Source organism: Balaenoptera ricei, chromosome 17 (assembly GCF_028023285.1).
Source record: "Balaenoptera ricei isolate mBalRic1 chromosome 17, mBalRic1.hap2, whole genome shotgun sequence".
NCBI classification, from domain to species: Eukaryota; Metazoa; Chordata; class Mammalia; order Artiodactyla; family Balaenopteridae; genus Balaenoptera; species Balaenoptera ricei.
The window spans coordinates 45,814,570-46,391,285 of record NC_082655.1 but is presented as its reverse complement, the minus strand read 5'-3'; the positions used below and the strand labels follow the sequence as shown (position 1 = coordinate 46,391,285).

General features: G+C 36.5%; 3 protein-coding genes across 4 annotated transcripts; 1 reads left to right on the top strand and 2 right to left on the bottom strand.

Moving 5' to 3' along the window:
• Positions 1 to 169,500: 169,500 nt before the first annotated feature.
• NECAB1 (N-terminal EF-hand calcium binding protein 1) lies at positions 169,501 to 370,475 on the top strand. The gene is made up of 12 exons (XM_059901719.1): positions 169,501 to 169,612; positions 170,013 to 170,121; positions 225,847 to 225,872; positions 258,935 to 259,032; positions 290,542 to 290,678; positions 303,495 to 303,616; positions 314,323 to 314,399; positions 332,744 to 332,794; positions 357,091 to 357,203; positions 364,646 to 364,723; positions 366,021 to 366,112; positions 370,450 to 370,475. The coding sequence occupies exons 1-12, from the start codon at positions 169,501 to 169,503 to the stop codon at positions 370,473 to 370,475; spliced, it is 1,041 nt and encodes a 346-aa protein (XP_059757702.1).
• Positions 370,476 to 373,731: 3,256 nt separating this feature from the next.
• On the bottom strand, positions 373,732 to 420,610 carry C17H8orf88 (chromosome 17 C8orf88 homolog). 2 transcript variants are annotated; one of them, XM_059902030.1, is made up of 6 exons: positions 420,488 to 420,610; positions 413,747 to 413,845; positions 411,532 to 411,605; positions 396,916 to 396,985; positions 376,019 to 376,125; positions 373,732 to 373,845 (listed from the first exon to the last, which is right to left on the bottom strand). In XM_059902030.1, exons 2-6 carry the CDS (start codon positions 413,817 to 413,819, stop codon positions 373,822 to 373,824), a joined length of 348 nt encoding a protein of 115 aa, XP_059758013.1. In that variant the 5' UTR covers positions 413,820 to 413,845; positions 420,488 to 420,610; the 3' UTR covers positions 373,732 to 373,821. The 2 variants fall into 2 exon arrangements, with proteins under 2 accessions (XP_059758013.1, XP_059758014.1); XM_059902031.1 differs by lacking the exon at positions 420,488 to 420,610 and adding an exon at positions 420,383 to 420,473.
• Positions 420,611 to 433,349: 12,739 nt separating this feature from the next.
• Positions 433,350 to 520,202, bottom strand: PIP4P2 (phosphatidylinositol-4,5-bisphosphate 4-phosphatase 2). Its single transcript, XM_059901797.1, has 7 exons — positions 520,023 to 520,202; positions 498,443 to 498,591; positions 476,437 to 476,543; positions 467,825 to 467,948; positions 452,835 to 452,887; positions 434,173 to 434,263; positions 433,350 to 433,493 (listed from the first exon to the last, which is right to left on the bottom strand). The coding sequence occupies exons 1-7, from the start codon at positions 520,126 to 520,128 to the stop codon at positions 433,350 to 433,352; spliced, it is 774 nt and encodes a 257-aa protein (XP_059757780.1). The 5' UTR covers positions 520,129 to 520,202.
• Positions 520,203 to 576,716: the final 56,514 nt, after the last annotated feature.

Sequence of the window (576,716 nt, the reverse complement as noted above, 5' to 3'; positions counted from 1 at the left end):
TAATTACCTTAAATGTCAAATGAACTAAATGCTCCAGTTAAAAGCAGAGTGGCAGATTGGATAATAAAACAAGAGCCTACAAGACAGCTTATGCTGCCTACAAGAGACCCATTCTAGGGGGAAGGACACACATAGATTGAAAGTAAGGAGATGGAAAAAGATATTTCATACAAACGGAAATGACAAGAGAGTGGGGGTCATAATACTCATATCATACAAAATAGACTTTAAAAGAAAGACCATAAAGAAAGATAAAGAAGGACACTATACAGTGATAAAAGGGTCAATAAAAGAAGAGGATATTACACTTGTTAACATATATGCACCCAGTTAGGAGCACCTAAATATATAAAACAAATACTAACAGACATAAAAGAAGAAATTGACAGGAACACAATAATAGTAGGAGACTTCAACATGCCACTCACATCAAAGAACAGATATTCCAGACAGAAAATCAGTAAGGCAACAGAGATCCTAAATGATACAATTGAACAGTTAGACTTGATATTTTCAGGACATTACATCCAAGAAAACAGAATACACATTCTTTTCAAGCATACATGGAACATTCTCTAGGATAGACCACATACTAGGACACAAAACAAGCCTCAACAAATCTAAGAGGATAGAAATTATTTCAAGCATCTTTTCTGACCACAATGGCATGAAGCCAGAAATCAACACAAAAAGAGAAACAAGAAAAAATAATTACATGGAGACTAAACAACATGCTACTAAAAGACCAATGGGTCAATGATGAAATCAAAGGGTAAATTAAAAAGTACCTTGAGACAACACAATCATACAAAATCTATGGGATGCAACAAGAGCAGTTCTGAGTGAAATTCATACCAATGCAAGCCTTCCTCAAAAAAACAAGAAAAATCTCAAATAAACAACCACCTACCACCTAAGTGAATTAGAAAAAGAACAAACAAAACCTAAAGTCAGGAGAAGGAAGGAAATAATAAAGGTCAGAGAGGAAATAAATAAAATCGAGATGAAAGCAACAATAAAAAAGTAAATAAAAGCAAGATGTAGTTTTGAAAGGATAAACAAAATCGAGAAGCCTCTGGCCAGGCTCATCAAGAAGAAGAGAGGACCCAAATAAACAAAATAAGAAATGAAAGAGGAAAAATAGTAACTGATACCACAGAAATAAAAAAAAAAAAATAAGAGAAGACTATGAACAATTACACACCAACAAACTGGACAACCTAGAAGAAATGGACAAGTTTCTAGAAACATACAGCCCACCAAAACTGAATCAAGAAGAAATGGATAATTTGAACAGAGCAATAAGTAGAAGTGAAATAGAATCTACAATAAAAAAGAAACTTCCAGCAAACAAAAGTCTAGGATTGGATAGCATCACTGGGGGAATTCCACCAAACATACAAAGAAGAAATTATACCAATCTTTCTTAAACTCTTCCAAAAGATTGAAGAGGAGGGAACACCTCCAAAGTCATTCTATGAAGCTACCATCACCCTTATACCAAAAACAGACAAAGACAGTACTAAAAAAGAAGAAGGAGGAGGAGGAGGAGGAGGAGGAGGAGGAGGAGGAGGAGGAGGAGGAGGAGGCGGAGGAGGAGAAGAAGAAGAAGAAGAAGAAGAATTATTATTATTACTACTACTGCTACTACTACTACTACTACTACTACTACTACTATTATTATTATTATTATTATTATTATTATTATTATTATTACAGGCCAATATCTTTGATGAATATAGATGCAAAAAACATCCACAAAATGTTAGCAAACAGAATCCAACAACCCATAAAAAAGATCATACACTGTGATCAAGTAGGATTCGTTCCAGGGTCACAAGGATGTTTCAACTTATGTGAGTCAATCAGTGTGATACACTACATCAGCAAAAGAAAAGACAAACACCACATGATTATCTCAATAGATGTAGACAAAGCATTTGATAAAGTTGAACATTTGTTCATGACAAAAACTCTTAACAAAGTGGGTATAGAGGGAACATATCTCAACATAATAAGCTATTTGTGACAAACCCACAGTCAGCCTAATACTCAATGGTGAAAAGCTGAAAGAGTTCCCACTAAAATCTGGAACAAGACAGTGATGTCCACTCTCACCACTTCTATTTGATATAGTATTGGAAGTCCTAGTCACTGCAATCAGACAAGAAAAAGAAATAAAAAGTATCCAAATTGGAAGGGAAGATGTAAAATTGTCACTATATGCAGAAGACATGATACTATATGTAGAAAACCCTAAGAACCCCACACAAAAACTACTAGGTCTAATAAACGAATTCAGCAAAGTAGCAGAATACAAAATTAATATACAGAATTCTGTTGCATTCCTTTACATTAACAATGAAATATCAGAAAGAGAAAGTACAAAAATCCCTTTTAAAATTACATCAAAAAAAAAAAAAAAAAACCCTAGGAATAAACCTAACCAGGAAAGTGAAAGACTTATAGGCTGAGAACTATAAAATATTGATAAAGAAAATTCAAGATGATTCAAAGAAATGGAAAGATATCCCATGATCCCGTATTGGAAGAACTAATATTGTTAAGATGGCCACAATATCCAAAGCAATCTACAGATTTAATGCCAATCCTATCAAATTACCCATAAGATTTTTCACAGAACTAGAGCAGATAATCCTCAAATTTATATGGAACCACAAAAGAACCAGAACTGCAAAGCAATCCTGAGGAAAAAAACAAAGCTGGAGGCAAAACCTTCCTAGACTTCAGACAATACTAAAAAGTTACACTAATTATAACAGTATGGCATTGGCACAAAAACAGACAGAAAAATCAAGGAAATAGAATAGACAGCCCAGAAATAAACCCACACACTCACAATTAATCTTTGACACAGGAGGAAGGAATATACAATGCAGAAGACAGTCTCTTCAGCAAGTGGTGTTGGGAAAGTTAGACAGCCACATGTAAATCAATGAAGTTAGAATACTCCCTCACACCATATAAGAAAATAAACTAAATGGTTTAAAGACTTAAATATAAGACATGACACCATAAAACTGCTAGAAGAGAACATGGACAAAACATTCTCTGACATATATTATAGAAATGATCTAGGTCAGTCTCCCAGGGCAATAGAAATAAAAGCAAAAATAAACAAATGGGACCTAATCAGACTTAAAAGCTTTTTCACAGCAGAAGAAACCATAAACAAAACAAAGAGACAACCTTCAGACTGGGAGAAAGTATTTGCAAAGGATGCAACCAACAAGTGCTTAATATCCAAAATATACAAACAGCTCATACAGCTCAATAAAAAAGAAATACAACCCAATCAAAAAAATGGGCAGAAGACCTAAATAGACGTTTCTCCAAAGAAAACATACAGATGGCTAACATGCACATGAAAAGATAAACATCACTAGTTATTAGAAAAATGCAAATCAAAACTACCATGAGGTATCATCTCATGCCAGTCAGAATGGCCATCATCAAAAAGTCTACAAATAATAAATGCTGGAGAGGGTGTGGAGAAAAAGGAACCCTCCTACACTGTTGGTGGGAATGAAAATTGGTGCTGTCACTATGGAAAACAGTGTGAAGATTTCTTTAAAAATTAAACATAAAGTTACCATATGAGCCAGCAATCCCACTCTGGGGGCTATATCTGGAAAAGATGAAAACTCTAATTTGAAAAGATAGATGCACCCCAATGTTCATAGCAACACTGTTTACAATAGCCAAGACATGGAAGCAACCTAAATGTCCATTGACAGATGAATGGATAAAGAAGATGAACACCAGAATGTAAGGCAGGAAGGGATAGGTTATCTCTACTGTTTCGTGCAAATGCAATTGGGTTTATGATTAGGACTGTCCTTCTCTGTATAGCTGTTAACCCCTGAGCCTTGAAGGGAAAAGTTAATCACCAGCTGCCAGTCTTTTGGTTGTACAGCAAAAAGGCCTCAGCAATGAGAATCCTTTTTCTGGATTGGTCTTATTGATGCTTTGTCCCTGAAGTCAGGAAGTATGTTGTCAGTAAGTCACTGCCTTTTAAAGTTCTTTTGATATTGGACAATATCATTGGCCACCCAGAACCCCATTCCTACACTGTTGGTAGGAATCTAAATCAGTACAATTATGGAGAACAGTTTGGAGGTTCCTTAAAAACTTAAAATAGAGCTACTATATGAACCTGCAATCCCTCTCCTGGGCATATATCTGGAGAAAACCATAATTTGAAAATATACATGCACCCCAATATTCATAGCAGCACTATTTACAATAGCCAGGACATAGAAGCAACCTAAATGTCCATCGACAGAGGAATGGATAAAGAAGATGTGGCACATATATACAATGGAATATTACTCAGCCATTAAAAAGAATGAGATAATACCATTTGCAGCAACATGGATGGACTTAGAGATTGTCATATTGAGTGAAGTAAGACAGACAGAGAGAGAGACAGACAAATATCACGTGACACTGCTTATATGTGGAATCAAAAAGATGGTACATATGAACTTATTTACAAAGCAGAAATAGAGTCACAGATGTAGAAAACCAACTTATGGTTACCTGGGGGGAAAGTGGGAGGAGGGATAAATTGGGAGATTGAGATTGACATATACACACTATTATATATAAAATCAATAACTAATAAGGACCTGCTGTATAGCACAGGGAACACTTCACAAAACTCTGTAATTACCTATATGGGAAAAGAATCTAAAAGAGAGTGGATATATATATATATGTATATATATCTGATTTACATTGCTGTACAGCAGAAACAACACAATATTTTAAATCAACTATACCCCAATGAATTTTTTTAAAACATCTTTATTGGAGTATAACTGCATTACAATGTTGTGTTAGTTTCTGCTGTACCACAAAGTGAATCAGTTATATATATACATATATACACACATCTCCTCCCTCTTGCGTCACCCTCCCACCCTCCCTATCTCACCCTTCTAGGTTGTCACAAAGCATCGAGCTGAGCCCCCTGTGCTATGCAGCAGCTTCCCACTAGCCATCCATTTTACATTTGGTAGTGTATATATGTCAATGCTACTCTCTCACTTCGTCCCAGCTTCCCCTTCTTCATTGTGTCCTCAAGTCCATTCTCTACATCTGCGTTTTATTCCTGCCCTGCCACTAAGTTCATCAATACCATTTTATTTTATTTTTTTTTTAGATTCCACACATGTGCGTTAGCATATGGTATTTGATTTTCTCTTTCTGACCTACTTCACTCTGTATGACAGACTCTAGGTCCATCCACCTCATTAAAAATAACTCAATTTCATTCCATTTTATGGCTGAGTAATATTCCATTGTATATATGTGCCACATCTTCTTTATTCATTCATCTATCAATGGACATTTAGGTTGCTTCCTTGTCCTTGCTATTGTAAATAGAGTTGCAATGAACATTTTGGTAGATGACTCTTTTTGAATTATGGTTTTCTCAGGGTACATGCCCAGTAATGGGATTGCTGGGTCATATGGTAGTTCTATTATTAGTTTTTTAAGGAAACTTCATACTGTTCTCCATAGTGGCTGTATCAATTTACATTCCCACCAACAGTGCAAGAGGGTTCCCTTTTCTCCACACCCTCTCCAGCATTTATTTTTTCTAGGTTTTGTGATGATGGCCATTCTGACTGGTGTGAGGTGATACATCATTGTGGTTTTAATTTTCATTTCTTTAATGATTAGTGATGTTGAGCATCTTTTCATGTATTTGTTGGCAATCTGTATGTCTACTTTGGAGAAATGTCTATTTAGGTCTTCCACTCATTTTTGGATTGGGTTGTTTGCTTTTTAGATATTGAGCTGCATGAGCTGCTTGTATATTTTGGAGATTAATCCTTTGTCACTTTCTTCATTTGTAAATGTTTTCTCCCATTCTGAGGGTTGTCTTTTTGTCTTGTTTATGTTTTCCTTTGCTGTGCAAAAGTTTTTAAGTTTCATTAGGTCCCTTCTTTTTATTTTTGTTTTTATTTCCATTTCTCTAGGAGGTGGGTCAAAAAGAATCTTTCTGTGATTTATGTCATAAAATGTTCTGCCTATGTTTTCCTCTAAGAGTTTCATAGTGTCTGGCCTTACATTTAGGTCTTTAATCCATTTTGAGTTTATTTTTGTGTATGGTGTTAGGAAGTGTTCTAATTTCATTCTTTTACATGTAGCTGTCCAGTTTTCCCAGCACAAGTTATTGAAGAGGCTGTCTTTTCTCCATTGTATATGCTTGCCTCCTTTATCAAAGATAAGGTGACCATATGTGCATGGGTTCATCTCTGGGCTTTCTATCCTGTTCCTTTGATCTATATTTCTGTTTTTGTACCAGTACCATACGGTCTTGATTACTGTAGCTTTGTAGTGTAGCCTGAAGTCAGGGAGACTGATTCTTCCAGCTCTGTTTTTCTTTCTCAAGATTGCTTTTGTTATTCGGGGTCTTTTGTGTTTCCATACAAATTGTAAAAATTTTTTTGTTCTAGTACTGTGAGAAATGCCATTGGTCATTTGATAGGGATTGCATTAAATCTGTAGATTGTTTTGAGTAATATAGTCATTTTAACAATGTTGAGTCTTCCAATCCAAGAACATGTTATATCTTTCCATCTGTTTGTATTGTCTTTGATTTCTTTCATCAGTGTCTTATAGTTTTCTGCATACAGGTCTTTGGCTCCTTTTGGTAGGTTTATTCCTAGGTATTTTATTCTTTTTTTTTGCAATGGTAAATGAGCATGTTTCCTTAATTTCTCTTTCAGATTTTTTGTTGTTAGTGTATAGGAATGCAAGACTTCTGTGCATTAATTTTGTAACCTGCTACTTTACCAAATTCATTTATCACCTCTAGTAATTTTCTGGAGGCATCTTTAGGATTTACTATGTATAGTATCCTGTTATCTGTAAACAGTGACCATTTTACTTCTTCTTTTCCAATTTGAATTCCTTTTATTTCTTTTTCTTTTCTGATTGCTGTGGCTAAAACTTCCAAAACTATGTTGAATAATAGTGGTGAGAGTGGGCACCCTTGTCTTGTTCCTGATCTTGGAGGAAATGCTTTCAGTTTTTCACCATTGAGAATGATGTTGGTTGTGGGTTTATCATATATGGCTTTTACTATGTTGAGATATCCAATAAAAATTTTAAAAAAACCCAGACATTCTTCTATAAATAAATGGGGCTTCACTTAGCAAATTAATGCCTTTAATAAAAATTCTCACCTAGACACACACAAAAAATAAAAATAAATAAATAAATTTAAAATTAAAGTTCTTGTGATATTGGGCAATTTCACTGGCCACCAGAAACCCTATGCATTCAACACCCAAGGTTGAACTTGTCCCCCCGAACACAGTGTCTCTAATTCAGCCTCTAGATTAGGGGGTCATAAAGACCTTTAAGCTTTATTACACATGGTACTCTATGGAAAAGATTGTGAATGCTATGAAGAGAAACCTAAGAGAACATCATAAAGGTCTGGAAGGATTATATTATTGAAGATGCCATTGTTGTTATAGAAAAATCCAAGAAAGCCATCAAACCCCAAGAAAAATTCCTGGAGAAAACTGTCCAGATGTTATGCATGACTTCACGGAATTTACAACAGAAGCAATCAAGGAAATAATGAAATAGATTTAGATATGGCAAAAAAGGTGGGGGTTGAAGGGTTTCAAGATGTGGATGTTAGAGGAATTCAAGAGCTATAGACACCACATCAGAGGAATTAACAGAAAATTACTTGATGGAGGTGAATGCTTCTGAACTAGTGCCAGATGATGAGGACAGAGAGGTAGTGACATAAAACAAACTGACATTTGCATTCTGCCAGAATTCAAAGCAGCTTTTGACTTCTTTTATGACATGAACCTTTCTATGATATGGGAACTGAAACTGAAGCAAACAAAGAAGGATTGTACCATATAGAAACATTTTTAGAGAAATGAAAAAGCAAAAAAGTCAGACAGAAATTTTGATGTATTTCCACAACGTTACACAGAGTGTGCCTGTCTCTCCTGGCTCCTCTTCCATGTCCTCCACCTCTGCCACCCTCTTTTTCCTCCTCTTCCTTAGCCTGCTTAATGTGAAGATGGTGAGAATGAAGACCTTTAAAATGATCCACTTCCACGAAATGGATAGTAAATAATCATCATGCCATACAATTAATAAACTTATTTGTTGTGTATTCATGTGAAAATCTAATAACTGTAAAGCAGGATCTGTATGAGACCGTTTTGTCATCATCATCATCATCACCTTAGTATTCATTGTGTGCAAGGCTTTTATTGAGTGAATAGCTTATTCTTACATAGGCATAAGGTGAATAATATTTAATATATATTTAGAAAGTGCTAGTTTTCTTGCTGTTTTATAATTTGTTTTCAAGGAATTACAATATTGTACATTATACTTCTCTCTCTCATATTTGGATAAACTGCGTATCAGCATATCTTCACAGGTAAGTGGGTTTATCTTAATGTAACATTTCTAATATTGTATTATGAATATGACTGTAATACGGTATACCATAAAAATTTTATAATGATTCATTCATTAGTGTATATGCTAGGTTACCATGAAGCAGTTTTATTGATTATTAGGCTACCATAAAATAATCATATTGCTGCTTCTTTATCAATGTATGAATCATTATACCTGTGAATAAATATGATTTTTTCACATTATCTTTTCATTGTTGATGTCTAGTAATACATATAGTATTATATAGTTAGTAATACATATAACATCTACAGTGTCTTGTATCATATAAGACAATATTGATGTAGGTACTAACAAACAGAGAATTCATCTAGTAAACAGATGACATAAATTTATGGTATCAATAAGTACAATGCAGTACTGTAAATGCATTTTCTCCTCCTTATGATTTTCTTAGTAACGTTTCCTTTTCCCTTGCTTACTTTATTGTAAGAATACAGTATGCAATACATATTACATATAAAATAGGTTAATTGACAGTTTATGTTATCAGTAAGGCTTCCAGACAATAGTAGGCTGTTAATAGTAACGTTTTGAGGGAGTCAAAAGTTATATGCAGATTTTTGACTGCATGTGGACGTTGGTGCCCCTAATGTTCAGGGGTCATTGCTCAAGGGTCAACTGTAACTAGCAGAAAACTTCAACACAAAGCAGTAAGTGGGGTTTACAGTGTAAACTACAGTATGTTGTGTGAATGCAGAGGAAAGATGCCACCTCTTCCTGCCAAGTTTTCTGATATTGTCTTATATGTTAAATTAATTATGAATATAAGCAAGAAAGATGGTACAGAAATATATAATCAATAGTGACTGAAACCAGAGAATAATTCATACCTCATATGGAGGACCAAGATGAGATAAGTGCTTTCCTTTGCCAGTTCTCCACAAATAGCTGCTATACTAAGAGGCAGTATGATTTCACTGGAATATTTTAAAATAGAAATGAGGATAGCCAGAGTGGGAAGGGTATATTTAGGTTCTGAAGGGCAATGATTTTCCAAATGGCAGCTTAGAAGATAGTCTTTCCTATCCAAAATCATAGAGCAACTATATTATCCCTCTCTTCTGACATGTAGAGAAGGAAATCACTTCTTGTTTAGGTAAAAAGTGATGTTACCTGCTAACAGCTGCTAAAACCATCTGCTAATAACATGCTGTTATTCAGAATCTGTGTATACAGTGAGAATGAGCAAGAAATATAAAGCAGCAATTGTTATGAGTAATTCACAGTTAAGGGCAGAAAAACTTTGTCCTACAACAATTAGTCACTGTGTAATCAACCCATAGTTTAGGGGTCCTAGAGAGGAACACATGAAACTTAAAAAAAAAAAAAAAAAAAAAAAAAGGTACAAAAACCTCTGTACAGAGAGGACAATGCAAAAGAAAATCATGAGGATAAATTAAAGTCATTCAATCATTGGGATACATTACTTGGCTATCTTGCTAGTTAGCTAAAACATCTAAAATATTTAACTAAATCTATTTAGCCATACAGTCTGCCATTTGATTCTTGACACTTTTCTCCTCTGATATCTCAGTAAAGAATGTATTTAGGTACTGTGAAAATAAAGTTACCTGAATCCAGGTGGTATAGAGCCTTGCTCCTCAAAGAGTGGTTCACAGAGTAACAGTATCATCATTTTCTGAGAATTTTCTGCTCTCCTTCCATATTGACTGAATTAGGATCTGCATTTCAACAAGATCTCCAGGTAATTTATATGCCTCTCAAAATTTTAATAGTATTGGCAGGAGTTTATTATTCTGGTGCCTTGTCAAAAACTTCCTTACCTCAAGTCTGTCAAGTTACTTATTATAAGTTTCAGGGGAAAAAAATTCTTCTTTACAGTGAAATGGTGATTTCTTTATAGAGTTAGATTTCTCCTCTGCACTTTTTCCTGTGGCACAGCAATTTTGTTTTGTGCACTTTGACTCTTTCATAATGAATACTTTATATAGGTATAATATAAAATCAAAAAGTTGGAGAGTGACATCAGCAAAATGGTAGCATAGGAATTTTCAGTACTTTTCCCCTCCTAGAAACATCAATTTGCGCAACACAAAATACTTTCACAAGAGCCAAGGATTCCAAGTCAGGGATTACAGCACATGGGTGAAGCACAGAAATTTAAAAGAAGATGAATTGAGAAGAGAAGAACAAATAAATTCACATTATCCCTCCCCAAGCCCAGGGAGCTCAATTCAGAGAGAGACACCCTCCCCATTGGAAAAGGAGAGTGAACTGAGCTCCTGACTTCACTGTGTGCTGCAGAGCCAGCCTGTCCCAGCACAGGCTGACTGCTTCTCTAGGTGGCTCCCTGTAGGACCCCAAGAATCCAGGCCCATGGGTCACCTAGCACTTGATGCATCCAGTGGCCCAGGTGGCTCTTACAGCCCCATGCAGATTCCATGGCAGTAGGTTGTGGCAGGCTCCCATGAACCCAGGCTCTTGACATATCCCAGCACCAGCTCCCAATCAGCCCCCATGAATTCGGGCTCCAGGCAGGCATCCATGAATCCTGACTCCTGGTTGGGCCCAGCACCAGGCCAAATAACAAGAACATAGGCTTTCAACCCACCTCACCACCAGGCTTGTTTCCATGGACACAGACTCACAACCCCTTAGCACCAGGCTTCTCCCCCGCCCCCCATAGATCTAGACTCCAGACCAGTTCCCACAGACCCAGGATTCTGGACTGCCCCAGCAACAGGCCAGCCCCTGCAGTCCCAGGCTTGAGGCTGGCTTCCAAGGACTGAGGTTCCCAGCCTGCCCTGGCCCTACACCAACCTCTCCAGACCCCACCTCCAGACTGGCCCCTCTGAGACCTCAGGTTAAAACTGACTCCCACAGTCCCAGGCTTCAAGATTATTGTAGTGCAAGGCCAGCTCCCGTGACCCTTGCCTCCAGTCCAGCTCTTGCAAAATCAGACTCACAGCTCATTCCAGTACAGGAAGAGTCCCTGCAATCCAGACGCCAGACTCCCCCAATTGCCCCTGGTGCCTTGTTAAACCCTGTGGGCCCAGGATACAAGTATGCCCAAGAAGATGTAAGGCCCAGGCTCACCACCACAGACTCAAGTGCCAGGACCACCCCAGTGAACCCAGGCTCCCCAGCCCACCTCAGTGGACACAGGCACCAGACCAGTCCATCTGCAAACTCAGGCACTAGATGTGCCAACCTAAGGACTCCAGCTGCAAGCTTACCTGTGGACACCACCAGATGGCCCAATCAGAATCTCTGGATGGGTTCACTGGTGAAGGACTTTGCCTGCCAAAGCCAATCTGTAGAAATTGGAAAAGGTGTGTATTTCCTCAAATGCACTGACACCAACTCAAGGCCACACAAATCATCAGTAATCAAGGAAACATAACACCACCAAAGGAGACTAACAAAACTCCAGTGACTGACCCTAAAGAAATGGAGATCTATGAATTGTCTGAAAAAGAATTCAAAACAATCCTCTTAAAGATAGGAACTACAAGAAAACATATATAGACAACTAAATGAAATTAGGAAAACAATACATGAATAAAACGAGATGTTCAACAAGAAATAAAAACAATATTTGAAAACTAAACTGATCCTGGAGTTGAATAAAATGACTGCATTAAAGAATACAAAAGGGAGCTTCCATAACGTACTTGATAAAACAAAAGAAAGAATTAATGAACTAGGGGATAGATCATGTGAAATCATCCAGTTAGAAGAGTAAAAAGAAAAAAAAAGAATGAAGAAATGCTGCATAAATTATGGGATATCATTAAAAGAAATAATATATGTATTGTTGGAGTCCCAGAAAGTGAATAGAGGGAGAAAGGAGCAGAAAGTTTACTTAACTTAAGGAGAGAGATTTTTGACATCCTAGTTCAAAAAGTCACCCCAAAACTTCAACCCAAAACAATCTTCTCTAAGACACATTATAATAAAACTGTCTGAAATAAAAAACAGAGGGAATTTAAAAAGCAGCAAGAGGAAAAAATTCTCACATAGAAGGGAAACCTCGTGAGGCTATTAGCAGATTTCTCAGCAGAAACCTTACAGGCCAGGACAGAGTGAGATGATATATTCAAAGTGCAACAAGAAAAAATCCTGCCAACCAAGAATGCTTTACTTGGCAAAGTTATTTTTAAGAAATGAAAGAGAGAAAAGACTTTCTCAAACAAACAAAAAAGCTAAGGGAGTTTATCACCACTAGATCTGCCTCACAAGAAATGCTGAAAGGAGTTCTTCAAGCTGAAAGGAAGAGACCCTGATTAATAACATGAAAACATATGAAAATATAAAATACACCAGTAAAGGTAAATAAAGTCAAATTAAGAATATTCTATATCAAACTGTAATATGATGGTGTGTTAATCACTTAACTCTAGTATAAAGGTTTAAAGGACATAATTATTAAAAAACCCCATAGCTACAGTAATTTGTTAATGAATACACATTATAAAAATGTAAATTGTAACATCAAAAACTTCAAATTTGGAGGAGGCAGTAAAAGGGTAGATTTGTATGTGATTGAAGTTAAGTTATATATGTTATTATTATATGCTATAAGATATTTTATGTAAGCATCATAGTGACTACAAAGCAAAAACCTACAGTAGATACAAAAAAGATAAAAGAGAATCAAAGCATACCACTACAGAAAATAATCAATTTACAAAAAAAGTCAGCAAAAGAGAAAGATAGGAACAGGAAAGCTATAAAATAGCCAGAAAACAATTAATATGATAAATGGCATTAGTAAGTCATTACCTATCAATTACTTTAAATATAAATAGATTCATTTCTCCAATCAAAAGACACAGAGTAGATGAATGGATAAAAAACAAGACCCAACTATATGCTGCCTACAAGAGACATCAGCTTTAAAGACACATATTGAAGGTATGCAAAAGATATTTCATGCAAATGGAAACCAAAAGACAGCAGGGATAACTACATTAATATCAGACAAAACAGATTTTAAGTCAAAACTGTAACAAGACACAAGGTCATTATATAATGATAAAGAGGTCAATTCATCAAGAAATTATAACAATTGTAAATATATGTGCATCCAACATTGGAGCACTGAAATATATTAAACAAATACTAACAGATCTAGGGAGAACTAGACAAAAACATAAAAGTAAGGGACTTCAGTACCTCACTTTCAATAAGGGATATAATTTCTATACAAAAAAATCAATAAGAAACATTGGATTTGAGCTGTACCTTAGACCAAATGAACCCAACTGAAATATACAGAACATTACACCCAACAGCAACAGAATACACATTCTTCTCAATAGCACACAGAATGTTCCTCAGGATAAACCATATGATGGGTCACAAAACAAACCTTAAACAATGTAAGAGGGTTGAAATTATACCAAGTATCTTTTTGAATAACACTGGTATGAACCTAGAAATCAGTAATAGTAGGAAAACTGAAAAATTCACAAATGTGTGGAATTAAACAACATATTCCTAAACAATTAGGTAAAAGAAAAATTCAAAATTATCTTTAAAAAAACAAAAATGGAAACTAAAAATCCAAAATTTATTAGATGCATCAAAAGTAGCTCTAAGATGAAAGTTTATAGTGATAAACACCTACATTAAGAAAAAAGAAAGATCACAAATAAACAATCGAACTTCACCCCTCAATGAACTAGAAAAAGAGGAACAAACTAAACCCAAAGTTAGCATAAGAAAGGAAATAACAAAGATCATAGCAGAAATAAACAAAATAAAGACCAGAAAAATAATAGAAAAAATCAATAAAACTAAGAGCTGGTTTTTTAAAAAGATAAGCACAATAGACAGGCATTTAGCTCAACTCACTAAGAAAAAAAAGAGAGGACTCAAATAAAATCAGAAATGAAGGAGGAGATGTTAAAATTGATACCATAAAAATACAAAGGATCATAAGAGGTTGCTATGAACAATTATATGCCAAAAAATGGGCAACCTAGAAAAAAATGGGTAAATTTCTAGAAACATATAACCTACAAAGACTGAATCATGAAGAATTAAATAATTTAAAGAGATAAACGAGTATGAGACTAAATCAGTAATCAGAAACCTCCCAATAGAGAAAAGCCCAGGATCAGATGGTTTTACTGGTGAATTCTACCAAACATTTAAAGAATTAACACTAATCCTTCTCAAACTCTTCCAGAAAATTGAAGAAGAGGGAACACTCTTAAATTCACTTTATGAGGCCAGCATTACCTTGATACCAAAGCCAAATAAGGACACTACAAGACAAGAAAACTAGAGGTCAATGTCCCTGATCTGTATGGATGTAAAAATTCTAAACAAAATACTAACAAACCAAACTCAACAGCACATTAAAAGAATCATCATACATTCCGATCAAGTGAGATTTATCCCTGGGGTGTAAGGGTGGGTCAACAAATGCAAATCAATAAGTGTGAAATATCATATCAATAGAATGAAAGATAAAAATCATATGATCATCTCAGATACAGAAAAAGCATTTGACAAAATTCGACATTTATTTATGATAATGACTCTGAACAATTTGGGTATAGAAGGAATGTATTTCAACAAATAAAGCCTATATATGACAGACCTACAGCTAATATTATGGTCAATGATGAAAGGTTGAAAGCTTTCCCACTACAATCAGGAACAAGACAAATATGTCCACTCTCACAATTCCTATTCAGCATAGTACTGGAAGTCCTAACCAGAGCAATTAGGCAAGAAAAAGAAATAAAAGTCATCGAAATTGGAAAGCAAAGAGTAAAATTTGCTCTGTTTGCAAATGAAATTATCTCATACAGAAAATTCTAAAGACTCTACCAAAAAAAAAAAAAAAAACCAAAACTGTTAAAACTAAGTAACAAATTCAGTAAAGTTGCAGGATATGAAATCAACATACTCCTGTATGTTGCATTTCCATACACTAATAGCAAACTATCTGAAAAAGCAATAAAGAAAACAATCCCATTTACAATAGTATTAAAATAATAAAATACTTATTAATGAATTTAATCAAGGAGGTGAAATATCTGTACACTTAAAATTACAATACATTGATAAAAGAAATTGAAGAAGACACAAATAAATGGAAAGGTATTCCACCTTCATGGATTAGAAGAATTGATATTGTTAAAATGTTTATACAACCCCAAATCATCTATAGATCCAATGCATCTCTATCAAAATTCCTATGGCATTTTTCACATAAATAGCAAAACAATCCTAAAATTGGTATGGAACCACAAAAGACTCTGGATAGCCAAAGCAATCCTGAGAAATAGGAACAAAGCTGGAGGCATCACAATTACTGATTTTAAACTTTGTTACAAAACTATAGCAATAAAAAATTATGGTATTGACACAAAAACAGACACATAGACCAATGGAACATCATCAAAATCTCAGAAACGTACCCACACATATACAGTCAACTAATTTTTTGAAAAGGGAGCCAAGAATATTCAATGGGGGAAAGATAGACTCTTGAATAAATAGTGTTGGAAAAACTGGATGTTCATATCTTAGGGAGTGAAATTGGACCCCTATCTTATACCACTCACAAAAATTTACTCAAAATGGATTGAAGACTTAAATGTGAGACTCCAACTGAAAACTACTACAAGAAAACATAAATAAAAAGTTCCTTGACATTGTTCTTGGCAACAATATTTTGAATATGACACCAAAAGCACAAGCATCAAAAGCAAAATAAACAAGTGAGACTACATCAAAATAAAAAATTGTAGACAGCAAAAGAAAAGGTCAACAAAATGAAAAGGCAACCCACAAAATGGGACAAAATACTTGCAAAAAATTGATATGAGGTTATTATCCAAAATATAAAGAAACTCATATAACTCATAGCAAATTCATCATCATCATTATCTGATTTAAAAATGGGGAAAGGACCTGAATAGACATTTTTCCAAAGAAGGTATACAAATGTCCTTTAGGCATATGAAAAAGTGCTCAACATTACTAATCATCAGGGACAAGCAAATTGAAATCACAATGAGATATCACCTCACACCTGTTAGAATGGTCATTATCAAAAAGACAAGTGTTGGTGAGGTCATGGAGGGAAGAGAATCCTTGTACACTGTTTGTGGGAATGTAAAACAGTATGTAAGTTCCTCAAAAAATTAAAAATAGAACTACCATATGACCCAGCAATTTCACTTCTGGGTATTTATCTGAAGGAAATGGAATCACTGTTTCAAAGAGATATCTGCACCCCCATGCTCATTGCAGCTATATTTACAATATCCAAGACATGGAAACAACCTGTTTCCATAGATGGATGAATGGGTAAAGAAAACGTGGTTTATGTGCATTTATATGTGGATGGAATATTCTTCTGCCATAAAAAAGAAGGAAATCCTGCATTTTACAACAACGTGGATGGATCTTAAGGGCATTATGCTAAGTGAAATAAGTCAGACAGAGAAAGAAAAATACTACATAATTTCACTTGTATCTGGAATCTACATAAGCTAAACTCATAAATATAGAGAGTAGAATGGAGATTGCCAGGGGCTAAGGGGTGGGGAAAGTGGGGAGATGTTGACCAAAGGTATAAACTGCCAGCTATAAGATGAATAGATTGTGCATATCTAACATAGAGCATGGTGACAACAACTTACATTACTGTATTATCTACTTGAAAGTTGAGTAGTTCTTGCTTGTTACAGCCACAAAAAGATGGTAATTATGTGAGGGGTTAGAACTGTTAACCTCACTGTTGTAATAACTAAACAATATATACTTTCATCAAATCATCATGTTGTACACCTTAAACATATATGTTATATATCTATAATTTCTCAATAAATCTGGAGGAAAAAAAAACACAAAAATGAAATAAAGTGAAAAGTTGTTCGCAATTCCTTTATGTTTATTCTTGCAAAGTTTGTAAAAGGGGAGCTGCATTAGAATTTTAATCAGGATCCCATTTTAAATAAAACTCTCCATGCATCAGAGTTACATTGTGTTTTGTGGTAATTGTAAGTAATTACTTCCGTGTCTACCTTGATTATGAATCCTACAATCCATACAAAGTAACCTTTTTCTAGCAATTACTTTTTTTTTTAAATAATCTTTTTTTGTTGTTTTTTAAATAAATTTATTTATTTATTTTTGGCTGTGTTGGGTCTTCGTTTCTGTGTGAGGGCTTTCTCTAGTTGTGGTAGCGGGGGCCACTCTTCATCGTGGTGCACGGGTCTCTCACTATCACTGCCTCTCTTGTTGCAGAGCACAGGCTCCAGACGCGCAGGCTCAGTAGTTGTGGCTCACGGGCCCAGTTGCTCCGCGACATGTGGGATCTTCCCAGACCAGGGCTTGAACCCATGTCCTCTGCATTGGCAGGCAGATTCTCAACAACTGTGCCACCAGGGAAGCCCCTAGCAATTACTTTTATACAAATAATTGATGTGCTTTGATGTCAAACACAAATAAATTACTTTAACTTCTTTTTTTTAAACATCTTTTTGGAGTATAATTGCTTTAAAACATTGTGTTAGTTTCTGCTGTATAACAAAGTGAATCAGGTCTACATATAAGTATATCACCCTATCCCCTCCCTCTTGCATCTCTCCCACATATTCCCTATCCCACCCCTCGAAGTGGTGACAAAGCACTGAGCCGATCACCCTGTGCTATGCAGTTGCTTCCCACTAGCTTTCTGTTTTGCATTTGGTAGTGTATATATGCCAATGTCACTCTCTCACTTCATCCCAGCTTACCCTTCCCCCTTCCCGTGTCCTCAAGTCCATTCTCTACGTCTGCATCTTTATTCCTGTCCTACCCCTAGGTTCTCCAGACACATTTTTTTTTTTAGAATCCATATATATATGTTATCATATGGTATTTGTTTCTCTCTTTCTGACTTACTTCACTCTGTAGGACAGACTCTAGGTCTGTCCACCTCACTACAAATAACTCAGTTTCATTTCTTTTATGGTCAATATTATATGGGAATATTATATGGCTAATATTCCATTAGCCATATAATATTCCATATGTGCCAAGTCTTCTTTATCCATTCATCTGTTGATGGACACTTAGGTTGTTTCCATGTCCTGGCTATTGTTAATAGTGCTGCAATGAACATTGTGGTACATGACTCTTTGAAGTATGGTTTTCTCAGGGTGTATGCCCAGTAGTGAAATTGCTGGGTCGTATGGTAATTCTATTTTTAGTTTTTTTAAGGAACCTCCATACTGTTCTCCATAGTGGCTTTATTAATTTTCATTCCCACCAACAGTGCAAGAGGGTTCCCTTTCCTCCACACCCTTTCCAGCATTTATTGTTTCTAGATTTTTTTGATGATGGTCATTCTGACTGGTGTGAGGTGATACCTCATTGTAGTTTTGACTTGCATTTGTCTAATAATTAATGATGTTGAGCATCCCTTCATGTGTTTGCTGGCAATCTGTATATCTTCTTTGGAGAAATGTCAATTTAGGCCTTCTGCCCATTTTTGGATTGGGTTGTTTGTTTTTTTGATACTGAGCTGCATAAGCTGCTTGTATATTTTGGAGATTAATCCTTTGTCAGTTGCTTCATTGCAAATATTTTCTCCCATTCTGAGGGTTGTCTTTTTGTCTTGTTTATAGTTTCCTTTGCTGTGCAAAAGCTTTTAAGTTTCATTAGGTCCCGTTTGTATATTTTTGTTTTATTTCCATTTCTCTAGGAGGTGGGTCAAAAAGGATCTTACTGTGATTTATGTCATAGAGTGTTCTACCTATGTTTTCCTCTAAGAGTTTCGTAGTCTCCAGTCTTACATTTAGGTCTTTAATCCATTTTGCGTTTATTTTTGTGTATGGTGTTAGACAGTGTTCTAATTTCATTCTTTTACATATAGCTGCATAGTTTTCCCAGCACCACTTATAGAAGAGGCTGTCTTTCCTCCATTGTATATTCTTGCTTCCTTTATCAAAGATAAGGTGACTATAAGCGTGGGTTTATCTCTGGGCTTTCTATCCTGTTCCATTGATCTATATTTCAGTTTTTGTGTCAGTACAATACTGTCTTGATTACTGTAGTTTTGTAGTATGGTCTGGAGTCAAGGAGCCTGATACCTCCAGTTCCGTTTTTCTTTCTCAAGATTGTTTTGGCTCTTCGGGGTCTTTTGTGTTTCCATACAAATTGTGAAACTTTTTGTTCTACTTCTGTGAAAAATGCCATTGGTAGTTTGATAGGGATTGCACTGAATCTGTAGATTACTTTGGGTAGTATAGCCATTTTCACAACGTTGAGTCTTCCAATCCAAGAACATGGTATATCTCTCCATCTGTTTGTATCAGCACTAATTTCTTTCATCAGTGTCTTATAGTTTTCAGCAAGCAGTGACAGTTTTACTTCTTCTTTTCCAATTAGGATTCTTTTATTTCTTTTTCTTCTCTGATGTCTGTGGCTAAAACTTCAAAACTATGTTGAATAATAGTGGTGAGAATGGGCAACCTTGTCTTGCTCCTGATCCTAGTGGAAATGGTTTCAGTTTTTCACCATTGAGAACGATGTTGGCTGTTCCTTTGTCATATATGGCTTTTATTATGTTCAGGTAAGTTCCCTCTATGCCTACTTTCTGGAGGGTTTTATCATAAATGGGTATTGAATTTTGTCAAAAGCTTTTTCTGCATCTATTGAGATGATCATGTGGTTTTTAATTCTTCAGTTTGTTAATATGGTGTATCACCTTGATTGATTTGTGTATATCGAAGAATCTTTGCATCCCTGGGATAAACCCTGCTTGATCATGTTGTATGATCCTTTTAATGTGCTATTGGGTCTGTTTGCTAGTATTTTGTTGATGATTTTTGCACCTATGTTCATCACTGATATTGGCCTTCAGATTTTTTTGTGTGACATCTGTGTCTGTTTCTTGTATCAGGGTGGTGGTGGTCTTTAGAATGAGTTTGGAGGTGTTCCTCCTTCTGCTATATTTGGAAGTTTTTGAGAAGCACAGGTGTTAACTCTTCTCTAAATGTTCGATAAAATTCGCTTGTGAATTCACCTGGTCCTGGGCTTTTGTTTGTTGGAAGATTTTTGATCACAGTCTTGATTTCAGTGCTTGTGATTGGTCTGTTTATATTATCTCTTTCTTCCTGGTTCAGTCTCGGAAGGTTGTGCTTTCTAAGAGTATTTCCATTTCTTCCAGGTTGTCCATTTTATTGGCATATAGTTGCTTGTAGTAATCTCTCATGATCCTTTGTATTTCTGTATTGTCAGTTTTTACTTCTTTTCGTTTCTAATTCTGTTGATCTGAGTCTTCTCCCTTTTGTTCTTAATGAGTATGGTTAATGGTTTATCAATTTTGTTTATCTTCTCAAAGAATCAGCTTTTAGTTTTATTTATCCCTGCTATCGTTTCCCTCATTTCTTATTCGTTTATTTCTGATCTGATTTTTATGATTTCTTTCCTTCTGCTAACTTTGTTACTTTTTTGTTCTTCTTTTTCTAATTGGTTTAAGTGTAAGGTTAGGTTCTTTATTTGAGATTTTTCATTTTTCTTGAGGTACAATTGTATGGCTATAAACTTCTATCTTAGAACTGCTTTAGCTGTATCCCATAGAATTTGGCTCATCGTGCTTTCACTGTCATTTGTTTTTAAGTATTTTTGATTTCCTCTTTTATTTCTTCAGAGATCTCTTGGTTATTTAGTACCATATTGTTTAGCCTCCTTGTGTTTGTATTTTTTACAGTTTTTTCACCTGTAGCTGATATTTAGTCTCATAGCATTGCGGTCAGAAAAGATACTTGATACGACTTCAATTTTCTTAAAATTACCAAGGCTTGATTTGTGACCCCAGATATGATCTAAGGCTGCAGAATGTCCCATGAGCACTTGAGAAGAAAGTATATTCTGTTGTTTTTGGATAGAATGTCCTAAAAATATCAATTAAGTCCATCTTGTCTAATGTCTCATGTAAAGCTTGTATTTCCTTATTTATTTTCATTTTAGATAATCTGTCCTTTGGTGAAAGTAGGATGTTAAAGTCCCTAACTATTATTGTGTTACTGTGGATTTCCGCTTTTATGGCTATTAGCATTTTCCTAATGTATTGAGGTGCTCCTATGTTTGGTGCATAAATATTTACAATTGTTATATCTTCTTCTTGTATTGATCTCTTGGTCATTTTGGAGTGTCCTTCTTTGTCTCTTGTAATAGTCTTTATTTTAAAGTCTATGTCTATTTTGTCTGATATGAGAATTGCTACTCTAGCTTTCTTATGATTTCCATTTTCATGGAATATCTTTCTCCATCCCCTCACTTTCAGTCTGTATGTGTCCCTAGGTCTGAAGTGGGTCTCTTGTAGACAGCATATATACGGGTCTTGTTTTTGTATCCATTCAGCCAGTCTATGTCTTTTGGTTGGAGCATTTAATCCATTTACATTTAAGGTAATTATCAGTATGTATGTTCCTATTACCATTTTCTTAGTTGTTTTGGGTTTGTTCTTGCAGGTCTTTTCCTTCTCTTGTGTTTCCTCCCCAGAAAAGTTCCTTTAGCATTTGTTATAAAGCTGGTTTGGTGGTGCTGAGTTCTCTTAGCTTTTGCTTGTCTGTAGTCTTTTAATTTCTCTGTCGAATCTGAATGAGATCCTTGCTGGGTAGAGTAATCTTTGTTGTAGGTTTTCCCCTTTCATTACTTTAAATATGTCCTGCCACTCCCTTCTGGCTTGCAGAGTTTCTGCTGAAAGATCAGCTGTTAACCTTCTGGAAATTCCCTTGTATGTTATTTGTTGCTTTTCCCTTGCTGCTTTTTATATTTTTTCTCTGTATTTAATTTTTGATAGTTTGATTAATATGTGTCTTGGTGGGTTTCTCCTTGGATTTATCCTGTATGGGACTCTCTGTGCGTTCTGGAGTAGATTGACTATTTCCTTTCCCATATTAGGGAAGTGTTCAACTATAATCTCTTCAAATATTTTTTCAGTCCCTTACTTTTTCTATTCTTCTTCTGGGATCCCTATAATTAGAATGTTGGTGCGTTTAATGTTGTTCCAGATGTCTCAGAGTCTGTCCTCAATTCTTCTCATTCTTTCTTTCTTTATTCTTCTCTGTGGTAGTTATTTCCCCTTTTATATCTTCCAGGTCACTTATCCGTTCTTCTGCCTCCATTATTCTGCTATTGATTCCTTCTAGAGAATATTTAATTTCACTTATTGTTTTGTTCATTATTGTTTGTTTGCTCTTTAGTTCTTGTAGATCCTTGTTATACGTTTCTTGTATAGTCTCCATTCTTTTTCCACGATTTTGGATCATCTTTACTATTATTACTCTGAATTCTTTTCCAGTTAGACTGCCTATTTTGTCATCATTTGTTTGGTCTGGTGGGTTTTTACTTTTCTATTTCGTCTGCTGTGTATTTCTTGATCTTCTCATTTTGCTTAACTTACTGTGTTTGGGGTCTCCTTTTCTCACGCTTCAGGTTGATAGTTGCTTTTGTTTTTGGTGTCTTCCCCCAGTGGGTAAGGTTTGTTCTGTGGGTTGTGTAGGCTTCCTGGTGGAGGGGACTGGTCCCTCTGTTTTGCTGGATGAACCTGGATCCTGTCTTTCTGGTGGTCAGAACCATGTCCGGTGGTGTGTTTTGGGGTGTCTGTGAACTTATTATGATTTTAGGCAGCCTCTCTGCTAATGGGTGGGGATGTGCCCCTGTCTTGTTAGTTATTTGGCATGGGGTGTCCAACACTGGAGCTTGCTGGTCGTTGAGTGGAGCTGGGTCTTAGTATTGAGATAGAGATCTCTGGGAGAGCTTTTGCCATTTGATATTATGTGGAACAAGGAGGTCTCTGGTGGACCAATATCCTGAACTGAGCTCTCCGACCTCAGAGGCACAGGCCTGACACCTGGCTAGAGCACCAAAACCCTGTCAGGCACACAGCTCAGAAGAAAAGGGAGAAAACAAAGAAAAAAATAAAGAAAATAAAATAAATAGAGTTATTAAAATAAAAAATAAAAGAATTAATAAATTAAAAAATTTAAGAAGTAATAAAAAAAAGAAGAGAGCAACCAAACCAATAAACAAATCCACCAATGATAACAAGCATTAAAAACTATACTAAAAGATAAACATAAAAATCAGAAACTAGTCAGTTGCATATAGCAAACCCCAAGTCTACAGTTACTCCCAACTGCCACCATCTCAATTTTGGGATGATTCATTGTCTAGTCAGGTATTCTGTAGATGAAATGTTATCAAGTTGATTGTCAAGATTCAATCCACTGCTCCTGAGGCTTCACAGAGAACTTTTCCCTTCTCTTCTTTGTTTGCACAGCTCTTGTGGTTCAGCTTTGGATTTGGCCCCACCTCTGCATATAGGTTGCCCTCTGACATCTGTTCTTCACCCAGACAGGAGGAGGTTAAAGGAGCGGCTGATTGGGGGCTCTCGCTCACTCAGGCCGAGGGGAGGGAGGTGTATGGAATGTGGGGTGAACCTGCAGTGGCATAGGCCAGTGTGACATTGCAACAGCCTGAGTCATGCCATGTATTCTCCCAGGGAAATTGTCCCTGGGTCACAGGGTCTTGGCAGGGGCAGACTGCACAGGCTCCCAGGAGGGGTGTGAATATTGACCTGTGCTTGCATACAGGCTTCTTGGTGGCTGTAACAGCAACCTTAATGTTTCATGCTGTCTCTGGTGTCCGTGCTGATAGTTGCTGTGCCCACCTGTCTCTGAAGCATGTTTAAGCAGTGTTCTGAATCTCCTCTCCTCACGCACCTTGAAACAATTGTCTCTTGACTCTTAGGCAGTTCCAGACTTAGTACAGTTCTTAGTTCCAGACTCTTAGTACAGATCCTGCACTTCCTCCCAGTTAGCCATGGAGCACTAGCTCCCTTCAGGCTGTGTTCACACAGCCAACCCCAGTCCTCTCCCTGGGATCTCACCTCCAAAGCCTGAACCTCAGCTCCCAGCCCCCACCCAACTCAGCGGGTGAGCAGACAAGCCTCTAAGGCTGGTGGGTGCTGGTCGACACTGATCTCCTGTGTGGGAATCTCTCCACTTTGCCCTCTGCACCCCTGTTGCTGTACTCTCTTCCATGGCTCCAAAGATTCCCCCCAGCACACTCCCCGTATCCACCAGTGAAGGGGCTTCCTAGTGTGTGGAAACTTTTCCTCCTTCACAGCCCCCTCCCAGAGGTGCAGATCCCATCCCTATTCTTTTGTCTCTTTTCTTTTTTGTTTTGCTCTACCCAGGTACATGGGGAGTTTCTTGCCTTTTGGGAAGTCTGAGGTCTTCTGCCAGTGTTCAGTTGGTGTTTTGTAGGAGGCGTTCCACAGGCAGATGTATTTTTGATGTGTTTTTGGATAGGAAGGTGATCTCCATGTCTTACTCCTCCACCATCTTGAAATTCCTCCTAACTTTCTTTTTATTTTAAAATATCTAAGCAATTTTAAAGTCATATATGTGAAAGATTCATAAAAATCTTCATGATTGTTATGTAGGTTTTAATATGCTTGAAGGTAGGAAGGTTTTATTTATGAGACTTAGAAAATATCTAATCTCTTTACATCTTCAATAAATCCAACTGTTCATAGAAATATGCAAAAAAATAAATATGACAACATAATGACTAAGCAATCAGGGGTCAGCAAAGTATGGCCAAAGACCAAATCTAGCGCACTGCCCATTTTTGCAAACAAAGTTTTATTGGAACACAGTCATGTCCGTTTGTATGAATTGTCTATGATTGCATATACGCTACAAGGGTTGTAGAGTTGAATAATTAATACCGATACTTTATGGCTTACACAGCCTAAATATTCTTACTCTAAGACCTTTTAAGAAAAAGTTTGCTCATCCCTGAAATGTATTATCAAAACTACCTAGACAGCAAGATTTTGCATTTGTACAATATGTTATTATCCTTTGCCATTATGGTTAATTAAAAAAAAAATGGAAGATTAATGTTGGAAGAATCTTCACAATTATATAATATGTAAAACTTTGTCCTGGACAAGATAAAAGACTTGCAAGTAACAGTTCTAGGATGTAAACCACAGCCATAATTTTTTTATAAGGGAAATCTCTTATATGATACTTTTTCCTAAGTACTTTGATCTCATACTTTTAAATATAGAGACAAACCTTGAGGAAGATACGTACCAAGTAGGATAAATTTAGCAGAATGATAACATCAATCTATGTGAAAATTATTAAGAAAGATAATGACAAAAGTGAAAGTAGAATTTTGGGTTTTGGTAATGGAGGACTAGAATCTATTAGATCATCTTTTCCTGGTAACAGCTATATGCTCTTGGCAAAATATGTTAAAAAGAAAAAGGACACTACCTTAAATGATTGAAGGGCAAATAAAAGCAGGCAGAAATGGGATATGAAACTAAACTTGGAACTAACTGCTGAACAGCTGTCAACAAAGAAACGCTGGAACCTACCAAAAAAGATACCCTACATCTAAGGACAAAGGAGAAGCCATGGTGAGATGGTATGAAGGGTGCATTTGTGATAGAATCAAGTCTCATACCTGCTGGGTGGGTGAACCACAGACTGCAGAACAATTGTACCACAGAAGTTCTCTAACTGGAGTGAAAGTTCTGAGCCCCACATCAGGCTTCCCAGCCTGGGGATCCAGAAATGGGAGGAGGAGTCCCCAGAGAGTCTGGCTTTGAAGGCCAGTGGGATTTGATTACAGGACTTCCACAGGACTGGAAGAAACAGGAACTTCACTCCAGAGGGCACACAAAGGGTCTTGTGTGCACCAGGATGCATGGGGAAAAAACAGTGGCCCCATAGGAGAATGGGCCAGACCTGCCTGCTGGCATTGGAGGGTCTCCTGCAGAGGTGGCAGGTGGCTGTGGATCACTGTGTGGACGAAGACACTGGCAACAGAAATTCTGGGAAGTACTCATTGGCTTGAGCCCTCCCAGAGGCTGCCATTAGCCACACCATCAGCCTGTAGGCTCCAGTGCTGGCTTGCCTCATGCCAAACAACAAACAGCGTGGGAACACAGCCCCACTCATCAGCAGACAAGTGGATTAAAGTTTTATTCAGAAGCTAACACACCATTGTAAGGCAATTATACTTCAATAAAGATGTTTAAAAATAATAATAATAAAATAAATAAATAAATAAATAAATAAATAAAAATAAAGTTTTATTGAGCACGGCCCTGCCCACAAGAGGGACAAGACCCAGCCCAACTCATCACCAGACCCTCCCATCAGGAAGTTTGCATAAACCTCTTAGATAGCTTCATCCACCAGAGGGAAGACAGCATAAGCAAGAAGAACTACTATCCTGCAGCCTGTGGAATGAAAACTATAATAACAGAAAGTTAGATGAAATGAAAAGGCAGAGGATTATGTCCCCGATGAAGGAACAAGATAAAACCCCAGAAAAACAACTAACTGAAGTGTAGATAGGCAACCTTCCAGAAAAAGAATGCAGAATAATGATAGTGAAGATGATCCAGGATCTCAGAAAAAGAATGGAAGCAAGGATCGAGAAGATACAAGAAATATTTAACAAAGACCTAGAAGAACTAAAGAGCAAACAGAGATGAACACTACAATATCTGAAATGAAAAATACACTAGAAGGAATCAATAGCAGAATAACTGAAGCAGAAGAATGGATAAGTGACCTGGAAGACAGAAAGGTGGAAATCACTGCCACAGAACAGAATAAGGAAAAAAGGACAAAAAGGAATAAGACAGTCTAAGAGACCTCTGGGACAACATTAAATGCACCAACATTCACATTATAGGGATCCCAGATGGAAAAGAGAGAGAGAAAGGACCTCTTCTAAGGACTACTCTTCAAAGAAAATATGTGAAGAGATAATAGCTGAAAACTTCCCTAACATGGGAAAGGAAGTAGTCACCCAAGTTCAGGAAGCACAGAGAGCCCCAGGCAGGATAAACCCAAGGAGGAACATGCCAAGACACATAGTAATCAAATTGACAAAAATTAAATACTAAGAAAAAATATTAAAAACAACAAAGGAAAAGCGACAATGAAAGACAAAGGAACTCCAAAAATGTTATCAGCAGATTTCTCAGCAGAAACCCTGAAGGCCAGTAGGAAATGGCACGATATATTTAAAGTGATGAAAGGGAAGAACATACAACCAAGAATACTCTACCCAGCAAGGCTCTCATTTGTATTTGACAGAGAAATCAAAAGCTTACAGACAAGCAAACGTTAAGAGAATTCAGCATCACTAGACTGGCTTTGCAACAAATGCTAAAAGAACCTCTCTGGACAGGGAAGAGACAAGCAACTTAAAACAACACTGTACGTATATAGACTGCTGTATCAAAATCTCATTGGAATAGCAAATCCAAAAACTATGGTAGACACACACACAAAAGAAAAAGCAACCCAAACACAACACTAAAGATAGCCATCAAACCACAAGAGAAGAGAAAAAAAGAGGAAGGGAAGAAAAAATACCTACAAAAACAAACCCAAAACAAGTAAGAATATGGTAATAGGAACATACATATTGAGAATTACCTTTAATGTAAGTGGACTAAATGCCCCAACCAAAAGACATAGACTGGCTGAATGGATACAAAAACAAAACCAGTACATATGCTGTCTACAAGAGACCCACTTCAGACATAGGGACACATACATACTGGAAGTGAAGGGATAGAAGAGGTATTCCATGCAAATGGAAATCAAAAGAAAACTGGAGTAGCAATACTCATATCAGATGAAATAGACTTTAAAATCGAGACTGTTATAAGAGACAAAGAAGGACACTACATAATGATCAAGGGATCCATCCAAGAAGATGATATAACAATTGTAAATATATATGCACCCAACATAGGAGAAACTCAATATATAAGGCAAATACTAACAGCCGAAAAGGGAGAAGTCTACAGTAACACAATAATAGTGTTACTTCCATTAGTGGAGAGATCATCCAGACAGAAAATCAGTAAGGAAACACAGACCTTAAATGATACATTAGACCAGATGGACTTAATTGATATTTATAGAACATTCTATCCAAAAGCAGCAGAATACACATTATTCTCAAGTCCACATGGAACATTCTCCAGGATTGACCACATGCTGGGTCACAGATTGAGCCTCTGTAAATTTGAGAAAATTGAAATCATATCAAGCATCTTTTCTGAGCATAATGCTATGAGATCAGAAATATACTACAAGAAAAAAAAAAAAAAACTGTAAAGGGCTTCCCTGGTGGCACAGCGGTTAAGAATCTGCCTGCCAATGCAGGGGACATGGGTTCGAACCATGGTCCAGGAAGATCCCACATGCCACGGAGCAACTAAGCTCATGCACCACAACTACTTAGCCTGTGCTCTAGAGCCCATGAGCCACAACTACTGAGCCCACGTGCCACAACTATTGAGCCCGTATGCCACAAATAGTGAAGCCCATGCGCCTAGAGCCTGTGCTCTGTAACAAGAGAAGCCACCACAATGAGAAGCCCGTGCACTGCAACAAAGAGTAGTCTTCGCTCATTGCAACTAGAGAAAGCCCACATGCAGCAATGAAGACCCAATGCAACCAGAAAAAAAAAAAAAACTGTGAAAAACACAAACACGTGGAGATTAAACAGTATACTACCAAACAACCAATGGATAACTGAAGAAATCAAAGAGGAAATCAAAAAATACCTAGAAGCAAATGACAATGAAAATATGATGACCCAAAATCTATGGGATACTGCAAAAGAAGTTCTAAGAGGGAAGTTTATAACAATATGGAAAGCAAGAAATATCTCAAAGAAACAACCTAACTTTACACCTAAAGCAACTAGAGAAAGAAGAAGAAAAAAACCTAGTTAGTAGAAGGAAATAAATCATAAAGATCAGAGCAGAAATAAATGAAATAGAGACAAAGAAAACAATAGCAAAGATCAATGAAAGTAAAAGCTCGTTCTTTGACAAGATAAACGAAATTGATAAACCTTTAGCCAGACTCATCAAGAAAAAAGGGAGAGGATTCAAATTAATAAAATTATTCATAAAAATGGAGAAGTTACAATGGACACCACAGAAATACAAAGGATCATAAGAGACTACTACAAACAACTGTATGCCAATAAAATGGCAACCTGGAAGAAATGAACACATTCTTAGAAATGTACAACATTCCCATACTGAACCTGGAAGAAATAGAAGATATGAACAGAACAATGACAAGTAATGAAATTGAAACTGTGATTTAAAAATTCCCAACAAACAAAAGTCCAGGACCTGATGGCTTCAGAAGAGCCAACACCTATCCTTCTGAAACTGTTCTAAAAAATTTCAGAGGAAGGAAAACTCCCAAACTTATTCTATGAGGCCACCATCACCCTGATACCAAAACCAGACAAAAATATCACAAAAAAACGGAAAATTACAAACGAATATCACTGATGAACATAAATGCAAAAATCGTCAACAAAATGCTAGGAAACTGAATCCAACAGTATATTAAAAGGATCATACACCATGATCAAGTGGGATTTATCCCAGGGATGCAATGATTTTTCAATATCCGTAAATCAATCACTGTTATACAGCACATCAACAAGTTGAAGAATAAAAACCATATGATCATCCCAACAGAAGCAGAAAATCTTTTGAAAAATTCAACACCAATTTATGAAAAGACTCTCCAGAAAGTAGGCATAGAGGGAACTTACCTCAACATAATAAAGGCCATATATGACAAACCTACCGTTAACATCATACTCAATGGTGAAAAGCTAAAAGCATTTCGTCTATGATCAGGAATAAGGCAAGGATTTCCACTCTTGCCAGTCTTATTCAACATCGTTTTGGAAGTCCTAGCTATGGCAATCAGAGAAGAAAAAGAAATAAAAATAATCCAAATTGGAAAAAGAAGTTAAATTGTCACTGTTTGTAAATGACATTATAATATACATAGAAAATCCTAAAGGTGTTACCAGAAAATTACTAGAGCTCATCAATGAATTTAAGTTGCAGGTTACAAAATTGATAAACAAATCTGTTGCATTTCTACACACTAACAACAAAGATCAGAAAGAGAATTCAAGAAGCAATCCCATTTATTAATACCATCACATCAAAAAGAATAAAATACCTAGGAATAAACCTACCTAAGGAGACAAAAGACCTGTACTCTGAAAAATATGATATGCTGATGAAAGAAATCAAAGACTACACAAACAGATGGAAAGATATACCATGTTCTTGGATTGGAAGAGTCAATATTGACAAAAGGACTATACTACCCAAGGCAGTCTACAGATTCAATGCAATCCCTATCAAATTACCAATGGCATTTTTCACAGAATTAGAACAAAACGTTTTACAATTTGTATGAAAACACAAAAGATGACCAATAGCCAAAACAATCTTGAGAAAGAAAAATGGAGCTGGAGGAATCAGGCTCCCTGACTTCAGACTATAGTACAAAGCTACAGTCATCAAAACTGTATAGTACTGGCACAAAAACAGAAATAGATCAATAGAACAGGATAGAAAGCCTCAAAATAAACCCACACACCCATCGTCAATTAATCTACAACAAAGGAAGCAAGACTATACAATGGAGGAAAGAGAGTCTGTTCAATAAATGGTGCTGGGAAAACTGGACAGCTATATTTAAAAAAATGAAATTAGGATATTCTTTAACACCATACACAAAAATAAACTGAAAAGGGATTAAAGACCTAAATGTGAGACTGGACAAAATAAAACTCTTAGAGGAGAATATAGGCAGGACACTCTCTGACATAAGTCACAGCAATATCTTTTTCATCCATCTTCCAGAGTAATGGAAATAAAAACAAAAATAAACAAATGAGACCTAATTAAACTTAAAAGTTTTTGCATAGCAAAGGAAACCATAAACAAAACAAAAAGACAACCCACAGAATGAGAGAATATATTTGCAAATGATGTGACTGGCAAGAGATTTGTCTCCAATATTTACAAACAGCTCATGCAGCTTAATATCATCAAAACAAACAACCCAATCAAAAAATGGACAGAAGACCTAAATAGACATTTCTCCAAACAAGACATACAGATGGTCAAGAAGCACATATAAAGATATTCAACATTGCTAAATATCAGAGAAATGTAAGTCAAAACTACAATGAGATATCACCTCACACCAGTCAAAATGGCTATCATTAAAAAGCTCCACAAATAGCAATTGCTGGAGAGGGTGTGGAGAGGAAGGAACCCTCCTACAATTTTGATGGGAATGTAAATTGGTACAGCTACTGTAGAGAACAATATGGAAGTTCCTTAAAAAGCTAAAAATAGAGCCACCATATGATCTTGCAATACCTCTCCTGGGCATACATCCAGAGAAAAATATGGTCCAAAAAGATACATGCACCCCAATGTTCACTGCAGCACTGTTTACAATAGCCAAGACATGTAAGCAACCTAAATATCTGACAGAGGAATGGATAAAGAAGATGTGGTACATATATACAATGGAATATTACTCAACCATTAAAAATAATGCAATAATGCCATTTGCAGCAACATGGATGGACCTAGAGATTGTCATACTGAATGAAATAAGTCAGACAGAGAAAGAGAAATATCGTATATTGCTTATATGCGGGATCTACAAAGAAATGATACAAATGAACTTGTTTTACAAAACAGAAACAGGCTCACAGACTTAGAGAACGAACTTATGGTTACCAGGGGGGAAGAGTGGGGGGAAGGGATAGTTAAGGAGTGTGGTATTGACATGTACACACTGCTATATTTAAAAAGAATAACTATGTCTCATTTTGAATTATGATTTTCTCAGGGTATATGCCCAGTAGTACATACTGTTCTCCATAGTCATTGTATCAATTTACATTCCCACCAACAGTGCAGGAGGGTTCCCTTTTCACCACACCCTCTCCAGCATTTATTGTTTCTAGATTTTTTGATAATGGTAATTCTGACCTGTGTGAGGTGATACCTCATTGTAGTTTTGATTTGCATTTCTCTTAAAATTAGTGATGTTGAGCATCTTTTCATGTGCCTCTTGGCCATCTGTATGTCTTCTTTGGTGAAATGTCTATTCAGGTCTCCCATACATTTTTTAATTGGGTTGTCTGGTTTTTTGATATTGAACTCCATGAGCTGTTTGTATATTTTGGAGATTAATCCTTTGTCTGTTGTTTCATTTGCAAATATTTCCTCCCATTCTGAGGGTTGTCTTTTTGTCTTGTTTATGGTTTCTTTTTGCTGTGCAAAAGCTTTTAAGTTTAATTAGGTCCCATTTGTTTATTTTTGTTTTTACTTTCATGACTCTAGGGGGTGGGTCAAAAAAGATCTTGCTGTAGTTTATGTCAAAGAATGTTTTTCCTATGTTTTCCTCTAAGAGTTTAGCACTATTTACAATAGCCAGGACATGGAAGCAACCTGTCCATCAACAGATGAATGGACAAAGAAGATGTGGCACATATATGCAATGGAATATTACTCAGCCATAAAAAGAAATGAAATTGAGTAATTTGTAGTGAGGTGGAGGGACCTAGAGTCTGTCAATCAGAGTGAAGTAAGTCAGAAAGAGTAAAACAAATACCATATGCTACCATATATATATGGAATCTAAAAAAAATGGTACTGATGAACCTAGTGGCAAGGCAGGAATAAAGACATAAATATAGAGAATGGACTTGAGGACATGGACGGGGAGGGGGAAGCTGGGGCAAAGTGAGAGTAGCATTGACATATATACACCACCAAATGTAAAATAGACAGCTAGTGGGAAGCAGCAGCATAGCACAGGGAGATCAGCTTGGTGCTTTGCAGTGACCTAGAGGGGTGGGATAGGGAGGGTGGGAGGGAGGCTCAAGAGGGAGGGGACATGGGTATATATGTATGCATATGGCTGATTCACTTTGTTGTACAACAGAAACTAACACAACATTGTAAAGCAATTATACTCCAATAAAGAGGTATAAAAAATAAATAAAAGTAACTCTTGACAGGAAAATTAAATAAATAAAAAATAAATAAAATGTATAATCAGCAAGGACCTACTGTATAACCCAGGGAACTCTGTTCAGTATTATGTAACAACCTAAATGGGAATATGATTTGAAAAATAAATAGATACTTGTATATGTATAACTGAATCACTTTTCTTTACACCTGAAACTTTCACAATATTGTTAGTCAATTATAGTCTAATACCTAATAAAAAGTTAAAAAAAAACTACACTTGAAGAAGGAGAACAAAATAGCATTGCATGAATTTTTCATTTTCATTTGTTTTATTTAAAATTTTTGTATATTTATTTTTGCCTGAGGGCATGCTCCATTCAACTCCAAGCAAGGTGTCTAAAATTTGGATAAAAAACTTGCAGTCTTTCTAGCTGAGGGATCTAGAAGTCAGAATTTTCTGTGACCATAGCAACTGGAAAATGAGGAAGGATTTCTGAAACAGAGAGAGAGACACAGGGGAGAGGCTCTAAATTCTGTATGTAAAGTCTACCCAAATTATGGCTGACTCCTGAAACTTCAGTTGTTACCCATGCAGGAATTACAGAGTTTGGAGATTTAGTTCAGCCATGTTAACTGCTTGTTGAAACAACAACAACAAAATGAATACTATTCAGAGGGATAAAACAAAAATTCAGAGTCTTTTCAAATCAAAATATCCAGGATACAATCTAAAATTATTAGTCATATAAACCAGAAATGTGATCCATACTCAAGAGAAAATACAATCAGTGGATTTGGAGATAAGTACACCCAGATAATAAAATCTGCAAAGATTTTAAAGCAGGTATGCTCAAAGACATTAAGGAGAATATATTTATAATAAACACATTTTAAGTTTAAGCAGAGAAATAGAATATATTAAAAAGAACAAAGGTAAATTCTAGAACCAATAACACATTGTATAATGTGAAAAAAATTACTGGTTGGACTTAAGAGCAGATTACAGAGGAAAGAGTTAATAAACTACTAGAAGTTTATCCAATCAGAAGAACAAAGAGAAAAAAAATTTAAAATTTGAACAGTGCCTCAGAGACATGTCAGATAATAGGAATTCTAGAATAAAAGGAGAGAGATACTGGAGCATAAGAATTATTTAAAAATAATATCCAAGTTAGTTTTGCTTCTGTTTAGCATGTAGAAAGTCACAAGAGCACACGGTCCCTACCTAACAATGAGTAAAACTGGAAAATCTACAAAATCATAACTTTTCTTGTTTGCCAACAACTATTATAACTCTGAACTCTTCATGTTTTTCAAAATCAGTATAACCAAAATTCCCTGGGATGCACAGATGCAACATATGTGAAAGAAGCAAAATCAACATCACTTCTGTAGAAAGGGTCTTTGCCATAGAAACTCTGACACTAGAATTTCATCGGCCACAGAAGCTGTCCATGGGAACTAACAGTTCTGCCATTTGGATGATTATAAAGTAGCAGATTCACTTTTTTACAGATTAAACTCCTCCTTTCTTCCCTACAAGATGTGGAAAGTTGGGCACATCTTTGTTTTAAATAAAACATGAAAATTAAATAATCCTTTTGGGTCCAGCTGGAATAATAATGGCCAATATTTATTAAGTGATTACAATGTACCATGTTCTTTTAGTTGTTATTACACTTAATCCTCCTAATAAACCTATTAAGTAGTTACTATTATCATCCCCACTTCACAGATGAGGAAACTCATTCCCTGAGAGCACAGGTTCCCAACCCCCGGGCCACGGACTGATATCGGTCCACAGCCTGTTAGGAACTGGGCCACACAGCAGGAGGTGAGCGGCGGGTGAGTGTGCAAAGCTTCCTCTGCCGCTCTGTATAGCTCACATTACTGCCTGAACCATACCCCCTCCGCCCTGCCCCCACATCCATGGAAAACTTGTCTTCCACAAAACCGGTGCCAAAAAGGTTGAGGACAACTGCCTGAGAGGACTTTCTTTCCTAAAGTCACAGAGCTACTAAATGGTGGTGCTAATATTAAGACCTGGGCAATCTTTGTCCTGAACTCACATTAATTAACTTTGTGCTATACTCTTTTCCCTCTAGGACAGAAAGTGTACTAGTCTAAAGCAATAGCTTATTGGATAGCAATTTAGAAAGTTGGAAAAGTTAAGTAGGTAAGAGGTAGGAAAGAAATATCGGTCTCAATCATCTTTAGTGACTCAGCATACTTTAATGGCTTCAATATGCTCCGACGTCTCTTATACAATTTTGACTTTAAAAGACCCTATAAACATATTTAACTGTACTGAGCATCTTTATTTTGCTCAGTTGCTCAGAATATGTTGCTGTTCATACACACTGATCATATGAAGTGTTAAAATATTACTGTCATTCCCCACAATTACTTATTTAAAAAATCCTATTATTATAATATTGTGGTTTTCAAAAAGAAAAATATGCTACAGATCTAAAAGGTTAAAAAAACAGTATAGTTATCATTACTGTCATTTCAGTAGTTTTAAAAATTGTGACTCCATTCAGATAAATATGCCTTGCTTCTTTACTCTTTGATGTCTTTTAAATAGAAAGTAAACTGTGACATGAAATAAACAAAAATAAAAAATAGAGACCTTGGCCTTGCTATAAGTGACAAACAAATTGAAGAACAAGGTGAAGATTAAACTCTAGCTTCGTTTCTTCTTTATCATCTGCTCTCCATGGAGCCCTTCAAATCTTCTGCTCATATGGGCTGTCTCCATGTCCAGTACTGTCCTTGATCTTTGCCTTGGGATCTCTTATAATGATACTCCAGTTCACTGATCAGATTGCTAGATTGTTCAGCCAACTTGGCATTGGCACCTGGAAGGTACTTGATTACGTGGCTCCCACTCTGTCCAACTTCTGGGTTTGTCTGTATAAAATATGACTGAATTCAGCAGGGCAGCTACTCACTTACATTTGAGATGTATGAGTGTTCCATTTAATTGGAATTGAAAGCAAAAAATTAAAAGGATTAAGAAAAAGTTAAAAATCAGCAGAAGGAAACTGGGATCATTTTTCTGTGTGACATCTCTGAGCTTCTCAATCAGAGGAAGATTATCAACATAGCAAATACAAGTGGAAAAAATAACTGAGAATCTGGTATAATAATCATAGCATTCAAGTAGACAGAATACTAAAAATTATGCATTGAATTATGAACAGAGTTCCTCATTAACTAATACTATGTTGATTCAATAATTTGGTGTCTCTAACATTTCTTTGGGTGATATAATTTTATAGGCATGGAAGGAATCTCAGCAGTGCATATAAACATCCAAAAGAGAACAAGGGAAATGTTAGTGAAAGAGTTTGGGGGTTTTCAGGGTTCTATGTTTAAGTGCCAGACAGAATTAATTTCTATATATTCCCCAGTGATCTAGTGATGGAATTAAAATAAAACATTCAATCAGAAGGGGAAAAATATTTATCTATTCATATGAATATATGCTATGTAGAAATAAATCCATATTTCTAGAGTTACATACTCTTATTCATAAAATATATACATGTATATTTATATTTCTAGAGTTAAGGAATATTAAAATTTTTAAATGAATTTTATTTTTTGAAGACGTATTCACATCATTCAATATATTCAACAGTTATAAAAAATGGAATGATGTCCCTTCATCCTGTCCTCAGATGTTACTGATTGCTTATGTATGCTTGCACAGCTATTCTGTACATGTACTAGAAAGTAAATATATAAACTTAAATAGTTTCCCTTTTTACTCAATGTCATTTTACTACATGCAACAATCTGTATCTTTGGAGGATTTTTTAAGTTTATAAATATGTTTATGTATAGTTATTTCATCAAGCTTCTTTATTCATTTTTTTAATGACTGAATGTGGGTGAATCTTAATTAAACTAACTTTTCATTCAGCTTCTGCCAATGTGGCTATGAGGGAATGTGGATCCAAAGTGGTGAAATCTTACAATTATCTAAAAGAAGCCAATGGTTAAATTTTTTATGGTAACTCTCCCACATTTTAAATGCAGATACTAATTTAAATGTTTTTTTAGAAAACTAAGAAATCTATATAAATTATGTCTGCAAGTTAAATCTGATAAGTGGGCCAGTCACTGTCTACTTTAAAAAAAAATTTTTGCATTGTTAAATTTGAACAATCAATGGATGAAGAAGCCTATGTGTAATATCCACTCTATATAAATGTGGACACAATACTCTATTGACCTTCTTTCATAAAAATAATTTAAATATGTGATATTATCACTGAACCTAAATATTTTATTTTGAAACTAAACAAGTTACCAAATTAGGCCAGCAAGCAGGAGAAAAGCAGACTGTTGCCTTTTTCTATAAGATGCTACCTTAGCAGCATATATAATAAAAGTTGCTTTTTCTTATTTTTCCAATTAATTTTAATTGTTAGCTTTATTTTTTCAAAAGTTACACATATGCATACTTTAAAAGGTAAAATGTTTCTACGATTCTTATAATTTTAAAAAAACTATTTCCTTTCCCACCCTACAGACACTCAGTTCTTATTCTTAGGAGGCAGCCACTTCAATTCCTTTGCTATTTTTTTCTAGTATTTGCCTTCTTTTCTCACAAAAAGCTTTACTAATACTTCTTATTGTCTAAATTTTAGATACTCCCTACTTAATTCCTATTTTGAATAATTATAATTTAGCTAAACACACACTTCCTTCATCCCCATTTCCCCAATTTCTCAATCATAATTTTTGGTGAGATCACAGTTTGGTATTTACCATATCACCACTGAACTCTATAGTATACTATGATTGCCTGTCCTTTCTTACATTGCTTTTTGTTTTCTCAGATTATTATGATCTTTTTTTTTTTTTTCAACTGTTTACTGCTATGTATCTATTACTAATTTGTTTCTCTACCTCTCAAAGTAGTCAAACCTTTGGTCATCAATGAGTTTCTTCCTCTTTCTTTCCTGTCTCTTTTTCTTTTCTCTATCTCTGTCTTAGACATCCTCTCTGGAGCCTTCACTTCTGCTCCTGATGAACTGTTCTCTGGTTTGTTGTAAACCATCTCATCACTGGCACTTGATGTCTATGTTGCTTGAAGCCTATACTGCTTCTTCATGAAGTATCTGCTTTTGTAAGCTTTTGTCACTGACAAGAGAGTTTTCAGTTGTTCTGGTATCATGGAAAATGTCAGAGTAGAGAAATAAATCACCAAGCGTATGGTGATTGGTTAGAAAACAGATATGGAGAAGAAATTGTGGGAATTTGAGAATTTAGGTCAAGCTGACCTAAGGGAAGATAATAAAATACCTCAAATAACTTCACTCATCCTCTTTTGTCTTTATGTCTAGAACACTATTTTCCCTATCTGCACAATGTCCCTTATTTTGTTTTCTTATTTTAAATCTTCACCATTCTTGTGACATGGTTTTTAAAAATAGAAACACTTTATTTCTCTGAATTAAAGGAATGAGACTGCATTGGTATCAACAGATAACTTGTTTAAAGGCAATTTTATATATTCTCTGACATAGAGAGGCAAATCAAAATAATGTTATTTTAAGCCAATTTCCCTCACATATTTTGGCTAAAAGACAGAAGAATATTTTCTGGTAAACTACCAGTGTAATGTTATTACAAAGGGATTTGGCAATGGATGAAGGGGAACGTCTCTTATCTATAAAATATAATATTTTAAAAAGAGAATAATAATATAAAAAAATACTTACTATTGAAAAATGGGATGTATTTATGTGTTATAAAATAGAAATAGAGTATCAGCTACTCTATTTTCAAAAATGTCTTTTTGAAAAGAAAATTTCCATGAAGGCATAAATGTAAACAATTCTAAAAGTTAAATCTAAAATTGTGTAGATTATTTTCATTATGATAAATCTAAGGGTACTTATACATAATATATAAATGAATTATCACTAATATGTAAGACAAAGCATCCAAATGAGATTATACAACTAGTAACAAGTAAAAATTATATTGAAATATTTGGATGAGAGCACCAGATTTTGGAAACTTCTTTAAAAATAAAGTTTACCACAGTTTATCAGAAACTTATTCATAAGAAATTGAAGGTCATTTGGGTCACTCTATTTCTGAAGCCGATTTATCTCACTTAGCTGCTGACTATATCAGTCTGATCAAGTGGAAAAGAGCCTCTACTCCACCAGGATCAATCCCAGATGAATCATATTGACTTGCTTTTAAAGACACAATGGAAATGACACAGGATACTACCAACTCAGGCTAGAGTTGAGAGTCTTGAAATGTCTTGGCGATTGGCCAAGCACTCATTAGTTCAGTAAAATATCTCAATTAATATGTGTGAATTAAATATTTATTTTAGTCAAACAATTAGTTAGTAGAGCTGATGTCAACTTTTTGACACAATGATGACTAAGTCACTACTTTCCTCTCTATACAAAAAGTTATAGGGCAAAAGTGTAGTAATTGATACAATATAGTAAGGAAGTGAATTGTTCCAAAATAGTTTTTAGACAAAACGCTGAAGGTTAATAGGTGAACATTTCTATTTTTTTTTTTTTTAGGATAGTATTTTTATTTATTTATTTTTTTAAACATCTTTATTGGAGTATAATTGCTTTACAATGGTGTGTTAGTTTCTGCTGTATAACAAAGTGAATCAGTCATACATATACATATGTTCCCACATCTCCTCCCTCCTGCATCTCTCTCCCTCCCACCCTCCCCATCCCACCCCTGCAAGGCGGTCACAAAGCACAGAGCTGATCTCCCTGCGCTATGCGGTTGCTTCCCACCAGCTATCTATTTTACGTTTGATAGTGTATATATGTCCATGCCACTCTCTCACTTTCTCACAACTTACCCTTCCCCCTCCCCATATCCTCAAGTCCATTCTCTAGTAGGTCTGTGTCATTATTCCTGTCCTTCCACTAGGTTCTTCATGACCTTTTTTTTTTTTTTTATCCCTTAGATTCCATATATATGTGTTAGCATACTGTTTGTTTTTCTCCTTCTGACTTACTTCACTCTGTATGACAGACTCTAACTCCATCCACCTCACCACAAATAACTCCATTTCTTTTCTTTTTATGGCTAAGTAATATTTCATTGTATATATGTGCCACATCTTCTTTATCCATTCATCCGATGATGGACACTTAGGTTGCTTCCATTTCCTGGCTATTGTAAATAGAGCTGCAATGAACATTTTGGTACATGATTCTTTTTGAATTATGGTTTTCTCAGGGTATATGCCCAGTAGTGGGATTGCTGGGTCGTATGGTAGAGTTCTATTTTTAGTTTTTTAAGGAACCTCCATACTGTTCTCCATAGTGGCTGTATCAATTTACATTCCCACGAACAGTGCAAGAGTGTTCCCTTTTCTCCACACTCTCTCCAGCATTTATTGTTTGTAGATTTTTTTGATGATGGCCATTCTGATTGGTGTGAGATGATATCTCATTGTAGTTTTGATTTGCATTTCTCTAATGATTAATGATGTTGAGCATTCTTTCATGTGTTTGTTGGCAATCTGTATATCTTCTTTGGAGAAATGTGTATATAGGTCTTCTGCCCATTTTTGGATTAGGTTGCTTGTTTTTTTGTTATTGAGCTGCATGAGCTGCTTGTAAATCTTGGAGAATAATCCTTTGTCAGTTGCTTCATTTGCAAATATTTTCTCTCATTCTGAGCGTTGTCTTTTGGTGTTGTTTATGGTTTCCTTTGCTGTGCAAAAGCTTTTAAGTTTCATTAGGTCCCATTTGTTTATTTTTGTTTTTTTATTTCCATTTCTCTAGGAGGTGGGTCAAAAAGGATCTTGCTGTGATTTATGTCATAGAAGGTTCTGCCTATGTTTTCCTCTAAGAGTTTGATTGTGTCTGGACTTACATTTAGGTCTTTAATCCATTTTGAGTTTATTTTTGTGTATGGTGTTAGGGAGTGTTCTAATTTCATACTTTTACATGTACCTGTCCAGTTTTCCCAGCACCACTTATTCAAGAGGCTGTCTTTTCTCCACTGTATATGCTTGCCTCCTTTATCAAAGATAAGGTGACCATATGTGCATGTGTTTATCTCTGGGCTTTCTATCCTGTTCCATTGATCTATATTTTTGTTTTTTGTGTCAGTACCATACTGTCTTGATTACTGTAGCTTTGTAGTATAGTCTGAAGTCAGGGAGCCTGATTCCTCCAGCTCCATTTTTCGTTCTCAAGATTGCTTTGGCTATTCGGAGTCTTTTGTGTCTCCATACAAATTGTGAAATTTTTTGTTCTAGTTCTGTGAAAAATGCCAGTGGTAATTTGATAGGGATTGCATTGAATCTGTAGATTGCTTTGGGTAATAGAGTCATTTTCACAATGTTGATTCTTCCAATCCAAGAACATGGTATATCTCTCCATCTATTTGTATCATCTTTAATTTCTTTCATCAGTGTCTTATAATTTCCTGCATACAGACCTTTTGTCTCCTTAGGTAGGTTTATTCTTAGATATTTTATTCTTTTTGTTGCAATGGTAAATGGAAGTGTTTTCTTAATTTCACTTTCCGATTTTTCATCATTAGTGTATAGGAATGCAAGAGTTTTCTGTGCATTAATTTTGTATCCTGTTACTTTACCAAATTCATTGATTAGCTCTAGGAGTTTTCTGGTAGCATCCTTAGGATTCTCTATGTATAGCATCATGTCATCTGCAAACAGTGACAGCTTTACTTCTTCTTTTCCGATTTGGATTCCTTTGATTTCTTTTTCTTCTCTGATTGCTGTGGCTAAAACTTCCAAAACCATGTTGAACAATAGTGGTGAGAGTGGGCAACCTTGTCTTGTTCCTGATCTTAGTGGAAATGTTTTCAGTTTTTCACCATTGAGGATGATGTTGGCTGTGGGTTTGTCATATATGGCCTTTATTATGTTGAGGAAAGTTCCCTCTATGCCTACTTTCTGCAGAGCTTTTATGATAAATGGGTGGTGAATTTTGTTGAAAGCTTTCTCTGCATCTATTGAGATGATCATTTGGTTTTTCTCCTTCAATTGGTTAATATGGTGTATCATGTTGATTGATTTGCGTATATTGAAGAATCCTTGCATTCCTGGGATAAACCCCACTTGATCATGGTGTATGATGCTTTTAATGTGCTGTTGGATTCTGTTTGCTAGTATTTTGTTGAGGATTTTTGCATCTATGTTCATCAGTTATATTGGCCTGTAGTCTTCTTCCTTTGTGACATCTTTGTCTGGTTTTGGTATCAGGGTGATGCTGGCCTCGTAGAATGAGTTGGGGAGTGTTCCTCTCTTTGCAATATTTTGGAAGAGTTTGAGAAGGATAGGTGTTAGCTCTTCTCTAAATGTTTGATATAATTCGTTTGTGAAGCCATCTGGCCCTGGGCCAGATGTTTGTTTGTTGGAAGGTTTTTAATCACAGTTTCAATTTCAGTGCTTGTGATTGGTCTGTTCCTATTTTCTATTTCTTCCTGGTTCAGTCTCCGTAGGTTGTGCAATTCTAAGAATTTGTCCATTTGTTCCAGGTTGTCCATTTTATTGGCATAGAGTTGCTTGTAGTAATCTCTCATGATCGTTTTTATTTCTGCAGTGTCAGTGGTTACTTCTCCTTTTTCATTTTTAATTCTATTGATTTGAGTCTTCTCCCTTTTTTTCTTGATGAGTCTGGCTAATGGTTTATCAATTTTGTTTATGTTCTAAAAGAACCAGCTTTTAGTTTTGTTGATCTTTGCTATTGTTTCTTTCATTTCTTTTTCATTTATTTCTGATCTGATCTTTATGATTTCTTTCCTTCTGCTAACTTTGGGGATTTTTGTTCTTCTTTCTCTAATTGCTTTAGGTGCAAGGTTAGGTTGTTTATTCGAGATGTTTCCTGTTTCTTGAGTTAGGCTTGTATTGCTATAAACTTCCCTCTTAGAACTGCTTTTGCTGCATCCCATAGGTTTTGGGTCGTCGTGTCTCCATTGTCATTTGTTTCTAGGTATTTTCTGATTTCTCCTTTGATTTATTCAGTGATCACTTCGTTGTTAAGTAGTGTATTGTGTAGCCTCCATGTGTTTGTATTTTTTACAGATCTTTTCCTTAATTGATATCTAGTCTCATAACATTGTGGTTGGAGAAGATACTTGATACGATTTCAATTTTCTTAAATTTACCAAGGCTTGATTTGTGACCTAAGATATGATCTATCCTGGAGAATGTTCAATGAGCACTTGAGAAAAACGTGTATTCTGTTGTTTTTGGGTGGAATGTCCTATAAATATCAAGTAAGCGCACTTTGTTTAATGTATCATTTTAAGGTTGTGTTTCCTTATTAATTTTCATTTTGGATGATCTGTCCATTGGTGAAAGTGAGGTGTTAAAATCCCCTACTATGATTGTGTTACTGTCGATTTCCCCTTTTATGGCTTTTAACATTTGCCTTATGTATTGAGGTGCTCCTATGTTGGGTCCATAAATATTTACAATTGTCATATCTTCTTCTTGGATTGATCCCTTGATCATTATACAGTGTCCTTCTTTGTCTCTTGTAATAGTCTTTATTTTAAAGTCTATTTTGTCTGATATGAGAATTGCTACTCCAGCTTTCTTCTGATTTCCATTTGCATGGAATATCTTTTTCCATCCTCTCACTTTCAGTCTGTATGTGTCCCTAAGTCTGAAGTGGGTCTCTTGTAGACAGCATATATATGGGTCTTGTTTTTGTATCCATTCAGCCAGTCTGAATTTAATGCCAGTCAGCATTTAATCCATTTACATTTAAGGTCATTATCGATATGTATGTTCCTATTCCCATTTTCTTAAATGTTTTGGGTTTGTTATTGTAGGTGTTTTCCTTCTCTTGTGTTTGTTGCCTATAGAAGTTCCTTTAGCATTTGTTGTAAAGCTGGTTTGGTGGTGCTGAACTCTCTCAGCTTTAGCTTGTCTGTAAAGGTTTTAATTTCTCCATCAGATCTGAATGAGATCCTTGCTGGGTAGAGTAATCTTGGTTGTAGGTTTTTCTCATTCATCACTTTAAATATGTTTTGCCACTCCCTTCTGGCTTGCAGAGTTTCTGCTGAAAGATCAGCTGTTAACCTTATGGGGATTCCCTTGTGTGTTATTTGTTGTTTTTCCCTTGTTGCTTTTAATATGTTTTCTTTATATTTAATTTTTGTTAGTTTGATTAGTATGTGTCTTGGAGTGTTTCTCCTTGGATTTATCCTGTGTGGGACTCTCTGTGTTTCCAGGAGTTGATTAACTATTTCCTTTCCTATATTAGGGAAGTTTTCAAGTATAATCTCTTCAAATATTTTCTCAGTCCCTTTCTTTTTCTCTTCTTCTGGGACCCCTATAATTCAAATGTTGGTTCGTTTAATGTTGGTCCAGAGGTGTCTGAGACTGTCCTCAGTTCTTTTCATTCTTTTTTCTTTATTCTGCTCTGCAGTAGTTATTTCCACTATTTTATCTTCCAGGTCACTTATCCGTTCTTCTGCCTCAGTTATTCTGCTATTGATCCCGTCTAGAGTATTTTTAATTTCATTTATTGTGTTTTTCATCGTTGCTTGGTTCCTCTTTAGTTCTTTTAGGTCCTTGTTAAATGTTTCTTGCATTTATTCTATTTCCAAGATTTTGGATCATCTTTACTATCATTATTCTGAATTCTTTTTCAGGTAGACTGCCTATTTCCTCTTCATTTGTTAGGTCTGGTGTGTTTTTACCTTGTTCCTTCATCTGTTGTGTGTTTTTCTGTCTTCTCATTTTGCTTATCTTACTGTGTTTGGGGTCTCCTTTTTGCAGGCTGCAGGTTCGTAGTTCCTGTTGTTTTTGGTGTCTGTCCCCCGTGGCTAAGGTTGGTTCAGTGAGTTGTGTAAGTTTCCTGGTGGAGGGGACTAGTGCCTGTGTTCTGGTGGATGAGGCTGAATCTTGTCTTTCTGGTGGGCACGTCCACGTCTGGTGGTGTGTTTTTGGGTGTCTGTGGCCTTATTATGATTTTAGGCAGCCTCTCTGCTAATGGATGGGGTTGTGTTCCTGTCTTGCTAGCTGTTTGGCATAGGGTGTCCAGCACTGTAGCTTGCTGGTCGTTGAGTGAAGCTGGGTCTTGGTGTTGAGATGGAGATCTCTGGGAGATTTTTGCCATTTGACATTATGTGGAGCTGGAAGGTCTCTTGTGGACCAGTGTCCTGAAGTTGGCTCTCCCACCTCAGAGGCAGAGCTCTGATGCATAGCTGGAGCACCAAGAATCTTTCCTCCACATGGCTCAGAATAAAAGGGAGAAAAAATAGAAAGAAAGAGGATAAAATAAAATACAGTAAAGTAAGATAAAATAAAATAAAGCTATTAAAATAAAAATAAGAAAAAAATTTTTAAGGAAAAATTTATTAAGAAAAAAATTTTTTTTAATTTTTTAAAATAAAAAATAAGAAAAATATTATTAAGAAAAAATTTATTAAGAGAAAAAAGTTTTAATTTAAAAAAAAATAAGAAAAAAGTTATTAAGAAAATTTTTTTTAATTTTTTTTTAAATAAAAAATAAGAAAAAAATTATTAGGACTTTTTAAAAAATTTTTTAAATAAAAATAAGAAAAAAATTATTAAGAAAAAATTTATTAAGGAAAAACAAACAAACAAACAAAGAACGACACACCGAACCCTAGGACAAATGGTGAAAGCAAAGCTATACAGACAAAATCTCACACAGAAGCATACACGTACAAACTCACAAAAAGAGCAAAAGGGGAAAAAATAGTATATCCTGCTCTCAAAGTCCACCTCCTCAATTTGAAATGATTCATTGTCTATTCAGGTATTCAACAGATGCAGTACATCAAGTTGTTTGTGGAGTTTTAATCCGCTGCTTCTGAGGCTGCTGGAAGAAATTTCCCTTTCTCTTTGTTCGCACAGCTCCCAGGGTTCAGCTTTGGATTTGGACCCGCCTCTGTGTTTAGGTCGCCTGAGGGCGTCTGTTCTTCGCTCAGACAGGACGGGGTTAAAGGAGCAGCTGCTTCGGGGGCTCTGGCTCACTCAGGCCGGGGGGAGGGAGGGGTACAGAGGAGGCGGGACAAGCCTACGGTGGCAGCGACCAGCGTGACGTTGCAGCAGCCTGAGGTGCACTGTGCGTTCTTCCGGGGAAGTTGAACCTGGCTCACGGGATGCTGGCAGTGGCGGGCTGCACAGGCTCCCAGGAGGGGCGGTGTGGATAGTGACCTGTGCTCGCACACAGGCTTCTTGGTGGCGGCAGCAGCAGCCTTAGTGTCTCATGCCCGTCTCTGGGGTCCGCACTGATAGCCGCAGCTCACGCCCGTCTCTGGAGCTCGTTTAGGCGGCGCTCTGAATCCCCTCTCCTCGCGCACCAGGAAACAAAGAGGCAAGAAAAAGTCTCTTGCCTGTTCAGCAGCTCCAGACCTTTTCCCGGACTCCCTCCCGGCTAGTTGTGGTGCGCTAACCCCTTCAGGCTGTGTTCACGCCGCCAACCCCAGTCCTCTCCCTGCGATCCAACTGAAGCCCGATCTTCAGCTCTCAGCCCCCGTCCGCCCCGGCAGGTGAGCAGACAAGCCTCTCGGGCTGGTGAGTGCTGGTTGGCACTGCTCCTCTGTGCAGGAATCTCTCCTCTTTGCCCTCTGGACCCCTGTGGCTGCGCTCTCCTCCGTGGCTCCAAAGCTTCCTCCCTCTGCCACCCGCAGTCTCTGCCCACGAAGGGGCTTCCTAGTGTGTGGAAACCTTTCCTCCTTCACAGCTCCCTCCCACTGGTGCAGGTCCTGTCCCTATTCTTTTGCCTCTGTTATTTCTTTTTTCTTTTGCCCTACCCAGGTACGTGGAGAGTTTCTTGCCTTTTGGGAGGTCTGACGTCTTCTGCCAGCATTCAGTGGGTGTTCTATAGGAGCAGTTCCACGTGTAGATGTATTTCTGATGTATCTGTAGGGAGGAAGGTGATCTCTGTGTCTTACTCTTCCGCCATCTTGCCTGGATCTGAACATTTCTATTGACTATCTCATATAAGATTTTTTACACACCGTTCTGCCATAGGAGACAGAATATAGATTCCAAAATAAACATTTCTTGATAACTGAGTGTTGCCATTATGACTGTATTTATTGGAATGCCACGGCCATAATTGTATAAACAGAAGTGGATGTTGTGAAATTGTTGTCCATTACTTACCAGGAACACAACTGATCTCAAGTAATTGCTTTCTTAAATTTAGCTGGTGAACATACTACTTTAATAATTGTGTATTTCTAAGGTATTTGAGAAAAAGAAGAGTGTGCTCATGTAATGCTTATTTTTAAAAGCACATACACAGAGCATTCTGGGAGCAAGTAAGCCAATATTATGAGGAATGATTTTATCCCTAGTGGGTAGTAATTATTATACTATTTTTGGTAACTTTTATACTTTTAAATTTCCACTAGAAAAAAGTTACTTGTTTTTTAAAAGAAAAATCCCCTTATTTCAGGCATAAAAGCAGAGAGAGATAAAGTATTTGCAGTAACATGGCCACGAGGAAGACATAATATGAACCAAATGCAGAAACTCTTTTCTCCTCCTTATCTTCTTTCATTTTGTTTTGCTTTATTCAGTCATAGACTTAAAAGTATTTATTAAGTATCTACTATGTTCCAAACACCGTCCTAGGTTCTGGGATTTTAATGGTGATGAACCAAAACGTGGGTTCCTCTTCTTATGCTGACAAGTAAAGATGGTATTTGGACTAGTGGACAGATATTAATCAATTATGACACATACTCCAAAATAAATGTAGAATGACAGCTGTGACCCTATCTGAGGAAACAGGGAATGCTGTAAGCAAGGGGATAAACCATTCTATAGTCCATAGGAGAAAGCAGGGGTCTAATTAGAGTAGGAGGTAAGAATTACTTAGCAGATATTCTAGACTTCTCTTTTTGGACCAGACACAGAGATGCTGGGAGCTGTCAGCTTTTGCACTTAAAGGGTTTTGGTTTGAAAGTCATCATCAGGAAATGAGATGATCTTTAATTCTGATTAGTGAGCCTAAACTTCAACATTATATCTTCTGAGTTCTCCACATCACCTCTTTCAATCAATTTTGGTACTCAGAGTTTTATTCTCTCTGAGTCTGTGAAAATCCCTCACATGAGCTATGAGGGTATCATTTTACTAACTCTCATCCCTTGTCTTAGCACATGCTCAGCACAGTTTTTTTTTTTTAATTCTAGAATATAAACTCTAGAATATTAAACAACTCTGAACAGCTACATTTTTTCTATCCTGGATATATTGGTTTTATCTTTCTCTGAACTAGATCTTTTATTATGTCCCTAGTGTGCAGACAACAATACACACTAATTTATAGGAATGTAGAAGTTCAAAAATAAGGGAGAAGGGTTAGAGGCTGTTGGGAAAGGCAGATATACAATGGAATATTACTCAGCCATAAAAAGAAATGAAATTGAGTTATTTGTAGTGAGGTGTATGGACCTAGAGTCTGTCATACAGAGTGAATTAAGTCAGAAGGAGAAAAACAAACACCATATGCTAACACATATATATGGAATCTAAAAAAAAAAAAAAGTTTCTGAAGAACCTAGGGGCAGGACAGGAATAAAGATGCAGACGTAGAGAATGGATTTGAGGACACCAGGAGGGGGAAGAGTAAGCTGGGGTGAAGTGAGAGAGTGGCATGGACATATATACACTACCAAATGTAAAATAGCTAGTGGGAAGCAGCCGCATGGCACAGGGGGATCAGCTCCATGCTTTGTGACCACCTAAAGGGGTGGGATAGGGAGGGTGGGAGGCAGACGCAAGAGGGAGGAGATATGGGGATATATGTATATGTATAGCTGATTCACTTTGTTATAAAGCAGAAACTTACACACCATTGTAAAGCAATTATACTCCAATAAAGATGTTAAAAAAAAAAGGAAAGGCAGATATTATTGTCTTTCCTTATTTAACAGGAATGAAATTAGGTAAATGAGAAGTTAAGTGAGTTTATAAAGATTACCTAAAAACTTAGTGGCAGAGATGGTATTCAAAACTAGGCTTTTTGACTCCAAATCCTATGCTGAATAGAAATACATAATATAATTCTATAGTGTATCTAAATTAATATTTGGGATTACATTAATGTTATATTTTAGGTTTACATAGATTTATTCAAGAATGTATTTATTTCACTCTGTCTCTGAAGTTACATTTTGACAAGATTTTTCAATGTTCTTTTTCTGCTACATTAAACTTGCTTTATTTTATCATAGATTTTTAAGTTGTTGGCTTAAAATTTTACAGTTGATATGTATATAGATATTTGACTCAGAAGCAGGATGAGTGAAGTGTCTGAAATAGTTGGATTATATTTATACCAGAAGATGGCATAAGAGCTATAGCAATGGAAAATTACACACAACAGACCATGGACTTCTTAAAGGATTGCAGTATAAGCCAGTATGTACATTATATAATTATCTTCTTTTCTGATAAAAAGAAGCATTCTTTTCCCTGTGAAAAATTCTCCTTCTTTTTAAATTACTTAATGACTATAGAATAATATAACACACACATACACAAAAATTAAAATTAAAACCACTCAAATCTCACAGTCCGGAAACAGCTATCACCAACACATTACACATGTGGAGGGTCAATGTGCATGATTAGAGGGCTAGGTTTAAAGCCTAAAGGTCCAAGTTCTATGCCTTTAGGGCCAGGTGTCCCAGGGTGAACGAGATTGTATGCCTAGAAAAGCAAGATCCACACCTAGAAGACTTAAATCAATCCTGAAGGTACATATTTCATACACAGAGTGCATGTATAGCCAGGTTCCATGCTAGGAGATTGGCATTCCATATATGGAGTTTCCATTTCTATGTCAAGGAGGCCAGATTCCATTCTTGGTGAAGATATTCCACATAGGGAATGACAAATTCCATAGTTGTAGGGCCAGGTTCCATGCTTGGTGACTGAGATCCCATACATGGAGTACCAGGTTCCAGGCCCAGGAGACCAGGCTCCATGTTTTAGAGTGACCTGTAGGGGGTTAGTTTGAGGGATTTGGGGCTGATCAAGGAAAAAGATATGACCACAAGAGGCAATAACACACAACAAGATTTATTGTGGAGTGTTTGGACAGGGTTTCACAAGAGGGGAAGTTCCTCACAGCATAAGTTCATTCAGAGGCTTATGGTAAGTGGGCTAGCCCCAGAAGAGGAAAAGGGCAAGAGAACTTCTGGGGTAGAGGGAGATAGAAGTGGGAGTCTATGCGTCTAGGTGACGTCAATCAGTAGCATGGGGGAATCACTGGGTCAGAGAGTTCTAAAGGGCAGCAGCAGCTTGGAGTCTTATAACCACAAGGTTCTATCTTTTCAATGGCCAGGAGATACCAAGGATTGTGTTGGCCAAAAAGTTCTTGTTACATGTTATGGAAAATCTCGAACGAATTTTTTGGCCAAGCCAATATTTCACAAGATATACAAAGCAGGCATGGTCTAAGTGGCTAAAATTTGGCTTGTTTGGGCTATTTAAAAAATAACTGGATATGTACAAGGTTAAGTGTGATGCTAGTGGGGTTTTGAGCTAACAGTTTTCAGCCTGCAGTGAAGAAATAAACAACTTAGGCATCAATACAAAGAGGCCATCTTTGTCTAATTTACATAGCACAATGTCTGTAACTAAAATGCAGGAACTACTCCTGGATTGACAGTTTCCACATTTGTAAGAACATTTTCTATGTTTGAAGAGTGAGATTCTGGACATGGAAAGCCAGGTTCCTAGTTTGTAATTCCAGAATCCATATCTAGTAGAGGCTGCTAAGACTGAACTGCTTGGTATCTTATATGGCATGCCAGGTTCCACAATTTTAAGATCATATTAAATGTTTAGAGATTGAGTTTCCACACACATTGTGTCATATTTCATGTATGTAGGATCCCCTAACAAGAATGGAATTTGAGACTCCACACTGCAAGTGCCAGGTTCCATGCGTGTAGGGTTCTGTATTTGGAGACTGAGATGACATATATAGAATGTCATGTTCCATGCTTGGAGGGGCACAAGTTTATTAATTAACTAATTAATTATTTTTTGTCAAAGTATAATTGACCTACAACACTGTGTTAGCTCCATGTGCATGACATAGTGATTCTATATTTCTATACATTACAAAAAGATCACCAAAATCTAGTTACCATCTGTCACAAAGTTATTTCATTATTATTATTTTTTTAACATCGTTATTGGAGTATAATTGCTTTACAATAGTGTGTTAGTTTCTGCTTTATAACAAAGTGAATCAGCTATACATATACATATATCCCCATATGTATTCCCTCTTGCATCTCCCTCCTTCCCACCCTCCCTATCCCACCCATCTAGGTGATCACAAAGCACTGAGCTGATCTCCCTGTGCTATGCAGCTGCTTCCCACTAGCTATCGATTTTATATTTGGTAATGTATATATGTCCATGCCACTCTCTCACTTTGTCCCAGCTCACTCTTCCCCCTTCCCGTGTCCTCAAGTCCATTCTCTAGTAGGTCTGAGTCTTTATTCCTGTCCCGCCCCTAGGTTCTTCAGGACCTTTTTTTTTTTTTTTTTAGATTCCATATATATGTGTTACCATACGGTATTTTTTTTTTCTCTTTCTGACTTACTTCACTCTGTATGACAGACTCTAACTCCATCCACCTCACTACAAATAACTCAATTTCATTTCTTTTAATGGCTGAGTAATAATCCATTGTATATATGTGCCACATCTTCTTTATCCATTCTTCTGTTGATGGACACTTAGGTTGCCTCCATGTCCTGGCTATTGTAAATAGACCTGCAATGAACATTGTGGTACATGGCTCTTTTTGAATTATGGTTTTCTCAGGGTGTATGCCCAGTAGTGGGATTGCTGGGTTGTATGATAGTTCTATTTTTAGTTTTTTAAGGAAACTCCATACTGTTCTCCATAGTGGCTGTATCAATTTACATTCCCACCAACAGTGCAAGAGTGTTCCCTTTTCTCCACACCCTCTCCAGCATTTATTGTTTGTAGATTTTTTGATGATGGCCGTTCTCACTGGTGTGAGTTGATACCTCATTGTAGCTTTGATTTGCATTTCTCTAATGATTAATTATGTTGAGCATTCTTTCATGTGTTTGTTGGAAATATGTTTTTCTTCTTTGGAGAAATGTGTATATAGGTCTTCTGCCAATTTTTGGATTGGGTTGTTTTTTTTTTTTGATATTGAGCTGCATGAGCTGCTTATAAATTTTGGAGATTAATCCTTTGTCAGTTGTTATATTTGCAAATATTTTCTTCCATTCTGAGGGTTGTCTTTTCATCTTGTTTATGGTTTCCTTTGCTGTGCAAAAGCTTTTGAGTTTCATTAAGTCCGATTTGTTTATTTTTGTTCTTATTTCCATTTCTCTAGGAAGTGGGACAAAAAGGATCTTGCTGTGATTTGTGTTATACAGTGTTCCGCATAGATTTTCCTCTAAGAGTTTTATAGTGTCTTACCTTACACTTAGGTCTTTAATCCATTTTGAGTTTATTTTTGTGTATGGTGTTAGGGACTGTTCTACTTTCATTCTTTCATGTGTAGTTGTCCAGTTTTTGCAAAACCAAAAGAAAAGCCTGTCTTTTTGCCATTGTGTATTCTTGCCTCTCTTATCAAAAATAAGGTGACCAATGTGCGTGGGTTTATCTCTGGACTTTCTATCCTGTTCCGTTGATCTATATTTCTGTTTTTGTGCCAGTACTATACTGTCTTGATTACTGTAGCTTTGTAGTATAGTCTGAAGTCAGGGAGCATGATTCCTCCAGCCTCATTTTTCTTTCTCAAGATTGCTTTTGCTATTTGGGGTCTTTTGTGTTTTCATGCAAATTGTGAAGTTTTTTGTTCTAGTTCTGTGAAAAATGCCAGTGGTAGTTTGATAGGGATTGCGTTGAATCTGTAGATTGCTTTGGGTAGTATAGTCATTTTCACAATGTTGATTCTTCCAACCCAAGGACATGGTATATCTCTTCATCTCTTTGTATCATCTTTAATTTCTTTCATCAGTGTCTTATAGTTTACTGCATACAGGTGTTTGCCTCTTTAGGTAGGTTTATTCCTAGGTATTTTATTCCTTTTGTTGCAATGGTAAAGGGGAATATTTCCTTAATTTCACTTTCCGATTTTTCATCATTAGTGTATAGGAATGCAAGAGATTTCTGTGCATTAATTTTGTATCCTGCTACTTTACCAAATTCATTGATCAGCTCTAGTAGTTTTCTGGTAGCATCTTTAGGATTCTCTATGTATAGTATAATGTCATCTGCAAACAGTGATAGCTTCACTTTTTCTTTTCCAATTTGGATTCCTTTTATTTCTTCTTCTTATGTGATTGCTGTAGCTAAAACTTCCAAAACAATGTTGAATAATAGAGGTGAGAGTGGGCAACCTTGTCTTCTTCCTGATCTTAGAGGAAATGGTTCAGTTTTTCACCATTGAGGATGATGTTGGCTGTGGGTTTGTCATATATGACCTTTATTATGTGGAGGTAAGTTCCCTCTATGCCTACTTTCTGAGGATTTTTATCATAAATGGGTGTTGAATTTTGTCAAAAGCTTTTTCTGCATCTATTGAGATGATTATATGGTTTTTATTCTTTAATTTGTTAATATGGTGTATCACATTGACTGATTTGCATATATTGAAGAATCCTTACATTCCTGGGATAAACCCTACTTGATCATGGTGTATGATCCCTTTAAAGTGCTGTTGGATTCTGTTTGCTAGTATTTGGCTGAGGAATTTTGTATCTATGTTCATCAGTAATATTGGCCTGTAGTTTCCTTTCTTTGTGACATCTTTGTCTGATTTTGGTATCAGGGTGATGCTGGCCTCATAGAATGAATTTGGGAGTGTTCCACCCTCTGCTATATTTTGGCAGACTTTGAGAAGGATAGGTGTTAGCTCTTCTCTAAATGTTTGATAGAATTCTCCTGTGAAGCCATCAGGTCCTGCACTTTTGTTTGTTGGGAGATTTTTAATCACAGTTTCAATTTCAGTGCTTGTGTTTGGTCTGTTTATATTTTCTATTTCTTCCTGGTTCAGTCTCAGAAGGTTGTGCTTTTCTACGAATTTATCTCTTTCTTCCAGGTTGTCCATTCTCCTGGCATAGAGTTGCTTGTAGTACTCTCTTATGATGCTTTGTATTTCTGTGGTGTCCATTGTAACTTCTTTTTCATTTTTAATTCTATTGATTTGAGTCTTCTCCCTTTTTTTCTTGATGAGTCTGGCTAATGGTTTATCAATTTTGTTTATCGTCTCAAAGAACCAGCTTTTAGTTTTATTGATCTTTGCTATTGCTTTCTTCATTTCGTTTTCATTTATTTCTGATCTGATCTTTATGATTTGTTTCCTTAAGCTAATTTTGGGGGTTTTTGTTCTTCTTTCTGTAATTGCTTTAGGTGTAAGGTTAGGTTGTTTATTTAGATGTTTCTTGTTTCTTAAGGTACGACTGTAGGGCTAAAACTTCCCTCTTAGAACTGCTTTTGCTGCATCCCATAGGTTTTGGGTCATTGTGTTTTCATTGTCATTTGTTTCTAGGTATTTTTTGATTTCCTCTTTGATTTCTTCAGTGATGTCTTGGGTATTAAGTAGTGTATTGTTTACCCTCCATGTGTTTGTATTTTTTACAGAAATTTTCTTGTAATTGATATCTAGTCTCAAAACGTTGTGGTTGGAAAAGTGTTTTGATACGTTTTCAATTTTCTTAAATTTACCAAGGCTTGATTTGTGACCCAAGATATGATCTGTCCTGGAAAATATTCCATGAGCACTTGAGAAGAAAGTGTATTCTGTTATTTTTGAATGGAATGTACTATAAATATTAATTAAGTCCATCTTGTTTAATGTATCATTTAAAGCTTGTGTTTCCTTATTTATTTTCATTTTGGATGATCTGTCCTTTTGTGAAAGTGTGGTGTTAAAGTCTCCTACTATGATTGTGTTAGTGTCAGTTTCCCCTCTTATGGCTGTTAGCATTTGTTTTATGTATTGAGGTGCTCTTATGTTGGGTGTATATATATCTACAATTGTTATATCTTCTTCTTGGATTGATCACTTGATCCTTATGTAGTGTCCTTCTTTGTCTCTTGTAATAGTCCTTGTTTTAAAGTTCATTTTGTCTGATATGAGAATTACTACTCCAGCTTTCTTTTGATTTCCATTTACATGGAATATCTTCTTCCATCCCCTCACTGTCAGTCTGTATGTGTCCTTATGTCTGAAGTGGATCTGTTGTAGACAGCATATATATGGGTTTTGTTTTTGTATCCATTCAGCCAGTCTATGTTTTTTGGTTGGAGCATTTAATCCATTTACATTTAGGTTAGTTATCGATATGTATGTTCCTATTACCATATTCATAATTGCTTTGGGTTTGTTACTGTAGGCCTTTTCCTTTCCTGTGTTTCCTGCATAGAGAAGTTCCTTTAGCATTTGTTTTAAAACTGGTTTGGTGGTGCTGAATTTTCTTAGCTTTTTCCTGTCTGTAAAGTTTTTAATTTCTCCATTGAATCTGAATGAGATCCTTGCTGGGTAGATTAATCTTGGTTATAGGTTTTTCCCTTTCATCACTTTAAATATGTCCTGCCACTCCCTTGTGGCTTGCAGAGTGTCTGGTGAAAGATCAGCTGTTAACCTTATGGGGATTCCCTTGTGTGTTATTTGTTGTTTTTCCCTTGCTGCTTTTAATATTTTTTCTTTGTATTTAATTTTTGATAGTTTGATTAATATGTGTCTTGGCTTGTTTCTCCTTGGATTTATCCTGTATGGGACTCTCTGCACTTCCTGGAGTTGATTGACTATTTCCTTTCCCATATTAGGGAATTTTTAAACTATAATCTCATCAAACATTTTTTCAGTCCCTTTCTTTTTCTCTTCTTCTCCTGGGACCCCTATTTTTCAGATGTTGGTGTGTTTAATGTTGTCCCATAGGTCTGTGAAACTGTCCTCAATGTTTTTCATTCTTTTTTCTTTATTCTGCTCTGCAGTAGTTATTTCCACTATTTTATCTTCCAGGTCACTTATCTGTTCTTCTGCCTCAGCTATTCTGCCCTTGATTCCTTCTAGAGAATTTTTAATTTCATTTATTGTGTTGTTCATCATTGTTTGTTTGCTCTTTAGTTCTTCTAGGTCCTTGTTAAACGTTTCTTGTATTTTCTCCATTCTTTTTCAAAGATTTTGGATCATCTTTACTATCATTACTCTGAATTCTTTTTCAGTTAGACTGCCTATTTTCTCTTCAATTGTTTGATCTGTTGGGTTTTTACATTTATCCTTCATATGCTGTGTATTTCTCTGTCTTCTCATTTTGCTTACTTACTGTGTTTGGGGTCTCCTTTTCACAGACTGCAGGTTCATAGTTTGTGTTGTTTCTGGTCTGCCCCCAGTGGGTAAGGCTGGTTCAGTACGTTGTGTAGGTTTCCTTGTGGAGGGTTCTTGTGCCTGTGTTCTAGTGGATGAGGCTGTGTCTTGTCTTTCTGGTGGGCAGGACCGAGTCCGGTGGTTTGTTTTGGGGTGTCTGTGACCTTATTATTATTTTAGGTAGCCTCTCTGCTAATGAGTGGGGATGTTTCCCTCTCTTCCTAGTTGTTTGGCATAGCGTGTCCAGCACTGTAGTTTGCTGGTCATTGAGTGGAGCTGGGTCTTAGCGTTGAGATGGAGATCTCTTGGAGAGCTTTCACCGTTTGATATTACATGGAGCTGAGATGTCTCTGGTTGACCAATGTCCTGACCTTGGCTCTCCCACCTTGAGGCACAGCCCTGACAACCGTCCAGAGCACCAAGGCCCTGTCAGCCACACGGCTCAGAAGAAAAGGGAGAAAAAAAGAAAGAAAGAAAAATAGAAAATGAAGTTATTAAAAAAGTTAAAAAAATATTAAAAATAAAAAAAATTTAAAGTAATAAAAAAAAGAAAGAAGAGAGCAACCAAACCAAAAAACAAATAATAGCAAGCATTAAAAACTATACCAAAAAAAAAAACCAAAAGAAAGAACAAAAAATAACCAGACAGACAGAACCCTAGGACAAAGTGAAAGCAAATCTATACAGAAAAAATCACACAAAGTCCACTGCCTCAATTTTGGGGTGATTCATTTTCTATTCAGGTATTCCACAGATGCAGGGTACATCAAGTTGATTGTGGAGATTTAAGCTGCTGCTCCTGAGGCTGCTGGGAGAGATTTCCTTTTCTCTTCTTTGTTCACACAAAGCTGCTCTTGGGGTTCAGCTTTGGATTTGGCCCCACCTATGCTCGTAGGTCACCTGAGGGTGTCTGTTCTTCTCTCAGACAGGACGGGGTTAAAGTAGCAGCTGATTAGGGGGCTCTGGCTCACTCAGGCAGGAGGAAGGGAGGTGTGTGAATGCAGGGCGAGCCTGCAGTGGCCGGCATGATGCTGCAACAGCCTGAGGTGCACTGTATGTTCTCCCAGGGAAATTGTCCCTGGATAATGGGACCCTGGCAGTGGCGGGCTGCACATGCTCCCACGAGGGGATGTATGGAATGTGACCTGTGCTTGCACACAAGGTTCTTGGTGACTGCAGCAACAGCCTTAGCATTTCATGCTCATCTCTGGTGTCTGCACTGATAGCTGTGGCTTGCACCCTTCTCTGGAGCTCGTTTAGTCAGTGCTCTGAATCCCCTCCCCTCGTGCATCCCAAAACAATGGTCTCTTGCCTTAGGCAGTTTCAGACCTTTTCCCGGACTCTGTCCCGGCTAGCTGTGGTGCACTAGCCCCTCTTCAGGCTGTGTTCACACAGCCAACCCCAGTCCTCTCCCTGGGATCTGACCTCCAAAGCCGGAGCCTCAGCTCCCATCCCCCACCCTCCCCAGCAGGTGAGCCGGCAATCCTCTCAGACTGGTGCATGCTGATCGACACCGATCCTCTGTGTGGGAAACTCTCCACTTTGCCCTCTTCACCCCTGTTGCTGCACTCTCCTCTGTGGCTCTGAAGCTTCCTCCTCGCCACCCCTCTCTCTCCGCCCGTGAAGGGGCTTCTTAGTGTGTGGAAACTTTTCCTCCTTCAGACCTCCCTCCCAGAGGTGCAGGTCCCATCCCTATTCTTTTGTCTCTGTTTTTTCTTTTTTCTGTTGCCCTATGCAGGTACATGAAGAGTTCCTTGCCTTTTGGGAAGTCTGAGGTCTTCTGCCGCATTCAGTAGGTGTTCTGTAGGAGTTGTTGCACATGTAGATGTATTTCTGATGTATTTGTGGGGAGGAAGGTGATCTCCATGTCTTATTCTTCTGCCATCTTGATAGTCTTCCCCCTGGATTCCTTTTATTTCTTTTTTTTTTTTGTCTGAATGCTGTGGGTAGGACTTCCAACACTATGTTGAATAAAAATGTTGAGAGTGGCCATCCTTGTCTTGTTCCTGATCTTAGGGGAAATGCTTTCAGCTTTTCACCAATGAGTATGAGGTTAGCTGTGGGCTTGTCATATATGGCCTTTATTGTCATGAGGTATGTTCCCTCTATACCCACTCTGTTGAGAGTTTTTATCATAAATCAGTGTTGAATTGTATGTGGCACATATATACAATGGAATATTACACAGCCATTAAAAGAAACGAAACTGAGTTATTTTTAGTGAGGTGGATGGACCTAGAGTCTGTCATACAGAGTGATATAAGTCCAAAAGAGAAAAACAAATACTGTATGCTAACATATATATATGGAATCTAAAAAAAAAAAAAAATGTTCTGAAGAACCTAGGGGCAGTACAGGAATAAAGATGTAGACGTAGAGAATGGACTTGAGGACACAGGGAGGGGGAAATGTAAGCTGGGACAAAGTGAGAGAGTGGCATTGGCATATATGCAGTACCAAATGCAAAATAGATAGCTAGTGGGAAGCAGCTGCATAGCACAGCAAGATCACCTCGGTGCTTTGTGACCACCTAGAGGGGTGGGATAGGGAGGGTGGGAGAGAGATGCAAGAAGGAGGGGAAATGGGGATATATGTATACATATAGCTGATTCACTTTGTTACACAGCAGAAACTACCCCAACATTGTAAAGCATTTATACTCCAATAAAGATGTTATTAAAAAGAAAAACTTATCCTATTTTCCCCCTAAGAAAACAAAACAAAACAACAAAACAAAAACAACAACAAGAAAGCTTTTTCTGCATCTATCAAGATGATCATATGATTTTTATTTTTCACTTTGTTAATGTGGGGTATCACATGGATTGATTTGTGAGGTATTGAACCATCCTTGTATCCCTAGGTTAAATTCCACCTGATCAGGGTGTATAATCCTTTCATTGTATTGCTGAATTCAGTTTACTAATTTTTTTTGAGGATTTTTACACCTATGTTCACAACTGATATCGATGTGTAATTTTCTTTTTTTGAGGTGTCTTTGTCTGGTTTTTGTATCAGGGTGATGGTGGCCTCATAGAATGAGTTCAGAAACATTTCTTCCTCTTCAATTTTTTGGAATAGTTTGAGAAGGATAAGTGTTAATTCTTATAGCTATTTTGTTAATTGTTTGGGGGTTGTTTCTATAGCTCATTTTTGTTCCTTTATTCTTTTGCTTTCTTCCATTGTGATTTAATGGCTATCTTCAGAGTTATGTTTGGATTCCTTTCTCTGTTTTGTGTGTGTATCTGTAACAGATTTTTGATTTGCAGTTACCATGACTTTTAAATATAACAACCTGTATATATCTGTGATTATTTAAAGTTGTTGATCTCATAAGTTGAAGCATATTCTAACAACTTTGCATTTTTACTCTCTCACCCTATGTTTAATGTTTTTTATTTCATATTTTACATCTTTTTCTTTTGTGTGTCCCTTAACTGCTTATTGTCAATGTAAATTATTTTACTACTTTTTTATTTTAACCTTCCTACTACCCTTATGAGTGGTTGATTTACTGTTTTTACTGTATACTTGGCTTTACTAATGAGATTTTTCCCTTTGTAATTTTCATATTTTTAATGTGGTCTTTTCTTTCACACTTAGAGAAGTCCCTTTAACATTACTTGTAAAGCCAGTTTAGTGGGGATGAACTCTTTCAGCTTTTACTTGTTTGTAAAATTCTTTATCTGTTCTTAAAATCTGAATGATAGTCTTACCATGTGGAGTATTCTTGATTGTAGATTATTTTCTTCGTCACTTTGAATATATCATGTTTCTCCCTTCTGTCCTGTAAGGTTATGCTGGAAAGTCAGCTGATAGGTTTATGGGAGTTCCCCATAATTGGTTGCTTTTCTCTTGTTGCTTTTAAGATTCTCTTTTTATTTTTAATTGTTGACATTTTAATTTTTTTATTGAAGCTATAGCTGATTTAAAATGTTGTGTTAGTTTCAGGTGTACAACAAAGTGATGAGTATATATATATGTATATGTGTGTGTGTATATATATGTATAAAATATTCTTTTTCAGATTATTTTCCCTTATAAGTTATTACAAAATATTGAGTATATTTCTCTGTGCTATACAATAGGTCCTTGTTGGTTATCAATTTTATATATAGTAGTCTGTATATGTTAATCCCAAACTCCTAACTTATCCCTCCTCTACTTTCCCTTTGGTAACCATAAGTTTGTTTTCTATGTCTGTGGGTCTATTTCTGTTTTGTATATAAGCTCATTTGTATCATTTTTTAATAGCTTCCACATATGAGTGATACCATATGATATTTGCCTTTCTCCATCTGGCTTACTTCACTTAGTATGATAATCTCTAGGTCCATCTGACATTTTAATTTTAATGTGTTAGTGAGGACATTTTGGTTTCATATTGTCAGGGACTCTCTGTACTTCCTAGACCCGGATATCTGTTTCCTTTCCCTGGTTAGGGAAGTTTTTGGCCTTTCTGTCTTTATTTTATTTTATTTCTTCTTTCACATCTTTATTGGAGTATAATTGCTTTACAATGGTGTGTTAGTTTCTGCTTTATAACAAAGTGAATCAGTTATACATATACATATGTCCCCATATCTCTTCCCTCTTGCTTCTCCCTCCCTCCCACCCTCCCTATCCCACCCCACTATGTGGTCACAAAGCACTGAGCTGATCTCCCTGTGCTATGCAGCTGCTTCCCACTAGCTCTCTATTTTACGTTTGGTAGTGTATATATGTCCATACCACTCTCTCACTTTGTCCCATCTTACCCTTCCCTCTCCCTGTATCCTCAAGTCCATTCTGTAGTAGGTCTGAATCTTTATTTCCATCATGCCCCTAGGTTCTTCATGACCATTTTTTTGTGTTTTTTTAGATTCCATATATATGTGTTAGCATATGGTATTTGTTTTTCTCTTTCTGACTTACTTCACTCTGTATGACAGTCTCTAGGTCCATCCACCTCACTACAAATAACTCAGTTTCGTTCCTTTTTATGGCTGAGTAATATTCCATTGTATATATGTGCCACATCTTATTTATCCATTCATCTGTTGATGGATACTTCAGTTGTTTCTATGTCCTGGCTATTGTAAATAGAGCTGCAATGAACATTTTGGTACATGACTATTTTTGAATTATGGTTTTGTCAGAGTACTTTGTGTCTTTAACTAAATTCCCTTTCCTCTTTCTTTTTCTAGGGCCCTTAAAATGTGAATGTTAGTGTACTTGATGTTGTTCCCAAGGTCTCTTAAGCTGGCCTATTTCTTTTTATCTTTTTTTCTGTTCAGCTTGAGTGATTTTCAGTACTCTGTTCTGGATGTCTGATCCATTCCTCTCTATCATCTACTGTTGATTCCTTATGATGTATTTTTTATTTCAGTTATTACGTTCTTCAGCTCTGTTTGGTTCTTCTTTATATTTTCTAATTCTTGTTAAAATTCTCACTGTGCTCATCCAATCTTCTCTTTAGTTATTTGAGCATCTTTATGATTAGTACCTTGAACTCTTTATTGGGTAGATTGCTTATCTCCACTTTGTTTAGTTCTTTTCTGAGGTTTTGTCTGGTTCCTTTGTTTGTCTGTGTCCTCATTTTGTTTAATTCTCTATGTTTATTTCTATGTATTAGGTAGGTTGGTTATGTTTCCTAATCTTGGAGAAGTGGCCTTAAGTAGGAGATGTCCTATGGAGGCCAACAGCGCACTCCTCTCTGGTCACCAGAGCCATATGCTCTAGGGGTGCCCCCTATGTGGGCAGTGTGAGCCCTCCTGTTGTGATGGGATCAACTCCTTTGGGCATGCTGGTTTGCAGGACTGGCCCCAGGTGTGTTGGCTACCATGCTCTGTCTTGTGTGGAGGCTGCCAGGCTACTCTGATGGACAAAGCCAAGTCCTGGATGACTGGCTGCACAGCCTGAGGGTCCTGGTGCTGGTGCTGTCCTGCTGTTGGGTGAAGCCACATCCCAGAGCAGCTGACTGTGGGGTCCTGGAAGTTCTGGTGCTGGTACTGGCCCACTAGTGGCAGGGCTTGGTCTCCATGAGGCAGGCTGCTCAGCCTGGGGGAGGGGTCCTAGGACTGGTGCCCACTGGCTCGTAGGTGGGTAAGCTCACAGCATTAACAGGCTCTAGGGAGGACTCCAAAATGGCTCTAGCCAGCACCAGTGTCCTTGTGGTAAAATAAGCTACCCCAAATTGCTGCTCTCAGCATCCTTATCCCCTTGGGGAGTCCAAGCTGCTTCCTGCTTCTCTGGGAGCCTCTCCAGGATCAGCAATGGGGTCTAACCTAGACTCCGTTCAAATTACAGCTAGTGTGTTGGGTCTTGGAGCATGTGAGATTTTGCATGAGCCCTTAAGAGTGAAGTCTCCATTTTCTACAGCCCACCAGCTCTCCTGTATGCAAGCTGCACTGACCTTCGAAGCCAGAATTTCTAAGGCCTCATCTTCCTGTTTCAGAACCCCTGGGCTGGACATTGCAATGTGGTGCTTGTGTTCTTGGACAGCAGTGAGTGGTGGCTTGAAGCAAGATCGTATTTCCCTGCCCAGGAATTGAACCTAAGTAGACTGGACGAAAACCAGGAGTCTTAGATTCCAGTCCACCAGGGGCTAGAAATTAGCAGCAAAGTAGCTCTGACTCTTGCCCCCTTGTAACGAGAATGTTTCAAGGAGGCAAAAACTGCAAAAACAGGTGCAAAGTTTATTATTAGAGACACAGCAAAATGTATGGGAGAGCACACAGATAAACAGTTTATTGAAGACAAATTCAAGGCAGAAATACCCAGAGAGAAAGGATGTGGGCATCCTCCCTAATGAGGAGGAGTTCAGTAAAGAGACAGTTAAATCATTTATATAAGAGCAGTTCTTCTGAGTCTTTGTTCTTCACTGGCCAATTATTTCACTTCTTTTTCCACATCTGACCTGCCTTAGGGCTCTCCCCAATATGTGTGTGCACTTTTTTTTTTTTTTTTTGCCAAGATAGATTCCAGAGCAGATGCTAATGGGAGGTTTGACAACACCTATCACGGGATGACACCCCCCTCCCATTTTGACCCCCAGGAGCCTTTCTGCAAGTGGGCAGTCAGGGAAGTTTCCTTGACCTGAGGAGTGATAGATGTGGTAGCCTTATCTCTTTACTCTAGCAGAGCTCAGCTCCCGCCATTAATTTTGTCCTTGGAGTTTCTAGGGAAAACAAATTTCCAATTTACTCTGCCTGACAAACTCCAGCTGCTCAGCCCAGGGGACCATCTACCTCCTACCTGACTTGGACCGCTCTTGCCTTGGGGAGAACTCTGCAATTGTGATTATCCTCCCATTTGTGGGTTGCCTACCTGAGAGTGTGGGTCTTAACTATACTGTGTCTCCACCCCTCTTGCCCATCTTGTTGTGGTTCTTTCTTTACACCTTTAGTTGTGAAAAATCTTTTCTGCTTGTGTTCAGGTGGTTCTCATCGATAGCTGCTCTGTAAATTGTTGTAATCTTGGCATGCAGGGGTGGAAGTGAGTTCAGGGTCTTCTTACTTGGCCATCTTGGCCAAACCTGGGGTGGGGGCAAGTTTTATATATAGAGCTAAGTTCAATGCTTAGTGCTTTTCACACTCAGAAATCCAGGTTTTACCCTTTGATAGCCAGTTACAACCACGGAGAATCAGATTCCATATCTAAAATTAAGTGTCAAGACTGAAAAGACTTGTTTTTTGCTAAGAAACCCAGATTCACTATTTCATACCTATATGAACAGATTCCACAGCTGATGGATTAGATATGACCATCCCTTTAGGTTTAAGTTTCACTCTCAGAAGGCTGTGTTGCAAGCCTGAAAAAGGAGATATCATACAGTCATGATTTTCCTGGAAGGCTTAGTTCTATGGCTAAAGGGCACTGATCCACATATAGAAGCCCAAATTCTAGACCTAGAGGGAGTGACTCCATGTCTGGAAAGGCAGGGTCCACATTTAGATTAACTTTTCATGCCTATAAAGTCAAATTCCATTTTGGAGGGTCAGGATCCAATTTTAAATAGCTATATCAAAGCTTAAAGGGCTAATATTCATCTTTTGAGGGGTAAGTTCCACCCCAGAAACTTCAGACTCCAAGACTGTAAGGCTGAGTCTCATGTGCAGAACCAACTTTTATGCCTGGAAATGCAGAATTTACACCTAGAAATAAATTAATGACTGAAAGTCTAGATTTCACACAAGAGGCAGCAGGTTCCAAGCCTGGGAGACCTAGGTCCTTGAAGTGTCAACTCCTATGTCTCAAACCCTGGGTACAAAGTCTGGATTGCCACGTGCCAGGCTTGTAAGACCATGTTTCATGCTTGGGAAATCAGATTCCACACAGGGAGCACGAAGTTCCATTCTTTTAAGGCCAGGCTTAATGCTTGGAGATGGAGACTTCAAAGATGGAGTACCAAGTTTGCTACCCAGAAATCCAGTTTCCATGTCTTGGGGAGCCAATATGATGGCGAATTCTATGTCTAAAGTGCCAGGTTTGTCACATTAAGGTAGTGTTCCATGCTTGGACTTTCAAACATGGAATATCAGAATTGATGTTTGTAAGACTGAGTTCCATTCTTAGAGATTGAGATTTCACATATGCAGTGTCACATTCCATGTTTAAAGGGTTAGGTTCTATGCGTAGAGACAGAGTTTCCACCCATGGGATGCCACGTTCCTTGTTTATATGGCAAATATCTGTGCTTAGGATTTGAAATTCTACATATGAATTGTCAGCTTCCTTGCTCATAGGGTTGGGTTCTATGCCTGGAGATCGAGATTCCATACATGGTGTGATAGGCCACTTAGGAAATCAGGTTTTGTGACGTGACAAGCTGAGTCTTTGATTAAAATACAAAGTTCCATTGTAAGGATTATAAGGCCAAGTTCCATATTAGCAGATTGAGATTCTAACATGATGCACATATTGCATGATGGATTTAGTGTTTCCTTATAGGGAATGAGTGTCCATGACTGTTCAGTTTCCATTTTTGAAGACTGAGATTTCACGCATATAGAATGAGATTCTCTGCTTGTAGTTCCAGGTTTCATGCTTGGAGATTAAATGCCACAAGTGGAATGCAGTTTCCATGCTTGCAGGTTCAGGTTCATGCTTAAAGATGGATATTTCAAGTGTGGTGTTCCAGGTCTTATGTATTTAGAGCTAGGCTCCATGCACAGAGATTGAAATTCCACAAATGGAGGGTCAGATTCCATGGAGATTGAGATTCCATATTTGGTGTGCCAGGTATGATGCCTGAAAATCTATGTTCTATCTTTGGTAGAGGCAAGGTCTGTGATTAAATACCAGTTCCCATGACTGGAGTTCCAATTTACACACATATCAAGTCCTGTTCTATGCTTGTAGTTTGAGATTCCACACATTAATATCCAGTTTCCCTGTTTGAATCACAGAGAGCATGGAGATTCCACACTTGGTGTGTCCAATCTCCATGCTTGGAGATTGAGATCCTATGTCAATGAGTGACAAGCAACTTTCTACGCCTAGATGCCATAATCTACACTTCTTTGGACAAGTTTTATATCTGGAGATTTAAAATACATACATGGCGTGCCATGTACCATCGTTGTTGGTCCACATTCCATATGTGAATTTTATATTCCACACCTAGTGAGAAAGATTCCATGCTCATAGAGAGGCAGGAGATAGATGGACCCCTGGCTGAACAGTTTCTCCCCTGTAGACAGAAACTCCATAAAAGCTGGGCCCTGCCCAGATAAGAGATAAAAGACCACATATACTTCATCCTTGAAGTCAAGGAGACCTCCCCAACTACACATGCACAGAAAGGCTCCTTGGAGGTCAAAAAATGAGGGTGCCCTACCTCATAGTAAGTGATGTCAACTACCCATAGGCCTCTTCACTAGAATCCATCTTGGCTAAGTGATGCACATGCACACAGGGGAGGATCCTGAGATATACCAAACACAGACTCAGAACTAGGCAAAACAAAATGATTGGTCAAAGGGAAGAAATGCCCCATAAAAATGATTCAAACTACCACAAGGGTGTGACTCTCTCTCTGAGTCTACCTGTGTGTCTATCCACACATACTCTTTTTCCTTCTAATAAACACTTTACTTGCTTCACTACTTTCCATCTCTATGTGGAAATTCATTTCTACACAGCTGATGGGCCAGGGCCTTGTCACTGGCCACTGGTCCCTGGTGGTCTAGTGGCTAAGATTCAGTTCTCTCAGTGCTGTTGCCTGACCTCAGTCTCAGGCTGGGAACCAAAAGCCTGCTTCAAGCTGCTGCAGGACGGGGCCACCTGAGACCAATAAGTCTATATTCCATCTAAAGACCTAAATCGTTAGAATCCATTTGGGTAGTACCAAGTTCCATTCTTGAGACAAGTTTGCATATCTTGGAAAGCCAAATTCTAATAGCAAAAGCCTATGTTCTTTGTCTGGACTGACAGATTTCAAACATATGAAGGCAAGTTAAATGTTTGCAGGTAAAGATTCCAAACATTGAATGTCAAATTGAATGCTTTTAGGGACAGATTCTAGCTTGAAGATTGAAATTTCTCACATGGAATGCCAGGTTCCATTGTTTTGGGGGCCAGATTCCATGTCTAGTGATTGATAGTCCATATGTGAGGTTCCAGCTTCCATGTTTGTAAGGTCACGTTCCATGTTTGGTGATTGAAATTCTACATACAAAATGCTATTTTTCCTGTTTTTGGGGCCAAATTCATGTTTGGATGTTGAGAATACATATGTGTATTTAATGCTCCATGCCTGGGAGCGAAGGTTCCTTGTCTTAGAAAGCCAACAGCTATAACTCACATCAATGTCCAGTACCTAGAGTGCCAGGTTTCACCCATATAAGACATGTTCCATGCTTTTAGTCTGAGATTATATATACTGAGTGCCTGACTCCACACTATTGCAACCAGGTGAAATTCTTGTAGATATAGTTTCCACATATAAAATGCTAGTTTCCATTCTAATTGGACAAATTTCCATGCATAGAATTTGAGATTTCAGACATGGAATGCCAGGTAGCACACATATGGAACCTAGTTCTTGCTTGGAGATTGAGATTCCTCACATAGTTTGTCAGTATCATGCTTATAGGGTCTGGTGTCATGTTTAATGATTGAGATTCCACACTTGGAGAGCCAGGTTGCATGATTTTAAGGCTAGGTTACACACTTGGAGATTAAAAATTCACACATGGAATAATAGGTTTAATTCTCATTGGGCCAGAATCCATGTGTGAAGATTGAGATTCCACATATGGTGGGAGGTGCTAAGCTTGTAGAGCCAATCTAAATGTTTGGAAATTGAGATATTATATATGTACTGTGTAGAGGAGCAAAATGTGTCACCCTAAAATGTGTCTCTTTGGCATATTCTTTTAAGCTGTTTATTTTCTAAGAAATAGCAGACATGGGAAAAACTCTGAAAACCAAATAGGATTTACACTTTTGTAAGAAACATTTGCATTTATAACGGAAATCTTCATTTGTAAGGACGTCTCTCTCCTTGTACCAGGAAGAAGAGGATGATCAAATCTCTAGAAACTCTTATCAGTGGAGAAGACAATGACTTAAATGTGCATAAAAACCTTACCTTTTTTTGCTGTGTTTTTCCTGGTAGCTTCCACCACCGACTCTCCCCACCCTCAACATCCTCTTTTGTCTTTAGTTAAGGATGGTATTTAAGGTGAGGGCTTCAGCCATTCTAGCAAGATACTCAGTTATCCTGGGTCTCTCCCATGTATACATGCTATTAAACTTTTGCTTGATTTGCTCCTGTTAATCTGTCATGTCAATTCAATTCTTAGGCAAGCCAGAAGAACCTAAATGGACAGAGGATAATTTCTTCCTCCCCAACACTACAAATATTATGCATAGTTTCAAGTATTGTAGAGCCAGTCTCTATGACCTACACGCCAGGTTCCATATCTTCAGGACAAGGTTCAGTACACCCAAGGCTGTGCTGTGTCTCATGCACGGAGATTGAGATTCCACACATGGAATGCTAGGTTCCATGCTTGGGGGTCCATGTTTGATCCCTGAATTTGAGATTCCACTTTGAGAACCTGGAGTACCAGTTTCCATGTTCATAAGTCCAGGTTCCATGCTCAGAGACTGAGATTCCTCAAGTCCTTTGTAGTGTAGGTTTCATGCTCAGAGATTCAAATTCCATAAATAGTGTAGTGTGCCAGCTTCTATGCTTATAGTGTGGAGATTTAAATTCCTTATGGTGTATGTCTGTTTGGGTTGCCATAACAAAATACCATAGACTGAGTGCCTTAAACAACAGAAAGGTATTTTCTCATAGTTCTGGAGGCTAGAAGTCTAAGATCAACATGGCAAAAATTCACATTCTGTTGAGTTTTCTCCCTGGCTTGCAAATAGCCACCTTCTCACTGTATCTTCACATGATCTTTCCTCTGTACACACACAGAAAGAGAATGAACTCTGGAGTCTCTTCTTCTTATAAGGACATCAGTCCTATAGGATTAGGACCTCATCATTATGACCTCGTTTAACCTTAATTATCTCCTTAAAGTCCTATCTCCAAAACCAATGACATTGGGGGTTAGGGCTTCAAAATATGAATTTGCAGGGGATAAAATTCAGTCAATAACACATGGTGTGGCAGGTATGATACCTCAAAGAATAGTTTCCATGTTTAGGAGAGCCAATGTTTATGATTCAAATATCAATTTCCTATGTCTGAAATGAGAGGTTTTAAACATGCCTAGTCATGTTTCTTTTTTATAGTCCACACCTGGAATGGAATCCATGCCAAGTTCCATGCTTGTAGGTCCAGGGTCCACACTTGGAAATTGAAATTCCATACATGGAATGCCAGTTTCTGTACTTAGATTGCCATATTCCATCCCTGGATGTTGAGATTTCATACATGGAGTTCTAGTTTCCTTGCCAGGAAGACCAAATTCCATATGTGGTAAGCCAAAATCTATGAAAGAAATACAGGTTTCTATACATTGGATATCAAGATTCACACTCTGAAGTGGTCCATGTTTGGAGATTGAGAATCCACACATGTGGTGCCATTATCCATGATTATAATGCTAGGACCCCTGCTTGGACATTGAGATTACATACATGGAGTTCTAGGATCCATGACTAGCAGACCAGTTTCCAAGTTTTGGCAAGCCCATGTGTATGACTAAAATATAATGCTATATATCTGTAGCATGCTCCACACTTGAGCCAAGTTCTATGCTTTGAGAGTGATATTCCATACATGAAATGCCAAATTCCAAAACTGTAAAGCCTAGTTTTTATACAAGGAATTCACAAGTCTATAAATACCAGACTAGATTCTATGCTTGTTGCATCAGTTTTCATGTTTGGTTGTTGAGCATGCATGCATGGAAAGTGAAGTTCCACACTGGCAAGACATGGGACCATGTCTTGCTAGGACAACTTCTGTGACTCAGATACCAGATTCCAAGTCTGGGATACCACATTCACCAAGGTAAGTCCAGGGAGATTCAGATTACACACATGGAATGCCATACGGCATGTTTGTAAGGCCAGGACCATAATTGGAGATTGTATTTTTACATATGGAATGGCAGGTCCATGCTTGTAGAGCTAAGTTTCATATTTTGAGATTGAGATTCCATACATGAGTATCAGTTTTCATGTTTGTAGTGCTAAATTCCACATTTGGAAATTGAGATTATACATGTGTTGCAAAGTTCCATGACAGCGTGACAGGTATTATTGTATTGAGTAGTCAACATCTATGCCATACCTAAATGTCCAGTAGCGACATGTAGAAGTCAAGGTTCCACACCTAGAGGATCAAATTCTATGCTTAGAGAGGCAGGAGTCACATTTTAAACTAGTTTCCATTTCTGGAAAGTCAAATTCCATAGTTAAAGATTTAAGTTCCATGATTAAAGGGCCATATTCCATACGTGGAGAGACAAGTGTCATACTTAGGGGGCTAGTTTCCTGTCCTGGAGATCTAAGTTCATACCTGTTAGGCTGGGCCTCATTTTAAAAACCACGATTTATGCCTGGAAAAACAGAATTAACATCTAAAAGTTTTAAATCAATGTCTGAAAGATCAGATTCCATAATTGGTTGGTTACATTCCATTTCTCTGGGCTCATGTTCTACACAGAAAGTCCTAAGGTCTTTATTTATTGGGTCCAATTCTATGTTTAGGGTAAGGTTCTACAGCTTGACTGTGAGGTTTCACACCTGATGGCCAAGTTTTACAACTGGATGATGGTGCTTCATGCCAGGTAGTTTGGGTTATGTGTTTGGAAGTACAGGTTCCATGCCTGGTGTGCCAAGTTCCATAATGTACTATAGTTCCATGGTACAAAGGCAGGTTACAAGGCTGTAGCAGCTGAAGTGTTTCTTTCCATGTCTGAAAGGCCAGATTTCATGATGAAAGGACAGAATTCATGCCTGTAGGGGTTGAAGCCCTGTGTGGAAGACATGTTCCATGACTGCATGCAACCTACCATGCTTAGAGAGTTCATTTCCACACTGGAGAGTCACATTCAATGCAGGGGGCCAGGTTTCATACCTGAAGGTGAAGGGAAGGGAAGGTCTATTCCATGTCTGCAGGGCCAAATTCCATGTTTTGAGAACCAGGTTCCTATGAGTGGGAGACTATTTCCAGGCCTAAAGAACCAGGTCTGCAGCCTGGGTTGCCTAGTTTCATAACTGGAAGTTCAGAGTCCATATGCTAAAAGCAGGTAGCCCAGACACAGCTGTGCTTTAGCGAGGAAAGATTTACCTTCAAATTTATTATTCCAGAAATGACCTAGATTGCCAAATTGAAGCTGTGTTGTGATATGTTACCCAAGAATAAACAGAAAAATTATAAAATTTGCCAGGAGTTTTATTTAGTGACACAGTAAAACAAAACAAAACAGACAAACAAGAATCAACAACAAAATAAACAATGCTTCTACTGAATAAATTTATTTGAAGGGGACAGTGGGAGACACAAATCAAATATTGTGGTTACACACAATAGTTGTAACTGTTCAACTTAGTAGTGACACCAGCAATTACTGAGCACTATTTTAGTCTATACCTGCATTGCTAAGTCTATACAAGAACTGTATCTTTTAGGTCCGTAGAATAAGTCCTACCTATTATCTGACAGATAAGAAAACTTTGGCACAGAGTTTTACTGAATTTCCCGGAGTCTCCTAACTGGTATACAGTAGAGGGAGAATATGAACTCTGCTAAATTTTATGTATTTTAAATGATAATCGTGTATGTCTGAAGTCTTGAATCAACCCAAAATGAGAAGTAGTTAGTGCTATTTCCCTGGCTGCACAACCAGACTCAGCTATACCTGTGGTATGAGACACAAAATCTACATTTTGAACTGCAAAATAATTTTGCATAGTATAAGAAAGAAATGGTATATCAAGTCCAAAAACTCTTTCTTATAACAATAAAAAACAAATTCCATTCAACTTTAGAGGTGTGAATTTATGGCATGCACATGGTGTGATTGTCATAATTAATTCTTATAAAGCAATTTTCATCCCTGAAGCATTTTATAAAATTAAGTAATTAGTCTTCACCACATCCTTTAGAGAGAGATAATTGTACTCTGTCTGCAAAGAACCTCTGTCATGGGACTCAAAATACTTTATGAGTATTATGTATAGTGAACAGCAGACTTCAAGCACTTCAGATACATACAAGCTGACACTGAGGATATTAGAATTCATTCATTCACTAAGCAAATGTTTATTTAGTGTCATTACTAGAAATCTATAACTGTGTGGCTGATGTCCCCAGGAGGTACGACATTGTCTGCCTGGCTGAATGCAGTGGAGATTATGAGGGTGGGGTGTTCTCTTTAGAAAAGACAACAAATCCCTCTTGACTTCTTTGTCCCAGATAAAGAACTGATATTATGAGGGCAGTTCACCAAATGGCATGGTCTTCCCCTTCCTTCTGTTCACATTTTCCAAACTGTAGAGCTTATTTCTGACTTGGCTAAAGATTATGGATTGCCTCAAACTTGTAGCACAGACTCCCAATGTTTTCATTCCTCTACTCATCATAACTAGCAACACTTCCCACTGCCACTTGTCCCCCTTTATTTTCAACCCGGTGTAAGTCTCTAGCACCACTCTCAACTATAGTCTGAAAGGATTTCTAGCCCATAAATCTGAGGTTTAGTGAAAATTCAATCATCTTTTAGTCTAATAACACTTTCTGAAAGCTAGGTTTTTGTCTTGTCTTAGGTGAGATTCCCTAGAAACAGAGTCTAAAAGGGGATATTTGTGCAAATGAATTATACGGGAGAAACCAGAGAGTGAGAAAATCAGTATATCAGAAAATCACAAATTCCCCAAGAAGTTCACTGAAAATGATGGTGATTGGGGCCATTTCTGCTTCTGCACCTTAGTTTGCAGACCCATGTGTTCTATCTGTTGGGGACACAATACCATGTAATCGATGTTAATAGAGGGCATATACTGCATCCTTAAGAAAAATGTCCCCAAATCACAGATCCTTTGTATTTGTAAGATGGTATGTTGTAGGAGCAGTGGATCACTTCATCATGTACCCAAGGCTATATCTACTTTTCTATAAAGTGAGTCTCTTGTCCCAAGACAATGTTATATAGGATCCCATAAAGAAAAGTCCATTACTCTGATTATGGTACTAGTTCAGACACTGTGGGAAGAAAAAGTAAATTCCTACTGCTACCTCAGGAAGAATTGCTGTCTTTCTTAGGGTAGAAGAGGTCCATATAATTAACTTGCATTACGGTCTCAGTTTGCAATTGAGTATCATTTTCAAGCAGGTTTTGTTCCTGTCACAAGAAATGATAAATTTGTATATTTGGAACTGCAAATTTAGTTGTTCATACTTTATGTAAGCAAATTAAATTCTTCTTTGAGATTATTAGCAATTTTTAATACTATGAATTCTACTGAGATTTGAAGAATAATTTAAATGATTACAATAAGTTATATAATAGGTTCATTGATCAGAGGACATTACCAAGAAGAGGTAACACATGAACTGAGACTTGAAGGATGACTTCAAGTTCCCCAGGTGGAGATATGGGATTGGGGAGAGCAGATACTTGGATATGTTGGAGCTAAGGTGTGGAAAAGGGAAAGAACAGGGTTAGTGTGAAGAATATCTACTGTCTAGTTTGACACAGGTAAAACAAATGGTTATAAAGATAGTATGGTGACACATGTATAGAAGTACATGAATAGAATAGTGGGCTTCAGAGTTAAATCTTCATTAAATGAATTCATATATGATAATAATATCATAGGTGATGATATTGTTTATTGATATACATACCAAACCTTTTGAGGTTAGAGTCACAGTAGACCTACCAGAGCATGGCAGACTCAGAATGGAAATTCTCCTGTTCTTATTTATCATGAGTGCCAGGGTATTATTATTTAAACATTTCTCTTAATATGAACTGTCTAAAAACTATAAATAACTTTGCAATATTTCTGATTATTGGAGCTATAAATTGGATCTATATAGATTCACGCTGTATATTTATTGTAACATGATTACAATAACATACAATCATTATAGTTTTTTAAATATAAAAAAATATTAAGAAAAAAAACCTAAAAAGTCACTTGAACTATTACCCAGATAAAATAGCCACTAATATTTTGTATTTTGGTAACTTTTCTTCCCAATATCTCTGGGTTTACACAGACACATGCACACATAAAGTCTCACTCTCTTTACATGCTTGTATACATTATATCATACATTAAATATCTTTTTAAAACTGACTTGATGCAGTTTTGAATATATCAAAATTTATTGGACCAATCCTCTATTCATGGACATTTGGGGGGACATGATCTACATGGTGGAGTCGTAGGATGTGAAACTCACCTCCTCCTACAAATGCAACAAAAGTACATCTACATGGGGAACGATTCTCACAGAATATCTACTGAATGCTGGCAGAAGACCTCAGACTTCTGAAAAGCCAAGAAAATCTCCACGTAAACAGGCAGGACAAAAGAAAAAAGAAGAAAACAAAGTGAGAAAGGAATCAGGGTGGTACCTGCACCCCTGGGAGGGAGCTGTGAAAGAAGAAATGTTCCCACACCCTGGGAAGTCCCCTCACCAGTGAGGAGATCAGGTGGGACAAAGGGAGAGCTTCGGAACCTTGGAGGAGAATGCAGCAACAGTATTGCAGCAGCCAGAATAGAGAGACCACAAATGGTCAGTGCCACCGTCCTGCACTCCTCAGCCTGACATGCATGTCCACGGGTGTGTGCAGGGTGCTGGAACCTGAAGCTCGAGCTTCAGATATCAGACCCAGAGAGAGGGCTGGGGTTGGCTGCACAGAAACAGGCTGAAGGGGCTGGAGTCTGGTGTGACTGCAACTGAGGGTGTATATGGGGGAAGTCTGGGTTGCCTTAGAGGCCAGGTGCCATTGTTTGGAGGGGGTGCATGAGTGGGGGAGCAGGATCCACCATTGCAGCTTCTTTCCCTGTGCATGCTCTCATGCAGCAGGACACCACGTACACAAGCCCCAGGAGCATTTGTGAGCCACTGCCGCTACCCTCACAGACTCCAGGAGTTGTTGCAAGCCACCTCCACTCCCATCACATGCCCCAGGGGTGTGTGTGAGCCACCACTGTCACTGAAAACCCAAGACCAGGCACCAACCAGTGCATCTGCATACCCCTTATCAAGAGGATAACAACCAGCACATGGTGAGGAAAGAGGCAACAGGCATCTATGCAAAACAGCCCTCACACCAAAAATTTTAAACCCACACAAGCAACACAGGGCTGCTTCCACATATAAATAGCCCACCAAGACCACAGTAGATAATTGTTTCTTCTAAATCACAGACTATGAGAAATGTAAGTAAAATGAAGCAGAGGATCCACTCCCAGTTAAAAGACCAAGAGTATTCCCCTGAGAAAACAATGAAACAGACCACTTCAGTCTAATAGGCACTGATTTCAAAAAGGAGATAATGAGAATACTGAAGGAATTAAGAAAGGTTTTCAATAGAAATGCAGAGTACTATAAAAAGAAACTAGAAACTATAAAGAAGAACCAAGAAAAATTAGAAAACACATTTGCTGAGAAGACAGCTGAACCAAAGGCAATGAATAGCATAATGAATAATGTAAAAGAATGAATAAGTGAGCTGGAAGATAGAATAATGGAAATCACCCAATCAGGACAGAAGTTGGAAAGCCAAATGAAAAGAAAATGAAAGCAATATAAGAGAGCTATGTGATAATATAAATCATGCCAATATACACATAATAGGGATTCCAGAAGGGAAGAAGGAGAAAAGGGGATCAAAAATGTATTTCAAGAAATTATGGCTGAAAACTTCTCAAACCTAAAGAAGGAAACAGATATCCAGGTACAGGAAGCACAGAGGGTCCCAAATAAGATAAATCCAAACAGACTTACACCAAGACATCTTATAATGAAAATGGCAAAAGTTAAAGATAAAGAGAGGATTTTAAAGGCAGCAAGATAAAGCAAAGAGTTAATTACAAGGAACCCCCATAAGGCAATCAGCTGATTTCTCTACAGAAAATTTGCAGACCCAAGGGAGTGACAAGATATATTCAAAGTCCTGAAAAGGAAAAATCTGCAGCCTAGGATACTCTACCCAGCAAGATTATCATTTAGAATAGAAGGAGAGATAAAGAATTTCTCAGACAAACAAAAACTAAAAGAATACAGCAGTACTAAACTTATCCTAAAGTAAACATTGAAAGATCTTTTCTAAATAGAAAAGAAGTAAGAATCTATAGAGAAAAGAGAAATCACAATTGGGAAATAAATCACTTAAATAAGCTAGTACACAGATTTTTAAAAAATCAAAAAATTTTTCTGTGAAAGTGTTGATAACCACAATGAACAGCCAAAGTATGAACATGACGATGTAAAAGAGGACATCAAAATCACAAAATGTCAGGGAGTAGAGTAAGAAAATGTGGATTTTTTTTTCCTAGAATGTGGTTAAGCCTATATAACTACCAGTCTGAGGAAAGTAGATATAAGAAGGGGTTAATATGCTTGAAAAACAAGGTAGCCACAAATTAAAAACATACAATAGATCCACAAAAACCAAAAAGAAGATAACATAAGTATAACACAAAAGAAAATAAACTACAAAAGGAAAAACAAAAAGAAAAAGAAAGGGACAAAGAAGAAATATAAAATCAATGGGAAAACAAGGTTTAAATTGGCAATAAATACATATCTATCAATAATTACCTTAAATGTTAATGGACTAAATGCTCCAATAAAAAGACACAGAGTGGCAGATTGGATGAAAAACAAGAGTGTACAATATGATGCCTACAAGAGACCCACTTTAGGGCAAAGAACACACATAGATTGAAAGTGAGGGTATGGAAAAAGATGTTTCATGCACATGGAAATGGCAAAAAGGTGGGGGTCGCAATACTCAGACAAAATAGACTTTAAAACAAAGGTCATAAAGAGAGATAAGAAGGACACGGTATAATGATAAAAGGATCAACACAAGAAGAAGATTTTACACTCATCAACATATATACACCTGATATAGGAGCACCCAAATACATAAAGCAAATACTAACAGACATAGAGGGAGAAATTGACAGGAATACAATAATAGTAGGAGACTTCAACACCTCACTCACATCAATGGGCAGACTTTCCTAGACAGAAAATCAATAAGGCAACAGAGATCCTAAACGATACAATAGAACAGTTAGACTTAATTGATATTTTCACAATATTACATCCAAAAAAAACCCCAGAATACACATTCTTTTTAAGTACACATGGAACATTCTGTAGGATTGACCACATACTAGGGCACAAAAGAAGCCTCAACAAATTTAAGACTATAGAAATTATCTCAAGCCTCTTTTCTGACCACAGCAGCATGATACTAGAAATCAACCACAGAAAGAGAAACAAGAAAAAAACTATTACATGGAGACGAAATGACATGCTACTAAAAAACCAACGAGTCAATGATGAAATCAAAGGGGAAATTTAAGAATACCTTGAAACAAATGACAATGAAAACAGAACCGTACAAAATATATGCGATACAGCAAAAGCAGTTATTAGAGGGAAGTTTATATAGAGGGTGGGGGTGAAGTGGGGAGGCAAACTGATGAGGGACATATGAAAGATGGAAAGGAGATGACAGATGAATTCACCACCCCTCTTCCTCTGTCCCAGGAGAGTTCCCAGGTACAGTGGGTCTACACAGCCGGACCAGAGAAATCTGGCATGAGCCAGTGACTAGGTGTATTTTCTTGTGAAGCTGTGGCCACCTCACTAAGTATCATTTTTTATTCTTTCTCCTTCCTTTTTTGCCTGGCTTCCCTTTTCCATCACTTTTGCTGCCCGAGTATTGTAGCTCCCAATAAAGTTTACCCAAGTAAACTTTGCCTCAGACTCTATTTTTAGACAATCTGTGCTAAGATATTTTCTTTATGATATTGTCTGCTCCTTAGAGGGAAGTGCCTAGAAGTAGAAGTACTGGACTAAAGGGATCAACATTTTAACTTTAATACAAATTGCCTAACTACCTTCCACAGAAGTTGAATTAGTTTACCCACCTCATGAAATGAATGCTGATTTCTTTTTGAGGCTGAAAATGATGGACTGTGAAATGAATTCATTTTGCTCACCTTTAATCTTTCTTGTCTTTTCCTAAATTAACACTAAAGTCATACTGTTTCTGAAAGAAAAGTTCAATAAGTTCAAAAGTTCAGCAGTTCAGCCTGGGGAAAAGTGTTCCATGGTAAACTGCATTTTACTTGTTTACCAGTTGTCCTCATGCATTTTTCCCATGAAAGAAACTGATATATAACTCATCTAATTTAAATATTCCTTTTTATATGAGGTACTGATTTGCTGAATTTACTTATTTATTTAATTTATTTATTTTGCCAATATCCCATTTTATTTAATATTCATAACCATTTTCTCTTTTCAAGGTTTGTGTGTTTTCATCAGGTGTGTATATATATATATATATATGAATGAACATGGCAGTTTATCATGTAACAGATTTTATTCAATAATACTTGCTAAGGCACTCTGAAGCATTAGGTGCTTAATACACAGTGGAAATAAAGCAAGGTAACAGATCTCCACTTTTTTTGAGTTTACAATCCACAGACACAACAACAGACAGGTTGCACGGTTTGAGTGTCCACATTGGAAAAGTATTGAGTCATTGAAAGGCTGCCTAAAGCTTCCGAAGGGAAGTGAGCTCTAAACTGAAACCTAAGGAATGAATAGGAGTTGAGGAGGCAAAAGCATGGAGATGAGGAACTGAAGCAAACGCGTGTGAGTTTGTGTGTACACACAAATACATGTGTATGTGTGCGTCTGTAAATGCATGTATAAGTGCATGTGTGTGTGTCTAGAAGGTGGGCTCCTAGGGAGAGATGAAACTGGATTTTTCAGGATCTTGAGAATATCACAAAGGCCAAAAATATTGAATCCTAAGGTTTATGGTGGCCACTGAATATTTGTGAACAGGGAAATAATTAAGATCATATATTCCAGATCATTGCTCTGACATTGGTTGAAGTATTAATAGGTGAAGGAAATATGAGAGGTATGGAGTTCCAGAAAGAGGCTCTAGCTCCAGAGGGAGGATGTCCCTGGGGACAGAAATGTAGACAAAGGTAGGGCTATATATTCCAGAACTCTTTTTGTGTTAGAATTCATAAGCCCTGGTGAATGCCTGGATTTCTGAGGGGTTAGGGAAGGCAAAGGTGATTCCCATTCTTCTTTAAAAAGATTAATATTTTCCATCAAAGTGTGTCCTGTTCTTTTGGTGTATTAACAGGAACCATGAAGAGATTTATGTAACTGCTTGTTACCTAAATTAATGATTAACTTTTGTTGAGTAACTATTTTGAGCCAGGCATGGGATATTTCATTTAGTCCTCATAACTTTCCATGAGGTAAGTGTTATCATCAGCCCACCTTCAGATGAAGAAACTGAGGCACAAATAGGCTAAATAATTTGCCTAAAGTCACACAGGTCAAAAGTGGAAGAGCCTGTGCATGACCCAGTGCTCTCTACCTCTCTCTCTCTCTCTCTGTCTCAATACCTCACATTATTATGATGACTTCTGTTAGAGAGGTAGAGAACCCAATAAAATTAGAAAAATATTTTAAACCTAAAGCAAGTTTGCCCATTGGAAGATGAGCAGTTCATTCAAAAGAATGTTAAAGGCCCAATATCTTAGAAATTGTCAATTAATGTAAGTAGGGCAGAACTTTAGAATTACATATCAGTTTTTGTTTTTTCTTCTTTTTGAAATGTGACTGGAATTGCCAATTTTTAAAGTGTTATTCCTTTAAGCCAAATCCTTCCCATTCCATATTTTTTCTAACAGACAAATTTGAAGCTGGGAAGGAAATTTGAAGGAGGAAGTCATTGCTGTTGTTAAGCTCTGAGAATTTTCCCAAGTGTAATTCAGTTTGTAAATTGCTTTAGTAAATTAGACTGTTTTGAAAAATTTTCCTGATGTAAATAAAATGGTGTATTTTATATGGTATTTAATAGGATTGAATCTACTTACCTCAAGGATGTACTACAGTCCAAAAGGACTAGTTTTCTTCATAAAAAGTTATAAGAGTTGTATGTTGTGGATTCTGAAACATGTACAAGAAGAAGAGCTGTATAATTGGAATATGGTTTCCAACTTTTCTACAGTGAAAAGTAGTTTAATAATTTAAAAATCACTTTCAAACAATTGTTTCAAACAACCTTGGCTCATCTACAAACTAGGCAACATATTTCAGTTTGTGGGGCTCTGTTCTGAAGAAATTGTTGAGTAATCAGTCTGTTTTTACATATTTCCCTAATTAGAGGCTTATCTATTTTTAAGGGGAAACGTCAAATGCATTTTGGAAGCCCCTATCATATGAGGGAGCAACAAAGAAGTGAAAATGCTAAAAAGTGTGAAACCGGGCACTTTTCATCTTCTACATGATTGTGGACATATGATTACTAGGACAGTGCTTACAAGGTGAAGAGTGGGTGCATTCACAGTGTTCACATTCTCTATTTACACCTCATTGAGGTTAGTAAAATTCAGTGTTGCACACGTAATGAAGCCCCTACTGTCCGCTGGTTACTGACTTACTCAACCAGTGTGACTGATCACTTCTTCTGCTTCAAGAACAATGTTAAGTGCTGGGAACACAGTGATGAACAAAAAATTCAGGGTTTGCCCACAAAGTGCTCACAGACAGATTTATGTCCATTCTCATTAATCCCACAAAAATCTTACAAAATGGCCATTAAGATTCAGACAGATTAAGTTCCTTGCTCATGACTCCAGAGTTGGATTTGGATCCCCCATTCCCACCCCTACTACACTACCTAATACTGGTTCCTCTGGGTTTAGCGACACATCACTAGGAATTCATTGTGAGATCCCTAAATGTCCACACTTGTAGAGTCCGAATCACAGGGGGATGAAGCCTGTTTCTAGGGCCTGGATAAAGCCTTTGGGGCATCTACACAGAGTTGTCAGGTCCTCTTTCCCACCTCCCTACAAGCCTGAATTTTTTAAATGTATAGATGCTTATTAAAATTATAATTTCCTATATTTTCTGATTGTGAAATGGTAGCTAAATTGATCAATGTTTAACCTTTCTCTTTTTGGGGGGTTAAGGTGCCCCTGCTGTGTTTCCCTAAGCACACTCTTAGTCTGCCACTGATGACCCAGCACCAGTCCTGCCCAGCTTTAGCAACTTATGCTTACAATGCTTCCTTCAGATATTGAGGCCCTTCTGCTTTGTCTCGGTATCTTTTTATCATCAACTCATGTAATTGGATATTATGACAAGGAAGCAACTAAGATCCTTCATTCTTTTAATCTGATTCCTATATTCAGTGTAAGAGTCATTTCATCTTTCTTTCTTTTTTTCATTCATTTCACTTTTATTGAGTGCCTGCCATGTGTTTAGCAATTTGCCAGATATAAGACATAAATGAAAAATGCAATTCTTACTCTCTAGCATCTCAGAGTTTAGACAGGCAGGTAGAGAGGATACTAAAAAAAATATTTTTTTAAAAATATAAGACACATGAAAAGGGTATGTAAGAGTGCTATGGAAAGGAGGAGGGAAAACCAATCCAGCTCTGGGGATTGCTGGGGGCACTGGGAGAAGAAGACTCTTCTGAAGAGGAAATAATGTCTTCTTAAAACCCACTGTTAGTGGGAATGTAAATTGATACAGCCACTATGGAGAACAGTATGGAAGTTCCTTAAAAAACTAAAACTAGAACTACCATATGACCCAGCAATCCCACTACTGGGCATATACCCTGAGAAAGCCATAATTCAAAAAGAGACATGTACCACAATGTTCATTGCAGCAGTATTTACAATAGCCAGAACATGGAAACAACCTAAATGTCCATCGACAGATGAATGGATAAAGAAGAAGTGGCACATATATACAATGGAATATTACTCAGCCATAAAAAGAAACAAAACTGAACTATTTGTAGTGAGGTGCATGGATCTAGAGTCTGTCATACAGAGTTAAGTAAGTCAGAAAGAGTTAAACAAATACCATATGCAAACACACAAAAAAAGATTCTGAAGAACCTAAGGGCAGGACAGGAATAAAAATGCAGTCATAGAGAATGGACTTGAGGACACGGGGAGGGGGAAGGGTAAGCTGGGACAAAGTGAGAGAGTAGCGTTGACATATATACACTACCAAACGTAAAATAGGTAACTAGTGGGAAGCAGCTGCATCACACAGGGAGATCGGCTCCGTGGTGCTTTATGACCACATAGAGGGGTGGGTTAGGGAGGGTTGGAGGGAGATGCAAGAGGGAGGGAATATGGGGATACATGTGTGCATATAGCTGATTCACTTTGTTATACAGCAGAAACTAACACAACATTGTAAAGCAATTATGCTCCAATAAAGATGTTAAAAAAAAAAACAAAAAACATTAAGTAAGGAACAGGCCAGTTAAGGAAAACTGTATTCTAGGCAGAGAATGCCAAGGCAACAGCCCAGGAGCATGGGATAATGGCTATTTTTTGGCCCAATGGCACTTACTACTCTCAAGTCCTAATTTTGTGATCTACAGTTACATAAATGGCCATGCAGAATAGGTCCTAATGGGGAGTTGTGCTGTCCCGTGTCTTCTCTCAGCATTTACTGCAAGTCTCTGGTGATACTCTTGTCTCACTGTATTAAAGTTATCTATTAAAATAGTGTCTCTTTAAGTCACACATGTTCTGCAAGAGCGAGGACCAGTCTTTTTCATCATTTCCTCAGCTATGTGTGTCAGTTGGTGGCATGAAGCAGGCACTTAACAGAGAGCCAAATAGAATTAATTTTTCTAACCAATTTTTTCCCCAATGACTTACCAAATGGTTCTCTTTAACAGGAGAAATTTAGACTGAACTTATCAGAGTTAAAGCATCAAAAACTAACTTTCACTAACTTTTCAGAGTTTTCTAACTAACTTTTCCATAGTGTAGCTACCACAAAAAATGGAGGTTCCTGAAAAAATTAAAACTAGAACTACCATATGATCTAGCCATCCGACTTCTGGGTATATATCCAAAGAAATGAAAACAGGATCTTGAAGAGATATTTGCATCCACATGTTCATTGCAGCATTATTCACAATAGCCAAGATATGGAAACAGCCTAAGTGTCCACTGATGGAAGAATGAATAAAGAAGATGTGGTTTATATATACAATTTAATATTATTCAGCCATGAGAAAGAAGGAAATCCTGCTGCTTGTGACAATATAAATGGACCTTGAGGGCATTATGCTGAGTGAAATAAGCCAAAGAGAGAAAGACAAATATTCTGTATTTTGGATGGATACCAAGTCACTCAGAAAGTCGATAGGAAGGCTGGAGATTAAGCTTGGAGGACAAGACTGCTGAAATCACAGCCAAAGTTCCCTTATTATATCAGTTAACTTGTCTTCAGGGGTTCCATTGGCTTTGTGGCCACTTGCTACACTGCTTTTGCCCACTGATATTAATGTTTCCTTTCATGTACCTTGATACAGATTTAAAGTCCCAAGTGAAACATCCTAGATCTCAGACTCTGCTCCAGCTGCCAGGGGAAAGGGAGAGGGACCATCTTCCCTCCTTGGAAGAGGTGAGTCCTGCCCCTGAACAGGATCCATACCATGGAACAGGTGACTAGATGAGGAAGACGGTTTGATCTTAGGCTGCCAAAGCAACAAAAATGTCCACCAAACTGCCTGAAAGTATTCTGAGTCATCGTTCCAAACGATGGCCTTCTGTAAAATTTTAAAAATGTAAATAAGATAGATTCCTGGCTGTCTGAAATGGTTTAGATAATAGTTCCTCCATGAAGCAGAGACGGATTGAAATACAATACGTCCTCACATGGCTATCATCTCCTGAAATGCTAGAAATACCTTCGTGTCAAAGTCTTATAAGAAGCCCAAGAGTTGGAATTTAGAATGACATTCCTCTCCACCCACTCTGCCCCGCCAACCCCCCAACCAGGATTTTGCTACAAGAAGTTGGTCAGAAGATGCATTTCCTCTCTCAAGTTGGTCGTCTTTTGTTTGTGATTGATACTATACACAGTGAAGCATCTGTGTTTCAGAAAAATGATGTGTGAAAACAGTTTTCAAAAATGCACACTGTCTGTATAAAAAGAAAACCAGAAGTATGGTTACCACATTGTAGTGCCTATTGAATTTGTCTGTGAATGGAAATCTAATTGCTATCCATTTCTACTGAAGCCTTCTACTAACATTACATTTCCATTAAATAAAGAACTCAGCTATAGCAATATGGTGTTCATGTTGAAACAGTAAAAAACATTAATGACTAGTTGGTTGTTTAAAAATTTATATTTCCTCTTGACAGATCATTAGAGGAAATAACAGAAAATATCATTCGTGTCAGCAAAGGTAAAAGGAACATATTTTCTGAAATGTTACAAATAGCTCCCTGGTTTTGAATGGTGACTACTGATTATTCTCCTATTCTTCATTTATAATCACAGAAACTCTTCTTCAACACCTGCTGTTATTACCATGGGATTGGCATAAAAATATTATCACTTGCAGGGCTGAATTTAAGGACTGAGGGACCCACAGCTTGGGTTAGAGGGATCAGACCTAAACTGCACTTGTTGCAGAAAAGTCTATTCAACACTCCATCCAATGGCAGGAACAAATAATATTGTATTTTTATAAACTTGGTAACAATGTTCATGATTAGTTCCCCTCCTCCTTCTCCTTCTGGTTTTTCTTCTTCAGTGATGTGAATGACCAGTATCCTTTTGATGAGTTGGTCAGTCCATTTTTTAATGATTTTGTATTTTCTTTTGATGAACGTTTGGCAAAAGAAAGGGGCAGTTCAGATAATATTTGCAGTTAATAAGGTAAAATCACAAAAAGATGTTAGATTAATATTTCTAAAGTACAGCTCTAATCAATATCTGCCCTTAGTCTAAAGTCTTTCACGTCTCTAACTAATTAAGTCCAGAGTTCTGGACTTCAAATGTCTTCAAGCCTGTCTTCTGATATTTTATTCTGTCCTGTATGTATAGTACAGATCAGTTCAGTGGTTCTTAATCTTGGCTGTACATCATAATCACCTGGGAAGCTTTTCTTTTTTAAACACTGATGCCCAGGTGCAGCTGCGTGCTAATTGAATATGAACCTGGAGGTGAAGCTCAGGCATCAATTTGTTTTTTCTGTGTTTTTTTTGTAAAGCTCCTTATGTTTGTTATCTATTGTCACAAAACAAACCCATACCAAGACTTATTTGTATAAAACAGTAACCATTTTATTATGCTCCTGAATTCTGTGGGTCAAGAATTTAGACAAGGCACAGCATTGATGGTGTGTCTCTGCTCTACAATATTTGAGATCTTGGCTGAGACAACACAAATGGCTAGGTGTGTCTCAAACAGCTATGTGCTGGAATCATCTAGAGGCTTCTTTATTCACTTTTCTGCCACTTAGGCTGGGATGACTCAAAGGCTGAGCTCAGATAGTACTGTCAGCCAGGGTGTCTACTCTGCTCCTGCATACAGCTTGGGCTTCCTCAAAGCATGGTGGCTCAAGGTAGTTGGATTTCCTATAGGAATCCCAGGACTCCAGGAGCAAATATCCCACTGAAAATGGTGGAATTGTGAGGCTTTTTATATACCTAGACTCAGAAAGCATAGCATCACTTTTGCTGCATTTTCTTCATTGAAGCAGTCACAATTCTTCAGATTCAAGGGGAGGGGACTCACGTCTCTACAGGAAGAGTGTCAATGAAATTGTGGCCATAACAAAAGTTGCCATACACCCCCTGGTTAATTCCAATGTACAGCCAAAGTTGAGAAGAGCTGGATCCATTTCTTGCAAACACTGATCTACAGAGCAGGGCTGGGACTTGGGTGAGGTGAATGAGATACCTAGGGTGCAAAGGCAGTCACTCTCAGGATCATGCAAGTGCAGGGTAACACCTCCTTACATTTTGTGCCCAAGGCAATTTATCGGTTTAACCCTAGTCTTGCCCCTGCTACAGAACACCAGTGTCTGAATCATGGGTGAAAGAAGGACTTAGATTCTTGGGTCTCATACTTTGATATTCTGATTCAGTAAGCCTGTGATGTAGACTGGGATTCTGTATGTTTTCAGAGATTCCAGTAGACTAATTACAGATTTCCATGTACTTTCCTCGGTACCATGCCTTTGCTCATGCTGTTCCCTCTACCTGGAATGTTTTTTCCTTCTATTTCTATCAACTATGGAATATCTACCAATTTTTAAGATCTAAGATCAGGAGTATTTCAAATACTACCTCTTTTATCGAGCCTCTCTTGGTCCCATAAGCTAAATTATAAACTGTTCCTCCTAAGAAACCCGTAGCACTTTTTTATATGCCTTAAGGAGCTCACATTTTGTCCTGGTAGTTTGTGCACTTGTCTTGTAGAACATGTTCTCTTTTCTTGGAGACCACCAAATGCAGATCTGGATCCACCCCATCAATTCTCACAGGCAGAGTCTTGTTTGAAAAAAGTGCTATTTTCTTTGACTCATCTTGCTCTGAGACAGTTCAACTTTGTAACCCACACAGCAACTGGCATGTGCTGTGCACATTTTAGAAGCCCAATAAACAGTGGATATCTATCCTGATAAAAGGTGAGATTACCATTTTTGCAGACCTCAAATGTTGAATAATTCTTAAGCATAGATAGGTATTGCATCCTTTATTGTGACTTCACCTTTGGAAAATTTGCTTGAACATTACCTGACAATCTTTTCTCTATAGAAAACCTTTTTTTTTTTTTTTTTTTGATGCTCACTGTATGCACAGTTCATACCCTTGACCATGGCACTACCACATTTAAGCCACAGAACCCTTTGAGGTAAGCAATGCTATTGTGATTCATTTTCCTGATGAGGAAAACCGAGGCTAAACGATTTAGTAACTTGCTAGATCACAAAATGACAAATAAACCAGGGCAGGTTCTGAACCCGGGCATCCAAGATTCCAAAAATGTGTGATTTTATCCTCACACTAATCCAGCCCTTCTTTGGTTAGTGGTATCCATTTACCGGTCTTTGGGGAGGGTAGGAAAGACAGGTGCACTTGTTCAAAAGCAAAGTTGGCAAAACCTCTTGGAATCGCTCTAACTCATACGGTTTCCACCCAGGGTGAGCTTGGGGGCGTCCGTACTTTGTGCTCTTGCTTCTCAAGACACCTTTCCATCTGTTCCCCCTCTCTGTCTGGGCTACCTCCTTTCTCGCTGCATGTGGGACTGTTATGGAGTGGGCAGATACCTCAGTGTTACATTCAGCCAAGGCCGACGGCGGTGCAGGAAGGGGAGGATGTTCAGAGTCCACTCCCCCACAAAGTGGAGCAGCGCTTTGCTACGTGAAGGGATGAGACTGATCCAGGCGCTGCAGCCAAGGGAAGTGGGGGAGGCGCGAGTTAGAGCGCGTGGGAGCGCGGGGGGACAGAGGTAAGGAGGGGGAGAGCAAGCCAGAGAGAGACAGGAGTGAGGCTCGCCGGGAAGCGAACACCAGCTCCGGATCCCGAGCCCAGCAGCAGGCGGGGCAGAGACGGCAGTGCGGCATCCTTTGCCTGAGTCTGTGCAGCCGCCAAGACCCACTCCCGCTCCCGGTCATCAGGGCTCCCAAGAATGGAGGATTCCCGGGAGACGTCGCCGTCCTCCAACAACTCCTCGGAAGAGCTCAGCTCTGCGCTGCAGCTGTCAAAGGGCATGTCGATCTTCCTCGACGTAAGTACAGAGGGAAGGTATTAGATCAGTGCCCCCCCCCCGCCCCCACCCACCGCCAGCGTCTTTTTTCTTACTCGGGAGGAGGGGTGTCGGCCCAGGAGCTGATCAGCCAGTGTTTTGCCCCCAGAACACCGGAGAGAACTACTTCCTACTTCGCTTCCCTCTCTCCCTGGTAAACCACCCAGGCAAGTGCTGGAGAAATGACCACCACTCAACTTGTAAAAAGGGCTGTCCCAGACCTAAAACCTGGGGCTTAACAACCCTTAATAAATTCCAAAAGTTAAATTTCTCAACAGCCTGGATTCCAATAGGGACTAGGTTTGTAAATACAACAGTCTCCATAGGGGTGGGGGGCGTTGTACCAACTCATCTCTAATGTGCTCTATTTGCAGCACCCACCTCGCAGATTCTCTATGGTGACCGAGGGAATCGGTAGAAGTGGCAATGCCCCGCCTCCTCCTCCAGCCCCCTAGAAAACACTTTGAAAACATATTTGTTTTTCATTTTTACCAGCGGTGGCCAAGAGCTCTTTCATAATGATTCTTATTTCACCGTCATCTCCTATTTTTCCATTTTCCTGCTCTGTTATTGGCCTTCTGTACCTCTCCAAGTTGTAATTACTGTCATTATCTTCATCAATTCAAGCATTTAGCTGTTCTTCTTTTGGTCCTCTCCCTGGCTTCGGTATTGATTCTCTTCCTCCATTTCCCTGCTGTTGATGATCAGTTTTGTTCATTCTTTATTTCCCTTTCTCTGATATTTTTCTGCCTTCATGTTGTGGTTTCTATCTCTATAGCAGTTTTATTTCTTATTTGTTTCTCGATTTTGCTTTACTCTCCTTCCTGCTGGTCTCTATATTTCTCACCCTTTTGTTCAGCTCTTTTCTTTGTCTTTAGGTTTTGTGGTTTTCCTATCCCTCAGTTGCCTGCGGGGCACCCTGCTCTCTCAGCCCCTCAGTTGTCACATTCATGCTGTCCCCTGAGGTAGTTTCTGGCTCAGTGGGGACAATTCTGGCATGAAAAAAGATGGGCAAAGGGCATTGAAGAGTGATTCTGTGCTCTTCCCTCTAACTTCCTCTGAGTTATCATTTCTTATTAAAATCAAGGTGAGGGGGCCAGAGGCCAAATACATTTATTTATTTGTGGAGCAATGAAAATATGAGGAAACCAAATTATTAGTATCATGATGGTGAAGCAGAAATGATGAATATAAGGGAGAGGAGGCAAGGAACCCTCCCAAGTTTATTTTGAATGGATTAGCTTGAATTTTTTAACTGGGAGAGAAACCCCTATCAATAATTAAACCTAGTGTAAGGCAAAAATATAGATAAGGTTCAACTTTGTTTCCTGGCAGCCTTCTCTTCTCATCACCATGCAGCTGCAATTGGGGATACAGGCACTCTGGGCAGGTCATCTCCTTCCCATCAATACACATGTGGGATTCTAATTTCTTCCACTCAATAGGATTGTTAATACCTCATTCTTAATGAGGTATTAACAATGCTAATGAGCACTCATCTCTGCTTAATTTGGGTCAATCAGATGATGTTATTGGTGCTAATGGTTAAACTGGCTGATATTATTCCTTTTAAGTCTTGCTATTCAAGGTAAAAAAGCCCCTGAGGAACTAAGCAGGTAGAGGAGGAGGCACACAGCACATCAGAGAAGGAAATCCTCAGGGATAGAGAGTCAGGACCCCTGAAAATCATCTCAGTTATAAGGCTGATGGCTAAACTGCCATGAAGTTGATTCAGAGAGAGAAAGAGGGGCTTCCATTCATTCTGAGCTGATCTCCAGCCTGTCCCTGAAGGATAACAAGTGCTTCCCTAAGACTTTTTTATTTTTCTGGAAAAAAGTGTATTTAATTTATTTAATTAATTAATTTATTAGTTATTTATTTTTCTTCCAGTTTTATTGAGATATAATTGACTTACAGCACTGTGTAAGTTTAAGGTGTACAGCATAATGTACACCTTAATATATCCATAATGTGCACTTACATACATCATGAAATGATTACCGCAATAAGTTTAGTGAACATCCATCATCTCGTATACATACAAAATTTTAAAAATAGAAAGAAATTTTTCCTTGTGATGAAAACTCTTAGGATTTACTCTTTTAACAACTTTCTCATATAACATACAGTGTTGTTGATTATATTTATCATGTTGTTCATCACATCCCTAGTACTTATGTATCTTATAACTGGAAATTTGTACCTTTTGACTACCTCCTCCAATTTCTTCTCCACCCCTGCCTCTGGTGATCACAAATCTGATCTCTTTTTCTATGAATTTGTTTGTTTGTCTGTTTTTGAATATAATTGACTTATACCACTATGTTAGTTCCTATTTAACAACACAGTGAACTGATATTTCCATACATTTCAAAATGATCACCATGATAAGTCTAGTTAAGATCTGTCATACAAAGATATTACATAGTTATTGACTATTTCCCCACATTGTAGATTTCATACCTGTGACTCATTTATTTTGCAAATGAAAGTTTGTACCTCTTAAACTCCCTCAGTTATTTTTACCCCACCCCTCTCTCCTCTGTCAACCACCTTTTTGTTCTCTGTATCTATAACTCTGTTTCTCTTTTGTTATGCTTGATCATTTGCTTTGTTTTTAGATTCTACATATAAGTGATATCATACAGTATTAATCTGTCTCTGCCTGACTTATTTCACTTAGCATAATACCTTCTAGGTCCATCCATGTTGTCACAAATGGCAAGATTTCATTCTTTTTTTATGGCATATATTTTTATATTGCATATATATACCAATCCTTCTTTATCTATTCATCTATTAATGGCCACTTAGGTTGCTTCCACCTGTTGGCTATTGTAAATAATGCTGCAATGAACATAAGGGGGCATATATATTTTCTAATTAGTGTTTTCTTTTTCTTCAGATAATATAGGAGTAGAATTTCTGGATCATATGATAATTTTATTTTTAATTTTTTGAGGAATCTTCATACTGTTTTCCATAGTGGCTGCACCAATTTACATTGTCACCAACAGTACATGAGTGTTCCCTTTTCTCCACATCCTCTCCAATACTTGTATTTGTTGTCTTTTTTGATAATAGCCATCCTAACAGGTGTGAGGTGATGTTTCATGGTGGTATTGATTTGCATTTCCCTGATGATGAGTGATGTTGAGCATCTTTCCATGTGCCTGTTGATCATCTATATGTGTTCCTTGGAAAAAAAGTCTATTAAGATCTTCTGCCCAGTTTTTAATTGGGTAATTGGTTTTTTTGATGTTGAGTTGTACAACTTCCTTGTATATTTTGCATATTAACCACTTATCAGATATGTCGTTTGCAAATATCTTCTCCCATTCAGTAGATGGCCTTTTTGTTTTGTCAAGAGTTTCCTTCACAGTGTAAAAGCTTTTAAGTGTGTAGTCCCATTTGTTTACTTTTGCTTTTGTTTCCCTTTACTGAGTAGACATATTCAAAAATGTATTACTAATAATGATGTTAAAGTGTGTACTGCCTATATTATCTTCTAGAATTTATATAGTTTCAGTCTTACATTTAAGCCTTTAATTCATTTTGAATTTATTTTTGTGCATGGTATGAAAGAATAGTCCAGTTTGATTCTTTTGTATGTAGCTGTCCAGTTTTCTCAACACTATTTTTTTTTTTTTTTTTGGCCACACCATGCAGCTTGTGGGATCTTATTTCCCTGACCAGGGATCAAACCCGGGCCCCAGCAGTGAAAGCACTGAGTCTTAACCACTAGACCACCAGGGAATTCCCTTCAACACCATTTATTGAAGAGGCTTTTTCCTCATATATATATTCTTGCTTCCTTTGTGGTAGATTAATTGGCCATATAAGTGTGGGTTCATTTCTGGACTCTATTCTGTTCCATTGATCTATGTGTTTGTTTTTGTGCCAGTACAATACTGTTTTGATTACTGTGATTTTGCAGTATAGTTTAAAATCAGGAAGCATGATACCTCTAGCTTTGTTCTTTCTCAAGATTGTTTTGGTTATTTGTGGTCTTTTATGTTTCCATACAAATTTTAGAATTATTTTTTCTAGTTCTATGAATGCCATTGGTATTTTGATAGGGATTACACTGAATCTGTAGATTGCCTTTGGTTTTAACAATATTAATTGTTAATATTGTTAACATTAATTGTTAACATTTTAACAATATTAATTTTTCTAACCCATAAACATGATATATCTTTTCATTTGTTTATGTTGTTCTCAATTTCTTTCATCAGTGTTTTATAGTTTTCTGAGTACAGGTTTCTTACCTCCTTAGGTTTATTCCTAGGTAATTTATTCTTTTTGATGTCACTGTAAATGGGATTGTTTTCTTACCTTCTCTTTTAGATAGTTCACTGTTAGTGTATAGATATGCAACAGATTTCTATATATTAATTTTGTATCCTGGAACTTTGCCAAACCCATAATGAGTTCTAGTAGCTTTTTTGTGATATATTTAGGATTTCCTATATATAGTATCATGTCATCTGTGAACAATGACAATTTTACTTCTTCCGTTTTTGTGTCAGCCTGCTGGTGGTCAGGGCCAGGGCCCAGGGTGCCCTGGGGTTGGTGCTAGCCTGCTGGTGCATGGGGTTGGTGGACACTTAGGTCACTTCTGTATCTTGGGAATTGTAAATAATGTTTCTATGAACACTGAGCTGCATGTATCTTTTTTAATTAGTGTTTTTGTTTTTTTCAGATATATACCCAGGAGTGGAATTGCTGGGTCATGTGATAGTTCTACTTTTAGTTTTTTGAGAAATCTCCATACTATTTTTCACAGTGGCTGCACCAATTTATATTCCCACCAACAGTGTACAAGTGTTCCCTTTTCTCCATATCCTTGCCAGTATTTATTTGTGTCCTTTTGGATAATAGCCATTCTGATGGGTGATATCTCATTGTAGTTTTGATTTGCATTTCCTTGATGATTAACAATGTTGAGCATTTTTTCATGTGCCTGTTGGCCATCTGCATTTCCTCTTTGGAATAATGTCTATTCAGTTCTTCTGCCCATTCTTAATTTTTTTTTTTTTGATGTTGACTTGTATGAGCTGTTTATATATATTGGTATTAATCTTTTACCAGCCATATCATTTGCAAATATATTCTCCCAGTGAGTAGATTGTCTTTTCATTTTGTCAATGTGTGGTTCCTTCTTTATATTTTTGGTGTATAAGATCATTTCTGCTAGATTCCAGCCTTTCTCATCAATTGTTTCTTTGTAAATAGTTGTAATTTTGGTGCCCGTAGGAAGAAGTAAGCTCAGGGTCTTCCTACTCTGTCATCACGGTCATACCACTTCTCTGTGACTGTTCAAAAGCAGTGTACAAATCCTAGTGATACTGTAGAGATGAATGGATTGAGCTATGTAAATAGAAAGTCATCATCTCTGACATAAACACCTACTTGGCCCAAGTGTTCAAACTGCTACTTAAAAAGAAGAAAAAAGAAGAGATTAAAATCTCATTTATTATTATTTGCATATGTATGATCGTTCCCAAGTTCTGTAAATAAATAGTATCAAGTTTCTGTTCCGAAGGAGTGCATACTCTATAAATAGGACAGCCTTGTCTTCGTGTATTTATTTATATAATTAAAAAATAAAATTATAAAACTGATTTCACATGACAGGTGTTGACATGCTTTGTTGCCAGTAAAATGGTTGAGTCTACAAAAAAACTGCCACTGGATTTTATCTTGAATAGAAAAAATTTTGTTTACACTTTTCTTTGAGATATTTTGTGAAAAATCTAGCACTCTGGTGAAATAGGTGATAGAAAAAGAATTTGTTATTTAGGGATTTTTGAATTATTTATTTCTGGATCATATTGCTTTTAGCAGAAATAAAATGTGGAATATAAATACATAATTTTATTTGATCAGTTTTAATGTATTCTAGTAGCACTGCTATGAAAGATTGCTTTTTGAATTCTACTCACGTTATACTAAGTAGGTGATATATATTCCCTTTTCCAAAGAGGAACAGAAATGAAATTGATTAGAGGCTTCTGCATCACACAGACTAATTTCTAAATTTGAGGAAAACTTTGATTTTCAGTGTTTATATTCCAGTGTCACTGCAATAATCATTCCTCTAAGAAATGATTTAAACTGCTTTTGAGGATACTGTTAATGACATGACTGTATATGTCCAACTGGTTAGAAACTAGACATAGATCAGAAAATCCGGGAGAGATTTACCACAACTGTTGGCTTTTGCTTCATTTTCCTTATCTCCAATTCAGCAATAATAATGAGTATGATATTTAATGTAAATGTTATTGTGAGTATGAACTAACAGTTCATAGTAGAGAAAACTGAGAAAAAAAGGATATGTGCTATGTAAATTCGAACTACTCTTGTTACATCAGTATTCCATGTTGAATGTGTAAATAACAGTAGCAAAACCCACAAGCTAATACAGGCAAAATTTTGTAAATCTAATTTGTATGATTTTCTTTCCAAAAAATGTCAGAATTAAGTATCAGTTCATCATAAATACTCTTTAATATCTTATTGGGGGGCTTAGAAAACCTAGTGCTGGTACCAACTCATGGCTGTGCACTGAGGCTGCTGCAGTGCATTTGCATAGGGCACAACTGCCAGCCACTGGACGGGGCTGAACTGGTTCCAGTGTGCAGCAACACGGAAGGACATGGAGGATTACAATTATTTTCCTCTTTACATCCATATGCTATCTTTTTTTAAGGTTGCTGCATTCCAGATAACAGAGAGTAAACTCTAATTTAGCATACTAGTCTGTATAGCATGTGGGCCCTCTTTTGAGTCATCAATCAACTCTACTACTGTGCAAAGGGAGAAAAACTAACCTTCAGCTAATTCCCGAAAACAAGATGAATCCCAAATGAAGTTAGTTGCAGTTTCACCCATTTGATGCTGCTGCCTTCTCCCAAACAGATTTCGATTTTTAACGGGAAGGGAAGTGGTGAGGTAGAAGTGGGGTCTTGAATGTTGTGAAGGAGAGAGATGACTTTATTGTTTGTCTTCCCTTCCTTCCTCTAAGCAAGCATGCACATCCATGAACACCCAGAACAAAAGACACATTCCTTTGATGGTCAGAGACTTTGTGCAAAAGAGTAATCTTTTCTGCTTGCAAAGATACTTAATCCCAATGCCCTGTATATATTCATCTATAGAGAGGACTGTCAGAGCAGAAACAGTTTTCCAGGTACAGTGGTTCTGTGACTGAATTCTGTTACAGTTACACCTCCTATCTTGCCTAACGCACACTTGTTTATTTGAGTGAGATTAATAACATGCACAATTTTTAATTTGATATTGTCCAGTTGGGACAATGGAAATTAACACATCACTGTCTACTTTAATGGCAATGCCACTCTACTAGTTTCAGGAAGCAGCAGAAATAAGGAAAACTTAGTTTTACTGTTATCATACATTATAAATTATAAATTATTTTCCTACGCGGCCTACATTAGGCAAAATTGAGAAGACAGTGCCCACTTACCTGCATCTTATCTCAGGGTGACTAATCTCCTGGTAGCAAAACTACCTGCAAGATGTCCAGGCCCACACACTATGACTCACCTACTAGGTCTTCCTTTCTGGATGGTACTCCATGTTCTGGATGAGTCCCTACTCCCTGCCCTATGTCTCAGTTTCTCAGGAGTCCACTAAGTGACTGATAGCTCATCTCATTACCTAATTAACCTGGTATATGAGAGGAGGCACTTAGCAAACATTAGTTCAGTGAATGGTGATGATGTTAGTGTTTTATGCCTCCAAGACAACATTTGCATTTTAATACCTACCTTCGATAACTTAAAATGAAAAGTGAAGAACTTCAGTCAAGGCCATTAAAGAATATCTTTCAAGGTAAAAGATGCTATTTGATAAAACTAAAAGGGTTTCAAAAACATAGCACCACCTGCATTAAGCTTTAAGTTTGGTCATGATATATAAATCTATTTACTATCTTGTGATAGCAACTAGTAAGATTAGCTGACCCAGAGTACTATGGTAGCATAAGATGATGAACTCAATTCTCATTCGCAGTACATTTTTTATTAGTCTGAGAGCTCAGAGGAAAAATCTGCAGCAGAGACACTGCCGTTCATATTCAATTAATTACAAAGAACTGTCTTAATAATGAGTGTCTATCTTAATTTCATCTATAAGAAGCTGAATGCTATTTAAGATTGTTCTTTATGAAATGAAATGTTGGAAGTCCTGGGTCTGAGTCTCTGGTGTTTTGTTATTCCTATTTTAATCACTTCAAACTCATAAGGGTACAATAGAGCTTGAAACAGAATCTTAGAGTATATCACAGGTAAGAAATAGACTGTGTTTTATGTCTCCCCAACTCTATGCCTTCATGTTTCAGAGGAGAGAAAGAAACTGGTTATGATGGAGAGATGGATTCACAAAATCTCCACTAGAAATGACTTCCAGCATGGTAAAAAAGAATCTGTGTCTCATTTTGCTCTAAACATAGAAGCTCTTACTATTGAAAGCAGTCTTCCTGCAATAATTAAATAAATTTAGTTTAAAAAAGTGCACTTTTTATGCACTCAAGTCAGGGTGATACATATCTGTTATTGGAAATTTTTCACGGGAGAGGTTTTTAGTAATAATATTAGTATTTTATAATAAAAATACATTGTAATAATGATTAGATTTATCCATACTTCATTTCCATGAAATCAACAGAAGGCAAGGAGGATCAAGTCTGTAGTGGAAAGCAGTAAAACAGAAAATTTTGGTAATAAAAATTATTGCTCATGTTTCAAGCTAGCCACCAAGAAATGATGACCCAAATATAAGAGTAGCTCTTGTTACTTAACCATAACTATAAATTTCTCAGGAAAAAAGTAATCCTTAAGTGCTCCTTCACTTAATTAAAACTTGTCTTTGCAATATGGTAAAGTGACATTTTCTTTGGTACTGTGTATAACATAGCTGTGTATTATATTATCCAGATTTTTTTCTAGCAGTATACAGTATCAATTAGGGCTAATTTGATTGCTGTTAATAGAAAAAAATAACCCAAACTATCAAGATTTTAAAAAATAACAATTTATTGACTCTTGTAATGAAAAGCAGAGATCATCTTTTCAGGATGGCTTGATCAGGGGCTCAGAGAGTGTCATCAAGATCCAGTTTCTCTCAGCCTCTGGATGCTCCTTTCTTGAATGTTAGTTATTTCCAGGTTGTATATTATATTAACTTCCTAGGGCTTTTATAATAAAGTACTAAACAAATGGTGGTTTAAACGACAAAATTTACTCTCTCAGTTCTGGAGGTTAGAGGGGTGAAATCAAGGTGTGGGTAGGACCATACTCCCTTTGAAGGCTCTAGGGGAGAATCTGTTCCATGCCTGTCTCCTAGCTTCTAGTGGTGACCATCAGCCCTTGGCATTCCTTGGCTTGCAGCTGTATCACTCCAATATCTGCCCATTATCACATAACCTTCTTCTTTGTGTCTCTGCATCTCTGAATTGCTCTCCTTATAAAGTCACCAACCATTGGATTTAGGGCCCAATCCAGTAAGGTCTTAGTTTGATTACAACAAAGACTGTATTTCCAAACAAGGTCACATTCACAGTTACTAGGGATTAGGACTCCAACATTTGTTTTGGGGCAATGCAATTCAACCCGTGACATATACAATTACAAAAAATCAGCTCCTTACCTATATTTTCCTAGGTTCAAAGTCAACAGAAGATAAAATGTTTCTCTCTTGACCACTCAAGGAAAACCAAGGCTTCATTGGCTTTATTGTGCTAATGCCTGAGTAATCACTGTGGCCAAAGGAGTATGATGCTCTGTTTACTAGGCTTGAGTACTCTCCCCAACCCTGGAACACATGGGCCAAGAGTGGAGGAAAGATTGGTTTCCCAGAAGAAAATTAGAAATCTTTACTAAAGATACTGGATGGTCAAACAGTTCATATCCATCAAAGACAATTTAAGATAGTTCCAGATAATAAATTAACTCATAAAAGTAAGATGTACTATAGATGCAAGAGCTCTTATTTATCCACAATTTATTATTTTTGTTCCTGTTTATTCCCCATGTTATTATATGATTGACTTACATTAAATAGCACATATTTAAAGTGAAAAGTTGATGAGTTTTCACATATTTATATACCTATGAAACTTTTACCACAATCAAGAAAATAAATATATCTACCATCCTAAAAAATTTCCTCATGCCCTCTTGTAATCCAGCCCTCTCTGCCCTTGCATTCCTACACAACCCTTAATCTGCTTTCTGTTACTATTTGCATTTTCTGGAATTTTATATAAATGGAATAATACATCTTCTTTTGTGTCTAGGTTTTTTACTCAGCATAATTGCTTTGAGATCTATCCAAGTTATTGTATGCATCAAGAGCTCATTCCTTTTTATTGCTCAGGAGTATTCATTGTATGGATACACTATGGCTTGTTTGTCCATTCACTTGTTTATGGACATTTGGGTATTTTTAATTTTTTACTATTGTAAAGAAATATTTCAACTGGGAAAACTTTATTTTAAATTGGAATTTCTTTCATTTAATAATGGGTAAATTATGTGGGAGTATAATGTTCACTGCAATATTTACAAAAATGGTGATAAAATATTTCCTTTTTCTTTTCCAGATACTGAGGAGAGCAGACAAAAATGGTAAGAGCAAAAATCTAAAGTTTCTATTTATTAATCTATTACTGTTTAGATCACTTTATATAGAATAATATGGAAGAGAGAGGGGAACCCAAGAAATTGACACATAATATGTCAGTTTCTTGTACCAGTAAGAGTTTTAGGCGAGTTCATGGCTCCAGAAGTTTAGACAAGTTCATTAGAAGTTGACAGAGGTATCTGCATTTGACAGGAAGATGGAATTTATGCCTTTGAAGTGAGGAGCCATCATACTTGGGCTCTGGCTTTCCCTTTTGTGTTGTGATTTAAATTAATTTTAAAGTAATAATAGCTTCTATTTGTTGAGTAGATACTGGGCTAAGTGCTTTGCCTTCATTATTTCTTAGAGTTATAAGATATAGATCTGAGACTTGAACTTTAGTCTGTGTGGCACCAAAGTCCAGGCTCTCAACATTGAACTTTATAGTGGCCTTGGGGCTACTACACTCTAAGATGGTTACCTGGAAGCATGTATTACAGACTTATCTCTACTCCATGGCTCTTGAGCATAGCTCTCCCAGTCAAATTGTATGCACTGAGAGTGATAATCTATAGAGGCAGACAAGTAGCAGAAACCAGAAGGAAAAATTGTTTTGTGAAAAGAACTAAAGTTGAAATGACGCCTGCACAAAGTCCAATTATAAGTTGTCATAAGCAATATCTTTTGACTCCTTCATTCCACTATAAATTTTGTTCCACAGAATACCAAATCAGAGATTATTGAATTTATTCTGCTGCTGTAGCATAAGTACATAACAGAGCTATACACTTGACAAGAGTTTCTTGACAAATTTAGGGTTCAAAAAGTCCTTCTCTTGAAATCCTATTTCTTATATATGGGGAGAAATTGCAGGCAGAATCTAGATCTGACAGACATGTGTTGTAGTCTAGTTAGCCATTAAGCTGCCAGATCAAGGAAAGCTTGACTGGCACTCTACACCTTTCCACACAACAGAAAAGATATAAATCTAAAGAGCAATAAAATAGTGCCCCAAATCCTGATAATATTTAACTGTGCCTACCCAATTAAATGTTTTCTCAAACCATGTGGCAGTCAAAGGGTTTTGTTTTTTTTTTTTTCACTTGAACCACTTGATTAATTTTTAAGACAGACATAATGATGCTATCATCTTGTCTCCTCATTCTACTCATTGGCCTATGCCTGATATCTACCTCCAGTGATGCTGAAAGCACAACTGAGTAGTCCATATGTCTCCATGCTACCTGCCTCGTACTTTGGCAGCCATTTTCAGCTCAGAAATACCTGTCTCCCTCTCTAGCTAAGATCCTAATTCTCTCGAGGCTACACTTTCCTTTCCTTGGACCCCAATGCTCTGATAGAGGGTCAGTACTACCTTTGTATCTATCACTTTTCTTTCTATCAAAATTTACCTCTTTGGCAGCCCACTATCATAACCCATAGTCATAATAAAAAGCATCTGAAAAAAAAACAATGTGCACGACTTAATGGATTTTAAGATAATTTCATATGTTATACCATGTAGAGTGGTCATTAGCACTAGCAACCCCATGTGGTCCTGTTCAGTTTCATGTTTCCTCATCTGTCTCATCCCCCCCATAATACCTCTCCCCTTCTTGTTCCCTTTCCTAGTGCCCAATCCCAACATGTTGTCAAAGCTACCTGTCCTTCTGCTCTTGTTCCCACAATCTTCACCATGCATCCTCCTCTGCAGCCCTCTGAAGCACTTGGGGCTCCACGTGCCACACTTCTGTGGTGTTGTCCCTGCTTTCATCTCCACCTGCTCTGGCCTTTCAACCCTTAGCCAGCTTGAGAACTCTGAGGTATTTCTTACATTCCTGGTCAAAGGCACCTTATCTGGGAATCACTCATCAACTCCTCCAGACAGAGCCCCACCCTCTCTCTCCATACTTTGGCATGTATTGATTATTGCCCTTTGAGAGGACTAAAATTGTTTGTTGGTGATTCTACTTCTCTAAACCAAATGTGCATTTCTATGGTAAGGAACTTGCTTATGAGTAGACACTATACCTAGCCAATACTAGGTGCTCAATGGATTTTTTTAAAATGAATTAATAATAATTAAGTACATTCTACTCCATTATCCATCTCCCTTCCATCTGTCCACTCTTCCCTCTGCCTTTCATCCCACTTTACTCTTCTCCCTCATTCTCAATGTAAAGTGAGGAGAGGACAGGGTCAGGCAGGTATGGGTTTAAATCACAGCTATGCCACCCAGTAGCTTTGTGACTTTGGGTAAGTAACAAACTCTGTACCCTCAGCTTTCTCATTTACAAAATAGAGATAATGACATCTACCTATGTCATGGGGTTTTAAATAATAAATGAGATAACATATGAAAATTTCCCAGGCAGTGCATATCATATAGTAAGAATTTATACCTGCTCATTTTGCTGGTATTATTAGGATTAATGTGATCAGTATACTACTGAAAGCCTGAGTTGTTTTTGTGTTGTGGTGCTTTGGAGACACTTGGTGACATTCTAGTCATTTTTATTTCAGTGGAGTTTAGTGGAAAAAGCAGACTATTTACCATGCAAGCAGAATTGAAAAACAGGAAAAGGATAGGAATAATCTAATGTAAATGAGAGGATATTAGCATAAAAAAATCTTTCTTTACCATGTGCTCATCACATTCTGTATTGGCAAATAAACAGGTGCTACATGTACTTCTCACATGATAGAATACCTTATGGACTGCATAATTGGTGATGGAATAACAGAGGAAATAAGAGACTATAAGCAGTATGATAGATAGCCTGCCAGGGTACAGATTTAATTTTGGAATCTATCTCATATGAAAGAGAAGCTTCTGGAGAAATTGGAAAAAATAATACATGATTAGAGAGATCTTGGGGGGCGGGGTTGGTTGTTGTTTTTAAATCATAGACTAGGGTCCTAGACATAAAGATAGACCTTAAAATAGTATTGTAGAGGAGAGACACAAGTGCTTTGATCTAAAGAGCCTAGAATTAAACACAGAAATGCAAAACTTACTTCAATGCAGGTCGAATGAAAATGGAAATGGTAACATGGGCATTTGTAAAATATGCAAAAAGAATTTTTTTTAACGTTTTCAAAAGGCAAAATAAAAAGGCTCATTGTAATGAATAACATCATCTAATTCCTCTTGTAGATGTGCATTTGCTAAGATCTGCTGCCATCCTTGATCTGCCTTTCTTGGCAGATCAGCAAATAGGCAGGCTGTATGAATGACACTTTTGATCCCAATGTAATGACTGATCTAAGAGATCATTATAAGTCTCCTCAGTGGCCTTTAGACCACTCCAATAACCTGTACATTGTAAATCTGTGAGGGCAGAGACCATGCCTATTACACATAGCACCAGGCCCACAGTGGTGAGCCAAATGCCTGTCACAACATTGGTGCTCAATAAATATTTGTAACTTTATTTGTAAGAAGTGCATTACCAACAATTTGACCTTGAAAACTGAAGAAACTTAATCATATATATCAGTTAATCAAACTAAGCACTGTTATTGTTTATCTGTTTATTAATCAATAGTATTTGTAAAATTTATTGAGGATATATTATGGGCTACGCCTTACACTAGATGCTTTGTATATATTGTCTTCAGTTTTTATGAAAAGTCTACAGAATAGCCAGTTTAGATTAATGGTAAGAACACAGGCTTTAGTTTTATGACTTTGAGCAAGTTACTCAACTTCCCCTTGCCTCAGTTTCCTCATCTGTGAAAGAAGGGTAATATTCTCTTATGCCTCTAAAACACTTAGTCTTGATCTTGCATATAGTAGTAATTGTACAATATTTTTAGCTATTTTTAATATTTCCCTTTTTTTTAGGTGAAGCTCAGAGAGTTTAAATAATTTTTCTGGGTTATATTGTATGTTAACAGCAGAATTTTGAACTCAGGTTTATCTGATTCCAAATTTGGTGATCTTTTCACTTTATTGTATATGCACATATATATGTACTTCAGTCTACAAATATATAAATATAATTATAACCTGAATTTGCAAAGAGCTTGAATATGATATTCTGATTTCCCAGTACACTAGTTTTCTTGACTTAATGCACTAATTTTCTTGGTAATATGAAAGAATTATGACTCTTTGAATGACTAATCTACTTCAAGAAAATAATGCTGGCATTAAAACCCCTGGTCTAAGAACAGTTGTTGTTGTATATGTGTACTTAGAAATATTTTGAAGATAATTTCTAAGAGTCTTTCGATTTGGTTACCCAAAGTTTGGTTTATTCAGTTAAAATGTGAAAATATGACCTCAAGTAGAGGGGTGAAACAAAGGTTCTGGTAAGTAGGAATATTTTTTTTGAAGACATAGAAACTTTCAGAGTACCATCAAGAGGCCAGATTCTATGTTTCCTGTGTATTAATAACAAGGCTGTCCTTTGATAAGAGCTACTTAGTCAAGTTTCACTGGCCCTCCCACTGTATGCCACAGTCCCTCTGATCTTCTAATAAGGGATATGAGTCACAAATAAAGATGACAAGATTAAGGACTGGGTGCTGTAAAGTAGGGTTATTGGCATAAGGCGGATTTTCATTTCATAATGCCTCCCTATTTCTCAAACATTTTGGTGAAAATTAGTGAAACTGAGAATCAGATAGCTTATTATGGAGGAGGGGTCTCAGAGGGCTCTAGACTCATGTTTGCTCTCAGGCATATGCAAACTTGCAAATGCTTCCTACACATCTGCCAGCTTGAAAGTCAAAGAAAAGTCTCATAAGAGTGATTCATTAAACAAACAAGCAAACAAACATACAAAAAACACCTCATTCCCTAACAACGACCCTACTGGGAGAAGTGACTCATCAAGGAGTTCAGTATGTGGGAGTGCACGAGTGAAAGTCCTGACTGTAATGATTTGTTTTAAATTTAAAAAAAAAAATTATTGAAGTATAGTTGATTGACAGTATCGTCCAGTTATACATACATACATACATACATATATATATATATATATATATATATATATATATATATTCTTTTACAGATTCTTTTCCCATATAGTTTATACATAATACTGTGTATAGTTCCCTGTGCTACATTGCAGGTCCTTTTTGATTATCTGTTTTACACATAGTAGTGTTATGTTAATACATAGTAGTAAGGTTAATCCCAGCCTCCTAATTTATCCCTCCTCCCACCCATCTTTCCCCTTTGGTAACCATAAATTTGTTTTCTATGTCTGTGAGTCTTTTTCTATTTTGGAATTAAGTTCATTTGTGTCTTTTTTTTTCTTTTAGATTCCACATATAAGTGATGTCATATGATATTTGTCTTTCTCTGTTTAGCTTACTTCACTTTGTATGATAATTTCTAGGTCTATCCATGTTGCTGAAATGGCATTATTTTATTCTTTTTTATGGCTGAGTAATACTTCATTGTGTGTGTATATATATATATATATATATATATATATATATATATATATATATATATATATACCACATCTTCTTTATCCATTCACCTATCAATGGACATTTAGTTTGCTTCCATGTCTTCACTATCGTAAATAGGGCTGAAATGAACATTGGGGTGTATGTATCTTTTTGAAATATGGTTTTCTCTGGATATATGACCAGGAGTGGGATTGCAAGATCATATGGTAGCTCTATTTTTAGTTTTTTAAGGAACTTCCATACTGTTCTCCATAGTGGCTGTACGAGTTTACATTCCCACCAACAGTGTAGGAGGGTTCCCTTTTCTCCACACACTCTCCAGCATTTACTGTTTGTAGACTTTTTGATGATGGCCATTCTGACTGGTGTGAGGTGATACCTCATTGTAGTTTTGATTTGCATTTCTCTAGTAATTAGTGATGTTGAGCATCTTTTCATGTGCCTTTTGGCCATCTGTATGTCTTCTTTGGAGAAATGTCTATTTAGATCTTCTGCCCATTTTTGATTAGGTTGTTTGTTTTTTTGATATTGAGCTGCATGAGTTGTCTGTATATTTTGGGTATTTATTCCTTGTCGGTCCTATCATTTACAAATATTTTCTCCCATTCTGTGGGCTGTCTTTTCGTTTTGCTCATGGTTTGCTTATTTTGGAGATTTATTCCTTGTTGGTCATATCATTTGCAAATATTTTCTCCCATTCTGTGGGCTGTCTTTTCGTTTTGCTTATGGTTTCCTTTGCTGTGCAAAAACTTTTAAGTTTAATATGTCCCATTTTTATTTTTTATTTTATTTCCATTACTCTAGGAGGTGGATCCATAAAGATATTGTTGCAATTTATGTCAGAGAGTGTTCTGCCTATGTTTTCCTCTAATAGTTTTATAGTATCCAGCCTTACATTTAGGTCTTTAATACATTTTGAGTTTATTTTTGCACATGTTGTTAGAGAATGTTCTACTTTCATTCTTTCACATGTAGCTGTACAGTTTTCCCAGCACCACTTACTGAAGAGACTGTCTTTGTCCCATTGTATACTCTTGCCTTCTTTGTCATAGATTAATTGACCATAGGTGCATGAGTTTATTTCTGGGCTTTCTATCCACCTCCATTGATCTTAATTTCTGTTTTTGTGCCAATACCATACTGTTTTGATGACTGTAGGTTTGTAGTATAATCTGAAGTCAGGGATCCTGATTCCTCCAGCTCCATTTTTCTTTCTCAAGATTGCTTTGGCTATATGGGGTCTTTTGTGTTTCCATACAAATTAAAAATTTTTTGCTCTAGTTCTGTGAACAGTGCCACTGGTAACTTGATAGGGATTGCATTGGATCTCTAGATTGCCTTGGATCTGTAGATTGCCTTGGATAGTGTAGTCATTTTGACAATATTGATTCTTTAAGTCCAAGAACATGGCATATCTTTCCAGCTGTTTATGTCTTCTTTGATTTCTTTTATCAGCATCTTATAGTTTTTAGAGTACTGGTCTTTTGTCTCCTTAGGTAGGTTTATTCTTAGGTATTTTATTATTTTTGATGCAATTTTAAATGGGATTGTTTCCATAATTTCTCTTTCTGATCTTTCATTGTCAGTGTATAAAAATACAAGAGATTTCTCTTTGTTAGTTTTGTATCCTGCCACCTTACTGAATTTATTGAGCTCTCATAGTTTTCTGGTAACATCTTTAGGATTTTCTATGTAGAGTAAGTCTCCTACATATGAACGAGTTCCATTTTGAGAGTGTGTTCATATGTCCAATTTGTTCGTAACTCCAACAAAATTAGCCTAGGTACCCAACTAACACAATCAACTATATAGTACTGTACTGTAATAGGTTTGTAATACTTTTCACAGAAATACTATACAACAAACAAACACAAAAAATACAGAAAAAATTTTTATTCTTTTTTTTTTTTTTTTTTTTTTTTTTTTTAGTATTAGTTGTTTTGTTTGTTTTTTTATACTGCAGGTTCTTATTAGGCATCAGTTTTATACACATCAGTGTATACATGTCAATCCCAATCGCCCAATTCAGCACACCACCATCCCCACCCCACCGCAGTTTTCCCCCCTTGGTGTCCATATGTCCATTCTCTACATCTGTGTCTCAACTTCTGCCCTGCAAACTGGCTCATCTGTACCATTTTTCTAGGTTCCGCATACATGCATTAATATACGATATTTGTTTTTCTCTTTCTGACTTACTTCACTCTGTATGACAGTCTCTAGATCCATCCACGTCTCAACAAATGACTCAATTTCGTTCCTTTTTATGGCTGAGTAATATTCCATTGTATATATGTACCACATCTTCTTTATCCATTTGTCTGTTGATGGGCATTTAGGTTGCTTCCATGACCTGGCTATTGTAAATAGTGCTGCAATGAACATTCGGGTGCATGTGTCTTTTTGAATTACGGTTTTCTCTGGGTATATGCCCAGTAGTGGGATTGCTGGGTCATATGGTAATTCTATTTTTAGTTTTTTAAGGAACCTCCATATTGTTCTCCATAGTGGCTGTATCAATTTACATTCCCACCAACAGTGCAAGAGGGTTCCCTTTTCACCACACCCTCTCCAGCATTTGTTGTTTGTAGATTTTCTGATGATGCCCATTCTAACAGGAGTGAGGTGATACCTCATTGTAGTTTTGATTTGCATTTCTCTAATAATTAGTGATGTTGAGCATCTTTTCATGTGCTTCGTGGCCGTCTGTATGTCTTCTTTGGAGAAATGTCTATTTAGGTCTTCTGCCCATTTTTGGATTGGGGTGTTTGTTTCTTTGATATTGAGCTGAATGAGCTGTTTATATATTTTGGAGATTAATCCGTTGTCCGTTGATTCATTTGCAAATATTTTCTCCCATTCTGAGGGTTGTCTTTTCGTCTTGTTTATGGTTTCCTTTGCTGTGCAAAAGCTTTGAAGTTTCATTAGGTCCCACTTGTTTATTTTTGTTTTTATTTCCATTACTCTAGGAGGTGGATCAAAAAAGATCTTGCTGTGATTTATGTCAAAGAGTGTTCTTCCTATGTTTTCCTCTAAGAGTTTTATAGTGTCCAGTCTTATATTTAGGTCTCTAATCCATTTTGAGTTTATTTTTGTGTATGGTGTTAGGGAGTATTCTAATTTCATTCTTTTACATGTAGCTGTCCAGTTTTCCCAGCACCACTTATTGAAGAGACTGTCTTTTCTCCATTGTATATCTTTGCCTCCTTTGTCATAGATTAGTTGACCATAGGTGCGTGGGTTAATCTCTGGGCTTTCTATCTTGTTCCATTGATCTATGTTTCTGTTTTTGTGCCAGTACCATATTGTCTTGATTACTGTAGCTTTGTAGTATAGTCTGAAGTCAGGGAGTCTGATTCCTCCAGCTCCATTTTTTTGCCTCAAGACTGCTTTGCCTATTCGGGGTCTTTTGTGTCTCCATACAAATTTTAAGATGATTTGTTCTAGCTCCGTAAAAAATGCCATTGGTAATTTGATAGGGATTGCATTGAATCTGTAGATTGCTTTGGGTAGTATACTCATTTTCACAATGTTGATTCTTCCAATCCAAGAACATGGTATATCTCTCCATCTGTTGGTATCATCTTTAATTTCTTTCATCAGTGTCTTATAGTTTTCTGCATACAGGTCTTTTGTCTCCCTAGGTAGGTTTATTCCTAGGTATTTTATTCTTTTTGTTGCAATGGTAAATGGGAGTGTTTCCATAATTTCTCTTTCAGATTTTTCATCATTAGTGTATAGGAATGCAAGAGATTTCTGTGCATTAATTTTGTATCCTGCAACTTTACCATATTCATTAATTAGCTCTAGCAGTTTTCTGGTGGCAGTTTTAGGATTCTCTATGTATAGTATCATGTCATCCGCAAACAGTGACAGTTTTACTTCTTCTTTTCCAATTTGTATTCCTTTTATTTCTTTTTCTTCTCTGATTGCCGTGGCTAGGACTTCCAAAACTATGTTGAATAATAGTGGTGAGAGTGGACATCCTTGTCTCGTTCCTGATCTTAGAGGAAATGCTTTCAGTTTTTCACCATTGAGAATGATGTTTGCTGTGGGTTTGTCATATATGGCCTTTATTATGTTGAGGTAGGTTCCCTCTATGCCCACTTTCTGGAGAGTTTTTATCAGAAATGGGTGTTGAATTTTGTCAAAAGCTTTTTCTGCATCTATTGAGATGATCATATGGTTTTTATTCTTCAATTTGTTAATATGGTGTATCACATTGATTGATTTGCGTATATTGAAGAATCCTTGCATCCCTGGGATAAATCCCACTTGATCGTGGTGTATGATCCTTTTAATGTGTTGTTGGATTCTGTTTGCTAGTATTTTGTTGAGGATTTTTGCATCTATATTCATCAGTGATATTGGTCTGTAATTTTCTTTTTTTGTAGTGTCTTTGTCTGGTTTTGGTATCAGGGTGATGGTGGCCTCATAGAATGAGTTTGGGAGTGTTCCTTCCTCTGCAATTTTTTGGAAGAGTTTGAGAAGGATGGGTGTTAGCTCTTCTCTAAATGTTTGATAGAATTCACCTGTGAAGCCATCTGGTCCTGGACTTTTGTTTGTTGGAAGATTTTTAATCACAGTTTCAATTTCATTACTTGTGATTGGTCTGTTCATATTTTCTATTTCTTCCTGGTTCAGTCTTGGAAGGTTATACCTTTCTAAGAATTTGTCCATTTCTTCCAGGTTGTCCATTTTATTGGCATAAAGTTGCTTGTAGTAGTCTCTTAGGATGCTTTGTATTTCTGCAGTGTCTGTTGTAACTTCTCCTTTTTCATTTCTGATTTTATTGATTTGAGTCCTCTCCCTCTTTTTCTTGATGAGTCTGGCTAATGGTTTATCAATTTTGTTTATCTTCTCAAAGAACCAACTTTTAGTTTTATTGATCTTTGCTATTGTTTTCTTTGTTTCTATTTCATTTATTTCTGCTCTGATCTTTATGATTTCTTTCCTTCTGCTAACTTTGGGTTTTGTTTGTTCTTCTTTCTCTAGTTTCTTTAAGTGTAAGGTTAGATTGTTTACTTGAGCTTTTTCTTGTTTCTTTAGGTAGGCTTGTATAGCTATAAGCTTCCCTCTTAGAACTGCTTTTGCTGCATCCCATAGGTTTTGGGTCGTCGTGTTTTCATTGTCATTTGTCTCTAGGTATTTTTTGATTTCCTCTTTGATTTCTTCAGTGATCTCTTGGTTATTTAGTAACGTATTGTTTAGCCTCCATGTGTTTGTCCTTTTTACGTTTTTTTCCCTGTAATTCATTTCTAATCTCATAGCGTTGTGGTCAGAAAAGATGCTTGATATGATTTCAATTTTCTTAAATTTACTGAGGCTTGATTTGTGACCCAAGATGTGATCTATCTTGGAGAATGTTCCGTGCGCACTTGAGAAGAACGTGTAATCTGCTGTTTTTGGATGGAATGTCCGATATATATCAATTAAATCTATCTGGTCTATTGTGTCATTTAAAGCTTCTGTTTCCTTATTTATTTTCATTTTGGATGATCTGTCCATTGGTGTAAGTGAGGTGTTAAAGTCCCCCACTATTATTGTGTTACTGTCGATTTCCTCTTTTATAGCTGTTAGCAGTTGCCTTATGTATTGAGGTGCTCCTATGTTGGGTGCATATATATTTATAATTGTTATATCTTCTTCTTGGATTGATCCCTGGATCATTATGTAGTGTCCTTCCTTGTCTCTTGTAACATTCTTTAATTTAAAGTCTATTTTATCTGATATGAGTATAGCTACTCCAGCTTTCTTTTGATTTCCATTTGCATGGAATATCTTTTTCCATCCCATCACTTTCAGTCTGTATGTGTCCCTAGGTCTAAAGTGGGTCTCTTGTAGACAGCATATATATGGGTCTTGTTTTTGTATCCATTCAGCCAGTCTATGTCTTTTGGTTGGGGCATTTAATCCATTCACGTTTAAGGTAATTATCGATATGTATGTTCCTATGACCATTTTCTTAATTGTTTTGGGTTTGTTTTTGTAGGTCCTTTTCTTCTCTTGTGTTTCCCACTTAGAGAAGTTCCTTTAGCATTTGTTGTAGAGCTGGTTTGGTGGTGCTGAATTCTCTTAGCTTTTGCTTGTCTGTAAAGCTTTTGATTTCTCCATCAAATCTAAATGAGATCCTTGCCGGGTAGAGTAATCTTGGTTGTAGGTTCTTCCCTTTCATCACTTTAAGTATATCATGCCACTCCCTTCTGGCTTGCAGAGTTTCTGCTGAGAAATCAGCTGTTAACCTTATGGGAGTTCCCTTGTATGTTATTTGTCGTTTTTCCCTTGCTGCTTTCAATAATTTTTCTTTGTCTTTAATTTTTGCCACTTTGATTACTATGTGTCTCGGCGTGTTTCTCCTTGGGTTTATCCTGTATGGGACTCTCTGCGCTTCCTGGACTTGGGTGGCTATTTCCTTTCCCATGTTAGGGAAGTTTTCGACTATAATCTCTTCAAATATTTTCTCTGGTCCTTTCTCTCTCTCTTCTCCTTCTGGGACCCCTATAATGCGAAAGTTGTTGCGTTTAATGTTATCCCAGAGGTCTCTTAGGCTGTCTTCATTTCTTTTCATTCTTTTTTCTTTAGTCTGTTCCGCAGCAGTGAATTCCATCATTCTGTCTTCCAGGTCACTTATCCGTTCTTCTGCCTCAGTTATTCTGCTATTGATTCCTTCTAGTGTAGTTTTCATTTCAGTTATTGTATTGGTCATCTCTGTTTGTTTGTTCTTTAATTCTTCTAGGTCTTTGTTAATCATTTCTTGCATCTTCTCAATCTTTGCCTCCATTCTTATTCCAAGGTCCTGGATCATCTTCACTATCATTATTCTGAATTCTTTTTCTGGAAGGTTGCCTATCTCCACTTCATTTAGTTGTTTTTCTGGGGTTTTTTCTTGTTCCTTCATCTGGTACATAGCCCTCTGCCTTTTCATCTTCTCTATCTTTCTGTAACTGTGGTTTTTGGTCCACAGGCTGCAGGATTATAGTTTTTCTTGCTTCTGTTGTCTGCCCTCTGGTGGTTGAGGCTATCTAAGAGGCTTGATGGGAGGCTCTGGTGGTGGGTAGAGCTGACTGTTGCTGTGGCGGTCAGAGCTCAGTAAAACCTTAATCCACTTGACTGTTGATGGGTGGGGCTGGGTTCCCTCCCTGTTGCTGTGGCGGTCAGAGCTCAGTAAAACCTTAATCCACTTGACTGTTGATGGGTGGGGCTGGGTTCCCTCCCTGTTGGCTGTTTTGCCTGAGGCAACCCAACACTGGAGCCTACCCGTGCTCTTTGGTGGGGTTAATGGCAGACTCTGGGAGGGCTCACGCCAAGGAGAACTTCCCAGAACCTCTGCTGCCAGTGTCCTTATCCCCACGGTGAAACAGAGCCACCACTCGCCTCTGCAGGAGACCCCCCAACACCAGCAGGTAGGTCTGGTTCAGTCTCCCCCAGGCTCACTGCTCCTTCCCCTGGGTCCTGATGCACACATTACTTTGTGTGTGCCCTCCAAGAGTGGGGTCTCTGTTTCCCCCAGACCCGTCAAAGTCCTGCAATCCAATTCCCACTAGGCTTCAAAGTCTGATTCTCTAGGAATTCCTCCTCCCGTTGCCTGACCCCCAGGTTGGGAAGCCTGACGTGGGGCTCAGAACCTTTACTCCAGTGGGTGGACTTCTGTGGTATAAGTGTTCGCCAGTCTGTGAGTCACCCACCCAGCAGTTACGGGGTTTGATTTTACTCTGCTTGCGCCCCTCCTACCGTCTCACTGTGGCTTCTCCTCTGTCCTTGGACGTGGGGTATCCTCCTTGGTGAAGTCCAGGGTCTTCCTGTCAATGATGGTCCAGCAGTCAGTTGTGATTCTGGTGCTCTCGCAAGAGGGAGTGACAGCACGTCCTTCTACTCCGCCATCTTGGTTAATCTCCAAAATTTTTATTCTTACAGTGCAGTACCTTGAAAAGTACAGTAATATAGTACAACAGCTGGCATACAGGGGCTGGCATCTTCAAGTGAACAGGCAAGAAGAGTTATTGACTAGAGGAGGGAGAGGAGGTGGGAGATGGTAGAGCTGAAGGATCGTCAGCAATAGGAGATGGAATGAAAGCTGCAATTTCACTCAGGCCTGACGTTGATGGAATGCACATTCGCATCTTTGGAAGTTCACAACTTGAAGGTTTGTATGTAGCAGACTTACTTATAGTGTCACGTCATCTGCAAACAGTGACAGTTTTACTTCTTCTTTTCCAATTTGGATCCCTTTTATTTCTTTTCTTCTGTGATTGCCATGGCTAGGACTTCCAAAACTATGTTGAATTAAAGTGGTAAGAGAGGACATCCTTGTCTTGTTTCCAATATTAGAGGAAATGCTTTCAGCTTTTCACCATTGAGTGTGATGTTAGCTGTGGGTTTGTCATATACAGCCTTTATTATGTTGAGGTTGGTTCCCCCTATGACCATTGTCTGTAGAATTTTTATTATAAATGGATGTTGAACTTTATCAAAAGGTTTTTTTGCATCTATTGACATGATCATATGGTTTTTATTCTTCAGTTTGTTAATGTGGTGTACCACATTGATTGACTTGCAGATATTGAAAAATCCTTGCATCCCTGGGATATATTCCACTTGATCATGGTATATGATCCTTTTAATGTATTGTTGGATTCGTTTTGCTAATATTTTGTTGAGGATTTTTGTGTCTATATTCATCAGTGATATTGGCCTATAATTTTCATTTTTGTGGTATTATTGTCTGGTTTTGGTGTTGGTGTGATGGTGGCCTCATAGAATGAGTTTGGAAGTGTTCCCTCCTCTGCAATATTTTGGAATAGTTTTTGAAGGATAGGTGTTAACTCTTCTTTAAATGTTTGATAGAATTCACCTGTGAAACCATCTGGTCCTGGGTTTTTGTTTGTTGGGAGTTTTAAAATCACAGATTCAATTTCAGTACATATAATTGGTTTTGTTTTTGGGGGGTTTTTGGTATTAAAGCCAGATTTATTTAGAGTAAATATTTAACAAGTATCATTATTTTCTCAAATAGCAATCTCAGGATATCTCACCCATGAAGAAAAGTTATTATGTCATTTCCATAACTTCTGGAGGTTTAGTAACAGTTCTCTCCCCAATCTGATCATACTGGCCTTGATTCTAAATCAAGGCCAGTATGGAAAGGCAAAGAAGATAGCTTGGTTTACCCAGACAGACAACCTACAATAAGAGGGAAAGTCACTGTAAGTTAAAGTGACCCTATCTCTGCAAAGGTATGACTTTAGACTACACAAACAGCAACATCTGTAAATATTGAATATGCCCACAATGAGACACCTTTGAACAAGAATGGCAGGAAATTCCATTGAGTGACCTTCACATTTTTCCTATCTCTGGTCCAATGACAACTTCAAAGTTAAGAATGTGGACAGGGAGTGAGAAGACATGCAGTTTTACTCTGATCCTACCTCCTTGAAAAACTCACAAGGTTTCCTTGCCTCAGTTTCCCAATCTGTAAAATGATTGTATTGGATTCATTCTAGTGTTACAATTTTGGAAGAAAATCCAGTTATGCAACTCATAGTTTCCAATTAAATTTGCTGTGACACTCTGTTGAACCAGCCATTTTTTATTCCTTTCAACATGTCCATGCTTTCAAAGTTCAGGTTCAACCATCATTTTTATTTTATTTAATTTTTTAAATTTTTTATTTAAATGATAATTTTAATAGTTAAAATGATTGAGTATCCTGCATATGTCAAGATTGCTATGCATTTTTTTCTCTTTATAATCTCAACAAATCCATTAAGCACATTTTAATATGACACATTATTGTTATCCCTATCTATATTAGTTTCCTAGGGCTGCTGTAATAAAATTATCACAAATGATGTGGCTTAAAACAACAGAAATTTATTCTCTCACAGTTATGGCTGACCAAAGTCCAAAGTCATGCTGTTGGCATAGTCATACTCCGGAGGCTCTAGGGGAGAATCCTTCCTTGCTTCTTCCAGTTTATGGTGGCTGTGAGGTCACCATAAACTTGGTCTGAGGCCACATTAGACTTGGTCTGAGGCCACATCACTGTAATCTTTACCTCTGTCTTCACATTGCTTTCCCTTTATATCTGTGTCTTCTCCTTTTCTGTCTCTTTTTATTTTTTGAATTTTATTATATTTATTTAATTTTTATACAGCAGGTTCTTAGTAGTTATCTATTTAATACATATTAGTATATATATGTCAATCCCAATCTCCCAAATCATCCCACCATGACCATCACCCCCCACCCCCACTTACCCCCTTGGGGTCCATACATTTGTTCTCTACATCTGTGTGTCTACTTCTGCCTTACAAACCAGTTCATCTGAACCATTTTTCTATACTGCACATATATGCATTAATATATGATATTTGTTTTTCTCTTTCTGACTTACTTCACTCTGTATGACAGTCTCTAGGTCCATCCACATCTCTATAAATGGCCGAATTTCGTTCCTTTTTATGGCTGAGTTATATTCCATTGTATATATGTGCCACATCTTCTTTATCCATTCATCTGTCAATGGACACTTAGGTTGCTTCTATGTCCTGGCTATTGTAAAGAGTGCTGCAATGAACATTGTGGTACATGACTCTTTTTGAATTATGGTTTTCTCTGGGTATATGCCCAGTAGTGGGATTGCTGAGTCATATGGTAGTTCAATTTTAGTTTTTGAAGGAACCTCCATACTGTTCTCCATAGTGGCTGTATCAATTTACATTCCCACCGACAGTGCAAGAGGGTTCCCTTTTCTCCACACCCTCTCCAGCATTTACTGTTTGTAGAGTGTTTGGTGATGGCTATTCTGACTGGTGTGAGGTGATATCTCATTGTAGTTTTGATTTGCATTTCTCTAATAATTAGTGATGTTGAGCAGCTTTTCATGTGCCTCTTGGTCAACTGTATGTCTTCTTTGGAGAGATGTCTGTTTAGCTCTTCTGCCCTTTTTTGGATTGGGTTTTATTTTTTTAAAATATTGAGCTGCATGAGCTGTTTATATATTTTGGAGATTAATCCTTTGTCCGTTGATCTGTTTGCAAATATTTTCTCCCATTCTGAGGGCTGTCTTTTCGTCTCATTTACAGTTTCCTTTGCTGTGCAAAAGATTTTAAGTTTCATTAGGCCCCATTTGTTTATTTTTGCTTTTATTTCCATTACTCTAGGAGGTGGGTCAAAAAAGACCTTGCTGTGATTTATGTTAAAGAATGTTCTTCCGATGTTTTCCTTTAAAAGTTTTATACTGTCCCATCTTACACTTAGCTCTTTAATCCATTTTGAGTTTAATTTTGTGTATGTTGTTAGGGAGTGTTCTAATTTCATTCTTTTGCTTGTAGCTGTCTAGCTTTCCTAGCCCAACTTATTGAAGAGAATGTCTTCTCCATTGTATATTGTTGCCTCCTTTGTCATAGATTACTTGACCATAGATGCATGGGTTTATTGGGCTTTCTATCCTGTTCCATTGATCTATATTTCTGTTTTTGTGGCAGTACCATATTGTCTTGATTACTGTAGCTTTGAGTATAGTCTGAAGTCAGGGAATCTGATTCCTCCAGCTCTGTTTTTTTCCCTCAAGATTGCTTTGGCTATTCGGAGTCTTTTGCGTCTCCATACAAATTTTAAGATTTTTGTTCTAGTTCTGTAAAAAATGCCATTGGTAATTTGATAGGGATTCCACTGAATCTGTAGATTGCTTTGGGTAATATACTCATTTTCACAATATTGATTCTTCCAATCCAAGAACATGGTGTATCTCTCCATCTGTTTGTGTCATCTTTGATTTCTTTCATCAGTGTCTTATAGTTTTCTGAGTAGAGGTCTTTTACCTCCTTACGTAGGTTTATTCCTAGCTATTTTATTCTTTTTGTTGCAGTGGTGAATGGGATTGTTTCCTTATTTTCTCTTTCTGATCTTTTGTTGTTAGTGTATAGAAATGTAAGAGATTTCTGTGCATTAATTTTGTATCCTGCAAATTTACCAAATTCATTGATTAGCTCTAGTAGTTTTCTGGTAGCATCTTTAGGATTCTCTATGTATAGTATCATGTCATCTGCAAACAGTGACAGTTTTACTTCTTCTTTTCCAATTTTTATTCCTTTTATTTATTTTTCTTCCCTGATTGCTGTGGCTAAGACTTCCAACACTATGTTGAATAATAGTGGTGAGAGTGGACATCCTTGTCTTGTTCCTGATCTTAGAGGTAATGCTTTCAGTTTTCACCATTGAGAATGATGTTTGCTGTGGGTTTTGTCATATATGGCTTTTATTATGTTGAGGTAGGTTCCCTCTGTGCCCACTTTCTGGTGAGTTTTTTATCATAAATCAGCGTTGAGTTTTGTCAGAAGCTTTTTCTGCATCTATTGACATGATCATATGGTTTTTATTCTTCAATTTGTTAATATGGGGTGTCACATTGATTGATTTGTGTATATTGAAGAATCCGTTCATCCCTGGGATAAATTCCACTTGATCATGGTGTATGACCCTTTTAATGTGTTGTTGGATTCTGTTTGCTAGTATTTTCTTGAGGATTTTTTTATCTACATTCATCAGTGATATTGGTCTGTAATTTTCTTTTCTTGTAGTATCTCTGTCTGGTTTTGGTATGAGGGTGATGATGGCCTCATAGAATGAGTTTGGGAGTGTTCCTTCCTCTGCAACTTTTTGGAAGAGTTTGAGAAGGATACATGTTAGCTCTTCTCTAAATGTTTGATAGATTTCACCTGTGAAGCCATCTGGTCCTGGACTTCTGTTTGTTGGAAGATTTTTAATCACAGTTTCAATTTCATTACTTGTGATTGGTCTGTTCATATTTTCTATTTTATCCTGGTTCAGTCATGGGAGGTTATACCTTTCTAAGAATTTGTCCATTTCTTCCAGGTTGTCCATTTTATTGGCATATAGTTGCTTGTAGTAGTCTCATGATTCTTTGTATTTCTGTGGTGTCCACTGTAACCTCTCCTTTTTCATTTCTAATTTTATTCATTTGAGTCCTTTCCCTCTTTTTCTTGCTGAGTCTCACTAAAGGTTTATATGTTTTGTTTATCTTCTTGAAGGACCAGCTTTTAGTTTTATTGATCTTTGCTATTGTTTTCTTTGTTTCTAATTTGTTTATTTCTGCTCTGATCTTTATGATTTCTTTCCTTCTACTAACTTTGGGTTTTGTTTGTTCTTATTTCTCTAGTTCCTTTAGGTGTAAGGTTAGATTGTTTATTTGAGATTTTTCTTGTTTCTTGAGGTAGCATTGTATTGCTATAAACTTCCCTCTTAAAATTGACTTTGCTGGGTCCCATAGGTTTTGGATTGTTGTGTTTTCATTTTCTTTTGTCTCTAGGTATTTTTTGATTTCCTCTTTGAATTCTTCAGTGATCCATTGGTTGTTTAGTAGCATATTGTTTAGCCTCCATGTGTTTGTGGGTTTTTTTGTGGTTTTTTCCTGGTTGTTGATTTCTAATTTCAGACTGTTGTCAATGGAAAAGATGCTTGATATTATTTCAGTTTTCTTAAAATTACTGAGATTTTCTTTGTGGCTCAGCATTTGATCTATTCTGCAGAATATTCCATGTGCACTTGAAAAGAATGTGTATTCTGCTGCTTTTAAATGGAATGCTCTATAAATATCAATTAAGCCAAGCTGGTTTAATGTGTCATTCAAGACCTATGTTTCCTTACTGATTTTATGTCTGGATGATCTGTCCATCGATGTAAGTGGAGTGTTAAAGTCCCCCACTATTATTGTGTTACTGTCAATTTCTCCTTTTATGTCTGTTAACATTTGCCTTACATATTGAGATCCTCCTGTGTTGGGTGCATATATGTTTACAATTTTTTAATCTTCTTCTTGGATTGATGCCTTAATCATTATGTAGTGTCCTTCCTTGTCTCTTGTAACATTCTTTATTTTAAAGTCTATTTTATCGATATGAGTGTTGCTACTCCAGCTTTCTTTTGATTTCTCTTTGCATGGAATATCTATTTTCATCTCCTCACTTTCATTCTGTAATTGTCTCTAGAACTGAAGTGGGTCCCTTGTAGACAACATGTATATGGGTCTTGTTTTGTATTCATTCAGCCAGTCTATGTCTTTTGGTTGGAGCATTTAATCCGTTACATTTAATTATCAATGTGTATGTTGTTGTTGCCATTTTTAAAATTGTTTTGGATTTGTTTTTGTAGATCTTTTTTCTTCCTTTCCTCTTTTGTTCTCTTCTCTTGTGATTTTATTACCATCTTTAGTGTTGTGTTTGGATTCTTTTTCTTTTTGATTGTATATCTATTATAGATTTTTTGTTTGTTGTTACCATGAGGTTTTGATATATCAGTCTCTATGTATACATTGTTATTTTATAAAGTTGCTGATTTCTTCATTTCAAATGCATTTCAAATATCTTGCATGTGTACTCCTCTCCTCTTATATTTACTGATTTTGATATAATATTTTTGTGTGGATGATTTCCTACCTTTACTGTATGTTTTTCTTTACCAGTGAGCTTTCACATTTTGTAATTTTCTTGTTTCTAGTTGTGACCTTTTCTTTTCTGCTTATAGAAGTTTCTTTAGCATTTGTGTAATTCTGGTTTGGTGGTGCTGAATTCTTTTAGTTTTTATTTGTCTGTAAAGCTTCTTATTTCTCCATCAAATCTGAACAAGAGCCTTGCTGGGTAGAGTATTCTTGGTTTTGGGCTTCTCCCTTTCAACATTTTAAATATATCCTGTCACTCCCTTTTGGCCTGTAGAGTTTCTGCTGAAAAATCAGCTGATAGTCTTATGAGGATTCCCTTGTATGTTATTTGTTGATTTTCCCTTGTTGCTTTTAATATTTTCTCTTTGCCTTTAATTTTTGAGAATTTTATTACTGTGTATCTCTGCATGTTCCATCTTGAGTTTATCCTGCCTTGGGACTCTCTGTGCTTCCTGGACTTGGGTAACTGTTTCCTTTCCCATGTTAAGGATATTTTCAGCTATTATCTCTTCAAATATTTTCTAAGGTCCTTTCTCTCCCTCTTCTCCTTCTGGGACCCCTGTAATGTGAATGTTGTTTGACATTGTCCCAGAGGTCTCTTAAACTGTCCTCATTTCTTTTCATTCTTTTTTTTTTTAATTCTGTTCTATGGCAGTGATTTCCACCACTCTGAATTCCAGCTCACTGATTAATCCTTCTACCTCATTTATTCTCCTATAGTTTCATTCTAGTGTGTTTTTCATTTCAGTTATTGTATTCTTCTACTCTGTTTGGTTGTTATTTATATTTTCTGTCTCTTTACTAAGAACTTCCTGTAACTTCTTGATCTGTGCATCCATTCTTTTCCCGAGTTCTTGGATCATCCTTACAATCATTACTCGGATCTCTTTCTTGGGTAGATTTCCTATCTCTACTTCACTTAGTTGTTCTTCTGGGGTTTTGTCTTGTTCCTTCATCTGAAACATATTCCTTTGCCATCTCAATTTGTCTAAATTTCTATTTGTACTTTTATGTATGCAGTAGCTTAGTTACATTTCTCAGCCTTGGAGAAGTAGCCTTCTGTAGGCGATGTCCAATGTGCTTCAGCAGTATACTCCTCTCTCATCACCCAAGGACCAGGGACCAGCTGGTCCCAGGGTAGTTTCTGACCTGCATTTGTAGACTCAGTTCCACAGGCTGCAGGATCGTAGTTTCCTTCCTTTTGGTTTCTGCCCCTTGGTGGGAGAGGATGGTCTAGAGGCTTGTGCATGCTCCCTGGCTAGAGGGGCTGGTGCCTGTCCATTGGTGGGTGGAGTTGGATCTTGGCCCTCTAGTGGGTAGGGTGGTGTCAATGGACATGTATAGAGGTGGCTGTTGGCTCAGGAAGTCTTTAGGTAGCCTGTCTCATGATGGGTGGGGTTGTGTTCCTGCCCTGTTGGTTGTTTGGCCTGAGGCATCCAGGTAGTAGAGCTTACAGGCTGTTCGGTTGGGCCAGGTCTCCATGCCAAGGATCCAAAATGTCTGCCTCCAGCCAGAGGTCACATAGGTGGCTGCTATGTCCACCACCAGCTTTTATGACCCAAGAGAGAGCCACAGCTGTGCCCTGCCTCCCCAGGAGACCCTACAAGACCAGCAGATAGGTCTGGCCCAAGCCTTTATGATGTCATTACTTTTGCCATGGGTTTTGAAGTGCACGAGACCTTGTGTGCATCCTCCAAGAGTGGAGTTTCTGTTTCCCCTAGTCCTGTGGCTCTCCTGCAAACAAGCCCCACTTGCTTTCAAAGCCAACTGCTGTGGGAACTCATCATCCTGATGCTGGACCCCTAGGCTGGGGAGTCTGGCATGAGGCTCAGAGCTCTCACTCCTGTGGGAGAACTTCCGCCATATAATTATTCTCCAGTTTGTGTGTCATCCACCCAGGTCGTATGGGATTTGATTATACAATGAGTTTGCTCCTCCTCCCTTATCATGGTTTATTCTTGAAGTCTTTGGATGTAGAATATCTTTTCTTGGTAGATTCCAGTCCTTTTGTTCAGCAGTTAGTTGTGATTTTGGTGTGCCTGTGAGAGGAGGTGAGCTCAAGGTCCTTTTATTCTGCCATATTGTTGAAACTCCCCTGCTGAAACCTGTGATTCTCCAGTTTTAGATGCTCATTAACAACAGCCAGTTGAAGAGATATGTAGGGGGAGGTCCTGAACAAAGTAGCTTCTGTGGTTATGGAGTTTAGGGACCTGCACAATGGCATGTGGAAGTGTTCTGGTTCCCCAACCTGGAAGCCCGATTTATTTATTTTTTCTACAAAGTAAGAGAAAACAAATTTTCTATTTCCATAGTATATATATATATATATATATATATATATATATATATATATATATTTTAAATGTAAAACAGTTTCACACTCATAATTATTTTTTTCTACAAAGTAGGGGAAAACAAATTTTCCATTTCTGTAGTATAGTTTTTTTGTAAAATGTAAAGCAGTTTCACACTCATAAATGTGTTACTTTTCTGCCAAAAGCAGAAAACTGTTAAAATTTTTATCTTCACATAGCTGGGCTTATCAGTTGTCACAGAAACAATTAGAAAACTTAGATTCAAATTACTGAGCTCATCATATGACTACCATGGGCAGCCAAAAGCTGTGAAGTCAGACCCTGCTCCAATAACAGATCCTGAAGTATATAAAGCACAATGTCTACCCTAAAATGTGGCTTCTTCCTTAAGCACTTTCTGTAATCCAGATCTATGGATTGGTAGCTCAACATTCCTTTCCCTTTCTGTTTTGAAATGTAATCATTTCCTGTACACCATCTATATCCAGGAGGCCTGTAGCATTGTAGTTACACTTGTGACTTTGCAGTCACATTTCCTGGGTTCAAATTCCTGTTCCACTTACTCTGTGAACTGGGCAAGTTATTTAACTTTCTCATCTGTAAAATGGAGATAAAGACAGTGCCTCTCTCACAGGTTTGTTGAAAGATTAAATGAGATAACATACAAATTTCTTGGAAAGGTGCTTGACCCTTAAGAAGTTCTTAATAAGTGTTATCTATTTCCATTTTTTATCTTAATGCTTATTCTTATTTGGTGGGACTGTCAATCACAGTGTCCTTCCCACCCTCCCACTGGTGCTGAATTATTCACCTAACAGTGCCCAGATGTTCTGTCCCTGATAACCTTACTAAGCCCCCCGAGCTGCCCTGGTTCTTGTCCTACCTTTGCCCTGCTCATTCAGTTTTTCCTATTGTTTGCAAACCAGTAGTCCTAATATAATTTCTATCTGTGCTTGGAGATGCCCTATATGCATAAGACAGCCTTTGGGTTCTATACTCTACACTCTAAACTGAAGAAACTCATTTCATCTTTATTTATGGTTTTTAAATAAAATAAAGAAGTGGGAAAAAATCAAATATATGTGATACATTCAGTATCTAAGGCTCTCCTTGATATCAAAAACATTGCAGTGCCGGATTATGTTGGCTATGTCTTCATGGTGTCAAAATAACCAGTGGATCAGTGTATTTCTTTAAGAGTAGCAATTTTTTTTTTCACATAATAGCTCAACTGGTCATTACTTATTACTTATTAAAGTTAATGAGAACTATGCATAGATAAGATAGTGTAAGATTTGGAGTTAGAAGATCTTAAGTTTTAGCCTCAGCTCTCCCTCTTTTCCTCTACCTTTCTTTCATTCATTCAATCGTTACTAGGCAATGCTCTTATTTGCCAGATCCTATTTTGGGGACTAAAGATAGAAAATAAATAAGGCTTAATTAAGTCAGTACTACACACACACACACACACACACACACACACACACACACACAGAGAATACAGGGAATGGAATGGAGTTCAGTTAAATTAAAGTTCATATTCTAGAGGGGGAGATAAACATGAATTAGAAAATAATTATATACTGTAATAAATGCTGTGATGTAAGTTTATATTAGGTTCTATATTGGAGTAATCTTCCTGTAGTATAAATCTGATTCAATCACTTATATGTTCAAAATCCTTCATTTGTTGCCTATTGCCTGCAGGATAAAATCTAGACTCCTGAGCATAGTATTACCTGTCCAGCTTCCTCTTACCCTGTTATCTCTGAAGGATACTGCTTCTAACTCCCCCAGCCCTCTGTCAGGAATGGCTTTCATCTCTCTTGTTTCAACCCAAGTTTATCTCTCCTATGAAGACTCTTCTGAATTTGGTTTGGCAGAGAAATATCAAAGCAGTAGGCATTGATTTTTAAAGTAGTTCTGTCATATGCAAGTTGTATAACTTTGGGTAGGTATTTATACCTTTATGCCTGGCTTACAGGGTTGTTGTGATAATTAATTAAATCACACAATTAAAGTATCTTACATGTGACAAATACATAACCAATAAATATTTTGCCTGAGTACCCACCACTCTCTCCACTTACCACATTATACTGAATAGTTTGTGGGTATGCTCCCCTACCTTCTATGAGATTGTAAGCTCTTTGAGGTCAGGGACTATACATCTTTACATAATTAGTGATTAATGCTTGATTCATGGTTAGTATTTCATAAACATTACTAAATTCCTATGGGGAAATAGAGGAATATAAGTCTAATTCTACCTGGGATGTTGTGGAAACCTCCAGTTGAGTTGTAATTCATTCGAGTAAGTGTGGGTTAGGCAGGGATCAGGTAATTTCAGGTAAAGGGAAAAGCAAGTACAAAGGCACACAACTTGAAAAAATTCATGGGAATTTGTTACTGAACACAATTTCAAAATTAGTAAAAATATATATTGAATACCTACCATGCTCATATCTCAAACAACACTCTTAATCCCAACTGCTTGACTTGCTCCTTCAGCAGCACCCTCCATCTCAGGAAACGGCACCACCATTCAGCAATTGCTCCAACCAAAAAGTTTCAGAGGCTTCCATGATTATTCTCTTTCTCTGATAACTCCACATCTAATCCGTTTTGTCTCTCTGTTAAAGTATCTTCAAAATCTAATCACTTTTCACTACTTCCAAATCTCCATCCTATTAAAGCCTCCATAATCTTGCATCTGAACTACTGCAAAACCCTCCATGTTAGAGCTATTGAAGGCTTCAATAAAGTCATGATAAAGGTAAAAACCAAATTTGATATTATTTGTTGTATAATTAGCAAAAACTTGGAAAGTAATTGGAACTATTTAATGAATAAGATGAAGGTATTTAATGGCATGCATTTAAATGGGGAGGAGGGAGTCAGATTTCTAGTTTCTGGCTTGGGTAAATGCATGAGTAATGAGATTGTTAAATTCTTTATGTTGGGAGTGTTTTACGTATTAATAGCTTATTTTTTTGTAATATTGAGGTCACTTTTAGTTATGAGAACTTGCTTATGAATATCTGTTGCTCTGGTGACATTTCTGTCTTTTCCCTTAATATTCTAAATCACTCCTAAATTGTTAAAAATATAATAGCTTGTACATTACCAAGACTTATATGGCCGTGAGAAAATTGATTCAGACTTCAAAAGAAAATAATATTATAGTAATAAGAGTAAATAACCCTAACAAAGGATTACAATAGGCCAGATGATATACTAGGCATACTTTCATTTAATCTCCATAATAATCTTTCAAGGGAGATGATATCATTATCTCAGTTTTATCAATGAATAATTTGAGACATAAGTAACTTGTTCAGTGCCCTACAGTAAGTAAATAGAATTTATATCCAGATTCCCCTCTAACCCCAAAGTCCTAGTACTTAACCCAGGATGCTTCATTCATTGTGGCTCATCTCTGTAGTAGGGTTATGCTGTTGAAATCTAGAAATATCAGTCTTTCCACATGAATAACACTAAGTGATTCAATGTAACTTAGAAACAAAAGACAAAAATATATGGAATTGTTCTGGCTATGATCCAGTTTGGAGGAAGCACGGCATAATGGAGATTTGAAACCAAAATGGGCAATCTTTAATCTTAGCTCTACCATTCATTATTTCACTTATTCATTTGCCTAGTATTTTATGTGTCTTTTATATGCCAGACACTGTGTTAGGTGGAGAGATTAAAAAACAAACAAAATAAAACAGCTTCCCTGGTGGTGCAGTGGATAAGAATCTGCCTGCCAATGCAGGGGACACGAGTTTGATCCCTGGTCCGGAAAGATCCCCCTGCCGCAGAGCAACTAAGTCCATGCACCACAACTACTGAGCCTGCACTCTAGAGCCCATGAGCCACAACTACTGAAGCCTACGCACCTAGAGCCCATGTTCCACAACAAGAGAAGCCACTGCAATGAGAAGTCCGCGCACCGCAACGAAGAGTAGCCCATGTTTGCCGCAACTAGAGAAAGCCTGTGTGCAGCAATGAAGACCCAACACAGCCAAAAATAAATAAATAAAAATTAAAATTAAAAAAAATTTAGTATACATTGATTAGGATGTGATCTTGGACAAATTAACCCCCCTGAGCTTATTTTCTCATTTTTAAAGTAGGAATAATAAGGCTAAATTAACACAATAGGTGAGGATTAAGCAAGGTAAATACATTTAAAGTCCCAAGGACTTTGTTTAGTATATTATGAATAATCAAAACATATCAGTTCCATTTTGCCTTTGTTAATTTCGTGCAGGTCCTAAAGATATGGTTTCTTCACTTGTGGATCAATTATGGAAGGCTGACTGAAAACTGTGAGCCCTTACAATGCCTTGTGTTACTAGGACAAATTATATGTTTGTGTAATGAAAGTAACTACCCTTAGATTTTTGCACATAGATCTGGAGAACACTTAATTGATCACCTCTAAACTCTTAGGGACCTGAGGTGGGGAAGAGATATAGGACATGTTGTCCTCTGAGAGCTTAGCATCTTATTGATAAATGAGTGGTAAACACAGAGAAAATTGAATGATAATGTCATCAACAATGCAAAAGGTATCACTATGTTGAATGGTAAATAACTAATGTATAAGAGTTCAGAGGAACAGGTCTCTGGGCTTTGGGTGGCCTAGGTAATCTTATGGAATAATTGTCCTCAACTAAATCTCTGAAGATGAGTGAAAATTGAGATAGCTATTAAAAAAGAAAGATGGTTATCAATCAGGACCAATTCACTTTAAAGTGACAAAACTCCAATTCAGATTAGTTTAAGTAAAGTTGGGAGTTTGCTGGCTCTTGTAATTGAAATACTCAGGAAATGGTATAACTTCAGGCCCAGCTATATCTGGGTGTTCAGGAATCACTCTTTTCCTGTCTCCCTCCCTCTTCCTCCATCTCCGTTTTGGTTTTCCTCTGGTTGGTTTTACTTTCAGGTAGGTTTTCTTACTAGGAGTGACAATATGGCTTCTGGAGTGGCTCCTACCAATTCAACAAGTCAGAATAGAGAGAGAGCATCTCTTTTAAAATGATTTTTGCAAAAGTCTCAAGATTTTCTCTGAGTGATCATCTAGAGTCATATGCTTATCTTTGAAGCAATAACTGAGAGATGGAATGAACTGATTTTCCAGGCTTGGATTACATACACCCCCAGAGTAGGATGGGGTGCATAAATCCTCACATAAAATACTTAGAGTGAGAGAGAGGGCAGGTGATATCTCAAGTGAAAATCAAAGTATTTTAACCAAAATAAGGGAAATTAGATGTTGATCAGGCAGAAAAAACAGATAAACTTATTTTGGAAGTTAAATTAACTTGGAAAGCAGTGATTACCCACTGGGAATGAAGGTATAGAGGAGGGGGAAAGAAAGCAATTCAGTTATGTATTGTATTCCTTTTTCTATATCTAACACCGTATTAAAACATTTAACTTTTTATTTTGTAGCAAAATTTGCCTACAAATGGAGTATTCTTTACATTGCTAATTTTGAATCTACATTCTTTATAAATGACTAAAAGTTCCTCCAACAAACGTTTCCTCTGTCATTCTACGAAGAGGCTGAGTAAATGGGGGTATGTTTTCTTGTTGTCTTTCTCCCAGTCTCGCATAAAATATTATTGTTAACTCTCCATGGAAGTGACATTAAACATATATATATATATATTTTTTACTAAGTTAGGAGCACATCCTTTCCAGTCATGAAAAACTAATAGACACTCATTTCCTCAAGGTGAAGACAGTTTTTTTCATATTCAGAGCACAATTCTGAGTGACAAAACTATTTTGATGAAAGAAATAAGCCTTCCTGATAAACTGTCTAAATATTTGGTATCAAGTCAGTGAAGAGCCAGACATTTGACTCAATTATTTGATTTTCTACCCAATTTCTGGGTACTTGGTATATTTTAAACTGAAGACAGCTTTAACGATCAGCTTCCAGAAATGTGTCACAGGAATATGCTTTCAGGGTCCATGTTTAACCTAGTTGTATTTGTTTTCTTATGCTCCTAAAAAGAAAAGTTAGAATATGAAACTACTTCAGGAAATTATTGTGGTGAATATAGTCAATAAAATTTAGAGTAAAATTCTTTTCAAGATAACAGGTCAACATTGTTTACTCGTATAACTCTGATACATAAAGCACAATTTATTCCCCCAAATAGTCTGTAGAAAACATGGCAGCCAGGATAGATGTCTAGAGTTAAGAAAATTAATCTGTTGAGTTGATTGAGTTAAATGTGTTAGATTTCAAGATGTAATATGAATAAACATAACTGATTTATCATGTTGATAACATGACAAGTCAGTTTTTAATAAAGTATTTTAATTCTATATAACTTATATTCTATCATATATATATTTTTAAATAAACTTTTTATTTTAGAATAGTTTTATATTTACAGAGAAACTGTGAAGCTAGCATAGAGAATTATTGTATATCTGACATCCAGTTTCCCTTAATATTATAACATTTTATGTTAGTGTGGTACCTTTGTTGCAATCAATGTGCCAATATTGATACATTAATTAAAGTCCATACTTTATTAGATTCCCTTTGCTTTTACCTAATGTCCTTTTTCTGTTTCAGGATCCCATCCAGGATGCCATATTACATTTAGTAGCCATATCTCCTTAGATTCCTCTTGGTTGAAACAGTTTCTCAGACTTTCCTCATTCTTGAGATCTTGACAATTTTAAGGAGTAGTAGTCTGGCATTTTGTAGAATGTCTCTTGATTGGGGTTTGTCTCATGTTTTTCTCATGATTAGACTGGGGATATATGTTGTAGGGAGGAAGGTCACAGAAATAAAGTGCCATCACATCATATCAAAAGTATACACTATCAACATGATTTATGATCACTTAGCTGAGGTAGAGTTTGTCAGGTTTCTCCACTGTAGAGTTTACTCTTTCCTCCCCATTCCATGACTTGACTCTTTGAAAGGAAGTCATTTTGGGCAGCCCACATGTAGGGAGTGGGTAGTTGTGCTCTACCTCCTTGAAGACTTAGCATCTGCATGAATTATTTAGAATTCTGCATGGGTTTTTTTTCTATTTTTTCTATTTATTGATTGATTAAATATTTACTTATAACATTATGGACATATGGATTTTTATTATGAACATTGTATTGTAATCCAATACTACTCAAATTATTTTGTTGTTCAAATATTTCCTATATTGGCCATTGGGAGCTATTTCAGTTGACTCCTATGTGCCTTTGACATACCTTCATAATTGTGAGTGTTTTTTAAGCACTTCCTTACTTTCTGGAACTGTAAGAAGCTCCAGACTCATCTTTTATAAGTCCTGCCCCAGTCCTAGAATCAGCCACTTCTCCCAGGAGCTCTGATCTTTTTTATTGGAGAATGGCATTAGAAACCAAGATCTGAGTGATAGATGTGCTCATTGTTACTGGGGTGCTTCTAAGCTCTCTCAGCTGATGGAGCAAAGAAATATATGTATATACTAACCCATATATATGTACATTTCTATAAATATTTCCATTGGACCCATATACCCTTATGTATCTATATTAAGGTAAACATGAGTTCATATCAATATCTCAGACTCTGAACGATTACCACATGAATTATTCTAGCCTCCTCTCTTTGCTTATCAGTAACGTCTCTCTCCAACAGTGAGAACACTGACTCCCCTATTCAGCCATTTATTTACACCTTTTCAGACTGGCTTTTTTCAGTTAGCAATACACATTTAAGATTCAGCTTTTTTTTTTTTTTTTTTTTTTTTTTTGGCTGCATTAGGTCTTTGTTGCTGCACACAGGCTTTCTCTAGTTGCAGCAAGCTGGGGCTACTCTTCGTTGCAGTGCACAGGCTTCTCATTGCAGTGGATTCTCTCATTATGGAGCACAGGCTCTAGGCACGTAGGCTTCAGTAGTTGCAGCATGCAGCCTCAGTAGTTGCAGCATGCAGGCCCTAGAGCACACGGGCTTCAGCAGTTGTGGCACGTGGACTCAGTAGTTGCAGCATGCAGGCTCTAGGGCACGTGGTCAGCCATTTCTTTCCATGGCTCGATAGCTCATTTTTCCTTTTTAATTTTTATTCAAGTATAATTGATTTACAATGTTGTGTTAGTTTCAGGTGTACAGCAGTGAATCAGTTATACATATACATATACCCACTCTTTTTAAGATTCTTTTCCCATATAGGCCATTACAGAATATTGAGTACAGTTCCCTGTGCTATACAGTAGGTCCCTATTAGTTATCTATTTTATATATAGTAGTGTGTATATGCCCATCCCAATCTCTCAATTTATCCTCCCCCCACTTATCCCATGGTAACCATAAATTTGTTTTCTACATCTGTAACTCTATTTCTGTTTTGTAGATAAATTAATTTGTACCCTTTTTCTAGATTCCACATGCAAGGGATATCATGTGATATTTGTCTTTCTGTGTCTGACTTACTTCACTCAGTACGACAATCTCTAGATCCACCCATGTTGCTGTAAATGACATTATTTCATTATTTTTAATGGCTGAGTAGTATTCCATTGTATTGGTTAGGCCAAAGAGTTCATTCAGTTAGTGAACACGTTGTTCAATAAAGTTCTTTGTGAAAATGAAAAATGTGTCCTTTATTTTTACTTAAAACCAAACGACCTTTTTGTCCAACCCAATATATATGTACAACATCTTCTCTATCCATTCCCTTGTTGATAGACGTTTAGGTTGCTTCTGTGTCCTGGTTGTTGTAAATAGTACTGCAATGAACAATGGAGTGCATGTATCTTTTTGAATTATGGATTTCTCCAGATATATGACCAGGAGAGGGATTGCTGAATCATATGGTAGCTCTATTTTTAGTTTTTTAAGGAAGCTCCATACTCTTTAGTGGCTGACCAATTTACATTCCCACCAACAGTGCAGGAGGGTTCCCTTTCTCCATACCCTCTCATGTATTCATTGTTTGTAGATTTTTTGATGATGGCCATTCTGACCAGTGTGAATTGATACCTCATTTTGGTTTTGATTTGCATTTCTCTAATAATTAGTGATGTTGAGCATCTTTTCATGTGACTCTTGGCCATCTGTATGTCTTCTTTGGAGAAATGTCTATTGAGATCTTCTGCTCATTTTTTGATTGGGTTGTTATTATTTTTATTGATATTGAGCTTCATGAGCTGTTTGTATATTTTGGAGATTAATCCCTCGTTGGTTGGTCCATTTGCAAATATATTCTCCTATTCCAAGGGTTGTCTTCTTGTTTTGTTTATGGTTCCCTTTGCCGTGCAAAAACTTTTAAGTTTCATTAGGTCCCATTTGTTTATTTTTGTTTTTATTTTCATTACTCTGGGAGACAGACGAAAAAGACGTTGCTGCACCTTATGTCAGATAGTGTTCTGCCAATGTTCTCCTCTAAGAGTTTTATAGTATCCGACCTTACATTTAGGTCTTTAATCCATTTTGAGTTTATTTTCATGTATGGTGTTAGGGAGTGTTCTAATTTTATTCTTTTACATGTAGCTGTCCAGTTTTCCCAGCATCACTTATTGAAGAGACTGTCTTTTCTCCATTGTATATTGTTGCCTCCTTTGTCATAGGTTTGGTGACCATAGGTGCATAGGTTTATCTCTGGACTTTCTACCCTGTTCCATTGATCTATATTTCTGTTTTTGTGCCAGTACCATACAGTTTTGATGACTGTATGTTTGTAGTATAGTCCGAAGTTAGGGAGCCTGATTCCTCCAGCTCCATTTTTCTTTCTTAATATTTATTTGGCTATTCATGGTCTTTTGTGTTTCCATGCAAATTGGAAAATATTTTGTTCTAATTATGTGAAAAATGCCATTGGTAATTTCATAAGGATAGCACTGAAACTGTAGATTACTTTGGGTAGTATAGTCATTTTCACAACATTGATTCTTCCAATCCAATAACATGGTATATCTCTCCATCTGTTTGTGTCATCTTTGATTTCTTTCATCAGTATCTTATAGTTTAGTGAGTATAGGTCATTTGCCTCCTTAGGTAGGTTTATTCCTAGCTATTTTATTCTTTTTGATGCAATGGTAAATGGGATTGTTTTTATAATTTCTCTTTATGATCGTTTGTTGTTAGTTTATAGGAATGCAAGAGATTTCTGTGTATTAATTTTTTATCCTGCAACTTTACCAAATTCATTGATAAGCTCTAGTAGTTTTCCGGTAGCATCTTTAGGATTGTCTATATATAGTATCATGTCATCTGCAAAGAGAGACAGATTTACTTCTTCTTTTCCAATTTAGATTCCCTTTATTTCTTTTTCTTCTCTGATTGGCATGGCTAGGACTCCCAAAACTATGTTAAATAAAAGTGGTGAGAGTGGACATCTTTGTCTTGTTCCTGATTTTGGAGGAAATGCTTTCAGCTCTTCACCATTGAAAATGATGTTTGCTGTGGGTTTGTTGTATATGGCCTATATTATGTTGAGGTAGGTTCCCTCTATGTTCGCTTTCAGGAGAGTTTTTATCACAAATGGGTGTTGAATTTTGTCAAAAGCTTTTTCTGCATCTATTGAAGATGATCATGTCGTTTTTATTCTTCAGTTTGTTAATATGGTGTATCACATTGATTGATTTACATATATTGAAGAATCCTGGCATCCCTGGAATAAATCCCACTTGTTCATGGTGCATGATCCTTTTAATGTGTTGTTGGATTCTGTTTGCTAGTATTTTCTTGAGGATTTTTGCATCTTTGTTCATGAGGAATATTGGCCTGTAATTTTCTTTTTTGTTATATCTTTGTCTGGTTTTGGTGTCAGGTTGATGATGGCCTCGTTGAATGAGCTTGGGCATATTCCTTCCTCTGCAATTTTTTGGAAGAGTTTCAGAAGGGTAGGTTTAACTCTTCTTAAATGTTTGATAGAATTGTCCTGTGAAACCATCTGGTCCTGGATTGCTGTTTTTTGGAAGATTTTTAATCACAGTTTCCATTTCAGTCCTTGTTCACATTTTCTATTTTTTCCTGGTTCAGTCTTGGAAGGTTGAACCTTTCTAAGAATTTGTCCATTTCTTCCAGGTTGTCCATTTTATTGGCATATAGTTACTTGTAGTAGATTTTTATGATCCTTCGTATATCTGTGGTGTCAGGTGTAACTTCTTTTTCATGTCTAATTTTATTGATTTGAGCCTCCTCCCTTTTTTTCTTAATGAGTCTGGCTAAAGATTTATCCATTTTGTTTATCTTTTAAAAGAACCAGCTTTAGTTTCATTGACCTTTTCTGTTGCTTTCTTCATCTCTATTTCATTTATTTTTGCTCTGATATTTATTACTTTCTTCTAATAACTTTGGGTTTTATTTGTTCTACTTTCGTTGGTTCCTTTAGGTGTAATGTTAGGTTGTTTATTTGAATTTTTTCTTGTTTCTTGAGGTAAGATTTTATTGCTATAAACTTCCCTCTTAGAACTGCTTTTGCTGCATCCCAAAGGTTTTGGATCATCGTGTTTTCATTGTCATTTTTCTCTAGGAATTTTTTGATTTCCTCTTTGAGTTCTTCAGTGATCTCTTGATTATTTAGTGACATATTGTTTAGCCTCTATGTGTTTGTGCTTTTTACCTTTTTTCCCCTGTAATTTATTTCTAATCTCATTGTGTTGTGGTCAGAAAAGATGCTTGATAAGATTTCAATTTTCTAAATTTACCAAGGCTTGATTTGTCACCCAAGATGTGATCTATCCTGGAGAATGTTCTGTGTGCTGTTGAGAAAAAAGTGTATTCTGCTGCTTTCAGATGGCATGCTCTATAAATATCAATTAAGTCTATCTGGTCTAATGTGTCATTAAGCTTTGTGTTTCCTTATTAATTTTCTGCCTGGATGATCTGTCCATTGGTGTAAGTGGAGTGTTAAAGTCCCCCATTATTATTGTGCTACTGTCAATTTCCCCTTTTATGGCTGTTAACATTTGCCTAATATATTGACGTGCATATATATTTACAATTGTTATATCTTCCTCTTCCTTGATCATTATATAGTGTCCTTCTTTGTCTCTTGAAACAGTCTTTAATTTAAAGTCTATTTTGTCTGATGTGAGTATTGCTACTCCAGCTTTCTTTTGATTCCCATTTGCATGGAATATATTTTTCCATCCCCTCACTTTCAGTCTGTATGTGTCACTAGGTCTGAAGTGTGTCTCTTGTAGACAGCATATATACTGGTCTTGTTTTTGTATCCATTCTGCCCATCTATGTCTTTTGGTTGGCTCATTTATTCCTTTTACAGTTAAAGTAATTATCGATATGTATGTTCCTATTGCCATTTTCTTAACTGTTTGCGTTTGTTTTTGTAGGTAGTTTTTCTGCCCTTCCTATTTTATTCTCTGCTCTTGCTGTTTGATGACCATCTTTATTGTTGTGTTTAGGATGCTTTTTCTTTTTTTGAGTGTGTATCTATTGTAGTTTTTTTGTTTGCATTTCCTATGAGCTTTTGATAAAGCAGCATGTATATACAAGGTTGTTTTAAGTTGCTGGTCTCTTAATTTCACATGCAAACCCCATTTCCTGCATTTGTACTCTCCTCGTCTCATGGTTGCTTGTTTTTTGTTTGTTTGTTTGTTTTTAAATTTTATTTATTTATTTATTTATGGCTGTGTTGGGTCTTCGTTTCTGTGCGAGGGCTTTCTCTACTTGCGGCAAGTGGGGGCCACTCTTCATCGTGGTGCACGGGCCTCTCACTATCGCGGCCTCTCTTGTTGTGGAGCACAGGCTCCAGACGCTCAGGCTCAGCAATTGTGGCTCACGGGCCTAGTCGCTCCGTGGCATGTGGGATCTTCCCAGACAAGAGCTCGAACCCGTGTCCCCTGCATTGGCAGGCAGATTCTCAGCCACTGCACCACCAGGGAAGCCTGGTTGCTTGTTTTGATATCATATTTGTGTATGGATGATTTCCTGCTTTTACTGTTTCATTGATCTTTTTTACCTTTACCAGTGAGCTTTCCCTTTAGTGATTTTCTTGTTTCTAGTTGTGTCCCCTTTTTTCCCTCTTCCTAGAGAAGTTCCTTTAACATTTGTTGTAAATCTGGTTTGGTGGTGCTGAATTCTCTCAGCTTTTGCTTGTCTGTAAATCTTTTGATTTTCCATCAAATCCGAATGACAGCCTTGCTGGGTAGAGTATTCTTAGTTGCAGGTATTTCCCTTTCATCACTTTAAATATATCCTGTCACTCTCTTCTGGCCTGCAGAGTTTCTGCTGAAAAAATCAGCTGATAACCTTATGGGGATTCCCTTGTATGTTATTTGTTTTTTTTCCCTTGTTGCTTTTAATATATTTTCTTAGTATTTAGTTTTTGTAATTTTGATTAATATATGTTTTGGCATGTTCCTCCTTGGTTTATCCTGCCTGGGACTCTCTGTGCTTCCTGGACTTGGGTGACTATTTCCTTTCCTGTGTTAGGGAATTTTTTGACTATAATCTCTTCAAATATTTTCTCAGGCCCATTCTCTTTCTCTTCTTCTTCTGGGACCCTTATAATTCAAATGTTGGTGCATTTAATGTTGTCCCAGAGGTCTCTGTGACTATCCTCATTTCCTTCTTTTTTCTATATTATGTTCCATGGCAGTGATTTCCACCATTCAGTCTTCCAGGTCACTTATGCATTCTTCTGCCTCAGTTATTCTGCTATTGATTCCTTCTAGTGTGTTTTTCATTTCAGTTATTGTATTGTTGATCTGTTTATTTGTTCTTTATTTCTTCTATGTCTTTGTTAAACATTCCTTCTATCTTCTTGATCCATACCTCCATTCTTTTTCCAAGATCTTGGATCATCTTTACTATCATTACTCTGAATTCTTTTTCAGGTAGACTGCTTATCTCCTTCATTTAGTTGTTCTTGTAGGTTTTTATCTTGTTCCTTCATCCACAACATATTTCTCTGTCCTCTCATTTTGTTTAACTTACTGTCTTTGTGGTCTCCTGTCCACAGGCTGTAGGACTGTAGTTCCTCTTGCTTCTGGTGTCTGCCCACAGTGGGTGAGGTTGGTCCAGAGGCTTGTTCCATTATCACCTCGATAGGGGGTTTGACTGGTGTTTTGTTGACCAGAACCTGCCCTATATAGTGAGCCAGGCCTCCCCTTTGCTCTGTGGTTGTCACTGCTCTGTCAGGGGTGGAGTCTGCTCCCTCGTTTTTGGAGTAGAGTCCCCCAGATATGTTTCTTAGCTGTGTTTCTGATCTGTGATGCAATATAGGCAGGACTGGAACACTCCCACTGGGAGAGAAGCCCCTGAGTATTCCTCCTCTGGAGGTGTTTACCTGTGACTGTGCTCTGTTGTGCCCCCTTTCTCCTGTTGTGCAGGCTCACAAAGTACACTATTGTTGGTGCTTGGCCCCACCTTAACTATGAGTATGCCAGCAGTTGGCCCTGGTATTTCTCAGCCGTTGTCTTCACCAGGCCACCAGTGCAGATCCACTGAGGTCAGGTCCCAGGACAGCAGTAGTCATGCACCTTGACCTGCTGTTGGAGCTATGGAGGAAGCTCAGACTCTTGTCTGGCCCAATCTCCATGTGTACGTGCCCACAAACCTACAGCTGCTAAAGCCAGATGTATCTCTACTGCAGGAGCACTTATTGTCTGTACAGATGTTCTGCAGGCACTGAATTTAGGAAGCCGTCAGCAGAGGTGTAACTCCATGGTTCACACAGCTGTGAGGAGAGATTTCAGCTCTTCTTCCTTAGTCACAGCTCAGCTTAGCTCAGCTGTGGTTTCAACCTCACTTCTGCATGTGTTCCTCACACTGGAGTCTGCTCCAGAGGTTGCTGGGACACATGAGTTCATCAGGTGGGAGGGGGCTAAGGTGGTGATCAGAGCGAATGGGCTGCCCAGGCGGTAGCATGCGGGGGTGGTGATCCAGACATGCTTGTCCATTAGGCGGGAAGAAGCCAAAGTGGGGATTGGGGTAAATGGGTTGCCCAGGCAGGGATGGGTGCAGAGGAGGCATTGGTGGTGTTGCATGAGCTAGCTCCAGCCTGAGCTCTTTCTAGTGCCCAAGGAGGCTGGGGCCAGTGTGTGAGGAGAGAGGCTGCAATGGCGGCCCCGCCCTTTGTGTGTCACTCAACAAAGGTGTTTCACTTCTATGGTGGTCTCCACTTCTGCCATGAGCTTTCACATTTGCAGAGCTCCTCACTTCCATCCCCTCAGGCTGTCTCCTTGCAGCCAACAGCAGTCCCCTCCCTGGGTCTGCTCTCCAAACCCCATGTTCCAGCCCCCAGCCCCCATGCACACTGGCAGACAGCCATTTCAGGCTGCTGCATACAGGGCTGTGGCATGGACCATCTGTGTAGGTCTCTGTCTGTCCTACCTGCCACTGACAAGTTGCTGCACTCTCTTCTGAGCCCCCCGAAGCTCCCTTTCTGTCCCAGCTGGTCTCCCTGCCAGTGAGGGGGCTTCCCCAGAGCAGAAACCTCTCCTCACCTTCAGCTCCCCACCAATGGGTCCCATCCCACTTCCTCTCCTCTTCCTTCTCCCTTCTTCCTTCTTTCATCCTACCTGGCTACATGGGGATCTTTCTTGTCCTTTTAGATTTCTGAAGTCCTTTACTTTCAACTTTAATAAGCCATTTTTATTTGGGTGTGTCTCAGGGAGGACACATCCAAGGTCTTGTCTGAAGCAAGGTTTAATTCCAATTTTCACAAAATAGAGAGGCTGAGTCCGCTGATCCCATGCCCCCACTGGAACAGCCTCAGGAGCTGGAACAGCCCTGGGCTTTCAGGAGCTCAGCTGCAGGGAGTTCAGGGAGAAAATGAAGTCAGAGAATTTGTGGTGGTAAAACAGCTACCATTCTCCCCCCCACCCCTTTTTTTAAACTAACTTTTCTTTTCTTTTTATGATATGGTAAAAGTTTCCATCTCCTTGATAGCTCATTTTAAAATCACTGAATAATATTCCATTATGTGGATGCACCCAAATTACTTTTTCCATGTGCCTAATTAAGGATATCTTGGTCACTTCCATTTTTGGTGATTATGAATGAAGTTGTTTAAACATTCATATGATGGTTTTTATATGGTCATAAGTTTTTAATCAGTTGGGTAAGTATGATTGCTGTATAAGAAAATGCCAAAATGTCTTCCAAAGCAGCTGTACCATTTTATTTTCCCACCAGCAATGAATGATGTTCCTGTTGCCCCAGATCCTAGCCAGGGATTGGTGTAGTCAATTTTGTTTTGGGTGGGAGGGGGTGAATTTTAACTACTATAATGGGTATGTACTAGTATCTCATTAAAATTTAAATCATTAACTCCCTATGACAAGCTATTAAAATATTTTCAAATGATTATTTAACATCTGTATATCATCTTTATTTTTTGTTATATTCACTAGTTTGTTGTATCTTTTAGATTCCACATATAAGTGATATCATACAGTATTTCTCATACATATGCACATCTTTATCCATTCATGTCTTGATGGCACTTATGTTGCTTCCATATCTTGGCTATTATAAATAATTCTAACATTGGGATGCACAAATGTTTCTGAATTGGTGTTTTCGTTGTCCTTGGATATATAACCAGGAGGTAGGTTGTCTTTTCAGTTCCTCAATGGTTTCCTTTGCTGTGCAAAAGTTTTTAAGTTTAATTAGGTCCCATTTGTTTATTTTTGCTGTTGTTTCCTTTGGCTTAGGAGACAGATCCAAAAATTATTGCTATGATTTATGTCAGAGAGTGTTCCACCTATGTTTTCTTCTAGGAGTATTATTCAAGAGACTGTCTTTTCTCCATTATATATTCTTACATGTTTTGTTGTAGATTAATTGATCATAAGTTCATGGATTTATTTCTGAGCTCTCTATTTTGTTCCACTGATCTATGTGTCTGCTTTTGTGCCAGTACTATGCTGTTTTAATTACTGTAGCTGTAGTTTTGTAGTTTAGTCTGAAGTCAGGGAGCATGATACCTCCAGCTCTGTTCTGCTTTCTCAAGGTAGTTTCAGCTATTCAGCCTTCTCTGTTTCCATAAATAAAATAATTCCAAAAATTATTTCTTCTAATTCTGTGAAAAATGCCACTGGTATTTTGATGGGGATTGCACTGAGTCTGTAGATTGCCTTGCGTAGTATGGTCATTTTAAAAATATTAATTCTTTTAATCCACAAACCTTTCCATCTGTTTGTGTGGTCATCAATTTCTTTCATCAGTGTCTTATAGTTTTCTGAGTACAGGTCTTTTACCTCCTGAGATAGGTTTATTCTAAGCTATTTTATTCTTTTTGATGTAATTGTAAATGAGATTGTTTCATTAATTTCTATTTCTGATAGTTTGTTGTTAGCATATAGATATGCAACAGAATTCTGTGTATTAATTTTGTATCCTGCAGCTTTACCAAATTTATTGATGAGATCTAGTAGTTTTTTGGTAGCATCTTTAGGATCTTCTATGTATAGTGTCATGTCATCTGCAAACAGGGATGTTTTAATTCTTTATTTCCAATTCGAATTCCTTCTATTTCTTTTTATTGTCTGATTGCTGTGGCTAGGACTTCCAAAACTATGTTGAGAGGTGAGAATGGGCATCCTTGTCTTGTTCCTGATTTTAGAGGAAATGCTTTCAGCTTTTCACCATTAAGTATAATGCTAGCTGTGGGATTGTCATATATAACCTTTATTATCATGAGGTTTGTTCCCTCTGTACCCCCTTTGTTGAGAGTTTTTATCACAAATTGATGTTGACTTTTGTCAAAAGCTTTTTCTACATCTATCAAGATGATCATATGGCTTTTATTCTTCAGTTTGTTAATGTGGTGTATCACATGGATTGATTTGTGGACAATGAACCATCCTTGCATCCATGGGGTAAATCCCACTTGATTATGATATATTCTTCTTTTAATGTACTGTTGGATTTGGTTTCCTAACATTTCGTTGAGGATTTTTGCTTCTTTGTTTATTAGTGATATTGGCCTCTAATTTTTTGTGTGTGTGATATCTTTGTCTGGTTTTGGTATCAGGGTGATGGTGACCTCGTTGAATGAGCTTGGGAGAACTCCTTCCTCTGCAATTTTCTGGAAGAGTTTCAGAAGTGTAGGTGTTAACTCTTCTTTCAATGTTTGATGGAATTCTCCTGTGAAGCCATCTGGTCCTGGACTGTTGTTTGTTGGTAGGTTTTAATTACTGATTGAATTTCATTAGTGATAATCGGTCTGTTCATATTTTCTGTTTCTTCCTAGTTCAGTCTTAGGACATTGTACATTTCTAGAAATCTGTCCTTTCTTTAAGGTTTTCCATTTTATTGGCAATTGTTCATAGTAATGTCTTATGATCCTTTCTATTTCTTCAGTGTCGTAACTTCTCCTCTTCCACTTCTGAGTTTATTAATTTGGGCCCTCTCTCCTTTTTTCTTGATGATTCTGGCTAAATATTTTTCAATTTTGTTAAATTCTTTTCGAAGAACCAGCTCTTAGTCTCATTAATCTTTTTTTTTTTTTAATTTTGTTTTGAATGATTTAATTTCATTCCATTACTACTGAGTAGATGACAACCAATCTAGAATACCCTGTTTTGCCTCATTCCTATATTGTTTCCCTTCTGACTTGTCACAGTTTTATAGCAAACGTTAAGTATACCTGTACAGGTTAATATGGCCTGTTGAAAACATCTCTCACAATAAAATCTGTAATAAGCATATGAAGTTATAAAATGTTTTCAAGCATTCAAGCGAAAGACGAAATACAGAAAAACAAATATTAAACTTTCAGTTCCTGATAATAAAATTTTCAAAAAGATATTTATAGCTCTACATTTTAAAAATTCAAAGTAGGTTTTAGTCTTTGGTAACAGAATTTTTTTTTTAAACATCTTTATTGGAGGATAATTGCTTTACAATGGTGTGTTAGTTTCTGCTTTATAACAAAGTGAATCAGTTATACATATACATATGTCCCCATATCTCTTCCCTCTTGCATCTCCCTCTCTCCCACCCTCCCTATCCCATCCCTCTGGTGGTCACAAAGCACCAAGCTGATCTTCCTGTGCTATGTGGCTGCTTCTCACTAGCTATCTATTTTACATTTGGTAGTGTATATATGTCCATACCACTCTCTCACCCTGTCACATCTCACCCCTCCCCCTCCCCATATACTCAAGTTCATTCTCTAGTAGGTCTGTGTCTTTATTCCCGTCTTGCCACTAGGTTCTTCATGACCTTTTTTTTTCTCCTTAGATTCCATATATATATGTTAGCATACTGTATTTGTTTTTCTCTTTTTGACTTACTTCACTCTGTATGACAGACTCTAACTCCATCCACCTCACTACAAATACCTCCATTTCATTTCTTTTTATGACTGAGTAATATTCCATTGTATATATGTGCCATATCTTCTTTATTCATTCATTGGATGATGGACACTTAGGTTGTTTCCATGTCCTGGCTATTGTAAATAGAGCTGCAATGAACATTTTGGTACCTGACTCTTTTTGAATTATGGTTTTCTCAGGGTATATGCCCAGTAGTGGGATTGCTGGGTCATATGGTAGTTCTATTTTTAGTTTTTGAAGGAACCTCCATACTGTTCTCCATAGTGGCTGTATCAATTTACATTCCCACCAACAGTGCAAGAGTGTTCCCTTTCCTCCACACCCTCTCCAGCATTTATTGTTTCTAGATTTTTTGATGATGGCCATTCTGACTGGTGTGAGATGATATCTCATTGCAGTTTTGATTTGCACTTCTCGAATGATTAATGATGTTGAGCATTTTTTCATGTGTTTATTGGCAATGTGTAAATCATCTTTGGAGAAATGTCTGTTTAGGTCTTCTGCCCATTTTTGCATTGGGTTGTTTGTTTTTTTGATGTTGAGCTGCATGAGTTGCTTGTATGTTCTGGAGATTAATCCTTTGTCAGTTGCTTCATTTGCAAATATTTTCTCCGATTTTAAGTGTTGTTTTTCCGTCTTGTTTATGGTTTCCTTTGCTGTGCAAAAGCTTTTAAGTTTCATTAGGTCCCTTTTGTTTATTTTTGTTTTTATTTCCATTTCTCTAGGAGCTGGGTCAAAAAGGATCGTGCTGTGATTTATGTCATAGAGGGTTCTGCCTATGTTTTCCTCTAAGAGTTTGATGGTGCCTGGCCTTACATTTAGGTCTTTAATCCATTTTGAGTTTATTTTTGTGTATGGTGTTAAGGAGTGTTCTAATTTCATTCTTTTACATGTAGCTGTCCAGTTTTCCCAGCACCACTTATTGAAGAGGCTGTCGTTTCTCCACTGTATATTCTTGCCTCCTTTATCAAAGATAAGGTGAACATATGTGCATGTGTTTATCTCTGGGCTTTCTATCCTGTTCCATTGATCTATATTTCTGTTTTCATGCCACTATCATACTGTCTTGATTACTGTAGTTTTGTAGTATAGTCTGAAATCTGGGAACCTGATTCCTCCAGCTCCGTTTTTCTTTCTCAAGATTGCTTTGGCTATTCGGGGTCTTTTGTGTTTCCATACAAATTGTGAAGTTTTTTGTTCTAGTTCTGTGAAAAATGCCTGTGGTAGTTTGATAGGGATTGCATTGAATCTGTAGATTGCTTTGGGTAGTAGAGTCATTTTCACAATGTTGATTCTTCCAATCCAAGAACATGGTATATCTCTCCATCTATTTGTGTCATCTTTAATTTCTTTCATCGGTGACTTATAATTTTCTGCATACAGGTCTTTTTTCTCCTTAAGTAGGCTTATTCCTAGATATTTTATTATTTTTGTTGCAATGGTAAATGGGAGTGTTTTCTTGATTTCACTTTCAGATTTTTCATCATTAGTGTATAGGAATGCAAGAGATTTCTGTGCATTAATTTTGTATCCTGCTGCTTTACCAAATTCCTTGATTAGCTCTAGTAGTTTTCTGGTATCATCTTTAGGATTCTCTATGTATAGTATCATGTCATCTGCAAACTGTGACAGATTTACTTCCTTTCCAATTTGGATTCCTTTTACTTCTTTTTCTTCTGTGATGGCTGTGACTAAAACTTCCAAAACTATGTTGAATAATAGTGGTGAGAGTGGGCAACCTTGTCTTCTTCCTGATCTTAGTGGAAATGCTTTCAGTTTTTCACCATTGAGGACGATGTTGGCTGTGGGTTGTCATATATGGCCTTTATTATGTTGAGGAAAGTTCCCTCTATGCCTACTTTCTGGAGGGTTTTTATCATAAATGGGTGTTGAATCTTGTCAAAATCTTTCTCTGCATCTCATGAGATGATCATATGGTTTTTCTCCTTCAATTTGTTAATATGGTGTATCACGTTGATTGATTTGTGTATATTGAAGAATCCTTGCATTCCTGGGATAAACCCCACTTGATCATGGTGTATGATCCTTTTAATGTGCTATTGGATTCTGTTTGCTAGTATTTTGTTGAGGATTTTTGCATCTATGTTCATCAGTGATATTGGCGTGTAGTTTTCTTACTTTGTGACATCTTTGTCTGGTTTTGGTATCGGAGTGATGGTGGCCTCATAGAATGAGTTTGGGAGCGTTCCTCCCTCTGGTATATTTTGGAAGAATTTGAGAAGGATAGGTGTTAGATCTTCTCTAAATGTTTGATAGAATTCGCCAGTGAAGCCATCTGGTCCTGGGCTTTTGTTTGTTGGAAGATTTTTAATCACAGTTTCAGTTTCAGTGTTTGTCATTGGTCTGTTCATATTTTCTATTTCTTCCTGGTTCAGTCTTGGAAGGTTGTGCATTTCTAAGAATTTGTCCATGTCTTCCAGGTTGTCCATTTTATTGACATATATTTGCTTGTAGTAATCTCTCATGATCGTTTGGATTTCTGCAGTGTCAGTTGTTACTTCTCCTTTTTCATTTCTAATTCTGTTGATTTGAGTCTTCTCCCTTTATTTCTTCATAAGTTTTGCTAATGGTTTATCAATTTTGTTTATCTTCTCAAAGAACCAGCTTTTACTTTTATTGATCTTTTCTATCGTTTCCTTCAATTCTTTTTCATTTATTTCTGATCTGATCTTTATGATTTCTTTCCTTCTGCCCACTTTGGGGTTTTTTTGTTCTTCTTTCTCTAATTGCCTTAGATGTACGGTTAGGTTGTTTATTTGAGACGTTTCTTGTTTCTTAAAGTAGGCTTGTATAGCTATAAACTTCCCTCTTAGAACTGCGTTTGCTGCATCCCATAGGATTTGGGTCGTTCTGTATTAATTGTCACTTGTTTCTAGGTATTTTTTTGATTTCCTCTTTGATTTCTTCAGTGATCTCTTGGTTATTAAGTAGTGTGTTGTTTGGCCTCCATGTGTTTGTATTTCTTACAGATTTTTTCCTGTAATTGATATCTAGTCTCATAGCGTTGTGGTCGGAAAAGATACTTGATATGATTTCAACTTTCTTAAATTTACCAAGGCTTGATTTGTGACCCAAGTTATGATCTATCCTGAAGAATGTTCCATGAGCAGTTGAGAAGAATATGTACTCTTTTGTTTTGGATGGAATGTCTTATAAATATCAATTAAGTCCATCTTGTTTAATGTATCATTTAAAGCTTGTGTTTCCTTATTTATTTGCATTTTGGATGATCTGTCCATTGGTGAAAGTGGAGTGTTAAAGTCCTCTACTATGATTGTGTTACTGTCGATTTCCCCTTTTATGGCTGTTAGTATTTGCCTTAAGTATTGAGGTGCTCCTATGTTAGGTGCATAAATATTTACAATTGTTATATCTTCTTCTTGGATTGATCCCTTGATCATTATGTAGTGTCTTTCTTTGTCTCTTGTAATAGTCTTTACTTTAAAATGTATTTCGTCTGATATGAGTATTGTTACTCCAGTTAGCTGTTTGGCACTAGCCCCCTTCAGGTTATGTTCACGCAGCCAACCCCAGTCATCTCCCTGGGATCCGACTGAAGCCCAAGCCTCAGCTCCCAGCCCCCACCCATCTCGGCGGGTGAGCAGACAAGCCTCTCGGGCTGGTGAGTGCAGGTCGGCACCGATCATCTGTGCGGGAATCTGTCCACTTTGCCCTCCGCCCCCCTGTTCCTGTGCTCTCTTCCATGGCTCCGAAGCTCTGCCCTCTGCCACCAGCAGTCTCCCCCTGCAAAGGGGCTTCCTAGTGCATGGAAAGTTTTCCTCCTTCACAGCTCCCTCCCCCTGGTGCAGGTCCCGTCCCTATTCTTTGTCTCTGTTTTTTCTTTTTTATTTTACCCTACCCAGGTATGTGGGGAGTTTCTTGCCTTTTGGGAGGTCTAGGTCTTCTGCCAGCATTCAGTAGGTGTTCTGTAGGAGTTGTTCCACATGTAGATGTATTTCTGATATGTTTGTGGGGAGGAAGGTGATCTCTGCTTCTTACTCTTCCACTATCTTGAAGCTCCTCTCACTTGATATGATTTTAATTTTCTTAAATTTACTGAAGCTTGTTTTATGGTCCAGTATCTTGGAGACCATAAAAAGATCATAAAAGTGCACTTGAAACGAATACGTATTCTGCTGCTTTTGGATGGAATGTAGTATATACATATTCAGTCCATCTGGAATTGAATGTCTGTTTCTTTCCCCAGGTTAGGGAATTTTGCAGCTATTATTTCTTCAAATATGTTTTCTGCCTCTTCCTCTCTCTCTCCTTCTGCTGGGACCTCTATAAAGTGAATGTTAGTATGTTTGATGTTGTCCCAGATTTCTCTTAAACTGTCCTCATTTCTTTTTATTCGTTTTTTCTGTTCAGCTTTAGTGATTTCCACTATTGTCTTCCAACTTGCTGATTCATTCCTCTGTATCATTTAGTCTACTGTTGATTTCTTCTAGTGTAGTTTTCATTTCAGTTATTGTATTCTTCATCTGTTTGGCTGTTCTTTATATTTTATAACTCTCTGTTAAAAACATCTAACTTCTCATTCTGTTCTTCCATTCTTCTCTCAAGTTCTTTGATCATCATTACAATCATTACATTGTACTCTTTCTTGGATAGATTGGCTCTCTCCACTTCATGTAGTTCTTCTGGATTTTATCTTGTTCCTTCACTTGGAACATGTTCCTTTGTCTCTTCATTTTGCCTAACTTACTATTTTTATTTTTGTGGATTTGGTAGGTTGGTTACATTTCCTGACATTGGAGAAGTGGCCTTTTGTAGGATACCTCTTATGTGTCTCAGCAGTGCACTCCTCTCTGGTTGCTAGAGCTTTATGTTCTAGGGGTTCCACCTATTTCAGCTCCTTGGGTCCTTCTGTTGTTTCAGGCTGATTCTTGTGAACACTCTTATAGGCTTGGCTGGCCCCTGGTCTGGTTGCTTGCTGGGCCCTGCCTTGTGCGGAGGCTGCTAGACACTGCTTGGGGGTGCTGGGTCACAAGGCAGCTGGCTGCAGAACTCCAGGGTCTAGAGCTGGCTAATTGGCAGGGAAAGCTGGGTCCTGGGATTTGGATGCAGGGCTGAGGGGTACCAGAGCTTGTGTTGGACCACTGGTGGGTGTGGCCAGTTCCAGATACAGCTGGCTGCAGGGTCTGGGGTTCTCAAAGTTTCTGTTGGTCTGCTGGTGGGCAGGGCTGTTGTCCAGCCAGTCCCAGGGCTAGTGCTGGTCTGCTGGTGACTAGACTGCATTTGCAGGCTGCAAAGCTGTGATTTTCCTGGAGCTGGTGTCTGCCTGCTTGTGGGTAGATCTGAGTCCTAGGGTCTCTGGCTGCAGAGCCCTGAGGGTCCTGCATCTAGTTCCTGCACACTGGTATGTGGAGCCTGGTCCTTGCCCCTCTAATGGGCAGTGCTGTGTCCAGGGGTGGATGGTGGCTCAGGTCATCTTAAGGTAGCCTGTCTGCTAGTGGGTGGGGGCTGAGTCCCTGTCCAGTTAGTTGTTTGGCTTGAGGTATCCCAGTACTCGTACCTAGGAGCTGGTGGGCATGGGTGGGGCTGGGTCCTGAGGCTAGTAAACTAGAGGGAGGCTTCCAAAATGACACTTGCCAGCACCAGAGTCCACATGGTAGAACAAGCTCCCAAAAATGGCTGCCACTAGTGTCTTTGTTCCCAAGGGTGACCTCTATTTGCCCCCTGCCTCTCTGGGAGACTATCCAAGATCAGCAGGTACGTCTGACCCAGACTCCTTTCAAATTACTGCTTCTTCCATGGGTTCTGGAGCATGTGAGATTTTGTGTGTGCCCTTTAAGAGTGGAGACTATTTCCCATGGTTCTCTGGCTCTTCTGAAATTAAGCTCCTCTGGTTTTCAAAGCCAAACATTCTGGGGGCTTGTCTTCCTGGTGCAGGACCCCCATGCTGGGGATCATGATGTGGAGCTCAGATCCCTCACTCTGTGGGCAGAATCCCTCTAATTGGAATTATTCTTCCATTTGTGTGTCACCCAACTGGGAGTGTGGGTCTTGACTATACTGTGACTCTCCCCCTTCCACCTGACTGATGGTTTCTTCTTAATATTTTTAGTTGTAGCAGATCTTTTCTGGTGGGTTCTGGTCTTTTCATTGATAGGTGTTCTGTAAATTGTAATTTTGGTGTGCCTGTGAAAGGGGGTGGGCTCAGGGTTTTTCTACTCCACGATCTTGGCCCATCAGTGTATATCTTCTTTAAAGTAGTGTCTATTCAGACTTTTTCCCCACTTCTTAATTGGCTTTTTTCCCCCTTGTTGTTGAGTTTTAGGAGTTCTTTGTATATTAAGGCTACAGTTCCTTAATTAGATACATGTTTTGCAAATATTTTCTTCCACTGTGTGACTTCTCTTTAATTCTTTTAAAAGTAATTTTTTCCCACAGAGCCATTTTTAAAAATTTTAATAAAGTCTACTTATCAGTATTTTTTCTTTTGTGGATTGTAATTTTGGTGTTGTATCTAAAAAGTCATTATACAACCCAAAGCAGCATAGATTTTCTCTTTCTTTGCATTTTACACTTAGGTCTATATTCTATTTTGCATTAATTTTTATTATATTTCAAAAGATCAAGGTCTGTATCTAAGTTTATATTTTTGCATATGGGCAGGCAATAATTCCTGTGTCATATTTTTGAAATGACTAGTCTTTCCCTATTTAATTGCCTCTGCTCCTTTGTCAAAGATCCTGACTCTATTTGTTTGGGTATCTTTCTGGGTTCTTCATTCTGTTTCACTGATGTATACATGTATACTTTCGCTAATACAATACTGACAATCACTGTAGCTTTATAGTAAGCCTTGAAATTCTGTAGTGTATGTCTTTTGTTTATCCTCTAAATTATTGTTTTTGTTATCAAGGTCTTTTGTCTTTCATATAAAAACAAGATACTACAAAGTATCTTGCTTAGATTTTGATAGATATTGCATTAATAAACAGACGAAGATGGAATGAATTGACATCGTAATATTGAGTCTTCCAATCCATGAACATGGAATCTCACTTCATTTATAAATAAATCTTAGAACCAAAATTCAAGATGGCAGAGGAGTAAGACATAGAGATCACCTTCCTCCCCACAAATACATCAGAAATACATCTACATGTGGAACAACTCCTACAGAACACCTACTGAAAGCTGGCAGAAGACCTCAGACATCCCAAAAGGCAATAAACTCCTCACGTACTGGGTAGGGCAAAAAGAAAAAGAAAAAACAGAGACAAAAGAATAAGGACAGGATCTGCACCTCCAGGAGGAAGCTGTGAAGGAGGAAAAGTTTCCAAACTCTAAGAAGTCTCTGCACTGGCAGAGACAGGGGGTGGTGGTGGGGAAGCTTCATAGCCATGGAGGAGAGTGCAGCAATAGGGGTGTAGAGGGCAAAGTGAAGAGATTCCTACACAGAGGATCGGTGCCAACCAACACTCACCAGCCTGAGAGGATTGCTCACCTGCCTGGGCGGGTGGGGGTTAGGAGTTGAGGCTCTGGCTTTGGAGGTCAGATCCCAGGGAGAGGACTGGGGTTAGCTGCCTAAACACAGCCTTAAGGGGGCTAGAGTGCCACAGCTAGCCGGGAGGGAGTCCAGGAAAAAGTTTGGAACTGCCTAAGAGGCAACAGACAATTGTTTCATGGTGCATGAGGAGAGGGGATTCAGAGCACCACCTAAACGAGCTCCAGAGATGGGCATGAGCCACAGCTATTAGCGTGGACATGAGAGACAGGCCTGAAATGCTAAGGCTGCTGCTGCAGCCATCAAGAAGCTTGTGTGCAAGCACAGGTCACTAGGCACACTTCCGCTCCTGGGAGCCTGTGTAGCCCACCACTGTAAGGTTCCCATAATCCAGGGACAATTTCCCTGGAAGAACACACGATGTGCTTCAGGCTGTTGCAACGTCATGTTGGCCTCTGCCACCACAGGCTTGCTCCCCATTCTGTACCCCTCCTCCCCCCACGGCCTGAGTGAGCCAGGGCCCCTTAATCAGCAGCTCCTTTAACCCTGTCCTGTCTGAGTGAAGAATAGACACCTTCAGGCGACCTACATGAGAGGTGGGGCCAAATCCAAAGCTGAACCCCAGGAGCTGTGCGAACAAAGAAGAGAAAGGGAAATCTCCCATTAGACTCAGGAGCAGTAGATTAAAGCTCCACAATCAACTTGATGTACATTGCATATCTGGAATACCTGAATAGACAATGAATCATCCCAAAATTGAGGCAGTGGACTTTGGGAGCAACTGTAAACTTGGGGTTTCCTTTTTGCATCTAAATTGTTTCTGGTTTTATGTTTATCTTAGTTTGGTATTTAGAGTTTATTATCATTGTTAGATTTGTTTGTTGATTTGGTTGCTCTCTTCCTTTTTTTATATATAGATATATATTTTTATTCATTTTTCTTTTTATCAGTGTGTATGTGGATGCTTTTTTCTTTGATTTTGTCTGTATAGCTTTGCTTTTACCATTTGTCCTAGGGTTTTGCCTGTCCGTTTTTTGTTTTTTGTTTGTTTGTTTTTTAGTATAGTTTTTAGTGCTTCTTATCATTGGTGAATTTGTTTTTTGGTTTGGTTGGTCTCTTCCTTCTTTCCTTTTTTAAATTACTTTTTATTTTTTTAAATAATTTTTAAAATTTTTTATTTTGTAATAACTTTATTTTATTTTATTTTAATTATTTTTTCTTTCATTTTTTCTCACTTTTCTTCGGGGCAATGTGGCTGACAGTGTCTTGGTCCTCCAGCTGGGTGTCAGGTCTGTGCCTCTGAGGTGGGAGAGCCTAGTTAATGACATTGGTCCACCAGAGACCTCCCAGCTCCATGTAATATCAAACAGTGAAAGCTCTCCTAGAGATCTCCATCTCAACACTAAGAGCCAGCTCCATTCAATGACCAGCATCCTACAGTGCTGGACACCCTATCCCAAACAAGTAGCAAGACAGGAACACAAAACCACCCATTAGCAAACAGGCTGCCTAAAATCAAAATAAGGTCACAGACACCTCAAAACAAACCGCCATACACAGTCCTGCCCACCAGAAAGCCAAGATCCAGCCTCATCCACCAGAACACAGGCACCAGTCCCCTCCACCAGGAAGCCTACAGAACCCACTGAACCAATATGAACCTGCAGCCTGAGAAAAAGAGACCCCAAACACAGTAAGTTAAGCAAAATGAGAAGACAGAGAAATACGAAGCAGATGAAGGAGCAGAGTAAAAATCCACCAGACCAAAAAATGAAGAGGAAATAGGCAGTCTACTTGAAAAAGAATTCAGAGTAATGATCCAAAATCTTTGAAAAAGAATGGAGAAAATACAAGAAACGTTTAACAAGGACATAGAAGAACTAAAGAACAAACAAACAATGATAAACAATAAATGAAATTTAAAATTCTCTAGAAGGAATCAATAGCAGAATAACTGAGGCAGAAGAACGGATAAGTGACCTGGAAGATAAAATAGTGGAAATAACTACCACAGAGCAGAATAAAGAAAAAAGAATGAAAAGAATTGAGGACTATCTCAGAGACCTCTGGTACAACATTAAACACACCAACATTAGAATTATAATGGTCCCAGAAGAAGAAGAGAAAAGGAAAGGGACTAGGAAAATATTTGAAGAGATTATAGTTGAAAACTTCCCTAATATGAGAAAGGAAATTGTCATTCAAGTCCAGGAAGTGCAGAGTCCCATACAGGATAAATCCAAGGTGAAATGCACCAAGACACATATTAATCCAACTATCAAAAATTAAATACAAAGGAAAAATATTAAAAGTAGTAAGGAAAAAGAAACAAATAACATACAAGGGAATCCCTATAAGGTTAACAGATGATCTTTCAGCAGAAACACTGAAAGCCAAAAGGGAGGGGGCAGGACATATTTAAAATGATGAAAGAGAAAAACCTACAACCAAGATTACTCTAACCTGCAAGGGTCTCATTCAGTATTGATGGAGAAATTAAAATCTTTACAGCCAAGCAAATGTTAAGAAAATTCAAAACTACCAAACCAGCTTTACAACAAATGCTAAAGGAACTTCTCTAGGCAGGAAACACAAGAGAAGGAAAAGACCTACAATAACAAACCCAAAACAATTAAGAAAATGGTAATACGAACATACATATCAATGACTACCTTCAATATAAATGGATAAAATGTTCCAACCAAAAGACATAGATTAGCTGAATGGATAAAAAAACAAGACCCGTATATATGCTGTCTAGAGGAGACCCACTTCAGACCTAGGTACACATACAGACTGAAAGGGAGGGGATGGAAAAAGATATTCCATGCAAATGGAAATCAAAAGAAAGCGGGAGTAGCAATTCTCATATCAGACAAAATAGACTTTAAAATAAAGACTAATAGAAGAGCCAAAGAAGGATTGATCAAGGGATCAATCCAAGACGAAGATATAACAATTGTAAATATTTATCCACCCAACATAGGAGCACCTCAATACATAGGCAAATGTTAACAGCCATAAAAGGGGAAATCGACAGTAACACAGTCATAGTAGGGGCCTTTAATACCCCACTTTCACCAATGGGCAGATCATCCAAAATGAAAATAAATAAGGAAACACAACCTTAAAATGATACATTAAACAAGGTGCACTTACTTGCTATTTATGGGACATTCCATCCAAAAACAACAGAATACACTTTCTTCTCAAGTGCTCATAGAACATTCTCCAGGATACATCATATCTTGGTTCACAAATCAAGTCATGATAAATATAAGAAAATTGAATTCGTATCAAGTATCATATCTGACCACAATGCTGAGACTAGATATCAATTACAGGAAAAATCTGTAAAAAATACAAACACATGGAGGTTAAGCAATATGCTACTAAATAACTAAGAGATCACTGAAGAAATCAAAAAAGAAATAAAAAAATACCTAGAAACAAATGACAATGAAAACACAACGACCCAAAGCCTATGAGATGCAGCAAAAGCAGTTTGAAGAGGAAAGTTTAGAGCAAAACAATGCTACCTCAGGAAACAAGAAACATCTCAAATAAACAACCTAAACTTACAGCTAAAGCAACTAGAGAAAGATGAACCAAAAATCCCCCAAAGTTAGCAGAAGGAAAGAAATCATAAATCTCAATCAGAAATAAATGAAAAAGAAATGAAGGAAACAATAGCAAAGATCAGTAAAACTAAAAGCTGGTTCTTTAAGAAAATAAACAAAATTGATAAACCATTAGCCAGATTCATCAAGAAAAAAAGGGAGAGGACTCAAATCAATAGAATTAGAAATGAAAAAGGAAAACTAACAACTGACACTGCAGAAGTACAAAGGATCATGGGAGATTACCACAAGCAACTATATGCCAATAAAATGGACAACCTGGAAGAAATGGACAAATTCTTAGAAAAGCACAACCTTCTGAGGCTGAATGAGGAAGAAATAGAAAATATAAACCGACAAATCACAAGCATTGTAATTGAGACTGTGATTTAAAATTTTCCAAAAAACAAAGCCAAGGATCAGGTGGCTTCACAGGCGAATTCTACCAAACATTTAGAGAGGAGCTAACACCTATCCTTCTGAAACTCTTCCAAAATATAGCAGAGGGAGGAACACTCCCAAACTCATTCTATGAGGCCACATTCACCCTGATACCAAAACCAGATAAAGATTTTACAAAAAAAAAAAAAAAAAACTACAGGCCAATATCACTGATGATCATACATGCAAAAATCCTGAACAAAATACTCACAAACAGGATCCAAGAGCACATTAAAATGATCATACACCATGATCAAGTAGGGTTTATCCCAGGAATGGAAGGATTCTTCAGTATACTCAAATCAATCAATGTGATGCACAGTATTAACAAATTGAAGAAGAAAAATCATATGATCATCTCAATAGATGCAGAAAAAGATTCTGGCAAAATTCAATACCCATTTATGATAACAACCCTCCAGAAAAAAGGAATAGAAGGAACTTACCTCAACATAATAAAGGCCATATATGACAAACCCACAGCCAACATCGTTCTCAATGGTGAAAAACTGAAACCATTTCCTCGAAGATCAGGAACAAGACAAGGTTTTCCAGAGTCACCACTATTGTTTAACATAGTTTGGGAAGTTTTAGCCACAGCAATCAGAATAGAAAAGAAATAAGAGGAATCCAAATCTGAAAAGAAGAAGTAAAGCTATCACTGTTTGCAGATGACATGATACTATACATAGAGAATCCTAAAGATGCTACCAGAAAACTACTAGAGCTAATCAATGAATTTGGTAAAGTAGCAGGATACAATATTAATGCACAGAAATCTCTTGTATTCCTATACACTAATGATGAAAAATCTGAAAGAGAAATTAAGGAAAAACTCCCATTTACCATTGCAACAAAAAGAATAAAATACCTAGGAATAAACCTACCTAAGGAGACAAAAGACCTGTATGCAGAAAACTATAAGACACTGATGAAAGAAATTAAAGATGATACAAACAGATGGAGAGATATACCATGTTCTTGGATTGGAAGAATCAACACTGTGAAAATGACTATATTACCCAAAGCAATCTACAGATTCAATGCAATCCCTATCCAACTACCAATGGCATTTTTCACAGAACTAGAACAAAAAACTTCACAATTTGTATGGAAACACAAAAGACCACGAATAGCCAAAGCAATCTTGAGAACGAAAAATGGAACTGGAGGAATCAGGTTCCTGGACTTCAGCCTAGAGTACAAAGCTACAGTAATCAAGACAGTATGGTAGTGGCACAAAAAGAGAAATATAGATCAATGGAACAGGATGGATGGCTCAGAGATAAACCCATGCACATATGGTCACCTTATCTTTGATACAGGAGGCAAGAATATACAATGGAGAAAAGACAGCCTCTTCAATAAGTGGTGCTGAGAAAACTGGACAGCTACATGTAAAAGAATGAAATTAGAACACTCCCTAACACCATACACAAAAATAAACTCAAAATGGATTAAAGACCTAAATGTAAGGCCAGACACCATCAAACTCTTAGAGGAAAACATGGGCAGAACCTTCTATGATATAAATCACAGCAAGATCCTTTTTGACCCAGCTCCTAGAAAAATGGAAATAAAAACAAAAATAAACAAAGGGGACCTAATGAAACTCAATAGCTTTTGCACAAGAGCAAGATGAAAAGACAACCCTGAGAATGGGAGAAAATATTTGCAAATGAAGCAACTGACAAAGGGTTAATCTCCAAAATTTACAAACAGCTCATGCAGCTCAATATCAAAAAAACAAACAACCCCGTCCAGAAATGGGCAGAAGACCTAAATAGACATTTCTCCAAAGCAGATATACAGATTGCCAACAAACACATGAAAGGATGCTCAACATCACTAATCATTAGAGAAATGCAAATCAAAACTACAATGAGGTATCACCTACCCCAGTCAGAATGGCCATCATCAGAAAATCTACAAGCAATAAATGCTGGAGTGGGTGTGGAGAAAAGGGAACCCTCTTGCACTGTTGGTGGGAATGTAAATTGATACAGCCACTATGGAGAACAGTAAGGAGGTTCCTTCAAAAACTACAAATAGAACTACCATACGACCCAGCAATCCCACTACTGGGCATATACCCTGAAAGAACCGTAATTCAAAAAGAGTCATGTACCACAATGTTCATTGCAGCTCTATTTCCAATAGCCAGGACATGGAAGCAACCTAAGTGTCGATTGACTGATGAATGGATAAAGAAGATGTGGCACATATATACAATGGAATATTAGCCATATAAGGAAACAAAATTGAGTTATTTGTAGTGAGTGGATGGATCTAGAGTCTGTCATACAGAGTGAAGTAAGTCAGAAAGAGAAAAACAAATACCACATACTAATACATATATAGGGAATCTAAAAAAAAAAATAAAATGGTTCCAAAGAACCTAGGGGCAAGACAGTAATAAAGACGCAGACATAGGGAATGGACTTGAGGACATGGGGAGGGTGTAGGGTAAGCTGGGACAAAGTGAGAGACTGGCATGGACATATATACAGTACCAAATGTGAAATAGCTAGCTACTGGGAAGCAGCTGCACAGCACAGGGAGATCAGCTCAGTGCTTTGTGACCACCTAGAGGGGTGGGATAGGGAGGATAGGAGGGAGAAATAAGAGGGTGGAGAAGAAGGAGATATTGGGTTATATGTATATGTATAGCTGAGTCACTTTGTTATACAGCAGAAACTAACACCGTTGTAAAGCAATTATAGTCCAATGAAGATGTTAAAATACACACATAAATAAATAAATAAATAAATAAATACGAAACAAATCTTAGATCTTATTTAATTTCTTTTATCAGAGTTACCTATTAACCATGTACCCTGTGACTTTACTATATTTGCTTTTCAGTTCCAGAGGGTTTTCTTTGTTTGTATGTCTGGGGTTTTTCTTTTGCTTGATTCTTTGGAATTTTCTACAGTTATGCCATCTATGAAGAAAAACTGTTTTGTTTCTACCTTCCCAGTCTATATACCTTTTATTCTTATTTCTTGTCATATCAATAGCTAAGACTTCCAGTATATTGTTAAATGGAAGTGATGAGAAAGGCACCTCTAAGATTTTTTTCTGGTCTTAAGTGGTGCTGGGAAAACTGGACAGGTACATGTAGAAAAATGAAATGAGAACATTCTCCAACAACATGTACAAAAATAAACTCAAAATGGATTAAAAACCTAAATGTAAGACTGTATACTATAAAATTTCTAGAGGAAAACATAGGCAGAACACTCTGACATAAATTTCAGCAATATTTTTTTGGATATGTCTCCTAGAATAATGGAAATAAAAGCAAAAATAAACAAATGGTATCTAACTAAACTTTAAAGCTTTTGCACAGCAATGGAAACCATAAACAGAATTAAAGGACAACCTATGGACTGGGAGAAAATATTTGCAAATGATGCTACAGACAAGGGCTTAATTTCTAAAACATACAAATAGCTCATACAACTTAATAATAATAATAAAAAAACCCAAACAATGCAATCAAAAAATGGGAAGAAGACCTAAATAGACATTTCTCCAAAGAAGACATATACATGACCAACAGTCAAGTAAAAAGATGCCCATTATTGCTAATTGTTAGAGAAATGCAAATCAAAACTACAATGAGGTATCACCTCACCCTGGTCTGAATGGCCATCATTAAAAAGTCTACAAATAATCAATGAGGGAGAGGGTGTGGAGAAAAGGAACCCTCCTACACTTTTGGTGAGAATGTAAATTGGTGCAGCCACTATGGAGAGCAGTATGGAAGTCACTTAGAAAACTAAAAATAGAGTTATCATATGACCTAGCAATCCCACTCCTGGGCATATATCTGGAAAAGATGAAAACTCTAATTCGAAAGGATACATGCACCCCAATGTTCATAGCAGCACTATTTACAATAATGAAGACATGGAAGCAGCCTAAATGTCCATCAACAGATAAATGGATAAAAAGTTGTGGTATATATATACAATGGAATATTACTCAGCCATAAAAAAAATGAAATAATGCTGTTGCTGAGTCCAAGCTCACTCTGCTTGCCACACGAAAGGCCAATGAATCGGAGTTGAGACGTTGAGGCAAGGAATAGGACTTTATTTCGAAAGCCAGCAGATGGAGAAGATGGCAGACTAATGCCTCTGAAAAACCATCTTTTCAGGGTCTGGATGCCATTTTCTTTTATATAATCAGAGAGGGAGAGGCAGTGAGGAAGTAAAGTAAAAAGGCAGAATAGAGAGGGAGAGGAGGTGAGGAAGTAAAGTAAAAAGGCCATCAGTCTTGCAAAACATGTCCTGGAATGACCAGCCTTGGTGAGGGGATGTGTTAGTTTCTTTTTTCTTTCAACCATCCACAGGTGAGCAGGGTCAGATTGTCTCCCTGTAAGCTGAACAGCAGAGGGGCAGGGTTCCCTGTGGCAGGCCATTATGTATGATTATAATGACAAAAGCAACAAAAAGCAAAGGTTAAAGTCAAAGAAACAGATCCAACGTGGAGTCTGATTTAACTCTTCCCTGTTACAATGCCATTTGCAGCAACGTGGGTGGACCTAGAGATCATCATACTAAGTGAAGTAAATCAGACAAAGACAAATATCATATGATATCACTTATATGTGGAATGTAAAAAAGATACAAATGAATTTACTTATAAAACAGAAATAGACTCACAGACATAGAAGCCAAACTGATGGTTACCAAAGAGGATAGTGGGGGTGGTGGGGGAGACAAATTAGGAGTTTATGATTAACATACACACACTACTATATATAAAATACATAAACAACAGGGACCTAGTGTAAAGCACAGGGAACTAAATATCTTGTAGTAACCTACGATGGAAAAGAATCTGAAAAAGAATATATACATATAACAATTTTGCTGTACACTTGAAACTAACACAATATTGTAAGTTAACTATACTTCAATAAAAAAAAAGAAAAAGAAATCCTCAAAGATTTCCAAGGAGCTATGCCTAGAGTGTCAGAATATTAACCCTTTGATCTTTGTGTTGAATTTTATAAACTTTCAATCAACAATAAATCTTATTCACTTCCATATTATTTCCTAGGATGGCACGGGCACTAGGTTTTTATAATGTAGTCTTACTTATGATGTAAATATTTTCAGTGTCTCTTAAGTCAATAAAATATAATGTTAAGAAAAAGAAGCATCTACTTTCCCACTGTTTAGTATGTTGTTAGCTGTAGGGTTTTTGTAGATATTCTTTATCAGGTTGAGGAAATTCCTTTTTATTACTAGTTTGCTGAGAGTTTTTTTAATTATTAATAGGTGTTTGATTTCATCAGATGCTTTTTCTTCAACTGATATGATCAAATGATTTTTTCTTCTTTAGCATGTTGATATTGTGAATTATATTGATTGATTTTTGAATATTGGCCCCACCTTGCACAACTGAACTAAATCCCACTTGGTTTTGATGTATAATTTTTTAAAACATTGTTGGAATAGGTTTGCTAATCTTTTGTTGAGAATTTTTGCATCTATGTTCCTGAGCAATATTGGTAGAGAGTTTTCCTTTCTTTTATGTATTTGTCTAGTTTTGGTGTTAGGATGATTCTGGATTCATAGAATGAGTTAGTAATGTTATTTTTGCTTCTATTTTCTGGAAAAGATTGCAGAGAATTGGTGTAATTTGTTGCTTAAAAGTTTGATAGAATTTACCAGTGAATCCATCAGAGCCTGGTGCTTTACTTTCTGTGAGGCTATTAATTATTGATTCCATTGCTTTAGTAGATATAGACCTCTTGTGAGTAACTGTTTTTCCTTGGGTGAGTTTTGGCAGTTCGTGTCTTTCAATTAATAGTTCCATTGTATGTAAGTTATCGAATTTGTAGGCATAGAGTTTTTCATAGTACTTCATTATTTTCCTTTCACTGTTCGCAGGAGTAACAGTGATAACTTCTTCATTTTTGATGTGGGTAATGTGTGTCTTCTCTCTTGTTTTCTTGCTTAGCTTGGTTAGAGCTTTATTTTATTGATCTTTTCAAGGAATCACTTTTTTACTTCTGCTGATTTTCTCTATTGTTTTTCTGGATTCAATTTCATTGATTTGTGCTCTAATTATTGTTGTTTACCTTACATTTATTTTCTCCTGCTTGTTTTAGGCTCAAATTACTCTTCTCTTTCTAGTTTCCTAAGGTGGAGGCTTAGATATTGATTTTAGATCTTTCTTCTTTTATAATATATGCATTTAATGGTATAAATTTCTAAGCACTGCTCTCACTGCATCCTATAAATTTTGATTTGTTGTATTTTCGTATTCACTTAGTTCAAAATATTTAAACATTTTTTCTTGACACTTCTTAACTCATGTATTATTTAGCAAGGTGATATTTAATTTCCAAATACTGGCAGATTTTCAGCTATCTTTTAATTATAGATCTCTAGTTTACTTCCATTGTGGTCTGAGAACATACTTTGTATGACTTCTATACTTTAAATGTGTTAATGTGTATTTTATGGCCCGCACCTTAACAAGATATGTGGCATCTCTTGGTGAATGTTCCATGTGTGTTTGAGCAGATTACATATACTGCTGTTGTTGGAAGCAGTATTCTATAAATAAATATAGATGAAGTAATTGATAGTGGTGTTCAGGTCAACTGTATCCTTGCTGATTTTCTACATGTTTGATCTATCAATTATTTAAAGAGGCATGTTAAAGTCTCCAACTATAATAGTGGAGTTCCTGTTTTTATTTTCATTTCTATCAGTATTTGCCTCATGTATTTTGACGTTTTATGGTTAGATACAAACACGCTTAGAATTGTCTTTTAGAAGTATTGACCCCTTTATAATTGGGTAATGTGCCTCTTTATACTTCATTATTTTGCTTGTTTTGAAGCCTACTTTGTCTGAAATTAATATATCTACTTCAGCTTTCTTTTAATTAGCATTATTATGGTATTTTTTTAAAGGGAAAGAAAAAGTATCTTGTTCTATCCTTTTAGCTTTAACCTGTATGAGTGTTCATATTTAAAGTGGGTTTCTTGTAGACAACATAGTTGGCTTTTTCTTTTTTTTACTGACTTTCACAGTCTCTATCTTTTAATTGCTGTATTTAAACCATTCACATTCAGAGTGATTTTTGATATTGTTGGATTAATATCTACCATGTTAGTAGTTGTTCTGTATTAGTTGTACTTGTTCTTCCCCCCCTCCCCTTTTTCTGCCTTATCTGGTTTTAAACAGTATTTTATCTAATTCTAGTTTACTGTCTCTCTTAGTAAATTAATTATATATTTTTTTAAAAAATAGTGGTTACTATATACATTTTTCCCTAATGTAAACTTGCGATATTCATTTTTCCCTAATCTAAATCTACCTTCAAATAACACTGTACCACTTCATGGGTAATACAGGTACCTTATAACAGAATATTTCCAATGTCTCCTTCTGTTCTTTATGAAATTGGCATAATTTATTTCACTTATCCATATGCTATAATTACCAATATGTTGTTTGTATTATTACTTTATACTGTTATCTCTTAATTAATTCAGAATAAGAAAAATAAAATATTTTATTTTACTTTTATTTATTCTTTCTCTGACATTCATCTTTTCTTATGTGGATCTGTGTTTCTGACCTATATCACTTTCCTTCTCGCTAAAGAGTTTCTTTTAACATTTATTGCAGAGCAGTTCTGGCAATGAATTCCTTCAGTTTTGTTTGTCTGAAAAAGTATTTATTTCTACTTTATTTTGAAGAATTATTTCATGGATATGAAATTCTGGATTGTGGTGTACTTTCTTTCAACAATAAGTATTTCACTCCGCCTTTTTCTTACTTGCCTGGTTTCCAATGAGAAGTCCACTGTAATTGTAATTCTTATTCGTGGTCCTATATAGATGATATTTTTCCTCTACCTCTTTCTAAATTTCCTCTTTGTCTTTGGTATTCTTCAGTTTGGATATGATATGCCAAGATACAGAGTTGCTTTGGGTGTGGGTGTAGAGGGGAGAATTTATCCTGTTGGGTGTGTCTGAGCTTCCTGGTTCTGTGTTTTGGTTTCTGACCTTTGGAAAGTTCCTGGTCATTATTATTTCAAATATTTCTTCTGCTCTATACTCTCTTTCTTCTTCTGGTATTCTAATTATGTGTATGTAACACCTTCTGAAATTTCTCAGAGTTCTTAGATGTTGTTGTTGTTTTTTTTTTTTTTACTATGTACTTCAGCTTGAGACGTTTCTATTGACCTAGCTCAAGCTTACTGCTTCTTTCCTTAAGCTATATCCTCCACTGATGAGCCCATCAAAGGCATTCATTTATGTTAGTGTCTTTTATTTCTAGCATTTTATTTCAAGTTGTTTTAGAGTTCCATCTGTCAGCTTACATTACCCATCTCTTCTGCATATTGTCTACTTTTTCCATTATTGTCTGTTTTCCATTATTCCCATAACATATTAATCATAGTTATTATAAATTTCTTGTTTGATAATTCCAATATCTGTGTCATAGGTGAGTCCGGTTCTTATGCTTTTTTGTCTCTTTAGACTGTGCTTTTCTTGCATTTTATCATACCTTGTAATTTTTGTGTGAAAGCCAGTTGTGATGTATCAGGTAATAAGAAGTGAGATAAGTACTTAGGCCTCTAGCGTGAGGATTTATGTTAACCTGACTAGCAGTTGGGCTGTATTTAATGTTTTCTCTACTAGTAGGTGCCAGAGGCTTTAAATTTCTCTTGTCTTTTTTATTGACTTTGGCCTTCCCTAAGCACTCCTTCTCTGGAAGCATGACAGTTCTTTCAGCTGTCATGTACTATTATTATATGGCAGTCCTGTTGGTGTGATGGTAAAGAATGGGGGAGCAGATGTGTTCTATACTATTATGATTAAATGCAAGTTTTTCAGTGGGCCTGTGTCCCTGGGCTGTGACCTTCCCAATGTTTTTTAGTTCCTCCTACTCTTAGTTGAGACAGGTAGGCTAGAGGGGACTGCAGTGGGGAAATGCCCTTCCCCCAGGTGGGATATGTCTCTGGTAAAATCTTTGCCCCTGGAGAGTAGACCATTGTCATGGAAAACACTCATGTACATTTCACAATTACTCTTCCCCTTCCACTTCCAGATCTTTCTTGTCTCCTCAGTAAGAGCCTGGTAGGGCTCTTGGAGGTAAAACCCATTAAAGTATGGAGGCTCCCCAAAGACTAAAGCCCCAAAGAGTTTCCTCCTCTCATGCTAGTTTACACTCGGTCTCCAGCATTTCATCAAAACTACCGTTTAACTGTTCCTATCAGTTTATGGCTCCCGTAGCTTCTGCTCTGGGGAAACAGATCTTGGCTGTGATTCTCTGGTTTTGCCTATTTCTCCAGATTTTGACTAGTAGTTTGCCCTTGACCTCACTTCTCCAAAGAGTCCAAGAAAAGTAATTGATTTTGAGTTTGTTCAGCTTTTTGTTGTTTTAAGGACAGAAGTGATGATGTCTAAGGTCTTTATATATCAGAGCTGAAATTGGAAGAGTTTCTATTTTATTTTTATTTATATAATGGCAGTAAATCATTTTAAATATATATATATATAAAACTAGAAGGTTGGAATAACAGAGGCTTTCATTCAAAGATGAGGAAGTTAATGCATAATGATACTAAATGACTTGTGCAAGGTGACATGTACATTTAACAGAAAGTATTTAATCTTTAAATTTAACAAAATAATAATATATTATTAATTTTTCTGAGTTTACAATTTAAGAACTTCATTTTAGAATTGAGGTTGGTATTTTTAATTTCTGCCTCTAAAATTTGCATCCACATGCAAAGTATATGCTGTCCTTTGTGTATTAAACCCAGTAATGCTTTCCAGGTGTTCATTTTGTACCAGGATGCTGTTATTATTGAAGATGATCATTTTTTTGTATTTTAATCTTGACAAACTAAAATATTTAGAGTGTTCAGAAATGTTGTAATACATGAAAGAAAAGCCAGTGTTTTGAGAGAATAGTCATTTTAAATACAAAGACGATATTTAGCTTGCAATAGAAGGAGGGGAAATACTGAGATTAGAACTCTAGTTGTTGGCATATTTGTGGATATGAAACTTGAAGGAGAAATTAAATGAGTGCTTAAAGAATCTCTTTTCACAGAAGTACCAATTTTAGGATTTTCAAAACCTGATTACTTAAGAAAATAAATAAAAATTTCTATTTTTAAACAAACATGATAAATATCGATTATCTGTGTAAGGACTTTTCAAGGAAGAGAAGAAAATGGGAATTAAAAACACATAAATGATTTTCACTTACCAAGACTGAACTAGTAAACCTGTTCCCCAGATCACTATTGTTGAACTATGTGTTAGTTACCATGCTAAATGTTTTGTATATAGCCTCTCAGTTAATCCTTGCAACAGTTAAACATTTATACAATCTGAAACTTAAAGAATTTAGTTGATATTTCCAAAGTCTGTTCTGGGGCTTTTTCTTCCTCACTGTAGAAATTCTTCTTGGGAGAATGAATTCCCTTACTTCCAGGACCTTAATTCCTATGCATTGATAGCTCCCAAGCATACATTCCAGTCGGCCTTTCTCTTTTCTTTCTCTCTACCTCTCTCTCTCTCTCTCTCTCTCTCCCCCTTCTTTTCCTCCCTCCTCCTCCTTCCCTCACTCCTTCTTTCCTTTACTCCTTCCATCCCTGCCCCACCCTCTCCTTTTCTAGACTTGTATGATCCTTCTGCTCACTGGGTGCCTCTACTTATTCCACAGATACATCTAATTTTAACATGTCCAAAACAGCAGTTTACTTCACCCCACACTTTTTGCCCTGTGTTCTCTTTTACAATGGTGATATCGTCCATGTGATTGCTCAGTCCTGGAAAATGGGTATAATTCTGTATTTATTGTTCCCTCTCACCCATCACCTCTAACTGATCATCAGTTCCTGTTGATTCTTTTTCCTAAACAGATTGTAAATCTGTCTACTTCTCTTTGTTTTTACTGTCACCACCAAAGTTTATGCCAAATTGATTTTTGTAGGAATTACTACAATGTCCTCTTATGGGTATTCTCTTCTAGTGTCTTACCTCTCCACTCCATTTTACTCACTGTAGCCACAGTAAGCTTTCCACTATGACAGTGGCTCTTTGGGCAAATTCAAAACTCTACCATGCTTTTTAAGGTTTTTCATGACATTGACTCTGTGTCTAACTCTCTGGCTTCTCCTCCTCTCCTTCCAATATATATTCATTCTCTTCCCCCACCACCCCCAGCTTTATTGAGGTAGAGTTGACAGTTTAAAATCGTATAAAGTATGCAACTTGATGATTTGCTATACATATACATTGTAAAATGTTCATCACTATCAAGCTACTTAACATACACATCACCTCACATAGTTACCATTTTCTTTTTTTGTGTGTAGTGAGAACACAATCTCTGCCCTCTTAGCAAATTTCAAGTATACAATACAATATTGTTAAGTATAGTTGCGTTGTTTACTTTAGATCTCCAGAACTTATACATCTTGCATATCTGAAATTTTGTACCCCTTGAACAACATCTCCCCATTTCCCCTTCCCTCCAGCCCCTGGTAACCACAATTCTACTCCAATATATATTCTTTGAGTACACTGATTTTTCTTTTCAGTTTTCAACACATATTCTTTCTTGCCTCCTACCTTTGTAGCTGGCATTTCCTCTGCCTGGAATACTCTTCCTCTTTACAGATCTTACCTCACTAACACTTATTTTTCACTTGTGTCTCAGTAGGAATGTCACTTCTTCTAAGAAGGTTTCCCTATGTCCCTATTCCCCTAATATGTGGATTAGTTTTCTTTTCTACATTCTCTCACATCACTCTATGTCCCCTAGAATTGCCCTCATCATACTGTATTTGGCTGTTCAATTGCTACATCCTCCATCAAAATTATAAGATCAATAAATAGTTGTCTACATATATTCTTAACACAAAACTGTATGGGCACATAGTAGGATCTTGATAAATAGTTGATGAAAGAATGGATGAAACCATTATATGTTAAATGGCAAGTCATTTTTTTTTTTTAACTGAAGTATAGTTGATTTACAATATTGTTAGTGTCAGGTGTATAGCAAGCAAAGTGATTCAGATATAGATAGATAGATAGATGATAGATAGATGATAGATAGATAGATAGATAGATTCTTTTCTGTTATAGGTTATTACCAGACATTAAATATAGTTCCCTGTGCTATACAGTAAATCTTTGTTGTTTATTTTATGTATGGTAGTGTGTATGTGTTAATTCTGTACTCCTAATTTATCCCTCACCCCCAATTTCCCCTTTGGTAACCATAAGTTTGTTTTCTATGTTTGTGAGTCTATTTCTGTTTTATAAATAATTTCATTTGTACTATTTTTTAGATTCCACATATGTTATATAATATATAATATTTTTCTCTGTCTGACTTAGTATGATAATCTGTAGGTCCATCCATATTGCTGCAGATTAACTTATTTCATTCTTTTTTATAGCTAACATTCCATTATATATATATACACACACACAATATCGTCTTTATTCATTCATCTGTCAATGGACATTTAGGTTGCTTCCATGTCTTGGCTATTGTAAATAGTGCTGCTATGAACATTTGGCATGCATGTATCTTTTCAAATTAAAGTTTTCATCTTTTCCAGATATATCTCCAGGAGTGGGATTGCTAGGTCATATGATAACTTTATTTTTAGTTTTCTAAGGGACTTCCATACTGTTCTCCTTAGTAGCTGCACCAAGTTACAGTCCCACCAACAGTGTAGGAGGGTTCCTTTTCTCCACACCCTCTCCTGCATTGATTGTTTGTAAACTTTTTAATGATGGCTATTCTGACCAGTATGAGGTGATACCTCATTGTAATTTTGATTTGCATTTCTCTAATAATTAGCAATAATGAGCATTTTTTATGTGCCTGTTGGCCATCTGTATGCTTTCTTTGGAAAATTGTCTCTTTAGGTCTTCCTCCCATTTTATGATTGGGTTGTTTCTGTAAAATTGAGTTGTATGAGCTGTTTATATATTTTGGAAATTAAGCCCTTGTCAGTTGCATCATTTGCAAATATTTTCTCCCATTCTGTAGGTTGTCTTTTCATTTTGTTTATGATTTCCTTTGCTGTGGAAAAGTCTTTAAATTTGATAAGGTCTCATTTGTTTATTTTTGCTTTCATTTCTATTGCCTTGGGAGACTGACCCAAGAAAATGTTTGTACGATTTATGTCAGGGAATGTTTTGCCTATGTTTTCTTCTAGGAGTTTTATGGTGTCATGTCTTATGTTTAAGTCTTTAAGCCATTTTGAGTTTATTTTTGTGTATGGTGAGAGGCTGTGTTCTAACTTCATTGATTTACATACAGCTGTCCAACTTTCCCAACACCCTTTGCTGAAAAGATTGTCCTTTCCCATTGTACTTTCTTGTCTCCTTTTTTGAACATTAATTGACTGTGGTGTGTGGGTTTATTTCTGGGCTCTCTTTCTGTTCCATTGATTGATATGTCTGTTTTTGTGCCAGTACCACACTGTTTTATTACTGTAGCTATGTAGTATTCTCTGAAGTCTGGGATGGTTATGCCTCCTGCTTGGTTCTTTATCAAGGTTGCTTCATCAGTTCTGAGTCTTTTATGGTTCCAGATGAAATTCAGGGTTACTTGTCCTAGTTCTGTGAAAAGTGCCATTGGTAATTTGATAGGGATTGTGTTAAATCTGTAGATTGCTTTGGGTACTATTGCCATTTTAACAATATTAATTCTTCCAATCCAAGAGCATGTGATATCTTTCCATTTCTTTGAATCATCTTCAATTTCTTTTATTAATGTTTTATAGTTCTCAGCTTCTGAGTCTTTCACCTCCTTGGTGAGGTTTATTCCTAAATATTTTATTTTTAGGGTTGTGATTTTAGAAAGTATTGTTTTTTGGTTTTTTTTTTTTTTTTTACATTCTTTCTGATATTTCATTGTTGTTGTAAAGAAATGCAACTGACTTCTGTATGTTAATCTTGTATCCTGCTACATTATCGAATTCATTTATCAGTTCTAATAGTTTTTGTGTGGAGTCTTTAGGGTATCATACAGTGTATCATCTGTATATAATTATAATTTTACCTCTTCCCTTCCAATTTGGATATATTTTATTTCTTTTTTTTTTTGTCTGATTGCTGTGGCTAGGACTTCCAATACTGTGTTGAATAGAAGAGGTGAGAATGGGCAACATTGTCTTGTTCCAGATTTTAGCAGGAAGGCTTTCGGCTTTTCACCTTTGACTATTATTTTGGCTGTGGGTTTGTCATAAATAGTTTTTACTATTTTGAGATATGTTCCCTCTCCATTCACTTTGGTAAGAGTTTTTATCATGAATGGATGTTGAATTTTGTCAAATGCTTTTTCTGCATCTGTTGAGATGATCATGTGGTTTTTGTTTTTTCTTTTGTTTATGTGGTGTATCACATTGATTGATTTGTGTGTGTTGAACCATCCTTGTAAACTTGGGATGAATCCCACTTGGTCACGGTGTATGATCATTTTCATGTGTTGTTGGATTTGGTTTGTTAATATTTTGTTGAGAAGTTTCACATCTATATTCATCAAAGATATTGGCCTGTATTTTTTTTTTTTTTCTGGTGGTGTCTTAGTCTGGTTTTATTATCAGGGTTATGGTGGCTTCATTAAAATGTCCTTGGGAGTGTTCCCTGCTCTTCAATTTTCTGTAAGAGTTTGAGAAGAATTGGTATAAATTCTTCTTTGTATGTTTGCTAGAATTCACCTGTGAAGCCATCTGGTGCTGGACTTTTATTTGTAGGGAGTTTTTAAATTACAGATTCTATTTCAGTTCTAGTGATCAGTCTGTTCAAATTATCTATTTCTTCTTGATTCAATTTTGGAGGGCTTTATGTTTCTAGAAACTTGTCCATTTCTTCTAGGTCACCGATTTTTTGACATATAATTATTCATAGTATTCCCTATTTTTTTTTTTGTTATTCTGTAGTATCAATTGTTATGTCTCCTTTTTCATTTCTTATTTTGTTTATTTGGGTTTTCTCTCTTTTCTTCTTGGTGAGTCTGGTCAGAGGTTTGTCAATCTTGTTTATCCTATCAACTAATGAACTCCTGGTTTTACTGATTTTTTCCTATTTTTTAAATTTCTATTTCATTCATTTCCTCTCTAGTTTTTATTATTTCCTTCCTTCTTCTGACTTCAGGTTTTGTTTTTCTTCTTTTTCTAATTCTTTTAAGTGGTTGGTTATGTTGTTTATTTGAGATTTTTCTTCTTTTTGGAGGAAGGTCTGTATTGCTATAAACCTCCCTCTAAGAACTGCTTTTGCTGTATCCCATAGATTTTGTATGGCTGTGTTTTCATTGTCATTTGTCTCAAGGTATTTTTAAATTTCCTCTTTGATTTCATCATTGACCCATTGGTTTTTTAGAAGCATGTTGTTTAGTCTCCATGTAATCATTTTTTTCTCATTTCCTTTTCTGTTGTTAATTTCTAGTTTCATGTTGTTGTGGTCAGAAAATATTCTTGAGATAATTTCTATAGTCTTAAATTTGTAGAGGCTTGTTTTTTGCCCTAGTATGTGGTTAATTCTAGAGAATGTTCCATGTGCACTTGAAAAGAATGTGTAATCTGGTTTTTTGGATGTAATGTTGTGAAAATATCAATTAAGTCTAACTGTTCTATTGTATCACTTAGGACTTCTGTTGCCTTATTGAGTCTCTGTCTGGAAGATTTGTCCATTGATGTGAGTGGGGTGTTAAAGTCTCCTACTATTATTGTATTCCTGTCAATCTCTCCCTTTATGTCCGTTAGTATTTGTTTATATATTTGGGTGCTCCTATATTAGGTACATATATGTTTATAAGTGTAAAATCCTCTTGTATTGATCCTTTTATCATTATTAGTGTCCCTTCTTTATCTTTCTTTATGGCCTTTGTTTTAAAGTCTATTTTGTCTGATATGAGTATTGGAACCCCCACTTTCTTGTCATTTCCATTTGCATGAAATATCTTTTTCCATCCCCTGGCTTTCAATCTATTTGTGTTCTTTGCCCTAAAGTGCATCTCTTGTAAGCAGCATACTGTACACTCTTGTTTTTTATGCAACCTGCCACTCTGTCTTTTGACTGGAGCACTTAGTCCATTAACATTTAAGGTAATTATTGATAGATATATATTTATTGCCGTTTAAAACCTTATTTTCCCATTAATCTTATATTTCATCTTTGTCCGTTTTTTTTTCCTTTTGTTTTTCCTTTCATCATTTGATGATTTTCCTTTTGTATTATACTTATGTTCTCTTTTTGGTTTTTATGAATTTATTGTGTGTTTCTGACTTGTGGTTACACAGTTTTTCAAGTATGTTAACCTCTTCCTATACATACTTGCCTTCGACTGGTAGTCATATAGGCTCCAAAACATTCTAGGGAAAAAAATCCACATTTTCTTACTCTCCTCCCCCACATTTTATGATTTTAATGTCCTCTCTTACATCTTCATGTTCTTCCTTTTGCTATTCATTGTGGTTGTCATCACTTTCACAGAAAATGTTTTTGATTTTAAAATATTTTGATTAAAATTTAAAACATTCTGATTAATTTTGATTAAACATTTCATTAAAATGTTTTAATCTGTGTACTTTAAGTGTACTTCTTTAAGTGATTTATTTTCCGATTGTAATTTTCTTTTTCTTATAGATTCTTACTTCTTTTCTATTTAGAGAAGAGCTTTCAATATTTATTTTAGGATAAGTTTAATATTGCTGTATTCTTTTAGTTTTTGCTTGTCTGGGAAGTTTTTTATCTCTCCTCTTCTAAAGGATAATCTTGCTGGGTAGAGTATTCTAGTTTGCAGATTTTTCCCTTCCAGGACTTTAAATATATCTTGGCACTTGCTTTTGGCCTGCAACATTTCTGTAGAGGAATCAGCTGATAGTGTTATGGGGGTTCCCTTGTAATTAACTCTTTGATTTCTCTTACTGCCTTTAGAATCTTCTCTTTGTCTTTAGCTTTTCCTATTTTTATTGTAGTATGTCTTAGTGTAGGTCTGCTTGGGTTTATCTTGTTTGGGACCCTCTGTGCTTCCTGTACCTGGATATCTGTTTCCTTCTTTAGGTTTGGGAAGTTTTCAGCCATAATTTCTTCAAACACATTTTTGATCCCCTTTTTGCTGTCTTTCCCTCCTGGAATCCCTATTTTGCATAGGTTGGCATAGTTTATATTATGCCATAGGTCTCTTGTATTGCTTTCTTCTTCTTTTTTAATTTGGCTTTCTGTCTTCTGTCTTGATTGGATGATTTCCATTATTCAGGATTCCATTATTCCAGGTCACTTATTTGTTCTTCTGCATTACTCATTTTGCTATTCATTGACTTTAGCTCAGCTTTCATCTCGGCAAATGAGTTTTCTAATTTTTCTTTGTTCCTCTTTCTAGTTTCTAGTTTCTTTTTTCTGTACTCTGTATTTCCATTGATACCCCTTCTTAATTCCTTCAGTATTTTCATTATCTCCTGTTTGAAATCAGTGTCTATCATATTGAAGAGGTCTGCTTCATTGTTTGTTCTTTCAGGGGAATGCTCTTGGTCTTTTAACTGAGAGTGGTTCCTCTGCTTCATTTTACTTTTATTTCTCTCTGTGAGTTTAGGAGAAGCAATTATGTACTCTGGTCTTGGAGGGCTATTTATAAGTGGGAGCATCCCTGTGTAGCTTGTATGGATTTAGTATACTTAGTCTGAGGGCTATTTTTAGTATGCATGCCTGGCACCTCCTTCTTCAGCATGTGCTGGTCATTATCCCCTTGATAGGGGGTATGCAGATGTGGCTGCTGGTGCCTAGTCCTGGGGTTCTCAGTGGTGGCAATGGCTCAGGAATGGCCCTGGGACACAGGATGGGAGCAGAGGTGGCTCACAACCACTCCTGGAGTTTGGGCAGGTGGCAGTGGGGGCTCTCAACCACTCCTGGGGACTGCAAGGGTGGCAGTGGTGGCTTGCAACCACTCTTGGCTTGCAATAACTCCTGGTATCTGGAAGGGAGGTGGCAGGGGCCCACAACTACCTCTGGATTCCAAGAGGGAGACAGCAGAGACCCATGGCCACTCCTTGGGTCTGGAAGGGAGGAGGTGGGGGCCTGTGACCATTCTTGGGTCTGGGTGGGTAACTTTTTATTTTAAACACCTGAAATTGTTCTTCCTTTTTGAATACATGTATGTATGCACAAACAAACCTGTTCAAGCATTTGAGCAAAATGTTAAAAATTAAAAGATATAATAACATACAAAATTGAAATGATTTGCTTCTCTTTTGTTTGCTCTTACCATTTTAGATGATGGAAAATTGTCCTCTGAAGAATTCAAAGCATATTTTGCAGATGGTGTTCTGAGTGGAGAAGAGTTATGTGAGCTCTTCCATACCATTGATACACATAATACCAAGTAAGGAACTTTTTTTTTAATCACTAGATTCTGTAAACAAAGTAGAGAGGGCATAAACAAGAACATACCAATGAAACAGAGAGGGAGTAAAGCTGCAGAGGACACATTTTGTAACACACCTATGTTCAGTTCTGAGATAGCTTCTAACAATTGAAATGCTGTGAAAAACTGAATTTTGAACTGGAAAATAAAGATCTTCTGTAAGAAGTTCTCATAAAGAGTTTGCAGAATTAAAACAAAGCATAGGTTATAAATAATTCTAATTCTATCATTAATAAGAAAGTAGAGGGGCTTCCCTGGTGGCACAGTGGTTGAGAATCTGCCTGCCAATGCAGGGGATACGGGTTCGAGCCCTGGTCTGGGAAGATTCCACATGCCGTGGAGCAACTAGGCCTGTGAGCCACAATTGCTGAGCCTGCGCGTCTGGAGCCTGTGCTCCACAACAAGAGAGGCCGCGATGATGAGAGGCCCGTGCACCACGATGAAGAGTGGCCCCCACTTGCCACAACTGGAGAAAGCCCTCACACAGAAATGAAGACCCAACACAGCCATAAATAAATAAATAAAAATTAAAACTTAAAAAAAAAAAAATTAGGAATTTCTTAAAAAAAAATAAGAAAGTAGAATTTTACCTTGTTTCTTAGATTTCATCTCAGTTTGCTTCATTTAAAAATTGTCCTAAGGCCATTTTTATATAACTGTAGTAAAATAGGAAACTGCAGCAATTATCTGGACAATTCAGATGTGCTGAACTCCAAATCAGTGTTACCTGAGAGATGTAGGTAATGTAGGAAACAGAATTTTCTCTGAACAATCAATGTATAGAGTGATCTACTTGATTTATTTTCAAATCTAGCAAAATAAAATATGAGCTCTGAAAATTTGTAGGTTTAGCTGATGGATTTTTTGAGTCATTTTGCAAGAAATGATTTACTTAATTTTTGAAATTTAAAGTGCTTTATTATGTTGCACTATAGGCACAGCTATGATTACATTTCTAAAAAATATTTGCTTCTCATGATCAAGCAAAATATTTTAAGAATATTATTTATGTGATGAAAGAGGAAAATTTAACTTGTAAGTTAAAGAGGAAAATTTAACCAACAAGATACATTTTCAATGTTTTCCTTCTTTCTTTCCAAATATTTTCAAAGTAGTTATGTCACTATATTTAAAGTGACAAAAGGAAAAAATATATAATGAAAAATATTCTACCTAACAAGGGTAACATTCAGATTTGAAGGAGAGGTTGTTTTAAGACAAGCAAAATCTAAAAGAGTTTGGTACCACTAAAATGGCTGTACAATAAATGTTAAAGGGAGTTCTCTAAGTGGAAAAGAAAGACTACAACCAGAAATATGAAAATTATGAAGGTAAGGATCTCATCAGTAAAGGAAAATACACAGTAAATGTGGTATATCAATCACTCACAAAACTAGTAGGCAGTTTAAAAGACAAAAATAATAAATTCATCTAATCCACCATAAGTAGTTAAGGGATATTTTTTAAAATGCAAAATGTGAAATAAAAAATATTAAATGAGGAGTGGGGGTGCAGGATTGTTAGAATGCATTTGAACTTAAGAGATCAATAAAGTATAATAATCATGTGTGTGTGTGTATATATATATATATATATATATATATATATATATATACACACATATATATATTGTTATATATAAACCTCATGGTAACCACAAACACAAATCTATAATAGATACACACAGAAAATAGAGAAAGGAATCCAAAAATAACACTAAACATAGCATCAAATCACATTGGAAGAGTGCAAAAGAAAAAGGAAAGAACAATAAAGAACTATAAAAATGAACTGAAAACAATTAACAAAATGGCAATTGATACATACTTATCAATAACTACTTAACACACTAAACGTAAATGGATGAAATGCTCCAATCAAACAACACAGAGTGCCTGAATGGATACAAAAATAAGACCCATATCTATGCTGCCTACAAGAGACTCACTTCAAATCTAAAGACACACAAAGACTGAAAGTGAGGGGATGCAAAAAGGTATTCCATGCAAGAGGAAATGAAAAGAAAGCCAGGGTAGCAATATTTATATCAGATAAAATAGACTTTTAAACAAAGACTTTAACAAGAGACAAAGTAGGACATTTCATAATGATAAAGAGATAAATCCAATAAGGAGATATAACATTCAAAAATATATTTAAATCCAACATGGGAGCACCTAAATATATACAGTTATATATACTAAGTAACTAATGAGCCACTGAAGAAATCAAAGAGGAAATCACACAAATGAAAATAGAAACACAACAATCCACAATCTATGGGACACAGCAAAAACAGTTCTAAGAGGAAAGTTTATAGAGATACAAGCCTACCTCAGGAAAGAATAAAAATCCCAGATAAACAGCCTAATCTTACACCTAAAGGAACTAGAAAAAGAAATGCCAACAAAATCTAATGTTAGTATGAAGAAAGCAATAATAATGATCATAGGAGAAATAAAGGAAATAGAGACTAAAAAAGAGACAAAAAAAGTCAATGAAACTAAGAGTTGATTCTTTGAAAAGATAAACAAAATTGATAAAACTTTAGACAGAGTCATGAAGAAAAAAAGAGAGAGGTCCCAAGTCAATAAAATAAGAAATGAAAAAGAAGTTACAACCCATGTTATAGAAATAGAAAAGATCATAAGAGATTGCTATGAACAATTATACACCAATAAAATGGACAACCTAGAAGAAATGGATGAGTTCCTAGAAACATAAATCTCCCAAGACTGAATCAGGAAGAAATAGAAAATATTAACAGACCTATTACCAGTAATGAAAAATAATCAGTAAAAAACAAACAGAAGTTCAGGACCAGATGGCTTCACAGGTGAATTCTCTCAAACATTTAGAAGAGTTAATGTCTATCCTTCTCAAACTATTCCAAAAAAAAAAAAAAAAAAAAAATTGAAGGGGAAGGAATGCTTCTGAACTCATCCCAAGAGGCCAGCATTACCCTGATACCAAAACTAGACAAAGACCCCACAGAAAAAGAAAATGATAGGCCCATATCTCTGGTGAACATAGGTACAAAAATCCTCAACAAAATTTTAGCACATTGAATTCAACAATACGTTAAAAATGATCAAACACCATGACAAGTGGTATTCATCCCAGATTTATCCCCAGGATGCAAGGATGGTTCAATATCTGCAAATCAATTAATAGGATACATCATGTTAACAAATGGAAGAATAAAAATCATATGATCATCTAAACAGATGGAGAAAAACTTTTGACAAAATTCAACACCAATTTATGATTTTAAAAACTCTCAACAAAATAGGTATAGAAGGAATATACCTAAACATAATAAAGGCATAAATAACTAATGCACAGCTAACATCATATTCAACAGTGAAAGGTTGAAACTTTTCCCACAAAGATCAGTAACGAGAAAGGCATGCTCACTCTACCACTCCTATTCAACATAGTACTGGAAGTCCTAGCCACAGCAATTAGACTAGCAAAGGAAATAAAAGAATCCAGATTGGAAGGAATAAGTACAACTGTCATTGTTTGCAGATGACATGATACTACATATAGAAAATTCTATATAGTATAGACACTATATATAGAAAATTCTAAAGACACCACCAAAAAACTACTAGAACTTTCAATGAATTCAGTAAAGTTGTAGGATAAAAAATTAACATACAGAAATCTGTTGCATTTCTGTACACTAAGAACGAACTATCAGAAAGAGAAATTAAGAAAACTATCTCATTGACAGTTGCATCAAAACTAATAAAATACCTAGGTATAAATCTAACCAAGGAGGTAAAAGACCCACTTGGAAAACTATAAAACATTGATGAAAGAAATTGAAGATAACAACATACAAAGGGAAATATATCCTGTGCTAAGGGATTGGAAGAATTAATATTGTTAAAATGTCCATACCACCCAAAGCAATCTACAGTTTTAGTGTAATCCCTATCAAAATACCAATGGCCATTTCCACAGAACTAGAACAAATAATTCTAAAATTTGCCTTGAAACACAAAAGACCCTGAATAATCTAAACAATTTTGGGAAAGAAAAACAACACTGGATGTATCCCACTCCCTTATTTCAAACTATACTACAAAGCTACAGTAATCAAAATAGTATGATACTGGCATGAAAACATAGATCAGGGGAACAGAATTAAGAGCCCAGAAATAAACCCATGTTTATATGTTCAATTAGTCTACAACAAAGGAGGCAAGAACATACAATGGAGAAAAGACAGCTTCTTCAATAAATGGTGTTGGGAGAACTGGACAGCTACTTGCAAAATAATCAAACTGGACTACTTTCTCATGCCATATAAAAAATATACTCAAAATGGATTAAAAACATAAATGTAAGGCCTTAAACCATAAAACCCTTAGAAGATAACACAGGCAGTATGCTATTTGACATTGTTCTTAGCAATATTTTTTTGGATTTGTCTCCTCAGGCAAGGGAAACAAAAGCAAAAATAAATAAATAAGACTACATCAAACCAAAAAGCTTTTACACAGTGAAAGAAACTATCATCAAAATGAAAAGGCAGTCTACTGAATGTGAGAAGATATTTTCAAACTATATATCGGAAAAGGAGTTAGTATCCAAAATATACAAGGAACTCATACAACTTAACCTCAAAAAAACAACCAAATAAAAAAGGGCAGAGGACTTGAATAGATATTTTTCCAAAGAAGAAATAAAGATGGCCATCAGACACATGAAAATATGCTCAAGGTCACTAATTATCAGCAAACTGCAAATGAAAACCACAATGAGATATCACCTCACACTTGTCAGAATGGGTACTATCAAAAATACAACCAATAGCAAATGTTGGTCAGGATGTGGAGAAAAGGGAAACCTTATGCACTCTTGGTGGGAATGCAATTTGGTACAGCTACTATGGAAAACATAGTGTAGAGGTTCCTCAAACAATTAATGATAGAACTACCATACAATCTAGCTATTTCACTTCTGAGTATTTTTCTGAAGAAAACAAAATGAAAAAGATACATGCACCCCACCATGTTCACTGTAGCATTATTTACAATAGCCAAGATTTGGAAGCAACCTAAGAGTCCATCAATAGATGGATGAATAAGGAAGATGTGGTATATACATACAAGATAATACTATTCAGCCATAAAAAGAATAAAATTTTGCCATTTGCAACAACATGGATGGACTTTTGGAGGATATAATACTAGGTGAAATAAGTAAAATAAGAAAGACGAATACTGTGTGATATCACTTATATGTGGAATCTAAAAAATACAACAAACTAGTGAATATAACAAGAAAGAAGCAGACTTACAGATGTAGAGAAGAAAATAGTGGTTACCAATGGGGAGAGAGAGGGGAGAGCGTCAATATAGGGTTGGGGGACTAAGAGGTACAAAATACTATGTATAAAATGAATAAGCTACAAGGATATGTTGACAGCACAGGGAATATAGCTAATATTTTATAACTGCAAATATTGTTAAAAATTGTGAATTGCTATGAGTCATGGGGATGAATTGTACTGCATGGGGAATACAGTCAATAATATTGTAATAACATTGTATGATGATAAATGGTAACTTGATTTACTATGATCATTTTGTAATGTATAGCAATATTGAATCACTATGTTGTACACCTGCAACTAATCTAGTCAATTATTCTTCAACATTAAAAGAAGTGTTTTCACTCATCAGAAAGCCAGCTTGTCTACATTTTTCAGTCAGTTAGAGGAATACATGAAGAAATTAGCATAATTCCTTGTAGAAGAGATTCACAGCACAGGCAGGGGGAAAGATCCCCTGGAGGCAAAAATGATTCTTCCAGTATAGCAATTTGGAGTTCCAGATTGTCAGGATAGACCAAAGAGTAGACCAGACGGAAGTTTTGCTGTTATATCAGACAGTGAACACACAGGAAATTTTCCCGGGGCCTGCAAATGGGAGCCTGTGATAGAGATGGACAACTGATGTCTTCAGATCAAGTGTTCCTTATTCCAGACTAAAATAATTTTTTTGGATGCTGAGCACTGGGATTTCAACCCAGTACTTGTTAAATCACTGAAGCACACCAAAGCAAAAAAGAAAAAAGAAAAAAGAAATTACCACCTACGAAAAAATCGTAGTCCATCTTGAGCTAGATTTGAAAGTTTAAAATTTTCTTTCTTAATCTAAACTGAAATTTTTCTCTCTAAAGTTTCCCTTAATATGTTCTATTTCTTAGGGCCATGCAGAATATGAATATTTTATAAGTCTTTCTAATATTTGAAGGTAGTTTTTATGCACCAATAATGAGATAAAGCCCCATAATAATTGGAGAGTAATAATATCAAAGGGTTTGTTTTAGATGACAGAATTTTATTCCTTCTGAAACAGGAAAATTCGTTCATCTTGTATTTGTGCATAACAGTTAAATTTTAAAGTTTGATTAGTTGGTTGACTAAACTGCCTTCTCCCTTGAGTTATCCATTACCCTCCTTAAGTAGACACATTTTATGGGCATTAGGAAAAGAAAGCAGGATCAGTAACCAAGGAATAAGTATTTAGTAGGTTGGTCTGAAGACCGAAGCCTGCACTGCATTATGACTAGAAAGGTCATTGCAATTCCAATAGTTCCAATAGTGGGTAAGAGAGATCTCCCTATTAACGTAGCCTATACATCTTCAACTAGCACTGAACACTAAGAGAGCAGCACCAAGTGCCTGGAGGATAAGGCAGACCACAATCCCAAGTGCTAAGCTAAGGAAGTATGGCATGACTTAGAGTCATGAAATCAGAAAATGGAAAAAGGTGGTGTAGCTGTATGTCAAGAGAGCACAGTGAAAATCAAAGTCCAGAGAATAACAGGCTAAAGTGTGATGGACACACTGTGTGTGTCAGGGTTGAGTTTTAAGCAATATAGATTGGGCAAAGGAACACTGCCAGAAGAGTACGCCAAGTATTCAGACAAAGTCCAAACTGCCCATGAGCAAACTCACAGAGAACAGAGTCCAGATGGAGCATTTTATGATCGAGACTTACCTGTTAGAACTAGATGGCAGGCTGACCTCTGTCCAGGCATTAAGTTGCCTCTTTGGCATAAGAAGACAAAGCCCAACAGATGTACACTGTTTTCCACAGAGAAGCACAAGTTAGCTGACACATGTGGTCAATGATGTTAGTTTAGCATGCTTATATGCCAAATGAGGCATGGAGCCAGAGGAGCCAAGGATACTAAGGAGGGAGAGAATAACATTCTTTTTATAGATTTTCCTCAACTTCTCCTAAGCCTTACTTAGCAGAATTCACAACAGGGTAGAAGATGTACTAGGCAGGACTTTACTAGTTGTGAGTGACAGAAACATATATTAAGCTGACTTAAAGAAATAATTATCTGGTTCATGTATCTGAAAAGTCCAGAGGTAGGCTTCATGTGTGTTGGAGCAAAGTGCTCCAACAGTGGTGCTAGGAATCTGTCTATCATCTCTCACCTCTTCTTTCTCTATCTTGGCTATTCTCTTGTGCAGACTCTGTTGCTGAGAGGTCAAGATGGTTACGAGATGCTCAAGGTTCATATTGCCACCACCTTGAAAAAACCCAAGAGACTGGTTTTCTTTCAGAGTAGTACCAGCAAAATTCTGGTCTTGAATTATGTTAGCCTGGCTTGGAGCTCATGCACATCTCTGGAAAATCACTCTTTTCAAGGAAAAAATAAAGTGAAAGGGAACCAGGATGCTGTTATCAAAATAAGGGGGAATAAATTCTGGGCAGGCAAAACTTGAGTCCCCTGTAGATCAAATAACCACCTACTCAGCCTCAAAGACTTCCACTTACCATCTCATATGGTAGAGGACAAGGGGCTTGGTAGACAAGGGGCTTGGTAGAGTTTGAACTCCAGAGAGTTCCTACAAAGTGTGGAGTCAATCCGGAAAATCTGAAGCTATCTATATGGGAAAAGATTGAAGCCAGGGAGAAATCTTTGTTTTAATAGGTATCCTATCCAGGAACCTAGCCCTCTACACCTGCCTCTCTTCTTGACCATCTGATTGTGTCTATTCTCAATGTTCCTGTTTTCCCATACTCCACTAGAATCATGCCTATAATCCCCCTTCTTTTTCCTTATGGTCCTACAAAGTCTCTGTATTTGCAGATACTGCAAAAAACTTAGGCAGACTTAGTAAGTAACACCTGGTCTTTATTCTCTTAGTATTTCTCCATAATCACCTAATATAGATTTTCTGGGCAGTTCTCACATATCACATTATCCTTATTTATTTTTAACTTAAAAATTAGAAAGAACTGAGTATATAACTAAGAGAAGCACTATTTTATTACATCCTATAGAGGTACACTTTTTGCCACATCCTTAGAGACTGAAAATAGAAGTCTTACGACCTTACCAGGACTCACTCTAATCTATAACCAGTTCTCCAGTTATTGATTCCATTTCATCATTGGAACTAACCTGTAGCCATCAAATTTCCTTATTATTCACTCAATTTTTAAATGTGTCTTTCACTCCAATAATTTCTGAAATCCATTTATTTTCTTTGAGCATATCTAGCTCATGAAGATATGGAGAAAATAAAACAGGCTATTTCCTAAGAGTTACATTTAAAATTCTTTTCTTTCCTATGAAGGCATTTCATTGGCACCACCACAATTTCCTCCTAAATCAGAGCATTCCACAATTTGCAGTGCTGATTGGGGCTGAGGACTCTTCCTTGTAGGGAGAGTGAGGAATCAACAAAGTCTACTTTATAATTAAGAAGATTAGCATAGTTTGGGGGATTTATAAAGAAGACAATTTTAAGGAGATTTTCTTTAAAGTGACAGGAAATGGTTTCTCCTTAGTTATAATTGCTGAAAAAATAATTGGTTCTAATTTTCTCTGACAAAGATGATAGACAAGCCAAATTTTGTATCAAGACAGTATGTACATAATTTCTTAAAAATATGTAATTTCTAAAGGAAATGTTTAATTTTTAAATAAATAGGGAAATACATTTATTGAATGACTATATGGCAGGCACTTACTTGCATCATCTTATTTAATCTTCACAAAAAACAAAAAGCAAGGTATTATTATTATTATTATTATTATTCACAGCTTACAGTTAAGGAATCTGATACAGAAAGTTAAATGATTTGACCAAGGTTACACAGACAGTAGTGTAAGGCCTGGAGATTATTTCATGGCGGCCTGAAAACAAAACTCAAATCTCTTTCCATTGTCATGCCACCTCAGTAAATTTTCAGATTTTTAGCTATTTATTTTGTATATCAGAAATCAAAAGGTTCCAAGGCCAGTTTTTAAATTCACTTTCAGGTGTTTCATTCTTGATGAAAAGGTGCTTGATTCTTTCCAGCAGTAGAATATATTTGGATGTACAGTATAGAGGTAATTGCTTTAATTGCTGCCTTTATCTCTCCTCTTTTTATATCCATTATGTAGGATTTTTTACAGTGTGGGAGTTGCTACAATGTAGCAATGTTATTCTTTTACTCTGTGGACATTATTTTCTTTCTTGGAACATTTCCCTCCCTCCATCCTACCTTTACGTTTGGAATTCATCTTGTGCTTTTGGACTTACTCCTCTTACTACTCTCCATCCCATCACTCTGCACTTGCCTCATTTTCTCCATTGTTCTTCAGAGCACTCACAGAGTTTTACTGTTTCAATTAGTCATTTTTATTAAAGACCTTTGCTTCCAAATTTTTTCAGATATTTTATATTTTTAATATTATCTAGAGAATTATTCTCTGCTTGTCATCTCTTCCTCCCAATAAAGAACTTGAATTCTCTTTTTATCTTTTGTTTTTTTAATAAATTTATTTATTTATTTATTTTTGGCTGTGTTGGGTCTTCGTTGCTGCACGTGGGCTTTCTCTATTTGCGAAGACCGGGGACTACTCTTCGTTGCCGTGTGCGGGCTTCTCATTGCAGTGGCTTTTTTTGTTGTGGAGCACGGGCTCTAGGCGCGTGGGCTTCAGTAGTTGTGGCATGCAGGCTCAGTAGTTGTGGCTCGTGGGCTCTGGAGCTCAGGCTCAGTAGTTGCCGCGCCCAGGCTTAGTTACTCCTCGGCATGTGGGATCTTCCCGGACCAGGGGTCGAACCCATGTCCCTTGAATTTGCAGGAAGATTCTTAACCATTGCACCACCAGGGAAGTCCCCTCTTTCAATCTTAACTGTACTCTGTCTTCCCATCAGCCATGATAAAATTGCTAATGGTGAAGCAAAATCTATTACTGCTTAAAATAAAAATTGTCTACTGAGGAATCAAGGCGAATTATTTATTCACCTAACTGCAGTGTTCTTTCTTACCTTGCCAATACCCACCAAGTGGGTGAAATCAAATCAGTAAAATGTTAACCCCAATCTTTAAAAAATACGTGATGCTCACTTCTTGGACAAGTCTCCCTCTCTCATCTCCCATGTCCAATGCACCAATAAATTCTGTCCTTATTCCCCTCCAGTTTATTTATCCTATGAATCCATCTATTCCCTTTATTGTCACCACATTCCTTAAGTACCTGCTTTCTCTCTTTTACAACTATATTAGGCCCAAAATGATCTGTTTGATGGAACAGTTACAATTGTTTTTCTCTATGACATCTTGAGATTTTAAAATTCTTGAAATAAATACAAATAACCTGAAAGTCATTGCTTACTTCTTACATGAATATTTTTAAAGAGCAATTTCTTTAGGAAAATACTTTCCCTCCACAATAAAAATTATATAAATAGCATATGCTTCCTATAAAAAAGAATTCAAACAATATAGAAATCATAAGAAAGAGCAGGAAAAAACACCTGAAATTTCATCACCTTGAGATAACTACCCATAGCATTTGGTTACCATTACTTCTAATGTGTGCATTCAGTTTGTTTTTTTTTTCCAAAAATGACTTTATTTTTTTTTAACGTCTTTATTGGAGCATAATTGCTTTACAATGGTGTGTTAGTTTCTGCTGTACAACAAAGTGAATCAGCTATACATATACATTTATCCCTATTTCTCCGCCCTCTTGTGTCTCCCTACCACACTCCTTATCCCACTCCTCTAGGTGGACACAAAGCACCGAGCTGATCTCCCTGTGCCATGTGACTGCTTCCCACTAGCTATCTATTTTACATTTGGTAGTGTATATATGTCCATGTCACTCTCTAACTTCGTCCCAGCTTACCCTTCCCCCTCCCCTTGTCCTCAAGTCCATTCTCTACATCTGTGTCTTTATTCCTGTCCTTCCCCTAGGTTCTTCAGAACCTTTTTTTTTTCTTTTTTTAGATTCCATATATATGTGTTAGCATACGGTATTTGTTTTTCTTTTTCTGACTTACTTCACTCCGTATGTCAGTCTCAAAGTCCACCCACCTCACTGCACATAACTCAATTTTGTTTCCTTTTATGGCTGAGTAATATTCCATTGTATATATGTGCCACATCTTCTTTATCCATTCATCTGTTGATGGACACTTAGGTTGCTTCCGTGTCCTGACTATTGTAAACAATACTGCAATGAACATTGTGGTACATGACTCTTTTTGAATTATGGTTTTCTCAGGGTATATGCCCAATAATGGGATTGCTGGCTCGTATGGTAGGTCTATTTTTAGTTTTTGAAGGACCCTCCATACTGTTCTCCATAGTGGCTGTATCAGTTTACATTCCCACGGACAGTGCAAGAGGGTTCCCTTTTCTCCACACCCTCTCCAGCATTGACTGCTTGTAGATTTTTTGATGATGGCCATTCTGACTGGTGTGAGGTGTTACCTCATTGTAGTTTTGATTTGCATTTCTCTAATGATTAGTGATGTTGAGCATCCTTTCATGTGTTTGTTGGCAATCTGTATGTATTCTTTGGAGAAATGTCTATTTAGGTCTTCGGCCCATTTTTGGATTGGGTTGTTTGTTTTTTTGATATTGAGCTGCATGAGCTGCTTGTAAATTTTGGAGATTAATCCTTTGTCAGTTGTTTCATTTGCAAATATTTTCTCCCATTCTGAGGGTTGTCTTTTTGTCTTGTTTATGGTTTCCTTTGCTGTGCAATAGCTCTTCAGTTTCATTAGGTCCCATTTGTTTATTTTTATTTTTATTTCCATTTTTCTAGGAGGTGGGTCAAAAAGGATTTTGCTGTGATTTATGTCATAGAGTGTTTTGCCTATGTTTTCCTGTAAGAGATTTCTAGTGTATGCCTTACACTTAGGTCTTTAATCCATTTTGAGTTTATTTTTCTGTATGGTGTTAGGGAATGTTCTAATTTCATTCTTTTACATGTAGCTGTCCAGTTTTCCCAGCACCACTTATTGAAGAGGCTGTCTTTTCTCCATTGTATATTCTTGTCTCCTGTATCAAAGATAAGGTGACCATATATGCATGGGTTTATCTCTGGGCTTTCTATCCTGTTCCATTGATCTATATTTCTGTTTTTGTGCCAGTACCATACTGTCTTGATTACTGTAGCTTTGTAGTATAGGCTGAAGTCAGGGAGCCTGATTCCTCCAGGTCCGTTTTTCTTTCTTAAGATTGCTTTGGCTATTCAGGGTCTTTTGTGTTTCCATTCAAATTGTGAAATTTTTTGTTCTAATTCTGTGAAAAATGCCATTGGTAGTTTGATAAGGATTGCATTCAATTTGTAGGTTGCTTTGGGTAGTATAGTCATTTTCACAATGTTGATTCTTCCAATCCAAGAGCATGCTATATCTCTCCATCTGTTTGTATCATCTTTAATTTCTTTCATCAGTGTCTTATACTTTTCTGCATACAGGTCTTTTGTCTCTTCAGGTAGGTTTATTCCTAGGTATTTTATTCTTTTTGTTGCAATGGTAAATGGGAGTGTTTCCTTAATTTCTCTTTCAGATTTTTCATCGTTAGTGCATAGGAATGCAAGTGCATTCTGTTTTAATCACAGAGAACTACTTTCTTTTGACTTTCTTCTCTTCCACTGTTTACCCCAACCCACTCTCCATAACCAATCTTCACCAGCACCTAAAGTGTGATCTTCTGCATCTTTTTTCCATGCTTGTGTAATTGTATATATATCTATATGTCTCATGAAAGCATTCCCTGACCTTCATTATTAGGGTAAATTTCTCATTCTGCCTTCTCATTGTAATATGTATCTCTTCTCTTCAGCTCTTGAATCAGCTACAATATTATATTTGTTTTGTGTTTGATTAATACTCATGTCGCTTGGTCTAAACTTCGTGAAGGCAGAGGTCATTACTCTTTTGCTTTCCACTGATTCCCAGGACCTAGCATAGCATCTAGCACATATTACAAGTTCAGTGAGAAGGGAGAGATTTCTCCTACCCCATACCTTATACTATGCATTTTGCTTGATTAGCCCTGCCCCTCCCCTCTGCCTAGTAATGTTTTCCAGGCATCAAGGTCCACTGAACTCCACGAAAAGCAGTGCTGCAACGTGGAAAGAACTTAGGAACTGGCCAAGGTTAAATCCCTTGACTGTCTAGCTATGAAGACTATGGGTGGTCATTGTTCTTCATTGAACCCTAATTTCATTGGCTGTAAAATAGAGCCAATATAAAAACCCAGCTTTCAAAGTTTAGCAGTAATGTATATAAACACCACAAAATAATAATTACTATTATGATGTAATCACTAACCTTTTCTTCTTTCCTGTTCATCTTTTTTCTCCAAATTTCTATAAGTATGGTTTATACTTTCATAAGGTACCACTTAATTATATGCCATCTCTTATATTTTGCTAATTGTTTCACTAGCATATTAATCTTGTCTCCAAATCTAAACTATAAACTCCTCTGAGGCAAGGACATTTTTCTCACTACTGCAGCAATTACTGGAATACATTCAATACATACTTGGCTACTTGATGGATTGTTATAGAAGTCGGATATATTGATTAGCTATAAGAAAGGCATGCAAAGGTACATTGCTTGTGACTTTTAGACTTTAGAACCTGGCTGACTGACCACAGAAAGTGTGATGCCACTGACAAATCCTGTTGAATAAAAAAGGAGAACTGACTCTTCTCGTTGGGGACAGAGTAAATGATAAATCTGGCTTTGGACTCTCAGTTAAACAGTTTCAAAAGTTGTTTCTTTTGTAAAATAGTTATCTACTCCTATGAATTAAAAAACATGAAATGCAGTATTAAGATGTAAATGTGGATTATTTCCTTACTCTAACAGATTCAGAATATGTTCAAATTAAGATTTTTTTTGTCCCAGTATATTTAATACATTTATATGTAAAAATAGTTTTCAATGCTTAAAAAGAATCTCCTACTACATAAAATAATATATTCTCTTTTATGATCTTAGAAGGTTTCTCATGGAGAAAAAATAGACTAAATAGCAATAGCTTTTAGCAGTTAAACTGTAATAGGAAGAAAGCTGAGCATGGGTATCAGCTGAACATTATTGTTCTTTTTCATTCACTAATGGATTTAATGGTTTAATTTTATTTTTAAGTTTCCCTGGGAACCTATTTTTAATCAACTTTAGATTAAAAACAGTGATTCAGAATAATTAGAAGTCTACTTATGGAGGGCCATAGAATTGTGATCATTTGCACAAATAATTTTTCCTCTATCATCCCATCCTCACTGCCATCAGGTAGAAATTAGTAGATATAGACTTGAGACTGGCAAAAAGAGTTTCTCTTTTCTCTCTTTCTTTCTTTGAATTGTGAATAGTTTCTAAGTGAAAACTCGGATTATCAAACATGACAATTTTATTCCAGTTGAGATCATTGCTTCCAAGAAATTAGTCATTTTTTAACCTACTTATTCATTTTTTTTTAGATTCCATATATATGTGTTAGCATGCGGTATTTGTTTTTCTCTTTCTGACTTCACTCTGTATGACAGACTCTAGGTCCACCACGTCACTACAAATAACTGAATTTCATTTCTTTTTATGGCTGAGTAATATTCCATTGTATATATGTGCCACATCTTCTTTATCCATTCATCTGTCGATAGACACTTAGGTTGCTTCCATGTCCTGTCTACTGTAAATAGTGCTGCAGTGAACATTGTGATACATGACTCTTTTTGAATTATGGTTTTCTCAGGGTATATGCCCAGTAGTGGGATTGCTGGGTCATATGGTAGTTCTATTTTTAGTTTTTGAAGGAACCTCCATACTGTTCTCCATAGTGGCTGTATCAATTTACATTCCCACCAACAGTGCAAGAGGGTCCCTTTTCTCCACACCCTCGCCAGCATTGATTGTTTGTAGATATTTTTATGATGGGCATTCTGACTGGTGTGAGGTGAAACTTCATTGTCGTGTTTTTTTTTTTTTTAAACTCATTAATAGGTTTTTTTAATATGATTTTTAAAATTAATTAACTAATTAATTTTATTTATTTATTTATTTATTTATTTATTTATTTATTTTGGGTTGCGTTGGCTCTTCCTTTCTGCGTGCGTGCTTTCTCTAGTTGTGGTGAGCGGGGGCTACTCTTCATTGCTGTGCGTGGGCTTCTCATTGCAGTGGCTTCTCTTGTTGCAGAGCACGGGCTCTAGGCACGCGGGTGTCCGTAGTTGTGGCTTGCAGGCTCTAGAGCACAGGCTCAGTAGTTGTGGTGCATGGGCTTTGTTGCTCCGCAGTGTGTGGGAACTTCCCGGACCAGGGCTTGAACACTTGTCCCCTGCATTGGCAGGCAGATTCTTAACAACTGCGCCACCAGGGAAGCCCCATTGTAGTTTTGATTTGCATTTCTCTAATGATTAGTGATATTGAGCATTCTTTCATGTGTGTCTTAGCAATCTGTATAACTTCTTTAGAGAAATGTCTATTTAGGTCCTCTGCCCATTTTTGGACTGGATTTGTTGTTTTTTGATATTGAGTTGCATGAGCTTTTTGTAAATTTTGGAGGTTAATCCTTTGTCAGTTGCTTCATTTGCAAATATTTTCTCCCATTCTGAGGGTTGTCTTTTTGTCTTGTTTATGGTTTCCTTTGCTGTGCAAAAGTTTTTAAGTTTCATTAGGTCCCATTTGTTTATTTGTGTTTTTATTTCCATTTCTCTAGGAGCTGGGTCAAAAAATATCTTGCTGTGATTTATGTCATAGAGTGTTCTGCCTATGTTTTCCTCTAAGAATTTTATAGTGTCTGGCCTTACATTTAGGTCTTTAATCCATTTTGAGTTTATTTTAGTGTATGGAGTTAGGGAGTGTTCTAATTTCACTCTTTTACATGTAGCTGTCCAGTTTTCTCAGCACCACTTATTGAAGAGGCTGTCTTTTCTCCATTGTATATTCTTGCCTCCTTTGTCAAAGATAAGGTGACCATATGCACGTGGGTTTATCTCTGGGCTATCCATCCTGTTCCATTGATCTATATTTCTGTTTTTGTGCCCGTACCATACTGTCTTGATTACTGTAGCTTTGTAGTATAGGCTGAAGTCAGGGAGCCTGATTCCTCCAGGTCCGTTTTTCTTTCTTAAGATTGCTTTGGCTATCCAGGGTCTTTTGTGTTTCCATTCAAATTGTGAAATTTTTTGTTCTAGTTCTGTGAAAAATGCCTGTGGTAGTTTGATAGGTATTGCATTGAATCTGTAGATTGCTTTGGGTAGTATAGTCATTTTCACAATGTTGATTCTTCCAATCCAAAAACATGGTATATCTATCCATCTCTTTGTATCATCTTTAATTTCTTTCATCAGTGTCTTATACTTTTCTGCATACAGGTCTTTTGTCTCCTCAGGTAGGTTTATTCTTAGGTATTTTATTCTTTTTGTTGCAATGGTAAATGGGAGTGTTTCCTTAATTTCTCTTTCAGATTTTTCATCATTAGTGTATAGGAATGCAAGAGATTTCTGTACCTTAATTTTGTGTCCTGCTACAGTACCAGATTCATTGATTAGCTCTAGTAGTTTTCTGGTAGAGTCTTTAGGATTCTCTTTGTATAGTATCATGTCATCTGCAAACAGTGACAGCTTTACTTCTTATTTTCTGATCTTGATTTCTTTTATTTCTTTTTACTCTCTGATAGCTGTGGCTAAATCATCCAAAACTATATTGAATAATACTGGTGAGGGTGGACAACCTTGTCTTGTTCCTGATCTTAGTAGAATTTTTTCAATTTTTCACCATTAAGAACGATATTGGCCGTGGGTTTGTCATATATGATCTTTATCATGTTGACGTAAGTTCTCTCTATGCCTACTTTCTGGAGGGTTTTTTTTCATAAATCACTGTTGAATTCTGTCGGAAGCTTTTTCTGCATCTATTGAGATGATCATGTTGTTTTTCTCCTTCAATTTTTTAATATGGTTTATCACACCTCTTGATTTGCATATATTGAAGAATCCTTGCATTCCTGGGATAAACCCCACTTGATCATGGTGTATGATCCTTTTAATGTGCTGTTTGATTCTGTTTGCTAGTATTTTGTTAAGGATTTTTACATCTGTGTTCCTCAGGCACTTCTACTTGTATTTAGTTTTCTTAATAACAGATTTTTGTTTTTTATAGTTTATATTTCAAATATAGTTTATATTTTATATTTAACTTTGTTGCCCATGAAGCTAAATGTGTTTATGTCCTGGGTGGTCATGAACACTCAATGGGATTATGTCTTTAAAATAGTGTGTATTCAGAGCGACCAGTCCAATAAAAAAAATCAGGATGTGTTTTTCCTTTACTTTTGATAAATGTATGAAAAGTCATTATTGTCATTGTATTTGATTAGAACTCTTCTTTAGTGTGAAGAAAATAATTGGATTTCAAAGCCCACAATAGAAATCCCCCTGTCATAAACCACATAACAAATTTCTGTCCTGGATTTATTACTTAAAGTTTTTGGCACAATATTTCTTAATCCAGGTAACATTAATCCCTGAAAATTTAGTATAAAATGTTATAGATATAAAGTATTTTTATTTTGGTAGGAAGGAAAGTGGGATGACTGATGCATTGTATCACACATTCAATGTCCAGTGCCAAAACAGCAAAGAAACCCTACATGAGATTCATCATCCCTCTTAATTTCTAAATCAGATGTCATCAGTTTTTTGAAAATAATTTTATATCAACCTTGATACAGTAAAAAGAAGAGTTTAGGTATTGTAAGAGTCTACCACAAAAACCACTAAATGTTCTTGGGAATTCTAGGAAGGAGGATCCTGGAGATTAGGGCGAAAAGGCTATTACGTTGAACTCTGAAGTCAACCCACGTCTAAGGTTCTGTCTTGCCCATGCAAACTGAGCTTGCATTCTTTCAACAGAGTAACTGAGTGTTTACTAAGTGCCAGATATTGTGCTAGGTACTGGGGATATAGTGGTGAACCAGAGATTTGTAGTTTAGCAGCAACATAGAAAAGTAATAGCTTGATTAATTTTGACAGGGAAATACAACTGTCTTGGGGTTGGGGAGTTAGGGCAGACCTAGTCTAAAAGGTCAGTCAAGACCTCATGGAAGAAGTGACTTCTAAACTAAGTCATGAAATATTATCAAGAAGAGGTGTGGACATGAATGGGGATGCAGATGAGAGAAGTTTCTAGCCAAAGAAAATAGCATATGTGGAAGTCTTTAGGTGAGAGAGAGTGTGGCATGTTGGAACAACTGAACACATTCAGCATGCCCATAACATCAAATTCAAGAGGGTGATGGTAAGAGGAGCTAGAGAGACAAGCAAGGAGCCGAGTTGTGAAAGGCCTTGTGAACCAGTGGGGCTTGTGAATTTCCACCCTCAGGTCAGTGTGAAGTTGTCAAAAGGTCTTAAACATGGAAGTGACTGGATTAGGTTTATGTTTTATAATAGAAAATTGGATCCCCTCAAAATGAAGAGAATTGATGACAGCTGACAAGTCTGGAGACAGAAACACCAATTAAGAGGCAGCTGCAGCTGTACTTGAAAAGTGTTTATATGAACCATCATTTTGAGAGTCTGTACTCTAGTCTTTCTGAGTTGGCTTAAATCTTCCTGATCCAGAAAGATTTTGGATGATAGTTACCCTGATGCTGCAGAGCAATAATCATGGTTAACCTTTATGGGTAATTTACCATGTGCAAGATCCTGTTTTAAGCACTTTACATTCATTAACTTATTTAATCTTTACAACAAACCTATGCTTGAGCCCATTTTGCACACGAGGAAACTGAAACACAGAGAGATCAAGTAAGTGTCCCAAGGTCACACAGAGAGTAAGGGGTAAGGCTAGGCACTCTAGCTCTTAATCACTGCACTATACAGCCCCCTGTTAAATCAGTCTTTGTATGTACACTGCCTTGGTGTCTGGCAGAGTGGTAATCTTCATTTTGTTTCCAAAATCCCTGGCCAAGCAAACTTTTCAGTGTTTTACTATCTTTGAATATTAAGTGGGGCTAATAATATTTTCTGGCAGTAAATTGTAAAAAATTCATGACACAAATGTTAAGAAACAGTTTAGTCTGCCATCCAAGGAAGGTTCTACATAAATATGTGAAGTTTGTTTGACTTGGGTTAGTAGTACTTGTGAGTACAGAAGTACTTGTGAGTGCAGAACCACATGAAGCACCAATTCATTGCTCATTGCCACTTCCTGGGATTTAGACAGGAGAAAAATGATGGCAGCTGTGAAGCTACACTTTCATTCAGTTCTCTGCACACTGCCTTAACTCTTCTTTGGGAGATATTGCTGATATCTGTGGTGGGGGCACTCTCAATAAATAGAAATCTAATATTTCAAGAGGTGTTACCAAAATGGTGGTGATGAACCTATCAATTTAGTGACCAAGTAGCTGAAATAGCTGACTGGAAAATGTGTGTAGAAATGAACTATCTTTGGGAGAGAGCCTTTTGAGATTAACATCTCTCTTTCTGAAGAGCCTTAGTAATGTGAACTCCTGTTGACAGGAGTTACTTTTTTCCTAATCATGGTTTCAGGATGTGATAGTAGCTTGGAAAATATCTTTTGAAAAAAAGATATTAGCATGGTATAGAGATAGATGGGGGTCAAAAAGACGTTGACTTAGTAATAATAGAATACTGGAGGCCACTTCAGCCTCTGGGTATCATCTAAGAAAGGGATTTAAAAACTGTTTGGGACTGTGCCTCCATCTCTCTTCTCTTAGTGTTTAATTTCTCAGCTGTGAAAATGGTCTGGGGACTTGTTTTCAAAGATTGCAAGGAAAGGAGGGGAACTGAGCAGACCAAAACTGGGTTTTGGTCTTGAGAAAGAAGAAACTTCTTGGTGGATAATGGGGTTGTGGCAGTTCTGAGAATTAAAGGAAAACAGTCTGGGTAGCTCAGGCCTGAGAAGTAATTTGGGACACTTAACAGTCAGGACCCCATGCAATTCTCTAAAAGGTAGAGACTAAGGAATTCCACAAGGTGGGCCACAGAGAGCCTCCTAAAAAGTCCATCCACCCTGACCTCAAAGGTCAAATTTTGTCCTTGAGCTTGAAGTTATATCCAGTACAAATCTATATGTCTAACAAATACATGCAATGCTACTTTTAAAGTTTTTCCATTGCTTCTAATCCCTTAAATACAAGTGCTAGGTAGGAGAGAAGATTGGTTAAGCTGCACCTCACATTGTAGAAGCTGTCTGCAGTGGAAACACATCAGCAGGCTCTCAAGGACCTGGCTGTGTGTGGGGGGGTGCTTGGTTGCTGTTCACTATTTGTTTGATGTAGGCTGGAACAACTTGTCTGCTAGAGCTCTTTGCTCTTCATACAAGTCCTAGGCTGTCTAGCCCTGCATTGTGCATGATTAGAGCTTTTTAACCACACTCAGAGGCTTTTCTAATGTAGGAATTTTCTATAAAGCCGCAGAATGCTGAGACGATGCTATCACTTAGATGGCTAGAGGATTTCTTTGTTGTCTTGCTCGATGGATCTCAGAACTTTACACCTGATTTTTATGGTATGTGCTTTAAGAGTTTTGCTAAAGGTGCTAATGCCTTTGGGGGCAGTATAAATGGTACATGATTGTAAGTGCTAGAAAAGTTGCCTTGGAATGTGGCAGATGAGGATAGACAGAAACATGTACATTTTACTGGTTTGTACCCCTTCCAGAATCATTCCTTTGGTTGAATGAGTGGATAATTACTGGTCTTCTTTTCCCTTTCATATCCAAGAGAGATATAGGTAAATACTTCCCTAATTAAAAGAAGGAGGAAAAATCTTTCTATGTTTCCTCCTTGCATTCTTTTTTATAATTTATTTCTGAAGCAGCTATGATTTGCAGGATCGTGAGTAGAAAATCTTTAATATTTTCTCAGCATATAGCAGAAAAAATGAATTTGATGATTTTTCAATGGTCCTGTTGTCTATTGTTAGTGGAAACTATTTACATGCTCACCAATCAGAACAGTGACAAGACCCTGAGGATAATTTAAACACAGAACCCTGGAAATTGTTTTATTTCACTCAAACAGATGTTTATCAGTACTGACTATGGGCCAGGAACTATACAAATGCAAAATCTCGCATATTTTTGGACAGAAGTGCTTCCTTCTGAGCTGAATGTTTCCTCTTACATTTTTAGATCACTGACAATGTATGTCAAGGAAAAGAAAAAAAAAAAAACTTGCTTCTGCAGGGAACTTCTAGTCTAACTCTTTCATTTTACTTTCAAGGAAACTGAGTTCAAGGAAGATAATTATGACTGAATAAGCCTGGACTAGAACACATGTCTCCTGAACCCATCCCTCCCTCTTCTCTATTCTCTACCGCCTCCCTAGCAGACTATGAAACCCAGGTGGATGGGAAATGTAAGGGTTTTTTTCCTATGACTTAATTTCTATTTTGAGCATCCATTCTGCCAGGTGGTAGAAATTTAATGTCAGTCAGTACAGGGTAATTCTCTTCCATTTCTGGGTGCTGTGCAAAAGTCTGGGGCCTTACCTAGTGCAAAATCACGAGTGAAGAAGGGCATCTCTTCCTCTCTGTGTTCACCTTTCCATGATGCATCTGTAGTATTATCTTCCTTTCCACTTGATTTTTGTTCATTAGTTCAGGAAGGTCCCCTGCATTCTCTCTTTTTCTCACCCCTAACCCTTTTCATATCTGCCAGCTCTCTGGGCCATGTCTCTGCTGCTTTCAAATCCTGGGAGTCTCTGTAGTATTCCAAAATCAGTCTCTATGCAGGTAATTCTGTGAAACTCTTTCAGATGATTCTGCTCAAACATACCACGTAGGTGTGTTGGCTTGATGCTTCCCACCATGCCAATCAAGGAGAACACGGACTTTCTATCTGGAGATACTAGATCTCAAACTTCTCCATGGTTCTACCACCAAACCACCTTTTTCACCTTACAGACTTAGCCTTGAGGAGAAGACAGGGTAAATGACCTCAGGGAAGATGGCCCCTGAATCACTTTCCCTATGTCTCTTTTCCTCTTCTACTCTAGGGAATCTTATCCAGTTAGGGGGTGGGGAGGATTAACTATTAATGAGTTGTAGTCTTCTAAATCTTTCATCTTACCTAGGTCTAGACTTTTGAATTTCAAAAGTCAAGAGTCTGATCCCTTGTATTAGTCAGGGTTCTCCAGAGAAGCAGAACCAATAGGATGTGTATTAATATAGAGATTTCTTTTGAGGAATTGGCTCTTGCAATTATGGATGCCAGTGAGTCCAAAATCTGCAGGGTGGGCTGGAGGCCCAGGAAAAGCTGATGTTGCAGTTCAAGTCAAAAGGCCACCTGCTAGAGAATTCACTCATGTTTGGGAGATGTCAGTCTTTTTTTTTCTATTCAGGCCTTTAGCTGATTGCATGAGGCCCACCCACATTATGGACGGTCAACTGTTTTACTCACAGATTATTGATTTAAATATTAATCTCATCCAAAAACTGTCTCACAGAAATATCCAGAATAATGATTGATCACATATCTGAGTACTGTGGCCCAGCCAAGTTGACACATAAAATTAATTCTCACAACTTCTCTTATTTATGGTCTGCCTTGTCCTTGCTTCTTCAAGACAATAGAAGCTTAGTCAGTAGGAAGAAATAATGGCAGGTACTGTGGAGGTAGAAGCAGATCGTGAGACTGTTTCATATTTTTAAAATACCTACCTTGAATAGTTTTAGTATTTATATATTTACTTTGACTGTTATTAATTAGAATTTTTCAATATGCTACTTCATAAGTACATTTTCATTTTCACATACACTGGTTTATCTTCAGTTGATTATAAATTTTTTGTATGTTTCATCAATAGACAATTAATGAATTCCATTAATTAAAAAAAATTGTTTTTAAACCACAAGGTAGGGCACTATATATTTAAGTGGAAACTATGCAATTTTTCATTAATATTTGTCACTGAGAAAATTGAAGCATAATTTCTTTCACTTAACTTGATTTTTAAAATTTTTCTTGAAGTTTGCATATTTTGTCTTTATGCAAAATCAAAGGACACTAGTCTGGTAAAAGTTCTAGGCAAAATCTAAAATGAGCAATGTTTTTTGCTCCAAACAGCTGGGTGGTTTTTTTTTTTTTTCTTTGAGTGTCATCTATGTTCTAATTTTTCAGTAGATTTTCCCTGAGTGATTTTTGAAAGCCAGCAAAGTAATGCTTGTGACTCCCTTTGAGCTGCTGGAAGACCACAGGGTTTTCCAGAAGTTCCACTGGGTACATCCTAAGTTCTGTGAAGTGGAGATCAAGCTGGGCTAAGTGAACAAAAATGACATATCCTTAATTACCACAAAATGATACCTAATTACCTTCCTGCCAGATTTAATGTAACACTGAATATAGCTAAGATGGTGTTTGATTTCAATGTCTCTTACAAAAGATAATCTTTTAGAACTGGAATGACTTCACCAATTTTACAACTTGCATTTTAATAGGTGTCCTTTGGGTATGCATGCTATTGATTACATTTTGGCCACTGATATCTAATGCTTTCCTAAGACTGTTATTACAACAAAATAGCTTTTTGTTTAACACCGAAATTGCAGGAGCAATTATTTTACTATGTCTTTAAACTTGCTTTTGATACCTTACAAAGAAAGAAAATAACAGACATTTTAGTGTCATCAAAATGTAAACTGCAGTAATTATTTCATAATAGATTTATTCTATGAACTTTGCTTGATCTCTATTTAGATGGAACTATGATAGTTGTAGAAGCCTCAAAAAACTTCTTCAGTGAATGTTTTAGAGTGTTCTTATTATAAGAGACTAGCTATGACTGGTCTTCCATCTTTTAGAGCAAAAGATTCAAGACAGAAAATTTAGTTTTAAGTACTTTCAATGATGAGAATGCTTCGATCAAACATAAAGTATTTTTTTCAGTTTATGCTATTTTCTACTTGTTCATTTATTCTACAATTATGTGAATGCTTACCAGAACCCAAACTGTCCAGACTAGAATTGACCTATAGTTTAAAATAATATAATAATTTATTTATAATTATTTTTTCTTCCAACTTTATTGAAATATAATAGACATAATTGGCATACAGCACAGTATAAGTTTAAGGTGTTCAGCATAAAGATTTGACTTACATATATCATGAAGTGATTATCATAATAAGGTTAGTGAATATCCATTATTTTATATAGATACAAAATTAAAGAAATAGAAAAAAATTTTTTCCTTGTGATGAAAGTTCTTAGAATTTACTCTTAACAACTTTTACACATAACATACAGCAGTGTTAATTATAGTTATCATGTTGTACATCACATCCCTAGTACTTATATATCTTATAACTGAAAGTGTGTACATTTTGACTGCCTTCCTCCAATTCCCCCAGACCCCACCCTCCACCTCTGGTAACTACAAATCTAATCTTGTTCTATAAGTTTGTTTGTTGGTTGGTTGGTTTATGAAGTATAATTGACCTACAACACTATGTTACTTCCTATTACACAATATAGTGATTTGATATTTCTGTATATTTCAAAATGATCACCACAATAAGTCTAGTAAAGATCTGTCACCATACTAAGATATTGTTTATTGACTATATTCCACACACTGTACATTATGACTCATTTAAATATTTTGTAACTGTAAGTTTGTACTTTTTAATCTCCCTCACCTATTTCTTTCCTCTTGCCATCCCAATCCCCTCTGCAACTACCTGTTTGTTCTCTGCATCTATAATTCTGTTTCTGTTTTGCTTATATTGCTTATATTACATATAAGTGAAATTATGTAGTGTTTGTATTTCTCTGTCTGACTTATTTTACTTAGCATAATGCCCTCTAGGTACATCCATGTTGTTGCAAATGGCAAAATTTCATTTTTCATGTCTGAGTAATGTTGCAATGTGTGTGTGTGTGTGTGTGTGTGTTTGTGTGTGTGTATCTCACATATTCTTTTTTTTTAACATCTTTATAGGAGTATAATTGTTTTACAATGGTGTGTTAGTTTCTGCTTTGTAACAAAGTGAATCAGCTACACATATACATACATCCCCATATCTCCTCCTTCTTGCATCTCTCTCCCATCCTCCCTATCCCACTCCTCTAGGTGGTCACAAAGCACCGAGTTGATCTCCCTGTGCTATCTCACATATTCTTTATCCATTCAGCTACTGCTGAGCACTTAGGTTGTCTCTGTATCTGGGCTATTGGAAATAATACTGTAATGAACATAGAGGTGCACATATCTTTTCAAATTAGTGTTTTCTTTTTCTTCATATATATACACTCAAGAGTGGAATTACTGAATAATATGATAGTTCTATTTATAATTTTTGAGATTTATCCATATTGTTTTCCATAGTGGCTGGACCAAATTACTTTTCCACAAACAGTATACAAGGATTCCCTTTTCTCCACGTTCTTGCAAATACTTGTATTCATTGTCTTATTGGTTATAGCTACTCTGAATGATGTGAGGTGATATCTCATTGTGGTCGTCATTTGCATTTCCCTAATGATTAGTAATGTTGAACATCTTTTTATATGCTTGTTGGCCATCTGTCTGTTTTCTTTGGAAATTTTCTATTCAGATTCTCTGCCCACTTTTTAATCAGGTTATTCTGATATTGAGTTGCATGAGTTCTTTGTATATTTTGGATATTAACCCCTTATCAGATATATCATTTGCATATATTTTCTCTCATTGAGTAGTCTGCCATTTCATTTAATTGATAGTTTCCTTCACTGTGCAAAAGATTTTTAGCTTGAAGTAGTCCCATTTGTTTATTTTTGCTTTTGTTTCCCTTGCCTGAGAAAACAGAGTCCCCCAAAATTACTAAGATGAATGTCAAAGACCATACCATCTATGTTTTCTTCTAGGAGCTTTATGGTTTCAGGTATTACATTTAAGTCTTTAATCCATTTTGAATTTATTTTTGTGCATGGTCTGAGAGAGCAATCCATTTTGATTCTTTTGCATGTAGCTGTCCAGTTTTCACAACACCATTTATTGAAGAGGTTGTCTTTTGTTCATTGTGTATTCTTGCTTACTTTGTTATAGATTAATTGCCCATGTAAGTGTGGGTTCAGTTCTGAGCTCTCAATTCTGTTCCATTGTTTTTGTGTCTGTTTTTGTGCTAGTATTATAATGTTTTGATTACTTAGCTTTGAAGTATACTTTGAAATCAGGGGACATGATACCCCCAACTTTGTTCTTCTTTTTCAAGATTGTTTTGACAATTCAGGGTCTTTTGTATTTCCATACAAAATTTAGAATTATTTGTTCTAGTTCTGTGAAAAAGGCCGTTGGTAATTTGATAGGGATTGCATTGAATCTGTAGTTTGCCTGAGTAATATGGTTGTTTTAATAATATTAATACTTTCAGTCAACAAGAACATTGTATCTTTCCATCTGTTTGTATCATTGTCAATTTCTTTCATCAGTGTCTTTTAGTTTTGCAAGTGCAGGTCTTTACCTGCTTAGTTAGATTTATCCCTAGCTGTTTTATTCTTTTTGATGTGACTGTAAATGGTATTGTTTTCTTAATTTCTCTTTCTGATAGTTCATTGTTAGGGTATAGAAATGCAACAGATTTCTGTATATTAATTTTGTGTCCTGCAACTTTACTGAATACATTGATGAGTTCTAGTAACATTTTGGTGGCATTGTTAGGATTTTCTATGTATAGAATCATGTCATCTGCAAACAATGACAGTTTTACTTCTTTCTATCCATTTTGGATTCCTTTCATTTCTTTTTCTTGTGTGACTGCTGTGGCTAGGTCTTCCAATACTATGTTAAATTAAAATGGTGAGAGTGGGCATCCTTGATTTGTTCCTGATCTTAGAGGAAATACTTTCTACATTTCACCATTGAGTATGATGTAGGTGGGATTGTCATGTATGGCCCTTTATTATGTTGAGGTATGTTCACTCTATATCTACATTGTTCAGAGTTTTTATCATAAATGGCTGTTGAATTTTGTCAAAAAGTTTTTATGCATCTATTAAGATGATCATATTTCATTCTTCTATTTGTTAATGTGGTATATCACATTGATCAATTTGCAGTTATTGAACCTTCCTTACATACTGGGATAAATCCCACTTGATCATGGTATGTAATCCTTTTATGTATTGTTGAATTCTGTGAATTCCATGTGCTAAAATTTTGTTGAGGATTTTTGCATCTATGTTCTTCAGTTATATGGGCCTGTAATTTTATGGTTTCTGTGATATTTTGGCCTGGTTTGGTATCAGGCTGATGCTGGCCTCATAGAATGAGTTTGGAAGTATTCCTTCCTCTGCAATTTTTTGGAATTGTTTTAGAAGGATAGGTTTTAACTCTTCTCTAAAATGTTGGCTAGAATTCTCCTGTGAGGCCATCTGGTTCTGGACTTTTGTTTGTTGGGGATTGTTTTATTACTGATTCAATTTCTTTTTTTAAAAAAATATTTATTTATTTATTTAGGCTGTGCTGGGTCTTAACTGAGGCAACTGGGATCTTCATTGCAGCATGCAGGATCTTTTAGTTGCAACATGTGGGCTTCTTAGTTGTGGCATGCAAACTCTCAGTTGCAGCATGCATGCTGGCTCTAGTTCTCCAACCAAGGATCAAACCTGGGCCGCCTGCATAAGGAGCATGGAGTCTTACCAAATGAACCACCAGGGAAGTTCTCCTCAACCTCATTAAGAGTAATTAGTCTGTTCATATTTTCTATTTCTTCCTGGTTCATTCTTGGGAAATTGTACATTTCTAGGAATGTGTCCATTTTTTGTGTCCATTTAATTGGCATTTAATTGTTTTTATTGATATCTTATGATTCTTTGTATTTCTGTGGTGTTGGTTGTAACTTCTATTTCATTCCTGATTTTATTTATTTATGCCCTCTCTCTCTTTTTCTTGATGAGTCTGGCTAAAGGTTCATCAATTTTGCTTCTCTTTTCAAAGAACCTGCTCTAGGTTCACTGATCTTTTCTATTGTTTCTTTTAGTGTCTAGTTCTTTTTTTTTTTTTTTTTCTGCTCTGACCTTTATGATTTATTTCCTTCTAACTTTAGGTTTCCTTTGTTCTTCTTTCTCTAGTTGCTTTAGGTGTAAGATTAGGTTGTTTATTTGAGATTTTTCTTTTGTTGTATCACTATAATCATCCCTCTTAGAACTGCTTTTGCTGCATCCTGTAGATTTTGGATTGGTGTGTTTCCATATTTAGTTGTCTACAGCTATTTTAAAATTTTTAAACTTTCTTTTATGATTTTTCAGTGGTTCATTGGTTGCTTAGCAGCATACTGTTTAGCATCCATGTGTTTATGTTTTTTTGTAGTTTTTTCTTGTAGTTGATTTCTAGTCTCAGAGCATTATTGTCCAAAAAGGTTCTTGATGTGATTTCAGTTTTCTTAAATTTACTGAGACTTGCTTTGTGATCAAGCATGTGATCTATCCTGGAGAATGTTCCATGTGCACTTGAAAAGAATGTGTATTCTGCTGCTTTTGGATGAAATGTTAAAATATATATGATCATGATGTAATGTCCTTCTTTGTCTCTTGTTACAGTCTTTGTTTTAAATCTATTTTGTCGAAATAAGTATTGCTACCTTGGCTTTCTTTTCATTTCCATTCTCATGGAATGCCTTTTCCCATCCCCTCACTTTCAGTGTGTGTGTCTTTAGATCTGAAGTGAGTCTCTTGTAGGGAGCATATATATCAGTCTTGGGTTTGTATCCATTCAGGCTCTCTGTGTCTTTTGATTGGAGGATTTAGTCCATTTACATTTAAAGTAATTTTGGATAGGTATGTAATTATTGCCATTTTGTCAGTTGTTTTGGTTTATTTTCATAGTTCTTTATTGTTCTCTTCTTCTTTTGCTCTCTTTGTGATTGATGACTATATTTAATGTTATTTTTGGATTCCTTTTTCTTTTTTGTGTCTGTATCTATTATAGACTTTTGATTTATGGTTACTGTGAGGTTTATGAGAAGCATTATATATATAATATATATATGATTATTTTAAGTTGCTGATCTCTTAATTTCAAATATATTTTAATAACCATTCATTTTTACTCCCCTCCCCCAGCCAGGTTTACTGTTTGACATCATATTTTACATCTTTTTGTCTTGTGTATCCCTTAACTACTTATTGTGGATATAGATGATTATACTAATTTTGTTCTTTAACCTTCCTACTAGCTTTATATCTGGTTGATTTACTAACTTTATTGTATATTTGCCTTTACCAATGAGATTTTCTTTTCCTATTTCATATTTCTAGTTGTGGCTATTGTTTTTCACGTAGAGAAGTTCCTTTAACATTTCTTGTAAAACTGGTTTGGTGGTGCTGAACTGTTTTTGCATTTTTTTATCTGTAAAACTTTTCATGTCTCCTTCAAATCTGGTTGAAACCCTGGCCAGATAGAGTATTCTTGTTTTAGGTTTTTCCCTTTCATCACTTAAAATATATCATGTCACTCCCTCTGGCCTGCAGTGTTTCTGCTCAAAAGTGAGCTGATAGATTTGTGGGAGTTCCCTTGTATGCAACTTATTACTTTTTCCTTGCTGCTTTTAATAGTGTCTCTTTACCTTTAATTTTTGCCATTTTAATTACAATGTGTCTTGGTGTAGTCCTCATGGGTTGATCCTGTTTTGGACTCTGTGCTTCCTGGACCTGGATGTCTGTTACCTTTCCAAGTTAGGGAAGTTTTCAGCTATTATGTCTGCAAATATATTCTCTGCCCCTTTCTCTCTCTCTCTGTTCTCCTTCTGGGACACCTAAATGTGAATGTTAGTATATTTGATGTTGTCCTAGAGGTGTCTTACACTGTCCTCATTCTTTTTATCCTTTTTTTTTTCTTATGTTCGCCTTTAGCAATTTCCATTACTCTGTGTTTCAACTCACTGATCCATTCCTCTGCATCATCTAAACTACTGTTGATTCCTTCTAGTGTATGTTTATTTCAGTTATTGTATTCTTCATCTCTGAGTGTTCCTTATATATTCCAACTCTTTGTTTAAAACCTGTAACTTCACATTCTGTGCATCCTTTCTTCTCCCCAGTTTTTTGATCATTTTTACCATCATTATCCTGAACTCTTTCTCTGTAGACTGCAAATCTCCATTCACTTAGTTCATCTTCTTGGGTTTTAATTTGCTCTTTCATTTGGAATATGTTCCTCTGTCACCTCATTTTGCCTAAGTTGCTGTTTTCATTTCTGTGTATCTGGTAGGTTGCTTATGTTTCTTGACCTTCAAGAAGTTGCCTTTTGTAGGAGATATTCTATGTGTCCTGGTAGTACAGTCCCCTCTGATCACCAGAGCTATATGCTTTAGGGGTGTCCCCTATGTGGGCTGCATGGGTACTTCTGTTGTGGTGGGCTGACTACTGTAAGCAGTCTGGTAGGTGTGGCTGGCCCCTTGTCTGGTTGGTTCAGGTCATGTGTTGTGCAGAGGCTGCAGGACAATGGTGGGCATTGGTGGGTCACAAGGTGGCTCTTTTTTTATTATCACTTTTATTTTATTTTTAATTTGGTTTTATTTTAATATAAATTTTTAAAGGTTACTTTCCATTTACAGTTATTACAAAATATTGGCTATATTCCCTGTGTTGTACAATACATCCTTGGGCTTATCATATACCCAGTAATGTGTACCTCCCACTCCCTCATTCCTATATTGCCCCTAACCACCTCACATTGGTAACCACTATTTAGTTCTCTATATCTGTAAGTCTGCTTATTTTTTGTTATATTCACTAGTTTGTTTTATTTTTAAGATTCCACATATAAGTGATATCATACATTATTTGTCTCTCTCTTCTGAGGTATTTCACTCAGCATAATGTCCACCAAATCCATCCATGTTACTGCAAACAGCAAAATTCCATTCTTTTTTATGGCTGAGTAGTATTCCACTGTGTGTATATGTGTGTGTGTGTGTGTGTGTGTGTGTATGCCCCATCTTATTTACCCATTCATCTCTTAATGGACACTTAGGTTGCTTCCGTATCTTAGGAATTGTAAATAATGCTGCTATGAACACTGGGCTGCATGTATCTTCCTGAATTAGTGTTTTTGTTTTTTTCAGATATATAAATAGGAGTAGAATTGCTGAATCATATGGTTATTCTCTTTTTTTAAAAAAATCTTTATTGGAGTATAATTGCTTTACAATGGTGTGTTAGTTTCTGTTTTATAACAAAGTGAATCAGCTATACATATATGTATATACCCATATACCCTCCCCCTGTGACTCTTTCCTATCATCCCAATCCCACCCCCCCCCAGGTGGTCAAAAAGCACCGAGCTGATCTCCCTGTGTTATGTGGCTGCTTCCCACTAGCTATCTATATTATATTTGGTAGTGTATATATGTCCATGCTGGTCTCTCACTTCATCCCAGCTTACCCTTCCCCATCCCTGTGCCCTCAAGTCCATTATCTACATCTGCATCTTTATTCCTGTCCTGCCCCTAGGTTTTTCAGAAACTTTTTTTTTGGATTCCATATATATGTGTTAGCATACAATATATGTTCTTCTCTTTCTGACTTACTTCATTCTGTATGACAGACTCTAGTTCCATCCACCTCAGTACAAATAACTCAATTTCATTTCTTCTTATGGCTGAGTAATATTCCATTGTATATATGTGCCACATCTTCTTTATCCATTCATCTGTCACTGGACACTTAGGATGCTTCCATGTCCTGGCTATTGTAAACAGACCTGCAATGAACATTGTGGTACATGACTCTTTTTAAATTATGATTTTCTTTGGGTATATGCCCAGTAGTGGGATTGCTGGATCACATGGTAGTTCTATTTTTAGTTTTTGAAGGAACCTCCATACTGTTCACCATAGTGGCTGTATCAATTTACATTCCCATTAACAACGCAAGAGGGTTCCCTTTTCTCCACACCCTCTCCAGCAATGATTGTTTGTAGATTTTTTGATGATAGCCATTCTGACTGGTGTGAGGTGATACCTCATTGTAGTTTTGATTTGCATTTCTCTAATGATTAGTTGAGCATCCTTTCATGTGTTTCTTGGCAATCTGTATGTCTTCTTTGGAGAAATGTCTATTTAGGTCTTCTGCCCCTTTATAGATTACATTCTTATTGTTGTTGTTGTTTTGAGCTACATAAGCTGCTTGTAAATTTTGGGGTTTAATCCTCTGTCAGTCGTTTCATTGGCAAATATTTTCTCCCATTCTGAGGGTTGCTTTTTATGGCTCTGGTCTTGTTTATGGCTTCCTTTGCTGTGCAAAAGCTTTTAAGTTTCATTAGGTCCCATTTGTTTATTTTTGTTTCTATTTCCATTTCTCTAGGAGGTGGGTCAAAAAGGATCTCGTTGTGATTTATGTCATAGAGTGTTCTGCCTATGTTTTCCTCTAAGAGTTTTATAGTGTCTGGCCTCACATTTAGGTCTTTCATCCATTTTGAGTTTATTTTTGTGTATGGTGTTATGGAGTGTTCTAATTTCATTCTTTTACATGTAGCTGTCCAGTTGTCCCTGCACCACTTATTGAAGAGGCTCTCTTTTCTCCATTGTATATTCTTGCCTCCTTTATCAAACATAAGTTGACCATATGTGCATGGGTTTATCTCTGGGCTTTCTATCCTGTTCCATTTATCTATACTTCTGTTTTTGTGCCAGTACCATACCGTCTTGATTACTGTAGCTTTGTAGTATAGGCTGAAGTCAGGGAGCCTGATTCCTCCAGCTCCGTTTTTCTTTCTCATGATTGCTTTGGCTATTCAGGGTCTTTTGTGTTTCCATTCAAATTGTGAAATTTTGTGTTCTAGTTCTGTGAAAATTGCCATTGGTAGTTTGATAGGGATTGCATTAAATCTGTAGATTGCTTTGGGTATTATAGTCATTTTCACAATGTTGATTCTTCCAATCCAAGAACATGGTATGTCTCTCCATCTGTGAAATTAACCATCCTTAATTTCTTTCATCAGTGTCTTATAGTTTTCTGCATACAGGTCTTTTGTATCCTTAGATAGCTTTATTCCTATGTATTTTATTCTTTTTGTTGCAATGGTAAATGGGAGTGTTTCCATAATTTCTCTTTCAGATTTTTCATCATTAGTGTATAGGAATGCAAGAGATTTCTGTGCATTAATTTTGTATCCTGCTACTTTACCAAATTCATTGATTAGCTCTAGTAGTTTTCTGGTAGCATCTTTAGGATTCTCTATTTATAGTATCATGTCATCTGCAAACAGTGACAGCTTTACTTCTTTTCCAATTTGTATTCCTTTTATTTCTTTCTCTTCTCTGATTGCTGTGGCTAAAACGTCCCATACTATCTTGAATAATAGTGGTGAGAGTGGAGGTCATCTTCCTGATCTTAGAGGAAATGGTTTCAGTTTTTCACCATTGAGAATGATGTTGGCTGTGGGTTTGTCATATATGACCTTTATTATGTTGAGGAAAGTTCCCTCTATGCCTACTTTCTGGAGAGTTTTTATAATAAATGGGTGTTGAATTTTGTCAAAAGCTTTTTCTGCATCTATTGAGATGCTCATATGGTTTTTCTCCTTCAATTTGTTAATACGGTGTACCACATTGATTGATTTGCGTATATTGAAGAATCCTTGCATTCCTGGGATAAACCACACTTGATAATGTTGTATGATCCTTTTAATAGGCTATTGGAGTCTGTTTGCTAGTATTTTGTTGAGGATTATTCCATCTATGTTCATCAGTGATATTGGCCTGTAGTTTTCTTTCTTTGTGACATCTTTGTCTGGTTTTGTTATCAGGGTAATTGTGGCCTCATAAAATGAGTTTGGGAGTGTTTTTCCCTCTGCTATATTTTGGGAGAGTTTGAGAAGGATAGCTGTTAGCTCTTCTCTAAATGTTTGACAAAATTCTCCTGTGAAGCTATCTGGTCCTGGACTTTTGTTTGCTGGAAGATTTTTAAACACAGTCTCAACTTCAGTGCTTGTGATTGGTCTGTTTTATATTTTCTGTTTCTTCCTTCTTCAGGCTCGGATGTTTGTGCTTTACTAAGCATTTGTCCATTTCTTCCAGGTTGTCCATTTTATTGCCATATAGTTGCTTGTAGTAATCGCCCATGATCCTTTGTATCTCTGCAGTTTCTGTTGTTTCTTCTCCTTTTTCATTTCTAACTCTATTGATCTGAGTCTTCTCCCTTTTTTTCTTGATGAGTCTGTCTAATGGTTTATCAATTTTGTCTATCTTCTCAAAGAACCAGCTTTAAGTTTTATTAATCTTTGTTATTGTTTCCTTCATTTCTTTTTCATTTATTTCTCATCTGATCAATATGATTTCTTTCCTTCTGCTAACTTTTGTTTTTTTTTTTTTTTTTTGGTTCTTCTTTCTCTAATTGCTTTAGGTGTAAGGTTAGGTTGTTTATTTGAGATGCCTCTTGTTTTTTGAGAAAGGATGTTATTGCTATGAACTTCCCACTTATAACTGCTTTTGCTTTATCCCATAGGTTTTGGGTCATCGTGTTTTCATTGTCATTTGTTTCTAGGTATTTTTTGATTTCCTCTTTGATTTCTTCAGTGATTGCTTGGTTATTTAGTAGTGTATTTTTTATCCTCTATGTATTTGTATTTTTTACAGGTTGTTTCCTGTAATTGATATCTAGTCTCATAGCATTGTGCTTGGAAAAGATACTTGATACGATTTTAATTTTCTTAAATTTACCAAGGTTTGTTTTGTGACCCATGATATGATCTGTCCTGGAGAATGTTCCATGAGCACTTGAGAAGAAAATGTATTCTGTTGTTTTTGGATGGAATGTCCCACAAATATCAATTAAGTCCATCTTGTTTAATGTATCATTTAAAGCTTGTGTTTCCTTATTTATTTTCAGTTTGGATGATCTGTCCATTGGTGAAAGTGGGGTGTTAAAGTCCCCTAATATGATTGTGTTACTATCGATTTCCCCTTTTATGGCTGTTAGCATTTGCCTTATGTATTGAGGTGCTCCTGTGTTGGGTGCATAAATATTTACAATTGTTATATCTTCTTCTTGGATTGATCCCTTGATTATTATGTAGTGTCCTTCTTTGTCTCTTGTAATAGTCTTTATTTTAAAGTCTATTTTGACTTATATGAGAATTGCTATTCCAGATTTCCTTTCATTTCCATTTACATGGAATATCTTTTTCCATCCCCTCACTTTCAATCTGTATGTTTCCCTAGGTCTGAAGTGGGTCTTTTGTAGACAGCACATATACAGGCCTTGTTTTTGTATCCATTCATCCAGTGTATGTCTTTCAGTTGGAGCATTTAATCCGTTTACATTTAACGTAGTTATCGATATGTATGTTCCTTTTACCATTTTCTTAATTGCTTTGGGTTTGTTATTGTAGGTCTTTTCCTTCTCTTGTGTTTCCTGCCTAGAGAAGTTCCTTTAGCATTTGTTGTGAAGCTGGTTTGGTGGTGCTGAATTCTCTTAGCTTTTGCTTTTTTGTAGAGATTTTAATTTCTCCGTTGAATCTGAATAAGGTCCTTGCAGGGTAGAGTAATCTTGGTTGTAGGTTTTTCCATTTCATCACTTAAAACATGTCCTGCCACTCCCTTCTGGCTTGCAGAGTTTCTGCTGAAAGATCTGCTGCTAACCTTATGGGGATTCCCTTGTATGCTATTCGTTGTTTTACCCTTGCTGCTTTTAATATTTTTTCTTTGTATTTAATTTTTGATATTTTGGTTAACATGTGTCTTGGCGTGTTTCTCCTTGGATTTTTCCTGTGTGGGAGTCTCTCTGATTCCTGGACTTGACTATTTCCTTTCCCATATTAGGGAAATTTTCAACTATAATCTCTTCAAATATTTTCTCAGTCCGTTTCTTTTCCTCTTCTTCTTCTGGAACCCTATAATTTGAATGTTTGTGCCTTTAATGTTGTCCAAGAGTTCTCTGAGACTGTCCTCTATTCTTTTCATTCTTTTTTCTTTATTCTGCTCTGCAGTAGTTATTTCCACTCTTTTATCGTCCAGGGCATTTATCGGTTCTTCTGCCTCATTTATTCTGCTGTTGATTCCTTCTAGAGAATTTTTCATTTCATTTATTGTTTTTTCAACCTTGTTTGGTTGCTCTTTAGTTCTTCTAGATCCTTGTTAAATGTTTCTCGTATTTTCTCCATTCTATTTCCAAGATTTTGGATTATCTTTACTATCATTACTCTGAATTCTTTTTCAGGTAAACTGCCTATTTCCTCTTCATTTGTTTGGTATGGTGCGTTTTTAACCTTACTCTTTCATCTGCTGTGTGTTTCTCTGTCTTCTTATTTTGCTTAACTTACTCTGTTTGTTTTCTCCTTTTAGCAGGCTGCAGGTTCGTAGTTCCCATTCTTTTTGGTCTGCCCCCAGTGGCTAATATTGGTTCAGTGGGTTGTGTAGGCTTCCTGGTGGAGGGTACTGGTGCCTGTGTTCTGGTGGATGAGGCTGGATCTTGGCTTTCTGGTGGGCAAGCCCACATCTGGTGGTGTGTTTTGGCATGTCTGTGACCTTATTATGATTTTAGGCAGCCTCTCTGCTAATGGGTAGTGTTGTGTTTCTGTCTTGCTAGTTGTTTGACGTATATTGTCCAGCACTGTAGCTTGCTGGTCATTGAGTGGAGCTGGGTCTTAACGTTGAGTTGGAGATCTCTGGGGAAACTTTCACCATTTGATATTACATTGAGCCGGGATGTCTCTGGTGGACCAATGTCCTGAATTCTGCTCTCCCACCTCAGAGGCACAAGCCTGACACCTGGCTGGAGCACCAAGACTGTGTCAGCCACACGGCTCAGAAGAAAAGGGAGAAACAAAGAAAGAAATAATGAAAAAATAAAATAAAATAAAGTTATTAAAATAAAAAATAGTCTTAAAAAATAAAAAAAAATTAAAAAGTAATTTTTTAAATGGACAGACAGAACCCTAGGACAAATGGTAAAAGCAAGGCTATGCTGACAAAATCACACAAAGAAGCATACACATACCCACTCACAAAAAGAGAAAAAGGAAAAAATATATACATATGTATACACAGAAAATAAAGGAAGAGAGCAACCAATTCAGTAAACAAATCTCCCAATGATAATAAACTCTAAATACTAAACGAAAGTAAACATAAAACCAAAAACAGATTAGATGCAGAAAGCAAATCTCAAGTCTAGATTCGCTCCCAAAATCCACTGCCTCAATTTTGGGATGATTCTTTTTCTATTCAGGTATTCCAGAGATGCAGGGTACATCAAGTTGATTGCGGGGTTTAATCCACTGCTCCTGAGGCTGCTGGGATTGATTTCCCTTTCTCTTCTTTGTTCTCACAGCTCCTGGGGTTCAACTTTGGATTTGGCCCTGCCTCCATGTGTAGTTGCCTGAGGGCATCTGTCAAAGTAGCAGCTGATTAGAGGCCTCTGGCTCAGCAGGCCAGGTGGAGGGAGGGGTACAGAATGCAGAGTGAGCCTGCGGCGGCAGAGGCCAACGTGACGTTACAACAGCTTGAGGCATGCTGTGTGTTCTCCTGGGGAAGTTGTCCCTGGATCACGGGACCCTGGTAGTGGTGGGCTGCACAGGCTCCTGGGAGGAGAGGTGTGGATAGTGACCTGTGCTTGTACACAGGCTTCTTGGTGGCTGCAGCATCAGCCTTCCCATTTCATGCCTATCTCTGGTGTCTGCACTGATAGGCGGAGCTTGCGCCCACCTCTGGAGCTCTTTTAGGTGGTGTTCTGAATCCCCTCTCCTCACGCACCCTGAAACGATGGTCTCTTGCCTCTTAGGCAGTTCCCAACATTTTCCTAGACACCCTCCAGGCTAGCTGTGGTGCACTAGCCCCCTTCAGGCTGTGTTCATGCAGCCAACCCCAGTCCTCTCCCTGGGATCTGACCTCCGAAGCTCAAGCCTCAGCTCCCAGCCCCCACCCGTCCCTGCTGGTGAGCAGACAAGCCTCTCAGGCTGGTGAGTGCTGGTTGGCACCGATTCTCTGTGTGGGAATCTCTCCACTTTGCCCTCTGCACCCCTATTACTGTGCTCTCCTCTGTGCCTCCAAAGCTTCCCCCTGCCACTCCCCTCACTGCCGGTGAAGGGGCTTCCTAGTTTGTGGAAACTTTTCCTCCTTCACAGCTCCCTCTCAGAGGTGCAGGTCATGTCCCTATTCTTTTGTCTCTGTTTTTTCTTTTGCCCTACCCATGTACGAGGGGAGTTTCTTGACTTTTGGGAAGTCTGAGGTCTTCTGCCAGCATTCAGTAGGTGTTCTGTAGGAGTTGTTCCACATGTAGATGTGTTTCTGATGTATTTGTGGAGAGGAAAGTGATCTCCATGTCTTAATCCTCTGCCATCTTGAAGGTGTCTCCAACATGGTTGTTATATTTTTTGCTTTCTGAGAAACTTCCATACTGTTTTCCACAGTGGCTGCAAGAATTTATATTCCCACCAACAGCGTTCCATTTTCTCCCCATCCTTGCCAGCATTTGTTATTTGTGGTCTTTTTGATGAAAGCCATTCTGACAGGAGTCAGGTAATATCTCATGGTTATTTTGATTTGCATTTACCTGATAATTAGCAATGTTGAGTGTCTTTTCATATGCCTGTTGGATGTCTACATTTCGTCTTTGGAAAAATGTCTATTCAGCTCTTCTCCCATTTTTTAATTGGGTTGTTTGTTTTTTTGATGTTGAGTTGTGTGAGCTGTTTATATATGTTGGATGTTAATCCTTTATTGGTCATATCATTTGCAAATGTTTTCTCAAGTAGGGCTACTTCTGACTCACTGGTGAGTGGAACTGAGTTCTGGGGTTGATGTTTGTGGGGTTGAGGGTCCCATGTGTAGTGTTGGCCTGCTGGCTGGTAGGGTGGTTCCTGACACTGCTAGCTGCGGGGTCCATGGTGTCTCAGAGCTGTTGTTTGCCTGCTGTTGAGTGAGGCTGGATCCCTAGTTGACTGACTGAGTGGTCCAAGTTGTCCTAGAGCAGGTATTGGCCTGCTGGTAGGCAGGGTTGGGGTTCCTGGGTCCAGGAGCTATTGCCAGTTCACTGATTGGTGGACCAGGTCCTGGGGTCTTGGCTACAGGGCTCTGGATGTCTAGGAGCTGGAATTGATCCTTTGGTGGGCAGGACCAGTTTCGTACAAGGCTGGCTGCAGGGTCCAGGGTTTCCCAAAGCTGGTGTTGGCTCACTGGTGTGTGGGGCTGAATCATGGGTAGCTGGCTGAGGTGCCTAAGGTATCCCAAAGTTGGTATTGGCCTGCTGATTGTCCCGGCTGTGGTCCAGATGGCCCTGGTGCTGGTACCTGCACACTGGTTTGTGAGGCTGACCCTGGAGATAGTGCCAGCCCACTGGTGGGTGAGGAGGGGTCTCAGTGGCTGGCTGTGTGGCTCCAGGTGCCCTGGGGATAGTGCCAGTGAACTAGTATGAGGGGCTAGGTCCTGGGCCCTCTGGTAGCCTGGACTGGGCTCCAGGGTGGCTGTGGACTCAGGGGATCTTAAGGCAGCTAACCTGCTCTGGGTGGGGCTGTGTCCCCACCTAGCTATCTTCTTGGCCTGAGGCATCCCAGTATTGGTGCCCACAGGCTGGTCAGTGGGGCCAGATCCCAGTGCTAATAGGCTAGATGGAGGATTCCAAAAGGGCACTTGCCAGCACCAGTGTCCTCATTGTAGAATGAGCTCCCCAAAATAACTTTGGCCAGTGTCTATATACCCAGGATGAGCTCCAGTTTCCTCTTGTCTCTCCAGAGGCTGTCCAAGAGCAGCAGGTGGGTTTGTCCCAGTCTTCTTTCAAATTACTGCTTCTGTCCTGGGTCCCAGGGCATGTGAGGTTTTTGTTAAAAAACCCCTTTTAAGAGTGGAGTTTCTATTTCAAACAGCCTTTTGACTCTCCCGAAAATAAGCCCCATTGGCGTTCAAAGCCAAGTGTTCTTGGTGGTTCATCTTTCTGGTACAAAGTTCCCAGTATGGGGGGCTCTTTGTGAGGCTGACTCCTTGTTCCTTGAGGGGAACTTCTGTAATTGTAATTATCTTCCCATTTGTGGGTCACTTACTCAGGGATTGAGTCTTGACTATATTGTGTCTCCACCCCTCATATCCATCTTCTTGTAGTTCCTTCTTTACATCTTTAGTTGTAGAATATCTTTTCTAGTCTTCAGTCTTTCTCATCAATAGTAGCTCTGCAAATAGTTGTAATTTTGGTGTGCACATGGAGGAGGTGAGCTCAAGGTCTTCTTAAACCTCCACCTTTGGCCACTGCTCCTTAGAATAATTTAGATTATTACTCAGATTTGTTATTTTATGGTAGAATACTCAAAAAACAAGTTAAAATTTCCCTGTATTACTCATTTTTAATAAAGCTTTTAACAAAACAGCCATAGTTGATCATTGCGTGTAGTAATAATTTCCATCTTCATAATAAAATTATTTTCTTTTGTGTTTGAACTCTCCAAAGCAGAGAGAGAAGGGACTAGAATGAACCATAGTCTAGAATTGATTTAATATGCCAAAATTATACAAGGAAAAAGGGAATTCAGTGTGACCTGTCAAATAAAGTAGTTGCTAATTCACTTCAAATCATTTAAATTTTCTCTTATGGATGTCAGAAAGGAACAGAGAGAGGAAGATAAAAATGGAGATGTGGAAGGGAGAAACTAGATGGTTTAAAAGAAAGGTAAGTAAGGTAAGAAAGGGATAGGAAAAGCAATGCCCCTTGATATTTATTTCAATAACTTAAATATGGCTTTGTGCACAAAGCAGCACATTTCCCCAAAGCATGTTATAAATTAATGGAGAATAGGAAGAAGATTTAAGCTTGAAGAAATCTGGCATAATGTCAAAGAGGCCGGGGGAACTGACAGTCTGGAGCAGATAGTGAATCCTGGAGAGAAGGGAAAAATGAATCATGTAAAGATCATTTGTCATAAATACAGAGAGCTGATAAATGTGTAATACATGATACAGAAACACCATAAAAATCACAATGTATGCTTTATTGGACAGCTCAGAGGAAAGAGCACTGGATTAGGAAACAGGAGATCTTGGGTTTTGTTACTTTGTCTATATCTTATTAGTAGAGTTCAAGTCTCTTTTTTCCATTGAAATCATTAAATTCTTATTTATTTTTTAATTGTGTTTATTTCTTTCCTTCCCCAGTACACAGGATCCAGTGTCTCCTTCATTAAATTTAGTTAAAATGAATGAATATACTTTCGTTGTTGTTTATAGTTTTATTGCTGGGGAAGGAGTGTTCTGAGAGAAATGTATCCATTAAAGTCTCTCCTGGATTCCTTACTTGCATTGTGGAGAAATATCTGATTTCACCTTAAATGAATGTTTGTCAGGAAGAGTACAAGCTAAAATTTGGCAAATTCCTACTTTTTGCAAAGCACTGTTTTAACTGTTTTATGCTTTTACCTCCTTTTAAATTACCACCGCTTATCAAGGCCCTGAAAAGTTCAATGTGACCTTCAAAAGTTCAAGGGTCACATAACTTGTAAAGGATGGATCAGGGAATCAAACCAGAACTTCGTGGTTTCAAAATTTAAATTTTCTCATAATAACATGCTTTCCCACTCATCCCTCACTTAACCATTTTAAACAGAAAATACTAAGGCTGTGAATGATTGACTAATTTGCCTAAGCCATGTTCTTTCATTCATAGCAAGACACTGATACTTCTTAGAGTATTTTTTAAAGTTTTTTGGAGAGGGGATACAAGGTTAAAAACCATACTTGATTTTATTATTTATTTATTTATTTATATTTTAAGATTTAATTTTATTTATTTTTGGCTGCGTTGGGTCTTCATCACTGCGCATGGGCTTTCTCGAGTTGTGGCGAGCAGGGGTTACTCTTCTTTGCGGTGCGCATGCTTCTCCTTGCGGTGGCTTCTCTTGCTGCGGAGCACAGGCTCTAGGCACACAGGCTCAGTAGTTGTGGTGCACAGGCTTAGTTGCTCCGCAGCATGTGGGATTTCCTGGACCAGGGATTGAACCTCTGTGCCCTGCATTGGCAGGTAGATTCTTATCTACTGCACCACCAGGGAAGTCCCTGATTTTATTTTTTAAATTACATCTATAAAGAAAGCTATTAGGAAACTAGTATCATTCAACCCAACTGAAACAAAGATCACATTTTTTTCTAATGATGTGTGTATTTAATATATTATTTCTTTGTCTGTTCAAATTTGCAATTATCCTAAAATATAGTACCATTTGAAGCTGAGAAAAACATAGTTATACATGGATTATTATTGCACAAAAATGTTCCCAAGGAATTAATCTCCCCTGAAGCCAAACTCCCACAGCAAAATGCTTAAAGGAGGAATCTCAGAGAGCGCTATGAAGGCATGTGCTCCGTGAATACACCTGCTGAAGTTCATTTGGTGGTATCATCAAGTCAAAGATGTTAACTCAGACCATTACAGTCTATATTGTACCTGTCCCAGCTTCTTTCACTTATTATCTCCATTGGAGCTTTCTCTGCTGTTTCTACTTTCTCACCCAGAAACAGGATCTTATGATATAGCTGAGCTGTAGCACAAAAACATGGAAACAGCTCTCTGGGAATAATGGCTAGAAGGATGGCACTTATAATTAAATGGGAACCACCTGTGTTGTTTCCAAGAGGGTAAGGAACTTAGGTCTTTGTTGTGAGGTGTATACCAAAGTATCTGTGTGTGTATGTTTATTATTTAAAGTAATAGTAGCAGCTGATATCTATTGAGTGCTTACTCTTTGCCTGACCCTGTCAAATGTTTCAAGATTTATCTCCTTTAATTCTCAGAACAACCTGTAAGGCTAAATTTATCATTATCTTCACTTTACAATTGAGTAAACTGAGCCTCAGAGCAGTTAAGTAACTTGGCTAAGATCACGCAGCTACAATGTGTAAGAGTTCGATTCAAACCTGATCAGTCTGATTCAGGAGAGTTTACTATTAGTCACCTACTGGTGGATCTCAACCTTGTCTGCCTATTAGAATTACCCTGGGAGCTTTTAAAAAATTACTAGGCCAAGGCTGTACCCAAGACCAAATAAATAAGAACCGGTGGCAGGGCTTTGGCATCAGTATTTTTTAAGCTTTCTAGGTGATACTAATGTGCAGCCAAGGGTGAGAATCACTGCACAATGACCCATTGCTGTTCCTGATATGCCACTCCCTTCTGGGAGGCACGTCTATTTGAGATATTTATAGAACACTGAGAATGATACCAATAAGTTAAGAATTTTACTACCCATGTGCTCAAGAATTTACTAACCTAGGAGGGAGATAATACATGCATTACATTTACCAGCTAAATAACAATACAAGGCAGTACCAAGTGGGTTGATTCGGAGAAAAATGCTAAGAACCTAGGATTACAAGGATAGGTCTTGAGGGTTCTCAAACTACCAATCTAGTTTTGTGTATATTTATATGCCATTTCTAGGTGGCTAAGTAGTTGGAGATGGTTCCTGGTTTTAAAGATTCTCAATAGGGTCAGTATGCAGAAAAGGCTAAGAATGACAGTTGACGGTTCAGAAGAGTGAAAGTCAAAGATTGGCTGGAGCGGTCAAAAACAGCATTGTAAAGAAGATGGAACACACGCAGGGCATTGCAGGGTCTAACATGATGATATGAGAGGAAGAAAGTTGTCTTTCCAGGTCCAGGGAAGAGAAGGAAAAATTATGGAAGTAGGAATATGTCTGCTAGTAGAAGAGTATTACAAGAGAAGTTAGGCTTTGGGCTCTTCGGGAGAATTTTTTAATTAAACATCAAGGATGATTTTTTTTCTTCCTTATAGATCTCGAACTAATTAATAGCTTCCATTTATGAGACCGTGAGTAAAAATTTCAGAATTCTAAGAAGATGCCGTCAGTCAGCCCACAGGGGTTTCTACAAATCCCTTTATTTTCTGTTCAAGATAGCATTCAGTAACAATCAGGTATCACCCTGACTGGCTCTTCAGATTTCTGCGATGGTGAGGTCTCTGTTGGAGCTGTTTTTTTGCCCAAGGAGAATTGAGTACACTCCCCACAATGTCTTCTCTGATCTTAGGAGAGACAGTCGAGGAGCATTTCACCCACAGGCAAGCTCTGAAAACGGGAACTTCTCTCCCTCAAGGTAACCCAATGTGACTGACAATGATGACATACAATTTCACCTTTCTCTTCTTCATTTGAGCTTCTGGCAAATAAACAAGCATGGAAAATTTCCCTGACATAGGGAAAGATATAAAGTCTAAAGAGTATCTCATGCATTTATCCTCTTTCCCTTGTCATAATATCATAATATTACTTGGAAATAGAAAGACCCAGCCCTTTAAAATGGTGTCATTCTCTCCTAATAATAGGTAATCAGTTCTTTATGGTTAAGGGTAAAGGAAATGCTGGCACATGGTAAATGACTAAGAATCCTTCACCCCTTTGGTCTGCTAAAGCATAATTATCTAAGTGCCCCTTGGAATGAGAGCTACCACTTTGGGGGATACTAGTTATGTGCCAGGCAAGGGGCTAAAGGCATTATATATATTAGATTATTCAATCTTCACAAACAATCTATTGAGAAAGGTATAATTATTTCTATCCCTAATTTATACATGAGGGAACTCTAGCTTAGAAATCTAAGCAACTTATTTAAGTTCAGTAGCACATCTAGTCAATGGTGGATCCAAGCAAAAACTCACATCTCCTGATTCTCTGCTGCTACAAGATACAGCCTCACAGTACAGAGTTAAACCCAGGTTTCAAACATGAGACTATATATTGAGAATGGGATGTCATCTGATAGCAATGAATTGGAGAGGGAATTGCCTGGACTTAGGAGGAGTAGTTAGAGATGAGCGCACTGATGTGGGACTTCTTTATACGTAAAATTACCTTTCAGTTAGTTTGGAGGTAGCCTGTCTTAACAGTTATACTCATTGAGTAGGGCTTTCATAAATAATTTACTGTACGTTCATTTGGTAGAAAACCACTATAATAAAATAGTGAGACAACACTATAAATAATGAGACAACACTATATATATGGATAAGAAAGATGTCCAAGATATATTGTCATTAAATCAGCAACATATAGAATAACCTGTACAGTATGCTACTTTTTGATTAAAAAAGAAAAAAAAATATGCATGAGTTTGTTAGTTAATATAAGAATATTCTTGGAAAGATATATGTGAAACTGGAAATAATATATGCCCTACCAGAAGTGAGCTGTGTGGCTAGGGGTTGAGGTAGGAGGAAGACAGACTTTTCACTGGCGAATCCATTTTACCTTTTGAATGTTATGTCTTGTACGTATAATTATTACCTGCCTAAACAAACAAGGACACTGCCATGATGACAAAGACAAAGTTCTCAATGGCAACAGGGATATTTGAAATAAGCTTGCAAATTTGAGTTTTAGGAATCTTAGTAAAATGAGATATTTTATAAGGCAAACCAGTGAAACAAGTTCATGTACTGGTCCTGAAGGGGGATAAGCAGGCCACTGAAGGAATATATTGCTCAGCACATGTATGCAGACTTTTACATGTGATTATGTTTAAATTTGTATGGATTTTCTTTGAGCCTGATTTTTTAAAATATAGGATCACTACCCAGACATGTTTTTGAGTGGTTAAATTAATCAGTGGAATGGAAGAGATTATATTGGATATAGGTGATATAAAATGTATGCAAAGTCCAAAATATTTCTACAAAGTATTTATTTTCCCTCCCCTAACTCACATACAAAATTCAGAACATCATATAATTGCTAATAGTACCTCAGAATGTTGGAATAGATCCCATATGTCTTGGTTCCACATAATAACCTCCCTCTTTTTTCACTTATAATTAACATTTTGCTTAATTTTTGTAATTTCTGCCCTTTCCAATAACATAAATATATATGAACTCCAAAACAACTTATTTTCCCCTCATGTCCATATCAAGAACTTGAATATACTTTGATGAAAACACAATATTGATTTTAAGAAAAAGAAAAAAAGGGAAGAATTCATTTTTCACTAATAAAGCTTTCTCCACTGTATTGAACAATTTTCTGGAATGTTTCTTCTTGCCTTTCTTATACTGTCTGTCTGATGGCAAAGACTGAATTCTCAAAGCAAAGTGATATTTGAAATAAGCACTCAAGATTGAATTTTAGAAATATTAGTAGAAAGATCAAGGATTTTATGAGGCATGCTAGAATTATGCATAACAATGCATTTCATTGCATAAAAAGAAAGGTATAAACATGCTCCAAACCCATCATTTTTCCTACTCTCCAAAGTAACCATTCTTTTTCTCTGAATTTATTTTTTCATTTTTTGAGAAGATTGAAACATTGCTAGTTATAACAAACTTTCTTAAATTTGGACCATTTCCCAATGTTTTGTATATTTACAAAAAAGCGTGTGCTAGTTTTCTAAGAAATAGTTTATTTGATTTGAGAGAAAGTGTTAAAGGTAGAGTATTGAGAGGGAAGGACTGACTACCAAAATCACCTTGGCAACTTCTTTAAAGAGATTCCTAAGTCACACCTTGAACTTTAAGGGTTTGGCCTGGAAATCTGCATTTTAAAAATTCCTCATGTGGTCCAAATGCTCAGCCAGATTTAGAAAACTCTAAACTAGAAAATAGACATGGTTATGAACTGATTAGATTTCTGCCTTTAAAAAAAGTTTTTTTAGGCTAGGAGAAAGGAATATGCCTTCTCGGCTTTGAGGTTACAGCTGTGCTTCAAACCCCTCCTTCCTGTCTCTGCTTGGTGTCTCTCCAACTGTTACCTCCTCTTTCCTCTCAGTGTCTTGGTTCCAGTCTGTAAATATAACTTCCTCCCTTCATTTGACTCCATCTCCCTATGTCTCCACAACTCCACAATAACTCTACATTATTTCTTCCTTTCATGCCACATTTCTCCAGAGAGTGATGGTTATACTATGTTTGCATTGCCCTGGCTCCAATTTCAGGAAAGGACTGAAACTATTGTTTCAAAAGTTGCCAAAGACAGTAAGTGTAAATTGCAGTGGTTCTTCTTCATACCTTATTGTGCTTTTCTTCAGTATAGTGAACTCCTGGAACTCTCTTCTCCTTGACTTCTGAGACAACAATCTCCTCTGGCCATTCTACTTAGGCTACTTCCCAGTAGATCTTCCACTGAGGATTTGTTTGTTTGTTTGTTTTAATCACCATAGCTCATTTTCCCCCAGTTTTATAGACACACAATAATAAATAATTGACACACAACATTGTATTTGTCCAAGATGTATAACATATTGGTTTGATATGTGTATATATTGCAAAATGATTACCATAAGTTTAGTTGACGTCTATCACCTCGCATCATTACACTCTTTTTTTCTTGGGTATAATTTCAAATATACAATACATTTTTGTTAACTACAGTCACTGTGCTATATGTTACATCCCCTTAACTTAAATCTTAACTGGAAGTTTTTACCTTTTGACCCCCTTCACCCATTTCCCCCACCCCACACCGCTCACTCTGGCAACCACCAATCTGCTCTCTGTATCTAAGAGTTTGGGTTTTTTTTTAGATCCCACATATAAGCAGGTATTTGTCTTTCTCTATCTGACCTATTTCACTTAGCTTAATGCCATCAAGGTTCATCCATGTTTTTGCAAATGGCAGGATTTCTTCTTCTTATAGTTGAATAATATTCATATATATATGTATGTATACATACACACACACATCACACTTTCTTTTTTCATCCTTCTACAGGCACTTAGGGTGTTTCCATATCTTGGCTATTGTAAATAATGCTAAATTGAACATGGAGGTGCAGATATCTTTTCAAGATAGTGATTTCATTTCCTTTGGATATATACCCAGAAGTAGAATTGCTAGATTATATAGCAGTTCTATTTTTAATTTTTTGAGGAACCTCCATTCTGTTTTCCATAACGGTTGTACCAGTCTACATTCCTACCAACAATGCACAAGGATTCCCTTCTCTCCATATCTTCATCAACACTTATTTCTTGTTTTTTTGATGACAGCCATTCTGATGGTATGAGGTGATATCTCATTGTGATTTTGACTTGATTTCCCTGATTAGTGAGGTTTAGTACCTTTCATGTACCTGCTGGCCATATGTGTGTCTTCTGTGGAAAAATGTAAAAGTCCTTTGATGACATTTTAAACAGATTTTTTTTTTCTTTTTTTGCTGTTGACTTGTATAAATTCTTCATATATTTTGGATATTAACCCCTTATGCATATACGATTATATATAATATATCATGATACATGATTTACAAATACCTTCTCCCATTGTGTAGATTGACTTTTCATTCTTTCATGGTTTCCTTTGCTCTGCAGAAGTTTTTTAGTTTAATGTAGCTCCATTTTTTTCCTCTTTTTTTCTTTTGTTGTCTTTGCATTTGCATTTTTTAATCTGTCAAATTAAAAAAAATCATTGCCAAGACCAGTGCTTAGGAGTTTACCCCGTATGTTTTCTTGCTGGAGTTTTATGGTTTCAGGCTTATATTCCAGTCTTTAATACATTTTGAGTTGATTTTTGTGTATGGTCTAAGATAGTGGTCTGGTTTTGTTCTTCAGCATGCCATTGTCCAGCTTTCCCAACATCATTTATTGAAGAGACTGTTGTTTCCTCTTGTATATTCTTAAACTCCTTTATCACAACTTAATTGACCATATGTGCATGGGTTTATTTCTGGGTTCTCTATTCTGTTTCATTGATCTACATGTCTGTTTTTATGACAATACCATACTGCTTTGATAACTATAGCTTTGTAATATAGTTTGAAATCAGGAAGTGTGATACCTCTAACTTTGTTCTGTCTCAAGATTGTTTTGGCTATTCAGAGTCTTTTGTGGGTCTATACAAATTTTAAAATTGTTTGTTCTATTTCTGTGAAAAATGCCATTGGAATTTTGATAGTGATTGCATGAATCTTTTTTTCCTCCTTTTTAACATCTTTATTGCAGTATAATTGTTTTACATTGTTGTATTAGTTTCTGCTGTGCAAAAAAGTGAATCACCTATACATATACATAAATCCCCATATCCCCTCCCTCTTGTATCTCCCACCCACTCTCTCAATCCCACCTCTCTAGGTGGTCACAAAGCAAAAAGCTGATCTTCCTGTGCTATGCAGCTGCTTCCTACTAGCTATCTATTTTACATTTGGTAATGTATATATGTCAATGCCACTCTCTCATTGCTTCCCAGCTTACCCTTCCTCCCCTCCGTGTCCTCAAGACCATTCTCTACGTCTGTGTCTTTATTCCTGTTCTGCCCTTAGGTTCTGGAGAACCATTTTTTCTTTAGATTCCATATATATGTATTAGCATGCAGTATTTGTTTTTCTCTTTCTAACTTACTTCACTCTGTATGACAGACTCTAGGTCCATCCACGTCACTACAAATAACTCACTTTCGTTTCTTTTTATGGCTGAGTAATATTCCATTGTATACATGTGCCACATCTTCTTTATCCATTCATCTGTTGATGGACACTTTGGTTGCTTCCATGCCCTGACTATTGTAAACAATACTGCAATGAACATTGTGGTACATGACTCTTTTTGAATTATGGTTTTCTCAGGGTATATGCCCAGTAGTGGGATTGCTGGGTCATATGGTAGTTCTATTTTTAGTTTTTGAAGGAACCTCCATACTGTTCTCCATAGTAGCTCTATCAATTTACATTCCCACCAGCAGTGCAAGAGGGTTCCCTTTTCTCCACACCCTCTCCAGCATTTATTTTTTGTAGATTTTTTGATGTTGGTCATTCTGACTGGTATGAAGTGATACCTCATTGCAGTTTTGATCTGCATTTCTCTAATGATTAGTGATGTTGAGCATCCTTTCATGTGTTTGTTGGCAATCTGTATGTCTTCTTTGGAGAAATGTCTATTTAGGTATTCTGCCCATTTTTGGATTGGGTTGTTTGCTTTTTTGATATTAAGCTGCTTGAGCTGCTTGTAAATTTTGGAGATTAATCCTTTGTCAGTTGCTTCATTTGCAAATATTTTCTCCCATTCTGAGGGTTGTCTTTTCATCTTGTTTATGGTTTCCTTTGTTGTACAAAAGCTTTTAAGTTTCATTAGGTCCCATTTGTTTATTTTGGATCTTGCTGTGATTTATGTCATAGAGTGTTCTGCCTATGTTTCCTCTAAGAGTTTTATAATGTCTGGCCTTACATTTAGCTCTTTAATCCATTTTGAGTTTACTTTTGTGTATGGTTTTAGGGAATGTTCTTATTTCATTCTTTTACATGTAGCTGTCCAGTTTTCCCAGCACCACTTATTGAAGAGGCTGTCATTTCTCCATTGTATATTCTTGCCTACTTTGTCAAAGGTAAGGTGACCAAATGTGCGTAGGTTTATCTCTTAGCTTTCTATCCTGTTCCATTGATCTATATTTCTTTTTTTGTGCCAGTACCATACTGTCTTGATTACTGTAGCTTTGTAGTATAGTCTGAAGTCAGGGACCCTGATTCCTCCAGCTCCATTTTTCTTTCTCAAGATTGCTTTGGCTGTTCGGGGTCTTTTTTTGTATTCATACAAATTGTGAAATTTTTTGTTCTAGTTCTGTGAAAAATGCCATTGGTAGTTTGATAGGGATTGCATTGAATCTGTAGATTGTTTTGGGTAATATAGTCATTTTCACAATGTTGATTCTTCCAATCCAAAAACATGATATATCTCTCCATCTGTTTGTATCATCTTTAATTTCTTTCATCAGTGTCTTATAGATTTCTGCATACAGGTCTTTTGTCCCCTTAGGTAGGTTCATTTTAGGTATTTTATCCTTTTTGTTGAAATGGTAAATGGGAGAGTTTCCTTTGCACTGAATCTTTAAATGGCTTAGGTAAACAGCTCAGTAAGGTAATATTTTAGGTGAGAAACACTTTAGTACTTTAATAGTATTTTAGTATGGAACCATTGGGGACCTAGATATTGGCTGCAGCCTTTTCTTGGAGCCCATTCTACCACAAAGTGCTGGCAAGTGCCCTCTTGGAATCCTCTGTCTAGCTTTTTAGCAATGGGACCTGACCCACTGTCAAGTCTGTGGCACCAGTACTAGCAGATCTCAAGAAAAAAAAAATATCCAGTTGGAGAAACAGCCCCACCTACCAGGAGGCTGGTTGCATTAGGACACACACCAAGACACGTAATTAAAATGACAAAAATTAAAGAGATACTATTAAAAGCAGCAAGGAAAAAGCAACAAGTTACATACAAGGGAACTCCCATAAGTCTATCAATCAGTTCACTTTTAAGGAGGAACACTGCATGCCAGAAGGGAGTGGCATGATATATTTTAAGTGATGAAAGGGAAAAACCTACAACAAGAAACTCTATCTATCTGGCCAGGCTTACTCCAGATTTGAAGGAGAGATGAAAATTTTTACAGACAAGCAAATGCAAAAAGAGTTCAGCACCACCAAACCAGTTTTATAAGAAATGTTAAAGGAACTTCTGATAAGGGCTTAATATCCAAAATAACAAAGAATTCATACAACTCAACATCAAAAGAGCAAACAACCCATTTAATAATGGGCAGAGTATCTGAATCGACATTTTTCCAAAGAAGACATACAGATCACCAACATGTACATGAAAAATATTCAACATCAAATCATCAGGGAAATGCAAAGCATAACCACAACGAGATATCACCTCACCCCTGTCAGAATGGTTATTATCAAAAATACAATAAATAACATGTATTGGTGAGGATGTGGAGAAAAGGGAACCTTCATGCACTGTTTGTGGAAATGTAAACTGGTGCCGCCACTGTAGAATACAGTATGGAGATTCTTCAAAAAATTAAAAATAGAACTAACTCCACTCCTGAAGAAAACAAAAACACCAATTAGAAAAGATATATGCATGGTCTCCCAGGCCCACCCTGGTGTAACTTGTGAGGGAACTTACATAAAATGTGAATACCAGGAGGCAGGGGTCAGGGGCCACCTTGGAGGCTGGCCATTAGACTCCAGGGTTTGAATCACTCAATAACATTTGCCTCAGTTTACACATATGTAAAATGGGAATAATAGTAGTATCTGCTTTTGATGACTAAAATAGCTAATATATTTTAAAAGTTAAGAATGTATTTAAGATTTTTATGAGTGAATTATAGGACATCTGGCATTTGCTTTAAATACTCCAGAAAAAAAATTGAGGGAGGAGAATGATGGTGGTTAATAAAACATATATGGCAAAATGTTAAAATGTTGATGATAATGATTTAAAGTGGGCAATGCATACATAAAGTTTTTTTTAATGATCTTTAATTTTTAAAAAAATTTATTGATGTATGGTTAATTTACAATGCTGTGTTAATTTCTGCTGTACAACAAAGTGACTCAGTTATAGATATATATATATTCTTTTTCAGATTCTTTTCCATTATGGTTTATCACAGGATATTGAATATAGTTTCCTGTACTATACAGGAGGATCTTATTGTTTATCCATAATGATCTTTCCTTTATTTCTTAAGTTTAAAATTTCCCATAATAAAAAGTTACATAATTTTTTACATAAAATGTTTATAGCAGTACCTGGAACATAGTAAACAGTCAATAAATGCTGGTTATTATTTTTGGAAAAAAGAAAAGATATATGCATCCCTATGTTCATTGCAGCATTATTTACAATAGTTAAGATATGGAAGCAACCTGAGTGTCTATTGATAGACGAATGGATAAAGGATGTGACATATATACATAAATATACATGAATATTAGCCATTTAAAAAGAATAAAGTCTTGCCATTTGAGACAACATGAATGGACCTAGAGAGTATTATCCTAAGTGAAGTAAGCAGACAGAGAAAGACAAATGTTGTATGGTTTCACTTATATGTGGAATGTAAGAAACAAAACAAATGAACAAACATAATGAAACAGAAACAGAAACAGATGCAGAGAACAAACTGGTGATTGCCAGGGGGAGGGAATGGAGGGAGGAAAGAAATAGGTGAGGGAGATTAGGAGGTATAAACTTCCGGTTGCAAAATTAATGAGTCACATGTATGAAATGTATAGCGTGGGATATATAGTCATTACTTATATAATATCTTTGTATGGTGACAGAACTTAACTGGACTTATGGTGGTGATTATTCTAAATGTATAGAAATACTGAATCACTATGTTGTGTAACAGGAACTAACATAGTGTTGTAGGTCAATTATACTCCCAAAACAAACAAACTCATAGAAAGAGAGATCAGTTTTGTGGTTACAGAGGCAGGGTGTTGGGGAAGGGGGAATTGGAGGAAGTCAGTCAAAAAGTACAAACTTTCAGTTACAAGGTATATAAGTACTAGGGATGTAATGTACTACATGATAAATATAATTAACACTGTACATTATATATGAAATTTTTTAAGAGAGTAAATTCTGAGTTCTCATCACAAGGAAAAAATTTTAGTTTCTTTAATTTTGTATCTGTATGAGATGATAGATGTTCACCAAACATATTATGATAATCATGCCCTGATGTATATAAGTGAAATCATTATTCTGTATACCTTAAATTTATACAGTGCTATATGTCAGTTATATCTCAATGAAACTCTAGGAAAATAAATAAATAAATTAAATACATTTTTCCAGAAAAATAAAAAGTATTTCTTCTTGCCCCCGTGGATGGTCTTGAGCACTCCTTGCCACATTCTTGCCCAGACTGTAGTTCATACCATTCACCTTTAAATTCTTTGATTCCAAATAGACAAAAAGAAAAAGTAGAAATTTCTTAGACTATCACATGAGGCTTTTCATTTTTTAGTTTGATTCTTTTTCATAATGAGCTATGTTCTAGCCACAGGAATTATTCAGTTTTCTGAGCAGTTTAGTAATTTAGAAATTTTGTAACATACTCTTAACACTTCAAATTTTTATTGCAAATGGTATTTCTCTAACTGGAATTTTCCTCCTTTCTTTGTCTTTTTTACTTGTATTTAACCTTTGAGAATTAGTCTTCAAATTTTATCCTCTATTATATAGTCCCTGATAACTTTTGCCAGTTAACAACTTCCCCCCTGACTATTTTATTGCATTTTATTTATTTATTGCATAAGTCTACCTCTAAATTGAGCTGCTAGAGACTAGTGATCTGAGATATTCATCTCAGTAGTTCTTGCAACCTATTTATCTATGGCAGTTAGAACAATGCCTGACACATAGCAGTATATGTTTGTGAGATAAATAAATGAACAAAGAGGAGTCCACACCAAAGCTATTACAGAAGGCTTTGCATATTCTATCTGATGGCAAATACTACTCTACAAAAAGACTTACTCTAGTATGGAGATGTCATTTGCCCAGGATCAAATATTCAATGTCCTAAGATAAAGTCCTGAATTTAAAATTATATAACAAATTTAGTGATGGAACTGGTAAAAGGACTGGTGTTTGAAATGCTTACACCAGTGTCCCTCTTGTTTATCAACCTGACTACTTCTTAAAGGAGGACTGAATTATGAAGTTTATTTACATTGAGTTTTAACATGTACCATCTGTGTGTAGTCAAAGATTTTCAGTTAACTGTTGTTTGCAGTTGGTTTTTATTAGTCTTCATCTTCAAAAGGTTTACTTGTATTCCTATTTCACTTAAACTTTAAAAAATAGGAATGAATGTTGAATTTTATTAAATTCCCATTTAGTATTCGTTAATATGATGGTTTTTCTCCTTTAAATTATGATGTAGTGTTATGTTGATGTATTGCTTGATATTGGACCATTCTTGAATTCTTGTACCTTATCTTCCTTGGTCAAGACATTATTCTTCTGATAGTAATGTATTATATCTGCTAACAGTTCATCTGGCTCTTTTGAAGTTATTTTCATTATAGTAATGTGTTTCTATTGTTTACATGTAAATATTAAGCAATGTAACTCTTCATTATATTTTAGAAATCATTTGAAATAAGCATTGAATCAAACTTAACCCAGAAGTTGAATTTAGATATGGAAGTTCTAGCAGTTCTACCAAGTCAGGAATATGACAGCTAACATTTATTAAGTGTTTAATTTGTGTCAATTACCTTTTAACTGCTGTATATTTATTAACCAATTTAAATACTATGACATTCCTATGAAACAGAAATTATTATTATCCCCGTATTGGGACTGAGGAACTGAGACACATAGATGAAAAGTACTCAGGGTCACATAGATGGTAAATGGTGGAGTTAGGATTTCAACTCAAGCATTCTGGCTCCAGAGCCTACATTCTTTAAAATTATGCAGTATTCCCCCAGCATGACCTGGGGGAAACACAAATCCCAAGAATTATCTGTTTAAAGACAAAATCTGATAATCATTGCTAATATTTGGTTGACTACTTAAACAGTGTAGAATCTATAAGAGAAAATACCATAACTACATATCATCTATTAATATAACAATACAGATTGGGGAATAACTGTATTTAACTATTTAAAAACTTAAATATTACCTAAATAATAATACTTTTTTTCATCTTTTCAGCAATCTTGACACAGAAGAACTATGTGGTAAGTTTATTTAAAGCCAATCACACCCATTACTTGCTTTAGAATAAAAAAGAACACTGTCTTACATATTTCTACAAACCCTGAAATTAATGTCATAGATTAGGAGTTCTGGAATAACCTAAAAGATAGTTGAGATCTCAAGGAATTTATCTTTATCCATGAGTTTTGCTCAAGCATATATTTCACTGAAGAAAGAGTTGGCCCTTATTAATTTGTTCATAGCATGAGAATTGTAATTAGTACAATACGTTTCACAAGAATATATTCCACCAGCTTGAATATATTTTTAAATTGTTGTTTAATACAACTTCATTATTGACTTCAAATATATTGTGCAGAGCCTTTCATTATTTTATTGCAAAGCTGATCCCTTGGTATGTAAAAACCACTTTGTCCCATACCTTGCCTAAACCATTCTGGAATGTCACTTGCAAAACAAGTGATTCGGTGGGGAGAGATGTCTTAACAAATTCCTGATTTAGTGGCCTCTTCATTTATTTTCTTCGTTTTTGTGGGTGGAAACAAAAGTAATAGGCTAGAAATATGAAAAGGCAAATACTTTTGAGATTTATTCTTCGTTCTCAAAAATTTGTCTTCTCTAATAATAGAACAAGATTAAGGACCTACTCTATATTTATTTAAAAAGCTTTGACTATGATTTTCCTGCATAATTTTAGTTAGGGAACTAGTTAAGGGGTTTTAATTCAACAGAATTGCTCTATATTTTTAAACCCAGTGATTGTACTCCTAATTGTGTGTTATAATACTCCCCCTCTGTTCAAGAATATGCATTTTAATTTCCAGAGTGAAGTTTCATTTTTCATTATTTTGTGAATATAAAGTAAACATATTCTAATCAAAATGGATTCTAATTAAAACCAAAATTTTCAGTGTTAGCAAATGAAATATGTAGACTCACACCCAGCAAAAATACTCCCTTTTATGTGGGAGGGGCAGTGTTTGACATGGAAAATGGATTTCTTGTGCTCTTTAGTAGAAGCCAATTAACGGGTCCAAGTATCTAAAACTTTCATTCTGTTGCTTTTATTTAGTTTGTCAGTTTACTAAATTATAGATCTAGTATTCAAAATACTTTAATAAATCCTTTATTAAAATTGTATAGATATTTCTTATTTTATTTATGAAAGTAATATTTAACTATTTTTTAAAATTTAGCAACACAGAATTATATAGGTGTATAAGAGAAAATGTCAAAGGCTCTCACTCACTTCTCTTTCCCCTGATACTGATCTCCACTGCTAATTTCTTGGAATGTATCCTTCCAAACATTTTTACACATGTAATGACATTGATATATATGTGTATGTTTCTTTCCAACAATGTGTATACTATATGATCAATACAAGTGCACACTGTTCTATATCATTTTATTAAAAAGGCTGCATAGTGCCCCATTTACCTTAAAATTTCTAACCAAATCCCTTTCAGTTGTTTTGGATTTTCAGGTTGTTTCCAAATTTCCACTGGGACAAACAGCACTGAAGTAAATATCCTTGTTTGTATTCTCTTTGCACTCTTATACAAGTAGTTCTGTAAGATAGATTCCCAAAAGTGTAGTTACTTAGTCAAAGATTCTTCCAGTGTGCACGCCCAGCAGCAGTATATAGGCAAGTCAAGATTACTCACTTTCCTAAATAGCAGCTTTAGGCCATAACTTATTCCTACCAGTCAATACATAACTTGACTTTAATTAGGTAATTGTGTATGAAATTTAGCATTGAGTCTTTGGTTTCCTATTTGTGCCATCTTTAGCTATTATCTAATATCTACTGAGAGCAAAATTATTACTTTCCTAATCTTATGCAGCTTATAACTGTTTTTGTACTCTTACTCAATTTTTTATTAGCGTATAATTGCTTTACAATGTTGTGTTAGTTTCTGCTGTACAAAGAAGTGAATCAGCTATATATACACATATATCCTCTCCCTCTTGGACCTCCTTCTCACCCCGGCATCCCACTCATCTAGGTCATCACAGAGCACCGAGCTGAGCTTCCTGTGCTATGCAGCAGGCTTCCACTAGCTATCTATTTTACATATGGTAGTGTATATATGTCAGTCCTAATCTCCCAATTCATCCCACCCTCCCCTTCCCCCTCTGTGTCCACATGTCCATTCTCTATGTCTGCAACTGTATTCCTGACATGGAAATAGGTTCTTCTGTACCATTTTTCTAGATACCACATATATGCATTTATATACGATATATGTTTTTCTCTTCCTGACTTACTTCACTCTGTATGACAGACTCTAAGTCTACCCACATCTCTACAAATGACCCGATTTCATTCCTTTTTATGGCTGAGTAATATTCCATTGTATATGTGTACCACATCTTCTTTATCCATTCATTTGTTGTTGGACATTTAGGTTGCTTCCATGTCCTGGCCATTGTAAATATTGCTGCAATGAACATTGAGGTACATGTGGCTTTTGAATTATGGTTTTCTCAGGGTATATGCTCATACTGGGTCATATGCTAGTTCTATTTTTAGTTTTTAAAAGGAACTTCCATACTGTTCTCCACAGTGGCTGTATCGGTTTACATTCCCACTAACAGTGCAAGAGGGTTCCCTTTTCTCCACACCATCTCCAGCATTTATTGTTTGTAGATTTATTGTTGATGGCCATTCTGACCTGTGTGAGGTGATAACTCATTGTAGTTTTGATTTGCATTTCTCTAAACATCAGTCATGTTAGCATCTTTTCATGCGCCTTTTGGCCATCTGTATGTCTTCTTTGGAGAAATGTCTATTTAGGTCTTCTGCCCATTTTTGGATTGGGTTGTTTGTTTTTTAGATATTGAGCTGCATGAGCTCTTTGTATATTTTAGAGATTAATCCTTTGTCCGTTGCTTCGTTTGCAAATATTTTTTTCCCATTCTGAGGGTTGTCTTTTTGTCTTGTTTATAGTTTCCTTTGCGTGCAAAAGTTTTCAATTTTAATTAGGGCTCATTTGTTCATTTTTGTCTTTACTTTCATTACTCTAGGAGGTGGGTCATAAAACATCTTGCTGTGGTTTATCTCAGAGAGTGTTTTTCCTGTGTTTTCCTCTAAGCATTTTATAGTGTCCAGTCCTACATTTAGCACTTTAATCCATTATGTGTTTCTTGTGTATGGTGTTAAGTAATGTTCTAATTTCATTCTTTTACATGTAGCTGTCCAGTTTTCCCAGCACCACTTATTGAAGAGGCTGTCTTTTCTCCATTGTATATTCTTGCCTCCTTTGTCAAAGATAAGGTGACCACATGTGCATGGGTTTATCTCTGGGCTTTCTATCCTGTTCCATTAATCTATGTTTCTGTTTTTGTGCCAGTACCATACTGTCTTGATTGCTGTAGGTTTGTAGTATAGTCTGAAGTGAGGAAGTCTGATTCCTCCAGATACATTTTTCTTTCTCAAGATTGCTTTGGCTATTCGAGGTCTTTTGTGTTTCCATACAAGTTGTAAAATTTTTTGTTCTAATTCTGTGAAGAATGCCATTCGTAATTTGATAGGGATTGCAGTGAATCTGTAGATTGCTTTGGGTGGTATAGTCATTTTCACATTATTGATTCTTCCAATCCAAGAACATGGCATATTTCTCCATCTGTTTGTGTCATCTTTGATTTCTTGCACCAGTGTTTTATACTTTTCTGCATACAGGTTTTTGCCTCCTTAGGTAGGTTTATTCCTAGCTGTTTTTTTCTTTTTGTTGCAGTAGTAAATGGGATTGTTTCCTTAATTTCTCCTTCTGATCTTTTATTGTTAGTGTATAGGAATGTAAGAGATTTCTGCACATTAATTTCATATCCTGCAACTTTACCAAATTCATTGATTAGTTCTCATAGTTTTCTTTGGCATCTTTAGGATTTTCTATGTATAGTATCACGTCACCTGCAAACAGTGACAGTTTTACTTCTTCTTTTCCGATTTGTATTCCTTTTATTTCTTTTTCTTCTCTGATTTGCATGACTAGGACTTCTAAAAATATGTTGAATAAGAGTGGCGAGAGTGGTCATCCTTGTCTTGTTCCTGATCTTAGAGGAAGTGATTTCAGTTTTTCAGCATTGAGAATGATGTTTGCTGTGGGTTTTTCTTATATGGCCTTTACTGTGTTGAGGTATGTTCCCCCTATGCCCAGTTTCTGGAGAGTTTTTATCATAAATGGGTGTTGAATTTTGTCAAAAGCTTTTTCTGCATCTATTGACATGATCGTATGGTTTTCATTCTTTAATTTGTTAATATGGTGTATCATATTGTTTGACTTGCGTATATTGAATAATCCTTGCATTCCTGAGATAAATCCCACTTGATCATGGTGTATGATCATTTTAACGTGTTGTTGGATTCTGTTTGTTAGTATTTTGTTGAGGATTGTTGTGTCTATGTTCATCAGTAATATTGATCTGTAATTTTCTTTTTTGTGATATCTTTGTCTGGTTTTGGTATCAGGGTGTTGGTGGCCTTGTGGAATGAGTTCAGAAGTGTTCCTCCCTCTGCAATATTTTGGAAGAGTTTGAGAAGAAAAGGTGTTAGCTCTTCTCTAAATGCTTGGTAAAATTTGCCTGTGAAGACATCTGATCCTGGACTCTTGTTTGTTGGAAGATTTTTAATTACAGTTTCAATTTCATTACTTGTGATTGACCTGTTTATATTTTGTCATTCTTCCTTGTTCACGTTTGGAAAGTTGTACCTTTCCAAGAATTTGTCCATTTCTTCCATGTTGTCCATTTTATTGGCATATAGTTGCTTGCAGTAGTCTCTTATGATCTTTTGTATTTCTGCTGTGTCCATTGTAATTTCTCCTTTTTCATTTCTAATTTTATTGATTTGAGTCCTCTCCCTTTTTTTCTTGATGAGTTTGGCTAAAGGTTTATCAATTTTTTTTTTAATCTTCTCAAAGAACCAACTTTTAGTCTTAGTGATCGTTGCTATTGTTTTCTTTGTCTCTATTTCATTTATTTCTTCTCTGATCCTTATGATTTCTTTCCTTCTACTACCATTGGGTTTTGTTTGTTCTTCTTTCTCTAGTGGCTTTAGCTGTAAGATTAGACTGTTTATTTGAGATTTTTCTTGTTTCTTAAGATGAGGTTGAATTTCTATAAACTTCCCTCTTAGAACTTCTTTTGCTGCATCTGATAGGTTTTCAGTCATTGTCTTTTCATTGTCATTTGTTTCTATGTATTTTTTTTTTTTTGTTTCCTCTTTGATTTCTTCAGTGATCTCTTGGTTATTTAGCAGCGCACTGTTTAGCCTCCTTGTGTTTGTGATTTTTACAGGTTTTTCCTGTAATTGATTTCTAACCTCATAGTGTTGTGGTCAGAAAAGATGCTTGATATGATTTCAATTTTCTTAAGTTTTCTGAAGCTTGATTTGCGACCCAAGATGTGATCTATCCTGGAGAATGTTCTGTGTGCACTGAGGTGAAAATGTCTTCTGCTGCTTTTTTGTGGAACGTCTATAAATATCAATTAAATCTATCTGGTCTATTGTGTCATTTAAAACTGTGTTTCCTTATTTATTTTCTGTCTGAATGATCTGTCTTTTGGTGTAAGTGGGGTGTTAAAGTCCCCCACTACTACTGTGTTACTGTTAATTTCCTCTTTTATGGCTGTTAGCATTTGCATTATGTATTTAGGTGATGCTATGTTGGGTGCATATTCATAATTGTTATATCTTCTTCTTGGATTGATCCCTTGATCATTATGTAGTGTCCTCATTTGTCTCTTGTAAAATTCTTTATTTTAAAGTCTATTGTCTCTGATATGAGAATTGCTACTCCAGCTCTCTTTTGATTTGCATAGAATATCTTTTTCTGTCCCCTCACTTTCAGTCTGTATGTGTCCCTAGGTCTAAAGTGGGTCTCTTGTAGACAGCATATATATGAGTCTTGTTTTTGTGTCCATTCAGCCAGCCTGGGTCTTTTGGTTGGAGCATTTAATCCATTTACATTCAAGGTAACTATTGATATGTATGTTCCTCTTACCATTTTATTAATTTCTTTGGGTTTGTTTTTGTGGGTCTTTTTCTTCTCTTGTTTCCTGCTTAGAGAATTTCCTTTAGCATTTGTTGTAAAGCTGGTATGGTGGTGCTGAATTCTCTTATTTTGCCTGTCTGTGAAGTTTTTGATTGCTCTGTCGAATGTCAGTAAGATCCTTGCTGGGTAGAGTAATCTTGGTTACAGGTTTTTCCCTTTTAACACTGTAAATATATCCTGCCACTCCTTCTGGCTGCTGAAAAATCTGCTGATAACCTTATGGGGATTCCCTTGTATGTTATTTTTTGCTTTTCTTTGCTGCTTTTAATATTTTTTCTTTGAATTTAATTTTTCTTAGTTTGATTAATATGTGTCTTGGTGTGTTTCACCAAGGGTTTATACTGTTTGAGACTCTCTGCACTTACTTGACTTGGGTGGCTATTTCCTTTCCCATGTTATGGAAGTTTTTGACTATAATCTTTTCAAATATTTTTCTCATACCCTTTCTCTTTCTCTTCTTCTGGGACCCCTGTAATTCGAATGTTTGTGCATTTAATATTGTCCCAGAAGTCACTGAGACTGTCTTCAATTCTTTTCATTCTTTTTTCTTAATCTATTCCTCAGCAGTTATTTCTACCATTCTATCTTTCAGCTAACTTATTTGTTCTTTTTCCTCAGTTATTCTGCTATTGATTCCTTCTAGTGTATTTTTCACTTCAGTTATTGTTTTGTTCATCCCTATTTGTTTGTTCTTTATTTCTTCTAGTTCTTTGTGAAACATTTCTTGTAATTTTTTGATCCATGTCTCCATTGTATTTCTGAGATTTTGGATCACCTTTACTCTCATTACTGTGAATTCTTTTTCAGGTAGGTTGCCTATTTTCTTTTCATTTATTTGGCCTTGTATGTTTTTACCTTGCTTGTTCGTCTGTAACATATATTTTTGTTGTCTCATTTTTTTGATGAGTGGGGCTGTTTCTTCTTACTGGTTGTTTGGCCTGAGGCCTTCCTCACTGGAGTTTGCAGGCAGTTGACTAGAGCCAGTTCTTGGTGCTGAGATGAGGACCTCCAGGAGACCTCCCTCCAATTAATATCCCCTGGGGTCTGAGGTTCTCTGTTAGTCCAGCAGCTTGGACTCAGCGCTCCCACCAAAGGAGCTCAGGCGCTACCCCTGGCTTGCTTATCATTGAATTCCTTAACTGAGAGTTGCCACTTTATTTTCACCTTGCAGAGTTATGCTCAGAAGACACATAGAATGTAGTTTCAGACTCTCTTGAGTGGTTGTTTTAAAATCTTGAATATCTTCTGTTCATAAACCAGTGCAGTTGCACTTCTCTCTCAACCAAGAAGTTCTCTCTACTCTTACTCATTTTTATTGAACTATTTTGCAAATCTTCAACTTGGTACCTGAGTATTTTAAGATACTTATGGATGGGTGATGAATAATTGCAATGAAAGTTCATGTAGCTAGAGTGCTTGATCTGAAAGCATATAGAAAGCTTTATGAGCAAGTTTGAATATATTCAGTAGTCTAAGTTTTCACCTAGTTAGTTTTTGCCAATTACCAATTACTTTAAAAGTTAGCTAAATTCTGTAAATAAGATTGATAAAACTGAGGAAACTCCCATAAAAATTGTATAAGCCTTATATGCAAGGTTTCTTTAAGTTGCTGTGCCCAAATTCCCCCTAGTCAGACTGTATAGGAGCACCACCTTACATTGCCAGATCCTGGGCAGTGCTGAGGGACTTGTGCCAGCTGAGTCTGGGTACTAGAAAATGAAGTCTCTACTCCAGACTTTTAGAGCTGTGACTACTTGGCACATTTATAAAATCACCTAAAAGAGTTGTAAAACAGTTTGAGTGACGCTGATCTGTATCCCCTCAAAATAACTCATTCTTAGATCACCAACTGATGCCTTTATTCACAACATGGGTGTTCTAACTCTCTCTTTTTGTCTTTGTCATCTCAGTTATTTTCTTTCCTATCTAATACAATTCTTGGGAAGTTACAGCAAGGTACACACTGTGGGCCTCATCTAAACTCATGAAAATGCTTTGTGAGATCAGTTCCCAGTGTGATCTTTGTGGCAGCTAGTTCTCTGGTTCTGACTTGGAATTCTTGGGTCAGATTCCAAAACTCAACAACTTGGAGGACTGAGATGCAGAATAGAAGAAAACTCTGTAATCTGGTGATGTGACACAACCAATTAAGTACAGTAGTGAAGGAGGAAGGGAGAAACTAACCTTTGGTTAGCATTTCTATTTTTTTTTGTTTTGGCCACGCAGCTTGTGAGATTTTAGTTCTCTGACCAGGGATTGAACCCATGTCCTCAACAGTGAAAGCGCAGAGTCCTAACCACTGGACCACCAGGGAATTCCCTTGTCAACATTTTAATAGAGAAGATGTTGCATTGAACATCCATGAGGAGAAAATTTCCTTTCTTACAGATAATTTATTAAATGCATCTGTTTATAACTCTTGCTCTAGTTTTTAATTATACTCAATATCCAGACTCTTACTTTTCAGAACCTCTTCACTTAAACTGAGGAGAATTGGTTCTCAAACATTTCCATATGTGCTATACAGTTCTGTTTTGCTCCTGCCCATGAAACCCTATTGGTTTGCAAATTGGCCCTTGTACACAGAGGGCACAGGGAAACCAAAGAAAGAGGCAAACCACTCCACATTGGTAGGAGGCAGGTTTAGTAGACAAGGGAACTTACCCTTCCATACAAGGTTTACATACAAGGCTTGTCTTGGGCAGCTAGAAAACGAGTAGATCTCTGCACCCTTCCACCAGAATCTTAAGTTTATATAGAGGTCTTAACTGGATTCAGTCACATACAACGTCCAGATTGCTCTCTCAAGGTAGTGTCCTTGAAAATGTCTCCCACTGTGGGAATGTTGGGGAAAGCATACATTCCAAGGACAAGAAAGTGGATGAGGAGCCTCCAATTGCCTAGGTATAACTTGCAGTTCAACCAGTGGTCACGTCCTCTACATGACCTTCTCCAAGCCCATATACAGGTTTCAATAAAAGTAGGTCTTTTCTCCTGGAGGTTATCCCAGTTACAAAGGACAAGAGTTTGAAAGAGTAAATATTTGTTCTAAATTTTTCTCTCTCTAATGCTAAACACATTTGCCCAGCTCACATTGGTAAAATGATTCAAATAAGGAACATGAGTCATAGTAACAGGAATAAAACATTAATTAGTTCAAGCTTAGCCACTTCCAAAGCCATCCCTGACCTTCCCTCCCTGCTTGCCATATCTTGGGGTATACAGATGTACTGCTGAAATTTCAGGCTCCTACCCACTACCACCTCAAAGCTTTGATATAACCTATGGTCCTTTTTCTGTGACTAAATTACTCCTGGCAATTGATTCTACTCTTGTCTCTCCTGATGGTGTATCACTAGTATTCCCCAAACCTTCCATAGTGTGTTCAGATAACACTTTTAATAGAAAAAATTGAGGATGTCATTCTCCTTTTCAAAGTTGCTCCATGGCTCCCCATTTCACATAGTGGTTCTCAAATCTAATATGCCATATAATCTCCTAGTGAGCCTGTAAAAAAAAAAAAAAGAAAGAAAGAAAAATGATGAGGCCTGAGCCTCAACTGAAAGATTCTGATTTAATAGATGAGAACTATCAATAATATTCATTTCTAACAAGTACATCAAGGCAGTGCTTCTCAAACTTCAATGTGCCTATAACTCACCTGAGGGTTTATTAAAATGCAGATTCTGACTCAGTACGTCTGAGGTGGCATTCTAACAAGTTCCCAGATGATGCTGATGCTGCTGGTCTACAGGCCAAATTTTGAGCAGTGAGGTTCTAGGGAATTCTCTGGAGGATCTGATGAAGATGGTCAAAAACACTGACCTAGACTTCAGGATAAAATGTAGAGTACCTAGCAAGGAATATTTCCAAACATTCAGCTTCTTCTCTCATAACTGATTTGTAGCAACCTGCTTCCTTGCTGTCTCTTCTCCTTAAATATCTCCCAATCCTGTCCCTTATATCCTACCAATGCTGAACAACATATACTCCTACAAACATGAGAAGATATCATCTGCTTCCATGCCTTTGTTTACCCTCCTTCTGATTATCCAGCAGATTACTATTTATCTGTTAATTCAGGCCTTGTTGATGTCTCCTCTGTGAAGCTCTCTCTGACTTACTCCACGTGAACTTGGACATTCTTTGCTCTGTATTTAGATTGCACACTATACCTGGCTCTTGAACCATTGTCTTGAACAATGATCATGTGTATGACAGTTGCTTGTTGGAGTGTTTATTTCCCCTACCTGATTGTAGGCTTCTTAAAATAGAGGCTCTGTATTTTTATCATTGTATTCCAAGTTCCTAGTATAGCACTTGACACATAGAAGGCACTAAGTGTGTGTGTTAAGTCATAGAATGAGTAAATGAACCCTCGTCATGAAGAAGTGGAGAGGGAATTATCTCCTTTTATCTATGTTAAATGTCTCTGACTTTTTCACCTAACTTCCCTCTTTGAGTTCATTGGACCCCTGCTTGCCCTGGCACATGTCCTGCAATGTGTAACTTTAAAACAGTTTGAATGATACTGCACTGTACCACCTCAAAATAAACATTACAATTAGATTCACAACTTAAGCTCCTGTTCAGAGCTTGGGTGTTGTAATTCTCTCTTCTCAGTTACTTCCTTTGTGATTTTTTTTTCCCCAGCTACTTTGAATAGGTGAGAAGGACAAATGAAGAAAGGAGGGAAGGAAGAAAGGAAGGAAAGAAGGAAGGAAAGAAGGAAGGAAGGCAGGCTACATAGTCACCTCCGAATCCTCTAATCATTGTCTTCTCATGTGCTTTATCAGTACATGCCTGCATAGATTTGATTTCAAATTGGAAAGGCAACTTATGTTCTTTCCAGGGATCTTTACTGATTGAGCCAAATGTCTTCTATATGAATTGAAATATTTATTTTATTTATGTTTTAATTGAAGTATAGTTGATTTACAATATTGTGTTAGTTTTAGGTGTACAGCATAGAGATTCAGTATTTTTGCAGATTATATTCCGTTATGGGTTATTAGAAGATAATGGGTATAATTCCTTGTGCTATATGTCTTTGTTGCTTATCTATTTTATATATAGCGGTTTGTATCTGTTAATCCCATAACCTTAGTTTGTCCCTCCCTGCTTCTCTCTCCCCTTTGGTAACCTCAAGTTTGGTTTCTATGTCTGTGAGTCTGTTTCTGTTTTGTATATAGATTCATTTGCATTATTTTATAGATTCTTAAATAAGTGATATCATATAGTATTTTTCTTTCTCTAACTGACTTATTTCACTAAACATAATATTCTCTAGGTCCATCCACATTGCTGCAAATGTCAGTATTTCATTCTTTTTTATGGCTGAGTAATGTAGTACTGTATATATATGTGTATATGTATGTAAATATATATATATATATATATATATATATATATACATACATATACACATATATATATATACACACACATCTTCTTAAGCCAGTTGTCTGTTAATGGGCATTTGGGTTGCTTCCATGAATGAGTTATTGGAGACAGTGCTACCATGAATATTGGGATGCATGCATCTCTTTGAATTAGTGTTTTTGTTTTTTCGGGATGTATATCCAAGAGTGGAATTACTGGAGCACATGGTATTCTATTTTTAGTTTTTTAAGGAACCTCCATACTGTTTTCCATAGTGGCTACACCAATTTACATTCCCACCTGCAATGTATGATGGTTCTCTTTTCTCCACATCCTCTCTAACATTTGTTATTTGAAGACTTATTGATGATAACCATTCTGACAAGTGTGAGGTGATACCTCATTGGGGTTTTGATTTGCATTTCTCTAATAATTAGTGATGTTGAGCATCTTTTTAAATGTTTTTTAACCATCTGTGTGTCTTCTTTGGAGAAATGTCTGTTTGGATATTCTGCCCATTTTTTGATTGGATTGTTTGTTTTTTTGACATTGAACTTCATGAGCTGTTTGTATATTTTGGATATGAACCCCTTGTCAGTTGCATCATTTGAAAATATTTTCTCCCATTCCATAAGTTGTCTTTATGTTTTGTTGCTGGTTTTCCTTGCTATGAAAAAGCTTTTAAGTTTAATTAAGTCCCATTTGTCTATTTTTGCTTTTATTTCTTTTGACTTAGGAAACTGAACCAGGAAAATATTGCTATGATTTATGTCAAAGAATGTTTCGCCTATGCTCTCTTCTAGGAATTTTACGGTTTCATGTCTTACATTTAGGTCTTTAAACCATTTTGAGTTTATTTTTCTATGTAGTGTCAAGAAATATACTAATTTCATTGTTTTACACGTAGTTGTCCAGTTTTCCCAGGACCACTTATTGAAGAGACTGTTTTTCCTTCATTGTATATTCCTGCCTCCTTTGTCATAGATTAATTGACCTCATGTGAGTTTATTTCTGCTCTCTATTCTGTTACATTGATCTATGTCTCTGTTTCTGTACCAATACCACACCATTTTGATTACTATAGCTTTGTAGTATAGTCTGAAGTCTGGGACGGTTATACCTTCAGCTTTGTTCTTTTTTCTCAGGATTGCTTTGTCTTTGGGTGTTTTGTGATTCCATATAAATTTTAGGGTTATTTGTTGCAGTTCTGTGAAAAATGTCCTGGTTATTTTGATAGGAATTGCATTAAATCTGTAGATTGATTTGGGTAGTATGGCCATTTTAACAATATTAATTCTTCTAATCTAAGAGCATGGGATATCTTTCCATTTCTTTGAATTATCTTCAATTTCCTTCATCAACTTTTTATAGTTTTCAGAGTATAGGTATTTCACCTCCTTGGTTGAGTTTATTCCTAGTGGGTTTTTTTGATGTGATTATAAATGGAATTATTTTTTACTTTATCTTTCTGTTAGTTCACTATTAGTGTATAGAAACAGAATAGATTTCTGTATATTAATTTTTTATCCTGCCACCTTGCTGAATTCATTTATTAGTTCTAATAGTTTTTGTGTGGAGACTTTACGGTTCTTTAGATAGGGTACAATGTCATCTGCAAATAGTGACAGTTTTACCTCTTTCCTTCCATCTGAATTCCTTTTATTTCTTTTTCCTGTCTGATTGCTGTAGCTAGGACTTCCAACACTATGTTAAATAGAAGCAGTGCAAGTGGGCATCTTTGTCTTTTTCCTAAATTTAGTGGGAAGGCTTTCAAGCTTTCACCATTGAGTATTATGTTAGCTGTGGGTTTCTCATAAATGGCCTTTATTATGTTGAGACATGTTCCCTCTGTACCTACTTTGATGAGGTACATGAATCATCATGAATGATGTTGAATTTTGTTAGATGCTTTTTCCGTGTCTATTGAGATGATCATGTGGTTTTTGTTTTTCCTTTTGTTAATGTGGTCTATCACATTGATTGATTTATCATTATATAATGCCCTTCTTTGTCTTTTGTTATAGCCTTTGTTTTAAAGTCTATTTTGTCTGATATAAGTATTGCTATCCCCACTTTCTTGTCATTATCATATCTTTTCCCATCCTCTCACTTCAAGTCTGTGTGTGTCTTTCTCCCTGAAGTGAGTCTCTTGTTGACAGCATAATGGAGGGTCTTGTTTTTTTATTCAATCAACCACCCTGTGTCTTTTGACTGGATCATTTAGTCCATTGACATTTAAAGTAATTGTTTATAGGTATGTACTTACTGCCATTTTATTTCTTTTTTCCAGTTGTTTTTGCAGCTCTTCTTTGTTCATTTCTTCTTTTTGAGTTTCTCATTGTGGTTTAATGACTTTCTTTTGTCGTATTCTTGAGGTCCTTTCTTTTTGGTTTTTGTGTACCTATTGTAGGTTACCATGAGTTCCCCATAATTATACCTACTTGCTTTAAACTGATAATCGTTTGGTTCAAACACATTCTAAATACATTTTGTTCGTTTTTCAATATACCTACTAGCTTATCTAAGTGATCTTCAATCCTTACTACACATTTGCCTTTCCTATTGGAATTTTCCCTTTCCTATAGATTCTTCTTTTCCATTTAGAGAAGACTCTTCAAAATTTCTTTTATGGTATATTTAATATTGCTGAATTTTTTTAGTTTTTGCTTGTCTGAGAAATTATTTATTTCTCCTTCTAGTCTAAATGATGTTCTTGCTAGGTAGAGTATCCTAGGTTGCAGGTTTTTCCCTTTCAGGACTTTGAATGTCACTGTCTTCTGACCTGCAAATTTTCTACAGAGAAATCAGCTTATAGCCTTATCGGGGTTCCCTTGTAACTGACTCTTTGTTTTTCTCTTGCTGCCTTTAGAATTCTGCTGTAACTTTACCATTTTAATTATATGTCTTGGTGTGATCTTTGTGTTCATCTTGTTTGGGATCCTCTGTGCTTCCTGTACCTAGATATCTGTTCCTTCTTTAGGTTTGGGAAGTTTTCAGCCATAATTTCTTCAGATACATTTTTGATCCTTTTTCTCTCTCTTCTCCTTCTGGAACCCCTATTATGTGTATAGTGGCACATTTTATATTACTTCATAGGTCTCATATATTGCTTTTGTTTTTTTCTTTTTCATTTGTCTTTCTGTCTGCTCTTCTGATTGGATGATTTCCATTATTTCATCTTCCAGATCACTTATGTATTCTTCTGTGTCATTTAGTTGGCTATTCATTACTTCTAGAGTGTTTTTTAATCTCAGAAATTGAATTGTGTATTTTCGATTGGGTCTTCTTTATAGTTTACAGTTCCTTGTTAAAATGGTCTGAGTTTACTCTTTTTTTTTTAATTTAATTTAATTTATTTATTTTTAAACAGCAGGTTCTTATTAGTTATCTATTTTATACATAACAGTGTATATATGTCAATCAAAATCTCCCAACTTATCCCCCCCCCCACTTTACCCCTGGTAACCATAAGTTTGTTTTCTACATCTGTTACTCTATTTTTGTTTTGTAAATAAATTCATGTGTACCATATTTTAGCTTCCACATATAAGTGATATCACACATTTGTATTTCTCCCCTGGAGTTTTTTTTTTTTTTTTTTTTTTTTTTTTACTCTTAATCAATACTTTTTCTTTATTCAATTAACATTTTTATTACCAACTTTTTAACTCAGTGTATGGTAGACTGATTATCTCTGTTCCATTATTTATTTTTTTCAGGGTTTTCTCTTGCTCTTTCAATTGGAACTAGTTCCTCTGCCTTTTCATTATACTTAACTTTCTCTGTCTTGTGCATTTAGGAGAAACAGTAAACTATTGAGGTTTTGAAGGAGTGTTTTTATGTGGGAGCATCCCTGTGTAGACTCTTTGTGTCCACTGTCTTTTGTGTAAGGGCTGGTTTTGATATGGGTGCCAGCCACATCTTTCCTCAGGGTGTGCTGGCTGCTCTCCCCTTTAGAGAGGGTGTGTTTGGTGTTGGAGTATATAAAGCCTGTGCAGAGTCTGAGGCAGGACTTCCTCTCTGCTCCATGGCTGTCTCTGCCCTGTCAGGGGTGGGGTTTGCTCCCAAGTTGCTGGAGTAGAAGCCTTGAGGTTCAGGCTGGAGCTGGCTCTCTTCCCTTTAAGTGTGTGTTTTTCCTTATCCCTGTACTGAGGCCTTTGCCTCAAAGAAGTGGAGTGCTGAAGTAAGTGGGACTCATGTGCTTATAATGGTCTGGTATGTTGCCTGTGTGTGCATCTGCAGCTCCCCTCATCAACGTGTTAAAGTCACATCTTTTCCCCTGCTGTGGTTATCTCAGATCTAGTGCAAGTTTGTGGTTAGGATTGCATGTGACAGGAGAATTCACTAGGCTAGGACTGGGGGTAGGGGCATTGTGGTTAGAGGAATTGAAGTGGCTGAGCTGCTGGTAGAGGTCTGGATTGCTTCTGGGGCACTGTTTGGGTAAGTGGCAATGCTGGCTGCTGCCGTCCCACCTGGACCACACCTCAGGCCCCCAGGCAATCTCTGTGTTGCTAGATCAGGTCTTTACTCAGGACCTGGCTGCCCTAGGAGCCAGGTCCTATACCAAGTTCAGAGCCTGTACCAAGGCTGTGGCATGGAGTGAGTGGGCTGGGATATTCACCTAACTCAGATTGGGGAGTATGGTGAGGCATCAGCTGCTAGGGCAGACTTCTCTCTGACCTGTCTATTGGCAAGCCAGCACACACACCCTCTTTGTGAGTGGAGTCTAGGCTTCTCCAGCCTTTCTATCTGTCCCAATGGTTCTCCCAGCAGCCAAAGGAAGATAAGATGTGCTTATCTCCTCCACATCGGACCCAGGACGGGGACACCCAGTCTGTGGCTTGATCCCCTCACTCCCCAGGGCCAGAGTCTGCCTATGTAGTCTTTCTTTTCCTCTTAAATCCTTCCCAGGGGCACAGGTCACAACCAGATGATATTTTTCCCATCCTACCCAGTTACATGGGACTCTTTCTTGAATCCTTGGTTGTATAAGAGTTCTTCTGCCAGTTTCCAATTAGTTTTTTATGAGAATTTTTTCCACATGTAGGTGTATTTTTGATGTGTTTATGGGGAGGGGTGAGCTCCATGTCCTCTTATTCTGCCATATTGATCCTCCTCCCTGAAATATCTATTTTGAAAGATGACTTTCCTTCTTTTTAAAAATAACCATGCCTTTTAGCACCAAATTCTTTTTTGTTTTCACTTTATATATTTCTGCTTGTTTTCATTTAAAATCCCCATTACAATCTTCCTTGAGTCTTTGTATATATTAAAATTAAAATGTGTTAACAACATCACCTTTTCACATTTTTCTTTACACTTGTGCTTGTTTCCATTGAGTATGGACTCTACTATGATAATTATTATTTTTCCAACTTAGGAATACTCTATAGACACATTAACTGCTTACTGGTTTATAAAGAGTTTTGTCCACAGGGACTTCATTTATTATGAATAATTGAATGGATAAGGTCAGACATCTTTATCAACACTATCAGAAAGTCAACATCATAACCAAGAATTAAAATGTTATTTTAGAGTAGGTATCTGCTTTCTTGTTTATCTTCCAACTAATCCCTTCCTAAAAGATCCTTTATATGAGATATGTACTGCAGTGTTTTTTAAGGAATGCATAATCAGGAATGTATTTGCCTTTCTCAAAAACCTGTCATTTGTTTTTAATCCATGTGTACACAGACTATATTTTGACAATCATAATCTAGAATGTATTGCTTGCTTGTTTGTTTGTTTTTTCTTTTTTCTCAGGAGAAGTCTGAACATTTACTAATAAGTCAGGCAACAGTACTTCTCATTTGTTATTAATATCAATGTTAACAAATAATTCCACCTGCAGTATTAAATAAATTAATTAAGAAAATTTCCCTCAAACATGCTGAAATTTATTCCAGAGATATTCAGTGACTTATATGTGATTATACTAATAATTCTATTTAATTACATAGATACTTAGGGCACACTGAAGAGAGACAATAATAAACTACAGTTCATTCAAAGATGAGTTTACAGAATGGTGAGGGCTATTGATGTTCTAGTAACTGGAAGTTCTACATCTTTTCAATATATGAATTTCTGGTAGCCTAGATCTCTGGTATTTCAGAAAAATATTGATTTCTATAAGCAAATATAAGGTTTTGTATTTATGTCTATTATATTTCAACTTACTACCTTGGGATCAATATGTATTCCATATCTTTAATTTTAATTGTAACATCCAATGTAATATTTATTCTAACCAACTGAAAAATGTGTTAACCATGCCTTTTCCTCTGTCTAAATTATTTAAAAATAATTAGATAATGACAGGAATAATTACATGGAAGGTGCCATAGGAGACTGCCCTTGTGTTTAAATTCTTATCTTTGAAGAGAGCATACCTTTCTAAAATGTCTCCCAGAAGAAGCAATAACATTTCACTTAATTTTTTAAAAATTACTGTCCTAGAGAAGTTTATAATGATATGCTGTTGGGAACAGCTTTTTTTTTTTTTTTTTTTTTGTCTAACATCTTTACTGGAGTATAATTTCTTTACAATAGTGTGTTACTTTCTGCTTTATAACAAAGTGAATCAGCTTTACATATACATATAACCCCATATCTCCTCCCTCTTGCATCTCCCTCCCATCCTCACTATCCCACCCCTCTAGGTGGTCACAAAGCACTGTGCTGATCTCCCTGTGCTATGCGGCTGTTTCCCACTAGCTATCTATTTTACATTTGGTAGTGTATATATGTCAATGCTACTCTCTCACTTCATCCCAGCTTACCCTTCCCCCTCCCCGTGTCCTCAAGTCCATTCTCTAAGTCTGCGTCTTCATTACTGTCCTTCCCCTAGGTTTTTCAGAAATTTTTTTGTTTGTTTTTTAAGATCCCATATATAGGTGTTAGCATACAGTATTTGTTTTTCTCTTGCTGACTTACTTCACTCTGTATGACAGACTCTAGGTCCACCTACCTCTCTCCAAATAACTCAGTTTCGTTTCTTTTTATGGCTGAGTAATATTCCATTGTATGTATGTGCCACATCTTCTTTATCCATTCATCTGTGAATGGACACTTAGGTTGCTTCCATACCCTGGCTATTGTTAATAGTGCTGCAATGAACATTGTGGTACATGACTCTTTTTAAATTATGGTTTTCTCAGGGTATATGCCCAGTAGTGGGAATGCTGGGTCGTATGGTAGTTCTATTTTTAGTTTTTGAAAGAACCTCCATACTGTTCTCCATAGTGGCTGTATCAAATTACATTCCCACCAACAGTGCAAGAGGGTTCCCTCTTCTCCACACCCTCTCCAGCATTTATTGTTTGTAGATTTTTTGATGATGGCCATTCCGACTGGTGTGAGGTGATACCTCATTGAAGTTTTGATTGGCAGTTCTCTAATGATTAGTGATCGTGAGCATCCTTTCATCTGTTTGTTGACCATCTGTATGTCTTCTCTGGAGAAATATCTGTTTAGGTCTTCTGACAATTTTTGGATTGGGTTTTTTGTTTTTTGATATTGAGCTGCATGAGCTGCTTGTAAATTTTGGAGGTTAATCCTTTGCCAGTTGCTTCATTTGTAAATATTTTTCCCATTCTGAGTGTTGTCTTTTCATCTTGTTTATGGTTTCCTTTGCTGTGCAAAAACTTCTAAGTTTCATTAGGTCCCATTTGTTTATTTTTCTTTTTATTTCCGTTTCTCTAGGAGGTATGTCAGAAAGGATCTTTCTGTGATGTATGTCACAACAAGAGTGTTCTGCCTATGTTTTTCTCTAAGAGTTTTATAGTGTCTGGCCTTATGTTTAGGTCTTTAATCCATTTTGAGTTTATTTTTGTGTATGGTGTTAGGGAGTGTTCTAATTTCATTCTTTTACATGTAGCTGTCAGGTGTTCCAGCACCACTTATTGAAGAGGTTATCTCTTCTCCATTGTATATTCTTGCCTCCTTTATCAAATATAAGGTGACCATATGTGCATGGGTTAATCTCTGGGCTTTCTACCCTGTTCCATTGATCTATATTTCTGTTTTTGTGCCAGTACCAAACTGTCTTGATTACTGTAGCCTTGTAGTATAATCTGAGGTCTGAGGCTTGATTCCTCCAGCTCCTTTCTCAAGATTGCTTTGGCTATTCAGGGTCTTTTGTGTTTCCAAACAAATTGTGAAATTTTTTGTTCTAGTTCTGTTAAAAATGCCATTGGTAGTTTGGTAGGGATTGCACTGAATCTGTAGATTGCTTTGAGTAGTATAGTCATTTTCACAATGTTGATTCTTCCAATCCAAGAACATGGTATATCTCTCCATCTGTTTGTATCATCTTTAATTTCTTTCATCAGTGTCTTATACTTTTCTGCATACAGGTCTTTTGTCTCCTTAAGTAGGTTTATTCCTAGGAATATTATTCTTTCTGTTGCAATGGTAAATGGGAGTGTTTCCTTAATTTATCTTTCAGATTTTTCATCTTTAGTGTATAAGAATGCAAGAGATTTCTGTGCATTAATCTTGTATCCTCCTACTTTACCAAGTTCATTGATTAGCTCTAGTAGTTTTCTGGTAGCATCTTTAGGATTCTTTATGTACATTATCATGTCATCTGCAAACAGTGACACCTTTACTTATTCTTTTCCAGTTTGGATTCCTTTTATTTCTTTTTCTTCTCTGATTGCTGTGGCTAAAACATCCAAAACTATGTTGAATAATAGTGGTGAGTCTGGAAAACCTTCTTTTTTTCTGATCTTAGAGGAAACGGTTTCAGTTTCTCACCATTGAGAACAATGTTGGCAGTGGGTTCGCCATATCTGATCTTTATTATGTTGCCATAAGTTCCATCTATGAGTACTTTCTGGAGGGTTTGTAATCATAAATAGGTGTTGAATATTGTCAAAAGCTTTCTCTGCATCTATTGAGATGCTCATATGCCTTTTCTACTTCAATTTGTTAATATGGTGTATCACATTGTTTAATTTGCGTATACTGAAGAATCCTTGCATTCCTGGGATGAACCCCACTTGATCATGGTGTATGATCCTTTTAATGTGCTGTTGGATTCTATTTGCTAGTATTTTGTTGATGCTTTTTGCATCTATGTTCATCAGTGATATTGGAACGTAGTTTTCTTTCTTTGTGACATCTTTGTCTGGCTTTGGTATCAGGGTGGTGGTGGCCTTGTAGAATGAGTTTCAGAGTGTTCCTTCCTCTGCTATATTTTGGAAGAGTTTGACAAAGATAGGTGTTACTTCTCTAAATGTTTGATAGAATTCGTCTGTGAAGCCATCTGGTCCTGGGCTTTTGTTTCTTGCAAGATTTTGAATCACAGTCTCAATTTCAGTGCTTGTGATTGGTCTATTTATATTTTCTATTTCTTCCTGGTTCAGTTTTGGAAGGTTGTGCTTTTCTAAGAATTTGTCTATTTCTTCCAGTTTGTCCATTTTATTGCCATATAGTTGCTTGTAATAATCTCTCATGATCCTTTGTATTTCTGCAGTGTCAGTTGTTACTTCTCCTTTCTAATTTCTAATTTTTTTGATTTGAGTCTTCTCCCTTTTTTTCTTGATGTGTCTGGCTAATGGTTGATCAATTTTGTTTATGTTCTCAAAGAACCAGCTTTTAGTTTTATTGATCTTTGCTGTCATTTCCTTCATTTCTTTTTCACTTATTTCTGATCTGATCATAATGATTTCTTTCCTTCTGCTAACTTTAGGGTAATTTTGTTCTTTTTCTCTAATTGCTATAGGTGTAAGGTTATGTTGTTTATCTGAGATGTTTCTTGTTTCTTGCGGCAGGATTGTATAGCTATAAACTTCCCTCTTAGAACTGCTTTTGCTGCATCCCATAGGTTTTGGGTCATCGTGTTTTCATTGTCATTTGTTTCTAGTTATTTTTTGATTTCCTCTTTGATTTCTTCAGTGATCTCTTGGTTATTTAGTGGTGTATTTTTTATCCTCCATGTGTTTGTATTTTTTACAGGTTATTTTCTGTAATTGACATCTAGTCTCATAGTGTTGTGGTCGGAAAAGATACTTGATACGATTTTAAATTTCTTAAAATTATCAAGGCTTGATTTGTGACCCAAGATATGATCTATCCTGGAGAATATTCCATGAGCACTTGAGAAGAATGTGTACTCTTGTTTTGGATGGAATGTCTTATAAATATCAATTAAGTCCATCTTGTTTAATGTATCATTTAAAGCTTGTGTTTCCTTATTTATTTTCAGTTTGGATCTGTCCATTGGTGAAAGTGGGGTGTTAAAGTCCCCTACTATGATTGTGTTACTGTCAATTTCCCCTTTTATGGCTGTTAGCATTTGCCTTATGTATTAGGTGCTCCTATGTTGGGTGCATAAATATTTACAATTGTTATATCTTCTTCTTGGATTGATCCCTTGATCATTATGTATTGTCCTTCTTTGTCTCTTGTAATAGTCTTTATTTTAAAGTCTATTTTGACTGATATGAGAATTGCTATTCCAGCTTTGTTTTGATTTCCATTTGCATGGAATATCTTTTTCCATCCCTTCACTTTCAGTCTGTATGTTTCCCTAGATCTGAAATGGGTCTCTTGTACAAAACATACATACGGGTCTTTTTTTGTATCCATTCATCCAGTCTATGTCTTTCAGTTGGAGCATTTAATCCATTTACATTTAAGGTAGTTATCGGTATGTATGTTCCTATTACCATTTTCTTAATCGCTTTGGATTTGTTATTGTTGGTCTTTTCTTTCTCTTGTGTTTCCTTCCTAGAGAAGTTCCTTTAGAATTTGTTGTAAAGCTGGTTTTGTGGTGCTGAATTCTCTTAGCTTTTGCTTGTCTGTAAAGGTTTTAATTTCTCTGTCGAATCTGAATGAGATCCTTGCTGGGTAGAGTAATCTTGGTTGTAGGTTTTTCCCTTTCATCACTTTAAATATGTCCTGCCACTCCCTTCTTGCTTGCAAAGTTTCTACTGAAAGATCAGCTGTTTACCTTATGGGGATTCCCTTGTATGTTATTTTTCCCTTACTGCTTTTAATACATTTTCTTTGTATTTAACTTTTGGTAGTTTGATTAATACATGTCTTAGCATGTTTCTCCTTGGATTTATCCTGTGTGGGACTCTCTGCACTTCCTGGACTTGATTGACTATATTTCCTTTCCCATATTAGGGAAGTTTTCAGCTATAATCTCTTCAAATATTTTGTCAGTCTCTTAGTTTCTCTCTTCTTCTTCTGGGAGCCTTATAATTTGAATGTTGTTGCATTTAATGTTGTTCCAGAGTTCTGTGAGACTGTCCTCACATCTTTTCTTTTTTCTTTATTCTTCTCTGAGGTAGTTATTTCCACTGTTTTATCTTCCAGGTCACTTATATGTTCTTCTGCCTCAGTTATTCTGCTATTGATTTCTTTTAGAGAATTTTTAATTTCATTTATTGTGTTTTCATTATTGTTTGTTTGCTCTTTAGTTCTTCTAGGTCCTTGTTAAATGTTTCTCGTATTTTCTCCATTCTACTTCCAAGATTTTGGATTATCTTTACTATCATTACTCTGAATTCTTTTTCAGGTAGACTGCCTTTTTCCTCTTCATTTGTTTGGTGTGGTGGGTTTTTACTTTGCTCCTTCATCTGCTGTGTGTTCCTCTGTGTTTTCAATTTGCTTAACCTAGTATGTTTGGGTTCTCCTTTTCATAGGGTGCAGGTTCGTAGTTCCTATTGTTTTTGGTGTCTGCCCCCAGTTTCTAAGATTGGTTCATTGCGTTCTGTAGGCTTCCTGGTGGAGGGGACTGGTGCTTTTGTTCTGGTGGATGAGGCTGGATCTTGTCTTTCTGGTGGGCAGGACCACGTCCGGTGATGTGTTTTGGTTTGTCTGTCACCTTATTATAATTTTAGGCAACCTCTCTGCTAATGGGTGAGGTTGTATTCCTGTCTTTCTAGTTGTGTGGCATAGGGTGTCCAGCCCTGTAGCTTGCTGGTCGTTGGGTGGAGGTGGGTCTTAGCATTGAGATGGAGATACCTTGGAGAGCTTTTGCCATTTGATATTATGTGGAGCCAGGAGGTCTCTGGTAGACCAATATCATGAACTCAGGTCTCCCACCTCAGAGTCACAGGCCTGACACCCTGGCAGAGCACCAAGACCCTGTGAGCCCCACAGCTCAGAAGAAAAGAGAGAAAGAAGGAAAGAAAAGAAAGAAAGAAAGAAAGAGTTATTAAAAATAGAAAATTAAAAAATATAAAAATATTAAAAATTTAAAAATTAAAAAGTATTAAAAAAAGGAAAGAAACAAAGAAAGAAGAGAGAAACCAAACGAAACAACAAATCCACCAATGAAAACAAGTGCTAAAATCTATACTAGAAAAAAAAAAAAAAAACCAAAAAACGGACAGAGAGAACCCTAGGAAAAATGGTAAAATCAAAGCTATACAGACAAAATAACACAAAGAAGCAAACACATACACACTCTTAAAAAGAGAAAAAGGAAAAAAAAATATATATATATATATCTTAAAAAAAAGGAAGAGTGCAACCTAATCAACAAACAAATGTACCAATGATAATAAAGTCTAGATACCAAACTAAGATAAACATAAAACCAGAAAAAATTTAGAGACAGAAAGAAAACCCCAAGTCTACAGTTGCTCCCAAAGTCCACTGCCTCAATTTTTGGATGACTCGTTGTCTATTCAGGTATTCCAGAGATGCAGGGTACATCAGATTGACTGTGGAGCTTTCATCCACTGCTCCTGAGGCTGCTGGGAGAGATTTCCCTTTCTCTTCTTTGTTCGCACAGCTCCTGGGGTTCAGCTTTGGATTTGGCCCCGCCTCTGTGTGTAGGTCGCCTGAGGGCATCTGTTCTTCACTCAGAGAGGATGGGGTTAAAGGAGCAGCTGATTAAGGGGCTCTGGCTCACTCAGGCCAGGGGGGGAAGGAGGGGTCCAGACTGTGGGGTGAGCCTGCGGTGGCAGAGGCCAGCGTGACATTGCAACAGCCTGAGGCACGCCATGTGTTCTCCCAGGGAAATTGTCCCTGGATCAGGGGACCCTGGCAGTGGCAGGCTGCACAGGCTCCTGGGAGGGGAGGTGTGGATAGTGACCTGTGCTTGCACCCAGGCTTCCTGGTGGCTGCAGCAGCAGCTTTAGCGTTTCATACCCATCTCTGGGGTCTGTACTGATAGCTGCATCTCGTGCCCATCTCTGGAGCTCATTTAGGCAGTGCTCTGAATCCCCTCTCCTCACACACCCTGAAACAATGGTCTCTTCCCTCTTAGGCAGTTTCAGACTTCTTCCTGGAATCTGTCCCAGCTAGCTGTGGTGTACTAACCCCCTTTAGGCTGTGTTCACACAGCTAACCCCCATCCTCTCCCTGGGATCTGACCTCTGAAGCCGGGGCCTCAGCTCCTAGACCCCACAGGCCCTGGTGGGTGAGCAGACAAGTCTCTCAGGCTGGTGAGTGCTGGTCGGCACTGATCTTCTGTGCAGGAATCTCTCCGTTTTGCCTTCTGCACCCCTATTGCTGTGCTCTCCTCCGTGGTTCCAAAGCTTCTCCCCCATCACCCCCCGACTCTGCCTATGAAGGGGCCTCCTAGTGTGGGGAGAGTTTTCCTCCTTCACAGCTCCCTCCCAGAGGTGCAGGCCACATTCCTATTCTTTTGTCTCTGTTTTTTCTTTTTTCTTTTGCCCTACCCAGGTACATGGGGAGTTTCTCGCATTTTGGGAAGTCTGAGGTCTTCTGCCAGCGTTCAGTAGGTGTTCTGTAGGAGTTGTTCCACATGTAGATGTATTTTTGATGTATTTGTGGGGAGGAAGGTGATCTCTACATTTTTCTCCTCTGCCATCTTGAAGGTCTCTCGGGAAAAATGTTTATTGAAGCAGTTGTGTATGTAAATCCAGCTTCATTTTTTCCCTATTTTTGTAATATAAAAAGAATAATGGTAACCATCCAGGGTTTTCTTTCTTTTTTTTTTTTTAAACATCTTTATTGGAGTATAATTGCTTTACAATGGTGTGTTAGTTTCTGCTTTATAACAAAGTGAATCTGTTATACATATACAATATGTTCCCATTTCTCTTCCCTCTTACATCTCCCTCCCTCCCGCCCTCCCTATCCCACCCCTCTAGGTGGTCACAAAGCACCGAGCTGATCTCCCTGTGCTATGCGGCTGCTGCCCACTAGCTATCTATTTTACATTTGGTACTGTATATATGTCCATGACACTCTCTCATCCTGTCACATCTCACTCCTCCCCCTCCCCATATCCTCAAGTCCATTCTCTAGTAGGTCTGTGTCTTTATTCCCGTCTTGCCACTACGTTCTCCATGACCTTTTTTTCCCCTTAGATTCCGTATATATGTGTTAGCATACTGTATTTGTTTTTCTCTTTCTGACTTACTTCACTCTGTATGACAGACTCTAACTCCATCCACCTCATTACAAATACCTCCATTTCATTTCTTTTTATGGCTGAGTAATATTCCATTGTATATATGTGCCATATCTTCTTTATCCATTCATCTGATGATGGACACTTAGGTTGCTTCCATGTCCTGGCTATTGTAAATAGAGCTGCAATGAACATTTTGGTACATGACTCTTTTTGAATTATGGTTTTCTCAGGGTATATGCCCAGTAGTGGGATTGCTGGGTCATATGGTAGTTCTATTTTTAGTTTTTTAAGGAACCTCCATACTGTTCTCCATAGTGGCTGTATCAATTTACATTCCCACCAACAGTGCAAGAGGGTTCCCTTTTCTCCACACCCTCTCCAGCATTTATTGTTTCTAGATTTTTTGATGATGGCCATTCTGACCGGTGTGAGATGATATCTCATTGTAGTTTTGATTTGCATTTCTCATGATTAAGGATGTTGAGCATTCTTTCATGTGTCTGTTGGCCATCTGTACATCTTCTTTGGAGAAATGTCTGTTTAGGTCATCTGCCCATTTTTGGATTGGGTTGTTTGTTTTTTTGATATTGAGCTGCATGAGCTGCTTGTAAATCTTGGAGATTAGTCCTTTGTCAGTTGCTTCATTTGCAAATATTTTCTCCCATTCTGAGGGTTGTCTTTTGGTCTTGCTTATGGTTTCCTTTGCTGTGCAAAAGCTTTTAAGTTTCATTAGGTCCCATTTGTTTATTTGTGTTTTTATTTCCATTTCTCTAGGAGCTGGGTCAAAAAGGATCTTGCTACGATTTATGTCATAGAGTGTTCTGCCTATGTTTTCTTCTAAGAGTTTGATAGTGTCTGGGTTTACACTTAGGTCTTTAATCCATTTTGAGTTTATTTTTGTGTATGGTGTCAGGGAGTGTTCTCATTTCACACTTTTACATATACCTGTCCAATTTTCCCAGCACCACTTATTGAAGAGGCTGTCTTTTCTCCACTGTAAATGCTTGCCTCCTTTATCAAAGATAAGGTGACCATATGTGCGTGGGTTTATCTCTGGGCTTTCTATCCTGTTCCATTGATCTATATTTCTGTTTTTGTGCCAGTACCAAACTGTCTTGATTACTGTAGCTTTGTAAAATAGTCTGAAGTCAGGGAGCCTGATTCCTCCAGCTCCATTTTTCGTTCTCAAGATTGCTTTGGCTATTCGGGGTCTTTTGTGTCTCCATACAAATTGTGAAATTTTTTGTTCTAGTTCTGTGAAAAATGCCAGTGGTAGTCTGATAGGGATTGCATTGAATCTGTTGATTGCTTTGGGTAGTAGAGTCATTTTCACAATGTTGATTCTTCCAATCCAAGAACATGGTATATCTCTCCATCTATTTGTATCATCTTTATTTTCTTTCATCAGTGTCCTATAATTTTCTGCATACAGGTCTTTTGTCTCCTTAGGTAGGTTTATTCCTAGATATTTTATTCTTTTTGTTGCAATGGTAAACGGGAGTGTTTTCTTAATTTCACTTTCAGATTTTTCATCATTAGTATATAGGAATGCAAGAGATTTCTGTGCATTAATTTTGTATCCTGCTACTTTGCGAAATTCATTGATTAGCTCTAGTAGTTTTCTGGTGGCAGTTTTAGGATTCTCTATGTATAGTATCATGTCATCTGCAAACAGTGATAGCTTTACTTCTTCTTTTCCGATTTGGATTCCTTTTTCTTCTCTGATTGCTGTGGCTAACACTTCCAAAACTATGTTGAATAATAGTGGTGAGAGTGGGCAACCTTGTCTTGTTCCTGATCTTAGTGGAAATGGTTTCAGTTTTTCACCATTGAGGACAATGTTGGCTATGGGTTTGTCATATATGGCCTTTATGATGTTGAGGAAAGTTCCCTCTATGCCTACTTTCTGCAGGGCTTTTATCATAAATGGGTGTTGAATTTTGTCGAAAGCTTTCTCTGCATCTATTGAGATGATCATATGGTTTTTCTCCTTCAATTTGTTAATATGATGTATCACGTTGATTGATTTGCGTGTATTGAAGAATCCTTGCATTCCTGGAATAAACCCCACTTGATCATGGTGTATAATCCTTTTAATGTGCTGTTGGATTCTGTTTGCTAGTATTTTGTTGAGGATTTTTGCATCTATGTTCATCAGTGATATTGGCCTGTAGTTTTCTTTGTTTGTGACATCTTTGTCTGGTTTTGGTATCAGGGTGATGGTGGCCTTGTAGAAAGAGTTGGGGAGTGTTCCTTCCTCTGCAATATTTTGGAAGAGTTTGAGAAGGATAGGTGTTAGCTCTTCTCTAAATGTTTGATAGAATTCGCCTGTGAAGCCATGTGGTCCTGGGCTTTTGTTTGTTGGAAGATTTTTAATCACAGTTTCAATTTCAGTGCTTGTGATTGGCCTGTTCATATTTTCTATATCTTCCTGGTTCAGTCTGGGCAGTTTGTGCATTTCTAAGAATTTGTCCATTTCTTCCAGGTTGTCCATTTTATTGGCATAGAGTTCCTTGTAGTAATCTCTCATGATCGTTTGTATTTCTGCAGTTACTTCTCCTTTTTCATTTCTAATTCTATTGATTTCAGTCTTCTCCCTTTTTCTCTTGATGAGTCTGGCTAATAGTTTATCAATTTTGTTTACCTTCTCGAAGAACCAGCTTTTAGTGTCATTGATTTTTGCTATTGTTTCTTTCATTTCTTTTTCATTTATTTCTGATCTGATCTTTATGATTTCTTTCCTTCTGCTAGCTTTGGGGATTTTTTGCTCTTCCTTCTCTAATTGCTTTAGGTGTAAGGTTAGGTTGTTTATTTGAGATGTTTCTTGTTTCTTAAGGTAGGATTGTATTGCTATAAACTTCCCTCTTAGAACTGCTTTTGCTGCATCCCATAGGCTTTGGGTCATCGTGTCTCCATTGTCATTTGTTTCTAGGTATTTTTTGATTTCCCCTTTGATTTCTTCAGTGATCACTTCGTTATTAAGTAGTGTATTGTGTAACCTCCATGTGTTTGTATTTTTTACAGATCTTTTCCTGTAATTGATATCTTGTCTCATAGCGTTGTGGTTGGAAAAGATACTTGATATGATTTCAATTTTCTTAAATTTACCAAGGCTTGATTTGTGACCCAAAATATGATCTATCCTGGAGAATGTTCCATGAGCACTTGAGAAAAATGTGTATTCTGTTGCTTTTGGGTGGAATGTCCTATAAATATCATTTAAGTCCATCTTGTTTAATGTATCATTTAAAGCTTGTGTTTCCTTATTTATTTTCATTTTGGATGATCTGTCCATTGGTGATAGTGGGGTGTTAAAGTCCCCTACTATGATTGTGTTGCTGTCGATTTCCCCTTTTATGGCTGTTAATATTTGCCTTATGTATTGATGTGCTCCTATGTTGAGTGCATAAATATTTACAATTGTTATACCTTCTTCTTGGATCGATCCCTTAATCATTATATAGTGTCCTTCTTTGTCTCTTGGAATAGTCTTTATTTTAAAGTCTATTTTGTCTGATATGAGAATTGCTACTCCAGCTTTGTTTTGATTTCCATTTGCATGGAATGTCTTTTTCCATCCCCTCACTTTCAGTCTGTATGTGTCTCTAGGTCTGAAGTGGGTCTATTGTAGACAGCATATATATGGGTCTTGTTTTTGTATCCATTCAGCCAGTCTGTGTCTTTTGGTGGGAGCATTTAATCCAATTACATTTAAGGTAATTACCTATATGTATGTTCCTATTCCCATTTTCTTAAATATTTTGGGTTTGTTATTGTAGGTGTTTTCCTTCTCTTGTATTTCCTGCCTAGAGAAGTTCCTTTAGCATTTGTTGTAAAGCTGGTTTGGTGGTGCTGAACTCTCTCAGCTTTTGCTTGTCTATAAAGGTTTTAATTTCTCCATCAAATCTGAATGAGATCCTTGCTGGGTAGAGTAATCTTGGTTGTAGGTTTTTCTCCTTCATCACTTTAAGTATATCCTGTCACTCCCTTCTGGCTTGCAGAGTTTCTGCTGAAAGATCAGCTGTTAACCTTATGGGGATTCCCTTGTGTGTTATTTGTTGTTTTTCCCTTGCTGCTTTTAATATGTTTTCTTTATATTTAATTTTTGATAGTTTGATTAATATGTGTCTTGACGTGTTTCTCCTTGGATTTATCCTGTATGGGACTCTCTGTGCTTCCAGGACTTGATTAACTATTTCTTTTCCCATATTATGGAAGTTTTCAAGTATAATCTCTTCAAATATTTTCTCAGTCCCTTTCTTTTTCTCTTCTTCTTCTGGGATCCCTATAATTCGAATGTTGGTGTGTTTAATGTTGTCCCAGAGGTCTCTGAGACTGTCCTCAGTTCTTTTCATTCTTTTTTCTTTATTTTGCTCTGCAGTAGTTATTTCCACTATTTTTTCTTCCAGGTCACTTATCCGTTCTTCTGCCTCAGTCATTCTGCTATTGATCCTGTCTAGAGTATTTTTAATTTCATTTATTGTGTTTTTCATCATTGCTTTGTTCCTCTTTAGCTCTTCTACATCCTTGTTAAATGTTTCTTGCATTTTGTCTATTCTATTTCCACGATTTTGGATCATCTTTACTATCATTATTCTGAATTCTTTTTCAGGTAGACTGCCTATTTCCTCTTCATTTGTTAGGTCTGGTGTGTTTTGACCCTGTTCCTTCACCTGCTGTGTTTTTTTGTCTTCTCATTTTGCTTATCTTACTGTTTTTCGGGTCTCCTTTCACAGGCTGCAGGTTCGTAGTTCCCATTGCTTTTGGTATCTGTCCCCAGTGGCTAAGGTTGGTTCAGTGGGTTGTGTAGGCTTCTTGTTGGAGGGGACTAGTGCCTGTGTTCTGGTGGATGAGGTTGAATCTTGTCTTTCTGGTGGGCATGTCCACGTCTGGTGGTGTGTTTTGGGGTGTCTGTGGCCTTATTATGATTTTAGGCAGCCTCTCTGCTAATGGATGGGGCTGTGTTCCTGTCTTGCTAGTTGTTTGGTATAGGGTGTCCAGCACTGTAGCTTGCTGGTCATTGAATGAAGCTGGGTCTTGATGTTGAGATGGAGATCTCTGAGAGATTTTTGCCGTTTGGTATTACGTGGAGTTGCTAGGTCTCTTGTGGATCAGTGTTCTGAAGTTGGCTCTCCCACCTCAGAGGCACAGCCCTGATGCCTGGCTTGAGCACCAAGAGCCTTTCATCCACACGGCTCAGAATAAAAGGGAGAAAAAAATAGAAAGAAAGAGGATAAAATAAAATAAATTGAAACTATTATAATAAAAAATACGAAAAAAAATTAAGAATAAATTTATTAAGAAATTTTTTTTTAATTTTTAAAAATCGATTTATTAATTTTTTATAAAAAAATAAGAAAAAAAATTAACAAAAAATTTATTAGGAAAAAAATTTTTAATTTTTAAAAATAAAACATATGAAAAAACTTATTAAATTTTTTTTTAATTTCTATAAATAGGATATAAGGAAAAAATTATTAAGAAAACATTTATTAGGAAAAAAATTTTTTTAAGTAAAAAAAAGAAAAAACAAAAAAACAAAAACGGACGGACCTAACCCTAGGACTAATGGTGAAAGCAAAGCTATACAGACAAAATCTCACCCAGAAGCATACACATATACACTCACAAAAAAAGGAAAAGGGGAAAAATTAATATATCCTGCTCCCAAAGTCCACCTCCTGAATTTGGGATGATTCGTTGTCTATTCAGGTATTCAACAGATGCAGGCACATCAAGTTGTTTGTGGAGCTTTAATCCACTGCTTCTGAGGCTGCTGGGAGAGATTTCCCTTTCTCTTCTGTGTTCGCACAGCTCCGGGGGTTCAGCTTTGGATTTGGACCCGCCTCTGCATGTAGGTCACCTGAGGGTGTCTGTTCCCTACCCAGACAGAATGGGGTTAAAGGAGCAGCTGTTTCGGGGGCTCTGGCTCACTCAGGATGGTGGGAGGGAGTGGTACGGAGGAGGCGGGGTGAGCCTGCAGCGGCAGAGGCCAGCATGACGTTGCAGCCGCCTGAGACGCGCCATGCGTTCTCCCGGGGAAGTTGTCCCCGGATCACGGGAACCTGGCAGTGGCGGGCTGCACCGGCTCCCAGGAGGGGTGGTGTGGAGAGTGACCTGTTCTCACACACAGGCTTCCTGGTGGCGGCAGCAGCAGCCCTAGCATCTCCTGTCCGTCTCTGGGGTCTGCGCTGATAGCCGCGGCTCGCGCCCATCTCTGGAGTTCGTTTAGGCGGCGCTCTGAATCCCCTCTCCTTGTGCGCCACGAAACAGAGGCAAGAAAAAGTCTCTTGCCTCTTCGGCAGCTGCAGACTTTTTCCCAGACTCCCTCTCGGCTAGCACCGAAGCCGGAGCCTCAGCTCCCAGCCCCTGCCTGCCCCGGCGGCTGAGCAGACAAGCCTCTCGGGCTGGTGAGTGCTGCTTGGCGCTGAGCCTCCGTGCGGGAATCTCTCCTTTTTTCCCTCTGCGGCCCTGTTGCTGGGGGATCCACGCTGATAGCCGCAGCTCGTGCCCGTCTCTGGAGCTCGTTTAGGTGGTGCTCTGAATCCCCTCTCCTTGCACGCTGCCTAACAAAGAGGCAAGAAAAAGTCTCTTGCCTCTTCGGCAGCTGCAGACTTTTTCCCAGACTCCCTCCCGGCTAGCACCGAAGCCGGAGCTTCAGCTCCCAGCCCCCGCCCGCCCCAGCGGCTGAGCAGACAAGCCTCTCGGGCTGGTGAGTGCTACTCGGCACCGATCCTCCATGCGGGAATCTCTCTGCTTTGCCCTCTGCACCCCTGTGGCTGCGCTCTCCTCCGTGGCTCTGAAGCTTCCCCCCTCTGCCACCTGCAGTCTCTGCCCGTGAAGGGGCTTCCTAGTGTGTGGAAACCTTTCCTCCTTCACAGCTCCCTCCCACTGGTGCAGGTCCCATCCCTATTCTTTTGTCTCTGTTATTTCTTTTTTCTTTTGCCCTACCCAAGTACATGGGGATTTTCTTGCCTTTTGGGAGGTCTGACGTCTTCTGCCAGCATTCAGTGGGTGTTCTGTAGGAGCAGTTCCACGTGTAGATGTATTTCTACTGTATCTGTGGGAAGGAAGGTGATCTCCGCGTCTTACTCTTCCGCCATCTTGCCTCGTCCTTGTCTCTTTTTTTTAATCAAAGTATATTGATACTTTAGTTAGTCTCATTTGAAAATTTGTCAGTTTCATCCATTTGTTTTACTCATTTATTGTGTAAATCTTCAGTTGATATTTTGTTTTTATCATTACCTAAAGGCAAACATGTATTTATTTCAATATTTTTACTTTTCAGAATATTTTTCTCAGCATTTGGGCGAGTATGAGAATGTACTAGCAGCACTTGAAGACTTAAATCTTTCCATCCTGAAGGCAATGGGAAAAACAAAAAAGGTAAGGAAATTTGATTATTGTCTATAAAATCTCTTCAAAATATCTTTCTCTTGAAAATCATAACTAGTTCCTAATGTATCATAGAAGTATAGATTTGTTTTTGTGACTGATAATTTATTTTTTTGATATAAATGAGCTATTTTATTCATTCACAATACAATTACAAAAAACTTACCAGATGCCAGATACTGTGCTTCATGCTAAGGATACAAAGAGCTGTTCAAATGGCTTATTCTGATGGGGATATAAGTGTGTAAACAAGTGATTACAATATAGCACAACAGAGAGAATTACAAGATAGAATACCTTATTCGTGCTGGAGGAGACGACATCTGTGCAATTTGAATTAAAAGAAATAGTTATAGCTAGGCCAAGGAGAACCAGATACAAGTAACATCAGGTACAAAGGCCCTCTGTCAGGAGGGACACAGGGCATTCTCGGAATTGAAGATGGCCAATAAGGCTAAAATACAGAAAATCCAAGAGTGGCAATGTGTGAGGTAAAACTGGTATTGTAGGGAGGGGTCGCATCTTTCACAATGTTGTTTGTAAACCTAAGGATTTAGAGTTGTATCCTAAATGCAAGTAAATTTGCCATTTTAAGCAGAGATATAAAAACTCATGTAGTCTTTTGAAAAGACTGTGTAAGAATTAGCTTGGGATTAGGGTGGAAAATGTGGAAGAACAGAATTAAGAAGATGAGTAGGAGGCTAGTTCACTAATCCAGATGAGAGATGTTGGTAGTTTGGCAGTACTGGCAGAACAAATGGAGAAATATAAGTGAATTGCACATATATTTGAGATCCCATCAATAGAATTTGGAGAAGGATTGAATATGCAGACTGGGAGAGAAGGAATTGTCAAGAATGAATCTTAGTTTTCAGCTTGTGTTCCTGGACAGTGGCACTATCTAGACAGAGAATGCTAAAAGAGGACCAAGTTTAATGAGATAAGATCATAAGTTATTTTTTAGATATATTGGATCTAAACTACATTTGAGACATCTAAGGAAAGTCAAATAAGCCATTGGATACATAGATATAGACCTGAGAAATGAAGTCTAGACTGGAGATATACAATATGTGAACTGTTAGTGCTTAGGCAAAGAACTTGAGTGATATGTCATCTGAAGAGAGACTATAAAGTAAAAAGAGGAGGGAACCTAACACTGAGCTTTAAGGAACTTCAGCTTTGATGGTGAGTAGAGGGGAAAGAGCTACCAAGAGTGTCTGAGACAGAATGGGAAGAAAGGTAGGAGAAAAGACAGGAGAGTATAGTGTCCAGAGTTGAAGAAGAGAGTTTCATAAAGCAGGAGGTGGACAATAGTGTTGACTTCTATGAAGAGGTCAAGAGAGATGAGAATTATTTCCATTATCGGTAAGTCAAAAAAGACATTTTAGCATATAGAGTGCATAACAAGAAATTTAAAAAATTAAGGAATGTACAGAATTTCTGGATAAAGACACCACAGATTAATACATACAAGTAGTTCAGCTTGCTCTTGAAGCTCCATGAAAAAGACTGAAATTAGATTTTTTAATGGGGAAATTTATAGCAGCAAAATTTGGAAACTGAAAAGCAAATAGACAACCAGTAGTTGATAGAAGGCCTGAGATATTTGACTGCTTGGGCTGGAGTGAGCAAAAGGAGAAACCACCAACTTGATTTGTAGAAAGGCTCAGGAATTAGTGTCACTAGCTGCCACTGGGAAACAAGGGGAATAGTAGGGCTAAAACAAGGTGACCTATTAGAAATCTGAGTAGGAAGCAGTTAGATTCCCCCGATCCCCTGTTCTTCTAAGCAACTGCGTCTTTATCAATCCAGGTAGAAAACATACTCTTGTTCTCTGAAAAGATAAAAGAGAGCCCTGAGGTGGCATCCGTCATAGCTGAGGGATTAAATAAAAGTTTATATACTGCATGAAAAGACATCCAGCTCTTTTCCGTAACTTAACTCCGAGTGTGGCAACCAGAAATATATCCTCCTGGCAGAAAGGAAGAAGTTGTCTCTGAGAAGTCTAACCAATACAAGAGAAAAGACCTACGAATCCTCCAGTGATGGAGCTTGACCTGATCTCTCCTCCCATTGTGTAATCAGCTTGTTTGTACACCATCCTTAAATATGCAGTCAGCCAAGTGCCATCAAACTTCTTACAGGAAAGAAAGAGACCAAAACAAACTGAAAAAGAAGAAGGAGGGAGGGAGGGACTAAGACAGTGTTCTATGCAGGAAGATGAAAACTTCAAGGTAATGTCCTCAATCTCTTCCAAGAGATAAGAGAAGATATAGCATTCATGAAGCAAGAATAGTATGACAAACAGTGGGCAGCCAGAAAATAAGAAAGTGCTTTTGGAAATTTAAACAAGAAAGCAGAAATAAAGACAACAGAATTTTGGAAAATAAAGTTTAAAAAGTCTGCCAAAAAGTAGAGCAAAATAGTAGATGAAAAAATGGAATATCAGTCTAGGATGTCCTATATCCAAACAACAAATTTCAGAAAAAGAAAACAGGAGAATGAAAATGAAATCTAAATACTTTTTCTCTTGACCTCTTAAGGAGCACTTGGAAACTGCATAAAATTTTATCCCTTGGGACCTTCTCTCCAGAAATGGTAATTTTTCAAACCTCTGCTTGATATGGCTGGCTTCTCTTTGTTTAGATCTTATCTTAAATGCAATGTTCTCATAAAGGTCTTCTCTATCTTATCTAAGAGAGGCTGTCTTTTTAGAGTAACTCATTTGTTCCTTGCTGGCAATTATCAGCATGATAACTATATATTTTTTTGTTTATTTGCTGTCTATAAGGAGGGAGAAAGGCAGTGTCTTTTTTGAATACCCAGAGTCTAGCAATTGAAATGAACCTGACAAAATGAACTCAATAAAAATTTATTGATTGGCTAAATAATTGATGAAATAGATATTCATACAGCTCCAAAGGCTAAATAATTTTTCTCCTAAAAGAAAAATTGTTCCTAAGTTCATTTCAGAAGCTTTCAAATTTCTACTTAATCAAGAATAAGCTCTTTGATTTAAAAAAAAAAGAAAGAAAATGCGAAATAGTCAAAAATAAAATTAGAAAGGTTACTTGCATGATATCTCAAAATGAGTGAAACACAGGAGTTTTGACATTTTTCAAGCCACTGTTAAACTGACATTTTCTCCATACTGTCTAGCACAAAGAACGCTTCTGACTGAGAAATCCAGTATTTCTCTTTTGAGAGTCCTTATATATTTTTACCCAGATGAAAAGCCCTGTCTCAGTAGGAAGGGCTGACTGTTCTAGGTTTTTAAGAAAAATGAAATGCAAGCCATTTGTGGTCTATCTTCACTGGCAATACATTTGTCTGCTGTGTGAGAGAATGGACAAAATGGGTTCCAGCTGCTTAACTTAAATTCCAGGAGGTAACTCAGGACAGATATAATCTGTTATCATTATTTTCCCTTCCTCCTCCTCCTCCTTTAAACCCAGGCCTTCAATAGATCCTTAAAGAGTTACCTGGATTATTTTACTTTGCTTATTTTTCTGGAACAAGCACCACAGGTCAAATTTCAAATGGTCTTGAAAGCCTTGAAGGTAGGTAAAACCAGAACTTCCTGAATTTGAATTACACACACACACACACACACAAATTGGATTTGTCAATTTGTTTTTCTTCTTTATATAGTGGGGTGATAAGTAACTTATACCATCAGTATGTGAAGTGCTTGTAATCTCAAAGCACATGTAGAATTCTGATGCTTAAGCTAAAATTTAAATGGGATATCCTTAAGGCTTATTAGTAAGGCTCAAAAGGAGATTATCATAAGCTAAAATGAAGAATGGTGTTCTTAAAATAATTATTTAGGGTGTGATGATCATGTTGCTGAGTGAAGCTGCATCTATATATAAAATGCATATATATATTATTTAGTTTTCTCCTAAAAGTTATTTTTCAAATAAGCACATCATCCAATACATCATCAATGATTTTAAGAAAAAATAGACTTGAGCCCTAGCATTGCTGAGCTTCTGTCTCTCCCTTGCTTCTTACGTCTGCCTTTGGGATCCAAATTGTTTGTCTCCCTGGCATCTGTAGAAGTCTTCATTTCAACCTTTCTATCTCTCTTCTATCCCTATTTCCTTATATTTAGCATCTGACCCTCCCAGGGCTCCATAATCCTTTCACTAGTTAAAAATTATAATCATTTCCTTTATGAGAAGTCTTATTATAAAAAAAAGAAGAAATAGCAATAGGTCTCAGAATTCCTATCTGGGGAAAACATCATTAATTACTATTTTTATATTGGATTTATCATTATAAATTTCCCTTATTTCAGGCAAAGTATAGACGCTGAAATACTACCATGTATGGAATAGTGAAACCCTCTTAAGCTCATAGAAGAAACACCCTCTTAGGTTTATAGAAGGCAGGCACTTCTATTCATTATTATAGTTTCATTACAATCCTTTTAAGTATTCATTAAAAATAAAATGAAAAATATATTCTTAGACGTCAGAGCAACCATAGGAAAACATTTTCCAAAAAACTTATTTGACATCCCATTTGCTCTTTAAAATGATCTTTAGTGTAATGTGTTTAGGGAATGGGAGTAGAGACTCAGGGCATGCAAAATAGGAGAGAAATGTCTTGAGGTTGCAAATTTGGCTCTATAGCAGAGAAGCCCTCTGTCAGGCCTAAGCCTTAGAATCTCTTTCAAACTTGGCCAGATTTTGCCCAGCCTGGCAAAGGGGAATCCCAGGTCCTTGGAAAACCTGCTTCATTAAGTCATGGAGGACAGAGTCCTCTAGGAGACCCAGGTCTCCTGAAGGAGTCTGAAGTATTTCCTGACTTATAGAGTGGGAATCCTGGGTAGAGGAACTTGCCTTCTCTGTCTGGGGAAGGAGGGGGCAGAACTGAGATCACCTGACCCAGTTCATGTGAGTATGACTTTTGGGGTAATTTAAAGGTGAGATTACAGGTAGGGTACAGACCATGGGGTGGGTGATTAGTTCAGGCAAAGAACATAACAAGGTGGTAGTTAGGAAGGTAAGGGACAAAAGCTCACAGTGAAGTCTGAGCAGGCTCAGAACTTGGATTGGCACCCACTTGACAACCGTATCATTAGTTTTTTCTACTGCTGCAGCCCTGCCAAATTACCTGACCACTGACTGACTTCCCTGAACCAAGTTACCAAAGCCTAATGTGTCTTCTTTCCTGTTAGTTTAAGGCTAGAGTAGCTTTGACCAAAAAGGGAATGAGAATTAACAATAAGTGCCAGCTAACATTTATATAGTGCCTTAGAATTTTCAACATCCTTTAATACACATTATTTCATTTATTTTTTGTAACATCCTAGTTATCCTAGAATGTTAGGCAAATGAAAATATACTTATTTCAAAAATGTGGAAACTGAGTCACAAGGTGCTTAGTTGATTTATTAATACCATAAATTAAGTGAGATTTAAGCCAAGTGATTTTCATTTGAAATTTTTTGAGGTTTATGTGGCTCCATATTAAACGTATTACAAACATGTAATTCTAAGTTGTATCATGGCACAAAAAATTTCTGTTGTTAGATAAATTTGCCCTTTGAAACAATTAAACTCTTCAGCATTTGGCTGTGGATCAGCAAAGGCTGGAGACTTCCAACTTCTCTGATAAAGTTATTTTCAATTTTGAAAGTGAACAAATAGGTGCCCAGAGCTTAGGGTAATATATGAAGAAGGTATGTAAGAAATTATAGTCAGAAGTAGATGATAATTAAATGCTAAAATAATTAAATGCTAAAATCAAAAGATGAATGGTACATATGCAACATTCTAGACAAGGGAGTTCATACATTTTAAAATACATAGTCTAATGTCATCAGAGAGATAGATGGAGCTTTAATTGGAAAACAAGGGAAGTTACATGCCATATTTAGCTTTTTACTTGGAGAATAAATATATCCAAAAGAAAAGCTAATATACCTGAGACCAATAAGCAAAAATATTCGTGGCCCTCTGAGCTCTGGGTAGATTTATAAAGGCTCCAATAGCATCCAAGTAGAAGTCCAACTGAGTTTTTTCCAAATAGCCACCTAACTATTTCAACATTTTTCATTCTTTATCTACTCACTTAAAATACCACATTTACCATTTGCTATATACATATTTATACTTGAGTCTGTGTCCAAGCTAAATGACCTGTTCCACTGATAAAACTGTATATTCTAGTTTTATTAACACATTGAATTCTTGCTTGAATACTTGGGTATATTTGAAAATGTGAAAGTGCAAGTCTACCCTGGTTGTTCTACTTTACCAAAGAATTGTCTTTTTTTGGTGTGTTTTGGCATTATATAAGTTTTATATTGCTTTTTTCCAATTCTAAGGAAAAATTTCATGGGAATTTTTATTGGATTTGCATTCCTTTTGTAAAGTGATTTTGAGAGATTGTCATCTTATGCTTTCCTGTGCAGGTACATACATATTTCTTCATTTATCCAAGCTTCCTTTCAGGTCTCATTAAATTTTTGATACTTCATATAGTTTCAAAAAATATCTTGTTCAATCAACTTATAGATATTCTATATTTTTGTCGCTTTTATAAATGGTCTGCCTCTCCATATCCCTACCTTTATATTGGTGGTATATTGGAAAATGATTGATGTTTTTGTATATAAATTTGGTAACTAGGTTAGCTACTATCTTGAGTAGTTGCTCCATCTGTGACAGCCTATTTATCTTCCTTAACTGATATTGCAGGCTTGAACACTGAGATCCATTGCCACTTAGTGAAAGGACCAACCTATCTCATGTGTCTTCCAGAAAAATCTAACCAGTCGCTACATTGTCTTGAGCTTTCTGGCTCACTGTATCCCATTTTTCTAATCTGAACTTTAAAGCTTCACTTTATGCCTATTGTTATTATATAAAGTTTCAAAATCTTCTTCAGTGCCACAGGCCATAATAAGTTGTGACTCTACATTTAAAATCTTATATCTTAGTGGAACGAGATAATTTCCCAGATTATCAAATAAAGCTTTAAAATGGTTTAACAAAATACTACAAATACAAACTTGTAGAAAACATAAATAGATTATTTATATTTTTATTGGAAGAGGAAAAACAAATAATAAAACAGTGAACAAATAACATATTTAATTAACTGCTAATGCATTAATATAGGCTATGAATAAACTTGATATTCAAAAACAATAGTCAGGTAAAACTTCAGTGAGTGGAGGTGAGACTTAAGCAAGAAGGTGAGAATGGGCAGAACTTTAATAGATAAAGAAGCTAGAAGAGCCTGCACGTCTTTGACCTTTTAAGCAGGCAGTTTGAGAGCCTGGTTCTGACAAAGGCCTTCACTCATGTCCAGAAGAGGCTATGGTTTATCAGTGGATAGGGTCTGGTTATGTTGACTGCAGTTTGTTACATTTTACCTTATTTACTGTTTCCTGAATGAGTGTGTAAACAGCAAGCAGTAACCTTGCATATAATCTTGAGTTGAGAGGACTTGAAAAAAACAACTCAACAAATTCCTAGAACTGTGACAGTTAGAGGCTCCAGGTAAATCTCTGGTGTAACCCAATGCCATAGCGATCCTTATAAATAATCTCTTTTTTTTCATGATCATTTTTTATTTTTAGACAATCCTACCAATCCTTTCAACTCTACTCCCTTTCCTTCACCAAACCAGAAAAAAGATATGGTGAGAAATTATTGTATTTTGTGTCGTGTACTTCTTATAGTTTTGGAGCTGTTTATTTCCTTCATGGGAATCTTTTAAAATTTATCTTTATTAAATCGCTGACTGGAACACTTATGTTCTTAATAGAAGTTGGGAGTGAATTTTCTGCCTAACAAAGTAATGAGTACAAAGTATACTACTTTATTTAAACAGAAAAGGAGGTTTGCTTAAGGATATATCTCTGAACTACAGTTGCCTTCATGAAGTAATAGCCCTATTTCTGAGGAACTGATCTTTGAAATGTTCAAAGCTAGATAAGGTAAAGAGAAATTAATACAAACATTTTTAGGGGGTACACAGATCAGCATGTGGCTCCTTCTGTCATGAGAATAAAATTTGATATGACTCATTTCTTTTGCCTAAAGTGTAAAAGTGCAGAGAGAGAGATTAAAATTTGGTCTGTGTTGTATTTCTCAGATCCAACAAGCATTTGTTATTATCATGTTGAAGTTGTTCTTTCACTTTCTTGTTTGCTATTGCATACAAAAAATGCTAAATATTATTTGAAGAATATTTACTTTTTCCAAAGTCCTTATTTGAATAGTATATTCAAAAACAAAATAAATATGTGGTACATTATACCTGTGCTTCCTGTGTGGCTACAAGGTAATAAAGCTCATGGCCACATAGTGTTGTATGATGTCCCCTTTGGAATGATTTATTTAGTGATCTGACAGTTGTGTGCTAGCACATGGCCTGTAGCTCTAATGGCCCTACAGAGCTGTAGCATGGTCTGAGATCTCTGGTGTGGTTCAAAAGTGACACACTCTTAGAGTTTCTTTGAACTTGGACAGTATTCAGTTTGAATTTCTGTTATAGATCATATTCACTTTTCAAGACTATCACTAGCCCTGTAAGTGGCTTGACTTCTGACAGTATGGGAAGGAGTTTGTTTTCATTAATTTTACACTTATGTGTCTGAATACTAGCTGTGTGTTTTTACTCTGTGAGATTGAATGTCTATTCATGCAACCTCTTAGCTTTTCTTTTCAAACCAGAATAATAATAATAAAGCTAACATTTATTGAGTAATTACAACTTACCAAAGACTATGCCAACATTTTAGTTTAGTATCTTATTTAATTCTAATATTTTATTAGGTAAGTTCTGCTTTGTTCCTATAGTGAATAAAGAAACTGAGGAAAAAAGTGTTAGGTCATACAGCTAAGATGTAGACAGTAATCTCAAAACTGATGCCCTATGAATTTCTTCCTAGCTTTCTTAGTTTGAGTCTACCATGGTTTCTAGTCAATTTCTTGAAAAGATGACAAAAAAATATGATTGGTTAGAGAGAAAAGAAGAACTATTTTAGGACTTGTTAGTTATAACAGTTAACTACTGCTGTGTAACAAATTTTTCCCCTAAATTACCAGATATTTCATGCAGTTTTTGAGGGTCAGGAATTCAGGAGTTGCTTAAATGGGTGATTCTGACTCAGAGCTTATGGTTAAGATTTGAGTTGAGACTGCAGTCATCTGCAGGAGCTTGGGGAACTGCTTCTGAACATCTGTTGGCATATTCAGAGGGAATAGAGAGTCAGTCATGTAGCTTTAGTTCCTCATCATGTGAGCCTCTCCTTAGTGCAGCTCATATGACATGGCAGCTGGCTTTCTCCAGAGCAAGACCCAAAAAGAGGAAAAGGCAAAGAGACATACAGAGAGCGATTAAGATGAGAGAGAGACTATGATTATAATATAACCTTGGCAGTAACATCCTATCACTTCTACCACATTCTGTTCATTAGGAGCAAATCATTAAATCTAGCCCTCCTCAAGGGGAGGAGAATTAAACTCCACTTATTCAAGGGTAAGGTATCATAGATTATGTGTACATATCTTTAAAACCACTGTAATAGTTAACTTTTAACTGTGTTTGTGTGTGTGTGTGTGTTGAGATGGAGATGGAGTGGTGAAAGGGAATCTTTCCTGGTTTTTTTCTCTATTAATATTTGCCTCCATTAAAAGAAACCAAATTGATTTTTTAAAACCGACATACATGTCCATTCCTCATCTTAGTTGAGTATTAATAATGCTGAAAGATAGTGAGAATCAATTATGTTTTTAGAACTGTGCCTCAAGCCACATATACAAATGCATGTATAATGAAATAGGTATCAAAAGAGCCAAAACATGCATAACAAGAAAGGAAATACATTTTTATGTGTTTGAATCAATATTAAAGATGACTAGTCTAAAATAAGCTTTTAAGGAAGTACTTCATGAGTACCAGCTTTCAAAGAGTGTTTCAGTTTTTTTTTAATAACTGAAAATCCATGTCTTTTAGGAATGAATCCATTCAGTCACTCATTCAGCAGAAATGCTGTGCTAGGAAGTAGAAAGGAATCTAAGTTTTACCACACAATGTCCTCAAGAGGCTTACCATAGAGTAGAATGGGTAATGCAGGACTGTCTGTAATGCAAAACTTTGAACAAATTTGATAAGAATGGTTCAAACCACATGGTAAGAATAGAAAATAGGAATGCATCTCTTTGTCCAGCTAATCTGGAAATTTACCAGGAGTAAATGGCATTTCAGCTGAACTTCAAAGAACAGAAATCTCTGTCTATGGGTAGAGATTGCTGGAGCAATAGTGGGAATGGAATTCACCTTCAGGAAAACAAATAACATAAGCAAATGTGTGAGAAACAATGTATTTTCATGGAAATACAGGGAATAATGCATGTTTGAAGCATAAGGCTATTTTGGTTGCTAGTGGGTGTTCAGGCTGAAAGGCAAACTGGTTGGAAATTTAGTTTAATTGTTAAGCAGTGGAGGGACATTGAAAATTTAACAGAGGGAATAGTCAGTACAGTGGAGGTCAATTAAGTGAGCTCTTACTTCTCTCATATATATTTATTTGGTTTCTCAGCTGTAACCTCTAAATTCAAGATAATATTTACTCCAGTCATAGTATTGATTTTTATTCTTTTAAAGAAAAGTTACTGTGTCCATTCTGCCATTTTGTGCATATTTATGTGTATGTGAATTTAGGTGATTTTTATGAATTCTACAAATTTTTCAACAAGAATTACATACCCACACAGAAAAAATATAATGCAACTATTTTTAAAAATAACTATTTTTAAAAAGTGTTATTCTTGATCTGATTATTTTTTTGGTTGTTAACAGTCAAAATGAATTAAGACAAGGTTGCCAGCACTGTTTTCCTATTTGGGTATATTTTTGTGTGCTCCAAAAGTAGTGGATAAAGACCAAGAATTTTTGGCTTACAACAGCAAACAGTTATGCAAAATATTCAGAAAATATTTATGTGAAGATTTTTCTTTCTTTTCTCAGGAATATCAAAATATGTAAGTGATCATTCTTTCTTCCTCACATGGTCATATCATTTTTCTGTATTACTCTGAAAATCAGTATCTCAATTACATGAAATGCGGGTAGGTGAGGGAGTAACTCACAGGTATTATCTCTATTAAAGCAGAGAAATGCATTTTGATTTGCCTTATGATTCAGTCAAATATGGGCAATAATAACAATCTTATTGTAGTAAATGTGTTAGCATCATGATTTCTATCTTAAGAAAAACATTATATCACTAAATATCACACCTTTCAAATTTTCTTTGTAATATATACAATATTTCAAATGACATTATAACAATAAAAAAATAGTTTAAATGAAAATAAATCACCCATATGACTAACACTCAAATAAAAAGGCTAATTTCAAATTTGTGTCCCCTTCAGTTCTTTGTCACCTTCTACTCTTTCTTTTATCCCCTGTGGTAGAATCAATCACCTAGTCCCACTGATTTAATCTCTTTAATATTGTTCACATCCTCTTCTCTCTCAACTCACTGTCTGGGCCATGGTCGGCGAGTTGCCATGATTCTCACTGGAATTATTTGCCACAGACACCAAATTCATTATTCTGCTCCCAATGTTGTCTTTAGATCATGCTCCATCCTGTAGGATGAGAAATCTTTCTAAAAAATAAGACTTTCCCTCATCTGCCTAAAACCTTGCAATGGCTCTCCACTGCTCTCAGGAAAAAGTCCAGACTCTTTGTCCAGGGCACACAAGACTTGGCCCTCTTGTCCATCTGGCACTGCTGCTCATCTCTCCACGCCCACCTTTAGCCAGTCCTATGTGATTTCTGTCCCAACCATACTCAGCCATTTACTATCTTGAAGTATCTTATAGTGCTAGGGCTAGTTAAGCCACTCAGTAACATTTTTTGAAATATATTAGATCACAGGAAAGGCAAGGATATGCCGCAGGTCACTGTTGATCTTGCATCAGCTGGAAGGAAAGAGGGGCTCAGTGACTGCAATACAGTTCTTGTCAAGCTGGAGGGCTAAAGTGACTGTTCATTCCAAGGAACTAAGGAAAACGTGAGGAGGGAGCAGATTCACAAAATTTCCACCAAAAGCTGTTTCTAAAATTTGGAATGTTTAGCTGCCCAGGGCAGCAACATACTATTTCTGAATTTACCAAAGTGTGAAGTGAGAACTGCCTATCTCTAGCCTGCTTTGGCTCCATTGGTGCCAGAGACATTCAGGGCTCCCTGGCAAGGGGCCAGAGGCATTTTGTAGCCAGCTGGAGAGGACTGAAAAAAAGAAAAGGATTAGCAGTTTTAATTATAGTGCTCATACAGTTTGTATTTTATAAAGGATGCTTTTTTTTTTTTTTTTTTAATTAAGTCAACATCAAGTTTTCTCATGGTTGGATTTTTTTCCTTAGTCCATTACGTTGAACATTCCTTTAAAACAGTTTTGTCTATGACACATCTTCAGTTCATGATCTTCTGTTCTGACATTTGAGAGCTATAACCAAGATTATAGTGTGGCAGAACAGGATAGGTGCAGGTGAGCAATATTTTTAGTTTCTTAGAAACAGAAGCCTCATTTTCATGCTGATAAAGAGCAAGGAGGAAAAAGAGACATATAGCATAAATTTCATATAAAGTACATTGATAACATATTTAGTTATATATTTCTTAACAGTTCTAAACACTTTTTTCCCACATAAATATTTTTAATAATGATGAAGCAAAATGAGCTTGTTTCTGGGAGAACTTCAGGCAGGTGAATGCATAGAAGTGCATGTATATCCCTGAGTGACAGGCCAAACTGCTACTTATGGGTAGAGACACACATGGTTATGTGGAGGTACAAATGTCTGTCAATAACAGAATTATCAAAATCCAACAGAAATTAATTCATAACAATATAGGAGAATAACTGAAAAGGAAGCACAACTCTTAGTCAGCCATCTCTTCATTTATGTGATCAAAACAGATCATTTGCAGTGATAGATTATATACTCTTACAACCCCCTTGGAAGTACAAAGGATATAAATAGCTTCAGGAGCAGAATCCAATGCCTCTGAATCCTAGAGAGAAAACAGGAAAAGTAGCTTCAACAATAGGAAACACAGACTTCTTTTGAAAAGCAATAAGCAAAGAAACAAACAAAAAAAGGGTGTGGTGTGAAGGGCATAAGGATGCTTTCTCAATCCAATTTAATAAGCACACTAAGAGCACATACTACATTCAAGGTGTTACCAGGTCTTAAGCACCAAGAAAACTGTAATAGGAAACAAAAGTTACCCAGGAGTGATGATAACAAAAACACTTTTATTAATAACTATTCTACTATCTTGATCATTGTGTTGCCAGATTTTTTTGGCTGAGAGAAAAAGTGATTGTTGAGAAAACCATAATTCAAAAAGAGTCATGTACCAAAATGTTCATTGCAGCTCGATTTACAATAGCCAGGACATGGAAGCAACCTAAGTGTCCATCAACAGATGAATGGATAAAGAAGATGTGGCACATGTATACAATGGAATATTACTCAGTCATAAAAAGAAATGAAATTGAGATATTTGTAGTGAGGTGGATGGACCTAGAGTCTGTCATACAGAGTGAAGTAAGTCAGAAAGAGAAAAACAAATACAGTATGCTAACACATATATATGGAATCTAAGAAAAAAAAAAAAAAAAAGGTCATGAAGAACCTAGGGGTAAGACAGAAATAAAGACACACACCTACTAGAGAATGGACTTGAGGATATGGGGAGGGGGAAGGGTAAGCTGTGACAAAGTGAGAGAGTGGCATGGACATATATACACTACCAAACGTAAAATAGATAGCTAGTGGGAAGCAGCCTCATAGCACAGGGAGATCAGCTCGGTGGTTTGTGACCACCTAGAGGGGTGGGATAGGGAGGGTAGGAGGGAGGGAGATGCAAGAGGGAAGAGATATGGGAACATATGTATATGTATATGTGTAACTGATTCACTTTGTTATAAAGCAGAAACTAACACACTATTGCAAAGCAATTATACTCCAATGATGTTAAAAAAAAGAAAAAGATTCATCACAAAAAGAAAAAGTGATTGTTGATCTAATAAAGAGAAACAGTAGGAAATTTTTTAATCCCCCTTCCCTGTGCCACAAAGTATTAATGCAAAATAGTCAACTCTTCAGCCTCTTTGCAAAGATGAGACTACTGTGAGGATGGACCTGTGGCCATAGGAAAAAGGCAGTAACTGGAAGGAGCTGTTTTCTTCCTTTAATTCTTACTCTCCACTCCTTTTTATATTTTCTCACGCATATCAGAGGCACAAGTAAAACTCAATGAGCTGATTATCAGTAAAAGAATAATTCGTCCAAGTTACTCATTTTAGACAAAGCATTATGTAGAGAGTCCATATTTTATGTAGCCTAAGAGAAATTTTGAAAATGAGTCTTATAGAATTAACAGGTAGAAAGCAGCAATAAATGTCCCCTACTTCAATTTCAAGCTAAATTCTTGGCAACTCTTTCTCTTCTGTTCCCACAATCTTCATGGAGAGTGTTTGAGGAGGAGTTAGGATGCAAATTCACTACCACTCCTATTTGCAATTCCAAAATCCACAAAGTTCTGAAAACTGAATGTTTTGGCTTTCTTTTTATTGTTGTTTGTTGTTGATGTTGTTTGATAAGCTTAGTACCTAAATTCACTTGGTAGCAAAACCTATTTTAATGTTCAGTATTGTGCTGCAAAAATATCAATATAGTCATTGGGTGCTGGGTGCTGCCCCAGACCCTGATAAGGATCTTATATGATACATGGTATATACTGAGTATTACCTTTCTAGATTCTGAAAATTTCTGAATTTTGAAACACATTTGGCCCTGATAGTTTCAATAAAAGATCAAGTTGAGATGGCTATATCATTGTATATGGTATGGTAATAGATCTCCTAATTAGTCTTTCAGACCACCAGATTGTATATTTCAGCAATGCTGAAATGCAATACTATCTTACATTAAAAACAAACTACCAATTATTTGAGATATTCATTGCATTTCAAGAGCAGCATAACACATCATGAATAGGCAATTGAAAACTGACCCCTGGGGCATTGGGGAAAGTATGGATGGATTTATTAACCTTTCAAAAATGACACCCTTATGAGACTGGACTAATTATATTTGTGGCAGGTGTACTGGCATGTAATGAATTAAGAATGCTTTCACTTGTAGGCTTAATTTACTAAGAGGAATCAGGAGCTACCTTCTGAAAGTCACTGATGACAGATCACTTAGATGGCTTTGAGCATAATCAATTGGTCTAAAAAATAATTCCTTTTATATTGCTACAAGATGAGATTAATTATTGCTTCTTTACAATCTTTTTATCCTCTGTAGTGTTCTGGAGGAACTTTTCTACTTATAACCTATATCTTCTTAGGAGGTAAAGAATGTGACCTCAAAATTTTGTTTTACATCTGGAAAGTCTCTTTAATCAAACTACAGTTAAGAAAAGCCCATAATCACACACCTAACTATGGAGTTGCATTTTAAGCAGATGAAAAAGCTTACTGCTAAACCTTGGAGTTCTCAATGAGAATAAGTTCAGATAGAAAAGAAGTCAAGATCTCACACCAAGGCCCTGTATGCTCTCTCTTCCCCTCTTCCACCCACCACCACTCAGGGCCCCAAATCCAAATTTAAAACTACAGCCTTGTAGGACCACTTATAAATTGATACCAATAGTTCCTCATTCACTGAAATCAGACACTATATTAATCATTTAGGGACCTGCAAAACCACAGAACCCTGAAAAATGAAAAAAAAATTAATATTTGGGGCCACCAAGGGTGAATATCCCCAGAAGACCTAAAACTTCATTAGTAACAGCAGCTCCTAGGGAGTTCTTCTCAGCCATGCCAAGATGACTGAACCCAGATTACTGCTTGGACTATGTTCCCTTCAGATCCCTGACCTCTTTTCTTGCCTGACTCTTTGCCTCTTTCATGATTCTTGATATCTCATACCCACTTGACCTTTTCATACAGAATCTAATGTAATTCTTTATAATAAGGATATCTGCTATTTATTGAGCATTTAATACATATCAGTTACTGAGCATACATTATCTCAACTAATCTTTTAGTCCAACTGCATGAGATTCTCTTACAGCTAAGCACCTGGCAAATGGTAGGTACTCAATCTTGTTTCCTCACTGCTCTCTTCACCTCCTCTAATAGTTCATGTGTTTCATCCTGAGATTCCTTTATCTGACCCAACCAATATTTATGGAGTGCTGTGTCTGCTCAAATCCTCTGGAAAGCAGATGCCAAGATGGATCTAGGAGTGCAAGAAATTTGTTGGGAGAAATGCCTCTGAAGGGTAAAGCGGAGAGGAAGCAGGAATAGTGGGAAGAAACTTTGCACTGTGATGCTTATCTGACATCTGGAGAAAGACATGAAAGTTGAGCAGGAAATACCTCTAAGAAAGTCCTGACCAGGCCAATGGGGAGCCCCAGAGCAAAGCCTGCCCATAAAGGAGTTCCACATCAGGCAGAAATGGCCCAGCTCTTGAACCTTCACTATGTTTAATCATTAGTTAGGAATAGCCTGGAGAGAATGTGGCTTCAGCATTAACATTTCAGGGGATCCCTAAGGTATAGTAGCTGGAGGCTGTCAAATAAGTATGTTCTTTTGACAGGTTTTCTCTGATAGCACCTCCATGGCTGCCATAGTACCTACTATATACCAGAATATGATTTCAGGATCATGGGCAAAGATTCACAAATCCTTAAAAATTCACCTTTAATGATCCATTTCTCTAAAGTCTCAAAAGGAAATGTCCATGGGAAGGGAAAGACCTAATGTCTTTGTTATCTAATAACTTAGCAAAGGATAGTGGGAAGCTTGCTAAGAGTGAAAGGATGGGATCCAAAATTTCTGAGCTGGAGAAAGGTGAGAAACTCTGAGACAGAGAGAGATGTGCAGAAAGGGATAGTGACTGCATCAAAAAACAAATTGCCTAGGTCTATATATACTGGTGCTCATATATCATCCTTGGTGTATATAATACTATATAGTACATTTGATTTTTGTGTATATTTATTATACCCTGGTTTGATCCAGAAAGGTTTACAATGCTTTTTTTCTTTGTCATAGGAAATATGTAACTCAGGTAGGTCCTTATTCTTGATACAGTTTTATAATGAAGCTGAACATTATCGTTCTTAGAATATTCTGGAAATATTCTGAGACCCAGGGTTGACAGTATGGGAGAAGGAAACCTAACATTCCTCCCTAGAGTCAGATACACTAGTAAGAATAATCAGTGTTGCTACACAAACACTGAGTACCTGATGTGAAACTTTGAAGACAACATTAGTATTTAACTGGGTACTGTAAAGGTATCCTCTCTAATTAAAAGGAATAAAACCTTCCCTGTGCTTTTCTCTGGGATTCTACTGTTTCCACATTTTCATTATTAGAATTATTTTCTTCATTTCATTAAGAAAATAAAAAGTTGCTCATCAGCAAAGCAGCTGACTTTAGTTCTTATTTACCTAAGTGGCAATATTCAAGGATCACGTGAAATATCAAGATGCAAGAATGAGCATAATTCGGTAAGCTCTGTATCTCCCTGCATTGACCTTTTTTGAGACCATAGAGCAAGAAAAGAAAGGTAGAGTGGGTACCAGAGAATTGCTTCAGCTATGCAAAGAAGAGGAAAATTTGGTTCTTTTCTTTCCAACCAGCATTAGACGAACCAGTGAACACAGACTTAGTCTGTCTGGGGTGGAAGCTGAGCCCAGTGTTCCCATTTCATAGATTTGAGGAAACAAACACATGAGAGTTAATGGACTTACCCAAAGTCACACTATGAGTTCATGGCCAAGCCTGTCAACGTGGAATCACATCCTCCATGAGGATCAAAAAATATTATTCAGAATTGGGTAGAAATACTCAAATCAGTTCATTGCAGTCCAATCACTAAACTGTTAACATGGGGCCACTTCTGAGCATAATGAAGGTTATCACTGTAACCTTCCAACTACAGGACTCTACATCGGTTGTCATGGCAAAGGAGCAAACTCTAAGCTTCCGATTAAAATGTATCCTTTTGTAAGAAACCATCAAGATTCTTATGAGTTTCATCACTGTCTTATAGTCTTTTCATTTTCCATAGTACCCCAAGTCTGGAGCTCAAAATGCCTAATTGAAATTTGCTTTTCGTTGTTTACATAAAAAATGAATTAATTTTGCTCTATCAGTTTCTTGATTTTTTTTCAGCAACATAAACATACTTTAATCATTCTAAATATTTAAATGTTTTGATTTCAGTGATGAAAAATAGTTTGGTGGATAGTAAGGTTATAACTTATTCATTTCTTCTAAAATCTAAATTTTACCTTCTAATATTAAAGTTTTTGAGTGTTCGATTCAATACAGAACACAGAAAATTTATCTCAAATATGAAAGAAGAATATAAAATTATAATTGAAATAACTGGCAGCCTGGAGATACTCAGTTCAGCCTGGACTTTGATGAATCTTTACGTGAAGGTCTTAAATGTTTCTGAGAAAAACCTTCTGAAGATGACATGATTTGTGTCTGTGATCAAGAAAAACTGATTTTCAGAAATTTATGCTGCCTTTTTGCTACTATCAGTTTAAATAGAAGTTCAGCTGCAATTTAGATGACATTTCCCCTCCATTTTAATTGTTCATTCTTTGCTCTGAAAAGCTTTCCTTCCAGGAGTGCCCTTAAGGGCAGTTTTAGAGTCAAGAGCCTCTGCCCTTCACAGCCTCAAGAGGCTGGAAATTGCTGTTTCTCTCCACAGACCCAGAAATGATCAAGAGGATTTTTGTGTTTTAAACACTTTTTGATGTGAAGCAGCAGGAAAAAGACAACTGTATTCTAGTCTACTCTAGGAGGGCTGTGTGAGCTTGAACAAGTATCCTTAATCTATACCTCATTTTGGAAATGAGGAATTTGTATTCAGTGCTCCCTTCTAGCTCTATAATATGTTGTCTTTGATTAGCTGCTTGCCTATGAAATTCAGTGACTTTCTGATACTGAAGTTTGTTTCTCAGATCAACAGACTATAGATACCATGTTCTTGTTAAAAATTAAATACTCTCTGTCATGCCAAGTGAGACTTTTAGTAGTTATATTCATTTTGTAGGGGAATGGAAATGTGTCCCAATTAGTAAACCCTATGTGTATTTAGTGTTTGGCTAAAACCTTATTTGTACATTATCAGTGTTTTCTGTGTGTTAATGTAAGATAAGTGTTCGTGAAATGAATGCATTTTAACCTATAACAACTGCAAAATCAGGCTGTTTTGTTTTATTTCCTTTTTAAATTCACCTTACACAGTTGTATTTACAAAGGGATATTCAGTAAATAATAGAGTTACTAATCTACAAATTTTATTCTATTTTTCCCCAAAGTAAAGATTAATCAATGAGCTTGAAAGTAAAGCTTTACTTTTTTAAAAAAAGATGCTCTGTGTGTGATAAAATCAATTTCAAAATAGAGATTTGGAAATGTTTGTTCTTTTTAGTGTTTCTCAGACTTTTAAAAAATGTATCCACTTATTTATCTATTTATTTATTTTATTATGTTAGTAACATGGGATCTATCCTCTTAAATTTTTAAGTACACAGTACATTACCGTTGACTATAGGTACAATGTTGTACAGCAGAACTCTAGAATTTAATCATCTTGCTTAACTGAAACTTAGGCCTGTTGACTAGTAACTCCCCATTTTCCTCTCCCCGCCTCCAGCTCCTGACAACCACCATTCCACTCTTTCATTATTTTAATTTGCATATTTTAGATACCTCATATACATGGTGTTTAGGAGGAGACAAATTACAAGTGAATGTTACCCTTGAGGTATTTCATGTGCTTAAAAATGACATTCAAAGGAAAGTGTGTGAGCAGTAAGGTGGAAAGCATCCTTTTTTGGGAGAAGAAATTTTGGTTATATTTTATTATCAATATCAACAAACATATTGAGCTCAATTTATGCAGAAATATAGCTCTGGGTTCTTTATACTGAAAAAAAATTGACATTTGTTTCTGTGTTAACTCCAGAAAAATGAAGACCAGAAGTTGAGAAGACAGTATATGAGAAGTGATAAAAATTACTAATTTGTATGTGTTTCTACTGCTTGCCAAACAGTCCTGTATTTTACAGCCCATATCTGTCTATTCCCACAACCTCTCAAATATGAGAATAGTGTACCTCCACCAGACTGGTTCGTACACATATCTTAACCTTTTTGTTGTAAAATAAAATGAGAAAGAGAAAAGCCACAGAAATCAAATGTGGAACTTAGTAATTATACCCAAACACTCTTAACTACCACTCAGATCAAAAATACAAACTTACCAACCACCCTAGACCTTCCATGTGCCTTGTCGCAATTATAATCTCCTCCCTCCCCTGTAAATAATGACCAAACTGATCTCTCTAGTAATCATTTCCTTGCATTTTATTATGGTTTCATCATACAAATGTTCATCCCTAAAACTATAGTTTATTTGTGCCTATTTTTATGTCTGTTACATCTCTTTTAATTTGCAGGTTACCTTGAAATCCTTTAGAGAGATGCTCACCATCTAGACTGTTGTTGCCTTCTCATGGTACAATTCATCATGTTCTTCTGAACTCTGTTTTTACTTCAAATTGTCAGCTGAATCCAAAGTCTCATTTGACAAGACTATACCTGATAGTGTGTTATCTCATCAGGAAGCACATACTATCTGATTGTCTCTTTTGATGTTGGCCGCTTTTGATGTTCAGTGCCCAAATTAGGGGTCAGAAAACTTCAACCATCTGCCAAAATCTGCCAAGCACATGTTTAATATGGTCTACAAACACAGCCAGACTCATTCATTTAATAATTATCTATGTCTGATTTCATGCTATATTGGCAGGATTTGTGGCCTCTTGGTTCATAAAGTTTAAAATATTTACTGTGTAGGCCTCTCCAAAATAGTTTGCCAGTACCTGGTCTACATCATTGGTCTCTATGTTGAACACTCCAGTAATTTTGGCTGTATGAAGCTCATTCTCTAGTTGATTCCTCAGGAAGAGCTCATGGGAACAATTTAATCTAAGTTTTTCATATTGATAATTTTTCTGTGCCCCTTACACTTAGAAGTCAATTCTTCCTGATGTAAAATCCTTGGCTTCATTTTCTTATTTTGTATACCTGAAATATGTTTCTGTACTTTCTTCTGGTAAAAAAGCATTGCTTTTGGAAAGCCTCAACATAATCTAGGTTTTTTTTTAACTCTGGGACTCATTTGCTCTTTATGTGTAAGTGCACAAAGACTTTTTGCTTTGCCTTTTAAAGTCCAGTAATTTTACTAAAATATGTCTTGATGTGTTTGTTCTGAGTTGATATTCTTACACATGTAGTATGGCTTTATACCTAATTTCAAATCTTTTTATTTCAGAAAAGCATTCTTGAATGTTAGATTCTAGTGTTTGTTCTGTTTCTTTGTTGACTTCTATACTTATTCTTTAGGAACTCTATTTTTGGATCTTCTTTGCATATCTACAATATTTGTTACTTCCTCTCAAATCCCTTTTGTTCCTTTTCCTTATTTTCTTTTTTCTTCAATTTTTTATTAATGTATTTTGTCTCATTTTAAAATACTTGGTTATACTTTTGATCTGTTTGGTGGGCTTGTCTTTCTGGTGTGCATTCACTATCCACAGGAATGTTATTTTGCTCATATCCCTTTTTTATAATAAAATTATATAGAATTTGACCTTAATAATTTTCTATTGCTTATTTTTTTAAAAAAATACTAATTTTCCTACATTTTCCAAAGAATGTTGTATTCAGAATAGTTTTTCTGAATTCAAAGACCTCCCTCTTGGTTATCTTGTGGTATTGAAAACTATAGTGTCTTTCCTTCTGAGATTTCTGGCTCTGTACCTCTCCCTGACTTTTATTTGAATCTTCTCTTCTTGATATCTGTGAACCTGTCCTGCTCAGTTTTGATTTGACTCCCTGCAGTTTATCTTCAGTGTGGGACCCTCCTAGCATACCATCTTAGCTAATTAATTTCAAGAGTTCACAGGGGATCATGGTTCCAGCCTCTTTAGACTTTACTAAGATTTTTATGCTTACCTACTTTGGGATAAAAATCCTCCCAGGTTTAGCTGTTCTCAAGCTAGCTAATTATGCTTTCTTGTGAACATTTGTTGGCTATTTTGGAGTTCTCTTGTCTTCAGGTCTGTCACATATCCCAATGCTTCCCTTTGTTTCTTCCTATACATCCAGCCAGTGATACCGTGCAATGCAGACCTTCTGGCTATCAGTGATTTTGTCCTTAACCACTTGTAACTTGTGGTTCATGATGATACCTTAAACTCTAGTTTTGTTGTTATTTGTTGTCTATGGAGTTTTGTTGTTGTTGTTATCTATTTGCATTATTGGTTTTTATGTGAGAATTCCTGGCGTTTCAAAAACAATGCCACCAACAGGGACATCTTCCCCAAATCCTCCTGCTATTATTTTTCTGGTTTCTATGTTCCTATGAAGCAGAATAAAGGAATGGGCCCAGATGAATAGAACCACACTCATAATGACTTGAGGAGAAGGGAAGAAATCTTAGCCAATATACATAAAAAGGTGTGGGAGAGAAAAGAAAAGGAGGGAGTAAAATCACACTAGAGACTGAGAAAGAATTTTGAACAGATTCTGGGAAATGAAATGGTCTGGAAGAGGATATGGTTGACAGAATTCAGAGTAGATAAAAGAGATAATGCACGAAGGGTTGTTTAGATTTATAAATTGGATCTCATATACTATCCTTGATGAGAAACAAGTCAAGGACAGAAACACTTTTAAATTAATTTTGCAGTTGAACTATACATTTGTAACTCTACATTGTAACTCCTCAAAGACCAAATTTCATGGGCCACAGCTTCAATGTGGTAACAAATATGCATGTAAAAATTATACATTTCTGAACAATCAAGGTAACAGATGTGCAGTACTAACTATATGTAGAAAGAACTCAGAAAAATTAATATTTGTGGAAAACCTGTTACATACCAAATGAACCATATATTTATCCTAGCAATAATTGTGAACTGAACTATTATCACACCATTTAAACCCAGGTCTTGTGAATTTTAGGTCAATGATCTGTTCATTACACTTTGTAATATCCTTTCACCAATGGATTCATAACAATAGTGAACATTCATTTATCAAAAACTACAAGCTAGACATCATACAGTGCACTTTACACGCCATGTATTTTTCATTTACTCCTCACAACAAGCTATGAGATTGATACTGTTCTTATCTTACAGTTAGGAAAACAGGAACTTAGAAATTTTTAATTTTAAGTTTTTTTTTAATTTTAATTTTTCCCAAGTTCACAATGCTGTTAAGTGGTACAAGCACATATTAGAACTTCAGTGTAAATATCTTCAGACCCAGTTTCTTTTTATTATTATTTATTTATTTAATTTATTTTTGGTTGCATCAGGTCTTAGTTGTGGCACACGGGATCTTCTTTGATGCATGTAGGATCTTTCATTGTGTCACACAGGCTCTTTGTTTTGGCTCATGGGCTTCTCTCTAGTTATGGCATGAGAGTTTTCTCTTCTCTAGTTGTGGCACACAGGCTCCAGGGTGCATGGGCTCTGTAGTTTGCAGCATGCAGCCTCACTAGTTGAAGTGCGTGAGCTCAGTAGTTGTGGCATGCGGGCTTAGTTGTCCCGTGGCATGTAGGTGTTGAGTTCCCCAACCAGGGATCGAACCTGCGTCTCCAGCATTGTAAGGTGGATTCTTACCACTGGGTCACCAAGGAAGTCCCCAGACCCAGTTTCTTAACTACCACACTATGTTGTTAGATGCACATGAATGTGATCTGTGTCTTCATCTGTTATTAATCTACAAGTTTGGGTTAACTCCATATATGTTCCCATCTTCATACCCATGCATATTTTCCTGAAATTCTACTTTTTTGAAGAGGGTTACTTTGAGATTACTTTGGCATTGTTCTTTGAGCAAAGACATTCAAGGGGCCATATGTTCTTGTTAGGGGCTGCTTGTGTGAGACAGAGCAATAGAAGGAGCCAGAGGAAAGAAATCTACATGAAAAAAAATCCTTGACAATTCCAGGATGAGCCCTTTATAATGGAGTTTGTCAACTTAAAAGTCTTAAATAATATAACATCTCTACAGTATTTTCTGATTTCAAACTAGAAAATATCTAGTTATGATAGGATTTAGATTTTTTTAGTTTCTTGGTTATTTAATAACATTTTATTACAAAATTAGAGCCTTGTTTCCTCTTTCACTAAACTGCAAAACTATAATTCTCTTAATACACGGGGATCTGCAGTTTGAAAATATTTTAATCTCTTGCTCTGTCTTTAAGCTTTCCAAAGACCTATCTGGAATTAACCTCAGTCCATTTTTAAGACACTTAATTAAGGACCAGTTTTCTTTTTTCTTAATTTTATAAGGATTAAACTTGATATGGTGTTCTCCTAGTTTAAAAAGTGTATCATTTAAAATGAAAGACTACTGCGATTTATGTCTAAGGGTGTTCTGCCCATGTTTTCCTCTAAGAGTTTTATAGTGTCCAATCTTACATTTAGGTCTTTAATCCATTTCGAGTTTATTTTTGTGTATGATGTTAAGGAGTGTTCAAATTTCATTCATTTACATGTAGCTGTCCAGTTTTCCCAGCACCATTTATTGAAGAGGCTATCTTTTCTCCATTGTAGAGTCTTGTCTATTTTGTCACAGATTAGGTGACCATAGGTGTGTGGTTTTACCTCTGGACTTTCTATCCTGTTCCATTGATCTATATTTATTTTTTGTGTGTCAGTACCATAATGTTTTGATGACTGTAGGTTTGTAGTACAGTCTGAAATCAGGGATCCTGATTCCTCCAGCTCCATTTTTCTTTCTCAAGATTGCTTTGACTATTCATCATCTTTTGTGCTTCCATACAAACTGTAAAATGTTTTATTCTAATTCTGAGAAAAATGCCATTGGTAATTTGATAGGGATTGCATTGAATCTGTAGATTGCTTTGGGTAATATAGTCATTTTCACAATATTGATTCTTCCTATCCAAGAACAGGGTATATCTCTCCATCTGTGTCATCTTTGATATCTTTCATCAGTGTTTTATAGTTTCCTGAGTACAGGTTTTTTGCCTCCTTAGGTAGGTTTATTCCTAGGTATTTTATTATTTTTGATGGGATGTTAAATGGGATTCCTCGTTCTGATCTTTTGTTGTTGGTGTATAGGAATGCAAGAGATTTCTGTCTATTAATTTTGTATCCTGAAACTTCACTGAATTCATTGATGAGCTCTAGTAGTTTTCTGGTAACATCTTTAGGATTTTCTATGTATAGTATCATGTTATTGCAAACAGTGACAGTTTTACTTCTTTTCCAATTTGCATTCCTTCTATTTCTTTTTCATCTCTGACTGCTGTGGCTAAGACTTCCAAAACTATGTTGAATAATAGTGGTGAGAGTGGACATCCTTGTCTTGTTCCTGATCTTAGAGGAAATGCTTTCAGTTTTCACCATTGAGAATGATGTTTGCTGTGGGTTTGTCATATATGGCCTTTATTATGTTGAGGTAGGTTCCTACCTCATAGAATAATGAAAATAAAAGCAAAAATAAACAAATGGGACCTAATTAAACTTACAAGCTTTTGCACAGGTAAGGACACCATAAACAAAACAAAAAGACAACTCTCAGAATGGGAGAAAATATTTGCAAATGAAGCAACCAACAAGGGATTAATCTCCAAAATATACAAACAGCACACACAGCTCAACATCAGAAAAACAAATAACCCAATCAAAAAATGGGTGGCAGGTCTAAATAGATATTTCTCCAAAGAAGACATACAGATTGCTTAAAAGCACATGAAAAGATGTTCAACACACTAATTATTAGAGAAATGCAAATCAAAATTACAATGAGGTATCACCTCACACCAGTCAATGGCCATCATCAAAAAATCTACAAACAATAAATGCTGGAGTGTGTGTGGAGAAAGGGAAACCTTCTTGCACTGTTGGTGGGAATGTAAATTGATACAGCCACTATGGAGAATAGTATGGAAGTTCCTTAAAAAACTAAAAATAGAACTACCATGTGATCCAGCAATCCCACTCCTGGGCGTATATCCAGAGAAAACCGTAATTCAAAAAGATACATGCACCCCAATGTTCATTGCAGTTATTGACAATAACAAGGACATGGCAGCAACCTAAATGTCCATTAACAGAGGAATGGATAAAGAAGATGTGGTACACATATACAATGGAATATTATTCAGCCATAAAGAAGGAAATAATGCCATTTGCAACAACATGGATGGACCTAGACATTGTCATACTGAGTGAAGTAAGTCAGACAGAGAACGACAAACATAATATCACTTATATGTGGAATCTAAAAAAACGGTACAAATGAACTTAACTACAAAACAGAAATAGAGTTACATATGTAGAAAACAAACTTATGGTTACCAGGGGTAAGGTGGGGAGGGATAAACTGGAAGATTGGGGATGACATATACACACTAATATAAAATAGGTAACAAATAAGGACCTACTATATAGCACAGGGAACTCTACTCAGTACTCTGTAATGGCCTATATGGGAAAAGAATCTAAAAAAATGCATATATATATATATATATATATATATATATATATATATATATATAACTGATTCACTTTGCTGCACACTTGAAACTAACACAACATTGTAAATCAACTATACCCCAATAAAAATTTTTGTTTTTTTAATTCAAACAGAAAGTCACAAAAATTATAATCATCCTCATCAGTTCACTCAGTCCCATGTAATTAATTTTTTTCATCGATCTTTTGTTAGCACTTTTATGAGTTCATCAGTTTTTCATTAGTGTTCTGAAAATGCTTATTCATTCAGTTCAGCAGTACAGTCAGTTACCAGAAACCTGTACTTGTCAGAGTCTTTTCCATGAATTCCTTGAAGATGAAACCCTTTTATACATATTTGCAAAAGCATCAGAGTACCCCAATAAAAATTTTTTTTAAATAAAAATAATAAGATGAAAGCCTAAGAATGTTTAAAGAAATAGGACATAGGTAATAGTGTAAGCCAGTTAGTATTTAAAAAGTAACAGTTTGGGGGAAAGTAGGAAAAGAGAATAAAACAACATTATTTTTGTAAAAGTAAATTTCTTCCTGTTATAGAAGTTGGCACAGATGTCTGACACAACAGGTAGAGCAGCAGGAGCTTAGATTAAAAGGCAGTCAGAAGCAGTATCCCCTGCTAAGTGTGATTGTATCTGATCTCATAAACAAGAAGACACTGAGACTGGTTGTCACTGACTTGATTAATTTTCAAGTAGGGCAAATACAAACAGGGAAGACTATGCTCTTATTTTCATCATAAACTGAGATGATTCATAGTGGGTTAATAGCTAAGATTTCCACTCTTCCATCACCCAGATGGGAAAGAGCTTGCTTTCTGATGATGACCTGACAGTAAAAATGCACAGGCAGTCCTCTAAGGAGCCTGCTTTTCAAAGTACCATGCTTCTAATGCTAAGGATTTTACTTGAATGACTCCTAGCCTTGTTCCAGTTCCACACAAAGGAAATACGTGTATTGAAATATTTACATTCTGACTTTCCAAAGGCACAAATGGAAATATTAATGCTACTTTATTAACAATTTCCACTTAATTATCACTTGAACAATTATCAGTGAATTCAGTGAACATTATTGGAACCTGAGAAACATACTCTAAGCCTTCATTTGCCCATATCCTTTTTTAATATACATGAAAGAATAACCTGTGTTTGGAAAAAGAGGCAGAATCTGGATATCAGGTACCATCTGTACATTATTTTTACTGCTTTATTAGTTCTTTCTACCAATCTCTCAGATTCCAGATTTTGCCCAAAGGAATACATGCCTTAAGCCAATATATCAGTCTTCTGGGAGTTCAGTATGAAAAGATCCCTTTCTGTACCTTCTCAGCCAACACATTTGTTGAGAATAAAAAGGGCCAGGCTTTGACATTTTCCAGCTTGTTATCTATTTAATTTTCCATCTGCTTCTTTTGCCACTGCCTTCCAAAGGAACATCTGCTGCATCTCTGAGGGAAGGAAAGGAAGATTGGATCGAAGCCACCTGGGTCTACAGTCCTAAACCTTGGAATCCAGATTAAGGGAAGGGAAGAAGACGAACAAATGGTCTAGAGAATAAAATGAGGACAATCTGTTAAAAATAAAGCTGTATTTCTCTTTATTCTAGAGCCCACATGACTGGACAAGCTGCACGGCAGCGTCTACCACCAGCAAGGGCTAGATGCAGGGGAAGGCATCTGGTAACTGGGGAGAGGCAAGAGCAGTTTCTAGAGCTCAGACACTCCCTCTGGTGCCTGAATCTCCATGTGATTCCCTGTACCTCATGTAGTCTTTAAGCATTTAAGGATCAGCTGCTGTGAGCCAGGCTTTGTTCTGGGTATTCTGGAGGCAGAGATGATCAAGACATGTTAGTAAACAACATATTACAATATAAAATGATAAAATTATACCCTAGGTAAGGAAACGTTGTAACAAGAGCACACAGAGCGAAAGGATGTGTGCCTAATCCTGTGAAAAGAAATAGTGGTTCAAGGGGAGGAAAGGCAATACACAGATGATACCATGAGCTGAGTCTGGAATGACAAATATTAGAAAACAAGCTCTTTTTTCTCCTTATCATCAAGGGCAGCACATAACAGCAAATCTTCATAACTGACTCAAAAAACCTAATCCCCCAAAGTCTTAAACCCACCCACCATCCTCTCAATGTCAAGGCACCAACATTTCTGTCAAATGTACCATTTGGGTTGTGCCATCTCTTAATGTTATCTGGAGAGTTACTAATGAGGATAACAAATTCTCAAGGTAAGATGCAAGTCTCAGCATAACAATTTCTTAATTTGCTATGATAGAAAATGACAGAGTAGCCAGTTGACTGATTTTAACTGTCCTCAAAACTCTAACATCACCACAGTCTTTATATGTAAGACCAAAATAACAAACACAATCAATTCTCAGTTAGCTTATCTGCAAACATTCAAGTGTTGGATGAGCATTTGCTCTGGGCATCATGGGGCATACAGAAGAGTAGATCTTTGTGTCTCCGAAGCTAAAATCTAATCTCAATGACCAGAGTGTTTAAATTGGATAATCCAAAAAACAAAATCTCCTTTCTATAGATAGTTCTGACATGACAAATATTTAACATTTAAATGAGAAAAGAATAAGGCCAATGTAGTGCTGCATACCTCAATAAATGCATAGTTCCTTCACTTTTACCTGCTGTCCTCAAATAAGTACAATATCATTTGCTTTAGATTAGTGCAATGTATATTGAGGTGCAAATACAATTAGCATGATCTCTGACTATACAATTACATCTTCTCATCGTCTTAATACATTTTATTTTAAAAATATGTTTTAGCAAAATGGAATAACTGTGGGGAATGGATCAAACACAATTTTTTTCTGTCATCACGTTTCTTTTTCATCTCAAAGTAAAGCTTTACTCAATTTTAAAAAACACATTGAGAAATAATTTTTGAATCTTTTATTGCTGCTGAGTGGCAAGCTACTTGATCAAATTAAATATTTTGTATATTTTTTATCTTGAATTAACTCACCAAAAATCCTAATGGTTATTATAGCATGTAATGTTTCATTTTATGGTTAATTTGTTAGATGGAGTTTAAAGACATTAAAATTTTTAATTTTTAAATAAGATATGGTGATAAGAAAATCTCCTGTGCTGTTCAGCTGCAAAAAAAAAATGAACTTAAAAAAGAGACTGATGATCAAAACCTTTTATGATTTCAAATTAGGAAAGAAATGAAGTTTTCTGCAACATTAGGTTGTTCCGTTAACAGAAGAAAAATAACAAAATAACTTGTATCAGGAGTCCAGAAGCTCAATATTTCCTAATTTAGAATTGATAGAAGTACAGAATATTTTTGAGTTGGAATGTATGCCAGAGTGCTTAGCCTGATTTGTAAGTGAGAAAGCTGAGACCCAGAGAGATTAATTAAATCTTGTTTGCTTGGGTTTGCAACCATGCCCCAAGATTCGCCAGCACGCTGTATTTCCTAGCATTATCTTGTCACCATCATTCCTTTCAATTTTGTATTTTCAATCATGAAATAATCATTTTGTTTAGGAATGGAGCCAAATAAATCCTTTCCTTGGCTGAACTTTTGTCTATTGTTCCCACCTGAGACTCTAGGAAATCAGGTTTAGCTGGCTGGTCCCACGACCTGAAAAAGTGGTTCTGTCACCATTTCATTCCATGCCAACCTGATTTTATTTTCTGCCTTGGTTCTCTCTGAGACTTTAGAAGACAAGAGTGGGCTTCCCTGCTGGCTCAGTGGTTAAGAATCTGCCTGCCAATGCAGGGGACACGGGTTCGAGCCCTGGTCTGGGAAGATCCCACATGCCGCGGAGCAATTAAGCCCATGCGCCACAACTACTGAGCCTGCGCTCTAGAGCCTGCAAGCCACAACTACTGAGCCCATGTGCCACAACTACTGAAGCCTGCGTGCCTAGATCCCATGCTCCACAACAAGAGAAGCCACCGCAATGAGAAGCCCATGCACCACGACGAAGAGTAGCCCCTGCTCGCCACAACTAGAGAAGGCCCGTGTGCAGCAAAAAAGACCCAATACAGCCAAAAATAAATAAATAAAATAAATAAATTTATAAAATAAAAAAGAAGAAGACAAGAGCAACAAGTAGCACCATCCACAACCCACCTGTATACCTAGACTAAGTTTGGCAGGTATAGTGATTATGTTTCTGATGATCTCTGTGTAGACTTGGGGTTGTTTGAGTGAAGGTGCTTTTGTGGCTGAGGTGTTGTACTAGAAGTTAGATGCAGCTGAGCTTCAGGTAAATTTCCTGAAGGAGGGACGTAAGCAGATTTAGTAAAGTGTTTAAATATTCCAAGCCTAACATTTTCTGAATTTTGAAATAACAACACATAAGTTCCTTTGGCTTCAGTGTAATACAGATCAAGCATAATAAATACATCAAGAGGGAATTAAGCCAATTGTCAACATGAGAGTACATTTAGTTGGTAAGAGGAAAAAAAAAAAACCATCCAGAATTAGTCACATTCCAACCTTTTCTCCAGGTAATTTATTTCCTTTTCTACAGATGTCTGTTCCATAATTTGACTGGGTTTTGTCCTTTTTTCTAATCTTGAAGCAGGTGCAATTGGAGATGAGATATTCAAGTCATTTCTGCAGCTCTCTTAATTCAACTTCTGGTGGGTAGATAGAGTTCTGCCCCAACTTCCAGGACCCAACATGTTTTCTCTCCTCTTTGTCTATTTTTCTCAAGGATTAATCTGAGATTGATGGGTACATGGGGAAAAAAAAACACTCCTGGCTATTTTTTCCTACCGTATTTCTAATTGCATTTGTTTTGTCATCCTTAGGACTACCAAGAGGCCTCCAATTTGGAACAATTTGTAACTCGATTTTTATTGAAAGAGACCTTGAATCAACTGCAGTCTCTCCAGAACTCTCTGGAATGTGCCATGGAAATTACTGAGGAGCAAACTCGCCAAGAAAGGCAAGTTAAATGCTTTCATATAATGTCTCTTTAGTGACTCCATGTTTATGAAAGACCAGTTGAAGGGCATTATACTTAAACTAGTAAAAACCAAAATGAGAATGAATAGATTTAAATGGAATGGCAGGGACCTCCAATGGATACTAGCCTTATATTTGCCTCTAGAAAAGACCATTCTCCTTTTTCTTTTACTATCTATCATTTATTCAACAAATTTTAATTGAGAATTTAGTAGATGGAGAAGACTTCACAAGCCACTGTGATAATGTAAAGATACATTTTACAAAGTCCCAATTCTTAAGGAGGCTAAAGTCTATTACATAAATAAAATATGAACACTAAAACTATAATGCAAGGTACAAGTGATAAATACCACAGAGAAGGGGAAATATATTGCCAAGAGATTTCAGAAAAGTAAAAGATTTAATATAGATAGACATGAAAGACAGTTTCATGGAGTTTCCTGATGACATTTGAGCTAATCTTAATGAGTATACTTGAAAATACAGAAACGATGGGGGAAAATCTTACAGGCTCAATGAATCTAGATATAGCAGGAGAGTTGAGAATTCAATAAGCCTAATTATTTAAGGAAATAGAGAAAAGTGAATGATGGGAAAAAATTTCAAAATTCAATGCCACCAATTGAGAAGATAAGTAGTGATAATATAGTAGTTGTATAAATAATGGCACTAATGTTAAAGACAAACTTGAATTAGAAATGTGTTAAGCAGACATCAGAATAATTCCAACCAACAGTTGGTAATTTCTTGAGTTATAATTTTTACCTTGCAAGCCAGAGAAGAGCTTGGTAAAACTCTTGCTTATGCAACAACTTTTTGCACGTGCAATGGCTTATCTAACTTCTGCATTTTAAGTTATGGAGAACCACACAGTAAGTTTTTTGAACAGGCTGATAAGAGACTGCTCAGTAGGCCAATTTTTTAAGACAAATTAATGGGTACATAATTATTAGGACATCTCAGAAAAACAGTGGAATTTTCAATTTTATGTTTATAATGTCAAAATGAGTGAGCACCACCAAATTCTAACAAAAAAGACTGTAATCTCAGATCTAATGAGCTTGTGCAGCTGAAGAACATTGATATGCACTCTCCAATGGATCTGCATGTCATTTCACTTATAAACTTAGTATTTTCTTCACTGTATTGGGTGATTCAATATCAAAGGGCAAAGTGTAACAATTGGCTTTAGAGAAGCAACAACCCATCTCGGGTTTGAACAGAGGATAACTGAATGTCTTGAAGCACAATGAAATTGATTTCATGTTCCTGATGAGAAAATGAGGCCTGATTTGTTGTCTTTTGTTCAGGTTTTCTTGACATAAAACGGATTCTCCATTTTTAGACTCAATCATTTGCCACCTGAGGAGAGGCTTGAAAAAGGATTATGTTCCCTTTCTTCACCTGTACTTTGGTTTTTATTTTCTCTAGTCACTTTGTACAAACTTGCATTCTACATTCACCACCATAGAGTGAATGCATAATGAACAACTATTTTTTGTGTTAGGTCACAGGCTAGCCTTGAACTCCTGCTACTGCTGCCAACAGCTGCAGTGCAGCTGTGTTTAATGAGAAGGAGCATGAGAGTTTAAGGAAATTAGAAGACACTAGAGAATTAATGAATCTTTTATTTCTAGGTTTCTAGCTCAAAAACAGCTTGGAAGAATGGAGAACATTACAGGTCTAATATCAGTTTGGGAGAGTGCTATTGAATAGAATTTGGCTAAGGTACCCAGAGATGCCCAAATACCACCACAAATCCACGATACTCTTCCCAAAGAGGTTTCTAGAAAAAAATACACAAACAAGCAAGTAGAAAACAAGGTTCCACTATGGGTTTGTGTCCATAATATCCAACGTGAAGTCTCTGGTTACTCAGACTGAAGCATGCGAATTAGGCCCAAGCATATAGGGACTATATCTCTGTACCCAAGACTCCATCTTCCTATCAGCTAGCCACCAGAAACCAAAGTGAAGAGAGCCCCAGGGGCCTCATCATTGGAAAAAAGACAGAGGGAAGAAAGATGGCTGCCCTTTTTCCTATGATATCAAATAAGAAACCAGTGAAGAAGCTTCATGGGGAGATAAGACTTGAATTGGATCTTTTGGGTAGATTTAATGGCAGAATGATATCTCCCTGAAGGGAGGGGTGTCCTCATCTACCCTATATTATCCATCTTCTTTTATCTGGCTAACTCATCCTCCTAGTTTGTTTGGTCTCTGTTTGTACAGAACTTTCTCTAGGAAGCTTTCACTGCTCTCAAAACAGAATTTTATACCTACCTCCCACTCCACTACTCCCTTTAGTACGCTCTACGTATATCTACTTACAATCTCAGTTCCTTACTTATCTCCCCCATTAGACTTTGAGTTTCTAGATACCAGGGGTTTGCCTTGTTTCCCTATACCTGGCACAACTACATGTTAAATATATACAACTGAATAAATCAAAGGGGATTCCAGGTAAAGGGAGCCATATAGAAGAGCAGTGGATATGGACCTGGGACAGTGGAAAGACCAACTTACCTGGACTCTAGGGTCAGGATAGGTCTTCAAAGCTAGACAGATGCATTTAGACTTCATATGATCAGAGATTATCATTGGTGGTTGTAAATAAAGGAGAAATATAATAAAAATGAAGTTTAAGGGAAATAGTCTCACAGTAGTATGTAGTAAAGATTTGGGGGAGAGGAGAAGAAGCTCAGAGAGGAGAGGTCAAATAAGTATATCCAAAAATTTATTAGTTTTTTTTATACCATAAAGGAAGATTCCATGATGCTCTGTGCAGTCAAAAGTTGCAACCCACAGATATCTTTCAAAATTCCACATTTGTAATAATTTGCTTCCTCTCAGCATCAATATTACTTTGGGGCTTAATATTTGTGAAACCTAAGGATACAATGACTTGCTGAAATATAGAAAAAATTGAGAAGTCATCTATTCTAGCTATCAACCCCAAGGAGGAATCACACAGTATCATTCATCCTGCAGTAATGAGTTAGACATGCTGTGTTGAGCAAAATGTCTGTGTGTATTCATGTGAAAATGGCAATTCAGAAATAAGAGATGCATACAGCTGGAATGCCACAGAGGTGAGATTTTTCAGATGGCGTTCTACAACACTCTTTATATCTGCCCTGGCTAGCTAGCTAAATGGAAGCCACTTTAATCCCATGTTTTTTGAAATTACCTAATAGATGACAAGAATTATCATTACTTTATACTAAAGTTTTCCTCTAGGGGACTCTTGTCTTCTTATATAAACCTTTCTTCCTCAAACTAGGTTTCTAGGAACACAGTTTAATTATATGTGAATTTCTTTTTTATAATGAAATCTGCAAGTTTGTTCTATTTTCCAAAGTTCTTCTTTATTCAGAAAGACAACTAATTCCTTCTGGCTTGGAAGTTATTTTTCTCCTTTTCATGGTTGTTTATTACAGAAGTAAGGGAAGGCTAAAATTTCACATATAGGTGATTATAAAGTTCAGACAACTTAAATTCCCTTAGCTTGAACATAAAGAAGGAATGCTCTAAATCACTTCCTCCTATGTAGTAAAGATTTGGGAGAGAGGAGAAGTCACTAGAAAGTTGATTTTTTTTTAATATGCCATAGGAAAATCTAGAGGGAAGGTGTAGTTAGATTGGAGAGCAAACATAGAATATTAGTTTTGCTCCCTCCCTAAACCCTTCAAAAATGGCATTAAGAGAGTCTGGATAAAAAGGAGTCATAAACCCACAAAGATAAGAAGGATAGAAGAAAAATGGTATAGAAGCTTGGAACATGAAAAAAAGGTGAATCTAGCGGTAACTGATTTAGAAGATCTGAGAAAGCTGAAGCATAAGCAGGTAGTGTAAGAAGCCAAGATGCAATCCAACTGGTATCACAAAACCTCAGAAAGCCTCAAGAATTAGCTTCACCATGTGCAACTGATAGTGGGGATGAAAGTGAGGTTGACATATTGTTGAAAGCTCCACCCAATGCTTTATATTGACTTCCTCTCCCCAACCCTTGAGGAAGCCTAGAGGTATACTCTCTGGAGTAGGTGAACAGATATACACTGGCACAACAGGGTGTCAGAGCACAATACTAAAAAATGAGGCACTAAGTAAAAGTCTCCATACTGAACAGTGAGATTTGAAACCCCCTCAGAATCCTATGCTCCCAGAGGACTGGCAGTTGGGCTTATTCCTTCCAGTTGGGACCTCCTTCTTTTAGCGATCTCATCAGTCTTAGAGAAAAGACTTAAATGTACTGGGAGTCAGTGTCCTCCAGTGAACAGGCCAAGCCAGGCCACCCTACAATGGAGGCTGCAAGTTGGCTGTCCCCAACATACACATACAGATTCCAATCGTTCCTGTGGTTCCTTCATCTGAGATAGGCAGGGACAACCAAGAGAACAAGTCAAACACAAGAAACAAAACTTGAAACAGAAATATCCAGGGAGCAGAAAACTTCAAAAAGTAAATCATCAATACCCTCAAAAATCAAAGAGAAGATATTGCATTTATGAATTAAGGACAGAATGTTATTTAAAAAAAAGAATATTGAAAGCACAGAAAACAGTTCTTGGAAATTCTGATTGTAGAAATGAAAACCTATGAGGAAGATCTGGAGATAAAAGTGTGATGACATTTTCTAGAAATAGAACACAGGAGAGACATTATCAAAGAAATAATTTTCAGAACAAGAGCATGAGTTTCCAGGTTGATAGAACAGACTAAGAGCCATTATAATGAATAATAAAAGTCACATGCCAAGGCATGCCATTATGAAATTTCAGAACACTGGAGATGAAGAGAAGTGTCTAAAAACTCCCAGAGAGAAAAACCCAAATGATAAAGAAAACACTATATTTTTCAATAATGAGACTGGAAGCTAAAATTCAATCAAGCAACTTCTTCAAAATTTGAACGGAAAAGATTTGCAACCTAAAATTCTTTACTCCATAAAACCACTAATAATGCTGGAGGATAAAATTAAAGTATTTTTATACATGCAGTGTCTCAAGAATTTTGCCTCTTATGGTATTCCATTTCTTATGAAGCAATTAGGCATTTTCTCTCCAAAACAAAGGAATAAACTAAGAGAAAAATGAAATCCAGTTTAAAAAAAAAAGAAAGATAAGGTCAGAGGTGGGGTGGGGAGGGAGAATCCAAAATAAGAGAGAGGCTAAAGGAATCTTCCGCAGCTGATAATAAATTAACATTAAATTTTGGGTGGGGGGGGTGCATATAACAGAGGGGGAAAAGTGGCTTAATGACATAAGAGCTTATTATTTCCTGCTGAAGAGCTTGGTGGTGGGCAGTCTAAGGCAAGTATGGAAGCTCTACAGATTTATCATAGATTTCCTATCTTTTTCACATCTTCGTACATGACTTTCAATTGCAAGTTTGCCTCATGCCAAAGCTGGTTGTTGGAATTCCAGATACCATGTTCATATTCCAACCAGGAAAGAAGTATAAGGAAAGAATAGGCAGCCTCTCAGCTCAATTCCTCCTTTTAAACAGCCTTCCTGGAAGTTCCTTACATTTCCATGTATATATCTTTGGCCTGAGCTTTTCATATAGGGAATTTGATAGCTAAAGCCTAAAACTGAAAAAGAAAGAGATAGCAAAAAGATCACCACAATAAGTCTAGTTACCATCTGTCACCATACTAAGTTATTACAATATTATTGATTATATCCCCCATGCTGTACATTTCATCCCTGTGACTCATTTATTTTGTAACTGGAAATTAGTAATTCTTAATCTCCCTCACCTATTTCACTCTTCCCATCCCCCCTCCCCTCTGGCAACCACCAGTTTGTTCTCAGTAACTATGAGTCTGATTCTGTTTTGGTATGATTGTTCATTTTGTTTTTGAGATTGCATATATAAGTGAAATCATATGGTCTATCTTTCTCTGACATACTTCACTTAGCATAATTCTTTTCTGATGACTGAGGAATATTCCATTGTGTGTGTGTGCATGAATATATATATAAACACACACAAATATATATACATATGTATGTATATATATACACGTATATCATATATGTAAATAGACACACACAGACACAGACACACATACACACACACATATCCATTCATCTACTGATGGACACTTAGGTTGCTTCCATATCATGACTATTGTAAAAAAAAAATACTGCAGTGAACACAGGGGTGTGTATATCTTGTCAACTTTTTAAAAAATTAATTAATTAATTTATATTTTATTTTGGGCTGTGTTGCATCTTCGTTGAGGTGAGTGGGGGCTACTCTTCATTGCAGTGCACAGGCTTCTCATTGCGGTGGCTTCTCTTTTTGTGGAGCATGGGGTCCAGGCATGCAGGCTTCAGTATTTGTGGCTCACGGGCTCAGTAGTTGTGGCTCACGGGCTCTGGAGAACAGGCTCAGTAGTTGTGGTGCATGGGCTTAGTTGTTCCATGGCTTGTGGGATCTTCCTGGACCAGGGCTCGAACCCACCTCCCCTGCATTGGCAGGCAGATTCTTAACCACTGTGCCACCAGGGAAGTCCCTCTTTTCAACTTTTCAAATTATAGTTTTTTTTCCTTTGGAAAAACATTCAGATGTGGAATTGATAGATCATATGTAGTTCTATTTTTAATTTTTTGAGGAGCATCTATAATGTGTTCCATAGTGTCTGTACCAATTTGCATTCCCACCAGCAGTGCACGAGGCCCCCCTTTTCTCAACAACATTACTAACAATTGTTTTTTGTTGCCCTTTTGATAACAGCCATTCTGAAGGGTGGGAGGTGATATCTCATTGTGATTTTGATTTTCATTTCCCTGATGATTAGTGATGTTGAGCATCTTTCCATATGTCTGCTGGCCATTGCTATGTCTTCTTTCAAAAAATGTCTGTTGAGGTCCTCCATGCATTTTTATTGACTTGTTTGTTTTTCTGATGTTGAGGAGTTGTACGAATTCTTTGTGTGTTTTGGATATTAACCCCTTATTAGTTATATCATTTTCAAATATCTTCTCCCATTCAGTAGGCTGCATTTTCATTTTGTTGATAGTTTCCTTCACTGCAAAAGTTATTTAGCTTGTTGCAGTCCCATTTGTTTATTTTTGGTTTTGTTTCCCTTGCTGAGGATACAGGTATGAAAAATATTGCTAAGACTGATGTCAAAGAACTTACTGCCTATGTTTTCTTCTAGGGGTTTTATAGTTTCGGGTCTTGCATTTAAGACTCTAATCGATTTTCATTTTTCCTTTTTTTTTTTCTTTTTGGTATATGGTGTTATAAAGTAGTCCAGTTTGATTCTTTTGCACATAGCTGTTTTCCCAAACTTTACTGAAGAAATTGTTTTTTCCCCATTGTATATTCTTCCCTCCTTTGTCCCAGGTTAATTAATCATGTAAGGGTGAGTTTATTTCTACCTCTCTATTCTGCTCCATTGATCTAGCTATCTGTTTTTGTGCCAGTACAATATTGTTTTGATTACCATAGCTTTGTAGTACATTTTGAATTAAGAGAGCATGACACCTCCAACTTTGTTCTTTCTCAAGATTGTTTAGGTTATTCAGGGTCTTTTGTGTTTCCATACAAATTTTAGAATTATTTATTCTAGCTCTGAGAAAAATACCATTCTTATTTTGATAGAGATTGCACTGAGTCTTTATATTTCCTTGGGTAGTATGGTCACAGTAACAATATTAATTCTTCCAATCATTGAGCACAGTATATCTTTTCATTTGTGTTGTCTTCAGTTCATCAATATCTTACATTTTTCTGACTGTAGTGCTTTTACCTCTTTGGTTAGATTTATTCCTAGAAATTTTAATCTTTTTGATACAATTGTAATAAATGGGCTTGTTTTCTAAATTTCACTTTCTGATAGTTTGTTGTTAGTATATAGAAACATTGTTAGTGTATAGATTTCTGTATATTTTTTTTTATCCTGCAAATTTACTAAATTCATTTATTAGTTCTACTAGGTTTTCTGGTGGCATCTTTAGGATTTTCTATATATAGTATCATGTCATCTGCAGTGAAAGTTTTCCTTTTTCCTTTACAATTTGGATTCCCTTTCTTTCTTTCTTTTTTCTTTCTTTTTTTTTTTTTTTTTTTTGTCTGATTGCTTTTGCTAGGATTTCCAATACTATATTGAATAGAAGTCGTGAGAGTGGGCATCCTTGTCTTGCTCTTAATCTTAGAGGAAATACTCTCAGCTTTTCACCATTAAGTATGATGTTAGCTGTGGGTTGTCATATATGACCTTATTTTGTGGAGGAATATTCCCTTTATACCCACTTTCTGGAGAGTTTTTATCATAAATGGATGTTGAATTTTGATAAAAGACTTTTCTGTATCTATGAGATGATTATATGAATTTTATTCTTCAATTTCTTAATGTAGTGTATCACATAGATTGTTTTGATATTGAATTATCCTTGCATACCTGGGATAAATACCACTTGATCATGGTGTATGAGTCTTTTGTTGAATTTAGTTTGCTAATAAGTTGTGAAGGATTTTTGCATCTATGTTCATCAGTGATATTGGCCTGTAATTTTCTTTTTTCAAGGTGTCTTTGGCTGGTTTTGGTATCATGGTGATGCTGGCTTCATAGAATGAGTTCAGAAGCTTAACTTCCTCTGCAAATCTTTAGAATAGTTTGAGAAGGATTGGTGTTGATTCTTCTTTAAGTGTTTGCTAGAATTCACCTGTGAAGCCATGTGCTCCTAGACTTTTGTTATTTGGGAGGTTTTTTTTTTTTTTTTTTTTGATTGCTTATTTAATTTTATTACTGGTAATTGGTATGTTTATATTTTCTATTTTTTCCTGATTCATACTTGGGAGATTGTATGTTTCTAGGAATTTGTCCATTTCTTTTAGATTTCCCAATTTGTTGGCAAGTATTTGTTCTAGTAATCTCTTATGGTCCTTTGTATTTCAGTGATGTCAGTTGTAGCTTCCCCCCTTCTTTTTCTTCTGATTTTATTGGTTTTATTGATTTGGGCCCTCCCTTTTCTTCTTGATGAGTCTGGATTAAGGTTTATCAATTTTGTTTATCTTTTCAAAGAACCAGCTCTTGCAAGTTCCCTAGTAGTATTGTATTACTGTCAATTTCTCCCTTTATGTTTGTTAATATTTGCTGTATGTATTTAATTGCTCCTATGTTGGGTGTGTATGCATTTACATTTGCTATATCTTTTTTGAATTGATTATTTTATCATTATGTAATGTCCTTCTTTGTCTCTTTTTTATAGTTTGTTTAAAGTCTATTTTGTCTGATGTAAATACTGCTAACCCAACTATCTTTTCATTTCCATTTTCATGGAATACTTTTTCCATCCCTTCACTTTCAGCATCTGTATCTTTAGATATGAAGTGAGTCTCTTGTAGACAGCTTATACATGTCTTGTTTTTTTTTAATCCATTAAGCCACTCTCTGTGTTTTCATTGGAGGATTTAGTTCATTTACATTTAAATTAATTATTGATAGATATGTACTTATTGCCATTTTGTTAATTGTTTGGGGTTTTTGTATAGTTCTTTTTAGTAACTTAGCTCTTTCGCTATTTTCCCTTTTGATTTGATGACTATTTTAATGTTATGTTTGGATTCCTTTCTTTTTTGTGTGTGTATCTCTATTATAGATTTTTGGTTTGTAGTTCCCATGGCATTTATATATAACAACCTATATATATCCGTTGATTATTTAAACATGCTGATCTCTTAAGTTGAAACACATTCTAACAACAATGCATTTTTACTCCCCCTGCCACATTTAATGTTTTTGACTTTATATTTTATATCCTTTTCTTTTGTAAATCTCTTAACTACTTATTGTGGTTATAAATGATTTTACTACTTTTGTCTTTTAACCTTCTTACTAGCTTTATAAGTGGTTGATCTACCACATTTACTGCATATTTTCCTTTACCAATGAGGTTTTCTTTTCATAATTTTCATATTTCTAGTTATGGTCTTTTCTTTTTCACATAGAAAAGTCCCTTTAACATTTATTGTAAAGCTAGATTAGTGATGCTGAACTCTTAGGTTTTGCTTGTCTGTAAAACTCTTTATCTCTCCTTCAAATATGAATAATAGCATTGCCGGGTAGAGTCTTCTTGATTGTAAGTTTTTTCTTTCATCACTTTAAATGTATCTTACCACTTGCTTGTGGCCTGAAAAGTTTCTGCTGAAAAGTCAGCTGATAGTCTTACGGAAGTTCCCTTGTGCAGAACTAGTTGCTTTTCTCTGGCTGATTTTAAGATTCTCTTTTTATCTATAATCTCTTGCCATTTAAATTACAATTTGTCTTGGTGTGGATCTCTTTGAGCTCATTTTGTTTGGGATCCTCTATTCTTACTGGACCTGGATGTCTGTTGTTTTTCTCAGATTATGGAAGTTTTTAGCCTTTATTTCTTCAAGTAAGTTTTCTTCCTCTGTTTCTCTTTTCCTCTGGGCCCTCTGTAATGGTAATGTTAGTTACCTTGATGTTGTTCCAGAGGTCTCTTAATCTATTTTCATTTTTGAAAATTATTTTTCCTTTTTTCTGTTCAGCCTGGGTGATTTCCATTACTCTGTCTTCCAGGCACTGATCCATTCCTCCTGTATCATCTACTCTACTGTTGATTCCTTCCATGTATTTCTATTTCAATTATTGTATTCTTCAGCTGTGTTTAGATTTTTTATCTAACTCTGAAATTTCTCACTGTGTTCATCCATTATTCTCCTGAGTTTGTTGAGCCTCTTTATGGTTATTAGCTTTAACTCTTTATTGGGTAGATTGCTTATCTCCACTTTGCTTAGTTCTTCTTCTGGGGTCTTATCTTGTTCCTTCGTTTGGAATATATTCCTCTGTCACCTCATTTTGCCAAATTCTTTGTTTTATTTCTATGTATTAGGTAGGTCAGTTATGTTTCCTGATCTTGAGGAAGTGGACTTCTATAGGAGACATCATATTGGGCCTGGCAAAACACTTCCCTCTGTTCACCAGAGCTATATACTCTAGGCATACCCACTATGTGGGCTGCATGGGCCCTTCTGTTATGGTGGGACCAATTACTATGGGTGTGCTGGCAGGTGGGGCTTTTCTCTGGTCCAGTTGGCTACTAGGCCCAGCTTTGTAGTAGCTGATGGGCAGGCCCAGGTCCCAGTGTGGCTAACTGCATGGTCTGGGGAGTCCCAGGGCTGGTGCCAGTCCACTGTTGGGCAGCGTTGGGCTTCAGGGTGGCTAACTGTGGGGTCCAAGGTACCTGGGACTGGGACAGGCCAGGTCCTGGGGCAGATGGTGGGCAGAGCTGGGTCTCTTGTGGCTGGCTGCTGGGTTTGTGGTTCCCAGGACGAACGCCAATTTGCTAAAGTACAGGTAAACCCCTAGCACTAATATGTGAGAGGGAGAACTCCAAAATGGTGCTTGCCAGCACCAGTGTCCTTGTGGTAGAGCAAGTTCCTAAAAATGGCTGCTACCACTCTCTGTGTCCTCAGGGAGAGTTGCAGTTACCTCCTGCCTCTCTGGGAAGCTCTCCAAGATCAGCTGGAGAGCTTGGGTTTGACCCAGGATTCTTTTAAATTACTCTTTCACTGTGGATCTCAGATTGTGTGAGATTTTGTTTGTGCCCTTTAAGACTGGAGTCTCTGTTGCCTAGAGCCTTCCAGCTCCCCTGTATGCAAGCCCCACTGGCCTTCAAAGCCAGATGTTCTGGGGGCTCATCTTTCCAGTACAGAACCCTCAGGCTTGGGAGCCCAATGTGGTAGTTGGACCCCTCATTTCTTGGGAATAACCTCTGCAATTGTGGTTTTCTTTCTCTTTGTGGGTTGCCTACCCAAGGGTGTGGATCTTGACTATACTGCATCTCCATTTGTCCTACCCATCTCATTGTGGTTCCTTTAGTGGTGGAAAATCTTTTCTCATAGTCTTCAGGTTGTTGCTCTCAACAGTGGCTCTGTAAATTATTGTAAGTTTTTTATGCCCATGGGAGGAGGTGAGCTCAGTGTCTCCCTACTTTACCATCTTGGTCACACCTCCCTAAGAGATAGTATTGTTATATATAGATAAACACAAATAAACACTTGTTGAAAAGTGTTGTCTTTGTATAAGGAGAATGAGGGTACAATATGGTGAAGGGGAGAACCTGTTTGTAGGAATAAGTTTATAGAATTATTTGACTTTTTAACTATTTGGATATTTAGCTTTGATTTAAGCAGTTAAGTTAAAAATTGAATAAAAGGAAAAAAAAAAACTACATAGGTGTTCTCAAACTAAACAAAATACAATGGAAGCATACAAATAAACATTCTTTCCACTGATAATTTGGCAATAAAAGAAAGTAGTTTTTCTTAAATTACAAATCAAGGTATGATTTTTTACTCAAACTTTTAAATTACAAGAATTAAAAAAAAACCCAATGTCTTTTCTTTTTTTTTCTGCTTAATAACTTTAAAAATAATTTATTGAAGTATAGTTGATTTACAATGTTGTGTTGGTTTCAGGTGTACAGCAAAGTGATTCGGTTTTATATATATATATATATTTTTTCTTTCTCAGATTCTTTTCCTTTATAGATTATTACAAAATATTGAGTTTAGTGAGAGGAGGTGAGCTCAAGGTCCTTCTACTCTGCCATGTTCCCCCCTCTTTTCCTTAGTTTCACTTATAATGCCACATTACCGTGTATCTCTAGACCGTGTTGCCAAGCCATAGTTCTCATAAGTTTTCATTTCACTACACTAGAAAATCCTTGTGACTGGTCTTTGAAGATCTGTTCCTTGAGGTAAAAGACTGAAGCCCTGACATTGAGGTTAAATATTGTCTTTGTTGTTCAAGACAAGGGCCAACCAAACCAGAAGTCCTGTCGATTCAATGGCCTGGAAAACGATCAAGTCGTCGAGTCCAGAGACACAACAGCTTCTCTCCCAACAGCCCTCAGTTTAATGTCTATGGTGCAGGTAATGAAGCTTTGTCATTTTTCTTGAAGTTGACTCAATTGTATCTTCATATTGACTTATTTAAAAAGGACCAAAAGGCAACTAAAATTATAATCACGGAATGCTTTTCTTACACCAAACAAATTTGTTTGAAAACCAAAGTGGTAAAGAGTCTAAGATATTAAGGACTAGGGTGGTGATCCTAATCATCAGTTCTGTCAGAATCCTAGCAGTTGTGCTTGGGCAGTACGCAGAGACATGATAGGTAGGGAAGAAAGTGACTCAATCACCTAAAATGTGAAAGACTTAAGACCTATAGAAATCATCATCATCTCCAAACAAAGGAGGTGCCCTTTAGTCTGCACCCTAATCCCAGATCCCCAAGCCTGGTTAAGCATACTCTAAATTCATTTTAGGAAAAGGTTATTGGTTCCTTTCATAACAGGACTAAAGTTATGGTGGCTTTTGAAGTGCATAATGTAGTGTATGATTTATGAGACTGAGACCTTAATAATATTCATTAGGTCATCATATTTTAACCATGTAATCTATATTAATTACTTTAAAATCAGTTTGAAATATGAAAACTTATGTTGCTAAATAGAGTAATTTTTATAAAGTATGAATATATATGCATATGTATGTATATATGTATCTGTATGTACCTGCACATATCACTTGAACATGTCATTTTAACATAAATGAATATTTAAATATCTACCATTTCAGAAAATCAATGTATAGATATAGCCTGTATTTACACAGATTGTATTTGAAAGATTTCAAAGTGCTTTCTTGAACACTGTCTTATTTTATCCTAACACCTTATAAGATAGATGTTAGTATCTCCATCTCCCCAGAAAGTAAAGCTATTTGTCTAGGGGCAGTGGATTATTAGTCATTTTTTACAGTGAAACAACCTCAAAATCTCAGTGATTACAACTGGAAATATTTGGTTCTTTTCTCTCATGGGTCTATGTTTGACTGTGATTTGAATGATCTCAGCTGGATGTGGCTCCAGCCTGCAGGTTGGATTCAGTTCTACTCCTCATGTAGTTTCTTAGGATCAGGGACTACTTGGGGCAATATCTTCTCCTGATCAGTATCAAAAGTACAGGAAAAATCATGAAGCTCATTTAAAACCACTGTAGGAGTGACCAAGATGGTGGAATAGGAAGACCCTGAGCTCACCTTCTCCCATGGTCACATCAGAATCACCGTTATTTACAGAGCAACTATTGATGAGAAAGACAAGAAGACTAGCAGAAAAGACATTCTGCAACTAGATACATTGAAAAGGAATCACAACAAGATGGGTAGGAGGGGCAGAGAAATGGTATGGTCAAGATCCATATACCTAAGAGGGTGACCCACAAATGAAAGGATAATTACAATCACAGAGCTTCTCAACAAGTGAGCAAGGGGTTCAAGCCCCACATCAGGGTCTACAGCTTGGGGTTCTGCACCAGGAAATCAAACCCCCAGACATTTGACTTTGAAGGCCAACAGGGTTCACCTTGGGGAGAGCCAGAAGGCTGTGGGATATAGAGACTCCACTCTTAAAATGTGCACAAAAATTCTCACATGCTCTGGGATACAGGTAAGAAGTAGTGACTTGGAAAGAGAATGGGTCAGACCTACCTGCTGATCTTAGATAGCTTCCTGGAGAGGCAGGAAGCAACTGTAACTCATCCTGGGGACATGCACTGGTGGCAGCTATTTTGGGGAGCTCATTCTACCACAAGGACACTGGTGCTGGCAGGCACCATTTTGGAATCCTTCTTCTAGCTAATTAGTGCTGAGACCTGTCCCTGCCCACCAGCTTGTGAGCACTAGTACTAATATGCCTCAAGACAAGCAGCTAGTCAGGTGGGGACACAGGCTCACCTACCAGCAAGCTGGCTGACTTAAGAATCCCTGAGTCCACAGCTGCTCCAGGACCCAACCCTACCCACCAGAGGGCTCAGGACCTGGCCACACCCACCAAAGCACTGGCACTAGCCCCAAGAAACTACAGGGTCCCACAGTCTGCCATCAGGACCCAACCTCACCCACAGTGGGTTGACAACAAATCTGGGATCCCCTCCCCAGGGGTCTTCAGCCAGAGACCCTGAGACACAGTTCTACTGACCAATGGGCTGGCACTAGCCCTAGGACTAGCTTTACCCACCATTGAGCAGGCACCAGCCCCAGGATCCCCTGGGACTTAGACCCACACACCAACAGGCCTACACATCAACTCTGGTACCCTCAGGACCCAGCATTCAGAGAACCTGGAACCCGGGTCTGCCCACCAGTGAGCTGGCATTAGGATTGGTATGCTCAAGGCCTCAGTGCAGCCCACTAGTAAGCTGACTCCAACCCTTTAGGCCCCGGCTCTGAGACACCAGCTCTGAGACACCTTGAACCCCTCAGCCAGCTGCCCTGGGATCCAGCCCCACTCACGAGCAGGCTGACACCAGCTTTGGGACACCCTGGACCCTGCAGCAAACCATGTCTGGAACTTGCCTCATACACGAGTAGGGCAAGACTAGATCTGGCACCTGTGGCCCTACAGCCACCCACCCCAGCACCAAGATCCACCTGCCACTGATCCAGCACTAGCCCCAGGAATCCCAGGACACTGCAGTCAGCCATGTCATGACCAGCCCTCGCCCACAAGTAGTTGGCATCCTCTGCCCAAGGCAAGACCTGGCAATCAACCAGACAGGGGCTAGCCACACCTACCAGACCAGCCACAGTAGTCAGTCAGCCAAAATGGAAGTACCCACACAACACAAATAGGGGGCACCCCTAAAGCATGTAGCTCTGGTGACCATAGAGGAGTGCACCACAGGTACACATAGGACATCTCCTACAAAAGGACACCTCTCCAAAGTCAGGAAATGTAACAAACCTACCAAATACTTAGAAATAAAAACAGCAAATTAGGCAAAATGAGGTGATAGAAGAATTAGTCCCAAATGAAGGAACAAGATAAAACTCCAGAAGAAGAACTAAGTGAAGTGGAGGTTAGTGATGTATCTGATAAAGAGTTCAAGCTAATTATCATAAAGATGTTCAAAGAACCTGAGAGAAGAGTTTGGATAAACAGAGGGAAATATCAGAAGTTTTTAACAAGAGATAGAAAATATAAAGAAGAACCAAACAGAGATGAAGTATACAAAACTGAAATAAAAAATGCACTAGAAGGAATCAACAATAAATTGGATACTATAGAGGAACAAATCAGCAAGCTGGAAGACGGAGTAGTGAAATCACTCAGGCTGAATGGAAGAAAAGAAAAAAAAAGAAATAGACCTATTTATGAGACCACTGGGACTACATCAAGTGTACTAACATTTGCATTATAGGGGTCCCAGAAGAGAATAGAGAGAGAGAAAGAGGCAGAGAACATAGTTGAAGACAGTACTGAAACCTTCCCTAATTTGGGAAAGGAAACAGTAATTCAGGTCCAGGAATGATAGAAAGTGCCAAACAGGTTCAACCCAAAGTGACACACTGAGAAGCATTATAATAAAATGGCAAAAATCAAAGATGAAGAGACAATATTAAAAGCAGCAAGGGAAAAGCAACAAATTACATATAAGGGAACTCCCATAGGCTATCAGCTTACTTATCAGCAGAAACTCTGCAGGCCAGGAAGAGTGGCATGATATATTTAAAATGATGAAAGGGGAAAACCTGTAAACAAGAATACTCTATACAGCAAAGCTTTCATTCAGATTTGAAGAAGAGACCAAAAGTTTTACAGACAAGAAAAAGCTAAAAGACAGCATCACCACCAAGCCAGCTTCACAAGAAATGTTAAAGGGACTTTTCTAAGCAGAAAAGAAAAAGCCACAACTAGAAATATGAAAATTATGAAAGGAAAAATCTCATTAGTAAAGGGAAATATATAGTAAGATAATAAATCAACTGCATATAAAGCTAGTAGGAAGGTTAATGGATAAAAGTAGTAAAATCTTCTATATCCACAACAGTTAGGGGATATAAAAAACAAAAATATAAAAGATGATGTCAAAAACATTAAATGTGGGCATGGGAGTAAAAATGCAGAGTTGTTAAAATGGGTTTGAACTTAAAAGATTAACAACTTTTAATAGTCACGGATATATATATATATATATCCGTGACTATTTAAAGTCACCGGTATATATATATATACCTATATATATATATATATATATATACCTATACATATATATATATATATATAGGTATATATATATATAAGTATATATGTATATATATAAAACTCATGGTAACCACAAGCCAAAAATCTATAATAGATGCACAAACAAAAAAAGAGAAAGGAATACAAACATAACATTAAAGATCAAATCACAAGGGAAGTCATCAAATCATAAGGGAAGGGAACAAAAAACAAAGAAGTAAGGAACAAAAAAGAACTTTAAAAATCCCAAAACAATTGACAAAATGGCAATAAGTACACACCGATTGATACTCTCTTTAAATGTCAATAAGTAATTGCTCCAATCAAAAGGCATAGAATGGCTGCTTGGAAACCAAAACAGGATCCATATATATGCTGCCTATAAGAGACTCACTTCAGATCTAAAGACACAGACAGACTAAAAATGAGGGGATGGAAAAAAGATATTCCATGCAAAAGGAAATGCAAAAAAACCTGGGGTAGCAATACTTATATTAGACAAAGTATGCTTCAAAACAAAGACTGTAAAAAGAGAAAAAGGACATTGCATAATGATCAAGGGATCAATCCCAGAAGAAGATATAACAAAAGTAAATATATATAAACCCAATGTAGGACACCTAAATATGTAAAGCAAATATTAACAGACATAAAGGGAGAAATTGATGATAACACAATAATACTAGGGGACGACTTAAACACCCTATTTACATCAATGGACAGATTATCCAAACAGAAAATCAATAAGGAAACACTGACCTTAAACAACACCTTAGACAAGATGGACTTAACAGATGTATATATGGGACATTCCATCCAAAAGCAGCAGATTACACATTCTTTTCAAGGGCACATGGAACATTTTCCAGGATAGATCACATGCTAGGCCACAAAATAAGTCTCAGTAAATTTAGGAAGACTGAAATAATATTAAGCAACTTTTCAACCACAATGCTATGAGACTAGAAATCAAGAAAAAAAAGTGCAAAAAAACACAAACACATGGAGGCTAAAGAATATGCCTATAAAAACCAATGGGTTGCTGGAAAAATCAAAGAAGAAATCAAAAAATAAATGGAGACAAATTAAAATGGAAACACAATGATCAAAAATCTACAGGATGCAGCAGAAGCAATTCTAAGAGGAAGTTTATAGCAATACAAGCTTACCTGAGGGAACAAGAAAAATCTCACATAAATAACCTAACCTTACACCTAAAGGAACTAGGAAAGGAAGAAAAGACAAAACCTGAATTTAGTAGAAGGAAAGAAATCATAAAGATCAGAGAGGAAATAAACAAAACTGAGACTTAAAAACAGTAAAAACAAAAAGAAAGGACCAATGAAAGCAAGAGCTGGTTCTTTGAAAAGATAAACAAAATTGATAAACCTTTAGCCAGACTCATCAAGGAAAAAAAGAGAGGGTCCAAATCATTAAAATCAGAAATAAAACAGAAGTTATAACTAACACCAGAGAAATACAAAGGATCATAAGAGCTTACCATGAACAATTATACACCAATAAAATGGACAATGTAGAAGAAACGAACATATTCAGAAGAAACAGAAAATATGAACAGACCAAATACCGGTAATGAAATTCAGACAGTAATAAAACAAACCCCAACAAACAAAAGTCCAGGCCCAGTTATCCTCACAGATGAATTCTACCAAATATTTAGAAAAGAGTTACCACCTATTCTTCTCAAGATATTCCAAAATATTGCAGAGGCAGGGACACTTCCAAACTCATTCTATGAGGTCAGCATCACCCTGATACCAAAACCTGAAAAGATATCACACACAAAAAGAAAATTTCAGGTCAATATGAACATAAATGTAAAAATCCTCAATAAAATGTTAGCAAACAAATTGAGCAATACATGAAAGGAATCATGAGTGATGATCAAGTAATATTTATCCCAGGCATGCAAGGATGCTTCAATATCTGCAAAACAATCTATGTCATACATTATATTAAGAAACTGAAGAATAAAATTCATATAATCATCTCAATAACTGCAGAAAAGTTTTTGACAAAATTCAACATCCATTTATGATAAAAACTCTCCAGAAAGTGGGTATAGAGGGAACATTTCTCAACAAAACAAAGGCCATATATGACAACCCACATCATACTCAATGGGGAGAAGCTGAAAGCATTTCCTCTAAGATCAGGAGCAAGACAAGGATGCCCACTCCCACGACTTCTATTTAACGTAGTATTGGAAGTCCTAGTCACAGAAATAAGACTAAAAAAAGAAATAAAAGGAATGCATATTGAAAAGTAAGAAGTAAAACTGTCAATATTTGATGATGATATGACACTATACATAGGAAATCCTAAAGACACCACCAAAATGCTACCAGAACTCAACAACGAATTTGGTAAGGTTTCAGGTTACAAAACTAATATACAGAAATCTGTTGCATTTCTATACACTAAAAACATAGTATCAGAATAGAAATTAAGAAAACAATTCCATTTATGGTTCCATCAAAAAGAGTAAAATATCTAGGAATAAATCTAACTAAGGAGGTACAAGACCTGCACTTCGAAAACTGATGAAAGTAATTGAAGATGAGACAAACAGATGGATAGACATTTCTCCAGAAAAGATATACAGATTGCCAACAAACACATGAAAGGATGCTCAACATCACTAATCATTGGAGAAATGCAAATCAAAACTACAATGAGGTATCACCTCACACCAGTCAGAATGTCCATCATCAAAATATCTACAAACAATCAATGCTGGAGAGGGTGTGAAGAAGAGGGAACCCTCTTGCACTGTTGGTGGGAATGTAAATTGATAGAGCCACTATGGAGAACAGTATGGAGTTTCCTTAACAAACTAAAAATAGAACTACCATATGACCCAGCAATCCCACTACCGGGCATATACCCTGAGAAAACCATAATTCAAAAAGAGTCATGTATCACAATGTTCACTGCAGGACTATTTACAATAACCAGGACATGGAAGCAACTGAATTGTCCATCAACAAATGAATGGATAAAGAAGATATGGCACATGTATACAATGGAATATTACTCAGCCATAAAAAGGAATGAAACTGAGTTATTTGTAGTGAGGTGGATGGACCTTGAGACTGTCATACAGAGTGAAGTAAGTCAGAAAGAGAAAAAAAAATACCATATGATAACACATATATATGGAATCTAAAGGAAAAAAAAATGGTTCTGAAGAACCTAGGTGCAGGACAGGAATAAAGACACAGACGTAGAGAATGGATTTGAGGACATGGGGAGGGGGATGTGTAAGCTGGTACGAAGTGAGAGAGTGGCATGGACATACATACACTACTAAATGTAAAATAGATAGCTAGTGGGAAGCAGCTGCATAGCACAGGGAAATCAGTTCGGTTCTTTGTGACCACCTAGAGGGGTGGGATAGGGAGGGTGGGAGGGAGATGCAAGAGGGAGGAGAGGGAGGAGATATGGGGATATAGAATATGTATAGCTGATTCACTTTGTTATAAAGCAGAAACTGACACACCATTGTAAAGCAATTATACTCCAATAAAGATGTTAAAAAAAAGAAAGATATAGAATGTTTGTGGATTAGAAGAATTAATACTGTTAAGATGACCATATTACCCAAGGCAATTTACAGACTCAGTGAAATCCCTATCAAAATATCAGTGACATTTTTCACAGAGCTAGAACAAATAATTCTAAAAGGGGAAGGAAACACGAAAGACCCCAAATAACCAAAACAATCTTGAGAAAGAAGAACAAAGCCAGAGGTATCACACTCCCTGATTTCAAACTATGTTACAAATCTACAGTAATCAAAACAGTATGGTACTGGCACAAACCCACACACATAGATTAATGGAACAGAATAGAGAGCCCAGAAATGAACCCACACTTTTATGGGCAAATAATCTTGCCTAAGACAAAATAGGCAAGAGTATACAGTGGGGAAAATACAGCTTCTTCAATAAATGGTGTTGGGAAAACTGAACAGTTACATGCAAAAGTATTAAACTGGACTACTCTCTCACACCATGCACAAAAATAAATTTAAAGTAGATTAAAAACTTAAATGTAAGACCTTAAGCCATGAGACTTCTGGAGGAAAACACAGGCAGTGTACTCTTTGACATTAGTTTTAATAATCATCTCTCCTCAGGTAAGGGAAACAAAAGCAAATATAAACAAATGGGACTACATCAAACTAAAAATCTTTTGCACTGTGAAGAAAGTTATCAACAAAATCAAAAGTCCATCTACTGACTGGGAGAAAATATTTGCAAATGATGTATCTGATAACAGGTTAAATATGCAAAATATACAAAGAACTCATAAAACTCAACATCAAAAAAAAAAAACAAACAAACCCCAAACAACCAGATTGAAAAATAGGCAGAAGCCCTGAATAGACATTTTTCCAAAGACGGCATACACGTGAAAAGATGTTCAACATCACTAATCATCAGGGAAATGTAAATCAAAACTGTAATGAGATATCACCTCACACCTTTCAGAACGGCTATTGTCAAAAAAACCCACAAATAACAAATGTTGGCAAGGATGTGGAGAAGAGGGAACTCTAGTGCACCATTAGTGGAAATGTAAATTGGTGCAGCCACTATGGAAAACAGTATGGAGTTTCTTCAAAAAACTAAAAATAAAACTACCAAATGATCCAACAATTTCACTCCTGGGATTATGTCTGAAGAAAATGAAAACACTAATTCAAAAAGGTACATTCAATATTCATAGAAGCATTATTTACTATAGCCAAGATATGGAAGCAAACTAAGTGTCCATCAACAGATGAATAGATAAAGAATATGTGATATATATATATATATATATATATATATATATATATATATATATACACACACACATACACACACACATATGTATGTATACAATGGAATATTACTCGGCCATGAAAAAGAATGAAATATTGCCATTTGCAACAACATGGATGGACCTGGGGTGAAATAAGTCAGAAAGAGAAAGACAAATACTGAATATTATCACTTGTATGTGGAATATAAAAAATTAAACAAGGGATATATGTTTATGTATTGCTGATTCACTTTGTTATACAGCAGAAACTAACACACTATTTAAAAGCAATTATACTCCAATAAAGATGTTTAAAAAAATTTTTTTAAATTAAACCATAGATTGTTCTTTCCATTTTAGTCATTTAGAAAACAGTATTAAGCCCAAAATATCCTTCTATGGGACTTTGTTGTGATAGCTGCCTTAAATTCTTTTAGGAGCAACCTAGAATGGAAAGATGTTAACTACTTTGCAAATTAAAATATAAACATAAACTTTGTTTACATATTTATAATATTATTTTTATTGTAAAAGCACTCATTTTTAGTAGCCATTTCCTTGTGGCAATGCTACTGCTTCTTTTTGCATCATAATTTATTTGGTGGGGTTTGAGAGGAGCTTCACCGAAGACAGCAGGTGGAGAATTGAATTCTAATGTAAAGTACTACCCCCTTATAATTTAGGTCTTATATTCCTAACATTCAAAGCTAAAACAAGGCTTTAGAGTCTTAAATTCAATCACATTCTCCTATCAGGAAATATTAAAAAAGTATTACTTCAGCAAATGTCTGTGAAAATATTTTGAGCAAGCTGCCATAAGGATACACAAGGATCCCAGGATGTTTGTGCAGGGGCTTAGACCACAACTTACTCCTTCTTGCCTTTGCATAATAACATATAAAATAGCAACAATAATAGCAGCAGAACTTACATAATGTTTAACCTGGTGTTAGATAGAGATGTGTGTGTGTATACAGAACATATTAAAAATACTACATACATAGTACATGTACGTTTGTGTGTGTATATATATATCTACACATATGTATGTATGCATATGTGTATATATACACAATCCTCACAGTGAGGCTTGTGATATTATTATGCCCATTTAAAAATAAGAAAAGTGAGACCAGAGATGTTAAGTAATTTGACCAAAATCAGCAGGCTCCAGAGTTTGTACTCTTAACTGCTATGCCATGACCATAGTGTCCACTCAGGTTAGTCCCTAGGGAAGGAGATACCAGCTACCTTGCCCTTATACTTCTTTTTGATTAATAATTTATCCCTTGCTGTGTTCATGGCTGTGATTTCCCTGGCTCCTGCCACTGCCCCAGAAGTAAGTTTAGAATTGTTTCTTGGTGCTTTCCTTTTTCTAAAAGAAAAATCAGCTACATTATGTGGTGGTAAAAATGGCTCAGCAGGATCTTTTCTTTTGAATATCAAAGGCCAGTATAGGCAACAACATAAACAAAATAGACTTGTAAAAATGAACCCACTGGGATACATGGATCTATGGAAATCAATAACTTAGAAAGAACTCATGTAAATATATTTATTTATTTATTTATTTATTTATTTATTTATTTATTTAAATGTGGTGATTAGCCAATGACACTGTGTTCTTCCTTCAGGGTAAAAGAAAAGCTCTGAGACACCAAAGCATTCCTGATCTGTCTAGAGTTTAATATATTGCCCTCATGGTTTTCCCCTCAAGGCTTATTAGAAGAAGATAACCAATGGATGACCCAGATAAACAGACTCCAGAAATTAATTGATAGACTGGAAAAGAAGGTGAGTGCTTCCTTTTCTTTCTTCTCCCTCTTAGTTTTCAGTAGATTATGACTCATTATTCCTTATTGCCCCAATATTCATGTCTGCCTGGATAGAATAGCAACAAGGATCTCCATTATACTGCTTGATAATTATTTGGGATTTTTGTTAAAGCAAATATTATGTTAATTCTCATCCCCCCCATGCCAATCCCTAATTATAGTTAAAATAGGATATAGGGTTTAAAGTTAAATAAATCTACTGCATTGTCTGACTTTTAGGTTATCAATCATGTAAGGTAGCAGTGTGCTTGAATGATGCAAATGGCAGCTCTTAGGAATGACCTGGTTGATGTCTTGGGAATGTTTCAAAGTGATTCAGGGAAATGGCTGTGTGGTACACTAAAAGATGATATTGCACACTCAACTTCTAGAAATTAGCATCTTAACTGATGATTTTTAGCATGAAAACTACCAAGTTAGCAAGCAAGTTAGGATATGATGAAGAGTTCTTCAGAACTATATTTTATGTTTCCAGTTATTGTATTTTTATTGACTAATTCAATTAGTACCAAGTAGTCTTAATATTATAGTTATATTCCTCTTAAGCAGCTTTAATGGAAGAGGCTGCTTTTGTTAATCAGTAAGAATATGTGTTTTCTGTGCATGCCAAGCACGAAGGAAGGAACGTTTATGCTTGAGAGAGAGTTTCTGACTTTGAAGAACCCAGAGTCTACCCGTAAAAATATTCTATATTCAAAAAATGAGTTAACAGATTTTTAAAAATATGCAGTTGCACAAAACCAAGCTCGTTGTTAATGCTCAGTAAATACTTAGTGACTGACTGAAGGAATGGAATGTGACTGCCAAAGGAATGGAGCATATACTAAAATCTACAGTTGCTAACCTGAAGGAATGATCACTGCAAGCTGGGAAAGACCTCTTGTGGCAGGAAGGGCTTAAGGAGCCTTTAAAAATGATGACAATTAGGAATTTTGAGTGCAAATAACAGAAATTACCTCTTTAATAAAAAAAGAAATCTCTAGAAGGAAATGGGAGTGTTCACAGAATCAACAGACAGTTTAGAATCTAGACTTAGGAAGTCAGTAGACAAGATAAGTCTAGAGATGAAGGTAAGCAAGAAATACTCACCAGTCTTTCAGGTTGTCTCCACTGGAATAAATGAATTTCAACAATTTCCAGTCTATGGACATTCTGCTCAAGATTCCACTTTCCAGGAGGGAGAGTCTGGTTTGTCTTGTTATGGTTGCATGCTGGTCTCTTAGATAAGGAAGGAGAGAAAACCTTGGTTAACAGTCTAGTATTAAAATGAGATGAGATCATTCATTGAAGGAAATTATATCGTCATTAAAATCAGAATAAATGTTAGTCAGCTAACAAACTAATAAGTATTTGCTATAGGAAAATAAATTTTTAGAAAACAGAGAGCAGTTGGAGAGGGCATTCAGGTAAGGTGATGGCATGAGCAAAGGTTAAGTAGACCAACCTGGTTAGAGTCTTCCATTTAGGGACATAGTGACAAATAAGATTATATGAATGGATGGGGCTGAATTATGGATGGCCTTAAATAACAGACTAAGGAATTTGGACTTGATCTTGGAGACAACACGAGGCATTTATTATTTTTCAATAGATAAGTGACATAAAAAAGATCCTTTAGATAGAAAATTGGACAGTAAGAATATGAAATGGATTCAAAGTCAGAGCCACCAAAGCCAGCTATAACAGTGACATTAAAGGGCAGGCTGTAAACCTGAGCCCACTGGGATCAAGTATAGTAAAAGATGGGCCTGGACTAAGTGACTAAAAAAGAAAATGGTAGATTTGAAAGACTTGAGGTGAAATTAACAGGACTGTTGAATGGGTATGATGAGTAAAAGACAGGGTAGTTTCAAATAGGAGTCTAAGGATTTGAGCCCAAGTGTCTGAGACAATTATACCACTAACAGACAAGGGAGAGACAGTGAGAGATAATTGGTGAGGTGAGGTGAGGAGGTGAACTGGTTTATTAAATCTCAAGATATAATAGGACATCTAAGCAGAAATACCCAGTCAGATTAGTATTTAAGAAGCCAGGACAACAGATTGAGATCTTGAGAGCCATCTCTCAGAGGTGAGACATCAAGTCCTGAGGATGGGTAAGGTCTCTGAAAAGGAGATTCTGTACAAAGAAGAACCACGTCTAGAGGAAACAACTTTGGAGAGTTCCAGTCCCTCTGCCACCACATCATTGTTCACTAAATTTAAATTGACCACTTATGGGGACAAATAACATAAACTAAGAGTTTGCTGCAAGTCAATTTTCCTCCTTTCTAATTTCATTAATTGATGCATGAATTGAGACTATAATGATTGATAATAAAAATAGTGGTCATAAAAATTAGTTTTCCAATGGTGGAAGTCTTGGAAATACAGGACCCTATTTAAAAACCAAACCTTGTTAAAACATAAGGATTCAGCTGTTAAATAAGTTTGGATTCATTTAAAGAATACAAATACCTCTTTTTTAAATGGTTTGGAAGTCCTTGGCAAAGATGTCTTTCTTCTGGTGTCATAAATGTATGTCATTCTTTTTAAAGGGGTAGCTCAAACTCAGGTCATGGCTCTTTTTCCAACTGAAAATCAAAGTATTGTCACGTCTCCTTCTTTCCTAGGCTTTTTTCTCCCTTCATTCCTATGAAAGCATTTCATTATGAGAACAGTGGCTGAGAGGTTTGCTGAAAGTACAATGTGATGGTCTTCAACATGGGGATCCAGCTGTGTGGGGCTGAGCATGATCTGTCTTAATGAAAGGAGAAGCAGTGCAAGTTGGGTTTTTTTCTACAACTTGTTCTGTACTGTGCTGAATTAGGTTTTTAGAGGAAAAACTATCCAATTGCCAAACAGAAGCTAAGTGCATATTATATTTTACTGCTGGCTGTCTTGTCTAGTTGTTAGCACTAGGTTTGATCTCCACATTAAAAGGGAATGTAGTTACAGTGGAAGCCATACTGTCTTTTCTCACCACTAAGTATCTACGATAAATCTTTCCTGCACTGTAAACCAAGCCCAATACCATTTATGTGGGGGAACAATAACCTTTGAAATTTCTACAAGTTTCTTCAGACATTCATTTTTTCCACTTCAGCCTCTCTGAGTATTTATGGGATATATTGAGATTATATCTCATGTTTTGCTTGAACTCTGCAGAAACCAGTGTTCAATGCTTAAACAAAACAACAACAAAGTCCCTTTAATCTTCATGAAGTCTTAAGTATACCATCAAATCACAGGATATCCATATTTAAAGGGATATAATTAAGAATGTCACACTCATACAACTTGTTTTAAGTTGTTTTACCTTAGGTTAAAAAAGTAGAACTGAAAAGTGTGCCTGAGTTGTTATTAGGGAAACAGCAGTCAAAGAGATCACTATTGTTACAGTTTCTATATGCAGAGTACTTTTAAAGATTCAATTCACATCTATATGCGTTATATAAGTTTGTCTTTACAGAAGAGCTAGGATTTAAATGGGCATTCATTCAGCCACTTATTTATTTAACTAACATTTATTGAGTACCCACTTTATGCAAGGTACTACTCTGACAGTGAGAATATAGCAGTGCTCAAAACAGGTAAGGTCCTTGGTCTCTGGAGAGACATACAAACCCCAAGTAAACAAATTCATGAAATGAAGTAATTTCAGATAGTGTAAAGTACTATGAAGAAAATGTAGGACAATGTGATGAAGATGGAAGGTTGGATACTTAAAGTGAGTAATCTGAGAAGGTCACTTTAAGGATGTGATATTTGAGTTGAAGTTAGAAAAATAAGAAAGAGCCAACTAGAGGAAAACCTAGGGATAGAGAATTTAAGGCAGTGGAAATAGTAAAAGTGAATTGCAGAGAAGTTAAATAACTTGCATAAAGTTCACCCACAAGAGAACAGCAATAAAGACACAGACCTACTAGAGAATGGACTTGAGGATATGGGGAGGGGGAGGGGTGAGATGTGACAGGGTGAGAGAGTGGCATGGACATATATACACTACCAAATGTAAAATAGATAGCTAGTGGGAAGCAGCCGCATAGCACAGGGAGATCAGCTGGTGCTTTGTGACCACCTAGAGGAGTGGGATAGGGAGGGTGGGAGGGAGGGAGACGCAAGAGGGAAGAGATATGGGAACATATGTATATGTATAACTGATTCACTTTGTTATAAAGCAGAAAGTAACACACCAGTGTAAAGCAATTATACTCCAAAAAAGATGTTTAAAAAAAAAAAAAAAAGAGAACAGCATAGCTAGAGCTATGTAGCTCTGTTATTAACAGGCTTATACTATTTCAGGCAGTCTGGATTTCTATAACTTTCTATTTATTTCTTATCTATTTGAAGGAATTATTGTGCATAATCCTCACTTGTTTTCCAGTTTTGAGAAATAATTGACATACATCACTATTTAAATTTAAAGCATACAGCATTATGGCTTTACTTACATATAAGGTGAAATAATTACCACAATACGTTCGTTAACATCCATCTTCTCATACAGATAGAATAAAAAGGAAAGGAAGAAAAAAAGAAGGGAAAAATATTTATCTTCTTAGGATTTACTCTCTTAACTTTCCTACATGCCATACAGCAGTGTTAACTATTATCATGTTGTAACATTACATCGTTAATACTTATTTATCTTATAACTGGAAGTTTGTACCTTTTGACCATCTTCATCCTATTCCCCTCCTCCCACTCTCTACCTCTGGTAACCAAAAATCTGATCTCTTTTTCTATGAGTTTGGGGGTTTTGTTTTTGTATTCTTAGATTCCACATATAAATTAAATCATACAGTACAGTATTTGTCTTTCTCTGTCTTATTTCTCTTAGCATAATATTTTCAAGGCTCATCCCTGTTGTCACAAATGGTAGGATTTCCTTGTTTTTTGTGGCTGAATAATATTCCATTATATATGTATATATATATATATATCTCATAAGTTCTTTATCCATTCACCCATCGATGGACACTTAGGTTGTTTCCATGTCTTCGCCTCTATAAATAATGCTGGTATGAACATAGGGGTGCAGATATCTTTTCAACTTAGTGTTTTAATTACCTTTGAATATACTTCCAGAAATGGAATTGCTAGATCATATGGTAGTTCAGTATTTAATTTTTTGAGGAACCTGAGAAAGCCATACTGCTTTCCATAGTGGATGCACCAATTTACAATCTACCAACAGTGCACAAGCATTCCCTTTTGCCACATTCTTTCCATCATGTTATCTCTTGTCTTTTTTGTGATGGTCATTCTAATAGACATGAGTGATATCTCAGGGTGGTTTTAATTTGCTTTTCCCTAATGAGTAGTGATGTTGATCATCTTTTCATGTACATGTTGACCTTTCATATATCTTCTTTGGAGAAATGTCTATTCAAGTCCTTTGCCCATTTATTTATTTATTTATTTTTTGCTATTGAGTTATATGAGTTCTTTATGTATTTTGAACATTAACCCTTATCAGATATATGGTTTTCAAATATTTTGTTCCCTTTCCAAATTTTGTCTTTTCACTTTATTGATGTTTTTTTCCCTTGTTGTTGTTGTTTACTGTGCAGAAGCTTTTTAGTTTGATGTAATCCCACTTGTTTATTTTTCATTTGTTTGTGCTTTAGGAGACATATCCAAAAATCATTACCAAGAATCATGTCTGGGAGCTTTATTACTATGTTTTATTCTAGGAGTTTCATGGTTTCAGGTCTTACATTTAAGTCCTTAGTCCATTTTGAGTTAATTTTGTGAGTGGTGTAAGATATGGGTCCAATTTCATTCTTTTACATGTGAATATCCAATTATCCCAGAATCATTTATTAAAAAGACTTTCTTTTCTCCACTGAGTATTCTTCCCTATTAAATATTAGTGGATTGTATATGCTTGGTCTTATTTCTGGGCTCTCAATTCTATTCCATTGTTCTTTTGTGTGTTATGCTAGTAGCATACTGTTTGATGACTTTAGCTTTATAGTATAACTTGAAATCAGGAAGTGTGATCCCTCCTGCTCTTTTCTTCTTTCTCAGCATTTCTTTGGCTATTCAGGGTTTTTTGTGGTTCATATAACTTTTAGGAGTGTTTTTTCTACTTCTGTAAAAGATGCCATTGGAATCTGGATAGGGATTTTATTGAATCTATAGATGGCTTTTGGTAGTATTGATGTTTTAACAATATTAATTCTTCCAATTCATGAATACAGAATACCCTTCTACTTATTTGTATGTTTGTATTTTCTTTGATTTGTTTCATCAATGTCTTTCAGTCTTCAGAGTAGAGAAATTTCACTTGCTTAGTTAAATTTATTCCTAAGTATTTTTTTATGCTATTGTAAATGGGATTGATTTCTTTATTTTTTTCAGAAAATTCATTGTTAGCATATAGAAATGCTACTGATTTTTGTATGTTAATTTCATATCTTGAAACTTTACTGAATTCCTTGATTAGATCTGACAGTTTTTTTTGTTTCATCTTTATGATTTTTGTATATAAAACCAAGCCATCTGCAAATAGAGATGGTTTTACTTCTTCATTTACTTTTATTTCTCTTTCTTGCCTTATTTCTTTAGGTAGGATTTCTAGTACTATTTTGAACAGGAGTGGTGAGAATAGACACCCTTGTCTTATTCCTGATCCTTAGAGGAAAAGCTTTCAACCTTTCACCATTAGTATGATGTTGAGGAAGCTGTGGGCTTGTCATATATGACTTTTATTATGTTGAGATATGTTCCTTTTATGACTTTTTGTTAAGGGTTTTTATTATGAATTTATGTTAAATGTTATCAAATGATTTTTCTGTGTCTATTGAGATGATTATATGATTTTTTTCTTTCTGTTAAGGTGATGTATCACACAGATTTATTTGCATATGTTGAATCATCCTTGCATTCCAGGGATAAATCCCACTTGATCATGATAAATGATCCTTTTAATGTACTGCTGAATTTGGTTTGCTAGTATTTTACTGAAATGTTTGCATCTATAATTATCAGGGGTATTGACCTATAGCTCTCATTTCTACTAGTGTCCTTTTCTGGTTTTAGTCTCACGATAATGCTGGCCTCATAAAACGAATTTGGGAGTACTCTCTCCTCTTCTATTTCTGGAAAAATTTGAGAAGGATTGGTGTTAATTCTTCTTTAAATGTTTGGTAAAATTCACTAGTGGAGGCATCTGGTCCTGGACTTTTGTTTGTTGGGAGGTTTTTGATTACTGATTCATTCCCTTTACTAGTAAATTGTCTATTCAGACTTTATATTTCTTCCTAATTCAGTCTTGGTAAATGATATGTTTCTAAGAATTTTTCCATTTATTCTAGGTTGTCCAGTTTGTCAGCATATAGTTGGCTGTTATGATCCTTTGAATTCTGTGGTATCAGTTATAATGTCTGCTTTTTCAATTATAATTTTGTTGATTTGTGTCCTTTCTCTTTTTTCCTTGGTTAGTCTAGCTAAGGGTTTGTCAATTTTTCTTATCTTTTCAAAGAACCAACTCTTAGTTTGGATAATTTTTCCAATTGTTTTTCTGTTCTCTATTTCATTTATTTCTGTTCTAATCTTTATTATTTTCTTTCTTCTGTTAACTTTGTGCTCTATTCTTCTTTTTCTAGTTTTTGAAGCTGTAGAGTTAGGTTGTTTATTTGGGATCTTTCTTACTTCTTAAGTAGGTGTTTATTGCTATGAACCTCCCTCTTAGAACTGCTTTTGCTGCATCCCACAGGTTCTGGTGTATTGTGTTTTCACTTTTGTTTGTCTCAAAAATTTTATTTCCTCTTTAACTTCTTCTTTGATCCATTGGTTGTTTAGGACAGTGTTGTTTAATTTCCTTGTTTTCATGAATTTTTCAGTTTTCTTTATTATTGATTCCTACTTTCATGCCATTGTGGTCACAGAAGATACTTGGTATGATTTTAGTCTTCTTTAATTGCTAAGACTTGATTCATGGCCTAACATATGGCCCGTTCTAGAATTTTGTTGTACACCTGAGAAGAATATATATTCTGCTATTGAGAGTTAGAATGTTCTATATATGAATATTAGGATCATTTAGTCTTTAATGTTGTTCGAATCTGTTGTTTTCTTACTGACTCTCTGTCTGGATGAAACGTCCATCGACAGATGAATGGATAAAGAAGATGTGGTACATATATACAATGGAATATTACTCAGCCATAAAAAAGGAACAAAATTGGGTCATTTGTAGAGATGTGGATGGAACTAGAGTCTGTCATACGAGTGAAACGAGTCAGAAAGAGAAAAACAAATACTGTATATAAACGCATATATGTGGAATCTAGAAAAATGATACAGATGAACCTATTTGCAGAGCAGAAATAGAGACACAGACATAGAGAACGGACGTGTGGACATGGGGTGGGGGAAGGGGAGGGTGGGATGAATTGGGAGATTAGGATTGACATATATACACTACCACGTGTAAAATAGATAGCTAGTGGGAACCAGCTGTATAGCACAGGGAGCTCAGCTCTTTGCTCTGTGGTGACCTAGATGGGTGGGATTGGGGTGGGGGAGTGGGAGGGAGGTCCAAGAGGGAGGACATGTATGTATACATATAGTTGATTCACCTCATTGTGAATCAGTAGAAACTAATGTAACATTGTAAAGCAATTATACTCCAATACAATAAGTAAATAATTAAAATAAAAGTAGGGTAATAAAGCCCCCAACTAGTATTGTATTACTGTCTATTTCTCATTTTAGCTCTGTTAGTTGGCTTTATATATTTAGGTACTCCAATGTTGGGTGCATAAATATTTACAGTTGTTATATCTTCTTAATGTATTGATCTTTTTATCATTATATAATAACATCCTTTGTCTCTATTCACCATTTTTCATTTAAAGTCAATTTTGTCTAAGTATAGCTACCTCTGCTTTTTGCTGTTGTTATTATTTGCTTGAAATGTCTCTTTCCATCCCTTAACTCTCAGTCTATATGTGCTTTTAAGGCTAAAGTAAGACTCCTGTAGGCAGCATATTATTAGATCTTGGTTTTTTTTAATCCATTCAGCCATTCGATGTCTTTGCTTTTTTATCAGATTATAATTGGCTTACAATGTTGTGTTAGTTTCTGTTGTACAATGAAGTGAATCAGCTATATGTATACACATATTCCCTCCTCCATGGACCTGCCTCTCACCACCCCATCCCACCCATCTAGGTCATCATAGAGCACCAAGCTGAGCTCCCTGTGCTATAAAGCAGGTTCCCACTAGCTATCTATTTTACACATGGTAGAATATATTTGTCAATCCTAATCTCCTAATTCATCCCACCCTCCCCTTTCCTGCCTTGGTGTCATATATATGTTCTCTACATCTGTGTCTCTATTTCCGTCTTGCAAACCAGTTGATCTGTATCATTTTTCTAGATTCCACATATATGCATTAATATACGATATTTGTTTTTCCCTTTCTGACTTACTTCACCCTTTATGACAGACTCTAGGTCCATCCACATCACTACAAATGACCCAATTTCATTCCTTTTTATAGCTGAGTAATATGCCATTGTATATATGTACCACATCTTCTTTATCAATTCATCTGTTCTCCAAAGTGGCTGTATCCATTTACATTCCCACCAACAGTGCAAGAGGGTTCCCTTTTCTCCACACCATCTCCAGCATTTATTGTTTGTAGATTTATTGATGATGGCCATTCTAACCAGTGAGAAGTGATACATCACTGTAATACTGATTTGCAGTTCTCTAATAATTAGTGAGGTTGAGAATCTTTTAATGTGCCTCTTGGCCATCTGTATGTCTTCTCTGGAGAAATGTCTATTTAGGTCTTCTGCCCATTTTTTGATTGGGTTGTTTGTTTTTTTTATATTGAGCTCCATGAGCTGTTTGTATATTTTGGAGATTAATCCTTTGTCTGTTGTTTCATTTACAAATATTTTCTCCCATTCTGAGGTTTGTCTTTTTGTCTTGTTTATTGTCTTTGCTGTGCAAAAGTTTTTAAGTTCAGTTAGGTCCCATTTGTTTATTTTTGTTTTTATTTTCATTATTCTAGGAGGTGGGTCAAAAAAGATCTTGCTGTGGTTTATGTCAGAGAGTGTTTTTCCTATGTTTTCCTCTAAGAGTTTTATAGTGTCTGGTCTTATATTTAGGTCTTTAATCGATTTTGAGTTTATTATTGTGTATGGTGTTAGGGAGTGGTCTAACTTCATTCTTTTGCATGTAGCTGTCCAGTTTTCCCACCCCCACTTATTGAAGAGACTTTCTTTTCTCCATTGTATATTCTGGCCTCCTTTGTCACAGATTAGGTGACCATAGGTGCGTTGGTTTATCTCTGGGCTTTCTATCCTGTACCATTCATCTATATTTCTCTTTTTGTGCCAGCACCATACTGTCTTGATTACTGTAGCTTTGTAGTATAGTCTGAAGTCAGGGAGCTGATTCCTCCAGCTCCGTTTTTCATTCTTAAGATTGGTTTGGCTATTTGGGGTCTTTTGTGTTTCCATACAGACTGTAAAATTTTATGTTCTAATTTTGTGAAGAATGCCATTGGCAATTTGATAGGGATTGCATTGAATCTGTACATTGCTTTGGGTAGTACAGTTACTTTCACAATATTGATCCTTCCAATCCAAGAACATGGTATATTTCTCCATCTGTTTGTGTCCTTTTTTATTTCTTGCAACAGTGTTTCATAGTTTTCTGACAACAGGTCTTTTGCCTCCTCAGGTAGGTTTATTCCTAGGTGTTTTATCCTTTTTGTTGTGATGGTAAGTGGGAGTGTTTCCTTAATTTCTGTTTCTGATTTTTCATTGTTAGTGTATGAGAATGCAAGAGATTTCTGTGCATCAATTTTGTATCCTGCACTTTACCAAATTCATTGATTAGCTCTAGTAGTTTTCTCATGGCATCTTTAAGATTTTCTATGTAGAGTATCATGTTATCTGCAAACAGTGACAGTTTTACTTCTTCTTTTCCAATTCATATTGCTTTTATTTCTTTTTCTTCTCTGATTGCCATGCTAGGACTTCCAAAACTATGTTGAATAAGAGTGGTGAGAGTGGACATCCTTGTCTTGTTCCTGTTCTTAGAGGAAATGGTTTCAGTTTTTCACCATTGAGAACAATGTTGGCTGTTGGTTTGTCACATATGACCTTTATTATGTTGAGGTAGGTTCCCTCTATGCCCACTTTCTGGAGAGTTTTTATCATAAACGAGTGTTGAATTTTTTCAAAAGCTTTTTCTGCATCTATTGAGATGATCATATGGTTTTCATTCTTTAATTTGTTAATATGGTGTAGCACATTGATTTGCATACATTGAAGAATCCTTGCATTCCTGGGATAAATCCCACTTGATCATGGTGTATGATCCTTTTAATATGTTGTTGGATTCTGTTTGCTAGTATTTTGTTCAGGATTTTTGTGTCTATGTTCATCAGTGATATTGGTCTGTAATTTTGTTTTCTGTGATCTCTTTTTCTGGTTTTGGTATCAGGGTGATGGTGGCCTCGTAGAACAAGTTTGGGCATGCTCCTCCCTCTGCAATTATTTTGGAAGAGTTTAAGAATGATAGTTGATCGCTCTTCTCTCAATGTTTGATAGAATTTGCCTATGTAGCCATCTGGTCCTGGACTTTTGTTTGTTGGAAAATTTTTAATTACAGTTTCAGTTTCATTACTTGTGATTGGTTTGTTTATATTTTCTAATTCTTCCTTGTTCAGGCTTGGAAAGTTGTACCTTTCCAAGAATTTGTCCATGTCTTCCAGGTTGTCCATTTTATTGGCATAGAGTTGCTTGTAGTAATCTCTTATGATCCTTTGTATTTCTGCAGTGTCTGTTGTAATTTCTCCTTTTTCATTTCTAATTTTATTGATTTGAGTCCTCTCCCTTTTTGTCTTATTGAATCTGGCTATAGGCTTATCAATTTCTTTTTCTCAAAGAAGTAACTTTTAGTTTTATTGATCTTTGCTATTGTTTTCTTCATTTCTGTTTCATTTATTCCTGCTCTGATCTTTATGATTTCTTTCCATCTACTAACATTGAGTTTTGTTCGTTCTTCTTTCTCTAGTGGCTTTAGGTGTAAGGTTAGATTGTTTATTTGAGATTTTTCTTGTTTCTTGTATTTTCTTGTATTGCTATAAACTTCCCTTTTAGAACTGCTTTTGCTGAATTCCATAGTTTTTGGGTCATTGTGTTTTCATTGTCATTTGTTTCTGTTTATGTTTTTGGTTCCCTCTTTGATTTCTTCAGTGATCTCTTGGTTATTTAGCAGCACACTGTTTAGCCTCTGTGTGTTTGTGTTTTTTAGTTTTTTATTTTTTTCCTGTAATTAATTTCTAATCTCATAGGGCTGTGGTTGAAAAAGATGCTTGATATGATTTCAATTTTCTTAAAATTTCCAAGGCTTGATATGTGATATATCCTGGAGAATAGTGTGCACTTGAGAAGAAAGTGTATTCCGCCACTTTCAGGTGGAATGTCTTATAAATATCAATTAAATCTACCTGGTCTACTGTGTCATTTAAACTTTGTGTTTCCTTACTTATTTTCTGTCTGGAAGATCTGTCCATTGGTGTAAGTGGGGTGTTAAAGTCCCCCACTGTTTCTGGGTTACTGTTGATTTCCCCTTTTATGGCTGTTAGCCTTTGCCTTATATATTGAGGTGCCCCTATGTTAGGTGCATAAATGTTTATAATTTTTATATCTTCTTCTTGGATTGATCCCTTGATCATTATCTAGTGTCCTTCCTTATCTCTTGTAACAATCTTTATTTTAAAATCTATTTTATCTGACATGAGTATTGCTACTCCAGCCTTCTTTTGATTTCCATTTGCATGGAATATCTTTTCCCATCCCCTCACTTTCAGTGTGTCTGTGTCCCTAGGTCTAAAGTGGGTCTCTTGTAGACAGCATGGGTCTTGTTTTTGTATCCATTCAGCAAGCCTGTGTCTTTTGGTTGGAGCATTTAATCCATTTACATTTAAGGTAATTATCGATATGTATGCTCTTATTACCAATTTCTTAATTGTTTTGGATTTGTTTTTGTATGTCTTTTCCTTCTCTTGTGTTTCCTGCCTAGAGAAGTTCCTTTAGCATTTGTTGTAAAGCTGGTTTGGTGGTGCTGAACTCTCTCAGCTTTTGCTTGTCTATAAAGCTTTTGATTTCTCCTTTGAATCTGAATAAGATCCTTACTGGGTAGAGTAATTTTTGTTGTACGTTTTTCCCTTTCATAACTTTAAATATATCCTGCCACTCCCTTCTGGCCTGAAACGTTTCTCCTGAAAAATCTGCTGATAACCTTATGGGGATTTCCTTGTATGTTATTTGTTGCATTTCCCTTGCTGCTTTCAATATTTTTTCTTTGCATTTAATTTTTGTTAGTTTAATTAATATGTGTCTTGGTATGTTTCTCTTAAGGTTTATACTGTTTGGGACTCTCTGCACTTCCTGCACTTGGGTGGCTGTTTCCTTTCCATGTTAGGGAAGTTTTTTACTATAATCTCTTCAAATATTTTCTCATATCCTTTCACTTTCTTTCTTCTTTTAGGACTCCTATAATTCGAATGTTGGTGCATTTAATGTCCCAGAAGTCTCTGAGACTGTCCTCAATTCTCTTCATTCTTTTTTCTTTATTCTGCTCCTCAGCAGTCATTTCCACCATTCTGTCTTCCAGCTCACTTATTCATTCTTTTGCCTCAATTATTCTGCTATTGATTCCTTCTAGTGTATTTTTCATTTCAGTTATTGTGTTGTTCATCACTGTTTGCTTGTTCTTTAGTTCTTCTATGTCTTTGTTCAACAGTTCTTGTATTTTCTCGATCCGTGCCTCCATTATATTTCTGAGATTTTAGATCATCTTTACTGTCATTACTGTGAATTCTTTTTCAGGTAGGTTGTCTATTTCCTCTTCATTGGTCTTCTAGGTTTTTCCCTTGCTCCTTCATCTGTAACATAATTTTTTTGTTGTCTCATTTTTTTTGATGGGTGGGGTTATGTTCCTGTCGTACAGGTTGCTTTCCCTGAGGCTTTCCACACTGGAGTTTGCAGGCAGTTGCGTAGAGCTAGGTCTTGGTGCCAAGATGAGTATCTCTGGGAGACTTCACTCAGATTAATATACCCTGGGGTCTAAGGTTCTCTTTCAGCTTAGCAGTTTGGACTCGGTGGTCCTACCACAGGAGCTCAGGCCTGACCCCTGGCCTGTGAACCAAGATCCTGCAAGACAAGCAGTGCAGCAAAAAAAGAAAAAAAAAAAGGAGCAGAACAATAAAAAGAATAAAAAATAAAATAAAAATAGAAAAATATATTAGAAAAAATAAAAATATAAATGAAACAACACCACCAAGGGGGGCGGGGCTTAGGCAGGGCAGGGTTTAGGTGGGGGTGGAGGCTAGTCTCAGAATCCACACAGCCAGAAAAGGCCTTGGGGTTTTGGGGGGCAGGGTTTAGGCTCAGCGTGGTCCATTCTATCTCTTTTCATTGGAGAATTTAATTCACTTACGTTTAACGTATTTATTGATAGGTAAGGACTTACTATTGCCATTTTGTTAATTGTTTTCTGGTTGTTTTGTAGATTACTGTGTCTTGTTTCTCATGCTGTTGTCTTTTTTTGTGTGTATGTTGTCAGTATGCTTTGACTTTGTCATGTTCTTTTGTGTAATTTCTACAAGATTTTCACTTGTGGTTACCGTGAGGCTTACATAAAATATAACACCATACTTTAAACTGATAACAACTTAACTTCAATAGAATTTGTGAACTTTACACTTTTACCTCCACCTCACTTTTTAGGTTATTGCTGTTATATGTTTTTATATTATGTAACTGACAACAGATTACTACAGTTATGGTTATTTTTGCTATGCTCTTTTATTTTATAAGTTTTAAACAAAAGTTAAGTGAATTATGCATCACTATTACCATATTGCAGAAATAATGACTATATACTTATTACCAGTGAGATTTACACTACCTTTTTATGATGTTATTAACATTCTTTCACTTCCACTCAAAGAACTGCCTTTAGCATTTCTTGTAAGGCAGGTCTGGTGGTAAACTCCCTCAGCTTTTGTTTGTTCAGTGAAGTCTTTACCCTTCCTTTGTTTCTGAAAGAAAACTTCACCAAGTATAGAATTCTTAGTCGGCAGTTTTTTTTTTCAATATTTCTAATATGTCAACCCATTCTCTCCTGGTCTGAAAAGTTCTTCTGATAATCTTATGGGGGTTCCCTTGTATGTGACTTCTCTCTTTTCTCTTGCTGCCCTTACAGTTCTTTTGTCTTTGACTTTTGACAATTTAATTAATGTGTCTCAGAGTAGCCCTATTTAGATTCAATCTATTTGAGGTCCTTTGGGACTCATGGATCTGGATGTTCATATCGCTCCCAAAATTTAGAACGTTTTCAGACATTATTCCTTTAAATAGGCATTCTGTCTCTTTCTCTTTCTCTTCTTCTGGAATTCCCATGATGTGAATACTTTTTCCTTTTCAGTGTCTCCCAAATTCCCATAGGTTTTCTTCACTCTTTTTTCATTCTTGTTTATTTTTGCTCCTCTTCCTGGGTAACTTCCAGTGTTGTACCCTCAATGTCACTGATTCTTCTGCATGGTTGAGTCTACTATTGAAATTCTTTATTGAATTTTTCAGTTCAGTTATTGTATTTTTCACCTCTAGGAGTTTTGTTTATTTTGGTTTGGTTTTTGATGGTTGTGATTTACTTGTCAAACTTCTCATTATGTTTGTGCTTTGTTTTTCTAATTTTGTGTAGCTGTCTGTTTTTTCTTGCAGTTCCTTAAGAGGAATTTCCTTAAGAGGATTTTATTGAATTCTTTCTCTGGCATTTCATAGGTGTTCATTTTTAGGGCCAGTTATTGAAGTTTTATTAGTTTCTTTTGGTGATGTCATATTTACCTGACTTTTCATAATCTTTGATTCCTTACATTGATATTTGTGCACTTGAGTAATTGGGCTCCCCTTCCAGACTCTACAGGTTGGCTTTGGCAGAAACAGTTCTTCAGCAGTGAGCTCAGTTTGGGTTTTGGGGTATGTCTGCTGGTAATGTTTTTGGGCAGGAGGGGCCTGCTATTATGCTTTATTGAGGGCAGGGTAATTGTTTCAGCTCTGAGGATAGGGATAGGGGTTGTACTACTGGCTGAGAACTGTTGGATAGTACTACTGGCTTGGTCCCCTACACAAGTGAGGCTGTAGGATGGGCTCCATGGTTGCCTGGATTCTCTGGTCAGACTTACTAGATGGTTGGGACTGGTTACTATATCCAGTAGTAAATGGGACTTCTGTGCCCTGGCATGGCAGCAGTACAGGACACAGAGCCTATACATCTCATTGTTTGGGGACCCAAGCCAGTCCATAGTGTGTACTGACTTACCTGGTCAGGTGAGGCCAGTGGTTTTGCTCTGCAGATGGGGGAAGCCATGGTCTGTGCTCTCTGTTCAAGTGCCACTGCATGTAGGGGAGTTGAATGAGCTGTGTAGCTTCCTGTGTGCTCTAGTTAGGTTCCCTGCTTGGACACGTTGGAGGCTGTACTTGGCAATGAACAGGGCTATGAATTAGAATACTTGCCTAGGTGTAGCAGGACAAGCAGCTCTAAAGCTGGTGAAGCTCTTTGTTGTTTTAACTCAAGCCAACCCACACCCCAAGTTCCCTGACCGAACATGTCTGCTGGCTTTGCTCTGCAAACTATTGGCTCTGCCTGCTTCTTGGCTCAAGTGCCACTGGGATGCACAGCTTCCAGGAGTTGTCACCAGCCCTTCTGATGAGATGGGTTCAGAAGACACTCTCCACAGCAGGTGGGGCTGTGTCTCACCTCCCCTGCCTAGGCAAGAAGGGGAGGTTTAGCTCCAGGCTATTCTCAGTTTCCCAAATAAGGTCTCAGATAGGGAGATGACAGGTCCTACCCTCAGTTTTGGCTATGAATTAATCCATCTGCTTGTGCATAGCATGAGAGCATTCCACACCTGCTACTGGTTTTGCTTCGTGGGTAATCAGCTTTGCTCACCCACCTCTTGGCTTGAGCACCGCTGGGCCACACTGCTTCCAGGAGTTATTGCCAGCTCCTCTGGCAAGATCGGCCTGGAAGACACTCACCACAGTGGGTGGGAATATGATTCAGCTCCTTGTTTGGGCGTGGGCAAACTGGTCTCTAGGGTCAACAAAACTCCTCCTTTGAATATCCGAATCAGGCAGATCTGCTCTCCTCCAAGTTCCCAGCTTGGTTCTGCAGATGAGCAAAGCTGCTGGTTGGGATTACTACTTGGGCACTGCAGTATGAGCTTGGTCTTCCAAGATCTGTGTGCTGGTTGTTGCAAGCGGCTTCCCTCTTCTCTGTCACAGTCAGATTCCCTGTGGTTTAGTCCCACAGATTTCCCTGCAATCTTTGTGGTACAAGACCAGAGTAAGGGCTTTCACAAAATGACCCACAATGCTGGGTGGGGCTAGTTGTCTCTCCTGGGATCTCTTTTCCCACTGAGGGAACCAGAGGCTCAGGGAAGATCTGTCCAGGTGGTGCTGTGCTGGCCTGGTGATGGGGCAATGCTGTCAACGTATAGCCACTTCTTTTACCTTCTAATGAAGTCTGTCTTGGTCTCTGTGGTACAGGAGGTTGCTTCAGCCTTGTTCTAGGATTCCCTCAGAGGTGTCTTGTTCTCAATAGTTGTTAGTTGTTGTTCTTGTGAGGGGGAGCAAAGCCAGGAACAACCTATGTCACCATTTTGGTGATGTCACTCTCTAGGATATATATTCTTAGAATGAAGTCCTCAGATATTACATTCTTGGTTTCAATGGGGCCATTAGCATTATACATTGATCACTGCAGAAAACTCTAAGGTCTTTTAGGTAACCCTTCATTTTTAACAAATATCAATATGGTTTCATTTGCTTTTTATTTCACTTCTTAACAAAGCAAAATTAGCACTAGAGTGTAAATGTCTATCATGATATCTCAAGTATATTGCCATATAACCACAGCAAAAGAAATCAGCCTAGTCATCCTAACTTTTCCTTTTTACTGTTTCTATCCTTTCCCTCTCTGCTTTAATGAATCTTCTCTCCACTTTGTTCTCTTTTAATGGCATCAGTGATGTACACTCAAAGTAATAACAAATTGAACACATCTGAAATGGCTCCTTACAATTGATATAATGGGTAAAAGAATCTTTATTGGAACAGCCCACTTTAAAAATCAGAATTATTTCATCTCCTTTCAGATCATGAAGTTCCTTTGGTTTAATATTAGCCAAAAAAGTGCTACCATTCAAATATATGATGTTTTGTTTAATTAACTAATTTCTTGTTTTCTACCCATTTCTTACTGTAACCAAAGGATCTTAAACTTGAACCTCTAGAAGAAGTTATTGAAGGGAATACTAAACCCGTAAGTACTTTCTCTAGGCCAAAATTTTAGAAATATGTACTTTGAAAACATAATTTAATTTCTTCAAAATTAGTTACTATGTCAGTGAAAATTAAAAAAAAAAAATTCATGGGCATATTTCATTATGTATGGCTAAGTAGGATTTTCTAAATTGTGATTTCTGGAAAACTAACGCCTACTTCACAGGGATTTTCTGAAAGTACCTGTTATGTAATATGTGAAAAGTGAAATTTTTATGCATGTATAAATCAATGAGTTATTGAATAATTGAATGAATATGACTGGCAGAGAAGGGCAACATTCAAATTGTATCATAAACCAGGCTGAAGGGTACACCTGAGCAGAAACTTGGTCCTATTAATTATTGCATTTTCAGCACATAGCCCAGGGACAAGATGCTCAGAAATTATTTTCCAAAGAAAAAAAATGATGTTTAGAGAAAAGTAAACATTTATGCTCGTGGGGAAAAGATACCCATCCAGAAGGGTGGCAACTGATGGAGACGGAAAGAAAATGGACAAAGTGATCCTAATAAGTTCATTATATGCAACAAAAAAGAAATAAATGTATAACTTAACTAATTGAAAAGCAGCACATACCATGCTTTATTAATTTATTTTATTTTGAGGCAAATATTTATAGCACATACTGCTTTGGGAAATTGGATGTTTGCATTTACATTTAGTGGAAATTTGGATTTTAAAATCTTGGGTATCTACAGAAAATCACTTTTTTCTTAATACCTTAAATATATTATATATTGTATAGATCTTGTATGATCAGTCACATTTACATGAAACAAGGATAAGAAATACCTTCCATCTCTGTATCATGTAGTTATTCTATAGGCACTGCCTGTGTGACAGAAGCTGAGACTCACCTGCATGTCAGCTCCTGTTCATCGTCCAAACTCATAGCACAAAGGAAATTTTCATAGAGGAAGCTTTTTCTCAGAAAAGTTTAACAATGGCTGTTGTGATTAGAATCCTATAGATGTAGACACATTCCCTAGCTATATTACATGTTCAGTGCTTTTATTACTCCAAAGACAGGGATGTGGTCTGTGTTAATTTATCAGGCACCCAGAATTTTAAAGTGATAGGTTTTGGCATGAAGGTGAGGGGAGAGGGGTGTTGAGCACAGATATTATGCAGGTCTGTGTAGTCCCATAAGCCCAGGATTATGACCTTGAGGTCTTGCATCTGTATCATCTCTTTAGGTTTGCATGTAGAGAAAACTACACTCCAGTCAAGAAAAATGAACATAATTTTTCTAATGTTGGGAGAGACTATTGTCTATTCTTAAGTAATTTCTTAATGTAAGTATTCTCTCTCACTAGCTATGAAGGAGAAAAGTTTCTAAGGATTGTTTATGAAAAGTGACAGACTCTTCCATTCTCTGGTCCCTGACAGAAAAGAGAGATCTATTTTAAGAGCTCTATCAACCCATGCAGCATTGCCAGTTCAATAGTGCATGGAAGTACTTTAGAGAAAAAGAACTGGGCAAGGTAGCTCGATAGTCAATATTATTTAAAAGCAGGAAAGAATATTCTTTAACTATTTTTAACCATATGTAAAAGTAAAAGAATTATGCTCTTTGGGAATACACACATAGTAGTAGTCTGAGCTCGTTTGTTTTTTCATATTTGTCATCAAAAGTTGTATTTTTTACTAGTGGTAGTATATGTATCACTATCAATTCCTATAAAACCTCTATATTCAGAATGACAAAAACAATTTTTCACTGTTATTTCACAGCTAGCACACATAATTGTATGTTACTTTTTGATCAGTGATTTATCCTGGTGACCAAAACCAATTTTAGAATTCATTTACTGGAGAGGTATTTTTCCTTTTCCATTAGAGAATGCGTGAGAACTTTGAAAAATAAATCCTACATCAGAATGCAAAAAATAAATTTTTATTACATACTTTATTTTTAAAAGTTAATCTTTATTGAGCCTTTGCTATGTGCAAGTGTTGTGTTAAACCCACACATATGTAACTCAGTCCTCACAATAGCCATATGAGGTGGTGCTGTTATTAGCTCCATTTTACAGATGAAGAAATTAAGTTGTAAAAAGGTTTAAATACCACAGCTGAACTCCAGAAGTTCTATGCCAGACCTACACTACTCACCACATTGTAATATTCCAACTCTAGTGTTTGGTGCACTTTGGGAAGTAGAGTTGTTTTTACTAGTGAGGTTGTGAGCTAATGGATGATTTTTTTTCATGAAATTTCCTACCACTAGAGCAGAGCAAATTATCTGGCAGGCTTATTTAAACACACAGCAAAAGTCCTGAACCCTAGTATCTGCCATACTAGTTTTCTGGTACATGAGCCATTACATAATGATGAGTGTAGCATATAATCTCTTTCTAAGTCCATTTTTTTTCTCAGCCTGGAGTAAGAGAAGTAACATTTATTGAATATCTATCATGGGCAATATCTTTACATACACTATTTCATTCCATTTAACCTTCCTCAAAACTGTGATGTAAGTACCTTTATTCCAATTTTGCGTATCAGAAGACTTGAGAAAGATTAAGTAACTTGTTCAAGGCCACAGAGCTAGTGAAAGTGAAACCAATTTACACCTCCTGCTCTAAAAGGAGAAAGAAAAAAGAAAAGAGGGCAAGATGATGGAGGTAGATAAAAGAGCACCTAACAGTGCTCAGGACCACCTCGAATCCTTTTCTGGACTGGATAGTATATGAATAAAATTTACTAAAGGAATTTTAAGAATAGTCAATGGTTAAAAGCAAAAGCACCTTTTATTTTTAACTTGATCACTAACTATGTGCTGGGCCCTGAGGGAGGGTCTGTAGATAAAGTGGTGAATATTACAGACTAGAAGACAGACTAGAAGGAAATATAGGCAAATATAACTAGGATCTACAATAGAATGTGATGAGGATTATTATAGGAAGGTATAGATTTTTCCATAGCTAGGGAGCATGACCTAATTTAGGGGCCAGTAAATGCTTCCAGAATGACATAACATTTAAGATGAAATCAAAAAGGATAAGTAGGAGTTTTTAAAAATGATATTCGTATATCTCTTACAACATTGAATTGTTCTAACCTTGCACTAAAAGAACAATAGGTGCTACATGGGAATATTAAAATATTCCAGATGATTTATATCAAGACAGATATAAAGACAGAAACCTTAGGAATTCACTATTTTATTTTTCCTTAATAAAATAGGAAATAAATGCACATCAGGGCTAAACGCAGATCTAAAGTCCAAGGCCTTGGTTTTATGACTCATTGAACATTTAGGGATAATTTATTGTCTTCTAGCTCTCAAGTACTAAGAAGTGAGTATAAATCACTGAAAGGTTAATATGATTTTTGAAGGGAATTGCTTCAACCAGACCATACATCCTGGATCTGGCCTGGTGTATTGATCCACCTGAATCCTTTCTGCCTGGTGCAATTGTGTGCTTTTTGTGGTACTTCTTCTCAAATGACTATTGGGGGGAAAATGATCATTTTCAGATATTTTCTACTTTCAAAAGGAGTTTTTAAAAAGTCAATATGGGGGGGACCTTCAAGATGGCAGAGGAGTAAGGAGACCTCAGACGTCCAAAAGGGCAAGAATATCCCCATGTACCTGGGTAGGGCAAAAGAAAAAAGAAAAAACAGAGACAAAAGAATAGTGACTGGACCTGCACCTCTGGGAGGGAGCTGTGAAGGAGGAAAAGTTTCCACACACTAGGAAACCCCTTCACTGGTAGAGACAGGGGTGGGCAGGGGGGAAGCTTCAGAGACACAGAGGAAAGTGCAGCAACAGGGGTGCAGAGGGCAAAGTAGAGAGATTCCCTCACAGAAGATCAGTGACGACCAGCACTAACCAGCCTGAGGCACTTGTCTGCTCACCTATAGGACGGGTGGGGGCTGGGAGCTGAGGCTCAGGCTTCGGAGGTCAGATCCCAGGGATAGGACTGGGGTTGGCTGCATGAACACAGCCTGAAGGGGGCTAGTTAGCCACAGCTAGCCGGGAGGGAGTCCGGAAAAAAGTCTGGATCTGCCTAAGATGAAAGAGACCATTGTTTCCGGGTGTGCAAGAAGAGGGGATTCCTTCCCTGTCTGCACACAGAAGGCAGAGCACCGCCTAAATGAACTTCAGAGACGGGCGTGAGCCGCGGCTATCAACTCGGACAACAGAGATGAGCATGAAACGCTAAGGCTGCTGCTGCAGCCACCAAGAATCCTGTATGCAAGCACAGGTCACTATCCATATTCCCCACCCACTGCCGGGAGCCTGTGCAGCCCACCACTGCCAGTGTCCCATGATACAGGGACAACATCCCCGGGAGAACACAAAACGTGCCTCAAGTTGTTGCAACGTCACACCGACCTCTACCCCCACAGGCTCACCCCGCATTCCAATTATAACTATCGTACCCCTCCCTCCCTGCCCCCCACAGCCTGAGTGAGCCAGAGCCCCCTAATCGGCTGCTGCTTTAACCCCATCCTGTCTGGGTGGGAAGAGATGCCTGAGGACAACCTACATGCAAAGATGGGGCTAAAACCAAAGCTGAAACCCAGGAGCTGTGCAAATAAAGAAGAGAAAGGGAAATTTCTCCATAAAGCCTCAGGAGCCACAGATTAAATCCCCACAAACAATTTGATGTACCCTGCATCTGTGGAATACATGAATAGACAATGAATCATCCCAAAATTGAGGCGGTGGAATTTGGGAACAACTGTGGACTAGGGGTTTGCTGTCTGTGAATGATTTATTTCTGATTTTTATGTTTATCTTAGCATAGTTTTTCGCACCTGTTATCATTGGTGGATTTCTTTATTTGTTTGGTTGCCCTCTTCTTTTTTTTATTATTATTACTTTTTTTTTAACATCTTTGTTGGAGTATGATTGCTTTACAATGGTGTGTTAGTTTCTGCTTTATAACAAAGTGAATCAGTTATACATATACATATGTACCCATATCTCTTCCCTCTTGCATCTCCCTCCCTCCCACCCTCCCAATCCCACCCCTCTAGGTGGTCACAAAGCGCCGAGCTGATCTCCCTGTGCTATGAGGCTGCTTCCCACTAGCTATCTATTTTACGTTTGGTAGTGTATATATGTCCATGCCACTCTCCTACTTTGTCCAGGCTTACCTTTCCCCCTCCCCGTATCCTCAAGTCCATTCTCTAGTAGGTCTGCATCTTTATTCCCATCTTGCCCCTAGGTTCTTCATGACCATTTTTTTTTTTTTTTTAGATTCCATATATATGTGTTAGCATACGGCATTTGTTTTTCTCTTTCTGACTTACTTCACTCTGTATGACAGTCTCAAGGTCCATCCACCTCACTACAAATAACTCAGTTTCATTCCTTTTTATGGCTGAGTAATATTCCATTGTATACATGTGCCACATCTTCTTTTTTTTTTTTTAACATCTTTATTGAAGTATAATTGCCTTACAATGGTGTGCCAGTTTCTGCTTTATAACAAAGTGAATCAGTTATACATATACATATGTTCCCATATCTCTTCCCTCTTGCATCTCCCTCACTCCCACCCTCCCCATCCCACCCCTCTAGGTGGTCACAAAGCACTGAGCTGATCTCCCTGTGTTATGAGGCTGCTTCCCACTAGCTATCTATTTTACATTTGGTAGTGTATATATGTCTATGACACTCTCTCACCCTGTCACATCTCACCCCTCCCCCTCCTCATATCCTCAAGTCCATTCTCTAGTAGGTCTGTGTCTTTATTCCCGTCTTGCCACTAGGTTCTTCATGGCCTTTTTTTTCCCCCCCTTAGATTCCATATATATGTGTTAGCATACTGTATTTGTTTTTCTCTTTCTGACTTACTTCACTCTGTATGACAGACTCTAACTCCATCCACCTCATTACAAATACCTCCATTTCATTTCTTTTTATGGCTGAGTAATATTCCATTGTATATATGTACCACATCTTCTTTATCCATTCATTTGTTGATGGACAATTCAGTTGCTTCCATGTCCTGGCTATTGTAAATAGAGCTGCAATGAACATTTTGGTACATGACACTTTTTGAATTATGGTTTTCTCAGGGTATATGCCCAGTAGTGGGATTGCTGGGTCGTATGGTAGTTCTATTTTTAGTTTTTTAAGGAACGTCCACACTGTTCTCCATAGTGGCTGTATCAATTTACATTCCCACCAACAGTGCAAGAGGGTTCCCTTTTCTCCACACCGTCTCCAGCTTTAATTGTTTGTAGATTTTTTGATGATGGCCATTCTGACCGGTGTGAGATGATATCTCATTGTCTTTTTATTTTTTTTTTTAGTTATTTCTCAGATATACATTTTAAAGTAATAACTAGAATTATGACTTATAACATTATACAAGAACATATAAGATTTTTAGAAATTTCACGTAATGTCTGAAACATTTATATTAACATATTTCCATACAAATAACCCAATGAAAGTTTACTATTAGTTGTTTTGTTTGTTATTTTATACTGCAGGTTCTTATTAGTCATCAATTTTATACACATCAGTGTATACATGTTAATCCCAATCACCCAATTCAGCACACCACCATCCCCACCCCACCGTAGTTTTCCCCCCTTGGTGTCCATATGTCTGTTCTCTACGTCTGTGTCTCAACTTCTGTCCTGCAAAACAGCTCATCTGTACCATTTTTCTAGGTTCCACATACATGCGTTAATATACGATATTTGTTTTTCTCTTTCTGACTTACTTCACTCTGTATGACAGTCTCTACATCCATCCACGTCTCAACAAATGACTCAATTTCGTTCCTTTTTATGACTGAGTAATATTCCATTGTATATATGTACCACAACTTCTTTATCCATTCATCTGTCGATGGGCATTTAGGTTGCTTCCATGACCTGGCTATTGTAAATAGTGCTGCAATGAACATTGGGGTGCATGTGTCTTTTTGAATTATGGTTTTCTCTGGGTATATGCCCAGTAGTGGGATTGCTGGATCATATGGTAATTCTATTTTTAGTTTTTTAAGGAACCTCCATACTGTTCTCCATAGTGACTGTATCAATTTACATTCCCACCAACAGTGCAAGAGCATTCCCTTTTCTCCACACCCTCTCCAGCATTTGTTGTTTGTAGATTTTCTGATGATGCCCATTCTAACTGGTGTGAGGTGATACCTCATTGTAGTTTTGATTTGAATTTCTCTAATAATTAGTGATGTTGAGCATCTTTTCTTGTGCTTCTTGGCCATCTGTATGTCTTCTTTGGAGAAATGTCTATTTAGGTCTTCTGCCCATTTTTGGATTGGGTTGTTTGTTTCTTTAATATTGAGCTGAATGAGCTGTTTATATATTTTGGAGATTAATTCTTTGTCCGTTGATTCATTGGCAAATAATTTCTCCCATTCTGAAGGTTGTCTTTTCGTCTTCTTTATGGTTTCCTTTGCTGTGCAAAAGCTTTGAAGTTTCATTAGGTCCCACTTGTTTATTTTTGTTTTTATTTCCAATACTCTAGGAGGTGGATCAAAAAAGATCTTGCTGTGATTTATGTCAAACAGTGTTCTTCCTATGTTTTCCTCTAAGAGTTTTATAGTGTCCGGTCTTACATTTAGGTCTCGAATCCACTTAGAGTTTATTTTTCTGTATGCTATTAGGGAGTGTTCTAATCTCATTCTTTACATGTAGCTGTCCAGTTTTCCCAGCACCACTTATTGAAGAGACTGTCTTTTCTCTATTGTATATCTTTGCCCACTTTGTCATAGATTAGTTGACCATAGGTGTGTGGGTTTATCTCTGGGATTTCTATCTTGTTCCATTGATGTATGTTTCTGTTTTTGTGCCAGTACCATATTGTCTTGATTACTGTAGCTTTGTAGTATAGTCTGAAGTCAGGGAGTCTGATTCCTCCAGCTCCGTTTTTTTCCCTCAAGACTGCTTTCGCTATTCGGGGTCTTTTGTGCCTCCATACAAATTTTAAGATGATTTGTTCTAGTTCCATAAAAAATGCCATTGGTAACTTGATAGGGATTGCATTGAATCTGTAGATTGCTTCGGGTAGTAGGGTCATTTTCACAATATTGATTCTTCCAATCCAAGAATATGGTATATCTCTCCATCTGTTGCTATCATCTGTAATTTCTTTCATCAGTGTCTTATAGTTTTCTGCATATAGGTCTTTTGTCTCCCTAGGTAGATTTATTCCTAGGTATTTTATTCTTTTTGTTGCAATGGTAAATGGGAGTGTTTCCATAATTTCTCTTTCAGATATTTCATCATTAGTGTATAGGAATGCAAGAGATTTCTGTGCATTAATTTTGTAACCTGCAACTTTACCAAATTCATTGATTAGCTCTAGCAGTTTTCTGGTGGCAGTTTTAGGATTCTCTATGTACAGTATCATGTCATCTGCAAACAGTGACAGTTTTACTTCTTCTTTTCCAATTTGTATTCCTTTCATTTATTTTTCTTCTCTGATTGCTGTGGCTAGGACTTCCAAAACTATGTTGAATAATAGTGGTGAGAGTGGACATCCTTGTCTTGTTCCTAATCTTAGAGGAAATGTTTCCAGTTTTTCACCGTTGAGAATGTTTGCTGTGGGTTTGTCATATATGGCCTTTATTTTGTTGAGGTAGGTTCCCTCTATACCCACTTTCTGAAGAGTTTTTATCATAAATGGGTGTTGAATTTTGTCAAAAGCTTTTTCTGCATCTATTGAGATGATCATATGGTTTTTCTTCTTCAATTTGTTAATATGTTGTATCACATTGCTTGATTTGTGTATGTTGAAGAATCCTTGCATCCCTGGGATAAATCTCACTTGATCATGGTGTGTGATACGTTTAATGTGTTGTTGGATTCTGTTTGCTAGTATTTTGATGAGGATTTTTGCATCTATGTTCATCAGTGATATTGGTCTGTAATTTTCTTTTTTTTAGTATCTTTGTCGGTTTTGGTATCAGGGTGATCGTGGACTCATAGAATGAGTTTGGGAGTGTTCCTTCCTCTGCAAAGTTTTGGAAGAGTTTGAGAAGGATGGGTGTTAGCTCTTCTCTAAATGTTTGATAGAATTCACCTGTGAAGCCATCTGGTCCTGGACTTTTGTTTGTTGGAAAATTTTAAATCACAGTTTCATTTCATTACTTGTGATTTGGTCTGTTCATATTTTCTGTTTCTTCCTGGTTCAGTCTTGGAAGGTTATAGCTTTCTAAGAATTTGTCCATTTCTTCCAGGTTATCCATTTTATTGGCATAGAGTTGCTTGTAGTAGTCTCTTAGGATGCTTTGTATTTCTGTGGTGTCTGTTGTAACTTCTCCTTTTTCATTTCTAATTTTATTGATTTGAGTCCTCTCCCTCTTTTTCTTAATGAGTCTGGCTAATGGCTTACCAATTTTGTTTATCTTCTCAAAGAATCAGCTTTTAGTTTTATTGATCTTTGCTATTGTTTTCTTTGTTTCTATTTCATTTATTTCTGCTCTGATCTTTATGATTTCTTTCCTTCTGCTAACTTTGGGTTTTGTTTGTTCTTCTTTCTCTAGTTCCTTTAGGTGTAAGGTTAGATTGTTTACTTGAGATTTTTCTTGTTCCTTGAGGTAAGCTTGTATAGCTAAACATTTCCCTCTTAGAACTGCTTTTGCTGCATCCCATAGGTTTTGGATCGTCGTGTTTTCATTGTCATTTGTCTCTAGGTATTTTTTGATTTCCTCTTTGATTTCTTCAGTGATCTATTGGTTATTTAGTAACGTATTGTTTAGCCTCCATGTGTTTGTGTTTTTTACGTTTTTTTCCCTGTAATTCATTTCTAATCTCATAGTGTTGTGGTCAGAAAAGATGTTTGATATGATTTCAATTTTCTTAAATTTACTGAGGCTTGATTTGTGACCCAAGATATGATCTATCCTGGAGAATGTTCCATGTGCACTTGAGAAGAAAGTGTAATCTGCTGTTTTTGGATGGAATGTCCTATAAATATCAGTTAAATCTATCTGGTCTATTGTGTCATTTAAAGCTTCTGTTTCCTTATTTATTTTCATTTTGGATGATCTGTCCATTGGTATAAGTGAGGTATTAAAGTCCCCCACTATTATTGTGTTACTGTCAATTTCCTCTTTTATAGCTGTTAGCAGTTGCCTTAGGTATTGAGGTGCTCCTATGTTGGGTGCATATATATTTATAATTGTTATATCTTCTTCTTGGATTGATCCCTTGATCATTATGTAGTGTCCTTCCTTGTCTCTTGTAACATTCTTTATTTTAAAGTTTATTTTATCTGATATGAGTATAGCTACTCCAGCTTTCTTTTCATTTCCATTTGCATGGAATATCTTTTTCCATCCCCTCACTTTCAGTCTGTATGTGTCTCTAGGTCTGAAGTGGGTCTATTGTAGACAGCATATATATGGGTCTTGTTTTTGTATCCATTCAGCCAGTCTGTGTCTTTTGGTGGGAGCATTTAATCCAATTACATTTAAGGTAATTACCTATATGTATGTTCCTATTCCCATTTTCTTAAATATTTTGGGTTTGTTATTGTAGGTGTTTTCCTTCTCTTGTGTTTCCTGCCTAGAGAAGTTCCTTTAGCATTTGTTCTATAGCTGATTTGGTGGTGCTGAATTCTCCTACCTTTTGCTTGTCTGTAAAGCTTTTAATTTCTCCATCAAATCTGAATGAGATCCTTGCTGGTAGAGTAATCTTGGTTGTAGATTTTTCTCCTTCCACTTTAAATATGTCCTGCCACTCCCTTCTGGCTTGCAGAGTTTCTGCTGAAAGATCAGCTGTTAAACTTATGGGGATTCCCTTATGTGTTATTTTTTTGTTTTTCCCTTGCTGCTTTTAATATTTTTTCTCTGTATTTAACTTTTGATCGTTTGATTAATATGTGTCTTGGCATGTTTCTCCTTGGATTTATCCTGTATGGGATTCCCTGCACTTCCTGGACTTGACTAACTATTTCCTCTCCCATATTAGGGTAGTTTTCAACTATAATCTCTTCAAATATTTTCTCAGTCCCTTTCTTCTTCTGGGACCCCTGTAATTCGAATGTTGGTGCACTTAATGTTGTCCCAGATGTCTCTGAGACTGTCCTCAATTATTTTCCTTGTTTTTTCTTTATTCTGCTTTGCAGTAGTTATTTCCACTATTTTATCTTCCACATCACTTATCCATTCTACTGCCTCAGTTATTCTGCTATTGATCCCATCTAGAGAATTTTTAATTTCATTTATTGTGTTGTTCATCACTGTTTGTTTGGTCTTAGTTTTTCTAGGTCCTTGTTAAACGTTTCTTGTATTTTCTCCATTCTATTTCCAAGAGTTTGGATCTTCTTTACTATCATTATTCTGAATTCTGTTTCAGGTAAACTGCCTACTTCCTCTTCATTTGTTAGGTCTGATAGGTTTTTGCCTTACTCCTTCATCTGCTGTGTGTTTCTCTGTCTTCTAATTTTGCTTAACTTACTGTGTTTGGGGTCTCCTTTTTGCAGGCTGCAGGATCATAGTTCACATTGTTTTTGGTGTCCATCCTCAATGGCTAAGGTTGGTTCAATGGGTTGTGTAGGCTTCCTGGTGGAAGGGACTAGTGCCTGTGTTCTGGTGGATGAGGCTGGATCTTGTCTTTCTGATGGGCAGGTCCACACCTGGTGTTTTAGGCTGTTTGTGGCCTTGTTATGATTTTAGGCAGCCTCTGTGCTAATGCATGGAGTTTTTTTTTTTTTTTTTAAGTGTTTGGTACTTTATTTTATTTATTTATTTATTTATTTTTGGCTGTGTTGGGTCCTCGTTTCCGTGAGAGGGCTTTCTCTAGTTGCGGCAAGCAGGGGCCACTCTTCATCGCAGTGCATGGGCCTCTCACTATTGTGGCCTCTCTTGTTGTGGAGCACAGGCTCCAGACGAGCAAGCTCAGTAGTTGTGGCTCACGGGTCCAGTTGCTCCACGGCATGTGGGATCCTCCCAGACCAGGGCTTGAACCCATGTCCCCTGCATTAGCAGGCAGATTCTCAACCACTGCACCACCAGGGAAACCCATGCATGGCGTTTTGTTCCTGTCTTGCTAGTTGTTTGGCCTATGGTGTCCAGCATTGTGGTTTGCTGGTCATTGAGTGGAGCTGGGTCTTGTCTTGGTGTTGAGATGGAGATCTCTGGGAGAATTTTGCTGTTTGATATTATGGGGAGATGGGAGATCTCTTGTGGAGCAGTGTCCTGAACTTGGCTCTCCCACCTCAGTGGCACAGCCCTGACGCCTGGCTGGAGCACCAAGTGCCTGTCCTCCACACGGCTCAGAATAAAAGGGAGGAAAAAAAGGCACAAAGAAAGAAGAAGATAAAATAAAATAAAATAAAATAAAGTAAAATAAATAATATAAAGATATTAAAATAAAAAATAATTATGACAAAAAAATTTTTAAGTAATAAAAAAAAAACGGACAGACAGAACCCTAGGACAAATGGTAAAAGCAAAGCTATACAGACAAAATCACACACAGAAGCATACACATACACACTCACAAAAAGAGGAAAAGGAAAAAATATATATATATCGTTGTTCCGAAAGTCCACCTCCTCAATTTGGGATGATTCGTTGTCTATTCAGGTATTCCACAGATGCAGGGTACATCCAGTTGCTTGTGGAGATTTAATCCGCTGCTCCTGATGCTGCTGGGAGAGATTTCCCTTTCTTTTCTGTGTTTGCACAGCTCCTGGGGTTCAGCTTTGGATTTGGACCCGCCTCTGCGTGTAGGTCACCTGAAGGTGTCTGTTCTTCGCTCAGACAGGACGGGGTTAAAGTAGCAGCTGATTCGGGGCCTTTGGCCCGCTCAGGCTGGGGGGAGGGTGGAGTACGGATGCAGGGCAAAGCTGTGGCGGCAGAGACCAGCATGACTTTGCACCAGCCTGTGGTGCGCGGTGCGTACTCCCGGGGAAGTTGTCCCTGGATCGCGGGACCCTGGCAGTGGCAGGCTGCACAGGCTCCCGGGAGGGGAGGTGTGGATAGTGACCTGTGCTTCCACACAGGCTTCTTGGTGGCTGCAGCAGCAGCCTTAGCATCTCATGCCCATCTCTGTGGTCCATGCTGATAGCTGTGGCTCACACCCGGAGCTCCTTTAAGCGTCGCTCTTAATCCCCTCTCCTCATGCACCAGGAAATAAAGAGGCAAGAAAACGTCTCTTGCCTCTTCGGCAGCTGCATACTTTTTCCCAGACTCCCTCCAAGCTAGCTGTGGTGCACTAGTCCCCTTCAGGCTGTGTTCACACAGCCAACCACAGGCCTCTCCCTGAGATCCGACTGAGGCACGAGCCTCAGTTCCCAGCCCCCAACCATCCCTGCGGGTGAGCAGACAAGCCTCTCAGGCTGGTGAGTGCAGGTCCGCACCGATCCTCTGTGTGGGAATCTCTCCACTTTGTTCTCCACACCCCTCTTGCTGTGCTTTCCTCCATGGCTCTGAAGCTTCCCCCCTCCACCACCCGCAGTCTCCGCCCGTGAAGGGGCTTCCTAGTGTGTGGAAATCTTTCCTCCTTCACAGCTCCCTCCCACTGGTGCAGGTCCCCTCCCTATTCTTTTGTCTATGTTTTTTTTTTTTTTTTTCTTTTGCCCTACCCAGGTACGTGGGGAGTTTCTTGCCTTTTGGGAGGTCTGAGGTCTTCTGCCAGCATTCAGTAGGTCTTCTGTAGGAGTTGTTCCACATATAGATGTATTTCTGATGTATTTTTGGGGAGGAAGGTGATCTCTGCGTCTTACTCTTCTGCCATCTTGAAGCTCTCTCTATTATTACTACTTTTAAATTTTGTTATTTTAATAACATTATTTATTTTATTTTAATTTTTTTCTCCCTTTTTTCTCCGTTTTCTTCTGAGCTGTGTGGCTGGCAGGGTCTTGATGCTCTGGCCTGATGTCAGGGCTTTCTGAGGGGGGGAGAGCTGAGTTCAGGACACTGGACCACCAGAGACCTCCTGGCCCCATGTAATATCAATCAGCAAGAGCTCTCCCAGAGATCTCCATCTCCACACTAAGCCTTACCTCCACCCAACCACAAGCAAGCTCCAGTGCTGGATTCCTAATGCCAAACAACTAGCAAGATAGGAAAACAACCCCACCCTTTAGCAGAGAGGTAGCTTAAAATCATACTAAGTTCACAGACTCCCAAAACACAATACCAGACACGGTCCTGCCACCAGAAAGACAAGATCCAGCCCCAGCCACCAGAACACAGGCACCAGTCCCCTCCACCAGGAACTCTACACAAACCACTGAATCAACCTTACCCACTGGGGGCAGACACCAAAAACAGCTGGAACTACGAACCTGCAGGCTTCGAAAAGGAGATCCCAAACACAGTAAGTTAAACAAAATGGGAAGACAGAGAAATATGCATCAGATGAAGAAGCAAGGTAAAAACCCACCAGACCAAACAAATGAGGAGGAAATAGTCAGTCTACCTGAAAAAGAATTCAGAGTAAGTATAGGGAAGAAGATCCAAAATCTTGGAAATAGAATGGAGAAAATACAAGAAACTTTTAACAAGGCTTAGAAGAACTAAAGAGCAAACAAACAGTCATGAACAACAAAGTAAATGAAATTAAAAATTCTCTAGAAGGAATCAATAGCAGAATAAATAAGCAGAAGAACAGATAAATGACCTGGAAGATAAAATAGTGGAAATAAATACTGCAGAGCAGAATAAAGGAAAAAGAATGAAAAGAATTGAGGACAGTCTCAGAGACCTCTGGGACAACATTAAATGCACCAACATTCAAATTATAGGGTTCACAGAAGAAGAAGAGAAAAAGAAAGGGACTGAGAAAATATTTGAATAGGTTATAGTTGATAACTTCCCTAACATGGGAAACGAAATAGTCAATCAAGTCCAGGAAGTGCAGAGAGTCCCATATAGGAAAAATCCAAGGAGAAACACACCAAGACACATCTTAATCAAACTATCAAAAATTAAATTCAAACAAAAAATATAAAAGCAGCAAGGGAAAACCAACAAATAACATATAAGGGAATCCCCATAAGGTTAACAGCTGGTTCTTCAGCAAAATCTCTGCAAGCCAGAAGAGTGTGGCAGGACATATTTAAAGTGATGAAAGGGAAAAACCTACAACCAAGATTACTCTACCAGCAAGGGTGTCATTCACATTTGACAGAGAAATTAAAACCTTTACAGACAAGCAAAAGTTAAGAGAATTCAGCACCACCAAACCAGGTTTGCAACAAATGCTAAAGGAACTTCTCTAGGCAGGAAACACAAGAGAAGGAAAACACCTACAGAAACAAACCCAAAACAATTAAGAAATTGGTAATAGGAACATACATATAGATAATTACCTTAAATGTAAATGGATTAAATGCTCGAACCAAAAGACATAGACTGGCTGAATGGATACAAAAACAAGACCCATATACATGCTGTCTACAAGAGACCCACTTCAAACCTAGGGGTACATACAAACTGAAAGTGAGGGGATGGAAAAAGGTATTCCATGCAATGGAAATCAAAAGAAAGCTGGAGTAGCAATTCTCATATCAGACAAAATAGACTTTAAAATAAAGACTATTACAACAGACAAAGAAGGACACTTCATAATGATCAAGGGATCATTCAAAGCAGAAGATACAATAATTGTAAATATTTATGCACCCAACATAGGAGCACCTGAATACATAAGGCAAATGCTAACACCTATAAAAGTGGAAATTGACAGCAACACAATCATAGTAGGAGGTTTTAACACCCCACTTTCACCAATGGAGAGATCATCCAAAATGAAAATAAATAAGGAAACACAAGCTTTAAATGAAACATTAAAAAAGATGGACTTAATTGATATTTATAAGACATTCCATCCAAAAACAACAGAATACACTTTTTTCTCAAGAGCTCATGGAACACTCTTCAGGATAGATCATATCTTGGGTCACAAATCAAGCATTGGTGAATTTAAGAAAACTGAAATCATATCAAGTACCTTTTCTGACCACAATGCTATGAGACTGGATATCAATTATAGGGAAAAAAATGGTAAAAAATATGAAAACATGGAGGCTAAACAATATGCTACTAAATAACCTAGAGATCCCTGAAGAAATCAGAGAGGAAATCAAAAAACATCTAGGGCTTCCCTGGTGGTGCAGTGGTTGAGGGTCTGCCTGCCGGTGCAGGGGATGCGGGTTCGAGCCCTGATCTGGGAGGATCCCACATGCCGCAGAGCGGCTGTGCCCGTGGGCCACAATTGCTGAGCCTGCGCGTCTGGAGCCTGTGCTCCGCAACAAGAGAGGCCGCAATAGTGAGAGGCCCGTGCACCACGATGAGGAGTGCCCCCGCTCGCCGCGGCTGGAGAGGGCCCTCGCACGGAGATGAAGACCCAACACAGCCATAAATAAATTAATTAAAAAAAAAAAAAAGATGCCTTGCTCATAAAAAAAAAAAAAAAAAAAAATCTAGAAACAAATCACAATGGAAACACAATGACCCGAAACCTATGGTATGCAACAAAAGCAGTTCTAAGAGGGAATTTTATAGCAATACAATCCTACCTCAAGAAACAAGAAACATCTCAAATAAAAAACCTAACCTTACACCTAAAGCAATTAGAGAAAGAAGAACAAAAAAACAAAAACAAAAACCCAAAGCTATCAGAAGGAAAGTAATCATAAAATCAGATCAGAAATAAATGAAAAGGAAATGAAGAAAACAATAGCAAAGAGCAATAAAACTAAATGTTTGTTCTTTGAGAAGAAAAACAAAATTGATAAACCATTAGCCAGACTCATTAAGAAAAAAAGGGAGAAGACTAAAATTAACAGAATTAGAAATGAAAAAGGAGAAGTAACAACTGACACTGCAGAAATGCAAAGGATCATGAGAGATCACTACAAGCAACTATATGGCAATAAAATGGACAACCTGGAAGAAATAAACAAATTCTTAGAAAAGCACAACCTTCTGAGACTGAACCAGGAAGAAATAGAAAATATAAACAGACCAATCATAGGCACTGAAATTGAAACTGTGATTAAAAAATCTTCCAACAAACAAAAGCCCAGGACCAGATGGCTTCACAGGCAAATTCTATCAAACATTTAGTGGAGAGCTAACACCAATCCTTCTCAAACTCTTCCAAAATATAGGAAAGGGAGGAACACTCCCAAACTCATTCTACGAGGCCACCATCACCCTGATACCAAAACCAGACAAAGATATCATACAAAACAAACTACAGGTCAATATCACTGATGAACATAGATGTCAAAATCCTCAACAAAATACTAGTAAACAGAATCCAACAGCACACTAAAAGATCATACACCATGATCAGGTGGGGTTTATCCCAAGAATGCAGGGATTCTTCAATATACACAAATCTCTCAATATGATACATCATATTAACAAATTTAAGAATTAAAACAATATGATAATCTCAATAAATGCAGAAAAACTATTAACAAAATTCAACACCCATTTATGATAAAAACCCTCCAGAAAGTAGGCATAGAGGCAACTTACCTCAACATAATGAAGGCCATATATGACAAACCCACAGCCAACATCGATCTCAATGGTGAAAAACTGAAACCATTTCCAATAAGATCAGGAACAAGACAAGGTAGCCCACTCTCATAGCTATTATTCAACATAGTTTTGGAAGTTTTAGACATAGCAATCAGAGACGAAAAGAAATAAAAGGAATCCAAATTGGAAAAGAAGAAGTAAAACTGTCATTGCAGATGACATGATACTATACATAGAGAATCCTAAAGATGCTAGCAAAAAGCAACTAGAGCTAAACAATGAATCTGGTAAAGTAGCAGGATACAAAATTAATGCACAGAAATCTCTTGCATTCCTATACACTAATGATGAAAAATCTGAAAGAGAAATTAAGGAAAGACTCCCACTTACCATTGCAACAAAAACAATAAAATACCTAGGAATAAACCTACCTAAGGAGACAGAAGACCTGTATGCATAAAACTTATAGTTTATAGACACTGATGAAAGAAATTAAAGATGATACAAACAGATGGAGAGATATACCATGTTCTTGGATTGGAAGAATCCACATTATGAAAGTGACTATACTACCCTAAGCAGTCTACAGGTTCAGTGCAATCCCTATCAAACTACCAATGGCATTTTTCAAAGAACTAGAACAAGAAATTTCACAATTTGTATGGAAACACAAAAGACCCCAAGTACCCAAAACAATCTTGAGAAAAAGAAAAGGAGCTGGAGGAATCAGGCTCCCTGACTTCAGACTATACTACAAAGCAAAAATAATCAAGACAGTATGGTAGTGGCACAAAAACAGAAATATAGATCAATGGAACATGATAGAAAGCCCAGAGGTAAACCCATGCACATATGGTCACCTTATCTTTGATAAAGGAGGCAAGAATATACAATGGAGAAAGATAGCATCTTCAATAAGTGGTGCCGGGAAAACTGGACAGCTACATATTAAAGAATGCAGTTAGAACACTTCCTAACACCATACACAAAAATAAACTCAAAATGGATTAAAGACCTAAATATAAGGCCAGACACTATAAAACTCTTAGAGGAAAACATCGGCAGAGTGATCTGTGACATAAATCACAGCAACAGCCTTTTTGACCCAGCTCCTAGAGTAATGGAAATAAAAACAAAAATAAACAAATGGGACCTAATGAAACTTAAAAGCCCAGCAAAGGAAACCATAAACAAGATGAAAAGACAACCCTTGGAATGGGAGAAGATATTTGCAAATGAAAAAACTGACAAAGGATTAATCTCCAAAATATACAATCAGCTCCTGCAGCTCAGTATGAAAAAACAAATAACCCAATTCAAAAATGGGCAGAAGACCTAAATACACATTTCTCCAAAGAAGACATACTGATTGCCAACAAACAAATGAAAGGATGCACCTAAATAGACATTTCTCCAGAGAAGACATACTGATTGCCAACAAACAAATGAAAGGATGCTCAACATCACTAATCATTAGAGAATGCAAATCAAAACTACAGTGAGGTATCACCCAACACTGGTCAGAATGGCCATCATCAAAAATCTACAAACAATAAATGCTGGAGACAGTGTGGAGAAAAGGGAACCCTCTCTCACTGTTGGTGGTAATGTAAATTGATACAGCCACTATGGAGTACAGTATGGAGGTTCCTTCAAAAACTAAAAATAGAACTACCATATGACCCAGCAATCCCACTACTGGGCATATACCCTGAGAGAACCATAATTCATAGAGGGTCATGTATCACAATGTTCACTGCAGGACTATTTACAATAACCAGAACATGGAAGCAACCTAAGTGTTCATTGACAGATGTGGCACATATATACAATGGAATATTACTCAGCCATAAAAAGAAACAAAATTGAGTTATTTGTACTGAGGTGGACGGACCTAGAGTCTGTCATACAGAGTGAAGTAAGTCAGAAAAAGAAAAACAAATACCATATGCTAACACATATATATGGAATCTGAAAAAAAAAAAAAAAAAAAAAAGGTTCTGATGAACCTAGGGGCAGGACCTGAATAAAGTTGTAGATGTAGAGGGTGGACTTGAGGACATGGTGAAGGGGAAGGGGAAGCTGGAACAAAGTGAGAGAGTAGCACTGACATATAAACACTACCAAATGTAAAATAGATAGCTAGTGGGAAGTAGCTGCATTGCACAGGGAGATCAGCACATTGCTTTGTGACCACCTAGAGGGGTGGGGTAGGGATGGTGGGAGGGAGATGCAAGAGGTAAGGGTTATGGGGATATAAGGGTACGTATAGCTGATTCACTCTGTTATACAGCAGAAACTAACACAACATTGTAAAGCAATTATACTCCAGTAAAGATGTTAACAAAAAAAGTCAATATAATTTTAAACAAATTTTATCACATTCTGGTGCTTTTCAAAAACTGTTAACTTTTCTTGAGCACATTATTTTTGTATATATACACTAGAATCCTTTTTCATACAATAGGAGTTTACAAATCTAATATCTTTTTTTTTTTTTTGCTTCTGTATCCTCATTAAACCTATGAACAATATTTTGTGAGTAAATTAATTCTGCCATGCACTTTAATGTGTTTTGTGGGCTATTGCCAACTAATATGTCAGAGACTTTCAAAACATAGTCTTGCTTTGCAGTAGCTGTTAAGAGACTCCAACAAGAGCACATAAGGAAGGTTCTGATGTTTCTGAAGAATGCTTGGAACACAATTGTAAATGTAGTAATAGAGACAGAATAAAATAAAACAAATTGGTTGTGTTTAAAACATTTCTTTGTCTCCAGTTATTTAAAAAGCTGATATTTCTTGAAATAAAAAGATCCAAGAAATCAGAGGTACATGCAACTGTAACATAACGTCACTGGGAAATACTATTCAGTAAACCTGGATTAACCTTTCATAATTAGCACTTCTCAGCCCAAGAAAACCCAAATATTCCACCCTAATTCCATTGCAACAAAATCCCTATAAGGTAAGTCATAAAAGCAACATTAACCCCTTCCAAAGCAGAGAAACAAAAATGTAGCACTATTTTCTACCGTGAAAGAAAGTTCTGGGCTGGCCATTATAGGATCTCAGATTTCAGTAAGGATTAAAGGCTGTATATTTTAAACAAGAGACATATAGAAATATCATGAAGATATTAGGACCCCTTCCCTACTTCTCCCGTACTCCATATACCACATCTTAACATGGCCAGCATAGAAAAATTTAAGGATTTTCTTTGGACCTCAGAAAGTCTACCTTAAATTACCCAAGATTCAAAAAGCTCCACTTGTCACAGTAGTCATAAAATGCAGGCAGATTATCTGGGCCTCTTTATAAACTGATTTCTTTGTGTAAATATCTGAGGAAAAGAGGGGAAAGAAGTGCCTTGTTTGGATTGCAGAGTAAATTTAATTTTTCCAAATCATATTCACATCCATGTATATAAGTGAGTGAACCATTTAGCTATTGCTATATAGCAAACCACCCAAAACTGAATGGCTTAAACCACAATTCTGCATGTAGGCAATTTAGGGCGAGATCATCTTGGTGGTCTCAGCTGGCTCCCTTTTGGCATCTGTAATCAGCTGCATGCCAGCTTTACTGATAATAGCTGGGCTTTCTCTCATGTCTAGGACCTCAGCTAGGATGAATCCACTGACTCAGCTTTGTTCTATGTGGTTTTAATCCTCCAGCATAGGGGTTGGCAAAACTACAGCTCACTGCTTGTCTTTATATATAAGGTTTCACTGGAATAGAGCCATACCCATTTGTTTATTTATTGCCTATGTTTGCTTTCACAATAAAACAGGGGAGTTGAGTAGTTGTGACAGGAACCATAAGGCCTTCAAAGCCTAAAACCTTTACTATCTGGCCCTTTACATAAAAAGTTTGCTGACCCCTGCTCTAGCAGGGCTCATTTACATGACAATGTCAGGGATCCAAGCGAAAGAGTGGAAACTCACAAGGTCTCTTGGGGCCTAAATTTGAAACCACCACAGCGTCACTTCTGCCACGTTCTGTTGGCCAAAGCAAGTTAGAAGTCCAGCCCAGATCCAAGAAAAGGGGAAATAGAATCCATGTCTAGATGGAGAAGTGAAAAGTCACATTTCAAAGGGCATGGGTTCAGGGAGTAGTGAAGGACTCTGGTCATATTTACAACCTGCCTCACTAGATCACATAACAATTGCCTTCAGACTAAAAGAATTATGATGGAATAGGTGGATATATTTATAATATTTCATTAGGAAAGCCCATAAGAATCATGTGAGTCACTGTTTGTCAAATATCTGACCTGTAGATTTTTGTCAAAAGGATGTATCCATAATTATTTTGGTAGAGATTATCTTTAACTCTTAGTCATTGATATTAAAACTAGGTCGTGGGAGAGTCAGATAGGAGGCTGATTGTTCACTATACAACCTTAGGAGATAGTTATTGACTTTGATTCCTGATCCTGAAGGGAAATAAGATAAAGCTCAATTAAAATTACTGAACTCATTTAGCTGACTAGGTTATGGAAACAAATAGACCCAAGATGTAGGATGATTCCAATGCAATAAAAGTTTTCCTAGTAAATAGTCCTCACAATGATTCAGGGAAACAGACTTCTCTCACCTGTGGGCCTGCCAGTCCTAAGGCAGGTCTTCATCTTACTAGCAGAAAAGAGAAAGAGAAGGTGGAGGAGGCTCACATCCTTCCTGAAAGTCTTAGCTCAAAAGTAGTACACAGCACTTCTGCTCATATTCTGTTGGTGAGAACTCGTCAGTTGGCTACACCTAACTTCAAGGGATAATGGAATTTGTAAGTCTAACTCTATACCTAGAAAGAAGAAAGAAATGGATTTTGATGAACAGTTTGGAGTCTGTGCCATAGTCTACCTTCTGGTCATCAGATGTTCATTTGCATCTTTCTTTTCACATTTATAGAACACATTACCTTCACAAGGGAGACCACCCAAAGTCTCCTCCAGTTACTGCTTCTAGCTCAAAATCCAGGATCCCTGGATGATGTTTAGTCTTCTCTGTAAGGTCAGGATGTAGTCCTTTAAGGTCTGAAATCCCCAACCCCTGCACACACACAGATAAAATATACAATGATAAAACTAGGCCAGGATAAATGCCATAAAACTGCCACTCAGAAAACAGATGAACAGGAAATACACAACATTCACGGGTTAGTTGCAACAATGAATTCATACTGGGAAGGTATTTTAATGAAGGAAGTTCCACTATTAGACACCAGATCTCCATTCTGAGATCTAGTTAATGAAGGAAGTTCCACTATTAGACACCAGATCTCCATTCTGAGATCTGGTTAATGAAGGAAGTTCCACTATTAGACACCAGATCTCCATTCTAAGAGGAACTCTATTTTCTGTTCTTCTTTAAGAGTTTCTTCTTGGTCCATTATCATCCATGACCACACCTGAGTCAGCCCATTGTGGAACATTACCTTTCTTAGGGGTTACGCAGTATTCACAGCCTGCTTCCTGCTCATATGAGTTTGGGGCCCAAATATTATTTTAAGCCTTAAATAGTCAAAGGATATTAACACAAGGATCAAAATTTATTTGGCAATACAGTTGGTCAAAATTTTAGTAGAATTCTGATCAATTTACATACAATAAGTTTCATGGGCCATACTTAAAATTACTTCTTCGACACAGTGTTCAAGACTTGTTTATTTCTTTGCTAAAGCCTATGAAGACAAGAATTCTATCTTAATCCATCACTGTATACTAGAATCCAGCATTTACTAATTCCCTGTAGGAACACAAAGTAGGAACATTTGTTCAATATAAAAAGTGCCTAACATAATACCTACAATATAATCAGTGTTCATCCAATGGTAGCTGTTAACATTAAGAGAGAAGTTCATTGGAATAGGAGATAGCAAACCAGAGGCTTAATTCTAGCTCTACTGCTACATAGCTGGGTAAGATCATGCAAGTTAGTTTCCTCATATTCTAAATCTTTCTCACGTTATTGTTGTTGCTTTGCACTTTTATAATTCACTTCCAATCCTTGTTTTTTTTTTTGCACTTTTATGATTCACTACCAAAAATTGATGAGGAAAGGACTAATCTTGAGATCAAAATACCATGAGAAGCCCATAGGCAGATCTTTAGGAAAGTATTCAAACTACAGGTGCTATAATGGTAATAGGATTTGTTACAAGAATCAGTTGTCATCCAACCCAGCATGATCCATTAAACACAGGTTTCATCTAATGCCATGAGATTTGAGTGGGGCCTATTATAGGTGGTTAATTGTTTGAGAACCCTGTGATGGTTTATGTAGCTTTGGAAATCCCTCAGTGAACACATATTTTTTGAAATTTGGTTGTAATGAAATTCATAATATGTCTAATATCACAAAATAGCCAAGGAGAAGCTGGAGCTGTGCATTGTGTACAATAGAACTTCTCTTTAAAATTTGGTAAGTGACTTTAGGTCAGTGATCCCAACCCTGGCTGCACATTAAAGTCATTTGGAGAGGTTTTTATAAATACTGGTGCCTGGACCCCACTCCAGAGATTCTGATATAAATGCAATTTTAAAACCTCCCCAGTGATTCTGATGGAGAACCACTGCTTTTAAAAGGGAAATATGTCATCATGAAGGACACCTTTTTTAGTGCCTGTTACTAGAGGCAAGAAAATATCCTGCCTATACTACAGCTTTTATACAGTGTTATTACTTGGACTAGTCATGGCCTTTTTAGTCATTTTTAGATGAAAAATTGTTTGTTTTGTGAGGAGGGATGGGATGAGCAGTAGGGGTTTGGCTTAGGGAGGCTCCATGATAGTCAACACAGTAACACTTGCCCCTTCCTCTGCAGCACATCATGCTTGTGCAGCGTCAGATGTCTGTGATAGAACAGGACTTGGAAGAATTCCAACTCGCTCTGAAACACTATGTGGAGAGTGCTTCCTCCCAAAGTGGTTGCTTGCGGTAAGTGCTCCTGCTCATGTGTCTTAGATGAGGGTGGGGTCTGGAAGACTATTATTTGAGAATCTTCATCTAAAGTTATGATGGTCATTCTAGCCCTCGGGGTGATGCGTTTTGCAGAGTTAAACAGGCTGTTTTCTCTTTTATCCTTGGACTCTGTGTGGATTTGAGCATTAGGAGCACCAATGGAAGTCAAATAGACTGAAATTCCTCCTTTTACATCCAGGCAGACTCACACTCTGATTTAAATCATCTCTGGTATATGAGCCCTCAACTCTAGTGCATCTAGCTCTGATTGCTACCTTGAGAGTGTGCCCTATGGCCTAATAACCACCATTTCAGCCATTCATTATGAAGTTACACCATCTCTGAAGTCTTGATGGCAGGACTTTGTCATTTAAAAAAAAAAAGTTATTTCCATGGCCACTCCAGTTCAGCCTTCTGTTATCTCAGGCTACTAAAATATAAACTATACCTCATCTTCAGTTTCTCTACTCCAAGTAGTCCAATAAACAACTACAACAATTATAATTTTCCAGAAACAATTATCATAGAATTCTCTTACTCAGAAACCTGCAATAACTATCTAATGAGTATCTTATCAAATGCCAGAAGTTTATCCTGACCCTACAATTATAATACCAACAGACCCCAGAAATCCATAGCACTGCTACCATTTGTTCTCCCTCACCTGAACACTATGCCTCAACAGTGCCCAGCTGCATATTGCCTTTCCAGCATAATCTATTGTCTTACCGCTGTGCCTTCGATCTGGCCACTCTCCTTCCCAGAAGTGTGCACCCAGCTTCAGGTCTCTGCCAGCCCATGCTCTACCTTAATTCCAAAGATCAAACTCACCTGCTCCTGGAAAACTGCCACAACCAAATCCACCCCTACCTTAGGAGCTTGTTTAAATTGTATTTCACAATACTCTTAGAACATTGGGAAAGCTTTTTAGCACATGTGTACATGCATGTATGTGCACATAGAAACACATACTTTATGTCTCTTTGGTGTTCCTCCCAGTAATTACTAGTTATATTTTATTCACACTCTGGCAGAATACTTCTGCAGCTAAGAAGTCTGGCTCTGGAATTATACATGGGTTGTATTAACTTTGTGGGTTTAGGAAAGATCCTTACTTGCTCTAAGCCTCAGTTTCCTCATAAAGTGGTTGAGAGGATTAACTGAGTGCCTCTCATCCACTGAGGGCCAGGAAACATGAGCTGGGATTACTGCTGCACTTACTATTCCTTCCTTGTTGTCTGGCTGGCTAACCTCCTTTATAGAGTAGAATAGGACTTGCTCAGTGCCATTAATGTCATACAGCTCCCGATCTTCCCAGTAGTGACTGATAACAGGCACTACTTTTTTTGCTATTGTTACTATACTTCACGACCGGCCCAAATCAAAACCCCATTTTAGTCTCTTTATTTCAGTGACTTAAAAGAGATTTGCCAAAGTGAGAGTATACGTAGTTTTAAAAAGCCTACTCATTTAAAAATAAAACTGATGTTTTGGAGAATGCAGAAAGAACATATACGATCCACAGTGTAAACTGCAAAAAGTAGAGCTCAGTAAACTCCTTTTGGTTAGTGAGGCTATAAAGAAAATAAAATCTGGTTTGGGGTATCACAATATCCAGGAATAGAGTAGATATTTTACATTTACAAAAATGGTAAAAAGTTTTACTATTTTTAAGGCTCAGAAACACTGATTTAATGTGTGTTGGGAAAATGACCTAAAGTGACTAGAACAGCCACAGGGTGAGGAAAACAGGCTGTGGGAGAGTAAGAGAGTAGATAGATTTATGTTGCCTGATGCAAACTTTGTTCTCTCAATGAGGAGGAAAAATTGCTCCCTAAGCTCCAGCTGTGAAGTAAAGGGAAGGAGAGTATCCTTTTCCTGTAAGATAAATTGAGACTCTAAGACTCTCCTTTTCCTTTGCAAGACTGCTTTGTTTCTTAACAACTCTTCACTCCTTATTGCGTTTCAGCTTTCTTTCTTTTACTGGAATTACCAAAAAGTAGACTTTATCAGAAGAAATGAGCATCAGAGAATCACCACAAAGAAATGGAAAATATGTGGAATACATGTTATGCTGGTGTGCCTATCTAAATTCGGTTGTATTAGTTGATCAAATTTAATCTTCTATCTGTATTAATTGATGAACAGTCAAATGGGCCACTCATGTCATCAGTCATGCTCTAATGCACTCAGTGTGATTGCCTGGGGCTTGGCTGAATTATCTGTGAATTATCAGAGTTTTGCAGTTTCTTCTCTCACCATGTTTGGCTCAGCCTCTCCATGGTTAGAGAGGAAATGCTGCCATAAAATAAAGTAGAAATTAAGGATTTATGAGATTAGGCATTTTGTTTCCATTTTCTTATTTAATCTTCACTGCCATCATCTGAGGTTTGTATTACATCCAGTTCAGGAGGAAATAGGCTCAGATGGGTTAAACAATTTGCCTGAGTTTGTCTGACTCCAAAACCCATGTTTAATCTTTCTTGTCAGTACTTGGTCATCCTTGAATTAGAGTTTCCTGGACTTTACATGGTTAAACAGGAATAGAATAGACAACATCCCTTTTGTTCCAATTATAAGGTCTTATTTTCTTAAATTCAAGGCACTGAACTAGTGAGGCTTTGCCCTCTAGGTATTTGACTAGGACACTCAGAGGTTTGGGGGGCTGACAGGGCTTCTGTTAGTCAGTCAACTGAATTTAAAAATGAATTACTCATCACTAATCATTAGAGAAATGCAAATCAAAACTACAATGAGGTATCACCTCACACCTGTTAAAATGGCCACCATCAAAAAATCTACAAACAATAAATGCTGGAGAGGGTGTGGAGAAAAGGGAACCCTCTTGCACTGTTGGTGGGAATGTAAACTGATACAGCCACTATGGAGAACAGTATGGAGGTTCCTCAAAAACCTAAAAATAGAACTACCATATGACCCAGCAATCCCACTATTGGGCATATACCCTGAGAAAACCATAATTCAAAAAGAGTTATGTACCACAGTGTTCACTGCAGCTCTATTTACAATAGCCAGGACATGGAAGCAACCTAAGTGTCCATCGACAGATGAATGGATAAAGAAGATGTGGCACATATATACAATGGAATACTACTCAGCCATAAAAAGAAATGAAATTGAGTTATTTGTAGTGAGGTGGATGGACCTAGAGACTGTCATACAGAGTGAAGTAAATCGGAAAGAGAAAAACAAATACCATATGCTAACACATATATATGGAATCTAAAAAAAAAAAAAAAAAGGTTCTGAAGAACGTAGGGGCAGGACAGGAATAAAGACGCAAACGTAGAGAATAGACTTGACGACACAGGGAAGGGGAAGGGGAAGGGGAAGTTGGGATGAAGTGAGAGAGTAGCATTGACATATATACACTAGCAAATGTAAAATAGATAGCTAGTGGGATGCAGCCTCATAGCACAGGGAGATCAGCTCGGTGCTTGTGACCACCAGAGGGATGGGATAGGGAGGGTGGGAGGGAGATGCAAGAGGGAGGAGATATGGGGATGTATGTATACATATAGCTGATTCACTTTGTTATATAGCAGCAACTAACACAACATTGTAAAGCAATTTTACTCCAACGAAGATGTTAAAAAAGTTACTGAAAAACCCAAGCAGAGCAATTGTGTGACCCATGTATAACACACACACACATTTTTTGATTACTCTTTTCACATATTTTGTAATCATGAAGGCTTATTTAATCCCTGTGTTTGGCACGAGGAGGTACCAACTGAATATATGTGATGTACACAGTGTATTCTCAGAACCATGCTTGACTTCGGAAAGTTGAGAATAGTTTCTGCTTCCAAGGATCTAGGAAACCAGTTGGGAAAATAGGATACTCATTCTTGAACAATTAAAGCCATGTTCTTGGCCTTAATTTCACAGCTGTTAAGTAGAATAAAATGATTTCTGAAGTCACTCTCAGCTACCAAATTCTAGAATTTGTATGTATTCTAAACTCCATGTCAAGGATGTAGGGAACATGAATGTGGAATTGCGTTGTAAGAATCAACCCTGGGAGTTGTACTATGGCCAAAGAAACATCCTTAAGAACTCATGGTACCCTGTGGCACATTGAACCATTAATTTATCAGCATTTTTATATAGACAAAATAAATGCGTCGCTGTAGTGTGGTGGAGAATTGTGGGAACTATCCCTCCTGTGTGCCCTTTACTCCAGTGATTAGGCTCTGTGAGTTAAGGTAGGCCACCTGGGGAACAGAGGAAGCCAAGACGAAGTGTGTCCTGTTCCTGATGAGCCAAGCTACCTTAGGTAAGATGTTTAACCCCAACCGTTCCTGAGCTACATCATTTTTCCCCATTTCACTGACATTTTCCAGCTCCTGGAATGTTCAAGGTCTCCTGGAGCTCAGGGCTGAAGCTCTAAGTGACCTTATCCAGAGACAGCTTAGCCAAAGAACTCTTGCTTTAGCCAGTGAGTTTCTGAGTGCCACAGGAAGTATGAATACATTGAGGAGGAAGACTGAGGGTGTTTAAGTTAGTACAGTCACAAAGCAAAAGCTCAGAGTTACATCATGTAATTTTAAGTTTGCAAATGATTGAAAGCTAATCCTTCAAGTCCTCAGCCCTTTTAACAGAAATATTGCTGGCTGAAATTTCTAAAAATTTTATCATTAACCTTTTCTTGCTGTCTCAGTGTCATCATTGCATATGTATTATTATCTGTATTGTACAGTCTCAAATATCAATGTCCTTAAATGTCATTGCTGTGTATTGGTCGGTTTTGCCCTTAATTGAAAGCACCCAGTCTGTAGAAAAATTTTGATTAGCATTTTCACCCATAGTCCTTTGAGACACAATCTGAACTGGTCTTTCAACTCTTCCATCTGGCTCTTGACCAGATGGCCTACAGTCAGGAAGAAGGAGGAAGGAGCAACACCAACAAGCTATCCTCTCATGTCTGAACCTAAGGACACAAAGTTTCCCAGAAGTCCTTGCTTCTCAGCATACTTCCCTTGGCATCTCATTGGCCCAACTCAAGTCACATGGCCATTCCTGGCTACAGGGGAGGTTAGAAAACAAATATTTAGGTACATTGGATATATTGCAAAATGAACAATGGCAGGGCTCGGTTAGACAGAGGGGAATGACAGTTGGGGAGGCAACAGACAGTATCTACCATATGATTCCCAGAGTGACTGTGAAGGTAAAATGACTTAATCCATGGGAAATGCTTAGACTAGGGCCTGAAACAGAGCAATACATGTTAGCAGACATCACCATTGTTATTAGTATGTATATAATATGAATATAATATGTATATAATGTATATAATAATTGTTATCATCATTATTATTGGCTTGCTGCTCCTCATTGTTTTTAAAGATTTGTCTTTTTCCCTCAGTTTCTTTTCTGCTCCTTTTAATTCTGTCACGTTTCTCAACTTTGATACCATTAAGGCTTAGCTTTCACTCACCTAAGGAAAGTGCTACTTTGTTTTTCGCTATTGAGCTAACAGTTAACACACACACACATATACACACATACAATATAACAATTACTGGGCAAAACATTCTACATGTAATGCCTTATTTAGTACTCACAGTACTATTATTACCACCATTTAACAGGTGAGGAAACAGGTTAAGCAATGGACCCAAGGTGACAAAGCTCTAATACATGGTGGATGAAGGTTAAGTCTATATGGCTATACTTCAAACCACTACCTTATCACACTGTGTAATCTTCTTCAGTCCTTCAAAACTTGAGCATCAGGCTAAAATTTTGTGAATTTCTTGTGGCTAGTCTGGAAAATGGCAGGTTCAGATAGCAGGATAAGTGATTTTTATATGTAATAAGTAATACAAATGAATTAGTTTGTAGGAGGCAGTTCATAGTCATGGATTGAAATTTGACCATTGCATTGTCAGATTACATTTGGGGATTACAGATCCTTTTAGACCATGATGAGAACTATGGATTCTCTTCCCAGGAAAAAGTAGATATGCACAGTAATTTGCAGCTCATTTCTGGGATTTCAAGGAACCCCGCCAAGAGCCCATCTATAAACTCCTGGGGTTAGAAAATCTCCAGTTTCACTTTCTGTTCAATTCCTTTGATTATGTTATAAACCTTTCCCCGAGAAAATCTGAAATTGAACTAATAACAATATTTGCTACATCATATCTTAACGGAAGCAAGCTAGATCAATAGCTCTGTGAAAAGCACCAAACTACAAGCCAAATAAGTATTACAATTTCTGTGTAGTTACCACCATCTGCTGGCCACACTTAGGTAAATCCTAAATTTACATTGAGCTTGGCTATTTTACTGGTATGTTCTATGTTCTCTGTTAAATCAATATCCTATTCTCCCAATTTCTCCCAATCTCTCAATTTATTGGGATTGAGATATACATACTACTATATATAAAATAGATAACTAATAAGGAAGGACCTACTGTGTAGCACAGGGAAGTCTACTCAATACTCTGAAATGACCTATATGGGAAAAGAATCATAAGAGTGGATATATGTCTACGTATAACTGATTCACTTTGCTGTAAACCCGAAACTAACACAACATTGTAAATCAACTATACTCTAATAAAAATTATTTTAAAAAATTTAAAAACGAGTAGTTTATATAAACTACTATGTATAAAATAGATAAGCAACAAGGATGTATTGTATAGCACAGGGAATTATAACCATTAACTTGTAATAACATTTAATGGAGTATAGCCTGCAAAACTACTGAATCACCATGCTGTATACCTGAAATATAATGTAAATCAACTATACTTCCATTTTAAAAAGCACCACATCTGATTTTTTAAAAAAAATCCTTGGGCTTCCCTGGTGGCGCAGTGGTTGAGAATCTGCCTGCCAATGCGGGGGATATGGGTTTGAGTCCTGGTCTGGGAAGATCTCACATGCCGCAGCGTGACTAGGCCCGTGAGCCACAATTGCTGAGCCTGCGCGTCTGGAACCTGTGCTCCGCAACAAGAGAGGCCGCGATAGTGAGAGGCCTGCACACCGCGATGAAGAGTGGCCCCCACTTGCCACAACTAGAGAAAGCCCTCGCACAGAAACGAAGACCCAACACAGCCATAAATAAATAAAATTTAAAAAAACAAAACAAAACAAAAAAACCAAAACTTTTTGAATGGATATATGAATGAAATTTTACAATGTTATATTTGTGATTTCTAAAATATACTGAGATAGTATTCATGATGCCAAACCAGAAAACTAAAAAAGTATATTAAACAGACATGTTAATCAATTATTAACAAAACTTCAATTTTCATGCAGGAACCATAGGTGTTTCCTATACAAATGGATAAAATTAGAGATGATTAGAAATATTAGTTTATTTCTTGTATTTAATTTCCTGTGGCTAATTACACCTTTCCTTTTCCATTTCAGTATTTCTATACAGAAGCTTTCAAATGAATCTCGCTACACGATTTACGAGTTCTGGGAGAATAGTAGTGTGTGGAATAGGTAAGTTATGAGCAGGCCTTATTTTTATTTTTATTTTTTTGCCAGGGAGGTGGCAATATACATGATATAATTTTAGAACCGGTAGAAAAAACTCCATTCCCTTTACCTCACCTTAAAACCTGTCCCATTTGCTCATTTTCCTAAATCTCACTCTCTTTATGGATTTGAAATCACTTTCCTTTTGAAGCACAAAAACTTTTGATTATGATCACACTTTAAGAATTACCATTTTACTGATGCTTTCAGGTAAACAGATTTAGATGTGGGTCATGGGTGTCTAAGGTGTGCAGGGGTGGGAGACAAAGGATGCAGAAAAAGATGAAAAAAATTTTACTTCCTAATTTTTCTTAAGCTCTGTGGTTTTTATTTTGCAATAAAGTTATATATAATGGTTAAGATCATCATAGCTTAACAGTTTTTTGAAATGTCTTTACTTACTGCAAATAAAAGGGAAATTCAAGACATTGTTTGGAAAAGATTAAAAGCAAGTCAACTTCTCTTGTAATCATTCAGTTTTGAATACATATAATTATATTTGTTAACTATTCCTCGATAAAGTTAAAAAATAAATCAAGTTCTTTGAAATTAAATTAATTATTAATAAGTAACAAATATATAATTAGAAAAATGAGATGAAGGAAATTTTGCTATTCTGAGATTATATAAATAGTTCTAGTTGGCTTTAAATGGCACGGAGAATATAGCTCTCCAATAAGTCCATATTTTGGGGTGTTAAATTATGGTAATGAAACAAATACCTGGAAATTTAGTTGATACATATTTCACCTAAAAAATTTATTTTTGTGGCTATTTTAACCACTGTGCTATAATGCATAATGACATCAATAGAATTTCAGGCACAAAAGGGAGCTTTAAAGGCAACTTATTCAACTCTGTAGTTCCAGGCCTATACTTTTAGATGATTTTTCTTTCTTTTTATCCTCTAGAGATGGAAAATCTATAGTCCTTCTTCTTAGCTATCCTATTTTTTCAACATCCTGATGCCCAAGATAGTCTTCCTTCTGTTTAAACTTCTTGCTGCAATTACAGTTATCTCCTTTTATCTTCTCTAGAGAATTAGTGCTCTCCTGTTTTAAAAAAATTTCTGGTGATACTTGTTAAATTACTCCTTAGTCTTTTTTTTAAGGGTAAATAACCAAGAAAAGAAGTCCGTATTCAGGCACTTAATCTAAATCATCCGAAACCTTGCCACCTTGAGTAAATTTGAACTGTGCTACATTCTACTCAGGAAGATCGTAATAAATTGCACAGCCGTAACCTATAATTATTTATACAGCCACCGTCAGATGAATTATAGCAAGACCTTCCAAAGAAGTAATGTGGATTTCTTGGAAACTCCAGAACTCACATCTACTATGCTAGTTCCTGGTAATTATCCTGGGTTCACAATTCTTCTATGTGCTTTTGTATTGCCTTTCTCTGTTTAAAAGACAGTATGTTCTAGCCCCTTCCCCTTAACTGTACTCTATTTTTTATCTATCTTAAAATTTGAGAGTGGGGATAGGAAATAAGAGGTCTATATATTTTTTCTATTGCCTTTAGTCCTTAGTTGACCCTATTTGTATTCCTGGCTGTATTAAACCTAATATTAGTCATTTGCTGGTCACCTTTTAACAATTTGAAGTACAAATATGACATTGCAAAAAATTATTCAAATGCTTTACTATATTATGGTGTATTGAATAAATTTGAAATAGGTGACCCATAGATTGGAGATTAGAATTATGTTAGAAATATCTTTATTATAATAACTGTTAAAATATTTTTTGTAATTGGAAAAAAAGGAGAAGGGAAAAAGAAATTTGAAATGAACTTGTCTGAGAAGTCTGGCCTAGCCAAAGCTTATTTAAGATAATTGAGAACAAAAATTCATTTGTTCATCTACCCATCCATTCAATTACCAATTAAACATACTTTTACTGAATGTTAATAAGTGCTAGGCACTGGGGATACTGGGGTTCCTAGCCTGTTTACTGGCACTGATTGAGCTCCAATTATGAACAAGCACTGTGTTGGGAGCTACAGAGGGTACAAAGTAAAAATACAGCCCCTACCCATAAAATGCTTTCTGTCCAGTAGGAAAGACAATTGTTTGCAGAAAAATAACAAGCTCAGGACATACATAGTAGTTACCCATTAGAGTCATAATGTGCTATGTGAATTTAGAGGAGTGGATTGCCTCTTTAACAGCTTTTAATGAGGAGATGATCCTTGAGCTGGACTTTAAAAAATGAGATTTGGACAAATAAAGATGGAGAATGGTACTTAGATAGAGGTAAATTGTAGACATGAACAAATGCAAGAAATGTTAAATGTGCTGTGTTAATTGGTGCAAAGATATGATTAAAGCATAAGGCTTGTATATGGTACATGTGTACAGAGAGAAGAGAGTAGGAAATGGGAGTTGAAAATATAATAAGGAATTTTAACTTTCTTCTTACAGTATTATGGAGTCATTAAAGGTTTTTGAGAGGGCTAGTGAATGCTCTAATCAGTAGTAACTGTGGCAGGAGGGAAAAAGGTGAACGTCATTGAGAGGAGAGAAATTGGTCAGGCAGGGCAATAATCTAGGCCAGGAAAAAAAAGCATCTGAACCAAGAAGATACCCATAGAGTTCCCTTGCAGATAAAATTTTCAGTAGTTAACCATAGCAAGATGATGGTTGAAGCCTGGGATTGGTGAGAAAGTGTGTAGGTAAGAAGAAAATATCTCACAGAAGCCTGAGGAACTGCCTTTATTTAAAAGGTTGGGAGAGAAAAGCCTCCTTTCATTAAGGAGACTGAGGGGAACCAGAGATAGGAGAGTCACAGTTGCAGAGTATCAAGGAAACCAAAAGAGGAGTAACATGCAAGGTACAGTGCTCCTCAGAGGGCCTATGTAGTAGAGCATGACTGAAGAGAATGGGACTGAAAATTGGATTTGACAAGAGAAGTTTTAAAAAAGTGGTAGGAATTTTAAAATTAGGGTAGATTTTGATGGATTGATAATAAATGGAAAATGAAAAAGTCAATTCTGGAATTGAAGCTAGGTGAGGAGATGGGGAGATCAGGTGTGAATGCTTTCAAGTAGGCTGACTCTGACAGTCTCAGCCTGATTTTTAATATGTATTTACTCTAGATCTTAAGGGCAGGTTTATCTGACCTAGAGATGGTAGACTTTTAGAATCTCTCTTGCTGTATATCTCAGATTTAACCCTCAATTGAGGAAGCCAAGAATATGGTTGAAACTTCTCGTGATTAACAATTTGACTCATGCGGTTTAAAATAGGATGCACAATAGCTTCTGGAAAGTTGCAAGTGAGTTGGTAGCAAAGGCTGTTAAGGAAGACTTCGATGACTGCCTTAAACTTATCCAAAAAGTTTTAGCTTAACATTATACTAGACTTGAACAGTCTGTTATAAATGAGAAGAAAAGAACTAGTTCTAGTTCAAGTAACTTCTGTAAATATGACTGCTACAGCTTTTGTGCATAGAAATGCAGGAAAGCAAGAGCCACATCTTATTTATCTTCATATCCCCTGCCCTAGTGCAGTATTAGTATAGTGTATGGCATAAGGAAACAAATATTTTCTAAATGAACGAATGAATAAGGACTTTGATATCATCATAAATGCATTGGTATTCAGTCATGAATTTCCCAAGAAGTCCTGACACTTGTAATTTTTGTGTCTGACATCATATCCATTTTCAACTCTCCCAATCTTGAAACCACAGTTTCTACAGTATAGAAGGAAAGAAAGAAACTTGTTCTTATTGATGTCTTGAATCTTTCCAGGAGAGAAAACACTTTGACAGTACAGTAGAAAAGAGTACAGAAAGGGAGGCTAACAAGGTAGCAGGAAAAAATATAGTAAGAATAGCACATTTAGAACAATCTGGTAGATTTTTATGGCCTAACTTTACTTAATCATCTTGGATTAACTTTCTATGCACTATTAGTGTCATTGGTACATGCATTCTATTACTCTTTCTCTCTCAGAGCATTTCCTAATTTAGAGAGAAAAACTGAATACAGATAAAACTGGATCAATTCTTGTTCTCAGAATTCAGAGTGAATACAATTTAATGCCTTTTAATTGCTACCCTATTTTTCATTGATTTTCACATCACATCTAATTCCTACGACCACTGGAATTGATAGAAAAAAAAGTTAGGCTTGATTCTAACACAATTTTAAAAACCTACTTCAAACAAGATTTTTAACATCTATTGGGTCATCCTACTCTATTTTAAACTGAAAGTTTTATCACTGTTAACCGCTGACTTCCCATGGGGACAAACAGCATATATATCTCCCTGGACAAAAAGCTGAAATTAGCTTATAAATATTATTTATGATTTTAATGTTCATATGACTTATATTTTTAATAACTAGTTTTGTTCATTTTATGTAGTTTTGAAATGCTGCATATATTTTGACCTAAAATAAAAATCTGAAACTTATTACAGTTAGAAACACAGAATGAGTGGGTTTGTATTACTAATTCACAAATAATTTCTAATAAGACTGCTTTTTAATTAAGATTTCTAAGTGGTTTAAGATACATCTTAAGAAATAAAGCAGGGACTTCCCTGGTAGCGCAGTGGTTAAGAATCTGCCTGCCAGTGCAGGGGACATGGGTTCAAGCCCTGGTCCGGGAAGAGCCCACATGCCATGGAGCAGCTAAGCCCGTGTGCCACAACTACTGAGCCTGGCCTCTAGAGCCTGTGAGCCACAACTACTGAGCCGCATGCCACACCTACTGAAGCCCATGCACCTAGTGCCCGTGCTTTGTCCACAATAAGAGAAGCCACCTCAGTGGGAAGCCCGAGCACCGCAACGAAGAGTAGACCCCGCTCACCACAACTAGAGAAAGCCCACGAGCAGCAACAAAGACCCAACACAGCCAAAAATAAAAATAAATAAAACAAATTTATTTAAAAAAATAAATAAAGCAACTAAACCAGTCTGCACCTAGATACAAAAATATAAACCAAAATATATTCCTATGAACTCTCAAATATAAAAATCACTTAAATGAGGCATACTGGAATATGGAGCCTATGCTGATAAGCCATCATAAAACACCCAGACAAAAAGAGCATAAGAATTGGTCTGTGGAGCAGAATATCCCTTGGCAAAGGAGAAAACCCTATGGTTATGGGAAAAAAGGATACATAAGAAAGTAAGATCCTATTGCCAGTAATTGTATTATTTAAACAGCTTTGAAAACAAATTTTAATCCTTTATATTTGTCTGTTTCTCACCTCATTCCACCAATCTTACTTCTTTGACATGGGTTTGTCTTTGGGATACTTACATTTACTGGGGAAAATATTTCTAATTTTACAATACAGATATACTAAAAAAATATTATTTAAAACACATCCACTTGCTTATACCCAAACTTTCTGAACTGGGTAAATTAAAACAACAACAACATGATTTTATCTTCAGGGCGTTTATAATCTCATTGCCAAGACAAGCTCTATTCATATATAACCAAAACTTTTTAGTTAGACTGCAACCAAGTGCCAAAAGATATGGTACAACTAACAAGTGCACAGGAAAGTTCAATCAAGTCAGGAAATAGTAACTTGAAACATAAGTAATTATAGACTAAAGATGAGGGAAAATAGTCTTTTTAAGAATGACTTGCACCTTGAACTAACTTAGCCCTAGCAGTTATTTTCATTATTAAAAAAACCTCTTTTTTCTCTTTTCAGCTTCATGGTGGATCCTGAACAACTAGCTGTTCCTTAACATTTTCTTTATGGTTCCAAGTAAAAACCAACTGTTCTTATCTAAAATGTGAATTAGAAAATTCTCTGTACTTATTAATCTACTCTCTACTTTTGTTTAAATATATTTACCCTAAGATGTGCACTCTTCTTAAATGTCTTCTATCACTTTATCGTTCATGTAAATTTTAGCTCAACTTTCAAAGTTCACTATTATTCTCAATATTTGCTGCTGTATTGCTACATACAATAAACCTAAAACCCTTTAGTCTCAAAATCATAATATATGAAAAGTATACACATAAAGAAACAAAATTGTTATGATAGAGAAAAAAATATTTAAAGTGAGAGCTTTTAGACTATTACTTCATAGGACAGCTTTTGTAGATCTGTCATAAACTATAAAGGTTAAATCAATGTTTTGTGATTTTTAAGTATCTGATTTTCCATGAGTGAAATGTATTCTTCAGTAATACCTACTCCATTCCCAACTCAGGATCCTATAACTATTCACTTTATGTTACTTAAAAAGCTAATACATGATCCAATATGACTGGTATCCTTATATGCAGAGAGAGAGAGCAGGGATGCATGTGCATCCCTGTTGTTTAAGCTTAAAAAAAAGTTAATACATGAGCATAAACCAATCTTCACTATAACCAATAGAATCTCTATCCATCTGTCAAGTTATAAACTGGTTTTTCATAAGTTGAGCAATTCTGTGACAGGGTACCATTTAGTAATGTAACACCATTATATCATTTGTTAGCATCATAATTCCATGTATGTAAGTTAAACAAATCAAGAAAAGAGTTTTACTTTAAGAAAATGTGGTCCAGAATTTTTGGCACATGATCCAGAGGTCTAACTTTACTTATGAAAAATAGACATTTGCATTTAAATAATGATTTCAAAATATTTTAAAACCAAAATTTTAACCTAAGTGAACAAAGAATTATAAAACAAGTATAAACTTTAGGGAAATAATAAAATATGTACTGGACAAAAAACATCTATTTTTCAGTTTCAACACTAGAATGACTACAATCCCAGTTTCACTAGAACAACTAAAACTGTGTACCTTATATATTCTGCTGTACAAGCTCATAAATTAAATATTTTTAATAAAATCTCTTTTATTCTGATAAATGCTGCCAATGAAAATGCAATGCATATAGAAATTTGTTTATTCTCTAGTCCAAATTCCTCTGAAACCACAGATCCTCCAGGAAACAAACATAAGGTGAATTTTTCCTTTTTTTTTTTTTTTTAACTCAGACAAAAAGGAAGGTTGAACTAAAATTTTATTTTTTAAATATAAAAGTTAACCTAATATATTTTCTCAAACTAACTTTTACCAATACCTTTGTGTACTCTCCATCCTCATTCAGTCTAAATAAAATTAAAGAAGTTTTAATAGCTTCTACTAGAAATAGGTAGTAAATGTTGACATACACACGTGTGTGTGTATATGTGTGTGTGTGTGTGTGTCTGGTCATTTCTAAAGATGACAAACACTATGAAACAACACCTGGCTCAACTCTTTTAATTTATATACAAAGCAAAGAACAACATGAATGGAGATGTACAATGATTATTCAAATAAGCTATACGTATGTACAAAGGCAAATAGATAATAAAACAGTCTTTGCAGTCTCACTCTGATTATATACAGTAAGAAAGGATCAAAAGACTTTGAAACCTCGGGGACTTCTAATATACAAACTCTTCTTGAAAATGCTGGTCATAAATGATTCCAAAAATAGAAATTATAGCTAATCAATATGTTGTTCTGGCCAGTCCATTTCTGTATCAGATTCAGGAAGTACATCAAGTCTTTTGGATACTACGCAGTTTCCAAAGTTAGAATAGTAGTACGACTTTAAAAGGGGTCTGCCCTCAGTAGCAGTGCTAAGTGGAAGGGCTCTTTGTATTCCAAATTGGAATAGGTTCGATATTTCTTTTAACTAAAGTCAACAGAATTGGAGAATAGGCAAATAATAAAGCAAACCAATTTAATTATATGGTAATTCTGACCCCAGCTCTTTTTTAATTACGTTTTTATTGAGATGACCCCAGCTCTTATATAAATTACATGTATTTTTGTGTATGTGTGTGTATTCATACACATATAAATACTAGAAGCTATAATATAAAGGGAAATAGTAGGGCAAAAATGAGTGTAAAAAACTGGGCTGTAGGTATAATAAACTCATTTTTAAGTAACCAATAAATTTATGGCTAGTGAAGGTTCTTTTATTTTTTCCTATTTGAAAAGCAATCTTTTTCTGGGGAACAAAGCAATGAAAAGTAATATACTAAAGACCAAGTTGGGAAACCTGCCATGGACTAAAGTTTGAATCTGGGCAACAAGTCTAAAGACCAGTGAAGAAAAAGGTACTGGTTTTAGGAGTTCAGAATTCAGTTTAAGATAAACTTTCTGCCAAATGATGTCCTTGAATGCCTTGCCGATAGACCCAGGGATCTGAGAGAATCTGAGGATAGAACTAGGGAGAGTTTACACTTACCTTTATATGAGCAATTCTTTGTGACACTGTGCTGGAACAAGCTTTTCTTTTTAACAAGAGTGACAAATTGCAGGAGATTTATTGTATAAAATTTCTAGGAGCTAAAAGTTTAAACCTCCAAATTCTTCATCCATACACTTGTTATAAGAAATTACAGCATTGAAACTTAATGCACCTCAATTATTTGCAAATGCCTCAATTATTCCGCTTTTGGAAATAAAAGAATCTTAGACAATGTTGTTATTATCACAAACCTAGAGCACAATCATATATGTGAAAAGAAATACTTCTTAAGATACTCTTCCTCCTGTCACTGAACTATTCATTGAACATCCTGAATCATTCTAAACCTCTAGAGAGATTGTAATAATCCTTTCAAGTGCTGGTATGAAATCAGCGGGAAACAGAACAAAAGCAACAAGAAATTATGTATCATATATACATCGTAGCATATACTTTATATTTGAGAATCTTTACAGCTTGCATTTCCATTCCATTATTACAAGTGATGAAAAACAAAAATTGCAAGTAGCATGCAAATTATAAATACAGTCTTCCCATTTCACTAACCAAATTCCTACTTTCCAGTGTTACTCCCAATTTATGCAGGAAACTGCCTGCAAAGCTGAAACTGATTAGAAAATTCTTTAGAGTTTAAAATATCTCTTTCTCATTTTAGGAGAAACCAAATACCCAACCATCAAAATTAAAAATAAATTGAATTGTTACAGTCCATTACAGTTATTGTTACTAGATCTACTTCATTTGCAGGTGTCCAAAATATAAAGTTAATAATTCTTTATCTTCAAATACATATGTTCTTAAAATGCTACTTAAAGCTTTGGTTGTTTTCCTGTAATAAAGAAGAAAAAGTTAACTTATCAATTAGATTGAATGAATGTAGCTGTTACTAATTAGTTTATCAAACCAAATATTGTGACCTATTAAGTGTTTGTAGATCTAAATGCATGTTACTATAGAAACTATTAAGTAACTGGAATTTGTCAAATAAAGCAGTTCTTCTGTGTTTAGTAAAACTTATATAATTCATATATTATATTTAAATATATTAGATTGTATTCCAAACCCATTGTTCTGTTTTTGTGGTACCTAATTTTTAGAAAATGTTATTAATGCATAAAACAAAAGTAAACTCAAAATAATGCGTATGTCAAACTTTTATTGACAAAATAAAATGTTGTTAGAAGTGGAAAGCCTTCAAATGAGAAAGTGACTATATTTTATATAGCACTGAAGTTTAGATGTATTCTTATAGACCAAGGATTATATGCCCCTAAGATCTCTGAACAGGTAGAAAAATTCAAATATCATCAAGGATGCTTTACCTCATTAAATAGTCCTGTGAGCAAGCTATTATGAAAAAAACTTTTAAATTTATGCTTCAATTTTAAAAAGAATTAGCTGGATGTCTGCAAGGTAGTGAGTTTAAATTAAGAACCACTGATACACTATGAATAAACTAAAATACAAAAAATTGTAATTATGAAAAAAAAGCTATGAATGCCTAAGGGTAAGAAATCCCCCAAATGGAGAACACAGGAAGTATTTTATATCTCATATTTGACCCATTCTGAGCATACCTATGTTCTGAACTCATCTCAGTAGAATACTACAGGCATTCCTTACTTTACTGCTCTTTGTAGATACTGTGTGTTTTACAAATTGTAGGGTTGTGGCAACCTTGCAACAAACAAGCCTATAGGTACCATTTTTCCAACACCATCTGCTCACTTTGCGTCTCTGTGTTATATTTTGGTAATTCTCCCAATATTTCAAACATTTTCATTATTATCATTATATTTGTTATAGTGATCTGTGATCAGTTATCTTCAATGTTACATAGCGAAAAGATTACAACTTGCTGAAGGCTCAGATGTTGGTTAGCATTTTTTAGCAATAAATAAATAAAGTGTTTTTTAATTAAGATATATGTAAATAGTTTTTCTTTTTTCAGACATAATGCTATTGCACAACTAAGAGCAGTATAGTGTAAACATAACTTTTATATGCACTGGAAAACCAAAACATTTGTGACTCCCTTTATTGCGATATTTGTTTGGAACCAAACTCGCAACATCTCTGAGATATGCCTGTATACCTTTTATATGCCTTTACCTGTATAAAATGGTGTTTATGAAAACTATAAATAAAAGAAATTCAAATTCCAGTCAAAATGGAAGTAAAGACCATAAAAGATGAAAATCAACACCTACTGAGTACATAATGAGAGATAAGTACCATACTAAAAAAGCAATTTCATACATTTCATTTAATCCTAACAATTAGAAATCATCCCCTTATCACAATTGCAAAACTGAGGCTCAAGAACGTTAAGTGACTTGCCTAAGTTTGAACAATATACCAGTACACAGGTGGAGCTACACCTTGAACCCAAGCCTGACATGAAACTCATGTCCTTTCCAATCAATATCCTGAAAGATACATGTATGTATTTACTGTGTGTATTTACTCTGATAGAATTTGATGAGGTGACACAGAAATATAAAGGGCTAAGAAACAGCAAAGACGTGTTGAAGAATAGTTGTGTTGTTTTACTGTATAAAAGGAGTAACTGAACAGAACAGAGCGCCCAGAAACAGACCACATGTAAATATATTGCCGCAAAGGTGGCAGAGGACTATCCTTTCGCTAAATATTGTTAGGATGACTGGATATCCATGCAGAAAAAAATAAAACTTCACCCCTACCTCACACCATATGGTAAAATCAATTTCAGGTGAATTATAAAACTTAATTGAAAAACAAAATAGAAAAATATTTCCTAAAATATGACAATTCCATTCTATTTTTGACCAGAGTGGTGATTACTTACAGTAATTTGTTATAATATACATTTAGATTTATGTACTTTTCTGAATTATATTTCACAATGAGAAAGATTAAAAAGGTTTAAAAGACACATATTTTATAATTAAAACAATAAAAAAATCTTTAAAAGATAAATATTTAGAATTAAAACAATACAAAATTAGAAAACTACTTACTGGTTTTTGAAGTACAATGGGATGATCAGGCAGAAAGTCTGGTTTTTTTCTGCAGATGGAAACACTTGAGAGCTTCAACAGGAAATCTCTGCTGTATTTGATTCTCTCTGTAGATATCAAAACATCAAATGTAATGTTATAAAGCACAGAACTCTCACAGAACACTTTTTGGCTCATTTCTTTCTGGATGTCCCTTAACTGTCCATTATTTTATAAAATGGTAAGTAGTTTTTATGTAAAAGAGAAGTGGGGAAAAAGCTCTGACAAACATCTACTGCCTCCAATTTTCCTTTTACATAGAAACAAAGCCAATTCACCAAGGAAACATTTCAGAAACTTGGTAATGCATCGCTTCTTTTATCTGGTTATTCATATCTAGTAAAGAAATCTTCTATTATAAAATATAACAGGTATAACACCTATTGGGCAATTCAGATCCCGATAAGCCTATGGAAATGGAACCCTAATAAGCCTGTCTAGTCTTTATATTAACTTACTAAAAATTTAATACAATCCAATAAATTCAATTCAAGAAACATTTATTGTAGGTAATAGTGAAAAAGGTCCAAAATAGGGTCCCTATCTTCAAGGGGAACAATGATTCAAATATCTGCAGATTTCTCATCAGAGACTATCACCATCTTGGTCTATATTAGACCATTTACTGGGCCAGAAATAGTGGAGCTATAATCTTTAAATTTCTAACAGAAAAGGACTGGCAACCTAGGTTTCCATATTGTGAAATAATAGAAAAATATATATATGGGTTTCTGTCCCTGTTCCTGGCACAGAACTCCTTTCCCTTGTAATTTCCTAAGTGATAAGAGCACTAGGAGCATCTTTTGTTCTAATATTTGTTCCTTGACACTAGTTCCTGACACAGAGCTGCTAAGTCTTTTAAAATTTTCTGGGTGATTTGGTCTTCTGTTCTAATGAGGTGACTCTTGGTGGGCTCCTGGATGGGGGCTGATCACCAGAAAGACCAAGCCATGATTAGAAGCTTGGAAAGTTCAGCCCCACCCCTACATCCTCTGAGAAGGGGAGAGGGGCTGGAGATTGAGTTCATGATCGATGGTGCCTACATGATGAAGCCTCCATAAAAATCACACAAGTAAAGGGTTTGGAGAGATTCTGGGTGGGTGAATACATCCATGTACCAGAGAGTGGTGTAACTCAACTCCACAGAAGCTCCTGCACTTGGGACCTTACAAAACCCTGCCCTATGTATATCTTCATTTGGCTATTCATCTATATTCTTTATCATACCCTTAATTATGTAATAAACTGGTAAATGTAAGAAAGTGGTTTCCCTAAGTTCTGTAAGCTGTCCTAGAAAATGACAGAATCCAAGAAGGGGGTCTTGGGAACCTTTACTTGTAAATGTCATCGGAAGTGGAGGGTAGTCTTATGTGACCAGGCCATTACCCTGTGGCATCTACATTAATTCCAGTTAATATCAGAATTAACTTGAATTATAGGACACCAAGCTGGTTTCACAATGAATTGCTTGATATTTGGAAAAACCACACATCTAGTGCCAGAAGTGTTGTGAGTATAGTATTGAGAGTAGAGGAAAAACACAGGAGGCGTGTAGTTTTTCCCTTATACATAGCCAGTGAAAAAATCCTTCAGGAATGCATATGAAGTAAAAAACATTTTCAGATGAAAGAAAACTAAAAGAATTTGTCACCAGCAGACCTGATGTATAAGAACACTAAAGGGAGTCCTCCAGGTTGAAGGGAAATGATACCAGAGTCTTTAATCTTAAGATTTAAAGGAGAACAAAAGAGAAATGGCAAATAGCTGAATAAATATAACAGACTCCTTTTTTCCCCCCTTATCTAAGTTTTATGAAGATATGTATGATTGTTGAAAAGCAAAACTTCTGACACTGTCTGATGAGACTTCCAAGGTATGGAGATATAATGCATATAGCTATAGCAAAAAGATCAATGCAGGGGGATAAAGGAAAGGAACTTACATATGGTTGCAAAGTTTTGTCATCACTGTTTTGCATGAAGTACACTATTAACAAGTACACTGAGAAAGTTAGATATTATAATCCCTAGACCAACCACTTAAAAATACAAAGAAATACAGCTAAAAATACAATAGATATAATTAAATACCAAAAATGAAACTTAACAAAATCCAAAAAAAAGAACAGAGGAAAACAAAAACAAACAAAAACGAGGACAAACAGGAAACAAGTAATAAAATGATATGTCTAAATTCAACCATATCACATTAAATCTCAATGGTCTAAACTAGGGTCAGCAAAATGTTTCTGTAAATGACCAGAAAGTAAATACTTGAGAAGTTTGGGACATACAGTCTCTGTCACAACTACTCAGCTCTTGTAGCAGAAAAGTAAACACAGATAATAACTAAATAAAGCATGTGGCTGTATTCCAATAAAAGTTAATTTCCAAATTGGGCATTTGGCCTGAGGGCCATAGTATACTCACTCTTAAGATAAACACTGCAATTAAAGGCCATAAATTGACACAACAAATAAAAAAAGACACTTTTACATGCTGCCTGCAAGAGATACACATTAAACATAAAGACACAGATAGGTTGAAAGTAAATGGGTATAAAAAGATATACCACACAAAGACTAAGAACAAGAAGGCTAGAGTGGCTCTTAACATTAGATAAAGAGATAACAATTATCAATGTGTTGTGCCTAAGGACAGAGTTTCAAAATGCATGAAGCAAAAATTGACAGAAATAAAGGGGGCAACACACAATTCCATAAAAATATTAGGTAATGTAAAAACCCTTCCCTGAGCAACTGATATAACTAGACAAAAAAACAAAAAAAAATCAGAAAAGACACAGATCTTAACAATACTATGGACCACCTCGATTTAACGGACAATTATAAAAGCTACATCAACAACTGCAAAATACAAATTATATTCACATAGATATGGTACAGTAACCAAGACAGACTATATGTTGGCTATAAAACAAGTTTCAATAAATTTAAGAGGCTTGGAAAAAAGAGGACTCTAATAAATAAACTCAGAAATGAAAGGGGAGACATTACAATTGATATCACAGAGATACAAAGGATAAGATTATATTATGAAGTTATACACAACAAATTTGACAACCTCTAAGAAACTGATAAATTCCTAGAAACATACAACCTACCAAGACTGAATCATGAAGAAATAGAAAATATGAAAGACTGATTACTAGTAAGGAAATTGAATCAGTAATCAAAAACCTCCCAACAAACAGAAGTCCAGGACCATATGGCTTTACTGGTGAATTCTACCAACCATTCAAAGGAAAATCAATACCAATCCTCAAACTCTTCCAAGAAATAGAAGAGGAGGGAACACTCCCAAATTCAATTTATGAGGCCAGTATCACACTGATGCAAAAACCAGAAAAAGATGACATGAGAAAAGAAAATTACAGGCCAATACCCCTGATGAACATAGATGCAAAAATCCTCAACAAAATATTAGCAAACCAAATTCAACAATACATTAAAAGGATCATACAGCATGATCAAGTGGGATTTATTCCAGGGATGCAAGGATGATTCAATATCCACAAATCAATCAATGTGATATACCACATCACAAAATGAAGGACAAAAATCGTATGATATCTCAATAAATACAGAAAAAGCACTGGACAAAATTCAACATCTGTTTATGCTTAATACTCTCAACAAAGTGGATATAAAGGGAATATACCTCAACCTAATAAAGGCCATATATGACAAGCCCACAGCTAACATCATACTCAATCATGAAAAGCTGAAAGCTTTATTTCTAAGAGTAGGAACAAGACAAGGATGGCCACTCTTACCTCTTTTATTCAATATAGTATTAGAACTCCTAGCCAGAGCAATTTAGCAAAAAAAAGAAAAAGGTATTCAAATTGGAAAGGAAGAAGTAAAACTGTCACTATCTGCAGGTGACATAAAAAAAACGCTAAAGTCTCTACCAAAAACTGTTAGAACTAATAAGTGAATTGAGTGAAGTTGCAGGACACAAAATCAATATACAAAAATTTGTTGTGTTTCTATACACAAATAAACTATCAGAAAAAGAAACTAAGAAAACAATCCCAATTACAATTGCAACAAAGAATAAAAAAACCTAGGAATAAATTTAATCAAGGAGGGAAAGAACTGTATGCTTTAAGACATTAATTAAAGAAAATGAAGATGACACAAATAAATGGAAAGATATTCTGTGCTCATGGATCACAAAAATTAATATCACTAAAATGTCCATATTACCCAAAGCAATCTACAGATTCAATGCAATCCCTATCAAAATTCCAATGGCATTTTTCACAGAAATTGAACAAAAAATTCCTAAAATTTGTATGGAATCACAAAAGACCCCAAATAGCCAAAGCAATCTTGAGAAAGGACAACAAAGATGGAGGCAACACACTCCCTGATTTTAAACCATACTACAGAGTTATAGTAATCAAAACAGTAATGGTATTGGCCTAAAAACAGATGTATAGATAAACAGAACAGAATAGAGAGCCCAGAAATAAACCCACTAATATATGGTCAATTAATATACAACAAAGGAACCGAAACTATACAATGGGAAATGGACAGTCTTTTCAATAAACGGTATTGGGAAAACTAAACAGCCACATGCAAAAGAATGAAACTGGACCCTTTACTTTACACTATACACAAAAATTAACTCAAAATGGATTAAATGCCTGAATGTACGACCTGAAACCATAAAACTCCTGGAAGAAAGTATAGGCAGTAAGCTCCATGACACTGGTCCTGGCAATGATGTTTTGGATTTGACACCAAAAGCAAAAGCAACAAAAAGTAAAAATAAATCAGTGGGACTACATCAAACTAAAAATCTTCTGTATAGTAAAGGAAAACATCAACAAAATGAAAAGGCAGCCTACTGAATAGGAGAAAATATTTGCAAATCATATATCTGATAAGGGGCTAATATCCAAAATATATAAAGAACTCATACAATTCAATAGCAAAAAACCCCAAACAACCTGATTAAAAAATGGGCAGAGGATTTGCATAGACATTTTTCCAAAGAAGACATACAGATGGCCAACATATACAAGAAAGGATGCTCAATATCACTAATCATCAGGGAAATGCAAATCAAAACCACAATGAGATATCACATGTTAGGAAGGCTGTCATCAAAAAGACAAGAAATAACAAGTGTTGGCGAGGATGTGGAGTAAAGGGAACATGTGCACTGTTGGTGGAAATGTAAATTTGTGCAACCATTATGGAAAACAGTATGAAGGTTCCTCAAAATCAAAAATAGAACTACCACATGATCCAACAATTTCACTTCTGGGTATTTCTAAAGAAAACAAAAATACTAATTCAAAACCATATATGCACCCCAATGTTGATTTCAGGACATCTACAATAGCCAAGACATGAAAGCAATCTAAGTGTCCACTGATGGATGAACGGATAAAGCAAATGTGGTATATGTATATATATATATATATATATATATATATATATATATATATATATATATATATATATATATACACACACATGGAATATTATTCAGCCATAAAAAAAGGAAATCTTGCCACTTGCAACACATGGATAGACCTTGAGGGCATTACGCTAAATCAGACAAAGACAAATACTGTATGACCTCACTTATATGTGGAATCTTAAAAACAAAACAAAACACCCCACAAACTTACAGATGGAGAAAACAGATTGGTGGTTGCCACAGGTGGGGCTAAGGGGTAGGTGAAGTGGGTCAAAAGGTACACATTTCCAGTTATAAAATAAGTCCCAGGGATGTAATGTATACAGCATGTGACTATAGTTAATATTACTGTATTGCATATTTGAAAGTCACTAAGAGAGTAAATCTTAAAAGTTCTCATCACAAGAAAAAGAAAATTTTGTAACTATGTATGGTGACAGATGTTAACTAGACTTACTGAAGTGAACATTTCCCAATATATACAAATATCAAATCATTATGTTGTACACCTGAAACTAATATAATGTATATGTCAACTTTAAAAAAATGCTAAAAGTAAAAAAATAAAAATAAATTTAAGAAGCTTGAAATCATATAGACTATATTCTCTGACAACAAAGTAAATTAAGAAATCTATTAATAAGATATCCAGAAAACTCTCAAATATCTTGGAAATTAAATAACATACTTTATAATAATTCACAAGTCAAAGATAAAATAATAAGGAAGTTAAAAATATTTTAAACTTAATGACAATTAAAATATAATGTAAAAATTGGTCAGTGCAACTAAAGTAGTGCTCCAAGGAAAACATAAATTCTTTATTTTAATTGAAGTATAGTTGATTTATAGTATTGTGTTACTTTCAGGTGATTATATATATATAATACTGTGTATAATATAAAAATATAAGTATATAAATATACAAAATATATATATTTTCACAGATTATTTTTCATTATAGGTTATTATAAGATACTTAATATAGTTCCCTGTGCTGTAGAATAAATCTTTGTTGCTTATCTATTTTATGTATAGTAGTTTGTATCTGTTAATCCCATACTCCTAATTTATCCCTCCTCCCCTTCCTTTCCACTTTGGTAACCACAAGTTTGTTTTCCATGTCTGTGAGTCTGTTTATGTTTTGTACATAGATTCATTTGTATTATTTTTTAGAATACACATATAAGTGATACATATTTGTCTTTCTCTGTCTGACTTGCTTCACTTAGTATGATATTCTCTAGGTCCATTCATGTTGCTGCAAATGGAAATATTTCATGCTTTTTTATGGCTAATATTCCATTGTGTATATATACCATATCTTCTTAAGGCAACCAACTGCTGATGGGCACTTGGGTTATTTGCATGTCTTGGCTATTGTAAATAGTGCTATGAACATTGGGGTGCACATGTATCTTTTTGAATTAGAGTTTTCATCTTTTCCAGATACATACCCAGGAGTGGGATTGCTGGGTCATACGGTAACTCTATTTTTAGGTTTTTAAGGAACCTCAATACTATTTTCCACAGTGCCTGCACCAATTTATATTCCCACCAACAGTGTAAGAGAGTTCCCTTTTCTCCACACCCTCTCCAGTGTTTATTATTTGTAGACTTTTTGATGATGGCCATTCTGACCGGTGTGAGGTGATACCTCATTGTGGTTTTGATTTGCATTTCTCTAATAATTAGTGATGTTGAGCATCTTTTCATGTGCCTGTTGGCCATCTGTTATGTCTTCTTTGGAGAAATGTCTGTTTAGGTCTTCTGCCCATTTTTTGATTGGGTTGTTTGTTTGTTTGTTTGTTTGATATTGAGTTGTATGAGCTGTTTGTATACTTTGGGAATTAAGCCCTTGTCTGTAGCATCATTTGCAAATATCTTCTCCCAGTCCGTAGGCTGTCTTTTTTGCTTTGTTTATGGTTTCCTTTGCTGTGAAAAGCTTTTAAAGTTGACTAGGTTCCATTTGTTTACTTTTGTTTTTACTTCTTTTGCCTTGGGAGACTGATCTAAGAAAATACTGCTATGATTTATGTCCGAGAATGTTTTGCTTATGTTCTCTTCTAGGAGTTTTATGGTGTCATGTCTTATATTTAGGTCTTTGAACCATTTTTGTAAATGCTGTGAAGGAGTATTCTAATTTCACTGACTTACATGTAACTGTCCAGCTTTCCCAACACCACTTGTTGAAGAGACTGTCTTTTCTTCATTGTATATTCTTGTCTCCTTTGTCATGTATTAATTAACCATAGGTGTGTGGGTTTATTTCTTGTCTCCTTTGTCATGTATTAATTAACTGTAGGTGTGTGGGTTTATTTTTGGGCTCTCTATTCTGTTCCATTGATCTATATGTCTGTTTTTGTGACAATACCATGCTGCTTTGATTACTGTAGCTTTTTAGTATTGTCTGAAATCTCACAGGAGGGTTATGCCTTCAGCTTTGTTCTTAAACATTCCGTTGTTTTAGGTTTGTAATTTTATTTTTTTTAATTTAAGTACAGTTGACTTACAATGTTGTGCCAATCTCTGCTGTACAGCAAAGTGACTCAGTTATACACATATAGACATTCTTTTTTTATATTCTTTTCCATTACGGTTTATCACAGGATATTGAATATAGTTTCCTGTGCTAGGAAGTAGGACCTTGTTGTTTATCCATCCTATATATAATACTTTATATCTGCTAATCCCAAACTCCCAGTCCTTCCCTCCCCCACACCCCTCCCCCTTGGCAACCACAAGTCTGTTCTCTATGTCTGTGAGTCTGTTTCTGTTTTGTAGATAGGTTCATTTGTGCCACAGTTTAGATTCTACATGTAAGTGATATCATATGGTATTTGTCTTTCTCTTTCTGACTACCTTCACTTGTTCTTATACATTCTTATAATAAGAGAATATCTACAACATATGACCTAACAATCCACCTAAAAATGCTATAAAAAGGAGAGCAAACTAAACCCAAAATAGAAGAAAGGAAGTCATAAAAAGGAAAAATCACCAAAATAGAAAAAACATATACAATTAAAATGCCAAAAATTGGTTCTTTGAAAAGAGAAACAAAACTGACAATCTCAAGCTAGACTAATTGATAAAGAAAAAGAACACAAATGATCAATATCAAAGATAAGAAAGGGGTTATCACCACAATCCTATAGACATTAAATAGAAAATAAGAGAATACTATGAACAACTTTAAGCCAACATTTGACAACTTGGATGAATTGGATATACTATAAGTTCTTGTGTGGATCTATTTTTTCATTTCCCTTTGGTGGAAAACTAGTAGTGAAACTGCTGGGAGGAAAGGAGAGACTGCTGTTGCACAATGTGGAAGAAGTGAATGAGAATTTTCCAGTGATGGAAATGCCTTGTGGCTTTTAAAAGAACTAATGGCTAACACTCAATTCCAAGTTTACCATTTGCTTTATTTATTCATGCAACATAAGGTTACCTAAATATTTATTTACAAATGTTATATCCTCTTGTTGGACTATCATTATGTAATGCCTCTTTTGTTTGGTAACACTGAATACTATGCTATGGACAAAAAAGGCATGCCACTTTTGAAAGAGTAGCAGTTCTCTGGACTGTGCTGCCAAATAAAGAAATTGAGGAAGGCTATTAGGAAGTAAACCCGAAAGATGAGAAGATGAAAAATAAGAAATAAAAATAAGAAAATTAGAGAAACAATCAGAGAGTCAAGTAGGCTAATGTTACTAATATATTACTAATATAATAGTTTTAGGAAGAGAACACAAAGAAAATGGAGATGAGAAACATTATTAAAGAAATACCCACAAATTTCCAAATCAGAAGAACCTAAGTCTTGAGATTGAAGAAGTTCACCAATTGCTCAGGAGAAAAATTTGAGTTAAAAAAAAAAAAGACCACAAAAAGAGACACAACAATAGGAAATTTCAGAAAACCTAAGGTAAACACACAATCCAAAATACTTCCAGAGCAACAATGGCAAAACAAAACAAAACAAAAAACAGAAATAAAAGACAAAGCCATTTGCTAAGGGCCTTGGAGAACTGGGGATCAGAATGGCACTGGACTTCATAGAATTAAGAACCAATTAATATAGACTGCTAGAAAATAAAGCAAAATGCCTTAAAATTTTAGAATGAAAATAATTTTCAATCTGGAAATTTTAAAAATCAAATTCTATATTTAATCAACACAAGGGAAACCCAGCTTGTTCTTGTGAGTTCCCAAAGCACAAGCTCCTGAAGTTGAAGATTCACTCTCTTGTGTTTCACTCAGCAGCTTTTGACAGCACTACCAAGCAGAGTTCTACTAATTCTCATTTTCCTCCTCTTCCTCTTCCTCCTCCTCCATAGCTTTACTTAGGTATAATTTACATAGTATAATATTCACTCATTTTGAGTGTACACTTGAATGATTTTTAGTATATTTACAGAGTTGCGCAACCATTGCCACAATCTATTTTTGTTTTTTGGCTCTAGGCAGTGAAGGAAATCTCTGCCAAATCATTAGCTGACCATGAAGATATCACAAAAGAGAACTGAGTGGCCATAAATGAGAAATATAGAATTTTTACATCAACTATCATCAGATACCTCACTCTCATTTGTTGTCACTCTCCATTCTCAATCCAATCTAAGCAATCATTACTCTGTTTCTACAGATTCGCCTTTTCTAGACACTTTATTTCAGTGGAATCATATGATATCAGATCTTTTGTGTCTGGCTTCCTCACTTAGCATAATGTATTTAAGGTTCATCCTCAACTCAGCATTTTCTATCCAACCAAACTACCAATCAAGTGTGTAAGTAAATACACAGATTAAAAGAATTCACCAACCCAATGCCCTTTACAATGAAGCTCCTGGAGAATGCACTTGAGCAAAATGAAGAAAGAAGAAAGCAAAGGAATTAAGAAGAGAGTGATGTCAGTGAAAATTGCCAAGTAGGGAACTCTAAAAGTCCTTCCCTCCACAAAAGCAACAAATAAAGTGTCAAAAACTTCTAGAATCAACTTTTTCCTAAATTCTGGAATTTAATCAAAAGCTTGCAAAAAACAGGGGAATGCTTAGTGAAGAAAAAATCAGCTAAATTTGGTAAAGAGTTTTGCGGCATTTTACTTGCCTGGGAACATCTCTGCCAACCCAGCTTAGCTGTGGCCTTGAAAATAACAGGCCTCATTCCTGATTTAGGTTCCCACTACTGGAGAGAGCAATACAGACCAGTCTCAAAGAATAGTGGTGGCGTTTTTTTTTTACCTCTCTGGTGGCTCCCTGAAGAATCATCTCAAAGGACTTGCCTATATTTCACCTAAGAACTCTCCCAGGTCTGAGGCTACTATCTGAATCTATTTGTCAAAACATTTATATGGAAATGTATTAGCCACTTCCACCTAGGACAGGGATAACAACTGGAGCAAACAATAGGCAAAACAAAAAGCTCCAGAGGAAAGGTTAGGGAAAGAGATGCATTGGGGAATAAAGGCACTGAAAGACTCTCAGATGTTCCAAGGAATTTAGAAGGCTACATGCATGCTAAAGGCTAGGCTCATGCTCACAGAAAGGCTTGAGGAGTTCCCAAGCTCTCACCCCTGGCTGACCTTCAGGTTCCTCACAAGCAAGAAGTGAAGGCAAAGGCAGAGCTGTAAACTGCCAGACTGAGTACTAAAGGCACACCCCAACACACACACAGAGGTCATATGCAAAGACTGGGAGAGGGCTTTTTTTTTTTTTTTTTTGGTTCTAGGTATTAAAGGAAATCTGTGCCAAATCATTAGCTGACCATGAAGGTATCAAAAAGATACTTGAATGGCCACGTATGACAAATAAAGACTTTATACTATTAGTTCAGAAAAGTCATTAAACAAAAAAAAAAAACAATTACAACAAGCAAGAACAACAGACCCTGGGAAGGGGGGAAAATCTGATTTCCACAGTTAGCACATTATAATACTCAAAATATCCAGTTTCAACAACAACAAAAAAATACAGGGCATGGAAATAATAAAGTATGGCCCACACACAGGAAAAAAAGAAATTAATAGAGACCTTCCCTGAGGAAGCAGAGATATTGGACTTACTAGAGAAAGACTTCAAACAAACTAATTTAAATATGCCAAAGAGCTAACGGAAACCATGAGAAAAGTGTCTTGCCAAAATATCAATATCAGAAAAATATCAATAAAGAAATGGAAATTATAAAAAGGAGTCAAATAGAAATTCTGGAGAAGAAAATTACAATAACCAAAGTGAAGAATTCACTAGACAGGTTCAACAGTAGATATGACCAGGCAGAAGAAAGAATCGGCAAATTTAAAGATAAGTCAATGACATTATCCAGTCTGATGAGTGGAAAGAAAAAAGAATGAAGAAAAACGAACAGAGCCTAAGGTACCTGTGGGACTACACTAAGAATACCAACAAATGCATAATGGAAGATCCAGAAGGATAGGGGAGAGAGAAAGGGCAGAAAAAATATTTGAAGAAATAATAGCAGAAAATCTCCCAAATTTGATGAAATACGCACATTGACACATCCAAGAAGCTCAACAAATTACAAGCAAAATACACTCAAAGAGATTCACACTGAGATGCATTATAAGCAAACTGTTAAAAGACTAAGAGAAAATCTTGAAGAAAAGCAGCAATTTATCACTTACAAGGGATTCTCAATTGGAGAAAAGGCTGATTTCTCATCAGAAATCATGGAAGCCAGAAAGCAGTGGGATGACAAAGTTACTAAAAGCAAAAAACACGTCAACCAAGAAATCTATATCTGGCAATACTACCTTCAAATGAAAAAGAAATTGAGACAGTTGTAGATAAACAAAAACCGAGAGAGTTCATTGTTTGTAAATCTACCTTACAAGAAATGCTAAAGGAAATCCTCAGGCTGAAATAAAAGGACAGTACACAGTAATTAGAATTCACACAAAGAAATAAAGAACACCAGTAAACATAACTACATAGGTAAATATAAATGTCAGTATCAATGAATTTTTGGATGTAAGTCCTCTTTTTTCCTGTATGATTTAAAAAACAAATACATAAAAATGCATAATTATAAATCTAGGTTGATAGATTATGCAATGTATAAAGACAAAATATGTAGAAATATGTATAAAGACAATAACAACATAAAGGTGGGATGTAGCTATATAAGAGTAAAGTTTTATATAATTTTGAAACTAAATTGATATTAATTCCAACTACATTGTTGTAAATTCAGTTATTCCCCAGTGCAACCACTAGGAAAATAACTAAAATATATATGACAAGGGAATAAAAATAATACACTAGGAAGAATCCATTAAACATAAAAGAAGGCATTAATGGAGGAACTGAAGAATAAAAAAAGATAAAACATGTATAGAAGACAAATAGCAAAATAGGTAGAGCTGTTCTTCCTTATTAGTTATTACATTAAATGTCACAAACAATTAAAAAGCAGAGATTGTCAGAATGGATTAAAATTATGATCCAATTATATGTTGTCTAAAGATATTCACTTTAGATCCAATCACAAAATAAGCTGAAAGTAAAAGAATGAAAAAGATATTTGATGCAGACAATAACCAAAAGAAAGCTGGAGAGGGTATACTAACATTAGATGAAAACGAACTTTAAGATAAAAATTGTTAAAAGGGAAAAAAAAGGATATTATATAATGATAAAGGGGTGAATTCATTAAAAAGATAACAATTATAAACATATATGTACCTAACAACAGAAGGAAAAACTGACAGAATTGAAAGAAGAAACACACAGCTTAAAAATAACAATTGCAGTCTTCAAAACCCCACTTTCAATAATGAATGAAAAACTAGACAGAATATCAAAAAGGAAAGAGAGGACACGAACAACACTATAAGCCAAACAGACCTAACAGACTATACAGAACACTTCAGTCAACGACAGCAGAATATACATTCTTCTGAAGTACACATAAAACATCCAGGACAAACTATATGTTAGACCACAGAAGAAGTCTCGAAAAGTTTTAAAACACTGATATGCAAAGTATCCTCTCTGACCACAATGGAATGAAACTACAAATCAGTAACAGAAGTAAAACTGGAAAATTTACAAATATGTGTAAATTAAAAGCATATTCTTAAACAACCAATGGGTCAAAGAGAAAAATAACAGAGGACTGAGAAAACACTTTGAGACGTGAAAACAAGGAGACAACATACCAAAACTTATGGGATGCAGCAAAAGCAGCGCTCAGAGCAAAACATACAGCTATAAATGCCTATACTAAAAAAATGACTCAAATCAATATCTAACATTAAACATTAAAGAACTAGTAAAGATAAGAGCAAACTAAATCAAAAGCTAGCAGGATGAAGGAAATAAAGATTAGAGTGGAGATAAATGAAATAGAGATAAAATAACAACAGAGAAAATCAACAAAACAAAAAGTTGGTTATTTGAAAAGTTCAAAATTGACGAAGACTAAGAAAAAAAAGACTCAAATTACTAAAATCATAATGACAATGATTTTGTATCCTGTAACTTTGCTGAATTCATTAGGTCTAAATTTTTTATGTGGATTCTTTAGGATTTCTACACATAAGACCGTGTCATGTGTGACTGGAGAATACTTTGTCCTTTCCTATTTGAATGTCTTTTATTTCTTTTTCTTGACCAATTGCTCAAGTGAGAGCTTCCATAATGTTAAGTAAAAGTGGTGAGAGTGGGCATCCTTGACTTGTTCTTTATCTTAGAGGGGAAAGCTTTCAGTCTTTCACCAGTGAGTACAATGTTAGCTGTGGGTTTTCCATATATACTTTTTATCATGTTGAGGAAGTTCCCTTCTATTCCTTGCTTCTGAGATTTTACCAAGAAAGGGTATTGGGTTTTGCCAAATGCTTTTTCTGCATCAAATGAGATAGTGATGTATCTTCTTTGCCCCTGTCTTCTGTTAATGTGGTGTATTACACTGATTAATTTTCAAATGTTGAACCACCTTTGTATTCTTGGGATTAATCCCACTTAGCCATAGTGCATAATCTTTTACTGTGCTGCTAAATATGGTTTTCAAGTATTTTACTGAGAATTCTTGCAACTATATTTTAAGAGATATTGGTCTGTAGTTTTCTTTTCATGTGATATCTTTGGCTTTTATATCAGAGTAATATTGGCCTCATAGAAGAGTTGGGAAGTGTCCCTTCCTCTTCAACTTTTTGGAAGAACTTGGGAAGGACTAGTATTAATTCTTCTTTAAATGTTTGGTAGAATTCACCAGTAAGGCCAACAAATCTTTGACTTTTCTCTGTTGGGAGATTTTGTATTACAAATTCAATCTCCTGACTTTTTATAGGTTTACTCAGATATTCTACTTCTTCTTGAGTAAGTTTCAGTAATTTCTGTGTTTCTAGTAATTTTTCTATTGCATATAAATTACCTAATTGGCATACAATTAATTATTCATAATTTTCTCTTATGATCCTTTTATTTCTTTAAGCTCATAGAAATGTCCCCACACAAAATCAGTGGTATTTTATACACAATTAATGAATAACATAAAAAGGAAATTAAGAAAACCAGTTTATTAGCATCAAAAATAATATGTAGGGATACATTTAACCAAAGAGGTATAAGGCTTGTACACTGAAAACTGTAAGAAACTGCTAAAAGAAATTAAAGAATACCTAAATAAATGGAAATATATCCCATGTTCACGGATTGGAAGATTCAATATTGTTAAGATGGCAATACTCCCCCAAAGTGACCTACAAATATAATGCCATCCATATCAAAATTCCAACAGTCTTGTCTTTTTCTTTTTTTTTTGCAGAAATGGAAGCACAGATTCTAAAACTCACATGGAATTGCAAGGGATCTCAAATAACCAAACAACCTGGAAAAAGAACAAAGTTGGAAGACTCATACTTCCCAATTTCAAAACTTAATATAAAGCTATAGTAAACAAAACAATGTGGTACTGAAATAAGGGTAGACTTACAGATCAAGGGAACAGAACTGAGAGCCCAGAAATAAACACATAAACCTATGGTCAAAGGTTTTCTACAAAGGTGCCAAGATTCTTCAATGGAGAAAAAAATTGTCTTTTTAAGAAATGGTGATGAGACAACTGCATACCTAATGCAAAAAAATAAAGTTGGTGTCTTACAGTTTTCCAAGTACAGGTCTTTTATCTCCTTAGGTAGGTTTATTCCTAGGTATTTATTCTTGTTGATGCAATTGTAAATGGGACTGTTTCCTCAATTTCTCTTTCTGAGCATTTGTTGTTAGTGTATAGAAATGCAACAGACTTCTGTATATTAATTTTGTATCCTGCAACTTTATCAAATTCATTGATGAGCTCTAGAAGTTTTTTGGTGGCATCTTTAGGGTTTTCTATGAATAGTATCAGGTCATCTTCAAACAGTGACAGTTTTACTTCTTCCTTTCCAATTTGGATTCCTTTTCTTTTTCCTGTCTGACTGCTGTGGCTAGGACTTCCAATACTATGTTGAATAAAACTGGTCAGAGTAGGCATCCTTGTCTTTTTCCTGATCTTAAAGGAAATGCTTTCAGCTTTTCACCATTGAGTATGATGTTAGCTGTGGGCTTGTCATATACAGCCTTTATTATGTTGAGGTATGATCCCTCTATGCCCACTTCCTACAGAGTTTTTATAATAAATGGATGTTGAATTTTGTCAAAAGCTTTTTCTGTGTCTAATGAGATGATCATATAATTTTTATTCTGCAATTTGTTAATGTGGTGTGTCACAGTGATTGATTTGCAGATATTGAAAAATCCTTGCATCCTGGAATAAATCCTACTTGATCATGGTGTATGATTCTTTTGATGTATTGTTGGATTCAGTTTGCTAAATTTTGATGAAAGAAACTGAAGACGACACTAATAGATGGAAAGATATACCTTGTTCATGGACTGGAAGAATTAATATTATTCAAACGACCATTCTGCCCAAGGCAATCTACAGATTCAATGCAATCCTTATGAAAATATCAATGGCATTTTTCACAGAACTAGAACAAATAATTTTAAGATTTGTATGGAAACACAAAAGACCCCAAATAGCCAAAACAATCTCGAGAAAGAGGAACAGAACTGGAGGTATCATGCTCCCTGACTTCAGACTATATACAAAGCTACAGTAATCAAAACAGTATGGATAAACAAAAAGGTCTTACTGTATAGTACAGGGAACTATATTCAATATCCTGTAATAAACCATAATGGAAAGAATATGAAAAACAATATATATATATATGTGTGTGTGTGTATGTATAACTGAATCACTTTGCTGTACATCAGAAACTAACACAACATGGTGAATCAACCGTACTTCAATTAAAAAAAAATAACAGTAGGATACAAAACATACACATAGATCAATGAAATAGAACAGAGGGCCCAAGAAATGAACCCATGAATTTATGGTCATTTAATCTACCACAAAGTAGGCAACAATATACAATGGAGAAAAGAAAGTATCTTCAGTAAGTGGTGCTGGGAAAACTGGATAGCTACATGTAAAAGAATGAAACTAGAACATTCTCTAACACCACATACAAAAATTAGCTCAAGATGGTTTAAAGACCTAAATGTAACACTGGAAACCATAAGATTCCTAGAAGAAAACATGGGTGAAACACTCTTTGACATAAATTGTAGCAATATTTTTTGAATCTGTCTCCTAAAGCAAAGGAAATAAAAGCAAAAATAAACAAATGGGCCCTATTAAACTTAAAAGCTTCTGCATAGCAAAGGAAACCATTGACAAAACAAAATGATAACCTACTGATGGGAGAAAATATTTGCAAATGATATGACCAATAAGGGGTTAATATCTAAAATACATAAACAGCTCATACAACTCAACATCAAAAAAACAAACAACCCAATTAAAAAATGGGAAGAACACCTGAATAGACATTTATCCAAAGAAGACATACAGATGGCCAACTGGTACATGAAAAGATGTTCAACATCGTTAATCATCAGACAAATGCAAATTAAAATCATAACAAGGTAGCACCTCGCACTTGTCAGAATGGCTATCATGAAAAAGAACACAAATAACAAATGTTGGTGAGGATGTGAAGAAAAGGAAACCCTGATTCACTTTTGTTGGCAATATAAATTAGTGCAGCCACTGTGGAAAACAAAATGGAGATTTTAAAAAAAACTAAAAATAGAACTACCATATGACCCAGCAATTCTATTCCTGGGTATTTATCTGAAAAAAATGAAAACATACATGCATCCCAATGTTCATAGCAGCATTACTTACAATTGCCAAGATATGGAAGCAACCCAAGTGTCCATCAACAAATGAATGGAATTAGAAAATGTGGTATACATATACTATGGAATATCACTCAGCCACTAAAAAGAATGGAAGTTTGTCATTTGTAACAACATGGATGGACTTGGAGGGTATTATGCTAAGTGAAATAAGTCAGAGAAAGACAAAAAATGTATGGTATCACTTATATGTGGAATCTAAAAAATAAAAGTAACTATTAAATATAACAAAAAGAAATAGACTCACAGATATAGAGAACAAACCAGTGGTTACCAGTAGGGAGAGGGAAGGGGGAGGGGCAATATGGGGGCAGGGGATTAACAGGTACAAACTACCATGTATAAAATAAATAAGTTACAAGGATATATAGTATAACACAGGGAACATAGCCAACATTTTATAATAACTATAAATGAAATATAACCTTTAAAATTGATTCAGTATTCTGCACACCTGAAACTTATATAATATTGTACATCAACTATACCTCAATTTTAAAAAGTGAATTTTGGCTTATAACTCACACCATATACAAAAGTTAATTCAAAATGGACCTAAATGTAAGAGCTAAAACTGTAAAACTCGTAGGGATAAATCTTTATGACCTGAGATTTGGCAATGATTTCTCAGAAATGACATCAAAGGCATGGGCAACAGAAGAAAAAACAGATAAATTGGACTTCAACAAATTAAAAAAATTGTGTACATATAAGTATACTATCAAGAGAATGAAAAGACAAAGGAAAAAGTCCTTGACAATTATATATCTGATAGGAGTATAGTATCTACTATTACATATCTGATAAGGGTTTTATATACACATATCTAATACCTAATAAATATATGTATGTATTTATTACACACACACACACACACACACATACATAGGGAAAGAGAAAAGGGGAGGAAGGCAGAAGGGAAGTGGGAGAGAGAGGGAGAGAACAGATGAGGGTCTAGTATCTAGAACTCTTAAAACTCAACAACAAAAAGAAAACAACCTAATTAAAATATGGTCAAAGGACATGAATAGACCTTTCTCCAAAGGAGAAATACAAATGGCCAACAACACATGAAAACACTCAAAATCATTAGTCATTAGAGAAATAAATATCAAAATCACAATGAGATACCACTTCACACCCACTAGATTGGTTATAATGAAAAAAAAAAAAAAAAAGATCCTAACAAGGATGTCAAGGAATTGGAACCCTCACACATTGCTATTGGGAATGTAAAGGGGTATAGCCACTGTGGAAAACAAGTTTGGCAGTTCCTCAAAAAGTTAAACACGGAACTACCATATGACCTGTCAAATCTACTCATAGGCATATATCCAAGAGAAATGAAAACAGGTGTTCAAACAGAAATCTGTACACAAATATTCATAGCAACATTATTCATAATAGCCAAAAAGTAAAAACAACTGAATGTCCATTAACTGAGAAATAAATAAACAAAATGTGGCTTATCCATACAATGGAATATTATTCATCCATAAAAAGGAATGAAGTACTGATACATGCTACACATGGATGAACTTTGAATACCTTATGGTAAATAAAAGAAGCCACAAACAAAAGGTCATATATTTTATAATTCTATTAAATGAGATGTCCAGAATAAGTAAATCCATAAAGACAAAAAGCAGATTAGTGTTTGCTGGTGGCTGGGGAGAGGACTGAATGAGGGAGTACTGCTTAATGGGTATGAGGTTTCTTTGGGGTAATAAAAATGTTCTGGAATTAGATAGTGGTGATGGTTGCGTGATATTGTACATTTATAATGGTTTAAATGATGAGTTTTACTTCAATCAAAAAGAAGAAAAAAGAAACCTGAGAATTGCAAGGGGAATATCCCCAGATAACAGTAAAAGTCCATTCCAGGAAAACAGCTTCACAGCAGTACTGAAGAGTAATTAATCCATACTGGAACAGGATAATGGAGGATTCTAAAAGGAAAGTCTCCTTCAGGGGAAATAATGCCAACTGATATATATGACCATAAGGAAAATATATATAAGTGTGGCAGAGTTGTTGGAGCAACTGATGTGCAAAGTTAACAGCAGTTGCATAGAAGAACAAGGCAAACGTTAACTCCAGGAAAAAAGATGGATTGTATGAAACGGAGATATGCACCTCTCAGCCAAGCAACTGTATTTATATAGTCATATAATATAAAGAGTGATGATGCTCTAAATGAAATTTAAGTAACTATGTGATGGGGAGGGGGTAGATAGAAGGGTTGAAAAAGTGAGGGGACTGATGTGGAAGACATAAGTTCTCATTTTCCAAAAGAGGCTTTCAAAATATAATATAAAAAATGAGAAATATGGAAACAATTTAAATATTTTCTTTAGAATATGGAGTTAAATACTAGAAGAAAATGCTCATAGAGTATTTTTATAACTTGTAACTTTTAAATTACATACATAGATTGGTTGATAAAAATTTGGAAACTAAATTAATAAATAATCTTTATTAAAAAATAGCTGGTGTGTGAAAGACTCTTTATTAAAAAGTAGCTGGTGTGTGAAAGACTATTTGTTCTTCCCAAGAACAATTCTTCCTTTCTGCTTCAGCAATAGAATTAGCTGGCTGGAAAGCTAAAGATTACATTTTCCAGTCTGCTTTGTACAGCATGACTAAGTTCTGGCCAATGAGAAATTAAATAGAAGTTATATATGCAACTTCTGGGTCATACTTTTTAGAACTTTCTTCCTCCTTACTTCCTTCCTGATGGCTAGAGAGGGGACATGATGGCTGGAGCAGAGGCATTCATCTTGTGCAATAAGATAGAAGCCATGTATTAAGGATGGTAAAGCCATAGGACAGTATAATACAGGGGCTGGTAGCAACTTCACAGACCAGAATGTGTACACCAGCTCAAAATTTTACATGATACAGAAGATACAGAAATAAACTTCTATCTTGTTTCAGTCACTGTTATTGTGGTCTCACCTTTAGAGCAGCCAAACCTATAACCAAATATAGACAGAAGTCAACCAAAAGAATATAATAAAATTTCTTATGTACCTAAGGTTTGCAGCTAAGCAAATATTAACTTTACATGAATGCTAAGACTCCCTTATGAAAGTTGGGAATTATGGTAAAAATTTACCTTTTTTAACTGGAGACTGATGTTGTTCATTAAGACCTTGAGAAAAGGCTTGCATTCCATTCGTCTTACACTATTGAAAGAAGAAAATACACTTTTTATCTAAGGTTTTAGAATTTTATCTAACACTTTGCTTTTTTAATCCATTTTGAGTTTATTTTTGTGTATGGTGTTAGGGAGTGTTCCAATTTCACTCTTTTACATGTTTCTGTCCAGTTTTCCCAGCACCACTTATTGAAGAGACTGTCTTTTCTCCATTGTATAGACTTGCCTCCTTTGTCATAGATTAGGTGACCATAGGTGCGTGGATTTATATCTGGACTTTCTATCCTGTTCCATTGATCTATATTTCTGTTTTTTTGCCAGTAGCATACTGTTTTGATTCCTGTAGCTTTGTAGTATAGTCTGAAGTCAGAGTGCCTGATTCCTCCATCTCCATTTTTCTTTCTCAAGATTGCTTTGGCTATTCGGGGTCTTTTGTGTTTCCATATAAATTGTGTGTGTTAATTAATTTGATTGTGGTAATCATATCACAATGTGTACGTATATTATATCATCAGGTTGCATAACTTTTAAAAAAAATCATGTTGTACAACCTAAATATATTCAATTTGTATTTGTCAATCATAATAAAGCTGAAAAAAAGTAAATTTACTTTGTCATGCCTGCACATATTAACAACTGAAAATGTAGATTATTTCAAATCTTTCATAGCATGTAAGAAAGTACACCTACTAAAATTTTATAAGGCGATTATGTCTTATCTCATTTAACTGTCATAATCTTACAAGGAAATAAGGCAAGTGTTATGATCACCATGTTACAGGCAAGGGAAATAAGACAAAAAGTGTTTAGTAACAAATCCAAAAGTACATAGATAAGAGGTAGTCGAGCTAGCTTTTGAAACTCAGGGCTACTGCATATAGTTATGAAGAATGTGGATCTAAAGGGGTACCATTCACAGCACAGATGTGGCAGATATCCTAGCAGGTGGCAGCAAAGTATCTTATTGTAACAAATTCTGTATTTTTATATAATTTTTTGTTCTTCTTCTAATTCTTGTAAAGGCACCAAATGGATAGCAGTGGCCCTATTAAACCCACTCATTTAACAAACACAGAGTGCCTACTACATGACTGGCACTGTGCTTTGTATTGGGAATACAAAGATGAACATGACATTCCAGTATATGTTTCTGGAGGGATCACAAACTAAAAGGTAGACAGAAAAATAAAACACTAAATCACAATAAAACTTGAGAAGTTCTATAATAAAGATATACAGAAGGTGCAATGGAAGGAAGGGGTATCAAATTTGACTTAGAAATTTCAGGAAACACTTTACATAGGAAGTGATGCTTAAACAACACTAATAGGATTAATAGGAGTTAGGCTGGCTGACCAGTGAAAAATGAATGTTTATGGAAGAAAAGCAGCCTTGAGCTGCAAAACATGGGATAATATGGCTAGTTTAGGAAATGAAAAATGTTGACTAGGCTTGAGTAAAGCAAAATAAACACCAGGTTTGTTTTTTTTTTTTTTTCAAGTCAAGGTTCTTTGCAATTTGTGGTGAAATACCCAATCTGCATACCCAGATATTCTATTTAGCCTTTTCATTTTTATAGCAAAAATGTTCCCAGACCCCGTCACTTATCTTAAACAAATGTACACCACTAAGATAAGAAAGGAGAACAGGAAGAGACAAATTCATATCAACATCTATTCCTAGGATGAAAATTTAAAGAGTAAGATTTATAAACACTCTCAAAACACAAAATATAAACAGGAAAAATACTGTAACTCATAAAGAACTAATTTCTGTAGTATAAAGGAGCTCCTAGGAAACAATGGGGAAAAAAGCCTATAAAAAAGAATGGTGCATTTAATATTGTCCCAGAGGTCTCTGAGACTGGCACATATATGCAATGGAATATTACTCAGCCATAAAAAGGAACGAAATTGGGTCATTTGTAGAGACGTGGACAGACCTAGGGACTGACATACAGAGTGAAGTAAGTCAGAAAGAGAAAATCTAGAAAAATGGTACAGATGAACCTGTTTCTAAGGCAGAAATAGAGACACAGTCATAGAGAACAAACGTATGGACACCAAGGGGGGAAGGAGGAGGTGGGATGAATTGGGAGATTGGGATTGACATATATATATATATATATATATATATATATATATATATATATATATATATATACTAATACATATAAAATAGATAACTAATGAGAACCTGATGTATAGCACAGGGAACTCCCCTTCACTCGCTATAAAGCAGAAACTAACACAACATTGTAAAACAACTATACCCCAATAAAAAAAAATTAATTAAAAAATAAAAATAAATTAACAAATAAATAAAAAGAATGGGTGAAGGCCATGAATTGGTAATACAGATGAAAGGAAATTCATATTACTCTTAAACAGATCAAAGATGGCCACAAATTCTTGACATTCTTTTATCTCCTTCCCTTGAATCTGAGCAAGCTCTGTGACTGCTCAGACCAATCTAATATGACAGGGCCCCCAGGCCTTAGTCTTGAAACCCAGACGTTGTGCTGTAAAGAGCCCAAGCCATTTGGTGAGGTCATTTGTAGGTGCCCCTTCCAGTCTACAGGGGCAGCTAAACTCTAATCCAACAGCCAGCATCAACTACCTGCCATGTGAGTGAGCCATCTGGCCATCCACTCCAGTCAAGACTTCAAAGCACACCAGACCTAGATGTTATCTGATTGCAACCACATCTTTGAGAAATGGCCACCTAAGACCAGTCAGCCCACGGACCCATGAAAGATAATAAATTGTTGTTAAGCCAAATTTTTCAAGTGCTTTTTTATGAGGTAATAATTAAAAAAAAAAAAAAACAGATTAAAAGAAGTTGTTCAGGCAGAAGAAAGATAATACCAGTAATAAACATGGATTTACACAAAGAAATTAAGAGTGCTGGAGACGGTCTGGGAAACATGGCAGAAGAGAAAGATGCGGCGATCACCTTCCTCCCAACAGATACATCAGAAATACATCAACACGTGGAACTACTCCTATAGAACACCCACTGAACGCTGGCAGAAGATGTCAGACCTCCCAAAAGGCAAGAAACTCCCTACATACCTGGGTAGGGCAAAAGAAAAAAGAAACAACAGAGACAAAAGAATAGGGACAGGACTTGCACCAGTGGGAGGGAGCTGTGAAGGAGAAAAGGTTTCCACACACCAGGAAGCCCCTTTGCAGGCGGAGACTGCGGGTGGCAGAGGGGGGAAGCTTCGGAGCCACAGAGGAGAGCGCAGCCACAAGGGTGTGGAGGGCAAAGCGGAGAGATTCCTGCACAGAGGATCAGTGCCGAGCAGCACTCACCACCCGGACAGGCTTGTCTGCTCACCTGCCAGGGCGGGCGGGGGCTGGGAGCTGAGGCTCGGGCTTCGGTCCGATCGCAGGGAGAGGACTGGGGTTGGTGGCGTGAACACAGCCTGAAGGGGTTAGCGCACCACAACTAGCTGGCAGGGAGTCCGGGAAAAGGTCTGGAGCTGCCGAACAGGCAAGAGACTTTTTCTTGCCTCTTTGTTTCCTGGTGCGCGAGGAGAGGGGATTCAGAGCACCACCTAAATGAGCTCCAGAGACAGGCGCGAGCCGCAGCTATCAGCACGGAACCCAGAGATGGGCATGAGACGCTAAGGCTGCTGCTGCTGCCACCAAGAAGCCTGTGTGAGAGCACAGGTCACTATCCACACTGCCCCTCCTGGGAGCCTGTGCAGCCCGCCACTGCCAGGGTCCCGTGATCCAGGGACAACTTCCCCCGGCGTGAGTGAGCCAGAGCCCCAGAAGCAGCTGCTCCTTTAACCCTGTCCTGTGTGAGTGAAGAACAGACGCCCTCAGGCGACCTACACACAGAGGCGGGTCCAAATCCAAGCTGAACCCCGGGAGCTGTACAAACAAAGAAGAGAAAGGGAACAGCAGCCTCAGAAGCAGCGGATTAAAGCTCCACAAACAACTTGATGTACCTGCATCTGTTGAATACCTGAATAGACAACGAATCATCCCAAATTTACGAGGTGGACTTTGGGAGCAAGATATATTATTTTTTTCCCCTTCTCCTCTTTTTGAGAGTGTATATGTGTATGCTTCTGTGTCAGATTTTGTCTATATAGCTTTGCTTTCACTATTTGTCCTAGGGATTGGTCCATTCGTTTTTTGTTTTTTTTTTTTTTTTACTCAAAAAATTTTTTCTTGCTTAATACATTTTTTCTTAATAATTATTTTCTTATTTTTTATTTTAAAAAATTAAAGACTTTTTTCTTAATAAATTTTTTCTTAAGTTTTTTCTTATTTTTTTATTTTAAAAAACTAAAATTTTTTTTTTTTTCTTAATAAATTTTTTCCTTAATTTTTTTTCTTGGTTTTAATTTTAAAAAATTAAAAAAAATTATTTTAAATAATTAAAAAACTTTTTTTCTTAAGTTTTTTCTTAATAATTTTTTTCTTATTTTTCATTATAATAGCTTTATTTTATTTTATTTTACTTTATTTTAACCTCTTTCTTACTTTCTTTCTATTTTTTCTCCCTTTTATTCTGAGCCGTGTGGATAAAAGGCTCTTGGTGCTCCAGCCAGGCATCGGGGCTGTGTCTCTGAGGTGGGAGAGCCAACTTCAGGAAACTGGTCCACAAGAGACCTCCCAGCACCACGTAATACCAAACAGCAAAAATCTCTCAGAGATCTACATCTCAACACCAAGACCCAGCTTCACTCAACGACCAGCAAGCTACAGTGCTGGACACCTTATGCCAAACAACTAGCAAGACAGGAACATAGTCCCATCCATTAGCAGAGAGGCTGCCTAAAATCATGATAAGGTCACAGACACCCCAAAACACACCACAAGACGTGGACGTGCCCACCAGAAAGACAAGATCCAGCCTCATCCACCAGAACACAGGCACTAGTCCCCTCCACCAGGAAGCCTACACAACCCACTGAACCAACATTAGCCACTGGGGACAGATACCAAAAACAACAGGAACTACGAACCTGCAGCCTGTGAAAAGGAGACCCCAAACACAGTAAGATAAGCAAAATGAGAAGACAGAAAAACACACAGCAGATGAAGGAGCAAGGTAAAAACACACCAGACCAAACAAATGAAGAGGAAATAGGCAGTATAACTGAAAAACAATTCAGAATAATGATAGTAAAGATGATCTAAAATCTTGGAAATAGAACAGACAAAATGCAAGAAACATTTAACAAGGACGTAGAAGAACTAAACAGGAACCAAGCAATGATGCAAAACACAATAAATGAACTTAAAAATACTCTAGAAGGGATCAATAGCAGAATAACTGAGGCAGAAGAACGGGTAAGTGACCTGGAAGATAAAATAGTGGAAATAACTACTGCAGAGCACAATAAAGAAAAAGGAAAGAAAAGAACTGAGGACAGTCTCAGAGACCTCTGGGAAAACATTAAATGCACCAACATTCGAATTATAGGGGTCCCAGAAGAAGAAGAGAAAAAGAAAGGGACTGAGAAAATATTTGAAGAGATTATAGTTGAAAACTTCCCTAATATGGGAAAGGAAATAGTTAATCAAGTCCTGGAAGCACAGAGAGTCCCATACAGGATAATTCCAAGGAGAAACACACCAAGACACATATTAATCAAACTATCAAAAATTAAATATAAAGAAAACATATTAAAAGCAGCAAGGGAAAAACAACAAATAACACACAAGGGAATCCCCATAAGGTTAACAGTTGATCTTTCAGCAGAAACTCTGCAAGCCAGAAGGGAGTGGAAGAACATATTTAAAGTGATGAAGGAGAAAAACCTACAACCAAGATTACTCTACCCAGCAAGCATCTCATTCAGATTTGATGGAGAAATTAAAACCTTTACAGACAAGCAAAAGCTGAGAGAGTTCAGCACCACCAAACCAGCTTTACAACAAATGCTAAAGGAACTTCTCTAGGCAAAAAACACAAGAGAAGCAAAACACCTACAATAACAAACCCAAAATATTTAAGAAAATGGGAATAGGAACATAAATATCGATAACTACCTTAAATGTAAATGGATTAAATGCTCGAACCAAAAGACACAGACTGGTTGAATGGATACAAAAACAACACCCGTATATATGCTGTCTACAAGAGACCCACTTGAGACCTAGGGACACATACAGAATGAAAGTGAGGGGATGGAAAAAGATATTCCACGCTAATGGAAATCAAAAGAAAGCTGGAGTAGCAATTCTCATATCAGACAAAATGGACTTTAAAATAAAGACTATTACAAGAGACAAAGAAGGACACTACATAATGATCAAGGGATCGATCCAAGAAGAAGATATAAAAATTGTAAATAGTTTTTCACCCAACATAGAAGCACCTCAATACATAAGGCAAATACTAACAGCCATAAAAGGGGAAATCGAGAGCAACACAATCATAGTAGGGGACTTTAACACCCCACTTTCACCAATGGACAGATCATCCAAAATGAAAATAAATAAGGAAACACAAGCTTTAAATGATACATTAAATAAGATGGACTTAATTGATATTTATATGACATTCCGCCCAAAAAATACAGAATACACATTTTTCTCAAGTGCCCATGGAACATTCTGCAGGATAGATCATATCTTGCATCACAAATCAACCCTTGGTAAATTTAAGAAAATTGAAATCGTATCAAGTATCTTTTCTGACCACAATGCTATGAGACTAGATATCAATGACAGGAAAAGATCTGTAAAAAATACAAACACATGGAGGCTACACAATACACTACTTAATAACGAAGTGATCACTGAAGAAATCAAAGGGGAAATCAAAAAGTACCCAGAAACAAATGACAATGGAGACATGACAACCCAAAACCTATGGGATGCAGCAAAAGCAGTGCTAAGAGGGAGGTTTATAGCAATACAAGCCTAACTCAAGAATCAGGAAACATCTCGAATATACCACCTAAACTTGCACCTAAAGCAATTAGAGAAAGAAGAACAAAAAAACCCCAAAGATAGCAGAAGGAAAGAAATCATAAAGATCAGATCAGAAATAAATGAAAAAGAAATGAAGGAAACAATAGCAAAGATCAATGAAACTAAAAGCTGGTTCTTTGAGAAGATAAACAAAATTGATAAACCATTAGCCAGACTCATCAAGAAAAAAAGGGAGAAGACTCAAATCAATAGAATTAGAAATGAAAAAGGAGAAGTAAGAACTGACACTGCAGGGCTTCCCTGGTGGCACAGTGGTTGAGAATCTGCCTGCCAATGCAGGGGACACGGGTTCGAGCCCTGGTCTGGGAAGATCCCACATGCCGCGGAGCGACTAGGCCCGTGAGCCACAACTACTGAGCCTGCGCGTCTGGAGCCTGTGCTCCGCAACAAGAGGGGCCGCGATAGTGAGAGGCCCGCGCACCGCGATGAAGAGTGGCCCCCGCTCGCCGCAACTAGAGAAAGCCCACGCACAGAAACAAAGACCCAACACAGCCAAAAATAAATAAATAACTAAAATAAATAAAATTAAAAAAAAAAAAAAAAAAAAAAAAAAAGAACTGACACTGCAGAAATACAAACGATCATGAGAGATTACTACAAGCAACTCTATGCCAATAAAATGGACAACCTGGAAGAAATGGACAAATTCTTAGAAATGCACAACCTTCTGAGACTGAACCAGGAAGAAATAGAAAATATAAACAGACCAATCATAGGCACTGAAATTGAAACTGTGATTAAAAATCTTCCAACAAACAAAACCCCAGGACCAGATGGCTTCACAGGCGAATTCTACCAAACATTTAGAGAAGAGCTAACACCTATCCTTCTCAAAATCTTCCAAAATATTGCAGAGGGAGGAACACTCCCAAACTCATTTTACGAGGCCACCATCATCCTTATACCAAAACCAGACAAAGATGTCACAAAGAAAGAAAACTACAGGTCAATATCACTGATGAACATAGATGCAAAAATCCTCAACAAAATACTAACAAACAGAATCCAGCAGCACATTAAAAGGATCATACACCATGATCAAGTGGGGTTTATTCCAGGAATGCAAGGATTCTTCAATATACGCAAATCAATCAACGTTATACACCATATTAACAAACTGAAGGAGAAAAACCATATGATCATCTCAATAGATGCAGAGAAAGCTTTCGACAAAATTCAACACCCATTTATGATAAAAGCCCTGAAGAAAGTAGGCATAGAGGGAACTTTCCTCAACATAATAAAGGCCATATATGACAAACCCACAGCCAACATTGTTCTCAATGGTGAAAAACTGAAACCATTTCCACTAAGTTCAGGAACAAGACAAGGTTGCCCATTCTCACCACTGTTATTCAACATAGTTTTGGAAGTGTTAGCCACAGCAATCAGAGAAGAAAAAGAAATAAAAGGAATCCAAATCAGAAAAGAAGAAGTTGACTTTCTGTCTGAATTTAAAAAAAAAAAAAAAATCCCACAAGGACTCAGAGGCAAAGAATATACAAATCAATTTTCACTGCAAAGTAAAGGAGCTGTTACAGTGGAGGATTACTGGACTGAATGTCAATATTATGACATAGTATGAGTGTGTTTCATGTTTCGTAATTGCAATCATTGTTGCTTTTGTTGTGGTCACCCATGTACAATGCTTGGTGTCAGTTGATTTATCTCTTGTAAAAATAAAATACAGTGTGTGTGTGTGAAAAAAAAAAAAAAGAAGAAGTAAAGCTGTCACTGTTTGCAGATGACATGATACTATACATAGAGAATCCTAAAGATGCTACAAGAAAACTCCTAGAGCTAATCAATGAATTTGGTAAAGTAGCAGGATACAAAATTAATGCACAGAAATCTCTTGCATTCCTGTACACTAATGATGAAAAATCTGAAAGTGAAATTAAGAAAACACTCCCGTTTACCATTGCAACAAAAAGAATAAAATATCTAGGAATAAACCTACCTAAGGAGACAAAAGACCTGTATGCAGGAAATTATAAGACACTGATGAAAGAAATTAAAGATGATACAAATAGATGGAGAGATATACCATGTTCTTGGATTGGAAGAATCAACATTGTGAAAATGACTCTATTACCCAAAGCAATCTACAGATTCAATGCAATCCCTATCAAACTACCAGTGGCATTTTTCACAGAACTAGAACAAAAAATTTCACAATTCGTATGGAAACACAAAAGACCCCGAATAGCCAAAGCAATCTTGAGAACGAAAAATGGAGTTGGAGGAAACAGGTTCCCTGACTTCAGACTATACTACAAAGCTACAGTAATCAAGACAGTTTGGTACCGGCACAAAAACAGAAACATAGATCAATGGAACAGGATAGAAAGCCCAGAGATAAACCCACGCACATATGGTCACCTTATCTTTGATAAAGGAGGCGTTCATATACAGTGTAGAAAAGACAGCCTCTTCAATAAGTGGTGCTGGGAAAACTGGACAGCTACATGTAAAAGTATGAAATTAGAACACTCCCTAACACCATACACAAAAATAAACTCAAAATGGATTAAAGACCTAAATGTAAGGCCAGACACTATCAAACTCTTAGAGGAAAACATAGGCAGAACACTCTATGACATAAATCACAGCAAGATCCTTTTTGACCCACCTCCTACAGAAATGGAAATAAAAACACAAATAAACAAATGGGACCTAATGAAACTTAAAAGCTTTTGCACAGCAAAGGAAACCATAAACAAGACCAAAAGACAACCCTCAGAATGGGAGAAAATATTTGCAAATGAAGCAACTGACAAAGGATTAATCTCCAAAGTTTACAAGCAGCTCATGCAGCTCAATAACAAAAAAACAAACAACCCAATCCAAAAATGGACAGAAGACCTAAATAGACATTTCTCCAAAGAAGATATACAGATTGCCAAAAAACACAATAAAGAATGCTCAACATCATTAATCATTAGAGAAATGCAAATCAAAACTACAATGAGATATCATCTCACACTGGTTAGAATGGCCATCATCAAAAAATCTAGAAACAATAAATGCTGGAGGGGGTGTGGAGAAAAGGGAACACTCTTGCACTGTTCGTGGGAATGTAAATTGATACAGCCACTATGGAGAACAGTATGGAGGTTCCTTAAAAAACTAAAAATAGAACTACCATATGACCCAGCAATCCCACTACTGGGCATATACCCTGAGAAAACCATAATTCAAAAAGTCATGTACCAAAATGTTCATTGCAGCTCTATTTACAATAGCCAGGACATGGAAGCAACCTAAGTGTCCATCATGGGATGAATGGATAAAGAAGAAGTGGCACATACATACAATGGAATATTACTCAGCCATAAAAAGAAATGAAATGGAGGTATTTGTAGTGAGGTGGATGGAGTTAGAGTCTGTCATACAGAGTGAAGTAAGTCAGAAAGAGAAAAACAAATACAGTATGCTAACACATATATATGGAATCTAAGGAAAAACAAAAAAAAGGTCATGAAGAACCTAGTGGCAAGACGGGAATAAAGATACAGACCTACTAGAGAAAGGACTTGAGCATATGGGGAGGGGGAAGGGTAAGATGTGACAAAGAGAGAGAGTGGCATGGACATATATACAGTACCAAACGTAAAATAGATAGCTAGTGGGAAGCAACCACATAGCACAGGGAGATCAGCTCTGTGCTTTGTGACCACCTAGAGGTGTGGGATAGCGAGGGCAGGAGGGAGGGAGATGCAAGAGGGAAGAGATATGGGAACATATGTATATGTATAACTGATTCACTTTGTTATAAAGCAGAAAGTAACACACCATTGTAAAGCAATTATACTCCAATAAAGATGTTAAAAAAAAAAGTGCTGGAAATGGAATAAATGAAGGTAAAATAAAATTAATTCTTTTATTTTAAACAATTATTTTAAAAGATAATATACAAAAGCAAAAATAGTAGCAATGTACTGTGTATTTATAGCACAAGCTAAAGTAAAATTATGACAATAGAGCATGAATGGGATGGAATACACTACAAAAAGGCTATGAGATCTAAGAAGTGAGTTTAGCAAGGTCAATATACAAAAATCAACAGTATTTCTATATCCTAGTATCCAAGATGTGGAATTTGAAATTTACAAAAAATACTACTTAACAGTAGTATCAAAAAATACAGAATGCTTACAAATTTGACAAAAGATGTTCAAGACCCCTATGCTGAAAAAAGCAAAGCACAGAGAGAAATGTCATGTTTATGGATCAAAGACTTAAAATTAAGATGTTAATTCTTTTCAAATTAATTTTTAAACTCTATCAAAATTCCAATAGGCTTTTTTGTAGAAATTGACAGCCTCATTTAAAACTTATATGGAAATGAAGAGGACCCAGAATAACAAATTTGAAAAAGAATAAAGTTAATGAACTTTCATTACTTGATTTCAAGACTTATCAGAAAGCTACAGCAGTCTGTAAAGTGTGATGTTGACCAAAAGATAGACATATAGGGAATCTAGTATATAGCATGATGACTATAGTTGACAATACTATATTGTACATTGAAAGCTGCTAAGAGGGTAAATCTTAATGTTCTCACTATAACAAAACAACAACAACAAAATAGTGATTATGTGAAATGAAGGATATGTTAACTGAACTCATTGTGGTAAACATTTTACAACATACACATGTATCAAATCATCACATTCTATACCCTAAACTTACACATTATATGTCAATTACATCTCAATAAAGCTGGAAAAAAACAGATATATAAATCAGTAGAACATAATAGAGTTTAGAAATAAATTCACACATGTATGATACAGTGATTTCAACAAACTTGTGTGATTCAGTGATAAAAAGACAAACAACCCAAATATTAGAAACATGTAAAAGATTTGAACAGACACTTCACCAAAAAGAAAAACGAAAAATACAGATGGTAAATAAACTCATGATAAAATGCTCAATCTCATTAATCATTAGGAAAATGCAAATATAAAATACGATGAGATACAACTACTCACACACTAAAATGGCTAAAAATGAAGACTGACTATACCAAGTGTTGGCAAGGTTGTGAAGCAACTGGTACCTCACACACTACTAGTGGGAATGTAAAATGGTACAACCACTTTGGAAAACATTTTGGCAGTTTCTAAACCAACTTAACATATGATCTGTCAATTCCACTCCTGGGTATTGTGTGTATGTCCACACAAAGACGTGAACACAATTATCCACAGCAGCATTATTCATAATATCCCCAAACTAGATACAATCCAATGTCCATCAAGTGAGGAATAAATAAATTGTCCTATATTCACACAGCAGAATAGTATTCCAAATTAAAAACAAACCAACTACTGCTATCTACAAGGACATGGAAGAATCTCAAAAACATTATGCTGAGCAAAAAAAATCTAACACCAAAGAATATAGACTGTGTGATTTCATTTATATGAAATTTTAGAGCAGCCAAAACTAATTTATAGTTAAAGAAAGCAGATTAGCGGATGCCTGGAGGAGGGAGCACTAGGATTAGTGGAAGTGGGGATGGTGAATGACTGTAAAGGAATAAAAGAGTACTTTTGGGGAAGATGAAACTACAGCTCTATAGCTTCATTGTGGGGTTAGTTACGTGAGGTACATATTTATCAAAACTCTTTGAACAAATGGGTTCATTTTTCTGTATGTAAATTATACCTTAACAAAGTTGGTTTAAAAAAATACAGAGAGTTAGTAAAAAGTGTCCTTCATTATAAATTATGTGATATCTCTGACATAGGTTCTGGTCGCTTTTGCATTATAATTGAAGCAGCAGACAAAATTTTACACTTAGAAGTATATCTAATTAATTGACTTTTCTCTATAAAATTTACCATATTAATATACTCCTTTTTACTTATAAAGTTTCTAAAAGAAGGTCAAGAGTTCCAAAGGGAGGTATGAATATTATTATTGTATTAATTAGGGAAATGCTAACTACTGGAACAGATAAAACAAAACATTACAATGGCTTAAAAAATTAATATAAAGCAAGTGTAATTAAGATATCATGGTACTGACACAGAGATACACAAATAGATCAATGGAAAAGAATTAAGAGTCCAGAAACAGGCCCTATTTATCTGAAAACTTATACAATAAAGATGGCATAAATCTGTATGGAAAGAATAGGTCATTCAATGAATTGTGCTTTACAACTGGTCCTCTATATTAAAAAAATAGATTTCTATCTATATCATACAAAAATTAATTTCAGGTAGACTATACACTTAAATATTAAAGCAAAACTTTAAACCTTTTGGAAGAATATGTAGGAAAAATATACTTTGATCTCAGAGATGAGAAAACATCATAAACAATGACACAAAGAGTAAAATCATAAAAAAATTTAAAATATGACTACATTAAAATTTTAAAGTTTGAAAAAAAAACACACAAAAAAAATAAACAATTCTCTCATAGACCAAGAGAAATGGGTACATGATATGAACTGATAATTCACAAAAGAGAAAAACCAAATGGCCAAATTAAACATAAGAAAAGCTGCTGCATCCAAAGTAATAAAGAATTAAAAATTAAAACCGACAAGATACATTTCTCACCCATTAAACATGAAAAAAGAGTGAAAGTCTGACAATAACAAGGTAAGGATGTAGAAAAATCAGAGTACTTATGCATTGCTTGTACAAATCACTTTGGAGAGAAATTTGACAGTATATAGCAACTCTACTCCAGGTTTATACTACAGAGAACCTCTCAAACATGTATAAAACATAACATATAGATGGGTGTTTATTGTAGCATTTATTATAAAATATTTCTATTTTAAAACAGAAACAAGTGTCATGCCCATGACAAAAAATGGAACAAGAAATGTGGTAGCTTAATATATATATATAAAGAGATTATTCCCTATCAGCACATATTGAACTGCTTTACTCATTTTAATAGTTGCCTAGTATTCCATTTATAAATATATTTATGCTTGTCTATGCACAATGTATTTCTGGAAGTTTCTAGATAAGAAAGGGGTACAATGGTTACTTCTGATCAGAGGAAATAGGTGACTGGGGGATAGAGATTGGAGGGAAACTTCACTAAATGTCATTTTGTATATTTTGAATTTTTAAATTTGTGACTATTTTATTTAGTCAAAAAATTAAATTAGAAAATTTTAAATATAAACCTAAATGTGAAAAAATACAGCAAAATATGTGTAGGTAAAATATTATTTATATAAAATTGTAGAACAGTTAAAACAATTCTATTTGTTATAGCATAAGTACTAATACATTCACAAAAACAATAATAAATTGAGAATAGTTTTATCTTGGGGAAGTATAGGAAGGAAATGGGATGGTGCAGGGATATATAGGTTTTTAAAATTTTACCTGTAAGGTTTTTTCTTTAACATTTTCTAAAACAAATAAAACAATATATTTAGATTTGAAAATGGTGAGCAATGGGTATAATAAGTGTTTATTCTCTGTAATATATGCTTGAAATAGATCATAACTTTTAAAAAGTATATAAAGCACTTAGTATAGTACCTGGCACACAACAGCCATCTAACAAATGTTACTTTCCAGTCGTAATGTTTTATTTTATTATAACTGCTAAGACTTACTCTGCTAACTCCACTTTGTAAGTACTGGGTGTTGCATGGATATTCGTTTTGGAAGTTGAAATGGAATACTGTTCCTGTTAGGAGAGAAAAAAAAAAAAAAAACGTTTTAAATATCTATTACTTCAATAAATGGTATAACACCACCTAAAAACCTTAAGTATCTAGGATATTCTAGGCACTGTTTTGAAATGTTTTCTGATAGTTCATTTACTCAACACAATGAAATGTCAACCACCATGTTAGGAGATGGGTTTATAAGCATGAAAAAAGCTCAGAGGTAAAATAGTTCATAGCTTATTTTTAAAAAAACAAGCTCATAAATAATGACTATAATAAAAATAAGTTACGTGACAGGTACAGAGAAGATACCACGGAAAAAATCGCTTTAGGAAAAAATCTGAGACTTCGCCCTACACAACTGCTTCTTCAATGCACCAGAAGGATACAGCTTCAGCATTGCTAAACTATGGTCCAGAAGATCCCTTAATTTCATTTTGTCTGTCCTAAGTCACAGCCATCTTCAAAGGAAACATTACCAAAGTAGAGACAATCTTCTTTGTAGGAACCAAAGATAGGAGAACAAATGGAGGACTGAGGAGCTGTGTCATTTCTATCTTTTCTGATTCATCTTTGTACCCAGTAAAAGGGCTATATTTTCCCTTTTCTAAGTAACCAGTTATTCAGTTGAACACATGGACTAAACAGAATTCAAATAACTATTATATTTTATGTATATATGTATAGACAAATATACATAAAATATAAATATATATACTAGTAATGAAAATAATAAAAAGGTCACTATTCCAATTTAGAAACTAAATACCAAGTATTTTAAGAATTTGTCTAAAAGTTTAGTTTTATGGGCAAAAGAAAATATTTTAGAAAATGTAGATTTCCTGAAAAGTTAGATTTTATGTTCCAGCTCAAGCACAGCCTTAATCTGTAAGTGTTGCTTGGTACTAATTTTTTTCAATTAGGTATATTTTTTAAAGGCTAATGCTCTCTCCAGAATGACTGCTCTACAGTGATCATAATCACAGGACACAATTTGTACTGAGAGTATCATTCTGAGCAGAAGCCAGGTGTTAACCATGAAAATGAGACATAAAAAAAAAAGATACACAAGTTGCTCTCAGGCAAAAAAAATACACGAGTTCTTCCCACCTTTGTTGGTCTGGTAGACCATTAAGAATTTTCTTAATGTAAGTCAAAACCACAATGAGGTATCACCTCACACAGGTCAGAATGGCCATCATCAAAAAGTCTACAAATAATAATTGCTGGATAGGGTGTGGAGAAAAGGAATCCCTCCTACACTGTTGGTGGGAATGTAAATGGGTGCAGCCACTATGGAAAACAGTATGGAGGTTCCTTAAAAAACTAAAAATAGAGTTGACATATGATCCAGCAATCCCACTCCCGGGTATATATCCAGAAAAGACAAAATTTCTAATTCAAAAAGATCCATGCATCCCAATGTTCATAGCAGCACTATTTACAATAGCCAAGATATGGAAACAACCCAAGTTCCCGTCAACAGAAGATGTGATATATACACAATGGAGTATTAGCCATAAAAAAGCATGAAATAATGCCATTTGCAGCAACATGAATGGACCTAGAGAATATTATACTTAGTGAAGTAAATCAGACAAAGACAAATATTATATGATACCATTTACATGTGGAATCTAAAAAATAATACAAATGAATCTATTACAAAACAGACTCACAGACACAGAAAATAAACTTATGATTACCAAATGGGAAAGGGAGGAGCAGAGGGATAAATTAGGAGTATGGGATTAACAGATACAAACTACTATACACAAAATAGATAAGCAACAAAGATTTGCTGTATAGCACAATTAACTATATTCAGTATCTTATAATAACCTATAATGGAAATAATCTGAATATATATATATATATATATATATATATATATATAACTGAATCATTACTGTACACCTGAAACTAGCACAATATTGTAAATCAACTATATTTCAATAAAAAAAAAAGAATCCTTCTCTTTGGTAATACTTCTAAATTCTTCAAACAGTGGAGATCATTGGTTTTCATTATTTTTTAAATATCCACCATTTATATATTTATTTATTTATGTATTTTATACATATATTATTTGGCCTTTCAAATACTAATTAGCCATTAACCAATTAATTTTTTTAAATGTGTACCCTAGATTACTCACCAGGGGGAGAAGTCAGATGACGAACAGGTCTTGCTGGTTGAAGTGGTTTACCAATCAATTTTTTGGTTTCCATTATCTCAAAGACCTTGAGGTTCCATACTTTTGGTGGGAAAAATACATTTTATCTTCTGGACAAGATAATCAAGTTGCTTTAACATATATACAAATAACCACGACATTCATTTGAAGATAACTATTTTATAAGTTAAGGTGGAAAACACAAAACAAAGCATTTAAAATAACATGCAACAACCATAGACCCCTTTACAGCATCTGTCACAATTAAATATTCCCTCTTTAAAACATTTTCCTCCCTTAACTCCCCTGACTCTTTTCTTTAAGTTTTGTTTCCTATTTCTTTGATTGTCCCTTCTAACTTCCTTAGCTGATTCCTACTTTTCTCCAATTAAATTTAGGGATTCGTCCAAATTTGGCTTTGGTCCTCTTAGCTACTCTCATCTATTCTTATGATTGCAACTACCTATCTGCATGATAAATATGCCCTAATTTACACATCCAGAAGCTACCTCTCTTTTAAATTCCAGTTTCATCTTTCTAATTGCCAAAAGATTTTTCCATTTATATCTTACTATAGGTACCTCAAATTCAACATATCCAAAATTGCAGCACTACTTACAATAGCCAAGACGTGGAAGCAACCTGAGTGTCCATCAACAGAAGAATAGATAAAGAAGATGTGGTACATATATACAATGGAATATTACTCAGCCATAAAAAGAAATGAAATTGAGTTATTTGTAGTGAGGTGGACAGACCTAGAGTCTGTCATACAGAGTGAAGTAAGTCAGAAAGAGAAAAATGCCATATGCTAACACATATATATGGAATCTTAAAAAAAGGTTCTGAAGAACCTAGGGGCAGGACAGGAATAAAGATGCAGACGTAGAGAATGGACTTGAAGATACGGGGAGGGGGAAGGGTAAACTGGGACAAAGTGAGAGAGTGGCATTGACACATATACACTACCAAATGTAAAACAGATAGCTAGTGGGAAGCAGCCACATAGCACAGGGAGATCAGCTCAGTGCTTTGTGTCCCCCTCTAGGGGGTGGGATAGGGAGGGTGGGTGGGAGATGCAAGAGGGAGGGGATACGGGGACATATGTATACGTATAGCTGATTCACTTTGTCATACAGCAGAAACTAACACAACAATGTAAAGCAATTATACTCCAATAAAGATGTTAAAAAAAAGACTACTTGGCACAAGGCAAGTGCTAAATAAATGCTATTATTATAAAAAAAAATCAAATTCATTACTTTGACTCCAAAGTTGTCCCTCCTCCTGTATTCCTTAAAGTCATCGCCAACTCCCTCATATCACCCTCAGTTAAAGACACCTTAAATTTGTCTATATTAGAGCCCCCACACCATAATCAGTCTCTAATTCCTATCCATTCTACTTCCAAAATGTCTCTCAAATATATTTTCTTTACTCCCACCATTACTCTTTTAGTCCCACAGTAGTTCTTAATTCATCTCCCTGAACACCTAGACTGATTTAAATACTCCCTCTCCCTATGTACCTATGTACCTATGTACCTGGGACACAGTGAATATGCCCATATCATGGCACTTAGAGAACACTGTACTATACTATACTATATACCACACTATAATGGCTGATTTGTCTTTCATACTAGGCAAAAGTGAGGAACAGAGTCTTCTTAAAGTGAAGAACAATATTTTCATTCCTCCTGTGTCCCCTACAACTAACTCAGTACTTGGACTGGATCCAAAGTAGGTGTAAAGCAAGCATCTGCTGAACAAATGGGTGAATATAGTCTCTTTTCTCTCCAAAATATGATCTCCTTACACACATACCTGCTTAAAAAACTTCAGTACCCCATCACCTCCTGAATTATTAACAGAAACAGGACCCAACGTCCATGTGTCATGCACAGTAAACCACTTACCTATGTCACATTATTTAATATTCAGAACAACTTTATAAATTAGTCACTATTAACAGTTAGAGCTCAGGTCTTGGGTCAGCCTACCTAGGTTCATATCATAGCTCCACCACTTAGTTATGCAATTATGGAAAACAATAACCCCTATCTCCTAAGTTTGATGTGAAGACTAAAAAAGAAAATCTGTATAAAGCATTAGCACAATAACTGGTACACAGTAAAAGTTCAATAAATGTTAATTTTATCATTTTGTTATCCTCATTTTACAGAGAAGGCTTAGAGAAATTAGGTAACTTGCCCAAGGTCATGAGTCTAAAAAGTGATGGGTATGCTCATCCCCATGCTTTTGGCCAACATGCTATGATCAAGCTATAGCCCCATACTCTCTTTCCACCTCCCACACAGGCAGAACTGTCCAAGTTTCATTAAGTACCCTTCTTATGTGCTCATAAATCACCCCTGTATCCTCTTCCTGTGTGGTATTTATTGCATTAGTTTCAATTACCTATTATCTGACTATAAAATTATAGCTCTATCACTCAGGTATATCTCTAATGGCTAGCACAGTGTCTAATACACAGTACATGTTCAATAAGTTGTTGAATTCATAAATGTTATTTTGTTTCACCATATACATTCAGGTGCTCTGTTTGGAGTTCCCTCACTCTCCCTGCTACTCTTCTCCCAAATTGCTATTCATCCTTCAAAACCAAGGTCAAGTTCTACTTCCTTGGAAAGTATCCTCATGTCTCAACGCTAACATTAAATAAAATAGTTCACATGAAGTTCTCTAGTTCCTAACAAATAGTTGATAGTAAAATAACAATAATGGTAGCAACAATATGATTTTTCTTTCTTCCTCCAGTGGTCCATATTGTATTGGGTTGGCCAAAAAGTTCATTCGAGTTTTTCCATGACTTCTTATGAAAAAGCTGAACGAATTTTTGACCAACCCAATATTTTGCCTATTAATTTTTCTAAAATGTATCATACAAAAAATCTATTATATGCCTAACTGGTTAGACTGTGAGTTAGCTGAAGCCAAAAAAACTAGACTTTATTTATCTTTGTATCTTAGTAGCTGCAACATAATTAGTTTTACTAAATAAATCTATAAATTTAAATACCTCTTGTTTAATGAAAATCTTGTGATGCCTGAATGGACCAAAAGCTTTCCAAATTTTGATACCTATCAAGACAAAGTCAAAAGTAAAACTCCACCTGATTTTGCACTTGCTCATCCAGAAACTGATTGTAACCCATGATCTTAAGCAGAGGTTGGTCTAAGTGACTGTTTCCCTAAGTATAAAATAGGGTTAATCACTTTCTTTATGCTGCAAAGAAACGTTTTCATCTTAAAAAAATGCCTTTGGACATAATTCAAGTGTTAAAATCATAAATTTATAAACAATCTCTCAAAGTTAGCAATGGTAACTAAGCACAAAATAGTTACTTTTTCTTGAAATACGGAGATATGCAAGCCAGTACTCTAAGTTAACACCCATCTAGATTTGTAATGTGTATGTTAACTGGTATTTCAGCACAGTGATTAACAACCTTCTAAACAAAACTAATGTACTACTTTTATATAATAGGAAACAAAAAAAGTTATAAGCATATGTAGCAAAAAACCTCACTTCAAATATTTATTGAATATTTTCTATGTGGAAGGGAATATTCTAATATGGACCAAAGAGCAGTCTAATATTGCATTATTTAATGTTATCCTAGCCATTTTAATTAGGACCCTAATACTAGTAGTAGTAACTTTCCATCCTGTTTCCCATATGAAAAGAATACAATAGAGTACTTTGGCACACACTTTTTTATTTTTCATTGCTCAGCTGAAATCGAGTTGGTAGGTTGTAAAATTCTTTCCAGTTGCTGAGCAATGCAAATCCCCAGTATTCAATGCAAATCCACAGTTTTCAAGCGTTAGGGAGTTACAGAACTCTTATATGATTTTACAACACATGTAAATAAACAAACAAAAAGATTTTTCAGTACCACCTACCCTTTCAATTTGTAGCATGAAAACTACAGCAAAGTCCCCAGATACATAAATCCACATCAGTTAAGGAAATTAGAAAAGATGATGCCATGCAATACTCTATTCAATATGATGTTTTTTTTTAAAGTAAACTATGTCTGCATAGAGACAGTGACATTATAGGGAATAAGTTTGGGATGCATACTACATAACAGCATCATGTCTTAAACAGTGTTATTAATGGAAAAGTATTTACCTTATACAATAATAAGCAATTATTATTGTAAAACTGATCCAGGATCATAATCTATGAAGGACAGGGCTCCAGAAACCAAAGCCTAATTCTCAGTTTGGGTTACAAATAAAGACAGCTGAACTACACAGTCAGCATATAAAATAACTTCAATCTTAAACTCTAATGTCTGCTCACTCATTGAATGTAGAACTCCAAAAGTTTCCTTTGAAGCTACCTAGGTTAGGCATTTATGATATCAAGTGTTACAAAGAACAGTTGCAAAAAAAACATAACCCTACCTACAACATTGGGTAGCAAGCAGTGGGCCTGTCATAAAGTTGTCTTTGAAATGTAAATATATAGTTTTATGGTATAAATATTTTGTAAAGGACATTTTGATCCAATGTCTCAAAAATTCATTATATTAACACATGCTGAGAAATGGTTACTAACAAAAGTTTTTTTTCAAGTTTACACAAATCATCTTAAAATGCCAAGTGGTATGAACAGAACACTGGTTTGCAAGTCAGGAAACCTGTGTAGGTGCTATTCTTCATCTAGAATACGAACTATATCTTAGGTTATTTACTTGTTTAAAAAAATATATCAAACTAAATATAAGGGCCCACCAATTCTGAAATTACAAATTAACCTAAAATTTTCTAAAATATAGAACCATGAGATAAGCATATATACTGATCAATTGGGGCAAAATTTCATTACCCAACATATCCTATTCTTTTTTAATTAAAACGCCATTTTTTGAGATCCTACTACATGTTAAATGCTTTACATATACTATCTCATTTAATTTTGAGCCATACATTAACTGTTGTAGAAAATCATTATTAGCTACTTTACAGAGAAGAAACCTGAGGCTAAGAAAAATAAGAGACGTGCTCAAGTTCACACAGTTAGTAATTGGTAGAAATGAGGTTCTGACTATAAAGTTCACGCCCTTGTCTCTAAACTTGTGTGTCTGGTAAGTAAAAGACACCTGACTCTCCACTATTCCATGTGGACACTGCTTGTATGGAAAAAAAATTAATTATGAGAAGGAACATTTATGTATAAAACCTTGCTGAATAAATTGGTGTGCTAATAATTTTCATTTCCTCAATTTTCAATTTTTCTTCAACTACTAAATAAATTGTGGGATTACTATGCTTTCCTCACTCTGCAGACATGGTACACTGCCATTCTAATCCACAGAATGGATTAGATATATGAAACGTAATATGTATTATACTTAGAAGCTGAATATTATACTTAAAATTTACAACTTAAATTCTAGATTTCTTTAGAAACTGCTGATGGTTCTGCTGCAATTAAGAAATAAGAGCATATAAAATTAAAGAAATAAGCTGAGAGAAGAAGTGAAAAGACCACGCTTTCATTTACCTCATGTATATTTCCCATATAGGATTATACCAGATAGGATTTAATCTTAATTTTCAACTTCAAAATATCTCTTTTACAAAGTTAGGATTCCTTAAAGCCAAATGCTGCTTGTAAGTAAACAGCACAAACTGATAACCTGATAGATGAAAAATAACATAAAGGAAATATAGAGGAGTACAGGATAAACTAATTATGACTTACATGACGAAAGACACTTTATACTCCACAAATCGGGTTGCCATATGCAGGAAAAATTAAAACTAAAATATCAAAAAGTTGTAAGCCCAGAGTGTCCCCTTATATTTTCCATTTCATGCTTTCTGACCAAAAATTTTTTTTTTCTCTGTGAAGCATCTTTCAATACAAGCACAATTTAACATTGAGGTGGGATAAAACTGTCCAGGTAATGGGTGTTGGTGGTTGTCATAACTGATGTAACTGTCCTTTTTCAGGTTTGTTTGGTTTTTTTTAGTTTTGCTTTAATATCAGCAATTATAAACTTTTGATACAAATATGTTGTATACCTGAAACTATTATAATGTTATATGTCAACTTTTGTAAAACAGCATACCCTTACATACAAGTTGCATAGAACATCTTCAAATACGTTCATTAACCATTTGATTTCCTTCTGTGAAGTGACCACATATGTCTTTTGCTTCTTTATTCTTACTGGGTTTTCTTTTCGTATTGAATTTAATTTATTATTAATAAAAACAACTACAGTAATCTCAAAAACAAAAACAAACTGTTGTCCAAAATTAGTAAGGATGATTCTAGGGCATGGAAAACAGTCTTCAAACCATACCACTACCTAGGACCAGGTCCTGGGACAGCGGGCGATGTGCACTTCCTTTTTGGGGCTTTTTATGTGTTTGTTTTGTTTTTGTTTTATCAATATCCCTTCAGCAGTGTAATTCCCTTGGCCATTTGCCCCTCGCCCGCTTTTCCACACCGGCCCCCCACCCCTTTCCTTCCGACTTCCTCGCTCCCTTCGCTCTCTAAGAACCACCTTGGGGACCCTGTGGAGGCCCTGCCTGATTTGCGCCGACTGACCCCAGAGCTTCACTCCCTCACCTCAACTTCCCCCGTGTCCGCCCTCGGAGACGGCGTCCACCGGCCTCCTCACACCCCGGGGCCTGACTTCTGTCCCCGTGTGGCTCGTCATCCCCGGCCACCTACCGCCTTAAGATCCGGGAGGATTTCGGGTCAAGCAGCCGCGTCGCGGCGCTCAGCCCTAGACGCGGCAGCCGAGCGCCCGACTGCCCGTCCGGGAACGGTTGCAGCCGCGAGTCTGCTCCAGACCCCGGGTGGCGGCGACGGGGGCGGGGCAGACGGCAGCTCCCAGGGGCGTAGGGCGGGTGCGGGGCGGGGCCTCGGGCGCCTGGGGCCCAGAGCGCGGCGCAGCCCGGCGGGAGCAGAACCGTTAAACCGGCGGTGTGCGTTTCCCGGGATGTGCGGGGCGCGAGGGGCGGGCGCAGCGTCTCGGGAGCCGCGCGTGGTGCGGAGGAGGCCGCGGGAGGCCTCGCCGAGGTGCTGACAGGCTCTCCCTGGACGGGGCGCGCCCGCATGAACAGCCTTTGGGACCCCAGCTGGCGGTCTTGCTTGCCCGACACGGGGAGGCGCGAGACGAGACGTCTGCGCGGTGCCGGGCGGCGGACTCCAGGCAGCGTCTGTGAGTTAGGCCGCCTCTGTGAGCGAGGCCTCCCGTGAGCTGACGACTGAGCCCCTACCGCGTCAGAGCTGCCGGCGGATCCCGCAGGCTCTGGCCGCTGTCCCTGGCCTGAGTCTAAGTGGTGCTAGGATTCGGGCTGTCATGGAGTTAGGGAAATGGTTAACTTCAGACAGGAATACATATCTCACACAGACTGCCGTCCTGAAAGGAACAAAATTGGTTGAAGCGACTCCATCTGAATCCGAATCCTTTATTTTTAATTTTCACTTTTACTCAATTTTTCACTGTTATTTTTGAGAGTCCCCACTTGGTACTACCACTATACTAGGAGACGTGGAGGCGGAATACGGGTGAACACGGGTGTAATTACAGGGCTCAGAATCCAGTGGGCCCCTGGGCTGGTGAACAAATTCTGTGGGCTGTGCTAAGTATTGCGATAGGGGAATAGATTTAAGTTGGGAGCATAGTGTAAGGAATGCCTAAACTGACCCTTAGGCTTGGAATGTTAGAGCCGTTTTCGGAACAGCTTATGCTTGGTTTCTTCCAGCTGGCTGGAGGAAGAAGGCAAGAAAGAAGAGACGGTGCAAAGGGAAAAGAAAACTTGTCTGGCGTACAGTAGTTAGAGTAGGGGAAACAGCAGTGTGGAAAGGAAACAGGAGAAGTGGACATGAATCAAAAGTTTGAATCTTTCATAACTTATCTTTTTGAATATTGGAAGGGTCATTCTCACAGCACTATGGAGGGCAGATTGTGTTGGGGGGGGGGTGTAAGATATAGCAATATTAAACAGGCCACAGAAGGCTTCCTTTGGGGTGTCTGCAGTAACTCCAATAAAAAATAATGATGTCTGAGATAAGTACTGAAGAAGAAGGGATAGATCTGAGAGATGCTGCTGAAGTGAAACCAGTAGTTTTGTGACAGACTGGGTGGAAGGAGTGAATAAGAAGAGAGTCTAGGGTGACTCGGGGTTTCTGAATTGGGTGAACAAGTGAATAGGTGGTGATGACATAAGATAGGGAACACAAGAGGCAGAACAGGTTTGAGGAGGGAAATGATGAGTTCAAATTGGGACTTGTAAATATGAGATTACAAAAGAATATTTAAGTTGAGGTTTTCAAACAGCTTTTTTATGTACACACACAGAAAATATGTACCCATACATATATAACATATACATACACGTTATAGATAAGTTGGAACATTAGGAAAGGGATGCTGATTAAGAAAACTTACCCATTCCAGAAAGTATTTATAAAGAGGACTCAAAAGGCGAGTAACCTGCAAAGGAGGCTGTGTAAAGGCAAAGAAAGCTTGACTGGAATGGGATAACTGAAGATGGAATGCCTCTTTGAAAAGGGATCATCTAAGCTAGGCCTGAATGCTGCTGTAGAATAGGAAAAAGGTATTTAGGGAAAGGGAACTGTAGGTATTAATGCCCTGGGGTGAGAAAAAACAAAGTTTAGCATATTTCAGAAACTGATTAAGACCAGTATGGTTGACTAGAAAGCAAGAAGAGAATGCTGAAGATGAGTTTGGAGAGACAGGAAAAGCTGAAATCCTACAGTGTTTTGTAGGCTCCAGTAAGGAGACTGAATTTTATTTTAAGAGCAATGGGAAGCATTGAAGGGTTTAAGTGGGACAGTAATATGGTAGGATTTACCATTTTAAAAGGTGTGGAGTTTCACAATCACTTCCATGCATAGTCAAGTTATTGCTAGCTATTTAGGTGTAGTAAAGGCTTCCGGCAACATTCTTACCTTCCACTGAGACAGCTCACCTGGCTTCAGAGACTAAAGTGCCAGAGGAGGTGTCATGATAAGAACATGTCCTGTGGCATGAGACCCCAGAAGTCTGTGGATAATGAAGTCAGTAAATTCTTTCAACCCCCAGATGTAAAAATTGTAGGTGTAGGATTCAGTTCTCATTAATCTAGTCAAAATAGAAGTTTTCTTCTTGAGGAATATGTTTAACAATGTAACATATACAATTATATATACATCATACAATAAAATTTTTTTACATATGAAAATTATTTTTTACATATGAAATTATTTTTTTACAAATGAAATCAATAGAAATTATGATAAAAAAATGAGTTGGAAGAAAAAAATTTTTTCAAATAAAACCAAAATCAGTAATCTATTTCAAGGTGTAAATAAATTTTAAATATAGTTAATAAGCAGACTCCTAATTTTTTGATAATTGATGAAGAATAAATTATATAAACACATTGAAATTTTAAAAAATCCCTTGTTGATTTGGTAAGAAATATTGGCATCTACAAGGATAATCCAGAACTCATAATATACATCTACAAAAAGAGCTTAACAACAGGTTAGTGAGCAATTTAAATACTATTTAAGATTAATTACACTACCCAAGAAAACTTGAAATGCCCTGAAATCATTGAGCTCACATAAGAAACTCATGACAAGTTTTCCCAAATTTAACAACACTAAAAATTGACACTACCAAACAAGTTGTTACTGAAATTAACTTTTCTAAACTTTCAATAATAAAAATAAATTTTGATTGCCTATCCTGGAGAAAATACCAAATTATTTATTCTCACAAAGAAAATGCACTACAAAATTGTTTTCAAATGAAGAGGCAATCAAAAAACTAAAAACTAAAAATACAGGCAGTTAATTTAAAATATTTTTATGGATTTTTTGATGTTTGTGGTATTTGTCAGCTTTTTAAAATTTTAAATTTGTTGTCATTGCATTGTTTTTCTCATTCTAAATAAATATTTACTTTGGTTCAAAAAAAAAGGTTTGGAGACTGTATCGAGGAAAATACAAAAGTGGAAATAGGAATCCCAGTTCCCAATTAGAAGGATAATAATTAAGAGTTAAATGTGTCTTACTACTTGTAAGTAGAGGTTTTATTTACAATTGTATTTTCTTAGCTTATTTAACTTTACCTTCACAATACCTTACATTTAGTTAATAAAACCTTGTATGAGCACAAGTAACACGCACACAAACTGGTTTCTTGTTCTCATGGTAGGTACTGTCTAGTTAGGGTGCAGTTACACAGAGACAATTCCAATTCAATAGCTAATTGTTAAGATAAAGGCACTCACGTTGTGCCTGTGTGTTTCTACTGAAAGCCTGGGAGTTAGGAAAAGCTGAAGAGGTAGCATTACCTAGTGTTTACCAAATGATCTCCTTACCAACCTCCTGTCAGTATTCTTCCTCTGATTATTCCACAAACATCTACAAAGCATTTTATGGTAGATACACATACACACACCCCCACATACAGATAATCATTGAAACAATGCATGAAAAGCTATAATAGAGATTTGGTTCCACTCAGCTTAGTTCAGAAAAAAAAAAAAAAAACAGTTTTGAAAGTCTATGCCTATTATGTGCCAGTCATTGAGGATATAAAAAACAAACTGAAATACGACTAGCATGACTGAGGCACAACTAGTAAGAAGAGATCAATAGTCTAAGAGTACCTATAAACTGGTAAGTAAAATAGAGGGTAGTATATGTGGCAGAAGTATTTACATGGAATAGAAGTAGTACAAGGAAAGAATTCTGTCTGTGGGTAGAAAGGAGGAGAGGAAGGATCATGGAAGAGTTTACAGGGGAGGTAATGCCTAAGCAGGATTTTCAAGGATAGAAAGGAGTTTACCAAGTTAGACAGGGATATTCCTTGCAGGCCGAAGGACATGTCCAAAGGCATATAGAAATAAAACAGCAGTCAATTCCAAAAAATATCAGTAATTCAGTACTGCAGAAACACAAAATACGAGACACTGCTTGGGTAGTGGTTCAATATTAGGCTAAAGAAGAATGAAGAGCCTTTTATCTCCCTTATAAGGATGTGGAGAGATGCTGAAGGACTTTAGGTAGGGTATGATAAGATCTTATGTGCATCTAAAAAAAAAATCACTTAGATGACTAATGTGGAAAATGGATTGAGGAGAGGTACAGGCAGCAGGCAAGGCAAAAATAGAAGCAGAGGGACCAGTTCATAGCCTTTTACAGGAAATGTTGATGAGAGCCACAATTAAGATAGGGAGGAACCATGAAGAGACGTGCACGTACTTCAGAGAATAGGGAGAACTGATGGATTGTAGAGGGTGTGAGATGAGAAAAAAAAATGGTGATGCCAGTTATCGATTTAGGCAGCCAGATGAATCTCAGACACAATGAAAAGATATTGTGAGTTCCCTGAGGAGGAATGAGGGAATGGAATGAGTCTAGAGTGTAGGTGGAGGAATGGAACAAAGGTAAGAATAGGTGAAATAAGAAAACAACCACTGTAAGAGGAAGGGGGTCTCTGTGAAAAGTGTGGTAAGGGGCTTTAGTACTAAAGTTTTCATATGGTATCTGTGGGAAATTTGCAGAGAGAGCTGAAGACAGGTAAACAATGTTGAGGTGCAATTGAAGGTAAAGATCAAAAATATGTAGTGGCATTAATCTTTGTGGTTATGGGATTCATTGGTAAATATAGAAGATGATAGATTGGAATAATCAAGAAATTAGAAGTGTTGAAGGTGATATTCAGGAATGGCAGTACAAAGAGAGTCAGAATTTTGGATAGAGGAAGCATTTATTCAGAGAGTGGATATCTGAATATGAGTTTGGAGATGGAGTGGTTCTAACTATGGGTGCCCAGAGTGCAGCTACAGTGGTGAATAGCAGATGTGTAATGGAAGTAAAGGTCACTGGACTTGAAGGAATCAAAGAACTGAGTCCAGACCAGAGTATTAGAGAGGCCATTCACATTGACATTTAAATCAATGGCATGTGATAAGAATGAAAACCAGATACTGAAGTCTGCATTAATTATGGGGGAGTAAAAGAAGACTGTGGATGGCAGATGGTAGGCAGAGAGGAACTTTTCAAGGAAGGAGTCATACAGCAGGTGTGTAGGAAGAGGCCAGGAAAAAATAAGGCATTACATAACCTAAGGAATTCTCTACAAATCTCCTAAGCTTATTCTTGCTAAAGGCTTAATGACTAATGAAAATTTAATGCATTTTCTCCAAGATTATTTGAATATCAAATATCTTAAGCCAATGGTATATTTGGCATAGAGTAGACACTGTGGCAAGGTTTTTCAGAAAATTTTATTTAAACACTGGGAACCTACAGTAGTTCTATATCCAAACATTACACATACACATAAGACACTTAAAAACTTCAGAGCAATGTGTGTGATCACTTCCTTTTTAGCAAGTTACCTTAAATGAGTTTTAGTTACATTTACAAAACTGAAGACTATCTCTGTGGAGGATCAAAGACTCTCACCTGTTAAATTACAAACTGTACTCAGATCTTTAGCCTTGCCTAAAAACTTATTTGGGGGGCAGTCCCAAAAGAATATAGACTTCTCATTTTTGTTTTTCACATGGTATTCCACCTAAGGTCAAATACATGCTCATTTATCAAACATAAAGAACCTTAGTATTTATTTAAATTTGTAACTGAACATGTAAAATAAATTTAAAAATTAAAAGCCTTTACAAACCTTTTTTAGCATTTTGTGCTATTTAACAATCATTTTAATATTGCTATTATAAGAAAAAGAAGTTATATTAATTAAAATTCATTGTATGTCAATTTCCTTATATTTAATATGAAATATTCCTACTTATTTCCTATGATTTTGTTAATTATAAAAAAGAAAATAAATACATGTAATAATATTTAAGATAACATGCTATAAAATTAATAAAGTCTGATATAATAAAATCAAAAAATGTTTTTTAAACTAGAGTATTCTATTCTTTGTGAAATGAATACTTAGGGCAAATATTTTATTTTCTTCCCAGAGATGAGTTACACACAATGAAGAGCAAGGGGCACAAAAATTCAGAAGTTATTCTCTACAATGCAAAGCACAATAAAATCTCAAGTTGTAGTGGAAAGCAGATAAATTTTGGAGGCAGACAGACTGTTTGATTACAACTGGCTCCATCACATATAAGCTGAGTGACCTTTAATAACATTAAGGTTTTTTCTTCAGCGCTTACTACATAAATATGTACATGAGTACCAAAACCACACTGAATAAATGCAAATTTAGATTTTATAGTAATTTTTGCAGACCATGAACATGGTAGTGGCTGTAGAGTTTCATGATAGCATAGAAGCACAAGTATAGCTAGATCAAAAATAAACAAAAGCTAAACAAAAGTAATGGTGTTATTACTCAAAAACAATCAAAGCTTTTTCTATATTAGAAAATGTGACTGCCAGAGAAAGTGCATGTGAACATGTGTTGTGTATATTTTCAGCATGGTTTAGTACAGTGTTTCTCAGAGTATGGCTCAGGAAAAACCAACATCAGAATCATTAGTGCTTGTTTTGAATGCAGATGCCTGTTCTATGCAAAATCTTCTTCAGATCTATGGGAGTGGCACCTCAATTTCCTCTGGCAAAGCAGAAACAAGAATCCTTGTTTCTTAGGATTCCTGTGAATATTAAATAGCACATGTTGTAAGGTTAGCACCATACTTGCCACCTATCATTATTAGGATTCTTTCTTTTCTGCCAAAATGACATGTGTACACTCACAAATGACTTGCTCAAGAATACCTGATCATGGTTCTATTTTTCTCTTTTCTAAGAACTAAGCCTTTTTTTTTTTCCTACCTTGGACCACAAGGGACAAATAAATCCTTCCTTTTCTGATGAGTGGATATGTTATATTCTTTCCACTAATGTTTTCCCAGCACTTTCTGTGTTCTACTTCTGTACTAGTCACTGGAAGGCTAAGTATAAACTGTCATAAGTTTGGATGTAGTTAATTAAAAATTTATGGTAATTCATATAAGACTAAGCTTAAATATACAACATGTTAACTTTAAAACTTAAGGTTTTATGGATGAAATTCATTGGTTTGGGTTTTAATAAATTTATTTTAAAACTCCTCAAGAATCAAATGACAATGCAACAAATACTGATGTGATCATCACTTAACATTCTTATCTGTTTATCAAAAGGAAACTTAACACTTTCCAACTATTAGTTAATCTAGCACAGAAATAAAGTAAAAATCATTTATCTTCTATCACTCATAGATAACTATTCTTAATGTTTAGTGCTTAATTTTCCTTAGTTTTTTCAACACATAACATGTAAAATCATTTTTTTAAAAGAAGTGAATTATACTCTACATATTGATTTGTGATCTGATTTTGTCCCACAATATTTTGTAAACCATTCCAGTTGAACAGATGAAAAATTTCATCATATTTTTAATGACTGCCTGTTGTTTTACAGTATAGGTATACCATAATTTATTTCACCTACTCCACATTATTGAATTTTTAGACATTTTTTCTTTTTAACCCCCATTATAAATAAAAATGTGATAAACATTGTTGTACATATATATTTATTATCTTATCCATAACACCTTTAGGATAAATTCTTAGAGACAGAACAACTAGGTCAAAGAATGTGTGTGTGTGTGTGTGTGTGTGTGTGTGTGTGTGTGTACTTTCCCATATCTTCAAAATTGCAGGAATATTACTGCTTTTTAACTTTTGCTAATATGGTAGGTGAAATTGTTTTTTCATAGTTTTTAACGTATAGTCTTTCATTATTAGCAAATTTTTTAAAAAGATGATGTTTATTAATTATTGTATTTCTTCTTTTGTGAATTGCTTTTTCATGCCTTTAGTCTCTTCCCGTATTAAAAACAGTAATTCTTTATACTATTTTGAAAAGATCTTCACCAGTTTGTCTTTTGGCTTTACTTATGATTTTTTTCTTTTAATCATACAATCTATTAATCCTTTCCTATTAATGTATTTTTTTAAATTGAAGTATAACTGACTTACAATATGGCATTTCAGGTGTACAACATAATGATTCGGTATTTTAATACATCACAAAATGATCACCATGATAAATCTAGTTACCACCTATCACTATATTATTAAACATTATTTACAATATTCCCTATGTTATACATTACATCCCTGTGGCTTATTAATTTTCTAATGGGAAGTTTGTACCTCTTAATCTCCCTCATCTATTTCACTCATCCCCCCACAAACCTACCTTTTTGTTCTCTGTATCTGTGCATCTGTTTCTGTTTTGTTATGTTTGTTTTGTTTTTTAGATTTCACATATAAGTGAAATGACATGGCATTTGTCTTTCTCTGTCTGACTTATTTCACTTAGCATAATACTCTCTAGATCTATCCCTGTTGTCACAAATGGCAAGATTTCATTCTTTTTATGGCTAAGTAATATTCCATTGAATATATATGCCACATCTTCTTTATCCATTCATCTGTTGATAGACATTTAGGTTGCATCCATGTCCTGGCTATCGTAAATAATGCTCGACTGGAAATAGGGTTGCCTATACCTTTTGAATTAATGTTTTTGTTTCCTCCACAAAAATACCCAGAAGTGAAATTGCAGCAACCTATGGTAGTTCTATTTTTAGTTTTTTTGAGAAACCTCCATACTGTGTTCCATGGTATCTGTACCAATTTGCATTCATGCCAATAGTGCTCAAGGGTTCTCTTTGCTCCACATCCTCACCAACACTTGCTATTTGTTGTGTTTTTTATAATAAACATTCTGACAGATGTGAGGTGATGTCCTGTAGTTTTCCCTGATATTAGTGATGTTGAGCATCTCTTCATATGTCTGTTGACCATCCACATGTCTTCTTTGGAAAAATGTTTGTTCAGGTCCTCTGCCCAATTTTTAATTTTGTTTTTTGTTTTTTTTTGGTGTTGAGTAGTATGAGGTTTTTTTTGTATATTTTGGATATTAACTTATTATCAGATATATTGTTTGCAAATATCTTCTCCCATTCACTAGGTTGCCTTTTGTTCTGTTGATAGTTTCGTTTGCCATGAAAAAGCTTTTTAGCTTGATGTAGTCCCATTTGTTCATTTTTGATTTTGTTTCCCTTGCCTGAGGAGACATATCCATAAAAACATTGCTAAGACTGATGTCAAAGAGCGTACTGCCTATGTTCTCTTCCAGGAGTTTTATGGTTTGGGGTCTTACATTTAAGTCTTTAATCGATTTTGAGTTTATTTTTGTATGTGGTGTGAGAAAGTAGTCCAGTTTGATTCTTTTGCATCTAGCTGTTCGCCATTTATTGAAGAGGCTGTCTTTCCCCATTGTATATTCTTGCCTTCCTTGTTGTAGATTAATTGAACATATACATGTGGGTGTATTTCTGGCTCTTGGTTCTTTTTTTTTTTTTTTTTTTTGGCTCTTGATTTTTGATTCCATTGATAATGTGTGTCTGTTTTTGTGCCAGCACCACACTGTTTTGATTACTGCAGCTTTGTAGTATAGTTTGAAGTCAGGGAGCATGATATCTCCAGTTTTGTTCTTCTTTTGCAAGATACTTTTGGCTATTTGGGATCTTTTCTGTTTCCATACAAATTTTAGAATAATTTGTTCTAGTTCTGTGAAAAATGCCATTGGTATTTTGATAGGGATTACACTGAATCTGTGGTCATTTTAATAGTATTAATTCTTCCAATACATGAGCATGGTATATCTTTTCATTTGTTGTGTTGTCTTCAATTTCTTTCATTAATGTCATAGTTTAATGAGTATAAGTCTTTTACCCTCTGTAAAAGATTGGTTAGATTTAGTCCTAGGTATTTTATTCTGTTTGATGCAATTGTAAATGGACTGTTTTCTTTCTGATAGTTTGTTGTTAGTGTATAAAATTCAACAGATTTCTGTATATTAATTTTGTATCCTGCAACTTACTGAATTCATTTATTCTAGTAGTTTATTGGTGGTGTCTTTAAGATTTTTTATATATATAGTATCATGTCACTGGCAAACTGACTACTGTAGCCAGGACTTCCAATACTATGTTGAAAAGAAGTGTGAGAGTGGACATCCTTGTCCTTTTCCTGATCTTTGAGGAAATGCTTTCAGCTTTTTGCTGCTGTGTATGATGTTGCTGTAGGTTTGTCATATATGGCTTTTATTATGTTGAGATATGTTCCCTCTATACTCACTTTGTTGAGAGTTTTTATCATAAATGGATGTTGAATTTCTTTCTTATTAATATCTGCTTTGGGGTTCTACTTGGAAAGTTTTTCATTAGCATAAGATTATATAAACATTTAGCTATACATTCTGGAACGAATGTAAAATCCAGACCAAAGCGCATTTAAGAATTTAACATACCAATTCATTCAATCATTTATTCATTCATGCAACAAGTATCTATTGAACACATACGCACTAGGCATTCTTCTAAATGCTGGAAATAAAGCAGCAAATAAGACCAAGGTTCCTGCTTTCATGGAGTTATATTGCAAAAGGAATATGATCATGTAGCATATAATTTAATGTGGGATTTCAAGTTAATGGGGAAATAATGGATTACTCAATATACAATGCTGCTACAACTAATCAACCATTAAGAAAATAAACAAGGGCTTCCTTGGTGGTGCAGTGGTTGAGAATCTGCCTGCCAATGCAGGGGATACGGGTTCGAGCCCTGGTCTGGGAAGATCCCACATGCCGCGGAGCAACTGGGCCTGTGAGCCACAACTACTGAGCCTGCGCGTCTGGAGCCTGTGCTCCGCAACAAGAGAGGCCGCGATAGTGAGAGGCCCGTGCACCGCGATGAAGAGTGGCCCCCGCTTGCCACAACTAGAGAAAGCCCTCGCACAGAAACAAAGATCCAACACAGCCATAAATAAATAAATAAATAAAATTTTTAAAAAAAAGAAAATAAACAAATTAGATTCTCATTTCATACATCAAGTGTATTACAAATGGATTAAAAATCTTTATTTTTAAAATAGAAGCATGAAAATACTGGAAAAAACATAAGTGAATATTATATAAAGGAACATTATATGCATTCTTGAACATGAAAACTTTAGAGTAAGATCTCAAGGCAATTTTAGAAAGACCTCTTATTTTTTAAAAATGGAATAGAACAAGGTAATTTTTGAACAATAATCTTTATTAGTATATTTTTAAAGATACATATAATCCTGAGCAACTGCATTTATACATTTATCATTTACTCTTTGAAATTTATGTGTAGTTTGTTCCAAACTCTCTGATGAGTACATTTTTATACTAATTAGGAACATAAATAATTAAAAATATTATTCTTATCCATGGAATAGCCAATTAATTTACTCAGAGCATCTCATTATCTAATTCTACTACTTCAAAAGCTTTAGAATATTACCTCTCAGTTAAGCAATTTCTTTTTCAAAACTGCAAAGATGGGCAGTGCAAGAGCTGATTCCTTAAATCCTAGTGAATTCTTAGAAAACTATGTTGCTTTTTGTCTTTGATCTGTATTTTGAATAAATTTGGTAATTATTTAACCAGCTATATTTGAGAAGAATGGTAAAAGTAACTGCATCTCATCACAATATTTTAGCCAGTGTAAAATGTTACAGGCTCCCTGCACATATAAGTATTCCATAATTATCCCAATAAGAAAAATTTACCATGATCTAATGAAAAGGAGGACAACCTAATATAGATACATCTTTGTAAATGGTTAAATATTATGAAATATGTTATGTGAAATACCTCCTTCAGGCTCCATAAAGGAATACATAGAGATGATTAACATTAAATTTCAAAACTCTAGGCCAGAACTTTTATAATTAGTAAATTAAAAAATGACAAAAATAAAAGACAAAAAGATCCTGTGACAAAGGCAAAGATCCTGTGATCTTTGAGAAAAAAGCATTTACCCAACATATCTCCAGCTGTGGACAAATAAATATTTTTATTCTTGTATTTTAAATTACTACCAAAATATTATATCTTTCTACAAACAACATAAAACAAGAATACAGTATCTAGAAATGGTCTTTATCTGACAAGAATGTCAAGTCTTTGAAGGTACACTAAATTTTATTTTTTCCTGAATAAGGTCACTATGATCTTAGTTAAAGTTACAGTAAGCAGTTTAAGCAAAATGCATATTGCTTAGATTTTAAAGCAAGCAATTGTGTTACTGTTCAATTAAAATATAAGTATAAATGTGAAGCTATTATACCAACATTTATAAACACTTCTTGGAAATATAGATCAGCAAGTAATGGAATAACTGATTTAAAAATAATGAAAGGTTGATGTTATATGTAAAGTTTGGGAACAAATCAAAAATATATTTAAGAGATGTAAAAGAACATGAAGACCAAGATTTATTATTTGGAACTTGAAAACTTAGCAGCAAAACAACCTATTTGCATGTAATGTAGTACAATGAGCATTTGTTCATAAAAGACTCCCAAAGTCTTAAAACTTCATACATAAACCAGAATGAAATCCATTAGGTAAATGATTTAAAGATGCCAGAGTAGTTTATTGAGAACTGCTAGATACTCTCACCTGCATTATCAAATCATAAACAAGCTTATGCAAAACTGTGTTCTGGATAACTCACTCTTATAGCTCCCCAATAACAAGCTCGGATAAGGCAGATCAAACCTAAGAGATAAGCAACTGCCCAAGAAACATAGGTTGCATGAAATCGCCTTGCAAAACCTTGGGTGCCAACCTAAAATAAAAAGCAATATAAAAATAAAAGGTTAGAAACTGAGAACTTGTATTGGCTTACATGCAATTTTTATGAAATATATTCCTGAGATGACAAAACCCCGACAAATTATGAGTTGCTGCATTTGTTGGCAACCACTAACAGAGTAAAATTTAATAAAATGACATTGTTAGTTACATTAACTATAAACCTTATGAAGTAAACAAAAATTCCATTAAAATTTCTTATTTATAAAAGGAATTTAATCTATATAACCCCAATGCCATCCCCATATTGATAATAAATCTCTGTTTGACTTGAATAAAAAGAAGAATGGTTTTTCAGACCTTCATAGCTGAATGAGTATTGCTTCAGCTTTGGCCATGACAAAATTGGTTCTGGCACTAAATAAAAACAAATGGGCTTTTGTTAAATGGAGGGTAAAATTCCCAATGTCAAGGACCTTCAGAGGGATCCCAAGACATGATTTCACCTGCATGGGCAAGCTCCAGGCCCATGGATTGGCTTCAGATTGCTCATAGTTTTTCAGAAGCTTCTGGGCCTGGTATGCGAGGGAGGCAGGTTCTTCAGGGATCAATGAAGGCTGTTCCAGACCTCACCATTTACTACTGAAAAAAGTTATTACTACTGAATAAAGTTAAAAAGAAAGAATTCTAACAGTGAGTAGAGTAATACTCACAGTTAATCCAACTCCAATGAAAATACATATCATTCCAATGGTAATATATGCACAGCAACGTCTTCGAGGAAGTGCACTACCCACAGAGGAACTGCAAATTCATGAGAACAAAAAAGAATATTAAGTATTTACATGAAGATTCTCCATTTCATCTTTGTGAATACTTATCTACGGCTTTAATAACACATATATTTCCATTTATTTATTCAACTTGAGAAACAAAAACGTACATAATAATATTTTTAATGAGTGATCTAAATCATACCTGGTGAATTTGTATATGAATTATTGTGGCTTTAAACAAAATTCAAGTCTTGGTCATTGACAAAGTCCAAAAAAACCCACTATGATCAATAATGATCATCCAAGATAAAAATTTATTTCCAAAACAATCTATTCCAGAATGGAAAAATCAGTGCTATCTTACAAATAGAAATTGATTTTTTTTTTTTTTTACATTTATAACCATTGCTATATGTTTAGTGTAGAAAATTTGGAAAATAAGAATAAAGAATAGAAAGGAAAAGGAAAATTACCTGTAATTCCACTACCATAAATACCGCTATTTTTCTCCAGGCATTTTTTACAACTTACCAATTTAGCATAAACATTTTCTTACATCATTAACTATTCTCAAACTGGAATTCTGATAGATGAATATAACATAACTTAACAAATTCCCTAGTACTGGACACCTTTTCCTTCTTGGAAATAATGCCAGCTAAGCAACATCTAAAAGTATTGTGCTTATTTCTTTTAATGAAAGTATAGTTGATTTACAATGTGTTAATTTCTGCTGTACAGCAAAGTGATTCAGTTATACATATATATACATTCTTTTTTATATTCTTTTCCATTATGGTTTAACACAGGATATTTAATATAGGTCCCTGTGCTACACAGTAGGACCTTGTTGTTTATCCATTCTATATATAACAGTTTGCTTCTGATAACCCCAAACTCCCAATCTATCCCTCCCCCCCACCAACTACCTTGGCAATCACAAGTGTGTTTCTGTTTCATAGATAGGTTCATTTGTGTCATATTTTAGATTCCACACATAAGTAATATCATATGGTATTTGTCTTTCTCTTTCTGACTTACTTCACTTAGTATGATAATCACTAGTTGCATCCATGTTGCTGCAAATGGCATTATTTCATTCTTTTTAATGGCTGAGTAGTATTCCATTGTATATATGTACCACATCTTCTTTATTCATTCATCTGTTGATAGACATTTAGGTTGTTTCCATGTCTTGGCTATTGTGAATAGAGCTATGAACACAGGAGTGCATGTATCTTTTTGAATTATAGTTTTGTCTGTACATATGCCCAGGAGTGGGATTGCTGGATCATACAGCAATTCTATTTTTAGTTTTTTGAGAACCTCCATACTGTTTTCCACAATGGCTGCACCAACTTACATTCTCACCAACAGTGTAGGAGACTTCCCTTTTCTCCATACCCTCTCCAGCATTTATTTGTAGACTTTTTAATGATGGCCATTCTGACAGGCATGAGGTGGTACCTCATTGTAGTTTTGATTTGCGTTTCTCTAATAATTAGTGACATTGAGCATCTTTTCATGTGCCTGTTGTCTATTTGTATGTCTTCTTTGGAAAAATGTCTATTTAGGTCTTCTGCCCATTTTTCAATTTGAGTTGTTTGTGTTTTTGTTGTTGAGTTGTATGAGCTGTTCATATATTTTGGAAATTAAGCCCTTATCAGTCACATCATTTGCAAATATTTTCTCCCAGTCTGTAAGGTTTCATTTCCTTTATGGTTTCCTTTGCTGTACAAAAGCTTGTAGGGTTGATTAGTCCCAATTGTGTATTTTTGCTTTTATTTCTATTGCCTTGGGAAACTGACCTAAGAAAATATTGGTACAATTTATGTCAGAGAATGTTTTGCCCCTGTTCTATTCTAGGAGTTTTACAGTGTCATATCTTATGTTTAAGTCTTTAAGCCATTTTGAGTTTATTTTTGTGAATGGTGTGAGAGTGTGTTCTAACTTCACTGATTTACATGCAGCTGTCCAAATTTCCCAACACCCCTTGCTAAAGATACTGTCTTTTTACCTATTAGTATATTCTTGCCTCCTTTGTCAAAGATTAATTGACCATAGGTGTGTGGGTTTATTTCTGGGCTCTCTATTCTGTTCCATTGATCCATATGTCTGTTTTTGTGCCAGTATCATGCTGTTTTGATCACTGTAGCTTTGTAGTATTGCCTGAAGTCTGAGATGGTTGTGCCGCCAGCTTTGTTCTTTTTCTGCAGGATTGCTTTGGCAATTCTGGGTCTTTTATGGTTCCATATGAATTTTAGGATTATTTGTTCTAGTTCTGTGAAGAAGGTCATGGGTAATTTGATAGGGATCACATTAAATCTGTAGATTGCTTTGGGTAGTATGGCCATTTTAACAATATTAATTCTTCCCATTGTGCTTATTTTTCATTGTTTTCTTACGATAAATTTTTAGAATCAGAATTACAAAATTAAAGAGATTAAACTTTTAAAAATCTTTTAATACATACTGCAAGAAGCCTATGGGAAATTCATAAAATATATTTCTCAATTGAAATTCCAAATCCAATAGTTTTCAATTCTCTATACTTCTAATTTTTTAAATTTTCAAAATGATAAAAGTATAGCAAAAATCAAAAAGCCAATTAGCACTTCCTTCTCTTCCTAAACAAACATATATTAACACATATCATATATCACACATTGTGTTAGTGGATGATATAATTATCTGATTTGTTTGTGTATGGCCAGTGTCCACATTATGCCTACCACATGGTAAATTACTCATGGAATGTCTATTGAATAAATGAAACACAGAAATGCATCATTTACTAGGCATAATTTAGAAGTGTGCTATTCCAAAAGGTTAATTTTGCATAATAGAAAAATAGCTTCAAGTCCCAAATCTTTTTTAAAATTGATGACTATTATTGCAAATATGTATCATAAAAATTCCTGAATACTTGAACAAAAACAGAAACATGTGGATGACCTGGGGGGTCATCATTAATTGCAGTAGTGTACAGCCTGCTATCTGGAGTTGTTAGGGCATCTGTGATTCATTGCCTTTATGTTACATTTAGCCTTAGGTTGCTTTTAGTTTTAATAACTATGTCTGCATTTGGTGATTTTTCCTGCCTTATATCTCACAGCTGGCCACCATTTCTCATTTACCTATGTATCTGCCTCTGGCAGTCTAATCTACCATGGATTAGAAGGCAACTAAATTTGCTAGAATATACTCAATAAGTCAAAATGTTCTAAGTGAATATCAGAGCAGTTTTGTTGTGAGCCAAAGGAACACACTTTAGTATATTAATTTCAGTGCATGAATTCTACTTAGAAAACCCATGCTCATTTTTCATCACTCAACTTAAATAGTCACTACCTCTGGAAAATCTTCCCAGGAAAGAAATAACCTACTGCTACTCTACAACCCAAGTGTCATCTTATCATAGGGAGAAGGCAATGACAAAACACCTATCACATGCATAATAAAATCTCTTATACATTTAATACAAATATGGTATCTGTATGCAATATATAGTATTGTTTTGCAAGTGTTAAAACTTTACACGTACATGTGTTAAACTGTATGCTTCTGTGACTTGCTTTTTTTTTCCCTCAATACTCTACATGAGACTCTTCCATAGTCATACGTGGAAACTTACTTCATTCATTTGCACAACTATCTTCCATTATATGGAATAACACACCTTACTCATTCTCCCTGTTGATGGGCAGTCAGGGTTTTGTTTTGTTTTGTTTTAAATGTTTTTGCTATTATAACAAGGCTACTTTGAATTTGCTTTTACATGTTTCCTTATGTACATATGCAGGAATTTCTCAAACATATACCTAGGAATAGAATTGCTGGGTAGTACTGTAGACATGTTTTTAATTTTAACAAATGCCAAATTTATATCCCCACCAACATTATTTGAGAGCTTCCACTGCTCCACCTACATCCTCATTAACCCTTCAACACTTGGTATTGTTCTCATGTTTGACAATTTCACGAGTGTGAATGGTATTTCATTGTGATTTTATTATGTATATCCATAATTTGCAGTGACGTTAGACATCTTTTCAAATGCAGGTTGACTACTGGTTTTCTTTTTCTATTAATTGCTTGTTCATACCTATTGTCTCTGTCTTGGGCTGTCTTTAACTTACTGATTCATAGATGACATTTATATAATCTGCATACTATTCCATGCAGCTGTATATACTGCACATATCTTCTTATAGTCTGTTTTTATAAATTCAACTTTAATAACATATTTTGATCATGAGTATTTACTAATGATACCAATGTAACACAAAGTATTTCTAATATAGTCAAAACTATCAATCTTTTCCTCTAAGGTTAGTACTTTTTTATGCCTTGTCTAGGAAATTCTTTCCTACTTCTGTCATAAAAATATTTTTCTATCTTTTCTTCTAAAAATATTACAGTTTTGCTTTTTGTATTGCCGACTACAAATTGGCACTTGTCATCTACCTCTACAAGGATTAAATCATGAGCCACTGCAGCTGCTGACCTTCAACATCCCCTGAAAGGAGTTCAGGGTGGAGTTCAGGAATGAGGCACTTTGTCCTCTGGGAAAAACTGGCAGAACAGGTCTTCAGATAGTTAGATATTTTCAGATTTTATGACCCCAATTCTTCTATCTCCTTGTATCTAGAAAAGCACTAAAATCCTTCATGGTGATGTCTGCTCCTTGTGACTAGTGGTAATCTTCATGAGACTAGCAGCAACCTACTGCAAAAAATATGTGCTTGCCTGCGTGTACTCCCCCATTGCCAAAATCACATTATACTGACCTTCCACCCTCCCTCTTTGGAGCAGTTTCTCAGGGCTATCTGAAATGCAGTCTCCCGGGCTATAGTCCTCATTATGCCCCCAATAAAAACTCACAACTCTCAGATTGTGCATTTTTTTTCAGTCAATAGTATTTATGTCGATCTACAAGAGCAGATTCCTTATAATTATCTATTTTTATTTTACATATTTCAAAGTTAGATTATTTTTTGCACTCAAGTTCAAACTTTATATTTCTGATGAAGTGACCATAATGACAATAATTCTTTTTACATCTGTTCTATGACTGCCATTGACTCAATATGGTAACAAGTCTTCTGCTACAGTTGCCTTTTCCAAGTAATTGGAGGAAGAGAGAGAAAAGGAGGCCAAACAGTTTTTGTCTTTAAGGAGAGTATCAGGAAGATGTATTCATCACTTTGTTCATATTCCATTGGCCCTAACATAAATACATGGTCACAACTATCTGCAAGAGAGGTTAGGAAATGCAGTCTCCAGCTGGGTGTCCATTAAGACTGACAGTTCTACTGCAAGGAAAAAGAGAACAGCAGTCTTTGCTATTTTAACTAATATTACTATTGCTATTTTATTTTTGGTTAGTGTTTGCCTGGTATATCTTTCCTTTTGGTTAGTGTTTCATGGTTTCACCTTTTACTTTCATTCTATGTTCTCATATTTCATGTGTTTCTTCTTCAAATTGCATACAGATGTACTTAAATCTAGTCTGATAATTTCTCGCAAGTTTTATTGACAAGTTTAGTCTAATTATATATATTCTGACAACTAATATATATTGATTATCCCTTCTATGTTATTTTGGTTTTCTATTGTTTCTCTATCTGCTTTTCTACCCCCTTTTCTGGACTTCTTTTGGATTGACTATGATTCTGTTATTTCATTTTCTACCTACTATTTAGAAAGTTTTACAATTTATTTTTATTTATTTAGCACTTGCACTTAAATTTTTAATATGCATACCTTTTAAAAACTAAAATCATTTGGTAAATCTATCTTCCCAATAAATGCAAAGATCTTAGAAAGCTTTAACTCTAAACATTCCACTCCCATCTTACATGTTCTTGTTCTTCAATAGTTCAGTTCAATTCTTTTATTTATCTATCTATCTATCTATCTATTTATTTATTTATTTAATTTTGGCTGTGTTGTGTCTTTGTTGCTGCGTGTGGGCTTTCTCTAGTTGAGGCAAGCGGGAGCTACTCTTTGTTGCAGTGTACGGACTTCTCATTGCAGTGGCTTCTCTTGTTGTGGAGCACAGGCTCTAGGGGGCGCATGCAGGCTTCGGCAGTTGTGGCATGTGGGCTCAGCAGTTGTGTCTCACAGGTTTAGTTGCTCCACATGTGGGACCTTCCTGGACCAGGGCTTGAACCCGTGTCCCCTGCATTGGCAGGTGGATTCTTAACCACTGCGTCACAAGGGAAGTCCCAATATTTCAATTCAATTCTATTTTTGTTTCTCCCAATTTGTTAGCATTAATACTATTACTGTTATGTTTTTGGTATTTTATATAGTTAGTGTTCCTGATGAATGTTTAGAATTTCTTGGTTTATACTTTCTTATTCTTGCAGAGCAGAAATTTCTTCAGGGATATTTTCCCTAAATTCATCTTTTATCAGTTTTTTAGTGAGAGTATCAGAATGGTAACCAGTCTGTTTTGGTTGTTACTGCTGGTTAGTTGGTTCTGCATTTGCAAATATCTTTATTTTACCTTCATTAGTCTGTGATGGTTTAGACGATTTTACAGTTAATTTCTCTTAGAACTTTGAAGTATTTTTAAACTTTTTGGCTTCCATTGTTGCAGTTGAGACATTTGCTGCTATCTTTTTCACACTAAAAATCTGACTTTTAATATGTTCTATTTATTTTAGGTTGTCTGTAATCTCACTATAACATATTTGTTTATTCTGCTTGGATTCCATTGTTCCTTTTGAATCTACAGGTTCATATCTTTCATAGATCTGAAAATCCTTAGGGATTATCTCTTCAAAATGCCTCTATCCCATTCTCTAGTTTTTCCTTCTAGATCAGAAATATATCAGATGCTCTTATATTTATTTCTTTTAATATTATTTTCATCTTTGCCTCTCTGATGGATTTAGGTAATTTACTTTATCTTCCAATCCACAACTTTAGTTGTCAACTTAATCTGATCTGCTGTTTAACTTGTTCCACTGTATTTTCATTTCTGTAATTTTTAATTTCCAGAAGTTTTATTGTATCTTTCAAAACCTGCCTGCTTATTGTTTGGGTTAATTAATTTTATATTTTTAAATAATTGTAGACTCAAAATCAGTTATAAGAAATAATACAGAGCACTCTCATTCATCCTCTACCCAATTTCCCCCAGTGGTAACATCTTGCAAACTACAGTACAATATTATAACCAGCGTATTGACATTAATACAATCCACTGATATTCATAATTCCTGTTTTACTTATATTCATTTGTGTGTATGTGTATATTTAATTCTGTACAATTTATCCCATGTGGAGGTTCATGTACCCACCACCACAGTTAAGATACAGAAGAGTTCCATCACTGCAAGGATCCTTTTATAACGACACTCACCTCCCTCTTGCCTACCCACCCCCTGTACTCACCACACCATCATGCAACTGTTCTCCATTCCTAAAATTCTGTCATTTCAAAACTGTTATATAAAAGGAATCATGCTGTAGGCCACCTTGTGTGACTGGTTTTCACTCAGCATAAATTCCCAAAGATTCACCTAAACGGTTGCATAGATGAACAATAGTTCATTCCTTTGACTGTTGAATAGTATGTCAAGGTCTGGGTAAATCAGTTTGTTTAACAATTCAGCCATGGAAGGACATCTAGGTTGTCTCCAGTTTCAGGCTATTAAGAATAAAGTTTCTATGAACATTCATGTACAGGTTTTTGTATGTGCCCAGGTCATTTCTTATAGACTCTTATCTGTCTTCTCTTAATTCTATTTAAAAAAAAAAAAACATTTTAGACATGGTTATAACATATTCTATACCTAACATTATAATATCTGAAGTTCCTAGAAGTCTAATTATGCTGTTTGCTATCAATGTCAATTCTGCTTATTGTATCTTGTTTCCTCATGTTGGTACTTTTGTTGAGAACTTATTTTGACAGACCTTAATATAAGAAATCCTAGCAGGCATGGTTTAGGAATGTCTTCATCCACAGAGAATTTTCATTTGCTTTTCCCAGGCTCCCTAGAATGATACCAATCTTAAACCACTTTAAAATGATTTCTGGCACTGGGTTTTCTTATACCATATAAACCTGGTAAAATATAAACCTGAAATTCACTGTTCTTATAAAAATTTCCATGTGTATTCTTCCTTTTCTGGTGGACATTTTCCTTGACCTACTCTATTCATGAAGAATAGTCCTTTATTGGGGGTGGGGAGGGATGGTATTCCAAATCTCCACCTTCTGCAAGACCAAGACCTTCTCTCTCATTCTTCATTTGAACAGTGAAACCCTAGTCTCTGGGTCCCTAGTATTGATAAATACCCTTAGGACAGCGCTGGTGGTCATTTGCTCTCCATTTTTGTTCCCTGGGGATTTTCTTAACTTTCATATGAGCTGAACAATGCATTTAAAAGGATATTTGTAATAGTTAACTAGTCTTTCATATTATTGGATGTGAAAGTCAAGGGCCTCTAATATACAAAAGTGTGGACACTGACTATCCAAGAGGAAAAGATCATGCAAGTTTTCTCAAACATCTGATTATTCACCCTTCAAATTATTTACCTCCCCCTTCATAACACTCCCCTGTGAAACACTAGCATTGTGAAGGACACCAGGAAAATAAAGATGGTGCCAAGCAGTGTTATTTAAGCACAATTTTCAGATAAGGTAGCCAGGGAAGGCTTTATTAGGTGAAGCTTAAGGACAGGGTAAGATGTGAATAGATGGGAGAGTAAGTCATCTTAGCTGCTAACAGTAGCATTGTTCAGCTAGAAAAAATAATACTTTTGTTCAAGGAACAAGCAGCAAAATAACCTTTCTTCCAGAGAAGGTTTCTGTAAGTGAGTAAAATTAAAGGGCTTTTCAGCTAATCTGTGAGGTTAAGTAGTTGTTTTCCAAGTAAACAGGAATGAGAAAGGGATGAGCCAGGTCACTCCAGGCCTAGCAGGAGATTAAGGGACAAAAGCAAGAAACTCTCTTGTATATTTATGGAAGTAGAAGAATTTGTTGAGGCTGGTGGTGTGTGTAGAGGTAGAAGAAAACATAATAAAGATACCACTAGAGAAGTTAGGCAAATATCTAAACTTGGAGGGTTGTATAAATCTTGATAAGAAGTTTCGAGTTTGATTTTGGATTTTAGGCAATGGGCCTGTAATAGTCTATATGATGCATTTATGTCAATAAGTAGAAAATATCTTTCCTTAGCATACTTCATATGGCACTAATAGAAAAACCTAAAATAGCAATGGCAACGGCACCTCCTTGGGTTGTGCAATATACAACCTGCACAGCTGTATGCTATGGCCATGAATTTGGGAGCTACTAAAAGGTTTGAAGCCAGAGAGTTTGAAATCATATTTTCACTTGGAGACCTTTACTCTAATAAACTGGAAGAGAACTATAAGGCTGAAGACCAAGAGATAAATTAGAAAGCTATTGCAGTAGTCCTGGTGAGAGATCCTGAATGCTTGAACTATATATAATAGAAATAGTAAGAATAGGAGAGCAGAATTGAAATGTCAAGAGACAGAATTGACAGGACCTGTTTCCATTTGGATATTGTGAATAAAGACACACTCAGATTTCTGGCTTGGTCAGCTGAGCAGATAGCAAAACATTCATTAATGTAAGTTATTCATCAAAACACAAGGACAATTAGTTTGCAGAGTGGGGTGGGCAAGTTGGATATATTCTGTTTGAGATGCCTATGGTACACCAGGTTGAAATAACTACAGGCAAATGGTGAATACAGATTGTATATTTACATCTGAAGGTCTGAAGAGAGGTCTGGGGTGATTTAATGGTATATTGGTTGTGATTTAGTGGCATGTAAATGATATAAAAACATATGAGAAAGCACAGATATATTGTGATTAGGTTCCAATCCTGGAGAATAGCAATATTTAATGACTTGGAAGAGAAAGTGGAGCCAAGAAAGGAGATAGCAAATGAATGTTCTGAGAAGTGGGAGAAAACCAGGAGAAAGTGACGTCTGAAACCAAAAGAAGAACAAATTTTAAGGAAAAAAAGCAGGGTAATCAACAGAACCAAATACTAAAGAGAAAACAAGAAAATGAAGATTGAACAGATCTATTAAAATTTGCAAGTGGGGAGATCAATCAAGATGGCAAAGTACTCAGACATGAAGCTCACCCTCTCTCACAAATACAACAAAAATACATCTACACATGAAACGATTCTCACAGAATATCTACTGAATGCTGGCAGAAAACCTCAAACTGCTGAAAGGGCAAGAAAATCTCCATGTAACCGGGTGGGAAAAAAGAAAACAGAAAAAAAAAAAAAAAAGAAGAAAGAAGAAAGTGAAAAAGGAATCAGGACCAGGCCTGTGCCCCTGGGAGGGAGCTGTGAAAGAGGAAAGATTCCTGCACCCTGGGAAGCCCTTTCAGCAGTGGGGAGATCAGCCGGGACTGAAGGGGAGCTTCAGAGCCTCCAAGGACAACACTAGTAGCCGGTTTGCAGCAGCCCAGCCTGGCACGCCCATCTTCTGGTTCTGGCAGGGACTGTGTGCTGGAACTCGTGCTTTGGAGATCAGAACCAGGGAGAAGACTGGGGTTGGCTGTGTAGAAACAGACTGGGGGGGCTGGAATCCAGTGTGACCACTGCTGGGGGTGTACGCCAAGGAAGCCTGGGCCACCTTAGAGGCCAGTCGCCATTGTTTGGGGACTGCACTAGGGAGGGACGGGACCTGGATTGTAGCTTTTTTCCCTGTGCACGTGCTCGCAGAGGCAGGATACTGCCTGCACAGGCTCCAGGGGTGGTCCTGAGCCTCCACTGCAGCCTGCCCAGACACCAGGAGTGGTCGCTGGGCCCCTGCCAACACCCTCCCGGACCCCAGGGGTGGTTACCACCCCCTGCTGACTCCCCTCTGGACCACAGGAATGGTCGTGGGCCCCTGCTGATGCCCTTCTGGACTCCAGGAGTGGTCATGTTCCCCCTACCAATGCCCTCCCAGACCCCAAGAGTAGTTGTGGGCTCCCACTACCACCCATCTGAACTCCAGGAGTGGTTGTAAGCCACCTCCATTCCCATCGCATGTCCCAGGGGGTGTGCCTGAGCCACCCCCTGCTGCCAAAAACCCCAAGACCAGAAACCAGCAACCTAAACCAGCACCCCCTGTCAAGGAAATAACAACCAGCACACACTGAAGAAAGAAGTAACAGGCATCCATATTAAAAACAGCCCTTGCACCAAACATACTAAACCCACACAAGCTACACAGGGACAACCCTACATATAAATAGCCCTCCAAGACCACAGTAGATAATTGTTTCTCCTAAATTCACAGAGTAAGAGAAATATAAGTAAAACAAAAAAGCAGAGGAACCACTCCCAGTTAAAAGACCAAGAGTATACCCCTGAAAGAACAAACAATGAAGCAGACCTCTTCAGTCTAATAGATACAAATTTCAAAGAGAAGATAATGAAAATACTGAAGGAATTAAGAATGGCTATCAACAGAAATGCAGAGTATTGTAAAAAGGAACTAGAAACTATAAAGAGGAACCAAGAAAAATTAGAAAACTCATTTGCAGAGACAAGAGCTGAGCTAAAGGTAATACATAACACAATAATGCAGAACGAATAAGTGACCCGGAAGATAGAATAATGGAAATCATGCAATCAGGACAGAAGACAGAAAGCCAAATGAAAAAAAAATGAAAGCAATGTAAGAGACCTATGGGATAATATAAAGCATGCCAACCTATGCATAATAAGGATTCCAGAAGGGGAAGAAAGAGAAAAGGGGATCAAAAATGTATTTGAAGAAATTATAGCTGAAAACTTCCCAAACTTAAAGAAGGAAACAGACATCCAGGTACAGGAAGCAGAGAGGGTCCCAAAAAAGATAAACCCAAACAGACCTACATCAAGACATAACAAAAATGGCAAAAGTTAAAGATAGAGGATTCTAAAGGCAGCAAGCGAAAAGCAAAGAGTTAATTACAAGGCAACCCAAAAAAGGCTGATTTCTCTACAGAAGTGATGCAGGCCAAAAGCAAGTGTCAAGATATACTCAAAGTCCTGAAAGGGAAAAATCTGCAAACTAGTATACTCTACCCAGCGAGATTATCATTTAGAATAGAAGATGAGACAAAGAATTTCTCAGGCAAGCAAAAGCTAAAAGAATACAGCAATACTAAATCTATCCTAAAGGAAATATTGAAAGGTCTTCTCTAAATAGAAAAGAAGTAAGAATCTATAGAAAAGAGAAAATCACAATTGGAAAATAAATTACTTAAATAAGCCAGTACACAGATTAAAAAAAAATCAAAAAATTTTTATGTGAAAGTTATGATAACCACAATGAACAGCAAAAGGATGAACATGACGATGTAAAAGAGGACATCAAAATCATAAAATGTGGGGGAGGATAGTAAGAAAATGTAGATTTTTTTCCCTAGAATGTGTTTGAGACAATATGACTACCAGTCTAAGGCAAGTAGATATAGGAAGGGGTTAACATAGTTGATAAACAGGGTAACCACAAATCAAAAACATACCATAGATTTACAAAAACCAAAAAGAAGAGAACATAAGTATAATACAAAAGAAAATCATCAAGCTACAAAAGTAAGAACAAAAAGAAAAAGAAAGGGATAAAGAAGAAATATGAAATCAATGGGAAAACAAAGTTTAAAATTGCAATAAATACATATCTATCAAGAAGTACCTTATAAATCAATGCACTCAATGCTGCAATCAAAAGACAGAGAGTGGCAGATTGGATAAAAAAAAACAAGAGTTTATGATATGCTGCCTACAAGAGACTCACTTTAGGGCAAAGAACACAATAGATTGAAAGTGAGGGGATGGAAAAAGATATTCCATGCAAACTGAAATGACAAGAAAGTGGGGGTCACAATACTTAGACTAAATAGAACTTAAAACAAAGCCATAAAGAAACATAAAGAAGGACACTATATAATGATAAAAGGACCACTACAAGAAGAGGATTTTACACTCATCAACGTATATGTACCTAATACAGGATCACCCAAATACATAAAACAAATACTAACAGACATAAAGGGAGAAATTGACAGGAATACAATAATAGCAGGAGACTTTAACACCCCAGTCACATCAATGGACAGATCTTCCAGACAAAGAATCAATAAGGCAACAGAGATAATAGATGATACAGTAGAACAGTTAGACTTAATTGATATTTTCAGGACATGACATCCAAAAAAAACAAGGGCACATGTAACATTCTCAAGGATTGATCACATACTAGGGCCAAAACAAGCCTCAACGAATTTAAGAGTATAGAAATTATCTCAAGCATCTTTTCTGACTATAATGGCATGAAACTAGAAATTAACCACAGAAAAAGAAATGAGAACAAAATGATTACATGGAGACTAAACAACATGCTACTAAAAAACCAATGGGTCAATGATGACATCAGAGATGAAATTTAAACAAAATACCTATATAGAACTACCATATGACCCAGCAATCTCACTACTGGGCATATTCCCAAAGAAAACCATAATTCAAACAGACACATGCACCCTAATGATCATTGCAACACTATTTACAATAGCCAGGACATGGAAGCAACCTAAATGACCATCAACAGAGGAATGGATAAAGAAGATGTGGTACATATATACAATGGAATATTACTCAGCCATGAAAAGGAACGAAACTGGATAATTTGTAGAGAAGTGGATGGACCTAGAGTAAAGTAAGTCAGAAGGAGAAAAACAAATATTGTATATTAATGCACATATGTGGAATCTAGAAAAATGGTATAGATGATCTTATTTGCAAAGCAGAAATAGAGACACGGACATAGGGAACAAATGTATGGATACCAAGGGGGAAAGATGGGGTTGGGGGGAATTAGGAGATTGGGATTGACATATATACACTATTGATACTATGTATAAAATAGATAACTAATATGAACCTACTGTATAGCTCAGGGAACTCTGTGCTCTGTGGTGGCCTAAAGGGGAAGGAAATCCAAAAAAGAGGGGATATATGTATAGCTGATTCACTTTGTTATACAGTAGAAACTAATACAACATTGTAAAGCAACTATACTCCAATAAAAATTAATTTAAAAATAAGTAAAAAATAAAAATATACCTTGAGGCAAATGACGATGAAAACACAACCATACAAAACCTATCGGATACAGCAAAAGCAGTTATCAGAGGAAAGTTCATAGAGGTACAGGCCTTCCTCAGAAAACAAGAAAAATCTCAAATAAACAACCTAACATACCACTTAAAAGAATTAGAAAAAGAACAAACAAAACCTAGAGTCAGCAGAAGAAAGGAAATAATAAAGATCAGAGAGGAAATAAACAAAACAGAGATTTTAAAAAAAAGAAAAATTAATAAAACCAGGAGTTGATTCTTTGAAAGGATAAACAAGACTGACAAACCTCTGGCCAGGCTCACCAAGAAGAAAAGAGAGAGAATACAAATAAATAAGAAATGAAATAGGAGACATAAAAACTGATACCACAGAAATACAAAAAGCCACAAGGGAATACTATGAACAATTATAGGCCAACAAATTCAAAGACCTAGGAGAAATGAACATTCTTCTAAAAACATACAGACCAGTCACTAGAAATGAAATAGAATCTGGAATTTAAAAACTCCCTACAAACAAAAGTCCAGAACCAGATGGCTTCACAGGTGAATTCTACCAAACATACAAAGAAGAACTTATACTGATCCTTCTCAAACTCTTCCAAAAAGCTAAAGAGGAAGGAACACTCTGAAGGACATTCTATGAAGCCACCATCACCCTGATACCAAAACAAGACAAAGACACCATGAAAAAAGAAAATTACAGACCAATATCTTTGATGAATGTAGATGCAAAAATTCTCAACAAAATATTAGCAAACCAAATCCAGCCACACATAAAAAAGATCATAAACCACGACCAAGTGGGATTCATCCCAAGTTCACAAGGATGGTTCAACATATGCAAATCAATGTAATATACCACACAAACAAAAGAAAGGACAAAAACCACATGATCATATCAATAGATACAGAAAAAGCCTTTGACAAAATTCAACATCCATTCATGATAAACATTATTACCAAAGTGGGTACAGAGGTAACATATCTCAAAATAGTAAAAGCTATTCATGACAAACCCACAGCCAATATAAAATGAAATGGCAAAAAGTTGAAAGGCTTCTTGCTAAAATCTGGAACAAGACAAGGATGCCACTCTCACACTTCTCTTCAACATAGTATTAGAAGTCCTAGCAACAGCAATCAGACAAGAAAAAGAAATAAAAGTATCCAAATTGGAAGAGAAGAGGTAAAATTGTCATTATATGCAGATGATATGATTCTATATATAGAAAACACTAAAGACTCCACACAAAAACTACTAGAACTGATAAACGAATTCAGAGAGATATCAGAATATAAGATTAACATACAGAAACCAGTTGCATTTCTTTATGCCAACAATGAAATACCAGAAAGAGAATGTAAAAAAACAATACCTTTTAAAATCACAACCCAAAAAATAAATACTTAGGAATAAACCTCACCAAAGAGGTGAAAGACATATATGCTGAGAAGTATAAAACATTAATAAAGAAAACTGAAGGTGATTCAAAGAAATGGAAAGCAATCTACAGGTTTAATGTGATCCCTATCAAATTACCCATGACCTTTTTCACAGAACTAGAACAAATAATCCTAAAATTCATATGGAACCATAAAAGACCCAGAATTGCCAAAGCAATCCTGAAGAAAAAGAACAAAGCTGGAAGCACAACCATCCCAGACTTCAGGCAATACTACAAAGCTACAGTAATCAAAACAGCATGATATTGGCACAAAAACAGACATATGGAACAATGGAACAGAATAGACAGCCCAGAAATAAACCCACACACCTACAGGCAATTAATTTTCAACTAAGGAGTCAAGAACATACAATAGGAAAAAGTCTCTTCAGCAAGGGGTGTTGGGAAAGTTGGACGGCTGCATGTAAATCAATGAAGTTAGAACATACCCTTACCCTGTACACAAAAATAAATTCAAAATGGCTTAAAGACTTAAACGTAAGACATGACACCATAAAACTCCTAGAAGATAGCATAGGCAAAACATTCTCTGATGTAAATGGTACAAATGTTTTCTTAGGTCAGTCTCCCAAGGCAATAGAAATATAAACAAAAGTAAACAAATAAGATGTAATCAAATTAACAAGCTTTTACACAACAAAGTAAACCATAAACAAAACAAAGAGACAACTTACAGAATGGGAGAAAATATTTGCAAACGATGCGACTGACAGGGGCTTAATTTCCAAAATATACAAACAGCTCATACAACTCAACAACAAAAAAACAAACCCAATTGAAAAATGGGGAGAAGACCTAAAGAGACATTTCTCCACAGAAGCCATACAGATGGCCAATAGGCACATGAAAAGATGCTCAACATCGCTAATTATTAGAGAAATGCAAATCAAAACTACAATGAGGTACCACCTCACATCAGTCAGAATGGCCATCATTAAAAAGTCTACAAGTAACAAATGCTGGAGAGGGTGTGGAGAAAAGGGAACCCTCCTATACTGTTGGTGGGAATGTAATTTGGTGCAGCCACTTTGGAAAACATTATGGAGGCTCCTCAGAAAACTAAAAATAGAACTACCATATGATCCAGCAATCCCACTTCTGGCATATATCCTGACAAAACTGTATGTCAAAAAGATATATGCATGTCTATGTTCATAGCAGCACTATTCACAATAGCCAAGACATGGAAACAACCTAAGTGTACGTTGACAGATGAATGGATAAAGAAGATGTGGTACAGGGACTTCCCTGGTGGTCCAGTGGTTAAGAATCCACCTTCCAATGAAGGGGACACAAGTTCAATCCCTCGTCGGGGAACTAAGATCCCACATGCTGCAAAGTGCTCTAGAGCGTGCACACCACAACTAAGACCCGACACAGCCTAATAAATAAATATTAAAAAAAAAAAAGATTTAAAGAAAAAGATGTGGTACATATATACAATGGAATACTGCTCAGCCATAGAAAAAAATGAAATAATGCCATTTGCAGCAACATGGATGCAACTAGGGATTATCATACTAAGTGAAGTATATCAGAAAGAGAAAGACAAATACCATATGATATCACTTATATGTGGAATCTAAAATATGACATAAATGAACCTATCTATGAAACAGAAACAGAATCAGGGACATAGAGAATAGACTGGTGGTTGCCAAGTGGTGAGAGGGTTGGATTGGGAGTTTGGATTAGCAGATGCTCCTATAAACCACTCTTAGGATTACTTTACTCTCAAAATAGATATAGTATTTATATTATTCTAAGGATCACAAAAATGTAACTATGAGCTGATAATTTTTATTTTAAATACTAATTATCAAAACATTCCAGTCTAATTTCCTTTGCTTACTTTCCACACATGCAAGTGGAAAACAGTAATTTTTGAATTTTATTATCAAAATAGATGCTGTGCAGAAAAGAGTATAGCAGGCCTAACACTGCTATCCTTAGACAAGTTGGCTTGTAAGGTAAGCCCTTGGCTGACACCTGGGAACTTAGATTTCAAAAAAGTTCTAACTATTCCCTTACTGATAAAAGTGGGTTGCTATGCCTAAATTACTTGTACAACCAATATGGCTTATGCCAAATACCTGCTTTCCTTCTGGGAGTATGGAATTGTGGCATGTGCTATGCGGCAGGTGCCTATGTGACCAGCTCCAATTAGACCTAATAAGCTTCTCTGGTCAAAAACATTTCACATATGTTGTAACAATTCATTGCTGGAGGAATGAAGTCCTGTTATGACTCCACTGGGAGAGGACTATTAGAAGCTTGCTCTTGGTTTCCTCCAGATTTTGCCCCACATGCCTTTTTCTTTTGCTGATTTTGCTTTGCATACTTTCACCATAAAGCTGTGAGTACAACTGTATACTAAGTCCTATTAGTTCTCCTAGAAAGTCAAAAAATCTTAGGGTGACTTGGGGTCTCTCAACATAGATGGCATAAAATGTCTTTAATCAAAATGTCTTCTAGTTTCTCCCATTTTTATATTGCCTTTTGTTATTTTCCTTAGGTACACCATTTAGGAATACAGAGAAATTGACTGAAGAGAGATAAATAATTATAAAAACTTTGCCATCCAACTTCCTAATTATAAACCCCCCAAAATTTGGTTTTCTCCAAGATTACAGTCCATTTTTTTATACAGTCCATTTTAAAAACATAAATTTTAGATTATTTGCAACAGATTATAACCACTTAGAACATTTGAAAATCATTACCAGGTTACTGATAATTTTAGTAATTTTCACTTTGTCTAAAGGTAAGTTGATTTACCTTTAGAGAATAGATCCAATCATTTCAATTTCAAAATGGAATAGATTAATCAGTTCAAAGATGTCTTTTTTTTAGTCTTGAAAAGCATAAATATATTAACCATGCATTCATCCCATAGTATGTCTTAACATCAAAATTTACTTAAGTGAGAATTCTGAACTCTTTAAATTGTTCTCAAATATTTCCCAACAGTATTTCCAGTGGTACAGAACTTACATTTTTTTGCAGTGTGGGCATTTTGCCAGAGTGTTGAACCTTAGTTCCATCCACTGTAAAACAAATAAGAAGAGAGGTTGAAAACAAAAACTGAAAACTATCCAATCTGATAAGATGTTTCTTTTAGTTCAAATGTCCTCAGGGATCACAGCAGAAGCCATCAACCTTTTCATAGTTATATGAGCTTTTCCCCTCCAACACATCTCCCCCTCCCTTAAAATAAAGGTTGGGATTCCCCTCTGAAACAGTTCCCATGATTTTTTCAAGGTTCTGATGCAATCTAGGTTTGCTTTACAATGAAAACTGGATGTAATGTTGTAATTTGGGTCATTTCATTCAGCTTTATGTTTCAGTCCACTGCCAGAAAATAAAAACATATTTCATGTACCTTCAATGTTGTTTTTCCTCTAAATATTGATGATTAGCTTTTTAAATACATGAGTATTTAGACTCATTACTAAAAATGCAACTATTCTATTTATGTAGAAAATGCACAAAGTAAATAAACTAAACAAATTAGATACAGGTAGAACTAATGTCAGGAAGCTGCTTTCTGTTCTATAGTTGCTTATTCTATGTAACAAAATACATTCCTTCTACAGACAACTTTCTTTCCATTTTCTTCCCTGCAATGTAGGTAATAAAATGGGCTACCTTCCTCACAGTATTGTTATTCAGATGCTTGAAACAGCTTACTGGTAGTAAAGTCTTTGAAAGGAGGTACAATATACATTTAAAGTAAAACTTAAAAATTAAAAAAAAAATAAAGTAACCCTTTACCACAAAAAATATATTTCAAAATACCTTCCTCCCCTTCCATTTTTTGCTTTTCTATATATCTTCTTGTAAAGTGTATATTTCTTTTGTATAATTCCGTTAAGTACATTAACAGTTTTATCATCAAAATAACTTTTCTTTCACTAAAATTAATTTTTGCTTAGGATTCCAGGTCACTCAGTTTTCTTCATAACTCTCAAGTTCTAGGTATAGTAGGGCTTCAATAAGTTATGCATATTCAAATGTTTTCCACATAATAGAGGAAAACTTTCAGAAAGTATCTGATACTTGACTATTTTTTCTTTTTAATTTTTTAATGATTAGCTTTTAAAAAAGAACAAATAAATCTGAGTTTGTTTGGACTTCTTTTTCTTCATTTTTATTTCAAACCTCCTGAAAGTTACTTAACCTTGAAATAATCTCTCTCAATCACAGTAGGAATATAGAGTCCCAAGGTAAATAAACTAGAAATGAAACTTTACATGAATGTTCACTCTTTTCACAATGATTATTTTTCAATATCTGAGAATGCCAAACGAAGGCTACATTTTTTTTCAAGCAGCATTAACTGTTCCTTTTATTATTTATTTTATAACAAGTTAATTTATTCTTAATAGTAAAAAGGTTTAAATTAATGTGCTAAACAGATTTACATAGATTTCTACAGAAATTGGCATAGAACATTAAGAAGTGAAGAATACAGAAATCTTACTAAGTACTTTTTCATGTTTTTGAAATTAGTTTTAGGATAGTTGTTGAACTTGTAATGCCATTTCAAATTTTATTCATAAATAACAAACAAGTTTTTCATTGTTAAGAGAAGCAAAGTGGCTGAGGAAGCAATTATGAAACCCTTAAGAGAAGAGTAACTCAAAATCCAAGCTTGAAGGCTAACACACTGGCACAGAAAATCTAGAATTTTAGATGACCAACCTACGGGAGATTATTTAGTCCAATTTTATCATTTTAGCACAGATTATATATGATAAATTCAATTATTACTAACAAACAACTAAGACTCTATTGTATGATTAGTAAGTTATACAGCCAGCAACCTAACACATCTGGTTTTGTTGTTATCTGTAAGTACTCACTTAAATGCAGCAAACTAAGAATAGAAAAATATTTATTATTAGAAATAATTTTGTCATAATCTATTTGAATGGATGCAAATACCTGGGATTTTGAAAGGATTTACTACTATTCTCTTGTCTAAAATGCAGCCTCTGCACTCTTAAAATTTTACTACCAAACCTTGAAGTGTCAATAGAAAAAAAAATCTAATTTTTCCTGTTTTTTTAATTGAATAAATTTGATATGTAACACTGTACAAATTTAATGTATATAGTCTATTACTTTGATATATATATATCTTGTAACATGGTTGCCTCTGTAGTGATATTTATCAATTACATAATTATAGTACAATATTATTGTCTCTATTCATTATTCTGTGCATTAGATCCCTGTGACTTATTTATTGTTACAAGTTTGTACTATCAATCTTATCCTCCACCTCCCATTCTCTGGTAGCCACCATTTTCCTGTTTTTCACAGGTTTGAATTTTTTCTATTCTAGATATAAGGGGTATCATACAGTACTCATCTTTCTCTGACTGACTCATCTCCCTTAGCAAAATGTGCTCAAGGTCCCTCTATGTTGTTACAAATGGTAGGATATCCTCCTTTCCCATGGCTGAATAATATTCCATTGTGTATATATGTACCACATCTTTTTTATCCATTTATCCATTGTGGACATTTGTGCTGTTTCCATATTTTGGTTATTGTGAAAAATAGATATTTTCTATCAGAACGATTAAAAGCAACTTCTCTAAAACCCAATTATTTTTAGTAGAGGTCTTCCAATATTTGGCTTATTTCTAATCATTCTGTATAACAGATAAACTTAGTTTCCCTGAGGTATATTTTTAAATTGATTTTAGAAGGCATGTAAGAAAGTTATACTGCTAAAACTAGTCATTTGATAGTACCCTACTAGGTTTTATTTTTTAATGGATACAATAGGCAACTGGTGTGATTATTTTAAAGTATGTTCAGGTTAAAACTGCTGCCACTCTCTGCTAAGCCACCAAACCATAGAACCCTATGAACTAGTGAAGAAAATCTGAACCTGTCTGAAGGTACTACACTGGCCCACTTCAGGGCAAAGTTTGAGCCATCATCTATTATTCAGGCACATATTGTAGATTTTATTGGAAAATGTCAACCCTACACAGAATGTGGACCTGCCTTTCAACAACAACAGTGAATACCTGCCCCACATAGATGCAATATTAAACTCTCTGTTGTTCAGTTGTCTTAAGAAACTTCTTTACATTCATGGAGGACTAGCTTGTATTACCTTTATTCTTCTGGAAAATTATTTTCTAAACAATGTCTCCTAAAACATTGGTCTGGCTAGACAATCCCCTCAAAATTGTTTGCAAATACTACATAAAACTTCCTCTTGGACTTTAACATTATTTATTTATTATAAGAAATTAAGTTTAATTAATTTAATTATAATAATTAAGTTAATTATTATTTAATCATTTAACATCATTTAATTATTATTATTTTAACATATTACATAATAAAAGTGCTAAAGAATATAACTATAAAAATTCTGCTTGATTTTTTAATCTTAGAAATTCCCAACGATCCTGGAACTCTTTACTGGCATAACACTTTTTATTATCCTATAAAATGAGTGTTCTGATGAATACACTTTGGAAAGCACAAATCTAGCTTTTCTCAACATTATCCATGGTTCCAGCCAGGCTGTTAAATGAATACTGTGAATAGTGTGAATTCCTAGTAAATTTAATTTTAGCATTAGAACAGTGATATTATATTACATTGTATTATGTTATTATAAATAAAGAATATTGTTGAGGACACAGTCCATTATAGTGTTGTTTTATCTTAATCCATGGGAATAATTCTCTCATAGGTCTCAGTATTCCAGTAAAAGCTCCTATGTGAACTTTTACGAAAACTTCACAAATATCTTGTAATACAACAGTCCCCAACCTTTTTGGCACCAGGGACCGGTTTCATGGAAGACAATTTTTCCATGGACCGGGGGGAGGGGGTAAGGGATGGTTTCAGTATGATTCAAGCACATTATATTTATTGTGCATTTTATTTCTATTATCATTACATTGTAATATATAATGAAATAATTATACAACTCACCATAATGCAGAATCAGTGGGAGCCCTGAGCTTGTTTTACTGCAAATAGATGGTCCCATCGGGGGCTGATGGGAGACAGTGACACCGGAAGTGTGTTGCTTATGTCCAGTCTACTCTGTAATCTCGTTTTGGTTGCTGTCACTGCAGAAAACCCTGCTTCACAAAGACAGGATGTTGGAAATGGAAGCAGGCTCTACAGTGCTTTTGTGGCAATCTCAGGATATTCTGCCTTGACTGTAATCCAGAATGTATGGAGATTTGAAGTTGTCTCAAACATACTTTTAAGGCCACCGTCATCCTCAGTCTCAAGCAGTTGATCCTCTTCTAGCACGGACAAAGTTGATTCACCTGGCTTATTCACAAATGGGTCGCAGATCCATTCCTTCCCAATTCAGGGGTCTTTTCTGGTTGGGAAGTAATGCTCAAACTCTTTTGATCATTTTGAGATAGGTGATCATGCACCAGCTGGGAAAAAGAAGGCCCTGGCTCAGTCTCTTTCAAAATCTCTGCTAATGTTTGAAACTTGACAAAAACCCCAATGTTCACTTGTCGCCCCCATAATTTCAGTTTGGCTTTGAATGTAGCCACTTTATCTGCCGAATTGAACACAGTTGTCATTCTCCCCTGAAGTGACAGATTGAGTTCATTGAGCAGGTTGAATATGTCACACAAGTAAGCAAGTTTTGCAACCCATTCTGTGTCACTGAAATGTGTGGCCAGTGGTGACTGTTTTTCTAAAAGAAATCTCTGGAGCGGCTCTCATAACTCAGAAACTCTGGTCAGTGATCTACCTTTAGAAAGCCATCTCGCTTCTGTGTATAAGGGAAGATGTGTGTGCTCTGTGTCCATCTCCTCACAGAGTCACGCAAACAGATGTGAGTTAAGAGCATGTACTTTAATGTGGTTGATAATTTTAATCACATTCTGCAAAACGTTGTTAAGTTCAGGTGACATTTTTCAGCTAGCCAGCATTTCTCTATGGATGACACAGTGTGTAGACTCACATTCAGAAGCGACCTCCTTGACCAGAGTAGTGAAACCAGAAAGCCATCCAGTCACGGCAGCTGCTCCGTCTGCATATCCCGACACAAAATGACCAATTCAGTTTTCCTGATATATAATCATTCAAAGATTTGAATAGTTCTACAGCTGTGATGTTGGTTGGCAACAAAATTGCACATAACATATACTCATGCACATCCTCCTGAAAAATATATCACACAAAAGCAAGCATTGTTGCCTTGTTGTCAACATCGGTAGACTCGTCAACCTGGATTGCATACCACGGTGACTCATTAATTCTCTTTGACAATTGTGCCTCAATATCCTCTGCTAATTCATCTAGTTATGGTATTAGCCGAAAGAGGAACACGTATCACCTTCTGAACTGCAGCCTCTCTTAAAGTTCATGACAAACATCCTTATCAGCAGGCAGGATCAACTCTTCACTAATAGTAAAGGGCTTCTTAGCTTTAGCAATGCGGTTAGCCACTAAGAATGATGCTCTCAATGCAGACACATTTGATGAAGTGGTGGCCTTCAATAATTGCTTCTGTTCTTCATGTTCACATTTTTTTCTTTTGAAAAACTCCAAAGACTTGTCTTTTAATGCAGGGTACTTGGTCTCCATGTGGCGAAGCAGTTTTGAAGGTTTCATGGCTTCATTGGCTAGCCGGTCGCCACATTTTATACAAGGCAGACTTGCAGAATGTGAATCACCTGTGACAATGAACCTATAATTTAAGTAGGACACTTGGTATTTTCTTTTAACTGCAGCTTTCTTTTCGTTAGCAGTCTTAGAGTCTTAGAGTCTTCTGCTGTCTAATCATTGGGTCTCTCCCCCTTTTCAAAGAAGCTCTCCAGCAACGTTTATTTTTTACTCATTTTGGCTAGGGTTAGCTTGTGGGCTTATCAAAACTGTGACTGAGACAAGTGCGCAGTGTGGGAAAGAGGCGCGGATGGAAGTGGTAGACAAAATAATGGGCGGGCCATGCGCGAACTAAAATAAGTGTCGGATTCTGACTTAAAGCCTGCCATTAGATGCAGCTGTACAACTGAAGTACATCAACTCACTTGCCACTATAAAGCCTGCCACCAAATGCAGCTTAATTGTCACTCGCCACTCACTGATAGGGTTTTGATATGAGTCTGCAAGCAATTGATTTATTATGATCTTTGTGCCGTCAAACCTCTCTGCTAATGATAATCTGTATTTGCAGCCACTCCCCAGCACTAGCATCGCCGCCTTAGCTCCACCTCAGATCATCAGGCATTAGATTCTCATAAGGAACGCGCAACCCAGATCCCTCACGTGCGCAGTTCATAGTAGGGTTTGCACTCCCATGAGAATCTAATGCTGCTGCTGATCTGACAGGACGCAGAGCTCAGGCAGTAATGCGAGCAATGGGGAGCAGATGTAAATACAGATGAAGCTTCGCTCGCTCACCTGCTGCTCACTTCCTGCTGTAAGGCCCAGTTCCTAACAGGCCACAGATGACTATCAGTCCATGGCCTGGGAGTTGGGGACCCCTGTTGTAATAGATTATGTTTTCCTCTTTTCATTAACCATAGAAGGCTCATAGCTAACATTCAGTAAAATTTTAACAACTGCACAGGAATAAATATTATGCATACTTATATACTTATGCACGACTTCATCATATTTCTGTCCTATTTTTCATTCTCCCTGACCATTCCATATTTTATTTTTCAATGCTATTGGACTTTGTAACTTTTCTCAATTGCTTTTGGACCTTGTAAGCCAAGGCTGAAACAAAGTATGGAATAAGTAGATGAATTATCCTATTAGTTAAAAACTTGAAGGGCAAAGAATACTACAAAGGATATAAGATTACTTGGATCAGCATAATAACAAGGATAAGGTGAAGTTCTCTAGTCAAAACTAAGAGTTTCCAGGTCTGTTTATTTTTTGTAACACTCAGTATCTCTCATTAGTCTGAAACTCTCCAAGGTAATAGCCACCCTAAATGTATGTACTCTGTTCTAGTCACCAAAAACCTTGTTTTCTGGAAATTTTGAAATAATCTTTAAATACCATATGTTAATCCAAAACACCCTTTCCTGCCAAAAACTTAAAGTTTTAAAATCATAATTACTATGCTAATATGATTCACGTGCCTGCACTGAATATTAAGTAAGAAGGAGCTTACTTTTAGAAGTTCATTTCTGACTTGCAAATTACTTTAGTAATTTTCTTCTGTGGAGAAAATATATAAATGCATAAATTTTAATAAAAACCATGTTACACACATCTATCTAACCTCTCAACTTGGATCATTCTCTAGAATTCACTTCCAGATGATTTCAAAAAATTAAATCTAAACCTTTGTAACAGTTGTTTTTAATTTTACTTTTTTCCTCATTCCCTTGTCTACACTAATATCAGTATGGCCAATTCTCTCTCAAATTCTTTATGCTATTCATGACCATCATCATCACTTTTCTGAATAATAAAACCTAAATATCTGGTCTTGTGTTTCTTCAGGCTTGCCCATATGCAATCTATTATAGACATAGCATCCATATACACAGAATTAATTATAAAGCTCTGCTTTAGCTTTCCATTACTCTTAGGATGTCACTTCCTCTAGGCTAGATGCTTCCTTATGTACACTAAGAACACTCTGTATTTCTCTGCTTTAGCCTAACTAGATTTCATATAATTCTTGTTTTAATTGTCTTTCTCCTATTAGACTGGAAAAATCCCATGAGGGCAGGGACTTCCTGTTTCCCCAGCATGTAGCCCAGTATCTGGTATACGCTCAATATATATTTTTGAAAAAATGAAATCAGCTCACTTATAATGTGTCTTACAAGGACTATCCATGCCAAGGATTTGGAATATAAAACATAACTGGGCAAAAATGCAAATGCAAGGTAATTGTGGAAGGGAACTCACTGAAGTAAACTGAAAAAATCTATTTTGAAGATTTTTAAATGATATTTCAAACTAAATATGCTTGCATATAAGAAAGAAAAGGATAGTAAATATATTTTATTTATATTTAAATTAGTCAGTTAATTTCATATATATCAATACATACAGAGGGAGTAATCCTATAGTAAATCAATAGTGATTTCTTTTTCTTTTTTTAACATCTAAATACTTTCCTTTTATTTATTTATTTATTTTTAAACACCTTTATTGGAGTATAATTGCTTTACAATGGTGTGTTAGTTTCTGCTTTATAACAAAGTGAATTAGCTATATATATACATATATCCCCATACCTCTTCCATCTTGTGTCTCCCTCCCACCCTCTCTATCCCACCCCCCTAGGTGGTCACAAAGCACTGAGCTAAACCCCTGTCCTATGTGGCTGCTTTCCACTAGCTATCTATTTTACATTTGGTAGTGTATATATGTCCATGCCACTCTCTTCGTCCCAGCTTACCCTTCCCACTCCCCGTGTCCTCAAGTCCACTCTCTACGTCTGTGTCTTTCTTCCTTTCCTGCCCCTAGGTTCTTCACAATCAATTTTTTTTTTTTTTTTAGATTCCATATATATGTGTTAGCATACAGTATTTGTTTTTCTCTTTCTGACTTACGTCACTCTGCATGACAGACTCTAGGTCCATCCACCTCACTACAAATAACTCAATTTCATTTCTTTTTATGCCTGAGTAATATTCCATTGTATATATGTGCCACATCTTATTTATCCATTCATCTGTCGACACTTAGGTTGCTTCCATGTCCTGGCTATTGTAAATAGAGCTGCAATGAACATTGTGGTACATGACACTTTATGAATTATAGTTTTCTCAGGGTATATGCCCAGTAGTGGAATTGCTGGGTCGTATGGTAGTTCTATTTTTAGTTTTTTAAGGAACCTCTATACTGTTCTCCATAGTGTCTGTATCAATTTACATTCCCACCAACAGTGCAAGAGGGTTCCCTTTTCTCCACACTCTCTCCAACATTTATTGTTTTTAGGTTTTTTGATGATGGCCATTCTGAATGGTGTGAGGTGATACCTCACTGTAGTTTTGATTTGCATTTCTCTAATGATTACTGATGTTGAGCATCCTATCATGTGTTTGTTGGCCATCTGTATGTCTTCTTTGGAGAAATGTCTGTTTAGGTCTTCTGCCCATTTTTGGATTGGGTTGTTTGTTTTCTTGATATTGAGCTGCATGAGCTGCTTGTAAATTTTGGAGATTAATCCTTTGTCAATTGCTTCATTTGTAAATATTTTTCCCATTCTGAGGGTTGTTTTTTCACCTTGTTTATGTTTTCCTTTGCTGTGCAAAAGCATTTAAGTTTCATTAGGTCCCATTTGTTTATTTTTGTTTTTATTTCCATTTCTCTAAGAGATAGTTCAAAAAGGACCTTGCTGTGATTTATGTCATAGAGTGTTCTGCCTGTGTTTGCCTATAAGATTTCTATAGTGACTGGCCTTACATTTAGGTCTTTAATCCATTATGAGTTTATTTTTGTGTATGGTGTTAAGGAGCGTCTAATTTCATTCTCTTACCATGTAGCTGTCCATTTTTCCCAGCACCACTTATTGAAGAGGCTATCTTTTCTCCATCGTATATTCTTGTCTCCTTATCAAAGATAAGGTGACCATATGTGCGTGGGTTTATCTCTGGGCTTTCTATCCTGTTCCATTGATCTATATTTCTGTTTTTGTGCCAGTACCATACTGTCTTGATTACTGTAGCTTTAGTATAGTCTGAAGTCCAGGAGCCTGATTCCTCCAGCTCCATGTTTTTCTCAAGTTTGCTTTGGCTATTCTGGGTCTTTTGTGTTTCCATACAAATTGTGAAATTTTTTGTTCTAGTTCTGTGAAAAATGCCATTGATAGTTTGATAGGGATTGCATTGAATCTGTATATTGCTTTGGGTGGTAGAGTCATTTTCACAATGTTGATTCTTCCAATCCAAGAATATGGTATATCTCTCTATCTGTTTGTATCATCTTTAATTTCTTTCATCAGTGTCTTATAGTTTTCTGCATACAGGTCTTTTGTCTCCTTAGGTAGGTTTATTCCTAGGTATTTTATTCTCCTTTCATCACTTTAAATATGTCCTGCCACAACCTTGTGGCTTGCAGAGTTTCTGCTGAAAGATCAGCTGTTAACCTTATGGGATTCCCTTGTAAGTCATTTGTTGTTTTTCCCTTGCTGCTTTTAATATTTTTTCTTTGTATTTAATTTTTGATAGCTTGATTAATATTTGTCTTGGCATGTTTCTCCTTGGATTTATCCTGTATGGCACTGTCTGCTCTTCCTGGACTTGATTGGCTATTTCATTTCCCATATTAAGGAAGTTTTCAACTATAATCTCTTCAAATATTTTCTCAGTCCCTTTCTTTTTCTCTTCTTCTTCTGGGACCCCTATAATTCAAATGTTGGTGCATTTAATGTTGTCCCAGAGGTCTCTGAGACTGTCCTCAATTCTTTTCATTCTTTTTTTCTTTATTCTGCTCTGTAGTAGTTATTTCCGCTATTTTATCTTCCAGGTCACTTATCCGTTCTTCTGCCTCAGTTTCTTGTATTTTCTCCATTCTATTTCAAAGATTTTGGATCATCTTTACTATCCTTACTCTGAATTCTTTTTCAGGTAGACTACATATTTCCTCTTCATTTGTTTGGTCTGGTGGGTTTTTACCTTGCTCCTTCATCTGCTGTGTTTTCCTCTGTCTTCTCATTTTGCTTAACTTACTGTGTTTGGGTCTCCTTTTTGCAGGCTGCAGGTTCGTAGTTCCTGTTGCTTTTGGTGTCGGCCTCCAGTGGATAAGGTTGGTTCAGTGGGTTGTGTAGGCTTCCTGGTGGAGGGGACTGGTGCCTGTGTTCTGGTGGATGAGGCTGGATCTTGTCTTTCTGGTGGCAGGACCGCATCTTGTGGTGTGTTTTGGGGTGTCTGTGACCTTATTATGATTTTTGGCAGCCTCTCTGCTAATGGGTGGGGTTGTGTTCCTGTCTTGCTAGTTGTTTGGCATAGGACGTCCAGCACTATAGCTTGCTGGTTGTTGAGTGCAGCTGGGTCTTAGTGTTGAGATGGAGATCTCTGGGAGAGTTCTTGCCATTTGATATTACATGGAACCGGAAAGTCTCTGGTGGACCAATGTCCTGAATGTGGCTCTCCCACCTCAGAGACACAGATCTGACACCCAGCAGGTGCACCAAGACCCTGTCAGCCACAAGGCCAGCTTCCACTGTCACAAATTTTGGACAAATGTCTTTACTACTGTTCTCAGAAATCTTGTGAGGATGCAAATATTCTCCCCATTTTCAGATGAGGAAACCAGAATTTGGCAAAGTTACATAACTTGCCCAGCATCACATAGTCAGGTTTTAATATGGCCATGACCCAAATCCAAACCTAATTCTCAATAGTGAATTTTTAAAAAGAAATTTTTAAAAAAGAAATCTTTTCACTATCCCCACCAAATATATCCCCTAATTGATGTACTTGGTCACTGACTTAATCAATAAAATATAAATGCAAGGAAGAAGATTTATCTTATCCTAGTAGATCAGAAAAATCATAGAAAGTCTGGTTAAATGTAATAAATTGGACAAATGCATGCATTTTTATTTCCTTTTCCAAACCTGACTAAAATGACAGTAAATTGTATTTACAAATGTATAATACCATAAGGACAAATAGAATCTGAAGAGAAATGACCTTGAATTTTCAGACAATGGAAAGCTGATGGAGACTTGGTAACACACTGAAAGGGATGCTGAAACCTGATTGCTTAAAGAGAGATATCCAATGAAAAGCAGGCTGATTCAACTGAAGAACTACAAAATAGTTCAGACCTTGGGACTACAAGGTGCTTTCAAAGATGGGAGTTAGGGGTAGTGATAAAAACAGGAGTATCAGTTCTAGACTCTTCCCTCCATATGACAAAACCAAAAATCCCTCCCTCCCCAACACATGCAAGAGAAGAGTGATTTATTCTCTCAAAGAAACTGAACTAGAAGGACTGTGAACTTAGGAACACCAGGCACAGGAGAAGGCAAGAATAAAACACCATTCTAAAAACAAAGGAGTTAAATAAGTCTACATTCTGAACAGTAGATGAGACCTTCATCCTTATAATCCTTTCTTAGCTCCTAGAATGCTGTCTCCCAGATATACCTCTTACAAGAGGTCAGAGGATTATTCCCCAGAGAAACTTGCCCTAAAAAAAAAAAGACTTATTGATACTAATAGTTGGCAGTTCTTCAAGAAAAGAGAAAAATGAGAAGAGAAAGAAGAAAGATGAGGAGGAGGAAGAGAGAGAAGAAGAAAGGAAAAAGGGAGAGAGGGAGGGAAGGGAGGGAGGGAGGAAGGAAGGAAGGAAGGAGAAAATGTTTAGCCCCTGCTGCATACTTAGAGATTCCAATCAGTAACTTGCTCTCATATATAAATGAGCTTCTCATTAAAACCTCTATCAGAAAAGAAAAACAAATAGAAACAATGGAGAGAAAAGAGAGACAAGGCATAAAGAAGAATAATACCTAAGAAAACATATAATTAATAGCTTCAGAAAGATGCCATAAAGAAGAGAATGTGGGCTTCCCTGGTGGCGCAGTGGTTGAGAATCTGCCTGCCAATGTAGGGGACATGGGTTCGAGCCCTGGTCTGGGAAGATCCCACATGCCATGGAGCAACTAGGCCCGTGAGCCACAATTACTGAGCCTGCGCATCTGGAGCCTGTGATCCACAAGAAAGGCCGCGATAGTGAGAGGCCCGTGCACCGCGATGAAGAGTGGCCCCCACTTGCCGCAACTAGAGAAAGCCCTCACACAGAAATGAAGACCCAACACAGCCAAAAATAAATAAAAAATAAATAATAAATAAAGGAGTTCCTTTAAAAAAAAAAAAAAGAAGAGAATGTGATTTAGAAAAAAGAAAAATTAATCAGAGAACACAGGACAACTCTTAGAAATTAAAAATTAATTTAGATCATCTGAAATTTAAAATTTTAATTAAGTTTAGAAGATATAGATGAGGAAATTTCCCTGTAAGCAAAAGAAAAAGCCAAAACTGAAAAATATGTTTAAAAAAAATGAGAGAGAAAGAGAGAGTGTGTATGTCAATTCAGGTGATCTAATCTTAGGGGTTGTAGAAAGATGGAAGAAAGAAAATGGAGTGGACTATAAAAGGATTCACTGAGTACCCAGACAATGAGGTCAAAAAGATCCTCCCTAAGGCACATTCTAATACTATTTCAGAACCTTGGAGAAATGAAAGAGGAAAGAGGAAAATAAGAGAAAATAAAGAGAGAAAAATAGGTCACATGGAAAGGGTCAGGAGCCACAACAGCAGTTGATCTTCACATCAACAGTGGAGCAAAGTCCTCAAATTTCTGAGGAAAGAACTGGCAACCTATAATTCTACATCTGGACAAATTATAACGTGAAGATAGGGTTAGATTAAAAACTGTTTAAGAAGTAAAAGGGTTCAAATTTATTTCTCTGCATCTTTTCTCAGAAAGCTAAGAGAGGATGTGCTCCAACAAAATAAAGTAATAAACCAAGAACTGTAAGGATGGCAGAGGATCCAACACAGGAAAGAGGTAATAGGAATTCCTAGGATAAGGTGAAGGGAAGTCACAGGATGACAGCTGTGTAGGAGGAAGTCTAAATAATAGATTCCCTGACCCATTTGACTATATTGACAGGAATTCTGTAGTTCTATGAAAGAATATGAGAAGAGCTAGTGATTTGTACATAAAAAATTAAAACAAATTTAAAAGGGGGAGGGGCAATTATTAACAAATCCAAGAAAAATTTAAGAGCCATACAGGAGAGGAATGTAACATATTACTTGGCTCAGCTGTGAACATAATTTACTTAATCATAAAAAATGTAAAGACTAAGTATTAATCATATAAAATATTATAACTCTACTGGGAGTATGAAAGTGGAGAAAGGACTATGAGAGCAGGCAGGGTGGTAAGAGTACTAAATCTTCAACCTGCGTTTTACAAAGTAATAGGTAATATCTAAAACTGCTTAATCAAGAAGAAAAAAATAAGCAAACAATTTAAACACATGGAAGTACATACCAGAAGAGCAGCTGAAAGAGTTGAAAGTATTTGGGGGATGAAAATTGGGGTTGTGTTAGGTAAAGAGATGACCACTATTTTCCCTTTAAGCTTTACAGTCCTATTTGACATTTGAAATTATTATACATGAATTACTTTATCAAAAATAAAAATTAGAAGGGAAAAAGAGCAAACAGTCTACACTTTCTTAAGCTCATTCATCCCTTAGTGACAGCAGGTCTTGTTTATAAACCACTGCAACCTCAGCTCTCCCCATGCCTACACTCTGGAAGATTCCTTTAGTACTTAGGTTCTAAGGAAAATCTTTTGTCTCCTTTGGATGCTAAATAACAAAAGAAAACCTGTTCTTATTCTTCCTGATGGGGTAAGTCATTATGAAATTAACATTTAAAAATCAAGCTTAGGGTTAAAGTTAAAAGTAGTAAAACAAGAACTCCTATAACTTTTGTTCATGTCAAACTACTTATACTATATTTTTTATCCAATAATTTATCTAATTACAGATACCACAGTTAATTCCCATTACTCCAAGTTTCATATATAAAAATCAGAAAAAATTTGATAAATTATAATGAGAATATTTCTTGAATCCAGAACCATGAAACAAGGCCACTGCATGAGTGTGCATTTTGCGCTCTGCTGAGGAGATGAGGGTAGGAGGTAGATTCAGTTGCTCACTAAGCCAGGATACCCAAGTTGCTCTGCCTGGAGGACAGGGTTCTTGTTTGTTATTAGCCTACCCAGAGAGGCCCTTTTTGCAAATGAATCAGTCAGGGGATGCACCTTATATGTAATTCACAAACAATGCAGTACATCCTAGTTGCAGCTCTGATTAACTGGCTTTCTAAAAAAGGCTCTATTTTAATCTTTTGATCAATTTGCACTCGGACAAAACTATAAGACTATGAGCAGTGGTCAAATCTGTGTGATCAAGACCTACATTTACAGATTGATGTCCCTGTCACAAATGTCTTGTTACGTACCAAGAACGTGTTTCCACAGTGCCCACACACGACTCTTGTACCTTCTGGTTGGACTGGCAATGCAGGTTGAGCTGGCTGTTCTTCAGAAATAAGCATTACTGGGCCAAGGTTAATTATGCGTCTACTGTGGAAACAGAAAGGAAACAACTTCATTATCCCACAAATGGACTGAGAGCAAAACCTACACTGTGGGGCCAAAAACATGGAATATAACATTGAAAATAGGTTATACTCGTTTTATAAATTAAGTGAATTAAATGTCAGCCTTTAGAGCCAAAATCACAGAAAACAGCAATAGTCAATATTTCAAAAGCAAAAAGATTAGTTGGAATTGGACCTAATCAAATCACCTTGGGAACCATTTAACTACTGTTTCCAAGTTCTTATAAGTTCAAATCTTATCATTCCTTATCTTATCTTATCCTATCTAGGAAGACAACTTGAGTAAAAGACTAAATAAGTTAAAATATTGTACATTAACAGATATATGTGTGCCATGAATGTACCAAAGTGCTGAGTCAGAACCAAATTTCTCTCGGTAGGCTGGTAATCCTTAATGTCTCTTTAATTGGAGTTGGACAGAAAGGACAATGGTAGGCTCCTTTCCTTTCTGTTTCCCAGGTTACCATCAGATGGGGTTGCAAATGATTCACATAACAGTCAAAAAGACAGAAAACACAGAAACAAAACACAGTTAAGGTTTTGATATACTCCTATCTGGGCACTTCCATACGTCATTTGGCAGAGGTACATGACTACAGAATTTATTGCATAGCTTATACTCAGCAAAGACTAGTATAATAACACAATTTAAAGTATACAATGATTACTAAAACACTTCCAACTTAAGATGAAATATATCAAAGATAAACTAATTGGTTATTTTTAATAAAACACAATGAGTCACTGATTTATTACAATCTATTAAGTAGTTATGTAACCTCAGGAAAACTTTCATTGCTTATTCAAGAATATTAGTTTACAAATAACTGTAACCAGAGGGGATTCAAGATGGCGGAAGAGCAAGACGTAGAGATCACCTTCCTCCCCGCAAATACATCAGAAATACATCTACATGTGGAACAACCCCTACAGAACACATACTGAACGCTGGCAGAAGACCTCAGACATCCCAAAACGCAAGAAACTCCCCACATACCTGGGTAGGGCAAAAGAAAAAAGAAAAAATAGAGACAAAAGAATAGGGACAGGACCTGCACCAGTGGGAGAGAGCTGTAAAGGAGGAAAGGTTTCCACACACTAGGAAGACCCTTCGTGGATGGAGACTGTGGGTGGCGGAGGGGGGAGCTTCAGAGACATAGAGGAGAGCGCAGCAACAGGGGTTCAGAGGGCAAAGTGGAGAGATTTCCACACAGAGGACTGGTGCCGACCAGCACTCACCAGCTTCGGTCAGATCCCAGGGAGAGGACTGGGGTTGGCTGCATGAACACAGCCTGAAGGGGGCTAGTGTGCCACAGCTAGCCAGGAGGGAGTCTGGGAAAAGGTCTGGAGCTACTGAAGAGGCAAGAGACTTGTTCTTGCCTCTTTGTTTTGTGGTGCATGAGGAGAAGGAATTAAGAGCGACACTTAAAGGAGCTCCAGAGACGAGCGTGAGTCACGGCTATCAGCACGAACCCCAGAGACGGGCATGAGACGCTAAGGCTACTGCTGCATCCACCAAGAAGCCTGTGTGCAAGCACAGGTCACTATCTACACCTCCCCTCCTGGGAGCCTGTGCAGCCCGCCACTGCCAGGGTCCTGTGACTCAGGGATAACTTCCCCGGGAGAACACATGGCATGCCTCAGGCTACTGCAACGTCATGCCGGCCTCTGCCACCAAAGGCTCACCCCACATTCCATACCCCTCCCTCCCCTGGCCTGAGTGAGCCAGAGCCCCTGAATCAGCTGCTCCTTTAACACCGTCCTGTCTGAGCGAAGAATAAATGCCCTCAGGTGACCTACACTCAGAAGCTGAAGACCAGGAGCTGTGCATACAAAGAAGAGAAAGGGAAATCTCTCCCAGCAGCATCAGGAGCAGCAAATTAAATCTCGACAGTCAACTTGATGTACCCTGCATCTGTGGAATACCTGAATAGACAATGAATCACACCAAAGTGAGGAGGTGGACATTGGGAGAAACGATATATATATATATTTTTTTTTCCGTTTTTCACTTCTTGTGAGTCTGTATGTTTATGCTCCTGTGAGTGATTTTGTCTGTATAGCTCTGCTTTTATCATAAGTCCTAGGGTTCTGTCTCTCCATTTTTCTTTTTTTTTCTTTTCTTTTTTTAGTGTAGTTTTTAGCAATTGTTATCATTAGTGGATTTGTTTTTTGGTTTGGTTGCTCTCTTCCTTCTTTATTTTTTATTACTTTTTAAATTTTTAAAATACTTTTTAAATTTTAATAACTTTATTTTATTTTATTTCATTTTATTCGACCTTTTTCTTTCTTTCTTTCTTTTTTTCTCCCTTTTATTATGAGCTGTGTGGATAATAGGCTCTTGGTGCTCTGGCCAGGCATCAGGGCAGTGCCTCTGAGTTGGGAGAGCCAAGTTCAGGACATTGGTCCACCAGAGACCACCCAGCTCCAAGTAATATCAAACAGGGAAAATCTCTCACGGATGTCCATCTCAATGCCAAGACCCAGCTCCACTCAATGACCAGCAAGCTACAGTGCTGGACACCTTATGCCAAACAAATAGCAAGATAGGAACACAACCCCACCCATGAGCAGAGAGGCTGCCAAAAATCATAATAAGGTCACAGACACCCCAAAACACACCACCAGATGTGGACCTGCCCACCAGAAAGACAAGATCCAGCCTCATCCACCAGAACACAGGTGCTATTCCCTCCACCAGGAAGCCTACACAACACACTGAACCAACCTTACCCACTTGGGGCAGACACCAAAAACAATGGGAAATATGAACCTGCAGCCTGCGAAAGGGAGACCCCAAACGCAGTAACTTAAGCAAAATGAGAAGACAGGGAAACACAGAGTAGATGAAGGAGCAAGGTACAAACCCACCAGACCTAACAAATGAAGAGGAAATAGGCAGTCTACCTGAAAAAGAATTCAGAATAATGATAGTAAAGATGATCTAAAATCTTGGAAATAGAAGAGACAAAATGCAAGAAACATTTAACAAGGACCTAGAAGAACTAAAGACCAAACAAACAATGATGAACAACACAATAAATGAAACTAAAAATACTCTAGAAGGGATCAATAGCAGAATAACTGAGGCAGAAGAACGGATAAGTGACCTGGAAGAAAAAATAGTGGAAATAACTACTGCAGAGCAGAATAAAGAAAAAATAAGGAAAAGAATTGAGGACAGTCTCATAGACCTCTGGGACAACATTAAATGCACCAACATTCGAATTATAGGGGTCCCAGAAGAAGAAGAGAAGAAGAAAGGGACTGAGAAAATATTTGAAGAGATTATAGTTGAAAACTTCCCTAATATGGGAAAGGAAATAGTTAATCAAGTCCTGGAAGCACAGAGAGTCCCATACAGGATAAATTCAAGGAGAAAGATGCCAAGACACATATTAGTCAAACAATCAAAAATTACATACAAACAAAAAAGATTAAAAGCAACAAAGGAAAAACAACAAATAACATACAAGGGAATCCCCATAAGGTTAACAGCTGCTCTTTCAGCAGAAGCTCTGCAAGCCAGAAGGGAGTGACAAGACATATTTAAAGTGATGAAAGGGAAAAATGTACAACTAAGATTATTCTACACAGCAAGGATCTCATTCAGATTTGATGGAGAAATTAAAATCTTTACAAACAAGCAAAAGCTAAGAGAATTCAACACCACCAAACCAGCTTCACAACAAATGCTAAAGGAACTTCTTTAGGCAAGAAACACAACAGAAGGATAAGACCTACACGAGCAAACTCAAAACAATTAAGAAAATGGTAATAGGAACATACATATCAATAATTACCTTAAATGTAAATGTATTAAATGCTCCCACCAAGAGACATAGACTGGATGAATACATAAAAAAATAAGACCCATATATATGCGGTCTACAAGAGACCCAATTCAGACTTAAGGACACATACAGACTGAAAGTGAGGGGATGGACAAAGATATTCCATGCAAATGGAAATCAAAACAAAGCTAGAGTAGCAATTCTCATATCAGACAAAATAGACTTTAAAATAAAGACTATTACAAGAGACAAAGAAGAACACTTCATAATGATCAAAGATCAATCCAAGAAGAAGATATCACAATTGTAAATATTTATGCACCCAAGATAGGAACACCTCAATACATAAGGCAAATGCTAACAGCTGTAGAAGGGGAAATCAACAGTAACACAATATAGTAGGGGACTTTAACACCCCACTTTCACCATTGGACAGATCATCCAAAATCAAAATAAATAAGGAAACACAAGCTTTAAATGACACATTAAACAAGATGGACTTAATTGATACTTTTAGGACATTCCATCCAAAAACAACAGAATACACTTTCTTCTCAAGTGCTCATGGAACATTCTCCAGGATAGATCATATCTTGCATCACAAATCAACGTTTGGTAAATTTAAGAAAATTGAAATCGTATCAAGTTTCTTTTCTGACCACATCACTATGAGACTAGATATCAATTACAGGAAAAAATCTGTAAAAAATACAAACACATGGAGGCTAAGCAATACACTACTTCATAACCAAGAGATCACTGAAGAAATCAAAGAGGAGATCAAAAATACCTAGAAACAAATGACAATGAAAACACGACAAGCCAAAACCTATGGGATGGAGCAAAAGCAGTTCTAAGAAGGAAGTTTATAGCAATACAATCCTACCTTAAGAAACAAGAAACATCTCAAATAAACAACCTAACCTTACACCTAAAACAATTAGAGAAAGAAGAACAAAAAAACCCAAAAGTTAGCAGAAGGAAAGAAATGACATAGATCAGATCAGAAATAAATGAAAAAGAAATGAAGGAAATGATAGCAAAGATCAATAAAACTAAAAGCTGGTTCTTTGACAAGATAAACTAAATTGATAAACCATTAGTCAGACACATCAAGAAAAAAAGGGAGAAGACGCAAATCAATAGAATTAGAAATCAAAAAGGAGAAGTAAAAACTGACACAGTAGAAATACAAAGGATCATGAGAGATTATTACAAGCAACTATATGCCAATAAAATGGACAACCTGGAAGAAATGGACAAATTCTTACAAACACACAACCTTCTGAGGCTAAACCAGGAAGAAATAGAAAATATAAACAGACCAATCACAAGCACTGAATTGAAACTGTGATTAAAAATCTTCCAATAAACAAAAGTCCAGGACCAGATGCCTTCAAAGGCGAATTCTATCAAAGATTTAGAGAAGAGTTAACACCTGTCTTTCTCAAACTTTTCCAAAATATAGAAGAGGGAGGAATACTCCCAAACTCATTGTATGAGGCCACCACCACCCAGATAACAAAACCAGACAAAGATGTCACAAAGAAAGAAAACTAGAGGCCAATATCACTGATGAACATAGATGAAAAAATCCTCAACAAAATACTAGCAAACAGAATCCAGCACCATATTAAAAGGATCATACACCATGATTAAGTGGGGTTTATCCCAGGAATTCAAGGATTCTTCAATATATGCAAATCAATCAATGTGATACACAATATTAACAAATTGAAGGAGAAAAACCATATGATCCTTTCAATCGATGCAGAGAAAGCTTTCGAAAAATTCAACACCCATTTATGATAAAAACCCTCCAGAAAGTAGGCATAGAGGGAACTTACTGCAGCATAATAAAGGCCATATATGACAAACCCACAGCCAACATCATCCTCAATGGTGAAAAACTGAAACCATTTCCACTAAGATCAGGAATAAGACAAGGTTGCCCACTCTCACCTCTATTATTCAACATAGTTTTGGAAGTTTTAGCCACAGCAATCAGAGAAGAAAAAGAAATAAAAGGAATCCAAATTGGAAAAGAAGAAGTAAAGCTGTCACTGTGTGCAGATGACATGATACTATACATAAAGAATCCTAAAGATGCTACCAGAAAACTACTAGAGCTGATCAATGAATTTGGTAAAGTAGCAGGATACAAAATTAATGCACAGAAATCTTGCATTCCTATACACTAATGATGAAAAATCTGAAAGTGAAACTAAGAAAACACTCCCATTTACCACTGCAACACAAAGAATAAAATACCTAGGAATAAACCTACCTAAAGAGACAAAAGGCTTGTATGCAGAAAATTATAAAACACTGATGAAAGAAATTAAAGATGATACAAATAGATGGAGAGATATACCATGTTTTTGGATTGGAAGAATCAACATTCTGAAAATGACTATATTACCCAAAGCAATGTACAGATTCAGTGCAATCCCTATCAAACTACCAATGGCATTTTTCACAAAACTGGAAGAAAAAAATTTCACAATATTTATGGAAACACAAAAGACCCCGAATAGAAAAAGCAATCTTGAGAAAGAAAAACGGAGCTGGAGGAATCAGGCTCCCAGACTTCGGGCTACACTACAAAGCTATAGTAATCAAGACAGTATGGTACTGGCACAAAAACAGAAACATAGATCAATGGAACAGGATAGAAAGCCCAGAGATATACCCACGCACATATGGTCACCTTATCTTTGATAAAGGAGGCAAGAATATACAATGGAGAAAAGACAGCCTCTTCAATAAGTGGTGCTGGGAAAACTGGACAGCTACATGTAAAAGAATGAAATTAGAACACTCCCTAACACCATACACAAAAATAAACTCAAAATGGATTAAAGACCTAAATGTAAGGCCAAACACTCTCAAACTCTTAGAGGAAAACACAGGCAGAACACTCCATGACATAAATCACAGCAAGATCCTTTTTGACCCACCTCCTAGAGAAATGGAAATAAAAACACAAACAAATGGGACCTAATGAAACTTAAAAGCTTTTGCACAGCAAAGGAAACCATAAACAAGACCAAAAGACAACCCTCAGAATGGGAGAAAATATTTGCAAATGAAGCAACTGACAAAGGATTAATCTCCAAGATTTACAAGCAGCTCATTATCAAAAAAAACAAACAACCCAATCCAAAAATGGACAGAAGACCTAAACAGACATTTCTCCAAAGACATACAGATTTCCAACAAACACATGAAAGAATGCTCAAGATCATTAATCATTAGACAAATACAAATCAAAACTACAATGAGATATCATCTCACACCGGACAGAATGGCCATCATCAAAAAATCTACAAACAATAAATGCTGGAGAGGGTGTGGAGAAAAGGGAACCCTCTTATACTGTTGGTGGGAATGTAAATTGATACAGCCACTATGGAGAACAGTATGGAGGTTCCTTAAAAAACTAAAAATAGAACTACCATATGACCCAGCAATCCCCCTACTGGACATATACCCTGAGAAAACCATAATTCAAAAAGAGACATGTACCACAATGTTCATTGCAGCTGTATTTACAATAGCCAGGACATGGAAGCAACCTAAGTGTCCATCAACAGATGAATGGGTAAAGAAGATGTGGCACATATATTCAATGGAATATTGCTCAGCCATAAAAAGAAACGAAATTGAGTTATTTGTAATGAGGTGGATGGACCTAGAGTCTGTCATACAGATTGAAGTTAAGTCAGAAAGAGAAAAACAAATACTGTATGCTAACACATATATACGGAATCTAAAAAAAAAAAAAATGGTCATGAAGAACCTAGGGCAAGACAGGAATAGACGCAGACCTACTAGAGAATGGACTTGAGGACACGGGGAGGGTGAAGGGTAAGCTGGGAGAAAGTGAGAGATTGGCATGGACATATATACACTACCAAATGTAAAATAGATGGCTAGTGGGAAGCAGCCGCATAGCACAGGGAGATCAGCTCGGTGCTTTGTGACCACCTAGAGGGGTGGAATAGGGAGTGTGGGAGGGAGGCAGAAGCAAGAGGGAAGAGATATGGGAATATATGTATATGTATAGCTGATTCACTTTGTTATAAAGCAGAAACTAACACACCATTGTAAAGCAATTATACTCCAATAAATATGTTTAAAAAAAAAGAAAGAAAAAAAAAGATAAATAGACAGAAACAGAGTAAGTAAAATACGAAAAAATCTAAGTGCACTGCATATAGCAAAAGTAAATTTCCTTTGTGAAACTTTTGTTTCAAATATATGAGTGTGTGTATGTACGTATGTATATGAATACATATGAATTTTCGGTTGTAAAATAAAATGTATTTTACACTTGGCATCAGAGCCAAAAGTTTAAAAAGTGTGAAAAGCACTGATTTGAACTATTTATTTTCTCTCTCAGAGCTTCAGATTTCTCATCTATAAGCTGGAAATAAAAATAACAGCAAATAAAAAAACCAAACAAACAAATAACTGTAACCATTAATTTCAAACTAAGCAGTATTATTCCTTTAACAAAGAAAAAAATACTGTAGTTTGTATAATTACTTTGAGGAGAAAGACTGTTTAGAACAGAACCTGCCACATAATGAATCTTTAATAAGTACTTGTTGAATGAACAAATGAATGAATGAATGAATCTTTATGTCTTACCAGTTGGGTCTTGGACATCCTATTCGCCGTGATGTGTCCTTACAAATGAGGAGACAATTACAAGGGCATCTAACATACTTCTTCCCTGTTGGGGGGTTTTTGATTGGCTAGATAAGAGAAGAAAATATAAACACAGCAAATTAACTAAAGTACAGATTGCCAAAACTTGTTTGTATATAAAATGGAAATGATTCTTAAAATCTAAGGCTCCCCATAGCGCTACCAAAGTACACATTAAGGAAAAGTGCATCGTAAGTGATTTTTTAAATTTTATTGAAGTATTGTTGATTTACAATGCCGTGTTAATTTCTGCTGTACAGCAAAATGACTCGGTTATACATATACATATTCTTTTTCATATTCTTTTCCATTATGGTTTATCACAGGATATTGAATATAGTTCCCTGTGCTATAAAATAGGACCTTGTTGTTTATCCATTCTATATATAATAGTTTGCATCTGCTAGTCCCAACCTCCCAATCCTTCCCTCACCAATCCCTCTGCCCCTTGGCAGCCACAGGTCTGTTCTCTATGTCTGTGAGTCTGTTTCTGTTTCATAGATAGTATCATATTTTAGATTCCACATATAAGTGATAGCATATGGTATTTGTCTTTCTCTTTCTGACTTACTTCACTTAGTATGATAATCTCTAGTTGCATCCATATTGCTACAAATGGCATTATTTCATTCTTTTCAATGGCTGAGTAATATTCCATTGTATATACATATATATATATTATACATACATATATATATAATATATATATATTATATATATACCACATTTTCTTTATCCATTCATCTGTCAATGGACACTTAGGTTGTTTCCATGTCTTGGTTATTGTAAATAGTGCTGCTATGAACATAGAGGTGCATGTACCTTTTCGAACTAAAGTCTTTTCTGGGTATATGCCCAAGAGTAGGATTGCTGAATCATATGGTAACTCTGTTTTTAGTTTTTTGGGGAACCTCCATACTGTTTTCCATAGTGGCTGCACCATATTACGTTCTCACCAACAGTGTAGGAGGGTTCCTTTTCCTCCACACTCTCTCTAGCATTTATTATTTGTAGACTTTTTAATGATGGCCATCCTGACCGGTGTGAGGTGGTACCTCATTGTAGTTTAGATTTGCCTTTCTCTAATAATTAATGATGAATCATAGGTGATTTTAAATAGCTCAAATGTTGGTAAACACTCTATAAAATTTGGGGGACTGTAGAGATTTAATTATGAAGGGCATATTTCAAAATTAGTTTGTATTGGCCTGGAGTTGTTTTCCATTTAAAGTTCACAAGACAAGGTCATTTATCTGCCTGGCCAGGGGCAAACATTCACTGAGGGTTCTTGCACATGTCTGAGAAAAGCAAGCTCAAAAAGAATAGTAGGGAAAGAGGAGTTTATCAGAAATCTGAATTTTTCTTAAACTTTACTCACTAGAATACAAGTGATTAATTTTATGGCATCTTTTAGCTTAAAAAAAAACTTATTATAGTTCCTAATGCTAGCATTTCCTTTTTCTTTAACTTTACAGTAAATTTAAAAGCTAGAATAAATAAAACCAAAGAAAACACTCCTCTCATTACTAGGACTTAAGCTTGTTAAAGCAAATAAGCTCTGATGCACTGAGAGGACTAGAACACCACTCCTGTGGCATGCTTGCCAAAATGTATAACCTGAATTTAATCACAAGATAACATCAGACAAACCCAAATGAGGAACAGTCTACAAAATATCTTACCTGTACTCTTCAAAACTGTCAAGGCAATAGAAGACAAAGACTAAATTTCAGATTAAGGCAGATTAAAGAAACATGATAATCAAATGCAACATGTAATTCTTAATTGACTCCTGGACCAGATTTTTTTTTTAATGGAACAATTGGGCAAACATGAATTAAGTCAAAAGATTAAATAACAGTATTGTATCAATGTTAATTTCCTGAATTTGATAACTGTACTGTGATTGTATAAGTGAATGTCCTTTTTTTTTTTTTGGAAAGTTTACACTAAATTTTAGGAAATTTACACTAAAATGTTTAGGGGTAGAAGAGCACCATGTCCACAATTACCTTAAAAGGTTCTGAAAAAAATATTTATTTAGAAAGAGAGAGAAAGCTACTTTGGCAAAATGTCAATGTTTGTGGAATGTGGGTGAGGGGCCCACATGGGAATTCTCTATACTATGTACTATTATTTTTCTAACTTTCTGTAAGTCTGCAACATATTTTTTTTTAAGATTTAAGAACTTTAAGTAAATAACCTTGGTAGAAATACATATAAGTTAGCAATAAGCCATCTGCAATTTATTAAACTATATTATAAATAGAATCTGACAATCTAAAATTCACAAACATCCAGAATGTATTCCTATATAATCTAAAGTATCAAGAACCAGAATTTGTCTTAATTTCTCTGTATTCATATTTTACCATTAAGTAAATGTGTGTTTGGCAAATGACAAGATTTATTTTTATACAGACATACCTCATTTTACTGTGCTGTGCTTTATTGTGCTTTGCAGATACTGTGCTATTTTACAAATTGAAGGTTTGTGGCAATCTTGCATCAAGCAAGTCTATCAGCATCATTTTTCAAATAGCATTTGCTCACCTTGTGTCTCTGTGTCACAATTTTGGTAACTCTCACAATTTTGGAATCTTCTTCATTATTATAATATTTGTTATGTTGATCTGTGATCAGTGAACTTTCATGTTAGTACTGTGATTGTTTTGGAGTGCCACAAATTTTGCCCATATAAGACAGCAAACTTAATCGATGAATGTTGTATCTGTTCCGACTGCTCCACCTAGTGACCCCTTCTCTCTCCCTCTCCTTGGGTCTCCCTATTCCCTGAGACACAACAATATTGAAATTAGGCCAGTTAATAACCCTACAATGGCCTCTAAGTATTGAAGTGAAAGAAAGATTCGCACATCTCTCGCTTTAAATCAAAAGCTAGAAATGATTAAACTTAGTGAGGAAGGCTTGTCCAAAGCTGAGACAGGCCAAAAGCTAAGCCTCTTGCACAAAATAGCCAAGTTGTAAATGCAAAGGAAAAGTTCTCAAAGGAAACTAAAAGCGCTACTCCAGTAAACATACAAATGATAAGAAAGCAAAACGGTCATATTGCAGATATGCAGATATACGATCAAACCAGATACAACATTCCCTTAAGCCAAAGCCTAATCCAGAGCAAGACCCTAACTCTATTCAATTCTATGAAGGCTAAGAGGTGACAAAACTGTAGAAGAAAAGTTCAAAGCTAGCAAAGGTTAGTTTATGAAGTTTAAAGAAAGGAGCCATCTCCATAAAATAAAATTGCAGGGTGAACTGCCAATGGCCCAGCATGCAAATTCCAGATATCAGGAGCAGCTCTGAGCTGGGAACTCTAATCCAAACAAATCTAATTCATTAGGTGCAAGTCCTCTGCACACGGTCCCTGAAGCTAGACTAAGGGTGAAAGAGGAGGTATAAATTCCATGAAAATAGAGACATTAGCTGTCAATCACATAGAGGTTAAAGGAAAGAATCTGAATCTGAATCCCAGCAGTCTGACTCCAGGGCTTGTGTGCTTAACTGTATAACCAACAGTATGTGTCATGCAAAACTGCAGAATTTTTCAATTCCTGTCCAAGATGGCAGAGTAGAAGGGCCTTCAGCTTACTTCTTCTCGTGAGCAAACCAAAATCACAACTAACTGCTGAACAACCATTGATTAAGAAGACTGGAACCTACTAAAAAAGATATTTTACATCCAAAGACATAAGAAGAACCAAAATAAGACAGTAGAAGGGGTGCACTCCTGATACAATCAAATTCCATACCCCCCCAGGTGTGCGGCCCACAAACTGGAGAACAATTATATCACAGAAGTTCTCCCATAGTAGTGAGAGTTCTAAGCCCCACATCAGGCTCCACAGCCTAGGGGTCTGGCATTGGAGGGGGAGCCCTCAGACCATTTGGCTTTGAAGGCCAGCAGGACTTGATTGCAGGAGCTCCATAGGACTCCTGCAGAGACTTTGGAGACTCAGAAAAAGAGACTCCACTCTTAGAGGGTGCATACAAGGTCCTGTGTGCACTGGTAGCCAGGGTAAAAGCAATGACTTCATAGGAGCCTGGGGCAGACCCACCTGCTGGTCTTGAAGGGTATTCTGGGGAGGTGGGAGGGTGGCTGTGGCTCACTCTGGGGACAACAACACTGGTGACAGTGTTACCAGGGGACATTTCATTGGCGTGAGCTCTCCTAGAGGCCAACATTTTGGCATCAAGTCCTGGTCCCACCCAACAGCCTGTAGGCTCCAGTGTTGGTATGTCTCAGGCCAAACAGGGTGGGAACACAGCTTCACCCATCAGCAAACAGGCTGCCTAAAGAATTCCTGAGCACACAGCTGCCTCTAGACACACCCCCTGATACGGCCCTACCCATCAGAAAGCCAAGACCCAGCTCCACCCACCAGTGGGCAGGCACTGGCCCCACCCACCAGGAAGCCTGCATAAGCCTCTAGACCAGCCTCACCCACAAGGAGGCAGACACCAGAAGCAAGAAACCACAATCCAGCAGCCAGTGGAACTGAGTCTACAAACACAGGTCAGAATCTACCCTGGGACCAGCTGGTCCCTAGCCCTCTGTGATGAGAGGGGACTGTACTACTGGGACACACAGGAAATCCCCTACAGATGGTCACTTCTCCAAGGTTGAGAAACATAACTAACCTTCCACATACATAAAAATACAAATAGAATTTTAGACAAAATGAGAAGACAGAGGAATATGTTCCAGACAAAGAAACAAGATAAAACCCCAGAAGAACAACTAAGTGAAGTAGAGATAGGCAAACTATCTCTAGAGCTACCCAAGAAAGAGTTCAGAGTAATGATAGTAAAGATGATCCAAGAACTCAGGAAAAGAACGGATGCTCAAGCAAGAACTTACAAGAACTTTTTAACAAAGAGTTAGAAAATATAAAGAACAACCAAACAGAGTTGAAGAAATCAAAAATGAAAAACACACCAGAAAGAATCAATAGCAGAATAAATGAGGCAGAAGAACAGACAAGTGAGCTGGAAGACAGAATGGTGGAAATCACTGCTGTGGAACAGAATAAAGAAATAAAGACAGTTTAAGAGATCTCTGGGGCAACATCAAATGTACCAACACTTGCAATATTGAGGTCCCAGAAGGAAAAGACAGAGACAATGGGCCTGAGAAAATATTTGATGAGATAATAGCTGAAAACTTCCCTAACATAGGACAGGAAACAGGAACCCAAGTCCATAAAACCACAGAGAGTCCCATACAGGATTAACCCAAGGAGGAACACACCAAGACACATAATAACTGAACTGATAAAAGTTACAGATAAAGAGAAAATATTAAAAGCAACAAGGGAAAAGCAATAAATATCATACAAGGGAATCACCAAAAGACTATCAGCTTATTTTTCAGTGAAAACACTACAGGCCAGAAGGGAGTGGCATGATATATTTAAAGTGATGAAAGGGGAAAAACCTACAACCAAGAACACTCTACCCAGCAAGGGTCTCATTCAGATTTGACAGAGAAATCAAAAGCTTTACAGACAAACAAAGTTAAAAGAATTCAGCACCACCAAAACGAATTTTACAACAAAAGCTAAAGGAACTTCCCTAGGCAGAAAAGAAAAGCTCACAACTAGAAACAAGAAAATTATGAAATGGGAAAGCTCACTGGTAAAGGCAAGCATAAAGTAAAGGCAGAAAATTATCCACACACAAATATGATATCAAGACAAGTAATCATAAGAGGAGAGTACAAATGCGGGATATTTGTAATGCATTTAAAATTAAGAGACCAGCAACTTAAAACAATCATGTATATATAGAGAGACTGCTATATCAAAACCTCATAGTAACCACAAATCAAACATCTATAATAGAAATATATACCAAAAAGGAAAAGAAATCCAACAAACACTAAAGTTAGTCATCAAATCACAAGAGAACAAAAGAGGAAAGGAAGAAAAAAGACTTTAAAAAAAATCCAAAACAATGAACAAAATGGCAATAAGAACATGTATATTCAGCTCTGCCCACCACCAGAGCCTCCCATCAAGCCTCTTAGATAGCCTCAACCACCAGAGGGCAGACAGCAGAAGCAAGAAAAACTACAATCCTGCAGCCTGTGGACCAAAAACCACAGTTACAGAAAGATAGAGAAGATGAAAAGGCAGAGGGCTATGTACCAGATGAAGGAACAAGAAAAAACCCCAGAAAAACAACTAAATGAAGTGGAGATAGGCAACCTTCCAGAAAAAGAATTCAGAATAATGATAGTGAAGATGATCCAGGACCTCGGAATAAGAATGGAGGCAAAGATTGAGAAGATGCAAGAAATGATTAACAAAGACCTAGAAGAATTAAAGAACAAACAAACAGAGATGACCAATACAATAACTGAAATGAAAACTACACTAGAAGGAATCAAAAGCAGAATAACTGAGGCAGAAGAACGGATAAGTGACCTGGAAGACAGAATGGTGGAATTCACTGCTGTGGAACAGACTAAAGAAAAAAGAATGAAAAGAAATGAAGACAGCCTAAGAGACCTCTGGGACAACATTAAACGCAACAACATTCGCATTATAGGGGTCCCAGAAGGAGAAGAGAGAGAGAAAGGACCAGAGAAAATATTTGAAGAGATTATAGTCGAAAACTTCCCTAACATGGGAAAGGAAATAGCCACCCAACTCCAGGAAGCGCAGAGAGTCCCATACAGGATAAACCCAAGGAGAAACACGCCGAGACACATAGTAATCAAAGTGGCAAAAATTAAAGACAAAGAAAAATTATTGAAAGCAGCAAGGGAAAAACGACAAATAACATACAAGGGAACTCCCATAAGGTTAACAGCTGATTTCTCAGCAGAAACTCTGCAAGCCAGAAGGGAGTGGCATGATATACTTAAAGTGATGAAAGGGAAGAACCTACAACCAAGATTACTCTACCCGGCAAGGATCTCATTTAGATTTGATGGAGAAATCAAAAGCTTTACAGACAAGCAAAAGCTAAGAGAATTCTGCACCACCAAACCAGCTCTACAACAAATGCTAAAGGAACTTCTCTAAGTGGGAAACACAAGAGAAGAAAAGGACCTACAAAAACAAACCCAAAACAATTAAGAAAATGGTCATAGGAACATACATATCGATAATTACCTTAAACGTGAATGGATTAAATGCCCCAAGCAAAAGACACAGACTGGCTGAATGGATACAAAAACAAGACCCATATATATGCTGTCTACAAGAGACTCACTTTAGACCTAGGGACACATACAGACTGATAGTGAGGGGATGGAAAAAGATATTCCATGCAAATGGAAATCAAAAGAAAGCTGGAGTAGCTATACTCATATCAGATAAAATAGACTTTAAAATAAAGAATGTTACAAGAGACAAGGAAGGACACTACATAATGATCCAGGGATCAATCCAAGAAAAAGATATAACAATTATAAATATATATGCACCCAACATAGGAGCACCTCAATACATAAGGCAACTGCTAACAGCTATAAAAGAGGAAATTGACAGTAACACAGTAATAGTGGGGGACTTTAACACCTCACTTACACCAATGGACAGATCATCCAAAATGAAAATAAATAAGGAAACAGAAGCTTTAAATGACACAATAGACCAGATAGATTTAACTGATATTTATAGGACATTCCATCCAAAAACAGCAGATTACACGTTCTTCTCAAGTGCGCACGGAACATTCTCCAGGATAGATCACATCTTGGGTCACAAATCAAGCATCAGTAAATTTAAGAAAATTGAAATCATATCAAGCATCTTTTCTGACCACAACGCTATGAGATTAGAAATGAATTACAGGGAAAAAAACGTAAAAAAGACAAACACATGGAGGCTAAACAATACGTTACTAAATAACCAAGAGATCACTGAAGAAATCAAAGAGGAAATAAAAAAATACCTAGAGACAAATGACAATGAAAACACGACGACCCAAAACCTATGGGATGCAGCAAAAGCAGTTCTAAGAGGGAAGTTTATAGCTATACAAGCCTACCTAAAGAAACAAGAAAAATCTCAAGTAAACAATCTACCTTACACCTAAAGAAACTAGAGAAAGAAGAACAAACAAAACCCAAAGTTAGCAGAAGGAAAGAAATCATAAAGATCAGAGCAGAAATAAATGAAATAGAAACAAAGAAAACAATAGCAAAGATCAATAAAACTAAAAGTTGGTTCTTTGAGAAGATAAACAAAATTGATAAGCCATTAGCCAGACTCATCAAGAAAAAGAGGTAGAGGACTCAAATCAATAAAATCAGAAATGAAAAAGAAGTTACAACAGACACCGCAGAAATACAAAGCATCCTAAGAGACTACTACAAGCAACTTTATGCCAATAAAATGGACAACCTGGAAGAAATGGACAAATTCTTAGAAAGGTATAACCTTCCAAGACTGAACCAGGAAGAAATAGAAAATATGAACAGACCAATCACAAGTAATGAAATTGAAACTGTGATTAAAAATCTTCCAACAAACAAAAGTCCAGGACCAGATGGCTTCACAGGTGAATTCTATCAAACATTTAGAGAAGAGCTAACACCCATCCTTCTCAAACTCTTCCAAAAAATTGCAGAGGAAGGAACACTCCCAAACTCATTCTATGAGGCCACCATCACCCTGATACCAAAACCAGACAAAGACACTACAAAAAAAAGAAAATTACAGACCAATATCACTGATGAATATAGATGCAAAAATCCTCAACAAAATACTAGCAAACAGAATCCAACAACACATTAAAAGGATCATACACCACGATCAAGTGGGATTTATCCCAGGGATGCAAGGATTCTTCAATATACGCAAATCAATCAATGTGATACACCATATTAACAAATTGAAGAATAAAAACCATATGATCATCTCAATAGATGCAGAAAAAGCTTTTGACAAAATTCAACACCCATTTCTGATAAAAACTCTCCAGAAAGTGGGCATAGAGGGAACCTACCTCAACATAATAAAGGCCATATATGACAAACCCACAGCAAACATCATTCTCAATGGTGAAAAACTGAAAGCATTTCCTCTAAGATCAGGAACAAGACAAGGATGTCCACTCTCACCACTATTATTCAACATAGTTCTGGAAGTCCTAGCCACGGCAATCAGAGAAGAAAAAGAAATAAAAGGAATACAAATTGGAAAAGAAGAAGTAAAACTGTCACTGTTTGCAGATGACATGATACTATACATAGAGAATCCTAAAACTGCCACCAGAAAACTGCTAGAGCTAATCAATGAATATAGTAAAGTTTCAGGATATAAAATGCACAGAAATCTCTTGCATTCCTATACACTAATGATGAAAAATCTAAAAGAGAAATTAAGGAAACACTCCCATTTACCATTGCAACAAAAAGAATAAAATACCTAGGAATAAACCTACCTAGGGAGACAACAGACCTGTATGCAGAAAACTATAAGACACTGATGAAAGAAATTAAAGATGATACCAACAGATGGAGAGATATACCATGTTCTTGGATTGGAAGAATCAACATTGTGAAAATGAGTATACTACCCAAAGCAATCTACAGATTCAATGCAATCCCTATCAAACTACCAATGGCATTTTTTACGGAGCTAGAACAAATCATCTTAAAATTTGTATGGAGACACAAAAGACCCCGAATAGCCAAAGCAGTCTTGAGGGAAAAAAATGGAGCTGGAGGAATCAGACTCCCTGACTTCAGACTATACTACAAAGCTACAGTAATCAAGACAATATGGTACTGGCACAAAAACAGAAACATAGATGAATGGAACAAGATAGAAAGCCCAGAGATTAACCCACGTACCTATGGTCAACTAATCTATGACAAAGGAGGCAAAGATATACAATGGAGAAAAGACAGTCTCTTCAATAAGTGGTGCTGGGAAAACTGGACAGCTACATGTAAAAGAATGAAATTAGAATACTCCCTAACACCATACACAAAAATAAACTCAAAATGGATTAGAGACCTAAATATAAGACTGGACACTATAAAACTCTTAGAGGAAAACATAGGAAGAACACTCTTTGACATAAATCACAGCAAGATCTTTTTTGATCCACCTCCTAGAGTAATGGAAATAAAAACAAAAATAAACAAGTGGGACCTAATGAAACTTCAAAGCTTTTGCACAGCAAAGGAAACCATAAACAAGACGAAAAGACAACCCTCAGAATGGGAGAAAATATTTGCAAACGAATCAACAGACAAAGGATTAATCTCCAAAATATATAAACAGCTCATTCAGCTCAATATTAAAGAAACAAACCCTCCAATCCAAAAATGGGCAGAAGACCTAAATAGACATTTCTCCAAAGAAGACATACAGATGGCCACGAAGCACATGAAAAGATGCTCAACATCACTAATTATTAGAGAAATGCAAATCAAAACTACAATGAGGTATCACCTCACTCCAGTTAGAATGGGCATCATCAGAAAATCTACAAACAACAAATGCTGGAGAGGGTGTGGTGAAAAGGGAACCCTCTTGCACTGTTGGTGGGAATGTAAATTGATACAGCCACTATGGAGAACAATATGGAGGTTCCTTAAAAAACTAAAAATAGAATTACCATATGACCGAGCAATCCCACTACTGGGCATATACCCAGGGAAAACCGTAATTCAAAAAGACACATGCACCCGAATGTTCATTGCAGCACTATTTACAATAGCCAGGTCATGGAAGCAACCTAAATGCCCATCAACAGACGAATGGATAAAGAAGATGTGGTACATATATACAATGGAATATTACTCAGCCATAAAAAGGAACGAAATTGAGTCATTTGTTGAGACGTGGATGGATCTAGAGACTGTCATACAGAGTGAAGTAAGTCAGAAAGAGAAAAACAAATATCGTATATTAATGCATGTATGCGGAACCTAGAAAAATGGTACAGATGAGCCAGTTTGCAGGGCAGAAGTTGAGACACAGATGTAGAGAATGGACATATGGACACCAAGGGGGGAAAACTGCGGTGGGGTGGGGATGGTGGTGTGCTGAATTGGGCGATTGGGATTGACATGTATACACTGATGTGTATAAAACTGATGCCTAATAAGAACCTGCAGTATAAAAAAACAAACAAAACAACTAATACTAAACTTTCATTGGGTTATTTGTATGGAAATATGTTAATATAAATGTTTCAGACATCACATGAAATTTCTAAAAATCTTATATTTGTATTTGTATGGAAATATGTATGGAAATATGTTAATATAAATGTTTCAGACATTACATGAAATTTCTAAAAATCATATTTGTATTTGTATGGAAATATGTATGGGAATATGTTAATATAAATGTTTCAGACATTACATGAAATTACTAAAAATCTTATATTTGTACTTGTATGGAAATATGTATGGAAATATGTTAATATAAATGTTTCAGACATTACATGAAATTTCTAAAAATCTTATATGTTCTGGTATAATGTTATAAGTAATAATCCTAGTTATTACTTTAAAATGTATATCTCAGAAATAACTAATTTTCTTGTCAACTGCATTATTATGAACTGTCATCAAATCTTTAACTGTGGTCATTGTTAAGTCTTTTGTCATTTACAGACAGTTCTGGGTGTACTCTGATGATTTTGCAAATATGTTCCTATAAAAGGGTTTCATCTTCAAGAAATACATGGAAAAGACTCTGACAAGTACAGGTTTCTGGTAACGGACTGTACTGCTGAACTGAATGAATAAGCATTTTCAGAACTCTAATGAAAAACTGATGAACTCATAAAAGTGCTAACAAAAGATCAAGACGAAAAAAAAAAATTAATTACATGGGACTGAGTGAACTGATGAGGATGAGTATAATTTTTGTGACTTTCTGTCTGAATTTAAAAAAAAAAAAAAAAAAATTCCACAAGGACTCAGAGGCAAAGAATATACAAATCAATTTTCACTGCAAAGTAAAGGAGCTGTTACAGTGGAGGATTACTGGACTGAATGTCAATACTATGACATAGTATGAGTGTGTTTCATGTTTGGTAATTGCAATCATTGTTGCTTTTGTTGTGGTCATCCATGTACAATGCTTGGTGTCAGTCGATTTATCTCTTGTAAAAATAAAATACAATGTGTGTGTGAAAAAAAAAAAAAAAAAAAAAAAAGACACATGCACCCGATTGTTCATTGCAGCACTATTTACAATAGCCAGGTCATGGAAGCAACCTAAATGCCCATCAACAGACGAATGGATAAAGAAGTTGTGGTACATATATACAATGGAATATTACTCAGCCATAAAAAGGAATGAAATTGAGTCATTTGTTGAGACGTGGATGGATCTAGAGACTGTCATACAGAGTGAAGTAAGTCAAAAAGAGAAAAACAAATATCGTATATTAACGCATGTATGTGGAACCTAGAAAAATGGTACAGATGAGCCGGTTTGCAGGGCAGAAGTTGAGACACAGACGTAGAGAACAGACATATGGACACCAAGGGGGGAAAACTGCAGTGGGGTGGGGATGGTGGTGTGCTGAATTGGGCGATTGGGATTGACATGTATACACTGATGTGTATAAAATTGATGCCTAATAAGAACCTGCAATATAAAAAAAAACAAACAAAACAAAAAAAATAAAATAAAATAAAATAAAGTGTATACGTTTTAAATTATAAAAAAAAAAAAGAACATATATATTGATAATTACCTAAAATGTAAACAGATTAAATGCTCCAACCAAAAGACATTCACTGCCTGAATGGATAAAAAACAAGACCCATATATATGTTGTCTACAACAGAGACCCACTTCAGATCTAGGGACAAATACAGACTGAAAGTGAGGGGATGGCAAAAGGTATTCCATGCAAATGGAAATCAAAAGAAAGATGGAGTAGCAGTACTCACATCAGACAAAATTAGACTTTAAAATAAAGACTGCTACAAGAGACAAAGAAGGACACTACATAATGATCAAGGGATCATTGTAAGAAGAAGATATAACAATTTAAAATATATATTCACCTAATACAGGAGCACCTCAATATATAAGACATATGCTAACAGCCATAAAAGGAGAAATTGACAGTAATACAATAATAGTGGGAGACTTAAACACCCCAGTTTCATCAATGGACAGCTCATCCAGAAAGAAAATCAATAAAGAAACACAGGCCTTAAATGACACATTAGACCAGATGCACTAATTGATATCTATAGAGCATTCCATCCAAAAACAGCAGAACACATTCTTTTCAAGTGCACATGGAACATTCCGCAGGATAGATCAAATGCTGGGCCACAAAGCAAGACTTGGTAAAGTTAAGAAAATTGAAATCATATCAAGCCTCTTTTCCAACCACAACACTATGAGATTAGAAATCAACTACAAGAAAAATACTGCAGAAACCACAAATACATGGAGGCTAAACAATAGGCTACTAAACAACCAATGGATCACTGACGAAAAAAAGAAGAAATCAAAAAATACCTAGAGATAAATGAAAACGAAGACACAATGATCTAAAATCTATGGGATGCAACAAAAGCAGTTCTAAGAGGGAAGTTTATAGAGATACAAGCTTATCTCAGGAAAAATCTCAAACAAACAACCTAACCTTACACTTAAAGCAACTAGAGAAAGAACAAACAAAACCCATAGTTAGTAGAGGAAAGAAATCAAAGAGATCAGAGCAGAAATAAATGAAATAGAGATGAAGAAAACAATAGAAAAGATCAATGAAACTAAAATCTGATTCTTTGAAAAGATAAATAAAATTGATAAACCTTTAGCCAGACTCATCAAGTAAAGAAGGAAGAGAGGCCAAATCAATAAAATTAGAAATGAAAAACAGAAGTTACAATGGACACCACAGAAATACAAAGGACCGTAAGAGACTAGTACAAGCAATTATATGCCAAGAAAATGGAAACTTAGAAGAAACAGACACATTCTTAGAAAGGTACAATCTTCCAAGACTGAACCCGCAAGAAATAGAAAATATAAACAGACCAATTACAACTACTGAGATTGAATCTGTGATTTAAAAACTCCCAACAGACAAAAGTCCAGGACCAGATGGCTTCACAGGCAAATTATATCAAACATTTACAGAAAAGTTAACACTATCCTTCTGAAACTGTTCCAAAAAACTGCAGAGGAAAGAACACTTCCAAACATTCTATGATGCCACCATCACCCTGATACCAAAACCAGACAAAGATACCACAAAAAAAGAAAATTACCCGCCAATATCACTGATGAACTTAGACACAAAAATTCTTAACAAAATACTAGCAAACTGAATCCAACAATACATTTAAAGGATCATACCCCATGATCAAGTGGGATTTATCCCAGGGATGCAGGGATTTTGAATACACACAAATCAATCACTGTGATACACCACATGAACAAATTGAAGAATAAAAACCATATGATCATCTCAATAGATGCAGAAAAAGCTTTAGACAAAATTCAACACCCAGTTGTGATAAAAACTCTCCAGAAAGTGGGCACAGAGGAAACATACCTCAACATAATAAAGGCCAAATATGACAAACCTACAGCTAACATCATACTCAACGGTGAAAGCTGAAAGCATTTCCTCTAAGATCAGGAACAAGACAAGGATGTCCACTCTCATCAGTTTTTTTTCAATATAGTTTTGGAAGTCCTAGCCATGGCAATCAGAGAAGAAAGAGAAAGAAAATGAATCCAAATTGGAAAGGAAGAAGTAAAACTGTTACTGCAGATGACATGATACTATACAAAGAAAATCCTAGATATGCTACCAGAAAACTATCAGAGCTCATTAATGAATTCGGTGAAGTTGCAGGATACAGAATTAAAACACAGAAATCTGTTGAATTTTTAGACACTAACAATGAAAAATCAGAAAGAGAAATTAAGGAAACAATTCCATTTACCACTGCATCAAAAGGAATAAAATACCTAGGCATAAACCTATCTAAGGAGGCAAAAGACCTGTACTCTGAAAACTCTAAGATACTAAAGAAAGAAATCAAAGATGACACAAACAGATGGAAAGATATACCATGTTTTTGGATTAGAAGAATTTATATTTTCAAAATGACTATACTACCCAAAGCAATCTACAGATTCAATGAAATCCCCATCAAATTACCAATGGCATTTTTCACAAAACTAAAACAAAAAAGTTTTAAATTTGTATGGAAACACAAAAGACCCCAAATAGTCAAAGAAATCTTGAGAAAGAAAAATAGAGCTGGAGGAATCAGGCTTCCTGAATTCAGAGTATACTACAAAGCTATGGTAATCAAGACAGTATGGTACTGGCACAGAAACAGAAATTTAGATCAGTGGAACAGGATAGAAAGCCCAGAGATATACCCATGCAACCTATGGTCAATTAATCTATGACAAAGGAGGCAAGGCTATACAACGGAGGAAAGACTGTCTCTTCAATAAATGGTGCTTGGAAAACTGGACAGCTACATTTAAAAAAAAATGAAATTAGGACATTCTTTAACACCACACAGAAAAATAAACTCAAAATGGATTAAAGACCTCAATGTAACAACAGATACTATAAAACTCTTAGAGGAAAACATAGGCAGAACACTCTGACATAAATTGCAGCAATATCTTTTCTGAGCCGACTCTTAGAGTAATGGAAATAAAAACAAAAATAAATAAATGGGACCTAATTAAACTTAAAAGCTTTTGCACAGCAAAGGAAATCATAGACAAAATTAAAAGACAACCCACAGAATGGGAGAAAATATTTGCAAATGATGCAACAGACAAGGGATTAGTCTCCAAAATTTGCAAACAGCTCATGTGGCTCAATATCAAAAAACAAACAACCCAGTCAAGAAATGGGCAGAAGACCTAAATAGACATTTCTCCACAAAAGACATACAGATGGCCAAGAGGCACATGAAAAGATGCTCAACATCACTAATTACTAGAGAAATGCAAATCAAAACTACAATGAGATATCACCCCACACATGTCAGAATGGCCATCATCTAATGTAATTAATTTTTTTTATCTTGATCTTTTGTTAGCACTTTTATGAGTTCATCAGTTTTTCATTAGAGTTCTGAGAATGCTTATTCATTCAGTTCAGCAGTACAGTTATCAGAAACCTGTACTTGTCAGAGTCTTTTCTATGAATTCCTTGAAGATGAACCCCTTTTATAGGAACATATTTGCAAAAGCATCAGAGTACACCCAGAACTGTCTGTAAATGACAAAAGACTTAAAAATGACCACAGTTAAAGATTTGATGAAAGTTCATAATAGTGCAATTGACAAGGAAATTTAGTTATTTCTGAGACATACATTTTAAAGTAATAACTAGAATTATGACTTATAACATTATACCAGAACATATAAGATTTTTAGAAATTTCATGTAATGTCTGAAACATTTATATTAACATATTTCCATACAAATAACCCAATGAAAGTTTAGTATTAGTTGTTTTGTTTGTTTGTTTGTTTATACTGCAGGTTCTTATTAGTCATCAATTTTATACACATCAATGTATACATGTCAATCCCAATCGCCCAATTCAGCACACCACCATCCCCACCCCACTGCAGTTTTCCCCCCTTGGTGTCCATATGTCTGTTCTCTACGTCTGTGTCTCAACTTCTGCCCTGCAAACCGGCTCATCTGTACCATTTTTCTAGGTTCCACATACATGCGTTAATATACGATATTTGTTTTTCTCTTTTTGACTTACTTCACTCTGTATGACAGTCTCTAGATCCATCCACGTCTCAACAAATGACTCAATTTCATTCCTTTTTATGGCTGAGTAATATTCCATTGTATATATGTACCACAACTTCTTTATCCATTCATCTGTCGATGGACATTTAGGTTGCTTCCATGTCCTGGCTATTGTAAATAGTGCTGCAATGAACATTGGGGTGCATGTGTCTTTTTGAATTATGGTTTTCTCTGGGTATACGCCCAGTAGTGGGATTGCTGGATCATATGGTAAATCTATTTTTAGTTTTTAAAGGAACCTCCGTACTGTTCTCCATAGTGGCTGTATCAATTTACAGAATAGCCATCATCAAAAAGACTACAAATAATAAATGCTGGAGAAGGTGTGGAGAAAAAACCCTCCTACACTGTTAAAGGGAATGTAAATTGGTGAAGCCACTATGGAGAACAGTATGGAGATTCACTTAAAACTAAAAGTAGAGCTACCACATGATCCTGCAATCCCACCCCTGGGCATATATCCAGAGAAGACCATAATTTGGAAAGATATATGCACCCCAATGTTCATTTCAGCACTATTTACAACAGCCAAGACATGGAAGTAAACTACTTGTCCATCAGATGACAGATGAATGGATAAAGAAAATGTTGATTATTGGAATGGAATGTTACTCAGCCATTAAAAAGAATGAAATAATGCCATTTGCAGCAACATGGATGGCCCTAGAGATTATCATACTAAAGTGAATAAGTCAGACAGAGAAAGACCCATAGCATATAATATTGCTTATATGTGGAATCTAAAAGAAAAGAACTTATATACAAAATATAATTAGACCCACAGACATAGAAAACAAACTTATGGTTTCCAAAGTGGAAACGGGGATGAGGGATAAATTAGGAGTTTGGGATTAACATACACATACATACTAATCATAAAATAACCAACAAGGACCAACTATATAGCACAGGGAACTATATTCAATATTTTGTAATAACTTATAAGGTAAATGAATCCAAAAAGGAATATATATATATGTGTGTGTGTGTTTGTGTGTGTGTGTGTGTACATATGAATCACTTTGCTGTACACCTGAAACTAACACAACATTGTAAATCAACTATACTTCAATTAAAAAAAAAATTGCAAGGTGAAATTGCAAGTTCTGATGTTGAAGCTGCAGCGAGTTATTCAGAAAATCTAGCTATGCTAATTAAGAAAGGTGGCTACACTAAATATTTTCAGTGTAGATGAAAAGCCTTTTAGTGGAAGAAAATGCCATCTAGGAACTTCATAGTTAAAGAGGAGAAGTCAACGTCTAGTTTCAAAGCTTCAAAGGACAGGCTGACTCTCTTGTTAGGGGCTGATGCAGCTGGTGACTTTAAGTTGAAGCTAATGCTCATTTACCATTCTGAAAATCCTAGGGCCCTTAAAGAATTATGCTAAACTACTCTGCCACTACACTATAAATAGAGAAACAAAGTCTGGATGACAGCACATCTGTTTACAGTATGGTTTACTGAGCATTTTAAGGCCACTGTTGAGACCTACCGCTGAGAAAAAAAAATTCCTTTCAAAATATTACTGCTCATTGATAATGCACCTGGTGACCCAAGAGCTCTTATGGAGATATACAATGAGATTAATGTTTTCACGCCTGCTAACACAACATTCATTCTGCAACCCATGGATCAAGGAGTAATTTTGACTTTCAGGTTTCATTTTTTATGAAATAGATTTCATAAGGCTGCCATGGATAGTGATCCCTCTGATAGATCTGTGCAAAGTAAACTGAAAACCTTCTGGAAAGGATTCACCATTCTAGATACATTAAGAACATTCGTGATTCATGGGAAGAAGTCAAAATACCAAAATTAACAGGAGTTTGAAGAAGTTTATTCTAACCCTCACGGATGACTTTGAGGTGTTCAATTTCAGTGGAGGAAGAAAATGCAGAAGTGGTGGAAATAGCAAGAGAACTAGAATTAGAAGTGGAACCTGAAGATGTGACTGAATTGCTGCCATCTGATGATAAAACTTTAACAGATAGGAGTTGCTTTTTATGGATAAGCAAATAAAATTGGTTTCTTGACATGTAATCTATTCCTGGTGAAGATGCTGTGAAGATTGTTAAAATGACAACAAAGTATTTAGAATATTACATAAATTTAGTTGATAAAGCAGCCACAGGGTTTGAAAGGATCGACTCCAATTTTGTAAGAAGTTCTACTGTGGGTAAAATGCTACCAAACTGCATTGTGTGTTACAGAGAAATGGTTCATGAAAGGAAGAATTGATTGATGCAGTGAACTTCACTGTTGTCTTATTTTAAGTAATTACCACAGACACCCCAACCTTCAGCAAGCACCTCCATGATCAGTCAGCAGCCATCAAAAGGGAGTCAAGATGCTTCACCAGCAAAAAGATTATGACTTGCTGAAGGCTCAGATGATGGTTAACATTTTTTAGCAATAAAGTATTTTTTAATTAAGATATATCCTTTTTTTAGACATAATGCTATTGCACACTTACAGAATAGTGTAAACATAACTTTTATTTGCACTGGAAACCAAAAAATTTGTGTGACTTGCTTTATTGCAATATTTGCTTTATTGCAGTAGTCTGGAACTGACCCTGTAATGTCTCTGAGGTAGCCTGTATTTTATTCCCACCATACTTCTAGACCTCAATTCTCTCATTTGTAAAACAAGATGATTGAACTGGAAGATTTCAAGCACTGGTCCTCAGTGCCAGCCCACACCATGTCATTTCTGGTCTACAGTAAAACGATGGGGTGGGGGGCAGCAGGGGAGATGACATTGTTCATATGCATAAGTTTTAATAGCCTTACTTGGCAAAATAAGCTTACATGTTCCAGGAACTGTGCTGGGCACTTTACCTCTGTAATCCCAACAGCAGCCCTAAGAGGTAGGTATTATTACTATTATACCTCTTTACATGAAGAACCACAGTTTAGAGAAGTCCCCAAGGATATATAGCTACTAAGTGGCAGATTCAAACCCCAGTCTATTAGTTTCCAAATCTCAGACTCAATCAAGTATGCAGCCAACTAACTCCACTCTTTCTCCAGGACTTCTCAAATTTTCCACTAACTAGTCATAGATATTGCTTCTCCTTTTAACCTTAAATTCTGTGTTCTCCAAGTGTTGCTAAAATTTGTCCATATTCTTTCTCTCTCTCTCTCTCATATACAGACACACACACACAGAGACACACACACACACACACACACACACACACACAACACACACCTTACTTCCCTTCCTAATTCTATCTACTGAAGTAAAAAGGACTTTTATTAACCTTGATTTTTTTCTGTTTTGTTATGTTTTATTTCTTTCAATCTCCACAGGAATGTCCAGTTCCTGTTAAAGGTGGCTATCCAAGAGAATAGACACACTGACATCCTGTTTTAGGTGACATGAGGAGAATGAATAACAGTTAAATTGAGTAGGAAACAGTGATAGTGAACATAAGAGAATTGTTCTCTTGTGCCCTGGTCCACTATATCTGTCTATTATATCTGTTCTTTTCAACATAGAATTTCTCCAGAGAAGCTGCCAGTTGCCTAACACCTACCTCTTCATTCATAAATTTAAGATCACATTACACTTTAAACATTAGCAGGTCATATGTTACAGCATTCCTCAAAGGCTTTTTTTTTTTTCAATTTTTTCTTCCCTTGTAATGTTACTAATTCCATACAAGGCAATCTGATTAAATACTATTCATATTCTCTAGAATATTCACAATTTTTTACATGTCTTTACTTAACAGGGGTAGTAATGATATAAAAATTTCAGCACAATTTTCTTTATGTCCAAAAGTAGCTAGCTTATTTGTAGCCAAATTTTATTGACCCTATATGAACTCATCACTTCTAAGTAACCAGATTGAGGCTGCTGGCTAAATCCATAGTGACTTTGAGATTCTTGCATAATTGACCTACTCTGTTCTGTTTACTTCCACATGTAAATATAAAGCTTAAATCTCCTTTCTTTCTTCTCATTAAAGAACAAAGTTTGTATGGGTGAAGGAAGAGGTGAAAAAATTCAACACTAATGCCAAATCCAAGGAAGCCTTTAAGACACTGGTATTTTTTTTTTAAATGCTATTTGTGTCTAACAATTCTTATTTGCTTGCCAACTCTAAAAGGAGCACTAAGGAAGTTGATATTAATGAAACTTACTATTTAAGTGTTCAACTGAAAAAGAAAATAGCTAGTTTTACAGGTATCACCTATTTACACAATAAAGTTCTCTAAAAGATGTCCCTTATAGAAAAAGTATTTACAATGATATATATTGCTTCATGACTTAAGGTTTTATCTTATGATTTTTCCATAAAACATATAATAAAGCCCCCAGTATTCATCTTTCAAGGTTCTCAGAGATACAGTAATCATTGGCTGACTTTTCTTTTAGGCTTTTTCTAAAGAGGAAAAACTACAAGTACCAAAAATTAAATTAATATTTAATTTCAAGTTTTGAGACAGATTGAAATTTTTAAAATAAAGCCTAACCATGAAAGTAGAAATATATTTAATTTAACCAGTATACTCTTTACCAGTTTATTACTTAAAACTGTAAAAATCCTACTTAAAATTTAGTTGCTCTTCTCAAAGTTCAGTAAAAAAATATGCCCTTCAAATTTTTTTTGAATATTTCACTGAATTAATATCAAATCAATGGAATAATATACCAAGCTGTTAATAAACACTTCGACACAAATGTCAATAATAAATGCACAATCACGAAAGCCCAGAAAAACTATACCGCCATCCTACAGACGTAAAACAAGTTTAAATAATTTTCTACATAATAAGTACAAAGTTCACATTTGTAGTGGACTTCAGTATATTTCATTTTAGTGAAAATCAGAATGGATTTCGTTGAGATGAGGATAGACACTGAAGATAATTGTAAATAACTGTCCATGGTCAGTCTCATTTTAGAAAGTAAAGAGCCAAATGGCATTACATGTAAATTCATCATGAAATTTTCATAATGAAGTTAGCTTTAAACACCTGGAGGCATCCTTGTATGATAAAAGAGAAATAGCCAGAGGGAAGAAAGAAAGGATAAAAAAAATGGCCATTTCTGTATCCAGCCCACATCTACTTGTAAGTAACATTATTGGAATACTTTTTTAGGGAGAAGATGTCAGATAATAATTTCTGCTTTTATTAATGAATATCTCCACTTACCGTAGCTTCATTGCAAACCGTGCACTTAACCACATGCTGGTGAAGCTTGCCATCCAAATTGATGAGAGATTGGCACACGCGGCAGTTTATTACTGGAATACCACTGGCATCTGGACTGGCAATGGCTGTGTACGGAGGTGGGAGTTCCGCTAAAAAGATATTAGCCACTGAATCAGAGTCTCAGAGATATTACGGCTGGTTTCAGCAAACAAGCAATAGAAGTAAAGTAGGAAAACTATCAAAATTTCTCCTGTTCTTTATGTTTTTAAAGCTGGCCAACATAATATAGTTTCAGAGCAGAAACACATATAGGACTATATTGTGAAGTAGAGTAATTCTTAGCTCCTAAAATCCAAATCACACCTGCTTAGGTTTACACATTTTATTAACCTATACTCAAAATATCCACTCCATTTCTATGTGCAAATTCATAGAGTTTGTAATAGGAAGGTGATAATTTATGCCTAAAATAAAAATCTTACACTAATGATCTGACTCCCAAGAAATAGAAATAGTCAATGAGGACAAAGCTTTAAAATCACTTACATATATAATATACATACATTGTGTAGTTGTCGTGCTCTGTTTATACTAGAACCAGTGTAAAACTGCTGAGTATGACAAGAACAAAATAGGGTTTTGGTGGCAGTCAAGGAGAGACAAAAACGAACCCAGGAAATCTAAACATATCAACATGGAACATGTTCTAATTAGAATGGAATTATGCTAATTTCAGACAAAAAACAAGAATGAAGTAAATTTAACAATTTTTGTCTCAAACTTTCACCTAACATTAAAAATCTAGGAAATGTATCAAAGTATTTATGGGTAAAAAATATATTGTCTGGAATTTAATTTAAATACTCCAAGAAAAAAAATGGGTTAATAGATGCAACAAGAGTAGCAAAATGCCTATATTTATGAATATAAAGACACAGAAGGTCATTTTGTTCTTACTACTTTTGTGTATGTTTGAAAATTCTGAGAATACAAAGATACATACACACACACACACACACACACACACACACACACACACACACACTGCTTTTTGAGAGTCCTTAAGTCGACTGATTGGGTGATTGGGTAGAGGGTAGAAGCCCAATTTCGGAATTGTGTTCATCTACCAGAAGTATATATTTGTTACAAAAGTTAGAGAAAAAGAATCTAGATATACTATTCCAGAATGGGATTTCTAAAGGGGACTGCCTAGCCTCATTTTGTAGCTATCTTATTTACAGGCATAGGAGCCCCTTTCAAGGTAAGATATTGTCATAGGCCATCTAGAAAAGGCTACACCTCAACACATGATTGAATCCCCACTAAAGAGAACTGATAGTTCAAGGGTCACTGCTGTGACACTATAAAATACAATAACAATACCTAATCATGAAAAGAGCTATTTTGAAATAGAGATTTTTCTATCCACTGGATTAGATTCTGAACTCTATGATAGTCTGAAATGAGTTAGAGCACAACACATTATGGTATATTTAAAATCCACATATTACCACCTGGCATCCTTGGGGTATATCATGTAGATTTTTTAGACTTGCAAAGAATTAGCAACAAATGTTATCCATTCAAATATTCATAATAAACCAAATTTCTGCAGCAGCCAAGGCTCTGAAAGAGGCCACATTGAAATGACAATATGCACACATCCCTGGGAGTCTTATACCAGAACACTGTCAAACACTGAACTTAAAAAGAAGCTATAGATGTCTAAATTATAAAAATAGTTTTATAATTTATAAAACTATAAATTAGGCACATGAAAAACTGCTCAACATCACTAATTATTAGAGAAATGCAAATCAAAACTACAGTGAGGTATCACCTCACACCAGTTAGAATGGGCGTCATCAGAAAATCTACAAACAACAAATGCTGGAGAGGGTGTGGAGAAAAGGAAACCCTCTTGCACTGTTGGTGGAAATGTAAATTGATACAGCCACTATGGAGAACAGTATGGAGGTTCCTTAAAAAGCTAAAAATGGAATTACCATATGACCCAGCAATCCCACTACTGGGCATATACCCAGAGAAAACCATAATTCAAAAAGACACATGCACCCCAATGTTCAATTGCAGCACTATTTACAATAGCCAGGTCATGGAAGCAACCTAAATGCCCATCGACAGACGAATGGATAAAGAAGATGTGATACATATATACAATGGAATATTACTCAGCCAAAAAAAATTGGGTCATTTGTAGAGACATGGATGGCCATAGAGACTGCCATACAGAGTGAAGTAAGTCAGAAAGAGAAAAATACCGTATATTAATGCATATATGTGGAATCTAGAAAAATGGTACAGGTGAACCAGTTTGCAAGGCAGAAATGGAGACACAGATGTAGAGAACAAATGTATGGACACCAAGGGTGGTGGGGGTGGGATGAATTGGGAGACTGTGATTGACATATATACACTAATATGTATAAAACAGACAAGTAATAAGAATGTGCTGTATAAAAAATAATAAATGAAATTCAAAAAACAAAAAACAAACAAAAGATAGTTTTAAATCCTTGAAAGAATTTAAGGTTGATGCAGAATTACCTGTAATATATTAATCAAGAAGAAAAAACAGGTTAAAGAATCAATGTGTCAAAATACATTTGAGCCTGTGCAATTTGCAGATTATCAGATCTCAGTAAAGAAGGTATTGTTCTGGGAAAAAGCATACACACCTCACTAGAAGTTCAAGACACACTGCCTGGTGTGTAATAATAAATACTTTTTAAAATAATTATTAGCAATAGCATTATTAATAAAAGTTTCTTCTTTTGCTTTTTCCTTGAGTCATAAAGTAACATGAAGTAGGTCTCCCATTAATTCCAGGTTTCCACCTTACATAGTGTGATAGAAAAGAAATTTAAAGACAAGACAATTTCACAAAGAAAACAAGGGCATTGAGGGTGAGGGGAAGAGGCCACACATTGCAGCTACATATAAGGATGGTAAAACCCATTCACTCCAACAGGCAAAAGTTTTGCTCAATGGAATCTCCTAAAGATTTTAATGGTTGATCTTATTAGTTCTGATACATTTGAAGTGTATCAGAACAAACAAAACCTTGTGAACTTTTCCTCTAAAATTTGTACTATGTAATTTTTAACCTGTTAAAAAAGAAAAGCTTTCAATGACAAAAATATGCCAGAATCTTCTGGAGGCTTGGGAAGTGGAAGGAGGGGGAAAGAATGAGTGAGGATTAGAAGTCTAAAATGGGAGAGACTATAAGCTCCATGAGGCCAAGGTCCTGTTTGGCTTGTTCAGGACTGATACAGCACTTGTTATAGTGCTTGGTCTATGACAGATGCTCATTCAATATTTATTGAATGGATGATGGATGAATAAATGAATGAATAAGTGAATCACTGAAATTTATCAGGCTCATCTATTTCTCCTGGGAAAATGATACTGAGTATATTACCACTACTCTCCTTGAAGAGGAGCTAGGGTCCTAGCAGGGGAGCACAGCATGACTGAAAAAAAGGCTCTCTTCTATATATAGAATACCCTCTCCAAATCATGCACTGAGAGAGGGAAGTGGACAGGGGACACTGGCCTGACCCACCAGATAAGTACAATCAATCCAAGAGATCAGTAGAATGACAGATGTTGCAGCCTAACTGCTCCACTAAACAGTGCTTTCAGGCCTATAATTTCAATTTTCTGTCCATTAATTACTTTAGCACTAAACTGATTTAGATATTTCTTGTACTTTTATCCCAAGGAAACCTTGATCTACAACTCCATCTCCTCTTGTAAAGGACTTGTAATTCCAGAAATTTATTTCACTGCCAGTAAACCTGCAATAATTAGCAACTTAGATTGTTCATTTTGTCTCTTTTCACTTTAAAACAGTCAACAGATCACCTCTATTACACCTATTTTAAATTTCTGCCCTGGATAAAAAGTCCACTGTAATCTCAGAACTTGGGATCATTGGATATTAAGAGTCACAAAAGTTCTTCATTTTGGAAGAGTCTTGTTATTTAAACAATGATCATTTTCTCTATGGGGTTTGCCTAAGTGAAAAATCTTTTTTCTCCATGTGAGCAGTATTTGTTAGACCAGTAGTCCTCAAACCTGAAAAACCCCCTCAAAGTTCCAGAATTATACAGTGTTAGAAATTCAAGCAATCTTAGTCTAGTATTTAGTCTAATTTCTTCATTTTATGGAAGAGAAAACTGAAGACCAGAGATTCTGACTTCTTAGTAGACTTTTATACAGCACTTCAGCAAAGCCAAGAGCTGACTCTTCTCCCAGAGGTCACTCCATAATGACAGCTGCCTCTCTTAATGAATAATGATTTAATATAGGGAAAAGGTGTAAGGACTAATGGGGATTCTGCACAAATACTTAGACAAGAATCAGATCTGAGTTAAAGGGGATTAGGAGGAGGAGAAAGAATAGTCAGGGAAAATGAAAATTAGAATATAATATGAAGAAAGAATTAGTTCATGATAAAAAATTCACAGAAAAACTGAGACTCGTAAAAGAGACAAGACAAAATAACATAGATCACAAGGCATATATAATGGTCTTCCTTAAAACACTCAAAAGGAACCATTATTATTCTATAAACCCACAAGTGATCAAATTACACTTTCCCATCATAAACATCAACCTAATTTATCTATTTTATGCCCAAAAGCCCCTCTTTCCTGCTAATTCATCCTGGTGTAATAATCCATACTTCATTTTTTACCAGATATACCCAGATACAGCATTTTAAAGGTTGAAAATGTTTTGCTGGATAGCTCTGATCTTTATTATCTCAGTTATTCCTTTATAAATCTCTGCAGTGACAACATTTTCCAGTTTAATTTGCTTACTTCACTAATACAGCCTTTATATGCAGTCCTTCTGGCCCTTGACAAAGATGTACCAAAATTGAAAAATGACATCAGATTAAAATGAGAGATAATTTAGAACACTATGATTATAGGATGAGCAAGAAAAGTATAAAGGACCAGCCTGTGAGGAAAGCTTTGGCTTTTTCTCCTCCATAGGATTTTTGTGGAGAGTATGGTTAGGGACAGGTTGTGCTTGGCTGCTATGGGATATCTACTTCCTGTGTAAAACCTCTCCAGTCCATTTCAACACAAAGAAAGGGAAGACCACCTTCTGTTCCTCCCCTCTCTGAAACCAAAGAAATAAAACTATTCCAGGAAACTCTTGGATTCTTCTAGAACCATTATACCCTCATAAGGATCTATCTCGCTAAAGTCAGTTTGGAAGATAAATGTGCCAGCTATTAGGCTACCAACTCTCAGCTCCAAATCCACCCTTCTATGCTTTGTCATGCTGGAGCTAAAACTCTCCAAACCACATTTTTTCTTTGCCAGCTGGCTGCAGGTTATGTTTTGTTAATAGGAGGTGATAAACAGAACCTGCAAGGTTGAAGGAGGAAGAAGGGACTTGTAGCCCTTTCTTCAGGTGTACAAAATCTTTCTCCAGGACTCAGAGACATCACCACCAGTGGGCTGGTGCCTCTGAGAATTCATGTTTCAGTTATGTTCCTCTAAATTGCTAAATTTTAATAATCCTAATCTCTTCCCTTTGTTCTCACAGCCCTAGAGGTAATAGCTGCTTCCTGCATTTAATACCTATTTGATAAGTTAGTGTAATATCTTTACCTTTTAGTTACCTACTTAACAACTTTATACCGAATTAATTCTTTCTGTTATATTATATTTTTTGGTTTCTATCTTCACGTCCTAACTGTTATAAAACTCATACCAGGTGTAATCCCAGGAAACAGACCCTCAAAAATGGGACTGGAGAAATGGGTGGGTCATGCCTTGGGCTTGAATGCAGTGCTGAGCTCCTTTACCAATGAGACATGGTATGGTAGTGATTGATGGCATGCAGTGGCATCCTGGTGAATCAGATTATCTCCTGTAGATGATTGTGATATTTGAGGCTCCTTTACTTGACCATTATGGCAGTAATAATTACTGTGTGGATTGTGATATGGGGTAAAATGAGAAGCTCAGGTCTTTAAACTCTCAGCACAAGTCATGGTCAGAGAACTTCTATTGCAGCCCTAAAAATATTGCTTATTTCTAATTGTCACAGGGCTTATATTGCTGAAAATCAAACACAAAATTTAATTGTATAGATAGCTAAATTGTAAGGTCAGGGAAACCCACAGCCTTACCAAGTCTGTCATGTGAAACTTAGGACACTGATTGCAAAGAAGTGGAACTCTGAAACTTGGAATGGGGCCATCTAGTTGTACCCAAACAGAGCTGAGAATCTTACACTCCTGAGTCACTCTGAGCCTCCCCTGTGAGTGGAACACAACATTTCTTCTTATGTCTGAGAATATGAGCCTCCTTTTAATGGAAAACTGTAATAAGCTCACCTGAAGTGGTTGTCTTACAAGGAGACGACCATTTTCCTTAAGACCCATCATAAAACCCCTTGTTGCCTCAAGACCCATAAACTAGGATCAGGTCTCAACAAGCTTTAGGAGGACAAGTACAAAGTGTGACTCAGAAAGAAGTAACTAATACATCAAGAGAATTGCAATGTTTTGATAATATATATTGTCAGAAACCTGGAGAATATGTGTGGGAGTGAATCTTATGGGGGTTAAAGCAAAGAGGATGGAATATAACACTGAGTTGAGCCAAATTTAATAATCCAGGTGTACTTGACCAATGTTCTGGTTTCAATGTTTGTTTTAAATCTGGAAGTGGCTCTATCAGGTTACTTGTTGGTTTGATGAGACTTGGCCTTACATTCAATGAGGTTGAAATGTCAGAACATCCCTAGCATGATGTAGAAGAAGCAATCAAAGGTTTAAGGAGTCAGGAATGTTAGAGTGAGTTTATCATATGAAATCTGCATCCCACACCCCACTACATCCCCTGAGAGGACCCAGAGGATATGCCTTTAACTAAGGCATTGATTTATACATTATTTAGGGGAACACAAGCATTCTACTGTGGTGGCTCTCCTACATAGACCAGGCATTACAGTGCAGGATGACTCCAACTGAGATCATGGAATCCCAGAGTAACAGAGGCCAAATGGCAGCACTTAAAAGTCAAAGAAAAGGTGGGTACATTTAATGTAATGGGAAATAGTGGATATTAGAAAATTTTGATCCATAAGGACATTTGGCAGAGGCTCATTGAAATAAGCCAAAGAATGAAATGGATGGGTAACCTACACAAATGTTACTTGGTTATATATAATAGAAAAATCTAGGTCTTAAAACCAGCAACCTGACTTGAGTAGCCACAGTGATGAGTCATAGTTTTTCAACCAGTTTCCAACAAAGCCAAGTTCACAGACCCAGAGCATCTTTATTGAGGGTTTGTTGATGCCTTTGACGAATGATCCAGCGACACTACTATAAGTATATATTATAAATCTCCAAGTCTCCCCTAAAGACCTGAGATCATTTACTAGAGTGACTATTCACTGGGGAAAAAGAAAATACCCAGATATTTCAGGTATCGCTAGAAACTGGCTCGTAAATGGTGCTAATTCCTGACTCAAAACTCCAATGTGGGCGACCTGTCAGAGAAGTTATAGATGGCCATCAGGTTACACATGGAGTCTTGCCCCAGATCCACCCATAGTGGTCCCAGTAAATCTGGGTACCCACGCTGAAGTTATTTCCCCAGTTTCTGAATATATTATTGGAACAGACATTCTTGTCAACCAGCAAATACCTAAATTGGTTCTCTGGCCCATAGATTAAGGTAGGAAGGGTCACATAGAGGGTCCCTGGATCTTCTAACAAGAGCAGCTCCACATTATCTGGGAGGACTACAGAGACAGTGCTACTGTGAAAGATGTAGGAGTGGTAATAACTGTCACATCTTCATTCAACTCACTCATTTTCTAAGTTTGACTGCTGCTCCAGGGCAATTCTAGTTTTGTAACTGAAGAGATGTGATATAAGCCCCCTCTATGAGCTCTGATGACAGAGGAAGTCAAGAGGCCTTCAGCTATAATTAGGCAAAAAGCAGCAGCCAGCCAGGCCCTCTATGGTGGATTTCCAAGAGTTAGTTAGCACTCAGTCACAAGTACTTAGCATCTGTTCTGTACCAAGTACTGTACTGGATGTATGTCAGGGATACTATGGAGAAGGAGGCATACCCCAGGGCTCAAAGAGCTCACATTCTTAACATGTAGAAAGACAGTAAAACTACAAGTATAATTTGGTGTGGTAAGTGCTCTAACAAGGATGTGCACACACGGGACTTTGGGAGTATAGAGGAGGGCATATAAATCTGACTAAGGCGCAGTGTGTCAGGAGCGAGGAGTAGGGGAGGGAAGAGAAGAGTCACTCTAGCACAATTTAGCATTCAAGTACTGCAATCTTTCTATATATTTTAACCATTAACTCCTTTCTCCAAACTGCAGCTCTAGAAAAACAGCTATACCTTATTAAGTTTGGTCGTGAAATCAGCTTGGCACCAATACCAATCTACATCCTAGTGCCTCTAGTATTGCTTGTAGGAGCTTATGTGGGTTCATGGTAGACCCCAAGGCAACAACAAACTAGGTATTCTTATACAGCTGGTGATGATGAGTACTGAATTCCACTATGGGCAGTTTATCTGCTATTTTTCCCTCCCTTAGTGGTCTTAGGAATTTGGGTTGTATCAAAATGCTGCCATATAACTGAAGATACTGGCAAGAAATGCCCAGTGACCTGCCAATGACAAATTCCCTGATGACAAAAACTTCTGCTCTGTCTTTTCTATTTCTCATTAGGCAATATTTTTACCTCATTCTAGTGTATTTCATTTGTGGTACTAGTACTTCCTTCCAGTATTGGCAGTTAATAAGTTACATATTCTTCTCTCATTTTATCAACTACTGTGTTTATTTTTATTGAAAAAAATACAATTTTTTCTGACATGATTTATGTGAAATCATATTGTTTGTACATGCATGGCTCCATACTTAATTTTTTATTTACAATATTGCTTCCAAGAAAGCATGTGTTTCAAGAAAAATATAGAGATACTAATTTTTAGTGCAGAAAAAAATTGTTTCCAAGGCAAAAAATGTACCTCCCTAGAAATTTAGAAACTCCTCCTATAGCCAGAGGAGGTAACAGATTCCTACTCTGTCACTCTTCCTAGACAGCTCATTTTCACTCTTACAGACTTGCTTTTTCTATGAGCAAAACTTTGCATATAACTAGGTGTACACACTAAATGATAACTTGCAAGTTACAAGTATTCATGAATCATAGTTATAAAATATACTTAAGTATAACTGAACCCAAAATTTGTTTTAAGACATTTTAGATGAGAAAATATGAGGGGGGAAATTACCTCAGTATATGGGGAAGGGAAAAAGTTCAACTGGATTTGCAATGTTTTATTTGCTTCAATATATGAAACAGTATGGCATAATGTTAAGGTCTGATAGAATTAGATGATGATATATGAATGACTATATTATACTCAATATTTTTCTATCTTGAAATATTTCACTCATTTTTTTTTAAATGACCTAGGGATTAATAGATTATAGATAAAAGTCACCAGTTTAGTAATTTTAGAATTTGGGACATATTCACCATAAATCTAAGCAAAATCAGATACAATATATGGAGTGAACTGAGGCTCTTAGAAACAATATTTATTTTTTAAGCATATTTAGTGAATAAATCCCTTAAATTCTAGTGCTTAGATATTTCTACCCCATGGGTCAATTAAATTTTATTTTAAAATATAGCGATTAATTAAAAAAATCCAGAAGTTAATCCATTAAGAGGAGAGTTCCTCATTGTAGCCAGCAGGAAGTATAGTGATGGAGATCCTTCCTTTGCTATGTTTTGTTCTCATGTTCTTCTGTAAACCTGTAAAACCTTCACTCTCTAAGTGACTTCAAAATCACCATGATGGCATCCTTCTTTGTTTTCTCACTCATTCATTCATATGACGGATCCTTGTTGAGTACCTAGAAATATAAGATCAAGTGCAAGAGACTATGTAGGACTCACAGATAAAAGATACAAGAATCCTGTCTCCCTCCTTGCCTTCCTTGATAAGGTCATGTACACAAATAAGTATTAAAATATATAGTAGAAATGTTGAGAGATATTGCTTTGGGAACATATATCGTCCAGTAACAGAGATTAGAAAGGATTACATGGAAAGAAAGGACTTTGACAAATGGATAGAATTTGAATGTTTCAGTTTCCAAAATCCCTTTCCTACTTATCTACCCATAGGAATCAAAAAGTAAATCCTCATCTAGAGAAGACCAGAAGTGCCTAATAAATGATACTGGTATGAGGCAATGAGCATGGTCTTAGGAAAAAGCAGATACACATAGTGATACATTTCCCATATCCAAACAGGACTCTTCCTATTAAGATCTTGAAAAGTGGGAGTAATGGACCAAATCAAACACAATGAAATATAAGGTTCCACTGCAAGGATCTGTATAGAGATGTGGGGACATGGTCTAAAACATAGCATTTGTTACATTGTTCAGGGTCCTAGTCAAGGATAAACTCTACAAGGATCAATAACATAATGTGGCCAAAGTGCTTTCTGATACATTAAATTTTTATTAGTAACATATTTCCATGGCTCAAAAATCAATATTAATGTAAAAAAAATATATGCTTCGAATTGTTACTCCAATTTCTGTGCCAATCTACCATGCCTCACTTCAGAGACTTCCACTTAAATTATTATTTTTTTAATCCTTCCAGTGTTTCTTTAGCCTAGTACAGGTAATATATACCTGTAATATGTAATACACATATTCTCTTTTCTCCATCTTTCATACAAAAAAAGGGAATATGCCTTCCTCATTCTTCATCTTGCTTTTTTCACTTTATTTTATATCTTGGCAACCTTTCCACAATGGTACATAGAGTTTCCTCATTTCTTTTCCAGCTGCACAGTGTTCCAGTTTGTGGGTATATCACAGCTTATTGTGGTGGTTTTAAAATATGGCTGCAAATTCTTTGATACTCATCCCATTAGAATTGAAGTCTATGTTCCTTCACCTTACGTGCAGGTGGTTTATAACTGTTTTGACCAATAGAGCATGGCAGAAGTGACACCATATTTGACTTCCGAGACTAGGTCATAAAAGACCATATGGCTTTCACTTAGGTCACCTTGTGTTCAGGCATGTCTGATAGTTTTAATAATAACCTATGTCCTCATTAGGTACTGGCAATAAATATAAATACTACTTTTGTTGAGCAAGGCAAAGCATTCTATATAGAGAACCAGAATAGGATCCCTGAATTCTGTAAACTTGGAAAATGGTTTTCTTATAAATAACTTTGTATTAATTGGCAGAATCCATACAGCTCAGTAGAAATCAATGTTTATTTGGGAGATTCCCATGGCCTAAGATTAATAACAACTCAGGCGTCTGTGAAAGTCTTCTATTTAAATCTGCTTACTATACCTTCTATGTATTGCTGTTCCTCTGGATGGTGAATCTTAGCACTTTAATCTCTGAAACTTTAAAACTTCACATGTTCAAATGATGAACTATTAGAGGCTTTCTTGTATACTGGTTTTAAATCCATATTATTGATCTGCGAAGCTCAACTATCTCAACTTGACAAAGCATAGGAAGAAAAAATATTTTGCCATTGCCTTTAGAAATACATGCTTTGAATAGAATGCCCTGACTGGTCATGTGGCACATACAAATACTTCCTATGGAAGAAAAAAATATTGCATGCTAGTTGGTCTTCTGATGCTTAAAAGAGCCGTGTAACACTCCTTAATGTTCAATAATACTGTCTTGAAAATTTTCAAAAAGGTACTGGAAGAAATAGAAATTTAAGTAAAAAAGAGACATTGGAAGTAAAAGAATGAGGTAAAAAAAGATAATAATCATCTGTATTTTAAAGTCACAGATATATTCTCTTAGGTGTATCCAGATTCCTTACCAAGAACAACTGTGTTATGGAATATAAAAGCAAAAGGGAACACACCACACCACTCTTTCTCAGGTGGAAAACTGAGGCCCAGAGATGTAAAGTAGCTACTCTGAGGTCAACAGCTAGTAACTGGAAGAAAGAATTCAAGTGTCAGGTCCCCCAGGGCAAACTACACCTGGTGGCAGATCATTTCTGAGACTATACAGGGATTTAGTTATATAATGCTTGAGAAACTTACCTGAAGACCAGGAAGAGGAGGTACACTTTTCACTTCTTTTTCACATATTTATTTTCATTCTTACAAAGAAAAAGAAGTTCACTTTATAACAGCAACCAGGGAAAGGAAAAAAATCTAGAAAAGTGCCAAAGCAACACAAACTCTGATGCACTCCCTACTCAATCCACCAAAAAAAAGTATGGAAGTTCTCTTGAAAGAAGAATAGCAGACAGAATGTGTTCCCTTTTAAGAACTATTAAAGCGTTGTCATTCTCAGGTTATGCAATATCTCTTCATCCTCATAAAAATGAAACTCATAACAGCTGAGCATAAAGCTGTACTCAGGGTTGTCTGCTTTTCCCCAAAGTGGAAGGATTAGCATTTCCACTGATCAGCTCCCAGATAGTTGCTTACTGCCTTCAAATATAGTTATGAACATCCATCCTGCTAACTCTCCTCTCTAACATCTGAGCTATCTAGCTAACATCTGTATGCATCTGGCAAATCTTGCAAGATTTTTGCAGAATGCTCTGTCCTAGAAGTTTGACATTCCTGAAAAGAGTTTGAAGAATCCTTGGAAATAAATGAGAAGCCAAAAGCATCATCTCCCACTACAGTGAAGTATTATCATACATATAATAAATAATTGTTGAATGAAATGTACTCCTCGGGCCTGATCTCTCCCAGACTCCAGACTTGTACATCCAACTGCATACTGGACATTTCCAATTGAATGATGACTAAAGGTATTTCAAACTCCACTTGTCTGAAACAAAATATTTATTTCCACTGTCCTTCTCCTCACCACCCCCCCAACACACACCGAACTCCTTCTGTTTGCCCATTTTAGAAAAAAGTGCAATTTTTTACCTAGCTGTTTAGGTCATTTTTGAGATTTGTGATTCCTTTCTTTCCACTGATTCAATCCATCAGCAAGTCCTGCTGCTCTATGGATGAAATATGTCCTGAATCTAACCACATTTCACTGCTTCCATTACCCCTACCCTGGTTCAGAACAACATTACCTCTTGCCTATTCCACTGTAACAGCCTCCTGATTAGTTTCATGTCTTATTAGCCTCTTATCATTTTTCACCCAATAATTCATTCTCCAAACACCAACCAGGATGATCTACTTAAATGTAAAGCATTTAATATCTCGTGTCTCTCATCTGCTCCAAGCCCTTCATGGCCTCCCATTATCCTCCGCACACAATCCCATTTCTGATGATGGCCTACAAAGCTGCCATAAAACTTGTCACCTGCCATCTGCCTCTACAAGGATGAAGTACTAGCCACTGCAGTTGCTGACCTTCAACACACTCTGAAAGGAGTTCACGGCAGAGATCAGGAAGGAGGCACTGTGTTCTCCAGGAAAACCTGGCAGAACAGGTCTTCAGAGAGTTAGATGTTTTTCAGGAGAAGATATTACGAGCCCAATTTCTTGCATCTTCTCATATCTAGAAAAGCACTAAAATCATTAAAGGAGACATCTGCTCCTCATGACTAGCAGCAACCTTCTGCCAAAATGTGTGCTTGATTGCACATATACCCCTTTCACTAAAATCACATATATACTGACCTCCTACCTTACCTCTTTGGAACAGATCCTCAGAGGTATCTGAGGGGCTGTCTCCCAGCCTATATTTCTCATTTTGCCCCAAATAAAACTTAACTCATAACTCTCACATTGTACATTTTTTCAGTTGACAAAGCTCTCCTGAACTTCCTAGTCTAGTCCTCTAACTTCTTCTACCACACTCCCCTAAGTCACCACACTCTAAACAACTGTCCTCCTTGTTTTATAACAGCATGTTTTGTGCCTGTTGCTCCAGCTGCCTGACACACTCCTCCCCTAAATCTTCCAACAGCTGATTCCGACTCATTTTTTGCGTCTCTGAGCAATTATCATATCTGAGATATCTTTCCTGAACACACTACCTGAAATACTCCCCGCACCACCATTTACTCTATCCTCATGCCCTGATTTATTCTCTTCACTCTCTGGAGTTATAATCCTTACCAAATGTATCTCTCACTGAAATGTAAACTCCCTAGCATCTGGAACAGTATAACAGGTGCTCAAATATTTGAAATGATAACTGACTGAATAAAACATTTCTTGATTAATGTTTTAAAGATGTTTGGTAGAGTCAGGAGGAAATGTGGGCATTATAAAATAGAATAAAAGAATCATAGAGCTTGATGCCTGCTGAATAACAGAAAAGGATTATAATAGGAAATGGGCTTGCCATAATATTGGAAAATTGGAAGCAGATGTACTTCAGCAACGTTTGGGCTCTATTTTTCCTTCATAAGGATGTGGTCTCACTGAAGGAGACTTTGATTCATGAACCATTTGGTACAACAAGGATCTACTGTATAGCACAGGGAACTATATTCAATATCTTGTAATAAACTATAATGGAGAAGAATCTTAAAAAGACTATATATATATATATATATATATATATATATATATATATATATATATATATAGTATAACTGAATCACTTGGCTGTACACCTGAAACAACATTGTAAATCATTTGTACTTCAGTAAAAAACAAAAAAAAAGAACCATTTTGAAAAAAAACTCCCTTAAATGGAGCATCAGCTTTAGCACACAGCACAATATCAAGTTTCCCTACTTTCTCAGTATCACAACAGGTCCACACCTATACTGGGACCTTCACGGAGCTTCAGGTAGCTGCTGTCAAATATGCTGCATCTATTTCCACTCATTGTGACAAACAGGTTTCTAGTGGGTTTCAGAAACCTTGGCAAATATTGATAAAATGAGAATTTAATTTAATCTTACAGTTGGTTGTGCATATAGTGTGGGTCTCTGGGTCTACATCATCTCTTCCTGCCGGTCCACAGCCAACCTTAAACTCTGCAAGGATGCAAGGAGGTTCCGAAATTTAAAAGACTGCCCAAATAGATTCAAGGACTCTAACTCAGTGCAATGGACTGAATGTTGTGTCCCCTCAAAATTCATATGTTGAATCCTAAACCCCCAATGTGATGGTATTAGGAGGTGGGATCTTTGGGAGGTAATTAGGTCATGAGAGTGGAGACCTCATGAATGAGACTAGTGCTCTTATGAAAAGAACCCAAAAGAGTTCTCTTGCCCTCCTTCTGTCACATGAGGATACAAGGAGAGGTTGGGGGTCTGCAACCCACGAGTTCTCACTAGACACCAAATCTGCTGGCACCTCCATCCTGGACGTCCCAGACTCCAGAACTGTGAGAAATAAATGTTTGCTGTTTAAGCCACCCAGTCCATGGTATTCTGTTATAACAGTCTGAACCAAGACACTCTAGTGCCTAGTAAAACTCTAGTCTAGTGTAGAACATAGTTCCAAGTGAAATAAAACTTTGCCTCACTTTAAAGTAAGGCACCATTTTTAACTTTAGATTTCTTCAGGTAGAGGATCACTAAAAATATACTTTATTTATTGTACAATTTCTAAGTAAGAAGTATAAAAGTTCATATTAAATAACTTATCTCTCACACCAGGAGTCAACTTATTTTCTAGTCACTGAAAACATTTCCTCAAGCAACTTCGAATGTACACACTTTTTAAAGTGAAACAAGGTAAAAAGAAAATGGCAATGCCTTCTAAAATGCAATTATGTTTCATACGAAATCTAAGCATGTTTCAGAATAAAGGAATATTAACCTCCTCATTGAAGTTAAGTTGCTTTGAGGTAATTTTACAATTAAAATAAATGCACACTAGAGTATTACATTAGATGGAAATGAACAGTTCTTCAATTCTTTAAAAAGGATTTGAATATAAACATATCTTTCTTTTTGAATTTTTGAATTTTATTTTATTTATTGTTTTATACAGCAGGTTCTTATTAGTTATCCACTTTATACATATTAGGGTATATATGTCAATCCCAATCTCCCAATTTATCACACCACTACCCCCACCCCCACCCCCCTGCCACTTCTAAACAAACTCTCACTAAGGTCACTAATAACCTCCATGGCACTAAGTTCAAATGACATTTTTTTAGACCTTATCTATTTGCTCTTTCTTGTAGCTTTTGACATGTTTGACCACCCCTTACTCGAAGTGTTTTCTTCCCCTTGATTCTGTGATATTACAGTCCCCTGGCTTTCATCCTACTTCACTGGAAGACACTTATCAGCCTTTTTGCAGGCTCTTCTTAATCTGCTCATTAAATTTGGGAGTTTCTCAAAGCTTTGTCCTAGGCTCTCTCCTCCTTTTATGTTATTCTTTCTCCCTGAGTGGTCTCATATAAAGCTTCCCAAACTTTTTCACATTTTGGTACACAGAGAAAACAACAATATTTGTATAGCTACTCAGAGCTGGAGGCCACTGGACTAAAGGCTTCTGCTACTCCAAGGACTGAGGATAATCCATATCTTAACACATGTATGTTCTATCTCGTTACATTCCATGGCACACTGGTGGGGCTTTGGGAAACTCTAAATCAAGATCCATGTATTTGGCTATCACCAATATGTAAATAACACAATTTTATATTTCCAGCCCAGATCTCATTTCTTAGCCCTACACCTGTAAATCCAATTGCTTATCTGACATCGCTTCTTGGATATTTGAAAGCACCTTAAATGTATCATGTCTAAAACTAAGCTCATGATCTGTATTCTTCAAAACCTGGTCTTCTTCTGGTGTTTTGCCTCAGTGTAGGCAATCACACCAAGTTGTAGAAGCCAGAATTCTAGGAAATATCCTTGCCACCTCCCTCTCATTCCTACATTCAATCTATCATCAACCCCTCTTCAGTAATTCCTAACATCTACTTATCTCTCCACTTCTACCACCACCTGAGTCCAAGTTATCATCACAGTTTATCAGATTTGTCCAAATCATTAGAGTAGCCACTCAAAGTCATCTATCCTCATCTACTCTGGCCCTTCTCTAATTCATTCTCTGATACATAGATAGAGTAATTAAAAAATAATAAAAGATCTAACCAGATCATCCCTTTGCTTAAGGCAAAATTTTTCAACATGACCAATCATCCCTGCATGTACTGATTAATACTTATTGTTCTGGTCATCTGTTGCTGCAGAACAAATCACCCAAAAACTTAGGGCTTAAAACAACAATTTCATATTAGCTTTCATGATTCTGTAGATTGTTCAGACTCAGTTGGGATGTTAATCACCTAGAATCTGTCATGCAGGTGCAGTAAGAATTTGACTTGGCTTGGAGTCATCTGAAGGCTCAAATGGGCATCCAAGATGGTTTCTTCACTCACATGTCTGAGGGCTGGTCAGGCATCCCTCTCTCCATATAGCCTCTGCAGGTGGCTAGTTAAGGGTTCCTCAAAGCATGGCAGTCTCAGGATGTTCAAATTCTTACATAAGTTACTTTCCTCAGAGTGTACTTTATAAGAGACCAAGGCAAAAGCTGCAAGACCTCTTGTGACCTAGTCTCCAAAGTCATTCAGCTCTCTAGTACCTTATTCTATAGGCCAAAATCAATCACAATGTCAGCCCAGATTCAAGGAGAAGAATTATCTAAGGACTTGAATATCAAAAAGCATAGTTCTAAGGAGAGTCTCTGGAGAATATGAACCACACCAACCTCTCCACTCCCATTTTGCAGCACATTCCCTATTGCTGTTTCTACGTTCACCACACTGGCCTTCTTTCAGTTCCTAGTACTTACCATACTCTATCCTGCTAAAGGCTTTTGCACATACTTTTTTTTTGCTTAGAGTGTTCTAATCTCCTCCTTGCCAAGTTAACTACTGCTCAGCTTTCAGACCTAAATCAAGTCTCAGGAAAGCCTTTCCTGACCAGGTTAAATCTTTTCATTATATACTCTCACAGCACTGGATATATTTATAGCATTGTCCTCATCCCCACTGCACTTTTGTATTTGTTTGAATGATTATGTAATTTATGTCTCAATATCCCCCACTAGACTGGAAGAGGAGCCATGTCTGTTTTTCCCTTCTTACCACAGAGCTTGGCTAGTACTCCAATATTTATTTGCTGAATGAATAACAGAAACAAACTAAGCAAATGAAACTATCTCTGTATAACAAAGTACTCTTTTCCCTATAGAATTATAGTGAAGTAGATAATCACATTCCCATATTCAATACATAATTAGACAACCCAAATATAAACCATTTTTCACAGATGATGTCTCATAAATTTAGAGGTCATATTCATTTGCCACATCTTACCTATAAAATTAGCAGGTGTATAAAGAAAGCAAACAAATATAGCCAAATTGTATGTTTTGTGGTGTTTTTTCCAACCTCCTTTCAAATGAGCCTAAAACTCTCTTTGATTTTAATTTCTATGATTTCACAAAAGCTGACAAATATACCAAATGGGGCACTGTAATCACAGGAGAGGTGATGTCCTCCTACTCTATGCAGGAATCCAATACTGACAGCAAAGACCACTAGAAGCATTCCACTTAGAAACCCAGGAGGATTTGTTACACAAATGAAACCAGATGCAAAATACTAACTGCTCCCCCACTACATTATCGATAACTTGTCTGTAAATAAACACTCCATCAACTTTCAATTTGAAATGGAATATTTCATCTTGGGGTGGGATCTCACATTCCTGTTCTTAGAAGGTTACACAAATAGCGAAGGGTTGAATTGGAGAAAATAGTCACTAGTTATAGCTATTAACCACTTCTACGAAAATTTTTTAATGTCTGGGTAATTATAGATGGTAATTATCATAAACCAAAGTTCTTTACCAAAAAGTACATTCTATTTCTGGTCTTTTGAATCCCAAGCTTCAACTCTACTGTTGTCAACTCCTGAAAATATTTGGTCTAGTGACAGACTGTTTCTTACAATCTGAAATGATTCAACCATGTCTTTACTTATTCTTTCTCCTCATGTTCCATGAGGGCATGGATTTGGTTACTCTTGTTTACCTAGAGCAGTCTCTGGCACGTTGTCCCGCCCTATGAATTACTGAATGAGTAATTAGCACTGTTCTTCTAGAATCAGATCTTGTGTATTTACTCAAAATAGTTATCAAGATTCTTATTTGTTATTTATTAAGAAAAGATATTTTGTCAAAAATGCAAAAAAAAAATGCTTTTTACTTCTCATTTATGCGTCTTGCTTCCTAGGTATTATGCCGTATGAAATTAGTGTTTCTAATTATCTAACCTGTCTCATTCACCAGTTAAGAAAAAAAAAAAAAATTCTACAGTAGGCAGAAAGAGCTTTTTGCTAAAAAATTGTTACAAACAAGACAACAGGCCCAAAATGGAGTCACTTATGCCTCTCTCAAAAATGGACTCAACCCATTCAATCAGGAATCTCCTGATCAGCACTAGTGAGGTCATCTGTCTGATAGGCCCCTGCCATCCCCTAAAGAAAAGTGACCTTGCCACAACCAATCCACATTTTGCTAGTATAACTTCCTTGTCCCACTCCCTTCTGCCTATATGAGTCTTTAATTTTGTACAGTTCCTTAGAGCTCCTTTTTATCTGCTGGCGGGATTCTGCCTGATTCATGAATCACTAAATAAAGCCAATAAGATCTTTAAAATGTACTCAGTTGAATTTTGTTTTATAACACATTGAATTTCTTTGGTTGTTAAAAGTTTTCTGGAATGAAACTTCTTTTTCTTAGTGGCTGAGCTGAAACTTGTACCATATTTTGTGCTTTGAGAAGTCTTATCAGAACAACAACTATTTGGCAAATGATAAAGAAGTCTACAAGCAGGTACGTGAGTATGACCATTTTTGTGGGACAATTTAGCCACTCTCGGACTAAAAATAAAAAACATAGATGCAAGATAGAGAGCATGAAAATCTGTTATGGGACAGTTTCTTAAATCTAAATTCTGTCTCTCAATAAATCATCGAATATTTTGTCTTAAAAGGGTGAATTGATGAAATTGAAACAGTCATTAATAAGTGTTTAAACCTGTTGTAGACCATACAGTTTAGATAACAGTAAACACATTACCATCAAATTTGCCTTTTAAGGAAATTCCCCCAAGAGGTGTCCTCTGACACGTGTTTAATGCTGACCAACAAACATGACTTGTGGGTTTTCTATGGGTGAGTATCTGTACCATTTTGCACCTTATTTCTCAACTCATTAAACACACTAAATTATTCACTGCTAAACATCCTTTTCGTTTGTCCTGCTTCTTGTTAAGTGTGGATTAAGATCTAGATTATTGCTTTTCAAGTTATAAAGTATTAAATGGAAATTTTAAATGCTTGACAATTTCGACCTGCTCTACAGCTGCTCCAATTCCAGACTTGAATGTAGAAAAAGTTGTGTTACAGGAAACAGGATCCACCCACATTTTCAAAGGCATTAATGTTTGCCTCCTTGGGTTTTTAAATGTCTCAAATTCAGCCAAAAAGGAGAGATGCACTTAACCTACATTTGCAAGTGCCATATTTGACCAATCTTTTCACTACTCTAAGTGGTTTTTTAAAGTCTTGCCTTCCATTTTCTGTAACTACTGACTCCGCCTTATTTCTACTATAGGAATCAACTAAAAGGCTTAGAACAAGGATAGATCTTGGAATAAATTGAATAGTTTGGTAAATAGATTTCCCCCTTCTTTCTTCAGACCCCATTGCCATCAAATCTTTCTTGACTCCATCTTACGAAGAGAAATAAATAGAAATATTTATTTTATTAACTTGGGTTACTTTTAAAAGTCAATTTCAATCTCACTCAGATATGCATCAAAAATATTCCATCTTCTCTTCTATTCCTCTTCATTTACCACTAAAACTAACACATACTCCTTACAAGTAGAAGCAATAAGGAAGGGCAGAGATTTCAGACATGTTAGGAATATTGATTAACTCTTCTCCTTTTGCTAAGGCAATTCCCTGATTGAACAGACCACTGGTGGGTGAATGGTAGGAAATGCATATTTTTCAAGCTAAGCCCTTTCAAGGACAGATGCCAAGGTGAGCAGTACTCCTGGTTTCTCAGCAACCTGAAAGAATTTGTGAATGACTGTGAAAGATTTGCACCACCATCCAGCTGCACTTAGGAGCTGCTCTAAAACAGCAAAGCCCAACCTGGGCAATTCATGTCACATCCTGTACCCCTGGGTCAGAAGTGGTGAAATACACACACACACACACATACACACACACACACACACACACACCCCAACAGCAGTGGATAAGACAGGGTGCACACACACACACACACACACACACACATCCCATACCCGTGGGTAAGAAGGGGCGAAATACACACACACGCACACACTCACACACCTCACACTACACCACGAGAAAGCCCTGCGGTGAAGCTCTCAGGCAGGCAGGCTCTGCTTCAGAAGGCACAGTCAGCATCCCTCTCTCCCAGCCCAAGTGAGAGGCTGGCCTCCGCCTCAGAACTCCCTGGTCTTTACATCCTAGGCTTTTTCGTACAAAGTAGAAAGATCTATGCTGGCCTTACCTCTGGGGCTGCTTTCTTGTAAGTATGGTGGGGCCGTGGGAGTGACATTTCCAGAAGGGGATGCGGAGAGCAGAGGCGAGCGTTCGTCCACCCCATCAGCAGCCATGACTGCAGCAGTGGCGCCGGGGCCGGGGTGGAGGCTGAGTCTGGGGTTGCGGCTCCGGTTGGAGGCGCTGTTAGTGCTACTGCCGCTGCAGCCGCCTCCGGGAGGACCCGGGATGTGTCACAAGGTAGGAGGCGGGCAGGGAGGGGGGATGCGGGATCGAGAGGCGGGGAAGGGAAGCGCGCTGGGAAGCACGCCTAGGGGAGGGGAGCGGATAAAGAAAAAAAAAAGAAAGGGCCCGGGAGAGCTGGGGGAGGGGAGAATGGGAGGAGCAGGAGCCCTGGGAACGTAGTAGGGCTGACTAGGAAACGCTGGGAAGGGAAGGTGCCAAGTAACCGAAAGCAGAGAAGAGGTAAGTGGGAGGGAGGGGTTACAACTCTTTCTTCTTTGTACTTCACGTTTCCTTAACTGAGGAAAAAGAAGAGTAAAGAGCAGCCTGAAAGGGGGCAAAAGGCCTGTGGCTTGATTACAGGAAAACTACACAGATCACAAATCCAAGTTTAACTCCTCAAGGGAGGAAGAGGAGTTCTTTGCTGTCAAACTTTGCAGCAATTATATAAAGAAAACTTATCCCTAGGGTTATCAATTCCTTCTCGAGGGCTGCTGCTTTTGTTAGGAAATCATTTTTCAACATCTGTTGTCTAAGAGGAAGTAGATTTTTGTATGAGCAGTGCCATTTCCTGCTTTTCCTTGTTAATTTTTAAATATCTGTTTGGCACTCTAGTAACTGTACCTTATTGAAACTATGCATAGTGTGTTGGTTTTTACAAGTTTAATTTAACAAAATAGGTTGTCATTTTAGTTTTGTTTTTGTACTGTATTGTCCCTGACACATATATGATAATAAAGTTATGAATAATGTAAGGCAAATAACTATTTTCTTTAGCTGATGTCTTAAAATAATCATTCACATGTAAAACAGTATTAAAAACAAGCTAAGCACAGATCTCATCTTGCTTTTTGTGTTTATTTTTTTCCTTTCTTTTTTTGGTGGCTTGCTAGAGTGGTTTTAAAATCAAAGTTTTGAACATGCCCAAATAAAAAAATGCAATGGGAAAATAGTCATGGTCTCAAACCGATCATTTTTCTGCAACAGTTCTTTGAGTCATTCATCACATATTATCATGTGATTACTGGTCTACACATATGAATAGAGGATGGTCTTGGTCTTCAAGATGTCTGTCAGATAGCACAGTCAAAAACAAACCAAAAATGAGGCTGGTATTCTTTAAAGGGGCTGGAGATTTAAAGGGGCATGAGTGAAAGCAAACTGTAGACATTTGAAACTACCTCTTATATTACATGCCCTCTGAAGATACTATTTATTCTGAAAGTTCCATTTAGGCACCAGCTGGAAATCCTAAGGGAAAATCAAAGAATAATGTTTTCTATGATGCAGCATCCTTTGTGGATCAGTAGTATCAGGAGACAACACAATATAAGGATTCCCAGGGACTTCCCTAGTGGTTCAGTGGTTAAGACTCCACACTCCCATGCAGGGGGCCCAGGTTTGATCCCTGGTCGGGGAACTAAGACCTCACGTTTGGCAACTAAGCCCATGCGCAGCAACTACTGAGCATGCGTGCGTTCTAGACCCCCCACACTCCGCAACTAGAGAAGCCGGCACACCACAACAAAGAGCCCTTGCCCCGCCACAAAGACCCAGTGAAGACAAAAATAAATAAATAAATAGGATTCCCATAGGATATAATCCAAGGGCATTTATAGGTCTCTAGGAACTTGGAATGTGAGGGGTAAAGATGTAGCACTCCCTGCAAAAGTGAACAATTTACAAAAGAAACAACAGTGTCTTTACAGTTGCAGCCTAGAAGCTATTGAGATAAAGAAACTTTTAAAAAGAATCAACAAAATCCTATTTCTATACAGTTAGCTCTCCGTATACATGGGTTTCCGCATCCACAGATTCAACCACAGGTGAAAATTTTTTGCAAGAAACAATTTCAGAAAGTTGCAAAAAGCAAAACGTAAATTTGCCATGCTCAGGCAATTATTTACATATCATTTACATTGTATTAAGTATTATAAGTAATCTAGAGATGATTTAAAGTATACAGGAAGATATGCATAGGTCATATGCAATACTGTGTAATACTACGCTATTTTATGGAAGGGCATCCAAAGATTTTGGTATCTGTTGGGGGTGGCAGGGAGATGGTGGTCTGGAACCAATCCCCCATGGATACAGAAAGACAAGGGGCGACTTTAGTGTCCTATCCTGTCACCTATCACACTTTATTGTAGCAGTGTATTTACATTTCCATTACCCACCCACCTTTTATCCCCAACTGACTTTATGAGGTCAGAAGCCAAATCTATCTCATTCACTATTATATCTCCAGTATCTGACACAATGCATGGCACATTAATAAGCACTTGATAAATGTTTGCCAAATAAATAACAAATGAGTATATGAACAAATCCTACACAGTCCCAGAATCTTACTAAAACAAATTGTTAACGGGAAAAAAGTTAAGAGCATTTCTTGACTGTTTGATGAAGATGAGAGTTTTGCCACCTATTTTATTGTTCCATTTTATCTTTACAGCTAGACTTTCTTTATTGCCCAGGTAATAATGGTATAAAGGTTTTTTGGTTTTTTTTTTTCATTCTTTACTTCTTTATATGACTTCTCTATTAATTTCAGAATTCAATTGAGGGTGATACAGTTAATGGGTATATTGAGATTATATTTGCAACAATGCCAAATTTCACAAAAAGTAAAAAAACTTTTATTAGAAGAGTATCACTTCATTCTAGTTTAAAGATAATTCTATAGTTTATGGTTACTCAGTAAATGTTAAATAATACTGATCAATCTAAGGCATTTTATGATTATGATACTTTGCCATCACTATTCATTTTCACTTTTGGAATAATTGTATGGTTAAACAGATAATGTATGAACTAGTAAGAGATATATTTTACTACTTACTTAAGTGCTTAAGCTACAGTTCCAGTTATCTACTACTAAGTAACAAATTATATCAAAACCCAGTGGCTTAAAATAATGTGATTTGTTATTTTTCATGATTCTGTTGGTTGACTGAGTAGACATTCTGTTGGTCTTGCCTAGCCTTACTTAGGCAGCTGCATTCAGCTAGCAGGTTGGCTGGGGGCTGGGCTCAGCTGATGAGACAGCTGGGATGGCCATGAGTCTCTCTCCATATAGTCATTCAAACAAGGCTTCTTCACGTGCTTAGTAGTCTCAGAGCAGTGTTCTAAGAGGGCAATTGTGGAAGCTATGGAGCCTCTTAAGATCTAGGCTCTGGACCTCAAATAATGTTACTTTCACCATATTCTTCCACCTCCTTCAGCCTGCCTCTTGCCCAAAGAAAGCTGGAGGCCCAGAGATCTCTTTTCATGGTCAAATGTAGTCACAAGGCCAGTGGAGGAATAGATTTCATATCTTCATGGATGCAGTGACAATGTCACAGTGCAAAGGGCTGTGGAACACAGGAAGGCATGATTCATTGCAGGCCATTATATAGCAAGCTACCATACTCTATCCTCTGGCCACAATGGTTCATGTCCCTCTCACAGGCAAACTACATTTGCCCATTCCTAAGACCCCAAAGTCTCATTTAATCACCAAAGTCATCTTTGTATATCTTGTCACCTAAATCAAGTCCAGGTGCAGACAAAGTTCCTTGGGTATGATTCCATAGGTTCAGCTCCTTGGGTACATCACCTGTTGATTCAGAGAGCTGTGAACTAAAAAGACAAATTATGTGACTTCCTCATCTCCCCCTGCCCCAGCCTCCAACATTTAACAGTGAAACACGAACAGCATAACAGCAATAAACACTCCAATTTCATAAGGTGAGGGGAGGGAGCTGATGTGCATTTAGAATGGAAAGAACATAGTGTACACTGAACCACAGAATTCTGAAATCCAGTTGAGCATATGTCACTAGCACCCTTGACACTAGAGCCAGGGAACGCTCCTTTATTAGGGCATAGTTCTGCTCTTAGTGTTACTGGGTTTCCTCATCTATTGCTGTCCTTGGCTCTCTGCCCTGCCACTGAGTCCTTTCTTTTCTATAACGTACAACTCCTGTTTGTAGCTGAGTAGCTTTCCCAGTCTGCCTCCTGCCCAAACAAAGTTGGAGGCCCAGAGGCCTTTTTAAAATTTTGAACTGTCTCTGTTCCTTTTAATCCAAGTTAATACAATTCCCTTAAAAACTTTGCAGGCTTCTTATAAATCTGATTGGGGTTTACTTCCTGCGGCCAAAGCCACAGACATAATTCTTTTTGAGATAGGCATCTCTATACATTGGGCCACATTTGAGACCCTTCAGATTTGTAGAAACCCCTTTGTCTTACCTAAGGAAGTCTTCAAATCACTGCTTGAATCTTTCAGAGGTCTTAACAAGGAGTTTTATAGCCATCCCCTTGGATTAAAATTTTATCCTGAGGCCATTTCTTATGTTAAAAATCTTTTACTGGACTGTTCTGAGTCCTCTATATTTCCTCTAAATTCTGTTGTAAACTGAAAGTTCTTTTTTAGTTCATCTCTGTGGTAGGGAAAATAATGACCCCCCAAAGATGTCTACACCTAATCCCTAGAACCTAGGAAAGCTTACATAGCAAAAGGGATTTAGAAGATGTGATTAAGGGTTGCAGATCTTACGATGGGGAGGTTATCCTGGGTAATCCAGGCGGGCCAATGAGTCTTTAAAAGCTGAGAACCTTCCTGGCTGTAGTTAGTGATATTCACACAAGAAGAAGGAGGAGAGATTAGAAGTGTGAGGAGGACACAACCTACCATTGTTGACTTTGAAGGTGGAGGAAGGGAACCAAAGAGTGTGGGTGGCCTTTAGAGCTAGGGGTGACTCTCAGCTGACAGCAGCAAGGAAATGAGGATTTCAGCCCCACAAACACAAAGAACTGGATTCTATAAACAACTTTAATGAGCAAAGAAATTGTGAGCAAAGAAGAACATAGAGCATCACTCATCACCCAGCTATACAAGGGTTAAGTTGAAACCCACTGCAGTCTCCCCTGAGAGGAATTCAAGATGAAAAACAGGATGAGGCACTCTGTGCTTTCAATAAACAGGACCCTAGATAGATTCATGTCTCAGGAAGAATTTCAATGACTCCAGATTCTTGCATCTTCCATACATAGAAAAGCACTAAAATCATTAACTCGAGATGTCTGTTCTTTGTAATTAGCAGTCATCTTTTACCAAGATATATGCGTGACTACATGTATTTTCTGGCCAAAAAATCACGTATTCTGGCTCCTCCCCTAACTCTTTGGAGCACTTCCTCAGAGCTGTCTCCCAGACTATACTCCTCAGTAAGACCCTGAATAAAACTTAAACTCACAACCCTTTATGTTGTGTGTTTTATTTTCAAGTCAACAAATAGATCTTCCCCTAGAGCTTATAGGCAGAACACAGCCTTGCTGATCTCTTGATTCTGGTCCAGTGAGAATTATTGGACTTCTGACCTATGGAAATGTTAAAATAAAATAAAATAGAGGCCAGGCTTGAAAATCCTACAAGCAGACAAAGTCATTTAAGTTACCTAAAGAAAATAAATCTAGCTTATTTCATGAACATAAGTAAAAATCAACGTAGGTTTTTTCTTCTAAGTGCCTCTGATAATCATCTTCCTAAAATGGTACAAGTTAATCAATTTTAATGAATCCCCTACCATCTGGAAACCCCCATTGTAATACCCGATCATTGTAAAGGTTAAACAGCTTTCTTACTTCTACTATACAAAGTCATCCTGTGACATCATGCCTCTGAATTTCATCTCAGTGTTGGATTTGAAGACTCCCAGTTTGCAAACTATCCTTTTGTACACCATAAACTCTTACTTAATACTATTTTACTGATCTAGTTTTAATTTTTACTATCTCTAAATTTTGACAGAACTATAAAATAATAAACTTATGTTGTTTAAACTGCTAAGTTTGTGATAATTTTTTTATGGCAGCAATATAAAATACCACCTCTCATCAGACAAAGCTGAAAGAAGCTAATTGTTATTTTCTATACCCTACATGGAAATTAGTGAGATCAATAAGTTCATTAGGTGCATTTTCTACCTTCCAAGTTGCCATAAGCAATAGTTAATTGGTAGACCTCTCTTCTCTGGTCTCCCATAGCAATTTTCTCTCTGCTTTTTAGCTTCTACTAACAGTTTCCTCTCTATTCCTTTCAGCATTCTCAGGCTGCCTAGTCCTGAAGACAATGCCGTATACTTGGGTTTTTTTAGAGCAATACTAATTTCTATTATATTTATCTCTTGCTTTGTACTTTCAGTACCAATTTCTGTTGGATTTACCTATTGCTTTGTACTTCCAGTACCACTTTCTGCTTTTTTATTGCTTTTTAAGAATCCATCATCTTACAACTTAGTGGATTAAAACAACAATGTATTATTTTTCAGAAAGATGAATTCAGCTGGTGGATCAGCTGGGGACTGAGATCAGCTGAGAAAGCTGCATTGGCTGAACCCCTGTCTCCAAATGCACTTTTACCCTGGGCTTCCTCTTTGCATGTCAGTCTCAGAATAGTACACTTAGAGGGCAAAGGCAGATGCTTCCAAGGCCTTATAATGTTACAGGGAAGAACAAAATTTGACCTCATGTTGGATCTGTTTCTTTTACCTTAACCTTTTCTTCCAGTTGCTTTTGTTCACTAAGAGGATACTGTCTATACATAATGGCCTGCCTCCGGGAACCCTGCCCCTCTGCCTGAATGTTAAACCAAAGTGCTTTTGTTCCGGGAAACATCCTGACCCTGTCCACCTGTGGATGGCTAGGAGAAAGAAGAAATTAACACATCCCCTCCCTGAGGCTGGCCATTCCAGGAGATATTTGCAAAACTTATGGCCTTTTTACTTTATTCCCTAACCTCCTCCCCATCTCTGTTCTTTAAAAGAAACTGGCATCCAGACTCCAATAAGCTGGTTCTTTTGAGACACTAGTCTGCCATCTTCTTGGTATGCCGGCTTTCAGAATAAAGTCATTATTCCTTGCCTCAACACCTCATCTCTTGATTTACTGGCCTGTCATGCAGTGAGCAGAACGAGCTTGGACTCAGTAACAATAAGCCCAAGGTTTTGGAACATGTACAAGTTTACTTCTACCACATTCTATTTGTCAGAGCAAATCACAAGGCCACGTCACATTCAAACAGGCAGAGGGATAAATTCAGTCTCTTGATGGAAGATGTGACAGTTTCACACGCAGAGGATCATAGATACAGGGAGGTGTGATTCATTGGAGGTCACTTTATAGTGATTTATCACAACCACAAACGATATTTTGTGTAAAAAAGGCATAAAGACAAAGGAGAGTTCTTCAAGGGACATGATGTTTTGGGGAAGTTTAATTTGAAATGCTAAAGTCCATCTGAGAAGGCTATTTTATGAATATCTATGCAAGATATCTATGATATTTAATGAATATCTATCATAGATTTCATGAATATCTATGAATATGTTATGAACCTCTATGTAAAGTATGTTCATATTAAATACGTACTCGTAAGGGTTATAACTGCTTTCCTTAGCACATACCAGGATACCACCTCTACTCTCTTAACCTGACCTCTGTTTCTCTACTCTGTGCCAGGAGAGCCCAGGCTTGGAAATCAGATAAAATTATACTTGAATTCACTACCTCTGAGTAGTGATCTTATTTAAGTTAGTTTAACATCTCAAAACCTCAGTTGTCTAATTAGTCTGTAAAACAGAGTAATAATACCTACCTTATGGAGTATTTATTATAATTTAATGAGAAAATATATGGAATGTAACTATCAGTGACTGGCACATAGACTTGCCATAAACATAAGCTTTTTTATCACTCTCCCCTTTTAGCTCTATTGGAAGGAAAACTAGGGGACAGGCATCACTGAACTAAGCTAGAAGCACAATGGGCCAGAACATGTTTGTATTTTTAACTCATTAATTCATCTACATTCACCTTACAGTTATTATATAGTACATCTCAGGTGTGTAGTCTGTATGCTTAATGCAAGAAATCTAGGGTATCTCAGCAGGCCTGAGGGAGTTGTATTTATGCATGAATGGGGACTTCCCTGGCAGTCCATTGATTAAGACTCAGCGCTGCCAATGCAGAGGACACAGGTTCAATCCCTGGTCGGGGAACTAAGATCCCACATGCCACGTGACATGGCCAAAAGAATAAAAAAAAATTCATGAATGTTCCTAAGGCTTTTGGAAATGCCCAGTAAAAAGGACTTTGAGGAAATAGGGATTTAGATTTCACATGAAGGTTGAAATATGAATGCCCCTTCGTTATATGCATACCCTGAAAAAGCAGGAAACTTGTTCTTAAGTGAGGAAAACTTGAAGGATGGGTACACACTCTGCTAAGACTAGGGTAAATAGGTTTACCTTCAGCTCTGAGGGATTTTGTTTACTTCTCCAGCAAACAGAATTATAACTCTGAGAAAATAAGGTCATGTTCTAAAGTTGAAAAAGTTGCAGCATTTTGCAAAAACAATAGAGGAGGGTTGAAGTCTTGACTATAGTCATGGAAGAGTTGTTTTTTTTCAATTAATTAGTCCTAGATTGCCTCTTATTGTCTCAGTTTCATCAGCAAAATGGGGGATAGCTGTTCTACATCTCACAGGATGCTAATAAGAGTAAACTAAGGTCCAAGCTCTATAAGCACACCCCAACAGAACAGAGTGAAATGCAAAGTTCCATAGACAAAATGTGACTTGAAGTTGTGTGGAACTTTTCTTGTTGATCCAAAACTGATAGTTAGGGTCCAAAACTGAGGCCAAAAAAAAAAGCAGTAAGTATCTCCACCTACTAAATCAGCAGAACTGGCCCCTCAATAACCACAATTACCCCAATCCATATAAACAGGAGAATGAGAAGGAAGAAAATGGAAATTATTGAAGTCATGAATTGTTGGTTTAGGGAATTCTTCTGTGGCTTCCCCCTGCCCTTTTCTGAAAAGTCAAGTGAGAAGTGCTCTAAGAATAATTTGCAAAGTTTGGATGTATCTGCATAAAAGGAAAACTAACACCTCATTTTCAAATTAGGACACAGACTACCTGCTCTTCCCAAAGTCTGTGTGAACAGGAAAAAAAGAATTGGTGAATTATGGCAGGGCAAACAGAAAGGCCTGTGGTGTAGCTCAGCTGTCACTTCTGCTTTGATGAGAATGTGAGTTTCTTGTAGGCCAAAGTAGCACCACAAAAATTAGCTAGGGGGCTTCCCTGGTGGCGCAGTGGTTAAGAATCCGCCTGCCAATGCAGGAGACACAAGTTCGAGCCCTGGTCCGGGAAGATCCCACATGCTCCGGAGCAACTAAGCCCGTGCGCCACAACTACTGAGCCTGCGCTCTAGAGCCCGCGAGCCACAGCTACTGAGGCCCGCGTGCCTAGAGCCTGTGCTCTGCAACAAGAGAAGCCACCACGATGAGAAGCCGGCGCACCGCAACGAAGAGTAGCCCCTGCTCGCCGCAACTAGAGAAAGCCACGCACAGCAACAAAGACCCAACACAGCCAAAAATAAAGAAATAAATAAATTTATTAAAAAAAAAAAATTAGCTGGACTTGTGCCATCATGATGGCAGCAACAAAAGAAGCTAACTGCTGGGTGAAAAAACCCCAGCAACCAGAGCCCATGGGGTATTCCACTGAGTACAAGAGCTGAGGAGGACTGGAAGAAGTTAAGCAGGACACCATAGATTGGGAAGGCCCTAAAGAACTCACATTTGTGCCTCTTCTAGAAATCCAGTATTTGAGTGCCTGCTGTGGAGAAAGTATTGTCTGTCAATGACCAGTCAGTGTTGACCCAAGAATTAGTATCAAAGAACACAAGGAAGACTACGACAGCCCTTTGACTGCCTCCAACTCCTCCCTGTGTCCACTTCTTGGAGGAGGTAGAAACTAGAAAAGGGAAGAAGGACCTGAAGCCCAGAGGTAAACTACATTCTTTCCCCCAAGGTGGAAAGTGGGAAAGAGGCAAAAGGAAGACCATACCCCTCCCCATTTCAGGTCCTTCAAGCCACAATACTAGTAGATGACAGAAAAGAGGAAATCTTTGATTTGGATATGAAATTGGAGTTTTAGACTGGATGGATTTTTAATCACTGAAATTGAGAAGGAAGTTATAGAATCTACCCAAGATGTGATGATGTGATAAGATATCTGTTACAGGAGGCAAGCGAGAATTTAAAATGGCCCTATTAGGGGCAGTATTTGTAGGAAACTATAACTGTTTCTTATCTGTACCTTGCTAAGTTCTGTTTGTTTAATAACTTGTAGAGATAGATGATTAGATCGATAGATATATAGATATGGATAAATGTAGAAATATATATGACTGTTGCCTCAAATTCAAGCTTTTCCTTGATTCAAATATTTTTGATTAATAAATACAAGAATTTGGTACTAAATTCTGGGGCTACAAAGATGACAGGGCATTTAAGAGGTAATTGAGGTTAGCTCTTCCCTGTTAGTCCAGTGGCTAAGACTCTGTATACCCAGTGCAGGGGACCCAGGTTCGATCCCTGGTCAGGGAACTAGATCCCACATGCCACAATTAAAGATTCTGCATGTCGCAACTGAAAGATTCCACATGCCGCAACTAAAAGTTGCTACAACAAAGATCCATCACGCAGCAAGGAAGATCCCATGTACCACAACTAAGACCTGGCACAGCCGAATAAATAAATACTTTTTTAAAAAAAGAGGTAATTGATGTTAAATGAAGTCCTAATGGTGAGACCCTAATCCAATGACATTCATATCCTTATAAGAAGAGCCACCAGAGAGCTAGCTCGCTCCCTCTTTCTTTCTCTTTCTCTCTCTGTCTCTCTCTTTCTCTCCATGAATCTGCACTGAGGAAAGACCATGTGAGGATACAATGAGAAGACAGCCATCTGCAAGCCAGGAAGAGAGTCCTCACCAGAAACTGAGCCCTTGATCTTAGACTTCCAGCCTTCAGAACTGTGAGGAAATAAACTTCTGCTGTTCAAACCATCTGTGGTATTTTGTTATGGCAGCTTGAGCTAATACAATCTACATAGAATAAGATTGCTTTTTAAAAATCCTTTTAGCCCTTGGAGGTACACATACACACATCTCATGGATAAACATATTTGAGACCATAGAAGCAATTGATTAATGTAAAAACACATTTTATGATAAGAAACCTACTTTTCCTATGGTTTCAGAAATCAGTTGGGTAAGAAAAATACCTATTACCTCTTTAGAAGTTGGTATTCCCAGCATTTCCTCCTGTGAGATACAGAACCACATTCTAGTTTTCATTTCCACACTTCTAGGCTTTTTTCATTTCTACTTCTAGGCTTTTGAAGGGTCTATCTGCCTGTTACTTAAGTGCAACATCCCATTTTATTTAACCAGTCCTCTATTTTTTAATTTTTCAGAATTGTTGCAGTATTTTTCTATTCATTCATTCAGCAAATGTTTATTAGGCACCTTCTATGTGCCAGGCACTGTTTAAGGAGTTACAATATCCCTGACCTCATTATAACGAAAAATATAGGTAACAGTTTAACAAGGATATATAATATATCAGATGGTGATAAATGTTATAAAAGAAATAAAGCAGAGTAAGGGAAAATGGCAAAGATGGGTGGAGGAAGCACATTGCTTTTTTACATGGAGGAGCTAGGATAGGCTTCACTGACATTTAAACAGGTATGTGGACAGTGAACAGCAAGGCCCTGAGAAGGGAGCATGCTTGGTATATGCAGGAACAGCAAGGAAGCCTGAGCAAACTGAGCTGGGGGGTTGGGGATGGGGGGTGGGGGAGTAAAAGATGAGATCAGAGAAGTTTGGCATGTACCCCAGATGGGGCAGATCGTATGAGGCCAGTTTGGTATATCTTCTGAGTTGAGAAAACTTTGGAACTCTTGTTGGCTTTTGAGCAGAGGAGTAATGATATTGTAACTGAGCAGAACCCTATAAGGCCTTCCCAAGACAGACCTTCCCCCATATCCTCTGCTTTAGCTCCTCTCTGAAGTACCTAGATAACATTATTTGACGCTCATTTCCTGAGTTGTTTTACAGGTGTGAAAACCCCCCACCAAATGGAAGATATTAACTACTTGATGACCATGAGCACATAGCTCCAGGCCTCTTGGAGCCAAAAGATTGATAATGTTAACCCCTGTGACACCACCCTGTTCCCTCACCATCAGCCAGTCAGAGACTTGTGCACAAGCTGATCACATACCCTGCAACCATCTCCCTCACCTGGCTTTTAAAAATGCTTTTCCAAAATTTGAGGGAGCTCAGGGCTTTTTTAGGGCAGGAGCCACCTGTCTCCTTACAGGGCCCTGCAATAAACCTTTCTCTGCTCCAAACTCCAACATTTTGGTTTGTTTAGCCTCACTGTGCGTTGGGCACATGAACTTGTGCTAACAATATGACATAGACTCTACGGCTCTGTAGGTTGTTGAGTACTAGTAAAGCAGGCTTAAATTCAAGGAAGCGCTACTGTATCAGCAACAGAAATCAGAAGGCTAATCAAGAGCTGGGGGCAAGTACTCTGTCATACTGATAAATATAATATACTGGCAAATATAGGGGAAGCCTGCAGCTTGGAGGACACAGTATTATAAGCTCAGAGTTCATAAGCAGATGTTTGATGGTATCCTAATCACAGCCCTGGTTGATGTGGGTTTTTTAATCTATTTCTTGCCCTGGTCAGGAATGGCAGAGATACAAAAATAAGCCAACTTGGAAAGTCAGGGATAATTTATTTCTACCTCAAGTGAAAAAGTTTCTAACATTAAAGTGGGGTATATTTGATAATGATAGTAGTTAGCATTCTTAAATGAGGGCTATTTCTTTATGTTGAATTATCCCAATTTATCCTCAAAACAACCCTTGAAGCAGGTACTACTATTATACACATTTTACAGAGGTAGACACTGAAACTCTTAAGAGATCGGATTGCTCACTCATGATATTACTAGCCTTAAATGTTAGAACTGGAATCTCTACCTAAGTAATCTGATTCCAAATCCTTTGTTTTTAGACATAACTGCCTCCTTTGTACAGAGGTTGCATATGTTGAGACATATGAAGCCGTATACAGATGGAAGTAGCTACTACAAAACTTTAATCTATTTTTAACCATAGTCTGCCAAAGTTTATCTTTTTCAATCCTATTAATATGATCTGCTCCTGAATCTGAAAACTAGGCTGTTCACTTTGACCATTTACCTCAATTCTACACTACCACTCCTCTCTCACCCCCAACCCCAAGGTTATTTGCATCTGATCATTTCTCTTAGCTGTATTCCTTTTCTTTGTTGTCTTCTCCCAAAGGTTTTTTTTTTTACCTGTTATCTGAATCATTTATTTCAGTCTCTCCATATGGAGGATTAACATAATAAGGATTCTTATCTTCACTAAAAACACAACTTTTGAAAAGAGCTCTTCTAATTAAATTGATTATATCTAATAAAATAAATGTTTCCACCTCCTGAGTTAATTACAGATTTTTTATATTTTAAAAGTGTGCATTACAATTTCATTTTTTAAACAATACAGAATTTCACCTCTGAATTTTAAGTTTAAAATTGGAAGATAATCATTCTGTTCTAAGAATTTCATGCACTACTATAATGGTTTCTATAGTAAACTTTAAAATTTCAGCTACCACTGCCTAACAACAGCATTTTAAGCTGGTAGTGTTAATGATGTTTCATATATTTCTTTAATTATTAGAGTCTCTGCTCTAATAATTATACATTTTCTGATTTAGTTTCCAGGTAAAACTAATTAAAAATTTTTAGGAATATAGGAAGAATTTCTGTCAGATAGAAATCAGTCCTTGGGAATTTACTTTCAAGAGCCTCCTAATGCTGGGTGAGGCATTATAGGACTTGATATCAGGAGGTGGAAGGTATCAGGAGAAATCAGAAAACTGCTCTTCATGAGTAAAGGAAAGACACATTTTTCCCTCTGACAAGGGTATGGGAGAAGAATGAGAAATAAAGACATAAGAGTTGAAGAAATATGAGCCAAGAAGAGAGAAAGGAGCTAGAAAGACCAGTAATTTTTTGTAAACCAGCAATAACAAGATAGAAAATATAATCAAAAAACATACTTTTACATTAACAGCAAAGCAAAAAGTGTACAAATATTAACCTCACAAAGCAGTACCTAAGACCCTAAACCCTTACTAACAAAATTATAAAATGTATATTATACTATAACTAAAGATATATTCCAGGAAGAGCTACTGTATCAGCATCAGAAATCAGAAGGCTAATCAAGAGCATTTAAAGAACATTTAAAAGAGCCAGAACAAATGCATAGATGAAGAAATATAACATGTTCAAGAACAAAAGAAGTTTGGAAGGAGTTAAGGTGAGGTAGTGACTATGAAGGGGCAGCACAAGGAGTTTCTTTGATATGATGGAGCAGTTCTGTGCCCTGATTTTAGTGGTGGTCAAATAAATCTGTACATGTAGTAAATTTTGTAGATACAAAAAGAGTGATTGTAAAACTGGTAAAATCCAAATAAGGTCTATGGTTAACGGTATTGTAACAACAGCACTTTCCTGGTTTTTATAAAATTCTATGAAGCTGGCAGAAGGGTACACAGGAACTCTATATTATTTTTGCAACTTCTAAGTGAGTCTAAAATTAAATCAAAATAAAAAGTCTTTATTTTTATAAATGACTTTATTTATTTTTTGGCTGCGTTGGGTCTTCGTTGCTGCGCGTGGGCTTTCTCTAGCTGTGGCGAGCAGGGGCTACTCTTCATTGCAGTGCACAGGCTTCTCATTGTGGTGGCTTCTCTTTGTTGTGGAGCATGGGCTCTAAGGTCGCAGGCTTCAGTAGTTGTGGCACATGGGCTCAGAAGTTGTGACTCATGGGCTCTAGAGTGCAGGCTCAGTAGTTGTGGCACATGGGCTTAGTTGCTCCGTGGCATGTGGGATCTTCCCAGCCCAGGGATCGAACTCATGTCCCCTGCATTGGCAGGCGGATTCTTAACCACTGTGCCACCAGGGAAGTCCCATAAAAAGTTTTTAAAAAGTCAAATTCTAAATGACTCATGAGTGAAAGAACTCAAAGAAGAAATTAGAAAGTACTTTGAATCGAAAAAAAACCAAAAACACAATGTAAAATTTGTGGGATACTCTAGAGCAATCCTCAGAGAAAAAATTATCACATAAAATCTCTATATTAGAAAAGGAGTTCTTATACCAATAGTCTCAGCTTCCACCTTAAGAAACTAGAAACAAAAGAGCAAATAAAATCTCAAGTAAGCAGAAGAAAGAAAATGATAAAACTAAGAGCCCTAGTGCCCTCAGCGGGAGAATAGCCCTGGCTGACACCTAGATTTCAGACTTCTAGCCTTCAGAACTATAGGACAATACATTCCTGTTGTTTCAAGCCATCTGCTTTTGCTACTTTTTTATAGCAGTCTGAGTAAACTAGTACAGCTGGTAAGAATCAAGTTGGTGCTATTCCTAAAATGTTATCAACAGTAAGTGGCTTGATTAACAGTAGTCCTATCTGGGAACTGGAGTTGATTAGAGGAACTTTTTAATATACTTGTTACCGACCAAGGTTCTTGACCTTCCTTAATCAATAGAACTTGATAAGAGGACAGACAATAAATTCAGGCAAGGCTTTATTGGGGCTCCTGCTGCAGCAGGAGGGAGTGAAAACAAGTTACAGGTTCCCTTGCTCGCTCACCAAAGTGCAGGCAAACTGGTTCCCTATATGGAGTGAGGGTAGGGATGGGTCCAGGGTTTGGGCCGGAGGGGTGGCTTAGCTAGTTCACCCACCCCTTGATGGTGCTGTGTGCAGGGTGCATGTGCAGTACCCTGATGTTGCTCCCGGCTCTTCAGAAGTGGCAGTTGGGTTTTTGGTCTTTTTGTATCTTGTTGTCCATAATTAGCCCCAACCGCACATGTCCTCAGCTATTTTTAGTCCCATATAATTTCTTTGTATTTTGTTGCTTGAGGAGACATTTGTCCAGTTGCAAGCACTGCAGCAAAGGGTCCCACGTTCCAGATCCTAGCCTGTCTCATTCCCCATTGAGAGATTCTACACCCCTTATTCTTTAGGGGTAAGGGGCAGAAGGTCGCTTCTGAAACTTCTTCCTGTTGGATGGGGGCCACAGACCTTAGCCTACCCTAGAGGTGTAGAAGTCCCTTGCTGACTGTTCCAAGGACCTATAGGGACCTGAGCCATCTTCCACTGGAATGGGATGAATTCCTTGGGCCATCATGAGCCTTACTTGAAACTGATAGAGCCTAGAAGACACAAACTTAACCAAAAGGTTAAACAAACAAGGGCCAAAATGGAGAACAACAATAGCCATTAAAAGACCTAGAAAGGGAAGGAACCAGGTTAACCTTGGGAGAGCTTCCTTAATTGTTAACCATACAGTAGAGGCAATATCGCCCTTGTCAAAATTGTGAAGCCATTCTGCTTGATTGTATATTTTTGTTAATCTCAGGGTTAAAGTTTAACATGTTTCTCTATTTTTAAAATGGAAGGTCTGGACCTGTTTGTCCTAGGTCTCCTTCTTGGACCGAAAAGTCTTAGTCACAGATTTACAACAGTGGGGAAGACAATGGAGTACTAGACAAAATATAGCATAAATCAGTATAACTGAAAAGAGAAGGGTTATAAGAAATGAAGGGCAAAACCTCCTGCCAGAAAGCTTTTTATTCCTTGTGGGGTGCAAGAGAACAAACTAGATAAACAGTTTTCAATTTCCCCACTCATATTGAATAGCGAGGATTGGTAGTTAGTTGTAAACCACTGCCATCAGTAAACCATTTCTCTTCAGGGTTTTCTATGGCCTGGTCTGTTAGATCAGGCCTACAGGCATAAACCCGGTCAAGGGTTTCACGGCAGGAATGTGTTAGTTTGGGACTTTCAGTGGGCATCAGTGTAGCCAGGTTAAGGCTGTGGCAAGTTTTCAGAGTTACCTCTGGGGAGTCAAGGAGAAAAGCCTGGTATTTAGTAAGACAGCCTCCAGTTAGTCAGTGGTAGCCTTTAATCTCCAGAATCCCTTGTACTTGATGAGGGGTCTGGAATTCCAGTGACTGTCCAAGGATAAGCTTGTTAGCTTCTTCTACTAATAAAGTGGTGGTAGCTGCCACTGGGAGGCAGCCAGGCCAACCTCAGGCCACAGAATCTAGTTGTTTGGAAAAATAGCCTATAGGTGGAAGAACTTCTCCTAGCTTCTGTATAAGGACCCCCCAAAGCTGTCCCCTGCTTTTCAGCTACATACAAGATGAATGGCATTTTTTAACTGGGGAGACCCAGAGCAGGAGCTCTGGTGAAGGCCTGTTTGATAGTATTAAATGCCTTTTCTTGTCCCCCAGTCCAAAGTGATTGTTCTGCATCTGGGCCTTTAGTGGCTTCGTATAGGGATTTAGCCATTAGTTCAAATCCTGGAATCCAAATTCTGCAAAATCCTGCCATGCCTAAGAAGGTACAAAGATGTTTCTTTGTCTTTAGGGTGCTTAGGCCCAATATAGCTTGTTTTTTATCTGGAGATAAATGTCTTCTACTTCCAGGGTTTATAATATATCCCAGATATTTAACTTGTTGTTTTGAGATTTGTGCATTTTTGGGAGACACTGTAGCCCTGGGCCCCAAGGAAATTAAGGACTTTAATGGTATTTTGATCTGAGTCCTCCATAGTGGGGCTACATATTGATACATCATGTACATAATGTAGAATAACCCCTTCTTTTAGGTGTATTTCCCTTAGTTCTTTTCCTAGGGTCTGGGCGAAAAAGTGTGGGCTGTCCTGAAACCCCTGAGGCAATACTCTCCAGGTATATTGTTGCATTTGGCCCAAGTGGGGGTTAGTCCACTTGAAGGCAAACAAATATTGAGATGAGGGATGTACTGGGATGCAAAAGAAGGCATACTTGAGGTCAAGCACAGTAAACCATTTGGCATCTCCAGGAACCTGGACTAATATAAGGATTGACCACAAGGGGATGTGGTTGGGCATGGACCAGGGAGGCTCTTTCTGGCATTAACGAACCCAGTGGCTGGTTGGCTTGCATTTGAAGCATTCCCCCTTACTGGTTTCACCTCTAGACAGATGGTTAAAACTTCTTGGCCCCCTTGGGTTGTCCTGAGGTTGCAAGGCATGGCTGACAGCAATGGCTATCAGTTTAGCATGAGCCCTGGCCTGCCTGTTTTCACATTGGATTCTCTCTTCCTCCTCAGCTTGATCTCTATTATTAAATACCCAAAAGGTCACCTCTATGAGTTGGGGCATAGGGGTTTGAGGGCCTAATTGTAACTTTTGGAGTTTCCAGTTTCCACCTAATATCAGGGGCAAACTGGCTGATAAAATGTTTTCCCAGCAGTGAATGACCCTCAGGGATGGAGGTATCAGTGTTAGTAAATTTTCTAAAAGCCTCCACAAGCCATCTCTAAAAGAGGGCTGGATTTTCTTTTTCTTCTGGGTCACTCCTTTACCCTTTTCATAGTTAACTGGCTATTTGATACACTTTCTCATCCCTTCTAATACATATTGGATCATGTGGTTCCTGGCTTCTGTTTCCTCCAGGGAATTATAACCCCAGTAGAGTTCCTGATTTGGGACTGCATTTCCACCCATAACAAAATGTTGGTGTTGGTCCCTGGCAAGCTGTTTGCCATGCTCCTGAGCTGCTGCTCAAATTCTCTGTTTTTCCTCATGACTAGAGCAGGTAAATAGGACTATTTGGACATCCTTCCAAGTTAAATCAAAGGACAGAGCTAGGGCCTGAAATCCTTCACCAAACTTCAGAAGATCAACCCAGTGTCTGTTTGCATTGGGCTAAATTGGTTAAAGAGAAGGGCACATGTACTCTGATTGCCCCTTCACCATTTGCTACTTCCCTAAGAGGGCATAATTTCCCTGATCCTGGGTGATAAGAAGTTCCACTACAAGTTACCCCAGAGGGACTAGTCTCTCTCTCCTGGGGCAATGGAGGATATAAAGGGACATAGGGAGGTGGAGTTTGGGATCTGTTAGAGGAACCTGGAAAACTAGGTGACTCCACAGAGACAGGGGAGGCATGGTTTCCCCCGTGAGAGATGGAAAGTTTAAAAGGGATTGTTTTCTGATTCCCTAGGCTTTTGATTACAAAAGCTGCATAGGGCAGGATTTTGGTAAAGGACCATGAAGGCTTGAACATAGGGAACCTCAGTCCATTTTCTCATCTTGTTACAGTAAAGATCCAATTGCAGGATGATATTATAATTTAGGGACCCATTTTCAGGCCATGCTTTCCATGCCCCCAACTTATATAAAGGCCAAGCAGTGTTTCAGTAAAATTTAAGTTTTTCCTTTTTCATCCCATCTATTTTTTAAAATTTCCAATTTTTTTTAAACATCTTTATTGGAACATAATTGCTTTACAATGTTGTATTAGTTTCTGCTTTATAATAAAGTGAATCAGGTATACATATACATATGTTCCCATATCTCTTCCCTCTTGCATCTCCCTCCCTCTGACCCTCCCTATCCCACCCATCTAGGTGGTCACAAAGCACAGAGCTGATCTCCCTGTGCTATGCGGTTGCTTCCCACTAGCTATCTATTTTACGTTTGGTAGTGTATATATGTCCATGCCACTCTCTCACTTTGTCATATCTTACCCTTCCTCCTCCTCATATACTCAAGTCCATTCTCTAGTAGGTCTGTGTCTTTATTCCCGTCTTGCCACTAGGTCCTTCATGACATTTTTTTTCCCCTTAGATTCCATATATATGTGTTAGCATACTGTATTTGTTTTTCTCTTTCTGACTTACTTCACTCTGTATGACTGACTCTAACTCCATCCACCTCACTACAAATAACTCCATTTTGTTTCTTTTTATGGCTGAGTAATATTCCATTGTATATATGTGCCACATATTCTTTATCCATTCATCTGATGATGGACATTTAGGTTGCTTCCATGTCCTGGCTATTGTAAATAGAGCTGCAATGAACATTTTGGTATATGACTCTTTTTGAATTATGGTCTTCTCAGGGTATATGCCCAGTAGTGGGATTGCTGGGTCGTATGATGGTTCTATTTTTAGTTTTTTAAGGAACCTCCATACTGTTCTCCATAGTGGCTGTATCAATTTACATTCCCACCAACAGTGCAAGAGTGTTCCCTTTTCTCCACACCCTCTCCAGCATTTATTGTTTCTAGATTTTTTGATGATGGCCATTCTGACCAGTTTGAGATGATATCTCATTGTAGTTTTGATTTGCATTTCTCTAATGATTAATGATGTTGAACATTCTTTCATGTGTCTGTAGGCAATCTGTATATCTTCTTTGGAGAAATGTCTATTTAGGTCTTCTGCCCATTTTTGGATTGGGTTGTTTGTTTTTTTGTTATTGAGCTGCATGAGCTGCTTGTAAATCTTGGAGATTAATCCTTTGTCAGTTGCTTCATTTGCAAATATTTTCTCCCATTCTGAGGGTTGTCTTTTGGTCTTGTTTATGGTTTCCTTTGCTGTGCAAAAGCTTTTAAGTTTCATTAGGTCCCATTTGTTTATTTGTGTTTTTATTTCCATTTCTCTAAGAGCTGGTCAAAAAGGATCTTGCTGTAATTTATGTCATACAGTGTTCTGCCTATGTTTTCCTCTACGAGTTTGATAGTGTCTGGCCTTACATTTAGGTCTTTAATCCATCTGGAGATTATTTTTGTGTATGGTGTTAGGAAGTGTTCTAATTTCATACGTTTACATGTACCTGTCCAGTTTTCCCAGCACCACTTATTGAAGAGGCTGTCTTTTCTCCACTGTATATGCTTGCCTCCTTTATCAAAGATAAGGTGACCATATGTGTGTGGGTTTATCTCTAGGCTTTCTATCCTGTTCCATTGATCTATATTTCTGTTTTCGTGCCAGTACCATACTCTCTTGATTACTGTAGCTTTGTAACATAGTCTGAAGACAGGGAGCCTGATTCCTCCAGCTCCATTTTTCGATCTCAAGATTGTTTTGGCTATTCGGGGTCTTTTGTGTTTCCATACAAATTGTGAAATTTTTTGTTCTAGTTCTGTGAAAAGTGCCAGTGGTAGTTTGACAGGCATTGCATTGAATCTGTAGATTGCTTTGGGTAGTAGAGTCATTTTCACAATGTTGATTCTTCCAATCCAAGAACATGGTATATCTCTCCATCTATTTGTATCATCTTTACTTTCTTTCATCAGTGTCCTATAATTTTCTGCATACAGGTGTTTTGTCTCCTTAGGTAGGTTTATTCCTAGATATTTTATTCTTTTTGTTGCAATGGTAAACAGGAGTGTTTTCTTAATTTCACTTTCAGATTATTCATCATTAGTGTATAGAAATGCAAGAGATTTCTGTGCATTAATTTTGTATCCTGCTACTTTACCAAATTCATTGATTAGCTCTAGTAGTTTTCTCGTAGCATTTTTGGGATTCTCTATGTATAGTATCATGTCATCTGCAAACTGTGACAGCTTTACTTCTTCTTTTCTGATTTGGATTCCTTTTATTTCTTTTTCTTCTCTGATTGCTGTGGCTAACACTTCCAAAACTATGTTGAATAATAGTGGTGAGAGTGGGCAACCTTGTCTTGTTCCTGATCTTAGTGGAAATGGTTTCAGTTTTTCACCGTTGAGGACAATGTTGGCTGTGGGTTTGTCATATATGGCCTTTATTATGTTGAGGAAAGTTCCCTCTATGCCTACTTTCTGCAGGGCTTTTATCATAAATGGGTGTTGAATTTTGTTGAAAGCTTTCTCTGCATCTATTGAGATGATCATATGGTTTTTCTCCTTCAGTTTGTTAGTATGGTGTATCACGTTGATTGATTTGTGTATATTGAAGAATCCTTGCATTCCTGGAATAAACCCCACTTGATCATGGTGTTTGATCCTTTTAATGTGCTGTTGGATTCTGTTTGCTAGTATTTTGTTGAGGATTTTTGCATCTATGTTCATCAGTGATATTGGCCTGTAGTTTTCTTTCTTTGTGACATCTTTGTCTGTTTTTGGTATCAGGGTGATGGTGGCCTCGTAGAATGAGTTTGGGAGTGTTCCTCTCTCTGCAATATTTTGGAAGATTTTGAGGATAGGTGTTAGCTCTTCTTTAAATGTTTAATAGAATTCACCTGTGAAGCCATCTGGTCCTGGCCTTTTGTTTGTTGGAAGATTTTTAATCACAGTTTCAATTTCAGTGCTTGTGATTGGTCTGTTCATATATTCTATTTCTTCCTGGTTCAGTCTCAGCATGTTGTGCATTTCTAAGAATCTGTCCATTTCTTCCAGGTTGTCCATTTTATTGGCATAGAGTTGCTTGTAGTAATCTCTCATGATCGTTTGTATTTCTGCCGTGTCCATTGTTACTTCTCCTTTTTCATTTCTAATTCTATTGATTTGAGTCTTCCTTTTTTTCTTGATGTGTCTGGCTAATGGTTTATCAATTTTGTTTATCTTCTCAAAGAACCAGCTTTTAGTTTTTCTGATCTTTGCTATCGTTTCCTTCATTTCTTTTTCATTTATTTCTGATCTGATCTTTATGATTTCTTTCCTTCTGCTAGCTTTGGGGTTTTTTGTTCTTCTTTCTCTAATTGCTTTAGGTGGAAGGTTAGGTTGTTTATTCGAGATGTTTCCTGTTTCTTGAGGTAGGCTTGTATTGCTATAAACTTCCCTCTTAGAACTGCTTTTGCTGCCTCCCATAGGTTTTGGGTCATCCTGTCTCCATTGTCATTTGTTTCTAGGTATTTTTTTATTTCCCCTTTGATTTCTTCAGTGATCACTTCATTATTGAGTAGTGTATTGTGTAGCCTCCATGTGTTTGTATTTTTTACAGATCTTTTCCTGTAATTTATATCTAGTCTCATAGCATTGTGGTCAGAAAAGATACTTGATACGATTTCAATTTTCTTAAATTTACCAAGGCTTGACTTGTGACCCAAGATATGATCTATCCTGGAGAATGTTCCATGAGCACTTGAGAAAATGTGTATTCTGTTGTTTTTGGATGGAATGTCCTATAAATATCAATTAAGTCCATCTTGTTTCATGTATCATTTAAAGCTTGTGTTTCCTTATTTATTTTCATTTTGGATGATCTGTCCATTGGTGAAAGTGGGGTGTTAAAGTCCCCTACTATGACTGTGTTACTGTCAATTTCCCCTTTTATGGCTGTTAGTATTTGCCTTAGGTATTGAGGTACTCCTATGTTGCGTGCATAAATATTTATAATTTTTATATCTTCTTCTTGAATCGATCCCTTGATCATTATATGGTGTCCTTCTTTGTCTGTTGTAATAGTCTTTATTTTAAAGTCTATTTTGTCTGATATGAGAATTGCTACTGCAGCTTTCTTTTGATTTCCATTTGCATGGAATATCTTCTTCCATCCCCTCACTTTCAGTCTGTATGTGTCCCTAGGTCTGAAGTGGGTCTCTTGTAGACAGCATATATATGGGCCTTGTTTTTGTATCCATTCAGCCAGTCTGTGTCTTTTGGTGGGAGCATTTAATCCATTTACGTTTAAGGCAATAATCGATATGTATGTGCCTATTCCCATTTTCTTAAATGTTTTGGGTTTGTTATTGTAGGTGTTTTGCTTCTCTTGTGTTTCTTGCCTAGAGAAGTTCCTTTAGCATTTGTTGTAAAGCTGGTTTGGTGGTGCTGAACTCTCTCAGCTTTTGCTTGTCTGTAAAGGTTTTAATTTCTCCTTCAAATCTGAATGAGATGCTTGCTGGGTAGAGTAATCTTGGTTGTACGTTTTCCTCCTTCATCACTTTAAATATGTTCTGCCCCTCCCTTCTGGCTTGCAGAGTTTCTGCTGAAAGATCAGCTGTTAGCCGCGGCTCGTGCCCGTCTCTGGAGTTCATTTAGGCGGTGCTCTGAATCCCCTCTCCTTGCGCACCAGGAAACAAAGAGGCAAGAAAAATTCTCTGCCTCTTCGGCAGCTCCAGACCTTTTCCCGGACTCCCTCCCGGCTAGCTGTGGTGCGCTAACCCCTTCAGGCTGTGTTCACGCCACCAACCCCAGTCCTCTCCCTGGGATCTGACCAAAGCCCAAGCCTCAGCTCCCAGCCCCCGCCCGCCCTGGTGGCTGATCAGACAAGCCTCTCGGGCTGGTGAGTGCTGCTCAGGACCGATCCTCTGTGCAGGAATCTCTCTGCTTTGCCCTCCACACCCTTGTGGCTGCACTCTCCTCTGTGGCTCCGAAGCTTCCCCCCTCTGCCACCCACAGTCTCCACCCGCGAAGGGGCTTCCTAGTGTGTGGAAACCTTTCCTCCTTCACAGCTCCCTCCCACTGGTGCAGGTCCCGCCCCTATTCTTTTGTCTCTGTTGCTTCTTTTTTCTTTTACCCTACCCAGGTATGTGGGGAGTTTCTTGCCTTTTGGGAGGTCTGACGTCTTCTGCCAGCGTTCAGTGGGTGTTCTATAGGAGCAGTTCCACGTGTAGATGTATTTCTGATGTATCTGTGGGTAGGAAGGTGATCTCCGCGTCTTACTCTTCCTCCATCTTCTCCACTGTCCAAAATTTCCAATTTTTAAGGATACACTCCAGAGTGTTTCTTCTGGCTTAGAAGAGGATCCTCCCATGTTGAGAAACCTGCAACTGAAAACAAGAGAGCTCTCCTAGAAATGGAATCCAGCATCCTGGAAACATTCAGCGGGCTTTAACCTGAAGGGGTCGAAGTGTCCTCTGAATTCCCTTCAAACCTAATCAGGTTTTGAGTGTCCTCTATTCTCCCATTGCCTAACCAGATGGACTTGGTTGACCCAGTCCCTTATGCAAGTCTGGGGTAGAGGGGAGAACGTTTGAACGACTGCCAGGACTCTCCTTGAGGGAAATCTGTTGTCTATAAAGTTTATGTGCTATAATAAGTTTCCCTATGCTGTTGTGTATTCCTTGAGATTGACCATCTATAAAGCCTAGGATGTGGGCTGCTTGGAATTAGCCAGCCCAATAGGTAGTCTGTAGTAGTGTATGGGCTGCCAACGTCTGAGGTGAAGGGTGTCCCAGAGGTGCAAAAAGGAACTCCTAGAAGAATTGGAGTTGGGAATTATAGAAGGTAGCTTGGGGTTCAAGACTTGAGGGCCAGGAAATGGAGAAATTCTCATAGTATATTTTTGGACATTAGGTGAGATGAGTGAGAGACTAGACAGCAGAAGAACCCCAAATCCTTCACCTTATCCATGTTTGGTGGCTACGATAAAATTGAAGAGAGCCTGATGATTCCACATGACACAGGCAACAGTGAATTTGGACAATGTTTCCCATGTAACTTAACATACCAAATGATCCCAATTAGTTTAAGATTTATCTTTGGGATGTTCCAGGGGCGATTTGAAGCACCCCAATGTTAGCTGGAGGTCAAAAGAACATTAATTAGAGTTTAATATTTGGGAAGTTTGTCAAAAATTTCAAAAAATTTTAAAACATTTGGTCAGATAGGATCATAGTTTGCTGTGGAAACATACTTATTCCTTTAATCAAAGTGACAATAAAAGATTTCAAAGGGCAAATAGGAAATAGAACATTCTTTTTAACACCTTCTTGGAGTATAGTTGCTTTAAAATGTTGTGTTAGTTTCTGCTGTTTAACAAAGTGAATCAGCTATATGTATACATATATCCCCATATCCCCTCCCTCTTACGTCTCCCTTCCAACCTCCCTATCCCACCCCTCTAGGTGGTCACAAAGCACCGAGCTGATCTCCCTGTGTGATGAAGCTAGTGTTTCCACTAGCTATATATTTGACATTTGGTAGTGTATATATGTCAATGCTACTCTCCCATTTAGTCCCAGCTTACACTTCCCCGTCCCCATGTCCTAAAGTCCATTCTCTACGCCTATGTCTTTATTCCTGTCCTGCAACTAGGTTCATCAGAACCATTTTTTTTTTAAGATTCCATATATATATTTTTTTAAAGAGCTGTTTACTTCTTTTTTTTTTAATTTATTTATTGATTTATTTATGTTTGGCTGTGTTGGATCTTCATTTCTGTGTGAGGGCTTTCTCTAGTTGCGGCAAGTGGGAGCCACTCTTCATCGCAGTGCGTGGGCCTCCCACTATTGTGGCCTCTCTTGTTGCAGAGCATAGGCTCCAGACGCGCAGGCCCAGTAGTTGTGGCTCACAGGCCTAGTTGCTCCGTGGCATGTGGGATCTTCCCAGACCAGGGCTCGAACCCATGTCCCCTGCATTGGCAGGTAGATTCTCAACCACTGTGCCACCAGGGAAGCCCAAGATTCCATATATATTTGTTAGCATATGGTATTTGTTTTTCTCTTTCTGACTTAGTTCACTCTGTATAACTGACTCTAACTCCATCCACCTCACTACAAATAACTCAATTTCGTTTCTTTATATGGCTGTGTAATATTCCATCGCATATATGTGTCACATCTCCGTTATCCATTCATCTGTCGATGGACACTTAGGCTGCTTCCATGTCCTGACTATTGTAAATAGAGCTGCAATGAACATTGTGGTACATGATTCTTTTTGAATTATGGTTTTCCCAGAGTATATGCCCAGTAGTGGGATTGCTGGGTTGTATGGTAGTTCTATTTTTAGATTTGGAAGGAACCTCCATACTGTTCTCCATAGAGGCTGTATCAATTTACATTCCCACCAACAGTGCAAGAGGGTTCCCTTTTCTCCACACCCTCTCCAGCATTTATTGTTTGTAGGTTTTTGATGATGGCCACTCTGACCAGTTTGAGGTGATACCTCATTGTAGTTTTGATTTGTATTCTCTAATGATTAGTGATGTTGAGCATCCTTTCATGTGTTTGTTGGCAATCTGTATGTCTTCTTTGGAGAAATGTCTATTTAGGCTTTTTGCCCATTTTGGATTGAGTTGTTTGTTTTTTTGATATTGAGCTGCATGAGCTGCTTGTATATTTTAGAGATTAATCCTCTGTCAGTTGCTTCCTTTGCAAATGTTTTCTCCCATTTTGAGGGTTGTCTTTTCATCTTGTTTATGGTTTCCTTTGCTGTGCAAAAGCTTTTAAGTTTCATTAGGTCCCATTTGTTTATTTGTGTTTTTATTTCCATTTCCCTAGGAGCTGGTCAAAAAGGATCTTGCTGTAAAATTTATGTCATACAGTGTTCTGCCTATGTTTTCCTCTAAGAGATTTATACTGTCTGGCCTTACATTTAGGTCTTTAATCCATTTTGAGTTTATTTTTGTGTATGATGTTAGGAAGTGTTCTAATTTCATTCTTTTACATGTAGCTGTTCAGTTCTCCCAGCACCATTTATTGAAGAGGCTGTCTTTTCTCCACTGTATATTCTTGCCTCCTTGATCAAAGAAAAGGTGACCATATGTGCGTGGGTTTATCTCTGGGCTTTCTATCTTGTTCCATTGATCTATATTTCTGTCTTTGTGCCAGTACCATACTGTCTTGATTACTGTAGCTTTGTATTATAGTCTGAAGTCAGGGAGACGGATCCTCCAGCTCTGTTTTTCTTTCTCAAGATTGCTTTGGCTATTTGGGATCTTTTGTGCTTCCATACAAATTGTGAATTTTTTTGTTCTAGTTCTGTGAAAAATGCCATTGGTAGTTTGATAGAGATTGCATTGAATCTGTAGATTGCCTTGGGTAGTATAGTCATTTTCACAATGTTCATTATTCCAATCCAAGAACATGGTATTTCTCTCCATCTGTTTGTATCATCTTTAATTTCTTTCATCAGTGTCTTATAGTTTTCTGCATACAGGTCTTTTGTCTCCTTAGGTAAGTTTATTCCTAGGTATTTTATTCTTTTTGCTGCAATGGTAAATGGGAGTGTTTCCTTAATTTCTCTTTCAGATTTTTCATGATTAGTGTATAGAAATGCAAGAGATTTCTGTGCATTAATTTTGTATCCTGCTACTTTACCAAAGTCATTGATTAGCTCTAGTAGTTTTCTGGTAGCATCTTTAGGATTCTCTATGTATAGTATCATGTCATCTACAAACAGTGACAACTTTACTTCTTCTCTTCTGATTTGGATTCCTTTTATTACTTTTTCTTCTCTGATTGCTGTGGCTAAAACTTACAAAACTATGTTGAATAATAGTGGTGAGAGTGGGCAGTCTTGTCTTGTTCTTGATTTTAGAGTAAATGGTTTCAGTTTTCCACCATTGAGAATGATGTTGGCTGTGGCTTTGTCATATATGACCTTTATTATGTTGAGGTAAGTTTCCTCTATGCATAGTTTCTGGAGAGTTTTAATCATAAAATGGCGTTGAATTTTTTTGAAAGCTTTTTCTGCATCGATTGAGATGATCGTATAGTTTATATCTTTCAGTTTGTTAATATGGTGTATCAAATTGATTTATTTGCATATATTGAAGAATCCTTGCATTCCTGAGATAAACCCCACTTGATCAAGGTGTATGATCCTTTTAATAAGCTGCTGAATTCTGTTTGCTAGTATTTTGTTGAGGAACTTTGCATCTATGTTTATCAGTGATATTGGCCTGTAGTTTTCTTTTTTTGTGAAATCTTGTTCTGGTCTTGATATTAGGGTGATGGTGGCCTCATAGAGAGAGTTTGGGAGTGTTCCTCCCTATGCTATATTTTGGAAGAGTTTGAGAAGGATAGGTGTTAGCTCTTCTCTAAATGTTAGATAGAATTCGCCTGTGAATCCATCTGCTCCTGGGCTTTTGTTTGTTGGAAGATATTTAATCACAGTCTGAATTTCAGTGCTTGTGATTGGTCTGTGTATATTTCCTATTTCTTCCTGGTTCAGTCTCGGAAGGTGGTGCTTTTGTAAGAATTTGTCCATTTCTTCCAGGTTGTCCATTTTATTGGCATATAGTTGCTTGTAGCAATCTCTCATGACCCTTTGTATTTCTGCACTGTCAGTTGTTACTTCTCCTTTTTCGTTTCTAATTCTATTGATTTGAGTCTTCTCCCTTTTTTTCTTGATGAGTCTGGCTAATGGTTTATCAATTTTGTTTGTCTTCTCAAAGAACCAGCTTTTAGTTTTATTGATCTTTGCTATCGCTTCTTTCATTGCTTTTTCACTTATTTCTGATCTGATCATAATTATTTCTTTCCTTCTGCTAACTTTGGGGTTTTTTTGTTCTTCTTTCTCTAATTGCTCTATGTGTGAGGTTAGGTTGTTCATTTCAGATGTTTCTTGTTTCTTGAGGTACGATTGCCTTGTTATAAACTTCCCTCTTAGAACTGCTTTTGCTCCATCCCATAGGTTTTGGGTTGTCGTGTCTCCATTGTCATTTGGTTCTAGGTATTTTTTGATTTCCTGTTTGATTTCTTCAGTGTTCTCTTGATTATTTAGTAGGATATCATTTCACCTCCATGTGTTTGTATTTTTTACAGTTTTTTTCCTGTAATTGATATCTAGTCTCATAGCGTTGTGGTCAGAAAAGATACTTGATACGATTTCAATTTTCTTAAATTTACCAAGGCTTGATTTGTGACCCAAGATATGATCTATCCTGGAGAATGTTCCATGAGCACTTGAGAAAATGTGTATTCTGTTGTTTTTGGATGGAATGTCCTAAAAGTATCAATTAAGTCCATCTTGTTTAATGTGTCATTTAAAGCTTGTGTTTCCTTATTTATTTTGATTTTGGATGATCTGTCCATTGGTGAAAGTGGGGTGTTAAAGTCCCCTACTATATTGTGTTACTGTTGATTTCCCCTTCTATGGCTGTTAGCATTTGCCTTATGTATTGAGGTGCTCCTATGTTGGGTGCATAAATATTTACAATTGTTATATCTTCTTCTTGGATTGATCCCTTGATCATTATGTAGTGTCCTTCTTTGTCTCTTGTAATAGTCTTTATTTTAAAGTCTATTTTGTCTGATATGAGAATTGCTACTGCAGCTTTCTTTTGATTTCCATTTGCATGGAATATCTTTTTCCATCCCTTCACTTTCAGTCTGTATGTGTCCTTAAGTCTGAATTGGGTCTCTTGTAGACAGCATATATATGGGTCTTGTTTTTGTATCCATTCATCCAGTCTATGTATTTTGGTGGGAGCATTTAATACATTTACATTTAAGGTAATTATCAATATGTATGTTCTGTTTACCATTTTCTTAATTGTTCTGGGTTTGTTATTGTAGGCCTTTTCCTTGTCTTTGTTTATTGCCTAGAGAAGTTCCTTTAGCATTTGTTGTAGAGCTGGTTTGCTGGTGCTGAATTCTCTTAGCTTTTGCTTGTCTGTAAAGGTTTTAATTTCTCTTTTGAATCTTAATGAGATCCTTGCTGGGTAGAGTAATCTTGGTTGTAAGTTTTCCCATTCCATCATTTTAAATATGTCCTGCCACTCCCTTCTGACTTGCAGAGTTTCTGCTGAAAGATCAGCTGTTAACCTTATGGGGATTCCCTTGCATGTTATTTGTTGTTTTTCCCTTGCTGCATTAATATTTTTTCTTTGTATTTAACTTTTGATAGTTTGATTAATATGTGTTTTGTTGTGTTTCTCCTTGGATTTATGCTGTATGGGTCTCTCTGTGCTTCCTGGACTTGATTGGTTACATCCTTTCCCATATTAGGGAAATTTTCAACTATAATCTCTTCAAATATTTTCTCAGTCCCTTTCTTTTTCTCTTCTTCTTCTGGGACCCCTATAATTCGAATGTTGGGGTATTTAATGTTGTCCCAGAGGTCTCTGTGACTGTCCTCAATGCTTTTCTTTTTTTTTTTTCTTTATTCCTCTCTGTGGTAGTTATTTACACTATTTTTTCTTCCTGGTCACTTATCTGTTCTTCTGCATCAGTTATTCTTCTATTGATTCTTTCTAGAGAATTTTTAATTTCCTTTATTGTGTTGTTCATCATTGTTTGCTTGCTCTTTATTTCTTCTATGTCCTTGTTAAACGTTTCTTGTATTTTCTCCATTCTATTTCCAAGATTTTGGATCATCTTTCCCATCATTAGTTTGAAATCTTTTTCAGGTAGACTGCCTATCTCCTCTTCATTTATTTGGTCTGGTGTGTTTTTACCTTGCTCCTTCATCCGCTGCATATCTCTCTTTCTTCCCATTTTGCTTAACTTACTGTGTTTGGGATCTCCTTTTCACAGGCTGCCGGTTCGTAGTTCCCATTGTTTTTGGTGTCTGCCCCCAGTGGGTAAGTTTGGTTCAGTGGGTTGTGTAGGCTTCCAGGTCGAGGGGACGGGTGCTTGTTTTCTTCGTGTTGGGGCTGGATCTTGTCCTTATGGTGGGCAGGGCTGCATCCGGTGGTGTGTTTTTGGGTGTCTGTGAACTTAGTATTATTTTAGGCAGCCTTTCTGCTAATGAGTGGGGTTGTGTGCCTGTCTTCTAGTTGTTTGGCATGGGCCATCCAGCCCTGGAATTTACTGGCCGTTTGGTGGAGCTGAGTCTTAGCATTGAGACACAGATATCTGGGAGGGCTCTCGCTGATTGATATTACATGGTCCCGGGAGGTCTCTGGTGGTCCAATGTCCTGACCTCGGCTCTCCCACCTCAGAGGCTCTGTCCCTGGCCTGACCCCAGGCCGGAGCACCAAGACCCTTTCAGACACATGGCAGATGAGTGGTTTATTACCAAGGATATTATACCACTGGAACCAAGAGCCAGATGAAGAGATTCATAGGGTGAGGTCGAGAACAAAGTAACTTCAGTCCTCTTGGAGTTTGGAGTCCAGCACAGTGGCACATAGAGTCATTATGCTTCACCAACCTGGGAGCTCTCTGAAACCCCTCCTTTTGGATTGTAATGGTGGCTTCATTACGCAGGCATGTTTGATTAAATCCTTAGGCCTGATTGTCTTTTTAAAAGATCTTTTTAAATTCTTTTTTTTTTCCTGGCTGGCATATCTCCTGTGGTCTCTCCTCCTATAGCACCACTCTGTTCTCTCCTGGCTCTTTAAAGTTATCGAGAATTCAAGTAGGGAAGGCAGGTTGAATGGGTCACCTGTATGATACCAGTCATAGCAAAACCAAAGCCTCAGTACAGCCTGAACTGCCTCAGACTTGTCCCAGAGGCAGGACTGCCAAAAAAGATCCTTTAAAGGAAGGAAATTCACACAATCTGCTATCAAAAGCAGCATTTCAAGAAAACTTTGTTCTCTTAAGAGAGAGAACCAAATTTAGTCCTGCACCTGCTTACTTTTAACAACAGAATTAATTTTACTGAATTAAATTCAATCTAAACCTAACCAATCCCAACCATGCACAAACCCTCCATCACTTTCTGTATCCATATTCGTTTGTCCCTTATTTTTTCCATCCAGAAACAATCAGCTCTATGAGAAACCTACTTTCTTTTCCCTTAATAAATGCAATTCCATTCCTTATGCCTTCTTTACTGAAAACACACATCCTAATTTCCTTAAGCAACCATGAACTGTCTTATTGGTAGAAAACATCTCAGGGTGTCACCAAACATATACTTTAATAGTTCTATATCTCTTTAGTTTTTCTGGTTAGTAATTGATGTCTCGGTATCTTATTTGGGAATGACCTAGCTATTCAACAAACTTGTATCATTTAACTTAATACAGCTTCAAGTTACCAAAATCTGAAGAAGCTATTTTAGATGGACATTTCCAAAACAACATTATTCCCATAGAGTTTACCAAAAATCTCTTATCTCAGTTACATTTACTTAAAAGTTTAATCATATCTGGTTATTTTCCTTGTTGACAAACTTCATAACAGAAACAATGTGCACTTATTGACTTTCAGTAACCCTTGGTACAATAAAAGTATTATACTTGATGTTGATGACTATAAAGACAGGTCTGTATTAATTAACCCACAAGTTTAAGCTAGATTTAATACCAGATATAAATTCAATATTGAGTATTTCCCAGATCACATGAACCTGAAATGTATTCTGATAAGTTTCTTTTGTATTTCTGAGAATGTATATAAGTGGCCAATTTCCTTTAAGCCAGTTAAATACAGCTCATTTTCAAGCTAATTTTTACATAAAGACAGACAGAACCAAAGATCTCATAGTTTTCCTGCCTGAGTTTAATAAGGTCTCTTTCTTTCCCCCTTTGTCTGGGGGACTACAGATGGATCAAATATTTCCTGAGAGCCCAGGCAGAATAGTTACATTGCAAAGGCAGTGGAGAGAAATGAAAGTTCCTCTCTCTCTCTCTCTCTCTCTCTCTCTCTCTCTCTCTCTCTCTCTCTTTTTTCTCTTTAAAATTCCACTAAGTAGCCCAAGGCTGGAGTCTCAGGCAATGTGGACTGTGTTTTTATTTCAACACTTAATGCTTAAGTGTTCCACCGTGCCCACAATTTTGGCAGAGACTTGCAGGAGCAGTTAGACAGACAAAACTACATAAGAAAAAGATCATTTTACTCAACATGTACCAATGACAGAAACTTAAAGGCACAAACAAGAAGTTTTCAGGATAAAGGGGATGTATGGGAGTACAAGCCTAAAGATCAAGGGAGAGGTAAAGGGAGGAGGGACAAAAAAGACTGAAAAAAAGAAAGAGACAAGAGAAAAATCAAGGTGAGAATACTGGGACTCTCAGACTTCCAGCCACTACACAATATGCGGATAAACATGTATCATTCTCATAAATCTCCCATCAGGGAGAGCCCACTGGACTAAGATCTGCATGGTGTGAGGCAAGCCTCTCCCACCTCTGCTTGTCACTCATCAAGGTGAGCCATTGCCAGCCAGAGAGAGCAGTTCTCACAAGCTGAGAGGAGAGATGCTGTAGCTGCCTGACATCCACTCTCTCGGAAGGATAGGACAGGGAAGTAGGAGAGGACAGAGAAAGGAGAAGGAAACAGATAGTAGGAGAGGGAAAGGGACAAAGGGGAGGGGAAATCTTGCTTGAGAGAGGGTACCGAGGCCCTCAGGCACCAGGAAGGCAGACTTACTAAACGTGGTGATGCTGAAACAAGAGGTTCAGGTGGCCGTTTGTCACCCACAGGGAAGCCTCATTCAGTGGTCCCAGATGTACCCAGATCCTCTCCCATGAAGGAGACAAATGCCCCACGTTGGGTGCCACAAAGTCTGTTATTGACCAAGGTTCTTGGCCTTCCTTAATCAACAGAAAGTAATAAGAGGCCAGACAAGAAATTCAGGCAAAGATTTACTGGGGTTCCTGCTGCAGCAGGAGGGTATGAAAACAAGTAACACGTTCCCTTGCTCACTCCCCAAGGTGGGGGTTGGGGGGAGCTGGTTCCTTATATAGGGAAAGGGTAGGGGCGGGTCCATGGGTCAGGCCAGATGTGTGGCTTAGCTGGTTTGCCTATCCCCTTGATGGTGCTGTGTGCAGGGTTCATGCGCAGTACCCTGCTTTTGCTCCCAACACCCTGATTTTGCTCCTGTCTCTTCAGAAATGACAGTTGGATTTTTGGTCTTTTTGTATCTTGTTGTCCATAATTCACCCCAACTGCACATGCCCGCAGCTATTTTCAATCCCATATACTTTCTTGATATTTTCTTGTTTGAGGAGACATTTGTCCAGTTGCAAGCACTGCAGCAAAGGGTCCCAGGTCCCACATACCAGCCTGTCTCATACACATTTTAATTTATAAATATATTTTTTTAATTTTTAATTAATATTAAAAATTTTAATACACTTTTTGGTATGTCTCAATAGAAGGCATACAATGGCCAACAGGTACACAAAAAGTTGCTCAACATCACTAATTATCAAGGAAATGCAAGTCAAAACAATGAGATTTATCATCTCACACTCTTAGGATGGCTTTTATTTTAAAAATAAGGCAAGGAATAACAAGTGTTCTTAATGATGTAGAGAAAAGGAAACTCTTGTTCATTATTGGGAAGTTAGTTGGTAGTGCCACTATGGAAAACATGATGGAGGTTCCTTAAAAAATTAAAAATAGAACTATCCAGCAATCCCACTTCTGAATATATATCTGTAGGAAAAAAATCAGTGTCTCAAAGAGATATCTGCACTCCCAAGTCCACTGCAGCATTGTTCACAAAAGCCAAGATATGGAAACAACCTAATTGTCCAGGATAAAGAAGATATGATACACAAACACACACACACACACACACACACACACAAATAGAATATTATTCAGCCATGAGAAAGGAGGACATCCTGCCATTTGTGACAAAATGACCATAGAGGATGTTATACTAAGGGAAATAAGCCAGACACACAAAAAATTACTGAATGATTGTATTTACATGTGAAATATAGAATATATAAAAAGAACTCTTAGAAATAAGAGAGTAGAATGGTGGGTACAAGCCTTCAATTATAAGATGAATAAGTTGTGGGGATCAAATACACAGCATGGTGACTATAGTTAGTAATACTGTATTCTATGCTTGAAATTGGCTAAGAGTGGACCTCAAAAGTTTTCAACACACACACACATAAATATGTGAGGTGACAGATGTATTAATTACCATGATTGTGGCAATCATTTAACAATGTATATATATATCCATTCCTCATATTTTGTACTTTAAATATATACAATTTTATTTGACAGTTGTACCTCAATAAAGGTGATAAAAATCATGAATGTTGTTATTAAAAATAAATACTATATGGTAAAACAGTTTCATATAATGTTTTAAAGATGACTTCAATATTGAAAAATTAAACTAACTATTATACAATGATAACAGAGTGGAATTGTCTGAGGAAATATGTAAATAGAGTAGAATTAACTGGACAAATTGTTATAGGAAAAATTCTAATAGAGCTAAAAAATAATACTATAATTTTCTTTTAAATGTTTTATTGGAGTATCGTTGATTTAAGATGTTGTGTTGGTTTCAGATGTACAGCAAAGTGAATTGATTATACATTTGCATATATCCACTCTTTTTTAGATTCTTTACCCATAGTGTCTGTCAATGGACACTTAGGTTGCTTCCATGTCCTGGCTATTGTAAATAGAGCTGCAATGAACATTATGGTACATGTCACTTTTTGAATTATGGTTTTCTCAGAGTATATGCCCAGTAGTGGGATTGGTGGGTCACATGGTAGTTCTATTTTTAGTTTTTTTAGAAAACCTCCATACTGTTCTCCATAGTGGCTATATCAAGTTATATTCCCACCAACAATGCAAGAGGGTTGTCTTTTCTCCACACCCTCACCAGCATTTATTGTTTGCAGATATTTTGATGATGGCCATTCTGACTAGTGTGAGGTGATACTTCATTGGAGTTTTGATTTGCATTTCTCTAATGATTAGTGATGTTGAGCATCCTTTCATGTGTTTGTTGGCAATCTGTACGTCTTCTTTGGAGAAACGTCTATTTAGGTCTTCTGCCCATTTTAGATTGGGTTTTTTGTTCTTTTAATATTGAGCTGCATGAGCTGCTTGTATATTTTGGAGAGTAAACCTTTGTCAGTTGCTTCATTTGCAAATATTTTCTCCCATTCTGTGGACTATCTTTTCGTCTTATTTATGGTTTTCTTTGCTGTACAAGAGCTTTTAAGTTTCATTAGGTCCCATTTGTTTATTTTTGTTTTTATTTCCATTTCTCTAGGAGGTGGGTCAAAAAGGATCTTGCTGTGATTTATGTCATAGAGTGTTCTGCCTATGTTTTCCTATAAGAGTGTTATAATGTCTGACCTTACACTGAGGTCTTTAATCCATTTTGAGTTTATTTTTGGGTATGGTGTTAGGAAGTGTTCTAATTTCATTCTTTTACATGTAGACGTCCAGTTTTCCCAGCACCACTTGTTGAAGAGGATGTCTTTTATCCACTGTATATTCTTGCCTCTTTTATTAAAAATAAGGTGACCATATGTGCGTGGGTTTATCTCTGGACTATCTATCCTGTTCCATTAATCTATATTTCTGTTTTTGTGCCAGTACTGTCCTGCTTACTGTAGCTTTGTAGTATATTCTGAAGTCATGGAGCTTGACTCTTCCAGCTCAGTTTTCTTTCTCAAGATTGCTTTGGCTATTTGGGGTGTTTTGTGTTTCCATACAAATTGCGAATTTTTTTGTTCTAGTTCTGTGAAAAATGCCATTGGTAGTTTGACAAGGATTTCATTGAATCTGTAGATTGCTTTCAGTAGTATAGTCATTTTCACAATGTTGATTCCTCCAATCCAAGAACCTGGTATATCTCTTCAACTGTTTGTATCGTCTTTAATTTCTTTCATCAGTGTCTTATAGTTTTCTGCATACAGGTCTTTTGTCTACTTAGGTAGGTTTATTCCTAGGTATTTTATTCTTTATGTTGCAATGGTAAATGGCAGTGTTTCCTTATTTCTTTTCTGATTTTTTGTTGTTAGTGTATAGGAATCCAAGGGATTTCTATGCATTAATTTTGTATCCTGCTACTTTACCAAATTCCTTGATTAGCTCTAGTAGTTTTCTGGTAGCATCTTTAGGATTTTCTATGAATAGTATCATGTCATCTGTAAAAAGTGACAGTTTACTTCTTCTCTGCCAATTTGCATTACTTTATTTCTTTTTCTCCTCTGATTGCCATAGCTACAACTTCCAAAACTATGTTGAATAATAGTGGTGAGAGTGGGCAACCTTGTCTTGTTCCTGAACTTAGGGTAAATTGTTTCACTTTTTCACCATTGAGAACAATGTTGGCTGTGGGTTTGTCATATGTGGCCTTTATTATGTTGAGGTAGGTTCCCTCTATGCCTACAATCTGGAGGGTTTTTATCATAAATGGGTGTTGGATTTTGTCAAAACTTTTTCTGCATCTACTGAGATGATCATATAGTTTTTATCCTTCAATTGGTTAATATTGTTTATCACACTGATTGATTTGCATATATTGAAGAATCCTTGCATTCGTGGGATAAACTCCACTTGATCATGGTGTATGATCCCTTTAATGTGCTGTTGGATTCTGTTTGCTAGTATTTTGTTGAGAATTTTGCATCTATGTTCATCAGTGATATTTTGTATTGTATTTCTGCTATGACAGCTGTTATTTCTCCTTTTTCATTTCCAATTCTATTGATTTGAGTCTTCTCCCTTTTTTTCTTGATGAGTCTGGCTAATGGTTTATCAATTTTATTTATCTTCTCAAAGAACCAGCTTTTAATTTTATTGATCTATCATTTCCTTCATTTCTTTATCATTTATTTCGGATCTAATCTTTATGATTTCTTTCCTTCTGCTAATTGGGTTTTTTTGTTGTTGTTCTTCTTCTTTCTTTAATTGCTTTAGGTATAGGGTTAGCTTATTTATTTGAGGTGTTTCTTGTTTCTTGATGTATGAATGTATTGCTATAAACTTCCCTCTTAGAACTGCTTTTGTTGCATCCCATAGGTTTGGGGTCATTGTGTTTTCATTGTTATTTGTTTCTAGGTATTTTTTGATTCCCTCTTTGATTTCTTCAGTGATCTCTTGGTTATTTAGTAACGTATTGTTTAACCTCCATGTGTTTGTATTTTTTACAGATTTTTTTCCTGTAATTGATATCTAGTCTCATAGTGTTGTGGTCAGAGAAGATACTTGATACAATTTCAATTTTCTTATATTTACCAAGGCTTGATTTGTGACCCAAGATATGATCTATCCTGGAGAATGTTCCATGAGCACTTGAGAAGAATGTGTATTCTGTTGTTTTTGGTTGGAATGTCCTATAAATATCAATTAAGTCCATCTTGTTTAATGTATCATTTAAAGCTTGTGTTTCTTATTTATTTTCATTTTGGGTGATCTATCCAATGGTGAAAATGGGGTGTTAAAGTCCCCTTCTATGATTGTGCTACTGTCAATTTCCCCTTTTATGGCTGTTAGCATTTGCTTTATGTATTGAGGTGCTCGTTTGTTGGGTGCATATATATTTACAATTTTTATATCTTCCTCTTGGATTGATCCCTTGATCATTATGTAGTGTCCTTCTTTGTCTCTTGTAACAGTCTTTATTTTAAAGTCTATTTTGTCTGATATAAGAATTGCTACTGCAGCTTTCTTTTGATTTCCATCTGTATGGAATATCTTTTTCCACCCCTCACTTTCAGTTGTATGTGTCCCTACTTCTGAAGTGGGTCTGCTGTAGACAGCATATCTATGGGTCTTGTTTTTGTATCCATTCGTTCAGTCTATGTCTTTTGGTTGGAGCATTTAATCTATTTACATTTAAGGTAATTATCGATATGTATGTTCCTACTACCGTTTTCTCAATTGTTCTTGGTTTGTTATTGTAGGTCTTTTCCTTCTCTTGTGTTTCCTGCCTAGAGAAGTTCCTTTAGCATTTGTTGTAAAGCTGGTTTGCTGGTGCTGAGTTCTCTTAGGTTTTGCTTGTCTGTAAAGGTTTTAATTTTTCTGTCAAATCTGAATGAGACCCTTGTTGCGTAGAGTAATCCTGGTTGTAAGTTTTTCCCTTTCATCATTTTAAATATGTCCTGCCACTCCCTTTTGGCTTGCAGAGTTTCTGCTGAAAGATCAGCTGTTAACCTTATGGGGATTCCCTTGTATGTTATTTGTTGTTTTTCCCTTGCTGCTTTTAATATTTTTTCTTTGTATTTAATTTTTGATAGTTTGATGAATATGTGTCTTGGTGTGTTTCTCCTTGGATTTATCCTGTATGGGACTCTCTGTCCTTCCTGCACTTGATTGACTATATCCTTTCCCATATTAGGGAAGTTTTCAACTATAATCTCTTCAAATATTTTCTCAGTCCCTTTCTTTTTCACTTTTTGTTCCCGGACCCCTATAATTAGAATGTTGGTGCATTTAATGTTGCCCCAGATGTCTCTGAGACTGTCCTCAATTCTTTTCATTCTTTTTTCCTTATTCTGTTCTGTGGTAGTTATTTCCACTATTTTATCTTCCAGGTCACTAATCCTTTCTTATGCCTCAGTTATTCTGCTGTTGATTCTTTCTAGAGAATTTTTAATTTAATTTACTGTGTTGTTCATCATTGTTTGTTTGCTATTTAGTTCTTGTAGGTCCTTGTTAAACGTTTCTTGTACTTTCTCCATTCTGTTTCCAAGACTTTCGATCATCTTTAGTATCATTACTCTGAATTCTTTTTCAGGTAAACTGCCTATTTCCTCTTCATTTGTTTGGTCTGGTGTGTTTTTACCTTGCTCCTTCAACTGCTTTGTGTTTCTCTGTCTTCTCATTTTGCTTAACTTACTGTGTTTGGGGTCTCTTTTTTACAGGCTGCAGGTTCGTAATTCCCGTTTCTTTTGGTGTCTGCCCCCAGTGGGTAAGGTTGGTTCAGTGGGTTGTGTAGGCTTCCAGGTCGAGGGGTCTGGTGCCTGTGTTCTTGCGGATGATGCTGGATCTTGTCTTTCTGGTGTGCAGGATCACATACAGTGGTGTTTTTGGGGTGTCTGTTACCTTATTATGATTCTAGGCAGCCTCTCTGCCAATGGGTGAGGTTGTGTACCTGTATTGCTAGTTGTTTGGCATAGGGTGTCCATCACGGTAGCTTGCTGGTTCTTGAGTGGAGCTGGCTCTTAGCACTGAGATGGAGATCTCTGGGAGAGTTTTGCTGTTTGATATTATGTGCAGCCGGGAGGTATCAGGTGGACTAATGTCTTGAACTTGGCTCTTTCACTTCAGAGCCACAGGCCTGACACCCAGCCAGAGCATGAAGACACTGTCAGCCACATGACTCAGCAGAAAAGGGAAAAGAAAAGAAAGAAAGAAAGAAAGAAAGAAAGAAAGAAAGAAAGAAAGAAAGAAAAGAAAAGTTATTAAAATAAAAAATAAAAAATTATTATAAATAAAAATATTAAAAGATAATAAAAACAGAAAGAAAGAAGAGAGCATCCAAACCAAAAAACACATCCACCACTGATAACAAGTGCTAAAAACTATACTAAAAAAACAAAACAAACAAAAAGGACAGACAGAACCCTAGGACAAATGGTAAATGCAAAACTATACAGACAAATTCATGCAGAGAAGCATACACATACACACTCACAAAAAGGGAAAAAGGAAAAAAAAAAACTTTTGGGAAATCTGAGGTCTTCTGCCAGCGTTCAGTAGGTGTTCTGTAGGAGTTGTTCCACATGTAGATGTATTTCTGATGTATTTGTGGGGAGCAAGGTGATCTCCACGTTTTAATCCTCTGCCATCTTGAAGGTCTCCTCCATGTATCTTTTTGAATAATAGTTTTCTCTGGTTATATTCTCAGGAGTGGGATTGCAGGATCATATGTTAGCTCTACTTTTAGTTTTAAAGAAACCTCCATACTCTTCTCCAGAGCATTTGTACCAGTTTACATTCCCACCAACAATGTAGGAGGGTTGCCTTTTCTCCACACCCTCTCACGCATTTACTCTTTGTAGGGTTTTTGATGATAACCATTCTGGCTGGTGTGAGGTGATACCTCATTGTAGTTTTGATTTGCATTTCTCTTATAACTAGCGATGTTGAGCACCTTTTCACGTGCTTTTCAGCCATCTGTATGTCTTCTATGGAGAAATGTCTATTTATATTTTTGCCCATTTTTTGATTGGGTTCACTGTTTTTTAGATATTGAGCTGCATGAGCTGTTTGTATAGTTTGGAGATTAATCCCTTGTTGGTTGTTTCATTTGCAAATATTTTCTATCATTCTGAGGGTTGTCTTTTCATTTCGTTAATGGTTTCCTTTGCTGTGCAAAAGCTTTTAAGTTTAATTAGGCCCCATTTGTTTATTTTTATTTTCATTACTCAAGGAGGTGGATTGAAAAAGATCTTGCTGTGATTTATGTCAGAGTGTTCTACCTATGTTTTCCTCTTAGAGTTTTAGAGTGTCTGGTCTTACATTTAGGTCTTTATTCCTTTTTGAGTTTATTTTTATGTATGGTTTTAGGGAGTGTTCTAATTTCTTTCTTTTACATATAGCTCTCCAGTTTTCCAAGCACCATTTATTGAAGAGACCGTTTTTTCTCCATTGTATATTTTTGCCTCTTTTGACATAGATTAGGTGAGTGCATGGGTTATCTCTGGCCTTTCTCTCCTGTTCCATTGATGAGTATTTGTGTTTTTGTGCCAGTACCATGACTGTACGTTTGTAGAATAGTCTGAAGTCAGGGAGCCTGATTCCTCCAACTCCATTTTTCTTTCTCAAGATTGCTTTGGCAATTCATGGTCTTTAGCGTTTCCATACAAATTGTAAAATATTTTGTTCTAATTCTGTGAAAAATGCCATTGGTAATTTGATAGGGATTGCATTGAATCTGTAGATTGCTTTAGGTAGTATAGTCATTTTCACAATATTGATCCTTCCAATCCAGAAACATGGTATATCTCTCCATCTGTTTGTGTCATCTTTTATTTCTTTCATCAGTACCTTATAGTTTTTTGAGTGTAGGTCTTTTGACTCCTTAGGAAGGTATTCCTAGGTATTTTATTCTTTTAGATGTGATTTTAAATGTGATTGTTTCCTTGATTTCTCTTTCTGATCCTTCTTTGTTAGTGTATAGGAATGTGAGATTTCTGTGTATTAATTTTGTATCCTGCAGCTTTACCAAATTCATTGATGAGCTCTAGTAGTTTTCTGGTAGCGTCTTTAGGTTTTTCTGTGTATAATATCATATCATCTGCAAACAGTGACAGTTTTACTTCTTCTTTACCAGTTTGGATTCCTTTTATTTCTTTTTCTTTTCTGATTGCTGTTGCTAGGACTTCCTAAAATATTTTGAATAAGAGTGGCAAGAGTGGACATCCTTGTCTTCTTCCTGATCTTAGAGAAAATGCTTTCTGTTTTTCACCACTGAGAATGATGTTTTCTGTGGGTTTGTCATATATGGCCTTTATTATGTTTGAGGGAAGTTCTCTCTATACCCAGTTTCTGGAGTTTTTAATCATAACTGGATGTTGAATTTTGTCAAAAACTTTTTCTGCATCTATTGCGATGATTATATAGTTTTTATTCTTCAGTTTCTTGATGTGGTGTATCACAGTGATTGACTTGCAGATAGTGAAACATCCTTGCATACCTGGGATAAATCCCGCTTGATCATTATGTTTGATCCTTTTAATGTGTTGTTGGATTTGGTTTCCTAGTATTTTGTTTACGATTTTAGCATCTATGTTCATCAGTGATATTGGGCTGTAGTTTTCTTTTTTTGTGATATCTTTGTCTGGTTTTGGTATCAGGGTGATGGTGGCCTCGTAGAATAAGCTTGGGTGTGTTCCTTCCTCTTCTTTTTTTTGGAAGAGTTTCAGAAGGATAAGGATTAACTCTTCTCTAAATGTTTGATAGAATTTGCCTGTGACGCCATCTGCTCCTGGACTTTTGTTTGCTGGAAGATTTTTAATCACAGTTTCAATTTCAGCACTTGTGATTAGTTTGTTCATATTTTCTATTTCTGCCTGATTCAGTCTTGGAATGTTGTACCTTTCTAAGAATTTGTCCATTTCTTCCAGGTTGTCCATTTTATTCATGTATAGCTGCTTGTACTAGTCTCTTATGATCCTTTGTATTTCTGTGGTGTCTGTTGCAACTTCTTTTTCATTTCTAATTTTATTGATTTGGACCCTTTCCTTTTTTTCTTGATGAGTCTGGCTAAAGTTTCATCAATTTTGGTAATCTTATCAAAGAACCAGCTTTTAGTTTCATTGATCTTTGCTATTGTTTTCTTCATCTCTATTTCATTTATTTCTGCTCTGATTTTTGTGATTTCTTTCCTTCTACAAAGTTTTTTCTTCTTCTTCTTTCTCTAGTTGCTTTAGGTGTAAGCTTAGTTTGTTTATTTGTGATTTTTCTTGTTTCTTGAGGTGAGATTGTATTGCTATAGATTTCCCTCTTAGAACTGCTTTTGCTGCATTCCATAGGTTCTGGATCTCTGTGTTTTCATCCTCATTTGTCTCTAGGGGTTTTTTGATTTGCTCTTTGATTTATTCAGTGATCCATTTGTCATTTAATAACATATTGTTTAGCTTCCATGTATTTGTGTCTTTTACATTTTTTTTCCGGTAAGTGATTTGTAATCTCATAGCACTGTTGTTGGAAAAAATGCTTGGTATGATTTCAATTTTCTTAAATTTACTGAGGCTTTATTTGTGATACATGATATGATCTACCATGAAGAATGTTCTGTGTGCACTTGAGAAGAAAGTGTGTTCTGCTGCTTTCAGATGTAATGACCTATAAATATAAATTAAGTCTATTTGGTCTAAAGTGTCATTTAAGGCTTGTGTTTCCTTATTAATTTTCTGTCCTGATGATCTGTCCATTGATGTAAGTGGGGTGTTAAAGTCCCCCACTATTGTGTTACCATCAGTTTCCCCTTTTATGGTCATCAGCAGTTGCCTTATATCATGAGGTGTTCCTATGTTGGGTGCATATATATTTACAATTGCTATGCCTTCTTCTTGGATTGATCCCTTGATCATTATGTAGTGTCCTTCCTTGTCTCTTGTAACAGTCTTTATTCTAAAGCCTGTTTTTGCTGATATAAGTATTACTACTCCAGCTTTCTTTTGATTTCCATTTGCATGGAATACCTTTTTCCATCCCCTCACTTTCAGACTGTATGTGTCCCTAGGTCTGAAGTGGGTCTCTTGTAGATAGCATATTTATGGGTCTTATTTTTGTATCCATTCAACTAGTCTGTGTCTTTTGTTCAGAGCATTTAACGCATTTACATTTAAGGTAATTATTGATACATATGTTCTTATTGCCCTTTTCTTATGAAACTACCAAATCCCTATGTTGTACACCTGAAACTAATATAATATTGTAAGTCAATTATACTTTAATTAAAAATATGTGGCTGTCAACTATATTTCAAAAAAAAAAAACATAAAAATAATAAAAACATTCTTACTGGTTGCCTAAAAAATAAATATGTGGAAATACTGTGTAGGTCAAACACATATTCTATTACATTAGATGCATCCCTCATAATGTATGTTTCCTCCATCCTAATGGATATTTCTCAGTTTCAGCTGATAGAACCTTTGATCACGTATACTTGGGATATTTAAAGAAAGAATGACTATTGAGTTCCTTTCACATTACATAACAGGTACTTAATAAATTTTGTTGACTAGGCAAAATGAAGAAATCATCCACACTATGTTATATGGTTCAAAATTCAGAGTTATTGTGGTGGGATGAAATGGGAGATTGGGATTGACATATATCCATTATATGTATAAAATAGATAACTAATAAGAACCTGCTGTATAAAAATAAATAAATAAAATACAAAAATTTCAGTTATTAAATTATATGTAGAGAGAAAACTGAATACATTTACTGACATATTTGGTAACCGTAATAGTTTTTTTTTAATTGATGTATAGTTGATTTATAATATTAGTTTCAGTTGTACATCATAGTGATTTGTTATTCTTACAGATTATAATCTATTAAAAGTTATTACAAGATAATGGCTATAATTCCCTGTACTGTCTTTTATATCTTTGTTGCTTATTTATTTTATACATAGTAGTTTGTATCTCAATCCCATACCCCATCTTTCTCCCCTTTCCTATTCCCAGTGGTAACCACAAGTTTGTTTTGTATATCTGTTTCTGTTTTGTTATGTATATTTGTTTTATTTTTTAAATTCCGCATACAAGTGAAATCATATGGTATTTGTTATTCTCTGTCTGACTCTTTTTCACTTAGCACAATATTTTCTAGGTCTATCCATGCTGCTGCAAATGGCACTATTTCATTCTATTTTATGGCTGAGTAATATTCCATACCACATCTTATTTATTCACCTGTTGATGGACATGTGGCTTGCTTCCATATCTTGATTATTGTAAATAGTGCTATGAGCTTTGGGGTGTATGTGTCTTTTGGAAGTAGTGGTTTCATTTTTTCTGGATATATATCTAGGATTGTAATTGCTGGATCATATGGTATTCCAATTTTTAGTTTTTTGAGGAACCTCCATATTGTTTTCCACAGTGGCTTCACCAATTTACATTTCCTCCAGTGGTGTACAAGGATTCCCTTTTCTCCATATCCTTGCCAACATTTGTTATTTTTAGTCTTTTTGATGATAACCATTCTGATAGATGTGAGGTGGTATCTCATTGTCGTTTTGATTCACTTTTCTCTATATATTTAGCAATGTTGAGCGTCATTTCATGTGTCTGATAGCCATCTACAGGTTTTTTTTTAAAGTATCTCTTTAGTTCTTCTGCCCTTTTTTTGATTGGGGTTGTTTTTTTTTTTGATATTGAGTTGTATGAGCTGTTTATATATTTATCTTTATATGACCTTGTTGGTTATATCATTTGTAAATATTTTCTCCCATTCCATAGGTTGTCTTTTCATTTTGTTGATGGTTTTCGTTGCTGTGTAAAATCTTTTGAGTTTAATTAGGTCCCATTTGTTCATTTTTGCTTTTATTTATTTTGCCTTAGGAGACAGATCAAAAAGGTATTGTTACAGTGTATGTCAAAGAATGTTCTGCCTGTGTCCTCTTCTAGGAGATTTATGGTTTAAGGTCTCAAACATATGTCTTTAATCCACTTTATTTTTGTATACAGTGTGAAGAATATTCTAATCTCATTCTTTTACAAGTAGCTGTCCTGTTTTCCTAGCACCAGTAATTGAAGGGACTGTCTTTTCTCCATTGTATATTGTTGCCTCCTCTGTTGTAGATTAATTGACTGTAGGTGTGAGGGTTCATTTCTGGTTCTATATTGTCTTCCACTGAGCTATGTGTCCCAGTACCATGCTGTTTTGAGAACCATAGCTTTGTAGTGTAGTCTGAATTCTAGGAGGGTGATACCTCCAGCTTTGTTCTCTTTTTTCAAGATTTCTTTGGCAATTTGGGGTCTTTGTGGTTCCATATGAATTTTAGGATTATTTATTCAAGTTTGTGAAAAATGTTATGGGTATTTTTAAAGGGATGGCACTAAATGTGTAACTTTTTTTGGGTAGTATGGCAATTTTAGCATTATTAATTCTTTCAATTCAAGAGCGTAGGTTAGCTTTCCATTTCTTTGTATTATCTTCTTTCATCAATGTTTTATAGTTTTCAAAGTATAGGTCTTTCACTTCCTTAGTTAAGTTTATTCATAGATATTTTATTCTTTGATGTGCTTTTAAACAGGATTTCTTTTTTTACTTTATCTTTCTGTTAGTTCATTATTAGTGTATAGAAAAGTAACAGATTTCTGTATATTAATCTTATATCCTGCAATACTGCTGAATTCATTTACTAGTTTTAATAGTTTTGTGGTGGATACTTTAGGAGTATCATGTCATCTGCAAATAGAGACAGTTTTACTTCTTCCCTTCCAATTTGAATGCGTTTTATTTCTTTTTCCTGTGTGATTGCTATGGTTACGACTTTCAATACTATATTGAATAGAAATGGCAAAAGTGGGCATCCTTTTCTTCTTCCTGAATTTAGTGGAAAGGCTTTCAGCTTTTCACCACTGAGTATGATGTTAGCTGTGTGTTTGTCATTAATGACCTTTATTATGTTGAGATATGTTCCTTCTACATCCACTTCAATGAGAGTTTTTATCATGAATTGATGTGGAAATTTTTCAAATGCTTTTTCTGCATCTATTGAAATAATCATGTGATTTTTATCCTTCCTTTTGTTAATGTGGTGTATCACATTGATTTGTGAATATTAAAACATTGTTGTATCCCTGGAATAAATCCAACTTGATCATGGTGTATGTTTTATATATTGTTGAATTTGGTCTGCTAACATTTTGTTGAAGATGTTTCAGTAAAAGATATTGACCTGTAATTTTTTCTTTAAGTGTGTTTGTTTTGGTATTAGAGTAATGGGGTATGCTGGAATGAATTTAGGAGTGTTCTGTCCTCTTCAATTTTTTGAATAGTTTGAGAAGGATATGTATTTGCTCTTCTTTATATGTTTGGTAGAATTTCCCTGTGAAGCCATCCAGTCCTGGACATTTTTTTGGTGGGAATTTTTTTTTAACATCTTTATTGGAGTATAATTGCTTTACAATGTTGTGTTACTTTCTGCTGTATAACAAAGTGAATCAGCTATATGTACACATATATCCCCATTTCCCCTCCCTCTTGCATCTCCCTCCCACTCTCCCTATCCCACCCCTCTAGGTGGTCACAAAGCACTGAGCAGATCTCCCTGTGCTATGCAGCTGCTTCCCACTAGCTATCTATTTTACATTTGGTATATATGTGTATATATGTCAATGTTACTCTCTCACTTCGTCCCAGCTTACCCTTCCCCATCCCTGTGTCCTCAAGTCCATTCTCTACGTCTGCATCCTTATTCCTGTCCTGCCCCTAGGTTCATCAGAACCATTTTTTTTTTAGATTCCATATATATGTGTTAGCATATGGTATTTGTTTTTCTCTTTCTGACTTACTTCACTCTCTATGACAGTCTCTAGGTCTATCCACCTCACTACACATAACTCAATTTCATTTCTTTTTATGGCTGAGCAATATTCCATTGTATATATGTGCCACATCTTCTTTATCCATTCATCTGTCGATGGACACTTAGGTTGCTTTCATGTCCTGGCTATTGTAAATAGTGCTGCAATGAACATTGTGGTACATGGCTCTTTTTGAATTATGGTTTTCTCAGGGTATATGCCCAGTAGTGGGGTTCCTGGGTCATAGTCCTATTTTTAGCTTTTTAAAGAACATCCATACTGTTCTCCATAGTGGATGTATCAATTTACATTCCCACCAATAGTGGAAGAGGGTTTGGTGGGAATTTTTTTATTAAAAATTCAGTTTCAATTCTAGTAATTGGTCTGTTAAGATTGTCTGTTGCTTCTTGATTCAGTCTTAGTAGGTTGTATGTTTCTAGAATTTTGCTCATTTCTTCTAGGTTGCCTAATTTGTTGGTAAATAACTGTTCATATTATTCTCATGATTTTTTGTATCTCTGTGGTATTGGTTGTTATTTCTCCTCTTTCATTTTTTATTTTGTTTATTTGGGTCCTCTCTTTTCTTCTTAATGAGCCTGGCTAAAGATTTATTAATTTTTTTTATCCTTTCAAAAAACCAGCTCTTGTTTTCTTTGATCTATTCTATTGCCTTTTTGGTCTCTAGTTCATTTATTTACTCTCTGGTCTTCATTATTTCCTTTCTTCTTCTGACTTTGATCTTGTTTGTTATTTTTCTAATTTCTTTAGGTGGTAGGTTAGCTTGTTTGAGATTTCTTATTTCTTTCTTTTTTTTTTTTTTGAGATTTCCTTATTTCTTGATGAAGGCCTATATTGCTATAAACTTCCCTCTTAGAACTGCTTTCTGTGAATGTCATAGATTTTGGAGTTATTTTTGACATATTTTCTGATTTTGTCTTTTATTTCTTCATTGATCCATTGGTTTTTTGATAACATGCTGTTTCGTTTCTGCGTTTATTCTTTTCCCATTTTTCATTCTGTAATTCATTTCTAGTTTCATACAGTTCTGGTTGGAAAAATGCTTGATATAATTTTAATCCTCTTAAATTTGTTGAGACATGTTTTGTGGCCCATCATGTGATCTATCCTTGAGAGTGTTCCATGTACCCTTGAAAAGAATGTATTCTGCTGTTTTTGGATTGAATGTCCTGTAGCTATCTATTAAGTCCATATGTTCTCTTGTGTTATTTAAGGCCACTTGTGCCTTATTGATTTCCTGTCTGGATGATCTGTCTATTAATGTAAATGGGGTGTTAAAGTCCCCTTTTACTTTTGTATTATTTTCAATTTTTCCCTTTATGTCTATTAACATTCACCTTATATACTTAGGTGCTCCTGCATTGGGTTAACATGTTAACAAGTGTAATATCCTCTTCTGGTATTGATTCCTTTATAGTTATATAATGCCCTTCTTTGTCTTCTGTTACAGCCTTTGTTTTAAAGTCTATTTTGTCTGATATCAGTATTGCTACCCCTGCTTTCTTGTTATTTCTGTTTGGATAAAATATCTTTTCTATCTCCACACTTTCGGTCTGTGTGTGTCTTTATCTCTGAAGTGAGCCTCTTTTATGCAGCATAGAGAAGGGTCTTGTTTTTTTTATTCCAATCAGACACCTTTGTCTTTTTTTTTTTTTTTCACCCTCTGTCTTTTGATTGGAGCATTTAGTATGGGAACCACTGTTAACAATCTGAGCACTTTCTATGTGCTAGTCACCATGCAAACAATTTGTAGGCCTCACCCTACCAAATTATTATGATAATTCTATGTAGTAATACTATCACTTTTCCCTAACTTGTCCAAAGTGTTAGTAAGTTTTAGAGTTAATATGGGGAAGAGATATAAAATAACTCAACCCTGACTCGAAGGCTCATCTTCCAATCATTAAATAATTATTCTATGTATTCGTATGAAGAACAACAGCTTGTAATAAAGCCTAGGAAACAGTATTTTGTTTTGGAATATGATGCTGGTTTGGGATAAGTTAGGTAACAAAGAATAGAGGTATAATGGAATATAAGAATTTGGGGAAATCCAAGGACTTTTGGAGAAGTTGTAGGTGGAGGAAACAAAATAAGGACCCAGATTGAGATGAGAGACTTGCCTTAATGAAAATCAGTGAAAAGACAAGCACTCAGAATCAGGAAAACTCTATCCAGAGACGTTATTTCCAATCCCATTAGTCACTGGAGAGTTTCTTAAAAGAATATACCTGCCTGTTCTCAATAGCTGACTTTTTGGGAGAGAGACCAGGACATCAGTATTAGAAATAAAACTAATCAAAGCAAAGCTCATTTGATTCCAAAGTACAGCTGATTAAAAACTTCTGCCTTAGATGTACCCAGTGATATTCAAACTAAACTTCTATAGTTTCCACAAGGTGCCTGAAGTTTTTCGAAGAGTAGGTAGGAGTCCACACTATTCATTCTTTTTAGTTTCATTTGCTCCATTTTAATCTGTTTTAAATGGAGAAAATAACCTGGTTGTGAGGAACGACTACAAGTTCAGCTTTTCTCTTCCCCATACCTCCCTCTCACCATCACCAAATTTATATTGGACCTCTGCATAAGATTTCATTTGAAAAAATAGTTTTATATTTAAAAATAATTCAAAACAGATGGCTTTTCTTCTTTCTACCCCCTCAGTTTAAAATAGGAAACTGAGGTGTAAAGAGGCTAATACAGAGGCTGCCACAAGATATGTTCAATTTAAGAACATATAGTTGTGGCTTTGATCAGAGACCCTAAAGATACCTAGAGATGAGGCTAAAGCACTGGACACTGCAACACTGTTGCAGTTCCACCCAAGTTTTCCATAAATGTTCTAATTAGTAATGACAGCTGAAATAACAGAAAAAAGAGCACACCTCATTTAGTCTTGGGCTAGTGTCTCTAATAGATGGAAATTTGCATCCAGAAGCCTATACGAGAAGAAGTACAGTATGTAACTTTCAAGTCTTTGAAAACTTCTTTCACATCTAAGGAGAAGATGGAATGGATGCTAAGTACAAGTTTGCCATATCCACCACACCAGATTCCACCATATTACAATTCTTGCTCAATGTCACATAATTTTTTATAACAGGCAAAAAAAGATTCATGAAAAAAGAAGAAAAATAACTTAGCAAAAAGGATTTGGAAATGGGTGAGAAAACAAAAATGAGAGATTTTAAAACATTGCAACTGAAAATATTTGAAGAAAGTGAAACAGAATATAAATTAAGAGACATACTAGAAAGTTAAAAGGGCAAAAGAGAAAGTTCTGTAAGGTGTTTATTTTCATTTACTGGTATTCTGTTATTTGCCATTGGGTAAAACCTCATTGCAGGGACAAGATCTGATCTTTCATCTTATAATTACCACTGAGAAATATTGAAGATAAAATATAAGACAATATTTCCATAACTGTATAGTTCAAAGATGAAATGAACCTTAAATGTTCTTTTATCTGCCTTTACTATTGCTAAATGATTATCCTGTCCATGCTTGATTTATTTAAATGTTTACTGAAGGAATTCTATATGCTAAGCACCATATTAGGTATTGAGGACAGAAATGTGAAGAAGACAGATCTAGTTAGTACTTGCTTCGTGGAAGTATATTCAAGTGCAGGAAACAGAGAAGACAAGTAAAAGTATTACAAAGGAGAAAAATAGGGTACTTCCAATAGAGAATGAATGGATAAGAATTGTGAATTACTTTAGATAGTGTGGTCAGGGAGTGATGACAGATCAATATTTGCAGTGGTGAGAAATCACTGTTTCCAAATGTATCCCATTCCTTGTAAAAAAAAGTGTGGGAGTTCAAGATACCAAAATCCAGATGGCTTAAACAGATTATAACAGAGTGTGGAATGGGATGAGACTGGAGATGGCCTTGAGAAGCATATTAAGAAGTATACACTTACTGGAAAAGTAGTTAAGAATCTTAAATTGAATCTTAAATTTGGCTTGAGTTTTTAAAGATAACTCTTATTGTGTTATAAAGAATAAACTTGAGAGAGGCATGTTTTTGTAATACAGGTGAATAATGATTCTGGTTTGGACCTAGAGTGGTGCCTGTGGAACTGGAGGTAAGTGGATTGATATGAGATATATTTAAAAGGTAGGACTTAATGATTTGTTGCAATTAAAGGGTAAGGGAAAAAAAGTAGTTGAGAATGATACCCAGGTTTCTGATGTAAGCAACTGTCCTCTCGACAGTGGTGCCATTTATTGGTTGATTGGTTGTAATTTATTGTATGTCAATTATACCTCAATAGATAAAACTTTAAAAAGATAAAAGGTTAAAAGAAGATGCTATTAGAGAGTAATTAGGGCTATGACAGTGATATAGCAGGTAAAGTGATTGCAGTGCCTTGAGAGAGGTGCTATATACTTGATGGCAGGGGTGCCATGTAGGTTGTTGAGTAGTTGAGGTAACTTTGATAAAGTGAAACATATGAATTTTTACCTGAATGATGATAAAAGGCCAGTTTTACAAAATTTGGTGAGTATTTTCCCCAAGTTGAAAAAGCACCTAGGGAAAAACTCCTGTGGCAAGAAGAAACAGAAAAAAAGACCAAAATTGCTGAAGTCTGGGGTTGGGAGTAGATGAAATCAGACATAAATGCAGGAACAAAAATAGGTGGGGTCTTCTAGTATGTGGAGTGATGCCGTTTACTGAGATTAAAAAAAAAAATTCTGTAAATATGTAAATTTTTTCAAAAAAAGAACAAAAACCAAAACAAACAAAAAATCTGGAGAACAAATTTAGATCAGTTTAATCATGTTAAATCCGAAGTAACTGAGGGGCAATCCAAGTGAAGTTACCCAGGGGGCTGTATATGTACGTATGACCCTGCTGGCACTTGGAAGAAAGGTCCAATTGGCAAAGAGATGTAGTAATTAAACCATGGGAATTGAAATTGGCAGAAAGTGTATAGAGTGACAAACGTGCCTGGGACAGAGCCCTGAGGGATCCAGCAAATTTCAGTGAGTGATAGAGGAACAGCCAAAAATCAAAGGAGAAAAAGCAGGAGAGGGTGTGTCATGGAAGCTAAGGGAGGAAAAAGACAACACTCAAGAAGAATACATATATCAAATGGTGATAACTGTTATGGAGAGACATTAAGCAGGTTAAAGAGGGAAATAGGAAAGCTGGGTGGGGAGAGCACATTGTTTTCTTTTTATATGCAGGAACAAGGCAGGCTTCACTCACGTTTGAGTAGAAATGTGGACAGAAGGGATAGTCAATAGTGTCCAATATTACTGAGAAATTAAGCAAGTTATAGGTTGAAAAGTGGTGATTTTGACAGCTGTTTTATGTGATGGGAAAATATGCAGCAGTTAAAAATGTTTTTGAAGAGTAAATGACTTAGAGAAATTACTATAATTGCAAGTGAACAAAAAGCAGAAATTTATATATAGTATTATTCAAAATATGAAAAGTAATTTAATTTCCAGAAAGAAATATCCTGTTCTCAGGACATCTCTGCATGGTGGGATAATGGATAACACTTATCATCATCTATACTTTGTTCAAAATTTCTGCAGAAATGTTTTAATTAAAAAGAGTAAAATAGCTTTATTTTTCTGTTAACAAGAACATGCTAATGAAAGATAAAGAAAAAAATAATTATCCAAAAAGCTACCACTCAGATGTAAGTACTGTTAACATTGCAATATCCAAATATTTTTCTACATTTTCTAGATAGATGGAGAGACAAAGATATATGAACACACAAAAAAATGTAAAAAATGTATTATTATATTTGCTGTTAACTGGCTTTTTTCCTTCCTACATGTCATGAGGCCCTTTCCATTATCATTCAGTATAGATCTTACTCTTTTTAATGATTATACATTAATGTATTTAACTAAGTCCTTATAACTGGACATGAACATTGTTTCCAATTTTTCCAAATTTTGTATATTCTTTTATTGTTTTCCAGGATAAATTTCTAGAAATTCAATTGTTGGTTTTGGTATGATTATTAAGCTGCCTTCATAAAATGTAAAAGGTTAATCACATTGAATGAATTTATTGATCATTTCATCACTGTTATATTATTTGCTCCATTTTGAACCTCTTGGACCTTATTTTCTTTATCTCTAACATAGGGTTGATGATGGTAGTAGTTTTTTCTTATCTTAATGAATTGAGGTTTTAAAATAGTAATAATATATAAGGATTTTATAATCATAAAGCACTGTGTCCATTTTAGGAATCGTAGAAGGCATATTATGGAAATAAATTGAATATTTCAGCTCTTCTTTAAAACAAAATAATGTAGAAGTCCAGTTAAAATAATTTTTTTTTCAGAAGCCAAAAAGCTCTTAAACTCATGCTTCCAAGTTGATTTTCATTCAACATTTTATTATTATAAAATATTTAGCATATAATAGTTGAGTAAAAAGGTGCTGCCTAAGAGCTCAGTGTTGGTAAACTAGCAGTTGTTTTAGGCTTCATGTCTCAAAATGTATTATTGCCTTCCCATATTTCTGTAGGTTGAATTGTGTCTCCCCCAAAATTCATATATTGAAGCTCTAACACCAGTATGGCTGCATAAGGATGTAATTAAGGTTAAATGAGTTCATAAGGGTGGAACCCTAATTCAATAGAATTAGTATCCTCCTAAGAAGATGCCAGAGAGCACTCTCTCTCCCATTCCGACACCTTGCCCTCCCTGCCCCCCCCACTCCCAAACATATGAGGAAACAATGAGAAGGCAACTGTCTACAAGCAAGGAAGAGAGCCCTCATCGGAAACAGAATCTGTTGGCATCTTGACCTTGGACTTCTCAGCCTCCAGAACAGTGAGAAATAAATGTATGTTGTTTAAGCTACCCAATCAATGGTATTTTGTTATGGCAGCCCACATAAGAAACATATTTCTTTTTTTATCATTATGATAGCCTTTAGGATGAGAGGCTCAAAATTGCCAGTTAATCAAAACTGAGGCCCGATTTTCTTCTGCTGTGTGTGTAACCCTGCTGAGGTAACTTGTGACTCTTGAATATCAATCTTTTTTCATAAATGGTTGCATGATATCTCTCAAATATGCAGTCTTGTCAACCAAACAGAAAATGGAAACCCTCAATTTTCCTGTATCTTTTTCAGCATATGGGTTTGTACCATCCTTTAGTCTTGTTGAGAGTTCTTTGAAATTAACATTTGGGACAGGTATTCTAGATTTAAATTTGTCCTTTTTTTTTTTAATATATTTTTTTAAATTTTTATTTATTTTTTTTATGGCTGTGTTGGGTCTCCATTTCTGTGCAAGGGCTTTCTCCAGTTGTGGCAAGCGGGGCCACTCCTCATCGCGGTGCACGGGCCTCTCACCGTCGCGGCCTCTCCTGTCACGGAGCACAGGCTCCAGACGAGCAGGCTCAGTAATTGTGGCTCACGGGCCCAGCCGCTCCGCGGCATGTGGGATCCTCCCAGACCAGGGCTCGAACCCGTGTCCCCTGCATCGGCAGGCAGACTCCCAACCACTGCGCCACCAGGAAAGCCCTGTCCTGTTTTATGTTGGGAATATTCTTCTCCTTCTGTCTCAGAGAGGACAACAAAATAATGGTTACTGGGAATCTAGACTTTCTGGCTCAGGGCCAACAGAAAGGAACACAGCATAGTCTTCTGAGCAGTTCATGGTAACCGTGTATAAGTCCTTCAGAACCTTTGTGGCAATCCTTAATTCTGTGGGAGTCATCAGTGTTGTACGCTCTCAAAAAAAAAAAAAAGCCAGAATTCTTAGGCTTCATTAGTGGAAACATGGCTTCCCAAACTCAAGTTGGAAAAATTCTGAACAAAACACATTGAATGAATTAGTCCATACTTATTTTTCACAGATTCTGTATTTGTGAATTCACTTACTAAGATTAGTAACCCCCAAATCAAAACTAATGGCCCGTTCATGGGTATGTGCATGTGCAGAGCAGCAAAAATAATTTGTCATCTGACATGTATAATCCCTGATGAAGTGGAACAAGGTGACACCCTATCTTGTCTCAGTTCTCATACTGTAAACTAGTGTCCTTTTCAGGATATATTTAGTGTGTTTTTTTGCAATTTTGTGCTTTTTATGGGTGATTTTGCTCTTTAAAATGGTCCCTAAGTATAGTGCTATATATTGTTCTCAAGTACCTTACAGAGAAAATATGTGTTAGGTAAGATTCATTCAGGCTATGAGTTATAGTTCTGTTGGCCATGAGTTCAATGTTAGTGAATGAACGACAGATATTAAATAAGGTATCTTAAAATAAGGTGACACCCTAAGGTTATGTATTCATCAGTTGGTGACAGTAATGTGATCAGAGGTTTGCAGAAACCTAATTCTATATTTCTCCTAGGGACAATGATATAGTATTCACTAATTCAGTGTTTGAGAAACTTTAAAGAA

Excerpts from the sequence above, each read along its gene's own strand:
- C17H8orf88 (XM_059902030.1), bottom strand. The coding sequence starts at position 413,819 with ATGGAAACCAAAAAATTGATTGGTAAACCACTTCAACCAGCAAGACCT. Across the intron at positions 411,606-413,746 it reads TCATCTGACTTCTCCCCCTG|GAACAGTATTCCATTTCAAC; the intron begins GTGAGTAATCTA and ends CTCTCCTAACAG. Across the intron at positions 396,986-411,531 it reads TACAAAGTGGAGTTAGCAGA|TGTAAGACGAATGGAATGCA; the intron begins GTAAGTCTTAGC and ends TTCTTTCAATAG.
- NECAB1 (XM_059901719.1), top strand. The coding sequence starts at position 169,501 with ATGCAGATGTGGCTGCTGGTGCCTAGTCCTGGGGTTCTCAGTGGTGGC. Across the intron at positions 303,617-314,322 it reads GTTTAATGTCTATGGTGCAG|GCTTATTAGAAGAAGATAAC; the intron begins GTAATGAAGCTT and ends TTTCCCCTCAAG. Across the intron at positions 332,795-357,090 it reads TTGAAGGGAATACTAAACCC|CACATCATGCTTGTGCAGCG; the intron begins GTAAGTACTTTC and ends CTTCCTCTGCAG.
- PIP4P2 (XM_059901797.1), bottom strand. The coding sequence starts at position 520,128 with ATGGCTGCTGATGGGGTGGACGAACGCTCGCCTCTGCTCTCCGCATCC. Across the intron at positions 498,592-520,022 it reads ACAAGAAAGCAGCCCCAGAG|CGGAACTCCCACCTCCGTAC; the intron begins GTAAGGCCAGCA and ends ATATCTTTTTAG. Across the intron at positions 452,888-467,824 it reads ACTGTGGAAACACGTTCTTG|TGGATGGAACTAAGGTTCAA; the intron begins GTACGTAACAAG and ends TTTGTTTTACAG.